The sequence below is a fragment of the Homalodisca vitripennis genome, chromosome 1, assembly GCF_021130785.1.
Source record: "Homalodisca vitripennis isolate AUS2020 chromosome 1, UT_GWSS_2.1, whole genome shotgun sequence".
Taxonomy (NCBI): Eukaryota; Metazoa; Arthropoda; class Insecta; order Hemiptera; family Cicadellidae; genus Homalodisca; species Homalodisca vitripennis.
Genome location: NC_060207.1, coordinates 46,878,782 through 47,443,325, shown reverse-complemented (window position 1 = coordinate 47,443,325; position 564,544 = coordinate 46,878,782). Strand labels below are relative to the sequence as shown.

Below are 564,544 nucleotides of genomic sequence, written 5' to 3'. Positions count from 1 at the left end.
TATCTTAATGAGAGCACAACACACACTCCATAAGAAGCATCCGTGGCTAATATGGTAGAAAAATCGCTAAAGGCAAGTTCTATTGCATTAACAAGTCATGTTTTTAATTTCTGAAAAGCAAACTCTTCCTCATTCCCCTACAACAGGTTCTTTTTCCAGTCTTTTCAAAGGAGTAGCAATTGTGGGAAAGTTATAAATGTAATAGTAGTATGTCAATTTCCCCATAACGCTATAAGTTCAACTAGATTCTTTGGTTTAGGTAAATATTTCAATACCTCAATCTTGAACTCTGGATCCAAGATGGACAAACACCACTTTTAGATAAAATATACCAAAGTCCATTTTCTTGTAGTCAAGTAAATACTTGGTCTAAATTATGTAAGTGTCCATTGGTATCACTTCCCATAACAATTATGTCATCAAGATACACCCTGAAATTTCAGATATAGTCTGTTCTAGGAAAGACTTAAATATTGCAGATTGCTAGAGACTCCAAAAAGCAAACACTGATATTGAAGGAGTCCAAATGGTGTGTTGGTAACTGTCAGCATGTTTGCTTTGTAATCAAGTTCCAGCTGTAGGTAGGCATTTGAAAGATTCACTTTGGAAAATCTCTTTCTATATTTTAATTTATAAACATCTTTAAATCATGGTATAGGGTACCACTCGAAATCAGTATGAGGATTAATCATAAACTTTAAATCAGCTCACAAACGAACTTTGCCATTAGCTTTCGAAAAATAACTACAGGATCTGCCTACTGACTGAATTTAAGGTGGTGCAATCAATCTTGGGTTGAGTAAATTTTTTAAATGTTATATTAAGACTCGTTCAAGATACCCTTCTTGAAGACAATTTGTTGGGTCACTTCACAAGGAATTTTTGAAGTAGTAATTTTGGGACATTTTATAATTAGGCCCAATGGAAAATGCCTGATGATTAGGATTTCAAATTTGTACAATAACTATGTGAAATATGACTGGAAGGATTGACATGTTTTCTAGTTTGTAAAACAGGTGTTAGTTTTTCCACCATGTATAACATTTTATGGGAAAATATTAATTTTATATCTTAGGGGAAAATATGAAAAATCCTTCTTAAAGAACAATATCTAAAATTTGGTATTTTTAAATTGTAAAAAACATATTAATATAGAATCTGTTTGATTTTTAAAGATACCGCATGCCTCAGATTTTCAGTCAGCTTCCTGTTGTGTGCTCGTGGTTGCACAAACAGGGGCGCATTTGCTCTTCCTCCATCACCGGCATGCATAACTCCCCTTGTCCGGCCTTACCCCTCCTGCCCCTCAATTAGTTCCTCTGTTCCTTTGCTATGCACTTTATGTCTCTGTTCTCAGCTGTCATCAAATAGTTTTACAACAAGGCTAACTTTCTGAGACCCAGCAGGGGCACTTCTGGCTGGTTTATATCTTTCAGTTCAACCCACGCTGGGCACAGCAAAAACCGATGTGTCACTTAAATCTGGGCTACTTATGGATGTCCAGGAGCAGCACATCACTAATCGCAAATGTTGAGATTCTGAGGTGCAAGGATAATTTGAACGTCTAATCTACTGCGGGAAATGACTGATGGAGTTAGTGGGGTTCATTCCCTAAGTGTCAAAGGTTTTTACTAGCCTAGATATAAGGGTGTGCCACACCCTACCTGCTTTGACTGGAGAGGCTGGTTCAGAGCTGGCTTCCCCTTCTTCCGAGGGGACATGAGAATTATTCATTGAGAAGTTAGCTTTAGGTTGACAGCCTATCCTCGAAATTTTTGTCTTTCTGTCAATCCGAACGCTATCTCAAAATACGAAATGATATAGACGTTTATATCTTGCATAAACTTAATTTTTATATATAGGCAACACTGAGTTCAATGATGGTATATGTCACTCTATGGGATTTGGCTGAGCGTTAGTGAATGTTTTTACATTGGTCTAATGGATAACGTGATGGCAACAAGAAAATTATAAAATAAGCCAATTTTAAAGCAGACGGAGCTTAATCATATGACATTTTAACATGTGATATTTGATAAATTTGTTGATAAGGCTTTTTTTACATTCCATCAGGTCCTTCGATATTCTGTTGTAGCCTGTAAGTGTATAGACTTGGTGTTAATGAAGTCAGTCCCTCGAGGGCTAGAAAATTTTATTTCTCTCTCTATGTCTGCATATTTGTCCGCACCACATCTCGAAAATGACGAATGAACTTACAATATACGAGGGGGTACCCAAAAAAAACCGGAATTATTTTATAAAAATTATATATTATCAAATTGTTTACAATACGACCTTATCTCCTTCAAAATAATCTCCATTACAACTAATACACTTGTCCCAACAGTATTTCCATTGATCAAAACATTTTTTGTAGTCATCTTTAGAAATGGCTGCAAGCTCGAGCTTCGTTTTTTTCTTAACCTCTTCAACGCTGTCAAATCGTTGACCTTTCAAGCCTCTTTTCATGTGTGGAAATAAAAAAAAGTCGCATGTAGCGAGGTCAGGCGAGTAAGGTGCGTGGGGCAGCGGAACCATGCCGTTTTTGGCTAAAAACTGCCTAACTCAGATGGCTGTGTGTGCCGGTGCGTTGTCGTGGTGGAAGAACCAGTCTCCAGTCTGCCACAAATCGGGTCTTTTCTGGCGAACACTGTTGCGCAATCTTCTTAAAATCTCCAAATAAAATGTTTGGTTGACAGTCTGACCTGGAGGAACAAACTCAGAATGAACAATGCCTTTAGCATCAAAAAAGCAAATCAACATGGTTTTGATGTTTGATTTGACTTGCCGACATTTTTTTGGACGAGGTGAAGATGGCGACTTCCATTGGCTTGACTGTTGCTTCGTTTCTGGGTCATAACCATAGCACCATGACTCATCACCAGTAATTACCTTTTCCAGAAAATCGGGATCATTTTCGAGATGTTCTTTCAGAAGGCGGCAAGTTTCAACTCGATGTGCCTTTTGATGGTCAGTCAGAAGTCGAGGAACAAATTTGGCAGCAACCCTTTTCAGTCCTAAATCTCCTGTTAAAATTCGCTGAACCGAGCTCCAAGTTAACCCACTACTCTCTGATAGTTCCTCAATTGTCTGTCGACGGTCGATGAGCACAAGTTCACGAATTTTCTCAACATTTTCGTCCGTTCGAGAGGTTAATGGACGTCCAGAACGAGGTTTGTCTTCAATCGACATGTCGCCATTTTTAAATCGAGCGAACCACTCGTAGACCTCAGTTTTCCCCATAGCATCATCTTTGTAAGCTGTATTCAACATTAAAATAGTTTCTGCAGCATTTGTACCAAGTAAAAAAACAAAATTTCACAGCTGCACGTTGTTCACTTAAACTTGCCATGACAAAAAACGAAACAAGAACAAAACAAGGTTAGCGAAAACAGTCACTACGAACGAACAGAATGCACTACGACAACGGAACTAGGGTCACTGAGCTCGCAATGGGTTGCGCGACACACGCCTAGCGGCAGGAATGTGTAATACACGCTGCCGGCTGCCAGCAATACAATTCCGGTTACTTTTGGGTACCCCCTCGTATGTAAGTTTTGTATGAATCCTCATTTTTATATAGGCAACACTGTGTTTGATGGTGTCTGCCACTCCATGTGATTTGACTGAGAGTTAGCAAATATTTTTACATTGTTCTTATGTGTAACCATAATGGCAATGAAAAATTAACAGAATAAGTTTGGAGGTTGGAAAATAGCAGGTTGATTGTAAACAAACTGAGTACAAACATATGAGATTTTAACATGTGACATATTAACATGTAGCCCCTAACTACCCTTACACATACATCATATTTTGGTAACTTTTTATATGAACCTTGATTATTTCAACACTGCTACGAAATCCAACTTAATAACTGAACAAAAATGTGAACGTGTTATGTGGCAAGATATCTTGAGAGAGATTTAATTTTTAGACTTAAATTTTGCAATAAACTTCATTTCTACATAGACATGAACGATGGTGCATGGAATTTTACTGAGCGTCATTGAAAACTGTCATTGACACAATTTCTTTTTTGTCCACCAAGGAGATAAAAAATGTATTTTCTGTATTATTATCTGTCTGCAAAGTATATCGAGAATGAAATGAGTTATAGACTGCCCTCAGTGAAGCTTATTATGCAACACATTGTGTAGTGTTCTCTCCTCATATAGACAAGATACAGTTTGATGATGGTTTCAATATGTGATTCTTAAAATCAAAATAACTCAATGTTATGTAAACTTAGCAACTTGGTTAAAACATAAATTATTAGTTTAATTTTACCTTTACTTCTTACTTAAAGTCTAAGTTTATGTATTTTGTGAGAATGTTGAAATTATTAACTTTGCTTAAATTTAATACACAAAACAACTGTAATTTTGTCAAATTATTACTTTAGGGTAATAAAATGTTTCTTACTCTGTAAATTATAAAAATTGTTGTCCCTGTCTACTGGAATAGTTTTAAATGAAAGCCTATCGTGTTGTCCTATATAATATCGTATATGCTACCGTATTGATAGAATCCAACTCAGAATTTTCAGTTTAGTAGCTGTATCGATATTATCCTTATAAGGATGTGCAAGTGTTGCATTTAAAAATCACATATAACAAAATTGAACCGTTATAACATTTTGACCTCTTGGCCCCCAATGAAAAATGTTTAAAATAAGTCATATGACTAATAATGAAACTAGCTATGTAGTAATTTAGCTATGTTTGTTAAATGTTTTTTGAAAATTAGAGATATATAATACTATGCTAAATTTTTGTATATTTTGGAAATATTTAGTAAAAAAAATTGTATTTTTTTGTTAATTTTTGAAAATGATCATACCCATAGTAACAAATTTAGGTACATCTGACAATTTTTTTTATCTAAAAATTAATTATTAATTTAGTTACTGTTTTATAGTGCATATAATTCTCTAAATTGTAGTATAATTTGGAAACATTTAGTACAAGAATTACATTTTCTTGTAAATTTTTGAAAATAATTGTACCCATAGTAACAAATTTAGCCTTTCATGTACTATTTGTAGATTTTACAATATATACAGAGTGTAACTGAAATACACAGACAAATTTCAGGAGGTTGTTCTGGGGTCAAAACAAACCAAAATGTTCCTTTAAATATATGTCCTAAAATGTATCGTTTTTCGTCTGTCCATCTGTTTGTGTTTTTTTACATTAAAATTTTTTTCTAATCGACCATTGAAGGTAGAAAGTTCAAACTTTTAACATATACTAATCTAGTAAAGATCCTCAATTAAAAAAAAAATTGAAAATGTTTAGTCAACAAAATTCTAACGGTGGCTTGTTAAAGTTGATTTTGATGAAAAATTTCTAAAATACTACTTCCTGTATAAAACATGTGCGAGAATTAAAAAAACATTATAAATTTTATTCTAAAACAAATGGTACCTCATTTATTGAAATCGCTCAAGAGATAAAAACTTGTGTCATTTTTCTTAAACTAGTAAAATATCATATTTGCAAGTTTTTCCAAAAAAAGTTCCAGAAAATTAAAATATCATACAAGTGTTAAGAAAATATCTCATTTGTCATTACTAAGAAATACAGGACAACTTAAAAATTTGAGACAACAGCATGTGTGAAATCTGCCTTTCTTCCAACTAAGGCAGAAGATAAATTTATCCCCTTGATGTAGTTTAAAAACTGTAGTATGGCTGTTGTGATAACAATTTTATATACGAATGGGATTAAACTGGTAAAATAATTTATTGCTGTTTCTTAATCATCTTTAAACATACAAGATTATAAGCATATAAATTGTTTGTATCAAATTGATTATTGACTATGGTTGATGAAAGATTTGAAAGGATAACAGGATTTCAATGTTTTAACTAGTTATTTGTCTAGATACTAATTTAAACTTTATATTTTATAGAATGCAAGTTCATAAAATTGCATTATGTTGTGGTTTTGCACAAATGTGGATCTTGAAACTTTTTATTGCTTGAGAGACTAGATTTTTATTGGTGGAGAACTAAGTAGTGTGTAAGTATTGTTTTAATACCAATTTTAGTTAGAATTGGTTAGAAATTATAACATTTCACCACAAGTTACTGTATTTTATTCATCACTATAACGTTTTATTTTATCTATTTTCTAATACAGACACAATATTACAATTTTTTATATTATATATAATAATTGACAAGTTTTATTACGCTTACACTTTTTTGATATCTCTTTGCCAAACTTGGGGTTTTTTGATTACAAATGTTACAGCTGTACATTCAACCTCATAAAATTATATTATATAATAAGACATGTGTATATTCATTGGTATATAAATACGAGTAAACTACAGGAAATGTAAAGGATTTATTTGTTGTTTTTTTATATTATTACTTGTAATTTTTTAATTTAAACTACTTTGTTATCTTCAATGTTAAAACTTGTGAAAAACAGCATTTTACTTACAATACATAAAACATAACAATACATGAAGAAAAGGAGACTCACATATGCCATTATGAAGAAGTGGAGCAATTACATCTATCCAATTGCCAAAAAGGGTGCCACTATCGGTTTGACAAACCCTAAGATACTGTACAAAACACACAGGGGAAAGCGGATGTGTTTGCGGAATATTGCTGCATTAATTGTTTAGATATTGTAACATTGTTTTTCTATGCCCGGATAACTGGACGCATATTAACCATCCAGTGAAATGACAAAATTTTTATTAGAGAATATGGAGTATTAAAGTGTCCATAGTCAAAACTATGATGTTTTACCACTCAATCGAACCAAATTACAGTTAGGAGAGACACAGTTGATGCTGGAATATTGATGCCAAAGATATACCCTAGCCACAAATCGGTCCCAAAATCCGATCTCCAATTAACTGGATCACAAAAAGATCATTTTTAGAATGAAAGCAATGCACTGGATTACTAATTTAACTATTATGAAATGTCAAGACACTGGTATTTAAAAATAAATTATCTAAAAAGAAATTCCAAAATAAGCAAATGAATTTTTTCATAGTTTTCATCCTCCCAATTTTGTAAATTTTAAAATGAGTTGAATCAAAGGTTAACATGAAATAAATAAATGCCAAATAAAACTTTTGCTAAAAATTTAGCAGTTTTGAAACATTTTTGTTCAATTTGATAATAGGCTGTTTTACAAGACGCGAGAATTGACCAACTTGGGAACTATTATTAGTAATTGATAAAGCAGCCCAGGGCCAGTAGAAGGGGCAATGTGCCAGGATGTTCTATTCTTCTCATTGTGTAAATCGTAGGTCAGGTATGGCAAGTATCCGCCAAGTCATCAACGACCTACACTCTAAAGGTATTGTAAAGTTGGTTACATGACTTTATAATTATGTATAGATAAATAACATTAATGATCCATTTTAGTGAGGTCAGTCAACCAGTTTTAAACAATAGGACATTAGTGTTTATTATCCCATTATAAACATTGGAACAGTTTTATTTTTAGGTGATGTTATATAACTTTTCAATACTATCTTTAGACCACAGACTGTTAAGTAGTTTAAGTTTTAGTTCATTTAATCCTAGTTTAATAAATAAATTGTAACAATTTTGACTCATGCTTAGTAAATGTCTAATAAAGAGCTTGTAAGGTATATATGCTAGAACTATCAAATATATGAATAATTCCATAAAGATAAATATTTTCATGAGAACTCAACGTTCATTTCAAAATACGTTTACAAAGATCAAAGACAATTAGTCTTTATAACTTTCTAGGTCAAATTAAAAATAAAACAAAATTGTATAGATGCAAAATTTCTAAGACCTAACAATTATCTGTAGGAAACAAAACAGTTAAAAACACCAATTCAAACTTTAAATCTTCTTAAATTTTATAATATCAATTTTTTAATATATGACTTAAAAAGATAATATAAGAGTTGAGGGATGCCTTAACTGACTGAATGATTTATCAATGCCCAGCAAAATCTATGAAAGATAGAGACATGAAATTTGGTACATAGACTTATCTTCTGGCTGACCTAGAGACGCACTAAGAGAGGATTTTACACCCAACCTCAGGACTCCGCCCTACTGGCCTCGGAAGTTGTGAAAATTCCCATAAGAAATAAATTGCAGCAAACACATGCGATTATAAATGATTTTTTTAAATATGATCAGGTGTTCGATGTAAATTACATTTAATACTCAATAGTACATGAATATCTCAACATAAAGCCAACAGAAATGCTTAAGTATGTTTTGGAAGAGACAATATTTTATTTATACGCTTTCATGTATATTTAAATATAAAAGCTGGTCCTTAGAGGAGCACAGCAAGCATCTGATCATTGCACATGGAATCACAAAGCAACACACCGGGCACAAAGTGCCATATTTCGTGTATGAGGAATCATTGAGGGAGAAGTGAGTGTTTAGCATTGATGTGGGATATGATATTTATAAAATCATTCCTAGACTAAATAGGAAATCAGATAATATAGTGAACAGAGAACAAGGACTTGATCTGTACTGTATCATGTTTACATATATTTATACTTTCCATGAATAAAAATTAAGGATACCCTATGGGGTCTCTGTTATTCAAGAACAAGCAAGAAATTGCTTGTGAAGACATGAGTAACAGCTAGTATTATTAGTAAAAAAACATTAGCAGAGCAAGTACTTTTTGTGATTCAATGATTATTAAAAATTATATATATATATATATATATATATATATATATATATATATATATATATACATACACTCACACAAACGAGGTGTGGTTACTTGAAATCAAAACTTTTTGTAAAAAGTGAAATTGATGAAGTTTTACATTACCTCCAATTTATACCTTTCAATGTCTTTCCTCCACTCTCAATACACCACTGCATTTGTATTTTCCACTTGTTGAAGCAGTACTGAAAGTCATCTTTTGAGAGTGCCTTCAAAACTTGTACTGCTTTCTGTTTCCCCTCTTCTACAGTTTCAAAATGAGTTCCCTTCAATTGAATTTTAATCTTGGGAACAGCCAAAAGTTACATGGTGATCAGGAGAATAGGCTGGATTTTGCAACACTAGTATTGTCAAAAAGTGGTTAAACAGTTTAATAAAATTGTCAAAGATATGTAACGTACACCTCCTAAATTACTAACTTTTAATATTATGAAATGGATTTCAAACATTGGTTTCTGCTCTAAAACCCTTGAGAATTTTTAGTTTGATTCTGTTCAACTGACACTAGTTCAATATTTTTATGGAGGGCTTTAATTTTGAATATGTGTGTTTTGGAACAAAAATACAATTCAAGATTATTGTAATGATTGGAACATGGGCAACATTACTTGCATATGTTATAGTATGTAACGAATATGACATCATTAAAAAAATCAAAATTCATGAGTAAAGAGAAAACTACCTTCCCACTGTAGGAAAAGAAGTATTGTAATACAAAGCATACCAACTGTCTGGTCACACGGTGGTATCCGATGAAAAGATACCGACTTCTGCTCCCATGCAGCTGCTATACAACAGGATGTGACCATCATTTTAATAGTTCATTAAACTCACCACCCTACAGACAAAGTAAAGCAGAAAGATAAAAATTAAATAAATTATTAGATGAATTAGTTAGTACAAGCCAAAATATTAAATCAAAGATGGAAGTGACAGAATGGTAGCGGATCTAAGGAAGGTTAACGCACAGTTGAAAACAGATGCGTACTCCATTCCATCACTAAATCTGGTTTTAAACTCTCTGAACAAAGTTCACACATTTACAAAACTAGACCTCAAAAATGCATTTTATTCGATGCAGGTTAGGAAAGAAGATAGCCGCAAAAACACCTGATAGACTTCTACAGCTCTGCAGACTGCCGATGGGACTCTACTTCAACCACTTTATTTAGTAAAGCTTTGAACGCAATATTAAACCATTACATTAATTTATAATAAAGTGATATATTTTGTGGATGACCCAATTTGTTGGTGATTTACTAGAAAGTGACTTACAAAATTTAGATACTAAATTAGAGGAACTAGAAAAAGCTAATTTGAAACTAAATACGAAAAAGTGCAAATTTCTCTACAAAACCATTAATATTCTAGGACATGAAGAATCTGAAGAAGGCATTTTACCCAAAAAACAATCAGTAGAAGCCATCACCGAATGTAAAAGACCAACTTGTGTTAAGCAAGTGAGACAATTTTTAGGATGTTCAGGATTCTTCCTTAGATTTATCCTAAAATATGCTAAGATAGCACTACCCCTTACTGACATAACAAAAGATTCCAACAAAAACATAGCATTTGACAGATCAATGTGAACAGACCTTTATAAAAATAACACAAATTTGATAAACCCACCATTACTTTCACACTGGAAGGATAACAGAGAAGCAGAAATTTATGTTGATAGCAGTTTGATTGGATACGGAGCAGCTTTAGTTCAATTAAGTGAAGAAAACAATAAAATTTACCCAATTTACTACATGTCAAAAAATTACTCAAATACCCATATGCATTACAGCAATGCTGAACATGAAATGCTAGCATTAACCTATTCTGTAAACCACTTCAGAGAATTCATGCGCAGTAGACAAACTACAGTCTATACGGACTGTGCTGCATTACAATTTTATAAAAATTTTAAACACACTTCTACTAGACTAAACAGATTGGCACTATCATTAACAGACTACAACATTGTAGTTAAACATAAATGCGGCACGACAAATGTGTTAGCTCACGCTTTAAGCAGAACAAACCTTAGATGAAGAATTTACGGATGTTGTTTAACTATCAATACTTTAATACAAACAGATCTACCCCTACTACAAGCTCAGGACAGTTATTTGAAACAAATACGCCTTGCAATGATTTCACCTGATGCAGTAAATAAAAATATCAGACAAGCTTCATGACATTATGACGAAATAGACAGACTATTATATTTCAAAACTTTCAACGGGCAAGGAACTTGAAACTTATTGGCTACACCTCAAACAAAAATGTAAGAAATTTTGAAAATGTTCCACCACAACCCATACATGGGAGGACTCTTATCTCAATACAAAACAGCTTCAAAAATAAAATTATGATATCACTGGCTGAATGTGTAACATAATATCCTCCAATATACAAAAACTTATGAAGAATGTCAACTACGTAGGTCCAAAACGAGTAAAAATTACGGCTTACTACAATCCATTTTACCCTCCATAAAGTCATTTGACAGAATTACCGTAGACTTTTTAGGTAATATTACACAAAGTAATGGTTACAAATATATACTAGTTGCAACCAATGCCTGCACTAGAATGGCATATGCAACCCCTTGCAGGAGTGCAAATGCGAATACTCTAGCACAAAAATTAATAATTCTATTCTGAACATTTGGATTTCCCAGAATAATAAACCACGATAGAGAAATATATTTTATGAATTCTATAATTACACAATTACTAAAGGCACTTGGTATTGATCAAATACCAGGGGCTGCATTTTTGTCCTAAGTACAAGGAGCGGTGGAAAAATATAACCACACAGATCAATGCAATATCTCATTACGTTGCTGAAAAACCCCAAAGTTGGTCAAAATATCTACAAATTGTAAAGTTTGCATACAACACATCAGTTAACATTTGAACAGGCTACACATCGCATTATCTCATGTTTGAATACAAAGCTAATTTACCAACTGACTGTATATATTTACCAAGTTCATCTGGAAAAAATGGTGTTAGACAATATAGAAATTTTGGAACAAATACGAAAAGATATGCCAAATATCATGAAAAAGCATAGGAGCCACAACAGAAAAATTTTTACCGTAACGAAACTCATTTGAATTTAAACCCCAGAAATGAAGTTTTGGTTTATTTTTCGAAAGACCACACAAAAAATTATAGCAAATTCCAAACACCATTTACAAGACTTTTCGTGGTCAAGAAAAAATTAAATGAAGTGACTTATGCAGTAGAAATTTACCACAGGGGAAAAGTAACAGAACAACCAATACATGTTGCTAAACGAAATTATTTTACAAGAGAATTTAAATAAAATAAAAGGGGACTTATGTATTTATAAAAACATTCTAAAACAAACTATTTTTATTCATGAACATCACTTTGCGCAAATGCCTTGTATTGAAATCTGAGAAAATGAAAGGGCAAACTGAGAATCAGAATCTCTTTATTTCATAAACATCAAGTTTAGAAATTGTGTCCTATTAACTTAAAACAATACAATGTTAAATATTTACAGAGTTTCATAATTTCTGTACAAAAATTCATCAATGGAGTAAAAAGATTTGTCAATGAACCAGTCTTTCTGTTTCTTCTTCAGGGTTGTGAGTAGACTTGTTGGTAGGGCATTGAAGAACTTTACTCCAGCATAGGACGGCTTTCTCTGGAAGAGTTCTAGGCAATGTGCAGGTAGAGTAAACTATTGAGAACGTCTTGTATTATGTTGATGGATGTGGTTAAATCTCTGTAGATTCTCTTGTACAGCATACATAATTACTTCAATTATATAGGTGGAAGGTACTGTGAGTATTCCCCATTCCCTGAATGCTTCCTTGCATGACTCTCTTGGCTTCAGCCCAGCGAGTATCCTTACACCACACTTTTGTAGGACTAAAACTCTCTGGAGATTTCCTCCTGTTGTCCCTCCCCAAACCAAAATTCCATATCTTACATGACTTTCAAAAAGTGCATAGTATGCAACTTTAACTGTTTCTACAGTGGAAATTGTTCTAGTTCTTCGAATTGCATACAAAGCTGATCCCAGTTTGCTACATAAAAACTCCATGTGGGTAGTCCACGACAAGCATTCATCTATAATTACACCCAGATGTTTTGTTGTATAGACTTGCTGTAAGTTTGGCAGTGGTGATAGCTCGTCTTTCTTTCTTCCCAGTATAAGTTGTTTGGTCTTGGTTTCGTTGAAAACTCAAATAGCATGTGTTTCAGATAGAGTCATGAGGCCTCTGATGTGTGTGTGCGGAGTTCTGCGAATCCAGGACCTGAGATTCCCAGGGCTGTAGCCACTTGTCAGACACCCCCGTACTTGTTTATGACAACAAACAAAACATACTCCAACATAGCATATACAGATATGTTTATTTTATATATATATATATATATATATATATATATATATACACATATTTACCTGAGATATATTATACATATATCACATAGTCATAAGAAAACATACAACATGATACATTGTACTACATGTATAGGATAGTATGTAACAATGGTTGCCTAATATATTCTACAAGGACTTAATATTCATGAGATGCATCTCAAAGAAAGACACACCTCTATATTACATAAGCCTAAACAAATAAAATGCTTCATTATATTACATATAAATGACATTTATAACGTGCTCAATTATTACAGAGCTATGAAAATAAACATAGCATATCGCTTACGACAACATTGCTCATAAACAAACTATATAGATTGGAAACAAAGAAGGAATATTACGTATTCCTCAGAAACATGGCGCCTCCTCACAGTAGGAAAGGAAGTATTGTAATACAAACCACACTATGAATCATACCGACTGACTGGTCACACGGTGGTATCCGGTTAGAGGATACCGACTTCCGCTCTCATGCAGCTGCTAGACAACAGGATGTGATAATCATTTTAACAGTTCCCACCAAACATGCTGATACCAAAATATTGGTACACACCAATCACCAGCGGAGATTCAGAATAGGTGTGGTCCAGGAGACGGAGGGGGATGCACAAAACACAAACCCTGGAGCGGAGATAGGAAGCAGTCAAGCAGAGTCGTAGATACTTCGCGGAAGATGTGGGAGTAACGATCAGAAGGGTGTGTGCGCGGGAAAAATACTTTAGGCATAAAGTGTCTTGTGTCAGTGCCCAATAATGATTTAAGTTAAGAATTTTGTACCTAAATATTAAAATTATAACATTAGTTAGTATCAGACTTTAATAAATTAATATTAAAATTTTTTATTTCAAATTTCAAAGTACTTATACTTAATAGCAATGAATTTAAAGATTATTTACATAGATCAAATCAATAGAACTGAAATGTTTAAAATTTCCACATAAGATATATAAACTATTCTTAATTTGCACAAGAAATTTATACAGTTAATTTCGTAAAGATAAAGTGTAACGGTTTAAATATTTAAATATTCTTTCCTTGCATAGTTTGATCATTGTAACTGTTTAGATAATTGAATAAAAAAATATCTCCTCAAGTAGTTTGTAAAATATACTTGTTTGAAATATTAAAAGAGAGACATTTCTTTTTGATTAGTACATTTATGGAATTTATCTGAAAATTAACGATTTTAAGCATAATATTTAAGTACAAATTTTATCATTAGAATCATTGGAATGTAACCTGTTATTAGAAACTAGTTATATATTATAACATAACCTGTTCAAGATCAATAATAAATTGTTATGTAAATGAAATACTTTTGATTTTCAATTATGTTAGAACTATTGCAAAGAAATTGGATTTTGAAATTAAATAATAAATATGTGTCACTTGTGACTTTCTTTAATTACCGGATCGAACCTACTAATAAATCCTCACACTATAGCCAAGCAGATATATATCCAACTTTACATTGTGGATGCAAACTCACAACAACCTTACAATTATTATTACAATTTGTATTATTATTTGGAAATTTGCCATTTTCTACACAACTTCAGATTTAAGAAATTTAAAGTATTGACAAGTAATATGCAATAATAACTATACATTAAAGATGAGGTTTAGTAGGAAGATTTAAAATTTCTCAGCATTGCTAGTTCTCATCCTGTTTCCATCTCAGTAATAGAATCGATAAACTATCATTTTAACATCCGGTTTGATGGATAAGCCATATGATGACACACATAATAAATAAGTGTGCCTTGTGATTTTATTCTAGAAAAAATTACAGCACTAAGATTAGTTTGGGAAGCTTTTATTGGCTTAATGCACTTCACTTGAAAGATCATTTGTTTTACTACATTCAATGAACATTTTTATTTCATGCTTATCCTATCTACGTAACATTACACAATACATAAAAATACAATTGACTGACCAAATAAAATTTACAAAAAAAATTGTTTTGAGGTACAGTATTTAGTATAAAACAGTATATTTAAATCATATGCCACAACATATTTATGGGTTAAAAGTTCTGTTAGTTCCAACCAAGACTTTGGCTAAAAGTTTAAAATATGTCAAAATAAAGTGTTAAATGTCACTTTGCATATCGTTTCCATGAAACTTACAATCACTTATTTACTTTCCTGCATAGAAATGAACAAAAGTATGTTCTGTGTTGAATACTGCTCTCCTTATAAAATTGTGTTTACTTCTCATAGAACTTGGTTTACTCCATAGATTGTATGCACTGCAGATGCTACTTACTGGAATCAACCACATCTTAAATATTAAGAACGCAATGAACAATTAAGGAATCTTATATTCTCCATGTCTTTTAAAAAGCATTTTCTCCTCCATGAAATTAGAGAATAATTATATAATATTAAGGTGATGAAATATTTCAGATTCTAAACGTAATAAGTGTTACAATATTTTGTGATTTAGGTGATTGGAAAACGGCTTTAGATATACAGAATAAATCTGAGGATGAATACAACACAGTATTGTGGATTCGACCAGCTATGGAAGATCTAATTTTTATCAACAAGGCTGTAACATCTCGTTCGCTTAATGTCTTGGTTAGCGTTGGTTGTGGAAGCGGCTTTCTGGAGTGGCTCATTCATTCTGCTACAGGTTTGTGGTTGGTTCATTGGGGAATAATTAAATATAGGTTTAATTTAGTATAGGGTGGAGCAGAGGAAAACGCATGGTTTTTTTAACTGTGGCGACAAGAGAGTGTATTGACCTTGAAAGAAAGTTGGCAGACTGCCCATACAGAGCATTGTGTGTCCGTTATTAAGTAGTACTTGACTTTGTCACATTTTTACACTCTAAATTTTAGAGTTGGACGTCGAGGTGTAGTGCCTGATCGAAATACTTTACTCCGATAGATACAACGTTAGAAGTATTGGATCTGAGATGAAAATGAAATCACCTGGTCTTCCCCGTTCAGTAGTGAGAACTGCAATTCTTGCTAGTCCGAAACGACAGGCTGTAGCGCTGGGTATGTCACATCGTTCGCTTCACCACATGTTACTTGATGATCTTAAGTTTCACCTGTACAAGATAATGATCGTCCAGCAGTGCAGAGGGTTTTGTCACGTAATGGATAAAACTATTAAGGAAGATGCAGATGTTAGTCTTCATGAGCGATGAAGTACATTTTCACCTAGACAGTTACGTCAATGTTCAAAATTGTCAATATTGGGTGCTAGAGAACCCACATGAATTACACAATAAAAGTAACAGTGTAGTGCTACATTTCAAAGATGGGGATTGTTGGACCCTATTTCTTTCAAGAGGAAGGAACTGCAGTTACTGTGACATCAGCACGCTACATTGAAATGTTAAAAAACTTTCTTCGTCCAACTGAACTTGAAAGAAATATAGTTTCAGCAGGATGGTGCCACAGCTCACACGTCAAGAGCATCCATGAAAGTGGTTCGAAAAATGTTCCCAGGACATCTTATTTCGAAATATAGCGATGTTTACTGCTTCCTTCACTCACCCGATTTGTGAATATGCAACTTCTTTTTGTGGGGATATTTAAAATCAAACAACAAACACAAACAACACATGAACAAACCTTGCATAATCGATGACCTGAAGAATTTCATTCATCAGGAAATTGAAGCCGTGCCAAATGAAATGTTGAAGAGAGCCATGCATAACTTTTAGGAGAGGATCCAAATTTTATCCAGCAAGAAAGACGTCATCTCCAAGACATTATTTTTTGAACCTAATTAAAGTATATATATTTAAAAGCTACATTAAAAAATCCATCACTTAATAAATTCTTGTTTTTATTATTTTTATCAAACTGTATCCCAGCCATTCAATAGTGAAAAACATGCATTTCCTTTGCTCCACCCTGTATTTTTCTAAAATAATAAACTGATTTAGAGTCCTAAAGTGAGCTAGTCTAAACTATATTTGTAATGTTGTGTGAAGCAATCAGGAGGGTTTATTTTATATTATATTTCAAGATTAAGAATTCAATGGGAATACTTCCAATGAATTACTGGTTTATTGAGCCATCCCTAGAAATAGAAAAGCTGAAAGTAAGAAAGGGAACAACTGATTGTGCATAGAATGGGCCCATTGTTGTAAGCTAATTTATAATTTTTATGTTTTCTGAAACCCCTTGCTACTTGATTAGTAGTGTTTAATTCTTCTGCAAGGTCTCTTATCAATTTGACTCTCCCTTTGAGTCAAGTTTTGTACTCACTCTGAGTACTAGACACTGACATATTTTCAAAGCAGAAAGGCCACGATACTTGAGGTGCCAATCCATTTAACTTCCCCTCCTTCTTAGACTGTCGACTAGTCAACATTTATAGAATAAAAATATATTTTTAATGAAAATTGAAGAGAAGCCCATTTGTCCATAATTTGACTAAAGAAAGGCATGAAACAGCATTCACCGTAGATAAGGGTTCTTTCTTCTAACAGTAGATTCTCTATCATCAGCGCATCTGATTCAGTGTTATTATCAACTTCTCACACCCATTCTGAATCTGTGACTCAATGAAATGAATATTGTGTTACATTACAACAGAAGTATTAGCGAAAACCACTCCATGGCTGTTGTGAAATTGTTGCAACGGTTCAGAATCTGAAACGACCTAGCACACCTCTAATTCTTCCACCAGAGCAGATATTGCAAGACAGTTGCTGAATCAATATGTCAGATTATACAAGCAAATCATATTCAATTTTTAGTTCAATTATATTATTTGTTTTCTTTTACAAATTACCTATTTTGTGTGTATTTATTTGGGGTTCCAGGTCTAAAAGTAGTAGGAGTAGAAGTAGACCGTAACTGGTGGACATCATCTTACATCAAAGTCTACATACCTCTCATTTACCAGGAAGATAAACAGTGTGTGGATATTCTCCAAGACAGTGATACTGCAGTTATGTTTTGCTACTTTAATAATGGTCATGCTTTCAACGAGTATTTAAATAAATTTAAAGGTCCGTGTCTAATAATTGTAGGTCCAAAATGCAACAGACATACAAACCCACATCCATTCCATCCTGTGTTTGAACGAGATGAGTGGGCCCTCAGTGATTATAAGCAAATACAAGACACAAACGATTATATTGTGGTTTATGACAGGAAACTTGAGTCTGTTGGAAGTTCTCCTTATTAACATTGCATTGTTTTTAACCACTGCTAAGTTCCTAGCTAAAATAATTTAATTTAAATTTAACAAAGCCTCTTGTTTGTTTGGTCTAAAGATTTGAGGGCACCCTTGTTGCTCAAGCTCGAATCATAAGTACATGACGAATCATAAGTATCATGATATTAATTTATGACTGCAAAGTGTCTGTCAAGATAAAAAAAACATTGCAAATCCTTATAAATAGTGATGGATTGTAACAAACTCCATCTGGGACCACTAATATAATATTGTAAACTCTTATCAAAATTAATAAGAAGATAGATGTTTAATGTTTGTTAGAGCGTAATGAACGAATTTAGCATTTATTATGATAATTATTTAAAATTGATTGTTTTTAATTGGGCTTTTAGCAATTTTCATATACTGTGAATGTATTGTACATTGTTTAAAACCAATAAAAGATTTAAATCAAAATTATTACTGATTTTAATTCAATTATAAAATAATTTGTGTTGCATGAGGACTCAACATAGTTTAAGTGTAAATGACAAGATTAGGTTTACGAATTTTAAGTTGTACAAAAGGGCTATCTCTAAAGCAAAGAAATTTGCAACCGATTCACTCATCATAGACTCCCAAAATAAATGTAAAATGGCATGGCAGGTAATCAGAAAAGAAGCAGGGGATTGAATTTCTAAAAATAAAGACAGTATGATACCTATAACTCCTAATGTTTTGAACAATCATTTTGTAAATGTTTCTGTTATTTTGGCTTGAACTTTGATACCAATACTCAATCTTACCATAATTACAAGTAACTTTAGTTGGGAAGCTTTTAATACTAGTGAAGTAAGAGCAGCAGTAATTGACTGTGTGTATCGATAGTAAATCAAGGAGTGAAGATATTTATGGCCTTTCCAATTTTGTCTTTAAGAATATAGTTGATCCAATTTTATCACCCCTAACCTGCCTTATAAACCAAATCTTAACTGTAAGTGAATTCCCAAATTGTATAAAATATTGTAAAGTTACACCAATTTTCAAAAAAGGTCAAAGGGAAATGCCCGAAAACTATAGATTTATTACTATTGTACCAACCCTTAGTAAAATAATAGAAAACTGTATGTTTAAGCAATTATATAAGTATTTTATGGAGAAAAAATTTACTGTACAAAAACCAATTGGATTTAGGTCAAATCACTGTAGAGTGCTAACGCTATAGAATGTCTAGTAAATTCAATTCTAACGGGTCTAGAAGACAAACAGGTAATTAGTTCTACCCTTATAGACTTAACAAATGCTTTTGATGTTGTTACCGTATTATTTTTGAAAGTCTTAATTTCTACGGTGTAAGAAACAAAGTATTAAAGATGATTCAAAGTTAACTAACAAATAGAATCAAAATGGTTACTGTAAACAATGTTTTGCCATATCAGAAAATGGTAGCAGGTGTTTCCCAAGGTTCTGTACTTGGCCCTTTTTTGTTTTTAGTCTTTATTAATGATTTTCGTCTTAATGTTTCATCCATGTCTGTACTTTATGCAGCCGATACAACTCTTCTTCGTTCTATTGTGAATGTGTGGCAATTTAATGTACAATTAACTAACAAGCTAAAGATTGGTATTCAGCCAACAACCTTACTATAAATGAAATTAAGACTCAAAACATAATTTTTACATGCAATAATAATTTAGAATTAGACGATAACTACATTAAACCTGTTAAGCTCTTGGAGATTGTAGTTGACAGTAAACTTAGCTGATGGCCACATGTGGAAGGTGTCTGTAAAAAACTTTTAGAGTAATCTTTCTTGTACATTAACTAAAGTACCATATACGTTAAGTTAAGGTAATTTTGAAGTATTGTTAATGACATACTTTGGACTGTTCCATATACTGAACTATTATGGTATCAGTCTATAGGGCAAGTCTGTGTCCTCCAAAACGTTTTTGTATAGCAAAAAAAGGCAATCAGGTTAATGGCACATCTTTCAAATCAAGAGTCCTGCAGACAGTCTTTTTGTAATTTTTAATGACCCTTGCTAGTATTTACGTATATATGAATTTAGTGTATATTAGAGAAAATATCAACACCTTTATCTCTCATGAGTTAGTACATGATTACACTAGGTTTCTATAGAATCTTGTAAAGAAGACTAATTCGGATCTATAATAGTTACAATTCCCAACAAACTACCATTAGCTATAAGAGAATTACCAATTAATAAATTTAAACTAAGGATTTCAGCTTTGCTTAACCCTGCATTTTGCAGTAAAAATTCCTATAATGGCAAGCATTATTTTGCTAGTTGTGCTTACCTTTATTCAAACCTATGGAGAAAGTTTATTATTGAAATAAAATATAGACTATCATATATATTATTTTACAGTATAAAACCAGGAACATTGTTGTGCAGTTTGAATAATTTTTTTGCAAAAATTTAGTGATATTTGTTCTATTACAATTGAAAAAAATAAAAGTAAAAATAAAATATCGCTTTATAAAAATAAAAATAATTTTTTGATTACTTTTCAAAACATACAAAATGTCCCATGGAAGGTTTTTTTATAGAAAACATAAAAAAAATTCTAATTTTCTAAAACATTTTTGATTTTTTGGGATAAATATTGAAATATAGTCTTTTATAGTCTGATATCCGATATCATAGATTATGTCTTTTGGACAGTTTTTTAGTTCACAAAAGGCCTTCGAAATGCCCAGTGCACGCGCTCCGTACTTATCGCGGTTGCCAAGGAAGTATTTAATCATGATCTTCACTCTGCGGCAGGTGGAGGGGAGAGCCATTTGTCTAACTCCGACCACCTGCTCGTCAGTTCTGAGTCTCCTACAGAGCAATAACCAAACATACCTGTGGCGTGTATTCCTGCTTTTTCGGTTGTCATGAGCGTGCGCGTCTACTACATATCTCGTTATTATTCTTCAAGTGGTAGTGTTGTGATTAATTTGTTTTATAGTAAACTGTAGTTAAACTTTTCAGTTTAATTACATTTTACAATAAAATTAAAATTTATTTGAAACAAACTGTTTTCTAAATAGTTCTTTTTTATACTTATCAATAAATACGCTAATTTTAAGTTAAATGCTCTACTTTATACTTTTTTGGTTTTATCTTTTATAATTTAGTTATAATAAAAATTAGCTTTGAACCTAAAGAAACAACATTTTTTTACTTTTCTTAGCGTTTTAAGAAAAGTTAATGGATTTATTAGTGTCGTGCGAAGGCTTAAATCTAGTTAAGGCATAGTCAGCTGTATGTGACAAGGGCAGCTGTGAGTGAGTATAGGACAGAAGATGTGGTAAAGGAACAAACTCAGTTATGTCTCCTTTAACCCATTGCGGATCGTATTGTTTTGGCGCGCGGGCACCAGTGGGCACGAATTAATTTACGGCAGCGGCCGCACGAATAGCAATGGAGCGCCACATCGTATCGCTCGCTATTGTATACTAGAAAATTCAGCTGTGAAGGTATTCGTTCAGATGGAACATGGGCCTGCTGGGGTATCCATGATGTAGGAACGATAACATGCGAGCAAGGTTCCGGGGTGGCAGGGATGATGTCTGAAGCCATTGTCTAGACTAAACCCAACATGTACATCTGCATCGATTAGTTACGTAACTAACCTCAAAAGTATTATAATAACAACTGAGGAAAACACCCAATCAGAAGCGCTAAAAAGCAGAGAGTAAACTCATATGAATGATTTTTTTCAACTTCGACATACAACTGCGATCTGTAGGATATTTATAAAACGTTTAAAAACTCTAAACATAGACCGTTGTTAAACACTCTTAGTTGACAAGTGAAGACGATCGCACGATCTATCAGACACTAATAGAACTATTTGGAGGGAAACTTAAAAGCAGATCGCTGTTGCGACCTGAGCTCGTCATCGTGCCGTTAGGCCCGGCCGCTGCGTGACGAGCCCAGCTCGTCAGTGATCCGCTATGGGTTAACTGGTTTACTCCAAACGAATAGTCATGCCCACAAACGTGTCATTGAAAATTTTACTATAAGTTTTAAGTTTATTGAAGATAAACTATTTATTAAGTCATGTTCCTCAATATCAATTATGAAGTATGGGGCTGAGACTTTTAATTGTGAAAGACAAGAACAAAGTGCAAGCAACTAAAATGAAGCAAAGAAACAGATACAAAATTGTAAAATGAAGAGCTAGAATGGATGACAGTTTTCAGTTTTTACATTTTTCTGCTGTACTAATGATGTTGAACGATGTTTTTCTACAAGTAGTGTTCAAAAAGTATCCTCCAGTAGCTGAATTTATAAACAAATATATTACAACCAAATTATTATTCGTACAATGAATTAAAGTGAACAGTCAATATAAATTTAAGTTTGTTGGCTAAGTGCTAGCGAACATATTTACACTGATCCTATGGGTAACCACGATAAGAAAATTGTAGAATAAACAAATTTGTTACAAACTGAGTACAATCATGTGACATGGTAACACATCTAATGAGATCTTTTTGTTGAATTTGAATTGTTTGGTTTGACTATCCTTACGCTCTGACAACTTTTGATACTTTGTTGCATCAATTTATTTGTATTTATAAAAGATGAAGTTACATAATGGTGCAATAGACAGATAAAGTTTGATGAAGGTGCATGTCCCACTGTGCGATTGTGCTCAGCATTAGGAAAGCCTATAGCTAAGAGTGATGTCTCGAGAATGAATTGAGCTATAGACTTGAAATTTTGTATATTTTGCTATCACTAAGTGTTCTGGCAAAGTCTCTCTTATCTACCTAGGCTGTCTATCTACCTGTGTGTCTGTTATCCACTGGATATCTCAAAAATGAATTGTGCTATATATACTTGAAATTTTTGTTAGTTTCATTTCAACATGACGTCATGTTTGATAATGGACATGTTATACGAAATTTGGCTAAGCATTTGCATAGCCTAACGCCTAACTATCTGCAAGATATCTTGAGAAAGAGTTAATCTATAGATTTTAAATTTTGCACGAAACCTTGTTTCTAAATGGACAAGAATATATTCATCCATGGGATTTGGTTGAGGGCCTTTGAAGCCTTTCACTTTGCAGGGTGGCAAAATTCCTCTTCTGTCTGCCTGGGGCTATCTGTGCACAAGACATTTCAAGAATTAAATGTGCTACAGACTTGATATTTTGCATATAACTTCAATAAAGCCTTTTGGAAAACACATGTTCTATTACAGCATTTCAACACATGTTCTGTTTAATTAAGCAGGGTTGAACAATTAATAATAAACATGTTTGTGTTTAAAGATATTTTTAATACACAAGCTACTATTATACAGAATATTAATTTTTACAAAGTACGATCCTTACCATACTTTTACATTCACATCAATGTCTTTCATTTACAGCAACATCTCTATTAAGATTACTGTAGGATTCAATTACATTTTGTATAAAGTATTATTTTTTTTTCAAATAAACTAAATAAAAATGGACATTGATGCAACATAAAGACTATAAACTTATTTGTAACTTTATTTTCTAGATACAGCTCAACTTTCTAGTTACAGCTCAAAAGTTTGAGTTCATTCTATAATTTTATAAAACAATAATGATAACAATTCTGAAAAGAATTGATTATGTATAGTGTTCATCTCTGAAACCAATTTAAAATAGCTATTGTTACAATTTTACTGTTAATAAAAATTACCAAATGTTATTTGAATTATCTGGAAAATCTGAGGATTGAAAGCTGTTCTCCACGTATCTTCTTGAATGCAACTTGTTCTCCAACAAACCCTTTACCTTCCAAAATTTCTATTATTTCTTCAGGAATATTTTCTTTGATAACAACTAGATAGAACAAAGCCCTTGGTGAAAGTAACTTATCTACCTGGTCCAATAACCTGTAACAGAAAAACCCTCACAAATTATGATAAATAACTAATTATGGTAAATAAAATATAAAATTCATATCCAGAAACCTTATCATAGCTAAGGTCATACATAAAAACTGAACACCTTGTGAAGTGCCCATCTACTTATATAATGTCAAATAGGGGATTTTCCCAATAAAGACACTGGTTAGTATGTTCGGACAGCATAATTATCGGCAATGTATTGTTGGCTGGTCTCCAAGATGTAAATAAGATTTTGAAAATCAAATGTATTTTTAACTTTTTTAAAAACATAACCTTGCTGCATCCTAATGTAGGAATCCCTGCTATAGTATGTTAAGCTTTTATTTAAAGTACAGATAAAACTGATTTGTATTAGAACAGTTTTCCTGAGACACAATTCCATACAAGATAGCTGAATGGAAAAAGCTGAAATAGGCCAATATTATGTCTTGAAACTTAGGCTTCTTAAACAAATAGAATCTAGCTATTTTGAGGTATATCTCTGGTAACCTAATAAAAATACATACCATTTTGAAATCCTGTTTAAAATGTCTGAATGGAGAAGAAATTGTTCCAGACTTAGTCCCATTTGTCTCTAATTAATTTATTAACAGAAGTAAAACACTGCACACTGAATAAATGAAGAGTAATTTTAAATATGTACCTATCGATAACAACTCTTCCTCTAGTGCCACCTGCCCAGGCTCTCTGCAGGGTTCCAGAGATCTCATTGTCACAAGTTACCACGTATGGAGGGTTGAACACCAGTAAATCAACTGAGGTGGACCTCAGACACCTGGACAGGTCTCCTCGTATCACATCCACCTGCAAACCGAATTATTAACTGATTGAGTATAAAAAGTTATTTAATCAACTAAGATTTGATAATTTTACAAAATTCTAAGCTTATTCTCTAACCAAACTATTGTTCTACTGTGTAATACAGCATGACAATTTGATTAAATCATTTTATCATCTTTATTCGTACTAGTCACACGTAGCAAGAATGGAGTAAAAAAGCTAATAAAAAAAATGTATGTCATAGAATCTCTAAGACATACCTAAAGAAATATTTTAATATAATAAGCGATGAAGATGTTTATAATTCACTGAAAATAGCTTTTTATACTTTAAATGTTTTAGTTTGGTGTAAAATGGCTTCTTTAACCAGATCATTGTGCTACAATTTATTGCTTGTAAGCAAATTGTTATAATTTTTTTTTAACTTTATGGAAAAGTAAAAGCTTTTCATCACATTTTTCATTCAGCTTCTCAGTTGATGTTCTAGCCTATGCCATTACTGCTATCATATAATATGAGTCACCTAATGTAATTACGGACTTCTATGTTTGTTGTTTATTTAATATTTCTTTACATAATATTCATGTTCTATCTTAATTCTCTTATTCATTTTTGACATTTATTATATCATTTCTGATATAATAAATATCTTGTTTACTTTTACAACAGAAGATTATGTTTTAGATTTTACTTGTAAACATGTTTTCACCCATAAAATGTTTAATAAACCCCAAATGTTTTCTACAATGTTCAACAATGGGGAAAAGCAAAAAATGTAATGTGTATGTGGTTTTTCACAATGACAACAATTTCAAACTAACACTGTGTTGTTTTATTAAAAGGTTTAAAACCAAGGGACTTGGCAATAACTGATTTTTTTTCAATACCAATTACTTGGTATCACCAACAGCTCAAAATTTCAAATTTTTGTACACTTCAATTCAACACTTTATCGACTTGAACATTATAATTAGATGTTATCAATTTCTCTCAATATTGACTGTAGATTACTAAGAAGCTGGGTCCTTTATTCTAATCTTACAAAATTCAACCAATTTTGTGATGTATTCATCAATCCTTCTCTCTACACTAGGCAAGTTCCAGGAATATATTCCAGACCAGTGTGAAGTATCATCAGTTTCGTTAAGTCAATCAATACTTATTAAAGTCATCCAGTTCTATTATTTTACACTGTATTTATAATTTTTTGGGATCAATCTGATGTAAATGATTCATATAATTTTCTTTTCTGTGCATTATATTTGAGTGAGTGACTCTAAAATATTCATATACAGCAATTCAAGTATTTTATTTTATTTTCCTTTAATAGAAACACTGTTACAGCTAGATACATAGTTTGGTTTCTTTATGACTTGTCCACTGCTGTAACAAAACTCACAAAAGACATTTTGTAGTCAAACAGTATGACTGTAGTATTGAATAAGACATTTCATAAATCGTAATAGTTGAATAACTCTTTTGTTTAATATTGATTTATACCAATAACATAATTTTGAAAAAAAAAAAAATTATTTCTTATAATGTATTTCGGGTAACCCGAAATTTTGTTTTTAAGTAATGATGCTGCTGCAGTTAAAATCAACAAATAAGTCTACACATGACCTTACAAAAAATACTAAGAAACAGGATATATAAGATACAACAACAAGATATACGGTTTCGAGGGGTGCTTAGGGGCCATCTGTTTTGTGGCCTCGTAAAGCTTGACGATATCGTGGCATAGGGTATGGGACGATGGCTTTGTATGAATGGTGATGGGTGAATGTCTGTTAATTTCCTTGTAAGTTTTATTCTATTTATTTATTTTTAGTTTCATAGAGAACCTTAATTTCATTTTATTACTGTATACAAATAGAGATTATAATATTTTAATGTAAAATAGTAATGTAAACTGTATTGTGGCTCTTGTTTTACAGTAATAGTATAGTTTAAAAATTTATGGTTAGGTGTAAGAGAGGACTTAATAGTCCTAACCTCGCCAATTGAATATGTTTTACGTTGTATTCAATAAAGACATTTTTCATTTCATTTAATTTTTTCATATATACGGTACCAGTAAGGTGAGTAACAGCTTTTTAAAGCCTGCCAAGAAGTGTTTTTGGTTATTTTTTTTAATGATTATATATGTCTGTGGAGGATGACAATATTCTTGAATTCTTAAAAACAAGTAAAGAGTGTTACTGTGAAAAGTTGCGGGCACGATATGGTAATTACAATTAATTTAAGATTGGAGTTCCAACCATGAATCCATAACTAGGTCTACCGCAATGAAAATATTTTACCTAAACCTGAGAAACTCAAGGCAAACTAAACTTTGCATTTTCTGTTTGAACATTCAATCGTTGTGAAGCAAATTTCATGAAATAGAAGTAGTTTTGGAGTATAACCCAACTGATATTCTGTGTTTCAATGAATTTTGGTTGACTGAAGATAAGGTACCTATGTATGTACCTAAGGACTTTGCCGTTGGATCCAGCTACTGCAGAAAATCACTGAAGACACACGGAGGCTCATCAATTCTTGTAAGGGATGGCATCCAATATAAAACTTTTGACGTAAGTCATTTTTGTGTAGGCTTTTCATGTGAAGCCTTATTTACTTTAATGGCCAAGCCTCAGATATTTTACACTAGTAGGGTATCTCAATGTACATATTTTGGAGTTACATAAGATCAATGTAAACAACTTTTTAAATGTACTTAAATCTGTAAAAGTGTATTGCACTAATGACAAACCAAATAGGGATATGGATTGGCTGAACAACATTTATTGCAATCTTGATAAAATGTCTTTTAGAAGTACAATGTTAAAGCAAAATATAATTTCTGATCATGCTGGTGTGTGGGTTAGTTTTTTAGTAACACAAAAAGATACCAGTTAGGTAAATGTAGTATGCCTACATGAAGTACGTCAGAAGCAGAATCTTAATTGAAGTAACCTTATGGAACTATAAAATTGCCTTAGTCATGTTGACTGGTTTAATTTATATCAATGTAATAATGTAGGTATTATGTTGTTTTCATTGTTTTTTGATGTTTTAAATTATTATTTTAATATTTATTTGTTGTCCTTTTATTACTGTACCTGTAAAATCTAAATGTAAACTTAAAACTTGGTATACTTCTCAATATAAGGACACGAGAACTTATCTTGAAGTATTATATGACAGATGGAAACTAAGCTTATATGTTAGGGACAAAACAATACAATCAAGAAATTAATAAGCCAAGAAGATTGCTAATGACACTATAAATATAAATGCAAAGAATAAATGTAAAGAATGGATGCGTACTGCCAAAAGAGTTGTACATACTTTACAATTTTATCAAACAAATTTTTTGTTGTGTAAATAGGCGTATAGTTATAATATTTCTGTTCACTACGAAACTGTGTATCTTTTGTATATTTACAGTATCTTACTATCTCAAGTCATGTGAAAGTTACATGGAATAAAACTTAGAAAACAAAAATCTTATAATACACGTTTCATGTATAAATAAAAAAAAAAAATACTCTAGTAAGTGCATATTTGTATTATTTTACATTTTTCTCTGGTTTCTAACGAATAAATAGATATATAACACTAATTACTTAGCATTTAGCACGTATTTTAAAAAAATATCTGAAAATTTTCTGCACAAAGACAAAACCAGTGTATCATTCTGGGAGTTTCTTATTATCAGTCGAAGGGTTAATGATGATGCCAGCAACATATCATATTTTGATCTCTTAGAGAACTATCCTCATCCTGTTAATGTTATTGAACATGATTTCAAGCGGAATGTAATTCAAATAATGAAGACATATGAAATGTCCAACTTTGTTTGAAAACATATTATTGATGTAATAATTCTACCTCTTACATAAATAATTAATTGTATATTAGTTAAAGGTTAGTTTCCTAGCTGTTTAAAATAATAGACTCCTGTTCAATAAGGCAACTTTTTTCAATATTTTACATGCAACAATTTAATCTATCCTTATCAATTTGGCTTTAGACCAAATCACTTCACCGTAATGAGTGTTGAAGCAATTATTGAGGATGTCTTAAATTGTTTTTAAAATAAGCTGGTGGGGGGAAGTACACTGATAAATTTGAGCAACGCTTTTGACACTGTAACTCACTGTATTTTATGTAAAAAACTTGAATGTTATGAAATACGAAATTTAGAATTACAATTAATTGAAAATCACCTGAAAGACAGAGAACAAGGTTTGTGTTAATAACTCTTCCTCAGAATTCTGAAGTGTAGTTGCAGGAATACCCCAAAGCTCTGTTTTAGAGCCCTTTTAATTTTTAGTATTTATTAATGATTTAAGTGTAAATTTAGGCCTACCGTTTTTTGCAGATGACACAACCTTGCTATGTTACAATACTAATACTGTTAGTGTCAAAACCTAGCTTACAGATTCTTTAGAACAACCCAAGGTTTGGTTCTCTATAAATAACATAATAAGGATTAATGAGAGTAAGACTAAACATATACTTTTCTCACTAAAACATAATATAAATATTTTGTATGATCCTTATTATCCTGTCAAGCTGTTGGGTATTTATCTTGACACTAAACTGAGATGGGATGCACATATCAACAATCTTTACAAAAAACTGTCTAAAGTAACTTGCCTCTAAGAAAATTAAGATCATGTGTGAGCTTTGAAATTTTGTTTATGGTCTACTTAGGTCTGTTCCACTTGCAACCCAACTATAGTGCAAGATTTTGGGGCAACAAAAGTGTAGTCACTTGATTTTGACAATAAAAGATAATAAGAGCTATCACTGGTTTGTTAGCTTCCGACTCTTGTAGAACAACCTTTCCTGACCTCAAAATCACGACATTTCATCAGTTGTATATATATATATATATATGCACACTCATCTGGCAAGTGAGAGATCCGGATTCGAGCCCAGGCGGAGCAAGTACTTTTTGTGATTCAATGTTTATTGAAATCTTTTAAATATACATACATACATATACATACATACATATATATATATGTGTGTGTGTATGTATATATATATATATATAAAAGATTTCAACACACACACACACACACACACACACACACACACACACACAGTCATTTGCTACATGTTAAAGAACATTTTAGTATATTTAATAACCACTGTATTTATCATAGTTATGAGTTAGTTAGAGACCAGACAGTGCCTTAATTTAATGACCCCAAATGTTAGGTTGGACAAAACTCATAAAAATTTAAATTTTAACAATACAAACTTTTTAACAAGTTACCATTAGCAAGCAGTAAGGCAATTACCTTATAATAGGTACAAAAGTGTCATATGTAGTTGTTAATGAAGAAAAAGTTATAATGAAGAATATTTTAACAATCTAAGAATTTGAATGTTGTTGTAATTTTAATTTAGAATTTATTGTTATAATATTATTGTTAACATATTATTGTTATAACTTAGCTGGATTAACTTAACAAAGCTTATTGTAATTTGTTTTATTTGTAAGTAGTAGAGAAAAAGTAAAGCCCTGAAACTTTACTTGAGGCCGAGAGCTTTGAAAAATAAAAAGAATATGACAACTGAGAGTTAAAAAACTAGTGTTACTTTTTATATAATTAAAAAAATAAGATATTATAAACTATCATGTTAAGTTAAGTATTTTATCTTTAAAGGGAGAGAATGATTCTTGAAATACCTACATTTTGTCCTAGTCATTATTGCCCAGATGAAACTGTCCAAGAGAACAAAGTAAAGCTAGAAAGAAGGTGCTTCTTTGTAGTACCTGAGTACAGTTTATTGCAGCAGTTTCCTGAGTCACTTTGCAAGCACTTTCACTGATGTCAATAGCAATGCAGTAAGCATTGTTATCAAGAGCTTTAGCGACTGCTGATATGATAACTCCTGAACCACTTCCAATCTCCAACACAACAGCCGGTTTCCTGTTTTTTATATACTGAAGATCACTCTCTAGAGCGTCCAATAATAGAAAACTGTCTTCAGCCGGTTCGTATACGTGCACTGTGCTTTCAAAATTCCATTTGGGTGTTTCCATGATTGCTAAAACATAATGATTGGGGTCATAATGACTTGATTTGGGTGTTCATATTTTTTATAAAAAGAACATTAATTGTCTGAAAATTGTGTGTAATATTACTCTAGACAATCCTTTTAATGATTGTCAAATAGTTTATCAGATGAATAGAGTCCTGAACTTGTCAATGGCAATAATCACACTAATATCAACTACATCTAAAAAATATTGAAAAAGTAAAAGTCACATTCTTTAAATGAAGTACTGTAGACAATGAATAATTTGAAGAGTTTGCATGATAGCTATGGACATCTGCCACCCATAATACAAACAAATTAATGATAAGGTTTTGATATCCGTACTCTCGTTCAGATGAAAGACCCTAAAACATTATGTTAAACATGAATAAAACATAATAAAGTTAGAAACAACCATCCGGTCTTCATAAAGAAATTACTACAAACCATCACCTGAAACCACCCACTACATTTAGATAAGGCACAGATAACGGAGCCACTACTCAGCATAGCATTTTGACTTTGTTAGAAGGGAATAAGCAACTGATACTCATTGCTTGTTAGTGCATGCCAGGCTGTTCACTGTGGTTGACACATGAATAAAGAGCTTGGTTGTTTTCAATAACATGATGTGCCCTAGTTACAAGCTTATACTGAGCTTCTTATGGGAACAACTATACTGTATATAAATTTTAAACAACTAGTATTATTAACAGATAATCATATTTTTTAATTTCAGCATTGAGACACTAAACTCTAAGTTTCTGAAGTACAACTTTTGAGACAAGTTTCTATTTACAACAAACTTAAACCTTATGTTAAAAGTGGACCCTTAGTTGCATGGCCAGCAGCTAACAAGTGTTCTCTCTTAAATGCACAATTTCAGACAACCTGAACATAGTCATAGTTAATTAAAAAAAATGTAACACAATTTATTTCCATGCAATGTAATTGGGAAATTTTTCAGTAGATAATGTATTCAAATTTGTTTTGTTACATTTTGAAAAATCTTGGATAGCAGAACTTAGAACATGAAAATACAAAGAAACAGGTCTCATATGGTCTGTTTAACCATTAGATTTTCTGTTTAAACGCTATCACTATACAGAACTTGCAGAAATACGAAGCAATCATAGTACAAAGAGCTAATAGAGCACAAGGTCAAATCTCCTTATGCACATCTACACAACCAGTTCTGTAAATGTTCAAACCACTTATGAAATGAATTTCTTCTGCTATTTGAATGCTACATCTGTCTAACACTGGTCTCTAATACAGACAATGAAGGCAAACTCAATTAGTGGCTTAAAATCAAGATTCAGAACAATTTCAGGCAAGAATTTTATTGTTATTGTTGTTTAAAATTGTTATTTTATTGTTGTTGAAAAATTGATTAATTAATATAAGAACCAAATTCCTTATCATCTTATAAAAAAGACTAGTTTCAAAAATAAAGGTAACTTTTAAATTTATATATATATATATATATATATATGTGTGTGTGTGTGTGTGTGTGTGTGTGTGTGTGTGTGTGTGTGTGTGTGATGTATATATATATATATATATTATATGTATATATATATATATATATATATATATATATATATATATATATATATATATATATATACACATATAATATTATACTATACATTCTTTAACATCCTGAACCTCTGACATATAGTGACAGACATAGTATGCATACCACTAGAAATAGAGAAAATGTATCCATAGACTTTTAATAGTTACAAAGTAATCGCTTTGAAGGTCTACAAAGTTTTTTAGACCAATTATCTCTAAATATAGTTACAATGGATTTAAACAAAAGTGTTATTCCTGCCTTTTAGTCAATCCATTTTTTGACTGTAGAACTGTTAGTTTCTAGATATAACCTATTTAGTTTAATGATTAGATTTTAAATGTTTGTCATATAATTATGTTTTATACATACAGACTATATTTTTAAACGTATCATTGTTATAAAATTCTGTTATTGTAATTTTTGTGGTTTTGTTTTACTTGTTATTTATTTATTGTTATATACCTGTTTTTATTTGTTATATTCATGTTATTTATTTATTAAAACAATATTTACCTTGTGGTGTAACTGTTTTGCCAACTTCATGTTTTGGCCACTAAATTGGTCTCTTTGGACTTCTGCTAGTTTTAATATTTTGTCTCATATATGAATAGTGTCAATGCTTTTGTAAGCTTTATGCAAAAAAAAAAAAAAAACAAATCTTTATTGAAAAGCTACATGGCCTGCAACATTGGTGATACTGTACAGAAATATCTCTGTATGATCACCTTACAGCTAAACTTCACTGTTATTTTTCCTCAATAGTAGGAATATCTATACCAGTCCTAGTAGCTTTAGTTAATAAAAGCTTGACACTGAGACTTACCATACAGTTAGATGCTGATACTTATACAGTAATTATTGTTGGGGGGCCGACTCCACAATACTTGGACTAGAAGATGGTTCCATAAGAGTTTTGACCCTCTCTGACTCGAACTTTCCCAGAGATTGAACTTTGTGTAATCGTTCCTACAATTAAACAACGGCAAATATTTACATTCAACCTATGATTTTTAAATCCTTTAATTCAATCATCTAATTCCAAAACCTAGTCTTCATACAGTTTATAAATACAATTTTCCAACACGTTGTAACTACTTACACACAAGTTTTCTGTCCACACCTTATCAAAAAATTGTCTTGTCGTAAAATCTGTCTGTACTTAGAAGGCATACAGTGTCTTCATTTTCTGTCCAATATTTGCCAAATTTATCACTACAATTTGCCTTGGTGAGAGTGCACACATAATAACATTACATTTCAGGCTCGGCTTTTAATATGGGACTTGTTACAAACTGCATTATAAAAAGATACTCATCTTAAAGCCATTAAATTTTTACTCAAAACTTTTAGTGTCTATGAAATCAATAAAAAAATGTATTTTATGTGACTAATCCATACATTAAGGATTTATTTCATCCAAATAGGGCAAAAAAGGACAATACCATTGATAAAATCATCAAATTTATGTACATATGTTTTTATTCAATTGATCATTTTAATGAATATTATATTGTTTATGATTTACTCATAATTGGTACTAAACATGTTTTATTTAAGTATGTCTACGAAGAAATATTTTTTAAAACGATGTTCTGGTTTTGTTTATAATGGGATATCAATAACACCAGACATATTTTGTATGGTTTTAGCTGAAGCTAAACAAAATATTTTAATCAGATACGACATGACACTATATAACTCTAGCATGGAAGCAATGATTTATTCATAAGGACAAGAAGATGAATGAATTGCATGACAAGTTGGGAGGTGATCTACAAAGGTTTAGCGCTAGTGAAGGGTGGCTACATAAATGAAAATTGTGTCATGGCATACAACATGTACATTGTGGGGGAAAAACTCAGTTGATAATGCTGCTAAAGAATTTATAGCAAAATTTGAGAAGTTGGTCATAGAACAGAAACTTCTACTTGTTCACGTTTACAATGTAGATAAAATAGGCCTAAATTACAAAATTCTTCCAAAAAACCACTGAGCCTGTGTTAGGAACAAAGCTTGTTGAAGACAAACTCACAATTTCAACTTGTAGCAATGTCCCAGGAAACCACAAAATGCCGTTGTTCATCAAAGTGAAATCCAAGAAGCCAAGCTATGTCAGCTCTCTCAATTAAATACAGAAGAAGGATGTAGCCTTTTTCAGGCAATGAAAAGTTTAAACATATAAGACACCTCAATATCATTGCTGCAGCTAGGGATGAAATTAAACAAACCACCCTTCAGAATACTTGGAAAAAGATTTGGCTATAACTGAAACTAGAACTGGAGACTGATCATGAGCCAACTTCAAAAAAAGCAGATGTTGAGACAGACAAAATAGAAACATTACAAAATCTGCAAGTGTTTCGGCACGATCTCCAGATGGCAGATGTAGAAGAGTGGCGTGTTGAAGGTGATGTTTCGGAAATTACAGCCAATGAAGATCTCAGTGAATACCAAATCATTGCTATTGTGCAGAACAAAGTCGAGGAAGAAGAAATTGACTCGGATGAAGAGGGAACCACAAGTGAGAACATGGTGAAACATTCTGCTGCTAAAGACGCCTTCGACATTGCGCTGAAATACATCGAGCAACATCCAAATGTAACCTCGATGGATGTCTTGTGGGCAAAAGAATAAATGGAGGGACACTTCCGCAAGGTCAAAATTGGCAAAAGTGAAACAAAAATCCATTACTGAATTCTATAAATAAGGTACTGTACATACGCTTAAATTGTATTCTCGTTTTCATTTAATTTAAAAACTATGTTTGAAATGTTTTCCGCAACATCCGGATGCTGGTATTTACAAGTACATTAAAGTTGTTTGCTTATTGTACTACACTGTATACACGCATACCTAGGAAAGGCTTTTTTTGCTCCCCCTGATATCTAACCTTTTGGCTGTTCCGACTATGGTTCAGTCCCGTCATGGTCAGATATGAGAGGATCTACTGTAATCATAATTAAAACTCACCTGTGCTGTTTGTAAAATATTGCTTATCACAGTAATCTTATGGCGAGTATTTGTCAATTTGTTAGTGTAGGCCTCAAGTGCAAGGGGGCAACTCTGTTCTGCAGAAATTTTTTTCAGCTCTTCTGATAGGTCTTCAATTTGCTGTTTTAGTTCAAGTTGACTTATTCTGGAAAGAAAATTATGTTTTATGGCTATATTTTTTAAATTAAGATGAATTTTCATGCAAATATAGCACATAAACATTAATTATGTGGTTAAATCTCATAACATGTGTAATTTAATTAAAGTAATTAACAGAATCTTAAGTTTGTTTTAGTACATATCAGAATCCGGGGCCAGTGCCATTGTCAGACAGATTGGTATGAAGGCTGTCCGGAAAGCTATACTTTTTTGTTCTGTAGCCGTTAACAGTGGCCTATCGCCCAATTGTGGCCGTTTTGATGTCGGGCGTTTCTCTGTTCAGTGGCTACCCAGCCGTGCTAGTGAAAGGTTACTGTTGCTCCTTGTTGTTTTACAATAGCAGTTTAAAATGTGACACAGTTTGTAAGTTTTTTTTGGCTAAGCACAATAAACCAATTGAGATTAAACATCAACTCTGTGAAGTTTATGGAAACAATATGATTACTGAAGGTGGAGTTCATTAGTGGTGCATTATGTTTAAAAATGGCCATGTGCATGATGACGAACGAAGTGAATGGCCAAGCATTGTGACCAATGAAACTGTCTCTAGTCAGTGAGAAGATTAAAGAAGACCACTGATTCAAAATAACAGAAAACTCACTTAGTTTTCCTGAAATTTCAAGGAGTTTGTTACATGAAATTGTTATGCAGAAGTTAGCTTACCATACATTTTGTGGTAGATAGGTACCTTAAATCTTAATAGAAACTCATAAAAATTTGCATATGGCTGCTAAATTGACTTTTTGGACACTTACAATTAAAAGATGGACTCACTGCTTAGTCGAATCATTACAGGAGACAAGACTTAGGGAAAACACATGAATTGTGAAACCAAATGAAAAGTATGGAGTAGGGGCACACATACTTCCCCAAAAAAACCAAAAGGAAATCCATGCAAACATTGTTGGCACATAAGATTATAGCAACTGTTTTTTTTTATTTTTTATTTTTTTTGACAGGAAAGGAGTTCTTGTTGATATCTTAGAATGTGGCACAACCATAAATTCTGCAAGGTATTATGAAATCCTGCAAAAGTTAAGAAGAGCACTACAAAAGAAGCACAGAGGAAAGTTAAGTTAGAAAATTCTGTTGTTGCATGACACAGCCTGATCGATCATTATAGCATCCCCTGTACGAATGCTGGCCCGCCAGTCATTTAAAATGTAACCTCACGAGCGATTTTTCTTTCATTCATAGAAGTCGTCTAAAATGTGACTTGTCCCGTAGTTCTCTTAATCGTAAAATATTACATACACCTTTCAAGGCAAGGTCCGGCCTGATCTCGATTTACTCCCTTGATTTTGTGGAGTTTGTTTGGCCCTGAACAAATGTGGATTGTAACCACTTGTCTCCCCCTCCGATTCCAGTGACCGTTATGATGTGTATCTCCAATGTTATCTGTGTGAGTTTCTCTAGAGGATGGAACTTTAACCGTACTGTGTAGCACGCACCTGACTTGTGAGAGCGATATTGGTGACTGGCATTGTTTCATGTTAACATTTTGTATTCTATCACTACGTCCTAGTATTACATGATTATATATATATATATATATATATAATTGTAATATATATTATTGTATTTGAAAAGGTCTTTAACAGCTTAAAAATAAATCAATAGTAAATAAGATTATAATTTATATTTTAAATGAATATATACAGTTTTTGATCGAAAATTACTCAAAAATGTTATATTAAATTACAAAAGTATAAAATTTTTACGAGTAAATCCAAATATTTACAAGTTTATTTTGATGTCAAATCAAGCCAACTTTTTCTATTTTTTCCTAAGTCTGACATGTTTTATAATATTTACCTTCATTTGAACGGAATTATTTACTGATTTGACTAAAATTACTTTCATAATTATTTCTAATTTAATGGTTTAGGTAAAAAAAATCGAACTATTTTCCATACTTAGTAAACAAAAATGTTAATATTGAAATATGTTTTGCATAAACTAGTTATTCCAAGGATTTATAACTTGTATGACGTTTTCTTTCTCTATTACCTATTTATATGTAAGGCTTACTGTACTGAATGGAATTTGATGAGATTTCAAAACTTATCACAGTTAAGATGCTAACACTGCTAAGCCCAGCAACTACTGACTCTTCTAACTTTGTATTTATTATGGATATTATGCATTGAAATTAAAAATCAGTGACTCATAATGTTATCAAAATAAAATAAATATATAAGAAAAAAATGAAATCTTCATTATAAAGACGTGTTTAATTATCGGAAAATTTTACTGACATTGAAAAACACACATTCAAAATTGGTTGAAGAAGATTGGATTTTTACCTGGTTGCACGCACTCTTTCATCCAACTGATCAATAGTTGGCTTCAATAAACACATCAATCCTTCGGCTAGTGTGTCCCTGGTTGGGTTTTCACAGAAGTCTTCAGTCTTATCATCAACAGATGTGTTAGTGCTAATAGTCTCCCCATCCATGATAAAGAAGACAGCTCTCAGACCAAGATGTGCATCAATTAGCTAACAATCATGTCACCTATAGAAATAAAAGTATTTCAAAGTTAACTATTCTAAAAGTATGGCTTTTATTTACTACTTTTAAGATAAATGGCTAGGTAATATTTTTATAGGTTAATAGCTAACAATAATTTTTAAAATTATAGTTAAAAATATTGGATTTTCACCTGGTTGCACGCCCTCTCTCATGCAACTGATCAATAGTTGGCTTCAATAAACACATCAATCCTTTAACCACCAAAAGACACAGTTAATGTTGGATTATCATGTGGTAATCTTGTGTAAGCTCTGGTAGTGAACGTGTAATTTACTGGTACTTAAAAATATTAACATTTGAATAAAACTTAAAATAATATAATCATTATTACTAAATCTATATTAATCCTTGCACTAGCAAAGTAGTAATTTGAGGAGCATTTTACCCACAAGTGAACTGGCATAATCCTAATCACATTAAACATAATCTACTAATTATGTCATAATTCTAATTGTCCTATTTTAACCTGGACCAAAATTAACATAGGTGACAATCAATTTCTTAGAAAACATTTCTCTAATGATTTCAAGAAAAACCATGTTGTGTGCTTATACAATGTTCTCAGCTCCTAAGTGAAAGTTAGCTATTATAACCAGTGAAAGTGAACTATACTTTACTAAATTGTAGGATTCATGCCTCAACAAAATAGATTCAAATTTGTTTAAGTATACAGAAAATAAAGATTCTTGTCTTGTGTTGCAATTGACAATGGCCTGTGAATTTCCATTTAATGAAAGGGAATAATCTTCTGAAGTGATAAAAGATGGGATGTAAAAGAGCTGATGTTGAAGATAACTCTGTGTACATTCTTTTTCACAAACTTGTATATAGTCATTCATTTGTATAGATAAGTACATATTTTCTTCCAAAGCACAAATAATTAAATATTTAGTATACTTAGGATTGTTAGAAAAAATGATTTTAGTGATCTCTTTGAGCAACACACAATAATTTACTATATTTTGAAGGATAAAGTTTTGACTTCTGACTATAAAAATCAGGCTACATGCTGTAAAATCAAACTATGGATGGCCGTACCTCAATAACGTACAAGTCAATTTTGATAAAACTTCTATACACATTCAATATATGGTCTACTATACTACAGTATAAGCCTCATTCTTAGGCCGCGCCTATTTTCGGGGCCACACCGATTCAAAAGACTATGTGCTGACAAAAGCAATCTATGGATGGCCGTACCTCAAAAACATACATGCCAATTTTGATAAAACTTTCCATACACATTTAATACATCAATACAGCTCTCATTATTAGGTCGAATCATGTAATGAATGTGCATAGAAAGTTTTATCAAGATCGGCTCAGACGTTTTTGAGGTACGGCCTTCCATAATTTGATTTTACAGCACGTAGCATGTAAAATCCGTGTGGCTCCGAAAATAGGTACGGCATAGGAACGAGAGCTTTAATGTAGTATAGTAGACCACGTATTGAATGTATAATAAGAAGTGTTATCAAAATCGGCTAGTACATTTTTCAGGTACGGCCATCTATGTTTTTGCAGTACTTGACATGTAAAATCGATATATCTTTGAAAATAGGCGCAGCCTAAGAATGAGGCTTATATTGTAGTATAGTAGACCATGTAATAAATGTGTATAGAAAGTTTTATCAAAATCGGCTCATATGTTTTTGAGATACGGCTGCCCATAGATTTCGTTTTTCAGTGTTTGATATTAAAAATCGATAAATCTCCGAAAATAGGCGAGGCCTAAGAATTAGCGTAGTAATATGATACAGTATACCATGTATTCAATGTGTATAGAAAGTTTTATTGAAATCTTCACTTACGTTTTTGAGGTACGGTTATTAATAATTTTTTCTGCATTTGGCCTGTGACATTAAGTACACTTTGTTCAAGAAAACCAGCATTTATGGTTTTAGAATGCCTATGTGTGTTTGTTGTACCTTTAGTTTTCAAATAATAAAATTAATTGAACAGGTTTAGGAACTAGGTTCGTGGTAGTTCAGGAACTAGGTCAGTAGTTACGATTCATAATCAAGGCAGGTTAGGATTCATGCCAGAGGATTAGTTTGATTCTATGGACAGTTTCACACTGGATATTGAAATATTAGTAAAAACTTTTGCAAACTAAAATTATTTAGTTTGTAGTAAATTAATCTGCACCCACACTTCTAAGGCATTATCCAATCATCAGAGTAATAAATCAACCTTTAATTAGAAAAAGTAGCCTAAGTGGTAGGTTTCAGTACTTATTACTACAAAAAGGGGCACTTAGGATGAAAATAATAATAAACTGACAACTAACGACAGCAAAAATAACGCTAGTCAAATAATAAAATAACATTGCAACATTTAAAAACTAACCTCAACGCAACAATCACATTGATCAAATCTAACAAATGTACTAACTTACAAACTTAGTAACTTAACTTATAAGATTGACCAACATTATAATAACACAGCTCGGTTTGCTTATGTCAGAAGTTAAGAAAATGAAGAGAAGTTGTTACACCTTTTTCGCTCAACCAATGGCATTTGACTTTCCACATTATACGGTAACTCAAAAAACGTGACAGATAGAACGATTATTATCTTCTTTTTTTTCTTCTCTAATGGTTAGCTCTAGGCTAGTAGGCTTCGGGAAATCCCATGCCGCGGTTGCCGCCTCAAATTATCTTCTTCGATTATTCCCTCCAGTTGGATACCGAAAAGAGTCAAGGTACTTTGTTTCTGATTGACTAACGTCAGCTTGTTAATAAATTATTATTATTGAAGACCCTCCCTATTTACGATTTTATAGCTGCTGTTGTTGACATATGAATGTTAACATTTAAATTTACAGTACGGTGTTTAGAAGTCAAATATTCATCTTTAATTATTATTTGCTTTTTAAAGCCATTCATAGGGACTTTGCTACAGCAAGTAAAACAAAGGCACATGAAGAATACAGAAATGAACTACATTTTTACTAAAAACTTGAACAAATCATAATATATACGACTAAATAAGTATTTTAAAATGCAAATCAAAATAATTAATTGCCAAGCTTTTTTTAGTACGTTATATATTAAATCAGCAAATAAATACGTTTTAATTTTTTCTAAAAATTCAAAGAGTATTTTTTATAATTTTGTTATATTTCATATTTTAAATAAACGTGTTTTTATAGGCTGTTGCAATCGTGTTTTTTTGTAAAGCCAAAAACATTGCAGCATATAAAGGCTACTTCAAAACATTTAAATTTAAATGTTATGACTGCTTTACCTAGCGTTTTTCTTTGCGCTAATTTAATTGTAGGTGTCTTTTTTTATTTAAGTTACAACACATTTCGCCCTAGCTTTGTTGATGGTAATCTCGTTGTCCTTTAATAAAACTGCGTTTTAATACTAGAATTAATTAATAACTGAGATTATTATTAAAATAGAAATCCGTATACTTTTATTATTGTAACAAGTTGAATTGTGTCATGTGGGAATTTTATTATACAGTTGCATTTTACCCGCGCAATCTATTACCGTATTATTTTGAGTAAATTGTTTTTAGTTATTCACAGTTTTACTTACCAATGATTATTTAGTTTAATACAAACTTAGTTGCTCATAAAATTTAAATACCCCATCTGTCACACAAATTTTCATGTTCGCCATTCATATATAGCCATTCATATGTTGGTCGTATACATAGATTTTTTTTTATTTCAAGGAAATACCTTTATTCTCTAGCCAAACCATATAAGTAGATGACCAAAAACTTCATTCACTATTACGACCTTCTCCCTTACATTCGATACTAATCAAACAAAAATACTATCAATAAATTTTAACTCTGCTTTAGCCAATAGAAATTTTGTTAGTTTTGAGGAAATCTTAGTGGCCAGTAGTGTTTATTTAAATAAAGTTAAACATTTGGCTATAAGGTATAACAAAAAATTTCGAGGATTGAAATATATCCTCTTCATCAGGTAGGAGAGGTATAAATACATACAAAAAATAAATAACAGAAAGAAGGGAAAGAAAAGGGTTCAAACATTTCCAAAAGCTGTCATCTAATTTTAACATCAACTTTCCATTCTATTATTTTTCTGTTATGCTCCATGAAGAATATGCTTTGAATGGCAGAAATTTAGTTCCATAAATGTTTAGAAGCCACGGAGAGCAGCCAGGCTATTAACAAATTGTACTGCCTTTCTGGACTTAGATAACACACGTTTTGTATTGTTGTCCACTGACCATATTATTTGCACAATGTACTATTATGATGGAATAAATTCATTTAGTTTGGTACAGCATACATAGGTATATTTAAATTACTCTTTGAAGCTGAATGTTGCAGGATGCAGCACAATTAAATTGATTTCATTAAACCTTAATTTTACAACGTAATTAATGACAGGCAATTAATCTTGTCTACATACAAATACACCAATACAATGGAGTACCTATCGAAAGAACCAACAAGACGCAAGGAAGTCTAATGTAAGAAAGTATTTTTGTTACATACAGTGGCGTAGCTAGAAAAAATTCGAGGGTAGATTAAACATCCGGAAGGTTAAAAAGAGCCCTACTCGAAAAATTTAGAAATTTTTTTGTTTACAAGTGAATTCTCAAATTAATTGTACTTTTTTAAATTTGCTTATTTGCTCAAATTTGATTGTAATATTATTCATGCATGCAAACATTTAAACTTTTCAAAATATTTGAGATTTGTGTTCTTAACAAAGGTAGTAGTTAAATAATGATCTTCAGGGACTCCAAAATACAAAAACAACCATTGGAATTTTTAAATTTAATCTTTTGTATTTTAAAATGTAAACCAATAACATTGTTTTGTAACATTATACCTATTTGGTAATTCAGGTAGTTGTGATTGATTTTGTCATATGTCTATAATTATATTTTTGTTGAACATTTGCTCACAAGTTTCTTTTTTAATCCATTTAGTTCCTAGTTCTTAACACATATACTGTGATAACTCTTTATTACTGCTTTTGTAGCGTAATTATTAATTTATTTTCTACAAGTTAAGGTCTCTATATTATAATATGTTACTTTTGCCCTATTAATTTTAATAGCTTTCCAATAAAACAAAGAAAATTACAGTTGTTTTAAGCCTATATGCAAAATATGATGAAATTATGACACTTTATTCGTTGTGCACTATCTCAAATTTTGTCAAGTGTTTGGAGTTATAAAGAAAGTTCAATTTTAATATAATTAATTAGATAAACATTAAACACGTCCTTTGTTTGAAGGTTATTTTTGACGATGGAAGGATTGTGAAGGAAACAGGATTTTTCCGGACATTTGCCATCGTTCAGTGAAACAAGAAAACAGTAACACTACGTTTCGAGATCTGCAATCTGATCTCTTCTTCAGGTAAAGAACTAACCTAATACATAATTACAAACTAGGTTAAAATAAACAAATCTTACTAAAACGTTGTGGCACGCCTAAGTCAGGAATCACAACCTACATGTTGTTTGTCAACTTTACTAACACTAAAGACATGCACTTAATACAAAACTATACAAAACACTAATCATTAACTAAACTACGGAATACAGGTCACAATACGTCTTCACTCGTCTACTAACCACCTACGACTGACCAGAAGGACTAGCCAATGGTAATCGTGACGGCTGGCTAAAACAAGATGGCGGAAATACAAGGGAAGGGTGTATTAGGTTAGTTCTTTACCTGAAGAAGAGATCAGATTGCAGATCTCGAAACGTAGTGTTACTGTTTTCTTGTTTCACTGAACGATGGCAAATGTCCGGAAAAATCCTGTTTCCTTCATTAAACACCTAATTTACGTTCTATATCGTTTCTATGTTTTGCAGATTCGTTCGGATATAAAACGACTCCTTAATTCATAATAGATAATAGAAATCAGAACCGTTCCGAACTGAGGTCGCTATCAGCCGCATGTTCGGGTTTTGTCTGTACTGCTCGACTCTGCCCTACTCTTTTTCTCTGCGCCGTCTGATCACCCCATCTAGGTGGCTCATGAGGAGTTCGTGAGCTAAGTCCAGTAACAGAAATAGCAGCCTGTCAATGGCATTTGCTTTGCTCAGTGCTCTCACAACACTTGGAACCGTCTCCGTTCCTATCCTGAGTTCCTTGTAGTAGACAGCAGTGTGAGTGAAGTGAGAAGTCGTCACTGTCATTTTAGACGTCTGTCACTAGTCAGCGTTAGTTTAATGTTAAGAATTTGAAGGTCATGGGCTACAAACTTTATGAAAAACTATTTTTAACAACAATTAATAATAGTATTGTTTAGATTAATCAATCAACATCTTTAAACTTTAGTTTGAAAGTAATTCAGATCATTTATATTTTTAAACAATTCATTTCTAGGCCCCTATAGGCTATTTCATTAAACAAAATATCTAACTATGTCTATTAGTCAAGTTGCAAAGACAATTTGGTCAAAGTTTATGGTAGATCGGAATCAGTTTGGAAGGGTATTGGACAAAGTAAGTATTTTCTATAATAATTACATCTATTATTTAGCTTGCATTTCTAGACCTAGTCATGGATAGGTTATGTTATATTTCATAGTTTTACAGCCTAGATAGGCTTAAATATAATCAACTTTATAAGCTAGTAGTTTTTTTTCCTTCCTGAGGGAAGAGGACAGTTTGTCCCCGCACTTAGTCCTAAAAGGACCTTTGCGCCTCCCTTACTTTAATTTGTGCCCTCAAAGACCGAGGCTTTTGCAAAAACCAATCAGATTTAAGGGCTCCTGTTCTCTAATGTCCTTGGGGCTGAGGAGATATGCTCCCAAGTATCTTTTCCGAGTCTCTACGATGGCAGGACAATCCAACCAAATGTGCTCCGCTGACTCCTCCTCTTCTCCACAGAGTCTACATTCGCTGCTCTGACTGAGGCCTACCTTCATAAGGTGCTTCCTCAGAGGGCCATGTCCCATCAACATTCCTAATATCAGTCTTATATCCTCCTTATTCTGGTCTAGGAGAGCTGTCCACCCTTTTGCGTAAGGAGAGATAAACATTTTGGATAGTCTTAAACCTGAGGCTCTACCCCAATTCTTGTTTTTAGGATATTATAAGATTAAAGGCCGACGTGGCAAATCACGAATTGGATGTTATCAACGTATTCTGCTCATCCTCCTGAACAAAAAATATATATGGTTTTAGGGGGTGCAAATGACGGGTAGGGTACGATAAGCGGACCCGGTTTTTTATATCGAAGAATGTAATCATCGATACCTAATATTCGCATCTCAAATCCTAGACTATCAATCAATATAAAGTATCTATAGTTCTCAATAACAATCATATGTTTTAAATTAAAATATGAATCTATTATTCACAGTGATCAAACAAATTATTATAACCAAAATTAGGAAAACTAAAGACTCTCACTGTTACAGTTATTTCTTTCCCACAAATTTCACATAATGGGTTTTTCCGCACCGAGTCCAACATGTTGAAGTCATGAAAAACATGTCTTATCATCTTTTAAAGCAATGTCATGTAGTTTTCTAAAATTGACTGTGATTTTTAATAATCAAATGTTACTTATATAAAATTGAAATATTACATAAGTATTATTTGAGAATGTTTAATATATCAATATATATATATATAATTTAATTAACCGTAAAAAATAATTAATCAGTATCGATTGATTATATTGATGGTTATGATTAAGTAATATCGTTTGCCAATTTCGATATAAAAAACCGGGTCCACTTATCGTACCCTACCCCAAATGACAAATAACATGATTTTAGAGGGTATATACATAAGTAGTTAAGTTCTTAATGTTTTAATGTTCTGTTTGTGTGCTGTGTCTGGATACCTGTGCTGTCTCTGAATATTATCTGTGGGTGGGACTGATAGCGTATCTGTTATCTGAGCGCTCTGAGGCAGAAGTCAGAGGTAATGTGTACTGTAGGTTGGATTGAGTGAGTGCGTGACAATCATGGATCAACCATCCACTAGTTCGACCAATTGTAGTGAATTGGTGTGTCGGAGTATTTTGTCGGGCACATTAAGAGTTTACGTTTCAACCAAAACGAGATTATTTTGTTTCTGCACATTCTGTGGAACACTCTAATGGTAAGTGTTCTCTATTAATGTCCATTTATAGACGTATTCATATTAGGGGTATTCATGATTTATTAAGTTTTTTACACGGTACATAATTGCCTTTCCATTACAATTCAATTTATATTTCTGATCAGTCCCTCTAGAATTTGATATTTTACTGATAGGTACTATCTCGAGGGATGTTTTTCTTTTGTTGACATCAGCGCGGTGCAGCACCTTCGGTACTGCACCGCGCTGATGGCCGGAGGCACTCGTCTCAACTCGACAACAACTAAATAATTTGTAGCTCGAAATTTAAGAAAAACATTGTTCATTTGGATCAAAATTCTGCTCATTTTAGTATTATTTTTGATTTACGTTTGCAAAGATGGCGCTGCATCCGATGACGTCATCACGAGGTTGAGTCATGGTCACAAAAGGTCACGTGATGCCTGATGTGGATGTAGAACATAGAAATATTTGCTCTGCGCTTGAACAGTTGTTCCATTTTTGATGTTCTAGACTAGAACTTCGTTATTTCTCATTTCCACCACCTCAAACCTTATATTGTTTTGTTCTGTACGACGATCCCAATAAGTTAATAACGCGAAACTCGTATTTTGCTGCTCCGGCCGTTAATGTGACAATTACCCACTTTTCCAATATTATTTTATTTTTTAGATGAGGCCATTTGAAACATTTCACATTTCCTGGATTCTGTACTATTTGCTCCAGTCATATGAATTAAACACAACTAATACCTTTTTGTAGTAAATTTGTGGTCTGGTTTAGGTCAGACTTCGTTTCAGTTTCACAAAGGCACAGAAAATATAGTCTCTATAGTTTACAAACATTTAAAATTTCATATAATTCTTGACTTAGTGTAAGTGAATGCTTTTCTGCAGATTGTCGGCTAAGTTGTTATCTGTATATTAGTTTTCCCCCACAATAATTTCAAAACAGATTAAACTATAGCTTGAAATTTTGCTCTTCAATGAATATCTGTCTTCACAATAGAAAACACCAACTGAATTTGTTGAATATAAAAAGTGGACAGCACTTTTTAGAGTTATACAAGACACTGTAAAATGAATATTTGTATCTATAATGCTGAGATTTGTATTATTATAGTGTTTACAGTATTAAAATTACTTATTTTTATAAAGTTTATCATATACAATATCATGTATCACAAACATACTGGTCTTTCCTTTAGTAATCTTAAATCTATTTATATTTAGTTATGTATAAACACAACTAATACAACTTATAATTGGTTCTAAAGGGCGTATTATTCAGGAGAAGCGTAAGAGTTGTGATCAGTCAATTTATTAAAGGTATTTAAATTAAAGAATCTGAAAAATTAATTTTGATAATGTTTAAATTGTTATTGAAATTAACCTATTAAAAAGTTAGATTCCCTGTTATTAAATATTAAATACAAAACTCACTACCTTGAATTTCCCATTTCAATACATTTCTCCACCTCTTCCAAATTAATCACTCACACCATCTGTTAATTCCACTACAAACAAATATATATGATTTTAAAAACAAAACTGAGCTGAATCTCACTGAACCCTTCCCTCTACTTTACTTTTCCCTTATTTGTTTTCCATGCACCAATCAGAGTCGACACCTTATATGGAGTTGTTTTCTCTCCTGAGATGACGTCATTGTAGTTTCTCGTAAAATTGAATAGTTAGGGATGTTATATCCGCCCCATATTTTAAGATCAACAGTTTGAGTTTTCTGTGAATAAAAAACATTAATCCTGCTACTAAAATCAAATTTAGCACTACTGATTCTCTCACTATTAAAGTAGTAAATATTTAAAATTGGATCAATTTTTTGCTAGCTCTTACAAGGGCATTTTGCCTTCATTGACGTACCTAGTACAAGATGACTGACTACATTCTAAGAATTATTATTCAGTGAGAACAATCGGAGATTATTTCAGCTTCCATATGTGAACAACATCAAATTTATATTAGGTATTGTTAAAATTCTAGCACAGTTGTGACAGTTTGTATAAAAATAGAAAAAAAATAAAATATTTAGATTTTTTATGAGATTCATAGTCAATGCATTTGGTTGTATCTGCTTTAATTTAAAATTTGATTATTATAAGTTTTTATGAAAACATTGTTCAACACGTTCATAACGATGTCTACTCCAAGTGATACACGTTATCTTTCACAACTGCCATCGTGTACCTGATCGGGTATACAATGAGGTTTCATAAAGCGCTTCATGCATCGGATGGGGTACACGTTGCTATAAATTTCCTTATTGTGTTTATATTGTTTTCTTGTCTTGGCGGTTTGTTAAATTTGTTCTTGCGCTTAAATAAATCTCAGCCTATTGTGTACACCATCGGGCACAGGGTTGCTAAATATTTTAGGTACTCCTGGGGGTTACACAGGGAATCATTGAAAACACGTATTGAAATACTTGTTTTGTGCTAAATTGAGAAGCTTACATATTTTTCTTGTTATACTTATACGTTTAATGTAAAAAAAACGATTACGGTTTTTTGTCATTATTATTGAAAAATTTGAAGGCGTATAGAAAAGCCCAGAAAATAGCTGTTGTCATGAACATGTTAACTTGATTTATTTAAAGAAATATTTTCGTTGCTGACAAAATACGCCATTCATCTGTACAAATACAAATACAAATATTCTTTATTTTCAAATACATTAAGTATTGAAATGGCGTCAATATAACTGTGCACAAGTTATATATTTTTATTCCTCTGATACAATTTATGTCCTATAAAATAGTAAAAACCATACATTTCATATATGTAACAACTTATTTTGTGTCCCAAACCAATGTTAATCTCATTATTATTACTGCTACAAATATTAAGTATATACAATTAAGCAATCACAAATCATTACAAAGGAATGTTTTGGTACCCAAAATAAAGACAAAATGCTAACAGAACCTACATGTTTAATTTGATTGTGTTTAAGGATTTTTAGTATTTTGGTTTTTAGTTCATATGTCTTCTAAGCTACAAATACTTTACTATTTATAGTAAAATAAATATTTTTGTCAAATGTTAAATAATATGAAACATTTTATATACATGTCCATGTAACAGAGTAACAATAACAACGCAAACACATTATTTTATAGTTTCGCAATGTCTGTAGAATAAATATTTATGAAAGGGTTATTGTGCCTAGAGTGGAAAAATAATTTGTTAAACTAAGTTCTTTTCAGGTTAAAATAATATCAGCTAGCGATGGACGATGTACAGCAGAATTAAAAGTATCTGAAGAACATTCTAATTCTCAAGGAACGTTACACGGTGGCTTGTCTGCGACGATTGTAGACTGTGTGTCTACCCTGGCTCTTGTCACACATAAGAGACAGGCAGTGGGTGTATCAGTTGACCTGCATGTCACGTAAGTTGAGATGCCTTGTGGGCAGCATGTGTTATTCAACTGTTAATAGGGGTGTTTACCAGTAAATTTTATCGTAGTAAATAAAGTTTACCAACAAAGAAATGGATCCAGAAGGGATCACTTCTGGCTCTTTTATATACCTTCCAGTTGAACCTACACTGGGCACAGTAAAAACTGATGTCTCACTTAAATCTGGGCAACCTTAAGGATGTCCAGGAGCAGCTGCACATCATTTACTGCAAATGTTGAGATTCTGGGGTGCAAGGGTAACTCGATGGGTCTAGTCTACTGCGGGAGATGAATGTTGGAGTTGGTGGGGTTCGTTCCCTAAAATGTCAAAGGTTCTTGCTAGACTCAACATAAGGGGATGCCACCCCCTGCCTGCTTTGACTGGAGAGGCTGGTTCAGAACTGGCCTCCCCTTCTTTCGAGAGGACATGACTTGAGATTAGTGCCCTAAATTCTTCCTCATGGATCTCGGCAGAAGGCGGCCCCTACCCCCAACCTTACCCATCCACAATATCCTGTCACTCTTGAAGCAGTGCAAAGATCCTTATATGACTAGGTGCACAATTTCTAAGCTTGTCCTAAGAGAACAAAAAATCTGGATAAAATGTATCCGCACTTCTGCTAAAACGTACTTTAATATTGTTATTGTACTGTATTTTATTAATATATGAGTTTTACTTTGCAAGACTAATTTTTCATTATTAAAAAACAATGAAACCTCTTAGGACAAGAAGCTTAGAAATTGTGCACCTAGTCCTTATTTTATATTAGTTTTGAGCTGTAAAACTCCTGATTATCAATCAATCAAATCAATCAAAGAGAACTTTATTCATATACATTGAGTACAGAATATGTGTCAATATGTATGTAAAAATTTTATCTAGTTTAAAAACATAGATCAAGATAAAAATGTCATGTCCAGTTTAAAAATTCCTCGATGGAGTAAAACGTCCTGTCAGCAAGCCATGCACTGAGATTCCTCTTCAACGCTGACTCTCTTGTTATACTCTTGAGGTGTCTTGGTAGGAGATTGTAAAATTTTGCACCTGCATAAGATGGCTTCTTGGTAGTCATGGTGAGTCGATGAGGTTGTAAGACGAAGTCTGTCACATTGCGGGTTCCATATGAATGAATTTCGCCCAGTCTATTGTAATCAGTGTTAAATACATGTAGAATGGTTTGTTGTATGTAAAGAGCCACCACTGTCTGAATTCCAAGGTCTTTGAAAGCACTTCTGCACGAGTCAAGATGATTTAGACCTGCCAATATTCTTACTGCTTTCTTTTGAAGTTTTAGAACTTTAGTCATATTTCCTATACTTGACCCTCCCCATATTATCAAACCATACCTCACAACAGACTCAAATAGGGCAAAATAAGCGACCCTGGCCGTTGACAGATCTGCAACAGACCTTATTCTTTTTACAACATACAGGGCAGTACTCAGTTTCCTGCACACCATGTCCACATGAGAGGTCCAGGACAGATGTTGGTCAATGATCACTCCTAGGTATTTGGTCTCGTCCTCTACTTCCACCATTGGCAACCCCTCGGTTAAGTTTGCAGCTCTTGTAAACAGGATTTGTTTAGTTTTGCTGTCATTTAGTGCAAGATCGTTCTCTTGACAATATTGTTTTGCCATATTGAAAGCAATGAAGGCCTGACAATCTAAATCATTAGGGCCTTTTTCAGCAAGTATAAGAGCTGTGTCATCAGCGTACATTGTGGTGTGGGCTTGCTCCTTTAGGTAATCTGGGAGGTCATTTGTTACCAATACATACAATACTGGACCCAGTACTGAGCCTTGAGGGACCCCTCTTGTTATATTGAGGGGTTTTGACCTAGCATGGTAAACTGTGTTATTAGCTGTATATTTCAGCTCTACTAGTTGAGTCCTGTTCTTCAAATAACTATTAAACCAGTTTATTGCATTGCCTTGGATTCCTAAAGTCATCAGCTTAGTAAGAAGTAAATTATGTCCCAGTGTGTCGAAAGCTTTACTTAGATCCAAGAAAATAGCAGATACTATTTTTCCAGTTTCAATTTGGTCAATTACATTCTCAAAGAAGTCAGTGATAGCTGTGGTTGTAGATTTAGAGGATAAAAATCCGTGCTGATGTTTACTGAGCAAATTATTGTCCATGAGGTGGGTTATTAATCTTGTTAAAACGATTTTTTCAAATATCTTGGAGATGGTTGATACAAGAGATATTGGTCTAAAGTGGCCAGCTTCTGTGCTTTGTGGTTGTTTCTTAATAGGGATTATTTTGGCAATCTTGAGGTCAGCTGGAAAAATACCCTGAGCTAAGGACTTGTTCATAATATCAGTCAGAGGCAGTGTAATTTCATCAACACAGTGCTTAAGTAAGATAGATGAGACATCATCTATGCCTGCTGATGGCTTTGATTTCATTGCCATGATGGTTTTCTTAACTTCTGCCTGTGTAGTGCTATGAATAACAAATTCAGGTGCATTGGTGGTGCATTGAGGTTTCCTTGAGATATCTGAAGTTTGACCTGCTTCTTTTAGTGTTATCTCAGCTATAGTTGTAAAATAAGTATTTAGGTGCTCAGCTATTTCGAATGGATTATTTAATTTGTTGCCATTGACTGTCAATTCAAGTGGAGTGTCCTGTTTCTTCTTATGGCGTTCATTATTAATTGTGTCCCAGACTGCTTTTGACCTGTTTTCTGAGTTGCTTATGCGGTCTACTATTGCTTGCCTTTTTAGATATTTCAGTCTCATATCATAGGCTTTTTTCTTTTCTGCTGTTTGGGTTTTAGCAGCTACGCAACCTGTGGTTTCTTCTCTATTTAAGGCTTCTAAAAACTCGGTCTTCAGTCTTTGAGCTTCTGGATCATTAAAGTGACAAGCTCTTGCATTACGCTTTGCTTTGGTTTTTTTATAAGGACATGTTAGGTTCATTGCAGAGTTAAGTATTTGGCTAAAATTTCTAAAAGCAGTGTCCACAGCTGGTGCATTAAGCACTAATCCCCAGTTAAGTCCCTTTAAGTAGTCACTCAGGCTGTCAAGGTTATTTTTATTAAGATGTCTTCTAATTGAATAAGTTGTGGGAACAGGTGATTTCTTCAGATTCGTTGAACACAGCTGTGCGAAAGCCCTGTGGTCAAGACATCTACTGTGACTTCTGGTAAAGGGATGTTGGAGCAGACACAGTCAATTGATGTTGATGTAGTGCTGGTTACTCTGGTAGGTGGCAGTGATAATCTCCTAACACCATATTGTGCAAGAGCGTCATTAAGTTTCAAACAGGAACTGTCTTGAACTAGGTTGTCCACGTTTATGTCGCCAATTATAATGCTTTGTTGAAAGGGGATTGTGTTCAAGATCTCTGTTAAGTGATCGATTGCCTCATCCAAGTTCCCAGATGGTGGTCTATAAACACCCAACACATAGATGCTCTTTTGACCTTCTTTTATTTTGATAAGTTGGGTCTCGCATATCATCTCTAGTGCTGGAATTGTATCAATCCTGTCCACTTTATTTCCCAGATTTAAGTGTTTATATATGGCTACACCTCCTTTTTGATGATGCATCCTAGAGAAACTTCCTACCAGTTCATAGTTAGGAATTTTGGTATTTTCAAGAGCATCATGTTTTAGTCTGTGCTCCGTTAGCACAACAATACTAGGGAGGAATTCGTCTAACAAGTGGTTTAGTCTGTTCACTTTATTTGACATGGAGTTGATGTTCTGATGTAATATAGTCAGTTTACTTGTGTCATTAAATTTCTCCCCTGTGTTTCTGTGCACAGAGACTATTTTGTTTTTAGTTTTACTTTTATCTTTTGGCAGAGGTCTAAAAAACTTTGATTTGCACCATTACCACGTATAATGTTAATGGGCTCTTGTAGCTCATTTTCTGTTGCGTAGGATAGAGAGTTGTTGTTCAGTTTTTTGGTAAAGGGAGTTTGGCTGACTCTCCCTATGTCTTGGTCGGGTATTTGTCCATTTTCAATTACATTACATTACATTTTTCAATTAGGATCCTTCAAATGTGTTTCAGGAGTGATTATTATTTTCAATATATTCTTTAGGATCGATATGCTAGTAAATGATTTGAAAACGTCCAAATCTGTCTGGCTGTAATAAACAGTGAATAGGTGGTCTGTTTTGGTTAAATGTGCAACCTGCCAGTCAAAATTACTATCAGTAGTGAAAATTCAAATCAATGTAAATATCATGGAATTTTATGAAAATTAAACCTTAAATTCGACACAAAGACATTTTACACATGAGCTATTACTCTGTCAAGATCTAAAATGAATATTTGTACAACTATTCAACATCCAATCACTAATATATAACGTTTAGGATAGCTCATTTTGTTAATCCTTTGATAGTACTAAGGATCTAATGATTAATAATAAATGAATTTGACCTGGTTTTACCTGTATGTTTGAAAAGCAATCACAGTAAAGCAAATAAAACTTCAAACTTTATTTCAATTGTATTGTAATTAACTTAACTAATTACACTATTATAAGTTTTTGAATACATTCATGATTATTAATAATTTGACAAGTGTCCAAATTGTAATATATCTGAAAAAAAACTAAGCATTAATTAGTACATGTTACACTACAATGGTAAACAAAATCATTGTTTACCACCGTTTTCAGTATTTGTTTCATTACCTATGTTGGAAAGTTTGATTAATCATAAAACAGATTAAATTTGAATATATCTTTGAAAAAACTTATTAAGCTTAAAAAGTATATTAAAATATTAAAAGTATATTAAAAAGTCTGTACAAAATACATATATCTAAAAATTGCTTTTTTCGTTGTATTTATGGTAATAAAAAAACATTTCAATAATGTTATGTGAAAAGTTTTGATGTATTTGGAGATTGTTCATGTTACTTAATACTATAATATACTACTTAATAATAATTATAAACTGTAATTATTTGATCAATAAAAACACTTTTGAATTCGTTACCAATAAATGAAAAAGAGTATTTGATTGTTATAAATTTACAAGGTATATAAAATCATATTCTAACAATTGGGGACTGAAGTAAGTATGGGACCAAAATTTATTTCAATTGATCATTCAATTTTTATAAAATGTACACAGTTTTACAAGAGCAATGAGTTCTCAGGGGTTGGTTCATCTGCTGATGTGAAAAAAGTATTGAGTGAGAGTCAAAGAGTTTATTACTAACATGCACATAAACATTAAGTATTTGCATGTACATAAACATTAGTTTAAAATGATAAAACATATTCATCAAATTTAGACAGTTTTTAAATAGGCTTAAAGTTTTTGTTGTTAAATAATTTTGAAATTGAGAAAGTTTTAAAATTAAATGTTTATAAAAATTTCTCAGTAATGTTTATTTTTTCAGATTGATATTTCAAAGTTCAAATGGCATTGTCAACATTATTAAAATCTCACCTAATGCCACAGGAATGTTCTTAAGTTATAAAGGGATAATTTAAACTGATGTTGTGGCAAATGTTGTCTAATGAAAAACATGTAGTTTGCTCAAATATAAGAGCTATCCAGAAAGTAACAAATGTTTTGAAATAAAAAATTAACCGTCTGAAATAGGAACATTTTATTATATACATTTAAAAGCAACACTCTTAGGCTATTTTTCAACTTAATCCCTGTTCATATTGAAACATTTATCATAACATGACACAAGTTTTTAGATTCCAGCTTTGTAGAAATCTGCCGCCTGAGATCTTAACCACAGATTAACACCAGTGTGAAGTTCAATGTCACTATCAAAGCGCTGCGTTGCGAGCCAGCTCTTCATCACTGGTTAGAGGTGATAGTCACTTGGTGCCAGATCTGGACTATAAGGCGGATGATCAAACACTTCCCAATCAAAATCATCGAATACTTGTCGTGTACAATCGGCTTATGAGGACGTGTATTATCGTGGAGAATCAAAATTTTTTAGCTCAATTTTCCCCTACGCTTGTTTTGTATCGCTCGCCGTAGCTTCTGGAATGTTTCACAGTACCTCTCTGTTCATGGAAATCAACCAGAATCACACCTTTAACATCCCAAAAAAACAGTTGCCATAATCTTTCTTGCTGACAGAGTTTGGAGACATTTTCTTGGTTTTTTTTTTTTTGGAAAATTTGTGTGCCCCCATTCCATAGACTGCATCTTTGTTTCACAATTGAAATGCTTCACCCATGTTTCATCATCAGTAAAGATACGATTGAGAAATTCGTTACCATCAAGTATATGTTTGTCATATTCATCAAGGAAAGTTAAGTTTCCTATAATAATTTCATGAAGTAAACTTTGTAAAATTTGTGGGAAATGTTCTGAGAGTTCAGTCATTGTGATTTTCACGAACTTTGTCATTGATTTTCAACATCAAATCTTCAGTCACTAGGCTTGGCCAACCGCTTTGACTATCGTCATGAACATTGGTGTGGACATTATTAAAGTCAGTACACAACTACCCTCACCCATCATTCCATATCCGTGAACTTCACATAGTTGGCGATAGATTTAAATTGGTTTATGGTTTTTTGCAAACAAGAACCTTATCTCATGCACTTCACAAATGGCGGGATTTTCAATTGCAGCACAAATTTTAATTAATAACAATGAGAAAAGTAAAAAGAAATACAGACTGTGTGCGATTACAGCTCGATGCATACTGAATGCCAGAGTGTTTTGACACCAAAATGGCGGGTGTAGCCACGCAAACTGCTGCATCATTCTAAAACGTCTGTTACTTTCTGGATAGTCCTCGTATATTGTTATTTAGGAATTTATTGGGTAATACCCTTAAAAATAATTAACACAAATATTCCTCTGCTGTGGTTGCTGAAAATCAGGAAGGGAAATGATGTTCGGAAAAGATTAACCCTTTGCACTCAAAAGGTCAGCAGCACTGGCTACACCAAAATTGCAGATAGCTAGCGTTAGTTTTGCCACAGTTTATCCTCACATTTCATATGGCCAGTACAGATGGCCGCACTACTTTCATTGACAGTTTGGTGGCCATATTTGTTGTTTACCTCCCCAGATTGGAATTATTTTTCAATATCCTCCGCGTTTGTTCATAGTAAGTGTTTAAAGAATAAATGAAAACTAATTAAAAATTTATTTTTAATAAATCTAATACAAAAATAAACATTTATTTGGGAGCTCTTATAAGTATATGGTTAAAAAAATATGTAAATAAAATATTATAAAGTAGGCATTTACAGTTATTTTATACTCAGATATGAACTATTTTTCTCAGTCTTTAGATTTTTTAAGGAATAAAACTTTTAAAAATACACACCTATGTGTAGTCAAGAATAGTTAGCACACGTCTTCTTGTAAAATGTTCTAGGTTTCTATCACTTCAGTGAGTAGGCAGGCCCACTACTCGTCACTCGTGTTATTTGCACAGGCAATGTTTAGAAAAGAATTACAGGCTAATTTCAAATTTTCTGCTTTACATATTTGTTTTTTTAATTACATTAAAAAACAGCTGCTTGATTGGTTCCAGCACTCACCATTCACTGTAAAACAAAGAGAATATTAGAAAATAACAGCTACGTTTAGTCACCAGTGGTGCTGACCTTACATGCTATGGACGTATTATATCTTGGCTAGTACAGCTGGACCTATGAGCTGAGATAACATTACGGCAAAAATTATTCCACGCTTTCGACAAAATGGTGACGGACAGTAGAGCTGGCCCTAGGAGCTCCAAGGACAAATTATAAATGCTGCCTTCGAGTTATAGGGTTAATAATTGTGGCAAAAATGTAGTGGAAAGTAGGCACTGGTTGATTACATCATTTGTATCTTCTGGTCACTTAGCACAGCATCTATAACTAGAAAAATAAAAGGGAAATATTTTGAATTTGTAAATATAAATTAAGTAGATATTTAACTAATATTCGTGCATTAGTATTTTCAGAACAGGTATGATCAGATGAACAAGAGTGATAAAATATTAAAAAAATACAAATTAGAATTTTGATGATTAAATCTTATTACTGAATTATTAATAGGACATTTAATTGAGAGTTATACCTACATATATTAAAATTATAATGGTTGAAATAATTTTTAGGATATGGAAGAGAGGTAAGTAAATCAAGATAAATTTGTAAGAAATATTTGGGCACGATAAATATTATAATAAATTAAAGTAAGAAATTGATGAGACATTGCATATTTGATATTATTCTTTTTTAATGTTTTTATCAATTTGCTTTTTGGTTTTGTTTTTATTTTTATTAACCCTGGGATGCTAGAAATTGTGATTAAATCTGGTGAAAATTAAATACAATTTTTGCCTTTCTAAATAAAAATATTAGGCCAAAGTTATATTCTAGGTTTAGGTTGAAAGTGGATTTTTAGACATAATAACAACCAATATAAATAGTTTGAAATATTTTATCCAGATTGTTTATTGAAATCTTGACAAGCTAGGGTGTATGTTTTTAATTAATAATTAAAAAATTAAATAATATATATTATATATATATATATATATATATATATATATATATATTTATTTATTTATTTGACTTAATGTTAACCCTTCCCACGCATATTACAGGTAATCTCCCATGGTAAGAATAGACCCACATACATGTTGTAATACAAAGTTTTGTCTTCCATAGCGAACTGTCCTTAAAATTGATGAAAAAATGCATTATAATGTTAACTGAACATCTGACAAAAACTGCACTCCATTTGTTGTTCTCGTCCACCTGTTATCGATCCAATACTAGTTGTCATAGCAATCGAACGCTGTTTTGCACTGTACGCTGGCATGTTTTATGGCTTTTACCATATGAACAATGAAATTCTTGAGATCTGTTCCCAAGCTCTGTTCATGTATCGAATTGCGTATAATATTTTACTTCTAAACATTGTTTACAGCGGTTGTAGGATGGCTTTAATTAGGATTTCATTATTGAAATTTAATTTTTCAGTGAAGTGGTAAATTCCATGTTACTTTTTCTTGTAAATATTAATTTGTAAAAATAGTCTTTAAAAATCAGTTTGAATTTTCTTACTTCCTGTACTAAATTCAGAAATCTTAATTCAAATAGAACTTTAAGCAAATAACATTTATGTTTTAAAAGCTATTTGCACCCTAAGGGAAAGTAAATAAATTTATATACAGTGCTCTAATACTGTAATATACTATTACTATTATACACTTTAAATAAATGGTTAAACTTAATTTGTATTCTGATGATTATAGCTAGAAATAACAAATAACTCAGTATGATATAAATGTGAACTTTAATGATGATAGATTAATTGACATACAAGTTTGAATTTTGAAACAAGATGGAGGATACAATAATAATGGTAAATTTTTAAATACAGTTCTTAAATTTTAGGGCAGGGTGGTCGTGCTGGCTTAATGAAATAGAAATATTGGGTATTTTATTTTATAAAAGATATTGTAATTTTGAAAAATAATTGTTGTTAAATTTTTATTATATTAATTTTGAATTATTAACCAAATTGAATGTTCCTGGGTTTTATGTTCTTCCAATGAATCACTGTTAAACTTAAAAGAATTTTCTCACCCAATGTCTGTCTTCTGCTTCTTTGTACTTCAGTGATAATAAGAATTTAATAAAGTAACCTTTCAAATACTGCTGAATAAATGTAACCAGTTTCTTTATAATAATAATCTTGCTTCACTTCTTCCAGATCCCTCTCTCCTCTTCACCTTTCAAATCTCTGCTCTCTTCACTCTTCAACAATCATCCCTGCACACTGTATCACTGACTTTAGTTCACTTTATAACTTTGAGTTTTATATGTAATAAGGTGGATTTTGATTAATTTTGATTTCGTATTTATTATTGTTTGTAGTTAAATTTGAGACAATTTATAAATAATTATTCCTTAATTATTATTACTAATAAATTTCTAAATTAAATTAGGCCAAAGTATTGAAATGAATGTGAGATGGGTGTATGAAATGAGTCATTACAATACCATGAACTGATTAATGAAACTGTTACAATGCTGGCTTATTTGAACCTGCTTGTAAGTAAATAATTGTTTTAATTGTGAATATGCTCTTTACTAGGTTGATGTGGATTTGTCCAAAAGGCTGCTGTAGAATAATATAAAATATCTTTACGAAGTTTTATTTTACAATTTAATTATTTTATTTTGATTTATTTTTCAATTCTGATTTTAGGTATTTAAAAGGTGCTGCTATTGGTGAAGATGTTATTATTGAGGCAAACACTCTACGTGCAGGAAAAACTTTAGCTTTCCTTGAAGTATATATCAAGAAAAAAGGTGATGGTAGTTTAGTTGCTAAAGGCTCTCATACTAAATTCGTAGGAAATGAAAGTGGGAACATATTTGACAAAATCTGAGGTAGTTGTGGTTAGATTTTATCAGTAAGTGGAAATAGCAGTAAATGAGATATTATTTATTGATAAGAAAATATACATGTTACATAAAACAAATTTGTGTTTATGTTTTCCCAAATGATGAGGTCATATTTATATAACAGAGATTATGACGATTATGAGCTAATCACTTCACGAAACCAATATAAAATTATCAATCTTAAAATTTTGAGAACTTTTACAGCCATCTTGCAATACTCAGCCAAAAAAATTGAGATTTCAATGGCATTTTTAACTACGTATATTGTGTTCTTTGTTTACTCTACAGACAATTGCCCTGTTCTCTGATTGTTGACTGAGTTTATTGTATACTCAAATGTAAATATAATTGAGATTTGAATAGTATCTTCAACTATGGAATATTGATTCCTCCTCTCCATAAGGTAGTTGCCCTATTTCCTAACCATAGACTAAGTTGGATATGTACTCAAATATATGTAGTAAAAAAGAAAAAGCTTTACTGTTTACATAGTTGAAGTAGTCAGTTAGTTTGACATACTCTTGTCTTTTCACATATATGGTAGAGAGAAGAGATAGAAAAACACATTTACAAGATTGTTATGTTTAAAACTTACTTTTCTTAGTTGTACCAGTACAACAACCAAAATATATTACAAATATACGTGTGCAAAACAAAGACATTGTTATTACATTGTCTTTTAGTTTAAGAAATTAACAGAAATAAATAAATTGTGATGATAATTGTAAAAGCAGTAATAAAGTAAAAAGTGCAGAGGTTATGCATTCCTCTTCACAGACATTTGCACTATTTCCGGATTGTATACTTAGTAAATTGTATACCCAGATGTAAGTATAATTGAGATTGGGATGGTATCTCCAATGTTGTTTATTGTTCCTCCTCTTCACAGACTGTTCCTATTCTTCCTCATTTTAGACTGAGTATTCTGTATACTCAAATGTAAGTATGTGATCACCATTATGACAACCAACAATGTTCAATTTAATTGAAATAAACAATGCAGCGAGTTGTATTATATAAAAAGTGATACACTCTTCCAGTACATATTATTGTAGTTGGTAAAGTGTGCCGGTGAAACATGAAACAAACCAACTTGTTCTTCTTCTAATGGACAGCCTGTTGCCATGCACTTAAGCCTCACAGGCCTTTTGTGCGCCCTGGGAATATACCATGAGGCCAACCAGTTCAGCAATTCTACAAGCCACCGAAAACAACCAAACACATCCTCCTGGAGAAATTCATCACTTTTGTGCATCAGTCTCTGCACTTTAAGACAGCCCCAAAGGATTCACACCTAAAAATACCACAGAATGGTTGAGGCCCCATAATGTTGGATACTGAGCAAAAGTTGACCAAGGCATCAGCTCTTTCGTTCGCAGAGTCCCCTCATGACCAAAACTCGATAAACAGTCACATGGTGATTCTGCCAAGGGAAAAAGTGAGAGCAATCCCAGACAAGTTTACAGTTGAACACATAAGAGTCCAACACCTTTAATGATGCCTGGCTATCTATCAAAATGCTAATTGTCCTACTCCTTTACCACAGATGAAGATTCTCACAAGCACATTTCATAATGGCTGTGACTTCTACTCCTTATGTGTGATAGGATTCATGGGGACCACCAGTTCCCAGCATGGTCTCATTCCCACACTCCCAGCGCTTATGCCACTTTTTGTTTCAAAGCCATCCGTAAAACATTTAAGCTCCATTGGTGGAAGAGGTAACTTCCCTCCGACCAAGCCTCTGTAGAAGGTTAAAAATCCTAATAAAGGATTTGTCAAAGAAAAATCTGATAGGCATCTGATCAGAGATCATGTGCAGAGCATTTTCCTAAATTAGAATGCTAATTTGACAGTGCCCTGCATCAGACTGATGGTAGACGATTCCTAGAAAAATTCCAGAACAGGAATGTTCACGTTATTGCTTATTAGGTATGAACTCTTGCATTATTTACATGGACGCTAACACTTTTAACTCCTTTCATAGAAAGCCCTGATACTGTACTCTTACAAATCCAAGGTTCCTGTATCCGGACCACACAAAATTCTTCTGTCAAAAAGCATCTGCAGAACACAGCTGAAGCCGCTTTACTGTGTTGCAGATTGACCTGAGGACCTTATTCCTCAAAATCCTACGCTTGGGAGGTGCTCAACTAACTGCGGCCCTGTTCACGACGCACTACCCTTGTACCATGCATTTCTTAAGCATGGGTCGCTTCACTCTGTGGGATTGGATGCCCCCAGTCCATACAAATGTATGTGTGTGGTATGATTTTGGAAAAACCAGTTGGACCAGTACTGCGAGGTGCCAAGGACAACCACCATAGATTACTTAAAGTACATCTACCTATGTATGGTATTGACCTAGCCCCAGGACTGTAGCAGATGCTACATTAGAAGTTACTGAAGAACTAAATCATTACTAAGGTAACTAAATTTTACCTTAAAAGTAATGAAAACCCACAATCATTTCCATGGTGAGAAAAAACTTCACCAAAGTAAATTTTTGCTAATAAGATTTTTAACCCTTTTAGCGCCAAGCATATTGGGCAGGTCCCATCACATAACGCCAGAGTTACTGGTGCGGGTTGTCCCATCGAGCGCCGCGACATAGCCACTGGGTATGTCACAGTAACGCCTAAGCAATTTTACGAACATTGGTGTATCTGCAGGTGACACACAGATATAATTTGTTCTCATTTTGCTAAATTTTATGATAAACTAATGATTTTGGTCTCATTTTTTTCATTATTAATAAAAGAACATGATATGTAATGGAATTTATGAAATGTTGATCTGTTAAAATCGTGTACCTTTAAAGGTATATACTTTTTTCATTTTTGTTGTAAACTATGAGCTCAATAAATGCCTGAAAAATATTTACTCAATAAACCTCTGTATTATAGTGTAATATATTTAATTGAGAAAGTCCTATTAAAATTTGGTAAAATAATACTAACAATTTACAGATTTGTGTATTTATTAGTAAACAAAGTACAAAACTGACTTTTACCATAAAATTGCATGTGTCATTAGATAAAACATTTTAGTATGTATTGTTATTTTGTTGGAATACTATATGAATATCTATACAATGCTATTTGCTATTGTACATTTTACATAAAATGCATAAATCGGTACTAATTTTATTGATATTAGTCTATAAATGGTTGTGTACTGTATGAAAAGGTTGAAAGCCTAAATAAAGGCTCTTGGCGCCTAACGTCCGAACTTTCCAAGCCTATATATAGGCTCTTGGCGTTTCACCACTAACCTAGCTTGAGCCTAAATAAACTCTTGGCATTTTATGACTTAACAGGTTGAGCCTATGTTTAGGCTCTTGGCGCTAAAAGGGTTAATAACACTATTTGTTCCCTTCATCCAGGTAATTTAAATAGGTTATATATGAAAACAGATAAATGTGTCTATTCACCAATAGAGGATGGCGATGCTCACGTCCTGTGGTAATCTTACCTCGCGAGCGACCATGTGACTTTTCAGGAGAAGACTTTTCTTACCATGTAAGTGATGGTGTAACAGCCCAGTATAAGGGTTTTATCACAACTCTAGTTATTTTGTTTGTGATTTTATTAAAGAACGGGCTAAGCACCTCATCAGACCTCACATTGGGCAGAGGGCGTTAATTCCAACGCTGGCTATTTCGCTATGGCAAATAGAAAAGATCACTGGAATAAAAAGAAATCTCAGCCATCACCAAGAAGGTGCAAAATCAAGAAGTGATTTCTGTCACGTAAAAAAGAACTATTACTCACAAAATCGGTGCTACACTGGCAAATGTTAATTTGCAAAGAACATATAAAAAACTTTTTTCTGCAATGACTGCTACGTAAGTGAAGATAGCGACTAAGAGTGCAGGTAGACAGACAAACCACAAGGATTTCATATTCTGCGTAGGCCTGAGATTGATCAATGACAGAACAGTTGATTCAGATCTCTACATGTCACTTGTACGTTTCTTATGTCTCCTGGTAGAGTCCTACCCTCCCTTCTTCATTAAATCCCCTTATTAATTTAAAGTCGAGATTTGTTCAGTTGCTAAATTTATATTATAGTGTCCAGGTCTTGTCTCTGCAACCTATCAAATAGAAATGAAAAAGGAATATTCTTCTTGGAGTGAAAACCTTTTAATTCTCTTTGTTGGAAGTTTATTTTTGATGATGGAAGGATTGTAAAGGAAATAGGATTTTTCCGGGCATTTTCCATCGATCAATGAAACAAAAAATTAGTAACACGTTTCGAGATCTGCAATCTGATCTCTTTTTCAGGTAAATAACTAACATAATACATAATTACAAATGAGGTTAAAATAAACAAATCATACTAAAGCGTTGTAGCACGCCTAAGTCAGGAATCACAACCACCATGTTGTGTGTCAACTTCACTAACTCTAAAACATGCACTTAATAAAAAAACTATATACAACACTAATCATTAAACTGAACTACAGAATACAGGTCACAATATGTCTGCATTCATCTACTAACCACCTACGACTGACCAGAGGCCAATAGCAAATGGCACTCGTCACGGCAGAAAACTTCTTTGGTATGATTAGTTTATTTGAACCTAGTTTGTAATTATGTATTAGGTTAGTTATTTACCTGAAGAAGAGATCAGATTGCAGGTCTTGAAACGTAGTGTTACTGATTTTTTGTTTCACTTATAAATCTGTATAGCTACAGCATATTGTTTGTTCTTTATTAAAAGTAAATACTTGATATATTGAAATTTAAAAACTTGAAGAACATTCCGGTCTTTCAACTTATATAGTTTACAGTACTGTGTTTGGGGAATTTAGTTTCTAACTTTGTCACCACTTGGCATGGTTTAGATTCAGGTGTAGCGAAATCTCTTGTGCAGAGATTTGTCCTTCTACATGTTTAAGATTATAAAATATGGGTTTAAATAATAACAACTTAAAGTAGGTTTCAGTTATTATTATTTCTGAGCGCATGTTACATTGCATGAGATGAACTAATACTGATAATGATTCAGACGCTGTATTTGAGTCACTGTTTTATTTTACTGATGGAAAATCATACAGTATAATAAATAATAGTGAGTGATTTTACAAATTATCTTGCAGAAATCTTACTTAACTAATGTGCGTAGCACAATATAAAATTCATAAAATAAATCTACACAATTAAAAATAATAACAATGTGGCACAAACAACATTTCACTACACATTTTCATTCCAGATGAGAATGCGAGCGATTACATATCAATATATATATATGTATATATTATTTATATAATTAGTATGTATATTGTGGTCGTGGAATCTATACGTCAAGATACAACAACGATGGTCCGAAGTTCAATGTTTGATAGGTAAAGAGAGCCACACATACGGAAATGATAGGTTCCTAGTAATATTTGAAGGGGTTTTTACAGTTGAAAATTTAACACCTTGTTACCTTTGAGCTAAACAAGCAGGTTTAATTTCAAACTTGATCTACATATTTACTGACAACCAGATTAGTTTTGTTATTAGTCAGTTATCAATATAATATCTATATTGTTTGATAATTCATATTTTCTTTTAACTAAAAAGAATGAATTATAAACTTGTTTGGTCCTAAATAAACTAAGAACAAAAATGGAACATTCAAGATATTACTTTCAAAATTGAAGGGCTCGTGTTAGCTGAATGATATGTATAGTTGTGAATGTAGAATTTTAGATGCCAATTGATACAATGTGAAAGAAACAAGCTGTGGTGCAAATGTGAAGGCTGTTCGAAAGAGTAAGGAAGAGGCTAGAGCTGTGAAGTCAGGTTTGTTGGAATATGTCTACATTCAGCATGACTTTACCCATTGTGGCCACTGCTATGCTATGCTGTATGGGTACAATGTGAAAGAAACAAGCTGTGGTGCAAATGTGAGGGCTGTTCAAAAGAGTAAGGAAGAGGCTAGAGCTGTCAAGTCAGGTTTGTTGGAAAATGTCTACATTCAGCATGGCTTTACCCATTGTGGCCACTGCTATGCTATGCTGTATGGGTACAATGTGAAAGAAACAAGCTGTGGTGCAAATGTGAAGGCTGTTCAAAAGAGTAAGGAAGAGGCTAGAGCTGTCAAGTCAGGTTTGTTGGAAAATGTCTACATTCAGCATGGCTTTACCCATTGTGGCCACTGCTATGCTATGCTGTATGGGTACAATGTGAAAGAAACAAGCTGTGGTGCAAATGTGAAGGCTGTTCAAAAGAGAAAGGAAGAGGCTAGAGCTGTCGTCAGGTTTGTTGGAATATGTCTACATTCAGCATGGCTTTACCCATTGTGGCCACTGCTATGCTATGCTGTATGGGTTTAGTGGTGAAAATCCAATAGAAAATAACTGACAGTTTGTGAGGCATAAAGCGACAAAATATGTAGGGCTGGTTTTGGTACAGTGATTTGTTACTTTAAAAAATGATTGAATCAATGTATAAGACAAGCACCCCAATAGTCAAATTAAACTTTTGAGTGGTAAACTGACACAGAAGTCAATAAAATGATTCTTGATAATTTATACTTTATGATACAGTTCTATTGTTTAATTATTTGTCACATTGATGGAAAATTGACTCAGAACACGGTTCTTTAATTTACATAAAGCAGACACTCCATTGGATTTGTATGAGTTGTTAGAATCTCAGATGGAATATTTCTACAGAAATTAAATTAATAAGTTTGTGCAACAATATAATTTAGTAGCAACTGCCAAAACGTTTCTTTTAAATGTTCCGCTGAAATATTTTCCTTTTATTTTGATACTGTTTATTAAAATTTATGTTGCCTTGTGGACAGCCCTTGTACTTGGACTTAAATTACATACACACTACTTGATAAATTATGAATTTTGTATGATGATAAACCACTTAAAATAATTTTCTCACAGTTTTCACACATTTTATCTATCAATTAAACAAATAATCTTTAGATATGTAAGTGGTACAAACATTTCTGGAAAATCCAGGACGATAGACACTATGCAGTAATATAGGGTCAATATGAATAGAAATGATATACAATCTACATATGGACTTGTGCATTAAAAATGTAATAAAGTTAAATCTATAGATGACCACATCCTTGTTACAGTTACATCAACTTTAAAAGGACAGAAACATTTGATAGATGCCTAATGCTTCACAAATTGTGCTCATTCAAAACTTGGATATCAAAGATTTAAAGTTTACAAAATCAGTATCACGTTAATCCATCTTCGATCTTCACTTAGGAAGATATTATTATTAAATATTGAAAATTTCAAAATTTTAAAGTACAGAATTTAGAATGTGGTCTTCAATTAGTATTTATATTTTGTAGGATAATTTTTGGTAAAAAATCCTAATGAAAACAAAAACTTGTCTTTATGATAAAAACAATTTTATAATATCTACAGAACTCTGTAGTATTTATTTAAATTTTTGTATTTAAATTTAGTTTACAATTTCATAATAACATTTACAGATATTTTTATATTAAATAGTACTTTCAAACAAGAATTGCAATTGTTTAAGATTTGTTTTCCTAATTCTTACTTTCTGACTTAACCTAGAAAAATGTAAGAAAGGCACCACCTATGCTGGAATAAAATTTTTAAACTATATTCCCAAAACAGTAAGGGAAATAAATGACTTTAAAAAAATTCATACTATTATTAAAAGATTTTCTTTTGCAGCATGCTTTTTATTTACTAGAAGAATTATATTTTTGTTATGACAGTATAACTCATGAAAATACAACAATAGTATTTTAAGGTTTTTTTACAGTTATTTCTATTAGATATGAGGTTTTACAGTATGTAGTAACAGTTATAATAGTACTAGTTTTAATGTACTTGACACTATATATTGTACATTGATACTTACTAAATAAAGACTTTTAGATTTGATTTCATTTGACTTTAGCTGATTTGAAAGAAAGTAGTAACTTGTTTTTAAATGATTTATTTAGTTTTTAATAGTATCAAGAAAGCACACTTTTTCAAAACGATAAATTTTAATTGGTTTTAAGTTGATTAATAGTTAAATTTTATAAAATAAGAAATATTGGTAAATAAAGCAGTATTAACATAATTTAAATAAATGTAAAATTATCTGACTTCATATTTATGTAAATCATAGATATTTAATAATAGCTTACATTGTTCATTCAAGGAAAACAAACTTTTTACATTATTTTTTAGGAAATTTAAAACTAAGATTATAAAATTCATAGCTCAGTTTTAATTAACCCTAGTTCTGTGCAATGATAAATGTTCAAAACCGTCATCCCATTTTCTACAACTTTTTTTACTCGCCACCCGAAAATGAATTTGCTCTAATAGTACATTCTTTATTTCTAGTATTAAAATTTAAAAAATAGTTCACACAACTTAGATGAGGTTGTTTTTATTTTTAAATTTTACATAAAATATTTTTTCTAGCATTATTTTAGTATCATAAATGATAAAAGAAATAACAAATTTAAAAAAGTTGCCCAGTTTCATAACAAATATTTAGATATATATAATTTTGTAAGTATGTGGAAGAAATTTTTCCTATGAATTATTCGTATTGGTAAAATTTGAACGTGAAAAAAATCTGTCTTAGTTTTATTTTATTAACTATTAACATAATATTGCATCCAGGCAAATGAAACCTCAGTTTGTTATGTTATGAAACCTACATTTTTAGTACTGAAATAAACGGATCATCTATCAAAAATTTAATATTATTATGATAAAACGTCATCAACATGTCACTTGTCGATACAACAGATCCTGATATCCTAACCATAAACATTCACGTGTCGATGTGACAGATCTAGGGTTACAGAATCTACTGTTTACGAGATCCTACTTCTCCTTGTATGTTATAAAGTAATAAACACCCCAGAGCTGTGCAAGAAAATCAATTTGTAATCGAACCAGATTTACATTATTCATAAAGTATAAAGAGTTTGCTTTGTCCACAGAATTCACAATAATTATACAACTGTTACAGGGCAATGAATACTGATTGTACACATTTAAAGTAGAGTTATTGCTTCAACAATAGAAGATGCATGCCCTGTGTTGTAGATGGTGGTTATCACATTGTGGATTCATTTAAAGACAACATTTTTATTAATTAGTTTTCCATCTGCTAACTTGCTTGTGCTTCTTGTCTGAGGTTAATTTGTAAACAGGTTATTTTGTCACAAAATTCTGCACTAGGAATATTTGGCTCACGAGTCGAGGAACAAGGTGTCAAATGTGAGATGACAGCTAACAGCGAAAGGAAATGAACATAAAACACACAAGTAGGAAACGCTGACCCGGACGCCAGACCAGCTGGAATCCGTAACAACTAAGCCTGTCACCTCTCCTCGAGGTTGAACGTGAGTCCTGTGTTCTCTCTGAGTCCGTACACAGGTGGAGCGTCAGCCACGGACTCTCCCGTGGTCAGGCGCAGCGTGATGAGTGTGCGGGAGCCTTCCATCGCCAACACAACATGTTTACCGCCTGCGGTCACTTCACATGCTGTGATGGGTCTTTTTGGTGTGAAGACAGCACTCAGCTCACCTGGGCACAGATACAAGGTTCACAAATAATACATACAAATACATTACGTAATTTAAAGTAAGAAACAAACTGGGTTTGAAATAACAACACATAACCGCAATAAAATTACCAGTGGCTATGAACAATTCTTTATAACATTCGGCATCCTCTAAGTAGAATATTGTGACACCAGTAACTCTTTGAGGAATAGGTATATGCATGTTTACAAAAAAAATTGTGGTTAAATCAATTTTAAATGTTAACCATGTAAAATAAGTACTCAGCATCAGTAGGTACAATAAGTCTTAGTACTCAGTATCAATATAGGCTACAAAAAGTTTTAATCAAATTAATAATAATATAATATCATTAATATTTATAATCTTTTTTAAATTTGTACTATGTAATTTTGGTCTTAAAGAGCTCATTATTAGAAACAGAGCTGATGGGTATAGTAAATGTAGTGATAAACATATTTCATACTTCAAAATTGCATTAAAAGTTAATATTACTTCTTAAAGCTAGTTATTTTTTATGTAAGATACATTATTTTGGATATAGTTGGTGAAATAGGGTTACCAGTTGAAATGTAATTCGTAAACTGAGTTGAGCTGGTGAAACAGATGTATTTTCAATACTAACATGATGCTGGCAATGCAGAATTACAAGTGAACTCTGATGTATTCCCAATCTATCATTGGTACTGGCAAGGTATAATGGTACTGACTACGCCAGTGCATTCCCATTACAGTCTTGAGGTGGGTGAAATAGGATTTAGGAAGTAAGTATAGGGTTGGTGACAAAGCCAGTCCATTCCCATTACAGTTTTAAGTTCGGTAAGGCAAGGTTTTTGTCAAAGCTGTCTATTTCCTATATTGTCTTGAGACCGATGGAAGAGGGTTGTTTGATTAAGATACTGAGACTAATAGAAGAGTTATTTGAGTTTTTGATAAACTTAAGATTGGCATGTTTGCAGAACCACTAACTTGTTATATGAGTTGGTAGTGAATTGTACTCTAAATAAATGATAAATTGTTAAGTGAGGGAAGTTTAACATGGAAGGCAGTGTTAGTGATCTGTAAACAGTGCATATGGTAACTTATGATCCCAGGATATGAAAGTGATGAACAGTTTTATATACTGACAAGATTTGCTAGTAGGTTTGGATGGTTTACCCTTGAAAGCATTTAGTTTTATCAATTAAAATGGTATTAACATAAAGAAAACTTTAAAATCACTGAGTATTTGACTCTCAGTGATGCATTTTAGTCTGCATAACTGAGTTGTTGGTAACTATTACTACATTTCACAGGATGGACTTCCTTTCTTAAGCTTTTATACACGTTATAGTCTCTTGCGAGTGTGACATATAAGAATTATAAGAACACCGAAGAAAAGACAGTACAGTCATATTATCTCTATAATATAAGAGTTGAAAACTAATAAAATTTATTTGTTGAATCAAATAGATACTGCTTATTACCTGTGACTAAATTCCAGAGCCTGAGGGATCTGTCTCGACACTCAGAGTCCAGTGAGAGGAAACAACCACCATATGGATCTAGCCGCAGACAAGTGACAGGTGCGCTATGTCCACTCAGGCTCCATCTGCAATTTCCTGTAACAGCAGTAGGTAACAGACTGTACAAATCAACCAGCATTAGGTATAATACTTCAGTCCAATGAGGTAAGACAATGTCAAAATCTTTGATAAGTATTTTTTTATTATGGAACTGATATACTATTTATCATGTTCTATTCAGAACAATTACTTTATTGATTAGTGCAGCTCTATAGGGTGTCCTTTTTCCAATGTATCTGCTACTTCATTCTTGTATTTCTTTAATTCAATTCAGAGTTACTATTACACTTAAATAAAATAACAGTGTGTACAGCATTTCAGCTATAAGAAGGACAGTGTATACAGTTGCAAAAGAAAAAGTTATATTGTTATTGGAACTTTTAATAATAGTAATAACATGTTCCTTGTCCCTTTATTTATGCTACAACTATCTTTAGACTAAATATCCAGTGGCATTATTTCATTGACAGTACCTCTGTCTGGAAGATATATAATACCACGTTCGGTGGGCTGTGAACCCTAAAGGATTATAGTCACAAACCTACTATGGTACCTAGCCTGCATTAACCCTCTAAGTGCTACTATCGCACTGTGTGATATATTCGTTTTTGTTAAATTTCAGCATAACGGTTATTTAATTATTCCGTGATTTTCATAGTACAACGTAGGAGAGATTTCTCTACGCACTGGCTCTACTTTGTAAGCCTTTGAGTAGAATGAAAAATATCAATCAGCTGTTGCCGCGCTTGCCACGCAGTACTTTGTTGTAGTTTTCGTCTAGGTTAGTTACCGTTTGGCCGCAACGTATTGTTTTGATTTGTGTTATTCACTGTGCAATAGATTCTTGCTTCTTGTGTGTGTATTTTCTATTTTATTAGGAGTTGCTACAGTGCTTTAGAGCACTTCAAGAGGCCCGTAGAGGGAGGCAGAAGAAAGAGGGTAGCGCAGCAATCAGAAACTAACTCTGACTAAGTTTCTTTAGTCAAATGTATATATACATATGTATATAAACAAAAGGACCATAATAGGATTTTTTTACTATTAATAATTATAAATGAAACAGACATTTAGCTTTTGTGAGGTTATATGTACATCCAAACCAATATTGTTTGAGAAGTGTTTACTTTGAATGTGTCCATTGTGGAAATTTTGGTATGCAGAACATTTTTTTAGTTTTTATATTTTGTGTGTGTAGTTTTTGTTCAAAAGGCTTTGAAGTGACATTTTTATTGTTCAAAATTAAATTTGAAACAATTTGTATATTTTGAAATATTTATAACCATGTTTTAAAACGCATTTACAACCTCATCATCTAAAAAAACAAAGAGAAATTTTTTTTAAATATTTATCAAGACTTTTTAGAGCAAAGTGGTAATTGTTTAAAATCATCTTTATTTCCGTAAGCATGTTTTTCTGAAAAGAATGATATATAACACATGATCTTTGAATGTATATTTGTATCTAAAAAATGGCTTTTAAGAAACCATGTATTTTGCTTCAAAACAGCCCAGCACTATAAAGTGATTTAATTACCACTTGGAGGGTTAAATCATCAACTGGCGTGCATAAACTAGTTTTAAACAATTTTTAATCTGTTGAAAGAATTTAATGAAATATGGTATCTCCTTGACAAAATAAAGAAAAACATGGCATAAATGTGACATGTTTAAGTAGTGGAATTGTGTTTTTATTACTGTCCTTTCATTTAAATTACTATTTCATAAGTACTTTATATTACGACTCATTTCCTTTAATTTGGTATGAGGAATACACATATAATAAAATCAATTGAATAAAATAATAATTAACTCCATAAGTGTTATGAGTTGCGATCGTGACATTTAGAGTGCTGCCAAACCGATTAATGAGAGAGTGATGCTGGAGTGAAATTGTAAGGGAGCTATTGGTACACACAAGACACCAAGTCAAGATGACTGTGTGGTCTAAGGCGCTACTTCAGATTTTTGCGGTCTGGTGTAAACTACACTTACAAGGATAACTAGTCTGTGGTAAAGCTGGCAGAAGGGTTCCCCTTAAACAGTTGATGGTTCAGGTGCAGTTTGACTACTTGGGTTGTGAGTGCACTTGTAAGAGAGTGAATATGCGTATATGATGCATAGTATATACAGCTGATGTAACCTACCTGTTATAAGGTCCCAGACTAGCACTCGGCCATCCTCTAGACCACTCAGTACACAACCGTCTTTAGAAGAGATGTCCAGCGATACAGTATTCACTGAAGGCTTCCACTTCTTAAACAGTGTTCCTGATTGGAGATCGTACACCACGATGAAATTGGGGCTGGGCTCATCCACCTCCTGTGATAAATAAGTAATTTAAAAGATCATTGTTGATATTTACTCTAATGACAGTAATAACACATGATATATTATTATGTGTACATTTATACATAAATAACTAAGTGGAATTCAGTAACAAAACAATCTTACAAACAGAAAGTCAGGCTCAGTGATATCCTGACTTTAAAATATTTAAATGATTTTTGAACAGATTCTATTGTTCTGTTCAAATGGTGGCAGAAAAGTTAAAATATAAATGAGCAAGTATTTTTCACTAAAGAAAAACGATGGTGCTCTATTAAATATTTAGAAATCAGTAGATAATTTATACTTGCCTTTGCAACACAGCACACATAGTGGCCCTCGTAGGTGATGGCTGCTAGAGTGGTGATGAAATCATGATGGGGAATACGCAAATCGTAAAGAAGTTTTCTTGAAGCAAGATTCCATACCAGGAGTGGAAAAGGTTTTTGAGTTTCATCTCCACAAACAAGTACCCTATGAAGAAAATTGGTTACACTTAACGTAGCCATGGTGGGAAGGGTTAATTCAATGTGAATGTCAAGTTTCGCTCCAGTTCATAAGACACCGTAAGATTCCAGACACTGCCCTAAGAGGGAGGTGAACTGGAGCTAAACTCAACATTCAGAAAGATTATTGCTATTATTGATAAGTACATTTTAGTAAAGGCATCTCGCTGCATGACAGCGTTAATGTCAGATAATTAACAATGTATGTGACTGATGTGCAATCTAGGTCACGTGTGCTGAGATCTTTGAAATTTTACTGTACTATTTTTAAGCTTTTGTTCATACGGTTACATTACACTTTTACAGTTTGAAAAAAGATCCAACTTTTGTGTTAGAATTTCAGATTAAGAAGTCATGTTCTCAATTAGAAATGCATTGTTTGGCTCATAAGGTTTTTTTTCTTGCCTTTTGTTAAAACTTCTGTCATGCTTAGATTTGGATTGGCAGCGCTCGAGGCAGTCGGTCGCTACTCGTTGTTATTCCGCAACATAACCTAAAGTCGTTATCTAAGCTTAACATACTGATCTATTTTGTTATTCAACAACTAGGTGAAGGTTATTAAACATTCTTGGAAAATGGTGCGGTGCGGTTATTGTGATGAGATTTTGCAACCGGAATGTGATCATGTTGAGTGTCATGGCTGTGGTAACCATTATTGTTTTGGATGTAGTGTTAAGGAAACAACCTTCAGAACAATGAGTGAAGAAAAGAAATTAGCCTGGAGATGTATGCACAAGTGTAAGGGAAGGTCTACATCCGTGAGTAGTAAATCAAATATTCAGACTCCTGTAAAAATAGGCCTAACCTCAAACTGTGACAATGAGCTTAAGATTATGATAGCTAGCCTTACCAGTAAGGTCGAGGGTTTTGAAAGCATACTCAAAGAAGTATCAGTACAGCCAAAATTTTATATCAGGTATGTATGATGAGATGCTTAATGAAATAAAAGAGCTGAAAAAGCAAAACCAAAGTTTTAAGCATGAGGTAGTGGGTCTGAAGAGGAAGGTAGAGGACAGGGATGGTGAAATAGAAGAATTGAGAATGAAGGTAAATGACATGGATCAATACAACAGACGCTTTAACTTGGAAATAAATGGAGTTCAAGACGCCGGTAAGGAAGACACAATAAAGATATTGGAGAGGGTTTGTGGGGGAATCAATGTTACTTTTGATAGTCAACATATCCAGGCTGCCCACCCACTAAAACAGCACAACGCTGAGCACCCACCCACACTGATTGTTCAGTTTACAAGGAAGGATGTTCGGGACCAGTGGATAACCCAGGGAAGAAAAGCCTACAAAAATGCTGCAGCGGGCAAGCCTAAAGTCTATTTTAATGAAAATCTGACAGTGGACAACAGAAAACTGCATAGAGAAACCAGACTTAAGGCCAAAGACAGAGACTATAAATTTGTGTGGGTGAAAAACGGAAAAATCTTTGCGAAAAAAAGTGAAAATGCTTCAATTATACATATTAAAACAAAAAGCGACCTAGACAAACTTGTATAAGTTAGAACTATTTATACGTTTGAATCATTATGTTATTATATCTTTATTCTTTTACCTTTAATGTTTGAAATTAGCTCAGGTGGTACTTATGTGGATGGCTTGATTGTTAGTTGTTACTCAGTGTTATGTCTAGGTTGGTGTATATGTCCTAGTATTATTGTAACTAATACAGGAAGTTTTGCCTTTTCTAAATTAGGTGGCTTACAACGGTACGATGCTGTAAATTATAGTCTGATGGTTATTTGCAGATTGATCTCCTTTATTACTGAAATTCAAGTACGAATCAAATTAGGACGAATATTAGTAATGTATTCATGCTATTGATGTAGGAATTTGTCCAAATAATAGCCTAACAAGAAAATGTATATTTGTTTTTAGTGTAATGTATGATAAAGGTTTATCGTTAAAATATTGTATACCTAATGTGCTGTAATTATGTGTGTAATAGGAAAGATTGCCAGGGTTCAAGTGAGTACGTATATATGTGTTTCACTTACAGGCACCAGAGACAGGTCGGAGACACGATCACGTCGAAGGTCGGTAGATAACTAAATTACATGACAGACAGACTCCACATACTTACCGACGAAGAACTCTCCGATGTAAACATAGATAAATGCCGTTATTACCCTGATATTGATTCTTTCTTATCAACTAACGAAGCGCTCATTGACTCCCCACTAATATTACACATAAATCTGCGGTCTATTCGGAAGCATTTTGACGACCTAAGGGTTTTCTTAGGTGGGTGTAACTTTGATGTGTTATTAATATCAGAAATAGATATAGATTCATCGCTAACTGATATCTTCCAAATACCAGATTATAACTGTTGGTTTAGATGCAGAGAGTCAAGAAGGGGAGGGGGCCTGGCGGTGTATATTCATAAAAAATTGTCTGTTTCTCCGATTTTGTCTGATGTCAGAATAACTGAATGTGAGTTCATGGCGTTTAATGTAAACATTTTTAAAAACCAATGCATACAGATTTTACACATTTACAGACCACCAATCACCAATGAGAGGTCGTTTTTGGATGAGCTAGATATGTTGCTGAGTCAATGTAATAGGAAGGAGAGACTTGTATTAGTCGGTGACATTAATCTTAATTTAAATCATGCTGCATCATCTCGTATAGTTCGAATATGAATCGATTTTAACCTCTTATGGGCTCGTGAATTGCATCGATATTAATACAAGAGAAGAAATTCGAAATAACGTTTTAGTTTCATCGTGCATCGACCATATTTGTATTAGATCCGATCCTTGGAGGATATTTCCAGCAGTTATTACCTATAAACCAGCTGACCACTATCTTATAGCATGCGCTATGATTAACGACCAAGGTTCTGGAGGTCATGATGTTTCGAAGCAAACTATTCTAAGTAATATTTCTGTTCATAGGCTTTTGACTCAGGTGACCTAGCCAACTGTACATACAGATAATAATCCAAATTCATATTACGAAAAGGTGTTAAATATTTTTTTAAATGTCTATGAAAGGAGTAAAAAAATAGTAATAACAACAAAGTCTACAGAAACATCTCGCTTCAGAGTTAAAAAACCTTGGATGACTGACTTCCTTTTTAAGAAAATAAAGGAACGAGATAGGATGTTTAAAATAAATTATTTGGCTTAGGTATGTAAAAGTTTTGAGTAGGTCTAAAAGAGCCAGTTGAATGTGTTAGCTTTGCTGGGCAAACATGATTGAGATCCTTAACACTTTTTTCAAAAAAATCCGCAAATTCGTTTTGTATGGTATTCGGGGTGACAACGTTCAAAAAAGCTCGTGATATGTTATCGTCTAGGTTTTCACGGGTTTTATTTCCAAGCATAGCATTTATACAATTCCATTGCTTTTTCATATCATTTCGGACGTTATAAAATGGAAGCATTCTCCAAGCAATTTAAAATATCGTTGTGACTATGTAAAATTTCGAAATAAAATAAACAGATTGATTTTTACAACAAAAAGAGATTACGTTTATAGCGAATTTTATAACGTCCGAAATGATATGAAAAAGCAATGGAATTGTATAAATGCTATGCTTGGAAATAAAACCCGTGAAAACCTAGACGATAACATATCACGAGCTTTTTTGAACGTTGTCACCCCGAATACCATACAAAACAAATTTGCGGATTTTTTTGAAAAAAGTGTTAAGGATCTCAATCATGTTTGCCCAGCAAAGCTAACACATTCAACTGGCTCTTTTAGACTTACTCAAAACTTTTACATACCTAAGCCAAATAATTTATTTATTCGTAAAATTATCCAGTCACTAAGCAATAAAAAATCCCCAGGAATTGACGGAATAAGAGTAAAGGACATTCAAATGGTGCAGGAAAAGATTTGTGATGTAATATGCAGCCTTATAAGATTGTCACTTAAATCAGGAATCTTCCCAGACAATCTTAAAGTTGCTATTATAAGACCAATTTTTAAGTCAGGATCCAGAAACTTAACCTCAAAATACCGGCCTGTAGCTATTTTATCGGTCATGGATAAAATATTCGAGAAATATGTTGCACACTATCTAAATAAATATTTGGAAGAAAATAAAATAATTTGTGAAAACCAGCATGGTTTCAGAAAAAATAAAGGGACAGAGACTTTGTTGCTTGATTTTACAAATTTTATAAATTATCATTTAAATTCCAGAAAGCAGGTTTTAGCCATTTTTGTCGATTACTCAAAAGCATTCGATACACTTGACCATGCCATACTTCTGGATGAATTAAAACATATCGGAATTGAATCCTACATCTTAAAGTGGTTCGCAAGTTACCTGGAAAATAGACCATTTTCTGTTAAAATTTCCAATGAATATAGTTCATACAGAGTAGCTAACCAAGGAGTCCCACAAGGTAGTGTTCTGGCCCCAATTCTGTTTAATATATATGTTAATAGTCTTTCAAAACAAAATTTTCATGGACATTTGTTTATGTACGCTGATGACACAGCACTCGTGGTGGCTCACAAGGACTTCTATCTGGCAGAATCCCTCATTTCTTCTGATTATAATGTAATGCTTAGATGGGCTCACGACAGAAAACTAATTATAAATTCTAAAAAAAACCCTCGTAATAAATTTTCATTCCTCTCATAATATTCCTGATCGACCTCCAATAGTTAAAAGCCATGACTGTGTTTGCTTATATAACCATAATGAAAACAGTTGTTTGTGTCAAAGTTTAAAAGTGGCTACGGAAACAAATTATTTGGGCATCACTATAGACCACAAATTGCATATAAACAAATTGATAAAAAGATTAAAAGCTGTATCTGCGAAAATCTACTGCTTAAGAAGTACCCTTCCCGGTTCAGCAATCAAGCTAATTTATAAGTCGATGTTTGAATCCTTGATGCGGTATGGGGTAGAGGTATGGGGTACAGCCTCTAAGTCCATCATAAACCGGGTGGATATCTTGCAAAGAAGAACACTATATCAAATGGTGGGCGTGCCACAATTGCAGCGCAATTTCCAAATTCCTGATAGCCTTTTACTATACAGATACAATACCTTAAATGCCAAACAACTTTTAAAATTAAAAATCATTCAAAAATACTACTTATCTGATTCGTTTAAAACAGAAAACACAAAAACGTGCTATGCATTTAGGAAATTAGATAAATATAAACTGCCGAGATTTTGTAATACATACGGGAAAAATTCGCTGAGTTACATTATTCCAAAAATATTTAATCAAATACCTATAGAACTGCTAACATTTAAAAATTTTTACGTTGCTAAACCTTACATACTTGATTGGCTACTTGAAATGGAAAGTGATGAGTAGACTGGTGAACGTTTAGGCTTAGGAAAATAGATTATATTGTATAACATTTCATATAATTGTACCTGTGAATGGTGTTCTATCTTATACATTGAAATTGGATTTATATTCTTACAGAATAAAGTGTGTGTGTGTGTGTGTGTGCGCGCGTGCGTGCGTGCGTGTGTATGTGCATATGTGTGCGTGCGTGTGTGTGTTTGTTGCAGGTGATACATTATATTGAACTATTGTTGACATATTGTAATACATTTCAATGGAATTAGTAGTAGATGGTCGTGAATATAGAATATGTCGATCATGTATATTATACAATGGTTTAATCCAGGCACTATGTTTATGCTATTACTTTATCTGTAGTCTAGTTGTGCATTCCATTGGTAATGGCTGAAAGCACCGACGCCAAAAGCGCGTTTCAATCGGTTTTCTTTTTGTGATTAGAACACATTTATATTAGGATGTTGTGTATAGTAAAGATGGGAACCCAACGATAAATTATCTGTAACTTGTTGGGACCCAAGATTGTAAATGTTTATTATAAATAAATTTCTTGATTTCTTTCTTCTTGATTCTTGATTTAAACATTTTTGTAATGGATATTTTTGAAACTAAACAATTTATTCCACTAAACTCAAAAAATGTTTTAATGAAACTCAACACACTATGAACAGCATGACTGAATCAGACTGGGTGGTGGTGGTGGATAACACACAAGCTTTCCAGTTGAGACACTCCTAATAATTAGCTGTTTATTAGCATAATTTATTGTGTGTTTTTTTACAAATACACTTTAGAAACGCAACAAAATCCTATCACAGGTTTGTGAGTATTCCTGATCTAGATGGCTTGTTGTCATTTTATAAATCATCTTGTTATTTATTCCACTAAGAATATGTTTAGTCAGCTTAGATGCCATGTGATGATTTACAAACATAAAGACAAACCTGCCATCACCAGAAACCAATAGAGAATTCAGAAACCGATCCTCCCCAGCCTTGAATGTTGTAACTAGGTCTCCAGAGTCCAAGTTCATCAAGTTCACATACATCCTGTTTCTGGAGAGAGCCACAAGGTGGTTGGCATCATGCAGTCCAAAGTAGGGCATCTTTTGGTTCATCACACCTACAATATAGGAAAAAACAGTTAATTATTCATACATCAAAATTTGACACACTTAACACATAAAACCCTTTAAAGCCATTGATACACTCATCTTCAGCTTTTGTGTTGAAAGCTGACTAAAGATCTTACAAAGCTACAGTAAGAGTTAAAAAGCCTGCTCTAACTTAAAACCTGGGGACATATGACTTATAAGTAACTTCTGAACCATCAGTGGCGGCAGTATAAGTGATAGGTTTGTTTGAAATTAAATTATGGTGAGCAATAAATAAATAATTTCCAGCAGTAAGTTCAGTCAAGTAGTAATCTATATATTATTACTGAATTAAAATCATTGATAAACCAGATGCTTGCAAGTTACATGAACCTAATGGGTTTAATAAGAATCATCATAGATGTACGAACTATTATTTCAGAACTCAGCATTTTTTCACCAAAAATATTGTTATATTATCAAAGCTCCTCTAAAGCTGTTAACAGTGATAAATTAAAAATTGTTGAAAAAAACAGACATATTTTCGTATCAAGACTTTTTGAAGATATGGAGTGTGAGGATCTAAGGCAATACTTGCAAGACTGTTCTGATGGTGGTAATTTTGATGTAACAAAATTAAAAACCAGGTACCCTGGCTACAGTTCTTTTAAAATCGGGATTCCTCTAACACTCTGGGACAAGGTCTATGACCCAGACTTTTGGCCAATGGGAACATATGTGAGTCGATTTAGGTACCCACGTAAAAGTGCTTCAGTACCTTCTTTTTTGGATCCCAGTCAAGGGGCAAATACAATAAAATAGATCTTTAACTTTTAGGTGATGTTCTGGAGCAAAAGCCTAATAACAATTCAATAGTAACTTAACTTTGTGTTGATAGGCCTAACCTGAAAGTTACATCCTGTGATGTAAATACAATAATTGGGTGTAATTATAATTTTAAATTGGCTTTTTGGAATATTTGTAGTTTAACTAATAAACTCTGTAGCATTGAATTATTGAATAACCAACTTAATTCTGATGTCTTGTGCATTGCGGAGCATTGGTTAGCTTCCTCTGAGGTCCAGCATTTGGTAATTCCAGAGTATAGTGTTGCAAGCTATTTTGCAAGGGAACATCACGTGCACGGTGGAGTGCTTATTTGTGTCAAGCAAGGTATCGAGTTCTCCATCTTGGACCAAGTTCTTGGCTACTCGGAGGAGATGACTTGTGAGTTGGCAGCTGTTGTGCTCCCTGTGTTAAAGATGGTTGTTGTTGCGGTTTATAGATCTCCTGCAGGTAGTCTAGCCTCTTTTTATGAAAAGTTGCATGATGTTTTTGCTTTTTTATACTGCATCAAAATGAACATTATTGTAGTTGGGGACTTCAATGTAAACTTTATGGCAGACAATGAAGAGACCCATGAACTATTAAACATAATTGATAGTTTTGGATTAAATGTGACTGTGTCGGATATCACGAGGCCAAATACCAACTCTTGTGGAACTGCGGGTAGCTGCATTGATAACCTACTAACTTCCCTACATCCTGATAGAGGACAATCGTCGGTGCTCCATAATCCTGCTTCTGATCACAACATCATCTTCTTTGTTGCGGATATCGAGACTGATGGATCGACGGGAAGTAGTCTCATATTAAAACACTTAACTAGACCTTTGAGCTTGTCTGGGGTATCCTTTTTTGTGCATTATCTTAGCCAAATTAACTGGTTAGATGTATATAGCCTTAATTTAAGTATCAATTTAAAGTTTAAAATGTTTCTTGACCTTTTTTATGGGCCTTAAATTGTGCTGCTCCAATTAAAAAATTGAAATTAAAAGCTAAAAGTTCATGTACTAGATGGTCTTGTTAAACTTAAGTCTGAGCTGGATAGGTTATATTTTATTACTCAAAATACAATTAAGGATAAGAAGGATGTAATGGCAAAATATAGAAGTCTCAAAGCAGTGTACAAACATGAGATAAACAGAGCTAAACTTTGTCATAACAATAGTGTAATAGATAGATCCAAAAATAAAAGCAAAGCTGCTTGGGGCATAATAAAAAAGTCAGCCAAAGTCAACAGCAGGCCAGTTCCCAAGTCTCATTTTCTCAGTCCTGACACTTTTAATGATTTTTTTTGTCTCTTCTGTGGAAGATACTTGTAAAAACATTGGTAATAGTACCTATGATTATTTTTATTATCTTGACAAGTCCTGTAACTCAGAGACTATAAATTTTAACTTTAGTTTTAAGGAAATTAAGGTGGAGGAAACCTATGGAGCTATTCTTAGCCTAAGCAATAGCACATGTTTGGATGTTTTTGGTATCAATGCACATGTACTAAAAGCTGCTGCCGAACATATTTGTGAGGTCTTGACTTACTTGTTTAATGAATGCATTAATAGTGGAACTTATCCTGATATATTTAAGATTAGTAAGGTTATTCCTGTTCATAAGAAAGGTCCTATGGACAAGCATTGCAACTATAGACCTATTTCTATTATTCCAGCTGTGTCGAAGGTCTTTGAGCGGTTGGTACATGGGCAGATTGTGGCTTATTTAGAGTCAAATAAGTTATTCAGTGACTGTCAGTTTGGTTTCCATTCTAATCGCAGTACCATAAAAGCGGTACAGGCTCTTGTAAGTGCTTGTTTTTATGGCCTTGAACAAAAAAATGTTGTTAATTTTAGAAGTTATGACCTTTCAAAGGCCTTTGATACTGTTGAACATAGTATTCTAGTCAATAAATTGAAATTTTATGGTTTTAATCAATTAGTTTTAGATTTTTTTAACTCTTATCTGACAAATAGGTCACAATGTGTATATTTAAATGGCTCATATTCAGTAACTAAACCTGTTAACTTTGGAGTGCCGCAAGGCTCAATACTGGGGCCAACATTATTTATTCTTTATATAAATGACCTCCCAGGAAATCTAAATGACAGCTGTGTAAATACTTATCTCTTTGCAGATGACTTGGGGCTATTGGTTAGTACTGAATCAGCCTTGGACAGTGTAAATAAACTTAGCGATAAGAATTCTACTGTCTTGGATTGGTGTTCTGCAAATAAACTTTGCATAAACATTGGAAAAGTTCAAGACCTACCTCTTAATTTGTACAGTAAAAGTAGCGAAAATAGTATTAAGTTTCTTGGAATATATGTTCAGTCGAATCTCAAGTGGCATGATCATATTAACTATATAGCCTCTCGAGTTGTTAAAGGTGTTTTCTTAATTAGGGCATTAAAGGGCACAATTTCAACTGATTATTTATTGTTTGTATACTATGCTTATGTTCATAGCTTTATCACTTATGGAATCACCTTATGGGGCAATACACAGTATGCAACAAAACTTTTTATTCTGCAAAAAAGGGCTGTTAGATTGATTGCTGGTGTATCTAACAGAGATCACTGTAAAGCTTGGTTTGCAAAGTTTAATATTTTAACCCTGCCATCCGTTTATGTATTAAGTGTTTTGATGTATGTTAAAGATAACTTGAATGAGCTTGTTAGCCTTAGTGATAACCATAACTATTTTACGAGAAATAGGAATGATCTGTTGCTGATGAAGTGTAAATACACAAGCACGCAAAGTAGCTTTAGGTATCTGGGAATCAAATTATACAATGCTTTACCTGAACATATAAAAATATTATCTAGGCCTAGGTTTGAAACCTCACAAAAACATTTTGCTTAAGAAGTGTATATATAGTGTAAATGAATTTTACAATGCTAGTAATAGTATGCTTCTTTAACTAGTTTCACATGTTATAACTTGTTGACGTTGTTATACACTATTGTAGTGTCCTGACAATAAATGATTTGATTTGATTTGAAGCAATGTAGATTTTGAAAATCATATTTTAAATATCTTTTTATATAGATTGATATTTATTATTTAATACTAGCTGTTTCCTGCGGCTTTGCACGCTTTTCGTAAGCTTTGCCCGTGTATGTGAACTTCTGGTTTAATTGAATTATATTTACAACGCCGATGTAGAGTTTGCCTTGTTGCCACGATCAAGAAAATCTGTTTATGTTTATAGCCATTGTGCATGTACATGTACTTTATTATAAAGTGGTCTCACACTCAAACTTTAAGTTCAATCAGAAATGTATCATAAAGACAAATATACATAATAACTTAGCGCCTTCAAATTGTTTGGCTATGTAATATACGTAAACATAATTTTTTAAATTGTTAATTGCTACTGTGGGCTTGAGGGCTTGCTATTTGCTTATTAACTGTCTCGTAATTGCAGTTTATAGTGTGCAGGCGCTTTGAAACCTTTTATCTTTTGCAGCGCCGCTTGGTGGTGAGTTACATCAATGGGTATAGCTTATAAACCTTCTCCGTGGAAAAATACGTATACATACAAATTTTCATAATGGTCTGTCTAATATTTTGAGATTCCATAAAGGACAAACACACAAACATTCATTTTTATATACATAGATTAAAGTGAGTTTCAGTTAGAAGTACCTTTTAGTTTTGTCAAGAGTGTGCCAGTGTTTAAGTTGTAAGTGCGAAGTTCACGTTTACACAGCACCACACATCGGGAGTCATCAATCATCTCCAGGTTTATCGGTTGAGTAATCCCTCGTAGTGTCCTTACACGACTACACCTAGGTTATGGACATATCAGTAACATTTGAAGTTAGTACACCATTATATTCATGAGTTCTAAAATAACTACAAAAAAGTCCTATTTTTTATATGGTAACTGTCAATAATTAAACAATGTAAAATTATAAATTGATGACAAAGATTTTTTTGGAAAATAGTTAGAATTATAATACAAATTTTAAATGCTTATAAAAAGATTATCTTAAAGTTTTTTTACCCTGGATCTGGTTGTTGAAATTCATGTAACGTTTGGAACTATTTAGCTAGTTGTTCACATCATCATTCAAAATTGAAGTAAAGTGTGTACTTTCAATATATTTTCTGTTTCAGTACATTGTAGGGAACATTTATATGTGGTTGGATCTATTTTTGTATTTCAATTTAGGATTTTTTTGGCATTACAAATGTAAAAAAGAACAAAACAAATTCCAAATTAAAGCCTTATAAAAATAAAAGATTTTTATATTTTTTTCAAAGTGTACAAATTTCACCCATAAAGTATTTTATGCAAACCATTAAAATTTCCACTTTCCACAAATTTTTTTTTCTTTTAGGAAAATAGTAAAATTTTACGTTAAAAATACACACAATTACATTCAAACAATTTTAGACGTTTTCAATATGGTTATTATATTTTATAAACTTTTCCTACTATATATCACTTTATAGCAAATTTCACGATGAAAAGTTTGATGTCACTTGATACAGTCACAACTCTATAATGAATTAACAAAATATGAGCAACTAGTCAAAACTAGTCATTTCACATTATAGAAATGTTGCTAATCGTGTTTGCAGTGGATGGATGGATTCTTTAAACAAGAGAGAAATAAGCAGATGTTTGAATCAGATGCTCTTGTTGAGGAAGAGATTTTGAGCACCAAAGGTTTTCCCACAAACAAATATTTCCCATGTCAAAGACATGCGTGTCCCTTTGTTTTGCATTCTTTCGAAGTGGGCGAGTTGAAATGGCAAACCTGCGTTTTGTTTTATAACTGTGTAATTTTGGCACCTACTTGTTACACATTATTATTCAATAAAAAATACAACAGATAAAACTGTGAGACATCCCAATTAATCTGATCTACAATTTGTTCTACTTTAATCTGATTTTCTATAGCAAAAGTTTCATTTAAAAGATGACTGCACAAAATGACTAGTGATTAGTCATTTGACATTGGAGAAAAATTTTTAAGCAACTGTCATCATCTATATTCTAAATTTTATAAATATTTGCCTATTTGTGTTATCTCTAGTGAACTATTTAAATGTGCATATAGAATTTTTTGTATGGTCTACTTCTTTTACTTAGTACTTATACAAAACATTTCTACACACACACTGGATTTAGTGCTCCATAAAAATACTTTTATACCTGTATTGTATTATATGCAAAAGAAAGAAAATCACCAAAAAAGAAGACTTACGTATGAGTGTCCCATACTGATATTTCTTCCTTGTCTGTAGCGATTGTAACAACAAAGTTAGGGTTTTTGGGAAGTCTAATGATCATATCAAGACATCGCTGTGTATCTGATGCCTCGTTACCTTCACCTGAATGAAAAAAGAAAAGTAGTACCAGAGAAGTAAACAGATAATAATCTAAAACATGATTAACCCTTTCAGTGTCAGCATCCATTTTATAGATGTCTGAAAAATGTGCAAGAAGAGCCAATGTCCGTTTTTACGGATGTCGGTTAGATCAGAAACAGAATCCGTTTAAATGGACTTGTTAAAAAAAATTTAAATAAAATATATTTGTGTTTATTACAGAATAAACATCTTATATCATGTGGTTAGGTAGTCTAATTACACCTTAATACCTATATTAAAAATTACAGAACATATCCAAAACATTTCATCCCAAGAACACACTTCATTTCAATTTGTTTTATTTCAAAAATGTTGTATTTTACAACATAAACACAATTCTCAAGAGATTGATAGATATCAAATAGATCAATCAGTGTAAAACCATGAATTTTTAAGTATTTACAAACTCATAACTGAATAAATAGTAATATAATCTTCAAACAAACAAAATATAAATTTAAAAATAAAAAAGAACTTACAGACACTACAAAACCCAATAATTGTGAAATGAATTAGAACTTCTAATAGGAAAAAGCCCATAACAAAACACTAATGAAGTAAAAGAGAACTCGGAGAAGGGTTTAACTGCTATATAAATGAGATATTAATAAGAAATCTATAATACAAGTTATTTTCTCAAAAACTTTGGCCAACACTGAAAGTAAAGTAATAGCTCTATATCAATTACGTTTTTTCTCTACTCCCATGTTTACACAGGAATTACATAGGATACTTTCAAGCAAGACAGAAAGTCTTCTTATAACATGCTTCGATTGAACAAATCTGTCAGAACTGGAACTATAATTTTGAGAAATCTCTTTTTAAAATATAATTACTAATGATATCATTTCTAAACAATGTATTGTATTTTAAACTTCAATTTCAGTTGCCACTGTAAAAGATGCAGAATTTTGTACATTTTTGTGTGGATATAATTGAGGAAACATAACTTGAGTTTGAGTGTTAATAATGTTTTTTATTTGGTTCTTGGTACATTTATGAAAAATGAGTTCAATTCTCATGCAATCTCCTATTCATCAGTAATTATATGCGAGGTATCTATTTTATTACTTTTATTTATATCTCGTTCTTCTCCAATTAAATCATTGACTATTTTCCATTGTTCTCTGGAGTTCCCAGCAAATTTGGCATTGTATTTAAGTCTTACAATACTTATGGTCTAGAGCTACTTTATTATTTTATGTCATCAAATACTTCATGATGATACAGCAATACAGTATGATGGCGGTTGTATGTCCATACAGTCAGTGAGGTCTTGACCCCAAATCCTGGTATGTTAGGAGTCTAGCAAGACCCTGTACGTCAGGGCTGGTGAACTTTTATATACGAATGTTGGTTTTATATTGATCTTGCTGATTTGGTAAAGCTCTTGTTTTGCTCTGATCTGTAGTAGAGCCGGTCCAATAAATTGTTATAATTGGTGTAACCTTTTATAAATTTAATGTATCAGACAAAAACCATACAGTCCAGGATGATCAAACAAAATTTAATATATTGAAAATAGGCTTAATATTTTGAGATAAATGGAAAAGTAATATTTACTCTTCAAACTTCAGATGAGAAAACTCAAAATTTTAAAATGAGAGTTATTTAATTCTGCATAAGGTCTAAAGTGATTTTAATGTTTTCATAAAAGACTAATAACAAATTGATGAAAGTTAATTTTGTTGTTTCACAAGTACATTTTATGACAGTACCTGTTATTTCTTCACGGGAAACGGCTACAAGAGACAGGACTGGAGGATTCAGTATCACACTCTTCCACCTGTTGTAGAGATCTACAGCTGAGGACATTTCATGTAACAGACTGTACAGTTGTCTCCCGTCGTAGGCAAGTGATCTGCTGCTCTCTTCCAAGAAATCCTTTAACCACAGAAGATCATCTTTGTGTTCTCCTGTCTTTTGTTCCATACTGATATCTTCCAATATCTTCAAACGAATAAACACAAACAAGTTGAGTTTTTATTTCAAATATAATTTAGTATAGCTAATAATTTTGTCCTATGAACTAACTATAGTATAACCTGTAAAAAAATTTTAATATCATAAAAAAGTATGTAGACCTGTATTAATTTCAGCTAGTGATAAACTCTTTATACATATAAACATAGAATAAAGATACATTTTAAGGTTAAAATTATATTTTAAAGAGCTCTTTAGAGGTATTTTACTGTTTAATGAGTCATCTCTTAGTTCTTAAGCCTATGCAGTCTTAGTTTATAACCAACTAACATCAAAGTCTTCTGGTTCATACTGCGTTATAACATTGTTTACACAACTAACTTCTTTTAGAGATTTCGGCCTCACTGTGGAGATCTTAAACAAAAACTGTGTTGACTAAAAATATTTCGGTGTACAATCTGTTGACTGAAGATGGGGCTCTTCATAGCGAGGCTGAAATATTTCAAGAAGTTAATTGTGTAAGCACCAGAAAATTTTAATGTTATAAGTGAACTCTGTTTACACATACTTTATTAATTATAAGGAAATTATTAGCTATGTAACATATCTAAATTGAACTGTGTACCTGATACACGGAAGCTCCACAAATTTTGTTAAATAACCATGAGTCATCCTCCAAATATCCCCAAAGAGAACCAGACACATGGAATTCCTGGTATGGCAGTTCCTCCAATTTGCGACTGTTGTAACTGCAAATTATATCAATATGTTATTATTAATTTCGAACTATGAGTTATGTACCTATTTATTTACTGATTTATAGGGTTTGCAAAGATTATCACTGGAACTTTATCCAAATATTATTAATTAGGATAAATTTAATCAAATTAGGCAAATATGAGATCCAAACATATATTTTCTAGGTCTGCTTGTCCTATTATTGTAGTCTATAGAGGATACAAAATTGGCACATAGTGCAGCGAAAATAGAAAATAGTAAAAACAAATGTAAGACTGCTTGGAACTTAATAAAAGAAAATACAAACAACTCTCCGTCTCAACCAGACATAAATATCACCCCAGATCAGTTCAACAACTTTTTTTTAGTTCAGTTAAGCAAATAAAGGATAGTATTGAAAGGCCTAATATTGATAGTATGAGCTTTATTATAAATCACCATATTGAAAGAAAAGATTTTACTTTTACAGAAGTCTCAACTGAAGTACTGTCAAAAATTATAGAAATCTTAGTACATGATCAACTTGTTGCCTGTCTAGAAAATAATATCTATCTTAATTCATCACGGTTTGGCTTTAGGAGAAAAAAATGTACCATTGATGTTGTTGACACATTAATTAGAGACGTCCCTGATGTTTTTGAGGATGGATCCTTTGCTCAAGTCACTCTCTGTGACTTGAGCAAGGCATTTGACTGTGTTGAACATAATGAACTAATATTGAAACTTAACTATTATGGCATTACTGATATTTCTGCTAAGTTTTTTCAAGAATACTTAAAAAATCGGAGACAAAAAGTTTTTATTAATGGAAGCTGGTCCAATGAGTTAGTGGTTGAGAGTGGAGTGCCCCAGGGTTTAGTCTTGGCCCCCCTTTTATTCCTACTACACATAAATGATCTTCCTACTGCTGTTAAGGCCAAATCTTTGTTATATGCAGATGGTTTTTCGAATAAGATTACTAAACAGATTATCAGTGTCATAGCTGAACCACTAACTTATCTATTTAATCGAATGTTAATTGAAGGCACATTTCCTCAATGTTTAAAAATAGCAAAAGTAGTTCCTATCTATAAGAAGGGTGATAAAACAAACCCTTCCAGTTATCATCCCATATCTTTAATACCTATTTTTAGCAAAATATTTGAATATTGTATCAAAAACCAATTACAAAACTTTTTCATGCTAAATGGTCTCTTATGTAAAGAGCAGTTTGGGTTTTTACCAGGACTGAATACTACAAAAGCTGTAGAAACTCTAGTTGGTAATGTTATTCATTGTTTTGAGTATAAAACAACATCATCTGCAACCTTAATTGATTTGTCTAAAGCCTTCGACAGCATACCTCATGAGTTACTTATAAGTAAACTTTATTGCTATGGTGTGCAAGGTAGTGAGTTGAATTTGTTGGTATCTTATTTGAAAAATAGAAAACAAATGGTTGTTCAGGGTTCTAATTAGTCTCTCATAAAAACAATTCAAATTGGTGTGCCACAAGGCTCAGTTATAGGTCCTTTTTTATTTATCGTTGCAGTTAATGATTTTCCTTTCAATTTACCCTGTATGTCAGTTTTGTTTGCTGATGATACTACTCTTCTAAATCACCACAGTACACTTAATGGTTTAATAAAACAACAAGAAAATGCAATGAAGGTAGCAACTGAGTGGTTTCAGGCTAACAGGCTTGTTGTAAACAATAGCAAAACAGAAATTATAATTTTTTCAATTGACAATGTAATTTACAAATGTTTTAAGCCTGTTAAACTATTAGGAATCTTTTTAGACAGTAGACTAAGCTGGGAAAGCCATATAGAAAATCTTTGTACTAAATTGGCGAGAGTAATTTTCCTATTGCGCAAATTGAAACTCTGCATCACCGAAGAAATGCTAATAACCTCCTACTATGCCTTTTTCCACTCCCACTTAGTCTATGGAATTACTTTATGGGGAAATAGTTGCCATTCAAATAAAGTGTTTGTCTGGCAAAAAAAAGCAATAACAATTATAAAAAATCTTAATGAAAGGGATTCTTGCCTGCAAGCTTTTAGGGACTTAAATATCATGACGTTGCCCTGTTTGTATATATATATATATATTATTGTTTACTGGATGTGAAAGCAAATCTGCAAAATTATACTGTTAGCAGTGGCGTATATAGAAAAATATTTTGGGGGGGCTGAAATACCGGGGGGTCTGGGGGGTATGGAATTTTGCCCCCGGGAAAATTTTGCCAATTTAAGTCTTAAAAACACAGGTTTAAGGTTTTTGGCATGTATAAACGCTAAAATGGAAAGAATGAAAATCACTCTTTCGGAGAGATTTTTAAGTTTTTCATGGCGAGTTTCCTTCTTTTCGAGCAGGTTTCACTTTTCCATTTTAGCGTTATTATGTTTATATAGAAGGACCTGTATCCTTTGTATATTATTTTTGTATAAAATTAAAATTCAAAACTTAAGTGTCTGCTAGTTTGGTAGTTTTCAGTTGTTAAAATAGAAAATAATAGAGGCTATAAAGTCCTATTTTTAAAATCTTTGGTTTAAAATAGTTGTTATACAAAGAAATATATTGTCCTACGTATCTAAAACACGACACACCACAATATTATAAGTTTGAAACTAATAAATGTTGACTATATACTATATTTATTTTAGCAATTGAATTGTTATTTTAGTTTTTTTTAATTTTACCTTAATGAAATCAGAAATAGTAATTTCAGTATGCACACAATTCAAATATTTATATCGTTAAAAAACTAAAATCTCAAACAGCCTTCCAAGCTACAATAACCAGTTATTGTAGGCCTACTTTATGAACTGTTACAAGGGAAGAAAATGAAATATAGCTAAAAGTATTCATGAAACACTGTTTATTGTCATTTTACAAAACAAAATCCAAATTTCTAGACTTCAGTGAAAATTGTTTTAAAACTTCCTCATCAGTTATGGTAATGTCTCTATGAATAGATAAAAGTGCAAGACCATTCAACCTGTTTTCCGAAGTTGTGTTTCTCAGATACGTTTTAAGTCTTCGGAGAGATGAAAAGCTCCTTTCTGCAGAAGCCACTGAAACGGGTAAAACCGCTAACAATTTCAAAATATTAAACATGTTTGGGAAATAGTCTTTATCACATTTTTCAAGAGCAGAAATTGCAGTTTTTGGCAAACTTTCTTTTTCTTCACGATTCCACTTTTGTTTCCACAGTAGAAATTCACTTCGTACCTCATCTCTGAAAGATAGATCTTTTTCATAAAACGTCAGGGCAGGTTCCAGGGATGAAAATTCCGTTTTAATGCAGTGCTCAGGAAGAACATTCTGTAGTGAGTCGATTACTTCCCTGTGGTTTTTAAAACGCTCCTGAAGTGAACAGCAGAAATCGTCAAGGTATGGTATATACACTACACGCCGGTAGTATTCTTCCACGTTTGTATAAGGAGTATTGCAGCGATTAGTTTGCTTGCGACATGTACGGGGGGTTTCCTCTTTGATACCTAATTTGTCAGTGCTTACTTTTAGCTCACTGAACAAAGCCTGGAATGTCTCTTCTGCTTTGCTTCGCCTTTCCTTTACTAGTTCCAATACATTGGAAATCTGTTTGTTGGCTTGAGCAAGATCTATATCTTTCTTTTGGAGCATCTCTGAAAGGCGGATAGTCAAAGAAAGCAAGTTGTTCAAAATAAAAAGACATGCAACAAACTGAAAACTGGTCACGGAGGCAATTAGTGTGTGTGCTTTTACAGAAGCTTCTGCAGTCGATTCTTCTTCAATAGTTGATAGAGCGGTAATTATAGGCTCCAAAGCTTCTTTAAACATTATAACTGAATCGTGGCGTTGCACCCAGCGAGTCTCACACAGACATATAAGTTTTTTTCTTTTCATCTCAGGGCAGCATTCAGAAATACTTGACTTAAGTATCGCAGTTCTCTTAGCTGACTTGTGAAAGAAACTACACACCTCACTGATGACACCCATACAATTCCTTATCATAGGGATTTTTGATGCATCAGATAGACATAAGTTAAGAGAGTGAGAGGAACAATGTGTGTATATGGCTGAGGGTACTTTTTCACTTATGTATGCTTGTACCCCTCTGAACTGGCCACTCATGACAGAAGCCCCATCATATCCTTGACCACGTAAATTGTTTAAATCAAGTCCAAGACTGGTTAGACTTGACATTAATGTATTGGCTAAACCTTGACCTGTTACATCATACACGGGTACAAAAGCCAGAAAATCTTCCCTAATTTTAAACAATTCCTCGTCAACATATCGGACACAGAGGGAAAATTGTTCAATTTGGCTAATGTCTGTTGTCTCATCTGCTAATACTGAATAAAATACAGATTTTCTCACGTTGGATACAATTTTTGACTGTATTTGGGAACCAAAAATACCTATAATTTCATTTTGGATAACAGAACTAGTATACATAGTTTTGCCACCACCAGTTTCTAGCTGTGTTTTAAGATTATTGTCCCCGTAATTAGCCCTGTACCTTAATAAAGAGCGGAAATTACCATCATTTTGTATAGGCTCGTCAAGATCCACTCTTCCACCATCACGATGCCCTCTAAGAGCAATTTGTTGCCTTCCACAAAATCTAATTGTCTGGATTATCGGTATAATTCTATTTTTGTTTTCCTGAACATTCATTTTTCTCTGCATGTTGATACTGTTTATCACACTTTCTGTTTTTCCATGTACTAAGGATTTTACGTCTTCAGCCATTAACATTGCAGTTTTATGATATTGTTTATTTTCATGTTGCATGAAAACCTCCCTAGCTTTCTTAAGCTTTGTAGTAAGTGGTTTTGATACTAATACTCCTAAACTCTGATGGTTTCCTTTCCCACCTGTGTTGTGTGAGAAAAAAACACAATATTTACACAGGGCCCCTTCCTTTGCTTCCGAATAAGCTAACCATTTGAAGTCTTCCAACCACTTATATTGAAAACTTCTGTTATTTTCAACTTTAGGAAATTCGTAACTACGTTGAGGCTTCCAACAGTTCTCAATAATTGAAATTTTCTCTTCATTTTGAAGTGAAAAGGAAGTTGAGGAGCAGTAATGACCAATATCATTGATATTGTGAACTAACAAAGTGTGATTACTCTCGTTAAGGTTATGTTCAATTTCACCTGTGTGATCCTTGATCTCAACAACGCTGCCAGTTGATGTAGCACAAGTGGAGGGACTCGGTGTTATTTCAAACGATGTCTGCTCGTCGATCTCAGACGAAACACGTTTTTTCTTCACGAAAAAAGCTTGAATCGAACTCTGTCTCTTCATTTTAAATGTTTAATGTAGCCTATGTACTTCACACGTAAACTGTCAACTATAAAGTAATCAGATCATGTTTAAATAACGCGACAACAAAACATATCACTTGATAACAGTCACTACAATCACAGCACATATGCATACAGCACTTAAAATGTCACCACGGGTGATACGCACTAGACAACAGCAGACAATGGCGTGGTAGTGCGGAATGAGGTCAGGTGTGGTGGGAGTGGGTGGGGGGTTGTAGGAGGAGGAGGGTTGCTAGGCAGCGGGGCCGCGGCGACACGTCATCGTCATATACGCATGCCTGGCGCTGGCACTACACGAGCGGCCGACGCGACAGTCAGGAGCGTCAGGCTACCTCGCACTCTTTACAGTTGCAACGCTTATTTGCATGCTTACAAAATATTAGTAATTTCAACCTCTGAAAAAAATAAATATTGAATATTGTTAGGTATCATAATGTATTCTAAAAAATCCACTATAAACTATAATACTAATGTAGTCGAAAGTATAGAAGCACAGCTTATTGAAAATAAAAATAAATTATCGTATATAAGTTATAATATTTTTTTTGTGTTTCAAATTTCGGGGGGGGCTCGAGCCCCCTGAGCCCCCCCCTTATATACGCCCTTGACTGTTAGAGAAACTATACATACTTATAAAACTAGAAAAAAGTACATGTTAGAGCTGCCAAGGACCAGGCTTGAAAAAACAAAAGGTAGTCATATCTATATGAAAATAAAACTATTTAATAAATTACCAAAAGGAGGATGGATTGTAAATATAAATAGGTTTAAACGAGTTGTAAACAAATGGCTTAAAGAAAAGGCATTTTACTCTGTGAATGAATATTTGGCCTGTGATATTAGTTCCTTAAGTTTATAATTTTGTCTAGTCAAGTTTTAAGTTTTAACTTTTACTTTATAGTTTGGAGATTTTATGTTTTAACCACCTGATTTACATATTTTAAATATTTATATTGTTACATTTTCATTGGGTTTTAATTGTATGTGTTATTTGTGTTTCTTGTCCAGTCTGTGTTTTTTATATACTTTACCCTACAATGCTTTCTTATTTCTTAAATAATTTTATACAACCACTCTCTATTTATACCAGTTATTAGTTTTGTAAGTTCTTATGTCTTTTGCAACATTCCTGTTAATTTTAAAATAAGTCTCCAATTCTAAAATTGTTAATTTTTTAAGTATTACTGCCCAATAATGTGACGAAGTCTATTGTAACTTATTACGTTGCTTAATGACTAATAAAGACATCTTGAATCTTGACACAACCTTCTTAAATAGTCATACAGACTTTGCAACATTAAAAGACCTTGTGAATGAAACAGTAGAAGAAGCTTCATTGTGGTTCAGGTCAAATGGCTTTTTATTAAATGAATTAAAAACTCAAAATATTTTATTCATCTTAAAACGAACTCCTCAATATGACTAAATGATTTCTCTTCTTGTGTAAAATTTCTAGGTATTTTTATTGATAAAAATTTAACATGGAATCCTCATATTGAATATATTTCCAAGAGATTATCTCGTGTAATTTTTTTACTAAGACGAATAATGAAATATGTGCCTGAAAGCTATGTAAAATGTGCTTACTATGCATTTTTTCAATCTATAATAAGGTACGGTTTAGTAATATGGGGCAATAGCACTAAAATTAATGAAATTCTTATCTTACAAAAAAAGGCAATTAGGGCAATAGCATAAGCACAACCACTGGACCATTGCAAACCACTTTTCATAAAACTAGAATTGCAAACTGTTATTAACCTATATGTATTTGACTCAGTATTATACATTATGAAATATATTCAATCTCAAACCTTTAGCAGAAATCTACATAGCCATAGTACCAGAAATAAAAATAATATTGTAATGCAACATTGTAGGCTAACCAAAACCCAACAAAGTCATATTTTAATTTCCCAAAAGATTTACAACAAATTAATAGGCCTAGTTAATAAGTATTCCTTAAATATTTTTAAAACTAAGCTATATAACGGGTTAATACAGAACCCATTTTATGAACTTTCAGAGTTTTTTAGTATTAATGATATAAATTTCTAGATTGTCCAATTGCATATTCCAATTTGTTAATCTAGTGGTTTAAAGCTTTCATCTGTATACTGGAATTATGTTTTATTTAACATCAAATCTAAAATATATGTACAGTATTTTTATGTATTAGAGTAATATTTCTTTTGACTATGCCACTTAGGTGTATTTATGACTTTGTCAATGCATTTTGTAAAATGACAATAAACATTATTCTATTCTATTCTGTAATTCTGTACTGTAACCCAAGCCTTGCAGGTTTTATGTACAATTATCATCATTAAGCTTTGTAAGCCCAACACAAGTTAAAAAATATGCAATGTAGTTTATGTAATTAGTTTTCCAATTAATTATTTGTGTGTGGAGCAGCACATGTGCTACCTTGTGTTTCAAGCTATATTTCATAGATTTTCACTGTTAAAACAGTATACCTTTAAGAATTTAACTTGAAGTTTATAAAATACGGTATTAGATAAGAATTCTCTCAACTTACCATTTACCAAATTTATTTTTTTGGTTCAGATGTCTTGCCACAAAGCCATCTCCAGCTTTTTGCCACATCTCTCCCTGAAATGATTAAATTAAATATACCAACTTCATAATATTGTTTACATTTTTGAATTTTTGTTTCTTTAATTTTATATTTAAAAGAAACTATGGATTTTGTCAGCGGCATAAATTTGTTGAGCATTTTCAGATTGCAAAGCACACCTTCCCACCTTAAAGGCCAAATTCCAACTTTTCATAAGATACTTATTATCAACTCCAAAGACTGACAAATATAATTTTTGAGAAACAGACTAATAGTATTAGTTTTGTTTTTATTTAATAATGCTTTACTATCAAAATATGGAACATATTAGTGCTAAAGCGTCAGTTGTGAGAGCTAGTCTCGCACGAATGATGCCTAACGTCGGAGGTCCGAACCAGAGCAGGAGGCTATTATTGTCATCAGTGGTCACATCGGTGCTCACTTACGGAATATCCATATGGGCTGACGCTCTAGAGTTACAAGAAGCATGGAGAAAAGCTGGACCAATATATCGTCTAAGTGCCTTAAGAGTAGCCAGTGCGTTTCGCACTACATCCGAAGAAGCAATGTGTGTCATTTCCGGAACTCTACCCCTTAAAGTTCTAGCTGAGGAATGTAGCTGCCCTTTATCATCGAAAGAGGTCAGCTACATTGAGTGCTGAGGAACTCAGGACAGAGGAACGACAGCGCAGCATCGCACGATGGCAAACACAGTGGGATGCTGCAGTCAAGGGAAGATGGACACGATAACTCTCCGGAATGCCCGTCCTGTCAAGGAGTTCTGGAAGACGCGGAGCATGAGTTTTTCGTATGCCCCCGCTTTAACTCGAAGCGTAATGACTTGAAGGCTGTCCTTCGACAGAATATCAAACCAGAGACCATAGTTGACGCGATGTTGTCATCAAAAACAGCATGGGACGCGACCAGCACTTATGTCTCAGAAGTGCTGCAATACCTCCGTGCCTTAGAGAGAGAGAACGTGCTAAAAACAATAGCACCATTGACTAGAAGCAGAGAAGGAAGCAATGACTTAAATAACTAGAAGGAAGAGCAAAAGCTAAATTCTCTCCCCACGAAGTAATGCCTGATGGCGGTACCGTGGGGATCCCGAGGCCGGAGAGAGCGAGGCGGGTTTTCACACACTGTTTATGTATGTATACACACACAAACAAGAAAGGAATTACAATTTGAACATGAATCACAAAGTTGATACAATGTTGACATGAGAACTTCATTGAGACATAATTATTCCGTACAAGTCGTCTCACCATCCCAGGGCACAGGCAATCCACAAGTTTATTCTATAAAAGTAAAGTCTTTGAAAATGCTTGTTATTACAATAACATCACAGAAATAGTCCATATATCAGTTGTGACTTAAACAAATGAATCACAAATGTGTTGTATAAGATAGCTTAACAATATGCAGATCAACAGAGGAAAACGGACACCTTGAAGCATTTATAGATGAATGAAGTTATTTAAAAATATGGTTGGTGTGTGTTTCCCACTTTAGATAACAATTGTGATACCAAATAACTAAATTAAATGGATTCTCAATCAAGTTATGAAAATTCATTGATGTGTGAATTTGATTGATATGGAAGTTTGCAATATGTATACACAAGGGGGCTGTACTCAATAAATTTTGGTAATCCTGCCTTGTGAGATATCATTTGAAAGGTAATTACTTAAACTGGTAGAGTAATAATTTAAACCAAACTGAATGATAACATCAGCAAAACTAACTATTTGGGTATGGTGAAAATAGAAACATCCTTAGTTTGTGTACTCTTACCTGTCATTTTGAAATAGATAAAGATAGAAATATGGATAGGTAGTTTGGGACACTAGTATAGTCTATATATATAAAAATGAATGTTTGTATGTTTGTCCTTTATGGAATCGCAAACTACATGACCGATCATGATGAAAATTTGTACGTATATGTATTTTTCCACGGAGAAGGTTTATAAGCTATGCCCATTGATGTTATCCCTTTCCCCGATTCAGGATTCCGCCCCACTGGTTACAGAAATACCCGTAAGAAATGCATTGCAGCAAACATATGTTATTAAGTGAAAGAGTCTTTTCAAATTTTTAATCAGCTGTTCTTTGTAAACATATATAATGCGACAAAAATATATTTATATATAATTTAATTACTACACTTATAGTCTTCTTCTATATATATAAAAATGAATGTTTGTGTGTTTGTCCTTTATAGAATTGTAAACTATTTGATCGATCATTATGAAAATGAGTATGCATATGTATTTTTCAATGGAGAAGGTTTATATACTATGCCTATTAATGTATCTCGCCACCAGACGGTACTGCATACGTTAAAAGTTTTTAAAGCGCCTGCACACTATAAACTGCGATTACGAGATAGTTACGTATATTAAATAGCGAAAAACTATTTGAAGGCGTTAAGCTTTGATGTATATTTGTCTTCAAAATAAATTTCTGCTTAAAGCTTGAATGTTAGACCACTTTATAATAAAGTACATGTACGTAGACTATAAATATACAATTTTGACATATTTTCTTTATCGTGGCAACAATACAAACTCTACATTGTCGTTTGAAATATAATTCACTTGAACCAGAAGTGCACATACACGGGCAAAGCTTACGAAAAGCGTGCGAAGCCGCGGGAAACAGCTAGTAATTTATAAAAAATCCTACAATATAAGTTTTTTAGCTACTTATTTTCTTGACAAAATTATTTAAGTGTGTGTCTTTAAATAAAGAAACTAACCTTGAAGTACTGAAGCAACATTTGATGACCAGCCCCTAGCCTGTCCTTGTACCTATTAACAATGGTGGAGCGAACAGCCATGGTCCTCCACTGCAATGCACAAGTGTTGAGCACTGGTGTCCACTGGAAGAAAGGGCTCAGGTGTTTATTGAATCGTGCCCAGAATAGGCAAGCCGGAGCCCACACCACTGTTCATATTAGGGATTGGTTAGATAACATAATGGTTTATAGTAACATAAACTGTAATGAATACGAGATATGGCTAAAAAATAACCAAATTAGTACTGACATAGTCACAGAATGAACCCAATAAGGCTGAATATCGTAGGGACGGTCACATGGCTCCTTCCACCATTACTCATAGGGTTGTCTGTCTCCCATTCTTATTCCGCCTGTAGCGCCAGGTATAAACAATTACGCTTTTGTCTCTGTGTCGGAAAAATGTTGAGCATCCAGAAAGAACAGCATGTGTACACAAATTTCTTTTCAAACTTGAAAAATCTGTAAGTGAAACATTTGTAATATTGCAATAAGTGTATGTTGACTGTTTATCACGAACATAAGTGTTTAAGTGGTTAAAACAATTAAAAGATAGTGGCAAAGACATGAGTGATGACAGATGCATTGGCAGACCATCATTATCAAATACTGATGCCAACTGGGTTCAGAAAATGATCAGCTAAGGGCCGAATAAGTATAGGAGCTGGACGAAACACAAGGAGTGGTGGGAGGGGGAGTTAAATGACTGTTTATAAGATATTCAGCCTTCTGCGTTTTGTTCTGTGGCTCCGCTAATACTAATCCTGTTATTTTCTAGCCATATCCTGTGTTAAGATTTTCAAAATCCATTTACTACTAGACTATTGATAAATCAAACTATCGGTCACGGTTTATATTGAAACATAATAAATGTATTGAACCTTACCATAAGTATCTTTACTGTGAAAAACATCCAATGAAGCCAGCAAATCAAGCATTTCTGAATCAGTCAGCCCGTACTTTGCTGAAGTGAGAAGAGCCATGGCCAAGGAGACCTGGAAATGGTATTTTTTTGGAAAACATTTTACAATTATTTTAATTTAACTGATCAATTTGATGAATACTTAAAAGAACACATTTTTATTCAACCAGTCAAATATGTATACATTTGTTTGTTATTGATTAACATTGTCTCTTAGGATTAAGAACATCATGCTTACTGTGTAGTATGTGCTGTTATTAAGTCATTGTGGAAAACAAATATTTACCAAGAACAATTAAGTAGTGGCAGACTAACCTGCTCCTTGCCTAACTTCTCCTCCAGCTGTGACAACATGACCGATAGTTGCTTGTCCACATCACCTTGCGGCTCGATGTTGTGTTCCGTTTCACACCACCAAGATGTCTGCCATGCCAAAACCTTCATACAATACAATGTAGCTATTCAGATCATTTTACTGTAGTTTTAAAAATAAACTGTGAATAAACGTATTAAATTAATACATAACAAGTTTGACACAGCCTAACATGAAGCGTTGTGATATATGCATCAGCTCAAAATTAGCTTGTGCTATCTATAGGCCAGTCATGTTATGCTCTGAATAAGAATAATTTTACAGCTCTAAAAAATCTGTGGAAAAATTTCTAAAAGTACAGATACTGTAAAATGTTTAGTTTTATTGCCTTTATCATAATTTTCTAGATTACTTTATTGTTCATCATGGATGGTGATGACACTTCTGTTTTCATCAAAAACGTAGGCACCAGTCTAATTTTAAACAGATGGTACCAGTGAAAAAATACTCTCTCACATTTAGTTCTTACGCAAAACAAATTGTCTGATGGTTTTCAACAGCTTTGAAGTTTGTTGTCAGTAAACTCCATCACAGAACTCCAAACTTCAAGTTTGAATAAATTTTAATTGTATTGTTAATTTTGATTGGAGAAAGTAAACAAAACAGAAACCACTGTAGTCTTTCCTGACCACTGCAGATTAAGGAATACTTACCTGCTGTATGCATAAATCCATTTGAGCTTTCGTCTCCTGTTACATTCCATAGGTCATGAAAATAGAGATCACTTTCAGACACCATCATATTAAAAACTTTAGTTGTTAATTTTTAGAAGTATCCTATTTCTTACTGAAAATTATTGTAAAAGACATTTACCCACCCTTTTTTCCATGGAATGTTTGCATCTACTATTGTGCATTTTAAAGGTGATCATAATTTTCTGCTCCATAATACTTTATGAACAATTTCAGGTAGAAAAATGAAACTTTGGGGATATATATGTTGTGAGATGTATTTTTTGGCATGAGTTTTGATGGGATGCGTCTTTTGTAACGCAAATTAGGGTACAAAAGACTTTTGTTCACTTACAAATGTTCAAGATATGACTGGCGCTACTGTCATTCAGACTGATCAAAGGTCTAGGATACTATTAATACTCTTGCAGTTTTAACTGATGTTGCAAACCTTGACATAGAGAGGAAGTGTGCAGGCCTTGACTGATGCCACTACACAGTCCTGGACATGACTGTTGACACTGTGATTGTACTCCATCACCGATGTCAACAGAATACTCTCTGCTTCCGCTTTGTCAAGATCTGGGATCTGTGATAAAGTATAACAAAAAGCCATTAAATAGCTTTATGTTATAATAATTTATGTTATAACACAAATTTATAACATCCAGAATATATAAAATTGTTAAAGACAAGTTTCAAATACTCAAATACTAGTGTTTGTGATGATAAACATGAATTAAACAATTTCATTAATATTTATTGGTTTGAATGCTCTGTGGAATCTGAGATATTTTTACATTTTAATACTTAATTTTTAACAAAGTTAAGACAAGTGATCAAATATAGTGATATTTTTTAATATCTTACTTTCCTCAAGTTTTCTTTAATTATATTTTAAACTCTTACTTAAAAACAGTTAAAATTTACAATGAATAGACTGATAATACTCTTGATAGCATATACATTTATCATGCACTTCATATAGAATTTGTTCCCCCCACTCAAAAAAAATAATGATATCGACATCACATTAGCTAGCTAAAAATACGTTAATTGACTAAAATAGTCCAAACTGTGTCAATAATTTAATGTTGGTCAAAACTGATATTGAATAATCTTTATCTAGCACACAAAATTTGATCTGGATGGAATAAAACAATCAATCAAAACTGAAGTTGATAATAGGGCTTTGTTAAATAGTTTTGTATAAACTCATAGTCCGTTTCAAAGTTAATTCAAACAGGAATAAAGTTTATTGTTTTTATTTCATACATTTAAAACCATTAAATCCTCTCGGGATTTAAATTTCTTGCTCTTCATTTCACTTTCTAATATGATGTACTGATTCACAACTAATAAAAGTAAGTAAAATTTATTTTAGTAAAAAAAACTTAAAAATTAAAATAAATGGCTAGTTTAATTGCAACGGTTATTTTCAACTAGAATTCTAAATATATATTAGTCAGCGTCTTAGTAAATACCATAATTATGTTCAACTACTTGAACTAGTATATAAATCAGTGAAACCTCAGATATCGCATGAATTCAGTTCTAAAAACTGATAGCTCCTGAAATTAACATAAATGTGAGCTTGAAGGATATGTCAGTCTATCAATAGACCCTAACAGACCCTTTTTATTACACTAAAATAACACCATTTGGGATGCAAAGGGATAAATACCTAACTTGGTTACTAATGTAATGAATATATTCTTAGAAAGACTTTAATTTATTAATGGATTTCAGTATACATTGAATTACTAGTTGCATATCTTGAATGTGTGTATCTTCTGAAATAGCATAATGAGTAAGGAATATTATCTCTTAAACATTTTTTGAAACAGATGAAAATTACCTTAATAAAAACTCCTGATGGTCCAAGTCGTGATTTTATCTTTTGCAACAGAGGAGAGGACTCTGTAACGGACAGGATCATCTTGACATTGGGAGGTAATGAGGTGGGCAGCCAGTCGCAGCCAACTGTACCGTAGTCTTGGACCTGCAACAGAGAAGACTCTGTAACAGACAGAATCATCTTGACATTGGGAGGTAATGAGGTGGGCAGCCAGTCGCAGCCAACTGTACCGTAGTCTTGGACCTGCAACAGAGAAGACTCTGTAACAGACAGAATCATCTTGACATTGGGAGGTAATGAGGTGGGCAGCCAGTCGCAGCCAACTGTACCGTAGTCTTGGACCTGCAACATTTCACTGTGGCACAGTGGCACAGTGGACGTTTCCATTAGGGCAAGAAGCTGAGGAAACCTCTATTCACTTACACTTAAAAAAGTCTTTTGCAAGGCTTCTGGAGTGGGTAAGGGGAGGGAGTTGGGGCTGTCTCCTGGTGAGATCCCATGGACAGCCAGCATTAGGAAAGATAGTAGGCACCATCTCACCCATTGTTCCGAAATTAGGAAATTTAAACATAATATTTTATAGTAAGGCTTAAAATTAAAAATATGGTAAACTAATCAGATTACTCACCTAATTATATATATATATATATATATATATATATATATATATATATAATTAAGGGGCTATTAAGGCACATATACATACATATATAATTTTAAAATAAACATTGAATTACAAAAAGTACTTGCTCCACCAGGACAAGAGGATACACACATACATACATACATACATACATATATATATATATATATATATATATATATATATATATATATATATATATATATATATAAATTATTACTCAATATCAAATGGTAATAATACAATTTTATATACATATTAAAAAAAAATCATATCTCAGAAGCCATTGGAGCAAATAACATGAAGTTTGGCAGTTATGTTAAGCTAATTAAAGGGAAATTATAGCAAATTAAATACCTATTGTCACTTTCCATTTCAAAATGGTGACATTTAAAACTTTCAAACTTTAATGTCTATATTAATATTATATAAATTAAGAAATTCTAAAAGTTGCTTCTTAACACATGATTCTATTATTTTAGAAAACACAGATACAATGCATATTTTTCTGTAACTGTCAATAAAAGATCTATCAACCTTTTTAAAAAGAGAAATACTCTTTGACATTTTTAAACATTTAGGAAGATTATAAAAATTAAATGAAAGATTAATCAGAAATGTTAGAGGCATGACAATACTAGCAGCAAAAAGTATTTATAACTTTGCTGCTAAAACTAAAAACATCCTCATTTTTAGATGGATTCAGAGACCTTATTACCTTAAGCACATCGGGCTCACTAACACTCTTTAGATGAAAATTTTCTGGAGGCTGTTCAACATTATTTACATAGGCTTTACATAATTACATATGTGTTAAGAATTCTTGTTAATGGTTTAGAAAGGCTAGATTCAGAACATAAGTTAAATAACCATTAAATGAGGGTTAACAATGAGGTACCTGGTCAATTCCATCAATAATAATAATGATTGTGCGTTGAAGTGAGGCAGTTGCTAGTATTCTAGGCAGATTCTCTGAGTAGGTATCTACATTCTGAAACACAAAGAAACAAAGTGCTATAGAGTTGACGGGTCAAATTTAAAAAACTTAATTTCCAAGAGGGGGTATTAATGGTGATATAGTGCATAATGATATACAGCATTCTGTGCAGTTTAGGAATGAAATCAAGCTTATCTTAGATGGTATATATGTTGGTGTCCACATTAATTTTATGCTTACTCTATGCTTTCAAGATTATAAATAGCAATACTTTTCTAAGGTACATTAATTAAACATATGATTGTGTTGTAATATTATAATGTTTACAATATTATAATGTTGATTACTTTATGACAGGTTCTTTTAATAAATAAAATGTATTTGCTGCAATGCATTTCTTATGGAAATTGTCACAGGTTGATCACCAGCTCTCATGTTGTATAGAAAAGTCATTCCTTCGTTGATATATTACATATATACATTCAGGACACTTCCTTTACACAGATGTCTCGATAAACTAATTTGGTTATAAAGAATCAAGTTCCGTCTCCTTAATTACATTAACTTTCTTATTTCCAATACCATTGTAGAGTTTGCCTTGTGCTCCGATCAAGAAAATATATATCAGCAGAAACCAACTTTGGCCATAAAGCGTCTTCTTTCGGCTCTTTTAATTTACTTTTGATCAATAATTTTTCAAGTGACAGTTATAGTTTGTCTCTTTGTTCCGATGTTGAAAATATATAACTTGGTACTACTTAAACGTTACTGCGGTCAAAATCTACATGAATGGGAAGTGTTTCTTCATCCACCTTACAGCCCAGATTTTGCACCCAGCGACTACCACCTGTTTCCAGCAATGAAGACGTGGCTTGCTACACAGCGCTTTGATGACAACATGGAACTGCGAAAGGGTGTGACTACATGGTTTGTGTCAGATGGCAGAATTTTATAACGCTGGAATTTCAAAACTACTTCACCGCTATGATAAGTGCCTAAATTTGTATGGTAACTATGTTTAAAAACAGTGTTTTAGTGTTACTTCCAAATGTATATAATAAACATTTTTGATTGTTTTTCGTTTGATTTTTTCTTGTACTTTGTTTTTTGTTTATACCAAAACGTAATTTCAGATTCAGATTCAGATCTTTATTGCCATTAGGCAACAATGGTGCAATAGACATGGTCAAATTTTTACAATTATTGTCAATTATTACAACTTGAAAAATCTTTCATACTCTTACAACAACTCTCTATCTTATAACATGGACTCATAAAAAACTGTCAACAAGCAGATATACAGTACAACAATTATTTAACAAAGATAAATCAACATAACAAGATTAAAACAAAAGATCAACAAATACACACAAATAACAAGGTAATAAATAGAATAATAAACACTTAATATTAATTAAAAATCAACAAATAAACACAAATAACAAAATAATAAATAGAATAATAAATACTTAATATTAATTAAAATCTTAAGTCACTAATATCACAGACCAGCTACTCATCAATGCTGTAAAAACACTTTTCTTTTAGCCATTTGCTTAGAATAATTTTAAACCTATTAATACTAACTTCCCATGCACTTTCAGGTAACTTATTAAATAATTTAATTTTCATGTATATATGGCTCATTTTTGTTTTCTGTAGAGAACCTTATAGAGAATTGGTCAAGCATATGTCTCTGCCTTGTACTATAATTATGTACATCTTGACGGTTTTGATAATTACTTAAATTTTCTTTAACATTCAGTACACAGTTATAAATATACATACATGGTGAGGTCATAATTTTAAGTTCTTTAAAAAAAAGGTAAGCACGAATTCCTATCACTTACATTTGTTATAACTCTTACAGCTTTATTTTGCCATATAAAAGCTCTTTGTGATTCATTACTGCCTCCCCAAAGTGTTATTCCATAGTTTAAGTTACTATGAAAGAATGCATAGTAAGCTCTTATGAGACTCTCTAAACTTACACAATTTCTCAATTTACGGAGCAAAAAAAACCACTCTTGATAATTTTGTGCATAGCTGGTTGACATGACTTGACCAGCTAAGGGTACTATCCAAATATAGCCCAAGCAACTTTACCGTCCTAAAATTACGATATATGTCACTATTTAGAGAGAATACAATTTTTTCAGTTTTGTTCTTGTTTACTGATAAATAGTTTGCCTGATACCACTCAAGTGCTATCCTCATAGAGTGTTCTTGCTCCGTTATGAAGTTTTTAAGATTATGTTGTTTATTAATGAATGTTGTGTCGTCAGCATATAAAACAGAAAAACATGGCATACTATAAGCAAAATCATTAATTGCAACTATAAATAAAAAAGGCCCAAGTACAGAACCTTGAGGGACCCCAATTTTTACATTTTTAAATTCAGATTTATCATTACCTTGAACAACCATTTGTTTCCTATCACTAAGGTATGACTTAAACAACTCTAATTCCTTATTTCTTATTCCATACACATGTAACTTTTTTATTAACAGTTCATGAGAAAGCCAATCAAAAGCCTTTGACAAATCAATTAGTGTGGCACATGTAATACTTTTTTCTTCAAAATTAAACAATATATTTTCAACAACTTTTTCTACAGCCTTGATTGTATTTAGTCCTGGCAAGAAACCAAATTGCTCTTTACAAAGGAGTTTGTTATGGTGGAAAAAAATGTATAATTGCTCTTTGATACAGTACTCAAATATCTTACTTTACTAAATATAGGTACAAGAGATATTGGCCTATAATTTTCTGGAGATTTTTTATCACCTTTTTTAAAGATATTGTTTTTGTAACTTTAAGAGCTAATGGAAATACACCTTGTTCCAACATTAAATTATAAAGTACTGTATAGTTAAAGGCTCTACTATTATGTGTATAATATTCTTAACAAGAGTATTAGAAAAACCATGTAAGTCTTGACTATTTGAGGAGCTGAGTTTGTTGACACAATATAAAACATCCTTTACAAGAATATATTTCCACTTAAAATGAGGTATTACACTTCCATGTCCTATAACATAATCGTTAACCATTTCAATAGCGTGACTGTAATTTAAAGAGGTTAAATCTGTATTACTAATTTGGGAGGCAACTTTGATAAAATAATTATTGAAATCATTAGATGGAATTTGCACGTCATGCATTTTTACTTCATTATTACTCTCAGATCTTATTACCCTCCATGCTGCCTTACATTTATTTGTTGAACTATTAATATAGTGTTCATTTGCTGATATCTTAGCTTGTTTTATTTGTTTTTTGTACTCATGTTTAGCTGAGTCATATGCTCTCTTATGATCCCTTTCATTGACAGTACTTTTACTACTCTTAAAAACATCATATAAGTACATAATATAGTCCCTATTTTTTTTAAATTCTGGTGTAAACCACTTAACTAATGGTTTGCCTTTAACTGAGTTAGAATTAAAATTTTTTTACAATGCAGCATTCTTCATAAGAAGTTGTCAACAGTTTAATAAAATAAGCAAAAACATCGTCAACATTATCATACCTAGCCAAAATTTGCCAATTTATCTCCAGCAGCTTTTCTTTATATTTCTCTAAAGCAGTAGAATTCAAAACTTTAACCTTGTGTACTGTATTTGGAGCTTTAATTTGATACAAAGATGTACTATCATAAAATAGAACAAAAACCATCATGATCGGCCAAGTCAGGTTGTAGTACATGATATTTTACACTATTTTTTGGCTTGTCCGTTATAATATTGTCCAGGCAAGCATTGTAACGTGTACACTGTGTATTAAGACAATATAAATTATAAGATCTTAACAAGTTAAGGAATGATACAGTTTGAAGATTTTCTTTTATTATGTCAATGTTAAAGTCTCCTGTTAGAATTAAGTTATTTTTATATTTATCAAATAAAAATTTAAGAAACTTTCCAAGTAAAAAAAGATGAATATTTGAATTAGGAATGCGATAAATTGTTGCAACAACCGTATTTACTGAAGGTATAAATATAGTTGAGACTTCAAAAACATTATTGGAACAAAAAGTATCTACATTAATAACTTTAAAATCTATACCTTGTTTAACAAAAATACTGCATCCTCCTCGAATATAAGGAAGTTGCCTACAAAAACAGCTGGCTAAATTATAACCCTTTGGTACATACAAAGAGGTTTCATCTCCATTTAACCAGTGTTCATTTAGTGTTAAAATGTCACAACTTAATTTATCGAGCCATAGTTCTAACATTCCCAATTGACTGAATGTTTTGGTGGTATACACTAAATGCTAGCCCAGTCACATCGGAGACTGAGGTGCTTCTTGATTTTCGTTTCCCGAACAGGTTGCTCCAACATTATTTTGAAGCTGAGGTTCCGGTGTTGATGTAAAAGATCTGGTTTCCTTCAATGCATAATTTATTCTCTCTGCTAACCATTGTTTTCCTTTAAAATTTAATTGTAAGCCATGACGAGTATGTAGATGTCTAGCTGATTTACTTGCTTCCACTAGAGTAGTATTAACATACTTATCACTAAGTTCTTTCAGAAGTTTATTAGTCTTTTCAATTTCTTCATTGACACAAGACCACTCTTCTAGATCATACCTAAGAGGCAAGTCAACCAAGACTATTTTGGCATCATTAGTTTTGTCGAGAGTCTCTTTAATGCATTCAACTGCAGCATGAGCCTCATTTACAGCAACATCGTTGGTTCCTGATATTATCACAAGCACATCGTCCTGGGTTAACTTTTCTCCTTCTATATTATGATAGGCTAATACTTGTCTAGTTCGTCCACCTGGTTTTACAAAGCCTACTGCCTCATACTCATCTTGACAGTTGTTTATGTTCCATGTCAAACCTTTCCCATGACTGTCTGCACACAGAAGAATTTTTTTCTTCTTGTTTACCGATTTAGCTACATCGTGTTGTTTTTCCAAGGTTTCATCTTCCTCTTCCGATAGTACACCATAACGATTTTCTAATAAAACATTTTGTTCAATATTATTATAATTTTTGCGAGAACGTGACGTATTTTTCTTATTTACACCTTTGAGTACAACTGTTGAGAACGGCTCATTTTTCTTTGTTGTGACAGTGTTTGACTTAGCCACCTCAGCATAGGTTGATACATTCAAACTGTGAGAAATGTTCAGGAAAGGCGGCAGACTATGTCTTTTTTCCAGTGTTTTAGTTTTCATGTTTACCCTTTTAATTTCTTCCATTTGTCTTCTTAACTTAATAACCTCTTCTTCTCTGGTTAGCACCATTTCTTCAAGTTGAGAGTTTTTATTTTTTTGTCTTATAACTTCTTCATTAGCCTGAGCTAAATCTTCACTCAAGGTTTTTATAATTTCATTAAGATTTACAACTTCCTTTGTCAATTCTTTATTTAATTCAATAGTTTCCAATGTGGTATTCCTATATTCATCATCAATGTACTCAACTGTATTGTTAGTTTTGTTGAATATACTTTTGTTAACCAAATGTGATGACTTGTTGATTTACTTTCTGTATAGCCCTCATATGTTTACTTCTTAACACTAGAAAATAGAAAAATAGAATAGAAAATTTCACTATGCACTCCAAAGGCAGTATTTGGTATATGGTATCCAAAGGGTAGAAACCGAGAACATTTTACTAGATGACGTGTGCTAACTATTCTTGACTACACATATGTGTGTATTTTTAAAAGTTTTATTCCATAAAAAAATGTAAAGACTGAAAAAAGTGTAAAATAGTTCATGTCTGAGCATAATGTAACTGTAAAGGCCTACTTTATAACATTTTATTTACATATCTTTGTCAACAATATATGTATAAGAGTTTAATTTCCCAAATGTATGTTTATCTTTGTATTAAAGAGATTCATTAAAAATACATTTTAAATTATTTTTCATCTCTTCTTTAAACATTTTAAATTACTATGCAAATAATACAGAGTAAATTGAAAAATAATTCCGATCTGGGGAGGCAAACAAAAAATATGGCCGCCGAGCTGTCAATGAAAGTAGAGTGGGCATCTGTACTGGCCATACGAGTTGTGAGGACAAACTACGGCTAAACTAAAGCAAGCTGTCTGCAACCTTGGTGTGGCCAGTGCTGCTGGTCTTTCGAGTGCAAAGGACTAAGAAAATAAGAAGATAAATTCATTAACATTATACATGCTTTAAGTTAATTGAAGTTGAAGTCATTTGGTCTAGTATATTGAAATAAGGATAATTCAAGGTGTTAAATAAATACAACAAAACTTCTTGAACCGGATTAGTACAAAAAGTTCATTATCTCTACAAACAATAAAACAAGGGTTGTACTGTAATCTGGACTGTACTATACGCACATGCTTCAACCAGACTTGGGTGCCTGTGCTGATGACTGAGCATTGGAGGGTGATTGTGCGCAGGAGTTGTTCAATAGTGGAGCTCTGAGACGAGATATTGGCAGCTCTGACTACAACAGCACAGTCTGGCTGCCAGGAGTGGCAACACTGAGCAGCTCGGGCCAGCAGTGTAGTCTTGCCACAACCAACGACCCCATGCACCACCATGATCTTGCTGACTGATGTCTCCCCCATGGCATAACTGCATCATGTGTGCCAAAATTGTTACATATAACTCTGTGATAAATGTGTAATTTTATACTTAATGTTGATTAAAAGTTTTTTTTTTTGCTAAATAATGCAGGTGTTGTTATATTGGCTTTATATCTTTTTAGAAGTATATAAACAATTTTCAAAATGAAGGTTAAACAAATTGCTTTATAATAAGTCGTACTAGACTATAAGTAAATGAACTGTCTGTAAGCGGTTACATGAAAAATGAAAATATTAATCTTACAATACACACTTGTTAAAAATGTATGACATAATATGAGTGGAGTGTGGATCTTCTTAGCCCAAAATTACCCATAAGTATTGTGCAAATATGAGTTCTACTCAATCAATGAACTGTTGAATGGCAGTAACTGGATCTCAACTCACAAAATAACTCATTAAGATAGGTAATTATGACTTATAATTATGATTTGTCAAACATATTACCTATTGTTAACAACTTTAGAATAATAACTACTGACTGAAGGTACTGACATATTTTTTACTCAAATGAATGGCAATCAACCAAAATATTGTTTATTCATCAGTATTACAAGAATACATTGAAAGGCGCCCAGTCTTAAAATAAAAATAAGCCTAAATTGCTAAACTGAAACCCAGTCTTAATCTTTGATTCATGCATATTTTGAAACAAATTTATAGAATAGTATCAAATTAATCACAGATTTTATATAAACAGTACATTAATTTTTGTTGTATTCAAAGATCAGTGAATGAATAAAGCATTTTATCTATTAAATATTGTTTAAGTTTATTTTTAAATTGTGGGAAAGAAATTTATAATTTAATATTTCATTATATTTTATTATAAAACACAATGAGAAGAGATTTCCAATTCATTGCGTTGTCGGGTGTAGTTTGGATTGTAGGTTTTATTATTATTATTATTATTAGGTAGTATTTGATCCTTCATTATGGACTTAACTAATACTGTAATTTTATAAAAGTGAAATCCGTAGACTGTAAGAATATTTAACTCTGATAACCTTTCTTTAAATGATGTTTGAGAGAACAATTTTGATTGGGATGACGATCGACTTTATTACATTATCTCTAAGTCCATAAGGAGATATGTCTTGCATTTATGATATATTTTGATTGTTAATTTTAAGAAATCGCCATTAAAACTATAAGTAATTTTGTATAGTTGTAAAAATAAACCTGACAAGCTGTTATAGCACAGACCAAAGCCAGTGCTCAAGGAGTTACATTAAATGTATATTCTTTATGAACATGGTAATACTTTTCAGATAGTTTTTGTAGAAATCACGTTCTGATTATAAAAGAAAAATAAGGTAAAAATTTGCTGCATAAAAAAGTAATTCATTTACACAGTACTTAGACGAGTTATCAGCTCTGATATAGGTTATTGTCTTTCTAATTCTAAAAATTAATGTCTTCTTAAGTTTTTCAAAGAGTAATAGAAACCTGATCTTTAAAATGTAAAATATCTCTAATAATTGATCAGATCAAGTACATTATATCATGTTATTAAAGGATTAAAGTTGAACAGTTTTCTTTAATTCAAATGTTGAGTCCACAGCCAATCTCAACATTTGCACTGAATTCATCCTTCCCACCATAGGTACGATATGTGTAGAATTAAATTTTCTCAGCATATTTTGTAGTACTGTTCTCACAAATACATATTAGCAATAGGTACTGTTGATTAAAAACAGTTCATAATTCACCCTTCCCACCATAGGTACGATATATGTAGAATTAAATTTTCTCACCATATTTTGTAGTACTGTTCTCACAAATACATATTAGCAATAGGTACTGTTGATTATAAACGGTTCATAATTCACCAGTCACACCTTATTTTGTAATGACAGTGATTTGTTTAACAAAATGACTGAATGCATATGTAAGCAACATGATGCTAGTCTTTTAACTGAAAAAAATGAGAGCAGCAAAAAGTTACTTTATGCAGTACATGTCATATACTAAACAAGTATATAACCTCTTACTAAATTCAGATTTATGCCAGCTGGTAGAATTAAAATGTTGTTTCAGTTTAAACATACTTTAAAACTTATTACATGCCACAAACAAATAAAATTCTGTTCTGAACCGATTTAAGCCCAATAATGAAGCCACAGAATAATAAGTACTAGTGTGTTGGCAGACTCAATAAGTAAAACAAGAAAAAGATATGTTCAATTGTACCTTTTAATCTCTCGAAGAGTTGCCTCTCTATTGACACTGCACTGTGCAGCCTTCTGAGTGAAGTGGGTCTGTATTAATAGCTCTTGTAGCAAGTCACTCTCGATCCCTTGGCTTGATTTTATCACAGTCTGCAGGACAATTTAACAAATGATTTTACTACAACCCATTTTCTTATATAAAAAATATATTGTTGAATATTTAGCATAAATGTAACATATCGAAATTTTAAAGAATAACATTAAGAAAGACAGACATTTTTGTGTAATTATTTGAAAATTAATTTTTGGGATCATTATGTTATATTAGTAATAGTTGCATAATTAATATTATAATCACTCAATTTGTCATTGAGAGTCAGGGATATAATCTTGACACAACTGTGGTAACTACCTGGATACAGTTCTGGACATCAGGCAAGCTGTGCTCATTCTAAAATGTCTCAATGATACAAATTTTTGTAAATTGTTTCGGGAGATTATGGTGTTAAAATGTATTGTGTTAAAGATTTGTCAGCTAGACTTAAAAAAAAAAAAAAAACGATGCTGACTTATCTTTACTTGGGTTTAATAAAATCCCCAGGTAAACTTAAAATTCAAAGATCAGAATCAGAATCAGAATCATTTTTATTGCCATTTTTCTTTACAGAATTGACAAAGTCAGTCATAAAAACAATACATATTACAATAATGTACAGTTAAAAAACAAAAAAACAACACAATAAAATATACTGGCCTACAAAAGTATGGACATTTCATATGATGGGATAAACGCTAAGCATTAATAGCTACCTCTGAATTCAGAAACTCGTTTACAGAGTAGAAGGCCTGAGTGATGAGCCATTTGGAAATTTTTGATTTAAAAGTTTGTAAATCTAACACCCTCAATATTTCGGGAAAGCTTGTTAAAGAGCTTGATTTGCAAATATTTATGACTCTTGCTGTATTTGGGTTAATCTCATTGTAGGCAAAACTAAGTCATTAGCATGTCGTGTGTGATAATTATGTATCTTGTTAAAACTTGTAAAATTCTACGTTTTAAATGAATTAAATTTTGAAAAATAAAAATGCATGGAAGAGTCATTTATATTATTGTTATTAAAATATGATTTACAGCTATCCCTATAACCTAGACAAAAAATAATTCTTTATAGCTCTTTTCTGCCACAGGAAAACTCTTTCTGCACCTACACTATTACCCCATAAAATGTTAGCATACAACAAATGAGAATGAAAAAAAACTAAAGTAAGCAATTTTAAGTAACTTATTACTAACACAGCTCTTTAGTTTACGTTAGTAAAAAACAAACTCTTGACAACTTTGAAATTACATTATTTGTATGCTCATGCCAGATAAGCTTAGAATCTAAAGTTATCCCTAAGAGCTTCACCGGTTTCAATATAGAGTCTTGCATTTCAATACTTTCTTAGAGAGAATAGTATGTTTTCAGTTTTATTATCATTCATTTTTAAGAGATTAGACTCAAAACCACATAGAAGCTGTATTGATTACACTATTAGTGTTACTAAGAACATCATGTACACAGTTGCCCTTTACTATTATAAATGTATCATCCGCGTACAATACGGTATTAACAGTTCAAATTGATTGGTAAGTCATTGACATACAAAATAAATAAGAGGGGGGCCAAGGACAGAGCCCTGAGGGACCCCAGCAAGGACTTCTTTTACAGACGAATCTTGACCACCAACACTGACCATATGTAGTCCTACCACACAAATAAGTTCTGAAGAACTGTAAGGTATCATTACATATTCCATAATACTGCAATTTATTTAATAAAAATATCATGAGAGATACTGTCGAAAGCCTTGCTGAGGTCCAACAGGGTCAATCCCAAGTACTCATGATCCTCAAAACTTGTCAATATCTGAGACACAACATTGTCTAATGCCTTAACTGTTGAGTAGCCCGGGCCTAAACCCAAATTGGCTATTTGATAAGATTTGATTTACATCTAGGAAATCCATGAGCTGATTTTTAACACAAGTCTCTAATATTTTTAGAAAAAAACAGAAACAATCGTTATTGTTCTATAAATTATCTACACAGGATCTATCGCCCTTTTTAAACAAGGGGATACTTTTTGAAAGTTTTAAAACAATTTGGAAAACGTGAGGAAGACAAACTAAGATTAATTACATAAGTCAAGGGCTTGATTATAAGAGGAGCAATGAATTTCACTATTTTATTGGATAAGCCATATATATCCTCACACTTAGATGGCTTTAAAGATTTAACTATGGCACATATTTGTTTCTCGTCTATTTCTTTAAAAATAAAACTGACCTGTGAACTTTTAGCATTAGCAAGGTAAACACTGTGTCTTATACTATTATTATTGTTGGTCTGATACTTACTAAGTATTTCCTTACCAATATTAATGTAGTGGTCGTTAAATTTATCTGGAGCTATCTGTGGCAGATTATCATCAGTACTAAAATGATTTCCTGCTTCCCAATTTTATAACCTTCCAGGCAGCTAAGCACTTATTATTGGCTTCATTGATAAATGTATCATTACACCTTATTTTGGCTTCCTTAATTCTTTCTCTGTACATTTTCTTTTGCAAGTTATAGCAGTTCCTTAAAGCTACATTGTCCCTATAAGCTGGTATTTTCAACATATCCCCCAAGGTATTAACAATATTTCTCATGTTATGGAGAGACTCATCAAACCATTTGGAGTTTTAACCAGTTTTCTTTTTATTTGTAAATTAACAGACTTTTGAATCATTGGACAAAAGTAATTGTATAAACACATAACATTATTTATAAAGTATTCAAAAGCAGCATTAGTGTCTGTAATTTCAAACAGACTATACCAATCAAACTGAGATAATTGTTCAGCAAATGAGTTTACATTAATTTCCTTTACTCTTCGAAAGGAGATCTGTTTCACCATAGGGGTTACAGATGGACACAGAAATTAAACAGAATCATCTCATGGTCCGAAATCTGGTAATTCCACAGACAGCACCTAAAACAGTTTTTATCTAGATTTGTAACAATATTATTCAATAATATTATTATACCTAGTTGGAGTGTCATTGACATGATATAAATTAAAAGATTTAAGTAAGTTAATGAGCATAACTGTATTAACATCATTAACTTTTTGAAAAATCTATATTAAAATCTGCTCCCAGAACAATCTTACTCTTGGGTTTCCTATTACAAATAAAATGTAGTTAAATATTCAAGATAAGTAAAAAATATGTTACTATTACTATCTGGTGTTCTATACAAGGAGATAAATATTACATTAAAAGTATTTACAAATATACAAGCAGCTTCCAGAAGTCTGGGGCAGGTTAGATGTGAGACGTCAATTATTTCAAATTTAATATAATCTTTAATTAAAATAGAGGCCCCTCCATAGGGCTCGCTTCTACAATACGCTGAAGCTAATTGGAAACCACTGGGCACATATAACTTTACTTCATCCTCAAGGAGCCAATGTTCATTAATTAGAACAAACATCACAAGTGGCTTCATCCAAGACCCACTGCTAATTCGTTTACTTTATTTTTATGGATTGAACATTAAGATGTAGCACATTCACCCACATATCCTTACCAGACCCTCTGGAAACCAAGGTCCAAATCACCTCTACAAAATTTAACACTATTTGAATAGAGGCTGGTCTCTATGGTGGTGCAGCCAGATCCGATAGTGGACAGTTTCCCAAAGGAGGCCCGCTCTTCCATTACCCATCTATGAGAAGCTCAGAAGTCGAAGTGAAGGCTGTAGCACACGTATCACCATCAGCGTTGGAGTTAGTCATATCCTGTGGTGCTCTCTCACCAGTGTTGTTAGAACATGCTTCCTGTGATGAAGGCAACTGTGAAACAGTCCCCCGGATGCCGACTGCACCATAGATCTTAGACACTTCTATCTCCTTGGTCTCCTCCAGTGCCTCACAAATTAGTTCAGCAAGCCAGTACTTGCCTCTTGCATTTAAGTGCATGCCGTGGCGAGTATGTAAATATCTATCTGCTCCACTAGCCCTAACCAGAGAAGCATTTAGGAAACTCTTGACTAATAGTTTCTAGGTTTTTATTGAATTTTCTAAATCTCTTTATTAACACATGACCAATTTTTTAAGTCATGCCTAGTGGGCAAATCTACTAAAAACTATTCTAAATCCGCTGTATTTGTCCAATGTTTCACTAATTGCATCGATTTGCACTTTGAGCTTCATTGCGGAAAACGTCATTAGATCCACATGCAATGGCAAGCACATCATTAGGACCCAGTTCTTTCACCATCAATGTTATCAAAATTCAAAATCTGCTCAGCCAAACCACCAGGCCTAACAAAAACCAACAGCATCCAACGATTTAGAGTGTTTATTTAGGTGAAATGTTAAATCACGGCCATGGCTGTCAGCACATAATAGCAGTTTTTGTTTTGTTTGGCTACTTCTTCTTGTATTAATGTGGCATCTTTCCCCTTTAGATAGTTGTACTAGGAGTAGCCCTCCCATCACCTTACACAAGACTCAGAACCTCCAACATATATGACATTGAACATATTCATCTTAGATGGTGATATATCTCTGCTCCAAGCTCTTGAGATTGATTAATGGTTTCTGGGCAGAATCTTTAACTCTGTATCCCATTTTCTCTGACAACACTGGAAACTAATGGACCCCAAAAATGGTCTCATCAAGCATTTTGAATTATACAGCAGGATTTTTCTGTGCTTGCCTGAGATCAGCAATGCTTATCGGGAGACAGATCAATCTGTCCTAGCCATCTTACTCATACTAATTTTGTACAACAGACCCAACAAGAGCTTCCTCACCTAATTGGTGAGACATCTACAAGCAACACATTTTTCATGCCATGCAAGGTCTGGAAGTTTGAACTTCCAAATAAGGCGTGATCAGAAAACATTTCAGTGTCCACATACGCACCACCAGACTGTGTCAAAGGTTTTTTAGGAAGAAATATACCAAGTTTAGTGATTCTGTGCAGTCAGCACTGGGTAACACAGAGTAATATACATACTCGTCACTTGTGCTCACTGAAGTCTGCCCGTTACTAAGGTGGACAGAACAAACACAACATTTTTTAATATTTTTGAATACTTATAGCTACAAAGCTTGTGGAACAGTTTAAGGAGACACACCTTGGCTTGATCTTCTTCTATAATACAGTCAATAGTAGCGGAGAGCAGTTTTGTGAGGTTGGCAGTGACCTCTGCTACGTACTGGGCATGTTCTGGGTTGTCGGTGTTGAGACCCCCTTCCTGCCACTTCACTGTCAGCCTCATGATGTGGTGCTCACACAGCTGGTTCTATAAGAAATAAATATTACTATCATTGTACAAAAAATATATTTTTAATCTATAGATATAGTATGATGATTGATTATACTATTGATTTATACTATACGGATTGATTTATCTGATTGATTAAGCGTAGGCAGCAGAACAGTAGTGCCACACCACCCCAAACTAGCTGGTGTTTATATTATTATTATTTACAGTATTATTTTAACAGCACTTAATAATACATGTAACCAATACCATAAAGTACAAAAATAGTTTACATAATAAAAACAGCTGAGGAAAACAATAGATCAGTACACATGTAGCTATGGTTGGAGGGTTGATTCAATATGAATGTTGAGTTTAGCTCCAGTTCACCTTCCTCTTAGTGCAGTGTCTGGAATCTGACACTGTCACACAGACTTGACTCCTAGAATCTGGAGTCATCATCTGAAGAGATCCAAAAATGGTTGGCAATGAAGAGCAACATTCACATTAAAATCAACCCTTCCAATCCTAGCAAAGGGGTACGGGTTGCTCCATCATGCTTGAAGATTGTGTCTAAAACATCATAATACACTCAATTGTGGACCTGATAAGCCAATAAGAACACCTCTTCACATAGATTACATTATATTTTGTAGTCTTTGGGTACCTGATGTCAAAACAATGTAAGGATATCGTTTTGAGCTCCCTCCTCACGGACTATTTTTGAATCCCTTCAGATGAACATGCCTCCAAATTTCAGGAGTCAAGTTTGTGACAGCGTTAAATTCCAGACACTGTATTAAGAGAAAGGTGAACTGGAGCTAAACTCAACATTCAAATAGATCAGTAATGCTATATAGCGGAGAGTACAATCAGCTGCTCCCTCAAATTCTACATACAACTGCAAGCATAGAGTGTTTACAAACGTTTTGAGAGAACTAAAGAAAGATTGGTATTTAAAACATTTTAGTTGACAATTAATAATAGGTACTCATTTATTATACAAGATATTATTAGAACTATAAGAAGGTAAAATTAAAAAAAATCACTTTTGCGACCTGAGCTTGTCACCTAGATCCAGCTACTGCATAACTAAATATTCTGTCAGTAATCCACAACGGGTTAATAACTTTTACAATGATTAATTACAAGCAATACATCAGTTTGGTACAAATGTATCGTATTTTACATATTGTATCAACTATATTTTAAAAATCTGTAATATTCAGCACTTTATGTTGAGGTAAGGTATAATGAAATCAGAAAATGAAAATCACTCTACATTTGAGACAATTAGTGGGTGACATCATATTCCTGTTCAAGGTGTTAAATAGTTTGATATTGTGCCTTAATTTCTTAAGCAAATAAATATTCAGAATACTTCATTATGGATCAAGATCAACATAGTAGTTTAAAAGAATCACTACTCCTCATTCCTTCAGTTCAGCATCTGGAGAACCTCATAACTCTTATCCTAGACTTCTTCAACGCACCTGTTAACAATTTTAAAAATGGTGTAAAATACCACACCATTCTTTATGAAAATGTTGTTATTTCACAGTTTATAACTTATTTATTTTTCTTAACACATCTATAGTGATCTATTTTTGTTGCACATTTAAAACTTTTGTCTGTAAGTGTCATAAGATATTCCAATTGTTAGCAATTCACTTTTGTTCACTGCTTTATTTTCACTATTATTATAGAAGTATTTATTCTACTCTTTTTATTATTTCAATAGTATATAGATATTTTAATTTTGTAAATATATTATTTGTTATTATATATCAGTACTTAAATCAATTAATTTTGTAAATAAATAAAGGGATCAGTAAAACACAATTTATACATGAACGTAAAATGTATAGAAAACACAATTCCAATAATCTCTTATATCCTGAAACCATTATCACAATTTTAAATTTCAAGTAGTAGATATCTAAGACTATGCTACCAGTTCCAGTCTGATAAAGGGAATTCATGTACGAAAAAATGACCTTCAATGCTTTCTGCAAGGTTTCCAGTCGTCTCTTGAGTTCAGCTTCTCCCGGAGACCGGACAACCTTGGGGTCCTCAGCCTGGTGAGTGAACACACGACACAGCCATAGACAGCGGCGTGCCATTTCTCCACTCATCAGCACTGTATTGTGTACTTCCTGCACAACAATCAAGTCCATTTAACTGAGAATGTAGGATTTAACAAAAATCAGGTGTATTTTTATTAACGTGAAAAAGTAAGTTTTACTAAAACTCTCATCTGACGATTCACTAACCTGCTCAACCACAGTGGTGAGGTAGGTGTCTCTCAACTCTTGAGGAAACGCTGCCAACATGACAGACAATATTCTCTCAATCTCAGATGACCATACTGCCAGAGCCTTCTCTTTCTCCTCGACACATTGTTCCTGAAGCATTAATTTATATTTGATAAAAATATTTGTTATTTTTTAATATGATCAGAAATGTACAATATAAAATTTAGAAATTGCCATCGTTCAGTGAAACAAAAAATAAGTAACACTACGTTTCGAGATCTGCAATCTGATCTCTTCTTCAGGTAAATAACTAACCTATACGTAATTACAAACTAGGTTAAAATAAACAAATCATAAACCATCATAATCATGATTTGTCTATCTTAGCAACAAACAAATATGTATAATACACACAATACAATACAAATATGTATTTTATTTATGATGTTTGTATGTATATTCAGGGTGGTCCAGGAGGGAAAGAAAAATGATTTGTTAACAAGATAAGGTTAGCAAAAGATTTCGCCCAGATTTCGACTCTGAGGTTTCAATGAGACTGATTTGAAAAGAACGGTAATTAAGACAAAATTTTTATCATTTCATATGAAATTTGACCTGAGAAGTTGAATAGACTAGGTCCCAGAACTGGAAGTCCCTTAGTTTGTAAAATAACTTGCTTCAAAAACAAATATTCACTATAAGAAACACATTTTTTACATTTGGGGCATTAAAGTTTGATTAAATTCTCAACAATTGCTTAAAAATTATGCACAAAATTTGTAGAGAATTTAATTCTGAGAAAATTGGTGTAAATAAAGTTAATAGCAAACAAATTCTAAATTAATTAATTTAGAGTTAGTGTAATTGTATTACCCTCCAAAAAATAACAATACTTAAGAATACTATGATCATAATAAACTTTAAAAAAAATTGAAGCTAGCTCTATTGTAAATTATGAGTGAATTAAAAAAAAACAAAAGAACTGTTTGTTTGGCACTGACTTTACCACATGCTCAAGCATTACATACTGTTGTGTACTACGGTTCACGCTGGCTGGCTCCTTCTGTAAATATGATGACAACGAGAAAGCCGAGATTGGTTGGTAGAACTCATGTTATGTTCTGTCGGGTCCTTTGATACTGTGTGGTATTGGTTTATTTTTAGATTTGTTTCATTTTAATGGTGAATGAATCAATTGAATGAATGATTGATCTTATTTCCCTTCTATTTGTACAAGTTTATAACACACATATAATTTGATATTACAAATATAATGTACATAGTCTGTATACTTTCAAAATTTCAAATATGACTGTAAACGTGACTTCGTTGTCCTGGGAAATGAGCCTGCATGGGCCACGACCTGTGCACAAGCTTGAGTTGATAGTAAAATTATGAATGAAGCGTACATTGTGTATTAAATATCTAGGTAATAATGAAATAAGAAATATTAATTCAAGAATAGAAAAAATACAATATTCTGTACCACAAGGTTCAGTATTGGGCCCATTTTTGTTCTTATGCTACTTGGGAGGTATGCCACAAATTTTGACAAATTTATCAAATAAAAATCATTTATGTTTGTTTGCAGATGATATAAGTATGTCAGTTTCTGGAAAAGATTTACAAAGTGTAATAAATACAACAGAATATTCAATGTCACAACTAAAATGTTACTTGAATGATAGAAATTTATTACTAAATTCTGATAAAACAATTCTAATGAAATTTAAATGTAAACAATCAAATGAGATAAATACAATTGGAAATAAATTTGTAAAAGATACAAAATTCTTGGGTCTGGCTCTAAGTAATACATTAAGTTGGACAAAACAAGTAGAAAAAATTTGTCATAAAATGAGTTCTGGAATATTTGCAATCAGGCGGTTATCCTTCTTCCTAGAAATAAATGCACTGAAATCTGTTTACTATGCCTTGATACATCCACACATTTCATATGGCATTGAAATTTATGGTGGAACCAGTGCAAATAACTTAAACAAAATATTACATTTACAAAAAGTGGCAATAAGACATATTCTACACCTTAAAAATAATGATAGTTGTAAAGACCACTTTATTAACCTAAGAATAATGACAGTATATACAGGGTGAGGCAGTGAAACGGCACGATTTTGTAAAACCACCAAAGATTTATTTACAAGTAAAATCATAATAGTTGAACATGGATCTCAAGTACAAGAGTGGAAATTAAAGATTTAACTTAAAAACAATCATTTTTTAAATATGGTGTCAGTGAGGTGTCGTCCTTGGTTTTGCACACATTGTCTAAGCCTGAGATGAAATTGTCCCATGACGTTTCGTAGCATCTGTACTGGAATGTTGTTAATTTCCTGTCGAATTCGCTCCTTCAGGTCTTCTTTTGTTCTTGGTGGATTTTCCTGGAAGACTTTGCACTTGAGGTAGCCCCAAAGAAAAAAGTCTGGTGCCGTCAGATCTGGTGAACGGACAGGCCAGGGGAAATCGCCATTCCTGCTGATTAGACGTCGTGGAAATGCAAGTCTGAGCAATTCCATTGAGACATTAGCAGTATGGCTTGTTGCACCATCTTGCTGGAAGAGTGTTTCAGCATCTGGATCATGTCGATCAATTCCAGGCAGACCAAAAACGGTCAACATGTCAGCATAACGTCCAGAGTTTACCGTCACTGTGTTGCCATCTTCAAAAAAATAGGGCCCCACGATTCCACGAGATGACATTGCGCACCAGACTGTTACTTTTTCAGGATGGAGAGGTTTTTCATGAAGTTCTTGCGGGTTATCTGAGGACCAATATCTGAAGTTTTGCTTATTTACGTACCCACTAAGATGAAAGTGGGCTTCATCACTCATCCATAAATTATGCACTCTTTCTTCATTTCGTTCAATAACGTTAAGCATTGACTGGCAAAAGCGTATACGGTTATTGTAGTCAATTGGTTTAAGGGCTTGCACTACCTGAATTTTGTATGGATGATAGTGAAGGTCACTCTTCAAAATCCGTCTTACTGATCGATTGCTGAGACCAAGTTCTGCGGTGTGCCATCTCGCGGATTTTCGCGGACTTCGTCCCAACGCTTCGCGCACACGATTAATGTTCTCGGGTGTCCGGATTGTTTTTGTGCTGCCGCCTCTTTTCTTTGTTGTGCTAGCAGTATCTTCAAAGGTTTTAACCCAAAGGAGAATGGCTTTCCTTGATGGCACGGGAGCCCGTGGTGGCAGGTTGAATTCACGACGAAAGGCGCGTTGAGCACCAACCACACTATCCGCGTTTTTGTAATATGCCTTTACGGCATATGCACGTTGCGCACTCGACCAACGCTCCATGGCTACTGAAACTTCCACCACTCTAGACGCCCAAGGTCACTTCCCCCACTCTCGCAACCCCCCTCTGCGCCCGACAACCACTATCGAAATCGTGCCGTTTCACTGCCTCACCCTGTAGTTTATATATTTATAAAACTATATTACATGTCAAGACAAATGCAGAGTCTATACCAAGGCAACAAGATTATCATAATTATAATACAAGAAATAGAGAAAATTTTGTAGTAAAGAAACATAATAAAGAAAAATATAAACAGTGTCCGACATACATAGGAATAAAATTTATAAATGACCTTCCAGGCTGTATTAAGAATGAGAATTCTTTTAATAATTTTAAGAAAATGTTGAAACAATTTTGTACAGATCATTCATTCTACTCTCTTGAAGAGTTTTTTACACGGTGACTTGAAAGTAATTTTGTTTGTATTTGCCTACCATTACAAAACATATTAACACTATGGACATAAATATTTAAAATATTATATGTATTATTATACTGTATTAAATATAAAGTATGAATACTCTAACCTGAGTCTTATGTTTTATATTGTAGTAAAGGTAATTGACGCAATTCATGTACATTATGTATAAAAAGAATAAAGGAATTTTGAATTTGAATTTGAATTTATATTGAATTAATTGTTGCTTGTTTGCAATTAAATAAGTGTGGATTAATTGGTAGAATATATGAGTTGAGTATAAAATCGAGATGTAACAAATCATGTGCAAAAACTGAACTAATATATATATATATATATATATATATATATATATATATATATATATACATAAACCAATATGAAGTATGTCTAAATATTCATATATGTATTGTAATGTGGCAAAACTTACCTTGAACCCTGGGATGTGGCTGGCAATGGGCTGTAGACGGTAACAAGGTGGTTGAGCATGGCTGTCCAGTTGGTACCACTTGGTTAGTAACTCCTTATTATCTGCTTGACTCAAGGCCATCTCGAAGTCCTGCGTCTCGATGGTCTTGGGCAGTAATGGAGTACCAAGTGAGTTGCTGAGGAACAGGACTGGCACAACATAGCCCGTGTCGGATTGTCCTGTAATTAGCTTTCTTTACTTTTCAACTGAAAGTTTCAACTTAAGATTGTGGTGAAAAGGTTAAGGCTGTGACAGGTGGTGTGGGAGTAATAGAATAATCAATATGGCAATGATTTTTTTACTTTGGGCGTATGAGTTAATTATCACATTTTGTTCTTGGATAACTTTATGGATTATGGTTTTTGGATGAAGAAGAGGATAGATTCCAGCTCTCAAAACATGAGTGTTCTGACATATGATAAGGACAAATGTATGAAATCCTGCTATCCTTTGTTCTTCATGTTATTAATAAACCAGTAATTAATGGAATGAAGTAAATACTTGACTTGAGTCATCTTTCTGAACCATAAGGATATTGGTACTTGTATGAGTTTTGCCTAATAACTGAAACAGTTTTGCCTAATACTACAAACATATATGCTTGTATTTATCCATTCAATGCAACTGTAGTTTGTAAGACCATATCCTTATGTACCACATTGATCTTATTGTTTTTAAACAAAATTAAAAAATCATTTTGGCAATATTTCTAGTCAAGAACATAGCCAGAAAAAAAAATTAGGGGATCAAGACAACTGATATTTCCCCAAAGTGGACAGAAAGTACGGCCTCATTTTGTTCCTTAAATAGTTCTTGAATTATTTAAATAATAATAATCGTTTACTAAAAAGTTAATTGAAACAATTAAAATTTTGGGAGGAGGACCCCTTGGACCCTTTCGCTCACTACATCCTTGTTTCTAGCTCAATGTGATTGACATTGACACTTATAGCATTTGAAATAAATTCTCATTGAACTCAAGTAAAATGTTAGGAAATTCAAACATGTTTATTCGTTTAGCTGTAAACATACCTAGATCAGTAAAAATGTCAATTTCCAAAAATGTATGGTTTACAAGAATTTTGAAAGTGGACTGTGGAGACAACTGAGTCCAAGCTTAGCTTATTGTAATAAAGTAGATACTTTCAATAAATTACAGACCTGAAATTAAATTAAGGTTTTACATTACTTAATACAGCTCTGTCATCCTTACAATGTTTTAAATGGTCAGCTATACAATAGAGTACCTAGTTTTCTGAGATACTTACGAGCTAGCTCTTCAAGACATAGTTCTGGGAACTCATGGTCTTGTTGTTTCTCCAGACCAGTCTTCCAGTGTAGGTCCACAATATGGAGCTCATACCCTCTTTCTGCTGCCTTCTCTCTCAGAGATGGATAAATTTTATTGTGGAGAACTCCTTTTTCTACACAGCAATCTGGAAAATAAAACGATGTTATAATTTATTTAATTATAATTAATTCTTTTAGAAATTCGTCATGTTTGATGTTTGGTGATGAATTTCTTGGATTCACAAATATATTAGAATAGTCTCCATATTCAATAATCTTTCAAATATATTAAATCTTATCCTAATTTAAATTTACTCCCAGCATGATCATGGCTCGGATCTTTATTTTTCTTAGTCAGTACTTTGTACAAAACAGGATTGGAAGACTAGTTTGATAATTTTTTACTTTGAATCACTGTTTCCTATCAGTGTACTACTGTCATATTTGCTGTTGTTTCCCAGTGAAGCAATCACAAAATAAGGCTGCGGCATTAATTTGTTGAGTGGAAGAGCTCATGTAGGATGTACTTCATGGAATCAACAGAATTTAAAACTGTGGTTTAAACACATTGGCTGCAGCAAGTGTATCTACCCACTGTACTGGCTGTCTGCAGGACAGTACATGTCTTCTGCAGCACTGAAGGTGGTAGTGTAATACATATGTTTCACTTAACAAACGGGCTACAACCATCTAATACATAAAAATTTGCATAACTGCCCCTAAGTTGGATTATAATCTACAACAGTTGCATCACCTGTGATCAACTTTTGTGTGTTGAGTAACGTTCTTGAAAAATATTATTAATTTTATGCAGTTCTTGATAACAATATAACAGCTATTGTGCTATCTGCCATTATAAACCTTGTGAAATATTACAAAACTACTGGTATGGTATGTTTGTACCATAATTCACTTTAACATTGGACATTATAAATATCCTAATGTGACCGTTTTATACAGGGTGTACATAAAGTCCTGCACAGGTATAATATTTTCTGAACGATAACAGATAAATCAACAAGATTTGGTACATCAACACTACACCTAAAAATCTACTTTTTGAAGGAACTATCAGTTTTCTGTAATATCATGGGGATGTCCCGCAAGGAGTCAGAAGGAAATCTTAAATAGGAGCATAGGTCAATATGCACATCATTTTAAAGGGCTTATCTAGCAAAGTTTAATGCCGCAAACCGCACTCAAAAAAAAAAGATCGATGCAGTAAAAAATAACGGCTGTTCAAAGGTTTTATTTAAAAATGATGTTTACTTACCAAATGTTTCCAGAGTAAATGTTCGAATTGTTCACCTCTGGTTATTTGACAGTTGGAAAGACGCAAATAAAAACTATTAAGAGAATTTTGCAGGGCAACTTGAGGAATCGTCTGACATTCTTGAAGTATTCTTTGTCTCAGTTCATTTAAATTATGAGGCTTTATTTTGTAGACGTTGTCCTTAAGGTAACCCCTAACAAAATAGTCTAATGGAGACATGCTTATATTTAGACCCTTTCAGAATTTTTTTAACTGACGTAACAGAGATGTCATGAGTTTGTGCTGCTGAGCGTAGGGACTCTTGCGGGTTCTCAATAAATTACTGCAATACATCTAAAGAGTTGCCTTCGGTTGTCGCAGTAGCCTTCCTGACCTATGACGATCGGAAACACTTCCTATTTCCATAAAGCGTTGAACAGTTCTCCACATAGTTGTTCTAGAAATTGGCTGCCTCTCGTGAAAGTAGTAATTAAATAAATGGCGTGCTTCCTCATGTGATCGTCTGTTGTTTCCCCAACCAACCATCATAAGAAGTGTTATATGTTCACGTTCGTCAAGCGACATAGTGTAGTTCAAGAACTACATGCAATACGACAAACAATTTTGTACTAAAGCGCACTAAAAGAAAGGTTGGACAGCACTACTTAAACAAGAAAACTAGAATAGCCTACTATGAATAGACTGGCTGATAGGAAAGTCCAAACTGAGACCCAAAGATAAGAGCTTTCTAATTGTTACTGTTATCAGGTTTTCCCCGTTTTCAATATATTAGGACCAGATTTGTAACCCTTGAGGATAACTAACGTCATAATTAACTTCTGTACAGCTGACAAGCATAATGTAGTATTTCGCTGCAGTATTCGTTTGGTTGCAGTTTTGCTTTACTGGGGTTATGGCTACTAATAAAATATAACCAAGTAAAACCTTTGAACAGTCGCCATTTTGTACGGGATCAATCTTTTTGAGTGCGGTTTGCGGCATTAAACTCTGCTAGATAAGCCCTTTAAAATGATGTGCATATTGACCTATGCTCCTATTTAAGATTTCCTTCTGACTCCTTGCGGGACGTCCCCATGATATTACAGAAAACTGATAGTTCCTTCAAAAAGTAGATTTTTAGGTGTAGTGTTGATGTACCAAATCTTGTTGATTTATCTGTTATCGTTCAGAAAATATTATACCCATGCAGGACTTTATGTACACCCTGTATAAACACTATGAACAGCACGACTAGTACAAAATTAATTTAAATTGTACTAAAAAAAGTTGAAACAAAATCATTATTTTCCAGAAAATTTATTGTTACAATTATTGTAACACAATAATGTGCTCAATAACAAATAATGAACACATTATTGTTTATTTGTAATACAAGTTGTTTAGTTGACTTACCTATACAAGAACATCTGAGCAAAATGTAAAGATTATGGTAGAGATAGATTAGAAATAAAGGCATAGAATTTTGCTACCAAACTATACATGCTAATGGTAGTCATTGTGTTATATAGCTAAATATTTACTCCAAATAGTTAGGACGACATAATTACAGTGTGAAAAATATATGCTCTACATAAAACATCAAAGATAAATAAATGGCAACCTACAAAATTCAACTGAATAGTACAAGACATTTAATTCATATCTCTAAAGCCAAGGGAAAGAGAAAATACTTATTTTAAACACAGCTTATAAAATACACAGGATCCCAGTACAGTTTAATGATTATATCCTATTCCAATAAACATCTGCTGCTATCAATTATATGAGAGTATACATACTCATACTATTTTATGATTATTTTACAAAACAACTAAATATTTATTGAAACAAAAATGAAAACACAGAGATATTAACTACCAATAGATCTCAGTTACAGAAGCTTTAAACAGGTTCTGAGTACTTTTACTGATGTTACAATTGCAATTCACTTACTCTCTGTGATTGAAATCTACTACAATAATGAATCCTAGAACAGTCATCACAAAATCATAAGTTTGAACAGAATGAATGAAAACAAGAGTAATTTAAGAACATATTGTAAGAGTTTAAGAACAGTTTTAGCGGTTTTTTATAATTATTTTATACTGTAGGCTTTGAAAATGATAACCCATTGATATTGAAGTAAATTACAATGGTACAACTTAAAAACTTTAAAACCTGTAAGAGCCTAGAATGTGCATGTACCAGAAAAATGAGGATATGGTATGTTTCTTAGATTTTGAAACTGTAAGCAGCATTCACACCTGGCTCTTTTGAAAAAGGTAATTACCAACATTAAGATTCAGAACAGAAGAGTAGTTTGTAAAATAATTTAAAATTATAATGGCAATTTCATGAAATTTAACTCCATTAAAACATTAAATGTGAGAAATTTAGGGATTCTAAAGTAAATATTTTATAGAAAAATAAGAAATAAAAGGTACAGATGAAGTGGGTTATAATTTTCAAGAAGAAAATATTTAAGCTGATAGAATAATAAACTAAAGAAAACCAATAGCAGTTTTAATAATGGAATGTACGTTACCGAAAATGAATTACGTATGTTTTATAAACCTTTGAACATTGCATAAGAGGTCTTATAATATTAATTTGTTAATGGAAGATTCAAGAATGTGTGTCTCTTTAAACACTATTCACTTTTAGACAAAGTTGAAAAGATGAAAATGCAGCTTAACAAAGCAGCTTATCTCAACACACAAAATTATAAATTGAAAGTCATTTGAAGAGGCAAATCGAAAGTTATAAATACACAGTACCATAGACATAACAGACATCTATAAGTTGCTGTTTAAGAAGTATAAATTAGGTTAGAGAATTTTAAAATTTTGAACACAATATCTCTCCATAAAAAGTACATACATACAATAGATTGCCACTGGATGGCAAAGAGATTATTTAAATCACGGGTACTTCATTATTCCCATCATCATAGAATACAATTTAGAACAGTAACTGAATTAATTCAATCAATTTCTATATATAATTTAACTTAATAACAATGTTTGTTAAATGTTTATTTCTAGCAGTAATGCAAATGCTTCATGATACACAAGTGACCTGATTAAAAAAAAATTCAGAGTATCAGAACTCTAACTACAAAGTTACGGGGGCCCGGGCCAGGTCTTGCCACACGTTTATTTAAAAGGACCGTGTTAGCGGTGACGAGACATGGCGGGATGGGTCGAATATCTACTATGTGGCCCGCCAAAACTGAGTACGGCCCTGGATCCAACATACCCTTCTCGAGTTTCTCTGCAATAAGTTAACAGTTCAATAATGAAACAAATAACAACTACTTGAATGAGTATTAGCGAAGTCACTTGAAGGATTCCTAAAATTCATTTGTCTGTCTGTCCGCACGATATCTCAAAAACAAACTGACATGTAGACTTGAAATTTTGCATGAATCTTTATTTCTATATGGGCACCACTGACTTCAATTATGGTGTATGTTACTACATACAATTTAGCTGAACATTAGCTAATATTTTATATTGATTTTAATGTTAACCATAATGGTGGCAAGAAAATAGTAGAATAAATAAATGTTGTATTTTATTTTCAATGGCCAAGATCCCTAAAATAAATAAAATACACATATAACAGCAATTTAACTTGTCTGAGATACAGCAGTTAGATGTTTTACCTTGAATTAGGCATTATTAATACAAAGTTGGATATATTTGGATTTATTACATACTACCCATTGTAATGTGCTCTTCATACATACTTGTCCCTCCCAAAGCCAAACCTAGATACACCATTGTGACTATTTCTGTGACTACCTATTTTGTGGGGGTACCTCAAAAACCATGTATATGTTCACAAAAATTTGTAAAACTTAAAGAAATTGCTATAATCTCATATCTAGAACCATCTGAAGCAGGATTTTTAGAAAAGAACTGATATCCATGCATTTAAAATTTGGATATTACCTCAATGACATTATTTTTCACAAATAAATCTGTCCTGCATAAGTAGTGAGTTTTAATTTTAAATAAACAGTGAAGGTGTTAATAAGCCTTACCTTGTGAATCAGCAGCACAAATGTAGATAACAATTTTCCGAGATCTTAAAGTGGTCTTGGCAGTAGCTGTTGCCCCAAGCAGAAGATGCTGACTGTTGTCTGACAATCTCCGCACTAGAGGAGGCAATGAGGACTTGTCTACTTCCTTTGGACTCAAAACCCCAGGTGGTGAATTAGGTGAGACGGAATCAGCTGTATAAATAGGATGTAAATAATATAGTAATAAACACCTTTTTTGATACTCGTATTTAGATTAATTAATTTATAAACTAAACCCATTTATAGTAAAATTCTGACAGTGAGAACAAAATAACAACATTGCAACTGAATATTAATACTACTGCACTTATCTGTAGTGTATTTTATAATAATGTAATATACATATTATATTAATAGTTAATTTAACTCGTCTGATAGTTCTTAAAACAAGTCTTTAACAGGAGTTAAATTATTTTATTTTATGCACTGCCCTGTAAAATTTAACTCTTTCTAATTTACAATTACAAAGGAAATATCCAATATTTACAAAATTAGAGTTATTAATCAATCAATGAACACGCCAATAAAGTTGCCGGATCATTTTAAGAGCTCTAATTTTACTGTCTAAAAATATTTTTTAGTAATCAAAGGGCACATTGAAGATTAGATTTTGTTGGAACATGTTGAAAACCCAATGTAGTAAGATCCTATGATTTTAAGGGTAGCATATACTTAATTAGATATGAGTCTTTTTTAAACTTAGACATCTGATATGCAAGCTTTAAAATATCTAGATTAGTATTCCAACTAGATTACCTGTTAGAAACTGGTATGACTTTTTGAATTCAGGCTCATTCATGTAAAATTATTAATTTCTTTTACTTTTAAAATTATTTCTGTTAAATTCTCAAATGGATGATTTGTTTATCATCTGAAATATGAGTACTAACAGAACACGTTATCAGATCGTATGGGATACAACTACAACAGTGGGACAATTGGTTGCTTTGTTGATAACAAATCAATTTAATTGGCAGTGCAAAGGCAATATTTGGTTATCATTAGATAATTATTATTAGATAGTTATCGTTATATTGAAATATGACATAGGCACATGAAGATGCAGATGTTGGTTGAATGGTAATCTAATGGATTAATTGAATTAAAAAAGTCCATGATGAACATGAGGAAGGACTCCTAATAACAACATCTGATCATTTTCAAGACACAGTGTATACTAAGAATGAAATAAAACAAAATTGAAGTTTCACATGAGTGAAATAGAAGTAGATGAAATAAGAAGTTAAGCCCCAGCAATAATGGGTACAGAACCGAAGATGAGATAAGTGTATAAATATCAAAGTATCAATAAACATATTATATGTATCATACTAAAGTATTAACATATACATTTTTCAACACAATTATCTTTATGATTAATAACATCTTTGATAATTGTATAGATTATTTATGAATTTATTTTATTTACTTTACTAATATTTAAGTTATCCAACTACTCTAACAGCTTTAATAAGAAAGTAGCCCAAGTAGTTTTAATAAATTCCTATTGAATATGAGTTTTTCTCACTAGTAATGTTTAAAATGACTAAACTTGTAATCGTTAAGTGATGTAGAGAGTATATGTTTTTATAAAATAAAATAAAATTATTATAAAGAAAGCATTTGTTAATGGGGTGATGTCAGCTAGTGACTTTTGGGTAATGTCAATGAGGTTGAGAGTGGCTGGTCTATTTTTGACCGGTGTATCTCTTGGTCCAGGATTAAATTATAATTCCAGACTGACAGAAACGTCGGCCAGATATTTCTGAAATGCAGCAACTTGGCACTCAAGAGGTGTGAATTAAATTAGAAAGAGGTCTTATTTGAAATAGCTCTTGCCTCTGAAATAAATGATGTCAGGTAAATAAATTATGATGTATTTTTATGACATTATAAATATTATTAATTATGAATCAAAAAACAAATTACCGTATGTGATTTCAATCTTTTTTTATTTCTAATAACACGGTGCAGTAGTAATTATCCCAGTCACACAACAATATGACATTTTAATAGTAGGAGTATGATCATTGATCCCAATACAGGATGAATGAACATTACGCAGTAAATCTACAAAACTACGGTACATAATGCACTGTGTTTGCTTTCTGTAAGCATATTTTACAGTGAATTTTAAATTCAATTGTAAAATATGATGAGTACATCATTATATAATGATAACAATGATATAATTATATTTTGACAATATAATGATAACAATGATATAATTATATTTTGACAATATAATGGTTGTATGAAACGTGTTATAAAATATATTGCTATGGATTTCAAACGTAACTCACTGTACGCACTGTTAAAATATTGCAGTATTGAAAACTTAATTCTTTCACTTCATTATAAGAGTACAGTGGAGATACATCGTTTTAAGGCAAGTGACCCATTACTAAGATTTCATACTCAAAGTACCTACTAATCATATAAAACTTACAATTAACTAAGGTATAATTACTTAAGCTAACAATTCATTAAGCTTATTTCCCGGCAAATTAACAAAATAACATCAAAATTAAGAAATTAACCAAACATTTTCTTATACGGTTCTGTATTTTATTTCAAATGTTTCAAAACGTCTCCCAGCATCACTGATAATTCACGGTTAATTGTATAACCATCATATCTGTATTAATAATGTCTCGAAGCTTCGGATCTGACTGGAGAAATTTCTTTAAATACTAATCATCCAATTTTTCTGATTTGGGACATAACAAAAACTGTTCTTAACTAGTTGAGGCTGTGTTCTTTAGTAAACCTGAGGTCTGTCTTGCCCAGATCATATACTAATTATTGTCTTCTTTTAACATTCTTCAGAGGTTGATTGAATTCTGATAGATAAGATTTATTTTATGTTTTAGGAATATACCACAATTTTTGGCATTTATACAACAAAGTACATCAAGATGTTTCCAGTAGCCATCTCTACCCTACCTGCCTCACATTATTAACAGGAATATAGTAAATCAGCATCCAGCATCAAGATAGAAATGGAAATCCACCAATATGCTGGTAACCATATTCCTTAGCAGCATGGGCATTGGAAATACACTGGTTTTATTGACATTATTACATCAACATCAGAAAGTGCCGGTAAAACATTGGGCTCTGGCAGCAAACCTATCTAGCCAGTCTCAAATCTGTATTGGGAATATATTGGCTTCTCCGGCAACTTTATCTTAACACCTCAAATAGAAGTCAGGCAACACCTTCTCTTGCAACCTCATTTCACCAGCCTGATAAATTTTTGTAACATATAACAATAGCAAATGTTCAAAACCCTATTATCCATTCAAAATGGTATTTAGAATAGGCTACATTATCTCCTCCTGCAACCTAATTTCACCAGCTCGAAAGTAGAATTAAAAAAATAACGGATTTACTTGCAGTATTAGTTTATAATTTCCTACACAACTATATAAGAGAACAAGTACTGTGTTCTATTTGAGTTGAACTTATTAAATATAAGAATAGTGATTCTTGATGTTGCCAAAGTGATTATCCACACAATCTAGAAACAAACACAAGCGGAAGAATTATAGTAGAGGTCGCAGTTATCACATCATTCCTGACTAAACAGTTCTGTACTAAATTGAGATCAGAGGGCTTATTGAGACTGTTAGTATTACTCGTAATTATTAAATAAAATATACATCATGCATAAGGATATCGATGGTGTCACACATAAAATGTATATAACTATAACCAATAATTTTCATATTTTAAGTAATTTATCTTAATCTATAGCAAGAAGTATACAAATTGGATCAAACTACATTTTTGTTTTAAAGCGGCTCTATAAATGTGACACTATTCATTGTTTAATTTCCCTACTGATAAAAAATTGAGCATGTTTTTGTGCAATGTTATAATGATATTAAAAATGGAAATTCATTACTGGTATGAGAGAATTATGGTTTGCAATTACACATTTCTAGAAATTCTAATGAAAATGGTTGTCACTTCTGGGATGGTCAGAAGAAAGGTAGATTTCATGTGGGGCTGTCACCTCAAAATATAAAATGAAGATGCACTATTAGTTCTGAATGTTAATTTGTAAAGTACTGATGATATGACACCTCAATAATAGTTTAGATTCTCTATCACCTTAAAATTTTATGGATCTAAAAAACTATAACCACATCAATAGTGTATAAAAATGTATGGTTTGGGCACAATTAGTTAAAAAATATGTTTGTAATGTAATCACTGGCTATCACTTTGAAGTTATCATATTTATTTTCAAAACTTTGTATGTGAATCATATGAAAATCTTAAAAGAAACTAAAAAAATTATATAAAAAACAACAGTTGTAGTTAACTTGAGAATTCTAAAGTACTTTTCCATTTGGTATCCCTAATAGCTGAGACATAAACACTCATTTTAAAAACCATAAACAGTTGCTTTAAAACATTAAGAGACAAAAGGTATATAGGTATAAAATTATTTGAATTTGCTCATATGCTTAAAAAGCTACATAATTTACTTTCTATGTTGCAGAATAGTTCAATCCAAATTTTGCATAGATGTTAAAAGCTGCCATCTTAAACATGTTTGTTCGTTGATCCGAACCTTATTTTAACTTATTTGAGATATGTACTATACTTTTACTAATTTAGTTTGAATCAGTAAGTAATTATAGCATTTATATGATGAATCATATTGCTGTTATGTTGCTGTATCTTAAACTTTTAAACCAACACCATTGTAAAGACTTACGAAATTTGTGAGAAAAAACTTTGCTGTAAATTAATTGTGAGTATAGGTAAACCTTTTTAATTTGAAAAAAGCAAATTTTTCCACCTCAGTTACAAAGAAATGGCTTGCCATGTATATTGAGGAAAGTCCATAAGTAGTATGTTTTAACCCTGAAAAGTTGATGAAATATTGCAATCCTGCAGATGAAATACAAGTAGTATGTATGAGCGAGAACAAGAGTGCCATGTGATACACATTTGAAGTTATCCACTATTATTTTAGAAGTTTTGAACTCCAAATTAAATAAAACCAATGTTAAAATTTTAAGATTGTTTGTAATTCAAGCTGCACTAGAAATAAATATTCCAATTGTAACATAAGCTTTCATACAATAGCTTTTTATCATTTGGCTATGAGAACTTGGCAGTATCAACATTTTCTGGCAGTACTGTCATACTGTACCTACTATATATTTTTAATGGGAAGGCTGGTTTCCTTTTTATACTTTTTTGTTATTTAGTGTCACTAGTCTTTGAGATTATCTTATAAAACAGAATTGGAGTACATCAGAAAAGAACAAGATTGAAAATACTGAAGAAACGTGCTAGTCAAAGACAGGACCTCTCATTTGGATTCAAAGTCAAACACCTTAGTCTGCGCTCCACAAAACTGATAAACTAAAACTATGAGGAATAAATAACTTATTTAGGATTTTCTGACTTTTGAGGAGATTATTAATAATTAGTATTTTTTTAAATTTGTGGTATAAGAAACATAATATACAGATCTCTTCATGATATTTTGGGTTTCCAAATGGCAGGAAATAGAAAATTAACGTTAGTATGAAAGTACCAAATCATGTACCCAACTTACTAGAGTAGCTGGAGGTTGCGACACTACGGAAGTGCTTAGGAGTCTTGTTGCTAGCTGCGGTGGTGCTGGGCCCAGGGGCGATTGTTGCCGGGGCAGCAGTGGTAGTCTGCCGGGTCACGGCCTCCACAGTGGTAGGCTCCAACACCACCCCTGACTTCAGGGATGAGGCAGCCTTCTGTTCCTGCTCTGGGGGCTTGTTCTTGCATGTCACCTGGTAGCTTGGGGACCTGGGAACAGGTTTGATACAACATTACTTGAAAAGAACAATACTAAGTGTATCATACAAAGATATATACTGGCCTATTGTACTGTACATATCATACACGTAAAGAAATCATTCTACTTACAACTATAATTATATTGTTTTGTTTTAATCTATTGATCTCAATGTGTTTTAAAACAATTTGTAATTCAGCAAGGACTATTTACATTACTTAAATTTATGCCCTAAAAATATGTTTGTTTTATAAAAACCTAAATTTATACTAAAAGCAAAAATTTCAAAAATATAATACACAATATTACAAGAAACACCATTATATAGAAATAAAATATTGAAAAACACTTTTTACCCAATACAAAATATTAATTACTTTAATACACCATTCCTTACACTTGAAAGAAAACAGTTAAATGGATTTTTACTGTTGAACAACATAAATTAAATTAAAACTAGTAGTTCACAGAGTTAATATACAATTTGTTTCAATGTTATCTTTCCTTCCATTACAACAAATGAAGTACCTAACTATTTGTTTCATTATCTATAGTCTATTCACCCAAAAACAATGGCCTTTTTTGTAAAATTTGAGTTTAAAATATTAAATTTTAAACCATTTTCATTTGTTTAGTATAAGTCTCTTTGTATAGTATGAATATTTAAATAATTTTTCTGAATTACGACTTGAAATAAACTGAGTAACAGATAAAGAATGAAAGGAATTTGGTTTTAAATTTATTACCCCCAAAACTTATTCCAGAGTATCCTTATTCTTTAGTCTATGTTGTCAATAAGCCTAGCCAGGTATTTTACTAATACCCACAGTAATATATAGTAAAACTTTCTATAAATTTTGGATGAATTTGGTTGTCAATAAAAAATCAATTTAAGTATTCATATTAAGTGAGAGGAAACCCGGGGTACCAAACCTTAAATGCATTGCTCAACATAGTTTGTTTCAATAAGACCATGGCCTTAGTTTATGCAAACAACAGTATTTTACCAATAAAAGAATAGTTTGCTACAAAATTCTAGGTTATAGGTGTCGCTGGAGGTACACATAGAGCACTTACATATCTCCTTAACATTAATTATAATACAGTTAACTTCAACATGCATTTCTGAGTAAAGAACCATCTAAATATTTTAAACTAAAAATTTACAAGACAATGTTTTAATCCTAGTTAAAGCACTGTTAGTACAGCCCCTGCCCTGCATTGATGGTGACGAGCGAGAAACATCCCTAGTGATCCTATCAAGTAATAGATTCAAATTCTATTCGGTCAGATCACGAAAAATAAATTCGCCTTATTTCAAAGAAAAAACGTTTTGGAGGACAGATAACAGAATCTAACCAATTCTCCAAATTGACTGCCGTCTTATCAAATGCATCTAGTATGTGTATTAAGCCTTATCAAAAATACGAAACTGTCTAGTCCTAGCCTGTATGCCGACGTGTTATAGACGATACGTTGGACTGCATACGACAATGTTGAGTAGCAGAAATCACTCTTAAGCGACACGAGTATCACCACAAGACTATGGCACTGGGTCTGCCTCATTCTTCTTCCTTCCTATGTACCATACGAACGAAAAAGTGTTACAATGCTAGCAATAAAACACAAACTTGTTGGTATGTTATAATGATGTAAACTAACATCTTCTAAACTATTATTAGGTCTGGAGAAACAGTGATATTCAGCAGCATAGGGTATAACCTGATTTAAAGTGATGCAAAGTAAAGAAATGATGCCTGATGGCGACAATCGGGCACATCAAAATTTTCACATTTCAAAAAGAACTCTTCAACCAAGATCAGCAAAATCAGAGTTTGTTGTTGGTTCTACAGTGGTTGGATGAATAAGTTATCATACAAAACAACAAAAGTTAATGTGCTCATTGAAGTGTTACAATCAGACCAGTACATCATTATGTGCTATTTTATGTCTCATTGTGTTAAATATATTTTATGGCACCCATCTTAAAACGTTTTATTGGTTAAGATTGGCTAACGAACTCATACAAGCTGTGTGAAAATAAAGCTCCTGTACCTAGTTTAGTCTGGATATATTGCAAACTTAATTACGGCAGTTATGTATTCACAAACTCGCGTTATATTGCATAAGCCTATGTACATTCGCATCGTTGTCTGTCTGTCCTTATGGGCGATACCTCTTGATAGAAATGCATTAGGAACTTGGTTCACAGCTTCCTCTCGATCCTTAAAAGAGCTCTATTGATTTTGGGTTCGAAAGGTCAAAGGGCAGCAAAGTTGCAATATTAACTCCGTAAATAAATGCAAAGAATTGTAATACTCTTTACGTCATGTCAGGTCATGATTTTTAGTAGTACCTACCGTTTGCCGTGTCCTTAATAATTAAAAAGCATTCGGAGATACGAAAGAAAGTCCTTAGTTTTGAATACACTATTCTTAGGGTCAACTCTGTAATAATATTTCCAACAGAAGTAGTACAAATAAGTTTTTATGGAACAAATATTTACTTATTGCCTTAATTATTAAATACAGTAAATAACCGTTATTTCTATGTATTCAGTGAAAAGCCGTCATTTAATTAACCTGTTCCGCTGAGTGGCAAGAAAAGGCGAGATATCGTCGGATCTGCCAGCGAGGCGCGGTGCGGAAAGGTGAAGAGGTGAGGTGGTTTATCGTAGTATTTGCGGCAAGACGTCAGCAAAAGATGGTGATAAATGGGGCGGCCCAGCTGGGAGGGTTGTTTGCGTCAGGGGTGACGTCAGCGGCTGAGTCGATACCTCCCCGGCCTCAGCCACAGCTATACACGTACGTAGTACACGCAGGACACGCCTGCGCTGGTGCTCACCACGTACTACTGTACTGTACTGACTAGATAACCACTTAGCACTTTCGTGAACAACTTATTACAGATAAACAAACTGAACATGTACAAGTAAAATTTAACTTTGTTAAAATTATCTACCCCAAAATGAACGGTTGATTGCCACTTACATGTACTTGCTGTATGTTACACAAGAAAATATAATTTCTTCAAATACGAGAGTAAGAAATAAACATAATCCATATAACAATGTTAATATTGCGCTCAATTTCTTCATAATAGACTGATTGAACAAACGATTATATTGGTGAATATGACAAAACCTCATGACAAGCTTTGTTTGTTATCTATAACATTATGGTACAATACAGTGTAACATTTAACTACTGTAAAATATTATGGCAACGTTATTCTAGAAGACGTAATTTATAGAATTAATTGTATATTCGGTTGAAAAAAGTTGAGGGACATTAACTGTTTTACGGAACACTATGTAGCCTATATGAGTTGTTTCAGCATTAAAATAATAACATGAAATAATACGTAATGGAAACCACGTTATTTTTTATGTATTTAAAATCACAAATATTAAGTAGTTTTGTTTTTAACAGAACAAAAGTATGACGTTTTATAAATAAACTAATACATGTCAGCATCCTACTCAACGTAGTTGTTGTCAGCAGTTTTCATCTGCCTCTAACGGGGCAATCGTACGAGTATGTACTCTGGTATGAAATGCGATCTGTCTTCTAGTATTTATGAACTTGCTTAGCGATTTGGGGAAATCCCAGTATGTTTGGCTGATCTAGGGTAGATTCCACAAAGTTTTAAACAGAGACATCACCCGGGACTCTAACATAACAACGAAGAACAGAGAATACAAGAAAGAACGGAACCCTAACATGATCTTTGGAACTCATACCTCTGAAGACTATCCGAATACGTCCCTCCATGTCAGCTCTCTTGTACCTTCATAAGAGTATATCTACAATATGTCATTAAACTGTGAGCGTTCTCATAAAATAACAGGGAATTTATGGTCATTTGAAAATATTCCTATATCTGCACTCTATAGAGTAGCCTATCGCTGCCGCTGAGCAAATTCTACATCTATCCAGCAGGGTCACATGAGAACCAAAGTGAAATTTTCTATCATCATTTAAATGAATCACGGCCATTTGATTAAAAGCTTATATATACAGCGTATCTTGGTTTTGTGCTCCAAGTCATGTTTCATCCTTCCTGCGACAGAGGGTTATCTTAAATCTTGACTGAAACCGTTGAGTTATCCTCGAAATCTTTCATAGTATTCCGAAGAAATCGCCATTTTCGTACATATTTATGTTCTGACGGTCCTCGTTCTGGTATCATGCGAATTATAACGGAGGCATCATCTAGAGTTATAAAATAAACTGTGAAATGCGTCAAAGTATCACTAAAATAATTATAGTATTATCGTGAAATATCAATCTTTGCACTATATAATTTCGGTCTGTTTATGAATGGGTGCCGAATTCCCAATGAGGTTGCCGCTGAAACCCAAACATGAAAAATTATAATAATTTTAAAACATCAATGTCTACAACTCACCCCATGTCAATGTCAGTGCATGGTTCCTCCAACAGAGGGGGTATCTTGAAATCTAAGAATAAAAGTAAAATATCCCGAAATATCATTGACGTAAAAAATATCTTTATTCGACAGCTTTAAGCTAAGAATGGTGTCACAGTTTTACAAATAAGTTTTATAGTCTTTCGCTGGCACGCTGATAGAACTCTTCATATGGAGGGTCTCTAAGCAGCCAATTCCGAAGTCTTGTTTTGAGAGTGTTGGGGTTTCCGTTCTATATCTCCTGCGGCAGTCGATTGAAAAGCCTTGCTCCTGCATATGTGGGTTTTTTGGAGTAGTGAGTCCTCCTATGGTACGGTAGGTTGAAGACCAGCGCGTTCCGAGTCCCGTAATTGTGGTTGCTGTCATGCCTCCTTGGTACCAGTTTGTGGGCATGCAGGATCACCTCCAGGATGTAGATTGAAGGAACAATGAGGAGTTTCTCTTGGCTTTAGTCCAGGTAGGATCCGTACTGCCCACTTCTGAAGTGTGAAGACACTCTGCACGTTTTCTCTGGATGAACCAGCCCAGAAAACTATACCATATCTACGATGGCTCTCGAAAAGGGCATGATAGGCCATCTTGGCTGCTCCGGGTGTGCTTACTGTCCTAATTCGTTTAATCCCGAGGACTGCAGAGCTAAGCTTCAGACGCAGATCACTCACGTGGTCCTTCTAAGAAAAAGCGTCGTCAAGGATCACTCCCAGATGCCTTGTTGACTCGACGGCTTCAATGTTAGGTGGTCCAGATACGTCCCTCTTTGCTTTACCCAAGATAAGTTGTGTGGTCTTACTTTCGTTGAATACAAGATTATTAGCTGTGCAGTATTCTTGGGCTAGACTGATGGATATGAAATTTGATACCTCTAGTTCCTCTACGGAGCTATGACTGTTTAGAAAGACAGTATTATCAGCGAACATTACTGCCCGACTGGATTCACTGACGTATTGAGGGAGATCGTGGGTAAACAAGGCAAACAGGGCCGGCCCTAAAACCGAGCATTGCGGCACGCCCCTCTTTATTTTCTGGGTTTGAGAGCGTACGCCTCTGGAGACACCTTCAGCTATTTCTGTCAGCTCATTCAATTGCTCCCGGCCTCTCAAATAGCTGCTGAACCAGTCAAGCACTGTGCCCGAAAGGCCCAATCCTTTGAGTTTTGCCAGGACCTGGTCGTGATCAAGGACATCAAATGCTTTGCTGAGTTCTAGGAAGGTGTTGACTTCTGTCCTATCGACTATCGAGATGATCAGCTATGAAGTCAACAACGTCATTTAGAGCTGTCGTTGTTGATCTTCCAGGAAGAAATCCGTGCTGTCATATCATCTTGAACTCTAAGTGACGCTAAATACATTTCATTTGGAGAAATCCCAATACGTTATGTTTGGCTGTTCTGAACGGATATCATAATGAGAAACCGTGAAATTCACATGGATCAAAAAATGGCGTCACCGTTTGAAAACAAACCAAAATTTGTTGGTATCACTGAGGTATGTTAATTGTCACTGAAGGGTAAGACCGATTTACTAAAAATGGGAAATTACTTCTAGCAGTACTGAGATAAGCCATTGTTATTCTTCTATTTGTCAACGTTTACAACAACGCCTGGACTTATTTTCTCCTGTCTGGATTCCAAGGAGTTATCGGGCATGTTTAATTCCTTTTCTCTCTCTTTTTAGTGTAGTCCATTGCCACAGGTTGTAGTTACAAGCTACAATGTAATTATACTAATTTCTTTCTCATCTGACAATAAACTTCAATCCTCGGAACGTAGTTTTATAAACTTTGTAACTTACAACGATGGCAAATGTCCGAATTACTGTACCTAAATCCTTTCAAGCATATTGTACGTCATTTCATGCTTACTCTCTGTAAGACACTTTATAAAACAAACACTAATTAGCCTACTATTGACCTAAGTAAGGAATAAAAGTTACAACATGTCTGAACACAGTAACCAATCATTGACAACTGACCAGTGTCCAATAGTAAATGGCGATCGTCATGGCAGAAACAAGATGGCCACAAATTTGAGAACGGGTATGGGCATTTTTAAAAACGTTTTGGTATAACTGAAAGTTGGTTGATATCCGATAATATAGTTTCCTTTACAATTCTTCGACAAAAACGAACTTTAAACAAATATAATAGTTAATTATAAAAACAATTTGTAGTTTAATCTAAGAATAATTTGTTGGTTTGAAAATTATTATTAGATTTATTCCTTAACATACAGCTTACAATAATAATTTTAACATAAGTAACATTTAATTTATCCTAATTAGGTCATTGATGGTTCTTAACTTATTGTTTAAGTTAATCCAATCTACAATCAAACAGGTAGTGTTATGGCCATACTGATTTACTTAATTAGGCTATTACAATACATATGTGGTATTACTAATAACTATTTTGATGTCTCATAAATGTAGCCTATTCCGTAAAATTATATCGTGAAAAGTTTTATAAGTGATCTTATTATCCGAAATGAAAAATCAATGCGTTAGAAAATGATTTAGTTTTGGAATGTTTTTCAATATTAATATTTGCCTTACAATTCCACAAGTTAACATGTTTCTATACACTTGTTTGTTTTATACTATTTGCTGACAATGTTTAAATACAAAACGTACATATTTTGTCTTTGTTTATCTCATTTCAAAATAAAAATAACTGATAATAGTTGAAACATCTCGTGCAGATATGTGTGGTTACCAAAAGTTGGAGACCAAAAGTAAATAGCCATGATATAATATTGACTACTTAATAAACTGTTATATTAATCACAGTCAGTACACTTATTTACGAATATACAGTATCTTTAATCATCCAAATACAAGAAGAGTGGGCGTATACGAGTACTTAGTATTTATTATGGTTCAGTGTTCACATGCGCTAAGTGAGGCACGAAAGGGAAATGGTCTGTACAGCTAAATATGTGAGTAAAAGATAGAACAGGGCTTGATGTCATATTCTCAACAAATCTGTAGGGTTCCCTAGCATCAGAATGCATCATATGTCAGTCTTCTTCTATCATTTTAAGGCAAATTAAAATGGCTGAGTAAATATTACTTGTAAGCAGGAATTTATCAGTGCGGTTACCTTGTACTGTAAACACAATCACATAGCCTACACAAAGTATTTTCAGTAATTCAGATGGTATGCTGTAAATAAAGTTAATCAGAAATATAACTTGCTATTTGTAGACAGATACAGTCTAATCCAATGTGAGAGAAGAAAGTCTGTCTATTTCAGATGTAGAGCCAAATATATTCCTTTCTGTAATAATTTTTTTAAACATTTTTTTAAAGAAAAACAAATACGTCATAATAACTAATAGTGCTCAGATGGTTTGCCAGCCTATTCTTTTTACATAACATGTCATGGACAGTTTAAAACAAGGCGATGTTTCCCGATCCCTTTTTTTACTTTGTTCTATCCATACACATAGGGGACTAGCTTGTGCGATGGTCTCATCGAACAGATTAAAGGGAAAGAGTCGGTACAACAATACAAGGTCGATAATAATACTAAAAAGTGCTACGGTTACAGACAGCATTTGTACCTGCGCAATATTTAACTGAGCTTCAAAGTCTGATTCTTTTATGGGGCAATCACCTCTTCCGATTAAAATCTAACCTAGGAAGTAAAATGAAAAACCGGTTCATGAACTACGGACATAATGCCGCCGTTAATGTCAAACTTAAAGATATCTTACATTACATAAGAAACATTTCAGTAAAAAAAAAAAAAAACAAAAACAAAAAAAACAAAAAACAAAAAAAAAACAAAAAAAAAAACAGAAAAATCAGTAAAAATATTAAGTTTAAAATATAGATTATCTTTTTATTAGAATCTGTTGAGACATAATATAAAAATGGATTTTTACGATTGAAATAAACAAACAACTGTTCATGTATTTTTCAACGGATTATAAAAAGTAATGTACCACACATTTTGGCTTTTTACTCCTACGAGTTTGTCTTATTGATGACTAACGGGTTTATACTCAGAACATTAGTCCGAGTAAGTTTTCTAAAATTCAGGATTATGAAATTTTGGACTTAGATTTAAGGAACTTATACTAGATTAAGGATACAGTGTTTAATTTAAGTTAAGCATAAAGATTGTATTACAATTAAAGAATAATAATTTTATTATAGGTAGCTCAAGTTTAAGAACTGAACTAAGGTTAGGTTTAAGGATCAAGGATGTCCTTATTGGACCTCAAAGATTGGGGTTTTACAATGGCTTTAGGTTGAGGACTTAGTTATAGTTCAAGAATCGTAACAGTTTTCCTTCAAGAAGGACGATTAGTAAAATCGGGTGTGCGAGCGGTTTAATTTCGAGACTCACGGATGAACGGATGATAATGAACTGTAGCTCAAGGATGATATTGTAACCCAATACGATGACTTAAGTTTAAAGTTCAAAATGATACGTACATTTTTGGAGCTGAAAATGATTTTTTTATGTTCATTTTGAATAGTAAATTAGAATCCTAAAGGACAGCTAGGTAGTCCAACTTAGCTAACGTCATAAAGGTATGCTTAATGTATGAATTTTAGATTGGTTACTAATGACTAAATGGAATTTGCGGACTTATTCCAAAAAACAAATACATCAGTACGAATGCAATATGGAAAATGTCGTTTGAAGAACTACGGGTAGATCCTCAGTGCCTCTACATAGTAATATACCAATATTTTGAAGATATGGAATTCTTTTTGTAGCCTTAAAAAGTAAGATTTGTTTTGATTAGGGGACCTTGAGCATTATGGTAGACTAATTGCTGCGAAATACAAATTGGTTATTGTTGGAGATGATGTCAGAAGTTGATTTAACGAAGTCAGCTAGTGATTCAGAGAATTACAGTACCAAAGGAAAGAGACAGATCAAGGGGTTAATAATAAAATTGTGAACATTCGTTCATCCATAAGAATGATAAATGTTCAAAATTACAATTTAAATACTCCTTTTTGGAATGCAAGATTTTATGTGGAGAGTTGTGGAAACTGCGGAATTTATCAGCTCTTATATCAGCAGACGCTGAGTGTACATTCCACTCGTGGCTATCGACCGACTGCTCTTCTATTGACAAACTGTGGAAGTAAAAGTAGCCGATTAATTCCTGCATTACTAAATACTTTTCTCGGTATCAACACTTCAATCAATAACGAGCATTTCATTACCTGTCAAACTGTTCAAACTAGTTTGTTATTGAATTTCCAGAAAAAACATACAAGTTTGTTTGAAGGTTTCTTTGACAAAGGAAGGATTGTGAAGGAAACAGAGGTTTTCCAGACATTTGCCATCATTCAGTGAAACAAGAAATCAGTAACACTACGTTTTGAGATCCGATTGCAGATCTCGAAACGTAGTGTTATTGATTTCTTGTTTCACTGAACGATGGCAAATATCCGGAAAAATCCTGTTTCCTTCATACAAGTTTGAATGAGAGATTAGTAATAATCGATAAATAAAATGATTTGGTTCTAATATTTAAACGTAATATTCAAATATCGAAAAGGTGTACGCATCATTGGCGTTCAACGTGATGCCATTATCACTTATCTTGGGAGAGTCTGTAAGCCTGAATTTAATACTTACATTCCACGTTTTCCCTTAGAGAGGGCAGTTAAAATATTAGGCGACCCTTATAGCCTGAACAGGCCCGTGCTGGGTACGTCGAAAGGGCGGGGGACAGGGGTGGTGAGGGCGCCAACCAACTGGGACACTGGGGGGTATGGAATACCCCTCAGGTTGGCGGGGGGTCCGGGGGTTCCCCCCCCGGGAATTTTTGAAAAAATAAACACCTAAAAACGTGTTTTTAAGTTACATGAAGCACATTTTTCTTCAAGCAGTAACGAAGAAAATTTACACTTTAGCAAAGACCTGTTCATTGTAAAAATATTACAAATAATGCACACAAATCAAAGATACAAAAAAATTTAATAAACCACTTAAATCTGCGTTTTTTACCTTATTTGACACTTACAAATTGTAATGAACGAACATTGCTTATTTTTGTGCATTATCAATTTAAAAAATAAGAATGAAATCAATAAATTTGAACGTATATACCTCGAACAAGGAAAATAAATAAATGGTTGCAAACACTTTGAACTAATTAAGTTGTTTATGTTTTCAAGCATCTCCTCTTTCCTACCCTCCCCCAACACGACTGCGTTATAGAATCGCCCACTGCCACTGCGCAAATGTGTAGACCCGCTCAGTCAGCAATTCGGCAAGGCTTACATGTTACATTTTAAACAACATTTTAACTCATTTTAACTCAAACGAGTTTCCATCGTTTGTATTATAGTGTCTACAACACAGTTATAGACAGTTATCCTGAAAGAAGTATCTTCAGGAGAAGAGGCAACACTTTCATCACTACATTTTTCACCGGCAATTTTTTTTACTATCCTTGACCTTGACTTTTTGAATGTAGTTTCCATCATCAAATCTTTCAGATCCTCAAATTCTGAGGACGCCTCGATCTTCTCATTGAATTTCCTAACGAATGTGTGTGCTGCTTCTAGAGTTTCATAAAACCTATTTCGCAGGTCTTTCAGTCTTTCAATTGCTGACTCTATTAGCCTCCAGGCTTGAGCAAAGTCAAGATTCTTCGTTTGGAGGTAGTCTGATAACGGTGTAGTAACTTTAAATATTTGCAGGAAGGTCATTGCAATAACTGTTGTTTCAAACTCTAGAAACTTACTAAGAAGTCTGTTGCACTACTCCTGACTGTAGTGTTAAATTCAGGGGACAAGGAAATCTTTTGTAACGCTACGGTCAGTTCATGGAATACATGTTTGGCTTGATGTGAAGGGTCAAGTGGGGTGCTTGTTGTCCAATTATCAATCCTGACAAATATCTTAGTGGTAGCATCACTCTTACTCCGTCAACGTGTAGCACCAATAGCGCCGAGTTTAAAAAAAAGGATTTTCTGCTGAATAAAACTGTTGTCTCTTTAATGATTCCTTTAAAAATACTTGTGCCTCTTGGATCAAACCAAAAAATGTGATCGTTGAAGGAAGTATTTGTGCTGTATCAGTAAGAACTAGGTTTAAAACATGAGCGTAGCACCAAGTGTGTATATGGTTCGGAATTCTCTCCGACAATTTCGCAGTTAAGCCTGCATAGGCTCCACTCATATTTGACGCCCCATCAAAAGCATTATCTATACAATTTTCCACTGGGATTCCGACATTTTTCAATGTATTTTCTAAAGAATCCATCAGAGCATCGGCTTTAGTTGATGATACACATTGTAAAGCTATCAGTCTTTCCTGCACTTGGCCTCCGTTTACGAACCGAACAACGTATTAACATTGATCATTTCCTGATATGTCTATTGTAGTGTCCATTAAAATGGAGAAGTTTACCGCTTCCTTCACTTGAGATGATATATTACTTACAATTTCATCACAAAGAATTTTAACAATTTAAATCAATGTTGTATTGCTGAGAAATGTCACGTGGCTACCTCTTCCGACTACCTTTTTCTCCACTCCTGTTTCCTTTTCCTTTTTAGCTCTTTTCTCGAATTATTTTTGGCTTTTTCGTCTAGTTTCAAGAGGGCGCCGGTTTACCTTTAAGGCAAGGGCGCAGGGGGACACGTCCCCCTGTCCCCCCGGGCCTGAGCCTGAAATATATTTACAAAGCGTTCGGTACATGACGTGGCACTGGCTCAAAAATGTACAATAATAAAATCCACTACAGTTTGTACACGTATATTTATTAATTCAAATTGTTAATTTAATTTATGATTTTGAATTTAAAGTACATTTTAAAACGTAGCACTCTAACAGAAATCAAATTAAACAAAACATTGTTATAAACAAATTAGTGTATAGAACGTAACAATATCAGCAATTATTTCGTATTCGGGTTCAGTTTAAAACAAAATGTGGAGTAAAAGTTAATATTACGCCCTACATAAAAAATTGTATGTTTAAATAATTTACTGGACTTTGTTTGCGAGGGCCGCAAGTAAAGGTATGTTATTGTTAATTGTCTGCTAGATTACAAAAGGGAACCTAATTCCCCATTCTCTTCACTCACTTTGAATAATGTTTTGACACAATTTAGGTACTCGTATAAAAGTTTTATAATCAGAATATCCCAGATTCAAATAATGTAATAATCTTAACAATTTATTTCGTATGGGAGGATGTATTGTTTCAAAATACGGTGTACTTTTCTAGATTTTTCGATTCACCAAACACAAAAAGGCTTTAATAGGTGCAAACGATATAGTTTTTATAAAGAATTATTTCCCAGCTTTGTATGTTTTTAATGCTGTAAAATTATAACGTTTGATTATATGAACAAGAATTACATGCAGCCATTAAGAATTTCCATGAAATTTAAATATATTGATATTCATACAAGCAGAAGAGAGCTGTAATTTTGTAATAAAATTATTACTGCAATGCCAAAACATGTATTACATTTAGCAAGGAAAATTAAGTATGGAATATTTCATTATGAAAAGTAGTTCATCTTACACTAGTATTTTGTCAATATCTTAATAAAATAAACATACCTTTATTACAAAAGTTAAGATGATAAACTGCTGCCTATCAGTGTAAAGAAATGATGGCTACATCACATAAAGTTCATCAAAGGCCTAGTACTGCGATATATTCCATCGGGAGGGGAAAACGATGTTGTACTACCTTGTTTCTTATTTCTGGGGTTGTGTTTCCTCTCTACATATTCAGCAACATTGATAACACCCTGCCAATCAGTTACCGTTGCTAGACTAGAAGCTGGTGAGAAGTGGCCGATAGATATATCAAGCTCTCCTCTTCTTATTCCAACATTTTATAGAAGATGTGGTTGGTGTCATCATGCTCTGACACGGGTTCACGAGTTTCATAATGACAAGATAGAACTCATCATATCACAACTAGTGGCAGATTAAAATGTATTTCTCCATACTCTCGCCATACCAGCTCCCGTAAGCTAATGAACTTTGATGTTTTGCGACCTCTTGTTTCTTGCCAGCCATTGAGATACGTAGGCTACCTGTGCTCCAGAACATGTGAATTCCACATTTCCTTCGAAAACTAACTTTGTCTCGAATGTAAGTAAATCAATGGAATAACACTAAATAATATGGTTTAGTGCAGGGATACTCCCACTATGAGATTGGAACAACTGTATCAAGCAGCATTATAGATTGGCAGGTTCTTAATTTAAACAGGCAGAAGTTGGTGTCAAGATAATTAACGAATTGTCTGGCAGGTGTATTAAAGTAATAATTTTAAAGCATTAATGATTTTAATCAATTCAATACTTAATTAAAACGGTTATTGATGCTAAAAGAAGTTTTGCATGAAAAATCCTTTAGCCCTTCATTGCTGTAGAAGAACAATTAGAAATTAGTGTTATAGCAGTGAATGTAAAATACAGGCTTTTGATAACTACGTTTTAATAATATGTTCCTTGATATACGCGAAACATTGTGTATCAAAAGAACTCCGTATATGTATTAATTACATCTTCAGCGTCAGTCACGAGCAGGCCATGTTTGGATCATAATTGATTTAATGCAAATTGGTTAGTAATTTAGAAGGTTGGTAATTTAATCGATACGAAGTGGTTTGTAATTTAATCGATACGAAGTGGTTTGTAATTTAGAATAAAATGGTTTAGGCTTATATCTATAAGTTAATATACTATCATATTTTTGAGTCTATATACAATCAAGGATTTTTTTGTGATGATGGGGAAAAAGCTAACGCACCATCAGCGAAATTCGCTGGTAAGTGAGACTTGCACCCACTGCGGCCCAGGCATATCTCCCTCTCAGTACAGCTTTTCGTATTACTGCAACGGGTGCCTACTTAAGCTAACAGAGGGCTCCTACAGTATCAGGCCATAGGTTGGGCAACACCGGGGCTGTATTAGATTTATTATAATTTCTTGGTTTTCAGCAATTATACATAGCCAGAGACAGTATTCCATGTATATCTGTCAGAGAACATTTCACGAACAATGTTGTCCGGCGAGAGTTGGTCTTTGGCGCTCACGAATTTCCTTTTTTCGTTTCCCCACCGTCTGCAGAAGAATAACGTGTGGTTGGCATTATCGTGTCCGCATCCCTCTAGGGTCAATCCGAGCTTTTACATTCACCCATCTAAAACAGGGTACGCTCGAAAGTTGTCATGGCCGGTGGGGTAGAGATTTACCTCTCCGTGTTGTCGCTTCACCCATGCTCTGAGGTAATCAGCCTGACTGACCTATATCTACAGTCGAGGTGCCTGTACTCGGTGTGTGTGAACGTCTCTAGGTTCTTTGCCAGATAACTGCTAATGCTATTGTCACGATTAAGTAAGGCAGTCGAAATTTTGGGCATGCTTATTTATTGAGAGAACACATTAACCGACACACACACACACACACACACACACACACACACACACACACACACACACACACACACACACACACACACACACACACACACACACACACACACACACCTGAATACACTACTTGTGTGCTTAATATTTAGTATAACAAGCACTTAAGATATACTATGTCACATATAATGCCACGCTATGTCACAAGGTAAGTCAAGATTGATGTTCTGTAAATTACACCTCGTTAGCCTCATGCAGTCCTTTATATGAAAAAGTTAGCTCAGAATACAGAATGCTTACATTATTCAGTTCACTGGGTCATACTTTACTTATTTGTGTATGTATGTGTGCAGCCTGATATTATAATGAGGCCAACTGCTGATAAATATTCGCGATACAAGGATAGTTATGTAAATACATCAATATCACGTAACAGGTTACCGCCAATTGTGACTATACAATTACAACCTATAGCCCTACAAACTATGAAGGCAGAGGCTATGAGACTGGTTAAACCCGCGATATCTCCCGCCCTTATTGCATTTGAGAAATAAAGATTATCGCAAAACCGAAGTGAATACTTAGATCGAAATTGCAGAACTGAAAGGACTATTTAATATTTAACTAAGCCCATATTAACGTAAAAATACACAACATTCAGGTTTCTAAAGCATGCCATTTTAAAGAACTATCTAGAGTAATAGTCCTATGTTTTTATTGTATGGCGGCATTTAGATATTGAAATAGATAACAACATAATCCGGAGGGCTTAAGTGTACGAGTTACAAACTCTGAAATTTTACGAAAATTGTACATAATTTAAATTGAAAATGCTATAAAAGGCTACAGTTATTAACTATAGTTCACATTTCCAGCTACCCTATTTAAAATAATAGAGAATATACTGTCGTGTTTCTGGAGATTACAACATCAGTAAAATGAGTTACTACATGTTTCCTGTATGATAAATAATAATATACTGTAATATATTATTATAATATTTTCAGGTATTAAACTGTTAAGTTACTGACTCACACATGGACTTGTAGAGTCTTTGAACTACCTGACTGTCATACCTCAAAGTCGTTTCTTTACCTGGTACATAGTTTGACGGTGACTGCGACTGATATAAAATATTATACAATTGTTATCAATATTTACCTCGAGTAAAGGACAAATACAAAAATTCAAGTTATTTGATCAGTGAGATTGATTTTTAGTGTATGATATATACATTTACCTTATGTAAATAGGTTTTAGAGTGTTTATTCATCATCATAAAAAGAAAGTGTATTTTCACCGTCCTTTACTCATAGCTACGCTAGTCTTCACTGATTTCTCTGCGGACAGCACTGGTCGGAACACAATTTGCCGGACGTACGTTGGTATTAGGAGCCTAACAGCAATTCAGTAACCAAATAAAAACAAATTTGAGGTAAATCGTGTTTTAGCTGCCACAAATTTAATAAACACATTTAATTGTAAACTGTTGAGTTGGCTCAACATAAGCTAATAATTATAAATACAAATGAATAAAGAGCGTTAAATGAAAAATGTCTCTGTGGGTAAAAAAGGATATATATATATCTGTAAAATAGCATCACAAATGTGTTTTAAACAGCTCTTCAACAACTTACATACGATTTTGAAACCACAGTGTCATTGCTCATGTCAAAATAAGAGGATCTGCCATGCAAAAATCGATTTCATAGACATTGGACGTTTCCACGATGGGTACTGCGACCAGACAGTACAATAGCAAGAAGTAGGGTATATTAGTTATTAGTCATTGGACGTTTCCACGATGGGTACTGCGACCAGACAGTACAATAGCAAGAAGTAGGGTATATTAGTTATTGGACGTTTCCACGATGGGTACTGCGACCAGACAGTACGATAGCAAGAAGTAGGGTATATTAGTTATTAGTCATTGGACGTTTCCACGATGGGTACTGCGACCAGACAGTACAATAGCAAGAAGTAGGGTATATTAGTTATTAGTTATTGGACGTTTCCACGATGGGTACTGCGACCAGACAGTACAATAGCAAGAAGTAGGGTATATTAGTTATTAGTTATTGGACGTTTCCACGATGGGTACTGCGACCAGACAGTACGATAGCAAGAAGTAGGGTATATTAGTTATTAGTTATTGGACGTTTCCACGATGGGTACTGCGACCAGACAGTACAATAGCAAGAAGTAGGGTATATTAGTTATTAGTCATTGGACGTTTCCACGATGGGTACTGCGACCAGACAGTACAATAGCAAGAAGTAGGGTATATTAGTTATTGGACGTTTCCACGATGGGTACTGCGACCAGACAGTACAATAGCAAGAAGTAGGGTATATTAGTTATTAGTTACGTATGTAACCATCCTCTCGTGATAAAATTTTTAGTGGTTAAAAAGACTGTGAATACTATCTGTTCAGATGTATAATATCTCAGAAGTAGTCCATCCAATCATATTTTAGTCATTGTAACAAAAATAAACATTGAATAGTTACATTTGGTATCTAATGATTTTATGTGTAACACTAGATTATGGACACACACATCTGTGTTGTATCTACTCGGCTATGTTTGGATATATAGGTTCATTATTTTTCATTGGAAATTAAGGAAAGACATTTTTGCACCTTTTACAACGTTTTTAGATATTACAATATGACGAAATTAGGTATTAGATATTGTTTGCACTTTATAACAATATTTATTACTTTAATGTCCAAAGACAATGCAGTAATGGTTCAATCTGGGTTACAGTTGGAAAACACATTTTGTTACAGGCTGACTTTGAGTCCTACAGCGCTGAAAGTAGTCATTTGCGAATTTATAATCATAGAAAGAAAATATCATGGTTTGATTATTAAAATAATATGATTTTGAGAATTTACTAGGTTATAAAACACCGTGTGAAGATGTTGAGATGTACGATGACGGTTCTCACGCAGGCTAAGTTTCCGAGTGTCGTCCCCCTTCAATTTGTTTAATTTGGACACAACTGACGACGTTTTATGAATTAGTCAATAAATTAGGAACAATGTAAAACGTGGGTTCCTTTCCCATAGTTTCCTTTCTCTAATCGCTGGGATAATAAGGTAGTCTCTAACGATCAGTCGCATACTGAGCATGAACATTAACTCTAAATCTTATACAATATTGTTCGCTGGGATAATAAGGTAGTCTCTAACGATCAGTCGCATACTGAGCATGAACATTAACTCTAAATCTTATACAATATTGTTCGCTGGGATAATAAGGTAGTCTCTAACGATCAGTCGCATACTGAGCATGAACATTAACTCTAAATCTTATACAATATTGTTCGCTGGGATAATAAGGTAGTCTCTAACGATCAGTCGTATACTGAGCATGAACATTAACTCTAAATCTTATACAATATTGTTCGCTGGGATAATAAGGTAGTCTCTAACGATCAGTCGCATACTGAGCATGAACATTAACTCTAAATCTTATACAATATTGTTCGCTATAAAAAATGTTTCGGCCACCGATACGATAAATGCATGGTAATGTAATAAAATACGCTACTAAATACTACATTAAAATACATACATAAAACAGCAAAAGAAAATATTTTCATTTAAATTTAAATTTATCAGAGATTCAAGAACGTGCCTTGAAGAAACAGTCAATTTCAGTGTGGGGGTAATAAATTGAAATAGCACGACCTCTTCATTTTTCTATGGAATCGGTTAATTTAAAAAATGCAATGATGAAAGCACTACTTCGTTGATACTTGACGACTCATGGAAGAAGGGAGATATTAAATTATCTTTAACCAATAGTACATAAAGGATATTGGCATTTTTCAAATAATAAACTGAGGAAACACGATTCTTCAAATGTAATTTCAGGAGCAATATTGTACAGGAGCAGGGAATTACTAGTAATGTGGTTCTGCCTACATGAATTAACACAACTGTAAAGGCGAGCATTTTTCCTCTGGCAGAGATGGGATAGTTGCCCAACGGACGACGACAGATTCCCTCCTAAAACCCTACTTCCCTACTTGATTATTATCAACAGATTTCGCAAGCTGAGGCGAAAGTGTTTCTTCGGAGTTCCCGCAAAAGTCAAAACTGCAATCGTTAAATCCTTAAACTGCTATTAACAATCTTAATAAAAACATTGTAAAAGACTGAAATAACAGAATAATGAAGACTATAAAATGTTCCATGTGTACGTATATAGTTTTTATTCCATGTGTTTAATATTTAACGCCTTTTATGTTAGACGCATTTACGCAACATTGCACATTGTGAAAGGATTTTGTTAAAGTGCAGTTCTCCAGTTGAGCTACAAACTATTAAAGTGGATGAATTGGTGTTATTTATTTTTATTATGATTTCAAACACAAATATGAATGAATTGTCTTATATTTGTTACAACACGAGTAGATTATCTGGTTGTAACCCGTTAACCTACTGATGTCTATATAGGACACCTCAACATGGTTCATTAACTATCTTTAGCCATCGTTACAGCAAACTTTACATACAGACGCGAGTTGATATATTACTCCAAACTGGTCATCGAAATTCACAATTTTAGATCAATCATTCTCTACGATCATTAAATTAAAACACATGGATTCTATACACAGCGATAACACTTTATTAAGGTTTGTACACTCATAATAAATATAAGTACGGCCTCTTGTCTCGGTCTCGGGGACATGATGCTTCTGGTTCACTACATGTCTGCGACCATAGAGGTGGAAAATAAAATGTTTTACGGAGGGAGAGCATGGCGAGTCAGGGAATGAGTCCGATCGAGTAACTACGCTAAATATATCGGTTTTGCATGCCGGACTTTATTGATCTGGCAAAGCTTTTCAGAAGTTTTAAAGCACTGAGACCTTGAAAAATAAACTGTCTACCTGAATAAATATTTTAACAATGGGCATAAAGGGTTTAAGAGCATTGGACGAAACTTCAGTTTAGATACTTTATTTCGGATACCAAAGATTAGATACTCTGACGAAGAAGTTAATATTATTTCACCAGTTAACGAGACTTCCGCTCGACATTCCAGTTACGTCGGTGCTTCTAGAAGAATAGAAACCAAAATGCTAACCAAACAGTGGAATCTTGATAAAATGGGTTCCTGGAGGGCAAATATTTTTCAAAACTTATCAGTGATTTATTTCCCATTGACTGTTTTCTTTCTTGGATTGAAATGACTGTGGGTGAAATAATAGAAAGGTTATTCAGAGTGCCCAAACTTAATTACACAAAACAAACGGCGTAGTGCTATTGTTGACAAAAGAGCGGTCACACAAAACCAATAAAAGACTTGTAGCTGTTATCATATCACAAAACAACAGAAGCATTTTAATCAATCAAATTTTGCGTTCCAGCACGTTTAGTTAATTTAAGTACCAGGGAAATAGCTTAGTTAAAGGTTGCTTAACACCACGATTCACACCTTGTGGCTGTCCTTTCTCTCAGGACCCGTTAATCTTCGTTCTTATTAGGAGGCTCCGGTCAGCCCAGGAATACCCCTGGCCTCGGCTCCTCCTTGCTCTCAAGCCTCCCTGTTATATGCCGATAATCCTCTAGATTCTTAGTACTTGCTCTAGACCTCTAAGCCGTCTATCATTCAGAGTCAAATCACTGTCAATATTCATTCGGCATATTAAATGTGGTATCTTTACTCATCAAATGTTTTGGTTGCCTCGAACTGTGGACACTTCGAGCTTCTGGATCCTCTTACTTCTTTTTTTTACTTCATTTTTACTTTTTTTACTTCTTTATTCTATTGTACCAGAACTAATTACTTCTCTCAAGTCTTCCTGTTATATGCCGATAATCCTCTAGATTCTTAGTACTTGCTCTAGACCTCTAAGCCGCCTATCATTCAGAGTCAAATCATTGTCAATATTCATTCGGCATATTAATTGTGGTATCTTTACTCATCAAATGTTTTGGTTGCCTCGAACTGTGGACACTTCGAGCTTCTGGATCCCCTTACTTCTTTATTACTATTGTACCAGAACTAATTACTTCTCCAGAAAAAAACGCGATCTATTGTTGTTCATAAAGTAAACATTCTGTTGTGACTATACTGTTTGTTTTGTTTAATTAAGTTTAGATAATTTATATTAACCTTTCTGATAATTTATAATAAAACTAAAAAATATCGGTATTTATTGTGTTATAAATTTATGTCATAATTTGCTAATTAATAAAAGTCAGTGAAAACACATTGGGTAGTAGAGTGAAACGCCGCCTACTGCATCAGAATACGACGATCCAGTCAGAAATGGCAGCGCATAATGTACTTCACAATGTGTACCTAAAACAACCCGCCATTTCTGATTGGATAAACCTTTTGAGATGCGGTTTGCGGCATTCAACTCTACTAAGTGAGCTCTTTCAAATGAGGTATCACTCGACCCATGCTTCAATTTAAGATTTCCATGTTTTCCTCTGTGGGCCGTCCCCCCATGGTTGGCATGTCATGGTAATAGCAAGGAAAACTAGTTTACATAGCCATATGACACTGTGCAAAATTTATAGATGTTATCTCCTATGGTTTTTAAAATATTAAGGCGTACCCATACTTTTCAAACACCCTGTATATATTATTTGAAGGAATATATTGGTTTTGTACAAAAGTACATAAAATTGCATTGTTTTTATCTTATGCGAATGAACGTTTAACTCAAAGAAGTCTTTAATTGAATCAACGATACAATTTTAACTAATATAAGTTCAAATGCTATGTTAATTTGCGTTATATTTAATTTAGTGCGCAAAATTTGAAAATAAATACTGATTAAATTCACAATATTGATGTTAAATATTAAAACTATTCAAGTCTCGTTAAAAACTATTACTGGTCTAGACGTATAATTTTGTTTCAATACGATTAAAGTATTAATTTACAATCTTGAACTTAAATATCCAATAGTATTAGTGACGTGATCACGAATTCGATATGGGCAATAACACTACAAGCGACTCAACTTCTATTGATAAATTAGCGTTTTACTCACTCTTCCGATCGCTGAGAGGCAGTATCCTTGTCTTTGTGTCCTTGTCCAGACGAACAACTACTGCCCATCTTTCTTCCCTCCCAATTATTTTGGCAACAACTCAGGTGCTAACACATTTCAACAGATGTCCCGTGGAACGTCACGACGCTGCTGGCGCGCACTCGATGCTCGAACAATTAAGTGGTCAATGAATACGAATTGCTCTGAACGCGTGTTCCACTCATTCCATTGCCAACAGACGAGCGTCGGCAGCAGAACCGACAAACAGCAAGCAGTAGCAGTACACCACAGTAGCAATAGCACCGTAATCAAGTGAGGCGGACGCTTGACATTCTGACTCGAGCCGCCTACGCTGTGGCTGTGACAACCTATTTTTAACCTTAGCTTATTTAGGCTTGACTGATTATTACTATCAACAACATATGCTCACTCGTGCCCGATACAGAACTGCGGTGCTGCAAGTCACATAAATATTTATTACTAGAGGGATACACATTTCCCAGAGGGGATCCAATTAATACTGTTCATTAATAAATTAATATTGTTTTGGATAGTTTTATTCCCGGCCGTGGACGAAACTGACTGGTCTGACGACTGCTGCCACATGACAAGGTTCACTACACTACATTAACTGGAAACGGAATCAAATTTATTTACAAATTGATTGAACCGTGCAATTATTGCTGGCTTCCTCCACAGCTGCAGTCCTTCGCTAGCTGTCATAACACACGACTGAGCACTGTCGTCTGCACAGCACCGCCCCTCGCCGTCGCTAACAGGATTGCCAACCCAGCGCGCTCTCCATTGTATCGACAAATATCCCTCGCACCACCTTTCCGGAAGGAAGTGCTCACTTCTGTTGAAAGCCGTGTCGGGAACTCATCGTTTAAAAGTGCTTTCACAAAAGACGTTCCACAGTTTTGACCTGACAATCTTGACTTTAGAGGGGATCTTGACTTTGAGAAGTGTGACAGTTGTACAAGTGAATACTTTTTATAAAGCACTGGAATAATACGTTCCTGTTAGGCACGTAGACAATAGTAAAGATCCGCAAGGTAACATTATTGGTAACGGATTACAAGATTCATTATTGGTATTTATTGGTACCAATAGTAAAAATACTTACCACTTCAACTGCGAGTATATTACTGAACGAAAAGAGCATATCTGCTACTCAATCGCTGCTCTGGATAAAGTGCCCGAATTAGACACTATTAGAGTACATATGCTATGCATTTATACCGAAATTAGAGAATTATCAATACAGCACAGAAAGGGTGGATGACATGTGAAATAAAACGATACATTTTAGGGCAAGTTGCTTATTACAATTTATGTCAAATGCGTCCTTGTAACATACATTTTATTAAGCAAAAATTGTCTATTTTAGAGCCTATCTTAGTTTTAGGCTCATGCGAACAATATTAAACCTCAAATACGTTCACGCCCTTGTTTGTCATCTATAATTATGAGTGATATCTCATTTTAATTATTTCTAAACGCTTTTTTAGAGTTTTGATATTGTGTTCCGTTTTCAGAAAAAATTTCAAACTTTTTGAACTTTATCGTTTAAATAATTAAAAAGAATACGTTTCCTAGAAAAACGATAAATATTTATTTATCGGGAGACGCATTCAAACGGGTTTTTAGTTTTTCCATATCATTGTTTAAATGTTCGAAACGTGTATACTTTACAACAACCTAAAGAGCGTTTTGGTATATATTAATTTTACTTTACAATGAGCCATCTCTCATACCGCTACGATAACAAGTAAGGACGTAAAACTTAACACTTTACTTAACTTACTTAGGACTTAAAATTTTTATGATGGGGGAGGGGAATCAAGTAGTAGATGCTCCTTACTTATTGGATTTGATATTCTTCATTACCCTAATTTAAAAATAAAACCGTCCAATAATTGGGGTTACATGCCAATTGGGGTTACTTTTTATGCAATTTGAATCTCTTCAATGTTATGCCGGTTTCTGTAAAGTGTTACAATAAAACCTACGACAGATTATTCTTTTAAAACCGCTAAAACATTATTTGCATTTATAATATTGAATTAGCCAAAAATAATATAAAATATCCATACTGTAACGCAATCCGTTTAAAATACGATTGCCTTCATAAAAAAAACAACAGTTTTACAAAAGTGGTTGAACTCGGGCCCTTTTTTAAAGTTAACATATCATTTCTATTACATATTGGTGTATTTTTGTTCTTATTGTGCATGCACGTTTAAACATATTATTTGTTTATTTCAATATTTCATTACTGTTCCCAGACTATCTTTGGTCGCTAATTTACAAATCAAAGAAGTTTAAGAAAAGATCTATTGAGAGCTCTAACTTTGAATTCTAAGATAAAGTTTTTTTGGATTCCATTACGGCCAGTATTACTGTGCTGATAAAGGTAAATAAAATTGGCGTGATATCAGTAAAGACACGTATAACAGACAAGAGAAACATAGTATATCCTGTTTTTGCTCTGCGTGTTTCCTTTCCCTCCCCCTTTACATTGTTTACTAGGCATCAAGTCGGACAGTAAGGAGATCGCATGAAAAAATGTAAATTAGAGCTAAACGTTATATAAGAAAGTGAAACAATAGAAGATTTCGTGTTACTATCGTGGCAGCAAATTTGTCAAAATGCTCACAAGCCAACGCATGTCCTGTCAAACTTCGTTATCGCGGCCTCAAGGTTGTGGACGTATCACTTTACTTCGATTGATAGTGTCGCTGTGTTGCAATTTGTCAGTGATATCTGGACCGTTGTATAAACAGGCGGGAGGTCGAACAGGCCAGGAGAGTCCGAGTGTGTACTACGCACAGTGCTTGCAACTGTGTCAGTACAGTTATGTGTCAGTACTATCCAACTCCCTGTTTCTGATCCCTATGCGCTATTTACCCTTAATTTTCAAAATTAATGCAAAGACCTCGAAGAAGAAAGATTAAGGGACGTCTGTCATTAATAGTCCGGTCAATTTAGCTCAAAAATAAGGTTAACCTTGCATTAACTCCCAAGAAGCTGAAAATTTGCATATATGTTAGGGGCACCATTATTATGAAATTGTGAAAAGTCCCCATCGATCCCACGTCTGCAAAAATTGTTATTCAAGGTCAAATTTCGCAAAAATGGGTTTTTGGAATTTTACAGCGAAACTGTTAGTTTTATGATAAAATATGTCAGACAAAATTTGTAGATAATGAAATTATCTACAAAAATTGTCCTTACGCTTTTTTCATAACACTAACAATTTTTGAGGAAACACAATTACACTTTCTTACGCTGTATTGTCTATAATACGTACACGTTTCCACGCCACCTTTGAGGTAGTGTACCTAGCGCGTACCAATACACTCGAAAGAGTACAATTGCACCAGCAAAACGCCAACATGAAAAGGAATCACTATTACCTATCAAAAAGGTCCTCCTCGTACTAGAGCACGTGTAAGTGAGTCATATATTTCTTTTGAAAATTGTTGTTTATTTTGCGGCGATGTGTTGAATGAGGAATACGAAAAGAAACAAGCACAGATTAATCTCGTCGTAAAGTTTGTAGCATTAAAACTATTTCATTTTAAGACTCAGTCATGAAAGCAGCTCAGTATTGCGTATTAGGCCCCCCATCCACTTACAGTTCGAACTGCAGTTCTTGAAAAACTGCAGTCAGAACTGTGAACGGTGGACTGTGGACTGTTGAAAAAATGTTCACGTCAGTACGGACTGCAGTCGCGGACCGCAGTCCGTTCGGTGGCCGTGGTTGTCGTGGTCAGTCTTTCCGGTGTTTTGCCGTAGGTGTGTACTTTGTAGTTATTATTCGTTATATTATTTATTATATTTTTAGTTATATTATTCGTTTTGTGGCTGTAGGAAAAGTGCATTCTAAGTTCTTATCGTATGTGAAGTTAAAGTGCAATGTCTACGTTTGAAGATTTGGCAGCATACGCTGTAATAGCGGTAGCTATTAAAAAACGCAAGAAACGAAGGCATCAAATGTGGAAAAAAAGAATGGCTTCAGAGGAAGAGATTTAACCACGTTCACCTTCTTAGGGAGCTTGAAGCATATCCTAGAGACTGGAAAAACTACTTAAGAATGGACGAGAAAACGTACTTTGATTTATTACGTATAGTAACACCATTGATTACCAAACAAGATTACAAAAATGAGGGAAGCCATTACACCACATGAAAAAAACTGACTGCGACATTGCAGGTATCTAAGCACTGGCAGAACAATGGAAGATTTAAAGTTTTCAACGAGAATTTCCCCCAAACATTAGGAAGAATAATTCCAGAGACCTGCTCAGCTATTGTCAAGGCCTTGAATGACTATTGCAAGGTTAGTAGCCTAATGTGTGTTTCAAGTAGTTTTGAAAAATCCAAAATATGAAACCAGATAAAAGTTAGAAAAAGAAATAAAGTAGGTCTTTGTTGTTTTTCGAATGCCAACATACTGTTAAGAAATTACAATATTTTTAATCTGCTTATGGATTTGTTAAGGTACATAGCCTACACATTGTATTATGTCACTACTTTTTGCTAATTTTAAATTACAACTCCAGTATCTCTAACGATTACGAGTTCATTTCTGTGTGCACACAACATTTAAACCATTTTTATAAAGTAGTAAAAGGTAATGAAACTCATACAAAATTATTGTAAAACATTATATTATCCATACTTGTATTTGTTGCGTTGTACAAACAACACATTTACTTTTTATAACAAGGAAGAAAAAGTAAAAAAATCAATTTAATTAATGTAAGTATAAAGATAAAAAGTAATACGTACCTATGGTGTATGTTTAACCACAAATGAGTAAAGTAATAATTATAAAAACTATGACACTGTCAAACATAACATTGCAATCTAGTATTACAAAACACATGGCAGCTCACAACAGTACCGCATATGAATAAAGATTAAAGTGTAATTTTAATTGAGTGCCAAAATATTTTCACCACAAACAAAAAAAAAAATAATAAATGTAATTTGTTCAACATATAACTCTCAATGTACTCAACTACTGGAGTAGGCTACTAAAAAACCGCACAGCTTGGGTTGTGAAAAGTTTTACAGGTTTAAGCCTACTTGTTAATAATAGAACACTTAATTTTAGATTTGTATAGTTGACACTGAAGCCAGACATTGCTGTATCATCATACATTGGTTCATAGGTTGATCTACCTCCTGAACTTGGGGTAACACTAGCTGCCGATGGTGTTGTGGAACTTGAGTAAAGAATACCTGGGTTAACTGTAGCAAATCGTGTTAGTCCACCTAGTTCTGCTTCAAACAGGGCATCATTAATGATTTTCTGCGCATAAATCCTTTGCTCATTGTTCAGCAATCTCAGCTTTTGAGCAACGTTCTTCCCAAAGGCGTCGTAGTGATCTTCTTCTTTTGTTGTTGCCAGTCGTTGTCCAATATTAAACCAAGACTTGATCACACGGGGACAATTTTTTTTGCCGTTTAAAAGAATCTTTAGGTTCAGGTGTTGCAGAGGTAATATTGGAAGCGGTTCGAGCAACTTGAGGAGGATTCTGTAGAGATTGGGGCGCTGGTACATTTTCCTCAGCATCTAATGGTTCTTTTTGTGAATCGTCCAGCATCTCCTGTAAAAAAAAAATGTTTGAAAAAAAAATGTCAAAATCCGTGACTTTTCGCGGATTTCCTTTATTTCCGTGCCCGGTAGACACCTGTCATTACTTAATAATGAACCACAATATCAATAATGATTCAGTTATCACCACAGTACATTCTTAACTACTTATTTATTACTTTCTCAAAATATTATATTGAAAAAATTACAGAGGGGGTGGCGAACGGAAAACGAGGGGTGATACGGTTCTCGATGGGTTTGATTTCATTAAAATTTGTTCCGTACAAAACGTGGTCTGAAATATGACAGCTGACAGTTTATGAAATTGTTTTCAGGTACCGAATACAGCCGAGGAGTGGAAACAAATTGCAACAGGAGTACGGGGAAAAATGGAATTTCCCCAACTGCCTAGGCAGCATGGATGGAAAGCATTATAGCCATAACACCACCACCTGGAAGTGGTTCTTACTTCTATAAACTATAAGGGTTTCCATAGTCAGGTACTTTTCTGCATTGCTAGTGCAAACTATGAAATAATTTATTTTCATTTTGGTGTTAATGGCCGGGTATCTGATGGAGGAGTTCTGAAAGAGACAGACTTCAACAAGAAACTAACAGATAAAAGCCTCAATTTACCTGAAGAGGGCATTGTAGACGGCGAAGCTCTTCCATACGTATTCATTGCAGATGGACGCCTTCCCCCTAACTGAGGTCATAATGAAAACCCTTTTCCTATAGGGTTGCAAACAAACCTAGAAAGGTATATAACTACCGACTCTCAAGAAGCACGCCGAATGGTCGAAAGTGTTTTTGGGATTCTCGCTGAGAGATTTCAGGTTCTACAAAAACCAATCACCTTCATTGACTTGAAGAAAGTGAATAGTGTTGTTGTTGCGTGCTGCTACCTGCACAACTATTTGCGTAGGACAATCCCTCAAAGGTACTCACCTAAAGACTGGTTGGATTTAGATGACGACGAAGTTGGTGTGTCTAAGCCTGGACCAAGAACCAGCGATCACATGGCATTACAAGTAAGACAAACCGATCGCCCAATGGCTAGTGCAAAAGAAGTAAGAAATAAATTTGGTTCATTATTTTAGCAACAAAGGAAAAGTGGAATGGCAAGACAGATACATCTCTTAGTTTATAATGATTATTTGAAAAACAAAATACCTCCGATGACAAACTGTAAGTTAGTTGTAGCATTGTGAATACATTATTTAACCGCAAAAACTAGTAATTTTAATTCTCTTACCTCGTCTTCACTGACTCTTCCTTCTCCTAAGTTGGGAAGTCCCTCCTAGACATTCTTCCTGGTCAATAAGAAACAAAAGTTCTCTGTAGTACCACAGCTTTGGTACATATATATCGTCTGTACCACTGCCAGAACCGTTGAGAGGCTGTTACCTTTCTTTGTTCCTTACGAAATGCCACTTCTGATATTGTTTTATCTTCTTCAAACACATCGCTTTTTGTTGCAGTACTGTCAAACCCTTTCACTACTAATAGTAAACTACGGTGGGCTGCTTCCTTCTTTTCCCTATTGTGATTAGTCTTTTGACTTAACCTTCCATACACATTCATGTTTCCTAAACTCCTCTATAAACTGTAAAAGATTATCCTTCGACCAACTGGCCATGATTGCCGCGTCACAAACAAAACAATGCGCAACCACCAAAACGCTCACCACTCAATGACGCATGAGGCCGACACGGAGCAGCTGAGCTAGCGCATGCGCATATCTCGCAGCTTGGACTGTCGACTGTGGCTGTCACGGGAGCCTCCACTAACTAGCAGTTCCGCCTGCAGTCCGATCGTTGAACTGTCGCACCGTGCGACAGTTGACAGTCCAACGATTCGCCTGCCGGATTCCCCATCCACTTACAGTTCTAACTGCAGTCCCGGACTGTCTCAGTCCAGGACTGCAGTTAGAACTGTAAGTGGATGGGGGGCCTTAATAAAACCTTTACGTTCCATTAAATTGAGTATTGAAAGTTGAAAACTTTCACCACTTTGAAACTATAAATGGTATATTTTAATTTTCAATAGTATGCATTAAAATAATTACAATGCATGTATTAAATTTCAGAGCCTAATCATACTCCATTAAAGAAAATAAAATATTCTTTCATAAAACGCATAAAAATAGGCAGACCGAAACAAAGCATTTCCAATTTGACTTTTCATATTAAGATGCCATAGACAAATTCTAAAATATTGTTAACCCGTTATGGGACACCTATACAAGTTCACATTCCGAGAAATCTAGTACGACTTCGAAAATGCGTACTAGTGAAAATAATATGCCATTTATTCGTAGTTTCAAAGTGATGTCAGTATTAAACTTTCAATACCACATTTCACGGAAACTGAAGGTCTTTTTAATAGCCTTCTAAATAAGTGAATAAAATATGGCTGATTTAGTCATAAAACCGGTGATAATAAATTTGCCACAATCCGACAACAATTGAGTGAGATATAACCTTTTTATCAATCAATTATTTTATTACTGTGTTGGAAAAAGAAATAAGTTTGTACGGTATATCTTTCATGTGTTAGTAAGAATATAGTCTAATGGCATTATCCTGTCGTATGATCAATAAAGATACGTTTTGGTTGTAACACATTTTACGTAAAAAGGCTCATTTATAGATATTTTTACCAAATAAGAGTATTTATTTTTGGACAGAATATGTTTTTGTTTTCAATTGTTATTGATGTATGACGGGATAGTGACTTTGGATTATATTTTAACAACATTTGAAAGATATTGAAACCTATAGGTATTCCAACACGAGTAGGCCTATACGATTACTTAGAAAATACTTCATCCTTGAAAAATTTTGGCAAATTAAGGATATCTGATTTTGTGGTAAAAATTTACCATATTTTATCAATTTAAAGCGTATTTTAAATATCTTCCAATCCGATTTGATATTGAAGCACAATAATGTCACCGTTTACAGTTGCAATCCTTCCATCGTCAAAAATAAACTACAAACAAAGAACTTTTACCATTATCCGTAAAAAATATCTACAATGCGAATACCAAGCTGTAATGCTGTAGCTTACACAGTTTAAAAAATAGAAAAGATATATTTCTAAAAAATACTTAAATACAGAGAGGCAAAGATAAAGCACTTTCACTATGGTGTCTATTTGTTTCCATTTCTCGTGATAGTCTTTTGGTGACCATGTCTAGAGACATGGGACTTAGAGACGTGGAAATGTCCCAGCAATAAAGTGTGTTTGGTATGTTCAGAATATACAGACAACTGTGGACTTTGAGATGAAGAACCACTGAGTCATTTCTTTGGGGTTTTCTGGCGATCTGAGGTAGATAACAAGGTACATTTATCTAGATCTCTGCTTCTGAAAAATGAAAATATGTCGGTGTGGACCTCAAGTTCAAGTCGTTTTTGAAGAAAGTGGACGAAGACATTAACTTTATTGTATTTCGAAAGTGGTCCTTTGACTGTATAACGAATATTCATTTGAAACGTAAGCAGCTCTTTTAAATGTTCAGTATTGTCAGTATGTTCATCGGCCAGACGTCTAGGATTGATCTAAGTGCTGATCTGTTCAACAGTGAACTTTCAGCATATCTATTTTGATGTATGGTATTTTAAAGTCATAAAATCCTATTCCAACAGCAGAAGTGACCCATATTGAGTGGGTCTAAGAATGAAGATCTTAGCTTACCTCAACATGTTGATGTTAACTCGAGACGATGGGAAACAGTTATATGCTCGTGGAGAAGATGGGTGCTTCACTGCTCTAGCATACCAGTCGGTTAGACTAAACACGTCACTGTCCAACATGTATTCGTGGACTGTCTCCCTTAGTATCGCGGATAGGGGTTGGTTTAGTTCGCTCACGATTGAGTCTATCTACCCAACAGTAGTATGTCAAAGGATGACAACATTTGGACCTCAAGTGCTGAGCCAATTGTGTGTCAGAGACTACCGCGTACACGATTTCAAAACTTACACTGGTAGCACCAACCAAGCGGAATAATGCGACACGATTGCTGTTTATCTGATACGATTTCACTGTTGGGCAGGAGCAATGTTGTTCGACGCAGGTAAAGATAGATGAGGTAACAATATAGATACAATATATAGTTTATATAGTATGTCTCTAGACATAATAAACGTAGGATGGATGGATGGCAGTTTTTCGGGTATGGAAAATTAATGATTCGTTTCAACATCTGTTGCAATAAACAAACACCATCATGCTGTCACCGTAAACAAATATACGTACATTTGATGTAATTCCTCTGTTTTGCAGACAACATGTTAATAAACAAACAGTACGAGACCATAACCACATCATACCTGGCACAGCTGGTGGTCAGCATTGAAATAAAACACCGCCTCAAAATGTCACCGGCCTGCTTTCGTGCGGGTCACAATATTTATCCAATTAATCATTTAGTCCAGGAGCCAAGAGCTAATTTGCACTGTATAAACACACAATCTGATTTTGCCTGAAATCGATAGATGATTTATTTTGTAAGAGAAATCTATCGTCATCAGTGATAGTTTTGGTGGAGGTCGAAGTAGGAGGGTATTAAAGGGTTAAATGTGTTATACAACAATTGTTTTCTTAAATAGTACTTATTTGTTAGGACACAATCAAACGAATCGTCGGACACGTAAATAAATGTTAAATCAGCGCCAGGCAACCAATTGCAGACCCCGAAATTGGCGTCATTCAATCTCTTTATTTAGTTTCCCGTCTGTGATATAAACACTATATTTTATATATAATGTATTTATCTATTATATATATATATATATATATATATATATATATATATATATATATATAGTAGATATGTTCATGTTTATAATATTTATGCCAAGTTTCAACAAAATCGGTAAACCCGTATTAAAAATAAAATTAATTGTATGTAAAAAACAAAATGGCCGATCTAAGGTAAACGAAGCAAGATAGAACATACTATACATTATATAACATTTTTCGTTCAGTTTGACCTCCTGGTGAACAATTTGGTGAAGTTTGGTCCTGTAATTTTGGGACACCCTGTATATATATATATATATATATATATATATATATATATATATATATATATATATATAAAACTGTAAAAAGAATAAAATCAGAAAGAATTATAGTTTGATATTTTTGAACCCTTTTGATACTTTTCTATTTTTCCACACCAAATCTTGTGCGGAATAATCCTTCTAAGGAAACCCATGTAATGTGCGTATATAGTGCAAACTGGTTCTCGGCTCTCTGACTAATTGATCGTGTCAGATAACACATGTTGGAAGCGTCTGAACCGGTCAGGAGCGTTTGAGTTTCTAACACCGGATAAGAACATTTATAGGGAGGACAGCTTTTAAGATTATTTATCAATTTCCTATGGCTGACTACACGATAGTGGTGAGAACTAATGTATTGAACTCGTTAACTTTATTATCGGCAATAGACTTTTTCTTAATCGATTTACATATAAATAAATTTGCAGTATGAAATATTTGTTTAAATTCAGTAACGTTATCCTCTCTGACAATGATAATAAAATTAAAATTCGATATATACTTCATTTAATGCGTGACAATTGTATCTGCCAACAATTGCTTCTAAGTAACATAAGTGTAACAAGGTTTATTAATGTACTCGTACGAGTAAACTTTTGGAGAATCCAGGTATTTAAAGAAAAAATAGTTGCTCTCTGAATAAAATTGCATAACTTTAAAAAATTTGAAAAATTGTAAAGATCGAAAAAATTTTAATATTTACAAACCTAGCATGATTAAAAATCAATTACAGAGAATATTCTATAAATAAAACATTATACATTTTGATTAAATTTTGTTTAGTAATGTTTGTCTAATTTGATTGTAATTGGCTTTAAAACTGTTGCAGAGTTGAGTGGATAAGAAAGTTAGGATGAGGTAAATGTGCCAAATAGATGCACTATAATAGGCGGTGTGGAGCGGCGTCCCACTCTAGTGGTGCCCGGCTCTCACTCGCCGCGAGCCTTTACTGCAATCGATCGTGTTCGAGGGCTCGCAGGGTAGCCAACCCCTGCCCCTCACAGGGAAACCGAGGGATATTCTGTGTCATGGTAGGTACGGTAACCCTGGTTTAACAATGTATTCTGATACGAATGGCTGGCATTATTAATTTTACCTGTATTGATTCATTATAATCCTTCGTAAAATAATGACAGGAAATAAGCAACTAGAATGATTTTAAATACCTAGATGTCACGTATAACGCTAAATGCTAAAACATATTTATGATCTATATATGCTTTTATGATGTAAATATGGATTGTAAAACTTAACAGAATAGCAGAATAATAGTGATGAGAAACGAATACCATGTCGTTTTAACCATTAATGTTTGGCTTAGCTCATGTTCTAACATAGTTTTGTAAGTTATATTGAATACCTTTACACCCATATAATCTAGAGTTTAATATTGTGTTTCTTAACAGGTGCTCACTTTATAAGAAAAAAAAACGTTTGCTCTCTGACCTCGGGCTCCACTCTAATGGACTTAATTTGTTCTATGTTTAATTTTATATCAGTAACAGTGCTGAGCTTGTGCCAGTTTATTTTTTCGATTGCTCCTGATGTTCAAATCGTCTTCTTCCAATTTGTTTAAAAAATATGGCCTTCGCTGTAGCGTACGAGTAAGGCAGAGTTAAACGAGGCAACGGGTTCGATTCCCAGGGAGGACAATAAAAATGTACAAGCGGTTTTGGATCGTTTCCCAAATAAACGTTTAGTGTGATCTTTCAAAAAGACCACTGGTGTAGAAAGAACCCCTTTAATAGAAGAAAAAAGTGTTTTTTAAATGACGTCCCTGTGGATGCTCACTGCTTTGTGATTAGATTTTAATACATCGAAGAGAGATAGGGTTGGAGATGAAGATCTGAGGATCTGATATCATTTCATCCAAAAGTGCCCGGTGGACAATGCCCTTGTTGGATACCTCCTGCTTTCTGGGCCTGCTGAAATAAGGTTGAATAGGGTGTACGAATTGGGATTTTTGAATTGTCCATCACTGATTAATTTTATAACCTTTAGTGATTCTGACTAAGATATTCCCCTGTTGGAGCGTAAGCAGGGAAAGTCAAAATGGGAACGCCATATATGTACGTACTTTCCGAGCGAACCAGGACTTCACGGTCAAAATTGGGAATTTTGACGAGCAATAACTAAAACAAATATTTTACTAAATGTGATACAATTTGAGTAAAACGTTATCAATGAGATATACATTACCGGGTATGTATGCGATTTGGTAATACACGTATCGGTTTAGAGTTCTATTATTAGCAAATTTTTATAAGCTAAACAATTTTTTCTCAAAAAGGTACTTTGCGCGAAAATTTAAAAGGTAATATCTTACTAAATTTTGACCATAAAAACTGTCAGAAAAGGAAAAACCTGCAATATTGTACTCTACAAAATGTTGGGTATCATTATTAGTTTTTGAGTTATTTTTAAGAAAAGGCGATTTTTCGCTAAATTACGAAAATGTTTCTCTCATGTTAAGCTCAATTGTTTTTCAGAAATAAGTACTTTTAACTGGTCAAAAACACAGAACGTATTATAAGAACATAAATAAAGTGAATTTTAAAGTGAGCAGAACATGGAATGTCGCGGGAAAAACGGGGGTTCTGGGGGATTTTCCGCATAGAATAGTAAATAGCATAGCTTCTAAAAATGCTTCTGAGGAGGTGGAATTAGAACAACTGTATATTGTACAAGTTAAGATTTTGGTTTAATAAGTTGTTATAATACTGTACAATTTTTCATAGATGTAAAACAAGTAAATAACTGTATTATGTACGAATAAGACATTATACCATTACAAATACCAACATAAATTGAAAAAAACTATAATATGATCTTAATTATTGCATCATTTATTATTTTATGCTATAAACGAAAAATATTGCAATAAAGTTTAAACTCAGTTTTAAAACATAGGCCTAATCAATAGCTGGATGCTCACCTGGCCTCTAAAATATTTTGGAAACGATGGCTGATTTTCTACACATAAGTAGCGCTTGTGGGAAAGGTCGATTCAATGTAAATGTCGAATTAAGCTCCGGCTCATCTTCCTCTTGGTGCAGTGTCTGGGATCTGACGCTGTTACAGACTTGACATGAAATCTGGAGGCATATTCGTCTGAAGAGATAAAAAAAGTCGGCGACGAAGAAGCTCAAAGTTACATCGTTTCGACATCAGACTTACCTACACCACAAAATATAATGTGACCTATTTGAAGAGGTATTCTCATTGTCTTATCAGGTGCACAATTGAGAGTACTTTCACAGTAACTAATGCGGTACATTCTCAGAGTCTTCTCAGATTTGTATTCTCAGGTAGTACGTTTTTTTTTTTTAAATATGCTTAGTCAATAGCATGTTTGCTTAAGCAGTCAAGCAGGCTCTCTGATAAAGTCTTAGATGTTTGATCATACAGTTCAACAAGATCGAGGATAACAAATGTTCTGTTGTTTTTTAGAATGTAATTCGACGCCTATTTCTCTACCGTTTAACTTTTGCAATTACAAAATGCCCAAGTGGTTGGCACAAAGCATTATTTTTAGCAATAAGTGGGGTATTCTTGAGGTTTAAAGTAGGCTAAAGTTGGCTAAAGTTTCTATTGGTTGAGGTTATTGCCAAAGAACTTACCCAAACATTGTACTGTATAACTTCAGTTTAAATTGACTATAATTATACTAATCATGTGTTCACCATTATTCCAGTAATGGCCCTGTATATTATTCAATGGTTTGTACCGCCGTTATATGAAAAACTTTACGACAGAATAAAACACATAAGAAACGTTGTGAATGACCTGAGAATTTTAAAATCCTTTTTTTGTTTTTTACAATAAAACCCCGAAATATAACCATTACTTTGCAATGTTAACAAATATATTTTGCTGATGATTATAACTAAATCAATTTTACGTTTTAACAAACAAGTATAATATGTTTCTAAGATTTTTATTTCTAAGGTTTCAAGACCATAGAGTTTTTACACATTTCGAAGTGTTGCGAGTATCATAGCAACCTTCATAGTCATCACACCATCAGTTTTGTGCAAATTAACCATCTAAACTAAAAATGCATATTTAGTTTGACGTTTCGAGATGGTAGATCTCCATCAGTGAAATCTACCCTTTTTGATTAAGCCGGCAGGAATATTTGTTCGTAAACCGCATATATTTTAAATAGATCATACTCGTAATGCAGATATATAAACCCGTAGGGTGTTGCTCGGTTTTATGTAGTAAGGATGAAATCCAAATAATTATAGCACGGTAGGTCCTGGCTTCAATTAAACATTATAACAGTAGATAGGAATATAATTTGAAAATTATAGATATAATTATTCCAATAGATAGGATAAAAATTGTTTATTAATGTATAGTAATATTTTTGAAAATTTAAAACGACCGGACCTGACGTTCAGAGATCAATAGACTACACTGGGAAGTCAGTTTTTACTGATAAACAATCCATTTTACGTTGTTACCTTCTGTCCATGTTAATCATTTTTTGTTTAGATAAGGCGTGTGGGTTTACTCCCTCGTGGATACTTTTTCAAATGGTAATCACAAGATCATACCCATAGATCATATTTGATGTGTCAGATTTGTTTTTGTTTTCACTCATCAAACTGTTATAAAAATTTGGAAATGTAGTATACACGGAATTTAACAGACATAAGTTAGTTAATTATGCGTCATCTTTTACATCGGCGTTGGAAATACAATTCACTTGAACCATAAGCGCTTATACACGAGCAAAGATTGTGAAAGGCGTGCAAAGCCGCGGGAAACATCTAGTTTACAATAAAATAAATTACAGCCCAGGTATTAGTTTAAGAGTTTAGCGTTCTCCAATGTATTAATTAACAAATCAGCCGCAAAGCAAATCCTGAGTAATATTATAAATGCGAAAGTAGGCCTGACTTTGTTTCTTACGCTTACACGTGTAAACTATTCAACCGATGGGACAAAAATTTTACATGGGTATTCTTAGGCTCCCTGATCCCTCTATAGGGCTATTCTTATTTCGAAATTTCCTCCCGGCTACGCCCCCACTGGAACTTGATAGTAACAACACTTCTTATTTAACCTTTTCTGCAGCCGCTGTTGAACAGAGTAAGAATGTATCCAACTAAGAAAATTAAAAGCTTTAATAAAAATTAAGTATTAAACACTGCTTAATTAATAATGTAATGCAGATAAAAAGACAAAATTACTATCTAAAATGAACTATAAATTTAAAGACTGTAATGAAACCCATCTTTGTTGTATATTGACAGAGAGTAGGCTTCTTAGATCTGTGTATGTATATGTATTTCATTGATCGTGGCACAAAGGAAAACTCAACATTGATGTCGGAAATATAATTCACTCGAACCAGAAGTGCTAATACACGTGCATATCCTACGGAATTGCGTGCGAAACCAAGGGTAATTGCTATTATAGAATAGCTGTAAAGATTTCTGAATTTATATCTGTCTCTTTGAATAATGTTCAGTTCATAGTTGAAGATTTGTACATGGTTTTGTAAATATTGATTTGCTACTCGGCGATTAGACAGTGTTATAAAATACAAATAATATATCTGTGTTTGTTGTTTCGTATGCAAATGTATAGGTAGGAAATTTTGATCAGTACGATAAGTTTTGAGCCTGCTTAAAATTAATTTCAATCATAACAGTTTGTGCAAGCACTATATATATAAAAGTATAGAAGCGCTGCCTTCTATCCAAAGTATGAGTTAAACTAAAAGAACAACATCATGCATATCCTCGATCAGTTTTCATTTAACCTCTTTTACTTTACATAGTTATTTTGATATGTACTCAATCCAGCCTGTTCGGCTTGATTGGAGTTGATCCCTAAATATATTCGTCAAAATATATTTTTCCTTATGAAATTTAATACTGACTTTCAAAAACATTTTATGGGACGTGGCGAACTAAAGTTTCAAGCATATGTTCACATTTGGGTAGCAAGCTTGAAGACATTTTCTATTAACCATTAGAGCACTATACACGATAATTAGTATCTGGAAAGGTCTTATAATATTATATACAGTCAGTTTAAATATTATATACAGCCTACTAAGGATAAAGTTAAATGTTGGGAAATTATAACGATTGAAACTATGCATAATTTAGAGATACATGTAAAATTTAGCAACTTGAAAAGATATTTCCCATTACATATGAGCAGTATTGTGGCATACAATTAATCCTCTTGTTTAATAACAAAATATATTGATTTGGAAACAATAACAAAAGCAGAAAAAAACAAATTGGACCATAAAACATGCTACCGATTATAATTTTGATTTCTGAAGCCGTGGGAGATCTCTTAACATCAGTCAAATTTTTGACCGGAACAATCAGTTTTAGAAAATTGTACAGTTGTTAAGATCCGACAGGCTTTTCTAAATCTTCTTCTTGTCGTTGTTCGTCCGTCTATCCTCATGTGCGATAACTTTTGATATAAAGAATCTAGATATTAAATAATTATTGGCACATAGACTGCTCTTTTTTCAAGGAAGAACCCTATTGATATTGGGGTGAAAATATCAAAGATCATTCTGTGTGTTTGTGTGTCCCTCTGTGTAATAAATCTTGATAGAACGGCTCTAGATACTTGAAAATTGATAAACTTGTGTTGCAAAAAAGAGCAGTGAGAATAATTGCAATGCTTAGTTTCAAAGAGTCATGTCGGGAGAGTTTTAGAAGGCTCGAATTGTTGACACTCGCATCTCTCTGCATGTACCAGACTGTCTTGTACTGTCGGTGCAAATGCAAAACCACGGGGACATGCACGGTTATAACACTAGAGGGAGTGATGTGTTAAGGGCAGCACAGCACAGGCCCCTATGAAGCTGTACCCCGTAAAGTCGAAGCCAAATTGATCAATTTGATTCCCCTCGGTATACGTTACTAACACAGGTAAACAGTTTAAAAAGAAGTTAAATCAATTTTTAGTAGGGGGCCTTCTACGGTGCTGCTGAGATTACGGATAGAACGTTTTACAGCTTTCATTATTTTTCAATGATTTTTATTATATTTTTAAGTTATAACCCTTTTTTAGTCAAAGTTTTAACTATTCTTAAAGTATATATATATTTGTAACTTTAATTATATAGAGTTGTTATATAAACACTGTTGAGTTCTTTTGATATAATCTGTACTGATTGTGTACATTCGTATTTCAATTAAATATGTCATGTTTTATATAAATATATCGTACCTGTCAAATGTATATTTGTGCTCTAAACAATTAGCTTAGAATTAAAACATGTGAATTACTTTTTACAGCAAAACAGAGATGTATTATTATTATTATATTGCATAGGTTCACCTTGTCCAGTGAAAAACCCATTTGAGTTTTAGGGTCGAGTCAAGAGACAGTCCGTACGTCTTTGTGAAAGCACTTGATAGAAAGGTACTGGGAACTTTAAACTTGGTAAATAGGTTCCTCTTGGTCCAAGGAAACACACTTTCCTTTTGGTGTCATAAGATAACAGAGACACCACCTGTACGTCGTGTAGCACCTGTACGTCTATGTGCTAACTCTTTCCTTATGTTCTGTCGGGTCCTTTGACATTCCGTTGTGTCGGGATTACACTTAGTGTTTGGAATTTAGCGTCTATGCACATTCCCCATGACTAATGGTTTAAAAAAAAATTATAGTTCTTTAAACATAAAAAGAAATCTTTTCCGTTTTAAATTAGAAGGAACAATAAAAAATATTTTGTCTACTATAAACTATTTAGTATGCATATAACACATTTACACACGAAAGAAGAGACGTTTAGCACTCCCCTTGACAAGGATGGAACACATAACAGTTCACCTTGATTTTGAATACAGTAATAAATATATTTTTATATTTTTCGATCAAATGAACATTTTAAATAACTAAATATACTGCAATGGCTGTGGAGGAATGATCACTAATATAAAATTGTATACAAGTGTAGTCTAACCCTTCTAGAACTCGAACCCACCAAACAGCCCATCAATAGAGTACCTATCATTATGTATTGTTGATAATCTACGCATTGATATTAGATGTGCACAATGCATCTCACTAATCACTATCATTAATTTATTTACGCCCAATGGTACCAAAAGCTACCATTACCATAAATATATTTGTGTCTGCCAACGAGTACCAGCAGAGCGGCTGGCACCGACCAACTCGAACTGATCTTGGATCGGGGCAAGTTTTTTTGTGTAGAGAATGTAGATGGACCGCTCACTCGCTAGAGTCGCTGGTCGCAACTCGCCAGTCGTTGCTCGTTGGTTACCGCTGGTAGACTTTTGTGTGACATCAAAGCGAAAAGCAGACGGGAATTGTTAGGTCTGCTTGTTTTTGTTTTGTCTAATTGTCAGAAATATTTTTATCCGTTTGTGATACAGCATATTGGAACTGTGAAAGTTGATAAACACACCGCATGACAATATATTATACAATATGTTTTTAGGTCGATAAACAACCTTTAATTCTACAAGCATATTTGCGTGACAGGTTATGTTTACTTTAAAAAAGAGCGAAACGTAGACTATTATACGAACTTACAGATGCATTTTTATTTCTAGTAGGCTATTTATTTTAATTAAGCTTAAATAATATTTTATTATACAGTTTGATCAACAGAACACTGTGCTTTTACAATGTACAAAATTCTTAGTAATATTTTATATTACATTGAAAAATACTGTGGTAAGTCATTGTCATAAGAAATTAATTTATAATGATAAAAATGAAAAAGATAATAAGATAAGTGTATTTTCATAGTTTAAAATTATGAAAAATGTAAGCTAAATTATAAATTAACCTTTGGTTAAACTACCATTTTGGTAAATATGGGGTTTTGGAATATAATACTACTATACTATATATATATATATATATATATATATATATATATATATATATATATATATATATATATATACAACCAACTGATACCATCTTTAAAGTATTCCTGACAAATTAAACTGTGATTCTGGATTTTATTGAGGACGGCTGTAGTATAATAAGCGGCCACCAACACATAGTAATCATTGAATCGGATAGTAATCATTGAATGATTCGAATCATCGATATTCATGACCACCCAAAGGACTGAAAGCAAAATGTCAGACCAAATAACGTAATAGATGTTTCAAAAAACAATATAGTTTTGCTAGTTTTAAATCTTCGAAAGTAATGTATAAATATTAGTATAATTTACAAATTAAAATGTAATATATAATTACAACAATATATTAGCATTTACTTAGGGTAGGGTACGATAAGCGGACCTGGTTTTTTATATCAAAGAATGTAATCATCGATACCTAATATTCGCATTTCAAATCCTAGACTATCAATCGATATAAAATTATATATAGTCTTCAGTAACAATCATATGTTTTAAATTAAAATATAAATTTAATATTTACAGTGATCAAACAAATTTATTATTATAACCAAAATTAGGAAAACTGAAGATGACCATATTTGCTCCTTTCACAGTTACAGTTTGTTTCTTTCCCACAAATTTCAGATAATGGGTTTTTTGGTACGATTCCAACATGTTGAAGCCACGAAAACATCTCTTGTCATCTTTCAAAGTAATGCCATGTAGTTTTTTTTTTAATTGAGTGCCATTTTTAATAATCAAATGTTATTTATGTAAAATTGAAATATTACCCGACGTGTATTATTTGAAAGTGTTTATAAGTAGCTGTTGATATAGATTATTTAAGTTAATAGTTCAAAATAATTAATCAGTATCGATTGATTATATCGATGGTTATGATTAAGTAATATCGTTTGCCAATTTTGATATAAAAAACCGGGGCCGCTTATCGTACCCTACCCTTTACTTACCTTAAGTATGTTCAAGGATAAACATGACTGTTTGTGAAACAAAGAAAACACGTACGTCACTGTCTTTGCTGCCATTAGTCAATAACAGAACACATGATTTTGATTTAGAATTTATTTCCAAACACAATTTTACTTTAAATTAATTAAGAACAATAATGTTGAGGTGAATTAAGTGTTATGATTTTACAATCGTGTTATAGTGAAGCTATACTTTGATATGTAAATTAAATGTATTTGTTCCAGATTACAAAATAACTAAACTATTTAAATTATGTTTGAGCAGCGTAGTACTTATAATTAATTTACTGATGCTGTCAAAAGTACATTCATTATTAAAAAGTCATAGTTTGTTTGATTTCAACTAAAATAATACACAATATTTTATTTTATTCATAATACCAAATTTGGAATGTTTAAAAATAGTCTTATCAAGATCATTTTTAGATACGTAATGTTTTTACTTTTCTTGCAGCAAAACACTATTTGATTCACACCTTCTAGTTTTCATCTCGTCAATACAAACTGGACAATTCCAATTAAAGGAGCAAGGTCATTATCTTGTAAGCATTTCAAACATTGTTCAATGTTTATAAAAATATTTTTAGCCAATATCTGCATATTCATCGCCATTGTTCTTGTTACTAGCCTTCTCCTACATAAACTAAATAACAACAGCTGGTAATGACGCCACTAGTCTTAATAAAGAAAGCTGGCAATAATTAATTATGAATATCTATAGGTCGTATGTCCTATTGGAAAGTATCGATTTTTAAAATTGATAATCATAATCCGATTGAGTTGGTTGCCGCTTATTATACTATAGCCATGAGGATACCTAAATAAAGATGACCAAAAATTTAATAATAAGTCTTAATATGAGTTTTACTTTGTAGCCACTTAACCTTAATAAACTGGATGACTGGGAGGGAATGGAGGAAATCGGGGTTTTGGGTGGGAGATAAAGAACAATCTAGTAGAAAGAAGGTATCAACATGAGATTTACATTTTTTAATAATTGAACTGTTGTTATTTAAGGTAAAGTGAAGAAAACACATTTACCTAACTATAAGGCCTGTGACAGACCTGGCCGAGAAATATTGTTTATACTTTTTAACTATTTATTTAAGATGAAACAAACAGGTCATTACTTAAATATTTACAATTAAAAGAAAACTATTTTATTTTTGTATTATTAACTGAGTTATTTTAGGCAAACTAATGAAAGCTCAGTAAATGTTTACTTTAGCCACTTCATTATTACACTAATTGTTTTTTCATAAAGAAAATGCTTAAAAATTAAATAGAAAGGACAAGAAATAATAATAATAACATTTTGGAAAGACCAACCTTTCTTTTAAACCTCATAAAACCACTAGAAGTTGCAGTGGGTTAACAGAAATGCCTCAGTAAAATATACAATTTGAAAAAGCATGATCACTAATGTTCATTAAATATTACAAACAGTGGGTAATTGTGAATTTAACCTTTGGATATGTAATATAACAATAATTCTGAAATAGGGGGAATTTTACCCAAATTATGATGTTATTGTTAACGTTGAACGAAACGAACAATAGAAGAAAAACAGCTGTTTCAATATTTTGAGATAGAGTTAACACAAGTTGTATTGATTATAAATTACTGTAAGGTATGACAGTGAAGATTTTATGTATATATATATATATATATACTAGCGGGCCCGGCGCGCTTTGCTGCGCATTTCAATAATTTTTTGCAAAAGTTGCCCGCGGCTTCGCACGCAATTTCCCGTTGAAAACAGTACACTATATTCACTTATTCTTTTTCTATCACATTCTAAACATTGCTGAGATAATTGATAGTCGTTCCATCGTGAGCCTCTTGGGCGTATTATGAAGGTATGTACCATATTCCTGCCTCTATCTAGCTGTTACCCACGGCTTCGCACGCAAATCTTAAGAACCGAAGTCCTTATATTACTTAGTAATTTTTTTTTTTTACTATAATAAATTTTAGATTAAATTAGTTATATCTCCGATGCCACGATTGAGCTTGCTTTGTTGTCTCGATCGAGAGAATATGTACACACGGAGTTTTGAGAACCATACTTCTGTCAAAAAAAACAACTAAGGTTGATTTTATAACATTCTTTATATTTGTAGCCAACGTAAGATAGTAATTATGATATCTGCATTGCTCTTCTGATCAAGCATGAGCATGGTTTATATTAAATAAATATTGCAGTTAAAGGTGAATTTTTACGTCAAATTTGAATTGTATTATCTGGATAGTAAAGTCTATGTTTAACAGTGATTGCAGAAACAGTTTAAACAAAATTTGTCGTTTCTCTTAAGCTTACTCTATGCTTTAAAACTATAAGTGTAATATATGTTTACAAAGAACAGCTGATTAAAAATTTGAAAAGACGTTAACATATGTTTGCTGCAATGCATTTCTTATGGGTATTTCTGTAACCAGTGGGGCGGAATCCTGAATCGGGAAAGGGATAACATCAATGGGCATAGCCTATAAACCTTCTCCGTGGAAAAATACATATACGTACAAATTTTCATCATGATCGGTCCAATAGTTCACGATTCCATAAAGGACAAACATACAAACATTCATTTTTATATATATAGATATATATTATATAAAGTTCAAAACGTACACCAGTCAAAGTACAGAAAAATACAAAGTAGACTTGTAGAAGAAAAGTGAGTGATAGAATGCCTGCGCAACCTTTTTAGCATAAATAAGTCTGGGTGATCTTTCTCGCATAGTCAAGAGCGGACGATAGGTTGCTGGTTAGTTGTGATTAAACTTTAATGTGGGGCAGCTCGACAGAAAAAAAGAAAGAAATCCACGTATAACGAATCCGTGCATTTACTCAAGTTCCAAACAACATCTTGATTACAGTCTGATTGTTTTCTTCATTGAAATGGAAGAAGATCGAGAATGTTATTATATATCTGCTAATAATAGGAATTATAATTTAACAGTTAAAACAGCTGATTCAAGGAATATCTTTGTACATTTCGTAATGACTTTAGAAAGTTGGGTAATTATTTGATTTAACATACACGTTCAACATTTTTGAAATACTCAAAGTTTTGCTGATTTGAAATAACATATCAAGATTTTATACCGTACAGATTAGATATAGTTTTGGGTGTAAGCGGAATATAGGCTGATGAGGGAGGGTTGTACACAAAAGTCATGAGTTCTCAATCTTGTCTTCATGCCTTTAAGATAAGGGGTTTGAAAGTTGCATATTTCTTGCATAAAAAAGATGTACAGAACTTCGAATGTTTTTTGTGTAGGTAATGTGTATAGCATATGAAGTATCCATAACACACAACTAACCTTCTGTTGTTGTTTTGTTGTTGCAGTTGACTATATAGATGTGGATTATTCACTATGGGTGACTTGGCTTCTTCTACCACTGATAATATCTTTTCTTCTGCCTTTAGTAATTGGCCTGCTACTTTATTCAAATGCTGTAATTCTGTACATATATAAGCTTCACAGGTATGTTTGATAATCTGTAATACTCAATTTTAGCTTTAATAATATTCTATCAGCTCTCTAAATTATCTTGGTCTATGAAAATTTAGAAAATTAAATTATGTTTATGTACAGCTTACATGTTAACTATGACAGACGCCCTAGTATGCTTGCTGTCTTATTAAAATACTTATCATCACTCAAGATGACCTGCAATGTAGGTGTTAAGTATATGTATTATAGCTAGGTGGTTATTGTACAGCAGTTTAACACATGACTGTGACAGATGCTTTAGTGCACTTGCTGTTTTATTAAAATACTTATCATCACTCAAGATGACCTGCAATGTAGGTGTTAAGTATATGTATTATAGCTAGTTGGTTATTGTACAGCAGATTAACACATGACTGTGACAGATGCTTTAGTGCACTTGCTGTTTTATTAAAATACTTATCATCACTCAAGATGACCTGCAATGTAGGTGTTAAGTATATGTATTATAGCTAGGTGGTTATTGTACAGCGGTTTAACACATGACTGTGACAGATGCTTTAGTGCACTTGCTGTTTTATTAAAATACTTATCATCACTTACGATAGAGCTGCAGTGATGGTGTTAATGAAGATAAAATAATTGTAGATGTCATCTTACATCCATATGATTTGTCTTCTATTAATTAAATATCTAAATCTTTTTAATGGAAGTAAGTTAACAATAAAAACTATTAAAAGCTGTTTAATAAATTATAATTGTCATTAAATTAATTTTGTTTGTTAAAATTTGTTTAATAAGTAATAATGTACAAAGTCAACTAAGATATGGCTTACACTCATACCCAAAAATGTATTTATTTCATATGAAATGCAGTTAAATAAAAATATTATTTTTTAGTCTTTTAGAGATAATAAATAGTGTTAATCAAAATAATCTTGCCCTTGTACTCAAGAGTATCTCCACTCAACATTTCAATGGAATATGATTACTAGTCAATTAATAATTAACTCCTTAGTATAAAAAAACTCCGGACTTTTTTATTTTCTGTTGAATTTTTCAATAATAATGGCAAAAAACATATTGGGTTTTTACATCTAATGTCGTAAGTATAATGAGAAAAATATGTAGGATTTGCAATTTTGCACAAAAAATAGTATTTCATTATGTTTTTTTTTTTTCAATTTTTCTCTGTGTACCACAAGTGGTGCACAATATTCTGAGGTATTTATTTAAGCGCAGGATCAAATTTAACAAACCACCAAGACAGGCAAATAATAAAAACGCAATAATGAAATGCATAGCAATGTGTACCCCATCGGACGCACAATGCACTTTACAAAAGCCTGGTGTGTACCCGATCGGGTACATGTCGTCGTAAACGTGTTAATGAAAATTTTTGAACATTTTTGAAAATTTTAAACTGTAAAGAGCAAATTAAATTAAATAGAGTGTGAGTACCGACTTAATTTTCTGTAAGATCTTATTTCCAAGAAAATTGAAAATGGAAATGTATAAATCAGTAATATAACAAAAATGCTAGAACTAAGCAACTTACATTAACTTTACTATCAATCAAAATCTTTTTAACTCATAAATATTTCTTGAAGCAAAGTAGATTTTCGAGTATATATGTGGTCTATCTTTTTATTAGTCATGTGTTATTTGGTTTTATATCTATATATTCCTTACATTTGTCATGAATGTACTATATGAATATCCTGACTTGTATGTACATTTAAGTCGTATATCTCTTTGTGTTTATCTGATAGCACATTTACATGTATGTAGCCTACATAACACACACAAAATATCTAAGAAATATCTAAACTGTAAAGAACAAGAATATATTATTTTCAATTTCAATAATTTGAGAATGTGACAAGTTTCAGATTTGGTTGCCTGCCAAGGTTATGTTGAGTTTAAGACTTACTTGTAGTCTACTGTCCTTGGGCAGTGCATTGGCCAGGCACCATTGTTACTGCATTACATAATTATTAGTGGGTAATCCCCACATCTGTCTCATGTTTCTTCAGTTGTCCAAACTCTAACCAAGTCCAGATATTTATATTGAACTAATGCAATAATATCAATAGAAGTTGGCTTTATATTTCACAATACACCATATATTGTATCTAAAATACATGAAGTTTCAGAGTAAAAAACATGGGTTATTTATTTTGCAATTTATTTTTCTGAATCCAAGTTTTTAGCTAATCCAGATATTTTAGTTGATATCAGTTTACAAGATTTAATACTTCATTTTTATGCTCAAATACTATGTAACTATTCTTTAAAGAATGCCAAACTTACAAAATTCTAAGTAATTACAAAATTAACAACCCTAACAAGTTTATTATAATTTCTAATGTTTTTACAAAACTGTGTTATACATAACTATGGGAGGATTTAATGAATGTAATTCTCCTCCATAAAACAAAAAATAGATATTGGAACTAATGAATATTTTATTTCTAAAGGTATACATCCACACTATAATTGATTTATGTTCTCAATTACAGTTATACAAATATGTTTTTTACTTAAGATATTGAAAGTTTTCAAATTAATAATCTCTATTCACAAATATTGTTACACAGAAGTAAGATACACAAAATGGTGAACTTTTTTGTAACATAATGGTAGTAGTAATACAGGATAATTCAAGTATAAATATAAGAATTTAATTGGTGCTTATGCATTAAGTAGTATATAGGGAGGGACCAATTATACTGTCACTGTAACTCTATTGCAGTTATTAGAAGTGGTTATTGATGGTTAAATGTGTAACAGATGAACATCGGTCAAATTTAAACTTCAAATGGTTTGCAGCAAGAATGCTAAGTGGTAATTGTTGTGTAACTTTGTTGTTGTGTACCACAAACAGCAGATAAAGCAAAACAGTTGTTATGTTTTCATCATTTGTAAGTCTAAAATAATTAATAAAAAAAGATAAATTTACTTCATACTGAAATCAATTTGAACCGTTTGATTATTATAATTAATAAAGAAATTTGAAATCTATTTGCTATAACAACTAACACCAAAGTAAAACATATTAGTTTGCATTGGAGGCTGAAGAGCTAATGACTTCCGCTGTGTGAACCCCGTTATATAATCCGGAACAGTTGTAGCAGATCTCTCGGCCTTCTCGATTCCTTCTGGTCCAAGAGAACATAGAGAAGAGGTGTGATATGCTAATAGAAAAAGCACATGTTCTCACTAAGTCTGTGTTATTTGATAATGAGTAAAAATAAGTTAAATTGGTTACAGAAGTGATGTGTAGTGTTTAAATATAAAACGTAAAGAGAAATGAGTGATTTAATTGACCTCAACACAATATATTGGTGAGTAGACTGTTATATTACAGGACAACGTTGAAATTATTTTTCAATTATATTACCAATTAATTTAAAACAGAAAAATCACACACACAAAATATAAACAATAATTTGGAATTAAAATAACGTATGTAGGAATTCAACAATATTGGTTTTAAAAAACATCCTAATGATCACATGTTTCGGTTGTTATAACATCATTGTGAATTGAATGATGACATGTAATGTTGTTCAGTAATTTCATGCGATCTGAATTGAACATTTATTTATACTATTCACACAATTATATTAAATAATCTACACAATGGCAGTTTCTTACAACAATTTAAACCAACAATAATTAGATCAACCTCATATGGCACCACGAATGTGGAGCAATTAACAGCACAATAAAATCTGATCTACATTATATTGTCCCGTAACTGGAAGACTCTCCAACACCAATAATCTAATTAACAACAAATGGTTATAATTAATTACTAATTAACTAATTAATTTGTTTATCAAATCTTAATTTTAAATCATTCAAACAATATTTTCACTTGAGGTGCTTCTTTTGTCCAACTACCTTGCAATCAATTTAGAATCGTTTGTTAAGTTCGTTTCATCTTTGTCTTTTATCTATAGTAATGAAGCCCATCTTGAAACAAACCTATGTATTTAAAAATAAATTGTAATTCTGTTTTCTTACCTTACGCTTAAATTCACTTCTAAACATTTTTCACTTTCATTCTAACACACATTATTGGTTTAGAAAAGCCTTATTAAGGATCCAATGTAATGTATGTGTTACTCAACTTTGTAGTTAAGTTATAATAATTAAAAATCAAACTGTACATGTAATGGTAGTTTATGTAAACTAATTACGTGATTGTGATCATAACAAAATACTAGTATTACAGTGGAATCTTGATATATCGAATCTCAATATATCAAATTCCTTGATAAATCAAAGTTTTGTCATTCACCTTGAATGTGCTATTTTCTTTAATGCTAATTTTACCTCTATATATTGAAAGTTTAACATAAATAAATAACCTTAATATATCATATTTCCACCCCTTAATTTTGCTTACTGTTAAATTAAAGTTTTAGTTTATCTGCGAACCGAAGTACAGAACAGTAGTTTACATGTCGAAACTTGAACTTCCATCACCGACACTCCTTTATTTTCTGTTGTCGCCAGTGGTGAATCACCACTTCATCCTCATTTTGATTTAGATATTACAGGGATTTGAGCAAATTTAAGTTAGCTCAATAAACTGTGCACGTTAGATTTTCAACTGTGACAGTATTTTGTGCAAAAGTGCGATAAAAAATTATCTTATTAAGATAAAGTAAAACTTTTAGAGACTATGGATGCCGGGAATAAAAAAAAGTGACATTGCAATAGAATTTGATATACCTGTGAATACTCTCTCATCCATATTAAAAAATAGAGGAAAATACAAATGCAGAGGAACTATGTGCAAGAGAGTAAAAAGACCCAAACTCAGAGACGTAGATGAAAGTGTCTTTCAGTGGTTAAAGCAGTGCCTCAATAAAAGCCTTCCTGTAATTGGCCCTGATTTTAAAACAAAAAACAGCACAGTTTACTGTTGAATTAAATAAACCTGACTTTCGAGCTAGCAAGGGTTGGCTCCAAGACTTTTTAAAAAGAAATGAAGTGATTTACAAACATGTGACTGGTGAAAGCGAGTGTCAATAACAATGTGAGCACAATGTGGTTGGAAATACTGCCTGATATAGTCAAGGGATACAGACCTTACAATATTTTTAATGCTGACAAAATAGGTATTTTTTGTTAGTGTCTTTCTGACAAAACTATATAGTAAACAAAAAGTTACAATGCTGCTTGGAGGAAATTAGTGTTCCACAGAGAAATGCCCTGCCCTTAACCTTTGAACCCCTAAATCAATAGAGGTATTCCTTGAACCGAGATAGATGTTTGTATCGAGTTTCAAGTCTCCAGGAGCTTTCTATCAAGAATTATCACAAAAATGGACAGCCAGTCAGGCTGACAGATAATAATTTGATTTTAAGAAAAACCTGTTGGTTTTTCAATAAAATGTTTGCTTAACTAAGCTTGTGGAAGGCAGTGATCTTCACATATACATTTTACTTGATCATATGAAGCATTAAGATTATCACTTGATCGTCAATCAATAATATCTTTATTTACACATTCATCAAGAATGGTTTACAGTGTCAATGTATACACTAAAATTAATTTAATATAAGGTTAGGTTATCAAGTTTAAAACCACAGAAATTATAAGATTAACAGTGTATATTGCAATATTTAGTATATCTTCTTTACAAGCTGTATTTAATTTCTTTAAAAATCCCTTAGAATACAAAACCTATTAGTAATTAATTCAATGAATAATCAATAGAAATTCATTAAAGGGAATATTCAGTCTAGAAACTTTCTACAAGGTATGTAATTTTAAGCAAAAATGTAAATTAAAAGAAGGACTACAATACTTAGGCAGTTAGGTGTATTGAATTACTGGTTATTTGACAAACAAGTATTACTAAAGTTGTTATTATTTTAAACTAAAATTTAGGATAAAACAATGTATCTTGCAAGCAAATAAAGGTGTACTAGTTTTTTGAAAATCCCGAATGCGTTATTATGTTGGGATGTATAGACCATGGTCTGGTTCTACTTTACTTGATGTTGCAGCATTTCAGAGATCCCAATCATCTCCAATTAAGCCATGAACAGCTCAAGTCTGGCCAAACTTGACCTTGAATGTGTACTGTGACTCGTTTCCTGTATTTTCTCAATATTTCTCAAGTCTTTTTGTACAATATGATTACAAAATAATGTCTCAATTCCTATCCACTGATCTCTTTATTTTCATATAACAAATAGTTAAACTATAATTTAAATGTAGTCATAGAATGTATGTAATATATTTCTGGAGACAAAATAGCATCACAACAATAAGGCTGCAATTATATCTTACTCACATTTTTACAAACCAATCATGAGCAGCAGCATCCTTTTCAGTCAGTACGTGATAGCTGTAAAACATTTTGAAAGGATAGCAGGATTTTGGATATTTGCTGATATTAAATGTCAACAAAAATTGAAAAATATGCTTTAAGAACAGGAATCTGCCATATTTTCTGTTTCCTTGTTCTTGCATTTAGTTTTAGTAAAGAAGTACGTCTTTAAATAAAATATTGATATGAATGTATTTAGGCTACTAAATATATTTTGCTAATATATTTTAGCTTGGCATTATGTTCCAGCAAAAGTAACTAATAAAATATTAAAAGTATGAATTTATATTTTTTGTATGCAAACTAAAATAAAAAAAAAACAACAATTGAAAATCATACTTATGTGAATTCTTTTATTTATCTGTGATACAGCAATTATTGTAAATAAACTTTTACATCAAGTTTACTTGTGTTTCTAACACACGACAAATGTTTACTTAAATACCTACTTTTGGCTTTTTCAAGTTTGTTCAGCTTAATTTATTTTAAAACTTAAAAGCCAATAAACCTATTCAGGGTTGTAAATATTTTACAAAACAGTATGAAAAGCAATTTTAAATGGTAATCTTCTGATTGTTATAAGATCCGATAACTGTTTTAGCAAAACCAGTTATACAATGTTTTTTAACTTTATTATACTATGTTTCGATACTAAAGTGTCGAAAGGGCAACAATAGTACTACCTGTCACAGTGACCCTGAGGATCTGTTGTGACTTAATCCTGACATATAGACAACTCAGGTCATCTTGAGCCTCATGATAAACCTTAATAATTATGAGATATTGATTAATATTAGTATATGATTTTTAAGTAGTAATAATTGGAAATGATATCAAATTATCAAAAAGAAATAAAACACTAACACTAATCACCAATAAAAAACATGACACGGCATTCACAATTTATTAAAACAACAATAATAATAATTTTAATCTTACATGTAATCAGGTGTTTGTTGTGGACGATTCTATTTCCACTTACTGATATTGCTGCCAACTATTTGAATTTGAATTACACTGATCTGTTACAATTGTCATTGAATAGCCAATGATCAACGATGTTGTTAGAGCAGCAACATTTGAGTGGTAGTAAAAACCAGCAATGTCATTTAAGTGGTCACATCTGAGTGGATAGGGTTAAGATATAAGGTTAAGCATACATGTAAATGAATAAACACATAAAAAGTCACGGCCATATTTTACACTAGACAGTTATACACAAAAAATCAAACCAAAACATTAAACAAAGAACATCTACTTGAAAGTATAATGGGATGTCAAACCATATTATTTGTTACAAAAATAGCATTCTTAAAAGCATTCTGTAATTTATTTGTGTAACATAATGATGGTAGGCCTAAATGTACAAAATCCTGTTGTGCTTTCAAATCAACTATTGTATCATATTATAAATTGTCAACATAAAACATTGTTTTATTTGCATTTATTTCATAACAATTATTATATTTATTACATTTATTTGCTAGTAGTTTCTAAATTTTATAGAGTAAAAGCTTTTTATGTTTTTGGTACATTTTAAAAATCTGCTTGTTGAGTAGAAGTGGTATCTGAATTGGATAAAACAAGCAGCATCAGTTCAGAGACATGTCTTTAATCTGGCCAAATGCAATGTTCAGTTTCTTGTCCTGACTGGAAGATCCCTCCTTTCATTCACTTTTGTATTGGTGGCATTTGTTCCCTAATTTGTATTTCTGGAGAATGGTTCATATTGATGTAAACATAAAAGTTAGGATGAAGCAGATAGAAGGTAAATATGCTTGTGATTGGATAATTAAGGCTCAGTGAAACTCTTTAGTGCACTTAAAAGGTTGGTTCTTTTTGTCTACTTCCTCATCTTCATCATAGTTTTGAGCATAGTAAAGTAAAGCTGGAAGTGAGATCACTTGGTCACTCTATGTGTATTTTGATAATGAAATGGCTCTAGTTGTCTAAAGTAAACATCTATTGGTATTTCTCTTGCTCCACTGTATGAAAGTAAACTAAGTATTTCCTGTCTGACTTTGACCACTCCTGATTTTATGATAATTGTTGGCTGTGAAGTTTGTATACATAAACTAATGGTTTTATAATAATTTGTTTTCTTCAATTTCTTTACAATTTCATATTTTGAGGGTTACTTAGGACTAAGCTAATCATGTTGCCAGTTATGTGGTTAGCTGATTATATATTAAATTTATTATAGATACAATTATAGTCGGTTCTGTAATTGAAACTTCTCAGCTAAACTATACAGCTCTATACCACTCTCCAGGCGCCTGCATGAGCGCAAAGCAGGTGATGGTTTGGCTGTGTGGTGCGTACTCATGATGCACCACTCTACTGGAGTCAAAGAAGACTGTCAACATGACCTTGACTAGGCTGCGAACTTGTCGTGCTTTTTTTGGTCTTTGAGATATCATGTGTTTCCAATGTGATGATTGCATCTTGGTTTCCGGGTCATATCCATAAATCCAGGATTCATCACCAGTGATCAATATGTTCAGGAAGTCAGGGTTACTGTTTGCACTGTCCAGCATGTCTTGTGCAATTTCAAGACGAAGTTTGTTTACTCCATTGTCAGCAACTTTGGTACAAATATTGCGGACACTCTTCTCATTTTCAAATCCTTGGTTAAAATCAAATGTACTGACCCAATGCTGATTCCAATTTCTTCTGATAGTTCTTAGATGACGGTCCACAGTCACTAAATTTCGCACCTGTTCAATAACATTCATATTCTGGCTTTTCAATGGCCTGCTTGAACGTGATTCACTTTCCACTAACGTTTAAGCATTGTTTAATCAATTGTACCACTCTTTTATTCAAGTACTGCCCATGGCAGACTCCCCAAAAGCCTGTTGAACCTTGCAAATTTTTTCCACTTGCCAATCGCCAAGCTTTTGCTAAAATTTAATTTACTGCACTACTCAAGTTTTTCTGTCATTTTATAACTTTATAAAAACCGGCTGAGTACAACAGAGAAATCTACACTATTAGGCTGACTGCCGGTGACTGAAGCTTTGTCATGATACGGAACAGTGCATGTGCGCACATGACAGTTCCCACTACATCCCCACTAAGCTTGGCCGCCAGCGCTTCATTGGTTTAAGCGGGAGGACAGAAGGTCTGATACTTTTTGAACAGCCCTCGTCTTAATGTGCAAGGATTGAGAGTCATCATTCAAATAAAACAGTACAATGTCAGCAGCTAACATGTTAGGAGTATCGGCAAAAGGCTGCTCAAAAATAAATAACTTAAATAAATTAATAATCCTGTCACTTGTTTTCCTTCATTTAAACTACTGTAAATTCTATTGGTCCCATTAATAAAAACGTCTTCGGTAGATTTGCCTTTTCTGAATCCAAATTAATTATTATTTACAAAATTCTTTTTATTTAAATAATTACACCAATCTGACATTTACTATTTTTTCTAATATTTTTGAAAATACAAAAAGTAGACTAATGGGTCTAAGATTATTACATTTTGTTATTTATCTTTTTTAATAAGGGAACAATAACACTTCTTTTCATTTTATGTAGAAAGACACAGGCTCTTCAACTTAAATTAAATAAAATGTTAAAAGTGGAGCAATATATTTTATAAGTTGCACAGAAAAAAAACCATGTCCAGTAGATGTTTTATTCTTTAAATGTTTCTTGATAAAACTAATTTTATTTTCAGTTATAGGAGTCATATAAAAGGAGTGTATATAAGGATCCAGATGAAGTTCATTATTGCAAGTGACTGTTGACTGACTTTGACTGTGACAATCAGTTGATAAGATAAAGTGATTACTCACAATATTGACTACATCCCTCACTTCAGTCACAATATTACCGTTATCTAACATAACCCTATCTACTACACCTACTACACTTTTATTTGTGCTCCTTTCCATTACGCTATTGGTAATTTTCCATAGTTGCACAGAATGTCCATTACAAGCATTAATCCTGTTTAAATAGTATTCCATTTTTGTAAATTCTATTTCATTTTTTAAGCTACTATAAAATCTGCTACCCAGTTATATTTTCCTTACTCACAATATTTCTATGTCAAAAATTAAATTTCTAATGTTACGTGTTTTGGTGCAAGATACAGTCATTTCTTCATGTGAACTATACTCAAATGTATTTAATAAAATAATCTTGAAATAAACAAAACCTGTAATCTCAAATTAGCAAGACTTAAATTACTGTGACGTATTGTAATTCAATTGTTACCAGTTGCAATTCACACATCATCAATTTCTTGAGATTTCTAGAGACCTTTATAATGAATAAACCATAAGATTTGTGCTTGAAAATCATATTTTTTTACCAAGCTGAATAGAGGAGTCTAATAGCAGTAATTCAATTTTACAACATAAAAGTAAATGCCTCAAAAGTAATAAAGTAGGTGCAACAAACCTTGTTTGAAAGGAAATGTTGTACAAGAGCTATAAGAAAATAAACTTTCATTTTGAAATTAAATAAATTGAGACCAATGTAGAGATTAATATAAGATATGTCTAAAAATGTAATGGGTTGTGTAATTGAGAATGCCTCTGTTAAACTTTGAAGTAGTTGACAATACACTTTTGATAATGTTATATAGCTTTTAGAGACTGATCCCTTGCCAGTGCAAACCAATTATCCGCACATTTCCAATCTATGCAATCTTACACAAACATTTTACAACATTTTACAAGCTCTTTTACTGTTTAACCCAGTTTGTAGGTTGTGTCATTGCTCCCTGGCTTTTCAATGCTCACTGATTTGAACACACTATAGAAATTAATTCAGCAGTATGATTTGAGGAACCCTGCACAGTTACGGACAGAAGACAAGTTCATGCATGCCAACACATGCAAGTGATCTTGTTTTAAGCGTTACATACCAATATACTGTATTTAGATTATTCAAGGAGTTCTTTTATATTTATACCACATTTTAGTTTTAATAGTTTTAGGAATAAATTTTAAATAGTTAAAAATGTTTATTAATTAGCAAAAAGCTATTAATTCTAATTTTTATGAATTCTGTATAAAAATTGTGAAATTGGTGTTTTGTTTACATTGTAAAGTAACTGCTATTATCTTAAACAGACTTATATTTTGGACACCTTACTGTTTTTATTAAACTGTCCAAAAAATCAAAATATTTTTGTTCATTTGTTATGTTATTTTTAAATTTATTTCATTAAAAAAATATACATATTAATGCATTTGGTAATAATGTTAAGTTGGCAGCAACACAGAGTAAGTTCATTGTTAAAGCAATTAAAATTTAAGCCATACTGTCCATCTTTACTCCATGTGCTTCACAAGGATGATTCCGATAGGCGGTTGGAATTCTGTGAGACAACAATTATCCACTCAGAGGCTGATCCAAATTTCTTGCGATCAATTTTGTGGTATGATGAGGCATGTTTAAATGGACTAAATGGACACGTTAATCGGCATAACTGCGTGTACTGGTCGGATGTAAATCCTTATAATGTAATCCAAGCAGACCTCAATGTGCCTGGTATTATGATATGGGGAGGTATTTCGAGTACTGCACTGATTGGTCCTTATTTTTCTTCAAGGAAATGTTAACTCAGAAAGTTACTTACGGTTGCTGCAAGAAGTAGTAGTTCCTGAGCTCAGAAACAATCCTGTTTTCAATATTCATTCACTCATCTGGCAACAAGATGGTGCCCCAGCCAATTTTGAAATAAAAAAAAATAATACATTTAATGAATGGATTGATCGCTGTGGTACAATCGATTGGCCTGCGCGCTCACCGGACCTGACCCCATGTGATTTTTCACTGTTAAGTATTGTAAAGGAGACTGTGTATGCTTCAAAACCGCAAAATCTTGACGAACTCAGAAACCTAATTAGAAATGTATTTGAACTCGTTAATATAAACCTTTATTGCTAAAAATTTGTGATTCTGTTATCAGTTGTTGTATGAAGTGTATACAAAATCAAGGTGGACATTTCGAACAACTGCTATAACATTGTATGGTAATATACAGGGTGTACATAAAGTCCTGCACGGGTATAATATTTTCTGAACGACAACAGATAAAAAAACAAGATTTGGTACATCAATACTACACCTAAAAATCTACTTTTTGAAGGAACTATCAGTTTTCTGCAATATCATGGGGACGTCCCGCAAGGAGTCAGAAGGAAATCTTAAATAGGAGCATAGGTCAATATGGACATCATTTTAAAGGGCTTGTCTAGCAGAGTTTAATGCCGCAAACCGCAATCAAAAAGATTGATCCAGTACAAAATGGCGGCTGTTCAAAGATTTTACTTGGTTACATTTTATTAGTAGCCATAACCCCAGTAAAGCAAAACTGCAACCAAACAAATACTGCAGCTAACTACTACATTATGCTGGTCAGTTGTACAGAAGTGAATTATGACATTAGTTATCCTCAAGGGTTATAAATTTGGTCCTAATATATTGATAACGGGGAAAACCTGATAACAGTAACAATTAGAAATCTCTTATCTTTGGGTCGCAGTTAGGACTTTCCTATTAGCCAGTCTATTCATAGTAGGCTATTCTAGTTTTCTTGTTTTAGTAGTGCTGTCCATCCATTTTATCAGCGCGCTTTAGTACAAAAGAGTTTGTCGTATTGCTTTTAGTTCTTCAACTACACTATGTCGCTTGACGAACGTGAACGTATAACACTTCTTATGATGGTTGGTTGGGGAAATAACAGACGATCACACGAAGAAGCATGCCATTTATTTAATAACTACTTTCACGAGAGGCAGCCAATTTCTAGAACAACTGTAGGGAGAACACTTTATGAAAACAGGAAGTGTTTCCGATCGTTATAGGTCGCTGAGATTTCTAATTGTTACTGTTATCAGGTTTTCCCCGTTATCAATATATTAGGACCAAATTTGTAACCCTTGAGGATAACTAATGTCATAATTCACTTCTGTACAACTGACCAGCATAATGTAGTAGTTAGCTGCAGTATTTGTTTGGTTGCAGTTTTGCTTTACTGGGGTTATGGCTACTAATAAAATGTAACCAAGTAAAATCTTTGAACAGCCGCCATTTTGTACTGGATCAATCTTTTTGAGTGCGGTTTGCGGCATTAAACTCTGCTAGACAAGCCCTTTAAAATGATGTCCATATTGACCTATGCTCCTATTTAAGATTTCCTTCTGACTCCTTGCGGGACGTCCCCATGATATTACAGAAAACTGATAGTTCCTTCAAAAAGTAGATTTTTAGGTGTAGTATTGATGTACCAAATCTTATTTATTTATCTGGTATCGTTCAGAAAACATTATACCCGTGCAGGACTTTATGTACACCCTGTATAAGTAATTTCATATAATGAATTTATTTTTTTTTGCCTAAAAGGGTTTTATTCAATTAACTTATAACGCCTTTAAATTTCTCTTCTGGGGTAACTAACATATGCGCCACCCTGTATTATTTTCTGCTGGTGAACTACAGGTATTTAACTACTGCCGAAAAGGTATGCTTTACCTTGTGGATGCTTTGGCTTTTTAGACATAACTTTTCTTGTATTACACATTCTTATCAATCAATCAATCAATCAGTAGGCTTTATTCGTGAACATCAAGTACAGAATAAGGGTCAACAATCGATAAAACAAATAAAAAAATTAAATCTAAGTAATACATAAGGTCATGTCTCTCCTTGGGATGTTCTACAGCATGTCACAAATTCTTCCAGGCTGTAGATTGATTCTCTCAGCAACCAGGTCTTCAGGCTTCGTTTTAGAATTTCAGGATTGTCTTCTTTCAGCTTAGGTGGGAGTAGATTATAGAGTTTCGCTCCTGCATATGATGGTTTTTTGGAAAATAGAGATGTCCTGTGTATTGCCAGGCTGAAGTCTTGAGCATGTCTTGTTTGCAGGCCATGAAGATCACCATTTCTAGTAAGTCCTTGTTTGGAGGCATGTACAATGACCAATTATATAAATAGCCACAACTGTCAATATTCTTAGTGTTTTAAATAACTCTCTACAACTATCTTGATGTTGGAGGGAAGCCATGATTCTTACTGCTCGCTTTTGAATGAGTAGGATCCGCTGAAGGTTCTTTGAGGACGAGCTGCCCCATAGAATCACTCCATATCTAACATGAGACTCAAAGAGCGAGTGATAGACTGTCTTTGTAGTCAATTCTGTACTCACTGCCGTGGTTCTTCTCAGTACATAAGAGTGGTGTTGAGTTTTAAGCAAAGAGAATCAATGTCGCTGTCCCATGAAAGTTTGTCGTCAAGAATCATTCCAAGGTGCTTCGTTTGTTCAACAATTGCGATCTTGGGTGTTCCAGAGACTTTGTTCTTGTGCTTACCCAAAATCATCTGTGTTGTCTTCTCTTCGTTAAAGACCAAGTCGTTTGCTATACAGTAATCATGAGCCATGCTGACAGATATGTATGAGGCTATTTCTAAAGCCTCAGCTGATTTGTTGTTGGATAGCAGCACAGTGTCATCAGCATACATGATTGTCTGACTGTAAGGTTCCATGAATGTGGAGAGGTCGCAAGTGAACAGAACGAACAAGACTGGTCCCAACACAGACCCTTGGGGGACTCCTCTTTTTACTTCTCATGAAGCAGATTTTATATTTACTGTTCTTCCATTAATAGTCTGTTTCAGTTCTACTATTTGTCTTCGTTCACTTAGATAGCTATGAAACCATTGAAGTGCAGTGTCTTTGATTCCTAGCCTGTCAAGTTTTGTTAAAGTTAAACTGTGGTCAAGGCAATCAAATGCTTTGCTAAGATCCAAAAATGTGCTATTAACCGTGTTTCCAGCTTCGATGCAGTCAATAATTTTTTTCTACAAGTTCTGTAAGAGCAGTCAATGTTGATTGTTCTGGTAAAAAGCCATGCTGTCCAGCAGGTAAGAGGTTATTCAGTTGTAGGTGATGAAAAAGTCGTATTAATACAACTTTCTCAATAACTTTTGAGGCTGTAGGTAATAAAGAAATTGGCCTGAAGTTTTTCATTTCATGTTTCTTTCCTTGTTTGTGTAGTGGATATGTTTTGGAAATTTTGAGCTCGTCTGGGAAAATTCCTTGAGATAGAGATTTATTTACGTCTGTTAGAGGATGAGTTCAGGAATTCAGAAGCACAGAATTTGAAAAGTTGTGAAGTGATGTTATCAATTCCAGCTGCAGATGAGGTCTTCATTGAGTTGATTATCTTGAGAATTTCTTCCCCAGTAGTAGGCTGAAACGTTGAAAGAGGGTGGTCAGGTTGAGCTAGATGTAGAGCATAAGAGGAAGACTGATGAAGACAATTCACTTTTAAGGTCTCTTCAGCTATACTTGTAAAATATTCATTAAAGGGCTCAGCCACTTTTCTAGGCTCTTCAGTTGTCCCTCCTTCAGTATTTATCTTCCACTTTGTTTCACCAATATCTTTTTTTGACACTCTCTCACTGTTCACAACTTTCCATATAGCTTTGGTTTTGTTCGTTGATTGTGCTACAAAATACTCATTAGCTTGCCTTCTTAAGCTGCGAAGTTTCAAGTCATAGGTCTTCTTTCGTTGTATCATCTCAAGCCGATCAGCCTCATTCCCATTTAAAACATACAGTTCTTGAGCTTCAATAAACTGTATTCTTAATTCTTCAGCTTCAATATTGTGCCTCTCTGGTTTAGGAGTTCTTAAAGGTCTGTTGCGTGATGATAGAGGAGGACAGGCTATATTTAAAGCATCTGCTAATATTTCGCTAAAGTATTTATATGCAGTTTGGGCATGAACAGCTTGAAATACAATTTCCCAAGTTTGAGCATCCAGTATTTGTTTGAGGTTTGTCAGATTTTTTGTATTAAAGTGTCTGTGAATTGAAGTTGACGGCTTTTTAATTTTGGAAGGAATTGAAATGGTAGTTAGCTGCCCAGTATGGTCAGATATGCAGGTATTCACCACATTAACTTTGACTCTGTCCATATTAGTATTGATGCAGACTACATCAATGGAAGAAATTGAGGTTGGGGTCACTCTTGTGGGTGGCAGTTCAACCCTATGGATGTCGTATGATGTTAAAAATTCTTGCAAGCTTATTGTATCGTTATTTGTTGGGTCCAAGCTGTTAGCATTTAGGTCACCAACAATAACTGCAACACTATTGTCACCACAAAGAATTGTGTCAAGCGCATTCCCGATCAGTGCCAGAGCATCAAGTATAGGAGTGCTGGGTGGACGATAAATTCCAAGAATAAGAAGAGGTAAATCTTTATCGGAAAGAAGTTTTATCCCAGCCATCTCACAGATAAGTTCTTCACTGTGTCCTTCTATGTCAAGACTTTCTACATGGTTATCAAGTTTCTCACTCTTGTAAATTGCAACTAATAACTAATTCTTAATTATAATATATTTCAAAAAACTTAATACGAGGGGGTACCCAAAAGTAACCGGAATTGTATTGCTGGCAGCCGGCAGCGTGTAGTACACATTCCTGCCGCTAGGCGTGTGTCGCGCAACCCATTGCGAGCTCAGTGACCCTAGTTCCGTTGTCCTAGTGCATTCTGTTCGTTCGTAGTGACTGTTTTCGATAACCCTGTTTTGTTCTTGTTTCGTTTTTTGTCATGGCAAGTTTAAGTGAACAACGTGCAGCTGTGAAATTTTGTTTTTTACTTGGTAAAAATGCTGCAGAAACTATTTTAATGTTGAATACAGCTTACAAAGATGATGCTATGGGGAAAACTCAGGTCTACGAGTGGTTCGCTCGATTTAAAAATAGCGACATGTTGATTGAAGACAAACCTCGTTCTGGACGTCCATCAACCTCTCGAACGGACGAAAATGTTGAGAAAATTCGTGAACTTGTGCTCACCGACCGTCGACAGACAATTGAGGAACTATCAGAGAGTAGTGGGTTAACTTGGAGCTCGGTTCAGCGAATTTTAACAGGAGATTTAGGACTGAAAAGGGTTGCTGCCAAATTTGTTCCTCGACTTCTGACTGACCATCAAAAGGCACATCGAGTTGAAACTTGCCTTCTGAAAGAACATCTCGAAAATGATCCCGATTTTCTGGAAAAGATAATTACTGGTGATGAGTCATGGTGCTATGGTTATGACCCCGAAACAAAGCAACAGTCAAGCCAATGGAAGTCGCCATCTTCACCTCGTCCAAAAAAATGTCGGCAAGTCAAATCAAACATCAAAACCATGTTGATTTGCTTTTTTTGATGCTAAAGGCATTGTTCATTTTGAGTTTGTTCCTCCAGGTCAGACTGTCAACCAAACATTTTATTTGGAGATTTTAAGAAGATTGCGCAACAGTGTTCGCCAGAAAAGACCCGATTTGTGGCAGACTGGAGACTGGTTCTTCCACCACGACAACGCACCGGCACACACAGCCATCTCAGTTAGGCAGTTTTTAGCCAAAAACGGCATTTTTTCCGCTGCCCCACGCACCTTACTCGCCTGACCTCGCTCCATGCGACTTTTTTTTATTTCCACACATGAAAAGAGGCTTGAAAGGTCAACGATTTGACAGCGTTGAAGAGGTTAAGAAAAAAACGAAGCTCGAGCTTGCAGCCATTTCTAAAGATGACTACAAAAAATGTTTTGATCAATGGAAATACCGTTGGGACAAGTGTATTAGTTGTAATAGAGATTATTTTGAAGGAGATAAGGTCGTATTGTAAAAAATTTGATAATATATAATTTTTATAAAATAATTCCGGTTTTTTTTTGGGTACCCCCTCGTATATTTAGGATGAAAATAAAAGATTCTTGATTGTAATAATACATTTTTAATTATAATTTAGTCAACCTGCAAAGAAAATTAATTTTAATACACTAACTCAAGTTTGTAAAAAGAAAGGTTTTTTTATATGGACTCAATATATGAAATGCTAGTTCTATTATATGCAATAGCGTATATTAGCACTTTTACTCTTAGTATCAACAAGTTCAAGGCATTGAATTTGTAATCAGTTCATTAAAGCATCTCATTGTATCCTACACAGTAACATCTGTGTAAGGCAATTCATTTGAAAACATTTGGTTTGAGAAACTGTTTTACATCATTACTTAAACTAGACAAGATATGCATTGAAGTTTAACAAATTCTAACAGAATACAATATGATTTTGTTTTGAAATCATACAAAATCATGGAAAGTAATTCACTACCTATCTTAAACAGATTAAATCTCTAGCAAATAAAAAACCCTCTTGAGATTATGAAGGATGAAATGAATAGGTGATCCATATATATATATATATATATATATATATATATATATATATATATATATATATATATATATATATATATATATAATATATATATATACATACATACATGTAATATATACACATACATACAGATTTTATAATCATCATGGGGTTATTCAATACACTAAAATAAACACCGAATATTTGCCTACAATGAAAGGAGATAACTGCATTTCAAAAAACTAGAATGGCTTGTGGCTGTCAATGCCGTAGAATAATATCTTGACTTAATTAATATTCTGTAAATCTGAAACTGGACATAAACTGTGCCATTAAAGATAAAGAATACATAGTAAATAAGGTATATTGAAAAGCAATTGATTTAATTGAACCTTATAATTAACGTAATATACTTGGTTGCAGATATCGACTGAGGGATGCATTTGAAACAGACATTTACGATGGAGCACGCAAACTAATAGCCGCTATATGGGATGCTCATGGATACATTTGGCATGGTAAAATGTAATTTCACTGTCAGTTTCTCTGTCTAGTACAGTTTACAATCATATTATTCATTAATAATAATAATAAGGTGAGAATGGCAGCATATTTTTGTCCATTTCCTTTGATTATTGTCTGTCTCAAAGAGAGACTGATATGACAGATATGGGGTATTGTATGTGCATATATAATTATAGGGATGTTACAATCAAGGTATGACTTATTAACTTTAGTCTATAGTCTTTATCCCAAATCTTGTTCAAGAGAATTGATGAACATTACTGATGAAAAGTACTTTGGTAAAGATAGATTGGAATATATAGGAATTACACCTACTTACTCTCAGGTCAAAAAGTTTAGATAGCCGAGTATGAAAGTTTCAACAAACTAACTAGTACAGCTACAATACACACTATAATAAATAATGGGAGTTACATTCAAATTTATCTTTTTGTGTCTGTATGTAGATATACAAATTGAATAATTTACAAATAATAACTTCTTGTTTATACGTCAATAACACCGAAAAATGGTACCGGTTTAAGATAAATACAAGTGTACTGTTTTTGAGTATGTAATGTTTATTTTAGAGTTATATGAAAAAGAGTTGTTATGAAATTACCACCCTAAATATTATTCTTCACTGGGTTGTTCAAATAATTAATTAAATTATAAGGCTTTTAAGGCCATTGGGCGTTTAATTTAGTAAACCGCTCTTTATATATTTTTTTAAAGTGCCCAGGTGGTTTTGTTTTCACCAAAGTGTTGGCTTACCTAAGTTAGTCCTAGGTCTATCTTTTGCATTTTGTACTTCATTTTCTGACTCTGAAGAGCTATCCATGCTCACATCATCTAGGCCGGGTAGTCTACTCCTGGGATTGCTAAATTTGGGTTCATTTGGTAAATTTAGTTCACTACTTACTACATTGTCATTTTCGTTGTCACTATCACTCACTACACTTTTATCACTGCTAACTATATATATTGGTTTGCATTTAGTATCATCACAAAATAAATTGTCAGGATCAGAAGCTAGCAGGCCGTCTACAAACTCTGTCTTCAAGGGAAGATGTCTGGTAACTTTGCTAGAACGAAGATTTTCTCTTGCCACACTATAGTAATATTTACAAAACACTTTTGAATAAGTAATCATAAATCATTATTTATAGCAGAAACAAAATTGTATTTTAAAAAGTGAATAAACATCAGCTTGTACAATTTACTGGTTTAACTAAGACAAAATACATAAAGAAGCAAAACAACTGTTAGTTTCACAGGATAGAGTACTAGAGTTGTTATCAACTGGTAATAGAGTATAAAATAAACTGGTGCTGACATATTGCCACCATGGCATTTTATGCACAACTTTGGTTGTGTCAAATCGTCACTGTAACAATGAAAGGGTTAAGTTCTAACAATTAACTATGAGGTGATAAATGGATATTTAGATATATAAGATTGTAAAATATGATGATGTTAGAATTAGGGGTAGTAAGAAATAGGGGCTCTACAAATTTGTAGAGCCATGTACCTTGGATGTACATATTCCTGAGTCATGACATGAAGAGGATGTCCTTGGATGTCCAGTCTTCTGGTTTACAATGGCTTGTTTGAGCATTCCATGTGTCCTTGTGTATGAACTGAAACTCATTAAAAACAGTTGGTGAATGTTTGCACCTGAAGTAATCCGTCCACTGCCTGACATAAGGCTGAAAAGGCTGAAGTGTTATCTGTTTGGATTATGACGTGACAGTACCGGAGTTCCTCTACTGTTTACTGAAGTCCACAAAGGCCTGCGATAAATTCAGTGCTGTTGAGAATATTTTTGTCCCTCTGTCATGATTTTAATGTGACCTTGTATTGAAGAATGTGTAAGCTCTCGTCTGAAAACTTTACTGTATAATATGTTATTTCATTATTCAGAATGTATCCCTTTACAATCTAAGGTCTAACGGTACTATCCTGCAAAGTGAAGTGATTAATAAATGAATCTGGCTATCTAGACTAGAATACACAAGCATTCTGTGCTAGTCAATCACTAATTAGAACCATACCAATATTTTGTAAGTTAGCAAAAGGTTTTGTTCTACTTTGTTGAATTATAAGAAATAAAACCAGTTGAATTTGACTGGTTTTATGCAAAAATTCATTGTTACAGATATTTGATAATTGTTTTAATTGCTGCAGTGTTATCTGTTATTATATTAATCTTATTTGTCTTACAGGATATGAAGTAAAGGGTCTGGAAAATATCCCAGAGTCGACTCCAGCACTGTTTATATACTACCATGGGGCAATTCCTATTGATCTATACTATTTTTTATCAAGAGTTTTCCTTCTCAAAAATAGACTTATTCACACTGTTGCTGACAGATTTCTCTTCAAAATACCAGGTAATAATGATTACTTTGTTTACAGTTTATTTTTGAGAGTGGGAATTTGAATAGAACAGAAATGTAACATATACAAGGCTTGTCCAGAAAGTAAGTGTACTCAATTTAGGTAGGGTTAAAAAAATGTATTAAAACAAAAACATACTTTGTTACACGTGTACATATGTAAGTTATTTTTTGACATAGTCACCATCCCTCTCGATGGAAGTAGTAAGTCACGGGATCAGTTTTTTTATGCCTGCCTCGAAGAAGTCTCCTGCCAGCTCTTTCGCCCACTTCTCCACCTCTCCCTTAACCTCCTTGTCTGTTGAAAACTTGTTTCCACTCATGTTCACCTTCAGGTGAAGAGATGGAAATCTGAAGGGGCCAGGTCAGGGGAATACGGGGATTGTTCAAAACGTCCCATCCAAAAGAGTCCAGGAGTTGCTTCATGGCATGGGCCGTGTGAGGTCTGGCATTTTCGTGCAGCAGGCAGACTCCCTTCGTCAGCATGCCCTCCTTTTATTCTGAATCGCCCTTTTCAATTTGTTTAGCGTCTCACACTATCTTTCCATGTTGATGGTCTCCCCGTGAGGCAGATATTCAATCAAAATCTTGCCTTTATGGTCCCAAAACACGGATGCCATCATTTTTTTGGCTTAAATTGTGGTTTTGAATTACTTGGCGGAGGGTGACAAGGTGTGACATTGCTGTGACTGCCTCTTAGTTTCAGGCGTGTAGTGGGCAACCCAAGTTTCGTCTCCAGTAACAATAGAGTAGAAAAAATCATTGACTTCGAGTTTGTAGCATTCCAAAAACTCTTTGGAGCTCCGCACTCGATTCAACTTGTGCTGTTCTGTCAGCTGTTTTGGGACCCACCTCGCAGACAATTTCCAGTAGCCGAGAGTTTCTGTGATTGTTTCGTTTATCAGGAATCTGGAGATTTATGTAAACATCGTAGAAAGTTCATCTAACATCAATCTGCGATTGTCACGGACCGCATTCTCGATTTTTTCCACAAGTTCATTAGTCACAATTGAAGGTCTTCCGCTCCTCTGATCGTCATGCACGAAAGTACAGCCATTTTTTAAACTCGTGACACCAGTTGTACATGCTTGTACGATTCATAGCTCTATTACCGTAAACAGTTTTCACCTCATTATAAATTTCAACAGGAGCTTTTCCCTTCACAACGAGGTAGCGAATGATAGCACGAATTTCACGCTTGGTGGGAGATACGATCAACATTTTTCGTGAGAGATAATACTGCGTCAAGAGTTTTCAACACACTAACCTCGGATTGATCTCGTTTTGAAGGGGAGGGGTCGGGCTATGCGGCAGTGTTGCCAACATGTCGTAAAAGTATTCCATACATCTGTGAGAGTACCAGTACACTTACTTTCTGGACTTGTCTCTTATTTTGTCATCACCATTGTTATTATAAACACATAAATGCAAAGTTTCAAGATCTCGATCTCTTCCATTCTCTGTGTTCCATCTCTTCCTCTGATAGAAGAATAACTTAATGAACAAGATCAGTACTCGATTTGATGGCATTCTGGTACATCTCTCTGAAAAAAAGAAGCACTTTTGGTCTGCACAGGATACTTTCCCCTGCAACTCAGAAAAGCATAAAAATACTGTGTCGGGAGCTCATATTTTCAAAATATCCACAGACCCCTAATTATGGTATATTGTGGAGCTATTGTAAATATAGAAAAGCTTGAAAGAGTAAAATAATGAAAAGCTTTGTCTTGTTACCTTCTCAATCAAGCTTAAAATATTTAAAATAGTCATATAACCAGAGATGTAATGGTAAACTAGAAATGAAACAAAGAAGCAATTACTTTATGGTGAACTGTAAGCTCCTGATTTTGGTGTTTTTTGATAAGGACATTAAAAGCTAGATAGAATACTGTATGCAGTATTATGTAATGTGCAGCTATCATTGACAGCTTTTCATTTAACTCACTGGATATTGATAGAAGAAAAAACTGAAAAGATGTTCACATTGGAATTGATATAGCAGTACTCTACAACTTGATTTGGCTAGCCTTGCCTCATTTAGTTTTGAAGTTAAGCCTGATAAATATGCTGTTTAAATCAGAGACATACTGATCTGTTATACAATGACAAACCTTCTCTGTTCAGTGTTGGAACTAACACAAGTTGAGTGCTAACGCATGGGTCATGTTTTTTAAGTATGTACCGTTTTGGTGTATAAAAGATCAAGTAAACTTTTTGTAATAATTTTATTTTTATATGAAACACCATACTTTTATCTACTTTTTTACATAATAGGCATCAATATTAAGCCACTCATCATATCTTATATTATAATAAAATATTAACACCTGATTTGTCAGTGACTGCAACAAGATCATTTTGATGTTATGGTCGTTGTTGTGGTGCTGACCTTCAAGATGCTTCTTCTGATGAAAGAACAAGTAACTGGACTAAATTGGGGCTGTTTGGGAGCTATAAAATTGTTCCTAGTAAAATGCTGTGATGAGATCTTGAGTTTGTTTTATCGCATGTGGACGGACATTGTTATATAGCAAAACATGTTCCTCCAAAAAATGTAATTGAGAAAACTTCTTGAAACTCTTCTGATAATAAAGACATTGTGAAATGTCTGTTCATTTTTGCTTTATCATTTATTATTTCTCTTAATTATTGGTGATCATTGAGAGTTTTCCACTCTGCTTCTCATCATAAACATTCTTTTGGCTGTCTTTTAGAGCTCTTATCCGTTTGAATGTCATTCTATCACTGATAATGTTTTGTCTATACAATTCACAATACTGACAAGTGAATTTCAACTGCTTTAACATCAAGAAAACAAATAACAGCACGTACTTCACAGTTGGCATGATTCTTTATTGACAAGAGCATGAAAAATATGCATTAACTTATATAAAAATGATCAATTGTTGCCGTAATTGCGTCTGTTGCTTACCAACAGTTGAATGTAGACAGTGCGCAAGCATGGAACACCAAAAGCAGCGGAATTTACTTAAACAATGGTACTTACTTAACCCTAGAAGTGTGTCCATGTTACCAAAGATAAAACATCAGTCCATTTTTTAACGTGTTGCAAGGGTTTTTTAAAAAATTCGTAAAAAATACTTGATAGCAAGAAAACATATATTGTTATATATCGTTTTTCTTCTCAGAAGTTGTACTATTTGAAATAGTAATAAATGTTTTGATATACTGTGGTTTAGTATATATTTTCATGAAAATAATGAGAAATTGCAAAAAGTTTTATATGAAAATTTCAAGTTTGGACCTCTGTAAGGTATTGAAATATTACAGTAAGGTCAAAATGTTAAATTTATAAAATATAGAGAATTTTATGCCAAATTAGAAAATATATTAAAAATTTCTATTAAACAAAAATTGTAATTTTGCCATTTTTTTTTTTACAAAAGCGAACATGTACAAAAATGTACAAGGGTTTGGGATTTTCATTTTTATTACCTCCAAATGTGACTATATATTTATATGAAAAAACAGTTTTCTATTGTAAATTATACATGGTATTTGAAAACACTAAAAGTAAACAACAACAAAATAAACTGTTATTTTATTATAAGCTTACAAAAAAAAATCTTTTGAAAAATGAAAATATTTTGTAACAAAATTCAGAAACAAGCTACAAATTTTCACTTATACTTTATGTTTATGTAATTGTTGAATATACCCTTAGTAAGTATGTTTGTTTGGCTAAAATAAAATATAAGATATGTTCAAATACTTTGAGAAGGAACTGAGTTATGACATTGTTTGTTAACAGTCGCACGTTGAAGAATTTACTCATAAAAAGTAATCTGGTTTGCAATGTAAAAAAAATATGAAAACATTTTTTTAATTTTTTTACTTGTTATATTATGTTAGCACATAATGTTTGAAAGAAATACACTCAATAATTTTTGAAATTGAGTGAAAAATAAATGTTGTGCGTCAAATATTCTAAAACCTTGCATTGTAAAATTTTTTTACAATATATAAACAATAGATATAGAGTTCAAAATAACATTGTTTTATAATGTTTTTGTCATTTCATATGCATTTATGCAGTAGAGTATTTCAACCTGAAAAAATAAAGACCTAAATTATGAAAATCGGTAAAAAAAATAAGCTCGTGGTGAAATAAAATGGTCAACAATGGCCGACAGGGATGGGTTGGGTTGGTCTTGATGCGACGCCGTGATTCATCTCTTTTGTTTCGCACTGCCGGAAACCTACTGAACTAAATTTACCGCTGAAAGATTGTACGGTAGATCGTTTCTTTCACTTTACACGGTTTTTTTTATTTTCTTTATTGACAATAAATAACTGTGTGAATGTTATTATACTAACCAGCATAAAATATGCTGGTTTACAACTTTAGAATTGTACCTTTTTAGAATATTCATAGTAAATCAACTATTCATTCTAATGACTTTCTGTTTGCACTGAAAGAAAGAATATTTCATTCCGCGTCTATTGACATATGGCAGCACTGTTTGCAGGCAATAAGTAACTTGCTGTGATTGGTTGAAAATGACGTATTTCTTTGATCCGGCCACCCGCGAAATTCAACTCAAATGATGACTTCTTCAGAAAACATTTCACCACGACCGTAATATTGATGTTAGAAAAAAAACATTTATATGAAAATTGTAGAGTGGAATCTCACAATTTCAATGATACCAAAAACATGGTGATTGTTTAAAGATAAATAATTATTTTTAATGAAAAACTGAACCGACATACAATATGCTGGTTCCGCACAACACACATAAATTACAACCGACATAAAATATGCTGGTTCCACACTTCTAGGGTTAAAAACTACACCTCTTATTATCACTAAATGTTTGTGGTACAAATATAATAAAGTAAATACAACTAACTCACTGTAGCTCTCTGTAATATATAACACAAAATCGTAGCACTAAGGCAGTGCAGCAGTTTGATCAACTAACAATTATTATTAACTTGTATTTTCAATATAGCTGTTTCGGGATAATATTCCTGTAGCTATTGTACAAAATAAATAAATAAATAAAAGACTTTTAGTGGCCTGTCATACCACGCCGATGTCCGAATAACCACTGTGCAACTTTATCTGGAAGACTTTTGTCAGAACTTGTTTGTAATAAGTTTGTGGCCAATACAGATCTCCGAAAAACTCTGGTCTGACCATCACAACACGCTATTCAACTGCAGCCATGTAATCTGGCATGGCATCAAACTAAGATGTACAAATATCCAACCAAGTTAGTTAGTGTATGTAACGTTCAACTCTTACAATCTTCTGTTGTTACTTGTCATTTGTTTTGTAAATAACATAAATAAATGTAAAAATTATATGAATGTAAAAATAATAGGTAAAGCTAAAACATTTTGACAGTAATTTAAATTTAATACTTATTTGTCATAACTTTGCATTAGTATTTATTTAGAAGAAAATCATTTTGTTGTCACTGTAAAGGCTTTGTTGTCTTTTCAAATGTAATAGATTATTTTTATGGACCAAACACTCATCACAAGTGTACTCACTACATTTTTACACTGTTTTAGGATGGGCCATAATTGCAGAAGCTCTAAAGGTGATACCGGGCACTATCCAATCGTGCTCTGCCATTTTAAAGGAGAATAACCTCCTAGCTATATCCCCTGGAGGTGTATATGAGGCCCAGTTCTCGGATTCCTACTACCGCCTGATGTGGAAGAAGAGGTTAGGCTTTGCTAGAGTGGCACTAGATGCCAAAGTTGTAAGTTAACATTTCTTTAAGAGTTGTAGTCTGCATGTAAACATTTATATCATTTTATTTTATAACTAAATACTATAAAAAAATGTATAATCGAAATAACTATTGCTTTACCTATTTTTGTTTCTTTCCAAAGTAGTAAATGCATTAGTGAACATGATATTTGTACAGATGTATTAACGATACAATAGTTATCACTGTTTATTTTCAGCCCATAATTCCCATATTTACCCAAAATGTCAGAGAGTCATTCCGAGCTGTTGGGTTTTTCCGCAGAATATGGCTTAAGTTGTACACGTGGACGAAGTTCCCCCTGGTGCCAATATATGGAGGTTTCCCTGTCAAGCTGAGAACCCACGTAGGAGCACCGATCTTGTACGACAGCTCTCTCTCACCTGAGGACCTCGGTGCAATGGTAATAGTGTTATTGTTAATTAATTTTCTTATATCTTCTTTGGCTATGTTTATATTTGTTAAAATGGAATTAGGTAACTCTGGAAAACTTATCCAGAAATTAACATTTTATATTCCTTAATGGTGTTTAATCGTTGAAAGTCAGACTTCAACAAAGATCAAAACAAATTTTGATTTGAAAAGAGTGAGTAGGAATATTTGTCATTTAAAATCTATAAATAAAGATTTTGATTTAGTTTTTAAGTAGAATTCTTTTTTTAATATTCAGTTATATAATATAACTTTTTACTAGATTCTTTTAACGTTCTTATTATATTTTTGAATATATTGAAGGATAGTCTGTTTTAAATTTTTTTGATGAAGTCAAAGGGAAACCTTACGTTGTTTATGCCTGCTATTATTATGTTTTTGTGATTGTTATTCACGTTATCTTGACAAAGAAACATATGCATCTAAAAATCATTGTTTTCTTTTAGTTTGTTCAGAAATGTGTGTTTTTAGTGCATTTTGTTTATTTGTAACCGGTTACAGACAAAAATCAAATCAACATATATCGTTAGGTTAGCTGCATATAATTGTATTTTATGAACAAAAATGACCAATTATATAAAACCAAATACAAAATGATATACCAATTACATCAAATTTTCCTTTTTCTCATTTAACCCTTGTACTGTTAATCCTCATCTTGACACCTGGCACCATTACTGTAGCGTTAGTCAACATTTTTTTATATATTAAATACCACAGATTTATAATTGTGTATGTAATACATAATGTCATAATATGTTAATCCCTATGAAAAATAATTTTTTTTAATTGATAAATTATACAATAGTAAATCTTTTATCATTTTCCACAAATGAACTAACTAACAAATTTATTTAATTTATACTGTATTGTGTATTTTTTTCTGAGTAAGAAACATGCAGTGTAACATATAGTAATTTACAATTACAGTACAACCCCGATAAGTCGTCTCCCGTTAACCCGGAAGTCCGGCTAGCCCGGACCGATTTTCAATTAAAAAATAAAAAATCAGACAAACATTTCAATAATAAAAACGTAATATTTTTGAGTGGTATAGTATCCGTGAATCGATGTTGCATCAGTATTTGATGGGACTGTATGACAGTGAGTATGTGACTCATGGCACACGGCGGCCGAGTGGCGGTCATTGTCCCGGATTCTCGGAAACAATAACAGATGCGTATTTCCCCAAATCCTGACCCTTTCCACTTATTGACGAGGAAGTGATCGCGTCGTTTTTACCTGATGCTAATGAATCAGACGCTGAGGAGGCAGACGGGGACATTGAAGATCCAGTGATGAGTCATGGAGATGCAGTGACCAAACTAAACGAACTAATGGTTTATTTCGAGCGGCAGGCAGAAACATCGCCGGTTGAATTGCTCATGTTGAAGAGACTGCGGGATCGCACAGCACGCAAGCGGCAGACGACATTGGCACAACCAAAGCTGACTGAGTTTTTTTACCAGGAAATGAACAGTTATAAATGTACTGTAAGGATTAATAATAATTAAATGTGCATATGTTTGATGTTTTTACAATTATAATGGAGTTTATCTGTAAGTATACCGTATTTTATTAATTTTTACCTAATTCTCCGACTCACCCGGATTTTCGTTAACCCGGATCGGCCGCGGTCCCGATTAATCCGACTTATCGAGGTTCCACTGTATGTTAATAAGACTCTCTCTGTCTATTTCTTATGGATAGACCCATTTTTCATTATTTGTGAGGATAACTGCTTTTTGTTTTTTATGTTTAGTGCGATTCCACGAATGTGTATAAAGTTTATGTTTTATGATGTAATTCTACACAAAATGGCTATGTTACATTTCTATTTTATATACATGTTCATATATCTTTATATGATAAGCATGATAGTCCTACCAAGTGGTGAAATAAAAAAATTGCATATTATTAGAAAAAAGTTTAAATATTTGTTTGTGACTTACTTACTCCAAATGGAAATAGTATTCTTTGATTTCATGGTCTCTTTTAACCTCTTGGACTCCATAGGTGAACTGAGTCAGACATCGCTAATTTTCTGTTGTGCTCAATTGCCAGACTCAGTTCAACATAAGGTTATAATATGTATTTTCGGTTCTAAATTGTCTAAATTCATATTATTTTACTCTATATGCATTTCAGTAATCTTTTAAATGTTTATTTATACTTAAAATTCTAATTTGCAGCGGATTTATTTTATAATTCATGTCTCTATAAAGATAGCTGATGTTTTGTTTATAACCACAATGTCACACGATGGCGCTGGCATGTTATGTAATCTACAGTTGTGTTATGAAGCAGTGCTTGTTTGGATTTAATTTCTTAGTATTCCTTTAGAAATATAAATTTTTTAGGGTATATATTATACTCGTAAGTTATTTGTAATCAAGTGTTGTGAAATGGCGGATCGTGAACGTTTGGATGACGCCGACATAGAAATTATGTTTGATCAGGTAGATGACAATGATTTAGATACAGACTTCATTTTATCTAAAGATGGAAGTGTTATAAGTGACATTGATGATGGGACAACGTTGAGATAGGATTAGTTGAGGAAGACAGAGATAGGCTAAATGTCAATGGTAGGAATAGGTTAGCTGGCAGGGCTATGTCTGATGTTACAGATGATGATGGGGAAAGACTGGCAAGGCAACCATGCAGGATTTGTGCTTGAAATGTTTCATCAATCAAAGTGTGGTTTCAAACCACCATTAGGCCAATCACCCAAAAGTTCACTAGATTTTTTCCATTTATTTTTTACTCTACAATTGTTTACACAAATTGTACTTGAAACTAATCACTATACAAAAGAAAATATTTCTAAAATATATCCTTTACAGCATTTTTTTATTTGATGGGACTGGAAAGATGTTTCATTGAAAGAACTAATTGCTTTTCACAGCGTTTTATTGAATATGGGGAGGTAGGCCAAACAAACAATACAATATTTTTTCTCTGATAACTGGGTTGACTTATCTACATTCTTCTAATATGTTTTTTCAAGAAGGTGGCTTTCAAATTTTTTGGGCTTTACATGTGTCTCCGCCTGACCAAGTACACACTAGAAGGTCTATGGAAAGCAGAGCCAGTCAATTGAAAAATGTAATTGAATTTGTTGGATATAAGTTCTTTGAATGGTATTGGCCTAATAAGTTCCTAGCTGCTGATGAATAAACTGTGAATATTAAAGGGTGAGTAAAATTCAAAATGTACAATCCCCAAAAACCCACAAAGTGGGGGTTGCGTCTGTATGTTTTGGCAGATTTATTGAATGGCTATGTCTCTTTGATATATTATTCAAAGTTATATAAATAGTTTGATTCGTCCAGGGTTGCCATTCACATCTTGGATTATATTACCTATGATAAGATGCTCCAAAACGTTACTAATCAACAGGATTACCACACTAATAGGTTTTATACTAGTGTTGATTTAAGACCAAGTAACTAGTTGCTAAAATAATTTATTTGACTGGTACAGTAATACCAAATAGAAAGGGGCTACCAAAAAAAATGAAGAAAATATACATAAATAGTTTAAACAAACGTAAAGTGGTAGCCTATTGTCACAAAACATGTAACATGATGGCGTTGTCTTGAAAGGATAAAAGAGTGGTTAGTATGGTAAGCACTTGCCATACCTCGGAAACGGAAATGGTAAGACGGAAAAAAGGAATAATTTGGTAGAAGAAATTGAATCTCTAGTTAATGATGTTCGCAATATTCAGAGAAAACGAGATAGGCCTACTTCAGTTTGATTCTGACGCATCAGTTTGGCTGAATGGTTTTTACCATTCATTTCAATTCTAGGAGGGGAAAGAACTAAGGATTGTGCTATCTGCTCTACCAGAAAGATTCCCAGTGGGAGAAAAGAAACCAGTTTTTATTGCGGTACCTGTCAAAATCATCCTGGGCTTCATCCTAATACTTGTTTTGATAAATATCACACTCAGTAAAACTATCGCCCCATACAGTGAAAGTGCTTTTTATGGACATGTATATAAGGTATAAAAATAATATTATTTTACTGTTTCATTATGCCTATTTTTCTATTCATAAATTTTTATACTTTGTATAAATATTTAGTAGCCTATTTAAAAACTAAAGACTAAAAGAAAGAGCACACTCTTAGGTATTTTTTAATATTTAGAATATCTAACTTAATATTGTTTCCGTCTACCACATCATACCTTATGACAGTGAGTAATCATCTGTATTATACCACCAATTTCATAAAAATTGTATTTATGTTTAAAAACTACTAAACTGTATATTTCTTTTCAGCAAGAGTTTGTGCTTCCAACTATATGATTTGATAATAAATCATACATATTTAGTACAGTGTAAAATTTAAAAAAGTTATAAAAAAATGAATGAATTTTTTAATATAAAGTATACAAATTTAATTTAATATCACTGGTAAATGAATACATATATTTTCCAATATTAATATTATTACATTTAAGTATAATCTGATTTTGTGATCTTAAACGTTTGATATTATTACTCATCAGAATTTCCTGAAAACATTTATGTATAATATGTAACAATATGAATTGATCTTCAATGGTCTGAATGTGTTTGTTTGATTCCTATGCTAAAACATCAGTTATTAATTGGAGTTTAGGGTGCAACTAATATGTATTTAAATACAGCGCAAAAGGTTAAAGTACTCCTCTCTACAAGCCACTACCATCTTCCAATGATCTTCCGGAAACATTCCTTGAACTTATTTTTTGGAAGTGCTTACAGATCTCTCGCCACATTTTGTTTTATTTTTTCAAGGTACTTAAATAATTTACATTTCAGAGGAATTTCAAATTCTGAGAACATCTGGAAATCTTATGGATCTGTGTCATGACTGTAGGAGGAGGCTGTTGAAGCTGCCTGATATTGTGTTTTGCTAAAAAGTATAAAATAAGATTTGACGAATGACCTGGTGCATTGCAGTGATGCAAGATCCAATCAAGATCTGCCCACAATTCAGACAATTTTCTTTACACTGTATCTCATAGCCATCTTAGGACATCAATATAATATACCTTGTTGACTGCCTTCATGAACAATGCAATCCTGATGAAAGAAAACTGAGCATTGATTCGAATTTCTTGTTTTTTGTGGCTATTGCTCTTTACAAGTCTTCCACTGTGAAAATTGAGCTATGGTTTAAGGGTTGTAATGATAAACTCATCATCATTCACCATCTCATCACTAGCAATAGCTTTTTTAAACATATCCCGGTCCAAAATAAATCCAGATTGGCTTGTCCGATTTCAATGCAGAAAATATTGTGATTATCCGTTAAAACAAATTTTGCAGAGACATGGTTCATTTTAAGAAGTCAGGATCAACGGTCTCTGTTGATTGCTGCACAATCAGGTTCAATGTTTGCAGAATTTCTGGCCGTTGTAGGTCTGCCAGATCGTGGGTTACTACTCTCCGGCAAAATTGGTCATCTTTGAATCGCATAAACTCTTTTATTCGAGTATTGCATATTGTCTCTGAAGTAGAACTCTGACAAAATTTAATGCAAAGTCCTTATTCAAGATGGTCAGTCATAGTAAAATATATGTACAAGCAAATATTGTAGTTAGTAGTATATGAAGTAGAGTTTTGAGAATCATTGACTGGGCAGAGCGTAGAGAATGCTAGGCAATGGTCTCAGAAGAGTCCCCTCTGAACCCCCATAACTGATCTATCGGTTACGTAACAATCGGCCACAAAGGGAGGTTGAATACATTTCAGGAAACAGCTACTTCTAGTGTTAAAAAATTGTGCCTGTTTTCAATTTTATATGTCGAGTTTCATAAAACTAGAAGGTTTTAGTAATATATTTTTAAATAATCAGTGCATTCAGTAAAGATTTTATTAGTGCATCAAACTTAGTAAAAGTTTCAAAATTTTTATTACAAAAGAAATATTAGAGTTTTAATTGAGATATTAGATTAGATTTTGATAGAAATATGATGAGAAATTATATACTGTATTGACCAAGTATAAACATTTCAACACCTAAAGTAGTGTTACATATTTATATAACAAAAAATGAAAAAAAAAACAAAAATCAAATAAGAGAGTCAAATTCAAAACTTTTGAATCTTAAATGTGATTTCTAATTCATTAAAGTTTATTGATGAAGGTTATGTGAAGGAATAACAGATTTCAGACATTTGACATCATTAATGCTCCAAAAATAGAAATATTAATAGGAAACATCATTATTAGACAAAGAGAAATTTGTGTTCATGTCAATCTCTTATGTATTTTTTAAATTCAAGTTATCACCAGCCAAAACTCTATTGGCATTTTAGATAAAAATATTAAGAAAGTAGAAATTGACTGAGATATTCTTTGGACTATTCACGTCTGTTTCTTTCATTTTTTGGTAATAATGTGACTCTGTGATTAAATTACATTTGTTGGCAGGTGGCAAGTGCCTTAGAGGAGTTGATTGCGAGCAACCAGCGGGTTCCCGGCAGTATAATGAGAGCTCTCCTGGAGAGGATCTACGAGCCAACAAGTAGTGTTAAAAATCAATGATTGAAAATTGTATGAATTCAATATTTTTACCTGTATTTATATCACTATTGTGTCTTTGTTGTTATTGTTTCTGTATTATTGAAGCTTGCATTGTATAGGAGTCGGAAAATAGTGTAAACAACTCTTGAATGACTGTTACACTGGTTTTATTAATTTGTGATATACTATCAAAATGCTATACATTCATATCAAAACAGTATTAGATGGAGAGTCGATATATTTTTAGAATTAATCAGAGCATGTTAGAACTAGTTTTGAAACATTGTTATTTTATGTCGTAGGTAATTTTGTACTCTGTACAAAGAAATATTTTTATTGATTTAAGATATAATTACCTGTTTTCTATCAAATTTGAATTGGATTTATAATAAATTGGAATCGTATAGACCATATAGTGGAAAGAGTTTTTTAAACTTTATGTTTTAGGTTAAAGAAGTTTATCTAACTCCAAACATTTAAAATTTGTGTACATACAGTGCCCAGTTTGAGGTGTAATGCATCAGAACAGTGTCCCAGTACATTGTAAAACAATAAAGACTTAGTTTGGCCCGGAATCCTTCTTCTGCACCTCAGAAATGCATTAAAATATGGTATTGACACCTCTTATTTTCCAAATTTTCTGGGAGACTTTCGGACCTTGTTTTTGTCTGTGAGAATATTGCTTATCCCTCAGCCTACAGGGAGATTACAGTCCCACTTCTACTATATATATATGAAATATACAATATTTTGTTACAAATATAATGTGCAAATAATTAATTATACACACAAAATATGTATATAAATTTTGACTGTGCAAATTTCCTGCACATCTCTTATTCTCAAGCAAATGGTTATACAATGTTTCCAGGTAATCTTGTATTGTTTTCTTCTTTTGTAATGATATTTTGAAATTTTTTATTGTAATCTATTGGCATAATTAATTAATAATTTTAAATACTGATAAGCAAGTAGAGCATTTATTGGTGTTGAATCAAATAGTAAAATTGACAAAGTATTTAGTCATTATCAATTAAAATAAGATAATGAAGTAATGTACAATTGTTATTGACCAAGTTTTTATTGTTGACTAAAACCATGGGCTGGTGCTAAAACAATGATGTCTGAGTTTGTATTTAATATATAACAACAAAAGGAAATAGAAAATAAAGAAATCTATCATATTTATTTTATAGCTTAATATGAAGAAAACTGCAATTTTCTATTTTATCTGTCAATACTCAGCCATTTCTTGAATTAACCATAAAGTTTGTTCTTGATAAAGGAAAGGCGGCTAACACAATGTGATATTCAGTTGATTCTTGCATCAGACTGAAATTAATCTTATTTCAGTGTGCAAGCTGTTCAGCAGGGGAACTCTTCTTGCACTTCAAAAGCTTCCAATTGTAAAGTGGCAGTGATTAAAATAGTCTTTCCGGCTTATTCGGAAGAAGGAGGTAGATTTTGTGGCAGCTGAAATATTAATCATTTGTTTTTCATAGTATTTACATTACTCAGTATCCCAAAAACCATTTGAGATACAAAAAAGGTTTATTGTAAATGTGTAGGAAATATTATAAGCATTCCAGAAAATACTTTTTTTTTAGGTTCATAAATAACGGAGTTGTGAATTTTTTTAGTTTGAGCAGCTGCCATATTGAAACAAAATGGTGTACCAAGCTGGTCAATGAATTTAGGCGAAATATTTATAAAACCATTGTTTATACCAAGTTTCATCTTGTTTGGGCATTATTTTTACGGACGTTATGGTTCCCACAAGCGTTATATAAACTTTGGAACAGGAAATGGTTTTTGGCCTTGGGGGAAGGTCATGTTTGGGGAAGCTGTACAGAACTTTTCAGTGGTGCTACGATGAGGACAATTGCAATAGGCTGATGTTGTATACAAAATCTACCTAAAATGATAACTTTGAAATATTTAAATAATTTTAGTATTGTATTTATGAGATATTTTTCACACCAATGTATTTACTTTAATCAGTTTTAAATTCTACCTGCAGCGACACAGTAGCTGATCATGTGTTATTTTTCATACAGTATCTGTGATAGTGAATGTATTATATTCAACCTGTATAGACTTAGTACACAATTTTAAAACTTGGCTATCAAATGACACATTGAATAACATACTGTCAGTTGTGGTAGTATAATTTGTAATGCAATTTTTAAAGTTATTACTGTATTAAGGTTTGTTTTTTTAATGTAAATTATCTTCTTTATGCAATTATGTTTCTAGAGCATAGTTTATGAATGGATGAATGAATGAACAATAATATCTTAAGTAAATACTTCATGACTGAAAATTGCTCACAACAGAATAATCCTAATAAAATAGTGAGTACAATCCCTGACTATTAAAGGTTAACCCTGGAAAGAGAAAGAAAAAAAAAATAAGCAAAATGTCATAAGTTCCACAACAGCCCATCTCATGCTATTGCTCTAACTATGAATGAAAATATGATTAACTGTAGTAAATTTTGTATTAGGATTTTACTGTGGAGAGCCAGTTTTTATATAATATTCTTTTCCCTTTTCACTTAAGACAAGAACCTGAAGATATCTCCTATTGCACTTCGTTCTATAAGGACCTTTGTGCTGATGACAGGATATTCATGATGGGTAAAATTTAGGTAAAATTTAGGGCTATTTCTGTCATCTTACATCCACTGGGCACTATAACTTTGCCCAGGGAACTTATTGAAGGAAAGACTAGCACTGTTCCTGGCTCTTCCAATCAAAGTGAGCAGTAGACGATACTTCTTCAATGTTTGCTCTTGGAAAATCTAATACTATGGGAGTCCAACCTACTTCAACAGTCATCTTCCACAGTAGACTATAGTCCTATCGATCAACTCTTTACCCCAATATTTCGACATTTGGGGTTAGTGATGTGACACTCCTGGACATAGATGGGGTTGCCCAGATTTAAGTGACACATCGGTTTTTGCTGTAGCCAACCCCACGCCCCCCCCAGCGGGAGAAGCCCAGTGTTACCCAGTATTAGATGAAATGTGTTACCAATCAGAAGTAAACTCTTCTTGGAGTCAAAAGATGCTTAGGTGGAACTCCTTATTTCAGTTTTAGACTGTGAAAGCAGTTTTGGCACAATGTGACAGGAAATTTAGAAGGTAGTTAAAGTATTCTGTAGCCTAGTGATAAAACTGTGGCCTCTAATCGAGAGGTTACATGTTCTTTTCCTGGAGAAGTCAATAAAAATTTGCTTATGGGTTTAAACCAATATGCCTTAACGTTAAAAATAAAAATAAACGTTAAAAATTAATTTAATATGCTATTGGCATAAAAACTTAATAAAATGCTACAGTATTTTCAGTAGTACAGAAAATTGGATAAAAAGTTGTGTGACTGTGATAACCTCATCTTGTGGTAAATCAACTCTAAAATGATGACCTGTGAGTAAAGGTTTGGCAAAACATGAATCCTCAGTTTTAATCAATTGAGACATTCCAATTAAGGAATCATTGTAAGTAAAAACAAGTATTGTTTTTAACAATGTAAAGGAGTTCTAAACAAATTTTTCATATGATACTGCTTCATTTTGTTGTTTTACCAACTGTTGTGGCTTACCACATTTACCTCAGGAGTAGGGTTTATCATGGTTAAGTCATGTATAAAATAAAACACTACATATACATTGCAAAATTACTATTTTTACAATATTAAAATAAATCTGTTTTGAGAAACATAACTAATAATTAAGTCCTACTACCATTTTCAACTAAATAGCACTTTGAAAAAGTGTGTTACTATAAAACATAATATCACTTGAAAGAGAAAATAAAACAATACAATCATAAAAAAGTTTTTATTAATATGTTAAAAACTGTAAAAGTAATGTTAAATATTTTAGAAAGCTAACACGTCCTTAATTTTTTGTGTTGTTTAACACAAAATCTAAAACAGTTGATTAACCTTACAATGTTGTTATTAAATATTTTAATTCGTATTTGTTCATTCTGATTGCGTATATACCAACAGATTTATAATATGTTAAAAAATGATAATGGTAAATTTTGTCTGAGAATATCTGTATATAGGATGTTGGCAATTCCCACTAGTTATTCAAACGTCCGTTTTTATGGAAGTTGGAATAGAAAAAAGTTCAGGTAAACTCTTATTGCTAGTTATGGGCTGATTTAATTAGCATCACAGTTTATTCGGTCGTAGGCCGATCTAATCATAATTGACTCGAAGTCAGACTGATTTCCTCTGCTTGTGCATTCAGACCAAGAAACACCACCGGCAGATTATATCGGCTTTGCATATTTTTCTTTACTATGTGGTTATTTTTTACCTATAAATGTAAAATTTATACCAAAACATAGAGGTAGATACTGAAGAACTAATTCCAACAGCTAGAATAGCTCCAATGATTCCAGTACAAAGTAATATTTTAGGCCATTGTAGAGGAATAAAAGTCTAAGTTTGTTTTCTATTTAGTGAAAATACTTGCTGTGTGATATGCCCTATGAGAATTTTAAAAATGGAAATAAGCATGTATCAAGTAGGTATTATTTCAGTACTTATGGTTAAGAGATCAGAGGGTAAGCAAAGTTATTGAAACTGCCTCTTATTATGGGGCACTTTTGGTTCAAATGAATTATATTTTGTGTCACCACAGTTGAGTTTACCTTCTTGCCATCATCAAGAAAATATAGTGCAGTTTGTTTTTTTACCCTGATCAAGAGTATATATATGAGTGAAAGACCTAACTTCCCAATGTGCCTTACTCTTTAGCAGACCAATATTGGTGCTAAATTTCTCCACTGTATGTCAAATGGTTCTCAAGAATGTGCAAACACAGACACCAAGACCTTTTCAAACCTTTTCTCAATGTGCTAATAATATTTATCATTACTGTAATTCCCTAAAATAAATTAACTAATAAAACGTGGGCCACCCAGCTTGCTGTGTTGGCTTTATGTTTAGTATTAGTTCTTCAAAGGTACGATTATTTGTAAATATGATACAGTACACTGTATGTCCTTGCTTTCCAATCTGTGTTCACCATATCATCCTATTTTCGTTCAGTCTAAGAATTTATATATATATATATATATATATATATATATATTTATTGCCCCTCAATAGTTTTCTGCCATGCTTCATGCCACCTTGTGTATAGTACTAGTTTGTTTCCTCAAATTGTAATCACAGTACCGCATAGGAGGGGCTCCCCTCCGGCAGGGGGTTGTGGTGGGAAGTGGGTCCAACACCTACTTGTATCTGTTTATCAGCTGTGTGGATCGTGTCTCGCTTGCACAGTTTTGTTTACACTGCAGCTAATTTACCTGCTCTATAACTATATTGTATTTTTGTGTCATACCTATACAAGTGTTGCAGTCTAAGCGTAAAATATTAATTGAACAGATTAATGTAGCCATAGACGTAACCAAGGAGCTTGCATTTTGTTGTGAGGTTAGCAGCGCAGTGGCAGTGGCCAATAGATATGTGTCGTTTGGTTTTGACCTGTTCAATTCGAACGGATCAGTCAAGTGAACGAGTCGTTGAATGTTTCGTTCACTTTTTCCTGCCAACTGAATAAATTTGATATTTTATCCAAATTATATATATTATTTTTAATGATTGTTAAAACGTATAATATCATAATTAAGTTCATTTAAAAACTCTTATCCATGAAAAATAGCTTAACATCATTTGGAACTAACGAATACTATAAATTTTATGCGTTAGGTTACAATAGTCTCCAAAATTGTTCAGTTGTTCCTTTCGTTCACTGCTAACCTATTAAGAATAAAACCGTAATCGTATAACTTAATGGGGGGAGTGAGGAGTCTGGGTTATTTATAAAAATAAATTTTCAAACAATTTATAAAATATTTTTGAAAATATATTTTCAAACAAGCAATGTATCTGTTTAATTTTTATTAATTTATTTAAAACATTTGTAAGGGAATAACCTTACTTATGATAAATCAAAGGCATATCAATCAACCAAGTCCATTGATTATAAGTATTAACATGTAAAATATTTAGTAATGTATCAATTACAACTTGTATCAATTACATTTTGTATCAGTTTTAATAGATTTATTTATATTTACTAGATTCCTGATACAATACATTTATTGTTATATATCTATCCATTCACTGTATGATATGCTGTTTCTTCCTGTATTTGAACACTTTTTTACAAGTGGATCCTTTCGTTCACTCCATTCAGCCGTTCATTCGTTCAACACAATGACCGGTATAGCACGCTCTAGTGGGAAGGATCAGTAACTCTGTATTGATCGGTTCAACTGAACGAATCGCAGCAGTGAACGAGACCGACTGAGTCGGATCAATTACATGATCCGATAGTGTGAATGCCGAGCAGTGGTTGAGATACTGAGAGAGGGCAGCATCACAGCATTGTGGGGGGGGGGGGGTATTTACCCTACCCTGTGTGAACTCAAATCACCCAGGGTTTTTTTTGTAAACGGTCTATCTATAGTCATATTATAGTGTCTAAACCCACTGTTTTGTTAATTGTAAATATGTCATCCCACAATGTCAAAGGAATCTAATTTTGCGTATTCAAAGTAAGCTGAACTTTGAATTCATAATTGTTGTCATGAAATTTAGATAATATTACTGTCATAACTATTTGCAGCAAACTATGAGGGATATTATTTTGTTCATGCAAATCGCAAATTTAACTTTGGTGTTTTTGTTGCCAAGTGTTGTTGATTGTTTGTCAATTTGTTATACTTTCTTAACCTTATGTCTAAAGTGTGTACACATAAAGAAAATGACAGGTTCTAATTCTAGGAATGTTTATTAATTTGAATGTTTATAACTTGTGTGGTGCCAAATACCTGAAATTCAATTATTCCTTTAAATCATCCATTGTCAATGATAACTCTAATCCTCAGAGCGCTGTTTATAAATGTCCTTACTTTTTCCTAATGTGCAATTCACTTTAAAATAATTAATGTTAATTTACAAAAAGTCCTATTTGATTAAGGATTTCTAAAGTTTATATAGGAAGTAAAATAAAAATAAATTTTAAAAGATCTTTTAATACATATATTTTGCAAATATATGTATATATTTTATATATATATATATATATATATATATATATATATATATTTATTACAAAAAACCTGAATTTACCAATTTATTGAAACAGTCACCATAATTTAAAAGAAACTAAATTGAAATCCCAATCCCTCAAGAATCATACTGTCATCTCTACACGGAATAAGTCGTCAAACGCTCCAGTGTAGAGAGCAAAACAACGTTTGGTTGCTATAACCAGTTTCGAATTGATGACAGATGATCGAGAACAACGAATAAAGCACAGCTGTTGTCTGATGTTCAGTTATCATTCTAACACATTTTATCACCAGTTTGCATAACTACAGTTCGTGATAGAGAATACAAAATTGTGACATTTCCTGTCATATGCATGTGAAGTCTTTCTTACTAAGCGAGATTTCCCGTAGTAAGCATGGAAAAGGTTAAACAAAGAATAGTTTTACAAAAATACTAAAAACAATGATGTTGTATCCTCTTACTAAAAATATTTTGTTATCAAAATGTAGAAAAAAAATCAATCACACAAACAATTTACAAAACATTTTATCTTTAAAAGTTATACATTTAATCTGGATAAAAATGTTTGTCTTTAAATCGAAATAATCATCATTACACAACACTCTAACTTACATAGGAGGCTTGTATATTATAGCATGGTTCTCAAAAGGTTAAGATCAGTTTTGACATCGAGTTTTGTGGCACAAAGACCAATCTTGAATTTGAAGTGTTTTTCTTATTTATTTACTTTCAGTCATAAAATCTCACAAGATGTCTTGTTTTTGATATTGGTTTTGCAAACAAAAATCTATATTTATCTACAAGTTATCTTAGTAAAATGACATTACAAATAAATAAAGAGACTTGGATGTAAGTACCTAAAAAAGTAGTTTTTAGGTTTATATTGATTGATATGCAGAATTTTGTTTTTATAAATTTAATAACTATACATTTCTAAACCATCTCATACATTTTATACAACCTTTATATACTGCAATAATAAAATGTATAATTTAATTTTAATACTCAAGTATTTTAAAATGATGAATGGTGGGTTGAATCCAAGAAACTCGTCAATTTCACATCAATAAAATTATTATATTAACAAAAAGTCTGTTCACCCATATTTATTTAGCAATAGCATTATGTTTTGTATATATTGTAATTAATGTAATTGTTCTTAAGTGTTTGAACATGTATTGTCATTATAGTAATTGTTCATTATTGCTAATGGCTTAACTGTTGTTGTATTGCAGTGTTAATGATCTCAGAGCAAGTGTTCTGGTGCCAGTGTATGAGTAATAACTCAGCACCACAGGTTTACAATATTTGTTAATGTTTAGTTTTGATCAGGGTTAGGCAAAACATTCCATGTCAACTAAGTAATTAGAAAAAATATGTATTAGTTTTTAAATGTGTGGCCATTTATTTAGATTTGTGTTTATGATTATTGTACTTTGTACTTAAGTGTTTTGAAAGTGTATGATTTTTGTTGTTTTTTATTTTGTTAACTGTAGTAAATCAGAACAAATATGTAGTGCTATTATCTAGTATTTAACAATTTACATGTAAATATATACTGAATATGAAAATAAATTTATTTGTATGTTATTAGAAGTATTGTTTGATTCATGACTTCCTTTCAAATTTATCAGCTCTAATATGGTGTGGAAGTGGAAGCAGACTCTTAAATGATGTGGAACGACACAAACATTTTCTGCCTCTGGGTACTGAAGCATCCGAAGAAGTTGACCAACTAGCCAGAAAAAGATCTACTACACTCCTAAAAGGACCTGAAAGGTGATGTGGATTTAGCATTCTTTAACCTTTTCAGGAGATATTATTTTTGTGTAGAACATAATTTTTTCATTACCATTTAATTGGTAGGCAACTTATAAAAACTAAACTAAACATAGAAATTTGGTTGATATTCAGAAAAATATTTTATTCAATTAAAAATACAAATTCCACTAAGTTTAAGGGCAATAAGCCTATTTTTATTTAAAAAATACAAATTTGTCGAGTACCCAAACATTTAAATTCTATAATACATAAAAATATCTTCATTTAATATTATAACTGTTCAAGTTTGGGATACACTCTATATAATAGTTGTAATTTTATGTTACAATGATAATTTCTAATTACTGATTAGTGAGATATAACTTTTTAGTGTAATCTATTGACGTTTTACCTTTTTATGTTTTACTTTTAGGTCAAAATTCTTTTGGTAAGATACTCTTATTGCCAAAATTCTGGTTGATTATTTTAGGTTGCTCTAGGGACTAATAGACATACTATAAGGTTCAAAGGCCATTAAAATTATACCATTAAAATCGAAGAACACAATGAGAATAACTTTGACGTTTGTCTGCAGTTATCAAGCCTTTTTCGGTCTTGGTGATCCAGAATACCCCTCCTCCAATGGGATGATTGACCCTTAGTTTTTACCGATTGATTGACATCTATGAACCGATGTTTTGTCACCTGTTATAACATGTTTCAGTAATTCTACATTGTCATTGACTTTATTTAGTTAATTCCTGAGCAACATCCATTCTTCGCTGCTTTTGTTCAATTTTGGGAAAACATTTTACTGCCACACGTTTCACACCCAAAACATTTAAAAAGTTCATGGCATTAACTAATTGAAATGCTAATATCAACAACAACTTCTCTGATCATAATACGGTGATCGTTCACAACCATTTCTTCCACTTTTTTCATATTTTCACTGGTTGTTGAAGTGCTGGGGCGTCCAGAGCGTTCGTCATCTTCAATGTTCTTCACAACCATCTTTGAAACATATCTTTGTTTTACTCATAGCAGACTCATCATAGGGCTTTTTTTAACATTTCCCACACTTTGTTACACTTTTTTCACACAACATTATTTTATACAAATTTTTTATCCATTCTTTTTAACAAACAAAAATTGCCCAGTTCATAGAACACGTCTAACCCTCACAGCTGCTACTGAAAAAGTAAACCATGAATGCAGCTAGAAATTGTATTATAGTTCAGGAACATGATTACTAACATAATGAAAAATATCTTGCCAATTGGACTCTCCAAACCCATGAAGCTTAAACATTACTGTTACTTTTTGGACACACCTTGTATGTTATAGTTTATGGTTTCGTCAAAAAAGTGGTGTAGTGCCCAGAACTTATACAAGAAAGAGAGCAATGTACCACTGTACTGTGTTCTCTGTGTGGATGCCATTTACTGAAAGGATTCTATTCCACATTATTGAGTTTGAGACATTACTAAAAGAATATACATTTTAGTTTTCCTTTCTATTTGTAAAGACTGAAATTTTCAAAGAGGCAATCCACTAATGTTCTGGGTAGTTGCTCAGTTTATATAAAAAACAAGGCTTACGGTTGCTATAATCATAATGATAATGTTAACTCTTATCATAGATCTAGTTAAGCACAAGGCTGACAAAATAGAAGTATAATAAGAAAATAAGAAAAACATATTTTCAAGTTCTTCAGATTTTTCAAAGGATCTGTTACTTGAGTTAGACTGATTGATTAGTTTGAGTTTACTCCATCAAAGCAATTCATATACACAGTTACAAAAGTGAGTGTAAAGTTATCCTCGGATATAGCCTAATCCCCACATAGGCATCATAAGTGGTTATAGGAGTTCACCAGTCTGCACTAAAGTTACACTTGAAATCTTTATACAATGGAAATAAATAAATAAATAGGTTACCTAAAATTAAAAAAACATAAAAGCAAGGTAAACACTAGTACAGATATCTATTTTTATTGGATCAAATACTCCTATTGAAACCATTTCTTTTCTTCTGAATCCAACTTTATCAGAAGTTGGCTATTTCCCAAAAATAGACTGGAAAAGTTCCAAATATTTGTATACTTTTAAAGTTTATAACTGGTAATATTTGTTACAATTCCAATAACTTTATCTTCTTAATCAGATTGTAGAAAATATCCTGCAACAGTCTATGTTCCAGGAATAACAATCTATAATTCCCTGTTTATCAGGAAACATGGAGACTTTCAGAATACCAAAATTAACACTGGTGCTATTTAGGGGCAGTGTGCATCATTAAGAAAAGATTAAATAATTTACAAAAGAATTAATGTAACAATGCAGACACTTCCTAACTGTAAAGAAAGTCAATAATAGGGGAACAAATAAAACAAATTCATCTATAATATGATAATTATTTTTTTAACTAATTTTTATAATATACAGTATTTAAAATTTTAAAAATTCTGCCTAACAATATAGTAATGTATTTTTACAAAGTATACAGTTAGTATTGTAAGAATGTACATAGGTGAAGAATGGACAAACTGTACAACATAAACTAAGGAAACATAATGTCCATTAACAAATCTAACTTACTGCCCAACGAGTGAATATTACAAATTATAAGCAATATTGTTATAGTAGTTTGAAATGAAATATGATCAATATAAATGTATAATTTAAAACACAAGTTTCTCATATATTACGTTTCTGGTCACTGAAGGGTTTTCTATGTATTTAGATATTTTTGTGGTAATTAGTAAATATATGGGATTAAACATTTTTATGATTTTCAGGTTTAGTTTTGCCACTTCTCCAATTGCCTTATTTGATTGTTCATCTTAAAAGTATATAAACTTAAAACTCAGTAAGATAAGTTAAAACATATTTATAACAGAATACTTAGGTAAATATTGTAAATAATCACTTGTAATTGCTGATAAATACAGACAGTAATGGGTCAAGAATATCTATAGAGTGGTTGCATATCTGTTATGTAGTTTGGAACTCTGCTAATTTTTCCTCATAATCAGAACTAGACAACTGTTTTACATGTAGGCCACGGAAACACCTGATTGATCGCCATCCACCTCCTGTTGCCAAGAGCCTACATGTTCTTTTTTGCATAATTATGTTTCCTGTTAGTTCTGTTTACTTTTTTATGTGTTTTTTCTTAACTTTATTGGTGAGGCCATTCCATCACCTCACTAAAAAAATAACAATAAAAAAATTTAAAAAAAAACTTTGGAAACCTTTGTAAGACGTAATTAACAATATTGGTTAGTTTAACAAAGGTAGTACCCCAATTTAAAGTAATTAAATAAAAACCTGTGGCTATTTACTGCAAATATACTACTTACTTTGCTGTTCCTCAATCTATCAACCCCTCTCTCCCTGGTATCACTTTGACCTCTCTTTTCTAGGATCACTTCACAACTCTGTATTACTCTTTGTTTACTGGGGGATAAATTTGGAACCAATACTCTCTCACCTCTTCTAGAGTCAGCAGATCAAATTCTAATACAATTCACTTGAATTTAGTGTTTTTGTTGCTATTAACTAACATTAGCTACTCTTGGTGGCTGAACGGCTAGCATCTCGAGTTTATTACTCCATGGATCTGTGCTCAAATCCTGGTTTGGGTACTGCATTTTTGTGTGCAATAATCCAATGACTCCTTAACGTATCTCAGCCTAGTCTGAAGTAATGTGATGAACAGTTCTAGGCTAGGGATTAAAAATACAAAAAAATTATTAACAAACATTGACTAATCTCCCTGTTTGTGACAAATTATGAGATCGTTGAGTAAAAACAGCAGTGGACTTATGGTTTTGCTAAATTCTAAATAATGTAAAATCTTGTATACTGTGTGAAATTCCATCCTTCTCCACACATTATTATCAAAAGGATAGAGTGGACATCATATGACACAAGATGATTGATTCCAATAAACTCTAGGTTCAACCATATTGTTAAAATTCAATGTTCAGAAAGTTTACCTGCAGTAGCTTGCCACAAGACCCAAACCCTGAGAAGATTGCAAGGTGTACTACACTCACATCAGTTTATAACTCATGTTAAGTAACCTCAGGATTTATTTTTACACTTGAATTAGGTACTTGCCCCTATCAAATCATCTAACAGTTATTACAATCTGATGGTGAAATGTTTTGAAGACTTAGTACATCGTCATCAGACATCTGCCATGAAAATTGAAATTGCTTAACACACATTCAAGTAAACTCACACTGGTGTTTGTTGTGTGTTCAACATTGAGTTTAAAACTGCATTTAACAGTTTTAGTTCTTTGACAAGGCTGTTTCTTCTCCATGGCTAATTTTGGTCTGATGATAAAATTTGAGCTTTTGAAACATGTCACCATAATAAGATTGTAAAGCTTAACAATGTGATAACTCATGTAGTATAGTAAATAAGCTGTTAGCATGAGTTATATACATTGTAAGATTATGTGTTTAACTATGCAAGTTAATCCACATTAATCCTAATCCTCCTGATCAGGATGTTACGTGTTGATAATAGCATGTACTGTTATTTCAAATTTCTGCAGAATGATGTATAAGTACATTAGTGATTGTTTGGTGGAACAAGTACTTTGTTTAAATTCCATCAGTTTTTTCAAGTTAATGGGAGTGAATTGCAAGACTAAATTGAGGTAAAAATCATTAAATTTCAGCTGATGTATTTTTCTAATTTTTTAAGAATTTCTTTGAGTTCTATAATTTTTTTATATTTCTGAATTAAGAAGGTTAAAACTATTAACAGTTGTTTGAATTCCGTTTACTCAAAATGTATTACTTGAAAATAATAAATTATTACTTCATGATGTCAGATGAAACTTGTAACTGGGCAGTTCTGGTACAACATTTTCTTAATCGGTTAACCCAAATTAAGTTACTCGTTAGGCAGTAAGTTAATACTGGTAACTAATATACAAATAATATTACACAAATATATTCAGGTATTGTCATCAACTACTTTAGATTGAAAAATAAGAATGGTATGTATGATCAGAACCAAGTTATATATTCTAATGCTTTGAGGTATTCTACAGTTTCTACTTTAAAGTATTATTTAAGTATCTAATTAATATTGAAAGACTTAGTGTATGTACTAAAATTTAAAGTATAATTAAATTGTTATCTTAATTAAACTTTTGAAAATAAAAATACGCATTTACATTTTATTTAAACTTGTGTTTACAACATTATAAAATTGTTGTATTAGCAATATTATATGTTTTAAAATACTATTATTTTACAAAATTGTAGAGTTTAATTTTTGTTAACTTACCACATCTGATTTTCCTTAAGATAAAATATATACTCAAATATCAACATTGTTATGTGTAATTTTACAAATATCAATAATAGAGCTTCTTTTACCTTATTATTCATTCTTTTCCTTTAAAAAAAATAATTTTAAAAGTTTTCATAAAGTTTGTATGTTTTTGCATTTGGTTTATTTAGTTGTTTAATTTGAAACATTGTAAGTAGAATGATTTTATTCTTAAAGATAAAATACAAAACAAAGTTAATACTTGCTATATTGTCATGATATTTAGTGAGGAACACCATTAACCATTCCTCCTATATGAACATGTCAATACTGACTGCGGTAGAGTGAAATATGAACCCCAAAGTCAGACTTGCATAGCTGGGCAAGTCTTTGCGTTCAACTATCGATAAATCTTAAAATGTGAAGGATATTGTTTTTGTCCTAAGGGAGGTTAAGATTAAGACTGCGACTTGAGAAAAATTCCCTAAGTTCTATCTAATATATTCCTAATGTAAGTTAAACTTGAGATATTATTTAATATTTTTAAATGCTAAGACAATAAATATACATACACAATATTATGGCTCTGTTCACCTTAGGTTCTGCATTTGTATTAAAGAAATCAATCTATTAAAACTTAAAAATTATATAATAACAGTAAAAATCAAATTGTTATTAATGTTCGATTTTTAATTTGGGCTGTTGAACATTCTGATAGTTGATCTATTCAAACCATAGTTCAATTGTAATTACACACATCTTTAACTTCCTGTTTCTCTATTTTTTTCTTCTCGCCCATCCTTTTTTTTGGATACAAGCTAACTTTGCCTTTGTTCCAATCTCTATATTAATAAGCAGATTAAAATAAAATGCAACTACAATAATCTTTATTATTATTTTTAATAATACACAAATTAATTGAGATATATGTTGATAAATAGTCCTGCAAATATTTCAGTAACAAAAGTAAATTAATTGTGTAAAAGCTAATATTTTTTTACAGCAGAAATTGGAATATTATGATTTTATAACCCTATAGTTACCAGTTGTCCTCAGTATCTTGAGATGTAAATTTATACAAATTTTTGAATGAGGACAATGGATCTATGTCTTAAACAAATGCAGAGCCTAAAGGAAGAGAGAGTGGTCCGTCAACAGAACTGTACTAAAGGAAGGAATAAGGAAGTCTATGCTATTCGTAGATCTAATAATTACTTCTGTCCAAGATTGACGATGCATATCAATAAAGCTCTGAGCAAGTCAGGTGTTGAGCCATATCTTTTATTGATGTTATAGCTTTGTCATTTTGAGCCATTAATCAGCCTATTTTACTTTAAACTGTTATGTATACAACAATAAAATTCATATATTGTTATAAACATTTTGGATTAATATCTGACAGAACTGTTTTAATTAATGTGTTTTCTATATGAAATCAAATCATTAACATGACAATTCTTGCGGAGGTAGCAAATCAGTGGATTAATAGTAAATTTGGAAATTTATCAGTGCTTTCTTAAGTAAAGTGCAATGCTATTCAGTAATCTTATCTCCATAATATAAAGTAAACTACAAATCGCAACTTAAAATGTATGTACAATATGTATAAGTTTACAAGTAAAATGGACCACTCTTTATTAATTGTTTAAGAACTAGTATCATCTGAATGCAGAGTAACTGTTTGTCTTTGTTAATGTTTTTTGTTGTTAGTTGATGGCTGTATTTTGTGGTTGCTAACATTATTGTATAATCCCAATTCATGGAAGGTCACTGAACTTTATGAGTACTATTTTAAAGTACATGTTTTTTGTGCAAAGTATTCATAACCATCAGTAAAAATCTCTACAAATGTCTTCTGTATAACATTAAGTTTTAAACATCAATGAATTTAGTTTCTTATAAAATTTTAAAATAATATTGGGCAAACATAGCTTATTGTAATGATATCATACTTTTATGAGAGCTGAACAGATACTAAACTATACTAAACTATGTTTCAATCTAGCGGTTGAATTAGAAGATTATATTTAAGTAGCTCACAATAAAGCTCAGGATAGTGTATGTCTGGTTACATCAATGGAAAGATTGTTCGGCCATTTTGTTCCGCAATACAGGTACAAAATGCACAATATCACTAAGAAGTCCCAGTTACTGTAATGTATATACCATATAAGTTACATTTCAATAACCATAAGGCTTAGAGAAATTCTTTGTTAACTTTATCCAATTGATGGTGAAAAATTTATCAGTAAAAGTGCTGTTGCAATGTTGTTGAAATGGACAAGCTAGTATCCACATGAAGAACACAGTCATTGGAAATATCTATTGTTAATGTTAACATTGATGAAAACAGATAAGATTATCGGAGAAAGTCATTGAAGTTTTCGAGCTCTCTTACAAACACTGCAGACAGTTTTGTGTCAAGTGGTAATTTAGGGGACTGTACTTGCAAGTTTTGTTGAAGTTGGATTCCAAAATGTCTCTGATAATTGTAAAAACAAGACAATTGTGTGTGTATTTCACTTTTATATAACACATTTTATATGAAAGTCGTTTATCAGTATAAAAAAAGAAGTTTACAAAATACTAGTGTCTCTGTTATACATAAAAATTGTTTATCAGTATTGTTTGAATAGATAAAAATTGTTTGAAAATTTTCTTGTCTCAAAAAACATTTACAAAAAACAGCAAATGAACTAGTTCTCAAACTACCAGTATTGAAAGTAGAAGTTAAAATAAAGAAATTTGTTCAAAATGGTGTCTGATGTATAGGTCAAAAATTACAATTCACTCTTAAAATTACATAATTTTCAATATTCTACTATACAATCTATGTCTATCACACTTTTTAACAATTGAAAATAATATTTCTAGTCTAAATCTACAGATTGTAAATGATAACTCTAAAAAGTAAGCATTGGAAGCATAGAGAGACTAGTAATGCACCAGGAGTCCACGTGAATATACAGTGATCAAACTTGGACCCATTATTTTAGTGTTTCTGCCACTCTTTCTGAATCTGCACACCTTATATTCATCACTTAAACAATGGTAACGTCTTTATTAATCGATTTCAATTTTAAAATATTGTCTTTGTGTTGTTATGTATGAATACTATTTGACCAAACTTTTGAAATACTTTCTAATATGATTCTCAAAATTTATTTTATAATTGTTATAGTTTAAGGTGAGAATGAAATAGACTACTTCCCTGTTATTTATATACTTAATGGTTCTGCAGCCTGTGTACTCGCAATTTATTTTAATGTACGGCAGTATTCTGTATAATCGTTAAAACTAATGCTTAGTTTGTTCGTTAATATTTTCAAACATTAATTCGAAATAGTCATTATAGAGTTAGTACTTCAATAAATTGCATAAACACTACAGCTTACAGAAACTCTAAAATCAATTAGACTGTTGTAATGAAATTACTTTGAAATAAGGACTGTATAATTACAATATAGTACCGTACTTGAGTTTGTTTACTCTTTTCAGTATATGAAGTTTAGCCAAAACCTCAGTATGTTATAAAACAGTGAGGTAATTACATTTTAAAATTTATCATTATAAGAATTAAATTGTAAACTCCAATCAGAAAGTGAAAACTTATACTAGTATGCCATTCAGAACAATGTCTCCATAACCATACCGTAACCAGCACAGCATGTAACGGGTACACTTTATATACACATGTGTTTCATAAAAACTCAACTACAAAAATAAATTTAACTTTGATGAAATACGAGAAACAGTTTTAACACTATGTGATAAACAAATGTACAAAACATACACTGTATAATATCAGGTGGTAACATTTGTCTAAGCCATTCTTCCAACCAAATTTGTAAGTACGAACTTGAAAGCGTGTTTAACCAGGCATATAAAATATTATTCAGTAAAAAAAGCCATTTAACTACTGTTTTTGCCACTCTGTCTGTGGACTCATACCATCAGCTTAGCTTCAATTCCATGAATAATAACAATCCAATTAGTATGAACCCTCTCCTGTTTTAACCATATATCTAATCTCTGATAAAATAATCTGTAAATTTCTTCAGTTTTAGGAAAATTTGGCTAAAATCTATGTAAAATTTGATACATCATACATATGTTCATCATTTTTGATCAAGTTTAAAATGTTAAATGTTGTATGAATTTAGGAAGTTTTCTGTGGTTTACCAAGAATGCAATATTTCTTAAAGTGAATTTTATATAATAGATGGATAATGGATATATCTTTGTTAGTGTGTCTGTGTCAGTAAGGTACAACAATAGTGTAGAAAAATACATTTAATCTATCCAAATTTAATAACTTGTTGAGTATACAGAAATTTTGAACATTTGAATTTGTCACATTAACATAAATGTGTGTAAAAATAGCTGAAAGCAAATGATTTATTGATTCCTTGAAGATATTAATGTATTGATGTAAGTCATGGTCAAATATGAGACTAGTGATTTGTAGAATGAATATGTAATCTTGTTACTTATCTAAGGTAGGATCCTTACAAAGAAGCATTAATTCATAGCTCACTGACATTCAGTTTAACGTCCAATCACTTAGGTGTTGCTCTGATTGACGCAACTGACTATTGATTGTCACCCTGTCTCAGGTTCGATTTACCTCCCTTGTTGACCTAGACACACCAGATTTCTGTTGTAGTGACCTTGTGGACTGAAAGTGACATGTGGATATATATGTAAGTATGTACTTGTACAATATATGGCGTTAGATGTCAAATACTTAAAAGAAATACGCAAATTTTGTTTATTCACCACTAACTTATATAGAATCAGACCTTGCCACCTAAAATCTCTCAACACTTGGCCTCCACGTAGCCAATGTGTGGTATGTCACTTGCACCAGTGTTATGAGGTATCTGTGTCAGGAGAGGGTTGTTTAGTATTTGATTTATGTTTTTTTTAATAACACCAAATTTAAAAGTATGAAACACTACATAATATTTCTGGAAAACCAATTTGCATGATGCTCCATTACAGTTTTGAATCCAGATATCAAACTAACCTCAGGATATACTAGATCACAGCTATTTATGATAACATTTCATGCGGCATTAGAAATAGCATTTTATGCAATACAACAGTCTTATACCGAACATAAAAAATATAAATGTGCATGTAGAAAGAGTTTAACGAAACCGATGCTGAGACTTATTATACAGTTAGAAGGATTACTAAATTCCTTCCGACATTGAAACTTAATTTGTTTAATATCACAAGACAAGTGTGCAGCACTGTTCCAGCCCACAAGGACATTATGGCTCCATGAAAGTACCTCCGTTGCGTAGCCCAGCCTTCAGGTCGGGGGGTACCTGCTTTCTGAAGCAGTCATCAAGAAAGTTGGCCATTGACTTGTAAAGGTGTTTCTTAACCCCACTGAGACTGTGACTCTCATCAGGATAGATCTGTGAAAGGTAAAAGTTGTATAAATATATGGAAGAAGAATGTGTCATGCTCTAGAAGAAAATTGCATTAACTTTTAATTGTACAATATAATTTACTTTAGAAAGCTGACTTTTTCAACATGATAAAAAAAGTGCTGGGTAGAATATTTTTAGGTAAGTGAATAAAATAACAAAATCCATAGTAACTTTTCATTCCTCTACAATACATCTACAAAAACTCCGTTTACCTGGCCCATGAGATGAGCCTTATTATTTAAATATTGATAGTCAATTTGTAGAGACAACCGTGCTGAGGGAACTCATTACTTTTTGTTGATCATTGATAAATCTATCTTACTCAGCTTGGAAGCACTTTGACATGCCTAACTGGTAGTAGTTGGTCTGTTGATTACTGAGGTACACCAACTATTCTCTCTATTTAAGAAACTAATTATGAATCATTTGATGACAGACCTGCTGCCTGTAGATTATGCCCGCCTGTGAGAGTGCCCGTGCTAGCTCCATGGACTGCTGCAGGTGTACGTTGTCATCAGCGGTTCCGTGGACCAAGTAGAACATCTTGTCCTTGAACCCTTCCACCTGTTTGCTAAGGTCAGCGTCCTGGTATCCCTTATAGTTGCCAGATAGTGTCGGCATGCCCATGTATCTCTCTGTGTATGCTGAATCTGAAACAGTAGAATATTGCTGCTGATACACAGACTACTTTACATTTCCGAATGATAAAGATGTGTTTATACATTTTATACCTTTAACACTTAACTTCTAACATTCTTGCAGTAACTAAAAATTGTCAGACAAGTTTTGCTCAGTTTACCCAGTTTAAGATACTCAGTCTTTAAATCATTGCGTAAAGTTATACAACCTGATAAGAAGTATTTGTAACTAAGCAAAGGACCCTTATTTTACTTTATAAACCACATGGGGTTTGCTTGACAGAAATACAATGCTGTAGTAGATAGGTCTGTGCAGAAAAAGTTTCAAAAAATATACTAAATCGTTTTTTAAGTTGAAAATCTCTTCAATACATCTCCTCATTTGATGCATTAAATTTAAATATATTTTTTTGTTAATGTCATTGCAGTTTAAAAATGATTGAATCTTACTGTAATGAATGTATTATTACTGTTTCTGTTATCTGCTGATAAATAAGCACACAACCTGAGAATGTTTCAGAGTGACAACAGATTTAAGCATTAAGTGATATATCTTCTAATAGAACATGACAAAAGGCACTAGTCTCATACTATAATTTGTAAGTCCAAATCAATTGAATAGAATAGTTTTTTACTGAATAAGCCAAAGGCAAGCGCAATCGCCAATACAATTTGAAATAACATGTTGATATTAAAGTCTTAGAAAATTGGTTTTGTGTTGAAAATATTCATCAAAGTTTTTTGTTTTGGAAGTCTGACACACAATAAAGTTCTTCTTCTAACAGAATATTTTTCAACTTGTTTTTATAACTCACATGCCTTCCACCAAATAATTACAATGAACAATTAAATAAATATAAAGTAAAAAACAAGAAATCTTCTGATTACTAAAAAAATCCAACAGATTGTGTTTAATCTGACATGTTACAAGCCCAGAACATTGATAAAGTGTGTGGTTACCATACAAACGCCATGAGGTAACTAGTGCCACTAAGATTCTACAATGGAAGACATCTTGATTGTGTTTAATCTGACATGTTACAAGCCCAGAACATTGATAAAGTGTGTGGTTACCATACAACCGCCATGAGGTAACTGGTGCCACTGAGATTCCACAATGGAAGACATCTTGATTGGGTGTTGACAGGAGTTTAGCTGACACAAAGCCTCCGTAGCTCCAACCCCACACTGCCACCCGACGCTTGTCGATGAAGTGGAGATTATCCCTGAGGTATCTATAGTGGAAAAAAATCATTATTGTTTGGTTTTAGCTATTAAAATGTTGTATTTGAGATGTGAAATTTTAAGAAAACTCACTCAGTGACTTCGAGTTGATCAGCGACTTCAACCGTGCCGAGCCGGTGATAAACCTGGTGCAGCAGTAGGTAGCCCTGGCCAGCAGAGCCACGTCCATCGATCTGAGCGATGATCAGGTCTCGGTTGGATGCCAGGTACGTGTTCCAGTCCACCTTCCAGCGGTCTGTCACCAGTTGTGATCCAGGTCCTCCATACCTATAGTCAAAGAGAAGTATTTTATTTCCAATAAAAATCATGAATTGGACATTTGAGGATTACATTTTAAGGCTCTTTTCCTCTATAAATAAAGCTCATGAGGAATTCATATTGTTTCTTTTAATGTAACTTTTTGCTATTATAATAATAAGAAAGAGTAAAATGATTCTCAAAGTATATATATATAATATTTTATTGGCTTAGTGAGATTAGTTATTTCCTTCTGGACTAATGAGCAGTGGCTGGTACATTGTGTTTTGGGTGTTCCAAACAAAACCAAATCGTACAATGTTTTTAAAAATAGGCACTTGAAAAGTGAATTGTCACATTTCTTTGAGAGCTAAATAAAATCCCATCAGCTATATCAAGAGATCATTATGGCCAGGGAGTGGGAAGTCAGGGAGGGACTTCAGTATACCAGGTAACATTGGTTAGTGGGATTTCTGAGATATCTCCCCAGTAACAGTTTAAAATTTAAGTGTAAAAGGTAGATTTAAAGTTGTTTAAAACATAAATTGTAATAAACAAAGTTCAATAAATCTACAATAATCTCATTTTCAGAAAAGTATATATGTAATGTTTTACAGTTGGCATCCTACTACTTTTACTGACTGATCCCAGCAAAATTATCCACAAAGACCATTAGGTTTTTTAAGGATCATTGCAATGAATAGAATTATTACCACATCTATTAATGTGGTTGTAATTAACTTCTCATTTTATATTATATATTGTATTTTTATTTGTGTTAAAATAATTTTAACAGTTTTAGTGAGAGGAATGTTTCCCAGTATCCACCTCTGTGAATATGCACCAGGATGGAATTCACGTTCATTTTTATAAATGATATCTTTAATCAATCTAATTGGCTACTTCATTCTATGAACAATTTTATAGAATGTTGTTACTAAAAAAGTCAGTTGGTGTAACTCTTTAGTGGGCAACTTACACTTGGAGGACCAGAGGGTAGCGAGTTATCTCCTCTTCTCGGAGCCCAGGAGGGAGGTGCAACCGGACCTGAGCCTGGTAGCCTCCTGATATCTGGACTGGGAAGGTTTTCACTTGGGGTAAGGCAATCTTGGATACTTTGTCCTTAAACAGGATTAAAACATTGAACTAGATGTTTACTCAGAGATATACTTATAGTTAACATATTTATTTTTAGTTCTTATTAAATCTTTAATCTGTGACTACATAGATAAAGTATTATTCAAATGAACTTTTTTACCAATCTCAAATTGAGTAAAAGAATAGAGCCCAACATTAAATATTTAACACAATAACACCTTCAAATTGTGTATAAAAAAAAAAAAAAAAAAACAGAATTGACAGAAGACTTTCTTACTTATAGATTAACAGATAACTTGCCTCTTTATGATCTGTCACATTTTAAATCTTAAATAAATAAGTGTTTGTTGCCACAAACGTTTCAAATAATAGCACATCTACAAAAAATGACATTGTCAATAATAGTCTACAATACTCTAGTATGCGTAAATGTCATTTACAAACAATCAATGAAGGGTATATCCAATGAAACAGGGTATTAAACTGATTTATCATGGACAAGCAATTAAACCAGAACAAAAACCAGACCTATTAAAACAAAACAAATCATATCTTAAAAACTCGTTTACTTTATAGTATCTTTTGTAAGTAATATATCCCTAACATTATCTCTGAATGCATTTTAATGTATTGATTCCTTAAACTTTTGAAGGTAAAATATTCTACAAGCTTTAACTGTAACAAAAAATTTATTTAAAAATCCACCTAGAGTAATTTTTATAAAGCCCCAAAATTTGAAAAACATATTAGTAAGACCTAAACTACCCTCTGAAGACCTAACTCAAAATTTAAACAAACCTTTTGGCTGTGAACCCTGTTGTAAGTCTTGCTGCAAAACGTGTAATTTAATAATAAATTCAAAACATTTCTGTAGTGGCACAACAAAAAGAAATGATCCGATATTGGTAAATTGACTTGTGAATCCAGCAATGTCATTTACCAATTGTCATGTAAAGTCTGTCCGAAAGACTACATTGGTCAGACCATAACTCCATTACACATTAGAATGAACAAGAATAGCAGTGAAACAAACCTTAAAATTAAATCCAATCCAATTTCGGCCGATGCAATGGAGCATAACAAAAATTCTATGATTGTTTTTCTTTAAAAAGTATTAATAAAATTCAGGACCCCTATAAACTTAAAATGAATTATTTAGAAACAGCTCATCAGAGGATGCTACAAACTAAACATCCGGATGGTCTAAATTTAAGATATGGGTAGTTGTAGATATAAATTATCCTTTACAATTTTAATTTGTTTTATTTTATAAAATTATACATTTAACTGAAAATTGAATTTATAAATTTATATTCCTTGTATTTTGCAAAATTATTTATTTTCTTTGTACCTAATTCAAAATTAGTTCAAACATATGATGTTTCTTTTGTTTATTATTTTTTTTAAATGTGTTTACCTATATCTCTTTAAAATGTCTTGTTTAGACGAAATATAGAGAAATTTCTGTTCCATTTTTCTGTTTATATATATATTTATTTATTTATAATCACAAAAGGTGTCTTAATGAATCTGTATTAACAGGGTTTTGAAAAATATTAGACTTAGTACTCAGAATTAACAAGATAAAAGTGTGAAATTAAGCATGTTATATTTATGTGTGGATGTAAAAGACTCCAAAACAGCCTATGAACCTTAGTTAGAATTTCAATATGAAAAGAATTATATTGAGGTTAATCCTATTCTGTTCACAAAATATCAAGCAGTATTCCATGATGTGAGATAGTTATGTTATGACTATTTACCTTGTTCCCGATAATGCAGTAACTAAACTAGTGTTGTTGCAATTAAATAGAGTGCTATTGATGGAATCATTGATTGCTCAGTCACATGTGTCATATTCATCAGCAAAGAGCAGATTGGAAGCTGAAATATTGAAATTGTAGATGAATAACTGAGTTTTATCTTACTGCATATTTAGTTTTTCTTTTTTAGTTTAAAAGTTAAAAATCCCTTTACAGTGTATTTTAGCCACTGGAAACATTTCAATGCCTTGTATTCTGGTACCGGTATTGATAAAATGTATTTCTACTTATCAGTGAATTTTGAACAAAAAGAATTTTTGAGAGTCTCAAACCATACCAATCAATTTTAAAAGTTACATACATATTTCCTCCAAATTACAGCACAATGCAACTGACTTCAATCCTTTATATCAACCTAGCTACTGTTGTACATGACCTTCAGTTATCAGTAGTAATAACTTTCAGTAGCTGAGCAATGTAGTATATAAAAATCAGTTGATATATCGTACAAATGCTCTTAATGACCAAGTTTAAAAAGAATGCTACAGATTATTAAGGACTTAATTTACCAACCAATCACTGAAATTAACCTGAAACTATAGGCGTATTCAGGGTAAAGGGGTTTGGAGATTGTAACCCCACCCTATTGATATAAATATTCAAGGTATACTTTAACCTGTGTTAAATTAAAGTATACTTGTAGTCGAAAAATGTAACATAGTTCAGTTTTATTTTAATTAGTTTGATATTTTAACTATAACAGCTGATATATACTAAACCAATAAAACTCATGTTTCTTAAGTTTTCGGAATGAAGAGTCCATCTGTGACCCGTGGGGTTTGACAAACATAATAAGACCTCACTTCTCGCACTTCGGGCGAGAGAGACTGCGAGCAATGGCCATGAACCAGTAGTCTCTGTGAACAGCTAATTTGTAATAGTCTTAACGCAGTTTTCATCGCTTTCGTTGTTGGCACTAGTCGTTTATTAGTGACTAGTGTTATTAATGAATACAGATAGTGGTAGTGCTAACAAAAATAAAATACAAGTATAAAACCTCTAGATTGCTGATTTTATCATTTATAAATAGAAATAGAAAATTTTACTTGCTATTACTGTTATACACTTCTCAGGCATTGTTTCAACTAAAATTGTGTAAGACGTATACAAAATTAGATGCTGAATTAGATGCTAATTATTAAAACGTGTTTTACAGTTGATCTAACCATAAAAATAAAATAATGAACTTTCGACCCTTTGGTGGCGAACTTCTTATGTATCTGAGGTTATGAAATAAACCATTTAATTTATTTTATTACATATTTTAATCAAATGTTTTCAAAAACTGTAAGTCCACAATCAAAGCAAAAAATATTGTGGTCATTTAAATAACATCTGGCATTATAATGTTTAATGTTTTATTTGAAACACTATAGCACGTTTTGTATACAACAATTTAAGGAATTAAATATAAATAAATAATAATAAAATAGAATTGGCAATAATGTCTATGTTGCCAACAGCAACAATGAAGCCCCTGGCATGGTCAAATTGTACTCTAGCAATAAGTTCTATGTTCAAACTGCTTCAATTTATAATAAATATTAATTCTGGTGGGCCATTGATATGTAAAATATAAGCATCTTGAAGTTCTCGTCTGTTAATTTATAATTTTCTGATTAAGAAACTTTGGCTATAAAATGTTAGTGATTTGTCTTTCAACATCTATTTCATTGAATACTTTATTCCAATTTTCATGTTGCAATGTGTTTTGATATTTTTCATACTAATAATGATCTGTTTTACTTTTTCAGGTTCAACGTAGTTGCTTCTAAGAAACTGCTAAATAAAAGCCAAATATCTTATGTGAAAGATCAACAAACATATTGTCTATAGTGTACTTCTCCTTTCAGATCTCAGGTTGATGCCTGTAATAGTTGGTCTAGAACTGTAACCCAAACGAATGTCTAATAGGCAATAGAGGTCACTAGTATGATGATATTAAAATCATCAAAAAACTAAATAAATTTATCTTTCGTCGATTTATATTTGTGTACGTTCATTAATTGTAACAATAGTTACTAACCGATTGCTATAACGTGTTACTGTCACACTTTGTGCATGAAAACCCAAAATGACATAACCAAAGTAACGAAATATCGTGCTTTGCAAATTATATTTAACTTGAAGTTCCTATTTTGTATGTCTATATTTGTTCATCACCGAGTGTTTGCTGCATTTATGTGTAACACACTTAGTGAACGTGAACCGCTCAGCTGCAGTAAAAAACACACACAATTATTAATTTTGTGTCTCTAAATTTTTTTAAATTCTATACACAGTAAATATTTCATATATGAAAATCCATATCAATTTATATCCCAATCTTTTTTATTAGAGATAACATGGTATGAAATTAAAAAAAAAACATTTAAATGTCAAATACGTATTATTTAAGTAATACAAATGCACACCCATCTTTATAAGTAAAATATATGTATTTTGAAAGCCCATATTAGAACGTATAAATTCTAGGTAAAAGGTGCAGGGTGTATATTTTAGTTTTTAAGATGTAGTCGTTTTCCAAGCCTTTGTTATTGTCATTAATACAGTCATTTTCTTGAAATTCTTTTTTGTTATCGAACAGTCTCCAAAAGGGTGCATTTTCGCTTATGTTATAGCCATTCTTGTAGAGCATAAAATAATAATAATAATAATCATGTTCCCAGACGGATTATGTTAACATTTTTAATAATATTATTATCATTTAAAATATTCCTGGTGTCCCCCCCCCCCCGGCTCCCATGCCTCAACTTGCCTCAGAGGTACAGAAAATTTCTAGTGGTAATCACCCCCTCCCCCCTTTATGTCACTATTCTAGATACGCCTATCCCTGAAACAGTAACATAACCTAGAGTAAATAAGGAAATGTGTGTATTATACGAAGGAGGAAAATTTAAATAAGTTCAAGTGTCAGTAAAAAGATTTTGGGCATTTACCATTCTTACAAAACACATCCACTTAATTTTGAGAAAAAAGTATCTGCCCTCTTCTGCAGGTCTCAAAACCTGAGGCATATGGTAGAGTATGCAGGACAGATTACAAATCACTAACACTTAAGTGAACATGCCTAGCAAACTAGGGCTGGCACAATCTACCCTGGTGCCCTAGACAAAATACCCTTTTGCTGCCCTCACCACTAACTCTAACACTCCTTTCCTGCCCCTTCACATAGAAACGCTACAGCAAAAAACAATATTCTTCCATGAAAAAATGTTTATCTAATTTATTTTGTTCAGTGAAAGTACAATAATTTATGCAAAATTGTCCCTCTTCTGCCGCATCCCAAAACAGCCGCCCTAGGCAGCCGCCTAGTTTACCTAATGGAAAGCCACACCTGCATCAGATTCACATAACTGAACACTATTTTGTTCAGTTATGTGAGTCTGATGATGCTTCCATTGGAAGCAAAAAGCCTCAAAAATACAAAAAATCGTCTTGTTTTGTTGATTTGTAAATTTTTGTACATGCTTAATATTATGTTTTAGACTTTCACACCTGAAGAATTGGATAGATAATAGTATTTGAAATGTATTATTTCAGTGTTTGTAACGTATTACAAGTACAGTGTTCAGTCTGGTTGCTTTTTTCTATTATAAGATTTTACTTACATAAAGTTTGGAGTTGTTCTGCAGGGTAATCAACAGTTGTGGTTGGATATTATCTACAGTTGGAGCTGACGTGTTTTTGCCATACGTTGCGTACAGAGTGACAGTTGGTATGCCTGGGCCCAGACACTCGTTCACAAAGTATTGCAGACCAGGGCTGAAGTATATGCTATGATATGTACAAGGTCTGTAGAGAGGCTCTACACGATAACTGGGCTCTAGAAAACAAAATAACTATTTTTAGTAATTCTCACAAAATATACATGTATTTTGATGGTTCTATATGACCTTCAATAAATTAATGAAAGTCTGTTAAAACATAGCTTGGGTACCTCATAGTTTCAACAATATTTTCATACAACATAATATAAATTCTGGGTTTAAAAATATAGTTTTTCTGCAGACATGTTTTAGACAAGTTTTGACCCTGTTCAGGCTATGTTTAATTTGTAATCTTGAGAGCAGTTTACCAAAATTTACTAAGGTGGACATCTTAACTAAAAGAACTCAGCTTGCTTTGATTATTCACAACAACCAGTGTTTACAGATAAACAAAAACACTCTAAAGGAACTTTTGGCTAATGGAAACTTAAAAGATGAATTTCTACAGAATCCTACAAAAAGAAATCAAAATATTACAAGAGGATTTAAATGCACTGAATCCGAGCCATGACCACAATATTAAAAGTCCTAGTAACAGTTCTGAAACTAACCTAGACTGGATTGCACAGAGGCTTAGTAAAGAAAGTGAAACAGAACATACCACCCAATAATTCTGCCTCAATTCAATATACCCATTTCAAATATGTTTAGTGCTTAGAGAGATGATGGAATTTGTTATTGTTAAGCAAGACAAGTGAATTACGGTACTAATTTATCATATGGATCAAGGAAGGCTCAAACTACTTAGTATAATAAAGAAAACACTAAATCTGTAAATGAATGTGTTAAAATACACTGAATATATTACTTTATTCAGATAGACAAGGAAGAGTGATTGAGAAAATGAATCAAGATAAATTTCTAACAACAGGATCTGTCATGCCCAATGCAGGTTTGCTTCAAATTACAGAAGCTGGAATGAACGCAAGAGATAACATTATTGTTCTCATTGTAGGTAATAATGACTCAATAAGGAATAATTTTACTCGTATTTACTCATCGTTAGAAGAAAATTGAATTAAACAGGAAAAAGTAGTGGTTATTACAACAGTGCTAGGAGACATGATGGATAGAATGGACTCATTAGGTGTAGAGAGATTCAGTTGGTGATATATTAGAGAACTCTCAGCATGACTAAGATCTGTAAGTTTGCTTGATTTAGATGTTATCAAAAGCTTTCATTTCACTAAATACAATTTCCATATAAATTATAGAGAAATAGTGAAAATTTGGCCACTTAATTACTGAAAAAATTGAGCTTTAAAACTCACAATTTTACTGTGATGCTAGATTTTCACTAAAAACTCATTTAGATTCATTACTGTCTATTACAATATCGACTTGGCTAAGGTAATATATTATGTTTTAGACTTTCACACCTGAAGAATTGGATAGATAGTAATATTTGAAATCTATTTATTACATTACTGTGCTTTATTACATAACTAAGCCAAAACATAAAAATAAGAATAAAATGGAATAAAAATAATTTCTCAATATGAGATTCTCCAAAAGTATGTTAGGCAAAGTTTGATATAGGCCTCCCTAGGCCCAGACCCAGAGCTAATTTATACCTCTGCTCCCATTGATTATGGGCCTGTAAGGCAAAATAACAGAATTTCAAGTTTACAATTTTTATGAATCTGAGTTGTTCCTGTGCCAATTGAGAGATAATGTACTTCTATGGCAAGTAACATAAATGTTATTCAATGTAATGTTTGCTTGAAAAGAATATCATATAAATTACAAGTATGTTAACTCGTAAATTCTAAATATCAGTACAGTTAGAATAGGTACTGAAAATTGTTATATTTCAAAGAAGGTTATATGACTGATAACAATACTTATACTAAAGTAAAGGATGTTTAATTCTTTATATAAATTACCTAAATAATATCAGTAAAAGTAAAAATTTATTACATACAATATTTTTACAGAAAATGTTCTTGCGTACACAAATCCAGCCCTCGTCAGCATTATATTTATATAGTAGAGAATGTTCATAATAAATTGACGGAGTCTCTTTCACATTAATTTTCAACAGATTCGGAACACAGTGTTCATATTATGGAGTTATGTGTTGTTATGATGTTTTTGCATAATATGGCCTACATACCAAATTGTAACACTAACCTTTCTTCCGTCTTCTCTTTCTCTCCGGTTCTTCTGTAGTGGTGACCGGCTCGGTCTGCTCGTCCCAATCATAGGACTCGCGGATGTTAGAGGCGGAGGTAGCGGCCCCTTCGTAGTGGTGTGGAACAGTGGGTGGGGGTGCCGCGCAGGTGAGGCACTGTGGGGTTATGAGGGGAGTTCCCACCCGCGGCACCGCCGAGCTCACCACGTACAGGTGGAGTTGGCCTGGCTGGCCCTCTGGCACCCCCAGGTAGTATCTGGCAATATAATAGCAATAGTGAAAAAGTTAATTATAAAACACTTCTTAAATGTACGTAAATTATGAGTGTACCCATGCAGTAAAATAATGGAAGTATTTCATTTCATTCAAAATTACCTGAAAAAGAATTATTTCAATTAAAAAAAAAACAACAGTAGAAGATTGATTATAACATTCATTCCATAGCTTCTCAAAATGGAAACTTAATATGTTAGATACTTTTCTGTTGAAATTGTATTATATTAATGAAAAAAATATTTGTGTAAGTGCACATTAAATGTATGGAAGACGGGCTAACACCAAAGAAAGGAATCTAACCCTCAGGGAGAGAAACATGGAACAGAAAGACTTTTAAAATGTGAAGTAATATGATGTTTGAAAATGATATAATATATAATGATAATGTTGTTTTATCTGGTAAAACACAATAATACTGCATACTATTGGATAATGGTATCTAGATTATTTACACCAAATACAGGCTGAATTTGAATGAAAATACCTTATTGGTTTTAACGAATTCCTAGCAATAATTTATTTATTTACTGATAAGTTATTGAAAGCACTGAATTGTATGTTGGCTTATCATGACAGAAGACTGAGAAGTATTTTAATGTATTTGTAAAAACAAGATCAATAAACTAAAATAATTCCTCAATGGAGGAATACATGGCTCTGTGAATGTTAGGGAAATCCTGATTATAAAAAATAACGTATATTGCACAATCAAACTTAATAGTCTCCAAAATGAAACAAAAAATGTTTAACTTGCCTGACGGATTATATACAACATAATTTTAATATTACAAACATTACATAATCAAGATATGCACATGATTTTTCTCAATTTTTATGCATTTTAGTAAAAGTTTAAAGTTATGTAATGTGGACAGGGAAAGAAAGAAATAGCCACAAGGCTAATTATTGAGTTCATCAATTCACTTAAAGTTGTGGCGGATGGCAAGTGCTTTCTATTTCTATGCAAAAAATATAAATGTTTTAACATAATGCAACATATGTATTTATTCGATAATTTACATTATCATTAATTTAACTTCAGTACAAGTTTCTATTCCGTTTATTCTAGCAATCTATGGTTGATTATTGGTAGCATTTTCAAGGAATAATTTGTGGTAACTTTTAGACCAGTAAATCAAGAAATATAATTGGAGTGATCAAAATTGTCGTTGGTACTTTAAAGAGGAAGAGTTTTTCTATGATGTAATTTTTTCATTAGTAATGCTTGACAATATTTGTCTTACACAAGTTGGTTCAGGTGGTCCCAGGCTACAATCTTGTTCACGTCAAAGGTTCCATGTGTGAGAGGCAGGAACCTTTTCTTGGGAATGTTGACAGAGACGATGTGGCGGTAGAAACCTGCATTGCCATCCCTGACCGGAGTCAGTGTGAGGTATACGTTGCCATCAGGGCTGAACAGAGGAGTGCCTGGAGGGTCCACCCACCCTCTTCCCTCACCACTCACCCTCTGAGTCTGTCAACCAACCAAATTCAAGTACTCTTACTTCAAGGATACGGCACAATTCAGAAGATCAATTAATTATCATTTCTAAAGCTGATATCAGTAATTTTTTAACAGGAAGATTAGCAGTTTTTATTCTGTCATGCTGATACTTTACCTCAATTGGAAATCCCCAAATGTTTGGTTCATTTAGACCAAAAATATTGTATAAGCGAGTGTTGATTTAATAATCAATGTACCAATTATATGATTCCACGTGAATAATGTTTTTTGGATAGTGAAAATGCCTATCCATAATAAAATTTGTGTTTACTGTTCATACAGTAATCATTTGTGTTCCATAAGTTAATTTGTAATCAATGTTAAAAACAACATAATCCGCTTATTCTCACTCCACTGAAACATATATGTCGAAAAATTCGGAGTAAAATTTAATAAACTTAATGTAGGTAATTTTGTTTAATGAATTTCAAAAATGTTACAAATGTAATGTTTTTATGACATTAATTTTCATTATAATCACTTTTCAAAATGTTAATTTGTGTAGTTACTCACAATTTTATAAGAATCAAATAATTACAAAAAGAAATTAGTAAGCAGTTCTCAAAATATTCAGTGAAGGTAATAAGTAATCTAGTTTTGTAATTGAAGACTTTTGGAGCAATTAGCACCATATGGTGTAAATCTAATTATTCATACTGGCTGAGATATTTCCAAATTTTTGTCTTTGCATATTCACACCATATGGTATTTTTAAATTAATTGTAATAAAAATAAAGTAATATTTATGTGTTGAGACGCTTGATGATGTATGTAATGTTTGGTTTCGAAAGGCCTCGCCCAAAAATTGAACTATTTTGGAAAAGTATTGTTTTAATAAGATTAATACTACTATTTTAGTATTGTAATGTAACTAGTGGTAGTGTTCACCTCTTGACAGAACCACATAGGAGACTTGCAGAGTGTGACCATTGACACGTTTTGAGCCCTGTTGAGCCAGATGACTGACACCTCTGTCGAGCTCACCCACGTCACTGCGCAGAAGTAGTAGTCTCTGGAATCAATCATCAGTCATCTCTCAGTTGAATTTTAAATAAGACGATTTCAATAGATATAGTATTCAGAACGCCGTTCTTGTGTTCTACAATTAAATAAACATAATTATATTCTGAGTGTAAAAACAACACACTACTCACGTTGTTTGGCCCAGTGCCATCGGAGCTTTTAGGTCTCTCGTTCTGATATTTTTTGGATCCGCTAGGTCAGCCACAAACAGCGTTACCACTGGATTTTTGGTGTTCGGCTGAAAAAAAAAAAGATTTTCAGACGCTGTTTTAAAATAGATTTTTGGACTTTCAATATCAAGTCCAAGCAGTATTGAGCTTTAGTCTACACTCATCTGCATACGGTATTGGTTGATTTGTATTTTGACCAGATTAAAGTATTTTGTGTTTACTGTACCAAAAACGTGCTTACAATGTGTATTAAAATAACAAAATTGTATGTACACAAATCTCCTTTACGACACAGAAAACAACGCTGAAGTAATAACTAAGATCAACGGAAAAATTATATAGAACACCATATGTCTGACAGTTTAGTTGCTATTCAAAATATTTTTCAGAGGTCTAATCAGTATGTATATTTATATGTCGATTAAGACTATGTCTTAGTAAAATAAATAAATAAATAAATAAGGCCTTTATTCTTGAGCGAATTTCAGTTTACAATCTGTTTTACAAATCGACTCACGTCAAACTAATCATAACAGTACAATTCGTATTTTAAAAACTGTGCACCCAAATATTGCGTGCTGGTAATTTACATAGAAAATTCATACTTAAACAACAATACATCATTAAGGTACCTATACAGTTTTAACTTCCTTTTTGAAAGTTTTTAACAGACAAAGTCTTTATAACTGGTGGTAAGGCATTGTACTCCTGGGGTCCAAAGTACGAGAAGGACCTTTTTGTAGCCTCCAACCGCACACGCGGCAGTTGCAGCTTGTCGTCCTGTCGAGTGTGCCGTTCTCTTAGAGTCGCTCGCGCCACTAGTTTCCGTCTCAGGTAAGAGGGTTCACCAGTTACCAAAACCTTATGCACCAATGTCACAGTTTGGAGCCTACAAATATCTTGAACAGAGTGTAAATTTGCTCTTTTGCGATAAGGCGAGATGTGGTCATTTTTTTTTAGATTATAAACAAACCTCAGCGCACTGTTCTGTATCCGTGCAAGGATGACATTTGCCTCTTGAGTTAAGCAGCTACCAAACACTGGAAGGGCGTAATATATTGATGGAAATACCAGAGAATTTACAATATGCAGCTTTGAAAGCATTGGAATTAACGCTCTGTATCTATTCAAAACTCTCAATTTACACATTGCACGTTGAGAAATCAATTCAACATGTTTAAGAAAGTTTAGCTGATTGTCAATTATAACTCCCAGGACTTTAACCAAAACACGATCCTCCAAACAAATACCCTCAACAGAAACAGAGAGAATACTCCTGTTCATGGTCTCTTTAATGGATGGTGAGCAAAAATGCACCACAGAACACTTATCTGTATTCAACTTTAGGCCATGCCCCTCCGACCACTCTTTAACCCTACGCAGATCAGCATTGAAACACTGCACCGCTTCATGGACACCTGGAGGGGGATATGTTAGAAGCATCTGAGAGTCATCCGCATAGGAGTAGAGTGAACACGAGGACAATGCAAGTTCAAGATCAGCAGTATATAAAATGAATATAACAGGCCCTAAACATGACCCTTGAGGAACCCCTGTATCCTTCGACAGCGAGGAAGAGCAGTTTTCTTTTACCTTCGTCACCTGACTCCGTCCGCTCAAATATGAGCCAAACCATTTTATAGCGATTTCATTAAACCTATAGAAATTTAATTTGGCAAGAAACAGTTCATAATTCACTGAGTCGAACGCTTCAGAGAAATCAAGCGTCGCCAAAATACTTCCAAAACCTTTATCTTTCGCTACATGCAGCTCATCCATAATGTTTATCAAGGTGGAGGTAGTGCTGAAAGACTTCCTAAAACCAGACTGATGTACAGGAAGAATATTTTCAGCCTCAATGAAAGCTGTCAACTGATTCACCACTACCTTCTCAAGGATTTTTGACATGGCCGGAAGGATCGATATCGGCCTAAATTGGGAAATCACACTTAGATTCTTTATTTTGGGTATGGGCGTGACAAGACTTTGCTTCCAGCATGATGGAAAACACCCAGAAGCAAGGGACAGGTTAACCAAATGCGTAATAGCTCCCAAGCAATATGGGCTCATGGCTTTCACTAGCCTGATAGATATTCCATCAGTCCCCACAGCCACTGACGTAATGTTGACGTAATGTAAAACTGTGCATCAAAACAATAGATTACCATTGCAGCTAAAAACAATCATTACATATATGTAGCATAGAATGCTTGAGTTAGGTGACGCAAAAAGCCTAGATGGGCAATCAAACTATCTTATTCCATGGAAGTTTCATCCACTATACCTTGGGATAGCGCAGGCCTCGCATGTCGGGATACAGCTGCTGCTCATCTTCTGCGATCCCGTACCAGGGAAACCTCAACTCTTGCACGAGACTGTCGTTGAAGCAAGCGTAAAGCATCATGTGTCCGTCGTCGGACATCCACAGCGCCGTGTTGTGTGTCAATATCTCCTCTGTGGGTTAAAACATTACAGTGATTTTTAAAAATTATTATGCTTATAGATTATCATTACTATATACGTGAGTGTTGGATCCTTAACCACAAGCTTCATCGGCCAGTTCAAAGAGGGGATTTGTATTTTATTAGCTGGATAGGGATTAAAACCCCAGGGACGTATAAGAGAATCTTTCGAGCAACTTTTATCAGTAAGTAGAATATACATTAATTTGGTTATATCGTTCAAACGAAATTTAAATACAAAATTAAGTAAAAAAAACGAATAGTTAGTACGCTTTTTCTAAAATACAGAGTATTTTTTGAGGAACGTGGTTGTTATATAACGAATGTTTATTATTCATAACATCAGGAAACCGTATTTTTTCTGGTAAATCGTGTTTTGGGATTCATTTTATGATATACTTGTCCGAAAACGATAAAACTATAGATGTCATGGCTATTTATTGTTGTGTCATCTTCTGCATTAAAGGATGCGTTTATGTTTCTTATTTTTTCATGAGACTCTTCCGAATATAGTAACGGTTTAAAAAGAGATGTACTAATTAATTTGAAAATTTTGATTGCTCCATGCAAACAAAAATCACCATAAGAATTTTTATTTATGCGATTAAAAATCCTCAGGAAAATGCAACGCATCGAAATGCAATACACAAAATTTCAAATTGTTCTGAGGCATAGCTGCAGTAACGGCACATTTATATGTCAGTAAATAATTATTAAGTTCTAAAGCCCTTCGACGTCTTCCGTCTCGACGTATTTGTCCTTCTAATCGGTATTCTCGTTGCTCGTCATTTTTCGGTATCTACACGTTGTGCCGCACGCTGCCTCAAATCTTGTAGACGTCGAATCATGACACCTTTCTGCTCGTATAATATTAGTTAAGGTTTGCAGGCATTTGACTTTAGCAGTACGTGTGGGACGAAGTGTATGAAATAGATAAATAGATTGAATTTTAAAAGGAGTGAAATTATTTATCAACTTATATTACAATCAAAATTTCCTTTCGGTTCAAACCTTCGTTAACTTATACAACCATTTTTATTTTTACTCTTTGGCATTTCTGATGAAACATCAGCTATGAGGATTGGCTTACTACTCTTGCTATGATACGTAAGATCTAATTTACTATAACATGTAAACAAAGAAATAAAAGATAAATAAATATTGACTTTGCAGGAGATTTTTAATTGCTAGAAAACACGGATAAAACAACGTTTTCTAAAAACGCCCCCGAAATCCCCTGCATACTAAATTTGATGAAAATCGTTGGAACCGTTTCCGAGATTCAGATTATGTATATAAAAGAATTGCCCATTTTAAGGTATTAGATGAAGGTCAGTAATAGCCTTTTTATTTGTGCAGAATTGGATAAAGATACATCAAAATTTATTACATGTTTTTAATAAAAAATAATAATTATAGCATAATAGTTGATTAAACATTTTTCTAAATTGAATGTTAAAAATTGGAATAAGTATTGTAACATAAGTATAAAACTTACCGTACTTCGGGTTTTTTTCTTTTTTTTTAGAAAACACCCGTTTTACGACTGATGTATTAGTTGTTATTTTGATTGAAAACTGTAAAGTTTTAAATAGGTTCTCGGAGTTCAAACACAATTTTGCGTAGGCATAGAAAGACAAAATATGCAACTACTTATTTTAGAACTGATTGGAGACGGGAAGGGGTTTTTAAACTCGGGACGGGGTGTGTTCTGAATAGTTTGTTTTAATTTTAGTTCTGAAAATCAGCATAACAATAGGAGCAAAAATTTCTTCCATGTTGTAATTTCTTGAATCCTCGTTTTCTAAACTTACGATTTCATCCCGTTTCCATATTTTAGTAACTGACAATTTTCCTACCTGGAAAATATAAGGCTCGTTTCCAGTTTATTTGGAACCCGACTATCACTAACAATTTATTATAATATTGTTGTACCAGCTACTTGTTTATATAACAGTGTACTAACGATGTACTCGGCGTGGAGAGTTCATTGGGAGTCGAGTCTGTGTTAATTGTGTTGTAAACCAAAAATTAATTATTAGTATTTTTAAATAGTGTAAAAAAGTTAGTGGCAGCATCTTGATGATCTTACACATTATTTAAACATTTCATTTATGCGCCCATACAGGTAGGTGATTTTTGTGGTAGTTTTATTTCTTTAATTTTCTGTAAAATTATGACGTAGTAAAACTGAGTTTATGATTTAAATACAGAAATGTAGATTTCAGTTTGTTACTATATCAAACAATGTATAGCTGAGTAATAGTGGGCTAAGTAATGTCATCCATAGCTAATTTAGAGAGAGAATATTTCATTGTCAAGGATAAGTTCCCGATGATGCGTATTGCTCATTGATGGTTATGAGTTCAGAGACTTTTACAGGGAGACAAAATGTAGTTCTAAGGTTGAGAATTTCTCAAGATTTTCACTGCATTTCTCAGGTATCAACTCAAATTAGTTTTTATTGCTTTCGGACAATCATTGAATTTCATAGCAACAGTCAGTACTTCAGCATAAAAAATTTGGCATTAAATAACAATTATGTTCAAATAACATTATTGATAACATTAGGATTTGAAATTGTGTCTTGGACACATTTTCCAGTAGCTGAGGTTGGGCCACATTACTAAATTTTGGGTTTATTTCAAGCACTTATTTACTTTAGACAAAAAGTTGTCTTTATAATCGTATCTTACACGTTACACATTATTTTGGACAAAGCTTGTGGTAATGATTTTCAGTAAACAATGATATATAAAAATACTCGGCTCAAATGGCTGTCTTTATCGCTTGTATACTCAATCAATGTGTGTCGGCGAATCATCAGTCCATGATTAATTTAAAGCTGGCGAAATGGCAATCATAGTCATTCAGTCTCTGCCGGAGAGAGTTTTTCCATCCTTCCTGAGAGTTTTACCAAACTTACTTTGCAACTTGAGAAATCGCGACCACATGCGCTTTCGAATGCAGCTTAAGCATTCAGTTTTTAAACATTTCTACATCTTCTTTGTAAACTTTTGCTTATTGACAGAATCGTAGGCCTGAGAGTCACCGCCTCCGAGATTGTTTTGGTGGCTAACACTATATTCACACCCCAACCAAAAACCCGTTACCTTCATTATTCCACTGCTACCTTGGAAATTAGATTTAAAGTCGGTTACGTGGACATTGTTATTACTTTGGTGATATACGTAACTGTTTATATATTTGATATATGTGTGAATGTGTTATTACTTACACTGCAGATGTTTTGCTTTTTAAGTGTCAGATTTTATGTATAATATCTCCAGAAAATTAATTTACACAAGTAATGGCCTGAATGCTGAAGCCTGAAATTTCATCAATAGTTCGATATAGAACTTGACAGAAGTGACTTGCAACTTTGATTGTCCACGAGTAATTTAATATCAAGTGAGAAATTTCATAATGCCACTTAGAACGATACTTTGTGTAGTATGGATACGATGGATACACAGATCAGAAAACCCTTTGAAGGCCTATAACACTAGTCAGTAACTTCGGATAGTATAAAATTGAAAATGCCTGGGCCACTTAGGGATCGCGAAAGATGCTCGTGGATAGAAGATGATTGGAGCATTAGCCAATGAAGCAAAATGCCAACGATGACAACTCTTGCATGTCGTGTGACTCCTGAGCGATTCTAAGCATGAGTTGAGGATAGCCTCAGGCGAATTGGAAGGTAGAGCCTCTTTTATAAATACAATCTTCAAGATTTCGTCACAGAAATGAATGTCGAATGAACACCTTTAAAAGCTTGATCTCTAAAAGTAGGTAAACTAGTGTTAAGGAGTATCATTAAAGCGGCAAACGGTAGATTTGCTGATAAACAGACTGGCTGTTGTGAAGCATTCGGACAATGCTGTACCATGAGTCAAGTCCGTCCAATGACTGAGTGGATTAATGCTTGATTCTGCAGATCTTTGCCGAGCAAGTATTCAAAGAAGGAAGATTATAAAGGAAGGGCACATAGGGTGATAGGGAATTAAACGTTTGTTATTTAGTAGATAGTGCAATGAACATATTTCCTACAAATCATATGGCTATTACTGGAAAATATAAATACTTAAGCTTGTTGTAATAAATATGAAACAAAGTAATACACGAGTATAAGTAATAAGTAAGTAGTAGTAGTAAGTAATATGTTCATCATGTTTTGTCTGTTGCTTACAGTACATTTGACGCATATACGAGCTACGTATTTGCTAGTACAAGGCAGAAGTACGCCACACGACGTGTTGAATGCAAATTTTTTAATCTGTAGCTCACTTCATTCTCGAGATGTCCTATGGACAGATATACCGAAAGACAATCATACACAAAAGAAGTATATAACAAATTATGAAAATTAATCATGGAATTAATTCTTGTAGAAATGAACTTTCATGCAAAATTTAAGTGTACATATGAAATCTTTCTCGACGTATCTTGTGACGTAATACATTCAGGGTTTTGGTCATTAAATTGGGTTTCATATCAGTGTTTAAAAAATAACAGTCTACACAACAAGTCACTATAGCATGCATGATGTTGTATGTGCAGAGATGGCAAGGCTATATGTGAGTCATATGCCTATCATACTATGGGTATACTGAATTTGTTTACAAATTTATTTATTCTGGCATTTTCTCGTTGCCACCATGGTTACCCATAAGATCAATTGAAATATATTCGCTAACATTCAGCCAAATCCTATAGAGTGACATGTACCATCGTTGAAATCACTATTTTTCAAATAGAAATGAAGCTTAATGATCAATTTCAATTTCAAATCTATAGGTCTGTTCATTTTCGAGATATCGTTCGGACGACAGACTGACAGAAATTCCTACAACCCCACGAGTGATAGAATTCGCCAAAAAGCTTAGCCAATAAATTAATACGGCTTTAATTTTGCAGTTTATTGTATAAGTAAAAGTTATAACTATCTTAATGTGTAATTTATCCATCTATCTGTAAGTGTAATATTAAAAAAATATTATATGGATATTTTTGTTTTAAAGTTTAAATAAAACAATTGCAGTGCCATGCAGGGAATCAAAGACACACAAGGAGGGCAAGAGGCAAGAGGCAAGAGGCAAGAGGGAGGAGAGGTGAGATGAGATGTCAAGAGGGTTGAAGAGATCTTCTCTGCTCTCGAGGTGTTCATTAACCCTTGGACAAACAACTGGGACCATCAGACAAAGCTTGGTCTCTTTTCACTATTAGTTAAACAATTCACTGGCAAAACATATCAACAACTTTTCCCCTGTCTTTAAGACATTAGAAAAAGATTAACGAACTCAAGTAAATTCAAAAATTATATATGTTGTGAGCCACGCATTTTAATACCCTATTTTAATTCATGATGTTAAGAAATTCAGATGGGATGGATCATTGGATTATTTTGTTATGAAAGCGTCTATTGTCGGAATAATATAAAATTACTCCTCAACATGAAAATAGGTTTTTTATAAATTTGAATAAAACAAACCAATAAAATTTTCGGTTATAATGAATTGATTTATTTAAAACTATAAAATAAGAAATATATCCAATAAATTAAGATCGTCTACGACGTATGGTAATAATTTCAAATTTACGTTAAGATTTATAAACAGATAAACCTTATTAATTTTATTAGAATTTATAAATATCTAATTTAAATACGTTTCATACGACCCCAAAAACGTAGCAAGTAAAAGAAGTTTAAATTTAAAATGTTCAAAACTATTATTAGAATTATAATATATGAATTTAAAATTATACAATACTCGTATTTACGACTTATCATTACGGTTTTATTTCTGTAAGAACGAACTCAAAATGTTAAATAATATAAACATATATAAAAATCCGTGACGAGGTAACATTTCATACTTTTGAACTGTCAAGATTTGTAGATAATAAAATATTAATACTGATTTTATAATAGTTTTTGAGCCAAATATTAGTTTGATCAAAAGTAACATTGTTGCTGCAGTATATACTGAACTTATTATGAAAATCAATCATAAAGATCTAAATTTAAACAATCTAATTTTAAAAATGTTGTCCTGTTTTTGTAGAAACTAGTACTGTACTAATATTTTGGGCTTTTGAAAACAAAATGACTATGGAGTTGACATTTGCTAACGTTCAGCAATATAATAACACTTGAACATGTACTGTTATTTTACTTTTTATTAATTGACTATTAAAAAAGTATTAAAGGTTTGTGCGTCAACAGTCAAAGATGGACAATGCTAACCTTAAAATAACAAGTTATATGCATACCCTGTTGTTTTGTAACCAAGAAGACATCAATGTATGATGTAAAGTGCTCAGTAATGGGAGGCCAATGCAAACATTCGGACTAGCTTTTCTTCAATAGAAAAATACAAATAAAATAACGAAGTTCAAATTGGAAGGAATTGAAAAAAGTAACTATCATAATTGAAAAGATTACTTCGTCTGAGTTTGGTAATTTAGGATAGTGTGTTTCGCTTTCGATACCAACAATTTATAGAAATTAATTTCCGTATGTAATAATAAATATATTATTATTTCGACTTTTAAATCTTGTGGTGTCAGTGTCAATAAATAATAAAAGCGAGGATTATCCATCTGGAGTGGTCATTGTTTAAAATGCACGAACACAGTACAATTCAACGAATAAATAAATATGCCCATCACACGAGAATATTAAACGTAATAGAACATCACGGCCGGCAGAAGACAGGACAACTCAAAGTTGAAACTATAGTAGTGTATAAGTACAGTTTTAACTGTTTGGGGAAGGTACGTAGTTATTGTTATTAGTTTATAGAAGACCACCCATCATGTGGTTTGAAATCCATAGAAAACTGTAGTCCCTCTTTCTCTTTCTTCTTATTTTGGACCATCCTACATACTATATGTGTTGATATAAAGCCACACTTTACTTATACATTGCACACAATAAATTCATCCTTAATGTTCAAATTGATCTTACCGTAAGTAGTTGGTATCTTAATGGTATCAAAATAATTATTATTAATTAATTTTAAGGAATAAAATCTATTTCTTGAAGAGAAAAATAAAAACATCTATGGTATTACTACATTTTGAAAGTGAAGAATTAGAAAAACAATTCCCATGAAAATACAATTATTTTTTTTATGTTAGTTTCTAATAGACTTTTGATAATGTACAGAAAAGTTCAGTATACTATATCATAGACCATGTTGCCATAAACTTAGTGTAGTTGACAGAGATTAAAATAGTAGTGAGAGCTTACACTCATAGTCTATTGTACTTACCCTCATAGAGCCAGTCAGGTACCCCATTACTGATAACACCCGGGACAGCGGTCTTGGACACCCTGTAGACCTGCCGACCACGGGGGCTAGGCCGGTAGTAGATGTCGTAGTTGTAGACCATGACGAGGGCGTGCCCCTTGGGTGTCCAGGCGGCGTGCAGCAAGTAGGGGTGACCATCCTCGTCAGGGGTCGGGGTCAGAGGAAACATATCCCTACAACCATGATACACTACCGGTCACTTCTGTCTTCTGATCGTTTTTGATAGCATGTTAACAGTATTGCAAACGTCCAGGTCAACAATTTAAGTTCAAATAATTTCCTCACATTCTACGAATGAGAATGGATATAAAGGTAAATGAAATAACAGGTTTGTAAGTGAGAATTAACTGAGGATAAACTCTCAACAGTGGCGGTCCCAGGATTTCGTTACGGGAAAGATAATCACTGGGGGTCCCGGGATCATGGCCTGGAAAAAAGTAAAAGTTTACAGCGTGTTTGAGTTAAGTTTTAATTTAAAAATATACTTAAGCTGATGTTAGTAATGTTATGTTATAAATAATTTACATCGTAGCGGATCGCATTCACTGTATAGTTACTTTATCTAGGTAAAATAAGATCCATCCACGCTAAGAATTTTATGAAGGGTTTTTCATTGATTAACTTTAGTATGCCGATTTAAGGTGGTGTGATTTTTATGAATGAAAGTCTAATAATTGTGAGATGAATTGTAATCAATATTGTTTTACTTTGAAAAATCCATTATTCGCGGCACTTCCTGACAATATTCAGGGCCCATAGAGAATATTTTGTGGAGGAGGGGATCCATTCCTCCCACCTCCCTTGTCTCTGAAAGGGAACAATACTGGTCCTGCAGTGAACCACAAATTCACGAGGAGAACCATCAATCTTGCCTTTGCAAATTATATCTAATTTCGGAGTCTCTATCTTTTTTAAATTACCCTCACAATTTGGAGACCGCTTATCGAATTGCACTGATACAAACAGATTGAGAAATGTTATTCTAATAAGTTTCAAGAAATTGTTCTAGCTTTAGGAACAGTAGATTTTCATGAAACAAATGTGTATTCTTGAACTATGGTAATAATTGGTTTGCTCGTAGTGAGACAAAACATTCAATTTTCAATTAAATCTTTTTATTGGAATAATACAATTGTACAACAAAAATACAATACTTATCTAAAATAACCTCTATTTTGACTATGAAAATTGGCTTTATTGGCCAAAATTTAACTACCTTAAAATGTTATTCTATTATTGTATTTATGTATGGAAGCTGTAAAATATAATTTTAATTTAACATGAATACTTTTAGAGAATACTAGAAAAAGTTCAAATTAAAAAACTCTTTTTGGTTTTCAAAGACATACAAAAATCATTTGAACGGTGCGTTGTGTTACCGTTTGAAAATTGTAAGAAATAATATTTTTGAAGTTTTTAAAATTAAGTTTTAATATATTTTATTGCACTCTACAACATTAAAAAAAATTGTGTGCTATAAAATATTTTAGTTGTTTCACAACACTTACATGGCGGCGATGTCATAGATTGAGTATTGGGCGAGAAATGAATACCGGAACAGCTGTAACAAGACGTAATTGATTTAAATTATAGTGAGATTAAGGTACCTTATTACAGTGCAACGTTTAATAAGGTGATTAAAGCTTTTATTGTCACAAGATCTCGGTTGCATCCATTGACTTACTTAACAACCAGATTATTACCCTATTACATTCAGTATTATGCAAGTCTTAGAAGAGTGAATGGTATGGAGACCCGGTGAATGGACAGTAATGACAGTGGAAAACAGTAACAATTATTTCGAGAGCTGATGTGGGTACCCTCTGGTGGAAAGACATCGCTTCAAGCGAAACTGAGTTAAGTTTACGCTGTCTCTTCGATAACTCTCTTCTTGTGAAATTATGAAGTTTTCGTTTCCTAAAGCAGTAACGTACAACAAAAACTGTGCAAATCTATTTATAGTGTCTAAACTGTAAATAACCTTGTGTATTGACGATGTTTACAATGTTTATATTTCTAGAAACAAATGATATACCTGCAGAATATGTTTTAAAACTAAAAAAGAAGACAGAAACTTATTCTGGTGTTCAGCCCATAGTCTTCTTGCCGCCATCACCGTTCTCGTTAGCTAATTATACAGTAAGGGGGAGCCAAAGAACATTGTTGCTGGTTACTAGGTTCAAGATTTTTCATCTACATGTTCTATCTCTGCAATTTTATTTCTTCAATAAGTACTGTTAATTTGAAGCATAGAAACTACTGTATCAATATTATCCTCTCTCCTGAATAGTCAATATCAAAATATATGCAGGTTGAATTAGTTAAGTTACTATTTATTTTAAAATTCCCCTTTCTGTACATTTGGAAGGGAAGTGGATTTCGTGTGAGGATGTTATCTTTACCATGGATTAGGATTATTTATTACAGATTAGGAGTAGTTTTGGATGTTAACTCACATAGTGTTAGTTCTCACCGGTTTCATGAGTATTTCATATCGCGTCAATACATCGCTTCGGCTACGCTTGACTGAGGAATCTTCAATCAGGTGAACTGAACTCTAAAACTGTCACCACTTTGCATTGGCATTGGAACTATTATTGGTGCACCCGTAATTACTTAAATAGCATTGTCGATATCTCATGAAAACTCTCCTCTCAGAATTGAAAAATGGATTCAATGAATTAAAGATTTCACTTTATACGGTCGTCAATTTGTTAAATATAAAAAATAAAATAATGTTCAGTAATGTTGATCATAATGTTTTTAATGTTAATAATAATATTTTACGTTTAGAGCTTATTTCATGTATTATCATGATCAGTAGGGGAAATGTATTAAGTAATATTATTAACCACACGATAATGTTGTTATAACTTGGAAAACAGTAATGCAACTGTATACATTTCATTGTATTCATTGTAGGTTTTGTCGCCCAATATCAGACCAGAACAGTGGTTATATAGAAAGCATATTTTTTAAGATAACTAAGTCTTAATTTTGTTAACTACTTTATGCAATATGAAACAGAAAATGGAATTATTTTGAATTACTAGTTGGAAATATAACAAATAATGTAATTTTTAAGGAATCTAGTAAAATTAAAACTATTTATGTTTATAGTTACAATAAATAAATCTTAAGAAAAATAAAATAAACAAGTGTCCTTTTTTGAATTAATAAATCAAAGTAAATTTAATTACTTTATTCTAAAACTTCTAGTTCATTTTTGATCTGCGATAAAGAAATGTGTACACCTCTTCCTATTCCAATATTAAACTTTACATATCTAAGATTTCAATCAGGTTTCAATGTATAAGGTCTTCTTGTAATTTTCCGTCTCTGACAACTTGGCATCTGAGAAACAATAATCTAATAACAAAAATCATTATCTTTATACCAGTACAGTACATATACAAGAGAAAACTTGTATTTTATATCACTGTATGACAGGTCAAAAGATATGATTATAAATTGTTATTGAGGATGGAGGTCTAGTTCTTATATGTTAAAATAAGGAACAAAGTTGTTATAAAAGAATCTTGTTTGGCCTACCTTTTGAGCATTGTGCACGAGCAGAAGAAACCTGTGGTCTGGAGACATGCTGAATTTAACAGGATTTAACCGCCTCTGGAACAACGGAAAGTTGTAAGCAAAATTAAACAACCAAAAATGACCGATTTTGTGTCTAAAGAATGGTTTATTATGATAACTGATATCTAAGTATTGAACTCCTTTTATATATTTATCAAACGAAGAGAGCTTCTGGAGTAGAGGGATGGTACACTAATATACATTATTATTATTATACTAAGTACCATAATATCATTACTCTACGCTTCTAAATTAGCTAGCTTAAGAGAGCTGATGACGTAATTATGATAGTTGTTGAATATGTCTTAGGAGATCATGATCTCTACTGTGTTTGGTTGGAAGTGAGAGAGGATGTAGGTTATGAGTTATCATTATCTAACATGAATCTTGAGAAGGGATCGATTGAACTTCCCTGCATTTCATTTGCATAAGGGAATCGGCAGTGTTTAGCTTTCCCATCTCGTAGTGACGATGTAAGGCTACTGTTCTTAACACTTTGAACAAAGGGGTGTTCTTCGCTAGCTTATTAATATTTTAATATGCCTGTTGGGCTTCAAACATACTGAACATAATAATTAGAAAACATAACAACTTTATTAAATCTTGAATTAAGCTGTACGAGTACGTCTAAAAATCTCCGTAGAATAAACTTAAATAACACAGATTGATTTTTAGGATAGTGTTTAGCATTATTAAAGTACAGTCTATTTAACAAACGCCTGCTATACAAAAATTAGTTTCACAATTACTCCCTGAACTCAACCAGGTTTGGATTGCCGTGACATACGATCTACAGTAGATTGTCCCTAGCGCACTATGACTTACTATTCTCTACAATAAATGCTTGCCACACTTGTATCCTGTTGTGCCAAAACAGTGACTATCTCGTAAACATATGTTACTAACAAACAATATTATGTTTTGTAAACAAAAACATTTAACCATCCACACAACTCACAACACACACGTACACGCTTCCAGCTTCTGCCGAATGAGTATTTGCCTAACCTAAACGGATGTAAAGTAAGGTAATGGTTGTTTTATATAATACTTTATAAGATATAATATTGATAATATATGATTGAATTCATATAAAAGTTCGACTGACGACTTCACATATTCAATTTCTCGTAGAGATTAAAAATCTATAACGAATGATCACACTGTCTTGGCACACGAAAGTTAACTTCCTGTGTTGTTTAAATTATTTATCTAGAAGAAAAGCAAACGTGTCATTCAGAGTACATTTAAAAATATTATGTGAATAAGCTTGGTTAAAAATAGTGTAACTATGAACTCATATGTTATTTACAACATTTAGACATTTCCTTGAAGTACAGGAATTTCAAAACTGGTTAAAATGGCAAATGAGTTCAAATTTTGATGACTGGACAAGATTGGACAAGTTTGACATTATAAACTATACTTCTGTTGAGTGTTGCATTAACTTTTACGTTACAAACCAACGAAAATTACCTAGTGCTTATGTTGTATAATGTGTTATATGATTGTCATTATATTTTAGGCAAGCTGAGTAACATCGTAGATCAGCCCGGCAGAAGCTTCCACACACCTCAGACACCATACTGCATGTGGTAAGATATTTATTGTATAGTATTTTAAGCGTTTATTTTTAGTTGTATTGTCTACCAACCAACGAACCAATGTAACGTGTATCATCGTAAAAGAAAATAGTGTTTGGGTCAAAGAGATTTGAAGAAAATGATTTTATACATTTTAGTTAATTTTCTACAGTGGATAAAAATTAATCGCATGTGTGAATGAACATTTTATTTACAAAAAAATATCATCGATATCGATAATTAATGCGCTCTGTGCCATCGGGCCTCGCGTGGGTATATTTCGAAATGATTCACGTTTACCTACCAAACGATTGTGAAGTCCATGCCACCAACCCGGAATCCGTATAATTTTAAGTTAAAAATTCCACAATAATTAGTACTTAATTTGCTCCAAATTATTAGAATTTGTCCCTTTCAAGTACAGAAGTTTATAACGCATTACATTAAGCGTGCTCGACAAAGCTCTATCACTCGCTAGTCTCACAATGTGGATTTTTGAATTACAACATACACAATCGATTATACATAGTTTGTAACAAGGCATTGGAATGTAAACCTTACAGGAACAGGAATTAAAGAGCATTTTATTCTGCAAAGCCAGAGATGTGCTATCAATAGCACCACGTATGGAATTCCGAGTTGAACCAATTTTTACCAAATTATTAAAGTTTGTACCTTTAGGGTTAAGGAATAAAGGAGCAGACGTTTCTACAAAGTAAACGACGCGCTATCAACATGCTAGTCCGGAACATGTGGATTTTTGAGTTGTAACTTGTTGCATTTCTTATTAGGTGTACTAATATTTTAGGTCGGTTATATATAATTTAGTGTTTTTTTTAGTGTATGTCAATTATAATGTAATTCATTTGGTCATCTATGAAGAAAATATAAAATTTCAGGAAGCATTGTGGAGGGATTATTGTGCTGTTCCAAATATTCTGCAATTGATTGAGCTCAATTCAATTTTGAATAATTGGACAGTGGACCATCTGTTTACTGGATGTGTAATGTATTTGAAGTACAAGACATCTTTAACACGGAAGAGCTAAAGATAAATGGATCCAAGAATATAAAGTTCGTAGGAATTCAAAAAGTTGAGAAGTGAAGATTCAACTCTTACAGTAAACTTCCTTGAAGTAAAGGGTGACACTGAAAATAGAGAGCTACCATTCTTATCTACGGAAACAATAACTTTGTAACATATTAGTAAATAGCAATCCTTAAAACTCTCAGAAGACACAATTTTATGCACTACAAAACATAATTAATGTAATTTGAATGTTCATCAAGGAATATTGGTTGTATAATTGTTCAGTCTTGTTGGAAATTAAATTATACTTGGAGATTGATTTCTACAGCAAACACAAAAAAATATATCATGAAACTAAGACTGGTATGTGTTTTGTAGGTGGCTGGAGACCTGAGTTCCAAATCTCGAGAGAAAATAGCTCATTTACCTTTATTATCAGACAAAATGACAGATATTAGCTGAGGAGCTGCAATACACACAAATGGAAAACAATATTTACGACTATGATGAGATCACTCCGCTGAGACAGCCACAAAGAAATGTATTGCGCTATAGCTCTCAGCCACAAGAGGACAGCTCTTACTTAGTAGAGCTACGTGAGGATCTGCCTGAGCTATCGCCACCTCCCCACCACTCGACACTGCGATCAAGGAATACTACCATCGTCAACACTTCCTACCAGCCCGAGAGCCCGGAGGAGGAGCAAGAACCACTAGAGGCATACATCAAGAAGAACTTGACTATTTTTAGAAAAAGTTTGACACCTGACGATCTGCCGTATACCTCAAGAAGAATACCTTCAGAGAAAGGCGATGAAGGAAGTCTGCTAGTTATAGCAGGAAATATCGAGTCGGCATTTAGTTTCAATCAATTGAGAAGTGAAAACAAAGCCATCGAAACAGAAATGGCCAAATCAGACAACCTTGAGTATAACGAAGGAAATGATAACCAAAATGAGGATAACGCTGGAGCTCCGGCTCTTTTGGACAACGATGATATCCATAGTAGAGATGGGATACATTTTCAAATCAATGACACTATTGTGATGCAAGTATCAGATCATGTAGCTTTAAATCAGAATTCCCCATTTGCAGCTGAGCAGAATAAAACCAACACACATCCTGTTTCTCCAGTACAAGTTATTGTTATGGTAGACACGCATGAGGACGAGAACGATGAAAATGAGTTGAAAAGTACAAAGAGAGTACATAAGGAGCTAGAAGAAGATGGTTTGGGAAGGAAAGAGACAACGCGGTCACGTAAAGACTACGATAAGTCTGATCCTAACAGAATGATTATAGATCGAAGTACAGGGGTGCAAAATGTAAGGGAGAAGGACAAAGATCCAGATAAATTTGGTAAAGTAATGGATGGAAAAAGTGGAAAAGGAAAAGATGGTAAGTCTGATCCTGACAGAATGCTATTAGATCGAAGTAAAGGAATGCAAAACACGAGGAAGAAGGACTACGATCCTGACAAATTTAGAAAAGTAATGGATGGAAAAGGTGAAAACAGAAAAGATGGTAAATCTGATCCTAACAGAATGGTTTTCGATGAAACGAAAGAAATGTCAAGCACCAAAGAAAAGAACAAAGATCCACAAAAGCTTAGTAAAGTTGATGGAAAAGATCTAAGGGGTAAAGATGGATATGGAACTGGAATTTCAGATCAAACTCCCGAATCAAAACGGAAGAAAGGAAGAAAAAATAAGGATGAATTAGAAGATTTTGATGAAGAATATTATAATAAACCAAAAGATTTCTCTGGAAAAACAAAACCAGGAAAGTCAGCAGCAGACGGCAGACGCCCGGCTGACAATGAACCCACCCAAGATCACAAAAGAACGAATGCGAATACCGAGATTCCAAAAAACATTACCGTAAAACCTCCAAAAACTGCAACACAAATGTATGCAAGGAAAAGATATCACATACAAATTCCTCAACATGGGCAACCTGAGACCTGGTTTAACGTTTGTTTCAATCTGGACCATGAGAACAATGTAGATATGAATTACGAGGGACCAGTTAAAATAACAAACTATTATTCATCAAATAAATATGCTTAAATTAGAAAATAAATAAACTTACTGTACACATAAGTTTAATATCGGTTTTGTGTATTACACTGATAGTTAACTGCGCAAAGTAATTATATACTGATTCATGATTCAGATATTTAATTTGCAGTATTGGATTTATACTTATTATTTCTATCTATATTACGATTGTTTTCTGGAATAAAAAGTGAATAAAATAACATTATCTGGTTTAAAATTAGGGAAATAAAATTAAATCAAACTTCGAGAACTCATAACAAAACAAAACACTACGACGCTTAAGCAATTGCCCAAAACAAGAGAGCACATTAGGTATATTACGTGTTTGGTCCGGATAAAACATAACTGAATTTTGCTGTTAATTGACCTACCAATCTTATCTAAGTAGTAAACATGGATTAATTTATTTGTTTTAGTACAATTCAAAAAAAGGCTTCAAACGTCTGAAAACACTTTAGGAATATTTAGAATCTCTAGAGCTTCTGTTCCTATTGTCAGGATCTGTTCCTATTTGTTATAAACCAGATGAGTATGTACATTTGAACAACTAAACACCATTTACATTATTAAAAAACTAAAAACTTTTAAAATCATGCCTAAAAAGTATCGCTTAAACTGTATGGATGATTGTATTTTTATATATTTGGTATTTAATGTAGTTTAAATCGTGACAAGGCGAAGAATAAACGTGACTTGCTATAAACGTGAGAGAGTTGGCATTAAGCTTTCTCTATTGAATAGTAAGACACAGTCTGCAGTTGGGACTTCTGACTCGGTCAATTAAATCAGAAGTATAGTAGTATGTCCGGTTAGCACGTTATCTCGAGAACTGTTTGACGTATAGCGGAGTGGTTCAACACTAACGTTGATAATTAAGAGTGCGCTCTACCTCTCTTGCTGATTGTCATGTAAGTTTCGAATCTGCCTTATTGTAGGCTCATTTTTGACCTATTACAAATATATTTACATAATTTAATTAACTATAAGTTTATCTACAGTTGTGCATGTACAGTTCAGAAAGTTTAATTTCGATTCAAGTTAGCTACAGATCAGGTGTAAAGTTTTCAAATTAAGGCTGTTTGTAACAGGTAGGGTAGATTCAGGAGCGAATTCAATAGTTATTTATGGTTTTTGACCTGATAAATTGAATAAAACAGTACCCATAAGTTAAGTAGTTTTACTTTGAGCAAAAAAATGTCACATGCAAAAGAAGTGAGTGAAAAAAACACATTTTTCATCTTTGGGCAACAATAATTTTGGCATTTCACAGAGAAACATCAACATTTAAAATAAAACTATAGACTATAGTTTCTCTGAAGTTTCTCTGACTGGAGTTCTCTCTGCAAGACTAACAACTACAATTCTATCTTACAGAAATGCAATTAAGAAAACAGCGAATAATGCGAAAAGAAGTATAATAGTGTTCTAAGTAATTGCGGTTTAAAAATAGCCATTCCGGCAAGAATTTATCCTACCATTACAGCTACATCCATATGTAAGAGATTTGACTTATATTTAGCCTATCAAAAAGTAAATTATGAATAATCAATGTATTTTCTGCGTATTGCTTATCCATTTTAACAAATGAGGTTCTTCACATTTGTGTTTTTATGAGTTGCTTCTCTGTTTTATGACAATGTTTAGTTTGGACATTGGATTCCAAGAGAGGGGGTATCCCTTTCACAAAATAATAACATTAATTGTTATAAAACAATTGGATTCATTCATGCGTTGATTGAAATGTTATAAGTGTGAAACTACAAACGGTCTGGTAAAAAGTTGTAAAATAAAGGTACAATTAGGATGTTGTGATAGGTCTGCGCACTATTCAACGCCTCTGTCTGGTAGAGCACGACGAGGCTACCGGGGTATCGGTAGGCAGTCTCTCCCACTCCTGCCCGCTTCGTGTTTCCCCTCTAGCTGCCGGCTAGCGGTTATGTCGCGTCGTCTTTCGTTATGTGTAGACGCACCGACCCGTGTTTTAAAGTCACGATTCCAAACGTATTTAATTAACTGTATCAGGTCCCACAACAGTATTGCAGACTCTTAAAAATTAGATGTGTTTATATACAGTTGGTTATGAATTTCACATGGATATTTTATGTCTGCTGTACCGCCATAGCTTTTAATTAATATGCTTGAAGATATCCACAGATAGTTCTTAAGACTGGTGAGGAAGCATGGTAGAGGCTGCGTTTTAGGGAGGTGCCACTTGCTGGACTTTCAGGTAAAAATCCATTCAAACGAACGTTATCTTGAAACCTCAAGAAACATCCGAAAATGTGTAAAAATAAAAATTGTTTTAAATTTCCAAATACTAAAAAAATGAACATGTCAGTTTTAGTCTTTATTGATAAATATCTAAATAATATTTTTGATAAAACGTAGCTGCCATCAAGACACGTTTGACTCGTTATAAACTTACCTAAGCTATTTGCAAATACTGTTTAATTGCCAAATTTATTTTGAATCTACTGAAAATTACGGCAGTTGCTTCGCAATTGTTTTCTCAATATTGGGGAATAATACTATTAGTTTTGTATGACCGCTATCAGATAATTTGACGACATGTTGAAAATCACTTAAGAACAAACATTATTGTGATTAGGCGTAAAATTCTAAAACCTCTTTTCATGTTTTGTTCCACGATAATAACTGGTATATACCCATTCTTTTTTCTAACTTAAGGTGGCCACCGTTGAGATCGCAGAAAGTATTACAGCAAACTTTACATTGGGAACATTACGCTTATTACAAATACGTAGTTTGCATTTTGAAATTAATTCGGTTACCAATTTCCAATATGGCGGTCAACTTTAAAAACTCAATTTTTTTGACGGACTTAGATTTAACAAGCCATTCTAAGAATTTTTATTCTTGGTGTTATTTTAGATATACTTAACCGTTTACGTGCTATGAGACCTAAAGTTTCAGAAACTCTTTAACAGTTATTAAATTGGCATGTCTTCCCATTTGCAAACAAAATAATTTAACTCATAGTGCAATATATTATTCTATGGAATGTTAGAAACCTGTTGCAATTTCACAAATACCATATTTTATATAAAAAAACAAACAAAACATTACTGTTAAAAGCGATTATTTATGATGACTTAATTATAAGTTACAGCAGATTTACAAAGTGGCCTTCATCTTGATAGGGTTTTTAACAGGAATTTATATTCTCAGACCTACGTATTATATATTTTATTATTCGACGCAACAAGAAAATCTCAACTATTGCATTATAAATAATTCATTCGAACCAGAATACGCATACCCGCGCAAAAACGGAAATCAGCGCATTATAGATCGATTCTGTTTATTTATTGCTTCATCAATCAATAGTTGTACCAAGCCTGAAGAACCTTGTTGGTGAGGATAATTTTAACGTGTGAAAATAAAAAATGTTATTAACGCTAATTAAAATAATATTAATTATATCATTGTTCGATTATAACTACATTGCGGATGGCTTATGGCAGGCATTGTGAACACAATCTTGTGAGTAGTTGGTTAAATACCGATATAATCATGACATTAAATAAACGTAATTAATATTCAAAATTCTATTAAAGTTCCATTAAATTATTGAATATTTCTCAGGCATGGAATTGTCTGTACTCGTGTATTATACCAACCATATTTATTTTGTATATATGTTTTTTGGTTAAAATATCATAAACGAACCTACCTATAATTATTTAGTACTGTATTAAGTATGGAAACGGGAAACTACATTAAGGGAAAGATTATGCATCATACTATGGCACAATGTTTTGTTTAGATTGGAAATATGGTCCCTTTTTAGAAGATGTTTGTCTTTTGAAATCTTATTTTAAAATGTTGTTAGGTAAAATTAGTTAATACCTTATTAAAGTGCATTTTCAATATTGCATCATCAAAAATAATTTCAGAAAGGAAACAAAGAAGTAATCTTATATTAAACCTTTGATACCCAAATGGCGGTTCTATGTTTACCTGTACGTTGTTATAGGAGTAAATGCCTAGTACTATCGTATGTGAGTAGCATTATACGTAGCAGAGTGAGGGTTAAATTATCATATCGTAGAGTAAGGTAAAGGAATGAAGTCTTACGACTAAAACATAACAGTTTAATGATACAATGACGATTCTCTTAGCATTATTTATCAGGAAAACCTAATTTCATCAATTAAAAATAGTGTTTATGACTTCTATACTGTTATTAACGTTCCACAACGTTAAACAAACGGAATCTTTACAAAATATGAAGTTAAAACAATCGTATTACTCTGTAAGACAAAATGAAGAAAAAGGTCTCGTTTCCTGGGAAACACTAATACGTTGTAAGGACTTTCCATGAGTTCCAAATTTTCGTACTTATTATATCTTTTTATTATCCTTTAACACACATTAAAACGATATGGAAGACTGTTGCAAAAGCGAAGAGGATTGTGATCTTGAAGATTGGGACTTTTGTGACGATGAGGACTTAAACGAGGATGTAAAGAGGGGTAAGATGCCAAGTTATAAAGATAAGTTCCGTACACCGGTAACCATGACTACTCGGTCAAATCTTGACATTGTCGCTAGCAATGAAAACGATTGGGAATTCGACATAGAACAAAAAGAGTCTAAAGAAAATGGTGATATATCGAGTGAACAGAAAATCTCGAGTACTCCTCCAAATCTAGACATTGTCACCAGTGTTGAAAATGATTGGCAACTAGAAGAAGAACACAAAGAGTTGAAAGAAAATGGTGGTATATCCAGTAAACAGAAAATCTTCAATACTTCGCCAAATCCAGACATTGTCACCAGTGTTGAAAATAATTGGAAACTAGACAAAGAACACAAAGAGTCTAAAGAAAATGATATTATATCCAGTGAACATGAAATTTTGGATACTCCGTCAAATCTAGACATTGTCAGCAGTGATGAAAATGATTGGAAACTCGACATACAAAATAACAAATCTAAAGAAAATGATTATGTATCCAGTGAAAAGGAAATGTTGGATACTCTGAAAAATCTAGAAATTGTCACCAGCGAAGAAAATGATTGTGGCATAAAACTGAACGAGACTAGGGAAAATGATGATGCGCCCAGTGTACTGGAAACCATAGAAGTGCGGTCAAATGTAGACATTATCGCCTGTGATGGAAATAATTGTGGACAGGATATAGAAAAGAAAGAGCTTGACGAAGATGACGACGATTGGTTACAAGACCTCGAGAGCGATATCATAAACGATTTTGACGATATTTCTGAAATTGATTTATATGAAATTTTCTCTAATTTACTCAACACTGTATGTACTGCAGTAAGTGATATTAAGTCATGGTTAAATGATAAATGCACTACCATATGAATAAAAAGAAACTGTTTTACTCAATATGTAACTCTCGTGTAAAAATAAATATTTTTTGTATTTTTTAAGATAAACAAATTTTACTTATTATTTCTGATTGGGTTTCGTTATGTGTCCCCAATCTTCTCAGTCTCAGTGTAACCTTATTGTCCCAGGTAATGTTTTCCAGAACCATATTGCCTGGAGAGTAAATATTATAAAACGTATTTCAATTTCATCCACCCAGCTTGTATATGACTTGAAATATGACCTCATCGTCCCTTGTTATAACCGAGAATGATGACTTACTTTGGCATTGTAGCTAACAAAAATATCAAACCGGGATAGGTGAAAACCGTCAAAGAACTGATTAATTTTAAGAAAGAGGAAGAACGTAGCATGTTTCAAACGGAGCATTGCTGGGTTTTTAATAGGGGTTGCTTCATACACTTAAAATACAAGTAAACTTTAGAATGTTTGGCCCAGGCTTAATTTAAAAACCGTACAAATACCGTTCTTTTACGAAGGCATGTGTTCCCCAGAAGCAGTAATAACCACGAACACTGCAACCCTGAGTTAATGAAAGAAATCTACCTGGGACTGGGGCAGGTAATCATGTTTACACCATCCCTAAAAAGCAAACCAGTAACTTTCCTCTGGAAACGGACTCGACACACAACGGACCTACATTTTATTTTATTCGAAATAAAAGAAGAAACAATGAAATTGTTCAAACAATTTATTGAAACACTTAGTTATACTTCTATAAACACAGGTAAAATAACAATTCCAATTTCTTGAATACATTGAGAAAGGTAGTATAACTCTTAAAATAGTACATGTAGAACAAAATGAAATTACTTATATCTATATAATAATCGTGGGTTTGGGGCATTAGAAGAAATAAAAAAAGTTGAAAAATGTGAAAGAAATATATTGATTATTTAATTAAAAATCATAAATAAAACACCAATATTAGTGAAGGAGCGAGCTACTGACGATGTGGGAGAGCTACTTGTAGTCGGACTATGATGGATCGATTCCTCAAATGGAGGTATCCAATAGGGAGCGATGCGTGATATCCTTTTGATACTGTGTAGAGCACTTGAATGATCGAAGGGTCAATTGGTATCCTGGTCAGTGATAATTTCTAATTTAATTCCTTTTCGAAAAAGGGGTGGATCAAATAGGTAGTGGACTAAATTATATAAAAAAATTAAATACCAACTAAGTTTTAATGTTTTTTAAATGTGCAAAATGAAGGAAAATTTAGTTCTAGGATATAAATTAATTTAACTAATACGGATCGAAAGGTTATGTGTGTTGTTGATCTTCTGTAATTAAAATGTTCAATAATTTGTGTCGACTGGGTCATTGTAAATCAGTCAGTTCTATTAATTACAAAAGGAATGAAGTATAATTATAATATATTACGAATAATTTGGTAATGGCACAAACAATAATGATTAAAAATTGAATGTAGGATTTTAACAAATCATAAGTTAAAAATGCAACAAAATGATTCGAAAATAAAAAAAAATATATATAGTTTTATACTGAAAGACCATATTTTGAACGGGAGGGAGGGAGAGAGGGATCGAGGGAGGGAGGGAGGGATGTAGAGAGAGAGGGAGGGAGAGAGAGAGAGGAGAGAGAGAGAGGGAGAGAGAGAGGGAGAGAGAGAGAGAGAGAGAGAGAGAGAGGGAGAGAGAGAGAGAGAGAGAGAGAGAGAGAGAGAGAGAGAGAGAGAGAGAGAGAGAGAGAGAGAGAGAGAGAGAGAGAGAGAGAGAGAGAGAGAGAGAGAGAGAGAGAGAGAGAGAGAGAGAGAGAGAGAGAGAGAGAGAGAGAGAGAGAGAGAGAGAGAGAGAGAGAGGAGAGAGAGAGAGAGAGAGAGAGAGAGAGAGAGAGAGAGAGAGAGAGAGAGAGAGAGAGAGAGAGAGAGAGAGAGAGAGAGAGAGAGAGAGAGAGAGGAGAGAGAGAGAGAGAGAGAGAGAGAGGAGAGAGAGAGGAGAGAGAGAGAGAGAGAGAGAGAGAGGAGAGAGAGAGAGAGAGAGAGAGAGAGAGAGAGAGAGAGAGAGAGAGAGAGAGAGAGAGAGAGAGAGAGAGAGAGAGAGAGAGAGAGAGAGAGAGAGAGAGAGAGAGAGAGAGAGAGAGAGAGAGAGAGAGAGAGAGAGAGAGAGAGAGAGAGAGAGAGAGAATACTTTTATCAATGTCTTTAACAATTCTGTAAAGTTTTAAAACTATCCGACGAATAATAGCGAAAATAACGCGATTTTTACTTAATTTCTCTAATATCGTTCTTAATCACATCATAGAGGGGGGGGGATCACAGCGGAAAATTTTTAAAATTCAATACAAAAGTTTATCATTCTAAATCTGTGTAGTAAGCTGCTGAATTGTATGTCGTTTACTAAATCGATCTCCGGTGACTTCGTTATAACATGATGGAGCCCTATAAAGTGTCTTACATCAGTTTCATATTATATGTGTCTAGAATTAAGAGGATTTCAGGTTAAGCTAAATGACTTCTACATTTTTACGCATTTGCCTATGGAGGAGCTTTCTGGTACAAATCAATTACATTTCCGCCATGATAGCTGAGTTTGTTTTGATTGCCCGGCCATGAAATACTTCTAACATCCACTTCGGTCAAAAAACTTCTACTTCTTACCCTAGTAAATTCTTACAATCTAAGATAATTACAATGCCATAGCTGAGTTTGCCTTCTTCCTATGAAGAAAATATAGGCGTAGCCTACTTCTCAAACCTTCTTTGGCCAAAAACGTCTATTTTCGATTGGTGTGATAATATACCGGTGTCAGATATTACCAGTGCCGTAGTTGAATTTGCCTTGTTGATCCGATGTAGGAAATATATATATATATATATATATATATATATATATATATATATATATATATATATATATATATATAGGTTTCAAAAACTAACTTTGAAAAAAAGGGTCTAGTTCCGGCCTTATAACCTATTTTTAGTGCTGTAAAGGTTTAGTTTGGCTGGCTTGATTAAGAAATTATACATCTACATAGAATACTTCGGCCAAAAACATATATTTCAAGTACTTTTAAACTAATTCGTGTATTAAGGAAAGATGGATAATCCTTACTAAGTTTATGAAACACTTCAAAATAATCTTTTATAATAGTCTGGGAAAGAAAGGTTCGTTTAAGTGTGTTATGGTCCATTCGTCTGTGTTTTCCGTAAGCCACTGTTAAAATGCCACATCAAAAAGCCTAGGAGCCAAACAGTTTGGAGTATCCATGCTAAAAAACATTTACAGCTCAGTTCTTTAAGACTGGTTTAATAATTGCTGTTTAGCTATAGTATAGTAAACCATGCTTGTTTGTTTTGTTCATTCAGTATTTATAATGCATACCGTGGTTTAAATTTATCATTAACTCACTCTGCAGTAAAAGTTAGATAGCAACTTTATCTTTGGTAATTCCATTACACTACTGATCACGCTATATATAATTAATATATTTTAAGATTTAAATGTACAAATATGTTTCAGCCTTTTTGGCGAACTTCTGCTAAAGTTTTAAGTACTGTTTATTATCTGTTAAATTTGAATTATGTTTCATGAACAGAATGATTATTTTTCTAAGATCAAAAATATTCGGAGAAATGTTTCGAATTTTCATCTTCGTAGAACCCTTTTGGATTTCTACGACTATTTTACAATAGAAATGAAATTAGCAGAATTGGTTCAGCCTTTCTAGAGATTAGCGCATAGCAACACATTTAGCGCTAAACTTTTACTTGTAAAATAATCTGAAATATATACAAAATTCATTTAATTGAAATAAAAAAGTTATGCTTTAAAAAAGTGTAATTTAAAAATAATGTACACAAGTAAACTATCGTTACTTTAGGTAGATTTTTATTCAATATAAACGTTATTGTAGGATAAGAAAGATAACTGTATTTGTAAAATTTCATTCAAATGTAAGGGTGAAATAGTTAAATATTACTACAACATTGCAAATTAAAATCTTAAGCTGTATCAGTTCTCTAAGGACTAGACATTTTTAAATGGCTGATATTTAAATACTGCTGAATATGTATTTAAAGTTTGGCAGTAATTTAAGTTTTAAAATAAAATTTCATGTCGCTGCAATTTGAAACGTTTTAAGATTATAAAATGTTTCCAAGAAACTGACAGACAGACGGAAATATAGTACCAAAAACATATTAAGAAACAGTTTTTTCTTAATAAATACTTCGCATTAAAAAATATACCAAAATGCAGTATTTAGTTGCACATAATAATTGGAAAGCTGTACGCAGGGAAGGTAGCATGTAACACCTTGCATGTTACAACCTGTTCACCTCAGTATACGGGTGACAAGTGGCGTAACAACTCTCGTAGCCTCCTAACAGACAGGTTACCTGTGTTCGTGTTTACAGGAAAATCTTTCCATTGACCTAGAGTACTTTCTTGCAATAAGAGTTTTCAACCTTTATATGAAGTTTAAGATGTTTATATTAAAAGTTAGTGGAAACTATTTTTTATCTCAATTTAGATTTAGTCTGCAGGTACAAACATAATAAGGAAGAGTGTCGGTACAGGACAAGATCAGTGGTACTAATAAAAAGTGTAACAGACACAGACAGGATTTTAAACTGTGCCATTACTAAATCATATTTATAGTGTGATGCATTAGGCTACGAGGTCTACGAGGAAAATTAGTGTTCTAAACAATTGTGTATTAAAATATGTTGTTGCCTGCATGAACGTCTTGATGAAGAATAGTACGGCATAAACTTTGCGATATTTAAAGCTTTTGATATCGGAACCATATATGAATAATATAACTTTTCAAGATGGGGCAAGTATAAAACATGGATCTGCTGATGAATGAAAGCAATATATCTTAAAAGCAAGGTCCTGTGGGCTGAGACAGCGATCCATCAACAGAATGTTCCCCTGTATTTGCATGGTATTGGCATCAACATGTTGGGCATCTTGATGTTCAGTTGTGCTCCAGTCGCATATTTGTAAACTGAGTGTATCTATAGATAATACATCTGTCTTCGTTGACTCGGCGAATTCCAAACCTACTCTCATTTGTAGTTCAGACATTCAGATCATGTTCCATGTTAGTTCTAGTGAGCACATAGCACAAAAGATAAAGTAACATCAGTGTTTTGGTCTGCTATCTCCACATCTTAGGTTTATGATGTTTATAATAGTTCTTAGCTTTTATGAGTTTGTTCGTTTGGAAGATAACATAGTAATTTCAGAAGCTTTAAACTATAGATTTTGTTGCTCTATTTATTGACAGCTTATTTTGATACACTCTGTGAATCATATGAATATATTATAAATCAGACAAAACTTTCTTATTCGGGATTGTGTTTATTTTTCTTTGTAACACAAGCCATTTTTTCTTACATATTTATACGAATGTCAAAATAACTTTCATTAGTCCTGAAACACTACTGGGTTTTAAAATACACTTACTGAGTCTTTTAAGTTTTGAATACAGAATTGCCCTATTGCAATTGCTCCCAAGGCAGAAATTTATCTAAAATTATTACCAAAACCACCTCCCGTTCAATAGTTTATATATCTCTACACCTTACGCATATTGATAGGACAATAACTGTCCTAAAAAGCTGAAACAAGTTAACCTTGGTACAAAAATTGATCTTACAAATATCTCGGCCACCTCCATTTATCAGCTGGATTCATAATTTCATTGCAATATGGTGGCCCTTTAAACTTAGATAGAAAATAAGTGTTCTGGAATGCTTATATAATTTCCTAAACGTTTTTAATATTATAGAACGTCTTGTGAGATATAATATACATTTTGTTCCATAAGAAACAAATTATTAATATCTGAATAGTATCAAAATGAACCTACTACTGAAAGTCGTAATGATTATTTTTAGGATTTTAGATAGATTCAATTTTTTTTGAAGTGAATCTGCGTATTTTCAGTACAGAAGCGACTTGTATTGTGACAGTACATATATTGTACAAGGCACGACCCGACGGTAGCACAGAAGATCGCATTAGAGCTATAACACAACTATAACCGCCTGCCGTCAAAAGTTGGTATTAGAGTTATTAACAAACTCCCTGAATGTAACAAAAAAAATCCGTACAACCAAAAGTTGATTAAAGATATTTATTCCTTTAATCAGAGACAACCCTTTTAATGTACATACAATTTTCTGTTGGCGAGTTTAAGACTTACTGATTTGTTGAAATAATTTTGGTTACTTAACTTGTATTAAATATTGTTCAATAATCTGTATTTGTTGGTTATATTACTCTATTAGGTCAAAAGAATTTAATTATAAATTATTCTTGTACCAAATTCTGTACTCAACATTAGTTTTTAAATAATATATTATTTGTGATTTTTGTATTTGAGTAACTTATGAAATAATAATTAATACATTATGTTAAAAGAGTGTGTTAAACTTAAAATTTACTGCAGAAGTTATTATGAAACATTGTTTCTACAAATACATAAGTTGTGAGTTATTTATAGTGACTGCTGTCGTCTCTATTTACAGAAATCTTCAGGAATATATTTGTCCATGGTGAAGCACACGTCAAGACATCAAGCACACTATAAAAGCAATAAGTTAGTTAAACTCCCGATAAGTGAGTAAAACTGACTTCATTTCTTGTTAAATTAGATATAGGATCAGCGTGAAGACAGTTACAAATAGTGGGTTTCTATATATTCAGTGGTGAACGGCGTGTACAATAAAAATCATAAAACTAGAGTATTTTAATCTGTAACCACTACGGACCATTTAGAACATTCTCATTATGTTTAAGAAAACAATTGGAACTCAAAAGAAGGACAATAAAGTGAGATACAATCGAAAACCAGAAGACAAAGATATACACTTGAATGTCGTGGGAGTGCCGCAGAATAACGTAAGAGTTAACAAAACACCTCTCGTGGACCGTGATGAGGATTATCACTTGTATAAGATCAGCATTGATACAACGAAAAAAGACATGATGAGAGGGAAGAAACGGCATGTTGGGCCATCACAGCAACCCAAACCTCCTAGTAAATTGCAGCAAATCGAAAGTCCACAGTCATCACTTAAATCATATTTTAAAAGCAATGATGGTATCCACCCCAATGTAAACCAAAGTAAGGTAATTTCACCTTCAAAGTCACGAGACCATGGTGAAGATAACAACTCTGATGTATGTTTTACCCATCCTGAAGAGGAAACTCGAAATGTTCGCATAGTTGGGCAACCATTACAAAAGTCTGGACCTGTATCACTGGACAGTGAATCAAATGATCGTTCCTTAAAGCCAAAACAAGTCGGGTTCGCTGATGTTGATACCGTTTATGGAAGCGCATCTTCGGTGGAAAGTAGCAGTGATTTTCCTTATCGAAACAGCTCCCCTGAAGTATATCAGATGCAGAACAAAAGTACTGAAGATCCATTTTTAACAGATCCTATGAAAGTAAACGTTTTTCCAGAATGGACTCCTGCAATAGGTGGTGATGACAATATTTCAAAGCATACAATCCCTGAGGCGGCAGCCGTTAAATATAATACTCAGCCACATAGTAATACTGTACCCTACCCATCCGGAACCGTAAAAGGTTCTACTTCAAACATATATAAGAGTTCAGAGTCTTTTAAATCTAGCAATGCACAACCTGTCATGCCTTTAATTAAAACACTTCCATCGAATGAATCGGAACAAACTTTAGGCGCTAGTGCTCTTATTAGTAACATCTCTCGTACCGAGAACAGCAAACCTCAAAATAAAAAAAATGTCCCGGAACCACCTAATACAGGCCTTTGGAGAGGTAAACCTCTTTTCGAGGGAAGTATCGGTTCATTCAGTTTAAACGTAATTGCTTCAAAAGACCATAACATATCGCCTTCGAAACATTCAACACTACAGTCCGTAAAATCAAATAATCATCCTGTTTCCGGTCAAGACGCACAGCAGAGAGGAAATTCTACTGACATTTATGCAGAGTCTACTAACTCTTCCGTAGATGTATCACCGAGAGGTGCTGAATATCCAGATTCAATGGAACGAATCACAACACCAAAATCTTCCAAACCACTGTCGGTCACACCAACAACACAAGCATTTTCTGAGCAAGGTTCACCATTAAGTACACGCCCCAGCGAAGTATTAGTCCCACCTTTAACTACAGTCAACATTCCACAAGATTATTCTACATCAGAGAATCCTGAAAATCTAGTTTCAATGGGGAGATACACATCACCAGTACCTTCGACAGTGCAGGCCGCATCGTTACCACCTGAACTATTTAATTGTCAAGACCTGGTCAATAGAAAAAGTCCAGTTGAGATACTCTCAACTCCCACACGAACAGGAACAACAAGATTTCTCGATTCTTCAACATCACCAAGGGATTCTGAAAGAACAGTTCCAGGGAAGCAGTACTCAGCACCTTCAAATGCACAATCAGCATCTCGTCCATTTTCTACTCAAGAATTGCCTAGAAGAAGTAATGATAGAACAACAAAAGCTCTCGATCCACTCACTAATTTAAATGTTAGTTCACAAAAAGATTTAAAAGACCACCCAGTCCCAGAACAAAATATTCCACAAAAAACATCAAACGCAAAAGACGGCGTATCAAATGGTCAATATAGTTATAAGATGCCACTTAAAAATCAAAAAGAAGGAGTCAACTCACATGTGGGTATATCAACAGCCACATCCATGACAGATGAAGACTCAAGAAACACTCCTAATCAAGTTACCAGTCAATACAATTCATTAAATATTTCGAATAGTCCAAAAGAAACATTTTCAACAAAACGTGATCATTTGAGATTGGAAGAAACTCCCAACTACATTCTGACACTAAACCCTACAGAAGAACCCCAAACGCGTTCTAATACCACTGGTGTCACAGTTAGACAATCACATTTATCAGATGTGCCCAACAAAAAAAGCCTTTTGCGTGCAAAAACTACAGATAGAGAAATCATGACGGAAAAAGTAGCTGATGTAAGTAAAGCAAGTATTCCAAAGACAAGATCAAAATTAAGCCGACGACCATCTGTCATACAGAAGAAGTCCAGTAAAGATTCTGGTAAGTCCAAGACATCAAGTAATAAAACGAAACCAAGTATAAAACAAATCTCGGTTGTATCATCTATACCGAAACCTATGAGATTGAAACAAAACCAAAAGATTAAACAAGGAAAGCGTGATGATCAGACAGTCGTTTCACAAACGAAACCACTTAACAGTGAACAAATAGACTACCCAGTATGGTCTGGTCTAATAGATTCAAATCAATCTCATTTTTCAAACCAAGAAACGAAATCAAATCGTTCTGATTTTTCGAAAAAGGAAGCACCCAATATTGCCTCTTCGTACCAAAAAAGTAGGCCTGAGAACGAGGACAAGGAAAGTGTTCATAGGTTCCAGGCCAATAAATATCTACCGACTGGCTTAAGCAATGATCCGTCTATTGAAATTTCAAGTAAAACATACGGGGAAGAAACCAGTGGGAAAGGAGTAGAAATTTTCACAAATATCCAGACGCCTAAGTATGGAACATATGATGATGATAAATTAGAAGAGTTTCTCGATAAACTCGGAAATAGGAGCAGACAACAAATGGGAAGTATACATTTCACCAACGCATCCCCAGTATTCAACCAAAGTACTCTAATGTATGCAAAACCCTCCCATAAAGACAGCGGGAAATCGGAAATAGAAGTAGGTACAGCGACAAAGGAGCCTAGCGAACCACCCCAAAATAATTATTACGATAAAGTGCTTTCAATAAATGATCAAGATGTGTCAAAAGAGTTTGAAACATCAAATCAAAATGAAAATTTCAGTAAAAAATCATTAGCAAGTGGACGTTCAATTCGTTCTGGCGATAAAAAACAAAAAGGAGAAACATTTTTGAGAAGCGCGCCATTTATTGAAACTATTGAAGAGGAGGAAACTCCTGACGAACAAGAACAATATCCTCGTGGACAAAGAACACGTTTTCCTGAAATAAATACAACACGTTTACAAAATGTCCCTTCAAAGACGCGTTACGATGGTTACCAGGGGGAAATTCCACGAGTGAACGATGAAGATAGTAATTATGAAATAGGACGTAATCCGCTTAACAAAAACGAAATATTAGCGTACCCTGGTCGTGTTGACGGTCAAACGCCGTTTGCGTTTGATTCTCCTGGTGAAAGTGAACAAAACGATAAGCTGAGTACTCAAAAAACACGTTCTTTAAGTTCGCCTTTAGAACAAACACAACCTGATTTTCCTCGTTTAGTATCTGAAAAAATGGTGACGAAGCCTCAAATATCTACTACTGATCAGTACTTTAGAAATAATAATACAAGAGGACAAAGAGAAGTGGAGAGTAAATATGTAGATAATCGCCAAAACTATTTGGATCGATATTCTCCCGAAATCACTGAAGGTTTTCAAGATAAGTGGTCAAATGTCAGTAATAACGCTGTAAGCAGTAAGAAGGACGGGCAACTTGATAAAAATGTAGAACCTATGGAGACACAGAAGCGAAAAAGACAAGACAAAGGATTGGAACGTCAGTACAGAAAGACGGAAAATGCAGGTATAAACAATGAATTAAAAAGTAAACAGATAGACTCATTAAGTCATGAGCATAATATTTTTGGCCTTGGTCCTGAAGAGCAGATGATTTACGTAGGAAGAGTACCAAATACAACTTACAATGTATTTTTCTCTCCGGAAACACCGGACGTGGAGAGGTCTAGTACAGCACAAGAAGAAGCCCATAAGAGGAAAAGTACAAAGCGCTCAAGACTACCCTCGGAAAAGAAAAGCAGCAAATTTCAATTTGCGACTCCAAAAGGAATGATAATTTTCGTCAATAAAAAACAGGATTCTAATTACGACCCATTCAAAGAGGCAACGAGTTCTATTAGAAAGACTTTAAAACGCGAATCGGGGGAAAATATTCATATTTGCCAAAATCAAGTCATAGTTCAGGTAAAAATCGTAAAAGAACAGCGCCTTCAACCATAGGGCCTAACAATTTCCCAAGTCAATTGAGTGGAGAAAATGAACATTACTCAAAAGATACAACAGATAGTTTAGAGCAACACATGGGAATTAGCCCTGGCTTTGCTCAAGCGGGTGGAGATAAGAAAGTTATGGTTGAGAGATCTCCGAGCGGGAACAAGATAACCCAAAGATACCCTTGTGGCTGTTTAAGGATCATCACCAGAGATGGTGATAATGAGCTTCAGAGTGAAGAGCTCATATCAGCTTTCTGTAGGGAAGGAAGTAAATGTGAAGTAAGTCATCCCGAGTTGCAGAAATATAATAGAGTAATTCAGCTAAGACAAAGTACAAAAAAGGATGTATTGATCCCCGAAATCGAAGTTATTGCAGATGGAATCATCAGTAGAAAACCGATAGAACCTAAGCCTCCTGTCCCAACGATGAGAGGTGCAAACTTTACAGGGTCATTACATATTAAAAGTAACAGATTTAATGGCGTTTGCAATTTTTATTTTGATCCAAGACTAAAGCAGTATTTGCGAAATAATATTGATGAATTTAAAGCATTTTTGGAAGACGATGAAAGTGAGAAACATAGTTGAACAGCAACTTATGTAAAAACTCAACCGCTTTGTCACTATTATTTTACAAAGTAATGTAAAATATTTTTGTAAAAGTATTTGCTTTATATACTTAAAATAAAATACCTTTAAAAAAATTTTGATTGATGCATATTTATTTCAGTCTACTGGGCGTTTTTTGAGAACCTTTTCGTATAGATTGGTGAGATATAAAAGTGGAGCAATTTAAAAGTTCTCTTCACAAGAAATTGATTCCTGTCGGTAGTTTTAATAGCAGACGAGGAGAAGGGAGCAGATCAGTTGAAGGCCTGGAAGGAATGCAAGATATTTTAAAATGATAAAGTGCTATTAACTATATACATTTTGTTACATATTATTCATAAACTTGATGTCGAGTGAGATGTTGTGAATGAAACAGACGCATCAAGATAGCTGTAAATAATTAAAACCTTACTTCTGACTATGGCGGAGGGAATATTCTATTGTTAAACGCCTGCTAAATGGATAAAACGTTTTCCTAGTATTTCAACTTTGATAACACATCTAGGATAATAATAATTACAGAATTATTTGTGAAAAGGTGTAGGTATTTATAAATCATTATTATACTATAAAGGGAAACTGGTAAACAAATGCAATAACTGATGTTGGGCATTTCGAAATTATTAAACGTAATGTGTAAAAAGTTCAAATCAACTTTAGGCAAATGACATTCAAAATATTACCACGCAAGTCGCTACTACGCCGCTGCGTTATGATTATGCATAAGAAAAAAACAAAGCGAAACCTTCTAAAAGCCCCTTTAATAGATAAATAGGTTTTATATAAAAACATCTATTGAAACTGCATATAATTGTCCAGATACATGTTTTCTAAGAAAATAAATATAAAATTGCCCTAAATAGAAAACAGCCAGTCGTAGATAGTGGCGGTCACTCTTAATTAAATACTCACAAATATTACTACGCACATGTGCTAATCGTTTGAAATAAATTACTTTTGCTTTCGTAAAAAGATTTTATTACCTTTTATACCCTATGTGTACATTTTTTATAGCACTTAAAAGTAATTAAAACCAATGCTGTTGAACGGAAAAAAAATGAAAATTATTTTTTTTATTTACCACGAAACAACTGGAAATAACAGTTTAATAAGTAAAGTGTATTATAATGCCCTTTTTGAAAACAATTTTGGCTTTAAAAATGTTTAGTGTAAAAGATTAAACAACTGTATGTACAAGAAATAGGTGGTACTGCTCATATTATATAAAGACCAGTTGTTTTCATTACTAGGAGTGAAAGTGGTCGTTTTCGGTACGCAATCGAGTTTTACGAACGAGGTGAAGCTTTTCATAACACTGGAAACAGCTTTGTTTTCGTATTTATTTCTACTTAATAAAACCAAGTATGAGATTAGAGCACTAAAAAAACATAAACTGTGCGCCTTTTGATATTTTAGATCTCGGTTATAAGATAACGAAATACGATTTCTGATGCATAACTTTATGGATTAACTTAGGTATGAAAACGGCTGGTATTTGTTCAGTATGATAAAAAGACATTATGGGTTCGGAGAATTAAGACTCACTGGTGGTTCATAGGTAGCTCCAATTCTCACAAATGTAATGTTATATCGTTGACACTAGCAGTATAATATGTTTCAATTATTACATAGACCAAATACCTCTTTATAGTTTGATAGTTTGGTTATTTAAACACATATGTGACCGAAATGGCCAAATACAAAATAGTTATACAAAACCTAAAAATATGGAAGTGCTATCTTAATTACATCATACCCCAAATTGCACACAAAACGCATAGACAATTGAGTTTTATTGGAAGATTATAAAATCGGTTGTAACGTAATCATTTATAAGTCTTATCTTTTTTATTCATATGTTTTAGTAGTCAAATACAAGTATTAGTTTTGTGTAAAAACAAAATACAATAAATAAGTAAATTCATTAAAATTTAGAAATAAAATTTATGTTTAAACAATACTACAAACATTTGGAATAGAAATTCTCATATAATGATAAAATTCTCGAGTTTTAGCAGTGGGTTTTATCTGATAGTCTGACTACGCACAATATAGTCAAACTGGTTCAACAGTACCAGGAATAAAAGAGATGTTTATCTGGAGATAAGCATCATATTCTTATTATGTTCCTCTCCCAGTTGTTTGTCTTTCCCCATCAGACATCTTTCTCCATTTTATTTATTTGTGGGCATAAATCATGTTGAAATACGTCTTTGTGTCTTAATAAGGTAATTTTGTTATTTTTGGGACTTTAAGTGGATGACAATTTGTGAGAAAGTAACTATACTATATGCCTTTTTCTACCTAGAGATTGTGCAGAAATACACTACTATTAAGAGTATGTTTGAGGTAATGCTTCTGAAGCCGCCGGATTATACAGGCAGCTTGCGGACATTCTCAACATGACACATCCCCAGTTTAACATATGATTTTGAGTTCATAAAGGTTACCTGGAAGAACAGGTATCTGGAGAAGGAGCTGATCATCCCTTAGAAATGCATGTGCCTGGGTATCGTTATTCAGTGCTAGAAGAAGTAGAAGTAGATCCGGGAGTTAGTGTCAGACGCATAGAACGCCAAACTGGGATTACAAAATCAGTGGTTCATTGGATACTCCACCTAGAGGTTTTTCATCCATACTTCACTAAAAGGATTCAACAGCTAAACTCGAGGACTATGCATGAAAGCTTGGCATGTTGTCAAGACACGTTACAGCTTCAAGCTGAAGATGCTAAAGATTTACACCTGTTACTTACCATGAATTGTAATCGTATACAGCTGAATGGTTGTGTATGCCTAAAAATGATAAAGTCAATAACATTAAGTACTTGGGTTTAGTAGTTGATGAAAATTTGTCTTGGAAAAATCGTATTCAAAAACTAAAACAGATCTTTTTACTAGCTTTAGAAAGTTCTATTTATTGCGAAATGACAGTCCTAGAAATGTTCTTTTGATTCTTTACCATGCACTAGTAGGATCAAAATTGGGCTATGGTCTACCATGCTGGGAGGGAGCATAGCCCACAACACGTTCTCTGGTTTTCATTCTACAGAAACACTTCGTACGCTTAATTTCACGAAAGAGTAAACTACATCATTCTTGGCCTATTTTTAACGAATTAAAGATTCTTCCGTTGCGCCCGAACCTCTACGTATTTAAAGTTCTTAACTTGTTTTACATGAGAAGCACATCACATAACATTGCACGAAATGTTAATTATAATTTACGGAGATATAACTTGATGCCAGTTCCAAAATCCAATCTTACTATTCATCAACATTTTTTCAGTTGTACGGCACCAAGATTTTTTAACATAATTAGAGGAATCATTGGAGTGTAAAAATTTTTTAATCAAACTGAAAACTGGGCATTTTACACAAGAAAGTATAGATGAATATCTCAAAATTATTAAGTTAATCTACGTTTTAAATATCTTTTTTATTTCATGTAGGATTTGCTGTTGTGTATGTTATAGGACTTTGTCTTTTATGTATGTGAGTATGCGTAATTATGTAGAGGCACAATAATATTTGACATTATGATTGTTTATTTTTTTATTAATTTTTCATACTCATATACTTAATTTTTTTGGGTTTTGTTTCTCTGTTTAATAAAATCAGTGTGTTTCTGATGAATTACTCATAACTCGAAAATTATAACATGAACACTGGTTTTTCTGTTTTGTGTAAAGTTTAAACTACTTGGAATAGTATTGATGCCGATTGGTATTACAGAAAACCACACACAAACACACACACACACACACACACACACACACACACACACACACACACAATCTACAAAGAGTCTGGTTGTGAATATTCAAATATGTTTTCTTTTAAACTTAATACAAATATAAATAAATAATACAGCTCTATCCGCCAGAAAGGTTTAATAAGTGAAATACAACTCGAATCTGTTTTTGAAATAAAAAGTCTGTCACATGTATCTCGGTGCTATCAGCTTTGTTGCCAAATAAAACGAGTTACCTTAAGCTCTATGTGTTGATGAGGAGATAGCATGTAGAGGCTTAGTTGCTGTGTCAAAGAGTGTGAGATTAGACGAAGGAGTACGCAGAGAAGACACGCCGAGTCGAAGTCAATCGTACATTTATCACCTCATAGTTTGAAGGTCATGTTCTGTGAAATATAAACCTATCGTACCATTGATCAAAGCTCTGTTGGCTCAGCGTGTTTGTTCAAGTTATACGTTTGGTTCTTCTTATACAAAAAAGTTGTCATCAGTGATGTTTGAAATCACATTGTAAAAACCTTAGTTCCTAATTACTGTTTGTCTATTCTTTTTCTTTCATCCGTTATTGTTTTTAATTAGATATTTAAGTTAGATTGTAAAATTTGCGAAACGTACGTTCCTGAACGTTATAAACTGTGAATAGAGTAAAGCCAAATTTGGATTTTTTTAAGAACTTTGAAAGTGACGTAGACTCACAAAAATACAAGGGACTAAAACTATTTTGAATTTACAGGTTTGATCGTTTTACTTCATATCTCCATAGAACACAATTTTGGGCAAGACGAAAAATTACCATTACCACAGTTAAAGCAGTGTATGGTGCTACTGCATGAAGAAGTATATTTGGAGAACTGTTTAAATATTTCATTACTGTGAGCAAAGTATGAGTAGCAAAATATCGAAAAAGACAGCATTTGCCAAGCATAAAAGTAGAAAATGTCACAGAGTGATAGGTCAAACTTCTAGCAGTGAAATGGAACAATTACTAAACGTAATCAGTTATTCAGGTTGTGAGTTGGATAATGACGTTCTCAGCATAAACAGTGATAGTTCCCTCAGCGTTACTGCAGATTATCAGGTTGTAAACGTAACTCCTACATATATATTTCCCAGAAGATCAACAGTCTTGTTTGGGTATTTAATAGACGAAAAACATGAAATTTTGGTTCTTCACGATCAAGATTTACTAGCGGAATTAGAATTGGAGGCAGAAGTAGAAATTGCAAGTCATGACAGTGATTTTGTATACCACAAAATATCTAAAGAAACCCCCTGCCACAGCAGAGAAAAAGGAATTTACAATGAGGAGATAGTTTGTTTATATAAGAAAGATTTCAAGGATTATACTTCATTTCCAGTTCTGCAATCAGATTTGATATCTGTCCAGCAAATCAAAGACAGTTCTTCATACAAAAAGAACTGTGGCACAGAAATATTACTGAATTCTAATGACCATCAAGAATTATCCAAAATAAAAAGTCCTGTTAGAAATCAGATTGTTAGAAAAAAGTCTGAAAGTATTTATAAAAATAAGGAATCGAGAAGACGATCTATAACTGAGGCTCAGCAAGACGTTATAAACAATTATACTTTTGATAGTAAAAGCGCAAATAAATATAACATACAACGGAACAGTGTGAAAATAAGCAATGATGACATTGACACGATTCGTGTGTCAGCTTTGGGAACGATTAGCAAAAAGAAGAGAAAGGAAGAAGTGCCAGTTCAACATGCAAATAAAATACAACTTATGGGGATACTCAGTGATCATAGAATAATAGGAGACGTTCACTTGTACATGGAAGATAACTTGAAAATGATAATTGAAAAATGGTTTTAACATAGAAATAACTGAAGATTTACCCATCTATAACTCTCGTTGTGTATAAACCATATGTTCGCTGTTTTAATAAAATTACGTAGATTTATCGCATTATATTATTAATGAATTTAGAGGCATTTATATTACTGAAGAAGCACAGATTGAAAGAGATTGCGATTTACAAGTAAATAGTTTTTTGTATAACGCTAATAAGATTCGTAGAGTAGTTTTGTGGTACATGTTCATGTTTATTTTATCATTATAGGTGTACATGATAGGTTGCAGAGATTCTGACGTTTTCCTAATATACACTATCTCTGGAATGCATGGATACCTCTTGACGTTCAGAAGAGGGTTCCAAGTACTTGGAAAATAAATAGTTCCTTTAGGTGATGACAATCCTGTTGGAACTCCTGTGTTCCCGAGGGTGGTGTAGTGAAATACAGGAGGGGATAGATTAAGAATTTGGGGTTTACTCCAAAAAAAAAAAAAAAAAAAAAAAATTAAGAACATAGTTCCCACCGAACCAAAATCTGAGGTTTGGATTAAAGTACGTTTTAAATGTTTTTATGGCAAAGGTTAAATATATAGTAGCTGAAAATCTTTATATAATATGTGCACGCGTGCGCGCGCGTGTGTATGCAACTACTAGCCACTGGGATTATTCGAACTGTGGGAGTTTCAACCTATCACGGTATCTGAGAGCTTCCGTCTTCTGACCTGTTTTTGGAAGCACCAAACCTGAATGTCCTCAGCCAGGCTTCTTAATGCTCTCTACCTCAAGGAGTTTCAGGCCTCTAACAGTTACCGGCCTCCGGTATTGTCGGTCTCTGTGTTTTCTCTACATCGGCCTTCGGAAGCTTTCAGTATCGGGCGGGTTTCGGTTTCAGGCAGGTTCTAGCTTCTGACAGGTTTTAGCCAAGGGCAAGTCTAGCATTCTCTACAGGCTCTCAATCTCTAGAACTTCCTAGTATCTGATCGTCGGTAGTCCCCGACCTATGGAGGATCCTGTCCTCTAGCAATCTCTAGTCTCTTGTAAGCCTCAGCCTCAAAAATCTTCCATTTTCTGGTAGTTCCAGGTTGTAGGGGTAACTACTGGCCTCTAGCAGGTTTTGATCTCAAGGAAGTCACTACTTCTGGCATATTTAACATTTCCTGGTCCTGGAGATCTCCTGATCTATAGAAGCTTGGTTTCTGGAAAAGCCCAGACTCTGGCAGCTGGCAGCTACCGGTCTCTTGCAGTTCCTGGCGTTTTGGATCTATAGTCCTCCGGCAGATCCAGGCCTTTGGCAGCAGCCTTTACAATATACAGGGTGTTTGAAAAGTATGGGTACGGCTTAATATTTTAAAAACCATAGGAGATAACATCTATAAACTTTGCACAGTGTCATATGACTATGTAAACTATTTTTCCTTGCTATTACCATGACATGCCAACCATGGGGGGACGGCCCACAGAGGAAAACATGGAAATCTTAAATTGAAGCATGGGTCGAGTGATACCTCATTTGAAAGAGCTCACTTAGTAGAGTTGAATGCCGCAAACCGCATCTCAAAAGGTTTATCCAATCAGAAATGGCGGGTTGTTTTAGGTACACATTGTGAAGTACATTATGCGCTGCCATTTCTGACTGGATCGTCGTATTCTGATGCGGTAGGCGGCGTTTCACTCTACTAACCAATGTGTTTTCACTAACTTTTTTCAATTAGCAAATTATGTCATAAATTTATAACACAATAAATAAAACTAAAAAACATCGGTATTTATTGTGTTTTCCTCTGTGGGCCGTCCCCCCATGGTTGGCATGTCATGGTAATAGCAAGGAAAAATAGTTTACATAGCCATATGACACTGTGCAAAGTTTATAGATGTTATCTCCTATGGCTTTTAAAATATTAAGCCGTACCCATACTTTTCAAACACCCTGTATATTGGCCTCAAGCACCTCTCCGCATCTGAAAAGTACCGGCTCTTTGAGAACTGCCTGCATCTCATAGGTCCCGGCCTCTGGAAGCTCTCCACAGGAGCTGTCGGCTTCTGGCAGTTCCTGACCTCTGGCAGCCCTAGGTCTTTACTGGCCTCTTGCCGTTTCCCGGTTTTGGCCTGTGGCTCCACCTCATTGATTAAAATTACACGGAAACCCCCATCCTGGGTTAAAATGTGTCACATTCGATGTACATTTCAATTTTGGTTAAAATATATCCAACAGCAAGGTGTCGCTTATAGGTGTGTAGAAAAACGTTATAATCCTTGGTCACCCTCTTTGGTTGAATTAGCGCCATCGACGAACTTATCACATTACTATTCACTTGTAGAAAGTCCCTACTAAGTTTCGTACAGTTACGTTTAGATCTGCAGCGTAATCGTGCAGCCAGTTTCTAATGTTACATGTTTTTCATTACAGTTTTAAGACAAACCATTTCAGACGTCAACCTAGGATATAAACAAAGGAGACACGGTATTGATAGCATTTTTAATAACATATTTTACATAACAAATGTATAAACTCTCCAATCTCACTTGTCTAGCCACGAATGCCTTTTATTTAGTAGTTCTTAAGAAGCAAGCATGATGAACTTAAAAATTGAAGTACAATATTTATTAACAAAAATAAATAAAAATGTTGGAAAAATATTGCAACTAGAATATTGGAATAGAGTTTTCAATTAAACAGAAAAAAAAAAACACTTCAGCAGGGTTTCTCTTCAATTCAAAAAACAATATCACTATATAACAGCAAAAAAACATGTATTATTTACCGGGATGTATTATTTACCGCTGTAACTTAATTTCCTCGTAGAGCTGTGGCTTCCCTTGGTCAAAATGAGCTAATTTTTTAGGCAAATAACGCTCTTAACGTTGTTAACCACGGATTACCAGAGATTCAGGAGAAAAAAATCCTCAGAAAACGATATCTTATCTCATCCTGAACTCAAATATTCCATCTTAAGAAACTATCTCAAAAAGTTTCTTAAGATGGAATATTTGAGTTCAGGATGAGATAAGATATAGTTTTCTGAGGATTTTTTCTCCGAAATTTTAATAACATTTTGTTGCGTTTTTACGGATAGTCTGAGGTTAAGGACCACGAGAGATTAGCTCGAGATTATTTGAATATGAGCTTAAAATTTACTTGCTAATAAAGCGTTCTTGGTTAGTAATATTAATTTGTATTTATTCTTGTATTTATATACACAAAAACGTAATAATCTCTTGAGGTCATTTTTTTAATGCCTCAAGTCAAACTTTACTGTATATATAAGATTTTAAAATAGTACAATTGGTAAACTAAAGGTGTCGTACTGATATTTCGTTGCCATTAACACTGTTGGTACTTATTAGTAACAAAAGCCACTATTATACAACTTAATTCCACAACACGAGAGGTAAGAGTGTCGTTAAAAATATTACAAATTAGCCGTTCAAAATGATGATCGGTAGGTTCATTGCCATTACTCGCCGTCTCTCTCGCTTGAAGCGTGGGAAGTGCGCCAAAGGCGCTGGTATTTTTTTTATTTCTCAACCACTACGGGTTAGACATTGACTCTTCATTCTGTATCAAATACTGTTTTTCTTTCTCTCAGCTGTTATAGACAACATATCAAAACAAATCCAAACGTAACTGAGATATTAACGTTGTTAGACTACGAGTATAATTAAAGTTTCACATAAGTTACAAAATACCTTGAATATTTATATCAATGAGAAGGGGGTTTACAATCCCCCAGAATACGCCTATGCCCGAAGTAGTGCCATAGGAATTTTGCCTGAAGAGTAATGAATTTGTTATACAGCATTCTTGTTCTGTAACAACACGAAGTGAGGTGCTGAGTCACGGTATGTCTGCAGAATCGAACGGAAATCCTATTTAAATTAAATATGTTTTGTTTAGAAATCTGTATTTGTATGATATCACCAACCTCAGAGCTGTACGAAATAATATTCCACTACCAATAATAATGCAATGGAACTCTTCTAAGAGCACCCAAGGGGCAAAAGCAAAGCCTCCCACGCTGTACCGAAGTCTGGTCTGTGTTCAACCTTGTTTACTAAGAAAACGGATTATGAATTCAATGCTGATATTGAATTACCTCACTGGCAAGGCAAAATAAATACCTCTATTATGATTTATATATTCAGAGACGGTACAATCCCCTACGATATTATTTATTAAAAAACGTTTCTTAAGAAAATATATATTTTGTAAATACAAATGTAATTTCCTTGCAGTCATTTTCATGCAAATTCCGTAAAATGTTCATATCCTTATTTTAAACAGTTATTTTGGGCCTCATTATAAGTTGTCACAAATCTTTCTGCTTCAAATTCCTGTCCTGAAGACAGGAATATTGTTATTGTTGTTGAATAAAAGAAGTTTTCTGCCTTCAGAAAGTGTATCTTAATGAACTGCAATCAAACTTTCTCTAAAAATAAAAAAACTACACTGAGAACCAATTTCACCCCCCCCCCCCCCCGAGACGATATTTAGAACTTTTCTTGACTTCAAAATAATACGTCAGAATGTAAAGTGACCAGGCCAACCATATATCTCGCAAATTCTTAGCGAAGAGTTGTAAGTACCTGTTAATAATTAGGGTATTCTGAGCCAAACCAATGTTTTTTAAGTCACACAGTCTAAGGTCATTCCGGAAACCAGAGAATATTGCACAAGTAACAAGCTGCCGCTTTGTGTATGTACGTCTGACCGCTCAGTAAGACGAATATTGCGTTTTGATCTGCATTTCCACTGACATAAAATGGCTACTCTCCAGTAGGTAAAGCCAATGATTATGCAATGCGGAAAGCGTGTGCAGAGCAAATGATTGATTTTGTAATGCCTGATGAAATGACGAAACACATTTTCATCTAGACGGTTGTGTTAATTAGCGGAACTTTGTTTAGTGGTCTGCTACAACCCCTAAACAGCTGCATGAACGTCCTCTGCATAGTCCCAAAGGTACTGTGCCATCAGGTCATATTTCTTGGAAGAGAGTGATCGTTCAACAGCTACGGTCAATTCGCAACGTTATCTGTTGATGTAACATAAGTTCCTGATCACTGAACTTCTGAGAAATTGTTTAGTATGGAGGAGAATGCGATTCCAGCAAGATGGGACTACTGGCCCATACAGCCAATGAGGTGATAAACTTTTTGAGAGGCAAGTTTCATGGCCGAATCAACACGTGTTCTGGATACACCGCATGGCCAGCTCACTCCCCAGACCTTAGCATTTGTGATTTTCTTGTAGGGGTTCCTTAAATCAAGGGCTTACACACAAAAACCCGCACACTGGACGAGATTAAAGTGGGAAAGAGCCACAAGAGGAAAAGTTCTTCTACAGCTCCAGTGCAAGACTGGAAGAGAGGGTGTGGTCAAAGATGGATAAACATATAGGCCTACTCCTGTTTCAAAAATCCTCCCGACATACCCGCCAGTGGTCTTAAAACTCCCTTCTTGCCTTTTATTTACTTTAGTTTTCCTTTAGACTTACGATTTCTACACACTGGCCTAAAATGGTTCGTTACTGAAATCGTTGGAGTTATTCAATAAAATATCACGAAATATTAAAGAGAAATTCAAGACATTTCAGAGGTAGTAATTATAATTTCAGAGGTAGTTATAAAAAAAACCCATTTCAATCTCCTACTTCAGGGCTCCATCTTTAAACTTAGATATGGAATGGACCAAGAGATTTTAATATCTTTCAGTGACTATCATTTATCTCAGGATTGTTTGGAATGGCATTTAAAAAGAATATGCTTACGTTGTCACTATTTTAAAACTGAAATTTCGTGCGAAACCGCGAGTAACTGCTAGTATTATACTATATATTACTTAACCAAACACATATTACATTTCAGGTTTTGAAATCTAATATTTCTATGTTTCTTAAAAAATCTAAAACAATGTACTTGCACTATTTCATTACAAGGTCCAATATTTAAAATATAAGGACAATATTTTAAATTTTATAAGTTTTAATTCAATTTTCTTAGATTCGGCACTCCCTTTGTTGTCAACAATTATATTTCCGGCGCAATTGTTGAGCTGCCCTTTTGCCTCGATAAACATAATATATAAGCCTACATGCGTAGGTCCGAGAAACTTCTTTAGATCAAAAAGCGTCTACTTCGGCCCTGTAATATTTTTCGATCTGAAATACTACCAGTGCCACATCTGAGTTTGCCTTGATGCCCCGATCAAGAAAATATACACATATAGCTATGAAAGCCGTCTGCACTCAAAAGGCGCGAACTTTCAGTACTTTAGATTTCGATCTAAACAGTAATGTGAAACACTTTTGACTGACTATACTTCTTTTTTCACGCAAATGCATTTTTTTCAACCAACAGTAAAATGTTTGCGTCTATTTAAAAAGAGTATTTGGAGAGTAAAAATGTTTTGCTTTAGATTTGAATGACTAATTAAAATAAAGAACTGTACTTAATAAAATTCCGACTATCGTTAATGTGTTTATTTATTTCATTTTTTATTTTAGTTTTAAATTGTATTAGTCACCCGTGATTTTTTTTAAGTTGTTCCAAATGACATACTTTTGTTTCACTGTCAATGTTTAAGTCAAAGTAACAAATATAATAAGGGTTTCATCCAAAAATAAGGACTAAAACAAATTTAAATCCAGGTAACGCAGTTTTTTTAAAATTTGTGTCGATTCCACATATCTTACAACCTTGAATCCCAAATTTAAATCTAACAATTTAACAAAGTTTCATTAGTAAATTTTAATACATGAAATAAAACAATACGGCACTTTCTGACCAATATAATACAAATTCAGTTTATTTTATGTAACTTTGGTTGTCATAAATAATTAAGCTAGCGTTTTATTTCAGGTTTTGGAACCATTTGACGGAACTCCACATCAAAGATGAAGTACGAATGAAAATTCAAACAAACTAAAATAAGAAATAATCTTTTGAAATTACCCAGCAAACAACCTTCCTACTTCACAGTTTCTTGAGGTTTCTTTGTAAAACATATTGTTTGGACTGAATTATTCATTATTATACTAAGAATAATGGCAGAAAAAGATAAGATACAATTTAAAGATATGATTATAGAAATATCGGGGGAGGGAAGAATTGAAGAATCAATGTTCCCCGAAGAAGAAGAGCCTTGTTCGTGCCCGAGTAAACATAAAACGGACTCGACCTGTCTAGTACACGGTAAGAAGCCCCTTCAGGATGAGGCTGGTGACAGACGTTACGGTAAAGACAAGTCTGATAAAGATTGTGTAAAACATGGCAAATGTATTTGTAAAGATAAAGAAAACCCAGATCCAAAATGTCCAGAGCACGGTAAGTGCATTTGTAAAGATAAAAAACATCCCGATCAATTTTGTCCCGAACATGGAAAATGTATTTGCAAGGATATGGACAAATTTGAAGGTAATTGTCCTAAGCACGGTAAATGTATTTGCGAGAGGAAGGATAAGCCAAATCCTAAATGTCCCGAGCATGGAAGGTGTATTTGTACGGACAAAACTGTACCAGATCCTGATTGCTCAAAGCACGGTAAATGTATTTGTAAAACTAGAAATAAAGATTGTCATAAGCACGGAAATTGCATCTGTACGGATAAAGACGCCCCGAATAAAAAGTGTCCTGAACACGGTCAATGCATCTGTACGGACGAAAATAAGCCTGATCAAGAATGTCCTGAGCATGGAAAGTGTGATTGTAAAGACGAATCTGAAAAACAGTGTCCCAAGCATGGTGAATGCATTTGTTCTGAGAAAGATAAACCTAATCCAAAGTGCCCTGAACACGGACATTGTATCTGTGAAGATAAATATAAGCGTAACCCACAATGTCCCGAACACGGACCTTGTATCTGCAAAGATACAGATAAATCCGATAAGGACTGCCCAAAACACGGAAAATGCATATGTACCGATAAAAAGAGACCAAATAAGAAATGTCCAGAACACGGCACTTGCATTTGCACTGATGTAACAAAACCAGATAAAAAGTGTCCCGAACATGGCGCTTGTCTTTGCAAAGACATTGCCAAGTTCAGCTCTGATTGCGTTAAACACGGATCGTGTCGTTGTAAAGTTGGGGAAAAACCCGAACCTCTTTGTCCCCAGCATGGAACATGTATTTGTAAAGACAAACGCAAGCCTGACCCTAAATGTCCTAACCACGGGAAGTGTACTTGTGTGAGGACACCGAGCCTTGCTTGTACGTGCACAGATAAGGATCACCCGGATTCTGGATGTCCTGAGCACGGTGAAGGTACAGGACCTAGAGGTAAGAGGTCACTTCCATCAAAACTTATAGATGACTGGGGTATCATAGATGACGACGGTTGCTGTACCTGTCCTTCCAAAGAGGAGGCTGATCCTTTCTGTCCTGAACACGGTCTTTATAGAACTAACGGGGAGAAAAGACCAAAGCCGTTTGATGAACCTTGTTCGTGTCCTTCAAGATACGAAAGAGACCCTTATTGCGTTACACACGGCAAAATACAGGCGTAAACAGTATCCAGGAGAGTACGGAGATCCGTGTACTTGCCCTGCAGATGCAACAGATCCTTACTGTCCTGAGCACGGGAGGTATAACACCAACGGGACCAAAAGGACGAAACGCTACGATGGTCTGATGTGTACATGTGATCCGTTTTGTCCTATACATGGAAAACGACGACCTGAAATAAGAGAGGAAGCCGAAGACTTAGGTGAATTTTGTACTTGTCCACGAAAAAATGTAGGTGACCCTTTCTGTGTCGAGCATGGAAAATACGGTAAGAACGGTAGGAAACGTCCAGGAATACGTGAACGACTGTGCACATGCCCGACAAGAAAAATAAAAGACCCGTATTGCCGTGAACACGGCACCTTCAAACCAAACGGTACGAAACAATCGGAGTTGTATGGACCTTTATGTTCATGTCTATCAGGTGAAGATCGCGATCCTTTCTGTCCGGAACACGGCACGTATATCGGGGCACATATACTCAGATTTGGGAATAACGGCACGACTGACCCGTACTGTTCTCAGCACGGTATTTGTGCCAAAGGGCGAAAATCACCCAAAGGAGTACCAGATGACGTTTGCATATGCCGTAGAAAGAAAGGGTTATTCGACAGAACTGCGGGAAAGACTAAAGGCTTTTGCCAGCGATTCCTTGATGTGTCACCTTGCTGTAGATGTGTTTGCGAGAAGGTGTGCTGTAGGTCACTGTGCTGTCGAGAGTATTGTCTTCTAGAAGGAAAGAATTCAGATGATCAAGATCATTGTATCTTTGATAAAGACCAGAAAGAATGGAGTGAGAGGAGGGGTGGAGAGAAACCGTGCTGTGAAGGCACGGCTGATCTACATTCTTCTCACTACCACAGGAAGTGTGGTTTTGCAATTGACATGCAAATAAAAAACAAATGAATTATAAATACAGTAATTAGAACATGTTTTGTACTTTTTATTTATTATTGTTTATTTATTTATTATTTGTTATTGTTGTAAATCTGCAGCGTGAAATATGTCCCATGATACTGAATAATGTAAAATTACTAGTAATCAGTATTGACAACTTGTATTATATTATTAGAAGTACCTAAAATATTCAATTATACTTACCTCCTCTGTTGTGGCTCGTTATGTCAGGTAGCAGAAACCATTGGTTTTTAATACAGGGCAAACATAATAGTGATAAAAAGATATTGGGTGAGTTTCTTGTTTTTAATCTTTAAAATGATGTAATACAATTGTATCTGTATTGTCGTCTACTAATGGTTAATACAGAATCTATTCTTAAAAACAAGGTATGTTTAAATCGTCACTGTACCATAGAAGTAGCCAATTCACAATTTTGCAATAGAGAAAGCTCCAGATATAAAGAAAGACAGTTATAGTCAATACAATACAACACAATTGTTTACTACAGTACTCAATTAGAGAACTATTTCAACATAAAAAGTACTAGACGAGGATATAACAGTAATCAATTTATAAAAAAACACATGTCTTAAGGGAATTTTATTACATGAAAGGATGTGATGATTGGGTGCAGTGTGACTTATCCATATGTGACTACCATATAGTATAGAATTTTCTCAGTATTATAGTGCAGGATTTTATTTTATTTTTGTCACAGAACTATACAATTTTGGCACAACTAATTTGACTTAAGATTTCACTGTCAACATTTTGAATGTGTAGTCGTACGAATTTAATTCAATCAGAATTGTCAGTGTCATGAGTGCGTTATGGATGAAGAATTCACAATCTACGCATAAAGGTGGGTCGGGAAATATTAAAAAAAATCACCAACATTTATAAGGTTTTAGTAGGTCAGTAAATATACTCGTGTATATTACTGGCACGGTGTGGTAGACGGGAACTAGAACCACCCATTTCCGATAATCTAGGGATGCCGCCACAACTCAAGAGCAAATGATAATCAAATTTAGGCATTAGTTTTATTTACATGGAATTAAATTATATATTTGTTACTCAAAGATTTAATGGATCGGTGTGCTACAAAACCAGAACGATCAAATGCTGAAAATGTCTCTTTATTCCTGTATAATTGTAAATTTTGGACAAATGTATTCGATTTTAAAAGTTAATTAGGACGGAAGGGGTGCCCAACGAAGATTTAAAAAAGAACAAAAGATAATACAGATAATAATTGTCTCAATAATTGGCTTTCAAGTAATTAGTTTTAAAATAAATTAAGTTTCTATTCCACGTATTACATTAAAAATATATTTATAAATATTTATCTACTAATACATACAAGTGCAGAAGCCCAAAGTGCACAATCAAGTTACATGTATAATCATGTAACATTTTGTTGTTTCTAAATACACTATTATATATTATATTCTAAAACTATTACTTGCCAATTATTATGGTATGAATTAAAAAATTATTTTCTAAATACACAAAGTACAGCACTGGAACAAATTATTGAGTTTAACAACTACTTTCTTGCAGAGTAAAATATTACATATTATACTGTGGAAGAATATTGTCATCCTCGTATAACTGAATATAAATGTGTAAACAGATCAACTCACGAATGTTTGGTTAGTCATGAGGACCCTCGTGGTGAGATTGAAAGCGTTAAATATGATGATGCCCCCAAAATATAAATGTGTAAACAGATCAACTCATGAATGTTTGGTTAGTCACGAGGACCCTCGTGGTGAGATTGAAAGCGTTAAATATGATGATGCCCCCAGAATATAAATGTGTAAACAGATCAACTCTCGAATGTTTGGTTAGTCATGAGGACCCTCGTGGTGAGATTGAAAGCGTTAAATATGCTGATGCCCCCAGAATATAAATGTGTAAACAGATCAACTCACGACATTTGGTTAGTCACGAGGACCCTCGTGGTGCGATTGAAAGCGTTAAATATGATGATGCCCCCAGAATATAAATGTGTAAACAGATCAACTCTCGAATGTTTGGTTAGTCATGAGGACCCTCGTGGTGAGATTGAAAGCGTTAAATATGCTGATGCCCCCAGAATATAAATGTGTAAACAGATAAACTCTCGAATGTTTGGTTAGTCATGAGGACCATCGTGGTGAGATTGACATCGTTAAATATGCTGATGCCCCCAGAATATAAATGTGTAAACAGATCAACTCACGAACATTTGGTTAGTCATGAGGACCCTCGTGGTGAGATTGACAGCGTTAAATATGCTGATGCCCCCAGAATATAAATGTGTAAACAGATCAACTCACGAATGTTTGGTTAGTCATGAGGACCCTCGTGGTGAGATTGACAGCGTTAAATATGCTGATGCCCCCAGAATCATCACTGAACATCAGCTCCTCGCCTGCAAAGTATAATATTGTTGTTACGAATTTAATGTAAAATTAATAATACAAATTCAAACTTATAACAAATACAGTTATAAAATATATTCATAGTGTAAAGGAAATATATTAATTAAAACCAAGATAAGAAAGCAAATGGCTTCTTTAACATTTAAGGGGACCCGGACAGTAAAAATTTGGTAAAAATTACGTTTTCACTTTTTTTATTTATTTTTGTAGACAATTTTCTTGTGAACATTTTGATATACAACACTTCATATTTTAAATTTTATTAGCACTCATAAAAAAAATAAATTCGAAAGTGTGTTTACGTAAATATGGCAAGGAAACAACACCTCATAGCTGAGCAACGCAACTTATTTGTTGTAGTACTCATTACTTTATCAGTAAAAGAGATGATGCCTTATGGAGCAGATGTCCTAATAGACAAATTAGAGTGTATTGGACACATACAAAAGCGGATGGGTACTAGGCTACGCAAACTAAAGTCCTATAATAATTCCATAAAACTTGCTGATGGTAAACCACTGAATAGTAAAAACCGCCTTTCATCAAGTGCTATAGACCAGCTCCAGGCCTATTATGGCCAAACCATAAGAAGGAGCAATACAGTTGAAGAGATGAAGCAAGGAATATTGGCTTTATTTCATCACAAGTCATCCAGTGATGAAAATCCTCAACATGGTCTTTGCCCAAAAGGCGCTGAAAGTTGGTGCAAGTATCACCGATCTCTTGTAACTGGTGAGACATACAAACATAAAAAATAATATCCCCTCAGTTATTATGGAGTTTATTAGGCCAGTGTTTAGGAGCCTGTCAGATCCTGATCTCTTGAAAAATTGTTTACACAAAAAGACCTAAAAACCCTAACGAAAGTGTAAATAGTGTGATATGGGCTCGCCTCCCAAAAACTGGATTTGTGGGTATAAAGACCTTACATTTTGGAGTTTATAAAGCCGTTTTCAACTTTTAATATCGGACAGATTACTAAATGTAAGGTCCTACAGAAATTGGGCATTTCAATTGGCAAAAACACTGTTTCTACAATGAAATTACTAGACACCGAGAGGCTTCGAAATTCAATGCGCGCTTCTGCTGAATTATAGAAAAGGGCAAGGCAGACCAAGAGGCAATCTAAAAGGAAGCTGGAGGACAAGGAAGAAGACACAGACAACCAAGTTATGGGGCTGGCCTGTTTTAAACACAATTTGTAAGTAAAATCTGTTTTTTTTACAACATTGAAATGGTACGCATTACTTTAAATCGCGATTCCCGAAAGTTGCATTTTTTTACATTGTGGAACACTTTTTTCAAAAACCATTTGAGATATCAGACTGAAATTTTTACCACATATTCTAGGCTATTATTTGAACACTTTAACACGAGCATTTGTTAATTAGCACGTTAGTTAATATTTTATAAAATATTATATGTGAAATTTTAAGTAAAAAATTAGCAGCATATAAAAAAAATTAAATTTTTAAAACAAATGTGTATTTTTTAAAATCCCTGTGTTAAAGTGTACTAATAATGTCAAAGAATGTGTGGTAAAAATTTCATTTGGTTATCTCTAATGGATTTTGAAGAAAGTGATCCACAAAATACACAATTTAACATTAGCGTAATAGGACTGTCCGGGTCCCCATTACCCGATACAACGTATTAACAGACCTTTCAACAGTTGACCCCAAAATCAATATAGTTCACCCTTGCACCCAGAAAACCCTATGTTCCAAGTATCAAGTCTCTAAAACCTTTCTATGAAGAGTGCGATAAGCACACACGGCCAAAAGATGGACATACTGGTCTTTGACCTTTTGATCCTAAGGTTAGTAGTGTTCTTTATCAATTAAGAGGAACATATTATGTATGAAGTTTTAAGGCTCTAAAAGATTTCTCACAAAGTTATCCATACATAAACAGACGGATGGACAACAATGCGGTTTGAAGAAGGCTCTGTCTTATCCGTAATAATGAATTATTATAACAATTGTATTACAGATATATGATTATATTTACAAACTGAAGTTCGAACGGTTGGATACAAATTCATTCCCTACTTATAAGTAATATTTGTGATTGTCTAATGAATGTCTCAAATACATACCCACATATTCTCTAACTAATATTGGTCACCAAAAATTCGTAGTTTTTAATTAAAAGTAATTTTTAAGAGATTCTACGAATACCTTTAATTTAAAAATTTATTGTTAATTTCTAGTAACGAAGGCAAACATTATTCACAAGAATGTAACACTACTAGTAATTTGGAAGATATAGCACCTGATATCCAAGAGCCATTGTGCCGCAGGGGTGTAAGGTCATGAGAGAGAATGTCCTGTAACTTCAGTCGGACACCCTTGACCCTCGGCCCCTCGTCCGGCGGCGGCGTGAGCAGCACAACCGAGGTAACGATGAGAGCCAGCACAGCCAGAATCACCAGCAGGGCGATCAGGATACCGCGCCAGTTCCGCTGGTTTGTGTTGCTGGAGACCAACTGGAACAATCACAAATTTCCACTCAGAATCATCCACTCCTATCATTCTGTAGCTTCTGTGTGGTTTGCAGGATCACATCGGAAATCGGAATTTGTTTAGCTAAAACTACTTATCTGAAACATCCCATTAGCTTAAAAAGAAAAGGAAATTCTCCGGTGTAAACGTTAAAGACTGGTAAATCCTTTACTTGATTTGTATAAAAGAAGAAATCACCTATTTCTTATCAAAAAATTGGTTTCTTAATTTTTTTCCAAAGTTTTGCTTCCTACAAAATTGACCAAGATTTTAAATTCTAACCAAAGATTTTCTAACCATGTATACGACAACTATCATAGCACGGTATGTACATGAAGGGACCTTTTACTTAATTACTTTTCAAACTGGAAAATGTATTGGAACTAAAATAGTCTTTCTCTACTACAAAGAAAATCCCCCAATTCCGACTTGTATTTGTTAATTAAATTTCGGTGTCTCGTTTATGACAAAAGTAAAATTTATATTTGTAAATATCCAACAATTGGAAAGGGTCACGTATATTATTAACTGGAGTACTTTTAATTGTGACAATCTTTAGTTTGTTTTTTACTGATTAAAATTACATTACATCACTGAAAACGTTATAAATATCTTAATGTTTAATGTGACATAAATTTGTACATATTACAATTTCATGTTTTTAATGCAATTATGTAGGTCGTTTTCATAAACAATGAGCTCTAAACAACGACAAAACAACGAAATGAAAGACATTTAGGACTAAGCTAAATTTTTGCGTTGGAAAGCTATTGTGTCAGGCCTAACTCTTAGGGAGATGTATAAATCTGTTGTTAGCAATGTGAGAGACTATATTTTGTAATGTAGGTGAGGAGATATTTTCATTGTCTCATCGGTTGCACAATTGAATGAAAATGAGAATATCTCTTCTCCTAAATTTTACACTATATTTTGTACTCCTGATGTCTCTGATGTGGAAACGATGCAAAGAGTTTGTTTTGAGCTTCACCGCTGACCTTTTTTTGAATCTCTTCAAACGAACATGACTTCAGATTGCAGGAGTCAAGTCTGTAACAGCGTCAGAACTCAGGCTCTGCACTAACAGAAAGGTGAACTGGAGCAAAAACCCAACACTCACATTGAATCAACCCTTTCCACCATAGCTACGTTATGCGTGGAGATAATATTAACTGCAATTAGTCGACTTTGATATAGTTCATTGTTTTGTAGGGGATTAGGTTTTAAGAAGTCTCAGAAGGAATTATACTACCCTAGGATTATGTCATCTAAAATCTTAAGTTGATTGATTATTGAGCACATTTGCATTAGAAACTAGTTTTTTATATTCGAAACAAATTGTTTGTTATTTAGGACCCTGAGTGTTAGTGTTATTGAAATTCGGGAAGAATGAGCGGAATAAATACAAAAGTTTGTTCTGTTTTTTTTAATTTTGTGTTTAAAAATAAGAAAAACACTATTATTCTCAGTTCGTTAATAAAACAATGAAATATAATACGAATAATAAAGAGGTAAGGATGAACAGAAAAATCTGGATCTCACAAGAAAAAGTTTTGTTTTTATGGCCTATTTTCATTAGCAAAACAAACATGTCCGGAAAATATGGCTTTCAATACTGAAAAGGGTAAAAATATAAAAAGGATCAGAAAAGATATATTTTGCTGCAAAACATTAACACCAAGTTTATGATAATAAGTATGTACTTAAGATATATTTCTACGTAGTTGGGCGCTTAACGTCGTGGTTCTCAAAATAATAATTTCATATTTACATTCCAAACCTTCCTTCTCTCTATTTACTCCTGGGTAGCATATCTCACGGCGTCCCGGAGAGCCGTAATCAAAACCTCTTACCAAACCTCTCGAAATCTAACGCAATAATTAAAGAAATGTTTATTTCTGTAATCTGCTCTGTATCGTTTGACCAGACTCAGGAACTACCAGCTTAGCACAAAGAGAAACTAAACATACAATATAATCAACAGCATCTAACTTATGACAATAATAATAATTAGCTGAGGGTCGGCGAAAGTTATCACTAGTTAGATTGAAAATATTCATTTCTATCTGTTTTTCTGTCTGCCTGTCCGGACGATTCCCAAAAACGAACTGACCTATAGACTTGCGTGAAGCGTCATGTCTATATTAGCAACACTGAGTTTAGATGATAGTGAATGTCACTCCATGGGATTTGGCGAGCGTTAGAGTTATTTTTATATTTATATTATGGGTAGCCATTATGGTAATAATAAAATAGCAGAACGCAAAAACATGCAGAATAAAATAATCTAAGATTTTAACTTGTAAAATATTAACTCATACTCATGCAGTAGGTAAAAACAAAAAAATAGTACACAGTGGAAAGTCAATGTTAAAAGGTGGTGAAATGATTTGAGCGCACTCTTGCGTTAAATTAACTTCCCTACCTCACCGGAAGTTTTATTACATAAATAGTCACATGAAACTTAACTCAATGAACAAAAATGTGAATGTATCCAATGGCAGGGTATCTCGAGAAAGAAAACCTATAGACTTTAAGGTTTCCATGAGAGTTCACTAATACGTAGACAAGAATGGGTTCTATGTTGGCGCATGTCCAACCATGACGCATTTTATCTAAGTAGAATAACAGAATTTATTTTTTCTGTTGGGGAGGGACATAAAAATTTATTCCTTCCATATCTTGCGAATTAAATGAGCTATAGACTTGAAATGTTGTTTAACGATTCAGCGAAGCCCGTTACGCAACACGTGGTGTGGCGTACTCCTATATTGTAATTATTATTCTGTATTCAAAATATTATGAACGTTATTCACTATTTACATGTTCTTTAATTCATTATTCAATCATATCTGCTCGTAGTTAAACTGTTATTACTGGATTTGATTGAAGAGATTCTAGCTAACGCGGATTGATAAGTAATAAATAGTCTTTAACCTCACATTTGAATCAGATAACTCGCCTATCCCACCAGTAAGTAATAACATCCATTACAGTACGAGTGTGGTAGTGTACTATGGGTGACACGATTACTTAGTGCAGCTGATCAGTTCCAACAGCGTGGGTTGTAACAAGACGTTTATGCATTATAATCTGATATCTTAGCATTAGAAACACATTGCTATCCTGAAAATGGAATCACGTGAATTATTTATTATAAATAATTATGTACATTACACAGCACTCAATGAAGCTCTGCCGTTAGTGAAGAACAGAGAAGACTAATTATTTAATTTAATTATATTTAATTTAGATAAAAATATATTGAAACACTATAGTAATATAATTGGTTCCTTTTCTCACAAAACAATAGCTGAGAAAAAAATAGTTAATTCTTCTTCAGTGGTAGGTACTTTTTTATACTTTTGTGCTGAAATCTGTTCTTCCCATTCCTTATTTGTCCGTAAAGCCTGTTTCGATTTCAAATTGTAAGAGCTTCAAAAAAATCCTAAAATAGATAAGATTGAAAGGAAGTACTAATTTAGACAAAAGGTCAGGTGTTTTGCCCAACATTAAATGACAGCAGAGTGAAGCGAACGCTATCGAAATGCGATTACCCGCCGAAGCAACAATTTCAAACACGATTTAAAATTTAAACCCAGTTTTAAATTTAAAAAATCAAAGGTTCAAACCAGTAACATTCTGTTCTTGTTACGTTCTATAGTTAAAAATTTCCAAAATATATTTGTCATGTGTGTTTCGTAAATTTTTAGTTTATTTCAGATTTTCTCTTCAACTTGTTTGTCTATAGTAAATTTAAAACAGTATACGTAACTCACCATGTATACATATGCAAAATGGTATACCTTAATTTAAGTAAAAGTGTGTTTTAGATGATATAACGATTACATTTAGAATCAAATAAAAATAATATTACACTTTTATATAAATTCAAATGATCTATCTGATGGCGTTTAATATTGCAGTTTGAAAAATATTCGTGACACTGCAGAAAAACGTCGTTTTTTCAGACGCACAAATCATGTATTAAAAAAAAATTAAACATATAAAATGCAAAGTAGGGTTACAATTTAAGAAATGAAACACGAAACTACACAGGAAGTGGAAAACAGGGCTCACGGACCTTTTAAAGTTACAGGCTAACTTCGTTGTTCCGTAAAACAACTTTATCTTCTGTTGCCCAAATTGCTTTTAAATTTCCTCCTCTCCATTCCTGAATTATAACGAGTCTTTAATTGCGTCACATTTAGGCCGTACTGAGGCTGTTTCTTAATACGGTCTTCTGTATATTTATCTTAGGAATCGTTTTACTTTTTATGTTTGAAATTCTACCGGTTTAATTTTTATAGGGGGTTTTCTGACTAACACGAAGTATACCTGTCATTTGTAAAACAATGACAGTTTTATTGCTTTTTGTTGAATACAGCACAAAAAAATGGGGAAAAACTGTAGTCAGTTACAAATCCAAAAGGAATGTGATTTTATCTTAGGGACAAGACAAACCCGTGACCGGACACTCACTAGTGCAAAATAAGGAGTTTTGGTTTGAGGTAAAATATTACAAACTTTTTTACTGAACTAGAAAATAAAAATCTTAGTTGAAAAACATCCTTGGATAACCTAAAAGCCATGTTTTTATTTACATAAATTAACTGTATTTAAAATCAGTTACATGTGTCAACTAATTAGAGGCACAACAAGTTTTGTTTAATAATAATTAACTCATTCTGTATAAAGAAGAAGCAAGTATATATCGCAAAACGTTACGCATGTTTTAGATTATGTACTATAAACTTACTTTCATTGTAATATATAAATTCTTTCTAATCACCATACGCTGCTACTAGATCTATCCTGTTACATTTATTTTATTTGAGCTTATGAGACTGTGTTTTTAAATAAACTAGCAATATGTACATGGTAAGCGTGTACCATTTATATCTCTACTAAATACGGTACTAATTGTTAACATGCCTGGTAAAAACTCTCTACCCATTCAAAGCTAATCTGATCTAAAATGTTACAATATACTGAAGCTCCGATAAACTTAATAACAATGATTACCAAATACCTCACAGTAAGTATAAGCATTATTTATAAATCAAAACAAACAGCTTATACTGTACAAACAGCCGCGTGTACGAAATAATAAAAACTATTTTTACAAGATTAACTTGTGAAAAGGTGAAATATTATGAAACTGTAATAAGTAGTAATATGAATAATACATTTAAACCGCCTTGACTGATTTTTTTGAAGTTTTTACTTACTGATTTTTGATTTTACTTATGTAATAAAATTATACTAATAATTTTATTAAATAAGTAGATTAAACTTATGCTTTTATGTCCTGCCCATTTTTCATACTTTCTTTCAACTATGAAAGAAAGCATGAAGAACTGGGCACTACATTTACAAGCGAGTCCTTAATTTTCAATTGATCTTACTACGATTAAGCTGAAACAGAGTAACTTTTGAAGAATAAAGGAACTCAGTAACTAATTATTCATGTACAATTTCATATCATTTAGACATACGAGGTTAAGTGGTAGAGAGAATATTTTAAGTTTTAAGGTCGCCTATTGAATATTAATTCATTTTAATTTTATCAATCGCCAAGGAGTTAGATTATTATAAGGTTTTGGGATAGTTGCGTATTTTTCTAGAACTGAAGGTCCATGACTCGGTGAAACGCAGTGGCCAAGCAACACAGTACAAAATAATAGCACGTTAACTGCAGCTCGACGAGCTGAAGGAACATATTAGTGAAGTTTCTGAGGCATATTAAATCCAGGAAACTTCTGAAACTTCCACGGAGCTTCCCTTGCACATCCTTGACTGCCGTATCTGTGTTACCCAACGAGGACATAATGTAACAGCATTTTGTATTTGCTAGTGTACCAAAGTCATGTTCAACGACAAAAATCTTACTTGATATGTGTTCTCTTGATCGTATAAGCACGTTTAGTTCAGTAAGAACAAAGACAATTTAAGGGTTCATGTCTGACTTCAATACATCTTATAAAAGTAAAAGCAAAAATCATTTAAAAGACAACATTGAATAGGAGTAATTAAAAAGTACATTTTTTCGGAAACGTACATTATGCAATTTTTGCAATTCACTGTCTAAACAAGAATATTTTTTCAGTTGTTATGTAAAATTACTTTGGCTACATAGAAAACTCTAAAGGATAAGAAATTACAAGTTCTCACTCAAATTGTAATGTTTAAAAGTTAAAGACAGTACCAAAATTTAAATTTATTACGATTATTACATGTATATATCCAATAAAAAATATTGCTTTGATAGATATTTTAAAAAAGAAAATAGAAAATAAAGACAATGTAAATTAAATATGTATCTTTTATAAATATTTAACACTCAAATTCAAACATGTTCTAATAAGAAATGTATTCCTTTCAATAATGATAATATTCAACGAGAAGTACTCAACTACTTACAAACTCTGAAATCAATTAATATCAGTACTAAAACTGAAATATATTTGTCGATCATACGAGACAAGTCACAGACATATTTTTTTAACTACTTGATATTATGTTGTATTGGTGGATTCAGAATAACTGTCAGATCATCACATGTGTTGTAGTATTCAGATGTTTTAAATTACACAAATATACTCTCGTAAAGTTACCATGGCAATTTTGGAAACCCTACAGCGGAAATCCACAAACTAGTATGTAAGGGTTGATTCCAAATATATGAATAATAGTTTGAAACACATAGCATCGACGTACAAAAATCAACAAATTATAGATTATACAAATTACAGATATTTCTGCAGCTATATTATATGTTTTCAAAAACTAATACATCTTTAGCAATAGTATCTATATTATTTAAAACGTTTATTTATTTTTGTACAGAAAATAAGTTATTATTTTATGACATAATTGGTGTAAATCGAAAGCTCTTAAACTTTAAATGTGCCTTTTGTGACTAAAAGAGACATGTAACTATTCGGTCTTTGCTTCACGGGCTTCCAAAGTTCCCATGTTAATCTTTTTTATCTCTTTAAAGCCTCAACTCTCGGCTATGCTGGCTTGTTTTAATTCATTGTGGCTGCTAGTCCTATATGTTGGGATCTCCCCAGGATTTCAACCCGTGATCTCTCAGTTAGAAAGCGGTGACTATATCCAGTAGTCTACGGAGGAGGACAATGTTTGTCAATGTTGTAAATCTGATTAGACTTATTGTTAGTTAAAAACAGCTGATTACTAAAACTCACATTATGTTGCTTAAACAATAATAACTATGACACCTGTATAGTATATAGTGTTAAACTATAGTAACTGTCTAACATGTACCAACTTTGAGACTGATAGATTAGTGGAAGATGCGTCAGCCGCAGGAAATTTATTAAAAATGATGTTTAAGAATGTTGATGGGTTTTCCAATAAAATCCAAATTGGTTAAATTTATATGGTGGGAAAAATATTTGTTTACTGTGCTGCAGTCTTATAAATGGAACACCCTTGATCCCAATGTTTGGTTTTCGTATGATCCTCATTTTTACTGAAACCATCTACAGTAATTTTACTTCATGTAATATACGGAAAGAGATACCATGGATTCCTACTTTCTTACAGGTGAACATGAGAACTGCTAATCAGGAACGTTAAAGACCAAACATATTTCAACCTTTAGTTAAAGATATCAAAAGTCGTAGTCGTGCTAGGATTAGGTTTTCTGTTCCAGAGGTTCCAGGAGGTTGACGCTGCCTGTATCGTGGTAAACAATACTGTTACTTTCCTGCAAGGATTAATTATCTGTCATCAACAACGCGGTAATCATCACTCTTGCTTTCCTGCAAGGATTATCTTTCAACATCTATCATCCTTATCTATCATCAATTGATGTTTAAACTTTGGAGAATGCTGAAGGCGTTTCGTTTTGTAATAGGTTTCTACCTCAAAACTTAGCTTGGACTGTTTTAAAATATGCGTGCTAGAAAAAACGTGTTCTGTTCCGGTAGGAGAATGGCGCTAGTAAACGCGGTAATCATCACTCTCTTCTTTGCTGCAAGGATTATCTGTCAAAATCTATCATCCTTATCTATCATCAATTTTAAACTTTGAGAATGCTGAAGGCGTTCATTTGTAATAAGCTCTAACTCAAAACTTATTGAGCTTGTTTTAAAATATGTTTAGTCGTGCTAGAAACAACGTTTCTGTTCCGGGGTTCCAGGAGAATGGCGCTACCTGTAACGCGGTAATCATCACTCTTGCTAACGATCATCAATTGATGCTTAACTTTGGAGAATGCTGAAGACGTTCATTTTGCAATGCTAGTTGAGCTTGTTTAGTCCTAGGAGGAGAATGGCGCTACCAGTAACGCGGTAATCATCACTCTTGCTTTGCTGCAAGGGTTATCTGTCCAACATCTATCATCCTTATCTATCATCAATTGATGCTTAAACTTTGGAGAATGCTGAAGGCGTTCATTTGTAATAAGCTTCTACCTCAAAACTTAGTTGAGCTTGTTTTAAAATATGTTTAGTCGTGCTGCGCTACCTGTAACGCGGTAATCATCACTCTTGCTTTGCTGCAATTATCTGTCAACATCTATCATCCTTATCTATCATCAATTGATGCTTAACTTAGAATACTGAAGACGTTCATTTTGCAATAAGCTTCTACATCAAAACTTAGTTGAGCTTGTTTTAAAATATCTTAGAAACAACGTTTTCTGAGGAGAATGGCGCTACCTGTAACTCGGTATCATCACTCTCTTTCTTTGCTGCAAGGATTATCTGTCAACATCTATAGCTTCATTTTGTAATACGCTTCTACCTCAAAACTTAGTTGAGCTTGGACTGTTTTAAAATATGTTTTAGTCGTGCTAGAAAGAACGTTTTCTGTTCCGGTGGTTCCAGGAGAATGGCGCTACCTGTAACGTGGTAATCATCACTCTTGCTTTGCTGCAAGGATTATCTGTCAAAATCTATCATCCTTATCTATCATCAATTGATGCTTAACTTTGGAGAATGCTGAAGGCGTTCATTTTGCAATAAGCTTCTACCTCAAAACTTAGTTGAGCTTGTTTTAAAATATGTTTAGTCGTGCTAGAAACAACGTTTCTGTTCCGGTGGTTCCAGGAGAATGGCGCTACCTGTAACGCGGTAATCATCACTCTCTTTCTTTGCTGCAAGGATTATCTGTCAACCATCTATCATCCTTATCTATCATTAATTGATGCTTAACTTTGGAGAATGCTGAAGACGTTCATTTTGCAATAAGCTTCTACCTCAAAACTTAGTTGAGCTTGTGTTTAAAATATGTTTAGTCGTGCTAGAAGAAACAACGTTTTCTGTTCCGGTGGTTCCAGGAGAATGGCGCTACCTGTAACGCGGTAATCATCACTCTTGCTTTTGCTGCAAGGATTATCTGTCAACATCTATCATCCTTATCTATCATCAATTGATGCTTAACTTTGGAGAATGCTGAAGACGTTTCATTTTGCAATAAGCTTCTACCTCAAAACTTAGTTGAGCTTGTTTTAAAATATGTTTTTAGTCGTGCTAGAAACAACGTTTTCTGTTCCGGTTGGCCTCTAGGAGAATGGCGCTACCTGTAACGCGTAATCATCACTCTCTTTGCTTTGCTGCAAGGATTATCTGTCAACATCTATCATCCTTATCTATAATTAATTGATGCTTAACTTTGGAGAATGCTGAAGGCGTTCATTTTGTAATACGCTTCTACCTCAAAACTTAGTTGAGCTTGGACTGTTTTAAAATATGTTTAGTCGTGCTAGAAAGAACGTTTTCTGTTCCGGTGGTTCCAGGAGAATGGCGCTACCTGTAACGCGGTAATCATCACTCTTGCTTTGCTGCAAGGATTATCTGTCAAAAAATCTATCATCCTTATCTATCATCAATTGATGCTTAACTTTGGAGAATGCTGAAGGCGTTCATTTTGTAATAAGCTTCTACCTCAAAACTTAGTTGAGCTTGTTTTAAAATATGTTTAGTCGTGGTAGAAACAACAACGTTTCTGTTCCGGTGGTTCCAGGAGAATGGCGCTACCTGTAACGCGGTAATCATCACTCTTGCTTTGCTGCAAGGATTATCTGTCAACATCTATCATCCTTATCTATCATCAATTGATGCTTAACTTTGGAGAATGCTGAAGACGTTCATTTTGCAATAAGCTTCTACCTCAAAACTTAGTTGAGCTTGTTTTAAAATATGTTTAGTCGTGCTAGAAACAACGTTTTCTGTTCCGGTGGTTCCAGGAGAATGGCGCTACCTGTAACGCGGTAATCATCACTCTTGCTTTGCTGCAAGGATTATCTGTCAACATCTATCATCCTTATCTATCATCAATTGATGCTTAACTTTGGAGAATGCTGAAGGCGTTCATTTTGTAATAAGCTTCTACCTCAAAACTTAGTTGAGCTTGTTTTAAAATATGTTTAGTCGTGCTAGAAACAACGTTTTCTGTTCCGGTGGTTCCAGGAGAATGGCGCTACCTGTAACGCGGTAATCATCACTCTTGCTTTGCTGCAAGGATTATCTGTCAACATCTATCATCCTTATCTATCATCAATTGATGCTTAACTTTGGAGAATGCTGAAGGCGTTCATTTTCCGATAAACTCCTCTTTCAAAACAGTTGAATTTGAACTGTGGACTGTGTTGGAAACATGTTTAGATATCTTAAGAATCGCTACGAATGTTTGTTGGAATTTAACAAAACTCATATTGCACAGTTATTATTGGAGATAATCAAAATCTCCTCAATGGTTTATATTGTGGCGATAGCAGCTTAAAAACGTAATATTTATACATAATCGGCAGTCTTTTTTAACTAATAAAAACCGATGCTTAATAGTCAGCACGAATAAACTTTATTTTATAACGTTTTCACGCAGACCAAGTAGTTACAAAACAAGGAAAGTAGGAAAAGAAAGACAATTGAATCTCGCAAACAATCATTCATCAGTTCTTATACCACTGTGGCCGCCACGTTCGGAGCGTGACGTAATGGGAGGGGAGCATTGATCACCTCCCAATTGATCTTGATACATTGACTTCTGTTGAATGGCCTACCTACACTCAATCAATGCCCTCTGAGCCTTTCAGTAATCTCGTTTATTTACTCATATCGTCCAATCAAGTGTAATTTCAAAGTTTTAATGGATACTATTCATTTTTTTAGAACATTGTTATTGATCATTTAAACCGATTCAGATTATTGTTGCGTTCCAATCTTTGTTAAAAAGAGTGTTAAAATAAATGTGTTGAATTTTTTAAGTAAACCATTCTTATGTGATCGATTTTAGATGAATTAGATTGAAAAGTTTGTAGATGAGCAGATTCTCGCCTAATGCCAAGTAGGATGGAGGGAATCCGATATTGCACATCACAAGCTGCAAGTAGAGCAAGTTCGTGGATTGAAAAATGGACATTATATTTTTGTGCATTAAAGTATGTGTGCTTTTCCATTCAAGACTGGAATACAAGAAACACTAAGTTATATTAGTGTAATACATATAACACAAATGGAGGTTAAAAAGTACACACGCATTAAATTAAGAAAGTAAGATGCTTGTTAAAGGCTGTTTTGTGTATAGGGACAACACTAATCGCGCAATATGTGTACCACGTTACGCTGTAAAACCTGCATTTATGATTATATGTTTACTTTATAATTTTAATTTTAGTTCTTAATACCCGTTTGCAACGTTTTTGAAGTAAAATATCTCATTTGTGAATATTTCTCTACCTGTAGAATTATAATCTACTTTTAGTAAATTTGAAAACTATTTGCTTTACGATAAAAATAAGTAAAAACCCGTATAACCAGAATCGAATAACTTAGGCTGTAACATTTATTAATATATTCTAATCTGACATGGCATGTTATTACAACTTGGTGTGCATTACTGACAGCTAGGTGTGCCGAAGATGGATTAGTAAATATGTGAATAATTATTAAAAATATCCCACATTATTCTTACTTGACTACCATTATGACTGTCAGGATTGTTGAAATACCATTGCTAACAACTCTCTATACAAATGATTAAATTTTAACTAAAATATTATTTTAAACAAATTATTGCACATAGTACCTCCTTCATACTCGTAGGTCGCACAGTAACCATGATGCGAATTACTTTAATCAGTCCATTACATAGTTAACGAATTGTACTGTATACACTTATAGTTAATTATATTAGTTCTGATTCGTTAAAAAAGATAAAAAATTGTATAGGAATTAATATTTTACGAAATTATTTCACTTTGTTATCCAACCTTAACCTTAATCTTGATAAAGAAAACTTTTACTTTTAAATTACCAAATGTATACAGGAGACGTATCACAAAGCATAAAATAATAATTTTAAGTTAATAAGTAAAATAGTTTATTTGGATATGGTAATGAAATTCTAAAAGAGTTGGGTAAGCAACTTAAAAAAAAACCAACATTTATTAAGAATAAATCAATTAAATTAAGAATTAAGAGTATTATAGTTCTAATAAATCTTGCAATTGGGTAGCGAGCATAATTAATTTTATGTTGAACTGATACCTCCATAAAGGAGATCGTTTTTACCAAAAAAGCCACCCATACCAGAGTAATAGTTTTTTTTTTTTTTTTTTATAGATTACATATTAAGATAAACAGAATGAACACATCAACCCATTCTGGCACAGCAGTATAACAGACATGGGGAGCGAAGGGGAGCAGACTTAGCATAGCGTGTCTCAACCGACTATCCGATTCCTAACTGATTATAAACGGAATAAATGTTAAGATTTTTCTGCAAACAAATTGAAACAGCGCACCGCTTCCTTCCTTCGCTTTTTACCGAGTTGTTATAAACCGATCTGGACGTCTCGTAAATATTCAGTTTGCCTTATTTACATAAAGTTTGTTTTTCTTGACACCATACATTGAATGGTGATAAGTTCAGTACCCTCGCGTTCTCCGTAATCCATTCAAATAAATATTGCTATGTGAGCTATCACGTTTACATAGGTTACAAACTCATCTTATTGTCATCAACGTTGCTGTTCTAATCTATATAAGTTTAAATATAACCCAGGGTCTTTTCTACTATGCGACTGCAATTGTGTACAATTTTCAGCTCCCTGTACTTAATCGGTACAATATCAGAATGTACTCTCATATTATTGAGTCTGTGTGGAAAGTAGTTTAAGAAATGTGGCCGTATAAAATAAAATATCCTATAATCAGTAGACAATTTGAGGTTGAGTGTTGGAGAGGGATTTACAGCCTAATTCCGCCTCTTTAATAAAGGAATTTTTAATTTCATTTCATATAATTTCATTTCATTTCAATGGCAATGTTTAAATTAATGGCGCGTACCAAAGTACTTCGCGGACGTATTTGTCCAGGAGGCGAGAACCAAGTTGCACTGTATAAGCACATAATCTATTGTTTCTTGAAATTAATACATGAATCTTCTCTAAGAAAGAAATCTAGGGATTGGAATGTGAGTATATCAAAAGAGTTGAAAACATTGAACAATCATCTTTTCTCATATAATACTTTGTAAGTTGATATATTACAAATCACTCACAAAACTAGATAAAGAGAGTGATCACCTTCAGCCAAATAGTGTGTCTGACTCCGGTGTTGATTTAGGTTAGCTTAAGACTTAAAAATTGTCATTTATAGTGTAAATAAGTTTCTTGAAGAGCTTTGGCACAGTTATTAAAATTAAGGAATATTTTATGGCATTTAATCCACTTGAAGGTGATATTCCACACTTATTTGTATTTTTGTTCACTTATGATAAAAAAATGACGAAATCCCTCATTGCAGTCAGTTCTAAAGGGATCTCTGAGATGCTTCCTGAATGACAGGATATTCAAGATGGCTAACGTTGAAGGAAGGGGCCGCTTCCTGTCAAGATCCCATAAGAAGGGATAACGAGCACTACTCAACAAGTCATGTCACCTTAGAAGAAGAGGAGGTTAACTCTGTTTCACTCTCTTCCAGTCAAATCGGTTAGGAGAAGCCATACTAACTTAAGTTTAGTTTTAACAACCTTTAACAATAAGGGAGGCTCACTCACTCCTTATAATATCGACATTATAAAGTGATGTTCCGCTCCTTGACATTGATTAGGTTCCTCAGATTTAAGTGACTCATCGGTTTTTTTCTGTTCTCTGTATACGTTCTACTGGCAGGTATAGACCGACAAGAAGAGAACCCTCCTGTGATGACAAACATTTTACAATGAGCACAACTGTATCGGGTCATTTTCCTTATGAGAATTTGCACAAGATGAAACGTAAAGACTACATACTGTTAATTAAATTGAAGAGACATTTCTTTATGAAAATAGAATCTGGAAATTATAATCAAGTTTTTGTAAAAATATTTGCAATAAAGATGTTTTGAAAAATTGTATTCATTGGGTCATTTGGAGTGTAAAAATGAAACCATTAGGGAGAAAGACAATAAGCGAGGGGGGGGGGTGGTGGTAAAGTCGTTTGGCGGCACAACAGCTTTGTGCAAAGTTGAACACAAGAATCAATAGCAGTTAAGCTATACAATAGCTTTGCTATTTGTGGAACTGAATGGTTCAGTTTGATTTATCGATTAGATTAATTATCGATATTTTCTGCACTTAGGTTGTTTCCAAACTAGAACTTTATAGACTAGATATGTCTGCGTAAAAGTACAGAAGTTAACGCCTTACTCAACGTTATTATATGGTTATTTAAAAGGAGTTCAAACTATCGTAAAGGAATAATCTGGTCTTAAATTGGTTAATGATCTAATCAGCTGATATTAAAAATTGGATATGGAATTGAGAATAACTGAATAAGCAACTAATTTGTGTTTTAGTAATTAGTTATTTTACTAAACAAAGTAGGAGTACTCCACAACATGGGTCGCGTGACAAGTTTTACTGTAGCTGCGTGCAACATTTTAAGTTCTCATTTGTTCCCGAGATGTCTTGCAGAGAGATAGGTCTTACCGAAAAATGCTAGTGATAGACACATGGTTTGAATGTAATAATCATTTTTCTTCACATACCTATATAATGATAACCTGATATACAGCATAATGTAGCCTTCCATTTGAGTTATGCCCATTTATATTTTTTCAGAATACTTATATTTGGGGGTTGGTAAAATTTTACTACATATGTTCATGTAATAAATTTTTAATTTGATTTATTTCAGATAAAAAATTTGAAAGTTTTAATGTTTTATTTTTTTAATTTCTATAAAATACAGTATTTAATGTAAAATAAAAATTTTGTTATGTTTCGGTCCGCCATTTTGAAACGGTAAAATAGTTTGTTAAACAATCTTCGTTTAATGTTTCCATCCAGTAGAGCTTTAAAACAACGTGGCATATATCATAGCTTATCATAACCCTTGATAATTTTGACAGATTATATATTTTGAAAGATTGTATACAGAATGAGTCACACAAGGTTTTCTAAACATATTAATGTAGAGAACGGTTGAGCTACGTTAAAGAAACCAAATCTAGCCCCACAAATCGTATAAAGTAAATACTTAATTTATCCAATTTAAGGAACAAGATCTGACACAACTGAAGGTTCCGGGTTTTACGTACGAAGCTCGTTTTAATACTGAATCGTGTGAATCTGTGGGTAACCGCTAGTACTGAGTAAATTGAGGGAGTTTTATTTTAAAAGTAACGACGTAATAGCTTAATACCAAATTTCACTTAATTATTTGCCAGTATTTCTTAAACAAATATTAAAAGGTAATATTTGACTCGATAAATAACTTTGTATAAATAAGTACATTATTGGTTTAAAAGCTGTAAATATTTATGAATGTTCGACAACTTGGCATGATTAGGCATTTCCGTTCTCTTTGCATTGCATTGTTAGTTTAATATTCAATTTCAATTTTCTCGACAGCCATTTAATCTTGAAAGGCACTTAAAGACTGCAGTCACTTTTTGTTCTTCCTTGCGGTAATGATGAAAATAATGTGGCATCATTACATTTTATATATAGAAAAAACACTATTTGCTACGTACCAGGAATGGCATGTAAAAGATATCCTCGTATTTGAATGTTTATTATGGTTGTCAGCAAAATATGCAACATTCCTCGGGAATAAACCTTTTGTCAATAAAGGTTTAGTTAATACTTTTGTACGTAGTGATCCAGGACTACATAATTAATTATATATTTGGTTTTTATCTTAAAAATTTAAATCTGTCACGTAGTACATATATGAGAAGGGCTCGTGAAAAGAAAAACTTTGTTTACGATTTTCAAATTGTTTAACAGTTTAAAAGTAGTGGGTCATCATAAAAATATGGGTTTCCCAAACAACAGTACATCTCTATATGTTTTTAAAAGTATCAATTTATTTGTAATCGTGTTTTATTCATAAACTCTTTTATTAAACAATAGGGTGATGGCGATATACTTTAAATTTCTTATCAATTTTACTCTGAGATCCACAAAACTTTAAACAGAGATCATAATGTTCAATGGAAAATATTTAAAGTATATAGACCGTACATAAATAAACTATCAAATTGTGAAATAGAGCTTAGGTTGTTTAATGAAGGAATAGTCGATCTGAATGAATCACGAGTTAAGAACTATACAAGTTATTGAATTGATGAAAGAGCTGATATTGTTGATATTGTTCAAAGAAAAGTGGCTGGTGATATTCTATGTAAACCATAAAAGAATGAAGTATACTTAAAATTATACAATGAATTGGACCAGTATTAATTTTTTGTATAGACTACAGAATTCAGTCTTTTATTAGAAACTAGCAGTCACCCGCGGCTTTGTACTCGATTTCCTATTGAATAATAGGCACGCCATAAGCATATCCTGTTTAAATGGCATAGTAAACACTCCTGAAAATAAGACATAAGCTAGAAGATATTTAAATTTCCTTATCCAGTTCAGATTAGTTGAGCTTTCAGTTAGAGCAATGTTTGGAGTCCTGCATTTGGAGCGCGAGACAGTCTTTATGAGTATCAATGAAATGCTCAATCTTTTTCTACAACATTCCATGATATTTGAACAATACCAACAATTTCAGCAACAACTAAATTATTTTAAGCCAGTGTAATGATGTAGTGTGATGAAGCCCTATGATATATTTTAATCAGAAAAGATCTATTTATGGTATATATTATTTCAGTATTTATGATCAAGTGGTTTAAAAGTTGCGACTGACTTGTTTCAGTGGTTGTCTTAAAAGAACACTTTTAGAAGTAGCCTTGTTGTCAAATTAAAAAATATATACAAACGATATACGAAAAACCAAACTCACTCGAAAAGCGTCCACTAGTATAACATGGGAGTACGTTTGTATCGTAGTAGGTTTGCATTGATGCTCCTATCAAGAAAATATACACATGCGTGGATATGAGAAGCCTGCTTCGGTCAAAAAGCATCTACTTCCGGCCCTTGTAATGAATTTCCGGTCTAAGATATTTTCAGTCAAAAAGTGTCTATTTACTTTCGTAATAACCTGCTTCCGGTTTAAGGTATTTCAGGGGCCTTAGTTTGCGATTGCTTTGTTTTTACGGCCAGGATAGTCAGTAGATTCCCATTCATGAGGTATAATATTTTAATTCTCGTTTATATATATATATATATATATATATATATATATATATATATATATATATATATATATATATATATATATCTTATTCAACTTAAATTTGAGTACAATTCTACTCTAAAGCTTCGTTTAAAATCAGACTTTAAATACATTTAGTATTACAAAATTGGGTCCAACTATCCAAATTTAACAGAGAAGATAATCACTAAGTGCTTGGAATGATTTGTTTGGACTACTAACAGTAATAGCAAATTCATGGAGATGCTCTGAGTTTAGTTTAAGGCAGAGATCAAGCTCCGGTATTATATGAGCATCATCCCCAAACATGGAGCTGAGAAGCAATGTGAGCAAAACCGAGTTTCCGGCTCGGGTATCCGGACAGTCTACGGACCGAGTGTGATTGATCACCTGGTTTGTGTAAGTGGAACATTCTACCTTCCCCCATTCCGGATGTGCTGGATTTATTTATAACTTAAATATTGTTTCGAGCAATATTTGACAGTCTGGTCTAATGGATCTATAATAGCTAACCTTCACACGAGGAAGTAATTTAACTAGTCTCCTCATACAGCGTCTATTAAACATTTGGGTTCCACGACCTATCTTAACATAATATTAACCTTACTTGTCACAGTCGAGAGGTATCAGTTTGCTGTTCCCGGCTTGTGCAAGCCTACCTTTAAAATGGTCTTGCTCGCTTATGCATTGACAGATTACGTTTAAACAAGTACCGTTAAATTGTAATAAAATTTTAAAGATAATTCGCGTGTAGTAAATGTTTTATAACTATATTGTTTATCATTTAACTTTAAAAATTTATAATAGGCGCCATTTTGTTAATTTTAAAGACAATAACACAATTGTTTTATATATTATTCTCTTATTTATTGAAAACCATGTGCCAAATTTGGTTTCTTTACTTTAACTAGTTTTAGAGATAATAATTTTGTAATAAAAATGCAAAATGGCCTCAGCGGCTAAACGATAAAGTTCTCGATCTATGTGTATGTGACATTTTGACGTGTATATGTGACATCTATGTGACATCTATGTTTATGTATCATCCATAGAAGTTTGTCACACTCTTTTGTAAACACCCTGTATTTAATAACCTAAATATTAATTATTATTCTTTGTTTAGATTGTTTATTCAATGCTGAATTAAACACAAACTGCTTCTAAAGAACGTGTTTCGATGAGTCTGTTACGAGCTGATAGCGATCTGCTACTGCCTTTACAGAAGGCGTGGTGTTGAGGCAGAACCTCTTCAGATATCAAAGCAAGTATGCTAAAGATACTTTGTATATTTTAATTTGCAAGACGAAAATATTATCAAGCAGATAATCGATGCAGCATTATTGATTCTAACACTGTTCGCTGCAAGTTCTTAAAAGCAAAATCAGCAGGATTGCCAATAGTGATTAGATCCGTAATATACGTAATAATTTAATTGTATAGTAGTAAATAATTTAACAATAATTAGCTGGAAGAAGTAATTAAATCATTACTTCTAGAAAGAAACATGTAGACGTCTAAGTGAGATTAACAGACTAGATGCTCTAATTTTGCACTAGGTACTGTCAATGGTAAGATTGACTTACTAAGAAAACCGAATTTGAATAGGTCCTTATCTTATCTGTGATTGATTACATAGTCCAAACTTTCCAGTTATTTTAACACCAATAGGTCACATTTATAGTCTTGGATTACTACAAAAGAGATTAACGCATAGTGACAGTTGAAATGGTTACAGGTACGGAGCATGTTTTTTGCTAAAACAGTGCTTAAGCTACACGCGATTTTCAGTTTAGACAGTGGACCAAATGAGTTATGTGCTGGAAGATTACTTATAAAATAAAAGAAACTGGTTCATTGTTAAACATAATACAAACAACTATTGCGTACTTGGCAAGGTCAGTTCCATGAAAACTTTGAGGCTGTACGTGAGGCTGTAAAGGACAATCAGAATACATCGATTTGCCAGTGTAGTCAGAAGTTAGCTTAGCTCGGAGTAGGCTAATTTGCAAAGAATTTGGTCAAAGGTCTTCACTTAATCCCTTACAAAATTCAACTCACACAAGAGATTAAAGCAAGAGATCCTATAAAATGGCTGGATAATTTTGTACATTACTACTATGAAATTAATTTTTCTAACATTTCGTTTTAGTGGTGAAGGCCATTTCCACCTCTATAGTTACGTAAATAAGCAAAGGTAGAAGTGAAAATCCTTTAATCGTTATAGAAAACCCGCTGTATTGTTAGGTGTTACAGTTTGGTGTGGGTTTTGGGGTAATTGAGTCATTGGGGCAAATACTTCTTTGAGATACTGTGATCAAGACGCCCAGACTGTACATGTTGAACGTTGCAGGCGAATGATAAAGAGAGTTCCTTTGGCCCTAGCTTGAGAGGATAGATGGGGAAACACAGATTTCAGAAGGACGGTTGACCTGCCATACTGCTGGTAAATTACCATACGTGAAATTCCAAAAATAGTGATCGGAGCAGTCTTGCAATATGCGATTTAACACTTAGTGACTCTTCCTGGGGCTGTTTGAATTACTGGGCATATGTCCTTTAGTCCACAACTATCGCCAAGGAGGAAATCCATCGTGTTGTCAATAGTGTTCAGTCGCAAGTGCGTGAGAATGTGATAGAAAACTATGTCAGAAGAGTCAGAGCTTGCCAGCAGCCAGCATATGGGCACTTATGAGGCATAATATTCCATACTTCAGCGGAAATACTGTAGTTTAAGATTAATATTTAATTTCATATATTTGTCGTGGAAATTTATTTTTTATTTAAAACAGGAAGCTATTCGGTATATAAACTCAAATAATAGTTTGAAGAATGGGTAGGGGTATAAGGGTAGTTTATTGAATAGAACGTTGATACCGGTGATTTAGTTCTTGCATGAACTGCATTTCCTTTATCCACGTTTTACGCTATACAAATTTGGGTTTTAATAATATGATCTCCACGAATATACATTCACGTACATGACAGAATGCGCATGTGCGCGCACGTTCTTAGGACAAACACAACTAACACAAAAAGTTAATTTGCAGCTAACACTTTCACAATAATTGTAACTCGTAAAATATGATTCAAATGTGATGTGTTTTCGGAAAAAAGCGCCAAAAACCATACATTATTTACAACGGGTTGCAGAGAAAATACAATAATACGTCGAGCCTATATAGAAATGACACGAAGCGACGGAGGTGGTTAATGAGAGGGTGAGAGTGGAAGGGTGAGGGTTCAAGGACAAGTTCACCTATAAGAGGTCGCAATTCTAGATTCAGCTTCTCCGATACTGGAACTATTCACTACAGAGGTCTAACAGACTTGAGATTAAGAAAGGTGAATAGAGGATTTAATTGAAGTGTTACAGTGGATGGTAACTGTGCAAAAGAATTAGTTTGATGAGTAAGATTGCCAAAATTGACTAGACATTACTCTAATATTCCATGTATGTATGTATGATATTGTAAGAATATGTTGTTACAGATTCAATATCATGGAACCACTTGTGTAAACAATTGAATAATTTAATTACAGTTTTGGAATATAAATTGTTCCTTGGTAGTAGCTTTTCGCAAAATGTCTCAGTAAGGAATCGCCTACTATTTTTGAAACTGTCTTAAAAATTTAAGTTTAGTGTGAGTAGAAAGAAGGGAATATTGGCTCGATGATATAAAATTGGTGGACATTGGCCCTATTAAAGAATAACTAACAACTGTTACTGAGGCGAAGATCTCATTTGCACTATACTTTCATCATTTGCTACTGATTCCAACACAAGTTGGCGAAATTTATAATACAACTCTTTACGGTATATGTTTGAAATACTCTCTTCAATGACGCATGTGGAAAATGTGAGATACATTATTTTATCCTCCTGTTAATGAACACTGAGAATGAACGTAGTTCCATCAACTTAATAAACGAAGAATTTATCAGTCTATTTTCTAAAGGATGACGCTTTAGTTCGAGCTGGTTGCTTTGCTATCAATCAAGACAGCTGCTTGCGTGACGTCAGTACATTGATCACCTCTCAATTGCTCTTGATACATTGGCTTCTGTTGAATGGCCTACCGAAGTTCCGTTCAATCACTGCCCTATTTCCAAGCTTTAACTAAGCCGCTTTATATTTTAGTAGATGATAAAATCGGCTTTAGGCCTGTAGGGAACTATGTTTCTGGAATAATTTGTCTACGCGTTTGGTAAAATGATTCTTAAAGACATAGCTATTCTGAATTTTTGTAGTTCAAGGATTAGTTGTATGATGTACCTAATTACATATTGCCATATAAACTTTGATTACCACTATTCAAAATTGTGTTTCATTCTCTGTCTATCATCACACCGTGGTTTAGCAGTTTAAGAGGAGACGGATATGTCTTAATTTCTTATGTTAAATATTCCTCGACAGCTGAAGGCTACTAATCCTTTAATAAATAATGTCTAAATAAAAGTTATATAAATATATATTTTGATTTAATACGGGTTTACAAATGATTTTATATTTTAGGTTCAATAGATTTTGAACAAACCCATATGCTTCCAGTATATTTCAAACATACCCACGCAACAAATACGCACTCATGCGTACAGTTTTACATGCCTGTTACACCAACACTTATATTCATTTTTCCGCCTACCATCCTAACCCACATAATCTATTGTCTATAATTTGATGTAATCAAGAATTCAGTACTATTTCTTCCCGCCAAATTTAGCCAATTTAAAATTCTTCTTTTTAAAGAAAACATTATTGTATAATTAGTATTTTTTATGGAATCAGGCAATTTGTTGAAGATAATGTGTGCTATATAATAAGTATTAATAGTAGAGAAGGTTTTTAATAATCTCGGAACTCTAGTCTGTCCTGTAGTAGCATATCTTGTGGAATATTCATGAGGGAAAGAATCTAATAGATTTGGTTGATTTTTAAAAACGTAAATAACAAGTGCTTTGATGTAAAGCTGTCTAACATCCAAAATTTGCATTTCACTGTACAAAGCATCCGAAGAGTACCTTTGACACCTCTCCGCCTTCGAATGCCGCCTTCATAATAAATTTCTGTGTGAGGAGAAGCCGATCTATAACTGTTCTGTAAGCACCGCCCCATGCTAAAATCCCCCCCCCTCAATAATTGACTGCACATATGCGAAATATGCCATCCTAACTTCTCTAATTGTCAGTACTTCATGTAATTGTTGAAACGCGAAAATGATTTTCCTTAATCACTTATTTATATAACTTATGTGTACAGTCCACGTCAATCGATTTTCAAACATAACGCCAAGATATTTATACCCATTAACACGGTCAATTATGTCACAAGGGCAATCAGTATTACAAGTGAAGTCGTCGCATACGTGGAGCTTAATACTATTAATCGAAGTGTCGCTGGATTCGCGTAATGATAAGGGCATAAATTTTGTTTTAGCAACCTTCAAGATTAACAAATTTTGTTCAAAAATTTTTTTTTTATTTTTGACATGCTTTGAGCTGCTTTTACGAAAACATCGTCCCACGTTTCCGCTTGGGATAAAATTGTTATGTCATCAGCAAAAAGATACAAGCTACCGAAAATATTGATTTTTGAAATATTTTTCATATAGATTAAAAATAATAATGGTCCAAGAATACTCCTCTGGATTACACCATAATTGACGGGCTTCAGGCCACTATTAACACCATTAATAGTTGTAAACCGCTCTCTGTTGGCCAAGTATGTTTGGAATCAGATAAATGATGTTCACGTACGCCAAGCAAATGAAGTTTCTGAAGTAATTTTTTCCTATCTACCGTATCAAATGCTTTTGCTAGATCTAGAAATATTAATAAACACCGGTTACCTTTGCTTAATGCCAAATTGACATACTTTCGTTACTGAGAACAGCGCATCGGCCACATTGCTCGGTGGAAGATCTTTCCTGTTGATGGGAAGGCGATGAGCGATTGATACGTCCTCTCGACGCCAAGGCGTATCGATAGCGTTGGCCAGGGAGTTGAGAACGGAGTAAATATTCTCGGTCGGTCAGGGGGACACAACAATCTCGAGGTTATTCAACCTGCTGTACTGCTGCATGTCATGAACCTGATCTTTAACGGAGTTCAGTTCTCCTGAGAGAGTTTCAACTTAGTTTTTCAGGACCTCACATTCTTCATGCAAGGCTACATTTTCTACTTTTATTATAGTCAACGAATTTTCGAAACATTTGCCCAAATCGGCGATTTTCTGTTGAATGGCATCGAACGTGGCATTAACCTTCTCATCCATGACACTGAGCTTTATCTCGAGCTTCTCTGTTAAATTATCTCTCAGTTCATTAATCGCCCTCAGAACACTGTTGTCTTCTGAGCCGTCCTCCACATCGCTGTTCACCGACGACGCCCCGGTACATCTTCCGCACCGATACGATATCCTGCGAGAAAGTTTTTTCACTGGTCATTCCACAACACTTTGCATGAAATACATCACCACACCGATCACATTTGACTGAGTCCACGGCACAGTCCACATTAACGGCCGCAACACAAACCGAACATGTGTCCGACATTGTGTTTACAACACAATGAGAAAATATAAAAAACTAATATAAAATTATAAACTGGTCGCAATAACACAATATATAATTAGTAATGAATTAACACAATATGTAGTAGGTTGTAACGATCGGAATGGACAGGAACAGGCCAGACCGGACTATCTGATAACGAGGTCTAATCGCATCAACGTCTAGATAAGGACTGATAATATTTTTAATATTATTAAAAATGATAAACAGTTTTTGAAATGTTTAATACGACATTTTGAAATTTATAGGATGGAAAAAATGAAGGAAGTATTTTTTAACAAGCGTTATAAATATACGGGTTTTTGCGCTTAGAAAAAAGAGTAAAAAATTACGCACTTATACCTTATGTAGAATCTAAGAAAAAGTAAATCATAATAAATTTAGTAAATTTATATGACTCTCCTTAAGGGTTTTTTGTGAACTGTATTTAGTTAGTAGTTTAAGAGCTAATTATGTTTGGTACTTAGCTAAGTAATGCCGTACAAAACTTCACTACCACGTCTAGTAACAGGCTACCGTAATAGCTTGTAATCTATCGTCATACCATACTTGGATGTCCAAGAGTTAATCGTCACTATACTTAGTTACATGATGCTATAAAAACCTTTACTACCACGTCTGGTATTAATAGGCTACCGTAATAGCTTGTAATCTATCGTCGTACCATACTTGGATGTCTAAGAGTTAATCGTATACTGTACTTAGTTACATGATGCTATACAAACCTTTACTACCTCGTCTGGTAGTAATGGGCTACCGTAATAACTTGTAATCTATCGTCAGACCATACTTGTATGTCTAAGAGGTAATCGTATACTATACTTAGTTATATGATGCTTCACCTTTACTACCTCGTCTGGTAGTAATGGTAATCTATCGTCAGACCATACTTTGGATGTCTAAGAGTTAATCGTATACTGTACTTAGTTACATGATGCTAAAAAAATCTTCGCTACCTCGTCAGGTAGTAATAGGCTACCGTAATAACTTGTAATCTATCGTCAGACCATACTTTGGATGTCTAAGAGTTATTCGTATACTGTACTTAGTTACATGATACTATATAATCCTTAATTATATCGTATCATTACGTCTGCTAGTAATGGGGTAAAAGGTTGTAATATATTATCAGACCATACTTAACCAGCCTAAGAGTTAATTTACACTACTGAGATTTGGTACTAATGAGAAATAGATTGTATTCCATATCCAGACAAGATATTTCCAATGTTCAAACACTTGCTTTCTAACTATATATGTTTGCAAACACTCTTGTATTTCCTAATTAATTGTTCAAACATAGTATTAGCATACAATTAGAGATGATTTTGGATTATTGTACAGATTCAAAGATTTTAAGTGTCATATTATTTTTATTTAAAATTACGATAGACAATGCTCATTAATAATGAAAAGGTCTGCCCTTTGATACCTTAAATCGAACGTGAATAATAAATTTTTGCAAACCTGGATCGAAATCTCATACATATTCTGTCAGCTGTAGCATAAAAATTAATTTATTTTTATATATTTGTATAAAAATAAATTAATCCCTCTTTATTAAGTCTCTCTCTTTTTAGATGTCTAATTTATTCTTCAAATTGCCCTTTAAAACGGATAATAATTGCGTGTTTGTTAAAAATCGTGTTTGATAAACATTATAAGGAATGGAGTGTGAAACAAGTTGTATGATTAATTATGTAAAGAAAATATTATTTAAATTTTGACAATCGAGTTATCACATATTACACATAAATAACAACTTACATTACTTACACACAGAATATTACATTGCAGGAGTTATGTTGTATTTTTATTTACACTGAACACTTAAAAAGTTTAGGTTTGTACTCATAATTTTTCCTATTTAATATTTTGTTTAATTTTTTAATAAAATTTTCTAAAACATGTTTGACGAAATATTTTTTTTTAAACAAACATTTATGTTTAAAACGTTTCTTTTATATGTTTATAAATTAATTGGTTTATAAACAAAGAACACTCGTGTAAGGATTCTTGATTTTTGACCCCAATATGAAGTAGTTGGAGAATTTGTATAGACTATGAAATAAAAAAAAATATAATATTATTACTTAAAATTATAAAAGCACAGAAAATTTAAATATTACAATATTTAATTTGGCAAGATTATGATAATTATCTGTAATAAGCTCTCCTGCTCATACCGGAAAGCAAACCTTCCGTTTCCGTTGCTCTAAAAGCGACGACACAGCTGTTTTACAGAGCCTTTTCAATCCGTATATTTCATATTTCCCTGCGTAAACTTATTATTAATGAGTTTTAGTGCAGGATTAATTAGAACTTTGCAATGAGGTCTCAAAGAAAGAGTACAAAACCTACGCCGCAAATAGTTTGTTATTAGTGTATTAGTCACTACTACTGAATAGTTCTTTTATAAAGCTTATTATCTCTCTCTCTCTCTCAAAGCCCTTACTCAATCATCACACGTTTGCCTCATGACCTCAAACTTTCATAAAGATCAAACACCTATAGTTAAAACGGGGTTACATTCCCTTGCAGAACTATTTTGTTTGTCCAACTTCCCAATGTCATAGAAAAAAAATTGGACACAAACATGCCTCATCATTTACAAAGGAAAACTAAAGCATTTTCATAAAGATCAATCACCGATTGGGGTTGAAAAATGGTTGCAACGCTAGAAGAACTATAATTTTGTTTTACAACTTCACAATTTCCTAAAATGATCAATTTATACGCAATAGATCCTAATGACTTACAAAGAATTAAAAAAAAAAAAAAACATTAAACGGTTAAACCATATTTTTGTTTTTTTTTAACATCCCAATGAACGATAAACTTTGAAATAAACGCCGGTTAAGCTCTTAGCAGACTATTTACATTTTATGAAGATCAACTACCCATAGGGGCTGAAATCGATTCCAATCCTTAGAGGAACTCTATTTTCTTTTCCAGATTTCTGCTGGTTCGAAAAGTGAAATTTGAAACATATATATTGTATGTACACTCCGTATATTGTGCACTGAACGTATGAAACTACCGGTACCGCTAATACAGTAGATAACAATCGTTATAAACTATTAGTTATAACTAATAGTTATAAACTATTAGAGTTATAAACTTTTCCACCAAATAAAACTTTTAGACCAGTGTATTCATATTTTTTACGTATCAGGACTACAATGCAAACGCTATTACGGCACTGGAATTACTTTGGACCTGAATTCAATTACTATGACCGGAAATAAACTATTTTTGACAATAGCAAACTTTTTAGACCAACATATGTTTACTTTCTTAATTGGGGCAAGTATGCAAACACTACTGGTGCATTGGAAATGACTTATAAAGGAATATGATTTTAAGGACCTAAATAAGCCAATTTTTGATAAAGTAGGCTTTTTAAACTGAGTACCTATATACAATTTTTTATCGGGACAACTGAGCAAACTCTACTATGGTGTCTTAAAATAGTTCTTCTGAAATTGTTAGAAGGATTTATTAAAATATTATGGAATTATTCATAGAAATGTACGTATTTCATTGTTACTTATAAGAAACTGAACTTAAATTGTGTCATGTAAATAGGATGTGCCTACGACGTACCTGTTATTCAATAGGAAATCACGTGCAAAGGTGAGGATTAAATACCTTATTATAGGAAAAGTGTATTAGTTTTTCACATCTGAAGGAGACAGGTAATATGTGTAATGTCACTAGGACCACAGATTGTGAAGTTGTAGTTTATTTTTAATATTATAACAATGACAAATTACCATAATAATTTAATGGTTTACGGTGTTACTATCGTTATTACAACCTAGGTGGTGAGTGGCTAAATAAAGAACATGGCCGAGCTGAACTGGGAAAAGTTCAATATTACAATTGGTAGTGCCGATAGCCGAGCGGTCTAGGACGTTGGACTTAGAGTCTGAGTTAGAGATAGCGCAGGTTCGAATCTGTCTGTGACCGTTGCACTTTTTATCAGTACTATCGACCTTGTACTGTATCGACTCTCCCTCTTATTCTGCTTGATAAGATCCTCGCGCAGGCCAGTGGCCCATGACGACGGGCAGAGTAAGGCTTAAAAGGGGATCGACTTCTCCGTTAAAAAAAAATTGAATAGTTTTATAACAAATAAAAATCTAGAACCCTGTAGAGGACCAGTAGGGTCATTGCAGTTCTACTAAATACCACCAAACATGTACACAACTAATAAAACTAATCAAGTAGAGTACGGAAATGTAGGTTTATAGGTGTTTAAATGAACTAATGCTAGGGCAGAGCAGGTGAGATAGTCTAAGCAAGATACGATGTCACATTTGCGCGCGAACTGCGAAAACTAATCACTACAGAAACGTTGAGCGGAGACAGGAATTTGTGTACGACAATCTTAAATCGGTCGTTACAATTGCGCTGGTAAATGTTAATTTGGCGCGATAGCAATGCATCAGGCGACTTTGATGCAATTAGGATATTAAGAATATTTGATTGGAAAAGAGGTCTCACAGCTGCTTAGAATAAGTAAAATTATGAAGTTAATGTAGTTATAAAGGATGGATCACAAATCTTAACTACAAAAAGTAAGCCATGCTTATTAAAGGTGAAAAAGATATAAGTATATATTTAAATTGTTTAGATATATTCTCAAAAATGTTTTATTATATATGTTTCAAGAATATTTTTCCTTTGCTGTGGTGTCTTGTGTAAAAGTTATGAAATCTTTCTATAAAACATAAAATTACTCGAGTGATATAATAAAGTAAAATCCAAATATTTAGATAGATTTTGTATACAAAATCGGCCTATTTTAAACTCTTAATTGGGTTCAGCACCAGACTCGAAAAAGATAAGTTTGTTCCTACGTATTTTTTATATATTAAAAGGTTTAAAGATAGCGGCTGTACGAACTTGAGAAGTTACTATGTTATTACAATAACGTAGCGGAGTAATGGTGTGTACGATAATTGCCGTAATTCTAGATCCTTTACACTAAACTTGGTACAACGATAGTACTTTACAACGGGCTTGGACAAATTCGTTTTCCAGTCTCAAGGAGTAAAGGCTATGAAGATGTTTCCCATTCACGTTTATAACATTTAAATCGACTATTGCCCAACATTGATACAACTATTATGCCATTTTAAACAACTTTATATATCTTGCACATTTAAAAAATATCTTAAGATTTAATACGTACGTACCTGTTTGAAAACCTTTTTATGCTAATTTTATGCATCTACGTTTTGAGAAAACACTTTACACGCTTATAAAGATTATGCAGTTCCTGCTAGGAACTCGTATTTGAATAAGCCTACCACTAAAATTGTCATACCACTAGAATTGTACAAATCATCCCTCTATACTAATGAATCTTCAGTTTGACATTGCGTATAATAGCCACACGTGAAATCTGCCTTTTTTAGCCTAAGCCGGAAAGGATATTTGTATTTGTAAGTTACAGTTGATTTGTGTTTGTGTAAAACCGTGGTAATTTAAATAAATTTATCTACCGTCTCATCTTAACTCAAACATGTCATACCAACGGAAAGCTGTTTTGACTAATGGAAATGAATTTTGGTATTCCTTCCTTAAAAGAATTGCACGGAGCACTCATTAATGATGTGGATCATTGTTTGAGGGAACATTTATCAACAACTTCTGTGGTCTCATACTTTTTCCGTTTTGACTTCAAATAATTCCATCGGCTAATGACAGTATAGGAATGGTTAATTAAATGCTATTTTCCTAGAGGGAGGTACATACCACCTGAATGGTCCCTGGTTAATGTTACGAACAGGCTATCGAGTGACTGTAAGAGAAGTTTGTGAAAGGAATCTAAATATTCGTGTAAATGCTCTTGGAATAAAAGTTTTCAGAATTTAAATAAAAATTTGATTATTACTCGTAGAAAGGGTAATGAGTTTCAAGGAGCTTATTTGTTGGAAAGGCCTTGTACGGTAGGGCAATCGGGTGCCGGCAAGATATTTAAAATCTCTCTTGCAAGAGTTTCTTTTCACCTTAAATTAAGAAAGGTAGAGTTTTCTTGGTAGGGAAACCGCTGGATGGAAGTTGCCCTTTATCTTATATTAAATTGTTCATCTAATACTTTCAAATGCACTCTTTTTAGCCAGATTTAAAAGTATATTTGGCAATTAATAGAATTATACAATGAAAGGTATCAATAATTTAAATTTAAACTTTTTTTGGACATAATTGGTAAGATATTTTCAGTTTTTATTCTTTACAGGAAAGTGCTAGAAAATTAGATGAAACAAAAAACGATAGAAGGCACAATTTACTTCTTGACAACTTTATTCATCCATTAAAGATTTACACGGGTAAAAATTATTTTTTTTAATGTGTTATGAAAAACTAAACATTCTGGTTTTGAAAACCAGACGTTTGATTGATTCTGTTAGATAACATGAAACTGACTGTCGATTATGAATTCTACAACTGAATAAGGTGAACAGACGAGAGTTTCCGGGTCGTGTTCCGGACAGACTGCGGATCAAGTGTGATTGATCACCTGGTAAATGGAACACTCAACCTAAATTGGCCAAGATATATTTATAGGCTGATTTCACCGTATTTCAAAATTCTAGTTTTGTAGTCCTCTTTGAATGACACACTAAAATAAAGAAATAGAGGAATTTATACATAATACGTCAAGAACTGTTAGTTTTGAACATGAAATTGATAATATTTAGCTTCGCACATAATAAAACGTTTAAAGAAATAGTAAAAAAAATAGTTGCACCGCTGAATTGAATGTTGCAGAAAGATAAAAAACTAAGCACTTTATTTCTATATAATTTTCAACATTTGTTTCCAAACACACAAGAACTAATATTATGCGCTATTACGTAAGCCTGTTCACCATTAAATAATGTGAGCTAAGAGACCATTTATGCTTCAGACCTGATATCAGGATAGAAACATCATATTTTCTATTCATACATGAAGAATATATATATATATATATATATATATATATATATATATATATATATTATTTGGATTTTCAATAGACTATGCAAACTATGAAAATGTAATGTAATTTACCATGTTTAATCAGATTCCAATTGATGTGGCTTGGATCTCTTCCATCGACCATCATTGACCTCTCGGCTAATAAATGACTCACCATAAATATAATATTCTGAATCATTCCCAATTAGGGACTATTCTACCAGATGTCCTTGTACCAGGAGAAATCCAGTTTTATTGTTATTATTCTAGAATTACACAATTACCTCAGGTGACGTCGAAGTTATCTTTACATTAGATAAAGATTTCCGATGATTTCGGTCTGAACTTCCAGACAGTACAGATATTTCTCGAAAGATTTCTTTTAGTGTCTGTTACTGATCTCCAGGATACTTGCGATCATCGTCCATAAGTAGATCCAGAAATCTATACGTCTCGTTGGTTGGTGTCTGAGTCTGTGCAATGTGAATGGAGGGTTTTAAATTAGATAACATGAATTAGATAATACGTTCAGGGATCCTTAGACTTGGTTGTGGTGGATTCCTCATCGTAAAGGGAGGTGATGTTTACTGGTGGCTTCGCTGTTGGGGACCTTCAGGATCCAGCCTTGAATTAGAAGATACGCTGAATTAGGATATATTAATTACGCCCTAAAAACAACGTTTGAGAACCTATCGCAGTTTAGCTCAAATCGTCTGATGGTAAAACTGTCACACAACACTTGGGCTTTGTATTGCGAGAGGTGATATGGTGCAAGGATTTGTATTATGACCTCACGAAAGTGAAGTTTCCCAATAAACTCTGCTGGGAGGTCGATACCGCTATGATGCCCTTTATTCACATACCCTTTATTCTTACAAACAGTGTTAAACTTTGGGATTCTTGCTGATAATGAATTTGTAATTATTTTAAACAATGATGTTTTTATCCAAGGGTATAGATCTTAATCAGCCCAGTATAAAATACTATAATGTGGATTTCTTATCACATATCTTTAAGTTATCTTAGTTGAGGGTTCTCGAAATTGCCCTATTAGGAATGCATAATATGTAATCAATATTAAATCTGTGAACACTACTATCAGTAGGAAAGTAGTGTGCAGGAAACCTATAGCTGCATTGTAAAATAAGGAATTTAACATAATAATAGAGTTTATTTTTAATCATAGTAGATTTATCTTAACTTTGTTTAATAACTTTGCCTTAAGTATTGTCGTCGTATACAATTATGAACATGTTTTAAAAATGGTGATGTAATATTGTAATATGAGGGGAAACCTCAATTGGCAGCGGATTAATTTGCTAGTAACCAGACTGCCAGATCTGACTGATTAAATCTCTCTACCTGCACCTGCTGAATGTGTTCCAATGCCGTTAGATTAAGATATTCTTGTTTTAATTTTGTACAAATCCTATATTTCCAACTAGTTCTGTATTTTATAAATAAAGTAGGAAAAGCCCCTAGTGATGTCTGTAGTGACAGGTCTCGATGATAACTATTTTTACTGTATAAAATTAGCATATCTAAGCAATAATCCGAACCCAAGTTGAGAAAATATCTGCTGCTAATTGTTAATTTACAACAATTAGTACATGTAATAATTCTGTAAAACACGTTTACAAATTGGTAATGTAAAACACCATTTGTAATGAAATTTTCTCAACATTAAAAGGGATAACCAGATGTGGGACAGATGCTATCGTTATATAATACAAGACTAGAACACTGCGTTACGAGTCTTGAAATCTATTCTCTTCATCGGGAGTAATAGAAGCTTACTATAATAGGTTAGACTAGAATAGAATTCATTTATTCACCAATCATACATGCGTTCGGCACCGCTAAGTTAGAACTTGTCATCGGGGTCCACTAATAACAGTTTTTGTGATATACTAGTGGAAAAACAAATACAATTATTATGTAACAAATGCAAGAAAAGTACAATCTATTGTGTCTACTAGTGGCACAAGTGGGCAATCCATGACAACGATAAAAAAGTGGCTACTTATTTATACAGCTTTACTGCTGTCCCCAATGAAATCAATCTAAAGATCATCGGCACACCACTTGCAAATCATAGCAATGTTATATTGCAGTTCTAAATTAATTATTATAGTTTACCTTTATTATACTTAAAATGATTTGATATAAGAATCACGTGAGGGTATACCGTATGTAGTGTTCATGGAAGGGGATGAATTTCCTAATTTCCTCCCCCAGCGGTCTCTCCCACCACAAAAAACTGTGTTGCACCAGCTGCGAATCGCAAGACTACAGCGTACGGTGGTTACACTTACAGACTATTCCGTTCCAACCCAACCTTGGTTCGTGAAGGTTATGGGAATATGAATAAAACCTAAAAGTTAAACTTGCAGTGCATTAGCACGAGTAACTTAAACAAATCAAAAATAAAAAAGTGATTGTTTTCAATCGTAAATAAACCAGTTAGTGATGCATTTATTAAATCCTACCTTGAAACCTGATTGTACTTTCTTTAAGTGTTTGTGTCACCAACAAAGGTTAAGCAAACAATTCAATATATGGCTCATCGCCGAAATAAATCAATGTATTTTAGTTTGCTTAACCTTGTGTATTAAATGTTTTACACCTTAAGTAGAGGATGGTTTCCAACCCTCTCGGTACGTAGTGTTCTATCTTTGTAACAAATGACGACAGCAAATGTCCATAGCCCTGTTATCCTTTTTATAATATATAACGTTTTTTAATATATATATCCATTGCAAATATTGCATTTAAGGAAAGGAAATGATATTAAAGTACTATGCAAAATATATTTAAATAAAGATAAAGCGCAATATTTTAAATTAAAACGTTTAGATACGTCATCTATTTATTCCTATAGTATGTAATTTTATTTCAGATTAATAAAAGTTTATATAAAAATACTAAAAATTATTATACAAATTAAATATTACGGTGACAAATATAATAAACTTATAACTACTAAGTTTAAATGTTGATGATTGTGTTTTGCCTGAATTAAAGTGTGTGATTAATCCACTTTCGATATCGCAAGTGGCGCTACTCACTTTGTCTTTATAACCTACCGCTCGTGTAATGACGGCGCAGATCGTTATCACCACACGCAACAGACGCTTGATACAACAGGTGACGTGAAGTCTTCATAAAGTCTCGTCTAATTGTCTAAATGTGAGGCTTTAAACTTCTATTTATTTACGCTGAAACTTGTCTTTGATGGTACTGAACGAATAACGGCTTTATGTGATATTTCAGTTAGTTCACAGCGATTGTTTTGGTTACCCTATAATAGCAGAGGGAACTGAAAGAACTTTTTCCAGAGCGTTAACCTCAGAGTTTGTTATTGTTCAGTAGAAATAAACAATAGTTGTGTTTGATACGTTTGACTTAACAACTTAATTATGTTGAATTTGTGTAAATAATATTAATAAAAGTCTATATTTTAACTTTTTGTTAATATTTTGAAAATATTTTTAGTTTTAGTTCAATTCACAGCTCTCAAGATACTGTAATTTCTCTGAATATAGAAAATTACCACATTTTTTTCATTCTACATAAAATTACAGGCATTTAAATGACGAAATTGTCCGCATTTTCTAATCTACCTCAAATAAATACTGCTGTCTATAAAAGTGTGAAATTTTACTCAATGTACAAGAGTAATTATAGCTTCGCGGAGCGACAAGTTTATTCAATTATGGAAATTAAATTTTAATTTTAATTAGATATAATTTAAGAAAATTGCATGTTTTTAAATATTTTTCTTAACCGAATTATTTGTTACTATTTATTGTGTGTTATGGTATGCCTCAAATGTATCGTTTGAAAGTTAAAAATGCCTTGTTTCACTAAGTAGCCCTCTCTGACACATACTCTAGCGAACGACGGATTAAAAGTGATTTCATTAGGACAGGATCGCTCAGAAGTCACCCATCCACGTTGCAGCCACGCTCTTGCGATAAGCGATAGCCGCGTCGTGCACGCTACACTCCACCATAGGTAACAGTAATAGCTTAATCGAGAGTCAACGGCAATACTCAGTTGTAAAAGATACATCCTTACTAAGTATCCACAATGAAAGTGTGACAAGAAAAACTTGTGCTACTATACTAGACATCAGTAAAGAGTAAGGTGAGATTCGTAAAATATAATGAAAGAGTCTACGAGTTTTGATCCTATTGTGTGTCTACATAGATATTACACAATAAGTTTCGATATGAAAACATTTTTCTTTTTCTTAAAAAAGAATAATAGATATATATAATAGATATTTAATAGATATATTATTGAATAGCCAAGTTCTTATTGGGTAATGATGTACATTCGTTTTCTACGAATTCGATAAACCTAGATTTTAGCCGTACCATAATATTTGTTTTACAATAAATTTTATTGAATAACCCCAATTTTGATTCGTCAATAACACTGATCTTAATACGAGTTGAATATGCCTAGTTTTGATCCTTCAATGATAAACGTTTTCACAAAATTAATGTTTTAAAACTCCATTTGGTTTGAAATGAATATGTCTCTCCTTGATTTGTCATTGAGAAATTTTACTATCACTGTGATACGCCCAGTTTCGATGAGTTGATATCATTCTTTATAATAGAGTGGAAGTTAAGTAGAAAATTTTATTTTATATAATTTTATTCAATACGATTCAAGTATGAACGATATTAGTGATTCGCGTGAATACACGTAGAGTGAAAATTTGATTAGCAGTACAGGCGCTCTGTTTGATATTTCAATTGCAACAGAGGAAGTGTCGAGTGGCATGTACTTACTGTGGGGGAGCGAACATTGCTCAGAGAAACCGCTCTAGATACAGGGCTGTAATTGTCTCTTCATATAGTCTGATACCTTACTCGGAGATCTCTATTTATTCATTAGACGCCTCTAAGTGATACAAAAGTAAGTTACATGACATAGGCAGGATTAATTGAACCGAAATGATACTCGTAGAAAACTCTTTGATTATCTCTCGTAACTCGCGATAGCACGAGGTCAGGTGGTAAAAAGATTGAGCACATTGAACACGAGTACAGATGGCAGGCTAAAATATATTTATTAAATCAGCTCTCTGTATTATGACTGAACACCTTCGTTGCACTTAGCCTTCAAAAATCCTTTACGTCTGCTCCGGAATGAGATGTTGGATAAGGTAATGGAGGGTACAGGAGGGTATTCCTGTCAAGTATCCATGAGGGATGGTGAGCATTACATCTCCGTCACGTCACATTGGACAAAGGGGAGGTTAGATTTGTTTCAGCCTTTTCCAGTCAAAGCGGGTAAGGGACAGGAATTCCTCCTGTATAGGCTAGCAACAGTCTTTAACACTAAATTAGCTCCACCCACTCCGACAGTCATCCCCCGCAGTAGACTAGACCTATCGATCCACCCTTTTACCCCCAATATCTCGACATTTGCGTTTAGTGATCCGCTCCTGGATATCCATGAGATATTGTCTATAACTATTACAACTAGTTACATTTTACTATATTGGCTCCTTCATATTTCCCGTTTTAAACTTGCATAAACCCTTGGTAATTTAACCTCACATTTAAAAATGAAGTACGAAGTAAATCATCTAACTTGCATGAAGTAAGATTCAAATATCAACACGTTTTACTTTATACATATATATTGTTTTTAGAACTCTTTAGAAAATAATCTGAACGAAAAATTCCATAATGATTATATTTTTATGATTATATTATCTAAATAAAACAGTTTTAGTAAATGTTAAATAGGGAGTACACCAGGGTACATGTTGCACAGTCTTTTACTGAAATGTGCCTTTGGTAGAATATGATATAATAGGTACATGGACCATCGTAAAACCCAATCTTTCCAATGCAGAAATAAAGTTTGTTATTTATATCTCAATTCGTCAATTCGTGATAGCGTTCGCTAACGCTCAGGTAAATCTCATGGGTGGACATGCACCACCATCATACTGATATTGCCTATGTATAAATATACAGTTTGTGCAAAATTTCAAGTCTACAGTTAAATCGTGATATTCTTGTAATAGAAGAGAAACATTGCCAGCCAGCCCTTCTGAGACGCTTCGCTAGCGCTCAGAGAATGGGAGCATTTTTTCAATTTATCTTGTAAATGAAATCCAAACAAGTAAAAATAATAGCAGTTTATTAGCTAAATACACAATTTAATAACGAATCTTAAGATACCAAACTGTCCACGGTATGGCTAAAGTGCAGTGAACCTTAATTAGTTCAAGTAGCAAATTAACAATCTACTAGAATAAAATGGATGGTCATTATAAACCGTACTAGTGAAAAGCTAAGTACACACCAAAGTATTGAAACTAAGCCATAATGTGCTTCAAAATATAGACTAAGAAAACGTATTATTTTATTTTAGGTTATGATCTAAAAGTTACTGTCAAGGTAAATGTGTCAAAGGAGTGCCGTAAAGGCTGGTATTAGAAGGAAATAGAGCAGTGGCGTGATCAGGTCCTAGGATCAGTGACTGTTGTAAACTGAGCGCCTCAAATATCTGGGAATTCACATAGTCAACGTGGATTTCAACCGGTATCATCCCACAGTAGTATACTTTGGCCGTTCCTGGGACAACGCACCCGAGACCGGTTCTGGGACAAACCGTGTGAGACCGAATCTGGGGACAGAATTTTTTAGAGAGCGACTAAGAGTGTGAGTATGGGTGGTCAGAACCGCGCCGCGCGAATCACCACGCATGTCATCGCTGTCCCGCCACCGCGCAGACACCACGCGTTGTTACTGTACCAGGCCTTAGGCTGGTACTATACGGACGCTAAATGCGTCGCGTTAAATACGCTGCGCTATTTTTAATTTTGGATGGCAATGCAAGTCAATTTGAGCGACTATACGAGCGCAGTCCTACGCGGCACGCTGCCCTCCAACTCGGCGTCGACGCATTTTTACGCGACCAGCCCTGGAAAAAAACGTTAGCAGCGCGACGTAGATAGCGCTGCGCAACGCTAGGGCCGGACTATATACGGACGCTAGATGCGTGGCCCGCAGTCGCAGTCTTGAGTGAGTAGTTATTGTGCTTCTGTGTGAGAGTCATCAACATGTTTGATACTGAGAAGTTCATCTTAGAAGTAGAGAAGCGACCTCCACTTTATGACGTCCAGTCAAAAGAATATTCAAACAGAAATGTTAAAGCTCAGTGCTGGATGGAGGTAGGAGCAGCTGTGCACGACAACTGGGAGGAAATGACTCCCCAAATGAAGGACGAAGCAGGTAACTAAGTTTGATATATTTATAAACAAAGGTGTAATGATGTAAACATATTTTTCCTAAGCACCAAGTACAACTAACTATCTTTGTTGTTTTACAATAGTAACGAAAGACAATAATTAATAATAGTAACTATAATCAAACAAGAAATGTTATATTATAATTACCTGCTTTAAACCTGTGACAAGTATACAGTTATATGATTCTAAAAGTGCTCCGTTTGTTTTAGGCAAAGATATGATGAAAAAATGGAAGACTTTGCGTGACAATTTCGTTCGGGAACTACGTATTTTAAAGAAAAATGAGACTGGGAGCTCCAGCAACAAAAAAAAAAAGAAATACATTTTCTTTGACCAACTGTCTTTTTTGACACCTTACATGAAGCCCAATGACAAGAACGTATCAAATATTCCACCCCTTGAACACATTATATCTGAACAAGAAGCAGTAGAAAACAGTAGAAACAACTAATGCAGATGACAATGACCGTGCTGACAGCGTTTCAAATTCGTCACTAGTTGAACGTCAGAAGAGACAAGAACGTGTGTCAAAAAGAACTAATATTGAGAGAACTTTGACATCAGCTTCAAAAAACATTACATCATTGATGCAAGAAAGCATCGCCATTCAAAGAGCGAACACTTCCTCAGCTAACAGCTCAGATAAATCTGGGGAACAAGGCATTTTTAATGTCCTTTCTTCCTGTTATGGACAGCCTACCACCACTTGCTGCCTTTGATGTTAGGATGCAACTAACTTGAAGTGTTCCGAAATGCTATTATGAACCAAACACGAGTTCAGGAACCAGTGCCAGTGCGTACCCAAATGATGGACTACACATCTGCGTCACCATTAATGTTCTCGGGCCTAAATTCACCATACACAACTCCGAGTCCGACCACACCATCAATAATCGGTGACTATGACGAAAACACCGAATGCTCTAATGCCACTTCCAGTGACAACACTCAAAACCAACCATTTAACATATCAGAATTTGTACATTTTTCCGTGAACCCGGGAATTGAACCATCTTCTAGTAAGAAGAAGTAGTAAGAAGTAGTATTTCCGATTAACTGTGGAATAATGACAATTTTGTAATTAACTTCCCAGTGTGTTTGTGCAGAACTGAAACTTCTTGGTCATACAATTCTTTACTTACTTAATAGTAGTTCATATTTTGTAATATGTTTTACTATTGTTTGTAGGTTATCTGTTTACAAAAGACTAACCTAATATAACTATTGGAAAAATGTTATAGGCTTACATTGTTCCTTCATTACAAATATATAGAAAAAGGTTGTATTTTTATAACTCGGTCAAAATTGGTCTGCTTAACTTTCAGAGCAATTTGAGGTAAATGAAATTTAATGTTGTTCCGTAATCAATACATAAAAAATCAGTTACATTAAGTTTACCAAAATATGTTAACCTAGTGATTATAATGTATCACAAAATGATTACAACGTACCTATTGTGTTTGTAAGTGTCTGACTGCAATTTAAAACTGAACGAGGCTCTTATTTGTATTTTTTTATCAATATCCGATGTTACATATTGTACACCTGATAGAAATATTTTATAATACTATGTTAAAAGAATCATTAAACTAAAAACTAATACATATTCCAGAACTGTTTTTTGCGTTTTTTATATATAACCCTTACTTCAAACAAACATTATTCTAGAAGGAAAAAATAATAATATACACTAAATGTTTAAAACCACTTCAGGGTCAATCCATCCCAAGGTCCAGGAAAACAATATTGGTTGCTTGATAATCTCAGAAAAAATTTTTATTTGGTAGGTCAGTTCCTTATATTTGGGGGGATGCTTGCAAAGGCGAAAACAGCTAGCGGGCAAAAACAAATAGGGTCCCCATTTCAAAATGGATCTACCAAATATTAATGTTTCTGAAAATGTCAAGCAACCACTGCTGGAACACTTGACATGGATCTACCCTTCGATTTAACCCATAAACGCTTACCTGATGGTTATAGCAAGTCTTTCAGCTGGCTCAATACTCCTTTTCATGTTGGTATCTTTCTTCTTCATCAGAACCGTCACTGACAAGATGTAAAAGTTCATCAAATGAGCTAACAGACATCCTGTAATATTGGTAAAATTTGTCTTCATATTGTCTGTGCTTCTCAAACATCAAATGAAACGCACCTGTTGTCAATCTGCTGCTTAGAACGGGATGGGTACCCCAACGTCTATCCTGCCTTTTGGTCTTTTCCAAATACATCTCTAGTAGACACTGAAACCCTACAGCACCGATCTGCACTGCATCCATATTGGCAACTTGGAATAAAGTGATCTGGGAAGCAACGTGGCCGGTTTTTCTGCGCTCGTATAGTCTGGCCAACGGGGCGTTGACGCAAAAACAGCGCGACGCATTTTGCGTCCGTATAGTCTGGACTACTTATGCGCCGAACTTTGCGTTAACGCGACGCATTAACGCGACGCATTTAGCGTCCGTATAGTACCAGCCTAAGACGTCTTTATAAGCTCTCTAAGTGTGGGCATCAACTCTCCTGCTCCTAATGAAGTCTCTAACGATGAACCTCCTTTTCTCAGTTAATAGTGTCCACTGAAACCCAATAAAGGAATAATAAAATCCAACGACAATAAGGTAAGACCCACGGAAAGGGAAGACATTTCATGTACCAATAAAATGTTATTAAATTAATAATGATTTTATGAACTACATTAAATGTTGCCGGAGGACTATAAACAATCGCAATGATAAATAAACACTTGTGTAAAACGACAGGTTATGTCTGATATTAACCTCTCACATTAGCCTCTTAGACAAAATACATATGAGTATATAGCCACTGTGTTGTAACTGAAGCGATTAAAAGACTAACGAGTGTTACAATAGGAGTTGATAACGTTACAAGTCTATTCTACATTTTTACTACCGGAATCTATCCTTTTCTCTGTAAGTACTAAAAAATAATTTAAAGTACGCAAAAGTTAGACCAATCAGTATTATGACAAGAACACACAAAATGTTTCAGTAAAATTAGTCCAACTTGAATTCAACTCCAACATCCAAAAATGGTTATAGTGAATGTCAATATGTTAAATACTCTCCTAGTAATAATAAGTGGTAAAAAGGAGCACTCCCTTGAGTGTCAGGTTTTTGTAGGAATGGGTGACGAGGGAAGTAAAATAGTACTTTTTAACAGTTTTTGCAAATATCTCGAGTATCATAAGGTTTTAATGCAAACATTATTGAACATAAAATTAATTTAAATTAAATATGGAAAGGAAAGGGGCTAACTCATTCTTGTGATGCAAGAAAAGGTTACGGAGATATGGAATGGGTAGAATACCATTATTATAAAATTTAGAAAACACCAGAAAGAAGCACTACACAGTACGACTTAATTTACGCTTAAAGTTTATTCCATTATGTTGGTTTATTAACTTTATTGAAAATACTTTTTATAGGTTAATGTTTGGGAATATTTGGTTTTTTACACATACATTGTTTTATGAGCATCATCGCTCGAGCATACGTTACAGATCAGATACAGTTTGTTGTAACATTATTTGTAACGGTTTATGTTTTAAAGAACTTATTGTGTTCGTGTGTTTGGGTGTATGGTAAAATATTATAATGTTCGGAGTTTCTTGTCATAATTTATAGTTCGACTTTACAGATATAATAAAAAGTTTTCCAATCCACGTGTTCCTTATTATTGTAAACTTCAAATGTATTAATGCTATTTTGCTTTAGTCAAGTATATACAGGAAATTATGGAATATTATTTGTTACTACGTTTTAATGAAGATGATCAACTTATAGGTCTAATTACAATAGTTGTAAACAGAATTAAATTGTGCAGTTACATCAAAAGTGCACGGTACTTGCTAAAAATAACTTAGTCTAGGATTCACTGGGAATTGTATTCACTTGACTGACTATATTGACAAATCAGTGATTGTGACAAACATAGCTCGCAGTAAAGTAAGCAGTTATTTTGTGACAATTATTTCCAAATTCATTGACAACGCATAAGCGCTGTGTGTTTGGTGGGAGTTGAACGAGACTTCTGCAACACAAAATTGTGGTTGGAGCATAGGTGTACCATATTAGGGACAAGATATGAGTGCCCAAAATAGACCTATTGGAAAAAGTCGATTACAAAGTCTGTAGAAAACTACAGAAAATACGTTGTCTCTGTTTTATTTACTTATTGTTACAGAAATGTTGAAATTATTAAGAATTTGCTATTAGCAAAAAATGTGCCATGTCAAATAAATACCATAAGAACTCACCTATATGGTCGATGTATTCTGCTTTAATACATTTTCCCATCATCTTAAAAGTACTCGGTACTTAGCAAAGTAAGAAGCTCAAGATCTGGCTACTTGAGCATGATAGTTTGGATTTCCATAAAGAAGTGTTGCAAAAGTGCGAATTTATAATACATAAATTTTAATAATCGTTTATAATCTTTGTAATATAGTCTGGTTACTATTATAAACATGATAAAAACACTGTTCTAATACTGTTCTTTGTTATATTATCTTTATTATTGTAGTTATCATTTATCCTTCGTAATACTAATGTGTATTAGTTAAAATTGTAGCTACGACACTGAGATCAATGTTTAGTTATTATGTTACTGGACTCGTTCAATTTGTAAACTATTTTGTTTTTGTGCATTTTAATTTGGTTTTTTCTAAATAGCTGCCACATAACGTTATAACGTGGCAGTTTAATTACTAAGACATTATTATAAGTACTTTCCTTGTATACAAAAGGAGAAATAAATCATTATTTTAATTCTTCGACGTATGATGCCCAAGATATTTGAAATACCGACATCTCTGCTGCACTATTTTAGCTCTTAATAATAATTGTAACAACTAAAATGCTCAAAACAACGATAAATGTTTATCAGCGCAGCGCACACCATCTGCAAGTGAAGAGGACAAAAGTTGTATGTTTTATTGACTATCTTAAGAAAAGTAACAATATCTCTGAAAGTGAGGAGGAACTTTTATGTTTATGTGCTGGCCCAGTCCTTGGATACATCACCGGGGACACAGCGGATGTTTTATTTTCTGACAAAGTACAGTTTTACAGTCCTACGTTTCCGTGCTACATCACCTACATTATTCTGAAGTATATTAGACCCAATTTCCTCGGCGCTAATAAATTGTCAGCTATAATTTATTTAGTTTTTGGCGTTTTCTCCAAAGCGGTGATAAGACTGCAATTTAGTTTTGTAATGGTTCCACAGTGTGCATTGTTTCGTTGGAAAGTTTTAGGTCGCGTTTTCCTAATTTCATGTTGAGTTTACATCAAACTTTATAGTATCAAATAATACAATCTATCTTTGTATTGCTGTATTTGATATTTGTAAAAGATGACATACTGGACAGTAGTTTCATCTAAAATCGTAAAAATCAAATGAAAATGTTTCTCAGACAATATATAGTAATTCTTATCATAGAGCCGTCTCTATTTTATTTCTTAAAAGTCATAATTCATTAAAGCACAGCATCGTAGGTTTTACACAACAGCATATCATATTTACAGAATTGTAGTATTGTACACTAATCTCATTTCTATAATATGACGTATCTGAATACAAAACAGAACGCAAGTAAGTGATAGGGTGTCTTTAGGAAATGGCGAGAACAAGATGATACAAGCGATGAGTCGAACAGATTAGGTACCCTGTAACGATACTGGCCAAATCCACGACTTCAGTTGTTTTATCAAGCGATAGTTTTGTCGATCACACCAGAAATTTATCCAGCAGTAGCGGGTAGATCCTCTGCCGATCCGACAACTTTCAACCTTAAATTTCAATACAGAGTGAAGTCAATACCCCTATGTTCCCATTGTGCAGGCCATAAGCAAAGAACAAAATGTACTGGTTACTGACGACGAAGGGTAATGGTAGCTGACCGGCATGCACTTCGATGATTATCTAAATGGAAAAAAAGTTGAAAAAGATACAATTTTATGTGTATACAAAGGAGAGGCATTTTCCTCAGCCGTTCAGACATGAATATGGAAAACGTCTTGTTTGTCAACGAAAACATCAGTCATAACCACTTCCGTGACCTGACAAGACCAACTTGTTCGTGGTGGCTTACACGACGTCTCACAGCCTTCAACGGCTGCGCAAGATGACGAAAAAAACTAGGTGAAAGCATCGTCTACCATAGTATAAACAATGAGAAATACGTGTATAAATTGACACCACTGCCGAAACGTCGTGAATGCCAAGTGAATTTTGGGTGTTTGGTAGGATGAGTTAGACGATGCTGACAACCGATTGTGTCAACTCAGACCGAATTGCTTACGAAACGGAGAAGGATGTGGGAAGTGCAAGGGTTAACGTTGTACCACCGCAATTCCGCGGAACTCAGCGTGGACATAATGAATGAAGGAAACTACTTTTGCGGGGCACACAAGCTGCTGTGAGTCGTGAGTCGTCTGCTGTCACATTCGCCGACCAATAATAATCTGTTGCGGAACTCTTGGATTATTGGACCTCTTGCTTTTATTTGGATTATAACAAACGCTTGGACGTGGGTGGAGGTGACGTCGATGATGACGATAATGTAGACATGTCGACTGGTCAATAGTCGATACCATTCTTTGTGACTAATGAAAAAATAAGTTGATGGGGGAGGGAGGATTAACACAATTGCTTTGTATTATACGGTTAAACAAAAAGTTATACGGTTTTTATTGTTTTAGAAATAAATACTTTTTTACTATATTACTTTTCGCAAACTAACTTTATTTCATTTTTCAGTCTTATATAGTAACATACCGTCGAGCCTGCTTTGTTGTAATTCTTGCTGATTTTCACGTGGAATTGACCAGACAAATAGGATTCTCGCGGTATCGGAGGAGTAATGGGATGATGTACATGGCCATTCAAAAATTGGTTTATACAGAATAGAATAGAAACGCTTTTTTGAGGCGATATATAGACGGTGAATTCTAACTTTTGTACGGCCAGCGGCAAACTAGTTAAGGATCAATTCTTTTTATGTCGCCAAAACACGCGTGTCTCATAGTTTACGTGCCTGCAGAGAAAGAGCTGATCACTAGAGCAGCTATAGAAAGCGCCATGAAATTCAAGCAGATACCATGGTTGTTGATTTTTATACATACGTCCCTCACGTTCTAGTTTCTGATAATAATGTAAGATTATTTTCTTTTTGGAAATAATACTCAAATAATAACACACATTTAAATAATCTTAATCTTAAGCAACAGCCGATTTTAATGTAACACATTGAGTTCCATCCATAACACAAAATTATATACACGAAATAGGCTAAGAACCTTTTGTCTACAGCTTAATCTTTTGCTATACATAAGTTATACAATATTTTTGTACTATAATAATTTTGAAATAATTTACTATCGTTAAATAATTCCATAAACATCTTAATCCTAACAATATTATAAATGTCCAAGTGCCTTTGTTTGTTTGTTTTGCTTACACGCATAAAATATTCAACCGATTGTATTGAACTTTTAATTGGAGATTCTTAGAATCCCTCGGTTGAATTAATATAGCCTACTATTATTTCAAAAATCCTTCCGGATTACGCCCCATGGTCTCTAAAGTTGCGAAATACTAATTGAAAGAACATGTTAAATGTAATCCAATGTTCCATGTAAACACTGTATTATACCACGACAGCACGACCATATTTTCCATGAATTTATGACATATTTTCCATGAATTTAACCAACATTTTCAATGTGTTTACATTTATAGAGTGAAAACATAACAAAAGTAACGATACTATTTACGGAAACTAGGCCAAATTGTGAATGAGTACTTGTCAGGTATTGAATTTGGCCTTGTGCATCCTTAGGCATTGTGGATGGCATATTTACAGTAGCTGAAGGAACAAAAACGGAGGGACTGGGCATTACGTAGTATGATTCAACAAACTCCTCGCTCCAACACACGAAACACTAAATGCAATTTTTATGACAGATAATCGTCGAGAAGACATCACATCCATTTATCACTGATGAGGTATATGATACTGTTCAGACATATAAATACTGATATAATTCTTAGATTGGACCGTGGAAATAGTATGTTACGGCGAACATGGATTGGGAAACTAGAACATGTATTTTACTGTATCACCTTTACTTATGGGTGACAACTGTCGAGTTCCTCTAAATTGATCTAAAATAGTTCAAGTATTATGAAATTGTAGGAGCAATTCAATTAAATCCACGGAATGTTGCATAGTATATACTAGTTGTATAATAAAATTAAAAGTCAAAGAGAATAACAAAACCAAGTTAGGTTTTTTTAAAGTGTGTGGCTTTACACTGATCTCTAAAATTATGTATTAAAGGTTGCATATGTTTAGGATTTAAAATTAGAGAATTTAATCCAAAATTTTTGGATTTTGGCACATCTGATTGTAAAAAATAAATTCGTGAAAACATTTTTGAACTATTATCAAGAGTTATTTTTTGGGAATATTGATTATTTCGCTTTTGAAGGTTAACATGCTCTAAATTGCTTTTAGATATCTTGTATAAAACTTTTTGAACCACTTCTTAGTAGTAAATATAATACTACTAAAGAATGATTAAAACCTAACATTTAATATTATTTGTCAGACGGTTCAGGCATAGTTAAATATGTGCTTGAAACTTAAACGGTCAGTGTGATATTAATTTTAAAATATACTACCAAGTCAAAAAACGAATCCAAAAATTTAGCAAACATTGTATATTACTTCCACATGGTTAGTCAGGTATTTTATTGGATTTCCCCTAGTCAGTTTTCGCTTTATGCATTACGTAAGCTATTTAATATATTGAATTCATAGCGGATTAATAATAATAAAAAAGGTCAGATAAACTGTGTTGTTATAGAGCTCAAGATGTAACATTTGGAGCGTGTAACAGTTGGAACGTGTAATAATTGGAAAGAAGTTACAACTTAGAGGCAAAAGAAGTTGTTGCGAAATCTAGGTTAGTGGTTTTTTTAACATAAAACTCACAACTTAATCTGAAAAAAGGTTTGACACATTTAGGTACTATTTACATTTAACAAATAAGACACACTTTGTTTACACGTGTTTCCTTATGTATTAAATATGTTTTAATTTCTCTTGGTATAAAATCTCTATCACTGCTATAATGGAACAGCTATGATATTGCACAAGTAATATATAAATAATTCGTATTTTGTCAATCAGTTACCGCTTGTTGTAATACGTAAACCAAATGATTTTACTGAATTCATAGCTAGTAAATCATACAAAAGGCCAGACAAATTTCGTAATTCTAGAGCTTCAGCTGTAGCGTGCAAGTAGTTTGAAAGAAGTTACAACCTTAGAGGCAAATTGAGTTTGTGCGAAATCTGGGTCAATGGCAAATCAATACTCTATACAAGCAAGGATTACTACTAATGATTTGTATACCCTCATTATTGTGACTCAAGGGTGTGCCAGAGCAATCTTCATTATTCTCAGCCAGCTGGATGTTCCTTACTAAGCTAGTTAGGCCAATGGTATATTTATATGGTATATTATTGTTACTCATTATTTTTACTTTGCCGCATAACTATTTACATAGTGAAAGAGAAGCATTTAGATGTTACATAAAATCGAAATTGATATCGACAGTTGCATAAATTGTGCGCGAATGTTTGTGCATGTGTGAATGCATGGTCGCATTATGAACTACCCACGTATACAAAAAAGCAATATTAATCTCCAAATACCAATTTTATTGGCATTCTCCATATACGTAACTGTTCAGTTACGTGGAATTTTCTTTTAGAAAGTTTTTATAAGATAACCTTCTAGAAAGGGCCATTTAAAATTTCAGTGTATAGTGGTTTCATACTCTGAAGATGACCAAGTACTGAAGTAGCCAGTTATTAACTATATGTCTCAAGAAGCAACATGTCTAAGAGAAACAATAAAATGCTATTCTCTTTGTACTCTATGGAGCTGAGTAGGGTGTTCTCTTAATGCGGAGTTATTGTTGATTTTGACTTCTCAGCTGTTAAGAGCAATCACAACTAAGGATTCTCATTGTAGCCATATGCACTTTAGAAGAAGTATGACAAAAATGTATAGGTGGTGCAAGGGTCCAGGTAAACTTCCTGGACTCATAGACACGACGACCAAGTAGGGAAAATCACGATGTTTTCGGCAAAAAAACTCTGAAACTTATTTTTCAGCAAGGGAAATGTAATCCAAATTATGAATATAAATATAAAATCTGCTGTTAGACTTGTTATTTATTTGATATCCTAATATCAATATTTAAGAAATATTGCAAAATCATAGTAGAGCTAAGTGAGATTTGTTTCGAAAAGTTAACAGAACAAAAACGATTTTGACTAACGTACTGGTTTTATTTTTAAAGTTAAATAAATTGTACAGTTTGTATCTAGTTGTGTTATTAATAAATTCCTTAAATGTTATTTGGTTTTCTAAATTTGCCAAAAAAGGTAAAAGAAATATGTTTCAACTTACCTGATCTTCAACTTTAGGTCAAAATTACGAATATAATGAATAGAGATTTTGAAAAAAGCGGTTTATTGATGAAAAATCTATAATTGAACAATTCCTGTTTTGTAAAGATCTACTTGAGACAACAAAAAGACAAGTCATTTTTAATTTAGTTCATAAATACTTTGAAAATTCCAAAATATCATGGCAGTCCTGTTTAAGTGTCTGCATTTATAGGTGTCCATCCATGGGTGGTCTCTTGGCAGACTTTTGTAGCGTTAGCAAAACAGAAAAACCCAGATATAGGTTTACACATTGTTTCCTACATACAAAAGCTCTGGTTGCAAAGTCTTTGGCTCCAGTATTATTTGAACAATTTGTAAAAATGGTAAATTATAATTATGTAAAGTGAACCACTGAAGTGCAGGGTGCTCAAAAGTACGTGTAATGCTATGGATTCTGAACACATGCAGCTTCTTCTTCCCGAGGACACAAGATGACTGTTCCGAGGACGAGTTTTGAACAGATTTTATGAATTGAAAGACGAGTTACTATTGTTTTTTTACGTGTGAAGGGTCAGAATATGCAGTTATACTTAGTGACGACTCTTGGTGCACAAAGTTAGCTTTTCTTGCAGACATATTCCAGAATTTGTATGTACTTAACAAAGGTATGGAGAGAAAATGCGAAAATTTACTCACTTCTACTGACAAAATAACATCGTTTAGAGAAGCTCTTAATTTTAAAGAAAAGAATTTTAACAGACAAATTCTATGACATGTTTGAACTGGCAGAACAGTGTAAACATTGACCAAACTGTCCGTGACATGATTGTGAAATGTTTGGATCTATTACGTAAAAACATTGTAAAATATTTTCCCACTCTTGACACATCTGCATTCGATTGGGTAAGAAATCCTTTCATGGACTTGGACGATAGTGTAGTATTGAGTATAACAGAAGAAGAAAAATTAAGTGATATACAAAATCACCGTGGCCTAAAAATGGAATATAAAAACTGATTCAAGATGGAGAGGAAAAGTCAAAACCAAAAAAGAAAGTAAATCCTGACTTAGCAGCTTTTTGGCTGCCTTTAATAAACGAGTACCCTGCAACAACTAAAAGGGCATTGACAGCATTGTTGCCGTTTACAACGTCCTAGCTTTTTCGGCTATGAATCAAAACAAAACGAAGAACAGGTTACGGATGCAAACAGTAGAGCACGACATGAGATTGGCCTTATCCGTTGTTCAACCTCGAAAAATGGAGTTAGTGAAAAAACACCAAGCCCATGTATCACATCAACAATTCACATGTGTTAACCAAGAATGTGAATAATGGAAAGCAAGAGGTATTTTGTTTAAGATTTTCCTACTTCTACTGGTTGTATTATACTACAGCGTTTTGCTCAATAAGTTAAAGTAAATTAAGTTTCTTTTAAATGTAATGCCTTTCTTTGAGTTATCAAAGAAAATTATATTATTTATTATATAAGTACCTACGTTTATATCGTACTTAAGCTTACTTTAATCAATGGCATAGAGTAATAGGTATGCCACGGCTATTGGCCGTTGTTTTGTAGTGTGCCGCGAGAAAAAAAAGTTTGGGATACACTGGTCTAGAGGCATGAAACTTATAGTGAAATATATAGTGTCTTCTTGGTTCGAGGAAGAAGGCTTATTAAATTTGGTATCAAAAGATCAGAAGATCAGAGAAGCAAACTAAAAAGTGTCAAGAAACAAGCAGCAAGCAACATTTTACATTGGTCATAATAGTGACTGTAATCGCATAGAGAAAAACGCAGAACATAAACTATTAAAACGCCGAGTATATTGTAAAGTAAATTACATCTAGTAATAAACGGTGCAACGTGTTCGTGACAATCTTGTTTCTGTGTCCTCTCGGCCTTATCTCATGATAACGCATTGGCTCTAATAGATACAATTATACTGCTATGGAGTAGTTAAGTCCTTACTCTAAGTAAAGTACAACATATGTGATAGGCATTACTTTGTTGCATTGTGTTTCATTCTATGGGTTTCATCAATAATACCCCATTGTATTGGTTTACATTATACATTATTTTTAATATTTTGGGAAATTTATCAAACTTTGAGTTTATCAGGTATGTCAAAGTTATGTGTATCTAATGTTAGTAAATTATTCTTGATTCTATATCTTGATTTAAAACCCCATTTTCAAAATTTTGCAGTATTTAGGCGGTCCAGGAGTAATGAATATTAGTTAGATTTGTTGGATACCAATATCGGTACATAATATCAATAACATGCACTTGGATTATCAACAGTTTGACACAAAACACTCTAAACATAAAAGTCTTGGGCTTAATACGCAATCGACGCAATCATGGCTGGGCTTGTCAAATGTTCAACAAAATAAACACAATCCACGAGACCTACATAAATTGGAAGAGAGTATTGCATGATAATGACAACAAAAGAATAATCGATGCCAATAAAAAGTCCCGTGAAACAGATGTGCATGGAGAATTAATATTTATCTACACAGATAGTCAAACAAGCAGACAAAGAAGAGAAAATACTATCTGTTATTGTAACAACCTCAAATGATGATTGTACACAAAGATATACCAACTGTCGTCATTCGCTTGTAACACAGAGATCGCATGTTAAGATCCTATGAGTCGACATCTTTGTCTATCACCCAAGTGAACATTTTGAGGATAGCAAAGTTTTAGCTTTTGCCATAAAATTCATCGTTTGTCATATCCATGTACGTGAATTCTACCTGTACCTGGTATTTTGTGGGTTTTTTAATTCTAAACTTTTTCGCAGAGAACTGCCTTAACCCTTTTATGAGTAAAGTGCGTATATACAGTGTGTTTATGAACTTTCCGGTAATATTTTAGAAATTTTTATGTCGGATTAAGGCAAATAAAATATGATATAAACATGGGTCATAAATGCTTAATAACTATGTCTGCCAGTAAGTGTATTTTTAAGGATTTATTATGCATTCCACGCACCAATAAAATTAAAATTAAGCACAGTTATTGTTCTTGCAGTCTCAAATCAAGAGAAAAATGAATGATCAAATTGCGTTTCAAAATGGTAGACGGTTGAAGTTTTCAATACTTAATAAAGTTCTGGCGTGAAGCATTGACTATAAGCACTAACAAGGCTTTGAAAATGTGCAAATTATAATATATGTGATGTAGTTTAAATGTAAACATTTTGATCCACGGAATATAACTAACGGTCAGTAAATAATGCTGTATAAGGCAATAACTGTTGTAATGTACGGCTTCATCATGCCGTGATCCACGACAATGATAAGGTAGGCTTGTCTAAAAACCATATGAGAAGTAGTTTTGGAGCATTTCATACTATTATGTTATATGATGTAGGACTTTTTAAATTAAAATAACAAGCTTACGATAGATTCATTATAAGGTAATTTTCTGTTTACTTAGGCTAATCTATAATTACCATATGCTCAGCATAATTTTTATATAATACTAATTAATTATTAGTCTTTTAAAAATGTTGTAAATACAGCATTTAAAAAAGACCTCATAAATATGAGGTTTTTAAATGCGAGGATTAATATTTTTTAAATAATAATTAGTTATTTAGCATATATAGTCGTTTAAATGTGTATACATACTAGCAGTTACTCGAAGCTTTGCACGCAATTTCCTTTTTAATAATGGGAACGTCATGAGCAAATAATTCTTAAATGACATAATAAACACCTTTGAAATTAAGGGATAGATAATGATAACTGGAGGATAATTGAGAATCTCCTTATCCATTTCAGAATAACTACATTTTAAACTTAAATGTTTTGTGGCAGCTTCTGATAATTTTTCAATGAATAGCTCCAACAATTTCAGAACACGAACTATTTTATTCCATAGCGAAAGAATACGAAGTCCGTAGTAATTTAAGTAGAAGCACTTATAATCCAATTATGATGGAGCCCTATGATAATTTGGAATCGGATCTAGAATTTTTAAGCTTTTATTTCAATGTCTAATGTTAAGATTCAAAAGCTAACAAATTTGCCACTGGGTCTTATTTTAGGTTTACCGCGTGAGCATTTCTGGTTCGACTGGTTAATTTACCGTAGCAGAATTTGTCTTGTTACCGCGATCAGAAAATATGATACACATTGATCGAGGTTTGAGAATCCTACTTTAGTCAAATAATGTCTACTTACGTAACTTTAAGTCTCCTCCAGTCTAAATTGTTCCCGGTGCACTAGTAACTTTTGCACTGTTGTTCCGATCATGAGAATATAATAAATACTGTGGTCTAAAATGTCTACTTTTGTCAACAATATTCTACTTTCATTCGTAGTATTCTTATCCTTTCAGTATAAGTTCACCTACTACACAATTTGTCTTGTTGTCTCGATCAAAGTAGTAAAAATACCTACGTTTGTCTGAAATGTCTACTTCAGTCAAAAAGCGACTAATTCCAGCTATTGTAATTTACTCCCGGTCTAAGATATTTACGGTGTTATAGCAGCGTTTCCAATGTTATCCCGATCAAGAAAAGACAAATACACATTTTATGAAAGTTTTCTTCGGTGAAAAAGCATCTAATTCTGGCTAACGTCATCTAATTCATGTCTACTGTCTCCGATAGTTTACATCCATAGTACTGTTTGCATTGATATCCTAATCAAGAAAGTATATTCTGGTGCCGAAGTACAGTTTGCCTTTTGGCCCGATCAAGAAAGCATATATATACTTTGATCTGAAAAGATTAATTCTATTAAAAAACTATTACTTCAGGTATTTGTACTTTACTTCCAGTGGCGGTAGTCTGTGGAGAGCATAATACACATGTGAGTAAAATTTCACTTTTATATGACAGTGAGATGTTGAAAAACAAAATTAAGTTCTTCTAGTGGATGAAATCGTATTTCAGCCCTTATAGATAAATCTTACCCTTTTTAAGGTTAGTCTTCTTAAAAAATCTTTACCTTTTCTGTTGAGGTAAAGGGTTAAACAAGGCTCGGTTTATTTCAAGTTTCTTTGTTCTAGGCCAACAGGAATTAAAAAACAAAAAAAAAATCAAAAAGATAGTTCTTTTAAGAGTTAGCTACCCCATTTAAACCCTTATGGGTTGTTGATCTACATTAAAGTGATTTTATTTTTCTAAGTAGTAATGAGGCACATGAGTGTGAAATTCCATCTTTTTAGGACAGCAGAAAATTGAAAATCCAGTTTTCATAAAGCCTGCAACAGGTGGTTGATTTGCAAAAATTAATTTCTTTCCCTATTTAAATCATGAAGTGCCAAGTTCAGTTCTTATAGGAGTTGTAACCCCATCCCAACCCCTATGGATGTTTCTTATGAAAATGATTTATTTTTATATGTAAGTCATGAGACACACGTGTACAAGATTTCAACTTTCTGACATATCGGGAAGTTGGAGAATCAGTTATGAGTGAGTGAGTGAGTGTATGTGTGAGTGCGTGAGGGCTTTGCCTTATATATAGAGAGATCACTGCAAAGTTGCAAACATATAACATGTGGCCTCTAACGTGCTATACGAAATAAGGAAGTCGTTAAAGACATTTAATATGAAACTCTTTATATAAGACTTTTAATAATATATGACTTTATTAAATATAAAACAATATTTTAATGAAGGAGGAACTCTTCTTATTGGAATATTTTATGTTTCAAGTCTCTGAATTCCTCAGTTAAAATAATAAACAAAATATCATACACGCTTCTGCTCGTATGTGATATTATATCGCTAATGACATTGTAACTGAAAGCTTGAATATAATAATGTAGAAATTATGCATAGTTAGTTATGGTATTTGTCTATTAATTGTTATCAGTAATACATGGTTTAGACCTCTTTTTGTTTTTATTTGTAATTGGTCATGTCGTCTACCTGAAATTTCCGAAAAGCAAATCCGTATGAAGATTACAATGTTTATTTACCAAGATTTAAGCAAAATTTAAAGAATTTATGTATAATATGTGGCTTAGATTATAAGTATTTAATATTAAATATTAGAAACGTATTTATTATGATATCATGATTCTTTAAATAAAATAGTAAAATTATCTGGAGACTTTGAAATTGTTCACAAATTTGTAACATTTGATGAAAAAAAAGGATTAAACTGTACATTACGAGTAGTACTTACAAAATATATCATTTTTATTTTTATTATTACAGTGTTTGATAAATGTTGAGTTTCAAATATTTTGTTTCTAAGTTAGATATGCATGTTCAAAAGCATTCTACTTAATTATAAAGTGCAGGATGATACATACAAAACTCCTAATATAATCAAAACAAGGAAGTGAGTTACATGATTGCAATAGAGAATTTTTGGACAAATCTTTTTAATTAACGCCATATTGCACTTACATGGTGTTAAAATATAAAGTTATGATTCTATAGTTTATACAATATTTTGCCCACTACAAAATTACAGTTGTAGATATACATCTAACACTCTTTCTCTTATGTACAAAACTGTGTGTGGTCGTCATTATGACGACTTCAGGTGTACGCGTTATTAAAACTGTTAAACATATTTGATATACATACACTTATTGTGTAAATAGAGCGTTGTAAAAAGCATTCGTAATTGTGTGCTATTTTCAGTAGTTATTGTATGAAAGCACATTATTTTTCCAATTAACTTGGAATACATTTTGTTCCAAAAGCTATATATATATATATATATATATATATATATATATATATATATACATATATATTTATATACCATATATATATATGTGTAAATATATATTTATATACCATATATATAAGTTTGTAAACTGTCCTATTCCATATTTAAAATTTAGAAGCCTATTTTTTACCGTATAACACTTTTTCTTTTATTATAAATTTTGTTCTTGATTTCTTAGTAACATACGATGACAGAATTAACCAGTGCAGTGAAGTAGAGTGAAGATAAGCCTGCCAAAACAGATTATATTTAATTTGAAAATAAACATTTTCTATAAAAAAATCATGTTATAATTTTATTAAAACAATAATTAATTATAAATACGTTCACTCTAGAAACCTAGAGAATTATTTTGAAATAAAACTGACCTTTCCTAATTATTACATGAATCACAAACGGGAATCATCCTACTTTTGAACACTAATGAAAATGAGAAGCCATAGGGTTACATCATATGGAAGAGAATAATGGAGATTCAGACAACTTCCGGAATACAGACGGATACGGAACTCTATCATTGATCATGTGTTGTATGTACACCACTAGAAAGATTCGATATCCGGCAACATCGTGCAACTGCAAACATGACCTAGCTATTATTCTTGTTTTTAGAAACTCATGGACTATATTTTGTTTTTTAATAATAAAGACTAAAAATGTGTCAGCCGCTTTACCATCGAGTTTTAAACAAACTCGAGGTTGAGGAAAGAGTAACAAATCGCCAATAACAATGATATCTTGATATCCAGCTGTCACACAACAGCTCTTGTGTTATTGTTGGAGGCCGTTAACACCACAGTTGTATTTATCATCTGGTAAGTGGATGGAAGAGTAACAAAGTCGCCAATAACGATGATGTCTTGTCATATTGCCAGCTGTCACACAGCAGCTCTTGTGTTATTGTTGGAGGCCGTTAACACCACAGTTGTATTTATCATCTGGTAAGTGGATGGAAGAGTAACAAGTCGCTAATAACAATGATGTCTTGTCATATTGCCAGCTGTCACACAACAGCTCATGTGTTATTGTTGGAGGCCGTTAACACCACAGTTGTATTTATTATGTGGCAAAATACATATTTTGCTTAAGCCTTTTTCCAAAAATGCTAACCGAAATATCTCAGATTAAATTCCTGGGTAAGATAGACAAATTTTAATTTAAGAAAATATGTAATCAGAGCACTACGTAGCAAGCATATTGTAAGGAATAAATTTTATTTAGAGACATGATTTAAGATATTTTCTTGTATAAATAAACTGCAAAGTTTTAGTAAATATAATAATATTATATTGATCGCCACGTTAAATTTTATGAAGCAGAGTTAATTGTTTCTAATAATAACCGCCTTTAGACTAAGCCACATAAAAATAATAAAGAGTAGTATTGTGTGAGCTATACAAATTCAGTTTCTAACTTTTATGTGTCATATTTTCTTATTCATATGTCATGGTCTTGGTATCATAAGTTGAAAAAATAGAACTATTATTGATATAAGATGTTAAATGGCTATTAAATCAAAGCATTCCTAGAGTAAATTTCAGCCGTTGAACAGTTTCTGCGACATTGCGGAATTTATCTTCAACAACTTCCCCTGTTTTGTGGTGAGAATCTAGTTTTCCTCACATTAGACACTCTCGATCATATCCTTCATATAACTGAACTCTTACGAAAATGAAGTTTGGGTTTGTTGGAAGTAAAGGTAGGAATACTAGGACTTCTACTTACCCTCAAAACCTTCGTGTAAACAATTTATAAGGATGAGACAGTTATTTATAATTTTTAGACTTAAATTAAATACAAATCTTTTGCTTTTGAGTTCCCACAATAATACCTGTGATAATGTAATATTACAACAAGAAGATCCAGTGTTAAAATCTGTCGTTGCTCTGAACCGTTCTGGCTACGTGCCATCTAGCGGCAAACAACAGAAACATTAATTATGAGTGCATTGCACAAGACTACAAATTATTTTTAAATAAGAATATTCTGACTGATAATAGAAGAAAAGTTCTTAGTTATTAATAACATTATATTGTTAATTTAATCAAACCATATACATTCAAAAAGGGAGTTTTGTACTTGGAGTAAAAAAACTTAGCACTACCTACGCATAATCGCATAGAACGTCACACAGTTTTCAAATGTAAATTAGATATATTTTCTTGTAAAGCCTAAGATAATACCTTTGATTAAAGTTAAAAACAATAATACGTATCTAAAAAAAGTATGGATTATGCATGAGTTGTAGAAAGGTTTAGTTAAAATAATTATAAATTAAAAGTTATCGTTTTGGTATAATGTTTCTTTCAGTTAAAAAATACTGTTCTAAAAGCTGTAACATTTCACGTTTTAAATTTCATGTCATGACATTTATCAGCTTCACAAACAATATATATATATATATATATATATATATATATATATATATATATATATATATATATGTAGTCAAACAGCTATTTATTTACTGTAGTTAATCAATCTAATAAATTGACAGATACTTAAAAGAGACAGCATGAATATGTGACATTATGGTAAGAAAAAAATAAATACAAGAACAGTGTTGTCGTCGAGTTTAGGGATATTGAATTAACAAGTGATATTGAAAAGAGCCGGGAAAGCAAATTGACGATTCGCATTGGTCGCGTAATGGAGGCAGATTGATTTAGTCGAGGGACGTCGCCAACCGATAATGTCACTGGGAGGGAATAAAGAACTCCCGGCCTTGGGACTTCTTCGTTAGACCCAGTGCTCCTTGTTTTGTCAGTTGAAGCATAAACGAAAATATGATAGTTCGGTCACATTTATTAGAAATTCAAATATATCACTTATCTTAATTTTTCATAATACACATTCTGGAAGTTCTGTGACTTTACAATTTGTCATTGAATTTTCATGTGACGTATCTCAGAATAGATGTAACGTTTATATAAGTTACTTATGTTTCACGCACCAGGAAGTTCCTGTGTAATAGAGGCTCCTATTTTTATTAACGCATTTCTATTATTTGGGAGTCGTCAAGACAACAGCATCATAATAAATAATTAAAATAAACATCGACTAATCTTATTAAATGGCAAAGAATTTACCTCTTGTGGCTTAATCTTGCGATTATACTGAGTTTCAAATACTGATTTCAATTTTCACAACCATAAAACAATGATGAAAAGGAGATCGTTAAATAAGTGCTTAATAATTAAGTAAAATATTTTATGAGTAACTAAAATAAATAGAGATGTAAATTTTACAAAAATAATGAAATTTTCACGCAACGATAACAAAGATTCACAAGAAAACTGTTCCCATGAAACATTCCTAAAATACCTATTATTTATAACATTATCCACTACTGCTGAGAACAGTTGAAAAATTCCTTTCACATTCCTAAAATGTACATCGAAACCTAGAATGCTTAACTTAACATAATATATAGTTTTTTAAGGAACAGTAAAAATATTACAACGATACACCGTGCTTTTACCTTTTAGAACGATCGCTGCTTGAGATTGAAATAATAAAAAATTAATGAAGGAAACAGGATTTTTCCGGACATTTGCCATCGTTCAGTGAAACAAGAAAACAGTAAACACTACGTTTCGAGATCTGCAATCTGATCTCTTCTTCAGATAAAGAACTAACCTAATACATAATTACAAACTAGGTTAAAATAAACAAATCTTACTAAAGCGTTGTGGCACGCCTAAGTCAGGAATCACAACCTACATGTTGTTGTCAACTTCACTAACACTAAAGACATGCACTTAATGCACTTTCTTGTTTCACTGAACGATGGCAAATGTCCGGAAAAATCCTGTTTCCTTCACAATCCTTCCATCGTCAAAAATAACCTTTAAACAAAGAAAAAATTAATGAAATTATTTTTATATAGTATTTTTTATTTTTGACTATAATTGTTGTGTATGGTACTTTAAAAAACTCATTGCTTGTCTGATGTTGTGCTCATTGTAATTTAAAACACATTATTAAACTAAATTAAGTAGTGACAATCGGTATTTCTCCTGTGTAACGTATTCCGTTGAATACAAAAATAATATACATAACAGTACAAATATAAACCTCTTTGATAAAACAAAATGCACCAAGTGAGCTTCTTTGAACCCAAGAGGAAACAAATAAACAGGAAGAGCTACCTTAGATGGTATAAAGTAGCTTAGGAAGGGATCAGCACTACCTACAGATACCTTCATCCGGGAAATCAGAATTTCATACGAGTAAGCTTTGAGTAGGAGGAAAATGACATCTGACAAATGGATCGGATAGACGTTTGTTCGTGAATAAAAATATAGATTTATAGTTATAAATACAATTCAAGTTCATACATTGTGATAATATAGGATATTTAACATATTTATGTAAGTAAAGACTGCACTATGAAAACACTAGGCGTTAGGTCACACAATGAAAATACAACGCAGCAACGACCGTTAGAAAAAAAATATAAACACACACACACACACACACACACACACACACACACACACACACACGCGCGCGCGCGCGCGCGCGCGCAGAATTCGTCCTTGCAAGAAGGGTTAGTTTCGAGAACCTTGCTGGTCAAGCTACATTTCTGTTTTGTAGCAATTTTTAGAATATTGTTATGTCAAAACAGCCTTTACTGGTCAACAACAAACACTCTGGAGAAACAAGCTGCCCACGCAGCCGCTGACTTCTGAATATTCCTTCCCAGATACAGCTATAGCCCAAACATTAGAGTAAAGAGATGAACGTTTTGCGAAATTTACCATAAACGTTAACGCGAGCCGTAAGTGACATGCGCAGGAGGGCCCATGCGTGTATTTATTTATGAAGATGAAGGTCACTTTGAAAACCTGTTTTAAGTCATAATAAGTAAATTATTATTTTTAACAGTAATTTAAATACGTTTTTGGTATAAAATAAAGTAATTTTGAATGACAACAGCTTATAAACAATCCAACTGAAAAATATATTGCAATCTGGGTTGAATTTGTTTTGTTTGCAAATAGTGTGCCTCTAAGTTAAACTGTTGAAAAAAAGAGTTTCTGAAACATTTAGCCCCACCAGCGGCTAAACGGTTAAGAATATCGAAATAACACCAAGAATAAAAAAGCCTTTGACATGTTAAACTTAAACCTTCTGAAAAAAATAGAGTTTTTGAAAAGAGATTTCAAAGTTGACCTGCATATTAGAAAATGGTGACTGAATTTCAAAATTATATCTAAATACTTGTAGTAACCATAACAATAAAACCCCACTTAAATTTTTGCTGTAAAATTAATACTTTTTGATATTGGCCACCTTGAGTTGATCACACTTTATAGATCATATCTATATTTTTCAAAATTATTGATACCGGTATAGTGGAATTCTAAAAATATACACAGGACTATAAATTGTTCTAATACTGCACTGTATACAACACTATGAGAATGCATTAAAGGAACATATTTATAACGTACTCGTCCTTCACTCGTTTTTACTACCCTTAAGGTCAAAATGCAGTAAGCCCAGAATACAACCCGTAAATTTCGTAGATAATGTGAAATTTGCTCATAAAACCTGTTTACTTTGGTATTATATTCAATATCTTGATATGTAACGTTGTAATAACGTTATGAACCCATATGGGCTCACCTTCCCTCAGCCTGCGATTTAACTGCCAACAAGAATTTTTCAAAAACATTTCGCTTACTGAATTCCAAGGAATGTACCTGGATCAAAATTTCACTTCGGACAAATATGTAGAATGTGTTTGCTTCACGCTTACTTTGAGCTTTTGTTCTCTGCAAAACTTGGTTTAGCGCTGGTCTGCTGAAGACCAGTTTATTTCAATCACATTTGACTTGAGGCAATAGAATTTGGAAGAGGTGTGTAACAAATAAAAGTCAAAAGACCTCTCAGGACATTCAATGATGAATGTTGAAAACAACGAAGAAACATTTCGGAGAGCTCAGATTACTCATTTCGCTAAGGCTAGAGATGGCCGTTTGATCAAGGCGTACTTTGACTCAGAGCAGGACAGGGAACCCTATTATGAGACAACTACAGTAGCAAATTACACAGGACAATAGTGTGAGCATTGCCTCTATAGACTGACGATCGTTTACAGCTGACCATACTTGATGGTTTTAGAATTTAACAAGCAAATTCAATTCAGAACTGGTTGAAAACAAAATTATTAAAACGATCAGAATTGAAATATTAGTCTAATAACTATTCTGAAACACAATCACAATTAAAATTAAGTAAAAATTGTTGGCTGAGCTTAAGCGAAGCCTATCACTTGAGAGGATTGATAAATTCCATTCTGCCTGTCTGTCCAACTACCTGTCTGCCAGCACGATATCTCAAAAACGAAATGGCCTAAGACTTGAAATTTTGTATGAAGCTTCATTTGTATTTGAGCAAAACTGAGTTGATCGATGATGGTACATGACATTCCATAGGATTTAGCTGAGCGTTAGCGAATAACTTTACATTGGCCTTATGTGTAACCATGATGGTAACGAATAAAAGCTGAGTACATAAATTTGTAAACAAGCTGCGTACAGTCATATGTGATCCGAACAAGAGACATTTTTACTCATAGAGAGAAAAAATAATGGAATAAAAGGTCAATGTTACTATCGGCGATAAGATTTTATTTCAGCGCACTATTGCGTGATTTGATGATCCCTAGCTCACCGGAACTTTTATTATTAAAAACTTGCTGAGAAAACTAACTTAACGAACAGAAATTTTAATCATGTATCATGTGGCAAGTTATCTCGAGATAAATTTCATACTTTCTTTTTTAGACTTTTAAATTTTCATGAAACAGAATTTCTACATACACAAGAATATCGTTTTCACTCAAAATCTCAATGATGGTGCATGCAAACGATGGAGTTTGACTCAAGGTAATGTATGTATCAATTTCTTTTTTACTTTGTATAGTTGTCTGTCTATCTTTATTCCTACAGGCTATCTCGAGAACTAATTGAGTTATAGACTAGAAATTTTGAAAGAAACTCAGCGAAAGCCTTTTAGGCCAAACGTGGTATGGCATATTCATACCCTGTAGTATTATTGTAAATATATCTTATTATATTTTATATTAATATATATTACAAACAGTATATTTCTTACGAAACTCATTATTTATAACTTCCAAAATTATTTGTATGTGATTGTAGAAGAAAGGTCAAAAGAAGAAGATTGTTCTATTCTTTTGAAGAAGAAAGGTAAAAAAAGTTGTTCTCAACAATTCTCATTCGAAATAAATGCAATTTTGATAATATAGTATAATATAAACATGACACTATAACTATAAGAATCTTGTAAATAAATTCAGTTATAAATACATATTTTCATAGAGCTATTGCAGTAATCAAGCCAATTAATAATAGAAGTCACAATATATACAATAATAATAATTGTAAAACTTAAATAGTGTTGAAATTTATACAATAATAATAATTGTAAAACTTAAATAGTGTTGAAATTTAATTACAACTCTCGTTATAGGAAACATAATGGTAACTTCAGTTTTATCCTATAAATACAGGAGTTTTATAATCGACGCGTCGGTTGTCATGAATACAAACAGCTGAACAGTCATATATCAGCTTATGATGTTCTTCAGATTAATTACGAGCATTACATGAACATTTAAACTAGTCCAACAGTTATATTGATCTGTTATTTATCCGATAAAACAAAATATACTTCGTTTTCAATCAGGCGTTGTTACCAGATATAGAATTACCAAGGACTGATAACAGGATTATGAGACTTGCCATAATTATGTATTACAATGATATAATCACAAAGTTTCAAGAAGTGTTGTCTACCCAAACGTTTCGTGTTCAGGTGTAATGTCCTAAAACTATGGCCAAGTTTATAAAAAATAAATTAATGTATTCTGTGCATTTTTAAACTTTAGTCCAATCAATGACGGTAAAAAAGTGTACAATGTGTATTTGTGCATTTATCCCATACAGCACCGATTTGTATGAAAATGTGGATTTAGGTTCTATTTAAAAATCTACACTGTGCCGAGAGTTGCTTTTTAAGGGTAAAAACTACCCCTGTTCGAAAACATTTAAAATTAAGATTGGAGATGTAATTAGATGAAATTATATTTAAATAAGTTAAATGACCGTCAATTGACAATTTGTAATATAATTTATTATTTTAATTATCAGTTTCGGCCCTTAAACTAATTACCCCTTACGACGGAAATCATTTAAAAAATAATAAACTTTTTATTAATCGGTTTAACCGAGTTTTGCATATATTGTCTGATATCTCAGATATCGGTGGTCTTACAGGTTTGGGACGTATTTTATTCAATTTTTAAGATCATTTGACATAAAATCCGATAAATTTAACACCTATCTTTATGCTATAAAAACGTTAGAAAACTGTGCGAAATCTTTCGCTAGCCGTAGTTCCAATAACAAACAGTTTATGGAAATATATTAATTTATAAAAACTTCTTTCATTATGTTGATGAAAGGAAACCACCCGAGAAGTTTGTCGGGTTACTGGTGGTTCCGCAAACAACATTCTGTGTTTTGAATCAAATTAAATCAAGTCGTACAGTATTGTCTGCAGGACCTGAATGTACTGTTAAAATCGGTCTACTCTATGAAATAACAAGAACTGAAATTTGCAATTTCTTAGCAGAAATTTAATTTGTTGGATGGGTAATTAATAATATCGTTGTCACTCAAATATAAAGGCGTGTTGTGCACGTGTTTTAGACACTGGTTTTCTCAAAAACTAATTAACTTAGAGTTTTAGGACCTGTTTCATTCTATTTATCAAAGTCAAAAACATAAAAAACGATTTAATTTGCCCATTAATCTGCCTTATCAGAATTTCAGGAAGACCTCGTTTTACATGGTGACCTGAAATCCGGGCGAATCTTTCGCTAGCCGTTACTCCCTAACGAAGCATTTCCAAACCCATGTTTATGTAAACTTTTGTAGAATGTAGAATGAGCTCCCACGGTTTATGCATATCCTCGCGAATCACTCTGTATTTGAAATGATCACGGGCTCGCTGCCCTTGCTTTACTTTTACCTTCTTTCCTTGTTTTTATTTTTTCCCCCCACTGTACATATTCTGTAGTACATCAATGTCCAAGAATCTCAATTATGGGTACATTACGTGCATATATTTACAATTTTGTTAATTAAATTGAATTTTATAGCAATGTTTAAATAATATCCATAATACCCTACGCATTTTCGTTGTTGTCTTCAGGGCACGAAATCCTTGGTATTTCCTATTTCATTGGAGACTCAGATATTTTCATATTTTTCCTTTAACCCTAAAAATATTAATTTGGACTATTGCGGGACTTTTTAAATAAAAATAGCAACTAAAATGCAATTTTATGTTTATAACGTTAATGATAAATAACCTAAAACAGTTATTATCATGGTTTTATAAACCGGTTGCTCCATTCCAACTGTAATGCATTAGTAAAAAATGTATGAAATGACTGGGAAATATTGAAACTGAGGGGTGCTAATTCAGCGCCTTGGTCGTGTCCGTGCGCTAAATTAGCATCCCCCAGGCGTGACGTCAGAGCCCAGGGGGTGCTTTTTCCAGGGGGCGCTAAGGCAGCGTCCCCGCTTTAAGACCCGTGTCCTCCCTGTTACACGCGCGTGTGGTTATGAAACTCTTCATATTCACAAAACCTACCGAAATCTGTCACTTCAGAGTGCTATTATATTCAATTTTAATTTATTTCCTTTGACAAGTACTTCGAGTACTTACTAACATATTTCACTTTAAATAACAAATACTCCACATTTTCAGAAATTACGTTTTTGTGTAAAATATTTTCAGAATAATGGGGCTTTCAATGGTTTGAAAATACTATGACATCTATGCCAAATCAGAATGCCAACCATCAGAATCGTCATGCCATCAGTGTTGCATAAACAAATTATAATAATTATCAATTTCACTAATATAGATGTTAGCCACATATAACTCCTCTAATTGTTCCTTAATCCATAAAGGTAAACAAACACATTTTTCTGATTAAATATTCCCTAATTTTATCAATTTAAAATTATAATTTGGTCCTTCTTGAAATAAAAACGACAAAAAAAGAATATGTATGAAATGTAATTAATGGGAGTGGCTTTTTGCAACAAAAAACATATGTAATTCTTTAATATATGTAATTCTCTAAAATATGTAATTCAAAAAATATGAATATAATTCATTTTAAAATTTTATAATTGTAATTCATAATTTAAAATATATAATAAAGCGATTGATTATTACTTTAAATGCACATAATTCTTAATGGATTGATCAACATTTTCTGGTCCACCAGTCTCCAGAGTAGGGCTGAGATTTTGAAATGTTAAATTAATAATCCAACCAAAAACTGATCTCATCACCTTAAGTCTCAGAGTTAATAATCATCTGAAAACCCCTTTGACTCTATTTACTTATATTTGTAAAAATAAATTCTGTGACTATTATTATATTGTAAAAAATGTAATAAGATGTAAATTGGATACTTCGAAGCTCAATACAAATCATATACGAGATCAATACAAAAACATATTCGATTTATCCAAAATCCAAAATTTATAACGTTTCATTATTCATACAATTTTAAAATGCTCGAATTTTCCAATTTAGCTGCATATAAAATCCTACCATATTATTTGTGCATTTGTAGACTTTGTTACCAATTTATGGTACCACGGGTGTCTCCTCTTACTTTTGTTTCGGCAATTGTTGACCTCTTCCATTTCTAGCATAAAAGTGAAAGTATCTCACAAATTTCGCTGCGGTTCCTCGTATCGAATATTTATTGCGGAAATTGAGAAATCTGTGACGTATCCGGGGCCCCGTCTGTAACCAGATTCCAGTGAATATTCGCCGCATGTGTCGTCTATTGAATTCTGCATGTCGATGCTGCCATGGAAGCTTAAACCTATATCAGGTAAAAATAAAGGAACACTCTAAACTAATAACTGACTAAATATTAAAGAATGTACATTTTGTGTTCTTTGGTAGTATGGAATTTTATTCCCGAAAATAACACGCAGTTTAATCGAATTGTAATACTAATAAACTCATAATACTCGTAATAGAGCCTTTTTATGAGATGTTTCAGTTTTTCTATACACATAGAAATAAGTAATTATCCCGTAAATATTTATGGAACGAAATGTACAGATGTATAAGCTGATCTACAATTCATGTAGAGCAAAAAATTGGTTAAATTATACATTGCCTTTGGTCTCAGAATTCATTATACGAAGTTTTAAAAAACTGTTCATTAACGAACCAGTGTTATTGAATAGTATAGTTTGTCTCCTTGCACTCTAATTTCTAGGTTCCAAATCTGGTCTATATTAATACTGACTTATGGAACAGGATATGCATGCCTAGTTTGAGGTAAGATCCGTGTAATAATATCAATGTCAGATCAGCCACTTCATTTAGTGCCAAATTTGCTTACGTCTTCTTCTGCTTATACTAGTTTGAAATTAATCTTTGATATTGTGATTAATTTATACACTTAACAAAGTTTTATAAATGATCCTTCACTAAGAAAACTCTTCTCAGAACAATTGTTGAGAGTGTGGGCTGTGTCCCCTTGATTCTAGGCGCGTTCACTATACTTCCTGAATTATATCATAAGCCATAACCCAAATATTCTATGGGTATTTTTATATTTTTACATGAATAAAGTTTGAGTCAATTCTAGTGGCCGTAGAAAATGCGGCCTCCGCAGCGTTTATAGACAGACAGACAAGTATTGCAATTTTTAAAATAATTTTTTTGTTATATTAATTGGTCAAGATTTAATAGCCGACACATTTATAACATGTACGCTTGAGGCCCGTAGTTTTATCATTTTTTTCTTTCTTTTTTCAAGCCACAGTTTGGCGATTCAAGCTTTGACCTTTTCGTACATTGGAATATCGCATAATATTGGAATATTATTTCAACTTTTTAACAAATATTCGTGTTACAACACGGTTCATAACGCAGGTAACAACTTAAATAAACAAGAAGTGAAGATAAATAAAAGTTGCTCTGAAAAATCAATATAGAACGATTTAGATTGCACGGCTATGAGCTGAAGCATCGCTATCATGTCACTTTTTAAATATTGAACATATTGTGTTTCCAGTGCAGAGATAAAAGCTGTTTCCAACAAAACAACAAAGCGGCATCGCCAGTGTAGAACCCGCCATCCATATCACTGAGGGCATTATTTGTTAGCGGCCGTACCATAATTATAGCGCCATTACCGGCATTATCACACACCATTGGATACCAGCTCACATTATTCCAGTATTTCATACATAGCATGAGACGGTAGGCAGTAGCATACCGTCATTGATATTTTTGTGTGTCGAGTACAGAATAAATTTAATAAATTAATAATACTGTAATTCAAATTAAGTTAATTAATTAATTTCCAATCCGTTTTGACCAGTGTGAGATGTAAGAGAACAAGACATTTGGCTCAATTTTGGGACCGTTACCTATTCTAATACACGTGAATAAATTGATATGCCATATCGAGGGTAATATTTTCCAGTACGCCAAAGAATATTGTTGTGTTTAGCACTCAAGCTCTATGTAATCTCAACTGTACGAATTATCTTCTACCTTAAGGGTAAATGAAGCTCACAATGTACATGTATATAACTAAAATTGAGATAATCACGCATGTTTAGACTTTGAGTCATTTTCTGACATTGCAATTTAAGTATTATTAACAAAACACCGGCTGGTGAAACACGCAATCGTGTAAGCACTTAATTTTTGCCCACTTAATTACAAAGTATTTTAAAATAATGATTTTAATATTCAATATTAATTGTTTTACTGTATTTATATACATAGAACCATTAAACGTTTGATAACGTAACAATTTTCCATTCATTTCTCCGTTTGTATGACTAACCTTGAGAAAATACGCATTACATCGGTACAATTGTAGATAACCAATCGAGTGTGGCAGTGTATCCAATACCCTTGCGGGACGTGACAGACCGTGATTTTGGTTCAGCGGTAATCAAATCTGCAAGCCACTGTTACCAACCAATCTAAATACCAATGTAAAAGCAGTTGGTAATGAAATTATAAAATTAAAGTTGCTCCATATAAATGTTACTTAAATTAGAAGAATTTCCTTCTCTTTTATTATTTCTATTTCTTTAATTTTGTCGTAACACATCCAATTTTATTGAACTGTTACGCATAATATAGTATCATAATTTAATTTCAATAATATAGTTAGAAATAAAAACACTTTTTCTCCCAATGTTTCAGATGGTTAGCCTTTTTCAAAACTTGTATACACGTTGTTACCAAAACATCAAAATAAATATAATTATACTAAAAGTAAAACCAAGTTGAGCTAGAAATGATAATTTAAATTCTAGTAATTACCTATTTTGTTTTTCGAGATACGCCATTCTTTAATATGTTTCAAGATTAAAAAATATAGATGCGGAAGGTAAACCTGTGTCTTAGTTAGCAGTGAGACAATAGAGGTGAAAGTACTCTTATTTGCAAAATACATTGCGTTTGGTCGAGTATGCTCTGAGATTTAATAGTTTAAAGCATCCAAAGCCAGTTTACTTCTAAAATTTGTATTTTAACACAATACTTTCAAAGAGCGTAGTATAAGTTAATAAGGTACAGTTCCACAAATCCATGATATATTTTTCAGTAAATTATGATATTTGATTAATTCTCCCGGAAGTTTAAAGACGATGGACTAGAATCCTGGAGAGTGAAAGGAACGTCTAACTATGAGATAACGTGAATGTTCCACACATTATCTGCGGTATATATGCTGAATGATATTGACTGACGTAGCTGACAACTGACGCAGTAACCCGTTTTCCGCAGTCAAAGTGTTCATTCAATACGTTTAATTGAAACGCCCCTGATATTTCATATATTTCTAAAGCTTTCAAAAACAGAGGACGGTCTGGAATACCTTTTGTGCTCATATCTGAAGAACATTTGTGCAAAATATCATGGTGTAAAGATTCAACATTTTTTATCACAGAACAACCATAGTTAAGGAACTCTTACGTACTATCTCGACGTTTGGTCTAGAAACCTGGGGTAGCTTTTATTTTACTAAGCTTGTCAAATTATATGTATGTACAGCAAATTTGGAATTTTACTTTTTGAAAATATTATACTAGCTAAATATTATCGTTAGCTTTTAGAAATATGTGTTATAATTTTAAAATATGCCACTTACTGTTGCCTGGATTTCGTATTAATATTTTCTTTGATTCATTATCCTTTTATTTCCTCTTTTAAGCCTATTTACTCCCTTCCTCGTGGGTCACTGACCTTTGCGAGGACACATTTAATTTTATAGAACTGCAATAACCCCACAACATCTATAGACAAAAGTTAGTGTAGTGAATACCACAAACTATTCTCATGTCTATATACATTTTCAACATTATGAAAATAATATAAGCTTTTAATATTCTCACCACATTACTACAGTTTGCGCCTCAAATTGTCATAGTATATGTATATACGATTTTGTCAGATTTTATTGGCAGTTGAAAATGTTCTGTACTTTTCGCGTTGTTAATGTTATTTTGGCTTATTTGATCTCTACTGTCCCAAATACGAGTAATATTGTTACCTCAACAGATATAAGATCTGAATTTTACTCATGTCTTCGGTCTATAAATCATAAAATTCAAGTGTTAAGAAGAAACATCTAGAAACGACTATTTTGTTAAGTGAAATTGGCTATTCAAATCTTTATGTGGAAAAGGGCTAATTATTGGTATCTAAATCTTAAATACAAAAAAATCGAATAACAATATCTATAATCTCCTGAATATAATAATAAAATTTAGGTTTGTTTGAATTATGCTTTTGTGTTATAATTATAATAATCATCAATTTGTGTCATTGCTATTTTCAGTACACTACTCCTAAAACAGTCTTAAGGTCAAATTAAAATGTAGTTACGTGCGATTACTAAGCACATAAATGACGGTGCAGACATTTCGTGGTTATTTATTAAATATTTATTTGCTTTCTTGATCAGTCAGTGAATCATTCAGTCTACACTATTCACGTAGTAAATCTATGGATCTTAATAAGAACTCCGAATTGCGCTTTGATTGCCTTTTATCAGCAACCGTAAATGCCTTTATGAGAGATTTATTGCTGAACTACGAAGGATATCAGAAAATCAAAATAAACACCCTTACCTAATTTTCCAGAAGTCTTAATCGACTTCTATGATGGTTTTATGCTAGAGCTAGGTTTACCTCTTCTCGCTGTGATAATTTATTCGAAAACTAAACGATTTTGGTTGGATTATCTTGATTACGAATTATTTATTAATACTGACAGTATATCACATAACTAGAATTCGTAAGTTAAAGTAAATTAGTATACACTTATGTATAGACATAATCATAGACTCATTCTTTTTGAATCAAACTAATATTTCTGGTAAAAAAATCGTAGATCCTGCACCAGTGTATGTATCAATTATGAAATAAAAGTAAGAGTGTGCTAGAAACAAACAAAAATCTCTAACCTAATGGCATTTCCTTAGGACAGTTTGACATGCAGAGGCCCTGCGTGTGTCAATTCTTCCGGAACGACAGGTATGAAGTGTAAAGTATGAATGTGACCAAGTGGATTGAACGAGATTAATAGAAGGTCGGTAACATTTTCTGTTTCAACTTCCTATATGTAGTAACCGACATTAGGCTAAGCATGTAAGTTCTATTTGTTATTACTTGAAATAACTATGGAAATACTGTATCATTTTGCCCAAAGCTGGAAAATACTCGTATCAGTGTTTCGATGAAATTACATAATCTTATTTATTTTACTCTACAACATAATAACATTGCATATAATCTGTTGTAGTTATAAGCCAAATAGGTTTATCATAATCAGTTAGATAGTGTATACATTAAGAAATGAACAAAACCTTTAAAAACAGATAATATTTAAACTAATGTTTAAAGCTCTTACTGTAAAATGTAATTATAACTTCATGTAATTGTATTAAAACTTCGATTTAGTATTTTAATTATGTGTGTGTTTCACTTTTAACGACTTAAACATAAAACATACATACATAAAAATACTTTGCTTAAAAACTCCTAAATATGTCTGTTATCATACTTGAAATAACACTAAGCTGTTAAAATTGTCTGCACCACAAGTTTTTAAACGCTTTGAGAAAGCGCTGCAGAGGAAACTCCTCATTTAAAGTTTGCTTCACCACTTGAATTTTTGACGGAATCAATGTGTTGATGTTCTAGAGAAATCCTTGGGAAAACCATTAACCACCCAACCGATTTCACCCATTCACTTTTCATAATGTATATGACTGGAAATACATTTAGTTACAATATCTAATAATTGCAATTAAACGAAAAAAAACTCAATTTTTTTAATAGTACTATTATACTACATTTTGATTACGATTACTGTTCAAAAACTTACTTATTATAATTTCTTAAAAATGCAAAGTTATTTTTGTTTGCTTTTGTCAAATTTTTCATTTTTGTTTATTTTATATATATATATATATATATATATATATGTGTGTGTGTGTGTGTGTGTGTGTGTGTGTGTGTGTGTGTGTGTGTGTGTGTGTGTGTGTGTGTGTGTGTGTGTGTGTGTGTGTGTGTGTGTGTGTGTGTGTGTGTGTGTGTGTGTGTGTGTGTGTGTGTATTCTTTTATAACATTTCAATAAGTGAGATTAGATAATATATCAGTTATTTATAGCTGATATAGCTGTAGTGCGTTCATGTTGGCTATAAGAAGTGTTTTATTTTTGTAAGTGCAAGTTTGTTTTAGTATTTTAGTCTGTGAGTAGCAAAGTTTTAATAATATATGTGACTTTGTATTTTTTAACACCTACTCTACTAGTATTCCTTAACGTTATTTTATTGAGGTCCAACATTTCAAGGCAAAATATTTCAGATTTTACACAATTAACCCACATTATCCTCATAATATGTGGACACACTAGGCATCGTTTATTAACTGCCTTTAGTCATCATAGTAACATACTGTACAGGCAGATGTGAACTGATGTTCTTGCAGTCTCAAAAAAGAAGAGAATTATTATTATTGTACTATCACATCAGGTTTCAATACGGCGGTCATTTTAACCCTTTAAAACTTAATACAATAAAAATTAATAAAATCATGAAAATAGATAGAAGAATCATAAAAGTTGAGACATTTAATTTAAGAAATGTTACACATGAAGCAAAAAGAAAAAAATGACTGTTTTTTACTGTAAATGCTATTAATACTGTAATCCACGGTTAATGATGACTTAAAAACGTAAAAATGAAGGTTATTTGCAAAGAAGTGATGTATAAATTATTATAACATTTAGTTTAAATTTACATTTAAACAAAATTTCCTTTTCCTTCCTATAGTGAGTGGAGGGCGGTAGTTGCCTCCTGCACCTCTCTGGTTACGCACATGACCATGTTAAAGGCAAGTATCTGCGTTTGCTGACGCAGCAGCCCTAAAGATCCACATTATGTCTGAGTATCCCAATTTCACTCTACAAAATGAGCGACTGTATTCAACAAGTCTATAAAATAATATTAATACTAAACAAGATTTAATATTAATATTAATTTATAAATTAAGACAACCTTTCCTCCGTCCATTTTAATTCAACCATCCTCATGAAATTTAAATTTGTTCAAACATGGCTACAGTTCGTAACCATATCGTAGTAAATTCACAGAATGATATACATAGTTAGTAATATTCAATTAACACAATGCCTAATACATCCCTAAAGCTGGTAAAGGATCTTATTCTAAAAGTTTAGCCACCCACATATCCGTGGGATTTCTTTGACGAGATCCCATTGTTGAAAACATATTTGTTTTGCTAAGCAAAGATATTTTTTAGTTGAGAACATATTAACGTTGTTATTTATGAATCAAACATATTAGTTTTGGTAATGCATAAGATATTGTTTTAAACATTGAGAACGGTATATAACGTTTGTAATTATAATCAAACATAATAGTTTTGGTTAAGCTAAGAAATGTTTTTTTATTACTTGAGAACAGATACTTAACGTTTGGGTATTTATAGTCAAATATATTAGTTTTAGCATAAGGTAAATATTGTTTTACGAGAACAGTATTTAAAACGTTTGTTATTTATAATCCAAACAATATTAGTTTGGTAAGCTAAGATATGTTTTACTGAGAACAAGTAGTTAACCGTTGGTATTTATAGTCAAATATAATTAGTTTTTGCTAAGGTAAGATATTGTTTTTACTTGAGAACAGTATTTAACGTTTGGTATTTATAAGTCAAATACGTTAGTTTTGCTAAGGTAAGATATTGTTTACTTAAGACCAGTATTGAACGTTGGTATTTATAGTCCAAATATATTAGTTTTTTGCTAAGGTAAGATATAGTTTTACTTGAGAACAGTATTTAACGATGGTATTTATAGTCCAAAAAATATTAGATTTTTAGCTAAGTAAGATATTGTTTTACTTGAGAACAGTATTGAGAACGTTAGGTATTTATAGTCAAATATATTAGTTTGTTGCTAAGGTAAGAATATGTTTTACTTGAGAACAGTATTAACGTTTGGTATTTATAGTCAAATATATTAGTTTTGTCTAAGGTAAGATATTGATTTTAACTTGAGAACAGTATTGACCGTTTGGTATTTATAGTCAAATATATTTAGTTTTTGCTAAGTACAAAAAAAAATATTGTTTTACTTGAGAACAGTATATAACGTTTGGTATATATAGTCCCAAATAAATAGTTTTGCTAAGGTAAGATATAGTTTTACTTGAAACAGTATTGAACGTTTGTATTTATACGTCAAATATATTAGTTTTGCTAAGTAAGATAATGTTTTACTTGAGAACAGTATATAAACGTTTTGGATTTATAAATCCTTTCTTTACCCTCCCATTTCGACCTCAACTTCGCGATGTCCCACCAACGATAACATTTTTGACATTCACGTGTCTTATGTGTCAAACAGACAAGTAAGCGATTCTCAAGAAAATCAACTACGAGTATAGGTTTTTATAAATTATTATATTATAAATTATAAATATATTATAATTTAATATAATATATATTTAAAATATTATAAATGGTTTACAATCTCTTTGAAAAAGAATATATTTTTCTTTTTTATTTTCCTTTTGGTTTATTTTTTTTTGTTGTTGTTTTCCATTTTATTTTTTTTTTTTTTTGTTTGTTTTTTTTTTTTTTTTTTTTCTTTTTTGGTTTGTGTGTTTTATTTATTTTTTTTTTTTAATTTTTTGTTATTTTTTTTCTTGTATTTTTTTTTTTTTTTTTTTTTTTTTTTGTTTTGTTGTTTTTTTTTATTTTTTTTGATTTTGTTTTTTGTTTTTTTTTTTTTTTGTTTTCTTTTTTTTTTTATAGTTTTTTTTTTTTTTTTTTTTTATTTTTTTTTTTCTTTTTTTTTTTTTTTTGTTGTTTTTTGTGTTTTTTTGTTTTCTTTCTTGTTTTGTTTTTTTTTTTTAGTTGTGTTTTTCTGTGTTTTTTATTTTTTGTTTTTTGTTTTTGGTTGGTTGTTTTGTTTTTTTTTCTTTATTTATAGGTTTTTTTTTTTGTCGTTTTTTTTTTTTTTATTTTTTTTTTTTGTATTTTTTTTTTTTTTTTTTTTTGTTTTTTTTTTTTGTTATTTTTGTTTTGTTGTTGGTTGTTTTTTGTTTGTATTTTTTTTTTTTGTTACTTTTTTTGTTTTTTTTTTTATTTTTTTTTTTTGTTGTGTTTTGTTTATATTTTTTTTTTTTATGTATTGTGTTTTGTTTTTTTTTGATTTTTTTTTTTTTTTTGGTTTTTGTTTTTTTTCTTGAGTTTTTTTTTTTTTCTTTTTAATTTTTTTTTTTTTTTTTTTTATTTTTTTTTGTTGTTTTTTTTTTTTGATGGGTTTTTCAATGTCCACTATTGGGAAAACAGCTGTGTAATATGACACACATTTGTAATTAGGCCCGCGACAGATTACTGGTACCTGAATTACGTTAAACAAGAAATATATTATAATGGCCGTAGATAGTCTTCTTGTGACCGAAATAGACTTTTCAGAAAAACGTATTTAATATTTTATTAATTGGAGCAACAATGCAAACGTTACTGCGGCACTGGAAGTAGATTTAAATGACCGGAAGTAGACACTCTTTGACTCTTCTGACCTACATATTTATGTTCGTTTATTTTCTAGATTGGGGAAACAAGGCAAACTCTACTGTGGCGTATGTTTCGTGTAATGGATTCAATCATAATGGCATCTTCCATCGCTGAACCTCAAGCCATTGGATGTTTTATTCGCCTTTTGAACATCTCAGCAATGAACAATGAATAATAACTCCCATAAGCACTATATCCCGTTCAAGTTATTATAGGGCCGAAACATATTAAATCATAAGATTAATACAAGTTTAGTGTCCCTCCTCTCTGGCCTAAGAAAGTTAAGTGTTACTGAAATTGTTGGCGCTATTTATTCAAGTATTATGGAATTTTGCAGAGAAATTTGTATATTACATAATGAAATAATTAGCTTTACCTTCTGACTTCAGAGTCTCAAAACATCGCTCTTTAAACTAAAGTGTAATTATTTTGAAATTGACCGGGTGATTGGATTAACTTTCAGTAACAATCAATCATTGTCAGGAGTGTTTATTATGTATGCTATTAGAAAGATATGCTTAGAACGCTCCTGTTGTTCAATTAGAAATCGCGTGCAAAGCCGCTGGTCAATCATAGAACGTGCGCTGAGTGCGCTGATCTAATAGCAGACTTGTGCTTAGAGGAAAAGGAAGAAAACGGCAGCAGGTAGAGTAGCTTTTGTTTATGTTAGTAACATTGATGACCACTCTCCCTCCCCTCTCCCGAACATCGCGTCACTGCATGTAGGCTGCAAGTACATGAAAGTAAAAGTACAGCAATGGTTCGTCTTACCTGATTCCTAGAAATTGTTTGAGGAGTTTACCTGAATTATTTAATACCAGCAGAACTTACTGAGAGTAATTGTACAAAAGTATTATATGATTGTATAGTATAATATAAGTATTAATATGAATAATATAGTAAAAGTGGTAGAATATATTTGATGGAAGTGCCATGTTATGAAATTGCATCTGATTATGTTCCAGTGGTAGTGATTATAGTGTACAGTGTTTAACTATGCATTCTACTCAGTGGCTGTATCTTTGAAACGTGTGCAATATATCAGTATTAATATTGTTCAATCTTTAACTGTGCATTCTATTCGATGGATGTAGTTTTGCGACATTTTGTTGTATGTACCTTTGTGTAATGTGTGTTTATAGTGTTCAATTTTAAATGCGTTGAGATATGAAGTACAGCCTTTCCGTGTTATATTAATGTTATACATTTACTCGATAGGAATACCTAATTTTATACGTTACAATATCATTCTTCCTGACTGTCACTAGGTATTTGGTAACGTTACCCTTTGAAGAAGCAATGTCACTACCAGCCATCTCTTTGAATCTGGTCTCCTGATACGGAAGATATTTGCTTATCTGCAGTATAAAGGCTACATCACTACAAAGAAGAAACTCATTCAGTTAAGCTAGCTATTTTAAATGCGTTTCGCTTCGATTCGTGTAATAAACCTTAAACTAGTGACTCGTTTATATTTCAAGCTGCAATGTTAACAAATGTTAACTGAAAATACATATTTAATAGCTTGAAATAGTGAAATAATTGACTCTCCATTTCATTAAGAGACAAAAGAGGAAAACAGAGACCAAGGAAAATCTAGCGAAGAAAGCCCAAGGCTGGGATTTATTCTTTATTTCCAGTGGTGTTATCGCTCAGCGGCGTTCTTTCCTTAAATCAATCCGCCGCCATTGTTCACAGGCTGATTTGTTTTTTAACTTCTATCTTTCCCATTTCATCTGTTCAAGCACAAACTATCACAAAACCCGTCTATTCAAGCGAATTGTACATCATAAGTACTGTTGTACTTAATTATAATTAAATAATTGCAACAAAATTTAAAACTAGAAACATTCTTTAGAATAATAAATGTGTAACAAAAGATATTTTTGTTATAAATTTCTTTAGTTTAACGAATAAATAAATTTGTAAAGCATATTGTTGAAAACTGTAAATTATACTACCGAAAGGATATTGGCACGATGAAGTGCTTTTATTCTCATTTTCTGCGTTGTAAATGTATTGTGTAAAAAGGTATATATAAAAAGGTTTGGAACGTCAAGATCATTTGATCGCTCTGTACGCACACTATGATTATGAATGGGTGGGCGTTCCTTCGGTCTTTTATCCTTCTAGTATGCGCGGCTATAAACTATGTACACTCTTTCTGGTTTTCACAACTCCTGGTTCAAGCGAAGATTGGCAGTTAATGTTCTGTAGAATCATTGTCTTTATAAAACCAAAGTAAAAGTAGTTTTTTATACTATAGAATGTCAAAAACAATATTTTTTTTATTTTTTTTTTTAAATCGCGCATTTATTATAACCTCTTCAATTTATACAGCAAGCATTCTCATAATTTACAAATTAAATATTCCTCAAAATAATTATGTTAAGAAACTTGAAAGACAGACATCTTTGTTATGAAATTCAGTTTCTGGATATAGAGAAATAATGTTGCGAGTCTAAGGCTGGGAACGCAAGGACGTATAAATCTATTCAGAATATTCTTTTTAGGTCACAGACCGTTAATATCGGTGAATATATTGGGCTGATTTATAAAAGTAAAGGGTTTTAACGATATTAGATGAAAGGTCACCACTCCCCATTTAATGTTCCAATGTGCGACAAAGCGCGATATCGTTCATAGGCCCACGTCCGGATGGAATGACTCAAAATAGGTTTGATTCAGTAAAGCACTTCAATAGCATTGCAGTAAAGTAGAAAAATATTTCCCCCGGATGAATTAAACTGAGGAGTTTGAAATAGAGCAGATCTCCCCAGGGAGAACAAACACATCAAACCAGGATCTCATAAAAGCAACAAATACAAACAAAGCCCGTGGGTGGCAATTGTGGAAGGAGTTATGACCACATTAAAGCAGCAATAATTTTCACTAAGAGTGTAGTAGTGGGCTTTTAACAGAGAACGGTTGACTTGTCACAGTTCTTATTGCCTCCATATTGAGGTTTTATTGTGGAAGCTATTCTATTCTGAGGTAACTGGATTTTTCCTGCTGTCGCCACATGAAACATAAAATAACACTACATGTGTCTATTCTCGTCTGCTTTTGCCGTATGAGATACTGACCTCGACGTCGTAGTTGTCCGGGTCTGACATCGCTGAGCTTGGTAGTTCACTGATTCATGGTATATAATAAAATAACACTACGTGTATCTATTCTTGTCTGCTTTTGCAGTATGTGAGATTGACCTCGTCGTCGTAGTTGTCCGGGTCTGACATCGCTGAGCTTGGTAGTTGACTGATTCATGGTATACTCGTATATAAATATAATAACACTACATGTTCTATTCTTGTCTGCTTTTGCAGTATGTGAGATTGACCTCGTCGTCGTAGTTGTCCGGGTCTGACATCGCTGAGCTTGGTAGTTGACTGATTCATGGTATATAATAAAATAACACTACATGTGTCTATTCTTGTCTGCTTTTGCAGTATGTGAGATTGACCTCGTCGTCGTAGTTGTCCGGGTCTGACATCGCTGAGCTTGGTAGTTGACTGATTCATGGTATATAATAAAATAACACTACATGTGTCTATTCTTGTCTGCTTTTGCAGTATGTGAGATTGGCCTCGTCGTCGTAGTTGTCCGGGTCTGACATCGCTGAGCTTGGTAGTTGACTGATTCATGGTATACTCGTATAATAAAATAACACTACATGTGTCTATTCTTGTCTGCTTTTGCAGTATGTGAGATTGACCTCGTCGTCGTAGTTGTCCGGGTCTGACATCGCTGAGCTTGGTAGTTGACTGATTCATGGTATATAATAAAATAACACTACATGTGTCTATTCTTGTCTGCTTTTGCAGTATGTGAGATTGACCTCGTCGTCGTAGTTGTCCGGGTCTGACATCGCTGAGCTTGGTAGTTGACTGATTCATGGTATATAATAAAATAACACTACATGTGTCTATTCTTGTCTGCTTTTGCAGTATGTGAGATTGACCTCGTCGTCGTAGTTGTCCGGGTCTGACATCGCTGAGCTTGGTAGTTGACTGATTCATGGTATATAATAAAATAACACTACATGTGTCTATTCTTGTCTGCTTTTGCAGTATGTGAGATTGACCTCGTCGTAGTTGTTGTCCGGGTCTGACATCGCTGAGCTTGGTAGTTGACTGATTCATGGTGTATAATAAAATAACACTACATGTGTCTATTCTTGTCTGCTTTTGCAGTATGTGAGATTGACCTCGTCGTCGTAGTTGTCCGGGTCTGACATCGCTGAGCTTGGTAGTTCACTGATTCATGGTATATAATAAAATAACACTACATGTGTCTATTCTGCTCTACTCGTGCAGGATGTGGAACTGACCTCGTCGTCGTAGTTGTCCGGGTCTGACATCGCTGAGCTTGGTAGTTCACTGACTCATGGTATCAGGCCCTTGTGAGATGCTGCCGTACTGCTCTGATTGCCATGCTCGCTGTCCCGGCATCTCTGTAACATAAACACAAACACGATATAAGCTCGTTTCTCAGGTGGTGTCACCAGTTGTATAAAAATTGTATTACTGGATTTGTAACGTATGGCGGAAGAAAATATCCGAAATCCTGTTATCATTCCATTTTTAGCTCTAGATACTCCTTTAATGAACAGAACGTGATGTACTCTATTTCATAATGTAATGTACTCGCACTCGTTTGGAAATCTAATGTACGAGTCCCCCGACAAGGAATTACGGTGTTAGTTCCTGAAATCAAAGTGAAGTTCTGCTTCCCGCAGTGGTACGTACAACGTTAATTCCCGAGGTGGAATATATAGTGATAGTCCCCGAAATGCAACGTACGATCCTTGAAATAGAATACAGGATTTTGGTTTTGGTTCCCCAAAATCCAATGTACACTGCTAGTTCCCCAAAAAAATTTACGATGTTGTCCCTGAAATGGAATGTACGATTCTTGTCCCCGAAATAAAATGTAGGATGTTAGTCCCCGAAATTCAATGAACGATTCCAGTGCCCAAAATGGAATGTTGTATTATGCTTTAACATTATTTGGGTTGACACACACGCGCGGCCGCACACACACAAACACACAGACAGACATACACACGCGCACGGGCACGAAGAGTTTTATTTTGTTTTAAGCCATATAAATAATGTGTGTGTGTGTGTGTGTGTGTGTGTGTGTGTGTGTGTGTGTGTGTGTGTGTGTGTGTGTGTGTGTGTGTGTGTGTGTGTGTGTGTGCTGTCTGTTCCTAAATATATCTACGTCGCACATGATATAAATAATTTACGTTATGTTGAGTAATGCTATAGTATAGAGTTTGATCTGAAAGGATAATATACATTCAACGCGTAAGCAACAAAATAAAATACCACACAAGTCTAAGAAAGTAAAGCTATAAGTTAGAACTTAGAATGCAAGTAATGGAGAATTCTTTGTGGCAGTTGTACCAGGACTATTCACTGGCAACTCTTTGTCATAAAGAAAACCGCAGGTATTTGTCTCGACTATACATTCAGAGTCACATGTTCTATCTAGGTCGCTCCCAGTACAATATGTGGTTTTAAATCTTCAACAATAGAGCTTTGTAACTATTATCCCAAAGGATACACACAATAAAATATATACAGAAAATATACACATCAAAACCCCTAAAATATACATTTTCTCATTATGTAACAAATACTGAAGCAATATACAAAAACAACTGTAGCTAAGTAACATTTATCATAAAATAAATTTCTAAATAAACGTTAAAATTATCTATCTTTCCCTACCTGATATCAAAGGAAAATAAAAATATAAAATAATAACATCAGCATATCATGAATGAAAACCGAAAGCACATTGTTAATAATTATTACTTAAAAAATCTATACATAATTATATGAATTCTATGAACAGTAGATATTCTATGATCACTAATATGAGTAAAAAAACTGATATAACACTCTTAACAATTTTAATATATTATATAACATTTTATAATTAAATCAAACTATATCATAGAACTATTTAAATGTCTTGAAAAGCCTAAATCAATATCAAATATAACGAGAACGCTCTTCGTTGTAATACATTATACTCGTACATTCAAACTACATCTCAAGAGACATGACAAATGATATAGTCTATTCATTTCTCTGTACGTGAGAACAGCAACTGAAGACAGTGAGGGGAGGAAGCTAATGTGAGAGCGTTTAAATGTTGAATTACTTTCAGTTGTCTGAGGTCGTAGTATTGGCGTAGTATTAAATGATTTATAACTAACGTAGCTATTTTTTAGCATTAACGATTGTACATTGATATTCTTGGTCATCGATAAAAAGTACATAGCACAATTTTAAATTTTAATTGTTAGTCGAATGATAAATCAAAACTCAATGCAATTAATGCAGTGTTCCAAGCTCCGGAAGGTAACAGTTACGTCGGTAATCGGAAACGATTAGTTTGTATTCTATGTTCTCAAAAATATGAATTTTAAACTGTATTATATGATATTATACGGAATTCACCGAGTGTTGAGAGTGAAGCCCTGCCTACAGCACGGCGAGCCTCTGGAGCTGTGACCAGTTGAGGATAGAAACCACGGTGACTCTAGATTTCTTGTAATTTTGGCGTGCCAAGATCACAAAAACGATTCCTGACTTGCTGGTAGAGGTTGCCGTCTCTTCAGGGCTTTATCCACCGGCCATGTAAGTAATGACACGTTTACAAACAACAGGAAGGCTTGACGCAGCTGTAGACCGATTGTCACAAGTCACGATAGTGGGGGCCGGCGAGTCCAGTAGTCTCACATTTCATTAAAAATCCAATTATTTGACTACGAATGGTTATTTTTAAATTTTTTATCGGTTTGAATATAAGAATGCGTGGAGTAAGTGGTATATGGATATCTTATATACAAGAAACAAATAGGTTACGTTGTTAATCCACGCATATCATCCAACATTAACACACCTTTTTTATACTCATTGACTACGGACTCGATCGATATTCTAAAGCAACAAACCGTTAAGAGCAATAATCTATTATCGAGATTATCCAAACGGGAACACATTCATCTAAAATATATAAAGACTGTAATTGGCCATAAAAGAAGAACTTGTTTAGTGTCTGGAGACTAAGCGGCTATCTTTATAGTTTTTATGACCCAACTTAGTCTTTTTATAGATCCCAATAATATATGATTCTATAGTTCTATATTTATTGCTTTAGCCAAATTACTATGATCAAAGTGTTTTGTGCACAAAGGTTGCGATATTTTATTAATGTAATATATAATAATAACATATATTATAGACGTGTATCGCACTTCTTCTCATAGCATGCCAAGCCATTTGAGAATCCTAGGCCGTGGGTGGATTGTCTGTTCTATCTTCTCGCACTCTTAAAAACCTTAGTTTAACGATAACAATAAACTGAAGGCGCGATAAGTCGTGGCTTTATGTTTTTCCTGTTATATTGATAAAAAAGTCATTACATAATCTTTTTAGCAGAAGATAATTTCAGTCTTCTCATGAAATTAAACTAAATACTTTGAAAATATTTCTTTGGTAATCTTAGCCCACCCATTAAACCATAGAAAACATATTTATAAATTGGTACTCTTATTTCCCTACTGATAATAAATATATTTTTATGTTTCTACGTGTGTTCTAGGTACTGTTGTAGTGAACTGTAGCAGAAAAAAAATCTTAATGATTCTTTCATATTGAATATCCTAAAATGTGAATTTTTCATTATTAAATTTTATTGTCAATCAAATAATTCGTTCAATAATGAAAAATAAAAAATAGAGCACGCTCAATAGAGATTTTTGCACAACCAATATATTTTATAACTTAACTGGTTCGATCGTTCTATTTGCTATTGATACTGTTTCTGGAGAAATCTTTTATTTATATCTTCTACATGGAAACGTTCTTGTATGTTTCCAACAAATTGAGACAGTTTTAATTAAAAATCTAAATTATAATTTTGAAATGACCTATTTTCATTTGTGTTAATAGAAATACAAAATTAAGGTTCAAAACATGTATTAAAGTGGAAATATCACGGATCTCTTTGTTATATTACGGCTCAAATGTCAGTTATCAAACGTTTCCTAAAGTGTACGGTTTGGTTTTGAGCAAACATTTATGAAACAATATGTATTATAAGACGTGTTGTAAAGTATATAATGATAGAAATAATTGTTGAGTGTTACAAGTATACAGTAATAATATAAATTCATTCAACTAAAGTGTTCTAACTATGGTTGATACGATTTTATAATAAAGCATTAAAACCCCCAAAAGTCCACATAGCGTACATACAAATAATCCAGATTACATAAATCCTATTACACAGTGCTAACTATTCCCCACACAATAAGACCGTTCACAAAAGTTAGTGGTGGTCATTTATGAAACTCGAATAGTTTTATCCAATTTCGTATCGCTTCACCGGATCGTCTAATAAGTTAGCGACAGCAACCCTGATGTAATCTATAGGATCACATAAAGACCCATCTCATCTCTTTTGTAATAAGCTGAGATGCTCAAAAGTAGAACCATCGAGATTCTTGGCTTGAATGGATAATGTCCACAAAAATCCCCCAGATAATTAATAATTTAGTATGGTTTCTGTCCAAAAATCATCCTGTCTCGCTCTCCATGTTTGTAGAGCTAAAATTTTCAACACGAGCGTCATAGTTACGGATGGTGAGTCAGTTCCAAGTTTCTCTGAGACACATAGTTGTAAAACTCTTATCTCCATTCTCCATTTCATTTGGCTAGATACCCGTAGAACCTCTCTAATGAGCGAAATCTATAAGAACGTCAAGATGGCTCAATTCTAATCAATAACTATGTAAGGTTTGAAATACCGTATACCTCATTCAATTCTTTATCACAGCACAGTCCAGAATCTTATGGCAGTAATCAGGGGCATAATCTAAAACATTTTCAAACCGGAAATATATTCTTATACGATAAGTCAATGTAAAATGAGTAAACACTGTCTGTCAATACCACATGTCTCTTTATTATCGCATGTTTGTGAACTTCAAAAGAGGATTCGTTGAAAACCCAGGTTTCCCACATCTTTCTGAAACTACGAGTATTAATGATTATAGAGACAAATGTCGTCTCCCTTTGATTGTGTGAAACCTCCAAGAGAATCCTTTAGCAAAGACGCCCACAGAAACCTGGAAACCTAGCACCTCTATAAGTGGAACATTTCATAGACTTCCCTTAATCTCATGGCAGTCATGGCATGGATTTTGAAGCTTACGCATTAAAACTGAACAATCTTTAAAACCTGTTCTTGAATGCTGAGTCTTGTTCCAAAACCGTGACGTCAGTGATGGTCATAGAAGAACACATCATCTCGCTTTTGCCTCTTTGCTTTTAGATGAGTTATCCTTCTTCGAATCCCAGAGGATGCTTTTATCGTCGCTAAGTGAGACTGCGAAAACCACAGGCGGCGAGTTTTTTTTCGCCGCCTCGTAATTGTAAAATACCCCAGGCGACGATTCTGTCTCCGCTGTTGTTTTAATTCGCTTTTTAACGCAGAGTTTGAGCGCTCTCGCAACACATTTTTCGCAACAAAAACAGTTCAGTGTAGTGTATGACATGCACTTGTTACAATATTTAGTCACCTGTTTAATTTTATCATTTCTTTGTAGTCGGTTTTCGGGTTCTTTCCTAGTTTCGTAGTGCACGATGTATTCTTTAGTTAAGGGAATTTAATCTTCACTTTCATTGTAGTGTTTTAAGTTAGTTAGAACATTCTACCTTCCCACCACTTTCCTGATATAGGTTCATTTCCACGTACCGCATGTGGAATGGTGATAGAAGCGCTTTCAAGGATAATTTGTTCGGACGACAAAACACATTGGTTTTAATACTAAAAATATTTAATAGTGCAAATTATTTAATATTGTATTTCATACTCGTATTTTAGGAAAGATAAGACAAGGTTTAAATATTTTTCTTATACGACTTACTGCTTTGAACGCAATTTTTAAATTGCGGTCCGTAACTTATCTATTCACTTATGTTGTTGTCCAAATAGATAACGAAGATGTACATACGACGACTATAAGGCTTACTTTTGTAAAAAATAGTGCCTACTTTTTCTGGTATAATATTTATTTACGATTTCAAGTTTGAGTTTCTCTTATTGCCCCGATCAAGAACATAATACACATGTGGGTCTTCTGTGGGAATTCTACTTTTGTCAAAATGGGTCCGGCTTTTGCAATGAAATTCCGGTCTAAGGTATTTCCATCGCTATAGTAGAGTCTGCAATGTTGTTCCATCGAAAAAATGCATTCATACCTAAGACTGAGAAGCCCCCTGATGAGTCAAAAACATCTATTCCGGTATGAAGGAGAGATCATTCCTCAGTTCATGAAACATACCAAAACATTTGTATTTGTTTTTCAGGCTTTACTTTGGGGGAATGGCTCGTTGAGGCATGTTAGTGTTCATTCCCTCGGTTTTCCATATTTCACTTAAAAAATGCCATATTACAGTGTCCAGGAAGCCATCCAGTTTTGATTACCTTATGAGAAAACATTTTGTTCATTAAAGTAGCTTTAATAAAAATATCAAGCAGTATTTTCAAAAAACAAACTTAATTTTCTAAAATTTAAATATCAACAAACGTTTCAGCCTCTTTGACTGCGTTATTTAGATTTCGATTATGTCACATATTATAGAGACAGTCCTGTCACCCCTTTTGGCGGGCTTGGGTTGCTGACGATCCCCTGTCACTATATACTGGGTGTCCCAGAAAGGAATGCACTTTTATTTTGGGGAAAGCCGAATGTCCAAGAGAGATAAGATAAAGAGCTTATCAGGGCTTTGTAGCCATGCCCGCGGAAAATCATTTGCCATGGATCGCTTTACCGGTGAGCAGCGTGCTTTCTGTGTACGCGAGTATTACCATACGCTTTCTTATGTGACAGTTCGACGACACTTCCGCGTTCAATACAGACTTCATGATCTCAACCAAACGCCATCAGTGAACATAATTAAATGCTGGGTGCGCAAATTTGAAGCTACAGGATCAACTACGAACCCTCGTCCCATCGGTCGCCATAGAGAAGTGCGTTCTGAACAAAATATCGAGCGTGTCCGAGATGCTATGGAGGATAATCCACATCGATCAGTAAGAAAACACGCTGCTGCTTTGAATATACCCCGAACCAGTATTCAACGCATTTTGAAACAAGATTTGAAGTTACACCCGTACAAAATCCAGTTAGTACAGGCATTGAAAGAGACTGACTACCCGCTTCGGCTTAACTACGCAAACGAGATGCTTCGTAGTTTTAGAAATATCAATAACATAATCTTCAGTGATGAAGCACATTTCCATGTCGATGGATATGTGAATAAGCAAAACTGCCGTTATTGGTCTGCAGAAAATCCAAGGGAGAAACACCAACGCTGTTTACATTCTCCAAAGGTTACTGTCTGGGCAGGAATGACTCAAACAGGCATCATTGGGCCGTATTTCTTTGAGGATAATCAAGGGAACACTGTGACAGTAAATTCCCAGCGATACATAACAATGATTAATGATCATTTACAGCCGTTCTTGCAGACGTTACCTCGGGCTAACAGGCAAAGATTGTGGTTTCAACAGGAAGGAGCTACGTGTCATACAGCAGGAAACTCCATGACTGCAATAAGGCAGCTGTTTCGTGGGAAAGTCATTTCCAGATTTGGTGACATCAACTTTCCTCCGAGAAGCCCAGACCTAACTCCACTGGACTTTTTTTTGTGGGGGTATCTAAAAAGTCGGGTGTACAACAACGCTCCTGCTACCCTCGATCATCTGAACCAAAATATTCGTGAGGAAATTGAAGACGTCCCACCAGAACTCTGCCGTCGAGTTTTCGTAGATGTAAGGTTTCGTTTGGCGGAGTGCCGGCGCCGGAGGGGTCTACATCTGGATGATGTAATCTTTCACAAGTAATTTCCCTGAAGTGTAAAAACAGGTAATCCTGGAATAATTGCTGTAAATAAAGCCATTTTTCTGTTTTTTTCTTTTTAAAAGTGCATTCCTTTCTGGGACACCCAGTACTTGCCAAACAAGTTGTATCTTCCTCGCTACACTTGTCACTGCCGAGCTCAAGTAGCCTGTTTGTGCTGAGCAGCAGTTAAATACACATGGCCGCCTCTATTGATTCTCCCGCAAAGTGTTAGTTAAGGAGTATTATTCGTTACCTGCAAGTAGATGGGAATAGTGCAGCAGAAATCCATCGGAGAATGTGGCGTGTTTACGGAGAAAATATTATAAGTGATGGTGTTGTACGTGAGTAGTGTGGAAAGTTTAAAGATAGCCAACCTTACGTGCGCGATGAAGGAGGTCAAGGACGCCAGTCTGTCACTACAGACGGTCTTGTTGATCAAATAGACAAAGTGCTTAGAAAAACCGTAGATACACAATAAAAACATTGTCTTTTGAATTTCCAGATGTGTCATAGTTGTCACTTTATTTTTACAGAACATTTATCTTAGCCATTTCTTGAATTTTACATTCGATGTTCTCGTACATAGTTCAGCAATATAGAATAGCAGGTTCAAAAACTCTAGTTTCACAGGTTGGCACCAAGCGCGGTAGAATTCCTGAAGGCTTAAAGCAAATAAATGACTGTAATTAGCTTAGAGCTTAGAGCTAATTGATATCAAACTCGTTATATCGGTGGACGAGTGCCTACATGGAAATTCGCTAAGGTAGCTAGCTGACAATTAGTCTGTTGGCACTGTAAGTAAAGAGTAGGTTATGAAACAATGTAGTGTGAAAGACTGTGTTAACAACAGTGAAAATATAATTTTAATAAATTATTGGTATTTGTTCTGAATTAAAACTTGTTCTGGAAAACTTTTCCAATTTCTCTTTTCATATAAACCTTCCTCAAAACTTCAAAGAATATTTAAAAAAGAATTATCAAAATATGTCTAAATGTTTTCTATATTAGCGCTTAGCAACCCTTTGACGTTTAATTTTATTTAAAAAAGGCTAGCAGTTACCCGGGACTTCTTAAATTCACTTTATATTTAAGCTGTTTTCAGTGCCATAGTTGAGTTTTACATGTGCCCCGATGAAGGAAATATATACATATTTTGGCTTTCAAGACCTACCTGGATCAAAAGGGTGGTACCAGCACTTGTAATATACATTTGGTCTAAGATATTTAAAGTGCCATATTAGAAATAATATTTGGTACATTATTATTTTTATTAGCATCTTTCATAAAAGTTACGACTCACAAAAGTTGTCTTTTAGGGGTGTGGGTTGTAAAATGTAATCACATTTACTCCAACTACTTCATTTGCAAATTGTAGGCTTAATCAGTTTGTAAACCTTATTATAATCAAGGAAAGTGCTTGTGTTCTAATCAGATAATATAGAGTTCCGATATGATTGAGGATACTTTAGAATATGGTTTGCTCACCAAAGTTCTTATTGAAGTTGATTTGTAAAGTACCTAGACGTCTTCAAAAATATTAACTTTAAAACGTCACAACTGTCAAACTTTTAAAATCTTCAAACTTGAAGCTTTCATCAAGTAAACAATTTCTTATACAGAGGATGCTTTTCGTTGCAGCTTCTCAAATTGTAGAACCCGGGCTAAAAATACTCAAGTTAATTTAATGAGGGATTTGTTTAGCTACAGAATAAATATATTCATTTGTAAAAAACCATGATTAAATTCATGAAAAAAGTGGGGAATATATCTAATATATATAAATTGTTAAAACGATAATTCATACCAGTTCTTAGCACAATTATTCAGCCTACATAGGCTATGATATGTCAGAATAAGAGTTTTTTTTTAATATTTACGCCTTCGTATACATTTTTATAACAAACAGAATGAACGGAGTTATTTAATATGTAATACATAGACATTAAATTGTTATTTTAAGCAATGTATTTTAATAACATAAAATTCTTTCTTAGTAATTATTTATTTTTGTTAAGGCTTTTTTTAGATAGCGTTCTCTATCTCAGCTAAACATCAAATTCGTCCGCCGTATTTAGGGTTCATTTGAACATAAAATTATATACACTGGAGGCCTACATGCAACAGCACATCTGAAGAGTTGACGCTTTCAGGTATCCGAATAGCTGATTTGTATGGCTTACTGAATTCAAAATGATCCTTTGTTCTATATCTTCCACTAAGATATATTCCGTGTAATGAAAAAAATGTCGGAATGCAAAACTTTAATTTATATTCCTCTTAGTACTTGTATGAATAAGTAATCGAAACTACTTTTTTGGGCAAAGCGTTTTTTTGGCAAGTGTTCTTAGCTAACGAAAATGTTTGCTAGACATAGTAACGGTATAAAAGTGAAAGATTCTTCATTAAAAAAACTCTCTATCAACATTTACCAACTTGAAGATCTTAAAATTTAAAAAGTTTCAGGTCGTGTGTAAGGAAAATGTGCATGAAGTATATAAATTTTAACCAAGCCGCTAAAGGACCTGATCTCAGGGGGGCCTTTGAGTGATTCTATGCACTGTAACTTTGACTGCGTAGTAATAAGTTTATTTGGCGTTTAATCGTTTACTATAATTAAAAATTGCGACATTTTTGAGCAAATTCAATAAAAATACCATCATTACTATATATATTTTTTAAGTATTATAAATATTTATTTACCCATTACTATATTCCAGTACAACAATATTTGGAATAAGATCATCTGTCAATGTTTTGGTAGGCAGTTGGCAAAATTATTTATAGTGGCAAAGAAAGAAACACGGTTTCTGATTTCACGGGCACCATTATACCGCTCTTTGTCAATGTAACTCGTCTCTCCTTGCCCGGGGCTCTCTCGCGCTCATACACCGGCTTAATCTAGAATCGATATTTTTTACCATCACTTGCCTGGTATTGGGAAGTTACAGCTACTGTCGTAAATATTACAGATATAGGTTTAATACTTAGTGATAGCATATACATCCAGGTCTTCATTAAAGTAATAAAATTTATAAATTAATTAAACTCATAAAGCAAAGTGAAATAACTTAATGTCAAAGTTAGAAAATATAAACTATTTATATATATATTTATATTTATAATATAATATAAACTATAATATATTATATATATATATACATTATAATATTAATATTGTAATATAAACTATATATATTTATTTCAATATTTATAGAAAATTTAAAATATTAGTTAAATAAAGTAAAACATTGGATACATCCGGTTGATTGTGAAGGGAACCAAACATATAATGAACATTAATTGTACTGGTATTGTTGATATGTAATAATATTGCACCAACGGGAGATTATTAAAAAAGGACACATTTTATAATATGAAAATTCCATATTTTTAAAATTTTTATCTGCTTTTGTGCACTCAGGAAAATTGACGATAGCCTTTATCTATCTACCTAAAAGTTAAAGGATGCCTTATTTAACCAGGTTAAGTTATGGATAAGAAGTAATTTCTCGGACTTAATTTTGGGTCCAACGATTCAAAGGTGAATTCCGAATTACCAACAATGATCAGGTAGGCAGGCGACTTGGAAGAATAGGATCGCCCGGTAGTCTCCCATCCAAGGAGCAGTCACGCTCGAGGTTATTTGTACAAATTATTATGACAACCGCCTTACCCACTAGAAGACATCTGCGTCGTGGCTGACAGGTTATGTCCATTAGGAACAGTGTCTTAATATTATTAAGTTGTGTTTGTATTGATGAATTCCTGTCATCATAATATCCACGGCTGTATAGTAAATCTATATGCATTTTTGGCGTGTAGATTTTATGAATGAGTAAAACGCTTGATCAAGTTGACTAGAGAACACAAGTTATTGTTAAAAAACGGGTTATTGTTTACAAAAGGTACGAGTCACGTAAATGAATATCATAAAACCATCTATTATACGGTTAAAAACAAATAACTCTTAGTGACTAAAAGTTATTTAAAAAGGAGGTAATGGCTTCAGTATATAATCAAACTATATAATTGATTAATTAATATATGCATTATAGAGGCAAAATACGTATCTGATGTCCACTGTAAGATCATTGAAATTGCAATTTTCAGTTCATCAAAACTGGAGGGTAAAGAATGCTGTAAAATTAAGTGTCTTCAATGCCAAGAGTCGTAAAGATAGTAACCTAAGGGAAAGACAGGAACCCGGATAACTAAACTCATGGAAGATGAGTTGAAATAACTTGGATATTTTGGAAATTTACAGCTCACAAAGAACCAAAAATTCTACAGACTATAAATATAAAAGGGATGATGGTTAATCTGTTGTATACGATACAAAGAGTACTAAGAAAGGTAGTATACAAGGCCTAAAAACAAGAAACCCAGAGCTAGGCTGGAAGAATCAATCGAATGTGCTACTGTATAATTTTATACGCCATCTATGTTAAAGCCACAACCCCTCAAAGACACAAGTCAAGATTTAGTCACGTCCAGGGTAGACGTATTCCCAGGCATGTCACGTCTGACTGATATGTTCTCGCTGGACTCTTCTAAGTGACAAATTTACTGCCATCAAGTGGCTGTTTCACGAATAAAAAACTACTTCACAACTCCAGTTTCCATTGACGGGTTAATAATACAGACTTTTGAGCAATGTTTCATGACATACGTTATGGTTGTACTCGCTTTTACGAATCTTACTGCACATAACTGTTATCAGAATTAAGTTTTCAAAAGAGACTGATTTTCAAAGTTATGATTTTTATTAAAAGTAATATCAATTTTTACGGTACAATATAAGTGAGTATTGAACACTGGCAAAAAAATTAGCGCTAACACTAACTACATATTTGACCTTAAACTGTTTTAATACAAGCGACCAAATCCATGGTAACACACCACATATTTAACCGTTGTACTACAAGCCAACAAATGCTAACACTAACAACATATTTGAACATAAACTGTTGTAATACAAGCCAACAAATCTGTGCTAACACTAACAACATATTTGAACATAAACTGTTGTAATACAAGCCAACAAATCTGTGCTAACACTAACAACATATTTGAACATAAACCGTTGTACTACAAGCCAACAAATGCTAACACTAACAACATATTTGAACATAAACTGTTGTAATACAAGCCAACAAATCTGTGCTAACACTAACCACATATTTGACCTTAAACTGTTTTAATACAAGCGACCAAATCCATGGTAACACACCACATATTTAACCGTTGTACTACAAGCCAACAAATGCTAACACTAACAACATATTTGAACATAAACTGTTGTAATACAAGCCAACAAATCTGTGCTAACACTAACAACATATTTGAACATAAACTGTTGTAATACAAGCCAACAAATCTGTGCTAACACTAACAACATATTTGAACATAAACTGTTGTAATACAAGCGACCAAATCTGTGCTAACACTAACCACATATTTGAAACTAAACTGTTGTAATACAAGCGACCAAATCTGTGCTAACACTAACCACATATTTGAAACTAAACTGTTGTAATACAAGCGACCAAATCCATGGTAACACACCACATATTTAACCGTTGTACTACAAGCCAACAAATGCTAACACTAACAACATATTTGAACATAAACTGTTGTAATACAAGCCAATAAATCTGTGCTAACACTAACAACATATTTGAAACTAAACTGTTGTAATACAAGCCAACAAATCTGTGCTAACACTAACAACATATTTGAACATAAACTGTTGTAATACAAGCCAACAAATCTGTGCTAACACTAACCACATATTTGAAACTAAACTGTTGTAATACAAGCCAATAAATCTGTGCTAACACTAACAACATATTTGAAACTAAACTGTTGTAATACAAGCCAACAAATCTGTGCTAACACTAACCACATATTTGAAACTAAACTGTTGTAATACAAGCCAATAAATCTGGGCAACCCTCAAAAGGTCCCTCTCGGAAATAACTCTTGTTTCATTTCCGACACTGCTCATGTGAGACCGAATATGATTGGTCTCTGCCAACAGTAGACGGTCCTCATGATAGTAACATTCGGAAATCGGATATTTACTTTTTAATTGATATTAGCTTATATCTACACGGATGATTATAAACGTATAATATAATAAAAAACGTTTTGTTATTTTGTTAGTAAAATGTACTTTTACCTGTAATTAACTGAGCGTAATATCTCGAAAACAAACTAACTCTATAGATTTGAAATTTTATATGATTCTTCATTCATGTATTAGCAAGTTCGATGATGGTGCATCTCACTCCATAGGATTTGGCTGAGCGTAAGCAAATATTTTTACACTGGTCTAATCGGTAACTATGACGGCAACGAGGAAATGGCAGAATAAATAAATTTGTAAACAAGCTGAGTGCAAATGTATGAGCTTTAACATGTGGCATGTTATTAACACATGTATATCATTCATGTAGTTAAAATAAAAAGAATAATTGGGCGAAAGTAAATTTTAAACGTTGGTGATAAGATTTGTTTCAGTGCACTCTTGTGTTTTAACTGTATATGCAACCTTGCCTCACTTTCCGGAACTTTTACTATCCAAACACTGCTATGAAACCTAACTCAATGAAAAAATTTTAAAAGTATTATGTGACATGGTATCTTGATAAAGATCATCTGCAGGCTAAATTTTTGATGAACCTTCATTTATACACAGACAAGAATGCGTTCTATGATGGTGCATGTCCAACCATGGAATTTGGGTAAACCTCATTGAAGTCTGTCACTTAGTAGGTTAACACAATTTATTTTTTGACTTCCGGGAGTATGTAAAAATTACTTTTCTGTATGATGTCTGTCTGCCCGTCTGTGGCACTGTACTCAATAAGCAAGTCTTTGACTTAATCGAAAATTATTTACTTAGAAGATCTAACTCGTCTCTTTCTTTACCTGCATCCACACTGAACTGACAGCCGTTTTGAAACAGTAGGGCATACCATTTTTAATTTATTATTAAGAGAAAAATTTATTGTAACGTATTTGTTTTGAACTTTTAACCATTCAAATAATTCTGAATTTTCTAGAAATTTAGAAATTTCACCAGTAATTTTCCTCTAAAAATTCCCCGCAAACGCATAATTTTACAAAATTAAAATGTACTGCCAAAGAGTTCGTCAAATTTAATGATGGGAGGTACACTTCCTTTGGACAATATGGCTAGAATACTTTGATTTGTCTACCTTTCATGCGATTAAATGACGATACAAATTTTACACACCAACCTGCCGTCATTTTCAATAACACCGTAAAATAATTCTGGACATAACTTTATCAATAAAATTTTGTTCACAATGAAAACGAACCAAGTAAATAAATTTAACATAATGTGAAGTTAGAATGCATATATCATTTCGGAGACTTTTTGAAGAAACATATTTTTACTTTTTTAAATATATAACAGATAAAATTGAGTAACCGCTTTGTAACAGAATTCAAGGTACTGTTGTATAACATATTTCAATAACAAATTTCAATAAAACTGTGTCAAAACTCTGAAGCTTCAAAATATTTAATGATACAAATATCATTAATTTAATATTTTATTAATATTAGTTCAAAAACTGATTGATGTGCTTCAAAAACACTGTATAGTTAATTCGAGGATTCCGCCTCTATATTGAAACTCACCTATAACATGAGCTTCTCTCATCTCATGTTATCTCTTACATTATGTTGTTCCTACCCACTAACTTTTGTAATGAGAATGCCTTCTGCGAATACTATGGAGTTTCTTACAGAAACTACCTTATAGCTGTCTGAAGTGAAATAGTTTCCGACCTCACAGTCTCGATCTAGCAATGTCAAAACTTCCATAATTTTAATATTTTCTATTAAAATCACGTCCCCTCTAAAATAATGTGACGTGAGTACGATGCCCCAAGCAAAAACTAATAGTAGACAACACCTTTATACATTAGAACATACAACTCTTAAACATACTTCTAACTCCCAATTAATATTATTATTAAGACAGGAATTTAAATTGTTTAAAATATTGAAATTTAATACATGTCACTTTTATTTTTCATAATAATTATTTCAAACACAAAAAACGCTGTTGGCTGTGCTAAAAAATAATATAATAAAATAAAACCGTAATTTTGGAAATATCCTAAAACAAAATCATCCAGTTTGCCATTCAAATTTAGCAATGCAGAGTAAAGATACGTTTATTGTTATCGCAACAATGAAGCCTTTTATATCAGTCTATAAATGTAATGGTAATCTACGTTACAACCGAGCGGTATAGTCGGTTTATTAGCATTTCGCTACTCAACTACTCCTGGAATATTACATTTTACAATAGTATACGATGTAATTTCGGAAAATAAACATCACATGTACACAGAAACTCATATGAAATTCTTTTCCATTGCTAAATTCTGGAGGTTTATACTAAAATGCCTAGGTGGAAATCTTTCTTGATTTTGAACCTACATGAGGCGAAGAATAAAGTAGGTGAGAGCTGGTGAAGATTGGTTTTCTAAGGAAGTTGTTGTCAACACTGAAACTGTCAACAACTTCATTTACTGTTCGCGGTGTTGGTAATGACGTGTGATTGTGTGAGAACATAGTGGAGGGAGCTTGCAGGTCTGGGGCTGTGTTTTGCTAGATAGATGTTAGCCACACAAAAACATAAAGTGGAACTAACATAACGTTCTCAACATCCTCATAAATTTGGTTAAATTTCATGGAATAGCCATATTTGCCGAATTAACTATTCCTTCCTATGGAGATAGCTGCAACATGTTTGACTATATCATTATTACGTACCGCAAAGTAACCAAGGCAAAGTAACGGCCAAGAATCCCGCTATGTTATAGCATGTTATTTTAATAATATCTGTGTTTGTACAGCTCCTTCATGGAAGAAAGCCTTTTTGGCTGAGCTTTAGCGAAGCATATTACTCGTGGGGCTGGAAAAATTTCATTTCTGCCTAGACATCTATCTATGTCCGCACGATATGTCAAAAAGGAACTGATCTGTAGAATGTGAAATTGTGGATGAGACTTCATTTATAAATATAAATGAGGAACACTAAGTTCGATGATGGTGCATGTTACTCGATGGAGTTTGGCTGAGTGTAGGATCTATAACCTTGTAAAACAGCTGATACCTATAAAAAAACAAAATTTTTGATGCTCAGAGCTTGTGCAAGCATACCTTTAAAGTGGTCATGTTCGCTTTGCTTCGACGGATTCCGTTAAAACAAGTACCCTTGGAGTTGTAATAAAAATGTCCAAATAGTTGGTGTCTAGTACATGTTTTATAACTATACTGTTTTTTTGTTGTTATTTGACTTTTAAAATTACCAGCAGACGCCATTTTATTAATATTAAAGAAAATAACCCTACATTTTTCCTGTTACCTATTCAAATCTATGTGGCAAATTTGGTTTCTTTAACTTTACTAGTTTTAGAGATAATTTGTTAAAACACACACACACAATTCTATCTAATGTGAATATATCGCTCTTTTACTTGACACTGCTGAGACAAAGTAAAATATTTTTCATAACAATTGGGGCCACAGCTACAGTATCAGGGGTGTAATATATTGTCAGGATTCAAGATGTGGTTAGGGAACCCTTTATCTAGAACATTTATCACAAAGGTGACCTAGTTTTCGACTACGAGTTCTTTATTGGGCTCTCTAATTCCATTAAACACAAACGCTTATGCAACGCTTATTGTTATAGTGTTTGAAAATATTGAGTTTACATTGTTGCAGAATCCCAAATAAATCCATATTAACATTTTAAACTTTTTTTGTCAAATTAAAACAAAAATGTATATACATCTCATCGAGAGCACTAGTACACTCGTAGAATAGATGTTAATTACATCTATTCTACATCTATGTGAATTTATAAATGTATTAAGCCATTCGTTACTAAATTAAGGCTTGAAATTATAAATTTGTATTGTAACATTTAGAAACCGAACACGTTTTTAAACTAGACAAGGAACTACAAGCACTTAAAGTAGGAAATTGAGGCTGTTTTGTAATCAGGTCCAAATAAAAACTCCTGTAATTTTTTTAAATGTTATCAGTATGTACATGTGTTATAGCTTGGGGGAGAGAATATTTTAAACAATTATATTTTAATAAAATAATTTTATACATAAAATAAGGTAATTCTGTGCAGTCATAATTCATGTAAATACAGTTATAATTCTTAACTTTATCTACATCAATATGCTTTGGCCTTATCATAAGATGCTCCTAAATTCTACTTCAAATCCTTATTACTCCTCGTGGAACGATAATTTATTCTTTTGCTGTCTTCAGAAACTATATATTTAAAAGGGCGTGACTAAGATTTTTTTTATTAATGTTAATAAAAATACTATTCCAACAGAACCCGTTTGCGAACCATCATATGACGCCTTTGTACTACTAAGGGGAAATGTTTAAGAAGGTGCATGTAACATAAAGCTTGAAGCATATATGTTGGAATGTGCTTCAAAATGTGCAAAATAAAGTACATATTACCGATCGTAATAATAATGTTTAATAAAACAAATTGCTATGCAAAATCACAACAGTATAGTCCTAAACTTCTATATAGTTAATCAATTAACATCTTTGCAAAGTAAAAAGTTTGTTAACAGAATGTTCCAGACATATTTCATGACATTTTATGTTTCTTGGTACGAATTTTATAAAATATGCCAAATATAAAAGACGAAGTCCTCATTTACTGACTTTAACTCTCTAACTTCCTGCGTAAACAGGAGAGCCCGTGTTTCGGCAAACATAACTTCGTTCTGACGTATTAAAAGAGGCATTACGATTTTTATTTTAGTTCTTATTTTAAGCAAAGTTTTAAATTTTATCATTGCTCTAGGGGAGCTAAATTTTGAGTAGTATTATTAATGCTACAAATTCTTATATTTACAGTGTTCATAATTAAAGACCCTTTTTCTGTAAATTAACTGCTACCACCTTAACAAAAACTACTTAGTTCCATGAGCTATTTAAATTATGGCCTTGCGATTTGAAATGTAGACGAGAAAATCATGCAAATTATAACTTATTTAATCTATTCCAACTTTTCGATTGATTACATTTTCGATTTGGCTATGGGGAAAGTCAATCGATAACACGCAATGCATTTTATAAGAATCCTCAATATTATTTAACAATTTTGAGTAGTAATAAAAATATCTCCAGATTTTGTTTAAAATTATATAATTCTGTTTTAAAGCAAACAAGCGAGGTACCGTATACAAAATGATTACTAGTATCAAAACTCATAATACTTTACGTAGCTAAGGAGAATCATAGTCCATTAGTACGAAGCTAAAATCGAGTTGAATATAATCCGCAAGTTTAGTGTGCGGCAGACAGTTTATTCAAACCGCGTGTAAATGAGCTTTTCTTAAAGAGCGAGCTGGTAAAGAATTCAGTAAATAATTCAAGTGAGAAACTCATTTCCAGCGGCTGGAGGATCCGTGCTTTATCAAAGCCGATCCTCTCTGCACTGCTGGAGAATAACCGTACCACCTACATGCTCGTTTACCCAATCTTGTGGAAATTAATGTGATGGCCGTTCATTCTAAAATTACCTGCACAATTTAAACTTCAAACTTTTTTATACATTATTTTATTAAACTATTGTGTAATAAAGTAAATATCATATATAAAAACAATCTTTTATTTTATTATTAACATACTTTTATGCGAGCATTTAGTATCAAATCCAAACAAGGTTTATATTCTTAAAACTATTTTCTTACCATCTTAAAATAATTAGAAGTGGCATAAAATAATTTATTCATAAATTAATTTCATTATTTTTAATTACACGTTTTAAATATATTTACCATACCAAGAGAATTAATTATGTGGATTCACACTATAAAATCATTATTTCATTTGTCATCTTTCCACATAAGGTTTTAGGAACAAACAATCTATGAGGAGAGCTTCTGTACGTTTTAAATATTACAAGTAATTCGAAGTTTTTGGTTTTGGTTGCTTAATCGTGAGCTGTATTGCAGTACTCAGACACCCACATGACGCTGAAATAAACAAGTCACGTTGTGGTCACGTCCAGGGCAGACGTGCTCTTATACTCATCACGTCCAACAGATTTGTCCTCTATGGACTCTTTTAAGGGACAAATTTATCGCCACGAAAGCTTGCTGACGAATATAAATGCCAAGTAGATATTACGATATTAGTTATCACGGTTTATAGTCGTGACACACTTACGAATAATCCTGTCTTTTCTTGATTGTGTAGATTTCTGGTCAGAAAGCACCCATTACAAAGAAAGCAGAAATATAAAATAGCTTAGAAATTTCCTTTCCCACCATTCTAGATATTTAATTTAATTGGTTCTTGGTTAGATCTTTAGGCCCCTTGAAATTCCTAGACCTTTCGAACCCTGAAGAAAAGCCCACAGGATTATTGGTACTATATTGATCGGCAAGACTATTTGCAGCTATTCATTACTTCATTAACTATTGGGATTTTCCGTAAACCGTTTTTCATATATAAACCATTAATAATACATATTATTATTAATTATATATTAATCTTTAATAAATAAAAAATCTTAACTTGCTCCTTGCTCTTAGATTTAATATAATATCAGGTGCCATATAGTAATATCAGGTTGTATTAAAATTGAACATAAAAAATAACTATCTGGAATATATTTATACTCCAATTATTATTTTTACATCGTACATTTATGTATTCATTTATATAAATTAAAAATTTAGCCGCTTTATTTTCGAGTAGGATTTGAATAACTTAGACCGAAACAAATCCAATATATCTTTATGTTTTCTTTTCTTTTTTGAACTATAAAGAAATTGTGATGTCCTTTCCTGGATTTTTATTTTGTTTTGGTTTTCCTTATGCTATACCACGTAAAATTTAAAATAATATTTTTATTTACTGACGTAAATATTTTAGTGCCGTTTCTTCTGTGAAGGAAGGTAGAAAGAATTTATTTGCAATACTTTTTTCCATTTACTGGTATATCTAATTAACTCATGCTTGTGAAGAAAATGTACATTTATGTTAAAACTTTAACCCCTTTTATTTGGATGAACGCGTGTGATTTTATCAATAATCTAATTGTTTGTACTATATAATACTTACACAAATCGTCGACTTATGCTTTAGCATTTTGCGATTACATAAGATGTAAAATAATCTATAAGATGTATAAAGTAATCTGTAAGATGTAAAATTTCGCATAAGATGTAAAATAGTCTAACGTTTTGGGTGAATGTTCATTTCTGTTCTTTTTTAAATATATTTAATTAGTTTTGTTGAATGCCAGTCGAAAACCTAACCTTACGCGAAATACACGGGAGCTATAACTATTTAATCTAGTTGTACACTATTGCACGACTGCAGTGTGGAGCACCTCCCTTAGTGTGGGCAATCAACTCGGAATGTGTATTGTTATTGGTCTATCTATCGATGTTTCCTGGCCCTGAAACACTTCCATTTCCATCAATTTTAACTTCATTTTGAATGATTCCATATACATAGCCAATAGAGTCATCTCTGATATAATTTCGCGGGATATTAATACAACTTTGAACATTTTAAATATATTATTGATATGTACTTATCCTTAATATATTAAGGATGGTTAAATTGCTTTCCTGTGGATGAGTCTAAAAATACAATAGACTTTATTAAGTAGGAGGGAGATATAAATTGACTTTATATTTGTTCCAGAGAATAGTATTATCTCCAATTATGTTCTTATTATAACATAGGTTTATATAAACAAGTTAAATAGTTTTAAAATTTCGTTGATAAGTTCTTGAAAAAATTACATACGTACAAGCAAACAATGAGTTTTTAATAAACAAAAGTATGAACTAAATAAATTATTAGAGAAATAATAATATTCTTAGTCACATTTCAAAAGAACTACTTAATTTCTGGGAGATTTTTTAAAATTTTCTGCGGTAAAGGTACCCAGAACCCCAAAAAACTATAATCTAAATCTACAGGATGTAAGAAAACTCTCTTCACGAACGGATATTATTATAAGCTAAATGTAACCAATTGAACCTTTTTCGTTAACCATCTGTCTGTATGTGTTTATATTTTATGTCAGAAACCAGTAAAGATCAAAAACTCAAATTTGGTGCAGTTATTTTTCTTCAGTCTCAAATTAACAGAATAATAAATATTATATTATCATTTCACGTTTCAAGTTGGCTGGCTGTTGAAGGTTTTGAAACTTAATGACGTAAGAACTAATAAGATTATTAAACTTTTTAAAGAATAAAAAAAGTGCGAAATTTAACTACAAACATTTTGCCACCACGATTATAAATCCAGTCAATAATTAATCTACAGACAGACATGCTTTTAAAGGTTGTAATGTATGGCAAAATTGTTATTGTTTACAGGTTTACGGCATTAAACCATGCATTATAACCAATAAAAGCCTACATCTTGGACAATTTTCTCTGCGGTAGTGGAAGATAGGTGTAAGGTTACCAAAGCAAAGTCTATCTAAAAAGAGAGGAAAACTTGGGGGTACATCAAACATTAACGTGGTGAACAGGTCTGCCAACCGTAGCAGCTCGGCGCGGTCTGGCCAGCTGCCAATCTTTTAGCTTCGTCTGTTCGTTGCTTCTGTTGGCAATCTAAAAGTTTGATAATCCATGGAAGCTAGTTAAGAGAAATTAGAAGTTATCTTCGAGTTTTTTTACTTTGTGATCTTTTTTATAATATTAAACTTTTGATTAAATGAACTTAGCTTATATCTTACAATTTTTTGTGTAACGATGAAATCTGTAACGTAAATAAAACTTGTAAAACGTAATGGTGTGATCACGAACTCTGCATGTCGTTACTGATTCATTTATCAGTCTCGAATAGTTACTAAATTTTGTCCTGTATTTTTTATGTCTTCGTACTATACAAAGAGGGCTATAATAATAGTCAATAATAAGCGCATATAGAATGCTAATAGAACGATTTTCTAATTCAGTGTATTACTGAATCTTTTCGTTTTACTTTATTATGCAATTCTCATTTAGTAAACTATCAGAGACGAATAGATCTGAATATGAATATTTTTACTTGGATACTCAGTTTTGCAACTTTTAGACTTCCCGATTTCCAGGTTGTGCAGTATTGCGTTTTGAAACTGGAGCATTTGTTGGTAATACTTATTAATGATATATTAATTCTTCACTATAATACTTAGCAGAAGGGTGAATACTAAATTTTGTGTAAATTCCGATGTTACAAAAACGTTAATTTTATGCAGCCACCACTAGCCCTGCTACAAGAGCGATGTGTCTCCCAGACCTCGGCCGTGATTTACCGCACCGCAGGAGGTCGTTGTACCGCCACACCGTCTACACGTCGCGACGCGGCCCGCCGTCGCCGCCACACAAGTTCCGCTTGTTTATAAATGTCGGAGTAAGATTAAAATGTTTGTCACTAATCAAAAAATATTTAAGAAGTAATAAGTAATATAGCACTACATTTTACCCTTTCTTTTCTTTCCTGGTATCGTTTTACGAAATAATAATAAAATAGTGTCAAAATATATCACAAACTTTGTCAAGTTCTGTAATAGAAATAGTTTGACAGTTTCCTTACTCAGAAAAAGTTCTTGAAGATCTAGGTTTAGGTGTCATATGTGTTACATTGTTGCAAATGTAATTTCATACGAAATCAAAATTGAAGCTTGTTAAAAGTAAATGTTATTTACACATAAGTTTAATCGAAAATCCAGTGAATTGTTTATTAAAAAAATATTTTCAGGTAAAAATAATAATTGATTGAATTTAAAATCTTAAATATTGAAAACCTATATAAGTTATAGTGTTTTATGAAGACTTAATTGTGTCTGTCTGTGTGTTTTTGTGTGTAGTACTCAATCTCGTCAAAAACTACTGGACTGATTGTACTGAAATTTTACATAGACATTCAGTCCCTAAGCCTATCCTATTTTGAAATTCCCTCCGGGCTACTCTTGTCTTGAAAACTCTCTTTTGGCTAATAATTGTCTTCATATATATTTAAACGGGTGATAATAAATGTTTGTTGTTACTCATCTTCCAAAGTCAGTTACACTTTACAAATGTGACGTGCAGAAGCTCTTGTTTGTTTGTGTTTGTTTTTATTGTGATCATTTATTACACCTTAAGTGTGTTAACGAAAAAGTTAAGGACTTTGACTTAGGATTTCTCCACACCAGGCTAAAATAGTTCAGTTGTTATTGAAATCGTGGAACTATTAAATACATATCATGAAATATTGGAGTGAAATTTATGAAATTTCAGAGGTAGTTGAAATAAGAAATAGTTTTACTCTCGGACTTGAGGGCCCATAATTAAACTTCGATATAAAAAGGATCGAGATATTTGAATATCTTTCAGTTATTGAAGGAAACAGGATTTTTCCGGACATTTGCCATCGTTCAGTGAAATAAGAAATCAGTAACCCTACGTTTCGAGATCTGCAATCTGATCTCTTCTTCAGGTAATAACTAACCTAATACATAATTACAAACTAGGTTAAAATAAACAAATCATATACATTTGTACCAAAGCGTTGTGGCACGCCTAAGTCAGGATATTGTTACTTATCCAGGAATTGTATGGGATATCTTTTAAAAAGAATATAATCGCGGTGTCCCTGTTTTTCAAATAAAATTGCGTGCGAACTGCTAGTGTTGTAGAATAAGAAGGTCCTGCATAGGTATTGATTTACAAATATTTATTGATTGGTTTTTATAATAAAAATACACGATGTATTATTTCTATCACGGATTCACTGATACTTTACCCAAAGCTATAATTTAATTTTTATCACATTTGTACATTTTTAGAGTGCGTGTAAGGGATACTTTTTTTATTGCCTAAAAATTTAGTTTTTAGATACAAACCAGTGCTCGGATATTCCATACACAACCGCATGCTTACTTTTATCAATCCGATTATGGTGAAGCCTATGCTGACTTGCAAATTTGAAAATATTAAATTAACGGTAATGCAAGATTTTTTCTTGTTTATCATTGATAGAACTTTAATTGAAAAGGTTTATGAATCGCATGATGATAAAAACTGAACAAATAAGAAATCTTTTAATAAATAATAATATTTTATTAATAATACATATTATTATTAATTATATATTAATCTTTAATAAATAAAAAATTTTCTTTGTTATGTGGTGGTGTGGTATCAGGTATAAATTATGGTAGGAGATAATTTTAAGACCAATAGAAATTAGTGTAGCACAAAATTTGCAATACTGCATATTTTTTATTTTAGTGTAGCACACAATTTGCAATACTGCATATTTTTTATTTTATATACTGACGAAGGATGACAGGGTTTCCCATATATTTGTGGAACAGTATTTGGAAGTGCCGATGACTTAATGTTTAATACAATGTTTCAACGCGGTGTGGCTCCGGTATCGTAAGCCTAAGAACGAAGGTTATTTACGAGCATGTCTTGAAGTATGAATATTGGAAATTGCAAAAGGTGGATATATTGGATTAAATATGCCTCATGTCTGTGAAAATTGAACTTTTCTTAGCAAACAAACATTTAGTTGTGATAGTGATTTTTATAAATTCAGTCAATATTTAAAAACCGCTAAAACAGTGTATTATTATACGTTGTATGACTAGAAACAAGGTGTAAGAAAATTACATTATTTTAAAAATGCAAGAGAATGTTAAATCTCGGTAGTTATTACTCAACCTAGTGTTATTTTCGGGTGACACATGGAGTATGAGGCAATATAACACGATTGCGTGTAGTAATCAGTATCTTAGTATACAAATGTACAACCATTTAATTATTCAATACGAGGCATCTAATCATACAAGTTTTAGTACGAATAAATACCGGCTTTACAATTACAGAACTGTTCTCCAGAGTGGCAATTTGAAAGACAGGTAACTGGCCATTACACAGCTTAGCGACAAAGTTCTCCAGGGAATACATTTGAATATTAAACAAGCCTGAGTTAAGAAACGAAAATTACTTAATTAAAAGTTGTTAACCTCAGTCTGCACACGGAGGAATGAATAGTAGTTTATAATAGTTAATTGTTGTATTTTCACTGTATACATTCATTTTTAGGCTGCAGACGAGATTTTTTATTTTACTATAATAAATAATTCCTTGGTTTAGATTGGACTGTAATAAAATAAGAAGTAGTCACTTGTTATTTAGTTCGTTAACAAACTAGATTGGATAGTGATTATAAGATCATAGTTGCAGCATTCTACCCTCTCAGTTGCAGTTTATTATATTTGTATAGTTTGGCAACAAGTAGTCATTGTTATTTAGTTCGTTAAACAAACTAGATTGGATAGTGATCATAGAAGATCATAGTTTGTCAAGCATTCTACCCCCCCTCCAGTTGCAGTTTATTAATATGTGTATAGTTTTGGCAAGAAGTAGTCACTTGTTACTTTAGTTCGGTACACAAAAACTAGATTGTATAGTGATCATGAGATCATAGTTGCAGCACTTCTACCCCTCCTCAGTTGCAAGTTTTATTATATGTGTAATAGTTTTTGGCAACAATTAGTCACTTGTTATTTAGTTCGTTAACAAACTAGATTGGATAGTGATCATGAGATTCATAGTTTGGCAAGCATTCTATCTACGCCCCTTCAGTTTGCAGTTTAATTATATTTGTATAGTTTGGCAAGAGTAAGTAACCTTGTTTAATTTAGTTCGTTAATCACACTATAGATTGGATAATAGATAATAAGATCATAGTTGCAGCAATTCTAACCCCCTCAGTTGCAGTTTTATTATATGTGTATAGTTTTGGCGAAGAAGTAGTCGACTTGTAAATTTAAGGTTTCGTTAACAAACCTAGGATTGGATAGTGGATCATGAGTTCATAGTTTGCAGTCATTCTAACGACCCCCTCAGTTTGCAAGTTTATTATATGTGTATAGTTTGGCAAGGAGTAGTCACTTGTTATGTAGCTATCGTTAACGAAACTAGATTGGATAGTGATCATGAGATCATAGTTTGCAGCATTCTAACCCACCCTCAGTTTGCAGTTTATTATATTTTGGTGTATAGTTTGGCAAGGAAGTAGTCACTTGTTATTTAGTTCGTTAACAAACTAGATTGGATAGTGATTCATGAGATCATAGTTGCAAGCTAGTTTCTACACTCCTCAGTTTGCAGTTTATTAATAAGTGTATAATTTGGCAAGAAAGTAGTCACTTTGTTATTTAGTTCGTTTAACAAACTTAGATTGAATAGTGATCATGAGATCATAGGTAGCAGCAATTCTACCCCCCTCAGATGCAGTTTTTATTAATATATGTATAAGTTTGGGCAAGAAGTAAGTTCACTTGTTACTTAGTTTTTTCGTTAACAAACTAGATTGGATAGTGATCATGAGAACATCAGTTGCAGCATTCTATCCGCCCCAGTTTGCAGTTGCAGTTAATTATAATGTGTATAGTTATGGCAAGGAGGAGTCACTTGTTAATTTAGTTCGTTAACAAACTAGATTGGATAGTGATCATGAAGATCATAGTTTGCAGCCATTCTAAACCCCCTCGAGTTACAGTTTATATTATAAGTGTATATTTTTGGCAAGGAGTCAGTCCACTTGTTATTTTAGTTCGTTTTAACTAAACTAGATTGGATAGAGAATCATCGAGATCATAGTTGCATGCATTCTACCACCCCATCAGTTTGCTGGTTTATTATATGTGTATAGTTTGGCGAAGAAGTAGTCACCTTGTTATTTAGTTCGTTAACCAAACTAGATTGGATAGTCGATCAATGAGATTCAATAGTTTGTCAGCCATTTCCTACCCCCCCGTCAGTTTGCAGTTTAATTATATGTGTATAGTTTGGCAAGAAGTAGTTCATCTTGTTTAATTAGTATCGTGTTAACAACTAGAGTTGGAATTAGTGAGATCATGAGAATCCATAGTTTGCAGCATTCTACCCCCTCAGGTTGCAGTTTATTAAATGTGTGTAATAGATTTGGGGCAAGGAGTAGTCACTTGTTACTTTAAGTTCGTTAACCAAACTATGATTGGATAGTGATGAATGAGATCATAGTTGCAATGCATTCTATCCCTACCATCAGTGCAGTTTTAAATTATATTTGTATAGTTTTGGGCAAGGAGGAGTCCACTTGTTATTTTAGTTTTCGTTAACAAAAACTAGATTGGATAAGTGATGATGAGATCATAGTTGCGAAGCATTCTACCACCCTCAGTTTGCCAGTTTTATTATATGTGTATAGTGTTGGCAAGGGAGGAGTCAATTATGTTATTTAAGTTCGTTAACAAAACATAGATTTGGATAAGTGATCATGAGATCAATAGTTTGCAGCATTCTACCCCCTCAGTTGCGAGTTTATTATATGTGTAATAGTTTTTGGCAAGGAGGAGGTCACTTGTTATTTAGTTCGTTACACAAACTAGATTGGGATATGTGATGATGAGATCATAGTTTGCAACAGCATTCTAACCCCCTCAGTTGCAGTTTAATTATATGTGTATAAAGTTTTGCAAGGAGTAGTAGTACACTTGTTTACTTAGTTCGTTAACAAACTAGATTGGACTTAGTTATCATGAGATCATAAGTTGCAAGCATTCTACCCTTCCCTCAGTGTGCAGTTTTAGTTATGATGTGTATAGTTTGGCAACAAGTAGTCACATGTTATTTAGCTTTCGTTAACAAAATAGATTGGATAGTGATGATGAAGATCATAGTTGCAGCAATTCTACCCGCCTCCAGGGGTTTGCAGTTTTAATTAATATGTGTATAGTTTGGCAAGGAGTAGTCCACATGTTATTTCGTTCGTTAACAAACTAAATTGGATAGTAAAACATGAGATCATAGTTGCACAGTGCATTTCTACCCCTCAGTTGCAGTATATTATTATGGTGTAAAGTTTTGGCAGTATGTCACGTTGTTAATTCGTAGTTAATTTATCGTTAACTAACAAGATTGTATAGGTTGATCATAGATCATAGTTGCAGCACGCATTCTACCTAGCCCTCAGCTTGCCAGTTTATTATATGTGTATAGTTTGGCAAGAAGTATTCACTTGTTATTTAGTTTCGTTAACAAACTAGATTGGATAGTGATCATGAGATCATAGTTGCAGCATTCTAACCCCCCGGTCAGTTTGCAGTATATTATATTGTGTATAGTTTGGCAAGGAGTAAGTCAACTTTGTTATTTAGTTCGTTAACAACACTAGAGTTGGAATCAATGGATAATACGAACATAAGTTTTGCAGCATTCTACCCCCTCAGTTGCAGTTTATTATATGTGTATAGTTATGGCAAGAAGTAGTCACTTGTTAATTTAGTTCGTTAACAAACTAGATTGGATAGTGATCATGAGTTTTTCATAGTTGCAGCATTCTACCCCCTCAGGTTGCAGTTTATTATAGGTGTTAATAGTTTGGCTAGGAGTAGTCACATGTTATATTAGTTCGTTAACAGAACTAGAATTGGATAGTGATCATGAGATCATAGTTGCAGCAATCGTACCCCCTCAGATTGGCCAGTTTTATTAAATATGGTTGGTATAGTTTTGGCCAAGGAGTAGTCCACTTGTTTATTTAGTTACGTTTAACAAACTTATAGATTGGATAGTGATCATGAGATCATAGTTTGCAGCAATTCTAAACCCTCCTCCAGTTTTTGCAGTTGTATTATATATGTGTAATAATTTGGCAAGAAGTCGTTCACTTGTTATTTAGTTCGTTAACAAACTAGATTGAATAGTGATCATGAGATCATAGTTGCTGCTTCTAACCCCCTCAATATACATTTTATTATATATGTATAGTTTTTTTGAATTTTTTATTTGGCAAGAAAGTTGTCACTTGTTACTTAAGTTTCGTTAACAAAACCTTAGATTGGATAGTGATCATGAGATCATAGTTGCAGCATTCTACCCCCTTCAGTTTGCAGTTTTAATTATCTGTTGTTATAGTTTGGCAAGTGAAGGAGTCACTTGTTTATTTAGTTCGTTAAGCAAACTAGAATTGGATAGTGATCTATGAGATCATAGTTTCAAGCTATTTCATCTACCCCCCTCATTTACAGTTTTATTATATGTGAAAGTATATTTTTTGGCAAAGGAGTAGTCACTTGGTTAGTTTTAAGGTTTCGTTTAAACAAACCTAGATTGGATAGTGATCCATGAAGTATCATAGTTATGCAAGCAATTCAATTCCTACCCTCAGCTTGCGGTTTTAATTAATTTGTGTATAGTTTGGGCAAGAAGTAGTCACTTGTTATTTTAGTTTTCGTTAACAAACTAGATTGGGATAGTGTATCATGAGATCATAGTTGCAGCATTCAAACCCCCTCCAGTCAGTGCAGTATTATTATATGTGGTATAGTTTGGCAAGAAGTAGTCACTTGTTATTTAGTTACGTTCACAAACTAGATTGGATAAGTGATCATGAGATCATAGTTTGCAGCATTCTACCCCACCCCTCAGATGCAGTGTTTATTATATGTGTATAGTTTTGTGCAAGGAGTAGAGTCCACTTGTTACTTAGTTTCGTTCGTAACAAACTAGATTGGATAGTGATTGATGAGGATCATAGTTTGTCAGCATTCTACCCCCTCAGTTATGCAGTTTAATTATATGTAGTGTATAGTTTGGCAAGGAGGAGTTCACTTGTTATTTAGTTTCCGTTAACAAACTAGATTGGGATAGTGATGATGAGATCATAGTTGCATCATTCTAACCTCCCCCTCCCTTATCGCCTATGTGCGATTCAGGTTAGTATCGGTTATTATCAGTTGCAGTTTTATTATATGTTGGTATAGTTTTGGCAAGGAGGAGTCCAACTTGTTATTTTAGGTTTCGTTAACAAACTTAGATTGGATAGGTGATCCATGAGATCATAGTTGCAAGCATTCTAACCCCCCTCATGTTGCAGTTTAATTATATGTGTATAGTTTGGCCAAGGAGGAGTCCACTTGTTATTATATGTTTCGTTTAACAAACTAGATTGGATAGTGATGAATTGAGATCATAGTTGCAGCATTCTACCCCCTCAGTTGCAGTTTATTATATGTGTATAGTTTGGCAAGGAGTAGTCACTTGTTATTTAGTTCGTTAACAAACTAGATTGGATAGTGATCATGAGATCATAGTTGCAGCATTCTACCCTCTCAGTTGCAGTTTATTATATGTGTATAGTTTGGCAACAAGTAGTCACTTGTTATTTAGTTCGTTAACAAACTAGATTGGATAGTGATCATGAGATCATAGTTGCAGCATTCTACCCTCTCAGTTGCAGTTTATTATATGTGTATAGTTTGGCAAGGAGTAGTCACTTGTTATTTAGTTCGTTAACAAACTAGATTGGATAGTGATCATGAGATCATAGTTGCAGCATTCTACCCTCTCTGTTGCAGTTTATTATATGTGTATAGTTTGGCAAGGAGTAGTCACTTGTTATTTAGTTCGTTAACAAACTAGATTGGATAGTGATCATGAGATCATAGTTGCAGCATTCTACCCCCTCAGTTGCAGTTTATTATATTTGTATAGTTTGGCAAGGAGTAGTCACTTGTTATTTAGTTCGTTAACAAACTAGATTGGATAGTGATCATGAGATCATAGTTGCAGCATTCTACCCTCTCAGTTGCAGTTTATTATATGTGTATAGTTTGGCAACAAGTAGTCACTTGTTATTTAGTTCGTTAACAAACTAGATTGGATTGTGATTATAAGATCATAGTTGCAGCATTCTACCCTCTCAGTTGCAGTTTATTATATGTGTATAGTTTGGCAACAAGTAGTCACTTGTTATTTAGTTCGTTAACAAACTAGATTGGATAGTGATTATAAGATCATAGTTGCAGCATTCTACCCTCTCAGTTGCAGTTTATTATATGTGTATAGTTTGGCAAGGAGTAGTCACTTGTTATTTAGTTCGTTAACAAACTAGATTGGATAGTGATCATGAGATCATAGTTGCAGCATTCTACCCTCTCTGTTGCAGTTTATTATATGTGTATAGTTTGGCAAGAAGTAGTCACTTGTTATTTAGTTCGTTAACAAACTAGATTGGATAGTGATCATGAGATCATAGTTGCAGCATTCTACCCCCTCAGTTGCAGTTTATTATATGTGTATAGTTTGGCAACAAGTAGTCACTTGTTATTTAGTTCGTTAACAAACTAGATTGGATAGTAATCATGAGATCATAGTTGCAGCATTCTACTCCCTCAGTTGCAGTAGTTAATATTTCTACCACCTATTAGCTATTAGCTATTTTACTATTAGCTAGAACCAAGGCTAAAACTCATTCATTTATTTTTAGCTTATTTAGTAATTAATTCTAGTCATGACATTTATCAGTCTTTTATAATGTGTTAAGGTAAGGTGGTGTTAATTTCATCGGTGTTTCCAAAGTATTTAGGGAGTCGAAAGCTATGCTTTAGTCCAGTTCATTTGTAACTGGACGGAATAAACAGTCACTTTGTAGTTATTGTAGATTATTAAGTTTTACTTTATCTTCAATACTTCAACAGTTGTAGCAATATTTTAAAAATAATTTTAAAGTTCCAGCAATTTGCAGCAGGTCCATCCCTGTTGGCTATTTTGTACTATTTAATTAAAATGTTGAAATTTATAGTAAAATTACACTATTTAACTTAACTTATATTTATGTTTTTGAACCATCTGATTGATCGTCTCCTCCAATGACTGAGCATTAAATACTAAATATTTTGTGGCGTACAAACAAGTCTAATAAATATAAATTTTGCTTATATATTGTGTTTTTGAGGTTGATTAAGTAGGCGTGTTATTGATATTTTATGAAACAAATCAGGGTGGCAGTGATTAATTAGTTACAGAACTATTTTATTACAACTTTAAAAGACATTATTTGGATAGAAGCTAATATTATTTTAAAATTTAATCCAAAACTTTAACAGATAGAAATGTATGTAAGCAACACTTAATTCAATTTTATATGTTATTTACCTTACAAAATAGGAATTTGAATGTTAAAATGTACTTTCCTGTTGTGGTTAAATACAAACAAATTTAAATACTGAAAAGATAAAAAAGAAGTCATATGAATAGATCTATACATTGAGAAAAACCAAGTTAGAGTACCTACTTGGAGTGAAGAGGAAGCATTTCTCTTCAAAAGGCAAAGAGGCACGCCATCGAACACATTGGAATCATGGAACGGAATATGGATAGGTAGTACACAGTTATTTAATAAACTAATCTGTCAGTATGGTAAAATGATTAGGACATACTGAGTGGTAAAAATTGTTAGTAAACAAGATTTAATTACTATTTGACTTGGAATTTATAAAATTTAGGAACATTGTGTATATTTGATAATTGGAGACACGTTGAATTCCGTAACTTTCGTACGTTTAATAATTGTTTAAATGTTATGTTATGAAGGTCCTTTAATATGAAATACTATCCAAATTATCAAAAAATAAAAATATATTATATTTGCGTTAACAACGCTGAAGTTTTTTAAGCCGGATTTAGATATAATAAATTAATGATTCCTAAAAAATAAAATTAATCTCTAAAGCATTAAAGTAATACTTAATGTTTAAAGTTTCTATGGACAACCTAAAATTACAAATATTACAAATAAACCGATAACTAGAACGGAGTATTGAGAGACATGAAAAAACGCAACGAAATAGCTATCGCACAGTTGGAAGGATTTTAGCACCATAAGAGAAATGTTTAGCTCCAAACTCTGTTGAAATCTTATGTTTTATTGTTGAGTTATACCATAAATTATGGTAGGTGTCACATTATGATAAACACATATGATTAATACGCATAAGAACGCTTTGTTATCAAAAAACAAATCTCACCTTTTGTAATTCATCAAATAATCACTTATGCAAAACCCTTTAAATAAATGTATAAGGCGTTCGATACGTATTGATTTTACATTTTAAATGGGAAATTAATTCACTAAGAAAATAAGGATTTTTAAAAAGTATTAGATGTTTAACATCATTCTTATAGGCAAAAACTATAAATTATCAGCAGGCTGTTAATAAAAACTGTCCAACAATTACTTATTAGTAATTAATCAATCAGCAATTATTGCTGTGAGAAGTTTATCAACAAGAGGGTAGGTTTCATGAGGATTTTAAGCTATGTTGCTTTACTCTATTTGCTTAAAAAACAAAGGGAATATTAAACAAGGAAGGAAAAAGGAACATAAAACATAAAGTCTAAAGAACATCTCCCAAAGTTATTACTATAATTTCCACTCAATATGTGTATACCATATATAAGTCAATAAAAATATTTAAACTTACTCCAGAAGATACGGTATTATTAATTCACAATTCAACATCTCAGATTTGAGCATCATATCCGGGCAGTGCAACAATAACTGATTACCCTAACGGGAAAGATTCTGGGTTGTATTGTTGCGTATAATTAATTAACGTGTCCACGCTTTCCACGGCTGACTCTACAACGAAAGACCACAACTTACACATTTAATCAATGAGACAATGCACAGCTGATTTACGAGCAATGATGCCAACCGCTGTGTGGTTAGTTCCAACGACCACCTCAGTTTATCCAACTTTAACATTTAATCACCACGAGCGCCGTTTGATATTTACAGAGGTACATTCAACGTTCCCAACTAATCTGCAAGAGGTTAGAAATATTAGAATCAAGATTTGGTAGCGTGAATTCTAGAATGAATTGTTATTAATTGCACCTGAAGAGAAAAGATTGGTAAATATACTTGGAGAGTTTGAAGCAACCAAAGTAAAAAAACGAAATTCTAAACTAGACTTAGTACACGTAATTATAAATAAGAAAATTTTTACCCTTTTGAGGAAGGAATAAGATTAGAAGATAAGATCTTAGAACATAATGTTGCCAATATTTATATTACTGAACGAATATATATATATATATATATATATATATATATATATATATATATATATATAATATATTATATTATATATAATAAAATTATATTTATATCAGTAAATGTCCAAAACCCCTGTTATCTTTTGAAACCTTTCATCACCAAACTTCAAACAAATAACTGATCCTCGATACGGACTATCAATTACTAAACAAATAAAAGCTCTTGATAGTATGCATTTTAAGTTAAACAATCAAATTGTTTGCGCGCGCGCGTGTGTGTGTGTGTGTGTGTGTGTGTGTGTGTGTGTCGATATGGACGACACACAAAACGTGTTTTATACAAGATTATGCGTGTCATAGATCTTTGGTATAATATTATTTATATATAAATATTATTTTAATTTAGATTTGAGTCATATTCTAGGTTATTTCCAGGGCTAAAAATCCACCTGATGAAGAGATTAAATCTCGAAACGTTGATAAATAAATCTTATTACCTCCACAAACCTGTCGTCGTCAATTTCAAACATCAAACAAAGGCCTAAGGCATTAAGGGTTGCAGCGTCACTATTCGTCAGAGTCGGGCCACGTCAGCATGGAATGAAGTCGTAGTAGCGTGGCGCGGTGCGGGGTTTAAAACGACCACAGTGTGTACTGCAGCAGCTTTGTGTTACATGCGCCAGTAATCTGCCTTACATGGAGGAACCGTGGCACTGCTCGCTTTATTTCCGTGTTCCTCTTGTCACTACTGCCTCATACTTGTATAATTGTTTGGATGTTATCTGCTTGATCCTGCCCTGGAATGTTTATCCAGTGAATTGTGTACTCTCTTTCAGTTTAAAATGTCTGCTGATCTGTGAAGTGAATGGCACACCATTCTCTCGTCTTATAAAGTAATTTTCTCCATCCTACTTAACTTAGGATCATTCTGAGGCCACTTTCGAACACAATCGGAAAGTGAATTTCTAATAACAACTTAATGATGATACTTACAAGCTAATATTATACTAAATGGAATGGTGGAAGTAAAAAACAGATGAATATTAACCACCGTGTGTACTGTACCATGTGAGAAGCTGTAGGAGATATTTCAGTGGATAACCTTTAGATCCATCCCTTAACCGAAGCACGTACATAATGGGTAAGCGATTCAAGCGCTACTTGGCTTTATTGAAATTAAGATTGTGTAATTCAATTTGAAATTCTATTTGCATCAAGATAACGTTTTTGTACAAGTTTTGCCATTTATTTCGTGTTAGTATCACGTTTATTTGTGTCACTATTGAGATGTTGAAAACAACTAGTGTTTGGGGTGTTTACGTCATTTTAAGTTGATAAGCGATAAATTGGGAGTATATATATATATATATATGTGTGTGTGTGTGTGTGTGTGTGTGTGTGTGTGTGTGTGTGTGTGTGTGTGTGTGTGTTAAATCAATTTGACAAACTAATTTACTTAATGTTACCATAAACAATTGCGTAAAAGTCAGTATATTTTTGGTATAATCAAATATTGAATGAACATATCCATTGATATTTACAATACAACTGAAAATTTTCACAACTTTGTGTTTTCACTGTTATAAATATGCGCGTCCATTCAAAGTTGGGTTGCTGCCAAGGGAGAGAGGAAGTGTCGATGAAAACTCCAATATATGTGTTTTACAGATGGTACTCTTACAAACCGAGTTCATTCCTAATTATGTGAAATGGTTTTGCTTACTTTGGTATGCTTTATCATTATATTTCCAAATAAAATAGAAATAAAAACAATGTAAATTACAAAGAAAAATAAAAAATTATCAGTCTCAATTATATAAAATTTTATCGAAAATTACAGTCATAATCGTTGTTTGTTTGATTTTTATTCTCATTCAAATTGAAATTATAAGGTATATACGTAGTAAAGTGGTAAATGAAATTAATTATATCACGATTAAAATATTAATTTAGAATACTAAAATGTTCTTGTAGTACACATTTAATTTATTTGACAACAATTTAAGGCAATCTTGATAAGAGTCTCAAAAATAATACATATCATAACTATAAAGGGTATTTTTATAAAAAAAACTCAGCGGTTTCATTTCACGAACATGATCATGTTGGAAATAGCGTTGTTGAAATTATTTTAACCAGATAGAATACACATAACATAGTGTATGGTGGGAGGAGTTTATTCAATGCAAATGTTGAGTTTTTCTCCATTTCACATTCCGCTCAGTTCAGTTTCTAAATTCTAACACTGTCACAGACCTGACCCCTGGAATCTGGAGACTTCGTAAATTTGAAGAGATCCAAAAGAATCGCCAACGAGGACGTTCACCTATATATAAATATAACTATAAATATAAATATCACTATAAATAACGTTTCAACATCTGAGGCACCGAGATTTCAAAAGAGCTTTGTGTGGTTTCACTCAGTAGCCACCAAGTGTAATCAGAAGAGGTATTCTTATTGTTTCATGTTGTATAGATTGAACTGTTTGAGGTCAAATCTACGGTATTGTGTTCTCAGCTACTATAAATTTGATTGGAGATCTACTTCTCACTCCTTGTAGGCCTTGTTTTTTAAAATATATTTATATTTATTAGTAGAGCATTGCATCTTTACACATCAATACTATGTATTAAGATCAAATTTTCCGTCCATATATATATATAAAATAAATTGTATAAATGGCAATAGACTTATTTAATTTCAATAAATAATTGTAATTGAATCGGAAAAAGTAAGCGCTCTGTGGTGTAATGGTAGCACATTCACCCGGCAAGTGTGAGATCCGGGTTCGACTCCCGGCGGAGCAAGTACTTTTTGTGATTCAATTTGTATTGAAATTATATATATATATATATATATATATATATATATATATATTATATATATATATATATATATATATATATATATATATATAAATTTGATCTTAATGCATAGTATTGATGTGTAAAGATGCAATGCTCTATCCGCAGTGATTTGGAAAGCCATCCCATACAATTGGTTGTATGTTGGCATTGTATCATGGTATTTAATTTAATTGTTATACTCGTTTTGCCTAACAATCTTATCATATGGACTATTCAAATCTATTTATTAACTACACTAAGGTTTTATTACTGACCATATACACGCTATTAATAGTTCACTTAAGAATTTCATACAAATTCTATTTCTATTACGTTCCTCATTACTGACACAATGGTTATTAAACATGTTGAAACGAAATCTAAACATGGAAGTTAAAAATAAAATTTCCAAAAATAACAGTATTGTATAATTGTTAGTTTGCCAACATATTGGCAAATGGCGGCAAAAGACATTCTAAAACGGTATTCTTTAGTTGTCACTAAAAATAGTGTCAGGAAACAGTTCTTCGTTAAAAGTTCCTGTAATTTTAATTGTTTGTAAGATACCAATGGTGGCACAAATAAATTGACATCCTGTATATGGGAATGACACTCGCCAAATGCTTGATCTGGTAACGTATAATATAAGACTGACTTTCAAAAAGCAACATATTATATTTTATTAGAAACATTTATTGGTTAATTTATTGAAACAAGAATTTAACCGATTCAGAAAGTTAAATCAATATTGAAACGATAATTATTTATCAAAATTACCAAAACAACATCAAACACCCCTGGGCCCTCAGGTGGTATAGCGGTTGCCGGCCTCGGGGGAAGATTCTTGGAACATTGGAAAACAAATTGTATAAAAGAGTGTCTGGTAATAATAGTATAATTATGTTTAAAGTTAAATTGATGCTTATTTTTTTTAACTTAGGTTTATTTCATATACATATTTAGATATCAATGTGGGTATGTTAGTATAATTTCTTTATGAGGTTAAGTAGTAAAGAGGAATTCATAGTCCTATCTTCCCTTTAATAGAGTAATTTTTCATTTCATTTCCATTAGTGCAGTTAAATTAATATTTTCCAAAAGCTGATATCGGATCACATTGTTATTCTCGTGGATTTGAATGTGTCGTACTAAAAGGACTTCTCCAAACTTCATAGGAAATTTCTACAAATATACCAATATTATTTACACGCTGAGCTGATGATTATTTCCAGTAATAGTAGTTTTCATCTATATGCCCAGAACCGGTTGCTTTTAGTGCGTAGTCGTGTTTTACGAACGAGGTGAAGCCGAGATCGTAAACGCGATTACGCACATAAGTACACTTTTGCTCCGTGTGGCGAACAGCGGTTTTCGCATACGGGAAACAAAATTAAAACTGACACGTTTAATTTCATGTTTATTACATAACTGGTAGTTACACACGGCTTCGCACGCAATTTTTCAGGTTTGACACCTGTATGAGCACAACAGGCTTGAGTGAATTTGATTTCCTACGCTAATGTTTAATTGGCATTCTTCCCACAATCAAGAAAATGTATTAATAAAATGTATATTTTTGGTGATTGTAATTTACTCCGATCTTAATATTTTGGTTCCATGGCTGATTTTCTCTCTTTCCTGATCAAGAAAATGCATATTCATACAAAGCTCTGAGATGTCTACTTTTGTCAAAAGACAATTAGAATTCATAACAGTCTTTAAATTTAAATTAAAAGTTAGACTGCATTGTCTCTTATATCTATACTGGTAGCAGTTACCCACCACTTTGCACGCAATTTAGTAGGTGTTGCACTTGTATGACCATTGCTGGTTCGAGTGTATTATAGATTCGACGCAAATGTTGAGTTTGCCTTGTTACCACGATCAAAAATTCCGTAAAAACGTTAAAGTAATAGCCATTGTAATTCACTTGTTCTCAGAATAATTTGTTCCATATTTGATTTTGTCTTATTTTCCATTCAAGAAAATTTATATTACAGATAAGAGTATTAAGACGAATTAAGAATCGGAAGTGAATTAAGATCAGTTTTCTATTATTCTAAATTTACAGTAAAGTTAGATAGTAACATTGTCTCTTAGATTTAATACTTAGTATTTGATAAGAATGTACAGTTAAAACCACATTAACAATGACACTACGCGTGTGCTTCTTTATAAACTGGAAAATATTTTAGAACATTTAGAGCTGGAATTGGTACATTAGTTCAAAAGCAGTACGGCAACTTTCACAGTGGCCGTCTGCTTCAAAGAGTCTTCGGAGTCACATTCTGACTATCTTATATTTTTGAATATTTTATAAAATAGGTAGATGATTACTTGCCAAAGGGCTTTATCTAAAACGGCTTTAAAAATAATGATTGTTTCTACTATTATTAGAAATTACTTATATTAGAATGTACTCACTATGAATGTAAACAAAGTGAAAATAATAAACGATATTTACATAGAACAGTTTATAACATTTTACAGGGTTATTCAATTAACATTACAAAACTTTAGAGACCACGATGGCATTTTTCGCTACTTTAAAGACCATTGTAGCGTAGCCCAGAGAGTTTTCGAAATAAGAATAGGCCTATATTCATCCCAGGCACCGTAAGAATATCTAAGTAAAATTTCAGTATAATCGGTTGAATAGATTACGCTTGTACAGAAAACAGACAAAGGCACTTTCGCATTTATAACATTATTAGGATAACTGAACATACTGTAAACTTTAATTGTTAAAATCAGCTGTGTTTTTTTATCATTTACTTCTACTGAAACAATAATAAAGATTGAAGTTAGCGCATTGAAAAACTTAATTGTGCGCCAACAGAATTTCAGATCTCTGATACGAAAATAATCACTTCATGGACCAACTTAAGTATAAGACACAGCTGTTATTTGTGCACTATGACAAAAACGATGTTTTATTAGCCCTCTACATTCCAACGTTACCAACTTCAGTACGCCAAGAGGAACAGAAATCCAATATGGTGGAAATCTTTTATGAAGATGGCGAGTTCTCGAGGAGAAGTATTTCAGACTTCCAGAACTAAGATATGTTGTCGAGCCTCGTATTTCCAACTGCCCACATCTCCATGAATTCTCGCTATGACAAACAGTTTCCATATTCCAATAAAATTTGTATATCGTCTTAATTTTCCTGTAAAGAATTAGAACACATTACACGTTACCAGGTACTCTAATACAACTCAATGACATATTACTCACGTATTAATAAAACGTCATTAACACTTGTTACGATAGTAATCCGTTTTCTAATAAAATTAATTTGTCTGGGTGAATCAGTATTTTAGTGAGATATAAATATAAATATAGTGATGATTGATTATAAAATATCGTAATTTATAATCATTAAATTATGTGAACAATTAATTCAACATATTACTTGCTCAACTAACTAGATGAGGTTTTGAAATACAAACAGACATATGCAATAGAGCAAAACAATAATACAAAGAATAGTATAAAACTTGTATATTCCAAAACCATAATTATACACGGTGGTTTTTTAACGAGTGTTATACTGGTATTTTAAACAACCAATCAATTATTTATTTACAAGATATGAATTTTAAATTCGTTATGCACGCAAAATACATCAACACTCTTAACCTATAGGTAAAAGTAATAGCGGTATATTCTATATTACGATAGAGAACTGAACACAGTACGTCTTTATATATTGTAATTGTATATTAATTGGCTGTACGTCTTTTCAGGTAGTACCTAACAACAGTTAGGTACTACCTGAAAAGACGTACAGCCAATTAATGGCCTCTTTAAAACTACAAAACACCCTACCAGCCGTACTCTGGCGCCTACCCTTTAAACACATGGTAAGTATTGATATTTCTGATCTCTTCTGATAGTACCTTTAGCTTGGATAAAAATTTGATGTTAATGTGAGAATTAACATTTTTGGCGTAGAATATTTGTTTCATTTCCTGAATTCTAGGTGTGCTTCAAAACAGAAAAGTAATGACATTGTTTTTACATAAAGCACACAGTATGATTAGAGGGTTTGTTACCACTGGACCGGAATTTTTCTTGCAATTTTCTTGCAATCTCAGGCCTCAATCCTTAAAGCAGAAGCTGCAGAAGAAAAACTGTTTGAAAGTGACCAAAACACATTTTTTATTCTTGGGTATTTTTATAAATATATTCGTTTAGTAGTTGTAGGCAATTAAGATTTGGTAATTCATCCTTAACATGTAGGAAGACTATTTCCCTTACATTCAATCGAGGAACTAAGATAAAACTCCAAAGTAGGCACAGTATGGAACGTGTAAATTCTTAGGTTAAGTAAATAAAGTTAATAGAAAAGTAGAAGCAGTCCTCCGTTTAAAGATTATCATCAGACTTACGGGTACAAAGATACTAGTATAAAAGACGATAAAACGATCACCCTGTGCAGTATATTAGCTTGTTACTTTTACAAACTCACTATTCGGTTTTCATAACAGCCAAGGCATTTTGGTAAGCGCTATCTTTAATACTTTATCCACTTAGGTGGATGGCTTATTTTTGACATCCACGTCACACTGATTGTCCAAAGTGACAAAATGTTACTGTAACACTTTACTCTTTACAGCTCACCAGAGCCAAGGTGTTAACAAGTCTCGCCTTTGAAAGAAGTTTCTCTGCAGTGTTGTTTTGCGTGTTAACCTATTTTCTTTGTCACTTCAGTGTTCCTTTACCTCGTTCTGTGCGGGCATTTTTACATGACGTCATTCTTACATCGTCCTCGGAAAATAAAACTAAAGTAGTGTTATCGTATATGTTTTACAGCATATATGACACTTTTCCATAACACACCAAGCTACTATTCGTGGCGCTTTTCATAAGTAAATGTGCTTATTTATTTTGCCAATATAAGTTTTTATACCTGAATAAAATAACTGAAGCAGAATTCTTTATAAGGAACCATTAGTAATAAATCACCTGACAATGTTTAATACACATCTAATCAAAGAAGGCATTGGATACATTTTGTGACAGCTGAAATATTGAAATGGTTCATTTAATAAATACAGGATTTCTAGTACATTTGTTCAAAAACATTTTTAATTTTGTCCCATAAAAAGTTGTGAAGTTTTTTACCGTTTGAACTGCCGTTATATTGTAATCAAATAACGTACGAAATTAGCCAATGAACTTAGCCGATTAAACAATTTTGGTACCAAGTTTTTGTAATTTATTTCAGTATTTCTGTCGCCAGTTATTGGTGATAAAAAAAATTGTTAATGGGATTTACACATGTGGATAATAATCGATATTTTGAATACCGTTTGAGATTAAAAAAAAACTGTTTATAGCAAAAGTTTTCTAAAATTATTTTTTAAATGTAATTTCTTCTCAGGTAAAAGTAAAAGTAAAGTAAAGATGTCTTATTTTACCAGGCGATATTAAGGGATAAAAAGGTTCTCTAACACTCAACCTGGGACCAAAGGCTGGGGGCATTTGCTAGGTCTATGATCAAGTGTATTTGTGTGTGTGTTTTTTTTTTTTTTTTTTGTACGACCACTATATTAGAAAGTAACGGTATTTTAAGCTGGCTAATGAACTAGAATGCTAATTTCGGAATATATATATATATATATATATATATATATATATATATATATAATAATTATGTATGTATATATGTAAATATATATATATATATATATATATATATGCATATAACTTTAAACTATATACTTATAAACTTTGAAAAATAGCTAACATAAGAACATTCGCAATACGCCGATTTTGTATACAACATGTACCTAAAATGAGAGTTCGTGGTTTTTATAGCCTTATACTTGAACGTATAAAAGTATTTAGTGGTATACTGGCCCAGACACTAATAATGCATGGTAGTTGAATTGTTCTGCACTTTTAAATACGATAATCAGTTCAAGTGTCGGAAGTAGATATCATCTTACCTTGCGTTTAGTTATCATGCGTGGCATTTTCGGACAGATTTTTCATGTCAACCAATTTTTAAACACCAGCATATATCTATGTTAATACCTCCTTGAATTTTATTCAACGAGTTTTCCAAATAAAATTAGTACTCTTTCTTAAGTGTAATTTTTAAGATATTTATATATGATGCTCAAAGTATTATATCATTACTTTTGTACAGTGTCCTTAATCCTCTAGTGTCAGATATCCTTTATGATCATTCATCGGCAAACAAAGAATATGTAGTGGTTTGAAACAGTCACTAGTTAAGTGGCCGAGAAGGGGTGAACCACTCGTCTTTGGCGTGGTTTTAATAGCTGAAGTAAGCTCTCAGCTGTATCCGCATACACTTCTGTGATTCTGTATGAACGAGGAATTATTGGCATTTCAAACCATTGGTTTCGGCGATTTTGTAAACAAGTTTGAACCTTGAGGAAGATAAGTACATCATTTTTATCGGCTGAGCATTAGGGAAGTCTATTATGCGAGGGAGTGGAAAATTGTTATTTCTGTCTGTCTTCCTGAACGTTATCTAGGAAACAAACTGATATATAGACACAATTTTGTATGTACCTGTAATAAAAGCACAATTGAGTCGATGGTAGTGCCCCCCCCCCCCCCCCCATAGGATTTGGCTGAGCATTACTGGTAATATTTACAATGGTCTTGCGGCTACGAGATTATTGCAGAATAAAATATATTTTGAAACAAACCGATTACAATCATTTGACGTTTTAACATGGTAAACAATTTCGCATATAACCCAATGAAATGAGCTACAAGCATTTGCTTACCATCTCAGCGAAGTGCAGCGTATCCGTAGTATGTCTATTCCCATAAGTTTATGGGAATGACATATTTGTTTAACTAAATTTGGCTTAGGAATATTAAATTCATTTAACAAATTTTTACATAACTCTAGAAAATTACATGTTTTTCATATAATGCTATAAAGTTCTGTTGGAACCTTTTTAAAACACTAACTCAACGACAACCGATTGCTCTACCTTAAACATTTACATATTATCTTGTAATATTCCTACTATACTGTGTTCTTTGTTTAAAATTTATTATAAATTATTTGAATGGAAATCAGGACATCGGTCATTTTCCATCAATACGTGTTAAAAGGATAAAAACAGTACGTTTTGAGGATTGAAATCTATTCGCTTATTAGACTTGATAAAAAAAATCAATCATGTCTAAGATATTTTTGCATAGGTACATGCAGCTACGAAAATTCAAATAGGTAGTTATACGTATAAAGATACATTTTTAAATTTTGATCCGATCTTACCAATGAGTAGGGTTTAATAATTGAAACACTAAAAGACATTTACGCTTACATAGTTAAGGGTTGCTGCTTTTTTTCGCAATCGGTATTAAGGTAGGTGAGAAGTTGATTTAATAAGTGTCCCTATGTACATCGACCTGTTAGAATTAGTTTATTCCGCAGTCACCAAAACGTTTACACCATAAAAAGAGGACAGAATCTAATCCTAGAAATTTTAGTGTTCTATCCTTGAATGACAAAACGACGGTAAATACTGTGTTCCAGTAAAAAGACGAAATAGTAAAATATTTAGAAAAGTGTTACTAGAAAAACTAACTTTCATTGTAGTTTTATTTTTAAGCAATGATCAGAGTTCTTCTTTGCAGACAAAGAGGCGAGATGAAAAACACAAACGCAACGAAGCAATTACCAACACGCCAAACAGCATTGCAGTGAAACTTCCTCCATTGTTTGTGGCGGCCACTGCTGGACTGGCACACTTCGTGCAGCGATACTGAAACGATCATAAGTTTACTAAACTGTTCATGAGATCTGTTTCTATTTCATACTGAGTGAATATTTCAAACTGCAATTGCAGTGAAACTTCCTCCATTGTTTGTGGCGGCCACTGCTGGACTGGTACACTTCGTGCAGCGATACTGAAACGATCATAAGTTTACTAAACTGTTCATGCTGCTGTTTCTATTTCATACTGAGTGAATATTTCAAACTGCATTGCAGTGAAACTTCCTCCATTGTTTGTGGCGGCCACTGCTGGACTGGCACACTTCGTGCAGCGATACTGAAACGATCATAAGTTTACTAAACTGTTCATGAGATCTGTTTCTATTTCATACTGAGTGAATATTTCAAACTGCATTGCAGTGAAACTTCCTCCATTGTTTGTGTCGGCCACTGCTGGACTGGCACACTTCGAGCAGCGATACTGAAACGATCATAAGTTTACTAAACTGTTCATGAGATCTGTTTCTGTTTCATACTGAGTGAATATTTCAAACTGCATTGCAGTGAAACTTCCTCCATTGTTTGTGGCGGCCACTGCTGGACTGGCACACTTCGTGCAGCGATACTGAAACGATCATAAGTTTACTAAACTGTTCATGAGATCTGTTTCTATTTCATACTGAGTGAATATTTCAAACTTGCATTGCGTGGTCCATAAACGCTTGGAGCTTTTAAACTGTATCGTCCCGAGTTTTTACGAATCTATATATAACGTCAATTACATTTCTGTATTATTACAAAAGTATTCGTAAATGTGATTACATGCCACTTAACAGGCATAGAAATGATTTTTTTCTTCACTTCGTTTTATAAACATCAGGACATTATTTGTAATCTTTAGCATATGATTGAATATATTTGTTTTACACATAATACAATACTTCAACTTTTATTACGTCATTTTGAAATATGTAAATGTTAATTTTATTAGATCGGTGTGTTTTCAAGTGAGTTTTGTTGGTATGAATCAATAAAATTTTCACGATGCAACACCTTTGCCTTAATTTAAAAAATACTTGAAGGTACAAAAATAAGTAAAGGTTTCCTTCATTACTTGCCTAAGTTACCATTCGCTAAAACGTACACTCCATGTTCCAACTTATTGAACCCGGAGTGTGTGAGTTTTAAAAGTTTTATATACTGTTATAAATTTTAATCCTTACGATCGTATAGAATATTCTTATATATCCTACGTGATTTATAGGTGTTTGTAGTTATTATTTTTTATCTGCTGTATTTTATGGAACACGTTAAGCTAAAATTAAAAACACCTTTTATTTTGTTTTAATGCTATTAATTCCAAACAAACAAAAATAATATTTACTTTCTTTAATTAAAATTCCTAATTATTGCCTAATTTATTTCCATGCGTTTCAGTAAACGTGGATAAAATAATATTTAAAACAAGCCAATAGCTTATTCCCAATTCCCTGGTTTTCTCACTGTATGAACACGATAAAAACATTAACATTGGAATTTCTCCCTCTCGCAGACCCATCTGTGCTTTCACTTTGAGAGACTGAGAGCTGAAAGCACAGTTATATTTCAACACATCTCTGTTAAAATACTCAGAGGCTATCGTGTGCATGTAGTCATGAGTTTCATCTTGCAGTGTTTTCAAGCATTCCAGTTAATTTGACAGCGAAATCAATAGTCTGTTATACACTTTTCCCACTTTCGTTCATACGAAACAGTAACACTCGGGTATAGTTTACTCATTTCAATATGTAATAATTGGAGCTGCGTTGATACATTTTCTCCGACATTTATGCGGTATTTAGAAGAGCTAGTTTTCATTAATATAGGTAAAGTTTAGAAAACAAAATCAAGTAATATACTGGTTGAATATTTAATATAACCACTGAACGGAAATAGCATAGTATAATAAAGTGGATGTTGCTCATATTTCATATGTTAAGATTTATTTTCCATTAATAATTCCACAATCTTTCTGACACATACCTCTAAATATAGAATCAAAGTAAGTTTTATTTCTTACCTGCTTGAACCAATCTTGGCTTTTACTGTGACAAATTGTGGGCACATATACGTATCTGTGAAATAAGATTTCAGTAAATTGTCAGAATCTGTAAGTTAGTAACTTACCAGTCCCGTATAGTAACTATACTTCAAAATGTATGTATACAAATTCGTGTCCCTAAGAGATATTCACGCACGTCACTTTCTATGGCCTCCACCAATCATTCAGAAATGAAAGTGCCAAAAACACTCAATGGAAACTAAAATTCACAGATGCCTGCAGCATATGGCTATGAGAATCGTTTAAATAAATTACAGAACTGCTCTTATTAGATTTTGAAGATAGACTTTAATTTCGATCAATATAATTTGATACAAACTAATTGTTTTAATTCAATTTGAATTAGTTGGTTTTATAATCAACTATTTCTTGTCCCAAGTTTGAAAAATGAGACAAAGTATCAAAAAGGCTTTGATAATTTTATTAAGGTGGATTCTTTCAAAGCTTTTGATTTTTCACTATCGTTACAGTTAAGTGGGTGGATTATTTTATCCCACCTTTTCATGTTCTGAACCGGATGCAAGATAAATGAGTGAGATCAGGGGCTCTGTGTGTATCAAATGCTGCAAGGGGTGACAAGGTGTAATCCCCACATAGTTAGCAGTAATCCGCCCAGCCAACGCGTGATTTACACTGTTGATGGAGGCCATAGCCTGTCAATTGTTTGATTTCAAACTGTTTGTTGAAATAGTGATTGTTTGTTGGTTTGGTCCCCAAACATTTCATTGTCTCTGAGATATATTTAGTTTCTATATATTTAGTCAACAGTAAAATTGTATAGTACCGCCGAGCTCTCAGCAGCTCAGTATCTACTTAGCCAAAGGTTATGTTCAAAGTGTCTAATAATAGCATAGATAGTAATAATACAATTTCCATGTTAAACTGTAATTTAGCATTGTGCTGTATGAGATGCCATGATGGCAATGAAATAAAAATATTCTGAAATAAAGCACTACGCAAACTACGAAAGTAATCAATCAGACCTTCTATTGAAATTCGGGGGAAATGGGTGAGACAGAATATGCAATGATTAAAGAGTTGAAAAATTAATTTTTAAAAAACAAGAACACAACAAATCATACCAATGTTTATGTAGTGATTTATTTAAGGGATGTACGTATTGTGCTACGAAATTATTTTGAATACATTTATAGATCTCATTACATATTACTTTGTATTACATTAATTAAACAAAGAACATGTAAAGATTTACATCCTCAAGATACGGAAGTTTAAGGTTCCCCCCCCTTCAGTAGGATTCCTTATCCTTGGGGAAATCTCAACATCTCTTGATATGATAATACGTGCGCAGACGATGTCCATGTAGCTTCCGGAAGTGATACAAAAGGGTGGAGTAGCTATCCTATTACAAACCCCGTTGAAGTCGATGTGCTTACCCTACCTGCGGAAAGGGATAGAGTTGAGCTCGGATGGGGAGGATGTGAACAATAGTGAACAGCAAGGTTGTCTGGAGACATCTGGGTTAGTGGACCAACATTACACTACATCTACTTACATGCACGTCACGGACTTGTAAGATTGGTTTAACGACGCTATAAGTCAATGGTGTTACTCATATGTAAATATTTTTACTATTCGCTCAGACAATAGATTCCACGGATTTTTTTTTAAGTGAATATGTTTTACTCGTAGTATTTGATGATTACACAAGTGTTTTTTGGAATGTTTACTTTTCTTTAATAATAGTAATACATAACGCACAATTTCCTTAACAGCAGATCTTTGATTCGAATCGAGAATTTAATTTCAGTATCCGTTTTTTAAAGGCAAGTCAGGAATTTATTTAGTGAACTTAATGAGGTAAATTAAGAGCCGGTTGTAGTGAAACAATACCCCATAAGAACATGTTAAACTTCAGACACTTTATGCCCTTATTTTTGGTTGTTGATTTATGAGAGATTTCTCATATTAAATATTAATCATACGTATCGTAATGTTTTTTTTTATATTTACTTGTAAATTTAATTTTTTTTATTATTTTTAAAGATTATTTTCTAAATAACCAAGCAAAATACTTAAAAATGAGACTAGTAAAATTGTATGAATGTTTATAGGTATAAACTCAAGGTAGCCGACACGCCAGTATTCTAGTTAGATTAATATCATCTTGCAATATTTTAAGGCGTTGGAGGCAATTCACGCGTAACTCTAGTGCACCTACATTGCCTGTTAAAGCCTTATTTTCAAATTTTACGATGTTAGTAATTATTACAGATAATGTATCGTATTACAGTGTTCTTGAAGTGAGGAAAGGGATATTCATGGTGGCTTAATACGGATTGTTTAAGACAAGAGAGCCTCATATATTACGTAGGCATGTGTCAAAAGTATAATACAGCACTGCAGCAGTGTCTGACACATGCGAGACACATCGCCGTTATTTAGTAGACTTCTGACACCCACAGGCAGAATTACGTTGTAAATAACATCCGTAGACACCAAATCTTTGCAAATAAAAACTATGCTTTACTATGTGGGAATCTACAACATTTAATATGTTGCCAAATATTAGGTGCATAGGAAATAAGTTAGTAAGTACTAATTTTACGCATGGCATTATTTTATTTTTTATTTGTTTTTTTTAATTTTTTTTTTTTTTATTTTAAGTACCTTTATTTTTACCCTTTTTCATTTATATAATTGCACTAAAAGAATGAAAAACCTTCAAACACATACTTTCATTGATAAGATATATAATAATTTTTAATTGATACTTTAATATTTATCTAAAGCAAAATTTACCAATCGAAAGTCGATTCAACTGCTCCACCAAAACACCTAATCCGCTTCTAACAAACTGGACGAAATACTACTAACATGTAAACAATAAGACCAGCATACTTGTTACTAAACATTGTTTCAACGACAAAAACATTCGTTTTTGCAAAATACCAAACTTCAATCTAGTCAAATTATACAAATCTCCAAAGGAGAAGGTGTCTCCTTCCTAAAAATTACAAAAGTAAATCCCATATTTGTAAAAACGATCCATTTTCCACTTATAACTGTCTCAGTCTTGCCAATTTCCAAGCTAAATTTTTGAAAATTCAAGAATGTTTTGCTTTCTTAGCAAGTAAACTCAGCTCCACTCCATCAACAAGTTGCCAGATTTAATTCAAAACGCTCCAACTTCCAAGGCTTTACAGACACGTTTAAAACGTTTTTAGCGTCAAAGGCACTCTATGATATCGGTGAGTTTTTGTAATATAATTGGAAAAACACATCTGGAAAACTGCCACTGACATGACGTTTACAGTGAAAAGATCTAGCAAAAGAATGGTGTATGAGTGCAAAACTGCATGTGTTTGATGTGGTATTGTGGAATGAATGTAGAAATTCTAATACCAATCATGACTTTTAAAAAATTATGTAAATTGTTTTGAGTCACTTATCAATAACAAGAACAAACCCCCCTCCACAACTAAAAATGTAATGAAATACATAAAAACTCCATTGAGGCGGTGTAACCATAGATTAATGAGTTAACTTAGTCTTTAAAAATCACGCAGTTTGTCTTTAAATTCCATGCGCTCATAAGTTCTCAAATCTAAGAGAGGTGGAAATGCGCTGAAGTAAGTGGAGGTATGCGTAAAAAACTAAAATAGATCAAATTTACCATTGGTAATTGTGATAAGCTCCCTACAATCTTATGATAAACATGAAATTAAATGGTTAAATAGACATATCTAACATTGCAGGTGTTTGATATGTTACCTGTAAAATGTGATTATTCATAAAAGTTTCAAATTGAATTTTTAGTGGCTTAAGGCTTATTAGCATAAATAAATAATTGGAGTCGTTGTAAGTTTTACCGTTAGTATGTTAATACTGCAACATTCTATAATAATAAGAAACAAGAATATGGATGTTAATGTAAATGTATTCAAGTAAGGTTTTGCCACATTGGAGTGGTTGATGAGTAATAGTGAAATGTGTCATCCAGTCATCCATTATTGCATCACATCCCATAGCACAGCAATCACTCACTGTGGACAAAGGGACATGGCACTGTGGTAGTAGTAGAACGTTATACTGTAAGTGTTCAGTCAGATCTTGACCACCAAAAACAATAAGTCACAAACTGGTATATACCAGCGCATTTATTCAAGAATTTATACATTTCCGAGGCCCCGCTTAGTACAATACTTGTCAGCGGGAACCTATATAACTATATTTTACTACAGTTAAGATACATAATTACATTCAATTATCTTTCAAGTCCTTAATGTAGTATTTTTAATTTAACTGTGGTGAACATTGGTATTGTATAATATACATACAACAGTGAAATTATTAATTTGGAGTGATTTAAAAATATTGTCTGTTATTACAATAAGTTAATACTAAATCATTTCCATAACACTATTAAATATTTAGAACATTCTGTTGATTAAGTTTTTAGATAACCTGAAACGTTGAAGAAAAGTGAACAAATTGGGTGAATAAGTCAATGGTATTGACCGTGGCGAATATTCAAAAGACTCGGTTAACTAAGTAACTCCTTAGTTTTATCAGCCCATTGCTATCTATTTATGTAATAATCACTAAGTATGTTGGGTTATCGGAAGAGTTAGACAAACATTACGTCTAGCGGTATATATATATATATATATATATATATATATATATATATATATATATATATATATATATATATAATATTATATGTATATGTATATTATATATATATATATTATATGTATATATATATGTATATTATATATATATTATATGTATATATATATATATATATATATATATATATATATATATATATATATATAAGTACCGGCGGAGTAAGTACTTTTTGTGATTCAATGTTTATTGAAAAATTATATATATCCACTTTATCTCATTGCTGGAACACTGTAAATATGCATTTGTCACAGAACACTACCATTAACGTCGAGGATAATTAAAAGCAATGATATCCAAAAGCAAAAACTAAAATACTACCCAAAACCAAACATGATTGCCAAAACATCTTACTGGATTGGAAAACAATGCCGCAAACCGGACTTCAAAAGGTTGATCCAGTCGGAAGAAGAAATCGCTGTTCAAAGTTTAAAAAATGTTTAATAACCATTATTACATAAGAAATAACTAATACTGTAGCTGTTAGAAGTTAAGGGGAATACTTAGTGAACTCATTTAAAAGTAGATGTTTCAAAATGTTTCCTTTCAGCCGTCTGACAATGTGCTACGTGTAATCAGAAAAAAAACTGCTGCATTAAGAAGAACAATGAAAAGTGAAAGCAGTGCCTCTAGGTCAGGGTTTTCCCATCAACTGGGACTTCCCCATAATGGCTGTTATCTGTCTATCAGTTCACTTATCAGTTCCACTCAAGCTACAGTACTTTTTGCCATATCCTGTTACTGTAAGTTATAAGTTTTTAAGAGATTGTCGCTTAGTGAGCGTGAAAGAATTACACTCTTAATGATGCGTGGCTGGATGATAATGTAAGACCGTTTGCAAAAGTAACACATTTATTTCAATGCTACTTTTCCTGATATAGAGCTCCTATTTCTAAATCCACAGCACAGTACACAGTTGCTCGCTTTTTAGATACTGGTAGTGTTAAGGATCGAGCCAGATCTGGACGAACCAAGTAATGTGACAGACGAAGACGGCTCATTAGACATTCGATAAAATATATCTAAACATTTGTAGTAAAATGCTCTGTATATATTTGACAGAATAATATTTGATTTTTTGAATCAGTTTACGTTTAAAACACTGATATTTAGTACGATACACGTTGTGAATATTAGTGATTATCATCGAAAAAATATAACGAGATATATAGTTTTTAAATTGTAAATTCACCTTTCAATATAAAATATTTACAGAAATAGAAGGTACAATAAACAAGGTAGGAATAAGCCATACCATGTGTGTCGATAATGTTTCTAAGTAATGTTATACTGTATCAGAAGAATGATAGATTAGAACATATTTCAAATATTGGTAATATTAAAGCCAATCCAATTCATCATATCTCATTAATTTGTTCCTGCTTTGGTTTAAACATTTTTATCTAACTATTTTTACATACTCTTGTTAAATAAAAGCATCCATCCTGTTTGCTTCACCAGGTAACAAAACAAAACTGATTAAAAATTTATATTTAGTTTGAAAAAAAAAAACGATTAAACTGGGGCTTAAATATGACAGGATGTGCTAAAGGATTATATTGTTGACAATATTTGAAAGATAATAAAATCCACTGTTATTCCAATTTGTTATTTTTATTACTTCCCGCTAACTAATAGTAGAAACATCGTGACAAATCACTCAAGCTATTCAAAAGCATCACACTGATTGTTTCACGATCATTCTTGTGGAATGATATCAGAACTGCAGAACTGGGATTAATTTTAATAGAATTTTGACGTAAAATTATCACCATAAAACATCTAGCGGATTGCAATTTGTCACAGTGTATACAGGGCGAGTAGGGGTGAAGATTGTTCTTCGGACAAACATAAAATCTGTACTGGTTTAGGCACATCTTGCACTAACCTGTAAAATTATTTAAGATGGACAAAAAGACTCACAGTCGTTGCACTGGTATAAGAGTTTTGCTTGGGAGTGCTTTTTAATAATGCCACTTTATTACTTTGCAATATTGCATGCATTCAGATGTGAATGTAGAAAAAAGCAAACCCAAAAAAATTGAGAAAACACAAAGAAGAGGTCACTTCTATAATATTAAAAATTAAGTATAGATTTACGTCAATCACTCAACAATTCTTAACTGGAATTTAATTTTCTCAAACAAAACATAAATATTTTAATTTTATTCACAACCCGACATAATATTCTGACGTAATATTCATAACTAAGGCGCATTTAATTCAAACCGAGACTTTTAAATTAAGTGGCTATTGTGTTTACAGAGAAGAAGAAACCCCTGCAGCTTCTGACAGAGTCGCTTCTATTCATAAAATACATAATTTATTTGCCACGCCTAAATACATTTGAAGCTGTTGGTATAAAATTTTGCATTCTAAACTGGCAACTTCCTTTCCTTGTTCTCTGTTTGTAAGACACACCCCATTCCTTATTTTCATGTGCTCGATCTCAGTGAGATGTTTTGGCAATCATGTTTGGTTTTGGGTAGTATTTTAGTTTTTGCTTTTGGATATCATTGCTTTTAATTATCCTCGACGTTAATGGTAGTGTTCTGTGACAAATGCATATTTACAGTGTTCCAGCAATGAGATTAAAGTGGATATATATAATTTTTCAATAAACATTGAATCACAAAAAAGTACTTACTCCGCCGGTACTTATATATATACATATATATATATATATTTATATATACATATAATATATATATATATAATATACATATATATATAGATATATATATACAAGAATGATCGTGAAACAATCAGTGATGCTTTTGAATAGCTTGAGTGATTTGTCACGATGTTCTACTATTAGTTAGCGGGAAGTAATGAAAATAACAATTGGAATAACAGTGGATTTTATTATCTTTCAAATATTGTCAACAATATAATCCTTTAGCACATCCTGTCATATTTAAGCCCCAGTTTAATCGTTTTTTTTTTTCAAACTAAATATAATTTTTAATCAGTTTTGTTTTGTTACCTGGTGAAGCAAACAGGATGGATGCTTTTATTTAACAAGAGTATGTAAAAATTGTTAGATAAAAATGTTTAAACCAAAGCAGGAACAAATTAATGAGATATGATGAATTGGATTGGCTTTAATATTACCAATATTTGAAATATGTTCTAATCTATCATTCTTCTGATACAGTATAACAGTTACTTAGAAACATTATCGACACACATGGTATGGCTTATTCCTACCTTGTTTATTGTACCTTCTATTTCTGTAAATATTTATATTGAAAGGTGAATTTACAATTTAAAAACTATATATCTCGTTATATTTTTTCGATGATAATCACTAATATTCACAATGTGTACCGTACTAAATATCAGTGTTTTAACGTAAACTGATTCAAAAAATCAAATATTATTCTGTCAAATATATACAGAGCATTTTACTACAAATGTTTAGATATATTTTATCGAATGTCTAATGAGCCGTCTTCGTCTGTCACATTACTTGGTCGTCCAGATCTGGCTCGATCCTTAACACTACCAGTATCTAAAAAGCGAGCAACTGTGTACTGTGCTGTGGATTTAGAAATAGGAGCTCTATCAGGAAAAGTAGCATTGAATAAATGTGTTACTTTTGCAAACGGTCTTACATTATCATCCCAGCCACGCATCATTAAGAGTGTAATTCTTTCACGCTCACTAAGCGACAATCTCTTAAAACTTATAACTTACAGTAACAGGATATGGCAAAAAGTACTGTAGCTTGAGTGGAACTGATAAGTGAACTGATAGACAGATAACAGCCATTATGGGGAAGTCCAGTTGATGGGAAACCCTGACCTAGAGGCACTGCTTTCACTTTTCATTGTTCTTCTTAATGCAGCAGTTTTTTCTGATTACACGTAGCACATTGTCAGACGGCTGAAAGGAAACATTTTGAACATCTACTTTTAAATGAGTTCACTAAGTATTCCCCTTAACTTCTAACAGCTACAGTATTAGTTATTTCTTATGTAATAATGGTATTAAACATTTTTTAAACTTTGAACAGCGATTTCTTCCGACTGGATGGAAATCGCTGTTCAAAGTTTTGAAGTCCGGTTTGCGGCATTGTTTTCAGTTCAAGTAGACATTTAAATTATGTACAACTCAACATAGGCTGTCATTAAAGATTTTGTTATAACCCCCGACGAGCCGTCCCCCAAAGGTGAAATCCGACCACCATGTACACAGAAAAGTAGCTTACAATTTCCAGTAACAGTATACCAAATTTGGTTATGATATCTCTTGTCGTTTAAAAGTTATAAAGTCGTCCTAAGACTTAATGGTCACCCTGTATATATATATATATATATATATATATATATATATATATATATATATATATATATATATATATTATTATATTAAATTTTGTTATTGTTGGAATTATTGTGAAATAACTTAATATATTTGTAACATTTGATTAATTTTTGTATTTATTCACATATCAGTAATACATGAATAAATACAAAAATTAATCAAATGTTACAAATATATTAAGTTATTTCACAATAATTCCAACAATAACAAAATTTAATATAAAATATATATAACAATAACAAATGCAGCAATATAGATCCAACTAACAATTTCAACAACAACAGCTTAACAACAGACATTGATAACAAACTTAAAACATAACAATTTTTAAACTATTAGATAAACTATATGTAATGTGACACAACAATAAAAATAAAATAATTAAGAATTTAGGTCTTTGACATATTCTCTACTTTGCATCTTAAATTTTGGTTTCGATTCATACAATAGACTGTCACCATAGTTCATTATGAATGCATTGAAATGTGTGTGTAACTATGCCAATATGTGGATACAAAGTCTCTAATCATGTATATTTGAACCTTACAATTAAGTAGAATTGATTTCCTATTTTTATTGTCCATATATATTACTTGGTAATTTGAAGTGAGGAGTCCATTAAATATCGTAATTGCTTACATAAAACACAATAAAACAAATTTTTGTAAAATTAAATAGCTGTTTTTATTTAATGAAGATCTTTTTTTATTTAAGAAAAGATACACTGTATGAAACCATTTTCCTTCGTAACATAATCAATAATTATATGGTATAAGGCAGACTGTGTCAGAAAATGCCTGAAAACAATGAGATTTTGAAATTGGTACAGGATATTAATATAACTAATGTGTAAACATTTTTTCCCAAAACTAAATAAAAAATATACTGCAATTGTAACTCAATCCAAAAATTTAATATATTTACATCACATTATTTCTAGGGACAAGAAAAAGTTATAAGAAGCAGAAAATTTAAGTCATGCTCAAGTTTAGTATATAATTTTTGTTAAAGAAAACTTTTCGGAATATATGCAAAATATATTTTATCTAAAAAGGAAATATCTCGTTATATTCGAGATATTATATTTAGATTCGAGACTTTGATGGAGGTAGCTACAAGAAACAACGTTGGTAAACTTTGGGATTTAGTCCTGATAAGCAAAAACAATAACATGACGACATTTTCATTGCTTGGTTTATCTCCCGTAAAAATGTCTGTAAGATTCAGTTGTGCTTTATACGAGTACTTTATATGGTTATGTTAAAAAATACTGATAAATTGCAGAGAGTGAATACTTTGTTGTCTGTTTACGTAACAAAAAAAGTAAAAAAAAATTAATATACTTAATTTTAGTATAAATAAGAAAAAGACTAGATGTTGTCATCTTCATAACATGGGGCAACCACTACGAACAACACACTTTCACTGATCAATTGGACGCTATGGAAGCGATCTGTGTTGTCTTGAGGGGGAAGGGACATATATTCGGTGTTAGTGAGGCCAACCTCTCCTACTTCATTGTTCACTCTCTGTTTGGCGATCTGCAGCAAAAGTTATGTGTGCTGTGTATGTCATGTGTTTAGGAGACATGCTTATTGATATCACGTTGAAATCAAACATCCAAATTTAAATATTTAAGTATCTTATAGAATGCATGTAGAGCAATACAGCTAGTAAAAATGCCAACAAAGGTCAGCAACCAACTCTGCTATCCTATTAGACTACATTTTATTTAGTAAAATCTAAAGCATCCCTTCGTAACTAAAGCTGATGAAAACAATACATAGTTTATTAAGTTTGGGTATAGTTCTTAAATTAATGAACATATTTTGAGATCTCTAATGAGCTATCGAAAAATAGTAACAGTAAATTAAAACACTTTGAAACGTACAATAACTGTAGAAGAAGTTGGGACTGTTGGTACCGATGATATTTCTATACAAATTACTATTTATGTGGTCAAATAAATTACCTATTCATCTCTGGGAAATACTTGACGAAGCAAGCATTTTGACAAGATTTAAATCTGGTTTTAAAAAGTACTATAGAACGTCTGCAGCTCTTGTAAACTGTGATAGTATATCGATTCCAGAGATAAGGACAGTCACAGTTCTCTTATGGATTAGACTGTTCTAAAGTTTTTGACTCTATGGACCATGACATGCTACTGACGAGAATGAACTACTACTTACTGATTTGATGGAATTTAATTGTTGAGTTGCATTTATATGTGTAATACTTAAGCGCTGCGTAGTTTACAATATACTGACTTTCAAGGAGCTCCTCTATTTTCAGAAAGGCTATCGTTTAGGGAGGAAATTTCTCAACGTAAGGCCCTGCTGCATTTCCTACAAATCCCTAGCCGAAAAAATGCAAGATCTCTCTTAGACTATAAGCGCATGGAATTTAAAGATATTTTTCTTTTTAATTAAGTTATTTATTAATCCATGGTAACACTGATTTAATCGATCATAACTCTCGGTCATAATTCTGGATTGGAGTGACCGAATTATACCTATAACACAGTAATATTAACAAGTTTCAAAGGCTTGAAAAAACATTTCTTGGATATGAAACCCAGGTTAGCTCTTTTGAAATCTCAGCCATTGAGGTTTAAAGCTTTTCACAAGCCTAAGAGAAATTGAAAGCGCAATACAACGCGGGTTTCAAAGGGCCATGGCTTATTAAAACCACAGCTAACACAAAACATACGCATTTCTGTTCTTTTCGATTACAAGGTTAAACAACACACGCATGGTGTGACTAATCTTACAATAAGCCAGTTATTTATTATTCCTTTCAACATTTAAAGTTTCATTAGATTTGTTGATAAATTTTCTAAACCAATTTTATTTTCCCACTTTTTAAATTAGTGCTTTAAAAGCTATTTTAGTTTAAATGGCCACCATTTTAAAATATAATATGAAAATTTGACTTCATTGTTGGTAGATAATATCTATATCAAGAATTTACTAATTTTGGTTAATGTTCGTTGATTAGTTTTAAAATTTAGATTTTCAACTAAATCCACTTACAGACAGACACAATTATACAGACCATAGGTTGCATTTAGTTTTTGGCTCCTCTTGGTCTATGGAACAATATGAAAAATTTGTTGGGCATTTTTTTCCATGATATACGAAGAATCAATTGGACGAGGCATTGCTAATATGTTATTATTTTCCAACTATTGAAAGTAGTTACATTTATAAAATTAAATTTTGAGTTATTTGGAATGGAATAGTATAATAAAATTGTGATGTTATAGTTATTAGTTCTTTTTATATTGGAAAGTATTTAGGATAAAGAGAAATTGGATTATGGTATTTTGAATATGCAAGACAAATAGGGATTTCCGAGTACAGAATCTGTTATTATATTAATTTCAGAGTTTAGATTTCTTAAGTTGGTAACTCGTCTATAACACATATATAAATTTAAAATGTATTGCGGCAAGTAATTGAAACGTATTTTGTAGATATATTAATTATCTAAGAAATTTTAGAGCTTTTTTTAATTGCAAAATTTACTGTAATACAACTTGCGATGAGAGAGCCGTTTGCTTCAAAATAGAAAGATTAAGATAAAACTTTAGCATATAATGACACACAAAATATCGTAGCAGTAATGCCAGCCTAATGGCCATCAGGCAAGAAAGACGTAAGTTAGCGGCCTTCTAAAATTTATCATCAGAATTTCACGGGTCTATGCATCGTAATATATTAAGTTATATGAAAAGAGTTGATGAAAAGTTAATATTTTATTAAATGGGACATGATGGTTATTTAAAAAAATATTAATAATATTTAAGAAACATTGTGTGTATGTATTAAGTTTAAATACAAATGCAAAATACGAAAATATAAGGTTCTTCGCAATAATATCTATGAAGGTACCTATTATTAAATTATTTATAAATCAACCTTAAACAATATGTTTTGAAAATAAGATAAAAACTGTATTATTAGAACTTATTTATTGAGGCTAGTTTCGAACTTTTCTTAAAGGTCAGAAAAGATAGAGAAGGCGCTTTTCGCTTCATGACACTGTCGGATAAATAAACAATGCGGCAGCCTGCAGCAGTATAGCCCGGCTCCGACACATACACGGTGACAGTGCGCTGCGCTGTAGCGTGTCCTCTCCAGCGAATATTTCCGGCCTTTTCGTATAGTATAACATTATCTACTTATTTATTTCTACTTCCTTTTCATGTGATATACTATCAAGAGTACCATGAAAATTGTGGAAGACTATGTATATACATAAATTGAAATATAAATGAAATATAAAATATAAATGAATATATATATATATATATATATATATATATATACTATATATATATACATAGACTTTTCAACTTTATTACTTTATTAAATGTTATACATTTAATTTAATACTGGATAACAATTTCAAATTATTCGGGTTAATGGGATGCCTAAAGATGTAATTGTTGTTTCGCTAAGACTACGTAATTATTATAACATGAAGACTCTAAAAATACTACGCTACTCTTACACAGTACATCCAGGATACAACCAGAATTCCTGTTTATGGAACTGAACATAATGCAATTTGGTCAAATTAAAGCACTAAACGAAATCTTATATTAAAGTAATTTGAAATAATGCATTTATGAAAACAAAAACGCTATTGGTAATGAAAGACAGTTTATAAAAATGAAAGGGTTCAAATAACTCTTAAATAATTAAAACAAATCACAAAATATATTAAATAAAAATTACGATACTAATATAAATATTGTTTCATTCTAGTTAACCTCAAAGTATTCTATAGAATACACACAAACCAGGGAAGAGTATTTAAGAAGCACATGCCACAAATATAATTTATTTATAACAACTACTTTAAAATTGAGGTCAAGTACTAATTAGTTAAAGAAACATTAAATTCTATTAAATATTGTTTTAATTAAATACATTGATTTTTCCTACTTTAATTTAATTCTTTTGATAGTACCTTATTTTTTAAATATAAAACAATCTAATTCCATTTCACAATGGTTAAATATTTGTATCTAACTTAAACTATAGTTATGATTTCTGTAAACGCAAACTAAATGAGAATAAAAACAATAATAACCCAATTTCAGTAAATGTTTAACAATTTAAAACGATTGATGCCTATCAATGATAATTGTTTTATGAAATATAAAAGCAAAAGTCATAAATCAGTTTGTGTCATAAGCCAACTATTGGCATATTTCGAGACATATTTACATTTAGAACGGGAAGTTTATAATAAAAACGCTTTTAAATGTTGTCATTTAAATAGACAATCAACTGGTAAATGAATTGTTATAGAACAGATATAGAATGCATAAGAAATATTCCATAACTTAAGATTATGATAACCTGGAACCAAAAATAAAATTGTACCCGTAAATATTCAAGTACAAGGCGGAGGAAGGGGAAGGGATATGTGAGTGAAGCTCCCTCTCTAAACGGCCGCGCTGCATAGGTAGCATACAGAGTATTGCCATCACTCTGTCCGGAACTGTTCCACATCAGCTGATTGCTTGTGGTACTATCTGTATAGCTAGAGCCTCACAGCTCTCCTTCGTACTAAACAGCCGCGCTGCACTGGTAGCATACAGAATATTGCCATCACTCTGTCCGGAACTGTTCCACATCAGCTGATTGCTTGTGGTACTATCTGTATAGCTAGAGCCTCACAGCTCTCCTTCGTACTAAACAGCCGCGCTGCACTGGTAGCATACAGAATATTGCCATCACTCTGTCCGGAACTGTTCCACATCAGCTGATTGCTTGTGGTACTATTATAGCTAGAGCCTCACAGCTCTCCTTCGTACTAAACAGCCGCGCTGCACTGGTAGCATACAGAGTATTGCCATCACTCTGTCCGGAACTGTTCCACATCAGCTGATTGCTTGTGGTACTATCTGTATAGCTAGAGCCTCACAGCTCTCCTTCGTACTAAACAGCCGCGCTGCACTGGTAGCATACAGAGTATTGCCATCACTCTGTCCGGAACTGTTCCACATCAGCTGATTGCTTGTGGTACTATCTGTATAGCTAGAGCCTCACAGCTCTCCTTCGTACTAAACAGCCGCGCTGCACTGGTAGCATACAGAGTATTGCCAGCGCTCTGTCCAGAACAGTTCCACATCAGCTGATTGCTTGTGGTGCTATCGCTAGAGCCTCACAGCTCTCCTTCGTACTAAACAGCCGCGCTGCACTGATAGCATACAGAGTATTGCCATCACTCTGTCCAGAACAGTTCCACATCAGCTGATTGCTTGTGGTGCTATCGCTAGAGCCTCACAGCTCTCCTTCGTACTAAACAGCCGCGCTGCACTGATAGCATACAGAGTATTGCCAGCGCTCTGTCCAGAACAGTTCCACATCAGCTGATTGCTTGTGGTGCTATCGCTAGAGCCTCACAGCTCTCCTTCGTACTAAACAGCCGCGCTGCACTGATAGCATACAGAGTATTGCCATCACTCTGTCCAGAACAGTTCCACATCAGCTGATTGCTTGTGGTGCTATCGCTAGAGCCTCACAGCTCTCCTTCGTACTAAACAGCCGCGCTGCACTGATAGCATACAGAGTATTGCCATCACTCTGTCCAGAACAGTTCCACATCAGCTGATTGCTTGTGGTGCTATCGCTAGAGCCTCACAGCTCTCCTTCGTACTAAACAGCCGCGCTGCACTGATAGCATACAGAGTATTGCCATCACTCTGTCCGGAACTGTTCCACATCAGCTGATTGCTTGTGGTGCTATCGCTAGAGCCTCACAGCTCTCCTTCGTACTAAACAGCCGCGCTGCACTGATAGCATACAGAGTATTGCCATCACTCTGTCCGGAACTGTTCCACATCAGCTGATTGCTTGTGGTGCTATCGCTAGAGCCTCACAGCTCTCCTTCGTACTAAACAGCCGCGCTGCACTGATAGCATACAGAGTATTGCCAGCGCTCTGTCCAGAACAGTTCCACATCAGCTGATTGCTTGTGGTGCTATCGCTAGAGCCTCACAGCTCTCCTTCGTACTAAACAGCCGCGCTGCACTGGTAGCATACAGAGTATTGCCATCACTCTGTCCGGAACTGTTCCACATCAGCTGATTGCTTGTGGTGCTATCGCTAGAGCCTCACAGCTCTCCTTCGTACTAAACAGCCGCGCTGCACTGGTAGCATACAGAGTATTGCCATCACTCTGTCCGGAACAGTTCCACATCAGCTGATTGCTTGTGGTGCTATCGCTAGAGCCTCACAGCTCTCCTTCGTACTAAACAGCCGCGCTGCACTGATAGCATACAGAGTATTGCCAGCGCTCTGTCCAGAACAGTTCCACATCAGCTGATTGCTTGTGGTGCTATCGCTAGAGCCTCACAGCTCTCCTTCGTACTAAACAGCCGCGCTGCACTGATAGCATACAGAGTATTGCCAGCGCTCTGTCCAGAACAGTTCCACATCAGCTGATTGCTTGTGGTGCTATCGCTAGAGCCTCACAGCTCTCCTTCGTACTAAACAGCCGCGCTGCACTGATAGCATACAGAGTATTGCCAGCGCTCTGTCCAGAACAGTGTTCCACATCAGCTGATTGCTTGTGGTGCTATCGCTAGAGCCTCACAGCTCTCCTTCGTACTAAACAGCCGCGCTGCACTGGTAGCATACAGAGTATTGCCATCACTCTGTCCGGAACTGTTCCACATCAGCTGATTGCTTGTGGTACTATCGCTAGAGCCTCACAGCTCTCCTTCGTACTAAACAGCCGCGCTGCACTGGTAGCATACAGAGTATTGCCATCACTCTGTCCGGAACTGTTCCACATCAGCTGATTGCTTGTGGTACTATCTGTATAGCTAGAGCCTCACAGCTCTCCTTCGTACTAAACAGCCGCGCTGCACTGGTAGCATACAGAGTATTGCCATCACTCTGTCCGGAACTGTTCCACATCAGCTGATTGCTTGTGGTACTATCTGTATAGCTAGAGCCTCACAGCTCTCCTTCGTACTAAACAGCCGCGCTGCACTGATAGCATACAGAGTATTGCCATCACTCTGTCCGGAACTGTTCCACATCAGCTGATTGCTTGTGGTACTATCGCTAGAGCCTCACAGCTCTCCTTCGTACTAAACAGCCGCGCTGCACTGGTAGCATACAGAGTATTGCCATCACTCTGTCCGGAACTGTTCCACATCAGCTGATTGCTTGTGGTGCTATCGCTAGAGCCTCACAGCTCTCCTTCGTACTAAACGGCCGCGCTGCACTGGTAGCATACAGAGTATTGCCAGCGCTCTGTCCAGAACTGTTCCACATCAGCTGATTGCTTGTGGTGCTATCGCTAGAGCCTCACAGCTCTATTTTACGTTCTAAAGTATTTATGCCTATTGAAAACACTAAACGCTCAATGTAACATTTAAATTATATAAACTCATTGGTACTAGTGACTTACAAGTGTCAAATATCTGATATATACAGTTCCGGAAGAAAATATCTCGAAATAACTACTGAAGATAACGGAATACAAGTGTATGTATTATTTTTGTAGTTTAGTAACTGAGCTCCTACAAAACCTTAATATGTGATTTCTTAGTACGTTCTCATCAAAAACTATTTAATTTTTCCAAAAATATTCAATAAATAATTTCCTTTTTCCCGTAACTTATCAAACAAAACAGTGTTTTTAGTTGTTATAAGTTATAGTTGTTTACCTTTATAACAGATGTTTCTGTTTAAAATCTGTTTTCTGAGGATGAATTTCCAAAGCGAGACTGATAAAATTAAGAATTTTATTGCTTGTAAATTAATTACACAGTAAGAAATATTTCGACACGGTATAAAAAAACCCCGGAACAGTTTGATGTTGGTTGTTCACCTTTGTTTTATACTGTTGCGGATATATGGTTATATTGTTTTCGTCCTTGTTGAGGATGGGTGGGTTGAAGTAGAATATTATGTAACTTAGTTTGTATCTCGATGAATGTTTGATCAGTGAAATATTATAGAGACAAATATAATAGAGGATCCCACATTTAACTTGGGTCTACAGTTTCTGAAAACTCAGATGAAATTGAGCTTAATAATTCGAAGACTGTAAAATGTATATATTTTACCAAACATTTCAAATATTTTTTGGTGGCTCAATACTTTTTAAAGTCAGGATAAAATCAAATTTCATTCTTGAATTGCATCGAATCTTGATTTTATAGCTTTTTCACTTTATATATATATATATATATATATATATATGTGTGTGTGTGTGTGTGTGTGTGTGTGTGTGTGTGTGTGTGTGTGTGTGTGTGTGTGTGTGTGTGTGTGTGTGTGTGTGTGTGTGTGTGTGTGTGTGTGTGTGTTCATTTTGGTAGCACACATTTACTTAGCTCAAAATAGAAAAATGACAAACAAATTATTGCTGGAATATTAATGGTGTTTTACTTGAATCCCAAAGTAATCGGGAAATAGGAATTATTTACCTTAACCTATAGAAGCTTTGTTAAATTTTTGTAAAAACATTCCAAAAATAATTTATTGCAGTTAGTAAAGATTTATTGAAAACAATGATTAGTTTTATTAACATTTTTCATGAAAACCATTGAAAAGTTGAATATCTTCAGCTTAAACATCGTACCAAGGATATCGTTTGCTCTACTTTTTATCTGATGTTTGCATGACTTCGCAGGAAATGGGTTTAGAGTGAGTCATGCAAAGAGGTGAGTCAGGCCTTCCAGTTCATGACACTGACGAATACATAACCAGTGCCAAGTACCAACGGTGCAATCTTGGAACAAGTTTCATTTAGCTTTTAAAGGGAAAGTTTTTGTAAAAATATAGGACTTTGTCTTATAAAAGAACAATAATTTAACTTATATAGTAGTTTCTTTATAGATTTTATTACCGACAAAGGTATTACTACAACTAACAGTGTTCATACCAACGATTATAAAGTTATTACCATGTACTTACTACTATGTTGCATTGGAATACATAGTAAGTACATAAATAGTAACTAAGTACGGATGAAACTAACGTTTTGGTATGAACTGCTATGTAACATTATTTTAAAATGTTTCTTATCCATTTTGATTATTTTAGTTTAGGCACTTTAGGCACTTTGCATTGCATGGGGATACAACAAAATGTATCGTGAAATTGCCAGAGGAATATATGATCAACCGTGTTAGTTTTGATACGACCAAAATATCAGAGTATCGAAAGGGTTGAAAGTATTAAACTTAAATTTTTCTCATAAAATATTATATCGCTGGACATATTAAATAACAACAAACAGACACGTGATAAAAGGTAATCAGTGACAGATGTTTTTTAAAATAATATGACAAAATTTGTCGCTGGAAATGGCGATTTCCGGTCTGTGTCTCTCGTTAGTAGACGTTGGTATAATTATTATTTATTTGATCTCAACAAAAACTAATTAACTAAACAAATATGATCTGTAAAAAACATCCGTTTGATATTTTAACCATTCTGATATGCCCCAATAGAAATTTAAACTAGGTAGAGTACTTTTAATTTACAAAACAATCTCTGGTCATGGCTTACTAATTGTAAGGGTTTATTATAGATTTACTATTTGTATTAAAAACACCGGATTTACTCGTTCTCTGCTTTGTATTCTTGGTGGAAGTGTGTAGGTTTTAATGGAAAAGACATTTTAGACATTTTTTCTACTTCCAAATAAAATTTATTTAAAAAGCGCTTTCGCCGGTTAAAGCATCATCAGTTTGAATTGTTTACAGAAAAGAACATATGTATAAAATATAATTAACATATGATAAAATAGAATCAAATTTAAAACTAACTGTAAAGACCAAAAACTCGTTCTACACACTATGAATCGATTCAAGTTTGGAGCTTATCAAAAGTATGTTCCAATAAAATTAGTATCAAATTAAGAGTAAGGAACAGTATGCAATAAAACAAAATATAATTTATCTCTCGCAATATAAAGAGTCTGAATTTTTTGAAGTGTCAAACGATGAGCCTATTCCTGTGTGAACCATCCCGTGCATACGGACATGTATGTATCTCTCTGACGCTGTGTTTAGGGCGATGTAATACTGTGACCAAGTACATGATGTATTATGTTGTAGCACAGGGTTGACTTGACCACTAATTGATCTAATTAGTTGATCCAGATAAAGCAACACTGACCCTTGACCACAAACTGAGTATTCTATATTAATCTTTCTTGTTTTCTACTTATTTCTTGATTGACGTCTCTATCGTGAAGAATATTTAAACAGAAATTAATGGTCACATTAATACATGATATAATAACTGATAATTTACCTTTCTTGGTAATAATATGAAGAAATGTCCGTGTTTAATTTAAAGCCATACTTTGCTCGCATGTTCTGTCATATGCCTGATAAAATCCCATGAATGCATCATGCGTATCTAATCTGGTTTGCTGTTCTCGAGGTTTATACCAAGTTTAGATTGGAAAGCATGTCACGCTATGCCTGGTGCTGACATAATGTACACAGTATGTGCCAATCCTGACTTTATAATCACATTTCTCGGTACTTGCTTAGGCGTAAATATTAAAACGCCAATTATTATTGTGTACGTTAAACAAAACATTTTAAACTCTTTACCAGGTTGTTTCTATCCTGAAACGTTTCTTGGGGCTGTCATTTTTTATAACAATGATGAAACACTGTTTGCATGCTACTAATATTAAAGTTTTAGAAAATTGTACATTGTTTTAAAGGGCACTTAGGCGCATATTTTCAGTTTAAATTGTGTTGAAAATATTTAAGCCAATAATCTCTTTTCCTTTTTTGAGATCTCTCTTCATCTACAGTTAAAAAACTGTGCAAATATATTTCTGTGTGTGTGTTTGTGTAAAGGTAAAAGTACCTTTAACTTTTAAAAGTACTTTTAAATTACCAAGTAAAGACTTGGTAAGTTAAAAGTACCAAGTTTGAAGCGATTTATACATATGACCCAGGTGGTATTGAAATAAAACTGTTTATAGTTTAAATAAGTTCGAAGGTTAATTCAATTTATAAATTAAATCGGTTTGGACAAAAACAATACAAGACAAACTATTTTTCTTTTGTCCAATAAATTGTATATATATATATAAGAACCACAAAAGTTTCGTTGAGATATTTGCAAAATCGAAAAATTTCGTGTGAGATCTAGCATATTATATACTTTACTAGTATAATGCCTATTTTTCTATTAATTAACTGATCAAGCAAATTTTCAGTGATTGATTTGCAAAACAACGTTCAAAAAATCACCTTTATACTAAAAATTAAATATAGTTCACATTCTGGATTAATTATATTTGTATATTATGAATTAACCATAACGTTTAAACTCCAGTTGGACTTCAAAAAACATAAGCATTCCTAAATTCAACACCATGGCATATAAATCACAAAGGATTAAAACACTCTTGAAAAAATACCCTTTTTATTGTTTTTGTTTGTAGAATACCTTTGAATTTGGTGTCATCGCCATGTTTTGAGTTTTTGATATCGTTTACATCATTAAGAGCTTAATAATATAATATATAATCTCTTAAAATACGTGATCCGAAGAAGAGGTCTGATTTTAGTACTCGAAAAGTCTTATTTCTATTAACGTAACTTATCACAAAATTCCGCAATCATGTCATCTCTTCAACTCATCCACAGTCAAGGATGAACTTAAACAAATAATGCCTCTAAGCATTGCAGCGATTTATAAATATAACTAACAGAATATTAAAATTGATTTTTATAATAAGGGACAAAATATAAACCCATTATAAGTTTATTGTATCAGTATAAAAAATATAAGTATAGTATAATTATGTAAAATCATCAAATAAACGTTTTAACTAATTTTCAGCTAGTTATATAACAAATATATAGTAACATTATAAAGTCTTCATCACTTAAACATTGATCTGCTAAGAACTTTTTGTCGCTGGTCCATTCTGTTTTAAAAGCCATAAAAGCAACAATCGAAGCAATCGTTAAAGTTTAACGGAGCCGGAGGGCCACTTAAATATTACTACTAGACAGTGAAGAGATCTTGAACCATTTATTTCACTGCAGATGAGCTTTTAAGGTCAACTGAAGCCGTATTTAACTTCATTCAGTATTATATAAGCCCCATTCTATGTCACTTTATCTAAGGTTTTGAGTATATATCTGAAAGAACTCAGAGGATACCAATTGAGTTGTTACAAACTGCTACACAAACAACACACTTAATATGTTTTATTTCAATCCTTTTCAATTTGAGAAATTCAAGATGTGACAGATTCCAAACGTTTTTTTTACTTTACGTTTATTAAGGAAACTTGCAAGATAAATGATTTCCGTAACCTTAAAAACCCGGCCCAAAGTCATATGTGGTTAGTCGACGAATACAGACCTACTGTATTCTGTAGTTCAGTTTTAATAATTAGTGTTGTGTATAGTTTTTTATTGAGCGCATGTTTTATAGTTAGTAAAGTTGACACACAACATGGTGTTTGTGATTTTGACTTAAGCGTGTCACAACGGTCTGGTATGATTAGTTTATTTTAACCTAGTTTATAATTATGTGTTAGGTTAGTCATTTACCTGAATAAGAGATCAGATTGCAGATCTAGAAACTTTAGCGTTATTGGTTTTTTTTTGTATCACTGAAAAATGGCAAATGCCCGGAAAATCTTATTTCCTTTAAAATAATATTTATTTGCAATAAATGGTTATTTATTTGATATAAAATATAGTGTTTAAAATTCTGCTGTTAGTGGCTAAAGCTGTTTAGTTTTTGCTGTTTATAAATAATTAGAGTTTTTCACTTAAATATTTAGTACAGTATTTCTCAATATTTTAGGGAAAATTTCTTAAACATAGTTAAACCTACTTTGGGACAGATTACGTGAATGCCTGAAATCTAGTTGAGCTGGTGTACGAGAGCTATTTTCAGGATGATATTTCATGTCATCTCTGTCCTTATAAATCGGACACATTCCCACGAGAAATAGGTATTCCACTCAGTGATACTTTTTGTACATTTTTAGCTATCCATATTTAGTTTGTATGGGAAGAAGCGTAGTATTGTAATTGTATACATCGAAATTCTACCCAATATATTTCCTTTAAATGCAATATAGTATTGTTTGGCTGAGTGTCAGTAAAGCTCTTGGAACAAATTTAATTTCTCTTTGTCTGTATGTGTGTCCGCTTACGCGATTCGAAAACGCACTAACCTGACTGACCTTCACAAAATTTGAAAAAATAGCAAAATAGATCAATTGTTAAACAAACTGAGTGCAATAGCATGTAAGATTTAATTTTTTTATATGTGACATTTTTTATTGATGAGTAAAAATACAAAAGTGGAAAGTCGATGTTTAAAGTTTGCGACAAGATTCTATTTCAGAGTATTCTTGGATTGTAGTACACTCCCTAGCTTACTAGAACTTTTATTATTTTAACACTGCTATGAAACAAAATTATGAAGGTGTCAAGTGGCAAAATACTTTTAAAAAGATTTCACCTGTGGTTTTTTTTATTTTTGCGTGAAACTTCATTTCTTACGTAGACAATAATAAGTTCTATGATGGTGCATGTCTAACCATAGAACTTTGCTGAGCGTCAATAAAGCTTATATGTTTGCAAGACACTTCAGAAAAGCCCGTTATGTTTTAGATCGTGTTACGTACTTCTACTTTGTGAATTTAAAGGAGGTACTTTTTTAATACTTTTGCCCTGTAATAGTAGGATATTAAAACTTAAATTCGATCCAAAACGTGTTGTTTTTCTACTTAATCACATAAATTATAACAATTTGAAATAGGTTCAGCAAAAATGTGTAAACCAATAGTATGTTAATAGGAACTTCATTTAGTTTGTACAGAAACAAGAATTGGTCAAAACAATTCAACCGTTAATATTCTATATATAAAATAGCAATAAATAAACTAAAAATAAGATTGTTGACACCAGTTATAAGTTCACTATTATTGTTTAGTTTGTAAAAGCCACCAGAGTTGTGCCCGTTCTATCGGTTTATATTGGATGTCTATGGCAATGCAATTACTCAGTGCCACGGCATGGCAAGGTCTGAATAAAATATTCATCGCCTCATCAATGAATGAATAGGTGACATTAATGTATGTGGTGCAATATATCTTTGTTGCTATTCTGTAGTTAGTGTAACATTTGCGAGTATCGACATTCCAATTATTGATTCATGTTCGAGTATGAAGATTGTACATACCGTGCACATTTTAAAATATGTAATGCAAAACAATACCTCAGTACCTTCAAAAATTTTCTTCTGATGCACACCTGTAAAATACCCGAATAAAAATAAAGTGCAAATCATATGAAATTTTTCGATTAGAATAGAATCTAAGATATGAATGAACAAATTAAATTTTAGACGTGGTTTTTACGATAATTCCAAACTTATATATTTGCACAATGTTTAACAACGGTGAATTCTGAGAAAATCTGAAAACCCTTCAATAATTAAATTTATTGCAGAAGTATTATATTATAGCTAGTATTTATTATAGTTAGAATTTTATCAAGGGTTGTATTATGAAATTGCGCCCATGTATTAGTCTGTGTAACTACATAAAAAGTTTACTTAGTTCTGTCTTTCTCGCAAAATTCAAAAAAATGGTACAAATTTCATAAATGTTATACTACGTCTTGTAATATTAGGCTATAAGTGTTTTGGTTAGAATTCACTTAGCAAAAAATAATTCGAACTGATAACAAAAAGGAGTAATATGTTATTTAGGACCCGGTAGCGCCTTTTTTTGATCATTTCGTTGTCTGTCTGTTCGTGCGATGGCTCTTAAAAGAATGTTAACAGTGATTTAAGAGACTTCATACAAAGCAAGAAATACCGATTTTGTGGTCAAAATTAATTGTAAAATAATATATTCTAACCTTTTTACATTTATGTTATGGAGATAAGGAAACGAGAAAATCGAAAAATAAACCAATTTGTAAGAAACATGAGTTTTATCATAAGACATTTTACCATGTGATAATAGTAACAAGTGTGATCAAGTTACCTTGTTGGATTGATTGATAAGGCTTTTGTCACCCACTTTTTGTCAGATCTTTTGATAGGCTATTATTTTGTATCAGTTTATTGACGTTAGGGAGCAGTAACCTTTCAGCCTAATAGGCGCGAGGAATTGGATTCTCATAAAAATCATTATTAGTGGTGGAATGTGAAGGAAAATATTGGAGCAATAAGGTCCACCATGAAGGGGTCCACAAGTTACCACAATCAGTGCAGATATACTTCGTGTAATTGTAAAGATTGGTGGGGTTTTACTTTATTTTCATGGCTAATTTCAAGCCTTCAAGATACGTCGTCTCTTTGTTGCGACTTATGTCTTTATGACTCCACTATTTAAGATTTATATGTGGCACATTTAGATACGATGACATGACGTGATATTACTATCAGGGATATAAAACTTGGTCCTGTACAAGGCAAATGACCGTAACCCCAGTATTTATGAGTGACCTCTGTAAAAACATTAAGTTTATACACTGTTCAAAGGTGTAACAATTCCATCCAAGATATATACAAGAAAGTTCTTAACTTAAACATTATACGTAACGATTTTACACTTAGGTATTATGTTGTGTACTTTCTTAGTTTGTGTTGAAATATTGTCCGAACTGAATCTATCCGTATTTTACTGCCTCGTATATATTTGACTATTCAATAGTCAAGAAAATAAAATTGAATATAGTTGGAAAATCGATAAATTTAACTTACGTTCATGGCGTCTGCCTCTTTTATTTTGTTGGCCGGAAGATGTTCTGAGCCTTCTTCCTGATCTTAGCTACAGCTCATCCCGTTGTGGATCGTTTTTAGAAAATTCTAGATGTTATAAGTAAAGGTTCCGTTCTTATCTTTCTTAACTTTTAGGTTCAGGTCTTTTTCTTTCGGTGGAAACTGGTTTTCAGATTCGGAGGAGTGAATATCACTGAAACATGTAGTCGGAGGTTCACTGCGATCTCTCAAATGCTGGCTACTCAGCTCTCTTAACGTTCCCCCACGGTGAAAGCGTTATTAGACGTACCGCGTCTCAACGAGGGCCATCGTACCCCTGAGATCTAAGATAATTATACCCAGTAATGTTTCCAAACTCAGTGCGATAACAGCAAATCTCCGCGTGTTAATGATAAGCATAAGGACCTTGCACCTTTAACATTTTCTAATTGCAGACTGTTACAGGTAGAGTATGAAACAGCACATAACGTAACTTTAAAAAAGGATATAACACGACTGCTCCGTGTTATATAATTAATAATATAATGGTCGTTTTAATATTTACTATAAACTGTGTTTTGTTTTAGTGGTACGTTTTCAATTCTCTTACTTTTTGACAGTTATGATGTAGAAACCACTATTAATTATTGTAATATGGAGGGGAAGATATATTTGCATAAGTAAAAACATTCGATCTGGATAGAAGTGAATACATATGGTGAAGGAGCTGAGAGCTAGCTTCCGCTGAACAATCTTACTTTTTTTCAAATAAATAGAGTAATTTTTCTAAGAAAGAAATTGAACGCCAGCGCTGCAATCGACCTCCACCATAACTTCTAATTACTTTCTAAGGGAAAATTTTGCTAACGATTTCAAGAAAAACCAGGTTGTGTGCTTACACAATGCAAACTGGTTCTTTTCGGTATTTATTCTTAGATAGAAATCATGACTAAAAATTTGGGTTTTTACAATAAGTTGTAAATTTCAAATTCATGACTTACTTTTAAGACTAATTTACTATACTGCGCTTCTCACTATTTGCGCTTATCAATATTTTAAACGTTTGGTAAATTCAAGTTTATAGTAAAATAATACGATGGAATTTTTACTCTAATTTCAGCGTATTACTTGCTTTACGCATACTATTTTAAAACAATTGTAATAATCAGAATAAAATCAAAGATGTGAACAAATTCAATTTGGCAATGTTTGACGAATAAGAAATAAAGTTAATTCTATCCTAATTGCTTCTTCGCTACATTTTCAATCAAAAAACAATCAAAGATACGAACGAATTAAATTTTTGTGATTTTAACAATAAATTTAATTATAAATTATGTATTAAGTGCTGTTAAATTCTGAGAAATATGGGACATAAAGAAAGTATTTGAATATATTCGTAAAAGGGCATTTAAAATATATTGTAAAAAATAATAAATGTAGAATATCCCAAATGCAATAACGTGTAATATATGTGATTTTCCCAGTGTGTATTAGTCTGTGTAACTACATACAAATTTTACACAGCTCATGGCTTTCTCGCGGAGTTCTTTTGGGTTACTTTACATTGGTCTTGTGGGTTATTACAACATGTTTTAAATTTCAAATTCATGACTTACTTTTCATTCAAATACTTTTGTTATGTCCCATATTTCTCAGAATTTAACAGCACTTAATACATAATTTATAATTAAATTTATTGTTAAAATCACAAAAATTTAATTCATGACTTAGTTTTCAGACACTAATTTATTATACTGCGCATCTCACTATTTAACCGTTTACTTATAAATATTTTAAATGTTCAACTTTTCAATTCAAGCAAATTCAACTTTATAGTAAAATGTTATGATGAAAGTTTTACTGCTATGAAATGAAACAAGTTTCATACAGTTAGCTATGTGATTACAAACACTAATTTAAACAGTATAGTAACACATAATTAGCTGATAGTAGTTGGTTAATAGTAGAAATAAGTAATCCAGTAAAAACGTGTCTCGTGTCCTTACGACTTGGAGCTGGAAAATTCATAGAATTTCTAACACCGAGGAGGACTTGGTAATGAATAGGCGTAATGAAGATGTATTACTCTTTTACTCTCAGGTATGTCAAATAGCACATAAGCCAAGGTGGTGGCTAAATATTCATTCACTGTTGTTAAGTCATGAAAATCTGCACAATAAACCGCGCGTGTAACGGCAGTTGATGGATGCTCTGCAACATAAATTTTATGGGAGGGTTTCCGAATGAAAGATTGTAACATTAAGACTAAGCTCGGCAGCAAGCCCATAAATCCACGACCCTTCCTGTAGTAATTTAGGGATGGCATAAAGCCATAAACCTGAGTTAACTCTAATCCGTTATCATGTGACTTGGTCGCCAAAGGTCTTGTAATCTGTAAAGAAAGAACGTGTCTTCTAATAGCCTCGGTTTAGAACTACAAAATTATGCTTACGTTGTGCTTCTCAAGCCTAATCATTGAAATAAGAACGAGTACAATAATTAAGTAACAGTTAACTGTACTAATAATTTGTGTTACAAAATTTTTATTGCTTAGCTGGTTTGAATCGACATTGCCCCTCACAGGTATAGCGTGCTTTGTTACACTGTCAGTTAAATACTCGGACTGCCACTATCTTTCATGTTGAAAGATTTTTCAGTGAATTAAAAAAGGATTAGAGAGTGCTTGTTGCCGAGAGGTCCAAGCGTCGGATTTTGGGGCCTAATTAGAGATAGTGGAAGGTCATATCCTGTCTACGGCCGTTGTAATTTTATCAGTACTTTTAACCTTGTACTGTACCGACTCGCGTCCTTAAATGCGATATTTGATGTTACCTTTGAGAACTAGTAGAATAAGGCTAAAAATGGGATCTGCCTTAAAAAATGTATAGAGATACAGATATTAGTATAATTATTATGATATTTAAATCTTTGTTAAGTTTTAGTTTATTGGTGTTTAGTGGCTTGTTGTTTTATTACTAAACAATGTTTGTAGTGTCATTTAAAACGAAACTAATTTCTACGATTTAGTACGGAAGTGTTAAGGATATGAAAAGTTATGTTAAAAGTTTTTACATTGGGAAAGCCGTGAATAATTGTTGTTTTAGTTTAATTCAAAACTGTTGTATTACTAAATGTTTTTAATACTAGATTTGCCAGTCTAATTGATAAAATTAAATTTTCGAAAAAATATGCTGAAGTTGTTCACACGTTTACGACGCAAACTCAAGGTCCGTTCCAATTATTTCAGTGAAATTGTGCTGTAAAGTTCACTAAATTGCACACAATAAGCCACGAGCATTACACACACCTTCAGCTGCCATCAAGATGTCGGATTCAAAATTCACAGTTTACAATTACTAGTATTTTTTTAATTTTCAATGTTTTCTTTTATTCAAGGTACTCAAATTGGCTAACTTATCTTTTGCAAGTAAAATGTTTTGGGGAGTATTTTACTATGAAACAAAAATCTACTCACAAGGTTTTTTTTATTACGTAACCTTTAAACTTAACAAAAAATATTGTAAATAACCGAATCTGTCAATTTATTGATGTTACAAAACACTATATTCCCATCAAGTTCGTAATTAGAGTTATTGACCCTTGGAAAATGTCCATCACATGTACCGTCTAACATTTAGCAATTACGCAAACATTAAAAGACAAACGTAAATTATTGTCAGAACTCTTCACATCCAGCAGTCGTGATCTTCAGCCAATAGATATCAGAATGGAAAGACACTATATAGTATTTATACAGTTTAAGAAAAAGTTTTTCTATAATATTTTATGTTTACAAAAATAAAAAATTATTTTCATTGGAAGTTAGTACATTTTCTGAAGAAAATTATTATTTTAACCAACTTGAAATGTGTTTACCTCTCACAACGTGGGTACCAGTGTATTCGTTAGGTAACGAGTGTACAGGTATTGCAGATAACACGCATTACTATTACTGCCTTAAGTATGTAGAAGTTGGAGCTATTACCAAACGAATGTTAAGAAAGAGTAGATATTTAAAACTTAATCAAGCATTTTGTTCAAAAAAAGTTGTGTTGCAGTATATGAATCAAATAAATCTTTGAAATATCACTTTTAACTTATCCATGAAGGAAAAATAATTCCAATTTAATAATTTAAGTAATTTGGAGGTAATAACATAATATGTGAATTTTATATTTTCTTTCAGACCTTTCTTAATTTATTTTAAAGATGAATATATAAAAAAACTTTTTTCTAAATGTTGGCTTTTACAGAAATCAGAAATTAATGATATTAACACGTATGAACGGCAAAACGGGTTTAGATCAGATTAGATAAACATAATCAGTTTAGATTATGTTCGTAACACTGGTTACGAACATAAAAGAATATTAGATTAAATTCCGATCATGTTAGACACGTCATTATAACGAGCTCTGCTATATAAAGATAACAGCACATAACCAGGGAAGACGTTATTAATAAATAATGAAAAACTTCTAGAAGAACTTTTCCAATATAGTTCGTGCTTTCATAGTAGCCCTGAATGTCAGTATCCTTTGTGCCCTGATGGCTCAAAATAATGTTATGGCTTATAAAGAGTAGACACGAGGGTGTAAGGTGTACACGGATATAAAACGTGAATTCAAGTATTTAAGGCGAAAACGTATAGACACAAGGTGTAATATTTAGACACAAAATGTAAGATGTAGACACAAATGAATAAGGTCTAGATACTCCCCAGAAAGGTTCACTTCTGAATGGTTTATAACTTCCAGTTGAATCTACTCTGTGATACAAAACCCAATGTATTATTTGGGTCTGTGATAACTAGGACCGGTAGATCACTAACCGCAAATGTCGAACATTGAGGTAGAAGGGTAGATCGATAGGTCTAGCCTACTGTGGACGATGACTATTGGAGTGATTAGAGCTCCCTTAATGTTAAAGACTGTTGCTAGCGTCGACGTAAGGGAGTGCTATTCCCAGTCCGCTTTCACTGCGCGGCTGTGCCGGAGCTGGTCTTCCCTTCCCTCAAGGTGACATAACTGACATGGCCCGCTGTCCCTAATTGTGGGATCTTGAGGGAAGGCATCCTCTACCCCCCAACCTTACCCGAAAATAAATATCCTTAAAATCCGAGTGCAACCGTCAAGGTCATTTTAGGATTAAATGTAATGGAAAATTTTCAAATTCTTGTACAAAAGGTACAGACCCAAAATGTAAAGGGGTAGACGCAATGTATAGGAAGTTGTATTCCATTTACAGAGGAAATGGTGTCTTGTAAATATTGTACCTATAATAATAGCTGTAGCACAAACATTCAGCAATTGAGGTGTATATTAGTACCATCATATATAAAATCTTGAAAATCTACGAATATCGAATTATTTACAAATTTGATCGTGTTTAGGTGTTTTCTTTACTAAAAACTTGATTATTTAATTATCAAATAATTAATTGAAATATGCAAATTAAAGTTATATATAACATATATCACCTCCTTTTATATCGTAATAGTTTTTTTTTTATTTAAAATAAAAACATTCACGATTTTTAGTAGCGACTTATCTACTCATAGTTGTGACAAAATCCCTGAAAATCAGCTTGTCAGGATCAGGGAAAGCAATAAGTGTCGTGCATGTACTGAACGTGTCAAGCGCCTAATGTTACAATCTATCACGTCTTTCACTAGTATGTAAATAACATGGCTAAAATATTTTCAATCCGTCAATCACACAAATTATTTTTAAGCCATTTGCTTTATTTATCGGCCTTTTATTTATATGTGCAGCAAACATAGTCAATGAGACATAGCTAGAGACTCGATAGCTAGACTTAATGAACCAACAACAATATTTAGGCTATGTGTGGCGTCTGTGATCTGCAACAGACACTAGACAGATTCTGTGCGGTTTCTGATTGACTGATACACTAGTGTGCGGTTTCTGATTGACTCGCTAGAACACTGAAAACAACGAATAAAATCACACAGGGGCTATTTCTGTGACCGGTCTTATAATACACGTAATATATTTATTTAATTTTTCATAGTGAAGACAATTGCCGATATAACACAAAATCTAACAAATCTCTATCAAATATAAATCTTTCTCCGTGAAATCAATGACATAAACAACAATTTAACAAAGCTACCAATAATACAACTTATCGAAAATGGGTCAAACAGAATTAGAAATAAGAATTTATTTAGAATACGTCATTCGAAAATGAAGGAAATGTGGTTCATTTTTGTTGCTGCTGACAAGATGAGTACAACATTAAATGAGGACACTTAGCAGGAGGATTTAGATTCAGCAAAGTGGTCGGAAAAAACTGTTTCGAGATGACATTTGAGAAGATCGCGTGGAAAAATGTGTTATAAAAAGCTACTAGACATTTTTGTTCTTCGTAAATCTTTAATTTTAAACAAAAATTTATATTTTTTAAAGTTTTCTCATTGAGTGTACAGTTGTGGTGAACAATCAAAACTTGTGTCCTAGAACTGACCTTAGTTAAAAATTGCGTTAAGCGATCAGACAATCAAAATCAATTGAAAAATTGACAAATTTACCTTTCTCCAGAGGTGTATCGTTATTTAAAAAAGATACAAACAAACAGGCCAGTATTCTGTGTCACAGAAAAAAATATTTTGCCATGAGGCCGGTCTTCAGACTACGGAGAAATAGTTTTGATCGTTTTACAGTGTTATGTGTTGTTAATTATAAATGTGAGAGCTAACATTTAAATACATGCAGTTTGATTCCTATAGTGTAATAAAATTCATTTAATACATGACATTAAGAGTTATCCCCGTTCTTTCTCAAGAAAAATATTTATATTGAATAATTCATAGATATTTTCAATTTAATTAAAATATTCCTTGGATGAAAAATATATCCCATAATAAATTAAGAAATGCAACTTAACTGTATCATATATATTGAGTTGTTATCAAAGTTCTTATAACATACTAATCCTTAAATTATTATACGTTTGGTTAAGATTGTTTGGCTATCATCCTCTTGAGTTGTTTAGTTCTTGACACATCAATGAACTAACAAATCAACAAACACATGTCGTTCTAAACAAAATAGTTGTCCATTAGTAGACCACATTTGAAGTACGAAATAAAGGAACGTAACATGAAAGACGAAACCTCACCAATGTGTGAGTGAGAAAGGTGTTCCCTGTTGAATATGATGTATGACAAATCCTAGCAGAATTCAACTATGACAACGCTGACAAGGAGTTGGGTATTGTTAGGTAATATTTAATGAACTAACAAACATACGAGTACATGGATTACTCATACAGGATTATTCATATGTGCCCAACTTTGGATCAGCATGAGAGTCTGTGTATTCCTAAAACAGATTAGAGACTTTTGATTTTATGGCAATCATGCTCATCCCGTCAGCTACTTATTTTCTCCTTCGAAAGGATTGTAGCTCCTTCGTGATTGAAGCTCCTTCTTAATTATGGAAGCTCCTTAAGAGTTGAACCCCATATCAAGGATTGTAATTTATCCTTAAGGATTGTTGCCCCTACATTACAAATTGTCTCAACGATGCCGATCAGAGTAATAACCTGTTTTCAGACGATCGTTGCCGCCGCCACTCATGCACCATTGTTGAACTCTAGAAACAAGGTAGGAGGACTCTAAACCACGTGGCGCATAACAGGCTTCGATGAGGTTCAATGCAAAATTTGAAGTATATAGCTCATTTTATTGTTGGCAGACAAAAATATTAATACCACAATATCTCCCGGCAAACAAATGAGAAACTGTGTAGCCTATTGAGTAACAGATTCCAACGACGCTTAGCGAAATTTCACGGTTGGACATTACAAAGTTCATTCTTGTCTAGAGATGAAACCTTTCTCGAAATATCTTGCCACATGATACATGTTCATTAAATTCTACACACCAATTCACCATAAGGTTATGCTAGGAGTGTTGGGCTACATTTGATAATACGTCACACGTTAAGAACTCTGAGAGTATACTTAGTTTGTTTAAAAAATCCATTCTGCTATTTCCTGGAAAATGGAAATAAGCCTATACGCACAATTTGGTCAGTTCGTTTTAAAGATATCGTGCGGACGAACATACAGAAAACAGGGGGAAATTAAATTTTTCCATGCCCACAGGAGGAAATCTTTGTTAACACCCAACCAATGAACAGCGTTCATGCGAAATTTCGATTCTACAGGCAAAATTGTGGGAAGATTTTGACAAACTCCACAGTTTAGAGATAACAGCCAATCAGTTTTAAACTGACACTCCTGTCCTTGTGAGAGCAGAGCATTCAAAACTCACAAAATAACTCAAAACTCGGCTAAATGTATAAGAGAATGCCTTCCACGTTATACTTGTTCACGATTTTGAACTAACTGTTATATTCTTTAGAACATAAGAAATTTATTTCAAAAACCTTCACCCGAAATACATACAAACTTTCCTACAAAATTGTTAAAATATTTAGATTTATCCTTTTAGATATCATATTATTTTAGAATTTATATTAGTTTTAAAGCTACCAAAGCATTTTGACTTGTACAGCCTGACGTGGAATTGTAAAATCTCATAAGCAAGTATTTTTTGAAGTACATGATTGTTTTGAGATGTTATTTATATTTTAGAGATAAAATAATTCATATTTTACAGTTTTTCAAAATTTTATGACAGCTCAGTTGTTACATATTTTCTTTCAATTTAATTTAACTTATTTGGGACATTAATCATAAAGCGTAATATTTTATTAGTTAAACAATGGTAAATGTAAAGAATTGAGAAAATCTATATATTTGAATAATCTTATTATCACTTTTCATAGGATACTTTAAGCTTAATAGCTACTATTCCTAAGAAACACCACCACCTATACCGTTTGGAAAATTGGCACATACTTGTTGTAAGAGAGTTTGAAATTCCAAACTTTGATCCGTCTCATGTTGACAGGGGGACAAAAACAAGTTTCCAATCAACCTTCGCAAGGGATCACCTTACGCCCATCAAACAATGATTCACTACGCTAATTTAGATGTTTGTTTTCTTCAACACGTTGACCTGCTAAGTTTAGAGATACATTAATTTGAAAATGTTGTTTCGGGTAATCACTCCTTACTGTCTCCTTATAATTATATTAGTCTGGGTGTAGGAAATCATTATATTACACAGGGGATTAATATACGTTTTATAAAATCAATTAATAAGCCAATAAAATTTGATTTATTAACCACGACGTGAAACAAAGTTTGGAAATTTTCCCACACTCATTTACCCTACAATAGATAAACCAAAAAGGAATGAAACTAAAACAATGTCACAGTGAAAAGTTTATCATGAGTTAAGTCGTACCGGGAATCATTATATAGTCTTTTTTTATCCTTAGGGAACTATATAGATCTTTATAGATATTTGAACTTTCTTTGATTGTCCTATTTTCACAATGTATTAAGTCATCAATCATTTAGCGACTCTCATTAATTTAATGATATTGTGTATATCAAGTAGAATTAATTGTTAATATATTTTCTCTCGAAAATAAAATACATATCCGTTTGTAACCTTTCTAGCGTAGCAAAGTATTATAAAATCTACCACAACTGATTTAATAATGATAGTATTCAAGCTATTTTTACCGATGGGGAAAGTGATAATGCACCATCAGCGCTCCACCCACTCTCGTACATCTCCATAAACCAAGAGCCAATCTCAAACACCTCTCAACTTGCTGCCATCGTTCGCGCTCAATACTGCTCTATAGCGTACTCAGGATTTGGACCGGTGAGACACTCCCTCTCGAGAGCGAGCAAATCAAAGGAAGTAGCACTTAAAGCCACAAGGACTACTGTCCAGTGGGCATGAGCTATCTGAAGCCTCCTATACCCCCTTGCTTTCTTGCCGCAGCGCGTTCACCTACATGTGCGTGAAGGACATAGAGCAGCCATCGTTTCCTCGAAAGTGGTCAGGGTATGTTTTCCTTAAACAGTTCTAAGAGCAGTGAATCTCATGTCTTGTCTGCTAAACTAGAAATATATATTTCTTAAGGAGAGACCGATTTCCTTTTCAGCTCGCGAGTATCTTATCAAGGAGAATTACGGGAATGAAGAGTAGTTTCAGTATAAGGCCAATGGTAATGATAAAAAATGCTATGGCCACATACAGGATTTAAGCCTGCACTATATCTAATTCAGATCGGCAGTCCGACGTCTTAGACACCTCGGTCATGGACCAAATATGAAATAAATATGGCCCACAAATTATGATTTGGGATTACTTCATGCGATAAAATTGGTATTAATACCATCCGTGTACCTCAAGAAGGGGTATTTAATAGTGTTCTATGATATATCCATCCCGTTTTAAACAACTTTTCAATACGACTGATCCCAGGATCAAGCCATAAGAACCACCTGTCGTGATATTCCTACGGAGTGGAAGCTATACAGAGCCAACCTTCTATGAGGTAGCTATAAACTATGACCAGAAGACTTTGTTGTCTATAAAATTGTTAGTATTGTATCATGTATACTGCGTCGAAGGCGTTGAATACTTGTGCATACGGTTAAATTTATATTCACTTTTAACATTACAGTAAACTAACAGAATGGAGTATCAAACGATCCGACAGGAATCTAGTCTTCACTACATTTCTTAACAGAATTACTTATCTGCTGTCCTTTGCGCTTTTGATCCCAAAACGAAATATAATTCATCCTTGGACCAAGATGAATCTATGTACCACGTTTAAAGTCCCAGAGACCTCTCTATCAAGAGTTCTCGCACAGACAGACAAACGATTTTAAGTAGGACCTCTCGGGTTCTTAATAATGACGATACATTTTGAAGGAAATCCATTTTAAGAGAGAAGAAAAAAATAGATTGACCACTAAGGTGAGAGATACAAAAGAAAAGAAAATGTCTTTGCTTTGCGAGGAAGATTCAATTGTTGCTAATGCAGTGCGTTTATATTTGAATAAAAACAGAGGAGTATTTTCATCCACCCCATTAATAATAGTGCTCGTTTCTTTCAAGAACAATCGTCGCTCATTTTAACGGGATTTGTTTAAAATGCTGAAGATAATGTTCTCGCATTAGCATGTTCCCTTTTTTGCATAATACCACCAATCAAAATGCTTCGCTATTTTGAGTATCTATAAAGACTAAATATAGAACATAGCTATACATTTATATCTCTAATTTAACGTTATAAAACATAAGTGTTAAAATAATATTATCCTACAGCGTTATAAGTTTTATATTGCAGTTTTATGAAATAATCTTTTAAGTGAAAACTCGATTCAAAAAATACGATAAACGGATATTTAAAAAGTACACAAACTTGAATAAGTTTAGAAAAATAAAAATAGCTTCACCGTGTGAGTATCGTAAAGGATGAAATTATAAAACAAATTACAAAGCCTTCTCAACAAAATTATATAAAACTTCGAATTATAAATGTTCTTTACTCTGAGGCCCCAAGAACGTTTTCTTTTTCTTAACATTTGTCTAATTCCTGGAATTTCCATAATAAAATAACATTTATGTTGATGAGTTGTGCAAAGGCGAACATTATAGGCAATGACTATGCGTGAAACCCAAATACAATAATTTGAAATTAAGGTTTTTTAGTTTACATAAGAAGTAGTGTTTTGTTTCGGACTGTAGTTCGGGAACTAATTACGTAGTACCATGAACCCTTAACCAATCCCAAATGTTGTAAATTACTTCAATTATTGAATACCTCTGAAACAATGCCGAAACCGTCTAAGTATTTTGTTTTCTGTAATTAAAAAATGTATTTATTGATGAGTTAAAATTTGTAATAATAACTTGTATGATCATACATATGTAATCAAATTAATATGTTTTACATTATAGCCTACATATATTAAAGACTATATACTTATGTATATATAATTAAACAGTTAATATATTTAATGTGAATGGATAGTACGACTTTGAGCATTTTACATCGTTATGTGCTAAAAATGTTATACTTTCAAACCATCTATCTTCAATAACAAAAAAGAATATTTATTGTTTATCTTATATATATAACAATGAATTGCTAAACGTGTTACTTAATTAGTGTTGGTTAATTTCTTTTTATATTCGTTGAAGTCCGTGGGAAGAATTATATAGAGAGGAAGATTGAAGAAATTTCTGGGAGTAATTTAGGATTTGGAAAGATACTAATAATATTTATTTTTCATAATCCAAACTTAAATGGCTAAAAGTTGACACTTTCATTTGAAGTTTATCAAGAAGGCCGAAATGTTGTATTCACATTTAAGTTTGAGGAAATATAAAGTTTACGCTAATATTTCTCAGTCTGTACAATTTCTCTGTAGCACTGATCCGTCTTAATCATTAATGCTGTAATAATACATAACATGTACTCGTATGGCTACTTACGTTTGAAAAATATCATAGGATTATAAAATAATAAGTGTTTCTACTAAATAGGCCACGGGAATTGGATTTTGACGTGGCGTGCAAAGCCGTGAGTAACACATAGTTTAGTAATATTATTAATTCTTATCAGCTTATATTTATATAACACATTCACGCACTAGGACGTATTTTAGTACTTGTATACTTGAAACTTCAGATCATCTGGGTGATAGACATTATGTGCATTATGTTTTACCAATAATACAGGTTTTTGTACTAATTATGAATAATTTCTTATGCATTCTTCGAAATATATTTTGTAGATGTACAATGAAGATATGCAAAATTCATTACTTTCACATTCATAAAAATAATCTGAAAGTGTCATTTGATTTATTTTATAAAATTTAACTAGTGACGTAAATATATTTTATTTATATGGTTAGGCGAATGTATTCAGTTAAATCGAAGTATACTCGTATGTAGTGATGGTAACAGTAGGTTTGTAAATGAGACCAAGTTTGTGATTGTGTGTAGGGAATAAATACCGAGTCAGGTAAGTCTGAGAGTCAGCTGATAGCAGTGTTTGATAGAATGCGATCAAGCAGGCGAGCGGAACGCACAGACCGAGCTCGTAGTAGGGCCCGCCTTCATCAATTTTAAACAATCAACCTTGACCTCGGAATGCAGACATTCCAAGAGAATAGTTGAAGGAATAAATTGCCATCCATTTTCATACTTCGGCAATGTATTAGTTTTTAATCAAATATGTATATATCGTATAGTACTGATTACGATTTAGTACTGAGTACAATTTAACAATAGAAAATGACTCAAATATTTATTTAATGATCGTTTATTCAGAAAAGTATTAAAGAATCCATACAACAAAGCAAGTTGTAAAACATTTAAGATGTAAAACAACACCAAGCATAGAAACGAAAGGAGAATTTTACCTGTAATCTCTGTATACGTGTTTAAATTTCTCTATGATGTAAAAGCTGTGGTTGTAACTGGCGTTAGCGAAGCCTATCATTCGTGGCTGGAACAATTTCATTTTTGTCTGTCTGTCTCTCCAGACGATATCCTGAGATCGAACTAACCTTTAAACTTAAAATTTTGCTTCATTTATATATTGACAACTTAGAGTTCGATAATGGTGAATGTCATTCTGCTGGATTTGGCTGAGCTTTAGTGAACTTTCTACATTACTTTTATGGGTAACCATGATGACAACGAGAGATCGCAGAATAAATAAATTTGTAAACAACGTGAGTACAATTTTGTGATTTTTATGGCGTGACAGTAACACATGCATCAGTGAAGCGACACATGGTGTGGTATACTCCTCTCTGTTATAGACATGGTGATTATTATATTTATCCTGTAAGAATCTGTTACGTATACAAAATCTATTATGTAATAAATATCTATAATTTTTATTCTAAAATAACATGTTAACAATGTATTCTTAACTCGTATATATTAGAAACAAATCTAAAGCCACTTCTAACTCAACAAAAGAAATTCATTAGGTTGATTAAACGAAAACGAAGAATGGAGAAATCTTTTCCTCTTTTTGTTGATTTAAATATTCTTCCCCTTAAATATATGTTTGTTATAAAGTTTTAAAAATATTTTATGTCAAAAGTGGCAATTTACCAGAATTAAAAAATAGTTACAAAAACAAATTAAGAAAGCAAGAACCAATACCAGTTCCAAAGCCTAACTTAGCATTTTTTTCATATAGTTATTGTTTTTTGGGACCTAAAATGTTTAGTATAATTTCTTCCATTATTAGTTGTGAGAATATAAAGTTATTTTCAAAAACATTAAAGAAGTGGTTATTGGGTTTTGATAAATTAGATTTTCTTCTCTGCATAGATTACTAGTTAATTAAAGAAGGTAACAGTAAATTTTAGTTTGAATTTATTTAAGTGGATTTTCATTTGCTTTGTAACTGCAGCAGCACACTTTTAATCAATTTTTTTTAGGAGCTTATAAAAAAATCAAAGTTTTGTTGAAATTTTCTTTGAGCTAAAACAGATTTTTGTTATAAAAGGAACCTCTCCACAGGCACTTGCCTCTAGAGGCCATAGTTATTTTTGAAAATATTTCTTATAATTTACAAGTGTTTTTGTTTTAATTTTATTTACAAGAATGTTAAATTTTTATTTAAGTTTGCTCATTAGGTTTGTACATTGTGTATACATTTGGTTGTTTAGGTTACTTTATTGATTTATTACATTGTGTATACCATTGTATATAATGTGTTTATTGTAATATTTTCAAAAATAAATCATATTCTATTCTATTCGTATATGATTGTAACATTACTACAAAAACAGATAAAATAATTTTACCTCAAAACTAGCAGTTGTGAACGCATATTATTTAATTACGATGTACACTCTGTAAGGCACAACGGGTCTCGCAAATCATCGCTAAATGCAGTATAACTTTGATAAACGTTTTAAATGGAAACGTACACGATATAGGAAAATCGACCAACTTGCCACAACAGATTTTGTCCACCAGTGAGTGCAATGCATTCGACCGCAGAACGGCTTCCTTCTGAATATAAATATTAAAATAAGCATTCTTCTGAGCACACATTTTTACTTACGTATTCAATATTTATAGTGGATTAGAGGATTAGAGGATCATAACTAACATAAAATCTATCACTGCAATTAAAATCTTCGTCGTTACTTGTCTATGTAACTAATGGTTTCATTTATAATTGTAACTAATACTTACTTATTAGTTAAAAAATTGCTTTTTAAAAAAAACCGCTTATCTGTTTATCTTGTGTGTCTCCTTTTCAAATTTAGACTAATAAAATACTCAGTAAATTTGTGCAGAAATTAACTTTATTTTCATAATTTAATATTATAAAAGTTGCTCGGCTTTAAATAATAGTGATGGTACATTTAAATTTAAATAATGTGACTTGAACCGATCAAAATTGACAATTTATAAGTTACCCAAATTGTTTGTCATTCTTTTTATAATAGTATTGCCATTGTTTTTACGATTATATTACATGTAATTATAATCTATGGTAACTTTTAAAATGTGTTTTTCTTTTAGATTTAAAATTTGCATTGTTAGAGCGATGACATTCATGTATGCTTATTATGTGTTCATCTAGTAATAGTGACTGTTACTTTTACTTTGATAAAGCACGTTTTTTTAACTTGAAACATAAGGGTTACATTCGAAATCTCGGTACTGTTCAACATAAGTTCTTATGTATTTCTACATTATTTTATACAATTAGTTATTTTACTCTGTTCAGGCCTGACTTAGGTTTGTGCTGCCAGGGTTAGGTAGTGCTAGGGAGTATTAATTAACACTCGCCTATAGTTAAGTGTTATCATTCTAGAAACACGTCAAAATTAATGTAATATGTTTTAATTTCAGATATCTGATGAATTTGTTAATTTAATAGAAGTTAAAACTGAAATAAGGCAATAACTGATCTAGACCTGGGAAAATCAGTATCAATATTTCGGTTGATATTGTGCTACCCAACAAGGTTCTATAAGCACTTAACTCTATATATAACTGTTCATTATTTTTAAATATATTTTTCCAATATCAAAATGAAATTAATACTGATAGTTTATTACTATTTAACGAAGCAATCGCAAAAAGAATGGAAAATTATACCAACAAGTTTTTCTCTTATTGCAAACTAGAGATCACAGGAGACAAACCGAACACTGTTGTACAAACAGCGGCTAATTGCTTGCCTTAATCCTTTTGTTGTAGCTCATTTGCCTCTCCGTTTTCAATATTTGTAATGCCAGTCATTATTTTTGTTATGTTTTATTTTCGTCTCATTGTTATTTGTCCAAAGCGTTCTGACAAAATCAATAGTGAAGTGTATGAGTTTTATGAATATTAATAGTGTATTGTAAACGTTGCATTGCAATATACAATATCGGCCGGAACTGCCTTTATGTTTGTACTTTTTTCGGTACGATGAATATTTATAAAATAAATACATCTTCAATTAAGAACTTACGTTACTATAAACAAATTTGTAACACAATTACTAGTTTCAAAATGTGTTAATATTTTCAAAGAATACCGGTTCTTCGAACATTCAGCAACATTATCTTAAAGTAAAGAGCATTTAAAAAACATTTAATTATGAAAAAATAAAAGTATTAAAATTGATCTGGTACCATATTAATAGTATTTTAAATAAAAGTCCTAGAAGAAGAGATAATAAGAATGATTATATAAATTCGTTAATTACCATTTAGAAAATTAATTATCGTGGCACTTCCTTAGAAAACCCCAAAACCGATCTTAGTAACCGGAACACATGTGAGTGTTTTTGTGACTAAATTAATAGTTAAGTCAGCCACTAACAAAAATTATGACCATCTAATAAAAATTTCTTTTTTGCTTGGATATTAAAAATTTGTCAACATTTAGACATATATTGAACATGTTACGAATTGTTAAAAAAATCTCTCGCACTTTTTCTCACTTAAATACATTAATTAATAAATTTAGCTAGCCAGATACAGTTCAATTTTTTTTAAATTTATCAATACCTTCTTTTCAAAGTTGGATCAATTTAATGTATAAAGTACTTGAAATGATCAATACTAAACAAATGTATTACTGTGTAAAAATACAAGTACGTGTCTTTGTGGTCCACACATTTTGAACTATAATGTTTACTGAGGACAAGAAATTCTCTTTTGTAAAAAATGCTGGGTTTGAGTATTATATTTTAACTGAAATTATTTTACTGTCCAATGGAATTGTATATGTAGCTCTTGTATAGGTTAATCATTAGACTTAGACCTACCGAATGTCTGTAAGTTAAATATAGTACAGTTGAATATAGTTCTTAAACCGTCATGTTTATAAAGCTAAAAATACCACGTCAGCAACAAAATTTGAAATCTTTTTGCAGTTTTTATTGAATATAAAAATTACTTGAAAGAATTATTTTCAATACATTATTAAATCAGTAAATTCTTTAAATCTTCGAAATGTATTCCTACAAGTATTTAAAAAATATCCTATATTGCTAGGAGAGTCAAGTGTAGTTCAGGGCTGTTATAAGACGTTTATGGGATACGATAATGCTACTGGGCCTGGCAGATGTACTTGTTGCAGCGGTCATATAGATCAATGTTGATCTTGTTCTCAGCTGCTGGTTCACCACAGGTACTTTACCACTACTTTATGGATACTTCGTCAGCTGCTTGTTACAGCGGCATGTTTTAATTGGTTAGAAAAATTACAAATTATGTTTACAAACTTTATGATATAAATTTTGAATGTACTCTTTACATATAAATTAAGAGGATATTGCATGCATGTGGTGAATGTGATATGTACATACATGGTCTCAGGGAGTTAGGTCCATGCCCGAGTAGATCGCACGGTACCACAAGCAACACTGACCCGCTGAGCATCACGGGTAAAGTCGATGAAGCAGGCGTACCAACCTGCCTGAAAACATTTCCTCCGCCACTCCTCCCCTCCCACGGCCTATTACCATTCCTGAAACTATTCCTTATTTAATTACACGCAGAGCTGCAGATCATCTCCAGTAACGAGTCCGTATTATCTGGGCATTCCGTAGTTACTTAAGGTTCTCCAGGTTTTCAAACTTGTTCACACTTTGAATCTAACTTGGACGTGAAAGCTATATTTTACTTATTCATATTTTTAAACCGGCAGGAACTTCCAATTAATTTAAAACTTTAGTTTCTTCACGGTCGACGTAGGTCGGAACTTTTCAAAAGGGCTCTTTGAAGTTGCAATGAAGAAATCTTTCCATTCGATACCACGGTATAGCAGAATCTGTTTCAAAGTCCCAAGTCTCCTTGTAGAATGACATTAATGTATTTCATTTGTCGCTCTACGATAAAGTAGGCTATTCATTTTTGTGATTCGTAATTTCAGTTATGAGAGTAGTCAAATAGAATAAAATCATTACATAGTATTTAATTATATTAGCTTACATATATATTTTAATATTGAATATTAAATCAAATACTTTAGTACTTAAGAACACGTAAATCATAAATTTATTACAGGAAAATATTTCAATATATATTTTATGATCGTATGAGAGAAATCATAAAAATATTGTTTAATGTGTATATGTTTGAAAGTGCTAATTGAATAATTGCGAATAAACTGAAGTAGTTAATCAAATTTGAACTACAACTTTTATAATGACATGAAATACATTAATTCGAAGACTTTCCTTATCTTTGGTATATCACTATCATGTACTTTTTCTTATTATTTTGTTGTAGCTTCAAATAGCGTTTAGACCTATGCCTTATAAATAAACCAATTATCCCATATACAGGGTGATCAACACAAGGTGGCCACCATTGGGATTTCAGAACGTATTAATTTTACAGCAAACTTTAAATTGAGAAATTTCTTTTATTTCTATGCGAATTACAATTACGCAGTTAAAATCTTAAAATCCATTTTCAATATGAAGTTAAACTTTGAAATTTCTTAAATAACCCCATTTTGATATACCTTACCGTTTTAGCAGCTAGGATCGCTGAAAGTTTCAGATACTCTTTTTTTAACAGTTGTTAAAGAGGTTTTACCATTGATAAATAAAGGAAAGATTAACTCAGCGTACACTTATTTAATGGCATGTTAGAAATCTGTTACAATTGCACAAATACTTTAGTTTATACGAGTACAAAACTAACTCAAATTGCTATGAACAATAATTATCTATTATTATTTAATTATGACTTAAAACAGACTTTCAAAGTAACCTCCAGCTTGATAAATACATACGCGCGCGCCCGTGCACGTGATGTACGGTTCGTGGTAACGTATTATTGTGCATGTTATGCAAAATGTCTGACATTCCACAATTAGTGTGTAAATTTCAATTTCAACTTCTAATCAATTACCACAGATGTGGGTGGCTCTTAATAAACACTTTCTCGAGATATCTTGCGAATGGTAAGGCTACATGCTGCAAGGACTATGTTCCATGTTAAAATTCTCATTATTACACGTTTGCGGCATAATTAACAGTTAAAACTAATGTATAAGTTATTTAATGGCCGCTCTGTATGATCTAGGTGTGTTTAGAATTCAGTTTACCAACTTATTATATTTCTTATAACATTTTCATAATGTTATTTAGTTCATACGGTATTAAACTTTACGAATTTCCAGTTTCCGCCATCTTGAAACGTAATCTGATAATATAATCATAAATATTTTCTTCGTTTGGGACTGCAATAAAAATAATTGTGCTAAATCTTAATTTAAACGTTAACTGGGTTCTGAAAAACAATAAACAAAATAAAAACTAAAAAAAACATATACATGCATACATATAATAAACAAACAATTTGTGACGAATGATTTATAGCATGTTTGGTCTTGACAAAAGGAAAATATACCAAAATACATTGCTGAGAATTACGTAAACACCTTGTATACAGACAGAAAGAGTTATATATATATATATATATATATATATATATATATATATATATATATATATATATATTTCTACGTTAAACCAATAAAAGTATCCACGTGAATATGAATGGTAAATTATCGGAACATTGTCCGTCCTACTACATGTGATACACGTAACATTTACAAAATAAAGTTACCAGTACCGAATGACAACTCAGTACAGGTACTGTGTTCACCTTGTTTACCGAATGTGTAACAACTTGGGTCTCTAGGGGCCGTTTGTGCATGTCGGTTAGTCCCGTCGCATCGCATCGCGCTCTTGACAGCGTTATTACGGTACATTCGTCCAGTCCCACCTGTACACCGATACATAAACATTTGGGTTTTTAGGGGCTGTTTGTGCATGTCGATTAGTCCCGTCGCATCGCATCGCGCATTCATTGACAACGTTATTACGGTACATTCGTCCAGTCCCACCTGTACACCGACACATAAAAATTTTGGTTTTTAGGGGCTGTTTGTGCATGTCGATTAGTCCTATCGCGTCGCGTTCATGACAACGTTATTTACGGTACATTCGTCCAGTCCCACCTGTACACCGATACATAAAAACTTGGGTTTCTAGGGCCTGTTTGTGCATGTCGATTAGTCCCATCGCGTCGCGTTCGTGACAACGTTATTACGGTACATTCGTCCAGTCCCACCTGTATACCGACACATAAAAATTGGGTTTTTAGGGGCTGTTTGTGCATGTCGATTAGTCCTATCGCGTCGCGTTCATGACAACGTTATTACGGTACATTCGTCCAGTCCCACCTGTATACCGACACATAAAAATTTTGGTTTTTAGGGGCTGTTTGTGCATGTCGATTAGTCCCATCGCGTCGCGTTCATGACAACGTTATTACGGTACATTCGTCCAGTCCCACCTGTATACCGACACATAAAAATTTTGGTTTTTAGGGGCTGTTTGTGCATGTCGATTAGTCCTATCGCGTCGCGTTCATGATAACGTTATTACGGTACATTCGTCCAGTCCCACCTGTATACCGACACATAAAAATTTTGGTTTTTAGGGGCTGTTTGTGCATGTCGATTAGTCCTATCGCGTCGCGTTCATGACAACGTTATTACGGTACATTCGTCCAGTCCCACCTGTATACCGACACATAAAAATTTTGGTTTTTAGGGGCTGTTTGTGCATGTCGATTAGTCCTATCGCGTCGCGTTCATGATAACGTTATTACGGTACATTCGTCCAGTCCCACCTGTATACCGACACATAACAACTTGGGTCTCTAGGGGCTGTTTGTGCATGTCGATTAGTCCTATCGCGTCGCGTTCATGACAACGTTATTACGGTACATTCGTCCAGTCCCACCTGTATACCGACACATAACAACTTGGGTCTCTAGGGGCTGTTTGTGCATGTCGATTAGTCCCATCGCGTCGCGTTCATGACAACGTTATTACGGTACATTCGTCCAGTCCCACCTGTATACCGAAACATAAACATTTTGGTTTTTAGGGGCTGTTTGTGCATGTCGATTAGTCCCATCGCGTCGCGTTCATGATAACGTTATTACGGTACATTCGTCCAGTCCCACCTGTATACCGACACATAACAACTTGGGTTTCTAGGGGCTGTTTGTGCATGTCGATTAGTCCCATCGCGTCGCGTTCATGACAACGTTATTACGGTATATTCGTCCAGTCCCACCTGTATACCGAAACATAACAACTTGGGTCTCTAGGGGCTGTTTGTGCATGTCCATTAGTCCCATCGCGTCGCGTTCATGACTACGTTATTACGGTATATTCGTCCAGTCCCACCTGTATACCGACACATAACAACTTGGGTCTCTAGGGGCTGTTTGTGCATGTCCATTAGTCCCATCGCGTCGCGTTCATGACTACGTTATTACGGTATATTCGTCCAGTCCCACCTGTATACCGAAACATAACAACTTGGGTCTCTAGGGGCTGTTTGTGCATGTCCATTAGTCCATCGCGTCGCGTTCATGACAACGTTATTACGGTATATTCGTCCAGTCCCACCTGTATACCGACACATAACAACTTGGGTCTCTAGGGGCTGTTTGTGCATGTCCATTAGTCCCATCGCGTCGAGTTCATGACAACGTTATTACGGTATATTCGCCCAGTCCCACCTGTATACCGACACATAACAACTTGGGTCTCTAGGGGCTGTTTGTGCATGTCCATTAGTCCCATCGCGTCGCGTTCATGACTACGTTATTACGGTATATTCGTCCAGTCCCACCTGTATACCGAAACATAACAACTTGGGTTTCTAGGGGCTGTTGGTGCATGTCCATTAGTCCCCATCGCGTCGCGTTCATGACAACGTTATTACGGTATATTCGTCCAGTCCCACCTGTATACCGACACATAACAACTTGGGTCTCTAGGGGCTGTTTGTGCATGTCCATTAGTCCCATCGCGTCGCGTTCATGACAACGTTATTACGGTATATTCGTCCAGTCCCACCTGTATACCGACACATAACAACTTGGGTCTCTAGGGGCTGTTTGTGCATGTCCATTAGTCCCATCGCGTCGCGTTCATGACAACGTTATTACGGTATATTCGTCCAGTCCCACCTGTATACCGACACATAACAACTTGGGTCTCTAGGGGCTGTTTGTGCATGTCCATTAGTCCCATCGCGTCGCGTTCATGACTACGTTATTACGGTATATTCGTCCAGTCCCACCTGTATACCGAAAACATAACAACTTGGGTTTCTAGGGGCTGTTTGTGCATGTCCATTAGTCCCATCGCGTCGCGTTCATGACTACGTTATTACGGTATATTCGTCCAGTCCCACCTGTATACCGAAACATAACAACTTGGGTTTCTAGGGGCTGTTTGTGCATGTCGTTTTAGTCCCATCGCGTCCCGTTCATGACAACGTTATTACGGTACATTCATCCAGTCCCACCTATATACCAACCGTTATTGGTTACTTTTACATTCTGAAATGATGATTTTTCTCGTCGTATTCACCAAAGGACTTAAAACTATTGGCTGACCATTAGCTAAGCCTATCACTATGAGTCGGGGAAAAATTCATTTCTGTATGTTTGTGTATCCATACGATACCTCAAGAACAAATTAATCTATTGTTTTGGAATTTTGCATAGAATTTCTCTTCTAAATAAGCAATATCGAGTTATGGTGCATGGTCACTATATGGAATTTGGATGAGCATTAGCTAATATTATTATATTGGTGCTATGGGGATGTCATAGGCCATATGGGCCATCCATGATGGCATAATAAATACACATTTTAACTTATTGCACTCAAATGACATTTTTACGTGTTGGATTGTAACACACGTAGATAATGAAATGTGCGAAGGATTTGAAATTTCGCACAAAACCTCAGCGTAGCAAGCTTACACGACACGTTGTGTGGTTTACTCCTAGCCTGCTTTATAGTACAGAGCTAAAACGGTTATTGAGCGAGGTGAAAGGAGCCCCACTTAAGAGTAGTAGGTAAAGTTTTCGTTGCTTGATATACCGACAAATTCCACACAACTCAGTATTGAAGTTGTGTTAGTAGCAAGCTTGCTATCTTGTCTGGTCATCTTGTCGTACATGGTAACTTTCGTAACCTGTTAGTAATGATCTATTTCATAATATATATTACATATAATATGTTTGACGCATACTAAGAAAACAAACGAATATGCTTAATGGGAATTTATTGCCAGTTATAGATTATTTTTTCTGGTAATTTTATTTATTCTTTTACTTTATTAAGTCGCCAAATGTTTATTTCATTTTCTCACTAGCTGTAGAGTATACATAAAAATGTATTGTTAATTAATTCGAAAAAAACAAGCCATGTGGTTTTATGAGAATATTTCAATAGTTTGTAATTTAAACTGAATATTAATCGAAATATGGTAAATAGGTACTGGCTTCACTTAATTTATATATCAATATTTATACAAATAAAAAATATATATATATAATCCAATATCATGTATTTGAACCTAAAAGCATTAGTTGTAGATCTAAGAAATTCAGGCGTAGCTAAATCAAGGATTTTTATCAAGCAGAACTTTAAATAATCCAGTAAAAGACAGTGTATTTGGATTTCTAAATACTTCCAAATTTAAATTTTATACTTTGAATACTAAATAGACAGACTTTTCTTTTACTTTATTATATATATATATATATATATATATATATATATATATATATATATATATCCAATCATTCGAATTTACTGGTTGTTTACATATTTTGAATTTCGTGTTTACTTCTTAGCTCGTCTCTAATAGGGTTAAGCAACGCTTTGGTACCATTGTAGACAATGTTATACAAACTAAGTGTTTTCATTAGTGTAATTCATAAAGATGCATATCCAACAACATTTGAAACCAAAATCCTATTTAACACATTTCGATGCCAAATTTGAATTAATAGACACGTTTGAATAAGAATTAATTTAAAAATAAATAAATGTTTTACAATTATTTATATTTTCTGTATCTAAGAAAGTAAATATTTTAGTTTTTGAAAAAGTAAATTCAAATTGAAAAATTATATTCAACCATTACATATCGGCCGGTAAAAAGTAAGGTAATGGTGAGCGAGACAAGTTGACAGTCTGTACGACCTGTGCGCGATACAGTGACTAAACTGTCGTAGTCGCTGTGCTCGCTGTATGTCAGGCACTGATTTATTGTGCTTTGTTTCATGTTCTGTGAAATTGCTTTTTTTTCTGTCCCGCACCATTTCCACTATAACCCGTGTGTAATTTGACAGTCTGTACGACCTGTGCGCGATACAGTGACTAACTGTCGTACTCGCTGTGCTCGCTGTATGTCAGGCACTGATTTATTGTGCTTTGTTTCATGTTCTGTGAAATTGCTTTTTTTTTCTGTCCCGCACCATTTCCACTATAACCCGTGTGTAATTTGACAGTCTGTACGACCTGTGCGCGATACAGTGACTAACTCTCGTACGTACTCGCTGTGCTCGCTGTATGTCAGGCATTTATTTATTATACTTTGTTTCATGTTCTGCGAAATTGATTTTGTTTCTCTATTCTCCACCATTACATTATCAGATTTAGACAGTGAAGGGTTGACTGAAGAAGAAGAAAGGCCCTTTTTTGACTAAATGCAATAGGGGCTGTAATCAAATTATTTCCATTACACTGTATGGTAAAGGCTACTTTGAAATACAGCTGAGACTTGTGCAAGCCAATGTTTCATCGTAGCTAAGTCAACTGATTTCACCTCTCCCAAACATTAAGTTTACTGTATGAACCTCCCTTTTTCGTATGAAGAATTTGTGTGATTCCATTATTTGTTTTGACAGTCCTATGTTCAAACAGCTGATTTTAACAAAGGAATGAATTATATTAAAGAGTTATGATTCTTTATGGAAGAATAAGTACTAGACTATGAAAGTTCAGATATTGCTAAAAAGATTCGTGTGGTTCTTTGCGTCATATTTAAAATTATGGTTGAAATATTACTTGTCTCGATAGCGCGCCTTCGCCTCGCGCAAAAAATGACCCGCAAGAGGTCATTTTTGATACAGTAATGAAATGTACGATTGTCTAAGAAAGACAATTATTCAGTTCGTCAGAGAAATCCGAGCAGTGGTCAACTGTTATCAGAAATTGACGAAGTCTGTCATAGATTTTGATCTCAAACACATCCGTGTTGTTTTTTTGAAAACGGTGAGTAGGCAGCTCCTTTCTATATATCGTTGATTGAAAACAAAATTAGCACAGACGTCAGAGCTTCTTACCACACCTTCAATTTCCGATAACATATTTGGCCAAAACACTGTTTCTTTAGCGAGATTTTTTGTTGACTCTATGCCTAAATAACCCTATGAATTTTTCTCAACAACTCTTGTCTTAAGATCAAGATTTGGTTACCTTTCAGAACCACTCCTTCTTCAAGCACTAAGTCCATTATGTTCCAGAAATTGACTGGTACCTCATATTGAAGAAGTATACAGCCGAGGGTAAAATACCAAGCATCTGTTTGAATTGTTAATGGTTTGGTCTGGTCATAGAATTTGAGAAGGGCTGCTGTTGACATCTGATGCTAGATATTCTGAAAACACAGGAAATGCCCGTTTTTCCAAATAAAAGGTTCATTTTCATGAGTCAGTTTCCTCAACGGCTCACTCAAAGAAGAAAAATTCCAAATGTACCTGGAAAGATAAGTGTAAGCATACCCAAGAAACGAAATACATCCTCTTTGGTTTCTGGTCGAGGCATTTTTGAATTGATCCGGTTCACTCCCTCTGCAGTTAATATGTGTCCGTAAAATTTTATTTCAGATTTTCACAGGTTGGTTTTTTGTGTTGACCAACCAAATCAAATTTTCTTGATCAAGTCTTTTCATTACATTTTCCAGATTTCTGCCATGATCTATTTGCGCTTCTTCAATAGGGTCACTATAACCCACTAAGAGGATGTCGTCTGCAGAACATGAACTTCTCGCTATACGATATATTTTACATTTTGTAATCTTATATCGGTGTCTCTAATGTCAAACAGTGTAAATTTTCGTTTTGAACTTCTTCGTCGCTGACTTTTTTGGATCTTATCAGATGAACATTACTCCAGATTCCAGGAGTTAATCCAACAACATCAGAATCTAGACCGTGCACTAAGTGGAAGGTGAACTGGAGCTAAACTCAACATTAATATTAGATCAGAACGATGATCAATAATATAATATCGATGAAATCACGTAGAAACTTGTAGGGAGTAGTATATTGGTATTAAATGTACTCAGGATAATTCTAACAATCCAGTTGATTATCCCGATCTATAAAATATGAGTTGGGACATTAAGTTAAAAGTCAAAGGTAATTATATAAAATGGTTTAGTATAAATATTTTCGTTTAACTGATATGGTTTCAGATTGTTAGATGTTTTTTAAGCAATAGGGATATTGGCATGATTAAAGACGAAAACAAACTTGTTAAAGAATTATATGTATCCGCGTAACTGATTGTGTATTGCAATGTGATCGTTACAATATTTTTTCTGTAGCAATGGTGTAATTTTATATAAGTTTAAACGTTTGTAATGAAACACATTGTTACTTTTGGACATTATGGACATTATGTAAACAGCAAGCATCTTTATAAACGAATTTGTTTGCCTGCTGTGAGATTTAGAAAGAAGGGTTGCCAGATTGCTCATTGCCAGGTAGTTTTAACGAACTAGTAACATTTTATAACAACAGCTACTGCAAGTGTAATAGCCAAACAACTTTTCTAGGGCAAACCAAGTTCATGACAATTCACCGTACTGCGGAACATTAGCTCTCAGGGAAAATAACATTTTGTTGGAGCAGCTTTTTAATTTGAGATATGTAGTTATGATTTTAAATTACCATTGTTTAAACTATAAAATATTGCATTTTTATGAGTTTAGTGTGTTACCTTTCACTTACTCAACTCTGTTAGAGTCTTTTTTGAAATGTTCTTAATTAAGATAAAATAATCCCAATTACTGCGTTTATACCGATATACACACAGAAACAATATACACGTTTTTAACAAATAACATATAAATAAACTCACTGTTTCCTGTGCAGCTGGCCAGGTATAACTATACCTACTTCCATTTCAACAGAAGAGGTGGTGCTTAGCAATGTTTTACTCCTAAATACAAAAAGGTATGAGTGTATTGATATTTAGCTTGAATAGAGTTGTACGTGATCTAAATCTCGGATTTTATCATTGCAATTTTAGGTAAAAAAATATTGGATTCCTTGGCCATAAAAGGCTGCGTCGTAGTTCATAACAGCATTGCTCCTCCGTTTTATAACGCGTCTAGTCTATAGGTGTACAAGACAGGACGTATGATAACATCAAAACCATAGAAAGTTCACAGTCTATACTATTTTCTAGATATTAGAATCAGTCAGGTATAGCTCCTACATAATGCATCCAGTCTATAACTGTGTTAAATGATGTCTTCACTCGGTCTTTGATACTTGCGATGATTAATCTAGCTTAGAATATAAGTGTATAATTCCACAAGATCTCCTACAAAATTCTCAGCCACTGGGGACTCATTCTCTAGGAAATCCTAGCCTCTTCATATGTCCAGGCTCTCGACGCTTTCTGCCGATAGAATTGATTGACTCTGAGAATCTCTAGACAATGTGAACTCGCAGAATCTGTATCAAATACGTAACACATGTGACAAAAACGGCATCAAAATAAGAAATTAGTTAAAAAATAATATTTAATAATTCATCTATACTGTTCTATACAAAAAAAATGACAATAAAAATTAAATACAACATAGCGAATATCTGACCTATTTGTTTATTTGTATTAATTATATAAGAAGTCAATAAAAATGTAGTGTATTCTACCAAATAGTAATTTATACTGTATGTATGTAAATAAAGCTTGGACTTACTTGTTTAGTTTTTATTTACACTGGCTATAAATATATAGGGCCTTAGGGTCTGCATTGGGTCTTTTATCAGATTACACCCACATGCACATGGGTACTCTGAGCTAACTGTAACTGCGAGAGCCGGAACTTGTGGGAGGAAATAACACCCACTGATAATTAAACGTAAACCATACAATCAATCACCCTCGTAACACTTGTATTGGCTTACACTCGCATTACAAGTAGATTGAGCTAGGTGTTATTAAAAGGTGCGGAAGTAGTGGGAGGCACTGACAATCACTATAATCATAATACAAGGCAGACAGTCCATCACTATCGGAGAACGTGTGTCTTGTTAATCCTATAAGCACGAGGAGTTTCAGCTTAGAGTAATTACGAGATGCGGAAGTAGTGGGAGGCACTGACGCTCACTATAATCATAATACAAGGCAGACAGTCCATCACTATCGGAGAACTTGTGTCTTGTTAATCCTACAAGCACGAGGAGTTTAAGCTTAGAGTAATTACGAGATGCGGAAGTAGTGGGAGGCACTGACGCTCACTATAATCATAATACAAGGCAGACAGTCCATCACTATCTGGAGAACTTGTGTCTTGTTAATCCTACATGTACGAGGAGTTTGAGCTTTGTGTAATTACGAGATGCAGAATTGGCGGGAAACACTGACGCTCACTATAATCATAATACAAGGCAGACAGTCCATCACTATCGGAGAACTTGTGTCTTGTTAATCCTACATGCACGAGGAGTTTCAGCTTAGAGTAATTACAAGATGCAGAATTAGCGGGAAACACTGACGCTCACTATAATCATAATACAAGGCAGACAGTCCATCACTATCGGAGAACTTATGTCTTGTTAATCCTACAAGCACGAGGAGTTTAAGCTTAGAGTAATTACGAGATGCGGAAGTAGTGGGAGGCACTGACGCTCACTATAATCATAATACAAGGCAGACAGTCCATCACTATCGGAGAACTTGTGTCTTGTTAATCCTACAAGCACGAGGAGTTTAAGCTTAGAGTAATTACGAGATGCGGAAGTAGTGGGAGGCACTGACGCTCACTATAATCATAATACAAGGCAGACAGTCCATCACTATCTGGAGAACTTGTGTCTTGTTAATCCTACATGTACGAGGAGTTTGAGCTTTGTGTAATTACGAGATGCAGAATTGGCGGGAAACACTGACGCTCACTATAATCATAATACAAGGCAGACAGTCCATCACTATCGGAGAACTTGTGTCTTGTTAATCCTACATGCACGAGGAGTTTCAGCTTAGAGTAATTACAAGATGCAGAATTAGCGGGAAACACTGACGCTCACTATAATCATAATACAAGGCAGACAGTCCATCACTATCGGAGAACTTATGTCTTGTTAATCCTACAAGCACGAGGAGTTTAAGCTTAGAGTAATTACGAGATGCGGAAGTAGTGGGAGGCACTGACGCTCACTATAATCATAATACAAGGCAGACAGTCCATCACTATCTGGAGAACTTGTGTCTTGTTAATCCTACATGCACGAGGAGTTTCAGCTTTGTGTAATTACGAGATGCAGAATTGGCGGGAAACACTGACGCTCACTATAATCATAATACAAGGCAGACAGTCCATCACTATCGGAGAACTTATGTCTTGTTAATCCTACAAGCACGAGGAGTTTAAGCTTAGAGTAATTACGAGATGCGGAAGTAGTGGGAGGCAGTGACGCTCACTATAATCATAATACAAGGCAGACAGTCCATCACTATCTGGAGAACTTGTGTCTTGTTAATCCTACATGTACGAGGAGTTTGAGCTTTGTGTAATTACGAGATGCAGAATTGGCGGGAAACACTGACGCTCACTATAATCATAATACAAGGCAGACAGTCCATCACTATCGGAGAACTTGTGTCTTGTTAATCCTACATGCACGAGGAGTTTAAGCTTAGAGTAATTACGAGATGCGGAAGTAGCGGGAGGCACTGACGCTCACTATAATCATAATACAAGGCAGACAGTCCATCACTATCGGAGAACTTATGTCTTGTTAATCCTACAAGCACGAGGAGTTTGAGCTTTGTGTAATTACGAGATGCAGAATTGGCGGGAAACACTGACGCTCACTATAATCATAATACAAGGCAGACAGTCCATCACTATCGGAGAACTTGTGTCTTGTTAATCCTACAAGTACGAGGAGTTTGAGCTTAGTGTAATTACGAGATGCAGTAGTTGTGGGATCTCTGGTCTCACTGCTAATCATATCGCAAGCCAGGCAGTCCATTATCTGTTTATAGCTCAAAGGTAGAATAATTGGTAATCAAGTTTGTATTTGATTCATCTTACTTAATTATGAGTGATGACTACGTTTTTATATAATGTAAGATAAGCATTATTTAATCTTATTTATATAAATACACCCTTACCCAAGTACAGCTGTTCATAAACATATTAGCGGTTAATATAATTTAGTTTTAAACTATTGCACGTTAGTTTAAAATTATATTCTTTAACTTACTTAGTTGGCGTTACTTAGTTTACCAACATAAACAGTGAAATTTAACATTCTTTTGAACCAGAAAGGTCATCCAGAACAGTAACATGAAATGTAATCGTTTCTTCTAGTGCTTTGGACACTGGAATAAAAACATTTCTCTGCACAACATTCTATGACGTTGTATCAAGAAGGAATAGGCTTAATTTCGTCTCCGTAAAGTGGAGAAACAATAACACTAAATTTAACAACGAAATATTTTCCAAACATCCTGAATGTATTCTATGTGAATAACAATTGAAGTAGGCCCATTTTTGCACTCTCTTTTCTCGGTGCTTTAGGACGAAATACACAAAAAAGAGATCATTCGGAAACAACAACAATTCTTTGTTTAAAATTTTGTTTTTGACAGTTATGTAACAGGGATATCCACCTGATGTAGAAATCAGATCGTATATCTCGAAACGTACTGTTAACAGTTTGTACTTTCACTTAACGATATAAAACTCATGTTACATCGAATATATAATTTGCCATCCCACGGATATTTTACAGATATTGTAAGTAAACTGTAATCATTGCACTGTTTATCACGCTGCTTTATGACACACTGCAGTTTATCTCAAACATGATAATTATAGCATAAATAGTGAATCATTACCTTCTAATGTTGAGGTAATGTTCTCAACAAAAATGTTTTATGGAGACAAACTTTGATTTGTGAATAATTCCAGAAAAGGTTGAAATTAGAACACAGTAGTGTATTTGGCAAAATTAAGTTACATTCAAAATTAATAGATAATTTTGTATGCATTACTGTACTTTATGGATTAACCTAAATCTACACATAACATACGTACGGGTCTTATATTCAACATTTAAAATTATAGGATTTTGCAATGGTGTTATTTATTCATATATTATCACACCAAAATGCTATGAATAGATATTATTTACGGTTTCTGCTTTGGATAATTTGCCCTGCAACTTTAATATAACACAACATCGTCTATCAATTGTATATTTTTATTTTTGTATAACGTTTGAAATATACAAATGTAAAGTACAATATATCAAAATCATGTATACACATTTCGAGATATTTATTGCACTTACATATATGAATATATCGATATTTTGGTTTGCAAATTGTGTGCGCTATTCAACAACAGGAATATTACCCAAATGAGTATTGAACCTGTACTCCTGTATTGTTGGAGTTGAATTGTCCGGGGAATATAAACATTACATTTTTGAATATTAAAATTCCATTCTGCTACTATTTAAATGGAGTATGGAATCTATTTATACAATCTGTATCTATATCAGCATAGCGGTTACAGAATAACTATGTTAGTATAATAAAGTACATAAAAATATTTGTGAAAAATAAAGAATAGGTATATAAAGTTCTTCAACAGCATTTTATACCAATGAAATGGTAACTGTTATTTGTATTTGTTTCTATTTCTTTGCTATGATTGAGTTGAGATGCATCTCAGTTTACTAACACGCTGGAGAGCTAGTGGTTATACTACAAGTACAGTTCAAACTTAAAACTTTCTCACTCATACTTTTAGGGAATATTTCAAATTATTCAAGGGGTGATAATTAATGACTGGTCAAAATTTACAGAACATGACCGTAATCTGATTCTGCAAAACTATTTTTGTGATAATTGTTTTCTTTAATTATAATAAGAAATGTCGAAATGATCAGAAACCTGGTAGGAAGGATCAATAAATGAAAGCCTTCACTGATTTATAATTTAAGTTAATAGTAATAGTAAAATATACACATCTTCCTATCACAATTTATATTGTTAAAATTTTCCAAAGCAATTAAAAGTATTTATTTTGTAATAAAACGCAATGGATGTATACCTTGTTTATATGTTGCAAATAATATTACCATACAAATTTTAAACACTAACACAATATACATATTTTAGCCAAAAATGGCATGCAACTAATCAATTGCTCTATCCATCTATTACAGTATATAACTCTTGATAGGACATTTTTTGGTACTTGATACTTGGTAACTAAGATCTTCTTGGTCCAGAGAAGAACTTTATTAATCTTAAAGCCAACATAAGAAAGGGTAGCAGTTTTTACTAATAAAGTTCATAGAGTTTTGCGCCTAGTTTGTATGCAATGCACGCGGTACAGGAAACAGATGGTGTTGCGGACATTTGATAGAAGGCGCTCGTAATAATCGGGTAAAGTGTTGCAGTCAGTTAGGTAGACTTTCGTTACGTTCTGTTGAGTCCTGCCATACGCCTGCTAAACCGATAGGTGTATTACATCTAAATAAAGTCAAATACTAAAAAAATCATTGTTATTTTACATGATCTAAATTCCTTTTCGTCATCAAAAGAGGTGATGATAGGTTTCTTGCTGTTAGGTAATCTTACATTCCAAAAGGAAAACTAAGGCTCATAAAAATCTCATACACAAAGGCGTATTTTTATCCTGGGATCACAAAATATAACAGCTTTTTTCGAAAGTACCATTCATGTAAAAGGTAGAATACCTATTTTAAAATTCCGTAACCTAAATCTCGTGTTTACCAAATGTTTCTGCTTAGTTATAAACTATGATTTTTTTATTTTTTAAACTTTTTCGAATAACAGTTTATAGTTTATCAAATAACAAAGACACCTGAGAGGAAATAAGCGACTTCGTCTCACGAGAACTGTCTAACAGTCCAAATGTCGCCTCGGGACAAGTTGAGACAAGTTTGCGCTTGGACTTACTGAGTTGTGACAACTTTGCTGTTATTGATGTCAATATTTTGTTTATGTTTAAAAATAGTAAAATAAATTGCACTAGCTGAGCCAAATGTAATTTATGTGGATTTTAATCTGAGAAAACACTGTAGAGTGGAAGGTTACCACATAATTATTAAAATTCTACTTCTAAAAGTAGTTTACCAATGAATATATAACACTGTTATTCAATTGTTGACGGTTATGAAAAGAATTCCATTAAAATTTCGGAGTTTGTTAAAATTCCAAAAGTTTATTATATGAACATATTTAGTGGTTTAATACAAGTGACAGAATTTATTATTTTGCCCCCAAGCTGTATAATTAAACTGATATCTTCTATTAAAACCTACCAAGTAATTACTGGATTTCGGTCTGTAATATTTTAAAATAAGCCGAACAGATTGTGAGTGATACTTAATTTACTAATACTTATCATTACATAAAGTATATCAATATCGTAAATAATATTCAACAAACCTCTGTGGCTGAGAGTACTCGTCATTTCAAACAAAATATTTTCCATAAATTATGGCGAGAAATATTTTGTTTACCCTCCATTTTGTAATTTCTATAACAAACAATGATATCTCTAGAACTAATATAGGTTTGGAAATTCACGAAACATCGAAATACAGATAATGAATATATGTATTTATTATCTGAAAGTCGACCAAACAACTAAACATACTTGGCGTATGTAACATTGTAACATGATCGCCTTACTTTCTACATGTACGCTAAGACATGGTTATTGTAATATCGCAACCTAACTGCGTAAAGCTTTATAATACATCAATAATTACAGATCTATACAGTATGTACGTGAAAATTTCCTGAATGGTTGACTTTTTCATCAACGCCCAGAAGAGACCATGAAATATAAAGACATGATATTTGGTTCATACATTTATCTTATGCCTTAGAGAGGCACTAATAAAGGATTTTTCTCTTCGACGTCAAGGCTCTTCCCTTCCACTGAATTCTAAAGTCTGAATATTCCTTTAAGAAATACATTGCAGCAAACATATGTTATTAACTGAAAAATCATAGTAAATGTAATCAATGTTCTGTTTATACATTGAAATACATTAGTACAAACATATGTTTCATTATTTAACTTACATTTAATATTTATTTACATTTGCAGTATTGACAGCATAAAAGAAGCTTTTCCTGCAACCACTGTTGAGTAACAGAGTAAGAAATTTTCCAGATAATAACCCTAAATTTTTAACCTAAATACTGATTTAAATATTACTGTAAACCCCACCTTAGTTCTTTTTCAACAGAATAGGCTTTTCAGACATGTGTATATATCCTCTTGGTCGGGCAAAGCAAACTCAAATATGCCACCGGATTAAATTGCAGTGGCCATTAGTAGAAATGTTTTTAAATAGTTTCATAGCCGTGGCAAATAAGGCAAACTAAACCTTTGGCGTCGGAAGTATAATTCATTTGAACCAGAATTGCTGATACACGCGCAAAGACTTAAATAGGAACTATTAATATGCATAACATCTGAAGCTGTTAACCATGAATACTTACATATACTTCAATTTCTAAAATACTCGTACATAAAACCCACGTTTTATTAAATCATAAGTACGTTAACGGAAAAACTAATGACCGACTTTAGTATTCTTCCAGAATGGCCTAAAAGGTGAATTAATTGTTACTGAAAACGTTAGAGCTATTTAATAAAATATCGAGGGGTGCTGGACTGAAATTCAATCTTATAATAAATTAACGGGTAATTATAAACCAGTCTTTCACCTTCCGACCTTGGGGTTCCAAAACACTGTTTTACTGATAAGATTAAATGTTAAATGGACAGGAGGTTGGAATACCTTTCAGAGACTATTATTTACCACGAGAGTGTTTAGAATTCAATTTAAAAAGTATATAACGTCGTCCCTGTTTTTCAATAGGAAATTGCGTGCGAAACCACGGGCAACTGCTAGTAATCTCAAAAAGATACAATTTTCCAGCCTAATATATACATTTCTAAATTTAAGGATGGAGATAAATTATTACAATTTACTAGTTGGGGATGATTACTATAAAAATTGGTTGAAACTATTTATTGCTTATAAAATAATGTATTTTTATATATTGAGAAAATAATTGAGATAAAACTTTTGCACAAGTGTGAATGGTCGCCATCTTGGAACCTTTTGTTGGTTGTTAGTGGCTGACAAACTTATTTCATGTATTTTTGTGTCTTTATCGGATTTTAGTTTTTGGTGGAATTGACTCGCAAACCATTTGCCATTGGCGGTTCAAGATTAAATGTTAAAAAGTCAGAAGAAGCTAATACTTTACATGTATAAAAATAAACATTATGTTGTATTGTTACAAAAAGACTACCTTTAATTCACGTTATGTAAAAAGATTCAAGTATTGTTATCTACAAAGTTATTTACCTGCTGCGAATTAGTTGAGAGAAGGCGCTGCCAAACAGTTCATTGCCAACTAGTTGTAGCGAGCAGGTAACATACGAACACCAACTAGTAATAGAAGTGTTACAGCCAAATAACTTTTCTAGGGCAAGTCAAGTTCGTGACAATACAGCGTGCTGCGGAGCACCAGCTTTTCCTTGTCAGGGAAACTAACTCACTATAATCAATGCGAACTATGTAGTGATTCTCAGAAATTATAATTAACTTAATTTTACAATCTCTAACGTTTGTATAGTAGGTATATTAATAAGAATGTGTTACTATTCATTTCGCTCCATAATAATATTTAATAAACATTAACTGAAGTACCAACATTACTGTATGTACTATTGTGTGAAAAATTAAACTCGTTTATAATGTGTATCATATAATGACAGTAAATTCACTGACTGCCATAGCTAACTATTCTATTTCTCTTTATAATGTGTAACATATAACGAGAGTAATTTCACTGACTTGTGTCATAGCTAACTAACCTACTTCTCTTCATAAAGTGTAATATATATCGAAAGTAATTTCAAATTTCACTGAATGTATAATAGCTAAAACTATCCTACTCTTTTTTTTAACTGAAGTGGTAATCGTTCGCAAAGGTTTGGTCCTAGATGTAAAATCAAAACGCTATATATATATATATATATATATATATATATATATATATATATATATATATATATATATAGAGCTTGTGTCATAGCTAACTATCCTACTTCTCTTTATAATGTGTAACATATAACGAGAGTAATTTCACTAACTTGTGTAATAGCTAACCATTCTACCTCACTACACAGAATCACTACATAGTTCGCATTGATTATAGTGAGTTAGTTTCCCTGACAAGGAAAAGCTGGTGTTCCGCAGCGTGCTGTATTGTCACGAACGTGACTTGCCCTAGAAAAGTTATTTGGCTGTATACTTTATATATATATATATATATATATATATTTATATATAAAAAGTGTTACTAATCTTTTTCAATAATCAGAAGCTCAGATTTTTACATTGAATGTATGAGAAGCAAACACTTTTTTGACTCACCGGTTACAAGTTTCCGGGAAATGAAAGCCTGCGGTCTGAGTCTACAAGGTACTGAGATCATCAAATGCATAGAAAGACTATGATCTATATATTACAATAATGTAACTTCTACTCCACCTACGCGCTAGAAGACACCATTCTCATAACAGTATTTTTCGAATTCTCCTGATCTCTGAGGCCAATGTTTCAGACTCTGAACAGTTTTTTTTAAGTTTCCCAAACTCTCTTGAAAGAATGTTCGCTATTTTTCTGTCTCATTAAGGCAACTTTCAGATTTTAGAGGAATTGAGCTAAAACTCTGTGAATTGTCAGTCACTGCAACGTTCTCTGGGAATAGTAATGGTCTCCTCGCAATATGGAAGTTCTCTGTCTCTTAAAGCTCTTACAGTTACTGTAAGTTTGTGGCTTTATGACTCGGTCTATGAGAGTTCCCAACCTTTGAAATCTCATACAACCTCAGAAGCTTGTAGCCTCTGGAAAACCCTCTCTGTTCAAAGTATGGAGTCTTCTATCCACTTGTATTTATAGAAGTTTTTAATCTATAGAAACTTAATGTGTCCTCTAATCTTCAGGATTTGAGTATTCAGTATCTCTTAAAATATCCTACATCCAAAAGCTTTGTATCTATCAAATCTCCTGGCCTTTGAAAGCATCTAGCTTTTGAATTTCCATCCCTTTATATACTAGCTTCAAATCTTCGGGCCTTTGAGAGCTCACAGTCTCCAGGAGATTGGCCTATTGGAGTTTTAATTATTCTCAAATATCTCGTTTTTCATATCTCCTGGCTACTGCTAGTTTCATGAGTCTAAAACTGTTCTGCTTCTATAAGATCCTAGGCTCTGGAAACTACAAATCTCTGGAAGTTTCGCACTATTGGTATGATCTAGATGCTGCCACCCTTAATGTGGCCTCTGAGAACTACGGTAACCATTACGTTTTTAAAATATTTCACTCCTGTAGTTCTTCGCACGCATTTACTTTCTAGAATCTTCCAACTTCGTAATCTTCAATGTTTAGAGCTTTGTGAATTCCGAAAGTCCCGAATTATTGTAGAAAAATTCCCGAAGAATTTATATTTGATTACTTATTGATTGATTGTACACAAGAGGTAACTCATCCAATACTATAAAATGAGGCATGAGAAAAGGTGAGCGCTCGGTCGGCTATATGTAGAGTAAGAGCCTCAAGTAGCTCAAATAGTAAATATTTGAACTGTAACAAAGTTACGTGGTGCAGGCCTTGCGTTGTATAAATGAGTTATTTGCCGTGTACGTAATACAAACTAAGCTTATATAAGCTACACCCTCTAAAAGTTATGAATTTGAGAACTCCGAAATCTGGGATATTTCGTAATTTATAGGCTTTTTGGTTACGAGATACTTTTTTCTAAAGACATTGAATTGATAAACGTTGATCTAAAACTAAAAACCTATTGTAATTTCTGTTTTTAGTGCACTGCTACGAAACATACTGTACCGTTCAAAGTGTTTTTAACCCAAGCGTAGAATATTAATTCTGATTTTGGTATTCAAAACCTAACCACTTACTAGAAGTCCTGGAAACATGGTTCTCCATTGAAGCTTGCTCATAGAAGGCTTTTTTGCTTATTACAAACTGTGGATATGTATTTTCCCTAGTCACCTGATTCTCCAACTTACTAATTTTCATTTATATTAACTCTTTAATAAATCAATTAACCATTTATCTAAACTGCTAGTTAACGCATGTTCTTATCTGCCCGGTCAATTTATTCTTCTAATGAACATAACCCCCGATTAAATAATTCCCCATTTATTCAACCACCCATTTAACATCCAATGAAACCGAAATATTTTTGTTATACTATTCCCGGTTAAATTATCCTCCATGATCAATTTCTAATCGTTTTAAACCTTTAGTGAACTAATCCTAGTCACAACTGATCCCATGGTCAACTGCAAGTCCTGGCCAACAGAAAACGAGTTTTGATTGTCTTCAATGAAACCCCTTCTCTTACGTGTTAACATGACATAAAGTGAAACACAAATATTAGAGATGAAGCCTCGAAAATTGTTTGATAAATATATATACAATAATAAACCTTTTTAACACTTTATGATTTCTTGAATTTTGATCTCTGAAGTTTTTTTAATTTTAAATGTACATTGTACGAAATAAAGAATACATCAAAAAGTGTTAAAATGGTTTATTATTGTGCGTGTTTGTATTATATATATATATATATATATATATATATATATATAAAACATAAACTCAGAAAACCCCACTGAGCCGAAAGTATGCCTCGCCACTAAGTCTGGGAACTTAATTATTAATTTTTTTAACTCCAAGTAACACGTACATAAAACTGAAAACAAGTGAGTTGTTAACAGGTTAACAGGCTCACAACTTGGCATTTAGTAACTCTGGAGACCTCGATAGTGGGCCTAGTGTGTAGGTACAAGCATTGTTACCGTGTTGCTTAGACACAAAGCCCTTTGTTCCCTTAATAGTGTCCACGTCTCTCATGCATTGCATGCACTCATTGGCCGAAATATCAGTCTTAAACCGTTTTCATCATTATAAGAAATCGTATTTCTACGTAGGTAGAACCTGTTTATTTATGCAGTCAGTTTTCAGAACAGAATTACGATATCATTAAAAATTCAATATATGATTCGCATAATATTTAATTGCAGTATATAAAAGTAATTTAAATTCAAGTCCGGATGCAAATTTGTAAGACATCCAATCTGACCGACGGAGAACTATTGCACCGCATACCTTGTACGATAGACCCACATCACGTACATATCCACATGCAGCTACCTAAATGGTGATAATAATGTTTTACCTAAAACGGATCTCTTGCTCTTTTTAATTAAATCAAAGATATCGAAAAAACGACAAATTACTTAATGACCTTCAAGCTGATATTTTCTTAAAACGCTATCAGTATTGCAGTGAAAGGTAGGAGGCACTTGTGTCTTATTGTATGGTTAGGATAATCACGTTTATCCTTGGTCCCTTCTAACCTTGTTTGTGTGTGTTTTCAACGCTCGCACCAGCTTTTTTATTCCTTCATACATTAATATCGAAACACAGATCAAATTGGTGGGTTATATTGATATTTTGGCCACCATCTTGGTTCTGCCATGGTGGAAGCAACGTTTTTCACATGTAATTGTGGTGTTGTAACATATTTCTTTAAGGACTTTTACACTTGACATTCTTTTCTAAATAGTTTGCTTTTACCAGTTTTCTTAGTTCTCAAGATATTAAAAATCATCAGAGACAAATTTAAACCCAAGTTTGCTGTTTGCAGGTTAATTTAAATTTGGATAATGAGCCTCAAACTTATAAATAAGTTAAAAATTAAAAACTACTTTATTGCTTACTATTATGTGTTTAATGATTAATTAATCATTAGCCTTCATAAATTGGTTTAAGTAAAAGTCACATTTGCCTAAGAATAATCTAATAAGGATCAAATATCGCCTCAACTTAAACTATTCATAGCATTGCGGAATCTTAATAGTGTTTATTTTATTTTTCGTTGATTATACATAAAATAGTAGTGATTAAACAATTTCGTATTTTCGTTATTTGAAGAACCTTAACTTGACAAAAATGGGCTTAACATTTTTTTATTACTACTATCTTTAGAACAGTAATAAATACGGATATGGTGGTTTGGATCAGCCGGTACACATCCTAACAGATCATAATGCTAGCCGGTCTAATCTCAAGTGCTTTAGAGATCTAAAAATATTAAAGTTCATTTTACTATCACGATTCAAACTGTTTGAGTAACACTCATATCAGTTTGAATCGTGACCGATGCCTTATCAATACCGTCGTTTTCATTGTTACTCCACCTGACTGGGTTGTAATACTGATTATAAAATCTTATTAAGCACCCAAATAATATATAATAGTTGTCTGAAAAATATTGAAGCATTCCCGTAGAAAATTTGTTTTTTAGACTATATTCCCACTGATGAATTCCCAAGGAACATTCGAAAAACAGGTACTTTTTCTGAATTTCCAATATTTTAAGTTATTTTAAAATGCATGTTATTTAAAATCAAAATATTAATAAAGTCTAATAATAATTTTTTGCACATTATAAATTATGGAAAATGTAATAGAGAACAGAATGGTGATCATAAAACGTTTTTAGGAAATTAACAAACATACGTTTTAGTTTACGAATACACTAACATAAAGTCATTTGGCTCAAAGTTGATGAGAAATCTGATGAACGTGCGAGTGGCAACGCAGTTTCAGTTAATGAATGAATGGTTTTCAATTAACGGTACAATAGGTTTGTACGCAAAATTGACGCAGTAAAAGTAGTTATGTATTGGACGCTGGTTCTCCGTCACATTTTAACGTTCGTTTTACTAAGTTTGAATCTGTCGGATTTCCATTTCACTTTAGTGTCAGTGAGTGACTTTTCTGTCTTCTGGTATTCAAACATTAGAGCTTATAATATTGTTATAATATTTGAAATGAGGTTCGATGGACAGCTACTCTCCTGTCAGAGTATTTTCGATTACTTGTTTAGTCCCAATGTGCAGTGTACAATGTTCTTATTAGCATCAATTGGCTAAACGTAAATGAAGCTCCTCTCACAGGTTGATTGCCAAAGGCCATTGTTGTTCGCCCCTGCTGACACAATAATGGTTAAATACATTGAAACACTTTCATCAATGATAGCGCATATTTATTTCTGGAACTCTATTAACGACCAAATCTAATATGTACTCTACATACGTAAAGAAAAATATTCTGCGAATGGTAAATTGAAAGCTCGTTCTTCTTAAGTCACTCTTTTTCTCTAATTTCCTTTATTTTTATACCGTGGTTGATGACTGTCTCCTTGAGCATATATTGCTCAAGTTTCGAAATTGTAGCTCACGGTACTTGTTCGATGTAAAGCGAAATGGACATATCTTGCCTTATCGTGTACAACTTGCAATGTTAAAGAAGGATGGTGTGGGATCGTTCTGAATTTTGACTTAATTTTTCTATTTAAAAACTGTATTTCCAAGATATTTTTTGAACGATTTTGAATTGATTGCGTAAGGAACACCCGCACTAGTTCGTCTATGCAGCGTATTTCTCGCCATGGAACTACCGTTATCAAGTCAGTTATCGTAACTGCTCTCTAACTCTGCTAAAAGCTAACTCTTTCAAGCTTATGTAATCTGTATGGAGGTCCGTAATTAATATTTGTAAGACTTCTTGCAAAAGATGACCGCAGTCGTGGGTCCGAAAATAACTAGACTTAGTAATAGGAAGAATTATGTGTGAGTGTACTATTATAGCTTTTCTTCTTCTTTAATTTAAACTTTTTACCACTTTTAATGATTTTATATTTCTGTGTATAGTTAGTTTTGTATTTATTAGTTATTATTAGTATTTTTAGATTAGTTAGCAAGTGATTTCATCATTCCATATGTACAAAGAACTTCTTTCTATTAGTTTTAATAATTAAATAAACTTAAAACTAATATTATACTAACTAATATATGTATTATTTCTATATTACTTATGTATCAAAGCAAATACTTTTAAGTTTTGTTTTTGCTTTATTTTCAGTATGATAATTTCTCTTTTTTGCTTGTTTATGCTACATATGAATTGTTTTTTAGTTACAAATAATTGTTTATTTATATTTATTGACACAGGTTACGTGTAAGAAAGAATCTAATGGGCCTAACTTTCCCTGTCAAAATAAAGAGCTTAATTAAACAACCATTAGAAATGAAAGCCTCTAGCATAACATGATTTGATTAAAAACCATATATTTCATCTACGGTATTGAAGTGATAAATCTGCCTCTTTATAATACGTTTTCATTGCATGATTAGTATTGTAATCAGAGTTAATCAAAACAGGAAAGAAATAAAGTCAGGATTAGGGCTGATGAGGGAAATTCTAATTAAACAATGTAGTCATTTAGTTTTTCAAATTATTTTCGATATCCACTTTATTTCTCCTCCTCAAATTGTACTACAGTTAAACATTACAATCTCATTAAAACTCTTTACTTTTATATCCTCAAAAGCTGCAAAGAAAGTTTTACCTACAGTATTTAATATACAGGCTGATTTTATTATACCCCTATCTAAACTAATACGTATTATAAACTTGTTTCGTTCAACATGTTTCATAATTTTCAAACCAAATGCAAAGATATTTTCTATTTTATAAAATAGGCAGTTTTACATGTTTATTGAACGAATAATTCAGTCTCAAGTCTCAAAAATAAACGAATAATTTGACATTAGCGCTTTTTATTAGGGCCGACAACAATCACGACATTTTTCATGTAGAAATTAAGTTACATCAAATCAAGTCCATAGTTAATTTTTTTTTAATGCTCAGCCGTGTCCCGCAGAAAGGCATATACCATCATCAAAGTCTACCTTGTAAATACAAAGTTAATTATGCCACACCATGTGCATGTAAACTTTCAAATGAATAGATATATGTAATTCTATTTCACATGTTAAAATTTCATATGATTGTACTCAGTTTGTTTACAATTTATTTATTCCGAGATTTTCTCGTTATCCGTAATACCAGAGTAAACGTCTGGTTAACGCCACCACATGCATGTCGCTCAACATCACCAAACTCTGTTACCTGTATAGAAATGAAGCCTCATACTAAATTGCATGTCTGTATAGGCGAACTGCCTTATTGCCGAACTTCTTGATATATCGTGGTGACATGCAGATAATTAAATCATGTTTTTTCCAGCACCTCGAGTAACAGGGTTCGGTAACGCTCAGCCAACAATACTACTGTTTACTACTAACCCAGTACTACTAAGTGTACGAAATGCCGTCGCATGTGGCTCTGTACTCACCAGTCACAGGTGTTCTTGGAGCTCTTAACTTGTTATTGAGACTCCGGTCAACGTTATAGCTACTTCCATTACGCACATGTTCACTGAACAACAATACTACTAAATACTACTAACTACTTACTACTAACCCAGTACTACTAAGTGTACGAAACGCCGTCACATGTGGCTCTGTACTCACCAGTCACAGGTGTTCTTGGAGCTCTTAACTTGTTATTGAGACTCCGGTCAACGTTATAGCTACTTCCATTACGCACATGTTCACTGAACAACAATACTACTAACCCAGTACTACTAAGTGTACGAAATGCCGTCACATGTGGCTCTGTACTCACCAGTCACAGGTGTTCTTGGAGCTCTTAACTTGTTATTGAGACTCCGGTCAACGTTATAGCTACTTCCATTACGCACATGTTCACTGAACAACAATACTACTAAATACTACTAACTACTTACTACTAACCCAGTACTACTAAGTGTACGAAACGCCGTCGCATGTGGCTCTGTACTCACCAGTCACAGGTGTTCTTGGTGCTCTTAACTTGTTATTGAGACTCCGGTCAACGTTATAGCTACTTCCATTACGCACATGTTCACTGAACAACAATACTACTAAATACTACTAACTACTTACTACTAACCCAGTACTACTAAGTGTACGAAATGCCGTCGCATGTGGCTCTGTACTCACCAGTCACAGGTGTTCTTGGTGCTCTTAACTTGTTATTGAGACTCCGGTCAACGTTATAGCTACTTCCATTACGCACATGTTCACTGAACAACAATACTACTAACTACTTACTACTAACCCAGTACTACTAAGTGTACGAAATGCCGTCGCATGTGGCTCTGTACTCACCAGTCACAGGTGTTCTTGGAGCTCTTAACTTGTTTTTGAGACTCCGGTCAACGTTATAGCTACTTCCATTACGCACATGTTCACTGAACAACAATACTACTAACTACTACTACTAACCCAGTACTACTAAGTGTACGAAATGCCGTCGCATGTGGCTCTGTACTCACCAGTCACAGGTGTTCTTGGAGCTCTTAACTTGTTATTGAGACTCCGGTCAACGTTATAGCTACTTCCATTACGCACATGTTCACTGAACAACAATACTACTAACTACTACTAACCCAGTACTACTAAGTGTACGAAACGCCGTCACATGTGGCTCTGTACTCACCAGTCACAGGTGTTCTTGGAGCTCTTAACTTGTTATTGAGACTCCGGTCAACGTTATAGCTACTTCCATTACGCACATGTTCACTGAACACAACAATACTACTAAATACTACTAACTACTACTACTAACTACTAAGTGTACGATGCCGTCGCATGTGGCTCTGTCACCAGGTGTTCTTGGAGCTCTTAACTTGTTTTTGAGACTCCGGTCAACGTTATACTTCCATTACGCACATGTTCACTGAACAACAATACTACTAAATACTACTAACTACTACTTACTACTACTACTAAGTAAGTGTACGAAATGCCGTCGCATGTGGCTCTGTACTCACCAGTCACTGGTGTTCTTGGAGCTCTTAACTTGTTATTGAGACTCCGGTCAACGTTTATAGCTACTTCCATTACGCACATGTTCACTGAACAACAATACTACTAAATACTACTAACTACTTACTACTAACCCCAGTACTACTAAGTGTACGAAATGCTGTCACATGTGGCTCTTTTACTCACCAGTCACAGGTGTTCTTGGAGCTCTTAACTTGTTATTGAGACTCCGGTCAACGTTATAGCTACTTCCATTACGCACATGTTCACTGAACAACAATACTACTAAATACTACTAACTACTTACTACTAACCCAGTACTACTAAGTGTACGAAATGCCGTCGCATGTGGCTCTGTACTCACCAGTCACAGGTGTTCTTGGAGCTCTTAACTTGTTATTGAGACTCCGGTCAACGTTATAGCTACTTCCATTACGCACATGTTCACTGAACAACAATACTACTAAATACTACTAAACTACTTACTACTAACCCAGTACTACTAAGTGTACGAAATGCCGTCACATGTGGCTCTTTTACTCACCAGTCACAGGTGTTCTTGGAGCTCTTAACTTGTTATTGAGACTCCGGTCAACGTTATAGCTACTTCCATTACGCACATGTTCACTGAACAACAATACTACTAACCCAGTACTACTAAGTGTACGAAATGCCGTCACATGTGGCTCTTTTACTCACCAGTCACAGGTGTTCTTGGAGCTCTTAACTTGTTATTGAGACTCCGGTCAACGTTATAGCTACTTCCATTACGCACATGTTCACTGAACAACAATACTACTAAATACTACTAACTACTTACTACTAACCCAGTACTACTAAGTGTACGAAATGCCGTCGCATGTGGCTCTGTACTCACCAGTCACAGGTGTTCTTGGAGCTCTTAACTTGTTATTGAGACTCCGGTCAACGTTATAGCTACTTCCATTACGCACATGTTCACTGAACAACAATACTACTAAATACTACTACTACTTACTACTAACCAGTACTACTAAGTGTACGAAATACTCACCAGTCACAGGTGTTCTTGGAGCTCTTAACTTGTTATTGAGACTCCGGTCAACGTTATAGCTACTTCCATTACGCACATGTTCACTGAACTATACTAAATACTACTAACTACTACTAACCCAGTACTACTAAGTGTACGAAATGCCGTCGCATGTGGCTCTACTCACCAGTCACAGGTGTTCTTGGAGCTCTTAACTTGTTATTGAGACTCCGGTCAACGTTATAGCTACTTCCATTACGCACATGTTCACTGAACAACAATACTACTAAATACTACTAACTACTTACTACTAACCCAGTACTACTAAGTGTACGAAATGCCGTCGCATGTGGCTCTTTTACTCACCAGTCACAGGTGTTCTTGGAGCTCTTAACTTGTTATTGAGACTCCGGTCAACGTTATAGCTACTTCCATTACGCACATGTTCACTGAACAACAATACTACTAAATACTACTAACTACTTACTACTAACCCAGTACTACTAAGTGTACGAAATGCCGTCGCATGTGGCTCTGTACTCACCAGTCACAGGTGTTCTTGGAGCTCTTAACTTGTTATTGAGACTCCGGTCAACGTTATAGCTACTTCCATTACGCACATGTTCACTGTACAACCATAGCTATTATCTTAATTTCATTTCTGTAAATTCCATATAAATTAATCTCTTGTAACGATTACTCTTATTTAAGCATTTTTAATTTGCTACGCTATTTATAATCTATCTTATCTATAATATTCCAAGGGATTACTCCTTCGTCAAATATATTTCTAAATGTAACAGAATAAGGACTCTCCAAATTAAGGATTGGAATCTGTCCAGTTCTTGATGTGGAAATATTTCAGATATATAATTAAGCCTTAGGTCTCTCACATTGTCTGGAGTGTGCGGCATGTGTTGTGTATCGTATCTATAATGTGTAAGAACATGGTTTGAGCTTCTCCTGACAACTACTCTTAAGGTATTTTGAGACTTCACGGAGAAGATCGTAATATTTGAAATTCAGTTTCATACTTTTGTAACAAAACAAAGGTTGCCGATTATAACATTATTATAATTTTTAAGTTTTGTTTTATTTACAAAATGCGATATGTGTTTAGATACATTTATTGAACTTTGCATTTTTTAAATACTTTTAAATGTGTGCTATAGTTTCAAAATAGTTGTCTCGTAAAATTTTCAAAGTGAAATATCTATGCAATCGGCATGTGTTCTTGTCAAGATTACAAGAACACTTATTTTTGAATTTTAATTTTTCACTTACGATATTTCTTTGAACGACATCGGATGGAAAATAACAGAGCTAAACTTTAGAATGTTACCCGTGTTATAAACTATACGAATAAACACAGCGATTACATTGTGGCGCTGTGCACAAAAATGTAACATTTTTATAAACCACTAATTTTATTGTTTATGGAAGCAATAAATGTTCGTAAATCAAAAACCAAAGGTATATCGTTGATCAATTGTCAGGAACTATTTTTCAGTGCATTTGTATAAGTATGTATTTAACTTGGTGGTCGTTGAAGTTCAAATCTATCAGCAATAAATATATAGACGAAGAATAACACATTATATACTACTAGCAGTTACCCGCATCGTTGTATGTAATTTCTTATTAGATAACAGGAACGTAATGCACGTACACTTATTAAATACATACACATGATATATTTAAGAACAATTGGAAATAACATTGATTTCGTGCTCTAACGACGGTGAGTCAAAGATTTTTATAATTAGGTCAACCAACAAAATTACTCAAGTTTCTCATAAAGCAAAATTCTATAAAATTTCAATGAACAGCTGTAACTGAAAATTCCAGTTACAGTGCAATTATTTTAAGCCAGTGGAAGTGCGAAAGTCGAAGTCCGTATTTTTCCTAGTGAAAGTGTTTACGATGTTATATGATGGAGCCCTACGATATTTATTAGTCGGAAGTAGAGATATTTAAGGTACAAATTATTTCGGAGTAAGTTTTAAATTATTCCTTTCCTACACTCTACAGCAGTTTTGCTCAGTATGTACAGAGTACTGCTCAAGTCAAAGCAAGGGTGTGTGCTTAGTAGTTTATCCCAAGACAAACAAGATTGAGAAGTCTATGAGAACTCCTAAAGTGGTTTCATATACAACATTTGCTTTACTTATGCTTCTTTTAATTACTTTGTGTATGAGTAAAATAAATTAGGTTAAAAATTAGTTCTGTAAATTTGAATTGAAACGTATTATCGATTGACATTGGCTAGTTTCCGACGTTAGCAATTACTGTTGAAAATCCAAGAAATTAATAAAGTTTAGATGTTGATTTCTCATCGTTGAACAAACTAAAAAATCTTTAATCCTCACAGAAAGTCTATACACCTAGAATAAGTACATCTTTATAAGAGTAAATCATTCCACGAAAATAACATCCTCTCTGTTTTGAGATAATTATTATTTATGCATTGTTAAAAAATCGAAATTTTTGTCGTGATTATCTTTGAAGGAAGGACGTCCGGCTACAATGACAGATATGTCGGGACAGTAGCAAAAAACCGGGCAGCAACCAGCTTGATCCACTCTGATCGGACAATGAATATTACATTTTTGGCTATTACTTTTAATTACCAAGATATAAGAAGATTCCAAAAAGTCTTGAGATTTTTTAGGAATTTGAAAATATGTGAATTGACTTTTTTTGTTCATGAATAACAACCAAAATTTTGTTTTCATTTAAATGGTAAATTGACCATAGACCCATGCTTGATAGCTAATATATTGATAAATACTGGAACTGATGTGTAAAATAATGTAATACTCGTTTTTAAACATCCGTATACATACGAATTTTTCTTTACAGGTAATAGTTATGTAATTTTTGTGTTTTTTTTTATCCCTTTGCTCTTAATGATATTAAGGGAATAGGGAAACTAACTAAGGTTGATTTTGAAACAAGCAAATTTATTAACGGCTAACATTTAATAAAATGCCCTCAATTAATGGGGTTATTTCATTATTGTGCTAATCTATATATGTTTTAAATAATGTTGTTTTTTCTGACATTTTACATAGCCTGTGTAACTTATTATGAAGTATTAGTGGCCTTCATTTCAAGCAGAGGATTTTCCATCAGGCAAGAATTCTAAAGTCTTCAAAAGTTGGACCAAAACGGGTCTTTATGAGTAACTATAAAAATACTGTAGACAGTAAAAATACTGAATATTTGTTTATTCAGAGAGTATTACTATTATTCAGTAATAGTAATAATGAATGACCTTTATTGTAGAAACAACCATACAATTGCATAGCACGCGTCAATACTACTATAAATAAAACTAATATACTACATTACAGCGCCAACTAATAAGACTTAGGACATAGCTTTTAACATCAGAATGCGATTTCGCTTTCTCTATAAATTATAATATTCAAACATTTTCTTCCCAGCGGCCCAAAAAGTAAAACGCATTTGACACTAGGAGGTGTTTTAATCGTGATTTAAAGTGTTTGGGGTTATTTAGATGTTTAATACTCTCAAGGAAAGTACCCCAAATGTTGGTTTAACTGCCTATCAATTTCATAGGGGGTGATATTATGGCTGATATTATGTAAATATCGAATTTAATAATATCAAGGGATAAATACAGAACTCTGTTTTATACATAATATTATGTGAAAGTGAAATACCTCTTTGTAAATAAATGTCAGAGGTTAATTTCGAGAGAACCTAAAAAACTCTAAAACCACATTAATCCACGAAATTTTTAAATTAGAAAGATAGGGAACAGTGAATTTTTAGGTATATTCTTTATACAGAAATAGGATTCTGTTATTTCAAAGCTTTACTGTAAGATAACGATAAAGGTTGGAATGATTAAAATTAACAAATTCATATATTGCCTATGATAAGTTTTATTTTTTTAGAGCACAAGCTCCTAGGTTAATGTTGATGAACTGAAAACTAGAACAGGTATTTAAATCTCTTGTAATTCCCAATCTTAATATATACTGCTTAGTGTAAAGTTGGTAGTACTCTATTACATTCTGGATAAATATAAAATAGCTGAAATATGTCGAAAACTCTTAGTAATATGCGTACGTCGATTATCAAAATGTAAATTTCAGTTAATATAAAACTCGAAGATTTTCTCGGGGAAGGGTATCCTTGTAAAATAAACGTATAAAATTTTCAAAAATATAAAAAAATGAAATTGAGAATTTTAGAATTTCTTGCATCCCGAGTGTCAAGCAAGTTATCCAACGCCTTTATTTAGCCATCCCACATTTTATATGGAGAGGTGAGGGTTTTAAGGACTATATATATATATATATATATATATATATATATATATATATATATATATATATTATGCCTGCCTACTTTTTAGATTTTTCTGGATTTTTCGCATTGTCTTAATTTTCTAAAAACATTTTCAACAGTATAACATTTTTACTTGCGTTTATCTGTACTAACGACAGGGCAAGACACGATAAATATTAAGTTAAGATTCATGATTGACTTGAAACCAAACTTACTTAATAATTTATAGTTAACTCAAAACGTTATTATATTGGAGTAAACCATTAGGCAGGAAGTGGCCACAGTTCATGCTGTGTTATGTTACTAAACACCGTAGCTGATTGCATTTACATCAGTCAATCAGGCTTAGTCGGTGTAAAGGCTAATAGATCTTGTGTGCCTCATGCGCCTTAAGCGGATTGCTCTATTCCATGCAACCGTGCTTGAACAGCTTGTTCAATTATTGCCTTTAAAAGTGTATTGGTTTATATATAGCTAGTGATCGTTAGATAAGAATAACTGTCATGGAATTCTCAGGCTTAATTGGAGCAGTATTTTTAGTTGTAAAATAAAATTATTTCTCCTTATAGTAGGAACTTAAGTTAATATAATATCTCAACAAGAGAAACTGGAGGAAAATTCAGGATACGTTTTGGCGTTGGGATGATGTAGAATGTATTGGTGACAGAAACTTAAAAATTGTTGTCAATGTCACAAAATTTATCATCCTTTGCAATAAATTTGTAGAGTCCAGTTTTTGTGAGACAAAGAATCTCATAATAGAATTCACTCTAATAGAACAAACAATTGACCGCTTTTGAGAAAACTCTACTAAAGTAGCTCTCAATTTTCAAATCAGTTTCTTCAAATTAGAAATCATTGGCAGACTTTACCTCATTACACAAGAATTCATTTGCAAACTAAGTTGATTAATTAATGTTCATATCGTGAGGATTCTTGTTTCATTTTCCTCTTTGGTTTAGTAGCCTTCAATCACTTCTAACGAAACAGGTGTGTCGATTATGTCTTGTTTTTATTATTTTATTATTGATTATTTCATTTTCACTGAACGTTGGATTGAGGAGTGACGAATCATTTCAGGTATTATTTTGATCTTATTCAAAAGTAGAGATGATGGATAAAAGTTCCTCCCAGATGTCCTTATAGATTGCCTTCTCACCAACATTAGTTAAATGCTGTTGATTTACTACTTACTGATATAACAGAAGTATTCACTTGAATTCAAGTTATTAATTAACGGACAATCCGTAACGTAAAAGAACATAAAATCATCTTCTCTAGGTATATTTTATTTAAGGGGTGTATACTGGTTATTTAAATTCTTTTAAATATTTCCTTTGGTAAATGCATAATGGTAAGCCTTCCTTATAAAACTAGGTATATCACAAATAGTTACCGGCTTCTCTTTATTTGATATGATCCGCGCATCATTTTAAATAATTTGACCATACATTGTTCTATAACGGACTATAACTTATGAATATTATGAGAATGTCACCATTACCACCACTTTCTTTTTCAAGATTTAGCTTCATGTATAATAGTCCGGTCAATTTAGACATTGACCTTTGCAAAAATTCCCAGAAAGCTGAAAATTTGCGTAGATGTTAGAGACACCATTGTTATAAAATTGTGAAAAGTACCCATCGATCCCTTTCTTCAAATTTTTTTATTCAAGGTAAAATTTCACAAAAATAGGTTTTTTGAATTTTTCAGCGAAACGGTTGGTTTTATAAAAAAAACATGTAAAACAAAAATTATAGACCATGCAATTATCTACAAAAATGCTCCTTATGCTTTTTTTCATAACACGAACCATTTTTTAGAAAAAACAATTACAACATTTTCTTACGCTGTATTGTCTATAATATGAACACGTTTCCACGCCATGTATGAGGTAGTGTACCTAGCGCGATTTTTTTAATGTGGTTTCCCCGGTAGGCCTATTCCACAGTCTATTCCAGTAACATTTAATGAATGTTTTGTTATTCTTCTTCTTTTCAGTCGTTGCACTCTTGTCAGTATGGTCGTTGTCGATCAGGTACAGCTCGAGTGACAAGTCCCTTTATACTTGATTGTAAACATATTTTATTCATCATCATCGTCATTAATTATTTCCTCTACTTCCCCTCCATCTTCTTCTCTCTCTATTTTCTTCTTCTTCCTCATCTTCTTGAGTAGACGTAAATTGTACTAACAGCGATAAATCAGTTGTTTCGTCGTTCATATAAAAACCTTCTTCTGTTGGAGATTCAACATTTGAACACAATTCGCCTTGACAAGTGTTGGCTAGTGAAAAAGGTAAGCCTACTTTTTTGCAGCCGCATTTTAAGTTACACTCCTTTTTGCAGTTGCAAAAAACAGAATTAAGGAGGTTTTCTGGTGCAGGCGGAAGAAGCGTGTGGGTTAGTTCCAATGCATTATCGTCATGCTTCCAACCCCATTGTTCTGGGTCTAGTTGATTACCAAGCCACACCTGAACCTAGTAATATACACGATAAAACTGTTGGTGAGCGGAAGCCGCGGTTGGAGGAAATCAGGCTAATTGCACATATTAATTATTTTTATTACGTGTTTGTTTTGCAAAACATAAGTAACGTAATTTGTCTATGGAAGTAATTTTTGGAGCTCCATATACAGAGAGAAGAAAGCGAGTTTCTGGTGAAGAGTTGATATCTTCGAAATCTTGTGCTCAAGTAATAAAATTTTCTTTTTCAAACAATTAAAAAATTGTTGTTTTACCCCTTCGAAACATTGATGATGTAGTTTCACAGCCAGTCATAGCATGTAAAAACTGTTTATGATTGAACCGATTGATTATCTTCCCGAATAATTGCTGCCGCAGTTGGTAGGACCTTCAGTTGCTCTTCTTTGCCTTAAGGTTTTTTCACTCCAAGCTTGATTGATAATATCATGATAATTAACAAGAAAACATACAATTTTAATTGACCTAGTTTCTGAGTAATAATGACTCTATTACCATAATTAAACTTCAATCGTAATTTAAGTTTTCTGTTATCAGCACTTACGTTTTTACAAATATTTTTTAATTCTTCTAACGTAAACTGGCAGTCATCACTACGTTCAATATATGAAACTACTTCCTCCATGGCGAATTACAATGGTTCATCTTGACGACGCCCGACTTAGCCTCCAGAGGTCGGCTTTAAAAATGATACAAAGCAATCATTATGGTACTTAGCTTCAGCAGCAACTAAATCATGTTCAAACCCGATGCGAGCAACAATAGTTTTTGCGGTGTCATCAGAACGAGACTGAGCTGCTTTCTGAGTCTTTAAATGAAAGAGTTCTAACGTTACAAATTTTACAACGAGATTTCTGTGCTTGTTTCTTTTTGTATTCCTCACTCAACTTGTCGCCGCAAAATAAACAACAATTTTTAAAAGAAAAATATGACTCACTTACATGTGCTCTAATACGAGGAGGACTTTTTGAGAGGTACTAGCTGATTCCTCTTCATGTTGCCGTTTTGCTGCTGCAATTGTACTCTTTCTATTGTAATGTTTGCGATACTGCACATGATTTGTCGCTGAATTTACATTCTTCAAGTAATCAGTAAATTGATTCCCCCCTTGAATACTCGCGTTAAGTAACGTCTTCATGCCGTGATCAACAATATCACATTTACTTGAAGATAAATGTTTAGTGCAAATAAAAACCTATTGCGACATATTTTCAACAAAATGTGAATACAGCACAAACTTTAGCAGAGAATATTTGAAATAAATACGTGTTTTCACTACGAATGAATTTTCAAGACTAACGGTGATTTAGGTGCGACCTCAGAAAAGTAGGGAGACGGAACGGCCACTCGAACAATGGAATGACAGGAAGATGTTGTTCAAAGGCCACATGGTCCCTTAAAATTAGGTACTCCATTTTTTTAATATCATATTCTCACAATTATCGGTTAATGTGAATGTATTAGTCACGCATACTTATAGTTTTACTTATATTACACGCCTAATGATATCATAGGCAGCTTAGTTGTGCTTATTATGGACAATCCAGTGTAAGAAAGTTTTGTAATTATCTTTTCTCAAAAATGGTTCGTGTTATGAAAAAAAGCATAAGGGGCATTTTTGTAGATAATTGCATGATCTATAACTTTTGTCTGATATGTCTTTTTCATAAAACTAACCGTTTCGCTGAAGAATTCAAAAAACCTATTTTTGTGAAATTCTTGAATAAAAAAATTTGCATACATGGGATCGATGGGGACTTTTCTCAATTTCATAACAATGGTGTCCCTAACATCTATGCAAATTTTCAGCTTTCTGAGAATTAATGCAAAGTTACCCCTATTTTTTGGCTAAATTGACCGGACTACAATGTCACAGGTCAGAGTGTTTTTGAGATATCGTATGTACAGAGTGTCTAAACAGACAGACAGAAATTAAAATTTTGAGGCTCATAGAGTGATAGGCTTCGCCAACGCTTAGCCAATAATAAACTATTAAAGCATTTAATAAGCAGTGTTAGTTAGCCTAATAATTAAAATTATAATCGACAAAATATATAGTTATGATCGTAACAAAAATACACAGCATATCACTTTAAATCCGACTTTTATTATAATTAAAAATTAAATTTATCATTTTATAGTAAAAACATGCTATTTAAAACACCATTTAGTATTGCATAGCTAACTTTAACTATAGTAGAGTTTCGCGATACAAGTAGCGCCCGAAAAGTAGATAAAGTACTCCTGCAGCTCAGCCAGTTGTGGCAAATTGCGTCCTACTGCAGCAGGCGCTGGTCTCGAGCAATAATGCCGTAGGTTCAATAAATTAACGGATGAATGGAGAATGCAGCAGCCGAGGCGAGGTAAAATATTCCTCAGGGCACTTTGTCAGAAACTCATCTCAAATGGTACAATGATTAAAAAGGCTTTAAATCATATTGTAATTTTCGATCTCCCTCTTTTATTTAGAAATTATTCCTTTTAATAACCGCAACCCACTATTCGTTGTTAAAGTTACATTTGTGGATAACTTAAGTACTAATACAACGTGTACTGTGTAATATTAGCACAGTATTGTTGAGTTAACATCGTAATGATATTATTGGTTCCAGCTAAACTGTATGATAATATAAAATTGAACAAACATTATTGATACATTAATTTGTATACTCATGTATACAAAATGAGCTACTGCGGTGTCCCGCTATAACTTACACCTGGGATTACGTACGTACGGGAGGTTGAAAAATGTACCGGTCCTATTCTCTAGAGAGTACGTTGTGTATTTTATTATTCATACTGACAAAAATACGAGTTTGCTTTACTTTTGTGTTAGTCTAGAAGCCGAGAGCTAATTTTCACTTTATAGAAATATATAAAGGAATTTCTCCTAATAAAAATCTATCGTCAGCCACGCTAGTTTTAGTAAAGGGCGATAAGGGACGGTATCAAAAGGGTTAAACATACCAAACGAAACTTTTTCCTCAGATAACATTCTTTAAGCTTTACACACTTACACCTGGCCATGTGACAAATAAATAGTTATATCACCGACATACAACTTGAGAATGAGAATGAACGGAAGCCAAAACGTTCAGCCAAATAGTCAGTCTGGATATAGCTGACGCTGATTTAACATTTACTTACAACTATGGCAGTTTTAAGTCAGCTAAACCGTTCATATTTTAACCTTTCAGATGCTCTCCCATTTTGACTTCTAAATAATAAAAACAAGACATAATCGACACACCTGTTTCGTTAGAAGTGATTGAAGGCTACTAAACCAAAGAGGAAAATGAAACAAGAATCCTCACGATATGAACATTAATTAATCAACTTAGTTTGCAAATGAATTCTTGTGTAATGAGGTAAAGTCTAAACTAGCACATCTGATTGTTAATTACTTTCTTAGGAAAATTCCTTTATCAATTTCGTGAAAATAAGGTCATGTTCTTATACACTGCAAATTAACTCCTGCCGCTAGGAATATGAGTGTTTGACATACTTAATCGACCAAATGAGTTCCCTAACTGATAAAGTACGATTAAAGAAAGAAATGATTTCATATTCAACAATACTTGTAAAATTGTTCAGAATTTTAAACTCTCATTCGTCATTTTAGATTAAAAGAGGTTTCAAGATTTGAACCTGAAGTTTTACTCTATTGATTTTAGGATCAAACGGTCAGACAGTCCGTCTGTCTGCCATAGGTGCAATAACGCATGATACGAATGTCCTACAGACTTTAATCTTGGTACATACATTTCTCTTCGTCCAAAGAAGAACTCTATTGATTTTAGGATCAAACGATCAGATTGTCTGTCTGCCGTAGATATGATAACGCTTGTCGTAGAGAACATGGACCTAATTTGGAATGAAAAGGTTAAACTAAAGGTAAAATTAATTCTTGTTGGGTTGGTTTGTAATGTACTTGTTATGTTTTGTCGGATCCTTCAATACTTCATTGTAGTATATTATTTTACAACTATACGTTTATTGTAAACGTTGTATTAAACAAGTATTAAATTAACTCTGTGATGGGTTGATCATTTTAGTTATTATTAAACTGCTGTACGTTTTAACGTTACACGCATTATGGAACTACACGAGATTATACTGTATAGTACTCCGTTAAAAATTCAGTAACAGGAGGTGTAATGTGTTGCCGCACACCAGGGTAGGTCACTCGTGTATACTGAGGTACAGAGATTTAAGAGTTACCTTATAATTTTTACCTTTATTTTTTTAGCTTATAACTTTTTTTAAATGGGTATTATTAATGTATGTGTTATTCAAGATTGTAATGTATAATTTTCTCGAAAATATCGTTAATACTTGTTAACTCTACAGTTGTTAATGTACTTTAATATAGTGGTTGTTTTGGATTTTGGTAGACTCTGCCATCACTACTAATGGTTTTCAATATCTAGCAGATATTTTCTCAATTTTATTTGTTCACGTTAATTTAAAACACCGAATGGAGTATTTGTTAGGAGGGAAAATGCCAAAGGATTCTGACAATCACCAAAACCCGTGTGAAGAACGGGTACATCAACAGCTTAGTAAACATTCGTAGATACCCTACAGATAACCATTTTCGTGTTCAAATGTCAACAGCAGGAGCCACAGAGTGTCGTAGACTACGTAATAAAGAAACTGGTTTGACAGATTCACGGGGGGAGGCACTAAGTAGTATTGTCTACTTGAAAGAAACACTTATTAGTTGTATTATTTTACAGTTGTACGTTGGATAATGATTGGAATTGTATTGTTATACAAATATATTACACTAACAAATATATTCACTCTAAGAATCGACACAGATAACTCTTGACCTAAATCTACTTTAAAGATATCAATGAAACAGGTACATTCATCCAAGATATACGATTGATCATCTCGTAAACATTTCAGCAATTGTCACGTGATGTTTATTCCTATTAAAATTATGTTGATGTTTACAATTGTTTGGTGGCTTTGCTGCAGTCTACACCCAATGTATGAAGGATTTAAAAAAAATGCAGTCTATATAAAAAAGGTTTGTCTTCTAACGGCAGTTATGGTGTTTCTCAAGTTTTGTGTATATGTGATTCCATTGAATGGTCAAAATTTGATCTTTAAATATTAAATAAGCCATTATATTCATATAGAATAATTACATGTGACTTGTGAAAGAACCTAAACAGCCAAACCAAAAGGACAAAATTAGTATTAGGTATTTTTCGACGTTGGTTTTGGTCTCTGATACATCACATTTAATAACTATTCACAAAACTCCATTACCATAATGTTAAATATTAAAAAAAGTCAATTTTAAAGAAAAATATGTGATTTTAGTGCCACGGTTTGGTGTGAATGTACGATGATTTTAATAACCTTAGTTTCAATGAGTAGCAAGTAAAATACTAGTTTTAACGTTAGTAGTAATGGAGGACGCGCGGGTTTTATTGTGTTTACTATAATCTTGCCCTGTAAGTATGTTAATGGTTTTGTATTTTCAATTAGTTATCAAATAAGTTTTTGCTTAGGCTAAAGGTAAATCTGGGGAAATAATAGGACGTTAGACACAGAAGAGCTCACTTTACCGGTGAGCAAACCGTTCATACACCGACGAGCACTGATGTTTGTAATTGAGCGTCAGCAACTGCTTGACATTTGGATGACTATATAAATGGATGCTCGAGCCGTGATCCAGCCTCCATAACTTTGATGTCATAAATCATGTGAGGAATGATTTGAGGGAAGGGTGTGTTGGACTATCCTGTGTCATCTGACATCCACGTCATCCCCTTGGATGAATTTGACCTGTTTATCAATGTAGTAACGAAATAATTAAATAGAGGCTTTGATCGAATTACAGAAACCTACTAATGTAGAGTTGAAGACTGGCTCTGTAATACTACATAAACAACCGTAACTTATCAATATTGAGAGGACCAAAATCCCTGTTGTTCAAATTATATGACAATTGTAGACCTCTGTCATGAATTGTTTAGGATTTAGGACAAGAAGTTGAGAAACTTCCTATTGCGTTTTATCCTAAAAGGAGCTTTGCCCTTATTTCAAGGTTGGGGATATGTGTCGCTTCCTGCCAAGATCAACTGACGAGGGATAGCGGGCTATATCTGGGTCGTATCACCTTGGAAGAAGGATAGGTTAGCTCTGTTCTAACCTTTGCAGTCAAAACGGATAGACAACAGCACTCCTTCTTGTCCAGGCAAGCAACTGTCTTTAATACTAAAGGGAGCTCCACCCACTCCAACAGTCATCCTCCGCAGTAGGTAAGACCTATGGATCCACCCTTGGGGGCTGTCCAGAAATAAGTAACACATCGATTTTTTCTGTACTGACTGTAGGTTCATCTGGCAGATAACCATCCATATGATTATCTTCCTGCAGTTTGTCATTAGTTACTGGACTCTTAACTATGGAAATCCGCTAAAAACAATCGATATCAGCTATTAACGTTACTTAGTCACTGCCCTCTTCTCACTCTTTCTCTTACATCCACCATTGGTATTGGCCTTAAACACGTTTCTATATGCCTACATCTCATGGTGATCATAGGTAATGTATGTATTCCATTGAATCAAACCATTTATTTCTTTCATCACTATTTAATTTCTCTTACACGCCTCATAAGTGTCAACATTCAAAATTGACATCTTATGTATCAATGTTTCAAACTCACTTCTATTGTAACATTTTGAACACATGATTACTCATCTCAAAGGCAAAGGAAAGTAGTTTGCTGCATGTTAGTGAACTATCCTAACTATATCTTCGCGTATCAGCCTACCAAGATCTTAAAAATGATAATCAGAGTGTTAAATCTGCCAGTGTGGTGCCATAGCACGCTGTCTATACAGGCAAAGTGAAACGTACTTGTCGAACTAACGTTCAGACATGGCTTTCCGGAATAATATTATGAGACTAAAAATACTCCAAATTCTAACCCAGATCATAAAATACAATCGATATCGTTAAAGTAATATCGACTAGTGCTTGACTGAAAGAGGACATCGAGGATTACATGTGCCATTTGTAAATGTGTAAGCTGATGGGGACTGTGTGACGATTATCATGCGAGCTCGAGGTCGGATTATCGGCACTTGCATGTAATTGTAGATGCAGATTAAAGCCTGCTGCGTAATTATACCAGAATATTTCCGTCGTAAGCTCCTATATGTGTTATTACAATTACCATGCCAGCCACCATGTACGTTTCAATTAGGCTTCACTGTTTCGTTGTAACTCTATATTTTAATATTTCGTTTGAGTAAAAAGGTTTTCGGTTTTATTATAAGCTATGTAGTAGGTTTATATTTATATTACAAGTATAGCAGTAGTTTTTAAACTCTGTCCATAATTAAATGATATTAAAAAGTATTTATTAAACGTGAAACGTTATTATTTATTAAACTATTAACTATTTAGATCTTGTGCTTTTTTTGAGCTCTATATTATTTGTCATGTTATTCAAGTAGTTAGTCAGAAATCCAAGCCCAATCTACACCAAATTGTCAAGTAAAACGTGGAAAAAGAATAAAATAATTCATTTTTTTCTAATGACCATGGAAGTATATATAAGGAAGAATCAAGCTTCCTCACCATTTGTGATAAAAATCTTAAACTTTCACCTTATAGTTGCTCGGCTCAAATATACTTAAGCATAAGCTTCTTCTCTTTCTTCCAACCTAGCTCGTCTCAATGTTACGGTCTACGGCAAGCGTAGTTAAAAATTCCTCCAAACATGTTAAATACTGTTCAACGAAATTGAGAAAGTGAGGGTGGGGGGGGGTGTTATTAAGTACAATAAGTCCAAGCTCTGATAAAAATTAAAAGGGAAACAAATTATATATTTAATAGTCGTTGTATTTTAGATTATTACAATTTACATTTTTGCCTTCAGCGAACGGTTTAAGCTTGTTGGGCCTAAGCGGTAAATGCTGTCAATAAAGTATCATGATGATCAGAATTAGTGCTCATTACACGACACCTATTCTTCCCGTACTTTGATGAAGATGAAGGCAGATTACTCAAAATCTATAAATGAGTAATAACTGTTTAAAATACGTGTAGTCTATATATTTCTAGAGCGTGCAACACGTACTGGAATTCAAACTCCGCATCACTTTGTATTATGGAGATACACATTGTTTAAAGGAAATTGGTGTAAAAGTCTACAATACGAGCTAGAGGAATGTCACATTGTTTAAAGGAAATTGGTGTAAAAGTCTACAATACGAGCTAGAGGAATGTCATCCTAAATCTAAACCATTTGTAGTGTTTTAAGTTTAAGTACATGGGCTACGTGAGATAAAAAATTAAAAACATAAATCTTTTATGTCTGAATTAAATTGTTTTTTTTATTAGGTTAAAATACATTATCTCATTTAAAACACCAACAGCCTTATTTTACAGTTCGATCAATAAAAGTGAAAACAAGCTATGTTAATTACGAAACGAAATGTATATATCATATTTCATGAAATGGTGTTTCATATTCTATAAATTTAAAAGCCGTGTTTTTGTGATCCCGCAACATTATATTTCCGAAAGGACATAAACTGGTAAGTTGATTATTATAACTTTGTTTAGAAGTTATTTTCTACAAGATCTGAATCTGTTAAATAGTAAGAAACTGTAATGGCCAGAGTTGGTTAGATATAAAGTGGCTTCTAACCTGAGTTTTAACCTTCAATCTCCGTTAAGATTATCCCATAATCAGTTATTGAGTCTTACCATAACAGGTACCTCACTTGTCTAAAAATATCGCATATCGTAACACCCATATCTGCATAGTTAATAATCTTAAATATATTTATTATTGATGTCTTCTCACAAATGAAGAAAATGCTTCATAAAATTGTTTTTGAATCTGTAAATAATTGTATCTAAATGTCTTTGATTACGAACAAAACAATAGCGATCAGAATCGGATGCAAAATTAATCAGCTGTTAGTTTCCTAATAGTATTGAACGTCAACATAAAATCCAGTCCAGGCTATAAATTTAAACAAGCAAATTTAAAACGGCAGGATGAAGTTCTTCACGTTGGTAGTTGTGATCTTGTCCACGATGCTCTTTGAGGGAACGGTCTTCGCCTGGTTCTTCAAGGACGAACACAGTCCGCGGCCTCTGGACGGCTCTCTGCGCTGTTACCAGTGCAACTCCAAGGACGAGCACGTCTGCACCCTCAACAACTGGAAGCACGCCAATGTGACCGAGAAACGCAACATGATAATGCAGTGTCCACGGAGGAAGTCAGCCTTCTGCCACCTGGTGCTGACGGAGGACAGCAACTCCACAGTGCGCGGGTGTAGCGGCCCTACCTACACCGACGGTAGAGACGCTCACATCGGGTGCTTCAGCATGATGTCTTCTGAGGCCACTAACAGGGTCTGTCTCTGCGACAGCAACCTGTGCAACCCAGCCGGGCGGCCCTCTCTCAGCATTGTAGTTCGGCCCTTTGCCTACTCGTTAATTGTTCTTTTAGTGTTTTATAGATAGTTTTCACTTGTGTTTTTATCACGTTCAGAGAATGTTCCGTGGATGTTCTTATTATAATATCAGTAATAAAAAGAAATATTTTTGAGACATGTTTACTTAAGTAGCCTATGGGCATTTTTGACATTAGCCAAACTATTTAAACTCAAATTATGTCTTTAATATTCCAGGCCGGATTTATCAGTTAGCGTCCAATAATCCAGTGTATATGATTTCTGTAAAATTATAGGGTTACGCGATAGCATCTCCAGTTCTGCCTTAACTTATCAATAAGAAATAGGCTTTTGTTTTCACCAACAGTACAAATAATTCTCTTGCGTTCTCAGAGCCTTCCCAGATTTGTATTTTCGGCTTGTGTAATTAAACATATTTTAGATCTACAAATTACAGATCATCCACAACGTCATACTTAATCATATTTTTAAACAATTACGTGAACAAATGTTTCAGAATTACTTAAAATAGTCAGGTACTGTTAAGCTGGGCTAAGGGTGTGAGCCGTTATGAATACGTAAACTAATGTTTTAATCATTAAATATATTTATTTCATTACATATGTTTTGACTTATCTTCATTGTGGTATTGTGGTAAATTATCACGAAACAATTCACCATTGGAAGATCCGATATGCCATAGCTCAAATTCATTAATATGTTAGCTACAGGGTAACTGCGCCTATGCAGCAAACATTTTAGGGTTTATTAAGAAATGTGTTATTTAAAAACTAGCACAGTTTTTAGGTTTCTACTTAGAAGTCATGTTATCCACAATTCGTCTTCGATCTCTTGTGACATGAGTAGCTTCTCAAAACTGTGTAAGAATATATATTTCCTTGATCGGAAAACAAGGTAAAATCAGCTCTGGAACAAAAATACTAAGTCATGAGTAAATTACAATGGCCATAAATGTATACTTTTGACATATTTTCTTTATGAAGAAGGCAAACTCAACATTAGCGTCGGAAATATAACTGACTACAACTAGAAACGCTCATATACGTACGAAATTGATAACGTAACGCCTATGAAATTGCGCGTGAAGCTGCGGGTAACTGTTAGTATATTTCCAAAAACTGTTTTATTTCATTGTTTCTTGTTTTATTGAAACATATTTAACTCTAATGGGTGATTAATTCATTATTATCCAAATACACAAATTGTTCAATGTTATTATAAGGATATAGTTTCCAAATTTGTAATTGAAATGTTAATTAGTTTGTATTATAATACGCTACAGTTGAAATTTGTTTCATACGATGCTGCATACAGCTAGTCTATTTCGGTCACACAGTGCTAACATTTTTTTCGTTTTACTTATAGGTGTTCACAGAATATAATTTGAACTGAACTACTCTGATGCTAAATACTGAGAACCAGAATTGGAATTGTATAAAGGATTAATCGTGAATGTGTCCGATGGCTCAAGTATTTGTATTTGTAATCTACTATCTGAAATACGTTGGTATACAACGTACCCCAGGACGTGAAATTGTGTTGAACTGGCGCCAAAATGTCTTGTATCGAACAGAACAGACTGTACTTTCTTTTCCTTTCTCCCAATAACATCATTTTAGTCTAGGAGTCGAGAGCCAATTTGCGTTTTATAAACACATAACCATGTTTTTCTTGAAACTATAAACGAATTTCTTCTAAGAAAGAAATTGAACGTCATCAACGCGAGTTTTGTAGACCTCGAGAGTTAGATTACTACTGTAGAACAGTCCTTCAGAAATTGTACAATATCCGTGTGTTCCTGTATGATTTCTCATAGGAACACTTCAATCTATTTAAAGCACATTTGTAAATCAGGAGTTATTGTTACGTTACATTATTGTTGTATGAGCATTTGTCATCTCAAGAGAATTCCGGTCGCCTAACGATGAATCAAACGGAATACATAATCTATGACGGTAAGCATAATGTGTCGGATAATAAATAAATTATAAAACCACGAATTTCTTTCCGTACATGAGAAGGAAAAATTGTGAATAAAATGATAAAGTTGCACGTAAACGAATGAGTGAACGCATATGGGACTCCAGATATAAACAATTACATAAAAGTAATTACTTTAGCGCTCAATTGATTGAAAAGAAACGCAGCATTGTAGATTAATTAATATCAGTTCATATCATTCATATCAGTTTAATGGTTTTATGGCTAACTTGGATCTCTTGTAAATATAATATAGTACCTTGCTTATGCAAAAATCTAATAACTAACTTTAAGGTTAATTCCAAAGATAAATCAAGAGGGTGAAATGTGTTATTCATAGTCATCTATATTATTTGTATTTATCCACTATTCATCTACAATTCATAAGGTTAAAATAATTGTATTGCTAAAAAGGCACAAATTGTGATAAGTTGGGTTGTGACAAAGGCCCAGTTCTAAATATTGTTTTTTCCAGCCTTCTATTTAATCTGGAGAAAATTGATTACTTACCATTAAATAATTACTATTAATTACTAGTAAATATGTTAAACCTTAGATGCCGATGCCCAAACATTTTCATAATCTGGTATATGTGTAATGGATTTTAAATATATATTTAAAGAAAACTATGACAAAGCAGCTCCGATCTACTGGCTCACATTTATTTGCGCTATTAATTACTTTAAATTTGTCAGTACAGTTCCTCGAACAGTTCATCAGTTGTCAATAATGTCGAATTCCCAGAAGACATGCGCAAAGGGAAACTAACTTCGAGTACAACTGGTGACCGTATAATGGAATATAGTTCAAGGAAACTTCGGGAAGGGACCAAACAAGTTTAGTTTGTGCTTACTACTTTATAATATCGGTTTTGTAACGTTGCCGGTGTCACATGGACGACCCACATCCCCGTCCGCTGCCCACACACCCTGTTGCTGCTACCTTGCTCACACATTTCATGCTATCTAGACACATACGAGTACATGTTGTTAATTATTCAAGTGAACTGTAGCATTTGATTATTTACTAGGTTTATTTATAAACAACGTCCTTGATTTGTTAAAAATATTATATTTATTTCATTTTAAAATAAAGCTGCCCTGCTTTGAAAATTCTGGCCAAAAGTATAAACTCATAGAGTAAATCATGGACCTGAATGTGGTTGCAACCGGTACGAACAACTGTATTTCGTTTCTCAACTTCTCGATATCCTAGAAATATTAAATTTGACACACACACGTCTTACGCTTTCAACCGACAAACAAAGGATTGTTTATGAAGATCAACCATATATAGGCGTTGTAATTGGATTGTAGCTCTTAGAAGAACAATAATTGTGTTTGTTCACCTCCAACGTCCTATAAGTTGAAATTTGACACATACGTTCTTAATCACCTACATAGAAAACATATAGTTTTTATGAATATCAACAACGAATAAGGGTTAAAATTTGGTTGAAATCCTTATAAAAACTATATACTTTTATTCACGATTACTACGTCGTACTACGTTCACGACGACGTATACCCGATTGGGTACGCAGGGCTTACGTAAAGCGCGTCGTTGCTATGCATTTTCATTGTCTGTCTTTCTTGGTGGTTTGTTAAATGTGTCCTACTTTTGTGGACTTTTTGAAGGATAAAGATATTCCCCCCTCCCTTACCAAATGGGGGTAGAGGGGGTCATATTCAGTTTTCAAACTGCAACCCCTATCTTGTGACATGTCATTTGAAAGTTAAATTGAAAGGAAACACAATGGCATGAACAAAATATCTCTATGACGATCCTAACAACAGTTATGGGCAAACAACCCCTTACTTCTAAGAGTGTAAATTAAGTTCTGATACAACTGAATATATTCTAAATGGATTGGGATATCAATGTACAACCTTCACCACAATAATTAAAACACTTTTTTGGATTTTTGGAGTGTAAAACAATGTTAACTCTTTTTATATTTTCAAATTGCAACCTGCATCTTGTACATTTCATTTCAAAGGTCTATTCAATGGAAACTTAATGACCCTAAGAAATAACCTCTATTTCAGACGTTTGCCTTGTTGATACGATCAAGAAAATATGTCCAAAACTGAACGTTTATGGTAATTGTAATTTGCATTGGTCTTAGTATTTTTGTGCCATTGTTAGTTTTGGTTTGTTTCCACGATAAAACCAATATCGAATATATTGGTATATATACTTTATGTTTTTATCGAATATTTATCTGAAAATGTTCTTACTTTTTTCCAAACAGCGCTGCAGTTGCAGAACATGTTCAAATAAGAAGTGATGATACTTGATACTATCAAGCCATAAATAAAATTTCAGTACAATGGATTCAGTAGTTTGTGGCAAATGAATTAAATTTAATTATTTTGAACCTGTAAGGATATTTTGGGGAGATGTGGTTGTTTTTGGGAAGTTTTAGATGTAGAGGTGGGCCATGTGGTACCTTATTTTAAAGGTATCTTGAAACAGATCATTTAAAAAATGTTTTAAATTAATCTTGTTGTAAATTAACTAAATTAAAAAATGTAAATTGAAAGGGCGTTAATAGTACTAAAAATACAACTTTAACAGGTTTTGTATTGTTACTTCATTAAACAACTTATGGAACTCCAAATGTTACCCAAAATTAGTTGAGGACCTACCTTTCCAAAAAATAACTAAAAATGTTCAGTTCCCAAAATAATCGCTATTACTGTGAGGTAAATCTAGAACACCCGTATGGTTTATACCGATTGTCCCAAGAAACTCCGCCTTGTCTTTTGAACGGTTATTTAAACGGAAAATATTCAAACTGACTGGGGTTGAAACCTTCCCACATGGGAAGAAAATTTTTAACAGTTATCCCATTATGTGACACCTTGTTTTAAAGTTTTTAATAAAATTAGAGTAACTATGAAAGTACAGATCTCTCAGACGAATCCGTCCCACATAGACGTCCAACTGAACTATCTGTATGAGACAGCGTGGTTGACAGAAAATAATGTTGTTGTTCAGCTTGTTCCATGGTGATTGTCTGAGGCATTACACAATGAGGCAGTAATCCACTTAAAAATTTTATTTACTCATGACCATTTAGGAGAGAGTGGATTAATTTTAAAATCCATTAAAAATTATACTACATCAAGTCGTTTTTACATATTCCAAAAAGGAGGATTGAAAATGTTTAATCAATCAAAACTTAGGATAGCGGTGGAATTTTGGTATGACCGGTGTGTTCATAGTTTGATTAAGATCCTTCACTATAATTGATGTAATATATGAAATACGGTTAGTTGTTTACATTTACATAACTTTGCTAACAAATAACTTATAATCTTCTAGCATAAAATGTACAATTTCGGAAAATTGTAATTTTTAATTTTTAATATTATGTTATTCGCGGCTGCTATACTGCTGCGAGTTCAAATTGCTTCGCTAATTATTCATGCATTCGACTATGGAAATTGCGGTAGTACATAACAATCAAAACATTATTAATCAACTATTATGTATTTTCAGTAAATTACTTGTGTTTTAATTTTACTCCCTAATATATTATTTTTCCCTAGACTCTGGATTCTTTTTTAGCCTCACGGATGGGTACGTAATTTTTAAATGTACATCTGAACAAATACGATAGACATCTGAAGACAGAAACTCACTCGTTATTCGGTGACAGGAAGCAAGCCGACATTAACAATGCAGGCTGGACTGAACCGGGCCGGTTACGTCATCTCTCTCGTGTGTGCACAGATATGATATCTGGGGGTATCTGAACAGACAGAAACTCATTCGTTATTTGGTGACAGGAAGCAAGCCGACATTAACAATGCAGGCTAGACTGAACCGGGCCGGTTACGTCATCTCTCTCGTGTGTGCACAGATATGATATCTGGGGATATCTGAACAGACAGAAACTCACTCGTTATTTGGTGACAGGAAGCAAGCCGACATTAACAATGCAGGCTGGACTGAACCGGGCCGGTTACGTCATCTCTCTCGTGTGTGCACACATATGATATCTGGGGATATCTGAACAGACAGAAACTCACTCGTTATTTGGTGACAGGAAGCAAGCCGACATTAACAATGCAGGCTGGACTGAACCGGGCCGGTTATGTCATCTCTCTCTTGTGTGCACAGATATGATATCTGGGGATATCTGAACAGACAGAAACTCACTCGTTATTCGGTGACAGGAAGCAAGCCGACATTAACAATGCAGGCTGGACTGAACCGGGCCGGTTACGTCATCTCTCTCGTGTGTGCACAGATATGATATCTGGGGATATCTGAACAGACAGAAACTCACTCGTTATTTGGTGACAGGAAGCAAGCCGACATTAACAATGCAGGCTGGACTGAACCGGGCCGGTTACGTCATCTCTCGTGTGTGCACTGGGTTGGAGATCAAACGAGTATCCATCAAAATCATTACAAATGAATGTACAAACCGCAAAGAATATTTTCCTTTGATCTTTTTTAGACAACAGCTATTCGACGCAACGCTTCCTTTTTATTGTTGAAAGAAAAAAGAAATGTTGTATAATATTCAAGTTTTACAAAACATATCATATTATATAACTATTTGTGTTGATAAGAACATGGGATATTTTAACCCTAGCTTTCCACACTGGTGACAGTATAAAATTGAATATTAATCATAACAATTGATATATACATTGTACTAACAATGTAAGTCATGTTACAAAGGAATTATGGAGAGCGACTATTTAAAACGAACAATAATGCAAAGAGTAATTTTTACAATTTGTAACTTACTGTTATGGCTAACATGGTTCCAAATATTTAATTGAAGATTTTTTTAAAGGTTTACTTCCATTTAGTAGATAACTGGGATTGGTAAGGTGTTGTATTGTTTCAATAACATCTCAAATCAAATCAGTGTTATTGCAGCGACAACAGTACACTGTATAGTAAACGTCACGGAGTTTAATCTAAAATTGCTTACATTCATTACGAAATTATCATTCACACATACAATTTTACAATTACGCTCCTTTCATTCTTCGCCAATATAATCCACTTTAAACAGCAGAATCAGTCGTATATCTGGAAATATGTAAAATTGTAAGAGCTCAAACATTGGATTACAGGTACTTTCTGTATAGTACTATTATTATGTTTTAAAAGTGCTTCAATTAATTAACGAGGCATTGTGATTTACACGTTAAATTTAAAATGTCACTATTGTATATATTTTTTATAGTTCTGCTAATGTTTGTTCGACCCTATACACCGATGAAGCCCGATCCTGTCAGACGGGCCAGTGTGATGTGTTCTCGCGGCCCGCGGCCTCAGTTCCCAGCGTCAGCAGGTTTTCTCTCTCAGGACCAAATCTCATCATCTCCCGGCCGGCTCGGCTGGATAATCCTGTTGCTGGAGCTGGACGAAGCTGGAGCTCGCCTCCGGAGCGACCTTTCCCAGCATCCCGGGCCAGAAAGCCGGTCCCGGCCGCAGGTGGCTTTGTCGCCCCTGTGGACACTGTCGGTCGATACTAGCCGGTCGCCGGTCAGGTGGCGAGTAATTGAAGGAAAGGGTGACTGTAGGGTTAGGCCTACTTAAGGTACTTTTCCAGATCTTTTCTTTCGGTTAAATTAATAAACGTTCTGATGAAAACTAACACGTTTTACAATTCTCTAACTTTTAGCTTTAAGTTTAAAGAAACTATAACAGATAAAAACGTATTAAATAAATAAATAATTCTAACTTTTCTATTTGTACTTATTCACACGCATTAATAACATTTTTATAAATGGCACTATTTTCGTTTAATTTTAATAAACATTCAAACACAAATAATATATAGCTATATTTTATATATATACAGCTCCAGAGAAAAATTATATACTCATTGGAATCTGCGTTTTGTAAAATCCCAATAATGAATATAAGTTTAAAATTTATGAGAGTTTAATTACTTACTATACATTTTTCATTAGTTTTATTTTTCTATTTCCAGTTTGATAATGATTGTAATTCATGAACTGTACAAAAGTTTGTATTAATTTCTTGACCAAATTTTACCGCTCGCGGTCATTGCCTTGCGAGTAAAACGCGATGATGTCCCGTAAAAGCAACTTTTGTTACTAGTTATAAAATATACTGTTATGAAATGAAACACAATGTTATGAGAACCTACGATCTCTCCGCCCCCATGAACTGTAGAGGTCACACAACGTTACATTGTGTCGAGGTCAATTTCAAGATTCTCTTTTACAATAAAAAATAATTGTTTTGTTCAAAAATGCTCCTTCATTCTCTAAAATCGTTCATAATAGGCCTATTATTGTTTTACTCCAAAAGCTTAATCAGCTGTTGATATTATTCTATGTCCCTTTATAATATATAAGACTTTAAAAGAGACCTTCAAAATGGCTTTAAACTACAAATACACACACTAAGATTGCTATAAACTCTTATGTTTGTTATTTAGTGCCAAAATTATATTTGAGCTCATTTGATTAATGCAATAAAACTTGATATTTTGGGAAACAAATAAATGCAACCCATTTTATAATTTCTTTCTTAAAATATGAAATTTCTACAAGAAACAAGTGAGAGATGGCATTTGGGAAGAATTGTCACTCCTGGACAGATTTATAACAAATTTATTTCTCATTCCCCCTTAAAAATATAAACAACAAGCATTTTGGAATATTTACTTGTTTATACAACACCGGGGGCAACACAAATACCGAAGAAGGTATAATACCAAGGTGGTCCGTTGATTATGTCAGATTTATGTGAATTGGAACATCCTCTAATGATAATTTTATGGTGAGTTAATGAATCTTGAAGTTCTGTTTGAAACCATAATAGGATATATAATGTAATTCCTATTTCCAATTTGGGGGGGAAATGTTGTGTAACATTTCATTTTTTAGTTTTTTTTTTATATATACTTCAACATTTAGAGAGCACAACATTTATTAAACTTTGCGCCAAATTATAAATGTTATAACACTATATGAATATGTTTGTTATGTACCAAACATTATATGGGATAGTAAAATCGAGGGTAAAATACAACGTAAACAGGTAAACTAATTCCACCATCCAACCAGCATTCCAGCTTAAAGTAATTAATTATAAACGAACTGTCTCACTATAAAGTATACCCTTGTAATTACTTAGTGAATTAACTTTCTAGGGTTAACAAAGTTGAGCATTTATCGCCTGGCGTTAACTTCTCGTCGAGTACTTCTCATTGCCACATTCCATTGTAATGTTCCTCTTGCCGTAACTTTTCCATTACGCGTAGGTTTCTACGTGAAGATCGGTCCTAAAGAGCAATACTGTAGACCTTATTGTCTTCACGGATCGCCAAAGTAGTCCTCCTCATTACAATGTTTTAATCTAACTTTTCTTCTCGGAACTTTTACATTACTAGTCGGTCTAGTCTAAAGGGACAGCCTTACAGTGCAGAGATGTTAACGTTATTGTCTTCACGGATTTCCAAAGTAGTCCTCCTCATTACAATGTTTTAATGCAACTTTTCTTCTCGGAACTTTTACATTACTAGTCGATCTAGGCTAAAAGGACAGCCTTACAGTGCAGATCTGTTAAACGTTATTATCTTCACGGATTTCAAAAGTGATTCCCCTCACCGCCATATATTATTGTAACTCTCTTCGCTTTAAGGTGTAGTGCTGTTCCGGATCGTGAATTTATTCCTTTTATTCTTCCTATTCGTGTAACATTCCAATAACGAAAACAATGAGTTTCAGTACTGTTTAGGTTTAAGATCTAATTCCACTTGTCAGTTACCTGTTCTTCATTTACTTTCTTTGACTCGGTTTCGAATGTGCCTAGTAAGATGATGTACATATCCCTGAAAGCAGAGATAGATATCTTCCAAAAATGTTAATCGAAGAGAAAATTCAAATAAATTGGAGTTTAAGGTAGGATATCTCACGAAAGGTCCAATTGATTTCTTTGAAACAATAATTTATTTCAATATTGCTTGACTGCGTTTATATTCGGGAAAAAGCAGTATTTAATTTTGATATAAAAAATCGTTTAACCTTTATTAAGACAGGTTTCTTTTTTAGTTTGTCACTGACGATGAATGATTTGGGAGGAAGTAGGATTTCGGACATGACGATATCGGATATAACAATGACACATGTCCGATATCGTGTTGTCCTTCTTGTTATCTTACTATGCATCCGGCAGAATGCGGCTGGTTACGCATTTCGTACAGTATAGCTAATTTTGACGACTTGTGTAAAGTTTAATCTACACCACTATGTCAAGTTTGAGTATTTCATTTGAGTATTTATATTAATTGATTTCCATTGTCAGAAACCTTTAACACAATCTGTTTTTAATGTCCTTTTAATTATCAATTAGGGCTATGGCATAGGTATACCTCTCTCGTAGCACCCGCCATTCTTTGTAGCAACTTAACATTTTAAAAGATATTGTCCTAAATATGTTCTTTAAGGTGGGCTGTTGTTCCACTACATCCCATATTCATATCCATGAATAGCACAAAGTCATATAAATTTGTATGGTTAATTACACAACTCTGCCATCTTACTTCATTGTTTACTTTGTTCATCAACATATTATATGAAATAAACCATTTTGTAACTTTTACCATTGTAAAACTTGTACTTATTACACTATTTTGGAGGAAACCTAACATATTTTAAAAGATTTCGGAACTGATTTAGTAATATATATTATCTGTGCTTGAATATCATATGACCGTGAATCAATTTTTTAGAAAACAATGTGTTTAAATTACTAGCATTCTTAATCTTTTTTAAATTCCTGATTAGATGAAAACCTGTATTTTTAAGGCCTTCACCCCCTTTCATTGGACCCACGAAAACTAGTATAGCTGATAATTTATTACTCTCTTAGGAGAAATTCAACTATAGAATTCGCGAAAAACTGGGATATGTTCTTATAAAATGCACATTGTCTTCCGTTTCTCGGACTAAAGGTCGAGCGACCTTCCTGTCTGCAACGTCGCTTCGCCTTTACTGCGTGACCCTATATCACGTCCAGCTCTTCTTTCCGCGTCAACTACAATTCACTAAATCGATAATATGTAATGTTCAAGTATTGTTATTCATGAACAATTACGTATGTGCCTTGAAGCGTTTAGCATTGCATTATAGTATGTAAATGTTGGAATCGTAATGTGTAGGGTAAAATGTTAAAGGATAAAATTACTAGATTTACGGCGATGCGTTGTGTTATCGATCTAATCATATTTCCTTTTTTCCGGTTCCTTCACTTCTATCATGTAATATAATATACTTTAACCAGTTTTAGCCGTTAAAACATTTATGTACAATATTTATTCTGTACGTGCACAGAATTTATTGCTACTTGGTTAATAGTTATGTATTGCCTGTTGGTTGTGAAAGGAATTTGAACATGTAAGCATTCTCAATTCTTCAATCTCTCGCTTCAAATTCTTTATAACGCCTATGAAATAAAGTATAATTATAAACAAATGTAAGTAAGTAAATGCCATTTTCTTACATTTTCTAAGATGGCTCAAAGAAATTATCACCTATCATTACTTAGTAGCAAATGTAATAATAGTGAAAAGTGAGTTGGTGCGACCTTACTCTTTCTTTTACAAGAACAGGCCAATAGCCAATCATCAATTATTTCTCTATGCATATACCGATGTCTTGCCCTATTTTTGTTTATACCTAAAGTAATGGTCCCAAGATTGAAACAGAAGTAGAGTTTTAGTTTTTAGTAAAAATCAACTATATGAAGTGTAAGTCCAAGGTGTAATATGTATGTATGAATCACTTATTCCAGCCGGTATTTATAGGTTGAAAGAGTTTATTAGTAAAGTAAGAACCAATTAATTTCTAATGATAAATGGTAGTATGTACACCTTAGAAAGATTCCATAAATTATCTTCCACATTTGAGAATTTAACCCAACATTAGTGGGGTTTCAGGCACGAATGAGTATCAAAATTGCCGAATAACGATAAATATATTGAACAAACAATCTAGGCCTACCAAAAAGTAAAAGTTACCTTTTTCTGATTTGACTGTAATCTTGTTACGTTTGAAACACGACTTGTACTTGTCATACTTATTATTAGAGGTAGTTTGATTTTTAAAACAGTTTTCCTCTAATTTGCTGCTTTTTCCGATATTAAGTTTAGGAATTAGGTACATTTAAAGTTAACGGAGTGTTAAGTAGGATCGAGAGAAGTTAGAAGTAAATTCTATTTTATAATCAAGAATTTTTTCGTTCGATGTGACTGATACGCAGTGCAATGTATTGTTTTGATTTGTAATATATTCGGTAACTGATAAGCAGTGCGCACCTGCCTTACTTATCGCAACCCGACTAGCCGCGAGAAGGTCAATCTGAGGACACTCCGGCAATAATTCACAACGTACTGTTCTTGAAGAGGCGACAATACCGACCTCTTAGTTTATAATTCCTAAATAAACATTATTATATGATAAAGAGAAACATTTTATTTAGGTACGATTTTAGTAATCCAATAATTATTTAATCAAAAGCTGTGAAACCGCTTATTTTGTTGGTTATTATGACAATATACTCGTGCGTTTCTTTATAGTGAAATACACTTATTTTATTGCGTTTTTCTAAATCCTACAATGGAATAAATAAATCAACGTTGTTAGGGAATAAACGGAATTAAGAATAAAACGCGGCGGTAAATTAGTCACAGGTTACCTAAATAAATGAATGGTGACTAATGTGTGTGTACGGTATGGGACACGGAAGTGTACTGTGAAACATGCTGATGTATCCATGTCGAACTCCACCCCACACGTACTATTGTGCTGTAGCCATGGGGTCCTTCGTCCCGTGTAGGGCAGGAACAGGACCAACCCCCGGGCCCAGCCCGCCCTGCGCCGCCATCTTGGATACTCTCCATCGTGCCGTCACACGCCGAGATGTCTTCATCACTGGACAAAGGGTACAGTTAGTAGTGTTGTAGACAATTTCCAACAGTCATTTTCAGGTGGGATGTATTGAAAAGACCTGAACAGGTAGAACAAAGAAGTCCTTTAACGTTAACTGATTCAATAACTTCTTTCGTCGATTGTATTCAGCCTAATGGAGATCACCTCCTACTGAGATCCCAATAGACTACTGAGACGTCATCTTCTATTCCTCAGAGTTTCTCACTGAATTATTTATGAAATACGTCAAATAAAACCTATCCACACATGTACAAACAGATCCCAATATGCACCATAACCAGGTTATTACGTACAATAAAATTGTGTAATGGAAAAGACATTTTTCATACTTCCACATTAATTTATTTAAAAAGCGCTTTCGCCGGTTAAAGCATTATCGGTTTGATATTGTTTACAGAAAAAACATATGTGTAAAATAGAAAAAAACATATGATAAAATTTGAAACTAACTGTAAAGACCAAAAACTAATAAATAAAATAAAATAAAAAATAATAAATAGTTTCAAATTTTATTCTATTTTATCATATGTTTTTTTCTATTTTACACACATGTTTTTTCTGTAAACAATATCAAACTGCCTTAACCGGCGAAAGCGCTTTTGAAATAAATTAATGTGGAAGTATGAAAAATGTCATTTTCCATTAAAACCTACTCACTTCCACCAAGAATACAAAGCAGAAAATAAAATTGCATACTCAAAAAAATACCAAAAAAGACTGTATAAATAATGAAAAACATAATAACATTCGTTATCGTCCTCTAAATGGACGTTGATGCTTATGACAAACATAAATAACAGCAATTTATTGCAGTTTATACATGTTGGTGAACATTGATGTAAAAAACAGCATTCTAAATTAATTTTATACAACTATCCACAAAGCTTTTCCTACAAAAAAAAAACATATTTCATAAAATTATAGTGATAACATCGCTCTAGAATAGGGAGTCCTAAAGTAATATAATAGTTTGAACTAAAACTATGGATTTGAGTTTATTGTTTAAATTTAGGAACAGATTAGGTATTTCCAATATTGTGATGATAATAATAACCTTATAGATACAGAGTTTTAAGGTAGAGCATACAATTAAGTGTAGGTTTTTTAATGTAAACTACTTTTTAAAACGATTAAAATCTTATTGAACACAAAATTTTATGGTTTAAAAATACTGGTTTCTTCGTTAACATATTGTAATACTCTAATTTATCTTATCGTTTACAAAGTGCAGTCTAAAGCTTGTATTATGTGTAATAGAAATGATACTATGTAGATTGTAGGAAATGACCATTATGATACTGATTTTGTTTGTTAAAACTAACTTCATTGTTATGCCTATATTGCGCTGCTTCATTGACCAGGATACCATACAAACTTAATTTGCTCCCGTGATCGAATTAAATTTGCATAGTTGCCATTTTATCCTATTTCGGTCCAACTAATCGAACATTGCTGTGCTCTAAGTTAATCGAAATGCCATAATATTAGCATTAGTTAGGTTGAACAAACTGGAAGTAAAATATACGGAAATGTACGATTCCGTTTAATGTGACTCAAATATTTTCGTTTCTTTTCGTTGAAGTTTTTTTTTTTTTTTGGTACAGGATCTTGAAGGTAGAACGGATTCATTACTTTCTACAGTCGTTACATTTAATTTACATTTACATTTAATTTATTCCTTGATGCATACTTGGTTAACATCTCAGTGAAACCAGACTCCGCAAATATGAATGTTTTTAACCGGCAACTCAACTATGCCTTGACAAAATCAATCAATTTTAAACAAGGTAGGCTCAGAGGTACAAAATTACTATATACTTTTTAATTGTAAATATAATTTTTTTATCATTTTCGAGCTTTAAAACTATTATTTTGGCAACAATGAAGTTCTGGACGGCGACTAATAAAGGTAAAAACGAATAATTAAGTGCAATATAATAGATCACTTAGCATACGTTAATGTTTTAATGTTAAACCAGTATTTTGTTTATACAGACAAAATTACTTATCAAGAAAATATATAGGCTATTAACAGAGAACTTTAAAGGACTATAAAACAAGGGAGAGGCATTTTAAACAGTTTATAGGAAAATAAGCTTATTCTTCCCGTAAATAGATTGCTATGAGTAAAAGTTTAGTATTTTATGGTCCAACAAAATTATTATTCAATGAAATTCTTTATATGTATACATAATTGAAAAAATATATATCAATTGAAATTTGCTTTTGACATGTCAATTAAACTTTAAACTGGTAGAAGTATACATATTTAAAATCGGAAAAAATACACAAATGAGATGTTAACGTAAAGTAATTATATTCATAAATTTTAACTTATATTAATAGCAAGTTTCAAAAAATTACTCGAAAATCAATCTTTGATTGTAATAAAACGTAATATATTTTATCAATACCACAATCACTGTTAAAAGGCTAATAATACCAAATTGGTTTTGACACACCACTATAAAGATAATTTTGAGTTCTGTAATATTGACTACATGAAAGGGTTTAACAATCTCATACGATTTAAGAACATTTTCGTGTTTTCTTCTCTGCCCACCTCTGGAAATGGTATTAAACTAACAAACTAATTACCTTTCACATGTGAAAATACGTTTAGATACTTTAGCGTATTTTCTCTTCCTCTATTTTCAATATCCTTCCGTATGACAACATTTGACGTAATTTAGTTTGAACATTTTTTTATATGAAAATTAATTATTCGTGTAAAAAAACTAATCTAATCATTTTGCTCTTTCCTGTTTTCATAAAGATACAAAACTATATCAGAATATAATGATGGTAACGGCATTAAAAGTATGAGAACAGAAGTGAGAGAGCAAAAATATATTACTTACATTATTATCATTGCATGCAATGATTCTAGGGAGGAATTGTTGCAAGATCGTTACAAAACTCAGACAATACCTTCGTGTCTACTCATTCTGTAATGTCAAACAATTTAACATATTAATCAAGTTAGTTTCTCTAGCAAAAATGCAAGCTTTGTAATTCATTTATGCATTATATTTTCAAAAACTTTCGTAATGACCAAGTATGAGATATACGACTTTAATTTTTCCTGTGGGTATTGTAAGGCCCTAGAACATCTAGAAGGCTGTGGGGATAAATCTGTATATATAAGGCTTACAGATGATGTTTGTTTTCAATGTGGGGTCCCAATCTGTTTTTAAGCATTGTATTTTACATATACAGTATAATATTACATTTCGGATCACTTTCGTTTCTAATTACATCAAACACGGTCTAGATAAACAAAAATATATTTTAAACTATTTATTGAGATCCAATTAAAATTAAAAGTATTCTATACTTATTATTGCTTAATAATATTATTAATTAATAAGCAATAATAATGAAAATAAAATATAAATACAAAAATATGAATAAAATATGAAAATAAAATACTCCTAAGAGTATTTTGTCATGTAAAACGTCTTTTTTAGAAACGAACTAAGAATTATGAAGTATTATAATATTGATTGCATTAATTGTTAGTTACTTTTTCTACTAAAGAATAACTGTGTCACACGTAGAGGGAAGAGCACGCTGCTTATTGGCACGTGAGTAATTGATAGCTTTCACTCTTTGTTATATACTGTATACTAATGGTACAACTAGAATAAAAATGTAATAAGCCCCATTATAATTTTGCCTTGAAGTATAAATAACACCCTATACTATATGGTTGTAAGTACAACTTGTATATTACAGTGTAACAATAACTGTTACTGTCCATGTTAGATTTCACTTCTAACATTTACTTTTTGAGCTATAACAATTAAAAAAAAGATTGTTTACATTTTTAATTTCCTAATTTTAAACTATTTCCTTTGAAGTTTTATAATTTAGCCAAAAGACACACGCAGCAAAAGTGCTAATAATAATACGTTAAAATTAAAGAAAATGCCTTTTTTCTTTTCAATGTCGCTTTTAACTAACTCCGTCGCCGCCGTATAGAACTATACATATAATTAGTTTTTAGTATATTATAAATAGTAATTAATTATAACAAAATTTGTGCACACTTTATTGATAATTGTTTATTTTGTATAAAAAAATGTTTTACCTAACATACCATAACCTAAAATAAATACACTTCCTTAAAAATATTTAAATGCACATTAATATAATCTAGATGTTGTTATTGTTTTTATACTAGTAATATATGACATGTAAATCAAAGTAGATAAAATGATACTATATTAATTCTTTTAACTGTATTAAATTATCTTTTTTAATCAGGAATGTAATAATAGCATCAATAAACACCACAAATTAGCAACGTTATTGCATTAAAAATTTAATTCGCCATTTACATAAATCGTATTTGTTTTGGCACTTTTGTGGACTAATACAAGGTTGCACATTATCACTGTAATTAATGACAATTTGGCTATTGGTACTTAAACAATAAATGTAGAAGAATAAAGATAGCAGTAACACTTAAAATGCTAAAATCTAAACACAAACGTAACAACAAGAGGTCATTTACAGACACTTGTAATGTAACGAGTGAAAGTAATTTGCTTTTAAGCAAAAATTAATTAATTGTTCAGAAGTGCAGACTCCGAACTCGTCCATCGTTCCACCAATAAAAGTTTAAAGTGGCCCAACTTCGGTACTTGTGGGAGACGATCCGTTTATTATCATCTTTTACGCCGCTCATTTGAAATTATCACGCGTATTTTAGCTGTTTGATATTGTAACCGTACACTTCTATAAAATTACTAAAGCATTATTTTACGAGCTGTTTCCTGTCCTACCTTGAGTACCGTCCGGCTCGCTGTGGACCGGCCAGGGAGGCTGCTCGGCTGCTGGGGTCTGACCGGTCCAGGGCGGCGGAGTCCGGGAGCGACACGGCCCGCGTGAGAATCTTACTCTCGGCAAGGGTGAGAGGTCAGAGGTCAGGGTGCCCAGCATCCGGCCCGGGTTACTCAGTGGACAACTGGTTTGTCGATAGTGGACCAACTAACGGGCTAGGTAACTGTAGGCCGATTGTGATCATAGTTCGGCATTGCCCTTGCGCAAAAATTGAACCGTTAAAAACTGTTTTGATATTGTGACACTCTAGTTTGAGTTATAATCCTTGAAAACTAGACGTATTCAAATATAAATTGCGCAATTAATAGCTTAAGGCACAAAATAAATTTTAACGATTATGTTATTTATTTATTTTTGTGTATAAATTAGGATAGACACATTTTATATCACGTACTGGGTAGTAAGATTTACATTTAATCATAAAACACGTTTATTATTCAATCTTTGTCTGAACAAACTTAAAACTCCATTCAACGACGATGTTCTGGAATTATATGCGAAGTAAAAGTAATAGCCTAACGGAAAGTGTTGAATAACCGGGCATGGCACTAAAGAGGTTGTTATTTGCAAACATATTTTTAATACTAAAATTTTCGTTTTTATTAACTGCAGTAAATAAGTATAAAATACAAAAAAACTTACAATAACGCGATACCGATATTATAAGTTCGTTTTTTTATTCAATAGAACTCAGCTGAATTTGTTGTCATCTCTCTCACCTGTGCGTGTTTTTCGTTATTTAACTAAAACATAAGTATTGTAGAATGTAACGAAAGAGTAATTTGAAATAAGTAATTGTAGGTTCGGATTGTCATTACTGAACGTGAGGTAGGGTCTCCAGTTAACTACAATGTACATCAAAGGGGCCATTACTGCAGAGAGTGAGCCGACTTTGATTTCGATAGCTTCTGTTAAATTCTCTAACTTCCACAGTCAAATAATTGTTCGACGACTTAATTACATTTAACATTGGATTGATCCAATGACATCCAACCGAAATCAGTTATAATTCACTTGAAAATTTCGATATTTTTCGACTTTCCTGGTTTTTCCCTGATACAATTCAGAAAGGAATCACTACTTTTGTTTAGATTGTTTTTGACAATTGAAGGATTGTGACTGAAACAGGTCTTTTCGGACATTTGCCATCTTTTCAGTATTACAATAAATCAGTAACATTACGTTTCGAGATCTCCAATCTAATCTCTTCCTCAGGTGGGTAACTAAGCCAACAAATAAATACAATATAGGTTTAAATACACAAACCATACCACAGCGTTATGACACGCATAGTCAGAAACCACAACAACCATGTTGTGCGTCAACTTTATGGGCACTATCTCAAAAACATACGCTTAATTAATAATAAAAATTTAAAAAAAAAAAAAAAAAAAACACTAATTATGAAACCGGACTACACCAAACCACAACCAGTTTAGTTTTCAGTAAGTAAATTAAAATATATTCTGTTCGCCCTGAAAGACATCCATATAGGCTACTAAATACAGATGAACACTACCTTTTTTAAAAATGTATCTCTACATAATTTCTTAAATATAAATGTACACCCTGGTTGTTTGTCTGTGTTTTTATTTATTTATTTTGTTTTAATGAATGATAATCAAATTGTATTTATTAGCATTTATGCAGAACGTAATTTGATGTTTTTCTCGGAAGTTTAAATAATTTCCTAATAAAGAATTTCTGAACCGATTCAACATTATCAATTTTCCAGCAACCCCACACCTGTGAGCTTAAACTTTAGACTAAGAGGGACGTTGTTTGAAGTAACGAAACTATTCCAAACAAAATTGCTCGTTAATTTTGTCAATGTTACTTTAGACTGTAGATGCTGTTCCCTTGATAGTGAGGTAGAAAATGTAATGCCCAAATATTTATAATTGTCAACTAGTTCCACCCGCTTTCCATCAAACCATTACTTTTCGTTCTGTCCTAATTTCCTCCCTTTTCAAAATACAATAACATTTGATTTTTCCACTTACAGTAATATTCCATAATTTACGTTAGTTTCCAAATTATTGATCATATGTAGTAATACTGTAATTAATTGTTGATGCCAGTAGAACTATGTCATCGGCTTACATTAAAGTATTTACTCGAATTCCTTCAAAATAACACCCATCCCTCAAAGCCTAGGTAAATCATTAATAAAAAGAGAGAATATGAATGGGGTAAGGATACACTCCTGGCTTAGGCCTAGCGACATTTAGAAGCTGGTGGTAACGCCATCTCTAGTCCACACTCCACACTCAGTACCGTCATAGAAATTCTTCAAACTATTTAACACCTAGGTTGACATACCTAAACAAGATGACTTATATTAGAGAATGTCTATTAATCGTATCGAACGCAGATGAAAAATCCACGAAAAGTCAGTATAATTGTTATGTTTTAATTGAAAGTTGTACATTGATCATTGTCGTTAAATTAAATATGTTATCCACGGTGGAATGGTTTCTCCTGAAACTCACATGAAATTCAGTAAGTATATTTTAAAGAATTAGCCAGTGCTGTAATCTGTTGCTGATAAAACAAAAGATAATTTTACTTATCGGATGCGTTACAGTGGGCCTGTTTTGAGCAGAGAAAAATAATGTATTTTTTAACCGAAGTCAGTATTGTTCCATTTTTATAAATATTATTAAAAACTATTAGTAGCTTATTCAAAATTAGATCTGATGAGTTTTTAAATAACACATAAGGTAGCCTATCATACCCTGGTGCCTGTCATTCTTAACTTTCTTTAAGCGGATTTTTATTTCATCTAAACAAAAGCGAAAAAAGTGAAGTGTGTTTTTTTTTTTTTCATTTAGTGTGTGTGTCTAATACGTTATCTAATATTAGTGGTTCAGTATAAACAATATTGTGAGCGGTTTAAAAGAGAATTCAACAGACTGTTAAAATGATCCCGCCATTCTTTTGTACTAATATTTCCAACGCGCATATCAGGTCTCGTTTTGGAAGTATTTATAGCTTTCCAGCAGCGCCAATTAAGGCAATGTAACCTTTCGCAGCACCTTTTAATTGAGAGGGAAACGCGTGATAATTATCTCAAACACTTGCCTCAAAGATAGCTAATTGAAATTATCCTAAATAGTGATTCCTAATAAATCAATCAATAAATCAAATTACTTTATTTGTATCATATACATAATGCACAAAAAGGCGAATTCAAACCAGAAAAAATGCCACAAAAAAATAAAAAAGCACATAAATTTACCACATCAAAGATTTGTTACCCAATATTTTATATTTATGGTGAGAACGATTAACCTGTGAATTACGATTAGTTTTTCGTCATCATGTACAGAAATGTATTATTAAATATGGCTTAGTTTTCTTTTCGAGCAGTGAAACTTTTATCATTAGTATTCCACAACCATAATGACGAACCAGCCTGGGATGACAGTAAACAAAGGTGATATAAGAACACAAGGTTCCCTCTCTCGCCAGGTAAAACTCCAATTGAAGTGTAAGCTGCCCGGGGTGTCAGTGCGAGTTGCTGTACACACGGAGAGTGGACAGGACGTCTGGGACGTGGCTATGGCAGGATGTCTGTTTTTTGTGCCATTAACTGGGGGAAACTCCGAACATAACTGCACTACACCACCGCATCGTGTTGCGCCGGGAAACTGTTTTATAAACCTTCCCCTCCTAACCACCCACCCATATAATACCATACAGAGTGGAAAATATTGGATCGAAATCTAATATGGTTTATCTATGTATTTAATCTCTTACATCCCCCGCGATCTTTCCATTAATATGTGAAATTGTTTGTACACTAGCAGAGAACTAATTTGTGCCAGCCTTAGTGGAGGCCGAAATGTGACAGAATTGACAGGTTTAACAATCCGAATAGATACGTTTTTCCGTCAAACACATGGATAAGTGTTAAATCAGTATCAGGTAACCTTAATAAAGTGGCAACTTTCAATCTCTTTGCCTAGTTGTCTAGCGGTGATATAATTAATATTTATGTGTCTGGTGGTCAGTTTGAAGTTTATCAAATTATGCAAAATATGTACTGCAGAAAAACATTGTTTCATATTTATATCTATTTTAATACGCTCTAATCTCGACCTCCACCAAGACTAGTACGATTGACCAGCGATTTCTTTTTTATAATGAATTCCTCTATCGTTGTCAAGAAAAATCGAGTTTTGTTCTTATAAAAGTAAAGTAAAGGTCTATTATTTTACCAGGCAAAGTTAAGGCTAAGAAGCTTCCCAGGCACTTAACCTGAGGCCAACGGCTTAAAGGTGACTTCCTATCACCGCCAACGACCGGCAGGTGGGCTACTTTCCAGGACATGATCGCAATGGCCCTCTGTTCTATAAAAACCATAAAAAAGATGTTGTGTCAATAATGAATAATATTAAATTTAAAGTTGAAAGAATAAGTTTAAATGAGTTCTGAACTAATTGTGACCACTCAAAGCTGTGAAATGTTGGATTCTAGTTTGTAAAAATAAGCAAATTTCCTGTGTAATAAGCTTTCTGTCACGTTTCAGACCCAAACACTGCCTTGCGCTTCATAAACTTTTATGTTTTAATGGTCAAATGTCAGTCAGCGTAATTGTTGTGTGGAGAGACACAATAAATCAACACACACAGACACTACATTATCATATAGAAACACTACATCAACATGAATGTTACATGTATTACATATGTTGTATGTTACACGAGCTGCTCTTCTAAGTCACGTTAACGCTACATTTACATATGTTTGTACCATAAAGTACTACCCGACTGTTTCCTCACAATGTACGTAATCCGTGTGAAAGTGGTGTGATGACGTAAATATACAATATAACAGGTTAAATCAGATCTGAACTAGTACCAGATTGAAATAATAATAATATTTATTTAGCATGTCTGATTAGTTCAGTCTGTAATCGGTGTAACCATCACTATGGTTTTAAACAACTCCCAGACTCAAACAGAGTGCAAAAAACTCTATTTCATATCTCGGTCAAGATAGTAGGGGAAGCTCACAATGGGTGAAGAACATGCCTACTTGCATATCGTCGACTACAAAATCTGTTGCGATGGATCCAAATGTACGGGCACTTGCAACCTTTCAGTAGTTACGAAAAAGTAATAACACTACATCGCAAGAGATTGCGTGCAATTTGTCTTGAATCAAAGAGATGTGTCAAATTATAACTTAGTTGAAAGTCAAAAACATACTACTCTACGTATCATTCAAATATAAACATTATGGATCCTGCATGCTCTTCTTAAAATCCTGTCGTTGTTTGTCCATATATCTGTTTCTGCAATAACCCTTGATAAAAAGGTCTAAGAGAATTTAAACTAGGTGTATATGATTATCTTGGTCAAGAAGAAATATATTGATTTTAGGATTAAAAAGTCAATGTGTAGTCTGTCTGTCTGTCTTTCCGTCTGTTTGATAACTCTTTCGTTACGTCCTGTTTTGATATTTGATTTATTCGAAATATATTTGCGTATACGGCTGTTATACCTTGTAAACCTACGGAAAATCTATATGCCGTCTCGAACATCATTTAACCTAATACAGCTTTCACATTAGAGACGACCCGACTGCTAGTTTTATTTTTATGTATTTCAAATCCGCTAACCAGTGTATTCATACTGTGCATGCATTTAAGCACCCTTCCAATTGCCATTTCCAATGCAAACTTCTGTTATTACGCTCTTAGAATTGTTTCCGTTTTATAATGTTAGTCAGTTATAACATATAAATAATACATGATTACAAGCACTTATCATCGTTATGTGTCACATAAATAGAAACATGACGTTTCGAGAACTAACATCTGTCCTCTTCTTCAGGTGACAAATCATTATACATCACATAAGAAGAGAGCAAATCTCGAAAAGCCATATTTATGTTGTAGCATATACCTATCGTAAATGTCCGCTATCTTGTATCCTTTCAAAATATCGTCAATGAAGATAGAATGTAAATCATTTAGGAGTGTCATCCTACAAAACAAAAATGTCCGATGACGTCCTTGCTTCAAGCTCAAACTTACTGGCCCTGATATAGTGAGGTAGGATAGTAGGACGATTTGGGAAGCTCTCCTACTGCTTATCAATGAACTGAAGGATGTTTGGGGTAATCTGGACATCCAAGTGAGGAGATGTTCTAGACGCCCCTGGTTAAGCAGTAGCGTTCAGAGACTTGGGGTAATCCTTTTGTAATACAGACTGAAATGTACAACTCGCTATTTTTATTCACATTATTAAATAAATGACGGCTAGGAGTTTGTCATATATCATATATCTACTGATGTGTGTGTAGACAGGATCGCTTACTCACAAGATAATGAAGGTCAACCATCTGTAAGCAGTCGGCACGGCACGGTGCGGGCGGCATCCATGCAGTTACAAGAATATCCAAGTAGGAACCCGGCTCCCCACTTAACGGAATTGGCATCGCAGAAGCAATTCTTACATCAGACAGTTGACATCTACTTAGCCACTTCGATATTTATAGATCTGTCAGTCAATGATTTATTAGACAATCAGAGGGTTCGTTTTACATTTTCGTTTTATGGACAAGTTGATTTGTCATCGCCAGTTAATATTTTCTAAACTTTCCTACTTTATAAGGCATGTCACATATACATAGTCAACACCTGGGTGAAGAAAATATTTTTTTTACAAAAAATCTCTAATTAGGATGATGGTATATTTAATTAGCAACTAGAAATTCTCATGCTCTAGAGTAAAGTTTTGACAGTAAAATATGTATTTAATCCTCAGAACCTTGATACAAAAGCAACCAGTGTCTAATGCAGTTGCTGGATAATACCGGTTGTTTAAGAAATTTATATCGCATCCTAATTATTTCTAAATATCCAAAGGGGGGAGGGGTAGGGGGAATCGTTAATTAGATTACTATAAATATGTAAATTTGTGAGCTAAAATGGGGTTGATGATTTGTGATTGCTACCATTTACCATATATATTCTACTAGTTCAGATAGAGTGATTAGCATTCGTTTCTGTTTGTGGAATCTTAAATTTATCAAGATAATGTTTATTAAACAAGTTATAAGAACAATGTTTACAAATCTTAATAATAAATCAATCAAAATTTTCAATTTTGCCGCGAAACCATTTTAGATCGCCAAAAATCATCTCAGTTATAAATATTAATGGATCTACAATAAAACAATATGCGCTATATTGATAAATCATTAAAACGCTGCAACGATTACTACAATAACTCATGACCTAACCCAAAGACTTTATCAGTTATCAGCGGAGGGGGGGAGTGCGATGGAGCGGTTCATTCACCGACTCTGCTGTAGTAGATCGAACAGGTACAGTAGTAGTAACGGTCAGCGTCGAGGGGCCAATAGTAGACAAGTTGGAGGGGTGGGGGCTGATATCAAACAGGGCCCCGACTGATACTAACCCCTAGCATAGTTTCTCACTAGTTGTAGTTGTAGTGCAATAGTGGCTTCGGTCGATAGTTGTGCGGACTGGTGGTACTCTACTGGCACGGAGATCTGGGCTCAGGTCATGCATTTTATTGTACTCTACCTCAAACGAGATCAAAATTTCCTCAAAGATAAAGTGAAATCATAACTTATCTCACTGTTGTCCGGTTCATTCAGCTTTATCAATTTTCTGGTTAATCTGATCTCTTATCACCGACAATTTTTGATAATCTGCTATCACAGTTACCATATCTACCTCACTTAGGCCCTGATTAAAGTTTCTTCTTTTTTCGGATAATATATATTCAAATCAAAATTAGTCAATAGTTACGCTGTATAAAACTTGCTTTTATTTTCTTAGATACATTTACTTAACAGTAATAATTATTTTTATAGATTTTTTATATAATAGCTATTATTTATTGTTACTAATATTTTAGTAACAATATAATTTAAGAATTAGCTAAAATTATTTTATTTTTCTCAATAGTCTTTTCCATTCTCCTTTTATATTATTTTTAACATATTTTAATTTTGCACCATAAATGGACTAAATTAATTTTTTCATACTAACTGTTTCTAAAACACATCAATAAGTTATAAAACGGCTTTTTACATTCATAGTAACCAATAACAAAAATACTAAGCAAATTTATCTCTTCAGGTCGGGGTTAGCTTGTTTGTTTATTGTGTTATATTTAAGCTATATGTTACTGTTTTTGTTTTATTTAATACTGTAGCGAGTTGTTACATTGCGTTAATAATTGTTATTTTATATCTAAATCATTGTTTTCTATATATTTTAAACTTTTATAAACCAAACTTGCGTAGTAAACTAACTTTTAATCAAACCAAATAATACCAATACTAACTCTTTCTAAATGTGATTAGAAATCACATCTTTATAGCAAAAATTAAGTTTTATTAAAAAATTCCTTTAATTTTATTACTTGAGTTTTAATGATGAGTATGGAAACGATAAAGTGCTCGTCCCCGATTACCCTTAAACGAAAGGCCGATGAACCTCCGTGTTTCGAGGAGGGTAAAAGATCCAAACTAGAGCCGACGAGCCCGACCCCCGAGCCACCCGTGGAGTTCGAGTCGGTCAACAACAACTACAAGACGGCCGATGACGATGGCGAGGAGGCGGAAGGCGAGTCTTTCGGCAGCGACTCGGAGCCTCCGGAGCCTGTGGAGCGGTCCGCAGAGAACATGGCGACCATGAGGGACGAGATGTTCCAGAGGTACCAGCCGTGGCTGCTGGGAGCCTACGGAGACCTCAAGAAGACCAAGACAATCACCCTCAAAAAGTACGATCGCATCGTGCGGACTCTGCGCGGCCTCATACCGAACATGGCGGAGAACTCCAAGTTCCGCTTCTGGATCCGTACCAAGGGATTCTGTCTCGGACCCCCAGACACATCCGGGAAACAGGAGTTGTACGTGGCATGTCCCAGGGTAAGTGAGTTCATTTTAAACACGGAACTGAGTTGAGTGTCATATACGTGGACAGAAAAAACCAAGGTCGCTTGACGAGTTCTCAGAGTTGTAAATCGCTCTTAACCCTTTGAAACTTTTTTTACATCCTGTAAAAAACTAACTCATTGGGGTGGTGAAATAATCGATTTACACTTGTTCCAATTTTAGTTGTTGATGTGCTTGAGTTTTAAGGCAAATTAGTGTGGAACGAAATTAAACAGTTTTGTGTTATGTGAAACAAATACAGATTAATTTATTTTCGAAATGTTCTTTTATTAATAATTCACTCATGACGAAATGACTGGGCGTGCAGTTTAATGTAGAATTTGAAAGGTATAAGTGTTGTCTGGTTCTATTGACTGATCCGGAAAGAGATGATGCGGACTAATTGACAAAACCTAACCTCAATTGTCTCGTTTGACGAGACACCACCCCTTCTCTCCAAATGCCGTCACTCCCAGAAGACAATCCAGACATGTCAGACCCCTTTTGACAGAGGACACAAAATACGACATCTAGAGTGCAGTGTTAATTGTGTTCAGTATGGTAGAATATTAAAACTCATACGTTATATTTTTAATATTTATGAGTCAGTAAACTTCAAAACTATAATCACAATTTGGAAAAAACAACTTTTTTGTTCGAACTTTTTAAATTAAATAAATTGTATTTTTACTTCGTATAGATTTTTTACTCCATTTTATTACTTATGTTTTGCTTAGAAATAAATAGTATGTAGGCAATCTACATTGTTGGCACAAGTTCTAACATTTGAGCTTACGCTATCTCTTCAGATTCTACATTGAATAAGAAACTTTTCCCATTTGTTTCTATTTTATGCCGACACTCAAACCAAATCGAATGTGGCACAAATTTTGTCAATAAGAGGGTTTTCTGACAATGACACCTCAGTTTGATACCCTAAGCTTCCAAGAGTAGTGCATCTAGGTGTGATGACGTATAGAGATAGGAAGATTTCACCAAATACTTTTTACTAACTTCAGGAGTACCTAGGGGCCAAATAATTATCGAAAAAGATAGCAGAACACACCCTTATTTTGAGCCTATAAGCCTAGCGGAGGGAAAGTGAATGGGTAGGTAAGATGAGGTATACTACCAGGTATAATAAACAGACTGCCCTTAGCTTAGGTATGCCTAAAGAAACATTTCGCCAACCGGCTAAAGATACTCGGCGATAGCCTTGGGCGTATCCGTAAGTGGAACCTTAGTGGAAAATGTAGTATTAGTCTTGTGGAAAATGTAGCATTTGGATCAAGATGAGGCTTCTTCCAATAATCATCACTGACTTCAGGTGTTCTTGGAGACAATCTTTCGCCTACGCGGTATAATGTCATACAGCGGTTGTGATTTCAACACTAGCATTATGCTTGTCAACTCCCTTTCTTGAAAATTATGATGCAGTATGTGTTTGTTTGGGTTAATTTCCTTTTAACTTTGTAGTCACAGATAAAAACTATACCTGTTCTTAAGGCATAAAATTGTAAAAAAATGTTTAATCTGTCCAAAAGAAGTTGAAATCAGATGCATAGAAAAGTATTGAGGGTGATGAAAAGTGAAAAGTATGTAAGAAATTATGAGTAATATTAATTATTATTAATGATATCAAAATGTACACTTCTAAAGTAAAAGTTTATTTTTAGTTATAACTTTCATTCTATTAAAAGATGTCATATTGAGTCAAATTCACTAATATATTTAAACACTGCAGAAAATAGTCTTGTCTTCAGCCGTATTTTTTACGCCTGCTTCCAATATTACCCAAAATTTGTACTTTAAATCTATTTAAATAGTCGTGTAAAATTTTAATGTAAAAATTAAAATGTAAATATCTAACGAATACTATGGTAAATTCAATAGGCCAAGGAACAAATTATTTTAAAAAGCTTCCTTTCACATAGTATGAGTTTATAAGTTTCTCTAAAACAAGTTACTATTTTCTCTTTACAATATTTGATGATACATTACTTGTATTTATAACTATCGAGGAGGTTTATAAGAATTAAGTTAAACGTGTATCGGTTAGTGTCCAAACGTTTCATACATGAAATCTCGCCGAATCCAAATGTAATACGTGTCGTCAATATATCTCCGGGTAAAAACAGTGAAAGAATAAAACCGTTCCAAGAGTAAAAGAGGTGTTAAGACTAAACATGTTTTAGACCATTTTCAAGTTTTTGTCTTGATTGGAGGTAATTTACCGTGATAATTGTCCCTTCAAGTGACAACTCTGAGTAAATGTTAAGTGTCGAATGACGAGATACTGTATGTTCTAAAACCATTTGCGGTTTTGTGGGTTTGTGTTATAATGACGTTATGTTAAACCCTGGAAGACAGGGGTTTAAATATGTTATAACTATATTGTTGTCCAAATACCTGACATGTGGTTAAGTAAAAGGTTTAATCAGACATAAAATTTGCATAATAGAAATACGGTAATGTAAATACTAATTAAATGTGTTAGGCAAGTTTAAAATTATTTCAAATGAAAATTAAACATGGTTTTCACGCAAAGCCGTCACTAACGTGGATTAACTAAAGAAAAGGTGAGATATGTACAAAAGAAAAATAACTAAACATAATTTCTAAACCGTCAGTTTTGCGTTTATATTGTACAAACAGACCCCAGTTATCATACCTTTTAGCAATATACTAAAAATGCACGTTTTCATCTTTTCCAGCACATTGTAAGAAGAAATTATACAAATATCCCTGTTTCTTCAAAACGTCGTGCGTGCTCGATATCTGGATTTAATCTATTAAGTTATATGACCTTGGAATTATAACTTAATAGTAAACAACTTATTTACCTATAACAATAGTTTAACCAATTTGATCATGCAGTTCTCGAATCATAGATAAAGGGTCTAGAAGAGATTCTCATTTTGTTTCATGTGATTACGAGGTGTCTGATGTTTAGCTCATTGAGATCTATTAGAACTATCTATTTATACTTTGTATTAAAAACATATGAGATAAAACCACATGTGGTTTGCGTGGAAAAATGTTTCAAAACCCATCTTAAATAGTTTCAATAAAGTATGTTGTAACTACGCTACCTGATTTTATTCGTTACAGGAAAGTTTTAACATCCAACTGATATCGGATTCCATTAAGAACTTAAAGGATATGTTGAAATTTTCTTAGGAACATCCTATCCATTGTAATATACGTTAGGAGAATTTTTTTATAAAAAAGATTATTAATTATAAATGTACAATACATTGAGTTTCCAATAAAATACAAATATAGACCTCCTTAATATTTCAATAATATTATCATTTAAATATTATTGGCCTAAAGTACTAACCATAATTTCTGATGTGCACTTTATTTTTTATGTTGTTAAAAATATCATGCAACAGATGATTAGAGGATACTATTTAAAACTATGAGTTGTCTCTTCTTAAAAACACAGATTATTTATTCATAATTTATTTATGATATGGTTATAAAACAATTCCGTTACATCTCCTTATCTCAGATTATTTATAATAATTAATGGTATGAATACTGTTTCTTTTTATATGTATCCTTGATCTGTCGTTACCGAAATGACGAATGTACTTTGTAAGACTCCCTGGTATTGTGATTGAAGTTTTATTCACGCTAGCGCTAGCAGCACATCTGTCAGTTCACCGTGTGGCCACCAGGTAGCAGAACCATACTGGAATATACCGCTCTTGATAGCTGCTGCAGCCTGCTGGTCATTTGTATAACTATAATAGGTGGCGGATAAAAGCTGCGCGAACGCAATGTACTAAATAATTTAAGCATATCGAATACTTATAGATAATGCAACTATATTGATTGATATTGACAATAATCTGCTGACACGATCACATGTTTTTTTAAGTAAAATAAGCATATTAAGAGCCATGAGATTATTTTTAGATATAGTTCTCTAAAATAAATTGTCTAATTGTTGTGACATATTTATAATATCTACTGATTTATTGGTGCATAAAATACGTTTATTTGCCTGTAACAAAATGTAACCAACCAAATTCGTATTTAAGATCTATTTCTATAGTAAAAAGAAAACAGGAATACGTGGTCGTATATTCCTATAAACAGTTACAGCGATGTCGAATGATTTTGAAAACGTTCTTCGTGACTGTAACAGTTACTACACTTTGTCTATAATATACCTTAATATACGTTGTTTATTCGTGGTTATCTTAACATAAACATACACAAGATCATTTACAACTAATTACTTCAATATTATTCAACTTTTCTGAACTATCATCTACAACATTGCCTATGTAATTTTTTCACCAATCTAATAAATAAGCGAGTTAATGTATGTAGAAACATCATTATTTCATACTCTTACTTGAAGTACTGGTGCACTTATGACACAGTATATCATCTACCATAAGGAGTTTAAATTTCGACCTTCGAATTTAAAATTGGAAATGCATCTAATTTGTTGTTTTATTTTAATTGGTAATTACGAAGTAAAAATACATTTTCTCTGTTATTTCTGAAATGCTAGACATTTTACACGTTTATAAATAATTTCACTCAAACTAACATGAAAATAAATAAGAGCATATGTCTAGTTGCCAGGAAAGTATCCACAGATAAAATGAATATGGTCGAATATTTTTAGTTTATATTGTTAATTTTTTCTATTGTCAAAATGTACAGTGACAAACGTAGTTACTAGTTAACAATGCACAAATACCGCGGACTTAAATTTCATTATTCTTCAACCTGTAGTTGAATTTCAAAATTCACGGAGGATTTATTTCCCAACCCTGCACTCCTCGGGACGAACAGTTATAATTTAATAGTTCCTAAAATATTTTGCTTTATATCTTTATTGAAATGTCATGCGTTTCAACAACACTATCGTCCGCTGGTTAACGGTTGCCCAAAGTAGTTGGACAGGTGGCCGCTAGAGTGCAGGCTCAGTATACTGGCGCTCTCACGTCAGCACGACAAGAATGTCAGTCATTTGCTCACGACTGGCACGGAACTCCGGTACCAGGAGCACAGAACTTGCTAGGGTCGCTCTCACGTGTACAAAATAAATCTTTACCTGATGCTTCAATTACGTACCCATTAGAGCTCCGTCAGATAAAATGGTTTATGACCCTACTTAGCTCCCTTGAACATCGTCAAAAAGCGCCCTTATTTTTCAGGAGTTTACATAATTAGAAGAGTGAACTATAATTATGGCTTTAGCTTTAGAAGGGCATGTGACATAAAATACTATAATGATTGATGGAAACCAATAGAGTAATTCTTATTTTCAAAGTCTTGCTTCCGTTATTATTAATTAGTTACTGACATAGGCATGATACTGATTTCTCCTTTCAGTAAGTTACGTCCAAAGTTTTCATTGAGTATTAGAATAAGTCTTCTCTTACAGTGACTCTTTTCAACACCAAAACTCACTTTAGACTAAAATTATTTGTAAAATATTATATAATTGCACAATGTGCGTCATGAGGGATTATAAATTTTGAGAATTACAAGTATACTATGTCTTGTTCTATTTATACAATTACAAATGTTCGAGGTAAACAGATAAATTCCTCCGAAGACTTTCAGCAATCGTATATATTTGTGGCATTGCCTGGAATGCAACTCTCTAAACTTACGGTAATTATTGAGAAGTCTTATTATAAATCACAAGCAACTTGTTTTGATAAGAATGATAAAAATGGTACACTAACCTTTAACTTACCTACCTACGTAGATAGTGATGTATGGCTTGCTAGAATCAAACTTTTATTAATTTATTTTATACACTTATAAATGTCCGTATTGTTTGCTAAAGCTTTTGTTCCAAGACTCTACCCACAATTTGCTCTTTCAAATCTTACACTGTGACAAATGTACGAGCTTTCACTAAGTACCCTCTAACACCATTGGAATCCTGCATCATAATTACTTTCCGCTGATATATTGACTTATAAAGTGAGCCAGCCCATACTGTCCATTAATAGGTGCTTCGAATTTAATTTTATGCACTACCAGACAACTATTTACAGGGGCTTTCGCTGCACGGTAACTCGATTACTTGCGGCAAACAAGCACTCACTGTAAACTAATGAAGGTTTCATAGAGATTAGGCCGCGATAACAGAAATAGTGTACCCGCATATTCTACTAATGTACTCTGTTAATAAATCACTTCAGTGCATCAATGAATTATGTAATTAGCATAGTACCGTGTTGATTAGTTTAGTTTAGGCTTATACTGAACCCGAGCCGAGTAGTCGTGTTAGATTTAATTGGAAGAGATCAAGTTAACTCGTTCAAAAGAATTAATGCGTACATGTTCGAAGGGATATAAGATGAAAAAGTTGTGTCATATGGTAATATTTTTCGTATTTGGGGAGGTAAATCTATTTCATGAGGTGTGGTAGCACTTATAATCGGACCAAAATATATTTAAATATATTCACTCCAGAATGCTAAGTATTGTAGATTTTCTTAACAATAATGTAAACACTATTACACTACATGGTCTCGTCCTGTTACAATCGTATATACAACCGACCCGAGTGAGGTACTGAAACAAAGCCAGTAGTAATATGCAAGCAAGGTTCAATAGTTAACTGCGTTTAATAATGCTTAGTATGACAGAGTATAATATTAAATTTATTATTGTTCAAATTTAATCGTCTCTCAAATTTTGGCAGAAATTCGAGCGTAATACTTATTTGTACAATGATAAGCTATTAAAATAATAATATAGTCACCAAAGTCCAGTGCTGGTAATAAAATGTTGATTTTGATTTTTTTTTCAACAAATTATAACCGTTCCAACAAATCTTCATCAAATCTTGTGTTATTCTAAAAACAAGCTTTTTATACATCACGAAAGCAGCAGTACAGTTCTATGCTATCCAAGAAGATAAGAAAAAATCTTAAAATGTACAAACACTGAATTCTCCATCTACTAAGATTTAATCTTCTTGGACAATAAGAAGATTCTTAAGTTGCTTCTTATATTTTATTGGATTGTGAATTTGTTTATACTATTTTTTACATTGAACATAACATACTGAATTTTAAAATTTTATTTTATTGTTATCCTTGTTTTATTTATTATACTAAAATGCGTCAAATTTACAGATTGTTATCATTGGCAAGATCTTTAACCGTAGAACGTTTTATATCGATCATCACAGAATTATTCTTATTCGATGACTTATTCCAGCAAATTATTTAGTCTTGAATACTATATAAATACTTTATTCGGGAATATATTTTACTTTTCAAATTATTTAAATTAATTGATAAGTAGTAGCATCTATTTAGTGTAGGTGTTGTAGTGAATCGTCATGTAATAAGTTTAATATGTATTTTGTAGTAATGTGTGCACTAAATATGCTGAAATCACTATCACGCATTTATTACATACTTTCCAATGTTGGATTATTTGATTTCACATTACTTATTTTAAAACTAATATTTGAAATAATACACTTCTAATGCTGCACACAACAAGTTGACCACTATACATTTTGTAATATGCCTGCCTACCACCTACCTAATTTACATACCAATAACTAATTAATTATGCTGGTGTGTAGTACGATAAAAGTGAGAACGCGCAGGCAGTGTATCAGGCGCTCATAAGTCCACTGCAGGCGACTTCAATATTCACTCTAGCGCTGCCGTTGCCGATGGCCCGCTCCCGACTGCCGCTAATTATTTAATCACGGCAGTCATGTGACTGATGCAGATTCCCGTCCAATTAGCTCAACACCTTTCCCTTTCTTTGCCTTCGATGACGAACAGGGGTACAGCAGCGATTAGACCGGTAATTTTAAAAAGTACGTTCTAGTCACATTCAGAATTTTTGTTCCATTCTATATGTTTAAATCAACTAATAATAACTATCACAGATCTACTCCGTGAAACGCTTTATTGATACTGAACTATATATATGTAGTATGTATACGAGGTGTTGCTACTAACACAAACTGGTGGTATTAAATTAAACGCTGATAAATAAATATAACTCATCTATTAGCACTATTTATTCAACTATTTATTGTAATGTTAAATCAAAATTAAGTATTTATCTATTGTATGAACCTGTCTATGACGCTCATCAAATATTACATTTAATTCAATTATAAGTTTAGCACTATTTTATTTTCTCTTCTGTATTACTCTTTTAAAATTTATACCATTGTGTGTATAGTAAGCGTGTAATACGATAATGTCATGCAGAATTACAATGCCTACTAACTACATAGTCTTTGCCCATAGACTGATTTTTATGAATATTTTATTTATTATTTAAGAACACATCATCATTCAGAAAAGTAAAATTTTTCGTGTCAACCACTACATCGCAATGCTGCGTGCATTTCACGTGTACTATGCAATACGCAAGGCGGGTGTGCAGTGTGCAATGTGCAGGTGCAATGCAGTGATGTGCACTTGATGACCTTGATGCAGCCTTGTGCCACCGATGTCCTCTCCCCCCTTGCCCAACTACATGTACTTGCCATTCTGAAACGCCAGACCTACGTACGTTGGATAACCGTACGCATTTTAGAATGCTTGTAATGCAAGTAAATTGTAAGAGTCGTATGGTACGTCCAATACAAAATGCTTAACATTCCACTACTGCGACATTGTTTCAGTTTCAAAATGAAACATGGAATTGTGTTTTAGTTGTAACACTGAATTTCTATAATGATTCTCCACATTAAAATATCTATAAAAATGATTATGTTTGTCTATTCAATAGTTGTTGTTTCGAGGTCGTGTCTTGAACAATGAAATAGGTTTAGTAAAACTAGAAAACATTAGTATTCTTCAGTAGTTTTTTTTCAGTTAAGAGGAATGCAAACAATTATTTTTTGTGTCGTACTGAAATGTGGTATATTTTCAGCCCATAAAAAAATTTGTTCATCTATGACGTTTTTGCTCAAATTGCAACTCCATGTGAGATATTTTAGTGGGGTTAACATTTGCAAAATATGTAGACTAATTCATAAAAATCTAGACTTTCCAGACGTTACTTTTCTTTGTGTAAAGTGTGACTCAATTACATTATAAAAGTGGAGAATAAAACCTGAACTAGGAACTAGAAAATTTAAATCCGACAACTAACGGACTCCAACGATCTTCGTTTTGCATCTTAAAGCGATATAGGATCTAATAAATAATCCTCCGCCTACAGATTCTCAACCGACGGACTAGACCGTTGCTGCACCCCTAGACTTCCTAGACAAGTCGGCGGGGAGAACTAGATTCGCATAGATAATAGTAACTCGTGCAGAATCTAACGGTCAATTTTTTTTCTCACAGACGTCAAGCCACCCCCCGCCCAAGTCAACTACGCTAAACTATTTAAAGTAGGAACCGTCTGATAGTTGGGGGCTGCTTGTCCGGTTCTGGCGGTGTGGGAGAAAAGATAGTTGCCTCACGTCCAACTATTTGCCCAACTACAACTAGTTTTTGGAGAGGGTGCGCAACTATTAATAGTCGGGCTGAGGGGTGAGAGGTGATTGTTGGGGGAGTACTCCTCCCCCTCCCTCTCCCTCACTCCCAGACAAGTGGCGAGACTGCCGACTAAACTGAAATATTACGCAAAGTGCTCTGCCGTTACTTGCTTCCGGATTGAATGTGTCGCACTCAACTGCCGCCCGCGCCGTCAGGTCTTTGAAGTTATCAGCCTACATTACGAGCCTGTGGGAGAATTCCAATTGTCCTCATTTTCGTTGTTTGCCACATTCCAACTCTTATGTCTATATTTACAAACATGTACAAATCATATATCTTTAGAAATACAGTTTAGCCCACAAAACAAGAACGACTGCTAATGTTAATCATAAATGAGACAAATCCTACCGAATTCTCCAACGCTAGAAATACACTGAAGCCCTGACTTTCCACAACAGAGAAAACTTACTTAATTTCCTGTATTGTTTGGTACATTTCCTCAGTCTGTTCTTTATCATGCCCTAATATAAAGAGTTCTTTACAGTACGTAATACAGTTACGTTTTAACATCACAATATATCGTAAAACTTAATCTAGTCTCACTGAAGCTATGTTTTATATAACTATTAGTACATTTCATTTACTTTTATTCAGTTTGTAACATTATTCAATGTTCTTTATTTCAAGTTTTTTTTTACCATGGAAGGATGTGAAGTTAACAAACAGGATTTGAAACCTATAATCACTTTCTTTCATATCTTTCATCATAATAAAAAAAGGTAATTGGCTTTACCCGAACTAATATTACAGGTCTCATTGGGTCTGCACACAATTTCAAATCACTGACAACTCTCTCAACCACTGAAAGCTTGTGTGACACTATTCACTATTCTTTTGTAACTCTGGCCTAGGACGAGGCAAACAAAAACACGACATGTTTCAAATGACGTAATACTAAGAACAAAAAAGATAGGGAATGTCCACTGGTGATTAATATTTCCCTGGCATCGGATAGCTTACATTGTTGCTCAATAATGTTTCATACTAAATCATAATGATCAGCATAAAAAATAAAAAATCCTTGATACCATCACCGATATTAAATTTCTTCTGTATTACTTTTTATATGTTATAAAATTCATTTTAAATTATTAACAAATACTTCTGTTTAAATATCCTGCTCACCCTTGACTACGCTGCCATCTCGACCCCTCTCTTTCTACTCAACAGGTGGAATACGACTGAACAAAACGCAAAATAATAACTCCATAATTTAAAAGTAAAATAAAACATTTCACCTTTCTATTTGTCATTCAGATGTTCTCCGCTCTCCTGGAAATTTATTGCTGTCCTGTATAAAAACGTCTGCTCACTTGCCTATTAGAAAATCAAGGTTGCTGTCAAAATAACCATATTACGAGTAATAGTCATTATAATAACTCTTCCATAGAAATCTCCCTATTACAGTCACTTTCATAACATAATTTCAGAAAGTTGTTTTCGCTTCTTCGTTGTCACGACCAGAAATATACCGCTCCCGTACAAATCCGAAAATGATGAACAAGGGTTTTGGAACACGATAACGGCCGTAATTTGTAACTAACGCAGCCCAAGCTTGGTACAGAGATAGTAAGAGCTTGTGTCTTGGATTTAATGAAAGTTTGAAAATGGCAACGGTTCGCTTTTGTCGCAGATAATACATACACATAATATACCAAATAGTACAAAACGTAAACAGGAAAAGATTTGGGAGGGGTGTAAAGACGACTGATATGTTATCGTAGTGCACAGAAAGTAAGGCAAATACAGTCAACCACTCATTTCCCAATTTGTTCCTTAAAAAGTTCTTGGCCCGTTTTAATATATCGATCTTTCAGCAGTACTTGTCAGTCATAGTTAATTATATAAATAATAGTAATCGTTTGCTAAAAAAGTAATTAAAACTTTAGGGGGATTCCGGACCCTTGCACCCCCTCGTTGGCTACGTCCATGAAATAGTATACTATTTTCATAGTCTTAAAGCGATTTGCAACAGTGTTTACACAAACAGTAAAAAAAAAATATTTTATGTTTTTATGATAACAACTGTGCAAAGTTTCGAATAGAAAGCGACACGTCTATAACGATTGCAGGACTGTAAGTCCATATTGTACGAGTATTGTATTCACATTCAAGAGCCAAGCCTCGTAGTTTAGTGAAAATAATGTTCAATCCGGTGGAAGCATCACGAACGAAAAACATTCTATTAAAACAGATATTGGACCAACATTAAATATTTTATTGACACAAATAATGGAAATAAAATAATCACTGCATGAATAAAAATTATAACACGTATTGTATCACAAACATTAGATCCCCTGTTCGTGTTAAAGCGCCAAGATTTGTCTGACGATTTTAGGAACGGAAAACGGAAAAAGTTTACAGGCTCGGATATAAAGTAGCCTACTTAATCAAGCAAAATAAAAAAAATTTTATGCGTCATATACTCTTGATTCCCTGGGTTTTTATATTAATTAATTATGATTACTTTTTAAAACCAAATGCAAACAAAAATATAACTATCTGAGTTATGAAGCATCATACTGATGAATAATTTCATTGACACCTATTACAGCAATATTGCACCTATATGTTTTAAACGCAATAAGTTAATATTAATTATCCGTATTTGCTGTATGTTAAGAGTATCAAAATATTCTTAATGACGTATTAATTGCTAATGGATACTTATAGTAAAGTAGCAGTAACACTAACATTCAGTTTTGTTGTATCGTCAATATAATACTCATGTATACCAGGAGTCTTAGACGTCAACTGTAACGAATAGTTTATGATTTAAAAAAAAAAAAAAAAAAAAAAAAAACAATCATCAACGATTCAACAAAATTTCGATTCACTCGAATATTCAGTCCAATATATGTCACATTGTAACTGTAAAAAATTACTTAAGATTGTTAGTTATATGAGGCCTAGATATTTCGTCAACTCACACATAGTACGGCCTATAAATCCAAAATTAAATTAATCTTATCCATCATATGTATTCATTCCATAACACACGAGCCTGTTTATTAAGATCTAATTAAAGTTCTGTAAGACACTTTACATACATTGGCAAATTGATTATACCGACAACTGTATTCCTAATCTGAACAAAATGGAACAGTGGAATTATAAACCATATGTTACAAATATTTATACTAATGATGATATCATATTAGGAATTACTGTTTGAATTATGGCATTAGATATTTTAGTAACATATACGCTTGATATATGCCTACAGTAATGTACGGAAAGAAAGACAATTTTCTCTCGCAACTCGGTTTATATCTCGAAACACCCGTTCAAGTACTACAGTGTGAGTACAATCTCTTGCCAACCCTTCGTCTGAAGAAACCCGTTTGTCGGATAGTCCCAGGACGTGACATTGGACCCATTGTCTGTCCTTTAAAAACTAGAAAAGAAATTAATCCAACAGTTTTATGGCGGGGAGCTACAGTCCTTTAACTGTAGGAATATCAGTAGCTTCACTCAATTGTAACAAAACATTAAGTCTTTAATTTCGATAAATAAATATTTTGAGTATTTTCATAAAATATGTGGCAAAACGTTTTACTCAGAGGGAAAATTACGGCTGCAATTCTATAAAGGTTAGGCTAATATAAAAGAGGTTTCACTCGGATGTGTTGCTTTGCCAGTGAAAAACTATTAGGCCCATATAAATTATAAAAAATATCGTAGTGAAAGGCAAATCAAATCCATATTATTGTGCAGCTGTGCGTAGGCTATCGGCAAAACAGACAAATCCGGAAACCTTCAATCACATGCGTACTTTGTCAGTCAAATCTGGATACCATCCAACAACGTAACTTGCATAAGTCTAATATTTATCTCTAAGCAGAACAATCATATTATTATACTTATACGATATTGAATTTTGTCAGTATTTTCGGAGAGGTCAAAAAATGTTAATTACCCTTTCTAGTCACGTCCCTGATGGAGTAGACTGTGGTTCGAGACCTGCCAATACGTATGCTCCTGATCAAAATTTTATACCGATACTAAAATAATACAAATTGTTAAAAACCGTCGTTATTCTGTAATTACGGTATGTGAAAATGGAATTGTCGCTTTTCTTGCGACGCACGCGATGGACTCGGTGCCCTTCAGGCAGGTCCGACCCTGACAAAACCTAACAGTCTATGAAAAACTTATAGTGATCCAATTTATCGATCAAGACGCTGACAGAACGTGGAAGTAGACTCCCCGGGGAGGCTATAAAGCGAGCTGCTTCTAGAAGTTGATTGACAGCGACTGGACGGGACGACCCGGCCAAGTTGTGGCAAGGAGAGGTGAGGCGAAGCAAGGACGACCGGGAGCATTCCGAATTGTGGAGTCAGGCCGGACAAAGACGTGTTCCCCTCGTCAAGGTCCGTGATGCAACCGTGGAGAGTGATGCAGGTGTGGGGAGGTGCGGGGAGGTGCGTCATTGCGTCAACATCAACACCGCGGGCCCTGTGGACATACATGCCCTAGCCTGGGCCAAGTCTTGTGAAAGCGCTCTCCAGTCGAGACTTTTGTAAGTGATGCTGCAGTAAATGACCAGCTAATGAGCATGCGAGGCGACCAACTTCTGCATGTTCAAGTTGTAAAACAGAGTAGAACTTTATCAAGAGAATTATTTGTCGTTTAATAATACACACTCGAAGAACAGATTACCAATTTCAAAAGACTTTCCTGTCACGGCTTGTTTCTATTACAAACATCATGACAAAGCTTTTATAGATGAATTCATTTGTAAACAAACATTATCGACCCGCACTTGCCCTTGTTGAATACTTCAAATAAAAGGTGCAATAATAACTAACTTATTAATATCTTAAACTTTGAGAATAACAAGTAGAAGGGTTCAGCAAACAACTCCAAATTTGCTTTGTATTATTGTACTGTTTCAGGTTGTATATTTATATGTATATATGTATATATATATATATATATATATATATATATATATATATATATTCACGTACATTAAAAATATTAATTCGAACCACGACACAGAATCTCTAGGAATAATAATAATTTCAAGTTGGAACTTGCTGAAAGTTGAAATTTAACACTGCGATATTTTTATGTTTACTACCAACTATAATTGGTAGTTATATTGGTACATGAGACTTAGACATTTGGGCAAATACATTTTTAAACCCCCTCCCAAATAAAAAAATATAAACAAGAAAGAAAAATCATAAATTTACCAGAAGAGATTTTGTTGTTGATGATTTCTGATTATGTCGACTATAACTTTAATATACCATTGAAAAGTGTTTTTCATACACGTACGAAAGTAAGGGTTCTCGTAATATAGTTTTGAAAGTGAAGGTTGACTTTTATGTTCGTTTGATGATTCATAATATTTGATATAGGTGACTTGTTAGGATCATTTTATTTCCGACATGGACGTAAACGCTTCATGATGAAATCACCGTCTTAATATTTACATATTCCATTTCTTAAGTTATCACTTTAACTTTAAGGACTGATACATAATTGAAGATTATAGTACCATACATGCAGTTTATTTTTACTTATTTGGGAAATCGGTTACATCTTATCTTTACATTATCTCATAAAGTTTAACAATATTAATTCGTTTTAGTATTATATGACTCTCTCGTCATTTACTTGCAACATGTAGACAAGATACGCAGTGTGCTCA

General features: G+C 33.1%; 7 protein-coding genes, 1 long non-coding RNA gene and 1 other non-coding gene across 17 annotated transcripts; 6 read left to right on the top strand and 3 right to left on the bottom strand.

The window, feature by feature from the left end:
* The first annotated feature begins 7,402 nt into the window (after positions 1-7,402).
* Positions 7,403-18,751, top strand: LOC124360800. Its single transcript, XM_046814706.1, has 3 exons — positions 7,403-7,484; positions 15,591-15,779; positions 17,934-18,751. Exons 2-3 carry the CDS (start codon positions 15,668-15,670, stop codon positions 18,299-18,301), a joined length of 480 nt encoding a protein of 159 aa, XP_046670662.1. The 5' UTR covers positions 7,403-7,484; positions 15,591-15,667; the 3' UTR covers positions 18,302-18,751.
* Positions 18,752-23,555: 4,804 nt separating this feature from the next.
* Positions 23,556-33,555, bottom strand: LOC124360792 (methyltransferase N6AMT1). Its single transcript, XM_046814693.1, has 4 exons — positions 33,413-33,555; positions 30,742-31,016; positions 24,826-24,986; positions 23,556-24,167 (listed from the first exon to the last, which is right to left on the bottom strand). The coding sequence occupies exons 2-4, from the start codon at positions 31,009-31,011 to the stop codon at positions 23,987-23,989; spliced, it is 612 nt and encodes a 203-aa protein (XP_046670649.1). The 5' UTR covers positions 31,012-31,016; positions 33,413-33,555; the 3' UTR covers positions 23,556-23,986.
* A 10,813-nt stretch (positions 33,556-44,368) lies between these two features.
* Positions 44,369-60,193, top strand: LOC124360786 (acyl-coenzyme A thioesterase 13-like). The gene is made up of 3 exons (XM_046814683.1): positions 44,369-44,733; positions 49,549-49,733; positions 59,917-60,193. The coding sequence occupies exons 1-3, from the start codon at positions 44,653-44,655 to the stop codon at positions 60,098-60,100; spliced, it is 450 nt and encodes a 149-aa protein (XP_046670639.1). The 5' UTR covers positions 44,369-44,652; the 3' UTR covers positions 60,101-60,193.
* A 4,866-nt stretch (positions 60,194-65,059) lies between these two features.
* On the bottom strand, positions 65,060-160,943 carry LOC124360779 (NACHT domain- and WD repeat-containing protein 1). Its single transcript, XM_046814669.1, has 26 exons — positions 160,223-160,943; positions 138,173-138,399; positions 132,550-132,741; positions 127,228-127,395; positions 125,921-126,138; positions 121,764-121,895; positions 121,488-121,646; positions 119,362-119,529; positions 114,209-114,336; positions 111,764-112,004; positions 105,394-105,486; positions 103,853-103,996; positions 102,446-102,583; positions 101,266-101,388; positions 100,915-101,023; positions 99,990-100,177; positions 97,188-97,261; positions 89,227-89,350; positions 88,397-88,628; positions 86,513-86,639; positions 84,942-85,084; positions 80,308-80,485; positions 73,866-74,028; positions 73,374-73,548; positions 71,132-71,266; positions 65,060-69,669 (listed from the first exon to the last, which is right to left on the bottom strand). The coding sequence occupies exons 1-26, from the start codon at positions 160,288-160,290 to the stop codon at positions 69,464-69,466; spliced, it is 4,053 nt and encodes a 1,350-aa protein (XP_046670625.1). The 5' UTR covers positions 160,291-160,943; the 3' UTR covers positions 65,060-69,463.
* A 17,721-nt stretch (positions 160,944-178,664) lies between these two features.
* Positions 178,665-178,764, top strand: LOC124353273. The gene has a single exon (XR_006921589.1). It is a non-coding gene; the product is annotated as a U6atac minor spliceosomal RNA (small nuclear RNA).
* A 402-nt stretch (positions 178,765-179,166) lies between these two features.
* On the top strand, positions 179,167-218,949 carry LOC124360772 (transmembrane protein 68). Its single transcript, XM_046814656.1, has 7 exons — positions 179,167-179,602; positions 184,129-184,267; positions 203,192-203,286; positions 205,498-205,665; positions 211,216-211,409; positions 211,618-211,821; positions 218,282-218,949. The coding sequence occupies exons 1-7, from the start codon at positions 179,554-179,556 to the stop codon at positions 218,393-218,395; spliced, it is 963 nt and encodes a 320-aa protein (XP_046670612.1). The 5' UTR covers positions 179,167-179,553; the 3' UTR covers positions 218,396-218,949.
* Positions 218,950-229,890: 10,941 nt separating this feature from the next.
* On the bottom strand, positions 229,891-477,762 carry LOC124360715 (inactive dipeptidyl peptidase 10-like). Of its 4 annotated transcripts, XM_046814555.1 has the most exons (18): positions 477,692-477,762; positions 386,980-387,102; positions 306,596-306,809; positions 304,217-304,311; positions 265,231-265,305; positions 263,187-263,239; positions 261,640-261,851; positions 254,185-254,354; positions 251,862-251,968; positions 251,596-251,719; positions 250,448-250,677; positions 248,927-249,183; positions 246,635-246,849; positions 241,082-241,224; positions 239,938-240,132; positions 239,695-239,855; positions 238,421-238,632; positions 229,891-237,967 (listed from the first exon to the last, which is right to left on the bottom strand). In XM_046814555.1, exons 2-18 carry the CDS (start codon positions 387,007-387,009, stop codon positions 237,818-237,820), a joined length of 2,643 nt encoding a protein of 880 aa, XP_046670511.1. In that variant the 5' UTR covers positions 387,010-387,102; positions 477,692-477,762; the 3' UTR covers positions 229,891-237,817. The 4 variants fall into 4 exon arrangements, with proteins under 4 accessions (XP_046670511.1, XP_046670528.1, XP_046670519.1 ...); XM_046814572.1 differs by lacking the exons at positions 386,980-387,102; positions 477,692-477,762 and adding an exon at positions 386,857-386,929; XM_046814563.1 differs by lacking the exons at positions 386,980-387,102; positions 477,692-477,762 and adding an exon at positions 385,859-385,897.
* On the top strand, positions 242,897-245,011 carry LOC124360766. Its single transcript, XR_006922274.1, has 2 exons — positions 242,897-243,627; positions 244,778-245,011. It is a non-coding gene; the product is annotated as an uncharacterized LOC124360766 (long non-coding RNA).
* Positions 266,192-301,924, top strand: LOC124360733 (rh5-interacting protein-like). 6 transcript variants are annotated; one of them, XM_046814629.1, is made up of 4 exons: positions 266,192-266,297; positions 266,795-266,864; positions 281,829-281,919; positions 299,349-301,924. In XM_046814629.1, exon 4 carries the CDS (start codon positions 299,534-299,536, stop codon positions 300,992-300,994), a length of 1,461 nt encoding a protein of 486 aa, XP_046670585.1. In that variant the 5' UTR covers positions 266,192-266,297; positions 266,795-266,864; positions 281,829-281,919; positions 299,349-299,533; the 3' UTR covers positions 300,995-301,924. The 6 variants fall into 6 exon arrangements, with proteins under 6 accessions (XP_046670585.1, XP_046670567.1, XP_046670577.1 ...); XM_046814611.1 differs by lacking the exons at positions 281,829-281,919; positions 299,349-301,924 and adding exons at positions 268,261-269,387; positions 269,511-270,143; XM_046814621.1 differs by lacking the exon at positions 281,829-281,919.
* Positions 477,763-564,544: the final 86,782 nt, after the last annotated feature.

Coding starts and splice junctions, on each gene's coding strand:
- LOC124360800 (XM_046814706.1), top strand. CDS start 15,668: ATGGAAGATCTAATTTTTATCAACAAGGCTGTAACATCTCGTTCGCTT. Junction 15,780..17,933: donor GCTCATTCATTCTGCTACAG/GTTTGTGGTTGG, acceptor TTGGGGTTCCAG/GTCTAAAAGTAGTAGGAGTA.
- LOC124360792 (XM_046814693.1), bottom strand. CDS start 31,011: ATGGAAACACCCAAATGGAATTTTGAAAGCACAGTGCACGTATACGAA. Junction 24,987..30,741: donor CTGCAATAAACTGTACTCAG/GTACTACAAAGA, acceptor TTCGGTTTGCAG/GTGGATGTGATACGAGGAGA. Junction 24,168..24,825: donor GGAAGAGTTGTTATCGATAG/GTACATATTTAA, acceptor TTTCTGTTACAG/GTTATTGGACCAGGTAGATA.
- LOC124360786 (XM_046814683.1), top strand. CDS start 44,653: ATGTCTATTAGTCAAGTTGCAAAGACAATTTGGTCAAAGTTTATGGTA. Junction 44,734..49,548: donor TTGGAAGGGTATTGGACAAA/GTAAGTATTTTC, acceptor AGTTCTTTTCAG/GTTAAAATAATATCAGCTAG. Junction 49,734..59,916: donor TCAGTTGACCTGCATGTCAC/GTAAGTTGAGAT, acceptor TTCTGATTTTAG/GTATTTAAAAGGTGCTGCTA.
- LOC124360779 (XM_046814669.1), bottom strand. CDS start 160,290: ATGGGCAGTAGTTGTTCGTCTGGACAAGGACACAAAGACAAGGATACT. Junction 74,029..80,307: donor TTGGTTTCTGGTGATGGCAG/GTTTGTCTTTAT, acceptor TTTTCTTCATAG/GGTACTTGTTTGTGGAGATG. Junction 73,549..73,865: donor ATGTGTGCTGTGTTGCAAAG/GCAAGTATAAAT, acceptor TATTTATCACAG/GAGGTGGATGAGCCCAGCCC.
- LOC124360772 (XM_046814656.1), top strand. CDS start 179,554: ATGTACAAAATTCTTAGTAATATTTTATATTACATTGAAAAATACTGT. Junction 184,268..203,191: donor TACATATATAAGCTTCACAG/GTATGTTTGATA, acceptor ACTTGGTTGCAG/ATATCGACTGAGGGATGCAT. Junction 211,410..211,617: donor TGGCACTAGATGCCAAAGTT/GTAAGTTAACAT, acceptor GTTTATTTTCAG/CCCATAATTCCCATATTTAC.
- LOC124360733 (XM_046814593.1), top strand. CDS start 268,364: ATGGAAAACAATATTTACGACTATGATGAGATCACTCCGCTGAGACAG.
- LOC124360715 (XM_046814555.1), bottom strand. CDS start 387,009: ATGTCAGACCCGGACAACTACGACGACGAG. Junction 249,184..250,447: donor GACCACCTGAACCAACTTGT/GTAAGACAAATA, acceptor TTATATTGCCAG/ATACTACCTGGGGGTGCCAG. Junction 238,633..239,694: donor TACCTCATGGCGGTTGTATG/GTAACCACACAC, acceptor CTACTGTTTCAG/ATTCAGCATACACAGAGAGA.